Source organism: Pan paniscus, chromosome 13 (genome assembly GCF_029289425.2).
Source record: "Pan paniscus chromosome 13, NHGRI_mPanPan1-v2.0_pri, whole genome shotgun sequence".
NCBI lineage: Eukaryota > Metazoa > Chordata > Mammalia > Primates > Hominidae > Pan > Pan paniscus.
The window spans coordinates 54,453,042-55,019,771 of record NC_073262.2 but is presented as its reverse complement, the minus strand read 5'-3'; the positions used below and the strand labels follow the sequence as shown (position 1 = coordinate 55,019,771).

The window sequence follows — 566,730 nt, the reverse complement described above, 5'->3', positions numbered from 1 at the left end:
CTAGGAGCTAGGTAAGGATTCAATTCAATTAAAAAAAAAACCTGTCAAACACCTATTATGTATGGGATATTGTGTTCCTTGGTGGGAGAAAAAAAAAAGAGATTTGCCCTGCGCTGGAATACTTGCCAATCTAGTAAAGGAGAAAATGTACACATCCATATTTCATGTGAGATGGATATAATGATAGAGTGTTCTGGGAGGCTTTGGGATGATCTTTGGCTGCAGCTCTCTTATTCCTTCACAGCAGTCTTGAGCAAGGTGTCTTACAGAAAAGATTGGACCTGACTCTGTCCTCTGGGGTGTATTTCAGACTATAACTACCCGTTCTGAAACCTCAGAAATAGAAATAGCCTTATAAGAGACTTTAGCCAACTGCTCATGTGAATGTTAAGGGCATACATCTGGTTGACTTGTGGCTGAACTTCTGCAGTTAGTCCTTTCTTAGTTTAAAGCAGTGTTTCTTAATCCTAGATGTGTATCAGATTCGCTTGGGAAGCTTTTTGTTAAAACTACACACACCTTGGGCTCTGCGTATTATCAGAATCTCCCTAAGCTGAGAGCCGGAGCCTGGGCCGGTATATTTTCAACAAGCTCCCCAGGTGATTTTGATATGCAGGTAAGGTTGTTATCCTTTTAGTAAATAACAAGTGTTTCTGGACAAGGTAGTACACCAAGATTCAATCAAGGACATTTCATTCATCTTTATAAACTTCAAGATACTTTAAACATAGTAGACGCCCAAGAACTATTTGTGGAATTGACAAGTGACTTTTTCCAAAAGCATATGACACAAATACACACAAATACATCATGTATGTTCTATTAAACCACTTCTAGTCTTTAAAGAATGGAGACAGTATAAATAAATTCAACTTAAAATTCTGAATAACTGTAACCTGTATTTCTAAAGCAGTGTTGTATCAAAGTTAATAGCAAATGTGTTACTGATCTGAGAGAAAAGCAGGGAGGTTTAGATATACACACACCCCAAACTAATGAAAATGAGAGAGAAAGCAAGCAGTTCAGACCAGGTGAAACATTTCTGACCCACAAATATATTTATTTCCTTGTAATCTCTAGACATATACTTTGGATGTGATTGACTCACAAAATCAGCCCACCCAGAGGGTTGCCCATCTGGATAAAAAAGGCTGGAATTCTTTTCTGCAGTTGAGAAAGCCTTTTTGATTACATTTATGGTTCCCTGCGGCTATATTTCTGCCAGGAACCAAGACCTTTTTCTCCCCTTAAGTCTTATCACATCTAGTCTCTCTCATAAGCTCACACTTTGAGGGAAGCCAAGGAAAAAGTGTGCAAATCTATGAACCAAAAGAACTTTCCTGCCATTTCAATGTTTGGAATCTCTAATATTTGGTTGTTATTTGTGATTATTAAGAGGAGAAATAAACACTCCATAGGATTGTACAATTTCTATAAGAATCCATCAAAATCTTAGGAAATTCTTTGGGGGGAGACGGCATGGAGGGAAAGGAAAGAAAAGACATTTCTATTACCTTAATTGTAGCACTCTTCCTCCCCACAGAATTAAAATCAAGCAATCATTTAAAAATGTATATTCCATTTATTATTATTATTATATATGATTTGTTACAGCTCATGTGCAAAATATTGGCAAAAAAGAAAATGTCTGGGCCGGGAATAGTGGCTCACACCTGTAAGCCCAGCAGTTTGGGAGGCCAAGGCAGGAGTATTGCTTGAGCCCAGGAGTTTAAGACCAGCCTGGCAACATGGAGAAACTCCATCTCTAAGAAAAATGCAAAATTATTAAGAGACAAAAATGGCGAAGTATGATCTTCCAGGTACACTCCACTGGAAAAAAAAAAAAAAAAGAAAAAGCCAGTTGTATGGGCATGCATACAACTTCCTAAACACACTGTGTGTGCTCAATTCCCCAGGGTAAGAAGAGCACCATGCATGCAGAACGCCTACCCTAAGGGAAGAATCATGGGAAAGAGAGATGGGATCTCACTGTTGCCCAGGCTGGTCTCAAATTCCTGGCCGCCAGCTATCCTCCTGCCTTGGCCTCCCAAAGTGTTGGGTTTACAGGTGTGAGCCACTGTGCCAGTTTGATATTCTTTATAACAAAGCCTGCAAGATTTCTTCCCATACAGAATTTTCTGAAGACAACAAAGAAGCTAATTATTAATAATTGGATGCATACTATGAGATGAGAATTATATACCTTCTTCTAGACTGTCAACTTAGAACAGAATTCAGAAAACTATGCCTGTAAACCAAATCCATTCATCTGCCTACTCTTATAAATAGTTTAATCGGAACACAGTAAAACCATTTATTTACCTACTATCTGTAGCTGCTTTTGCACTGCAAGGATGGAGTTGAGTTGATATGACATAGACCATATGGCCCTCAAAGCCTGAAGTTTTTACTATCAGGCCCTTTACAGAAAATGTTTGCTGATCCCTGACTCAGAAGATACTATATTTTGCAAATCGTAAGTACTATAAAGTGATATTTTTACCTATTGTCTATGTGATGTAACAAAACTACCTTTAAAACCTAATGGCTTAAAATGCTTAAAAATATGCAAAAATTTTTTTAAATTTTTGGTGTGTGACACACACCTGTCTTCCTAGCTGCTGCTAGGGAGGCTGAGGTGGAAGGATTGCTTGAGCCTGGGTGGTTGAGGCTGCAGTGAGCCATAGGTGTGCCATTCCACTCCAGCCTGGGCAACAGAGCAAGATCAAGGTCCTATCTTAAAAAGAAAGAAAAAAAGGAAAATGTCTATTAAAACTGTACTTAGCTTCCATGGACACTGAAATGTTAGAACATTTATCTTCTATGTGCATTTCCAAGCTATGCCAGGGATGGCTTGGTCTGGGATTCCTCTACAATGGTGTGATTGCTTTCAAAGAAGCTTTTCCATTATTCAGGACAAATACTTCTACAAGATCAGCTGTTTGAGGGATTGGAGCTAAGTTTTACTGGTATCTCCTCAGGTTCTAAATGTAAGGAACAGCTCTGCAGGTAAGTTCACTTAGTGTCTTAGAAAGGCTAACTGAACTTGGCTACAGAGTAGTAACCCTAAGATTCTCCTTGTGTGTGTAATTATGTACAAATGAGGTCAGTGCTCTGTGAAAAATACAACCATTGATAGTCCTGAATCAAAATTGTGAAGTAGAACTAGCTGGGATTTTAGAGGGATTGCTATTTGTCAATTTACATCTACAACAGTTCTGCAAGATTGACATATTCACCTACATTTATTTGAAGAATATTTATTGAGCACTTACTATGTGCCAGGCACTGCTCTTGATTTGTAAACAAATTTTAAACATGAATTTTTTCCCTTTTGCTTTATACAGCCTTCTTTAAACAGTTAACTTACCAAGATGTAACTTAACTCTCCAGTTCCCCTCCTCCTCCTGAATCAATTAGGAATGCTTTCACCACCCAACTAATAATGTCTTAAATAATATATTTTTCTCATATGACAAGAAATATGGAGAAAGGTAGCTGCCAAATATTTTTGGCAATTCAGTAAGGCTACAGCCAGTATCTGTAGGATGGCCTGGTCCTTTCCCACGTACTTACAAAATAACAGTCAGGGTGCTATGAATCAGTCAGGGTGCTATGAATCAAGTCTGCCTGTATTCCAGGCAGAAAGCAGGGGGGAAGGGGCAATGTCAGTGTCATGGCCAGACCCCTATTTGACTTCAGTAGGAAGGGCACCATGTTCAAGAGGCCGAAGAAGAAACCCAGAGAATGACCCAGAGCCAGAGAATGAGATATATATATGGGGCTTATTGGGGGGACTTGCACACAGGGTAATCCAGTGGTGGTGGGCTGGACAGGAGAAACACAACTGCTTGTAAAAAGCATGAAGTTTATATAGAATTTCAGTTAGCACCTTCCCTGTAGCAACCTCCACCTGACAACCTCCATCTGACTCAAAACAAAGGGCATCCATCCCCTACACAGCATGGGGGCCCAGATGTTCCACAGATATAAGGAATGAATGAGATAGGTCACTTCCAGATCCCTTAGCTCAGAACTCCAAACACACGTTCTTCTTAAGCCACAGGGTCATTTTCAGAATGTGTTTAAGTTATGGCTGACAGGTACATCTCCTCTCCTATACACTCAGTTAAGCCTGTTCCTTTTATCAGGAAAGCAGGGGCTTGCTAGTGGTACATCAAACCACTAGCAGACTGCCAATTATTCCTCATTTTCCGCAGCTGAGTAATATGCCCATTCCTAGCTGCAAGAAGAGCGGGCAGAGCCAAGTATAACCTGTGGCTTGACATATTCCTCACCTGGATAAAATCAAGAGTCTAATAGCAAGGAGGCAATAGATGTGAGTAAACAACAATTATCTTCTAACTTCTTCCCCACATATTTTGTACCTTTGAATAATACTTTACATTTGTATATGACTTCATATTTTACTAAATGCCTTTATGTTATTTTATCCTATCAATACAACAGTAAGGAAGCATAGACTCAACAAAGTAATTTTTTTCTAGTTTATACAAGTGAGAGATTTGGAAATTAGGTATTTTGATTCACAAATCAGTATTCTATATTGCCTTAAAATTTTTCTCTGAAATTATCACGTATTTTTGTTTTTGTTTTTGTTTTTAGACAGGGTCTCACTCTGTCACCCAGGCTGCAATGCAGTGGTGAGATTATGGCTCACTGCAGCCTCGGCCTCCCGGGCTCCAGTGATCCTCCCACATCAGCCTCCTGGGTAACTGGAACTACAGGCACATGCTGCTACACCCAGCTAATTATTTTATTTTTTCCAGAGATGGGGCTTCTCCATGTTGTACAGGCTGGTCTTGAACTTCTGGCCTCAAGTGATCCTCCATCCTTGGCCTCCCAAAGTTTTGGGATTAAAGGCAAGAGCCACCGTGTCTGGCCCATCTATTCTTATATATAAAAGCATAATGTGACTTCTGCTTTTGATCAAGATGGAATATAAGGACCACATTTATACTCACACATGAAACTAATAAAAAACACTGGACAAATATATACGAAACAACAACCCTCAAGACAGTAACCATCAGGCAATGAAGAATAGTGATACCTGAGAGATGAGAAATGAACATAGAAAGCCCTAGGACTACCCCAGCTTACTGCCTGGAGAAAGTTCCTAGGGCACAGTGCAAAGAAGGGGAACCCAGACTGAGCCTGGGGGCATCCTTGACTGGCGAGGCACAGCTGCTTGTTCAGTGAACCCAAGGAGCTAGTGTTCTCAGGACAGAGTACCAAAAAAGAGAGAGCTGCGAGAAGAGCAATCTCCAGAGATCTTCAGAGGTGGCCATTCCAGTATTCAATTGAGTACAGATCAGTACATGCATGTGAGGAAAAAACCCACAGCTAGTCATTTAATAATAAAGAGGTGAATTCATCAGAAGAACATAACACTCAATAACAGCGTTTCAAAATACATGAACTCCGGCCGGGCATGGTGGCTCATGCCTGTAATCCCAGCACTTTGGGAGGCCGAGGCAGGTGGATCACTTGAGGTCAGGTGTTTAAGACCAGCCTGGCCAGCATGGTGAAACCCCATCTCTACTAAAAATACAAAAATTAGCCAGGCGCAGTGGTGCGTGCCTGTAATCCCAGCTACTTGGTAGGCTGAGGCAGGAGAATCACTTGAACCCAGGAGGTGGAAGTTCAGTGAGCTGAGATGATGCCACTGCACTCCAGCCTGGACAACAGAGTGAGATGCCATCTCAAAACAACAACAACAACAAAAATACATGAACTCTAAGGAGAAATAGATCCACAATTATAGTCAGCAATTTCAACGACCCTCTCTATTACAAAGTCTATTCCTTTACCACAATGGAATTAAATTAGAAGTCAAGAACAGAAAGATCAATGGAATATCTGAAAACTAAATAACTAAAATTCGGGAACCAAATAATGTACTTCCAAGAACCATGGACCAATTTTTAAAAATTAAGGGGAAATTATAATGTATTTTGAATCAAATGTAAGTGAAAACACAACATATTAAAATTTGTGGGATGCAGCTAAAATGGCAGTTAGGAATTTAGAACACTAAATCCCTATGTTAGGAAAGAACAGGCGAGGTGCCATGCCTGCAATCCCAGCACTTTGGGAGAACAAATTAAGAGGATCGCTTGAGGCCTGGAGTTCAAGACCAGCCTGGGTATCATAGCAAGTCCTTGTCTGTAAAAAAAAAATTGTAAAATGAACTGACTGTGATGATGTGTACCTATAGTCCCAGCTACTTGGGAGGCTGAGACAGAATGATTGCTTGAGCCCAGGAGCTTGAGGCTGCAGTAAGTTAATTGCACTGCTGCACTCCAGCCTGGGTGACAGGCCCTGCCTTTCTTTAAAATAAATAAATAAATAAATAAATAGAAAAGAACAAAGATTTAAAATCAATGTTCTCAATGTCTAACTTAAGAAACTAGAAAAAAAAGAAAAGTGAAAACCAAACGAAGCAGAAAGAATAATGAAGATTAGAGCAAAAATCAATGAAATGGAGAACAGAAAAACAATAGGAAAATTGATGAAACCAAAAACTAGTTCCTTAAGAATATTATACCAATACCAATGTTATCAACATCTGTTCAGATTTACCAGGAAAAAAAGAAAAAAGACACAAATAACCAGCATCATGAATGACAAAGTTAACTACAAATTCCACACATCCTGAAAGGATAATCAGGGAATGTTTTGAACAACTATATGTCAATAAATTCTACAATGTGAATGAAATGGATATGTTCATTCCTTAAAAGACACAATCTACCAAAGCTGATTCAAGAAGAAACAGATAACCTGAATTGCCATATATCTATTAAAGAAATGGAATCTATAGTTAAAAATCTTCCCACAAAGGGCCAGGTGCAGTGGCTCATGCCTATAAGCCCAGCACATTGGGAGGTCAAGACGAGTGGATTGTTTGAGTCCAGGAATTGGAGAGCAGCCTGGGCAACATGGTAATACCCCACCTCTACTGAAAAAATAAAATAAAATCCTCCCACAAAGAAAACAATAGGGGCAGATAGCTATATTGGGAATTTTACCACCCACTTATGGTAGAAAGGTTACCAATGCTACCTAAACAAACACTTCCAGAAAATTGAAGATGGATGAATATTTCCCAACTCATAGGTCAATATTACCCTGATACCAAAACTGATTAAAGATATTACAAGAAAGAAAACTATAGCCAACATAAAATTCAAAATTTTAGCAAATATAAACCAATAATATATAACAAGAATAATACATCCTGACCAAGCGGGGTCCATTCTAGGAAGGCAAGGTTGTTTTAGCATTTAAAAAAATCAAATAATATAATTCACAATAATAACAGACTAAAAAAGGAAAGCCATATAATTATATCACTAGATGGAGAATAAGTATTTGACAAATTCAACATCCATTCCTGATACGAGCCCTCAACTGACTAGGAATAGAAGGGAACTTGCTCAACTTGACAAAAGCTATCTACAAAAAAACCTACTTATATCATACTTAACAGTGAAAGGCTGTGATGGTTAATTTTATGTGTTAACTTGGCTGGGACAAGTAGATATTTGGTCAAACATTATTCTGGGGGTTTCTGTGAGTGTTTTTGTGGATGGCATGAACATTTAATTCAGTGGACATTCAGTAAAGCAGATTTTTCTCCGTAAGGTAAGTGGGCCATATCCAATCAGTTGAAGGCCTTAGTAAAACAAAGATTGATCTTTCCATGTAAGAAGAAATTCTGCCAGCAGACAGCCCTTGGATTTGAATCACAATGGGCTCATCTCCAGCCTGCCAGCCCACTCTGCAGATTTTGCTTTCGTTTTTTTGAGACAGGGTCTCACTCCGTCGCGCAGGCTGGAGTGCAGTGGCGCGATCTCGGCTCACTGCAACCTCCACCTCCCGGGTTCAAGTGATCATCCTGCCTCAACCTGCCAAGTAGCTGGGACTACAGGCATGTGCCACCATGCCCGACTAATTTTAGTATTTTTAGTTGAGACAGGGTTTCACCATGTTGGCCAGGCTGGTCTTGCACTCCTGACCTCAGGCGATCCACCCGCCTCGGCCTCCCAAAGTGTTGGGATTACAGGCATGAGCCACCGTACCTGGCCACCCTGCAGATTTTGAACCTGCCAGTCTCCACAATCATGTGAGCCAAATATATATATAGTAGACCCTTGAACAATTCAGGGTTTGGGGTGCTGACCATCCCCCCAGTGTAGCTGAAAATCCACGTATAACTTTTGATACCTCCAAAACTTAACTACTAATAGCCTACTATTGACAAAAATCTTATTGATAATATAGTTCATTGACACATATTTTGTATATGTATTATATATTGTATTTTTACAATAAAGTAAGCTAGAGAAAAGAAAATGTTATTAAGAATTATAAGGAAGAGAAAATACTATTTATTAAGTGGGAGTGATCATCATAAAGGTCTTTACCCTTGTCTTCATGTGGAGTAGGCTGAGGAAGAGGAGGAAGAGAAGGGGTTGGACTTACTATCTTACAGATGGCAGAGGTGGAAGAAAATATGTGTAGAAATGGATACATGCAATTCAAACCCACACTGTTCAAGGGTCACAGTGTATACAGGCTGAACACTGGCTCACACATGTTATCCCAGCACTTTGAGAGGCTGAGGCAGGTGGATCACTTGAGGTCAGGAGTTGGAGACCAGCCTGACCAACACGGTGAAATCCCATCTCTACTAAAATACAAAAATTAGCCGGGCATGGTGGTGCCTGCCTGTAGTCCCAGCTACTCAGGAGGCTGAACAAGGATCACTTGAACCGGGGAGGTGGAGGTTGCAGTGAGCCGAGATCGTGCCACTGAACTCCAGCCTGGGCAACAAAGCGAGACTGTCTCAAAAGGAAAAAATAAAACCAACAACTGTGTGTGTATGTGTGTGTGTGTGTGTGTTTCTGTTTCTCTGGAGAACTCCAAGAAATACAAAGACTAAATTCTTTCTTCCTAAAATCAGGCATAAGGCAGGAATATCCAATCTCACCCTTTTTATTCAACATTGTCCTAAAGGTTCTGGCCATTACAGTAAGTTGAGAAAACAAAATAAAATGCATCAGGTTTGGCCCAGGTATGGTGGCTCATGCTTGCGATCCCAGCACTTTGGGAGGCCGAGGCGGGTGGATTGCCTGAGCTCAGGAGTTCAAGACAAGCCTAGGAAACATGGTGAAACCGTCTCTATTGAAAAAAGAAAAAGGCCAGGCATGGTGGCTCACGCCTGTAATCCTAGCACTTTGGGAGGCTGAGGTGGGTGAATTGCCTGAGGTCAGGAGTTGGAGACTAGCCTGGCTAACATGGTGAAACACCGTCTCTACTAAAAATACAAAAATTAGCTGGATTGCCTGAGCTCAGGAGTTCAAGACCAGCCTAGGAAACATGGAGAAACCCTGTCTCTATTGAAAAAAGAAAAAGGCCAGTCGTGGTGGCTTACGCCTGTAATCCCAGCAGTTTGTGAGGCCAAGGCGGGCAGATTACCTGAGGTCAAGAGTTCGAGACCAGCCTGGCTAACATGATGAAACCGCATCTCTACTAAAATACAAAAATTAGTCAGGCATGGTGATGCATGCCTGTAGTCCCAGCTACTTGGGAGGCTGAGGCAGAAGAATTGCTTGAACCTGGAGAGGTGGAGGTTGCAGTGAGCCGAGGTCACGCCACTACACTCCAGCCTGGGTGACAGAGCAAGACTCTGTAAAAAAAAAAAAAAAAAAACGGAAAAAAAAAGTGCCAGATGCAGTGGCTCATGCCTGTAATCCCAGCACTTTGGGAGGCTGAGATGGGTGGACCACCTGAGTTCAGGAGTTCGAGACCAGCCTGGCCAGCCTGGCCAACATGGTGAAACCCCATCTCTACCCAAAATACAAAAAATAAGCTGGGCGTGGTGGCAGGCACCTGTAATCCCAGCTACTCGGGAGGCTGAGGCAGGAGAATCGCTTGAACCCAGGAGGCAGAGGTTGCAGTGAGCCAAGATCGCACCACTGCACTCCAGACTGGGCAACAAGAGCAAGACTCCATCTCCAAGAAAAAAAGGAAAAGAAAGAAAGGGAAAAAAAAGTATCTGGTCTGGAATGAAGAAGCCAACTGTCTTTATTAACAAATGGCATGATCTTTTATGTAGAAAACATAATGGAATCTATTAAAGTTACTAGAACTAATATGTGAATTTAACAAGGTTTCAGGATAGAAGATTGATATACAAAATTCAAATGTGTTACTCTATAGTAAAAATAAACTTAAAAAAATTAAAATTAAAAATACCATTTATGGTAGCATCAAAAATATGAAATACTTAGGTATAAATCTGGCAAAAGATATGCAAAACCTGTACACTGAAAATTACAATATATGGTGTCCAAACTCAGAAAACTTATTATTTTTAAGACATCAATTCCCTCCAAATAGATCTATAGATTTCTTGTATTCCAAAATGAAATTCCATAAGACTTTTTTTTGTAGAAATCGATAAGATAATTCTAAAATTCATGTGGAACTGCAAGGACCTGGAATAGGAAAAACAACTTGGAAAAAAAAATACAAGGCCAGGCTTGGTGGCTCACTCCTGTAATCCCAGCACTTTGGGGGGCTGAGGCAGGCAGATCACAAGGTCAGGAGATGGAGACCATCCTGGCTAACACGGTGAAACTCAGTCTCTACTGAAAATACAAAAAAATAGCCAGATGTGGTGACACGCGCCTGTAGTCCCAGCTACTCGGGAGGCTGAGGCAGGAGAATCGCTTGAACCCGGGAGGTGGAGGTTGCAGTGAGCCGAGATCGCGCCACTGCACTCCAGCCTGGGAGATAAAGTGAGACTCCATCTCAAAAAAAAAAAAAAGGACAAAATGGGAGGACAAATTCTACCTGATTTCAAGACTTATTATAAAGCCACACTAATTAAGAGAGTATGATATTGATATAAAGATAGAGTGATCAATAGAATAGAATGGTGAATCCAGAGGTGAGACCACAGATATATGGACAATGGGTTTTGACAAAGGTGCAATGGCATTTCAGTGGAGAAAGGATAGTCTTTTCAGCAAATGATTGTTAACAATAGTTGTACAGAAATTGGATATCCACATGCAACAAATGAACGTTTATCTATACCCACACCATTTACAACACAACTCAAAGCAATTGTAGAAATAAGTGCAAATTCCAAAACTATACAACTTCAGAAAAAAAATAGGAAAAAATCTTTGTTACCTTGGGTTAGGCAAAGATGTCTTAGGTATGCCAGCAAGAAAAAAAATGATAAATTGGACTTCATCCAACTAAAAACATCTACTATGCTAAAGACATGGTTAATAGAATGAAAAGATCCACTGCAGACTAAGAAAAAGTATTTACAAATTATATGTTTGATAAAGGACTTGTACCCAGAGTGCATAAAGAACTCTCAAAACTAAGTAAGAGTACAACAGACAAAAGACTTGAACAGATGCTTCGCCCAGGGAAATATATCCATGGCTAATAAACACATGAAAAGATGCTCCACATCATTCATCATTAGGACAATGCAAATTAAAACTACAATGAGGCCAGGCACCCTGGCTCATGCCTGTAATCTAGCACTTTGGGAGGCCAAGGCAGGAGGATGGCCCTAGCCCAGGATTTCAAGCTTGCAATGAGCTCTGATTCTACCACTGCACTCCAGTCTGGGTGACAGAGCAAGATCCTGTCTTTAAAAAATTAAAAACCTACAATGAGATATATTCCTTACAGTTCTGGTGTCTCGGAAGTTCAAGATTAAGGCACAAGCATCTGATGAGAACTTTTTTTTGCATCATCCCATGGTGAAAGGACAGAGAGGGCAACAGAGAGCAAAAGGGGGCTGAACTTCCATAAGGAACTCATTTTCATATAACAACATTAATCCATTCACTCCACCCTCATGGCCTAATTACCTCACGTTAGACCTCAGCTCCCAACACATGTTGCACGTGGCCATACAAAGACATTTACATGATATTCACAGAAGCTTAACTTGACCAAAAACTAAAACAACTCAAGTGTTATCAACAAATGAAGAGATATGTGAATTGTGGTGTATATATAAACAGTGGAATTTTAGTAATAAAAAGGTATGCACCACTGATATACTCAACATGGTGGAATCTTAACTATGCAGGGCTGGGCACAGTGGCTAACAATTATAATTGAAACACTTTGGAAGGCTGAGGAGAGTAGATCGCTTGTGCCCCCGAATTTGAGACCAGCCTGGGCAGCATGGCAAAACCCCATTTCTACAAAAAGTACAAAAATTAGCCGGGTATAATGGCATGCACATGTAGTCCCAGCTACTCAGGAGACTGAGATGGAAGGATCAATTGAGCCCAGGGGGCCGAGGCTGTAGTGAGCTGTGAATATGCCACTGCACTCACTCCAGCCTGGGCAACAAAGTGAGACCTTGTCTCAAAACAAAACAAAACAAAAAAAACTATGTGGAATGAGAAAAGCCAGACAAAAAAAGTGTATGTACTGTATGATTCCATTTATATAAAATTCTAAAGAATACAAACCAATCTATAGGAACAGAAAGCAGATCAGTGATGGTTTGGGGAGGTGGGAAAAGTTGGGAGGCAAGAATTCCAAAGGTCGTGAGGACACTTTTAGGGATGGTAGGTATGATCATTTACTTGATTATGGTGATGGTTTCACAAGTGTGTACATATGTCATTCTTATCACATTGCATGATTTAAATATGTTTGGTTTATTGTTGATTAATAATACCTCAATAAGGCTGTTACAAAAAATAAATAAGTCAAAAATTAAACATTTTTTCTATTATCTTTCTTCAAGGAACTTAGAACACTAACTCAAATTTCTCCCCTCCTTTCTTCCATGTTAATGTTTTCTATTCTTTTCATTCCTCTTTGTTTCTACCTTCTATTAACACTAGCCATTAGTAGTGGTAGTAGTAGTAGCAGCAGCATAGCAAATCCTTATTTAGAGTTACCAAATGGTTACAAATTCATTTGTTTCTTTCATGCTATTTTTTTCTTCTGGATTTATTTTTCTTCTTACTGAAATGCATTATTTAGCGTTTCTGTCACTTAGAGTTCTTTCACTGAGAGTCATATATGCAAACTTATATGACAATGTCTTTTTGCCCTCAGTCTTGAATATAGCTTATTTGATTATAGAATTCTAAGCTGAAGTGTCCTTTCCCTCCCCATTCTGAAACTATTATTTCATTATCTCCTAACCCTTATTGTTGGTAATGAGAGGTCTGTCAGTCTAATGGTCATTTTTAAAAATACAGATGGTCCCTAATTTACAACGGTTCAACTTATGCTTTTTCTACTTCATGATGGTGTGAAAGCGATATGCGTTCAGCAGAAACCATACTTCAGTGATCTGAGCTTGAGTTCCCACAAACCTCACCACTGTGTGCTAAGGTACTCTGGGGTCCAAAATAAACTTGAAAGGCAGGCTAAGCCACAAGGACTGCAATGCCTAGGTGAGTCCTAATGCTGAACTGGTCCCAGAGACAGTGGATTGCGAGGGCATGCAATCTACTGAGACAGCAGGTGGGGGAGTTAAGGGAGTGCTGGCCTCACCCCTCCCCTACTTCCAGGCTGCACAGATTGTAGCTCCAAAAGGGACTCTCCCTCCACTTGATGGGAGCAGCCAGAAGAGTTTGGAGGACTTTTTCTTGCATCTTGGATACCAGCTCAGCCATGGAAGGATAGGGAACCGGTCAGAGTCATGGGTCCCTCTTTCCAGGCCCTAGTTCCCAGATGACATGTCTAGACACATTAGAAAGGAACCTACTGCCTTGAAGGGAAGGACCCAGTCCTGGCAGGATTCATCATCTGCTAACTGAAGAGCCTTTGGGCCCTGAACAACCAGCAGTGATACCCAGATACTATGTCAAGGGCTTGGGTAAGACTCTGAGATTTGGTGGCTTCAGATGAGACTCAGCACATTTCCAGATATGCTGGCTATGGGATGAGTCTCCTTCCCGTAAGAGGAGACTTGAGAAAAGTGGAGGGAAAAACAAAGGGGACTTTGTCTTGTACCTTAGGTACCAGCTTGGCCACACAGGGTAGAGCACCAAGAGGACTTTTGGGTGGCATTTCTGGACCTGCGTTGTGTCAGAGGGAAGTCCACTGCCCTAAATAGTGAGTCACAGGCCAGGAAGCATTCACCACAGGCTGACATACGAGACCTTGGGCTTTAAGGGAACATCAGTGGTAGTCTGGCAATAACTCCCATGGGCCTGTGGTGGTGACCACAGGATGAGGCTCCTCTGCCTTTGGAAAGGAGAAGGAAAAGTGGGAAGGACTACATCTTGTGGTTTGAGTGCAAACTCAGCCACAGTACAATAGAACATCAGGTAGACTTCTAAGGTTTTAAACTCTACCCTTGCTCCCAGATAGCTCCTCTGGACATGATTGGGGCCCATGGAAACTTGCCACCTTGTGGGAAGGACATAGGCCTAGCTGGCTTTGCCACCTACTGACTATAGAGCCTCAGGGCCTTCAGTAAATATGGGCCATCCCTAGGGAGTGGTTAGAGCAGGCCTTGGGCAAGACCCAGTGCTGTGCTGGCTTCAGGTCTGACCCAGTGCAGTCCTTGTGGTGGTGGCCACAGGGGTGCATGTGTCACACCACCCCAGCTCCAGGGTGTTCAGAACAGAAAGGCTCCATTTGTTTAGGAGAAAATAAGAGAAGAGAACAAGAGCCTCTGCCTGGTAATCCAGAAAATTCTCCGGGATCTTGTCTAAGACCATCAAGGTGGTACCTTTATGAAACTGCAAGAGCCACAGCAGTACTGGGCTTGGGGTGCCCCCTAAAGCAGATACAGCTTAAATCACAACACCCAAGTCCTTTCAGATATCTGGAAAGCCTTCCCAAGAAGGGTGGGTACAAACAAGCCCAGACTGAGAAGACTACAATAAATATCTAACTCTTCAAAGCCCAGACACTGAAGAATATCAGCACCATCCAGGAAAACATGACCTCACAACAACTAAATAAGGCACTAGGGAGCAATCCGGGAGAAACAGAGCTATATGACCCTTTAGATAGATAATTCAAAATAGCTGTGTTGAGGAAATGCAAAGAAATTCAAGATAACACAGAAGAAATTCAGAATTTCATCAGATACACTTAATAAAGAGATGGAGATAATTTAAAAGAATGAAGCAGGAATTCTGGAGCTGAAAAATGAAATTGGCATACTGAAGAATGCATCAATTTTGTTGCTTTTTCATTTTTTTCAGACAGACTCTCGCTCTGTCACCCAGGCTGGAGTGCACTGGTGTGATCTTGGCTCACTGAAACCTCTGCCTCCCGGGTTCAAGCAATTATTTTGCCTCACCCTCCCAAGTAGCTGGGACTACAGATGAGCACCACCATACTTGGGTAATTTTTGTATTTTTAGTAGAGACAGGGTTTGATCATATTATCCAGGCTGAACTTGAACTCCTGACCTTAGGTGATCTGCCAGCCTCAGCCTCCCAACGTGCTGGGATTACAGGTGTGAGCCACTGTGCACAATGCATCAGTCATTTTTTTTCTTTTCTTTTTTTTTTTCTGAAATGGAGTCTCACTCTGTGGATCAGGTTGGAGTGCAGTGGTACAGTCTCCGCAGCGATTCTCCTGCCTCAGCCTCCCGAGTAGCTGGGATTATAGGTGCCTGCACCATGCCCAGCTAATTTTTGTATTTTTAGTAGAGCTGGGGTTTCACCATGTTAGCCAGGCTGGTCTTGAACTCTTGACCTCAGATGATGCACCCGCCTCGGCCTCCCAAAGTACTGGGATTACAGGCGTGAGCCACCATGCCCGGCCTCAACATCAGTCTTTTAATAGAAGAATTGATCAAATAGAAGAAAGAATTAGTGAGCTTGAAGGCAGGCTATTTAACAATACACAGTCAGAGGAGGAGACAGAAGAAAAAGAATTAAAAACAATGAAGCACACCTACAGGATCTAGAAAATAACCTAAAAGGGCAAATCTAATAGTTATTGGCCTTAAAGTGAACGTAGAGAAAGAGATAGGAGTAGAAAGTTTATTCAAAGGCATAATAACAGATAATTTCCCAAACTTAGAGAATGATATCAATATCCAAGTATAAGAAGGTTATACACACAAAGCAGATTTAACCCAAAGAAGACTACCTCAAGAAATTTAATAACCAAACTCCCAAAAGTCAAGGACAAAGAAAGTATCCTAAAAGCAGTAAGAGAAAAGAAACAAATAACACACAATGGAGCTCCAATACATCTAGCAGCAGATTTTGCAGTGGAAACCTTACAGGCCAGGTGAGAGTGGCAAGACATATTTAAAGTGCTGAAGGAAAAAACTTCTGTCTCAGAATAGTATATCTGGTGAAAACATCCTTCAAACATGATAAAGACTTTCCCAGACAAACAAAAACTGAGGGATTTCATCAACACTAGACATATCCTACAAGAAATGCTAAAAGGAGTGCTTCAATCAAAAAGAAAAGGATGTTAATGAGCAACAAGAAATTATGTGAATGTACAAAACTCACTGATAATAGTAAGTACACAGAAAAACCTGGAATATTATAACACTGTAACTGTGGTATGTAAATTACTCTTATCTTCAGTAGAAAAACAAAATGATGAACCAACAAAAAATAATAACTACCACAACTTTTCAAGACATAGTCAATACAATAAATTATAAATAGAAACAACAAAAAGTTAAAAGGCTGGAGGATGAAGTTAAGGCATAGTCCTTATTAATTTTCTTTTTGCTTCTCTTCTTATTTATGCAAACAGTTTTGTTATCAGCTTAAAATAATGGGTTATATTTTTTGCAAGCCTCATGGTAACCACAAACCAGTAAACACATAATGGATACACAAAAAACAAAAAGTAAAAAACCAATTCATATCACCAGAGAAAATCACCTTCACTAAGAGGAAGACAAGAAGGAAAGAAAGAAGGAAGAAAAGACCACAAAACAACCAGAAGACAAATAACAAAATGTCAGGAGCATGTTTTTACTTATTAATAATAACATTTAATGTAAATGGACTAAAATAGAGTGAGCCGGGTGCAGTAGCTCATGCCTGTAATCACAGCACTTTGGGATGCCAAGGTGGTCAGATCACCTGAGGTCAGGAGTTTGAGAACAGCCTGGCCAACATAGTAAAACCCTGTCTCTACCAAAAATACAAAAATTAGTCAGGTGTGGTGGCACGTGCCTATAGTCCCAGCTACTCAGGAGGCTGAGTCAGGAGAATTGCTCGAACCCAGGAGGCGGAGATTGGGCGACAGAGTGAGACTCCATCTCAAAAAAAAGAAAAAAAAAAAGACATAGAGTGGCTGAATGGATAAAAAAGAAGACCCAGTGATCTGTTGCCTGCAAGAAACACACTTCATCTGTAAAGATACACACAGACTGGAAATAAGTGAATGGAAAACAATATTCCATGCTGATGAAAGCCAAAAAAGAGCAGGAATATTTTCTCTTATGTAAGACAAAATAGATTTCAAGACAAAAACTATAAGAACAGACAAAGAAGGTCACCATATAATGATAAAGTGGTCAATTCAGCAACAAGATATAACAATTTTAAATATATGTGCACCCAACACAGGACCACCCAGATACATAGAGCAAATATTGTTAGAGCTAAAGAGGGAGAGAGGATTCAATGCAACAATAGCTGGAGACCTCAGCACCCTATTTTCAGGATTGGACAGGTCTTTCAGACAGACAATCAGCAAAGAAACATTGGACTTAATCTGCACTATAGACCAAATGAACCTAATAGATATTTACAGAACATTTCATCCAACAGCTGCAGAATACACATTATTTTCCTCAGCACATGCATCATTCTCACAGATAGACCAAATATTAGGTCACAAAACAAGTCTTAAGACATTCCAAAAAAACTGAAATAATATCAAGCATCTTCTCTGACCACAATTAAATAAAAGTAGAAATCAAGAAGAAGAGAAACTTTGGAAATGATACAAACACACAGAAGTTAAACAATATGCTCCTGAATGACCAGTGGGTCAATAAAGAAATTAAAAAGGAAATCGAATTTTTTCTTAAAACAAATGATAATGGAAACACAATATACCAAAACCTATGGGATACAGCAAAAGCAATACTAAGAGGGAAATTTGTAGTTGTAAGTGCCTACATAAAAAAAAGAAAGAAAAACTTCAAATAAACAACTTAACAATGCATCTTTAAAAATTGGAAGAGCAAGAACAAGCCAAACCCAAAATCATTAGTAGAAAAAATGAAATAATAAAGATTAGAGCAGAAATAAAAAAAATCAAAATGGAGAAAACAATACAAAAGATCAATGAAACTATAAGTTGGTTCTTCGAAAAGTTAAACAAAACTAACAAACCTTTAGCAGACTAAGAACAAAAAGGAGAAGATCCAAGTAAATAAAATCAGGGATGAAAAAGGAGACATTTCAACTGATACAGCAGAAATTCAAATATCATTAGTGGCTACTATGAGCAACTATATGCCAATACATTGGAAAACTAGAAGAAACGGACAAATTCCTAGATACATACAACCTATCAAGGTTGAATCATGAAGAAATCCAAAACCTGGACACACCAATAGCAAATAATGAGATTGAAGCCATAATTTAAAAGTCTTCAAGTAAAGAAAAGCCCATGACCCAATGGCTTCACTGCTGAATTCTACCAAACATTTGAAGAACTAATATCAATCCTACTCAAACTACTCTAAAAAATGGAGGAGGAGGGAATACTTCCGAACTCATTCTATGAAGTCAGTATTACCCTAATACCAAAACCAGAAAAAGACACATAAAAAAAGAAAACTACAGGCCAAATTTTCTGATAAATATTGATGCAAAAATCCCCAACAAAATACTAGCAAACTGAATTCAACAATACATTAAAAAGATAACTTATCATGTCCAAGTGGGATTTATCCCTGGGATGCAAGGATGGTTCAACATATGCAAATCAATGTGCTATATCATATCAACAGAATGAAAGACAAAAAGATGCTGGAAAAGCATTTGATAAAATTCAACATCCCTTCATGATAAAAACCATCAAAAAAACTGCATATGGAAGGAACATACCTCAACTTAATTAAAGCCATATATTACAGACCCACAGCTAGTATATCATTCTGAATGGGGAAAAACTGAAAGCCTTTCCTCTGGAACATGACAAGGATGCCCACTTTCACCACTATTATTCAACATAGCACTGGAAGTCCTAGCCAGAGCAATCTGAAAAAAGAAAGAAAGGGCATCCAAATTGGAAAGGAAGAAGTCAAATTATCCTTGTTTGCAGACAATATAATCTTATATTTAGAAAAACCTAAAGATTCCGTAAAAAAACTATTAGAACTGATTGGCTGGGCACCGTGTCTCATGCCTGTAATCCCAGCAATTTGGGAGGCCAAGGTGGGTGGATCACCTGAGGTCAGGAGTTTAAGATCAGGCTGGCCAACATGGTGAAACTCCATCTCTACTAAAAATACAAAAATTAACCAGGTGTGGTGGTGTGCACCTGTAATCCCAGGCTGAGGCAATAGAATCACTTGAATCTGGGAGGCAGAGGTTGCAGTGAGCCAAGATTGCACCATTGCACTCCAGCCTGGGTGACAGAGTAAGGCTCTGTCTCAAAAAAAAAAAAAAAAAAAAAAAAAAAAAAAAAAAAAGACCAGGCCTGGTGGATCACACCTGTAATCCCGATATTTGGGAGCCCAAAGCAAGTGGATCACTTGAGGTCAGGATTTTGAGATCAGGAGTTTGAGACCAGCCTGGCCAACATGGTGAAGCCCGTCTCTACTAAAAATACAAAATTAGCTGGATGTGGTGGCATAGGCCTGTAGTCCCAGCTACTCAGGAGGCTGAGGCAGAAAAATCACTTGAACCCAGGATGCGGAGGCTGCAGTGAGCCAAGATCATGCCACTGCACTCCAGCAAGAGTGCAGCAGATGGATAGAGCAAGAGTCCATCTAGAAAAAAAAAAAAAAAACTATTAGAACTGATAAATTCAGTAAAGTTGCAGGATGCAAAATCAACATACAAAAAACATGGCATAAACATAAAACATACAAAAAATGGCATTTCTGTATGCCAACAGTGAATGTGATAAAACCAACAAAAAAAGTGGTCCCATTTACAATAGCCACAAATAAAATTAAATACCTAGGAATTAACCAAAAAAGTGAAAGATCTCTATAATGAAAATTATAAAACACTGATGAGAGAAATTGAGAGGACACCAGAAAGTGAAAAGATATTCCATATTCATGGATTGGAAGAATGAATATTGTTAAAATGTCCATACTACCCAAAGCAATCTACAGATTCAATTAAATCCCTATCAAAATACCAATGACATTCTTCACAGAAATAGAAAAAACAATTCAAATATTTATATGGAAGCACAACAAAAGCAAAATATCCAAAGCTATTCTAAGCAAAAAGGACAAAACTGGAGGAATCACATTACCTGACTTCAAATTATTTTACAGAGCTATAGTAACCAAAACAGCATGGTACTGGCATAAAAACAAACACATGGACCAACAGAACAGAATGGAGAATCCAGATATAAATCCACACACCTACAGTGAACTTATTTTTGACAAGGTTTCAAAAACATACACTGGGAAAAAAGACAATCTGTTCAACACATGATGCTGGGAAAACTTAATATCCATATGCAGAAGAATGAAACAAGATCTTTATCTCTCACTATACACAAAAATCAAATTAAAATGGACTAAAGACTCAAATCTAAGACCTCAAACTATGAAACTACTATCAAAACACATTGGGGAAACTCTCCAGGACATTGGTCTGGGCCAAAATTTCTTGAATAATACCCCATAAGCACAGGCAACTAAAGCAAAAATGGATAAATGGGATCACATCAAGTTAAAAACCTTCTGCACAGCAAAGGGAATGATTAACTAAGTGAAGCGACAACCCATAGAATGGGAGAAAATATTTGCAAACTACTCATGTGACAAGCGATTAATAACCAGAATATATAAGAGGTGCAAACAACTTTACAGGAAAAAGTCTAATAATCTGATTAAAAATGGACAAAAGATTTGAACAGACATTTCTCAAAAGAAGACATACAAATGGGAAACGTATGAAACATATGAAAAAGTACTCAACATCACTGATCATCAGAGAAATGAAAATCAAAGCTACAATGAGATATCATCTCACCCCATTTAAGATGGCTTATATCCAAAAAACAGGCAATAACAAATGGTGTGAGGCTATAGAGAAAAGGGAACTCCCATACATTGTTGGTGGGAATGTTAATTAATACAACCACTGTGGAGAACGGTTTGAAGGTTCCTCAAAAAACTAAAACAAAGCTACCATATGATCCAGTAATCCCACTGCTGGGTATATACTCCAAAAAAAGGAAATCAGTATATCAAAGAGATACGTGCACTCCCATGTTTGTTGCAGCACTATTAACAATAGCCATAATTTGGAAGCACCCTAAGTGTCCATCAACAGATGAATGGATAAAGAAAATATGGTACATATACACAATGGAGTGCTATTCAGAGATGAAAAAAAAAAGAATGAGATCCTATCATTTGCAACAACATGGATGGAACCGGAGGTCACTATGCTAAGTGAAATAAGCCAGGCACAAAAATACTAACATTGCATGTTCTCACTTATTTGTGGGATCTAAAAATCAAAACAATTGAACTCATGGAGATATAAAGCAGAAGGAGGATTACCAGAGGCTGGGAACGGTAGTGGAAGTGTGAGGGGCTGGTCAATGAAAAAAAAAAAAAGAAAGAAAGAAAGGAGAGAGAGAGAGAAAGAAAAGAAAGAAAGAATTTGATAGCACAATAGGGTGTCTACAGTCAATAATAATTTAATTGTACATTTTAAAATAAAGAGTATAGGCTGGGAGCAGTGGCTCATGCCTGTAATCCCAGCACTTTGGGAGGCCGAGGCAGGGGAATCACCTGAGGTCAGGAGTTCAAGACGAGCCTGGCCAACATGGTGAAACCTTGTCACTACTAAAAATACAAAAATTAGCTGGGTGTGGTATGCATGCCTGTAATCCCAGCTACTCGGGAGGCTGAGGGAGGAGAATCGCTTGAAGCCGGGAGGCAGAGGATGCAGTAAGCAGAGATCGTGCCATTGCACTCCAGCTTGGGCAACAGAGCGATACTTCGTCTCAAAAATAACAAAATAAAGTAAAATACAGAGTATAATTGGATTATTTGTAACTCAAATGATAAATGCTTAGGGAATGGATACCCCATTTTACATGATGTGATTATTATGCATTGCATGCCTGTATCAAAACATCTCATGTACCCCATAAATATATACACCTACTATGTACCCACAAAAATTAAAAATTACCTTTTCCTCATTTTCTTTTTTTCTCCTTCTGAAGCTTACACATTGATTTTCTAATTCTATTTATATTGTCTTAATTATTCTTTCATATTTTTCATATCTTTATCCCTTTGCTGCATTCCATCTGATTTCCTTAGACCTCCCAATACAGAAACTCTTTAGACATGTTCAATCTAGCATTTTTCCTTTTCATTGAGATTTAAATTTCACTGATGCTATTTTGGTAGAAGTTCTAGGTGACAGAGTTCTAGTAAAAGTTCCCATTCTTTTTTTTTTTTTTTTTTTTTTTTTTTTTTGAGACGGAGTGTTGCTCTGTTGCCAGGCTGGAGTGCAGTGGCTCTCAGCTCACTGCAACCTCTACCTCCCGGGTTCAAGCGATTCTCCTGCCTCAGCCTTCTGAGTAGCTGGGACTACAGGCGCACACCACCATGCATGGCTAATTTTTGGCATTAATATTTTTGGTATAGATGGGGTTTCACCATGATGGACAGGCTGGTCTGGAACTCCTGACCACAAGTGATCCACCTGTCTTGGCCTCTCAAAGTCCTGGGATTACAGGTGTGAATCCTAGCTGGCCATCACTGTGAATTTTAATTACATCTTAACTAAATAATGCTACCTTCATAATTTAAAAAATATTGGTAGATTCCAACCTCTCCGACACCATTGCAGAAAATTATTAACTATTTGTAAATTTTAAAATTCCAGCTCTTATCTAACCTATATCTCTGAGATACCATCTTCTTTAGGCCAATTTGGCAAAATTCCATCTGGGTCATTTTTTAATGACATGAAAATAGTAACATAGAAACCATTTTATTTATGTAAGTTTAATATATGTGTAAATACACACATATAAAAAATGTATTAAAGCTTGTTTTAAAATGGCTTATATACTAAATATATACTAAATAGGCATGTCTCTGTGGAATCCAGACACATCAAGAATTATAAACCAATGGTAAAGGAGGAAAAAATAGGTGAAAAATTGAGGTCTTCTGAATGGGCTGTTAAATATTGTTACCCATCCCCTGCCTTGCTCCAACAATTGGCCAGTTTAAAAGCAGCTGAATTTGTGAATTTGTGAAGACTGTATGAGTTATCATCTAGAAGTCATATGAGATGCTCTGGATGCAACTCGTGCAAAAACAAGACAACATAAAACAAAGACATATCACAAAACGAAAACAATGTTATCACCTATTCTCATCTTCTCCTTCATCCTGCAGTTGTGTACTGTTTTGCCTCCCCAAAAATCCTCCTTAACATCCTACCTTATAAATAATTGAATGGGAAAGTCTTATAGCCTATGATATCAACAACAATGGCAGCAAAAAAGGAATATACTGCTGACTTGTGGTGTCTGCTTTTGTTTTGTTTTGTTTTTTGGGGTTTTTTTTTGTTTGTTTTTGTTTTTTAGATGAAATCTCACTCTGTCACCCAGGCTGCAGCGAGTGCAGTGCAATGGCGTGATCTCGGCTCACTGCAACCTCCGCCTCCTGGGTTCAAGCGATCCTCCTGTCTCAGACTCCCAAGAAGCTGGGACTACAAGCATGTGCCACCACACCCAGGTAATTTTTGTATTTTTAGTAGAGACAGGGTTTCACCATATTGGCCAGGCTGGTCTCGAACTCCTGACCTTGTAATCCACCTGCCTCGGCCTCCTAAAGTGCTGAGCTTACAGGCGTGAGCCACCGCGCCTGGCTGCTTTTTTTTTTTTTTCTTTTTAAGAAAGGGTTTTGCTCTGTCACCGAGGCTGAAGTGCAGTGGCACAACCTCGGCTCACTGCAACCTCTGGCTCCTAGGCTCAAGCAATCCTTCTGCCTCAGCCTCCAGAGTAGCTAGAAATACAGGTTCAAACCACCACTGCACAGCTAATTTTTGTATTTCTGTAGAGATGAGGTTTCTCCATGTTGCCCAGGCTGGTCTCGAACTCCTGGGCTCAAGTGATCCACCAGCCTTGGCCTTCCAAAGTGTTGGGATTACAGCCGTGAGCCACTGAGCCCGGCCAGTATTTGCTCTTATTTGAGGGTGTCCTCCCAACTTCCCAACTGAATATTAACTTTTGTCCAGGAGGGCAAGAGTTCCTAAGTTGGGCTGCACGGGATGCCCAGGATATCCTATCCACACCTAACCTCCTCTGCAGATAAACACAGGACTCACAATCTCCAGAGCTATCCATCTGGCACCTTTCAACACCTTCCAAGTCTAAGAAAACAAACGCTTTGAAAAAAAGATTTTTTAAAACAAGAAAGCCCAAACGGGGCCTTTTTGTTTCTGGCTGCATCCACTTCAACGAGAAAAAAACTACTCGAGGGGAACAAGAAAGAGAATAAGTTGGAGTAAAATGTAATTCCACAGATACATATTACACATATTACATATCTGACTCAACAATTTTATTTACTTTTCTTATTTGTTCTTTGGGAGAGTTGATTTTTAGGGGACAACTGTAAATTTCTTTCTTTTCACAGGAAGAAAAGAGGCTTGCCATCCTATGTGAGTTAATCAAACTTTCTGAAATCTCCCATCCTTTCTTCCCTCTGTTGTTTAACTCTAATATATGAGAAATTGCCTCTTCCCCGCCCCCGACACAGGGTCTTGTTCTGTCACCCAGGCTGGAGTGCAGTGGTGGCATCATAGCTCACTGCAGCCTTGGTCTACAGGCATGAGCCACTGCTGCACCTGGCCACCTTCTTCTTCTTCCCTGTTTTTTTTGTTTGTTTGTTTGGCTTCCAGAGAAAAAAATTTCTCAAACGCATGATCCCATAATTATTCTGTTCAGTGAATTTGAATTCCTCGACTTACAATTTATACTCTTAAGGCTAGTATCCTCGTAAGATCATGTGCTTGGTGGATTAAAGTCCTGTCTCTCTTACTTACTGAGTGATCTAGGGAAAATTTATTAACTTCTTCAAGTCTCAGTTTCTACATGTGTAAAATGGAAATAAATACTTATGCCATGAGTTAATTTTTTATTTTTATTTTTATTTTTGAGACAGAGTCTCGCTCTGTCGCCCAGGCAGGAGTACAGTGGCATGATCTGTGCTCACTGCAACCTTTGCCTCCCAGGTTTAAGCTATTCTCCTGCCTCAGCCTCCTGACTAGCTGCGATTACAGGCACCCACCACCACGCTTGGTTAATTTTTCTATTTTTAGTATAGGCAGGGTTTCACCATGTTGGCCAGGCTGGACTTGAACTCCTGACCTCAAGTGATCCACCTGCCTCGGCCTCCCAAAGTGCTGGGATTACAGGCATGAGCCACCTCACCCGGCCTGAGTTAATTGTTAAGATTAAGGAAAATAATTTACGTAAACCAACCATCAGGATCATGCCTCATGCATGAAAAGAGAGTTTTCCTTCCTCCTTATGTTCTTTTTTCAAGGTGGTAATGGATTTAATCTTGGACCTATTATTGAAGGAATATATATATATATATTTTTTTTTAGATAAAGTCACTCTGTTGCCCAGGCTGGAGTGTAGTGTAGTTGTGTGATCTCAGCTCACTGCAACCTTCACCTCCTGGGTTCAAGCAATCCTCATGCCTCAACCTCCCAAGAAGCTGGGATTACAGGCATGTGCCACTACGCCCAGCTAATTTTTGTATTTTTAGTAGAGATGGCGTTTCACCATGTTGGCCAGGCTGGTCTCGTACTCCCCACCTCAGGTGATCCGCCCACCTCGGCCTCCCAAAGTGCTGGGATTACCAGTGTGAGCCACCACGCCCAGCCTGAAGGAATAAAATTTTCTGCAGTACCTGAATGGATAAAGGGAGAACACAAAGTAATTGTTTTAAATAACAGGAAGATATATTTACATAAAATAGAACATGCATTGGTTCATAGTCAAGAGTGCTTCCTAATGTCCTGGTTCTTCCAATGACGAAACTTCATTCTGGTCACTCAGTGTAATAGTAACCACGAAGCTAATGCCACTGTCAAAGAAATCCAAACGGTGTTTCCCAATCTGCCTGATAATAAGATCCACCTAGCTACTTGTTGAACATACAGATTCCCATATGCCTTCCCTAGAAATTCCAATTCAGTAGGTCTTGGGTGAGCCCTGGAATTTGTATGTTTAACAAAAATTCCAGGTGGTTCCCATTTCAGACAAGTTTAGGAAACACTGATTAATTGCTTGGGATTGGGAAGTGACTCATCTGCAATTAAACAATAATGCCTCTACTTATGGAGCAATGCCAAGTTATTTTAAAGCTATTGAAATAATTATAGCATATACACTGCTCTAAAGATTGTATTTGCTGTTATTTCAGCCAAAGAAATTGTTCATTTTAAAATATGTTATGCAATTTTTTAAAAGTTCTTAAAAATGTCACCAGTTCTCACATTTGCATTTTCTATGCTTTTTAGGTTTTGGAGAATAAGGCATAATTGATTCAATTATGTAAGTTGTGCAGTTACATAATTACTGGTTAGGGGGCAGCTTTGTCAGGTGTCCAAATATTGAGGTGGAATTTTGGTTGTGCAAGTTTTTTTTTCCTGACCCCTCAATTCATACTTATATCCAAAAACAGACAATAGATGCCAAAGATTACATTTCTGCATAGAATAAATTAAATTGTCCAGAGCTACTGAGTGTTACTTAGATCATTTTGATTTTTTCAGATTAATTTTACTAACAAATGTTTATTGCATTCTGTCATTCTAGTTGCAATCATTTTCCATACACAATTAAGATCAAAGAAAAGTTCACTGATGGAAGGAAGCTGGGGAGGGCTGGGCAATTAATTAGTAGAACTAAAAGATCTCTCTCAAAGGATCAAGCCCTTTGCCTGCACTGTAATCACTAGTCACAAACATCTGCAGAGCGCATCCTCTCTCAAGAGAGTGACCTCCACTAACCTCATGCATCTATCTATACAGTACTAGAAAAGTGCTGACAATAGGGGCCAGACAGTCCTGTCTTCTCTCCAATTCTCATTGCCTCTTTGCTTTGTTCTGTTGAGTTTAGGGTAGGAGGTCTTTGTTAAGACTCTTTTTTTTTTTTTTTTTTTGAGACAGAGTCTCACTCTGTTGCCCAGGCTGGAGTACAGTAGCACAATCTCGGCTCACTGCAACCTCTGCCTCCCGGGCTCAAGTGATCCTCCTGCCTCAGACTCCTTAGTATCTGGGATTACAGGTGTGCGCCACCACGCCTGGCTAATTTTTGTATTTTTAGTAGAGACAGGGTTTCACCAGGTTGGCCAGGCTGGTCTCGAATTCCCAACCTCAAGTGATCCACCCGCCTCAGTCTCCCAAAGTGCTGGGATTACAGGTGTGAGCTACCACACCTGGCCTGTTAAGACTCTTAAAGAAACCATTCAAAATATTGAATTGAAATCCATGAGAAAGAAGCAAGCCCCCAAAGCAAAAAGAAAAATACATATATAATTATATGTGTGTATATATATATATATATAATTTTTTTCTTAAATCTCTATTGCACTGATAATGATTAAAAGTGGGAGTTCAGGCTAGATAGGCTTATACCTGTAATCCCAGTACTTTAGGAGGCTGAGGCAGGAGGATCAAATTTTTTTTTTTTGAGACAGAGTCTCACTCTGTCACCCAGGCTGGAATGCAGTGGCGTGATTTTGGCTCACTGCAACCTCCACCTCCAGGATTCACGCCATTCTCCTGCCTCAGCCTCTTGAGTAGCTGGGACTACAGGCGCCTGCCACCACACCCAGCTAATTTTTAGTATTTTCAGTAGAGACGGAATTTCACCATGTTAGCCAGGATGGTCTTGATCTCCTGACCTTGTGATCCGCCCGGCTCGGCCTCCCAAAGTGCTGGGATTACAGGCATGAGCCACCATGCCCAGCCAGAAGGATCAAATTTTTTAATTAGCCAGGGCTGGGCACAGTGGCTCATGCTTGTAGTTCCCAGCTCTTTGAGAGGCTGAGGCAGGAGGATGCCTTGAGCCCATAAGTTCAAGACCAGACTGGGCAACATAGCAAGACCCGGTCTCTATAAAAATAATATTAAAAAATAATATTAGCTGGGCGTGGTGGCACACAACTGTGGTCTCAGCTACTTAGCACTGTTTATTGGAAAGACATCCCAAAATTAAATTGACAGCTAACAGAGTTTTGTTTTGCTTTGTTTTGCTTTTTGAGATAGGGTCTCCCTCTGTTTCGCAGGCTGGAGTGCAGTGGCGCAACCTTGGCTCACTGCAGCCTCAATATCACAGGCTCAGGCGATCTTCCCATCTTGTCTTTCCCAGTATCTGGGACTATGGGCACAAGCCACTGTGCCTGGCTAACTTAAAATTTTTTTTTTTATAGAGATGAGGTCTCACTATGTTGCTCAGGCTAGTCTGAAACTCCTAGGCTCAAGCAATCCTCCCACCTCAGCCTTTCAAAGTGCTAGGATTACAGGCATGAGCCACCGTGTCCAGCCCTAGAATTTTAACAAAAGTATCAGAAAGACCCCAAGTAGTGGCCTATGATTGCTTAGGTCCCAAAGAAAACACCAGGCCAAGGTTAATAATGACAATAATAATAAATAATTTACCTTGAGTGCTAACTGTGGGCAAGCCAGGAAATTAAGTGGTTTATATATGATATATTTAATGCTACCACCGTATCAGTTAGGTATTATTCTTACTGCTACCTTGCAGATGAGGAAACTGACGCCTAATGTTGAAATCTGCCTTCACGGAGAATGTCCACTGAGAGCCCAGTGTTTCTGGTGCCTCTGGAGTGACTGGCTGGTATATTGGAAAGAAGTGGTTGTTTCTTACCTTTCATCATTACCCCTGTCTTTGGCTGACTATCAGTTGCTAAGTCAGTGAAATGGATATTACCACACCAAAGGAGTTAGGACATTACCACACTCAGGCCAGAGCAGCATATTTTACATTCCCAGGCCTCTTGCTCTCCAAGTGTGGGCACGCTCCCTGGTTCCATTTCAGTCCTCCACTTTCTCCCTACACCACTCCCTGCTTCTGCTTGCAAGCCACACCCTCGGACTGCTTCTATCTCAATAGGAAATATGTATGGAACTTTTGGATAAAACAGAATTACCACCAGAATCAGGATCTCTTTCTTTCTAGTCATATTTTTTATCTGCAATTCTTGACTGTCCTTGATTACCGTGGGCTTCTGCTTAGTCTCAGTCACTGCTTTGCCTCAACTTGTGGAATTATTCTGTTTTGTTATTGGGACTGTTTACTTGTCTAGCTCTAGTTTCCTATGATCACAGCTTCCTAGGAAACCCCAGGTCCATCTGCTCCCCAGACCAGCATATTTTGGTTTCCTACCTCTGCCTTGGCACCCTTCATCCCGGTCTGTCACCCTGTATACTTGACCTATTGCCACTTATGGTCCTGGCATCAACAGCCCCCTCATGACTTTCCCCAATATGGCAAATGGTATCATTCTCCTCTCATTTACCAAAGCTCACACCTTGGAATTGTGCTCGACTCTATCTCTTTTGTAAGCCTCTTAGCTTTTCTTCCTTGTTTTCACATGTTCTAGACCATCTTGCCTTGGTCTGGATTATAGATACAGCTTCCCACTTTTGTTACCAGAAAGGAGTCCCAAAGCAGCCTCCAGGAGAGGGTTCTTAGGTATCATGCAAGAAAGAATTCAAGGCAAATCCATAAAGTGAAAGCTAGTTTATTAAGAAAGTAAAGAAACAAAAGAATGTCTACTCCATAGGCTGAGCAAGGGCATGGGCTGCTCAGCTGCTTATACTTATTGTTACTTCTTTATTATATACTAAACAAGAGGTGGATTATTCATGAGTTTTCTGGAAAAGGGGTGGGCAATTCCCAGAACTGAGGGTTCTTCCCCTTTTTAGACCATATAGGATAACTTCCTGATATTGCTACAGCATTTGTAAACTGTCATGACACTGGTGGGTGTGTCTTTTAGCATGCTAATACATTATAATTAGCGTATAATGAGCAGTGAGAACCACCAGAGGTCACTTGCATCACCATCTTGGTTTCGGTGGGATTTGGTCGACTTCTTTACTGCATGCTGTTTTATCAGCAAGGTCTTTGTGACCTGTATCTTATACTGACCTCCTATCTCATCCTGGGACTAAGAATTCATACCCTCCTGGGAATGCAGCCAAGTAGGTCCCAGCCTTATTTTACCCAGCCCCTATTCAAGATGGAGTTGCTCTGGTTCGAATGTCCCTGACACTTTGAATCTCTTCTCATTCCAGAACACCCCAATTGGAGGCTCTAGGGTAAGAAATCTCAGCTCACATTGTCATTATGCCAGTTGTTTTCTTAAGCTTCTGTTGAATCAGAGCTAAACTCTTCAAGATTCAAGGCAATATGTTAACTGGTTTCCCTTTTCCTCAAGCTTAGCTAACTCTTCTTCCCAGGTGTAGCTGTCTCCTGCTGATCTCTTGGCAAGTATCCAGGCTCCTATTCATCTTGGAGTTCAACCTTAACTATTCAGCAAAGTCTTTCTTGATAAAACTCCTCTCTTCCTCCCACTTCATACACCCCCCTAATTTCCAAGCAAAGAAACTCAATATTTTGCATTACCTTGAACATGTTTATGTTATCTAGATGTCATACACACACACACATGCGCGCGCGCGCACACACACACACACACACATTTTAAATCTTTCAGACTAGTTTATAAGTTCTAGCTGTAGAATAATGTGCTTTACAGTGTGGTTCACATCCATATGCATTTGAATCATCTAAAGTGCTTTATGAGAATGCAGATTGTTAGCCTCACCCTCAGCATTTATATGGTAAGCCCAAGAAATATGCATTGTTTTTTTTTGAGATGGAGTCTTGCTCTGTCGCCCAGGCTGGAATGCAGTGGTGCAATGTTGGCTCACTGCAACCTCTGCCTCCCAGGTTCAAGCGATTCTCCTGCCTCAGCCTCCCGAGTAGCTGAGATTACAGGTGTGAGTCACCACACCCGGCTGATTTTTGTATTTTTAGTAGAGACAGGGTTTCACCATTTTGGCCAAGCTGGTCTCCAATTCCTGACCTCAGGCGATCCACTCACCTTGGCCTCCTAAAGTGCTGGAATTACAGGCATTAGCCACTGCGCCCGGCCAGAAGTATGCATTTTTTAAAAGCTACCTATGTAGTTCTTGCATATACAGAGTTTGGGACCCATTGCACTGGAAGAATAGGTACTAGAATGGTAGTGTTGTGGGTTTTTTTAATACTCCAGATACTTTCAGTTCTATGCTTGGCACGTGGAAGATTCTCACTAGTTGCTTGTTGGATTAAGGAATGAATAGATCTAACTTTGGAAGGAAATCCAGTCATAGGAAATCTTTCCTACTGTATAGAAATATTTGCAATTTTCACCAAACGTGCCCCTAATACCAACTTCAATTAGTATAATCCACATACCCTCATAAGTTAAACTACATAAATCTCCTTTGTATTTTGCTTCTTCCTAAACTAATATAATTTTAATTTACTTTGGTTGTGATGAACTATCATATCAGATTGGTTCAACACTCTCAAGGTGTTTGTTCTTTAATTCATTTTAGACCTCTTCTTGGGTGGAAGCTAGAAAAATTCCCTCCAGTTATAACTGGAAGCAAATACTAAAATGATTTTATAAGCCAAGTAAATATTGTTATAGGGACACCTAAAGAGATTTAGTGTTCTAACATATTGTTAGTTCAACAAATATTTACTGTAAACATTCAGGTTATTATTGCCAGCAGTACAAAGAAGATGCCAGTAATTCTGTATTTCTGCCTGGGAATATTAATATCTTGACTTCTTTATTCAATTAGGTTTGGAGGGGTTTTTTGCTCCCTAGCCTTGACCCATTTAAGGGTGGTCAAATCCAGGTAGATACTTTTGATTGCTGACTTTTTTTTTTCTTTGAGACAGAGTCTCACTCTGTCACCCAGGCTGGAGTGCAGTGGCACGATCTCGGCTCACTGCAACCTCCCCCTCTGGGTTCAAACAATTCTTCTGCCTCAGCCTCCCGAGTAGCTGGGATTACAGGCATCTGCCACCTTGCCCAGCTAGTTTTTGTATTTTTAATAGAGATAGGGTTTCACCATGTTGGCCAGGCTGGTTTCGAACTCCTGACCTCAAGTGTTCCACCCAACTTGCCCTCCCAACGTGCTGGGATTACAGGCATGAGCCACCGCACCCAGCCTGATTGCTGACTTTAAAAGACCTCTAATTCACAGAGCTTCTATCAGTGTAACTCACTAACACCTAAGCTTCACTCCAATTTATGTCTTTCTTACAGATGTTGCCTTGATCTCTTTGCTAACCTTACTTTGACTTTGAGTATGTGAAAAGGGCAATGGAACAAAGGCGTATGACTGTGGGCTTTAAATATAGTACATTATTGCTTTTAATTTTTACACTGACTTTATGAGGCAGACAATTTTTCTCCCCATATTATAGAAGAGATATCTGAGGCCAATAGTAGTGGAATAATTTCACCAAGTCATACATCCAAGAAGAAGTGGCAGAATTAGGGCTCAATTTCCCATTTCTTTGGCCCCTAGAGTCATCTACTTTGTACTACATTATGTTGCTTCATCACTATATTTTGCCATTTCTCGAATACTTTTCCACCTTCTCCCTGGGATGTGGGTCTTGCCCTTGGCCATGTGTTGATCTCCCTATTCGGAACTGGTCTTACTGGGAGGTTTCCTAGCAATCAGATGCTCTGTTCGTGTCACTCAACAACCCTCCCTTCCAGCCCCTGCCAACTATACTTTCCTAGTCAGTCTTATCTAAGCTTAGGCACTAGAGCACCACTTGCAGAACCAAAGCAATAACATGCTCTTCTTTGATGACTTCCATGTGTCTTATTGTGGAAATGACAGATGTATTTGTTAAAAACAAGTGTGGCTACGTTTAACATAAAACCCAACTACAGTGGCTTAAACAAAATGGGGTTTATTTTTCTCATACAGCAAGATGTCTAGAGGTAGATATTTGCTAACAACACCGCAGTGATTTTACGGCTAATGTCTCTGCAATTCTTCTAGCCTTTTCCTCCCTCATAATGGCAAGATAGCTGCTGTATCTCCAGTGATTGTATCCACATTCAAGACCAAATTAAAGAGAGAGGCCAAGTGCTAGTTGTATTCCCTCCTGTTTATCAAGAAAGGGAAATCTTTCCCAGAACATATCCACTTACACATACCCAGCGGACTTTATTTAAGACCTTGTTGAATAGACTGGGTCACAAGGCCCACAACCAGCCATTAAAAATGCAGAGAAAGCATGTGAAAATCAATTAATGTAATCCATCATATCAACAGGCTAAAGAAGAAAAATCACAATGATGTAAAACGTTTGACAAAATCTAACACCCACTCATGATAAAAACTCTCAGCAAACTACGAATCAAGGAAAACTTCCCAACTGGACAAAGAACATTATCTACAAAAACCCTACAGCTAACATCGTTCTTAATAGTGAGATATTAGAAGGTTTCCTGATAAGATCAGGAACGAGACAAAGATACATGTTTTCGCCACTCCTTTTCAACACTGGAAGTCCTACCTAATGCAGTAAGACAAGAAGGGGCAATAAAAGGTATACATACTGGCAAAAAATAACGCAGTCTTCGTTTGCAGGTGATATCACCATCTGTGGAAAATCTGAGAGAATTGACAAAAATACTCCTGGAACTAATAAGTAATTATATCAAGGTTACAGGATACAAAGTTTATATGCAAAAGTCAATTGTTTTCCTATACATGAAATGAATATAGGATATGAACAAGTAACTCAATAGTAATGAACAAGTAGAATTTGAAGTTAAAAACACAATATTATTTACATTAGCACCACAAAAAATTAAGTACCTAGGTATAAATCTAACAAAATGTGTACAGTATTATGAGGAAAATTACAAAACTCTGATGAAAGAGATCAAAGAAGATCTAAATAGAGAGATATTCCATTTTCATGGATAGAAAGACTCAACAGATGTCAGTTCTTTCCAACTTGATTTATAGGTTCCATGCATTCCTAATCAAAATCCCAACAAATTATTTTACAACTATTGATAAACTGATTACAAAGTTCATACAGAGAGGCAAAAGACCCAGAATAGCCAACACTGTATTAAAGGAGAAGAACAGTCAGTGGACTGACATTACCCAATTTCAATACTTACTATACAGCTATAACAATCAAGACAGTGTGATATTAGTGAAAGAACAGACAAATAGATCATGGAACAGAATTGAGAGCCCATAAATAGTCCCATGTAAATATAGTCAACTGATTTTTGACAAAGAAGGAAAGGCAATACAATAAAGAACAGGTAGTCTTTTCAACAAATGGTGCTGGAACAACTGGACATCTGTATGCAATAGATAAATATAGACACAGACCTTATACCCTTTACAACAGTTAACTCAAAATTGGCACCATACTTAGATGTGAAACACAAAAGTTTCAAGCTCCTAGAAGATAACATAGGAAAAAATATAGATGACCTTGGGTATGGTGGTGACTTTTTAGATGCAACAGTAACGACATGATCCATGAAAGAAATAATTGATAAGCTGAACTTCGTTCATATTAAAAACTTCTGCTTTGTGAAAGCAAAGAGAATAAGAAGAGAAGCCACAGACTGGGAGAAAATATTTGCAAAAGATGTATCTGATAAAGGAAGAACATAACTTGTATATGTTATCCAAGATATACAAAAAACTTGTAAAACTCAACAATAAGAAAATGAACAATTTGATTTTTAAACTGGGCAAAATACTTGAATACCTCACCAAAGAAGGTATACAGATGGCAAGTAAGCATATGAAAAGATAAACAACATCATATATCATTAGGGATATGCCAATTAGAACAATAAGATGTCCCTACACTTCTATTTAAACAATCAAAACCCCAAACACTAACAATACCAAATGCCAGCAAGGATATGGAACAATGGGAACTCTCATTCACAGCTGATGGGAATGCAAAATGGTACAGTCACTTTGGAAGACAGTTTGGCAATTTCTTAAAAGCTGAGTTATCCAATTCAGCGGTCACACTCCTTGGTATTTATTCAAATGAACTGAAATCTTTTGTCTACACAAACACCTGCATGCAAATGTGTATAGCAGCTTTATTCATAATTGCCAAAACTTGGAAGCAATTAAGATGTCCTTTAGTAGGTAAATGGATAAATAAATAAACTGTGGTACACCCAGACAATGAAATATTTATTATTCAGTGCCACAATAAATGAACTCTTAAGCCAGGAAAAGACATGGGAGAAACTTAAACAGATATTACTAAGTGAAAGAAACCATTCTAAAAAGTCTACATCCTGTTCGTTACCAACTATATAACATTCTGGAAAAGGCAAAATCATGGAAATAGTAAAAAGATTAGTGATTGTCAGGGGTTGTGAGGAGGGAGGGTTAAATAAGCAGGACACAGAATTCTCAGGACAGTGAAATACTCTGTATGATACTGCAATGGTGGATACATGACATTGTACATTTGTCAAAACCTACAGAATTTATAACACCAAGAGTGAACATTAATGTAAGCTATGGACTGTGGGTGATAAGGATGTGTCAATGTAGGTTCATCAGTTGGAACAAATGTACCACTGTGGTGTGGGATGTGATATGGTTGGGGAGAAGGAGTGTATAAGAATGCTCTCTACCTTTGCTCAGTTTTGCTGTGAACCTAAAACTACTCTAAAAAGTAAAATCTATTTTTTAAAAGGCTGAGAAAGAATGATCATGATTGACATTGACCAATCATCATTATTTGGCCTAGGTTTGGGATCACTGAAGCCCTGAACTAAATTGGAATTTTGTTAGCAAGGAAGAAGAGGCATTTCCTCCTTGTTGTTATTTTCTAACTCAGACTTTTTTGGGATATAAATATGCTACCTGACAATGCTGTTGTAATCCCTGTTGTTTCACTGGATATTTTAGAGGAAACTAACAGCCTGTGTCTGCCGTACAAATGCTTCTCGGTGATTTCCAATTCTTATACTGAATGGACAGCCAAGGGGTGCTATCCTGGCCTCCCTGCCACCTGCTCTGACCCAGCCTCTCTCTGCTTCATTTTTGTGGACAGTCAGGGTTTCAGGTTCAGTCTGCAGTTATGGGACCACAACCATAGGTGAGAATAGGAGGGGTGGGGATTGGAAGGCCTTGCTCTTAATAGCACTGGGACATAAAAACCTGTTTTTATCTTTGTTGAATGAAATCTTACAAGGAAGTTTAAACAAATCAGATACCATCAGAGCTGCTTGCCTGAATCTAGGGTGAGGGATGAGTAGAGCAGCTCCCCCAAACTGTTCTAGAACAGTTAAAACACCTGGCTGGAAACAAAGGCTTGACAGAGCTGACTTTTCATAAGTCTGAGAGAGTTAAAATGGGCCGGGCACGGTGGCTCATGCCTGTAATTGCAGCACTTTGGGAGGCCAAGGTGGGTGGATCACTTGGGGTCAGGAGTTCGAGACCAGCCTGGCCAACATGGTGAAACCTCATCTCTACTAAAAACACAAAGATTAGCTGGTCATGGTGGCAAGCACCTGTAGTCCCAGCTATTCGGGAGGCTGAGTCAGGTGAATCACTTGAACCCAGGAGACAGAGGTTGCAGATCACACCATTGCATGCCAGCCTGGGCAACAAGAGCAAAACTTCATCTCAAAAAAAAAAAGAGAGTTAAAATAGATGTTATTCCTGCCCTCTGGTAGTTATGGAATGACCAGCAATGTTGCTGGAAATAGAAATATATATGGTGATTACATTAAAATGTTCATGTATGTGGATTATGTTTGGTTGAAGTTAGAACTTAAGCCAACATCCTTTAAAAGGAAAGAACAGCATCATACTAATTAATGAAAATTTATGCATACACTCTTATTATATAACAAGGCCTGACTGCTTGTCTAAACCAATCGTATAGGTTTATTACAGCGATCAGAGTAATGTGTTGGAATTTCACATGTGAATGTGTGAATAACACAAGTTTTAACATTCCTTAGCAGAGTCCTATTCTTCAGTAGTACTTTTACAGAATGGCAATTTTCACAAAGGCATAGCATTTCTTTCAACAGAGAAACACAAATTGAGCTAGAATCTTTGGCAGACCTAATATTCCTTCTTTATTTGACATTAGTCTAAGTTCATGCTTTCTTGTTAAATTTTTTATCAGGCAGCCCCCTGAATCACAGTGGATTCAGAGACTCCATAAGTTCATGCTTTAATCTACATGTTTTAATTATGTTTAAACCAACTTGTAAACCTGATATTGCTTCCCTCATCTCTGTGGTAGATAATGGACCATCACAAACTGCACACTAGAGTGTTATATTCTCTCTATGTCCCATTTCTGTTTCCCATTTTCCTACTTTCTTCATTTCCTCATGCCTCTAAAAAGATCCAAATAGAATTAAAGCCATGTAAGAAACTTTTTCCTTGGTGATTTTTCCTAATTATGACTTTTTCTTCTGGATATAAATATGCTTCATCACGATATTATTGTAATCTCTATTTTTTTTCTTTTTTTTAGATGGAGTCTCACTCTGCAGCCCAGGCTGGAGTGCAGTGTTATGATCTTGGCTCACTGCAACCTCTGCCTCCTGGGTTCAAGCGATTCTCATGCCTCAGCCTCCAGAGTAGCTAGGACTACAGGTGCGTGCCACCACATCCGGCTAATTTTTGTCTTTTTAGTAGAGACAGGGTTTCACCATGTTGGCCAGGCTAGTCTCGAATTCCTGACCTCAAGTGATCTGCCTGCCTCAGCCTCCCAAAGTGCTAGGATTACAGGCCTGAGCTGCCATGCCTGGCCAGTAATCTCTATTATAAGTATTGTTTCTAATAAAGATATAGTTCTTAAAACAAGAACAACCAAAAACTTATATATGGGCTGCTGTCGGAGGAGTCCTTTGCAGTGCATGGTTAATTTTTTCAGTTATCCACAGGCACTGGGTTGAATGTTCACTAAGTTCCAGGCACTCTGGGAGCTCAACTCTTATCCTTAGAAGTTCACAAGACAACAGAAGACACAGATTGTAAATTACATGCTCTGACTTGACATATGCCATGATAGACGTCTAACACAATATGCAAACCCTCATGAGGGACAAGCATGCCTCACAGGAGATGCTATTCGAACTAAATTTTGAAGACTGCTTAGCAAAGCCCTATCTCCTAGCTGGGATTTAGGAGCAGAGGTTCAGTTCTTGGGTAGTAGAAGAGCTCACTTGAGTTCCAGTCCTAGTGGGAAGCTGAGATGCCAAACTTAGAGAAACAAGAACTTAGAATGGGGCATAGATAGTATCTCTATATTACACTATTTAGCCATCAAAAAAATATGTCCTCTAATCATTCATTTAAGAAATATTTATTGAGTCTGTTTATTTATTGAACACTGTTTGCAGCAGTGTTCTATGTGCCAGGAATACAGCATTGAACAAAACAGATATAAATCCTCACACTAGTGGAACTTAAAATAAGGAGGAAAATAGTATTAAATACTTGAGAAAATGTCATGTGAAAAAGAGCTGGCTATAGAATAGTATATAGATTCATCAGTCACTGGCTGTGGAATAAAAAAAAGAATAGTAGATACAGTATAATGTTGATTTTGTTATATATAAAAAGGCTAAAGGATTATTTTACCAATTAGCTTTTGCTACATAAAAGCTTAGTGGGGGCCAGGCATGTGGTGGCTTAAGCCCGTAATCCCAGCACTTTGGGAGGCTGAAGCAGGCAGAGGTCAGGAGTTCAAGACCAGCCTGGCCAACATGGTGAAACCCCATCTCTACTAAAAATACAAAAATTAGGCCAGGCATGGTGGCTCATGCCTATAATCCCAGCACTTTGGGAGGCCAAGGTGGGTGGATCACCTGAAGTTAGGAATTTGAGACCAGCCTGGCGAACATAGTGAAACCCCATCTCTACTAAAAATGCAAAAAATTAGCCGGGTGTGGTGGTGGGCACTTGTAATCCCAGCTACTCAGGAGGCTGAGGCAGGAGAATCGTTTGAACCTGGGAGGTGGAAATTGCAGTGAGCCAAGATCACTCCATTGCACTCCAGCCTGGGCGACAGTGTGAGACTCCATCTCAAAAAACAAAACAAAACAAAAATTAGCTGGGCGTGGTGGCATGCGCCTGTAGTCCCAGCTACTTGGGAGGCTGAGGCAGGAGGATCACTTGAACCTGGGAGGCGGAGGTTGAAGTGAGCCAAGATCCCACCACTGCACTCCAGCCTGGGTGACAAAGCGAGACTCCTTCTCAAAAAAAAAAAAAAAAGAAAAAGAAAAGAGAAAGCTTAGTGGTATAAGCAATACCATGTATTTAGCTTAGTGGTTTAAACAATACCATTTACTTAGCTCAGGATTCAGTGGGTTGGCACTCTGCGTTGGGCTTAGCTGTGGTTCTGCTGGTCTCGATTAGGTTCACTCACATGTCTGTGTTCAGCTACCATCGCCTGAGGCTTTGTCTGATCACCTCAGATGATCACCTGAGCTGCCATCACCTGAGGTGTTGGCTGATGTGATGGGGTTACGTATCTCTCTTCATTCAACAGGCTTTCAGAGGCTTGTTTACATGGTGGCAGTATATTCCAAGAGCAGCAAGAAAGGGCAAGCCCAACCACAACCATTTTAAAAGTCTGCTGTGATATCTTTGCTGTTGTCCCATTGGCCAAACCCAGAGTCAGAGAAGAAGAATATTCGAGGATACGGCTACAGGGAGGTGCTGCAACAATTTATCACAGATGTACCCAAAAAGTTTAAGGTGGTTGTCTGGGTAGTGGAATTATTATATATTGTTTCTTCTCTGTTTCTTAATTTTCAAATCTCCTTTCATGATCATGTAGAACTTTAATAATAAGAAAGTGGAACAATATATAGGGAGAAGCCTGAAGCCCAGTGATTTGGCCTAGGGTAGAGAGGAGGAGTCAGGAGAAGAAACTTAAAAGCCAGTTATCAGAGCATGAGAATATGGAGGAACCTGCAACTTGGAGCATAGCAAAGCATCCAGTGCTTGGCACAGGGCACCACATCCTGGCTCTTAGGGAGTGTATCATAATTCCTCAAATCTGACTGAACTGGAGATGAGGGGTTTTTGCAACTTGCTTCTTGGCTCAGAAATAAACCAGATTATGATATAATCTGTATATATAAGAAATTAGAAGAGCCAATTTGGTGTGCAGGAGCAAGGATAGGCAGGAGCATAATGATAAAGGGAGCTCTCTTAGGGAAATGCAAACCTTCTACTGGAGTGGGATGAGCTAGAGAAAGATAGAAAGAAACTATGAGCCTCTTTAATAATCTTGGAATTATATACTAGAATATTGTATGCTGGCAGAAACTCCAACACCATTTTATTCAAGCTCTTCATTACATCAAACGGAGTCTCAGAGAAGTCCCAGGGCTTGACAGGGTCACCAACATCTTGTGGCAGTGGTAGAACGAGAACCCAGGTCTTCTTAGAGCAAGTCTGGTGTTCTTTCACCTTGCTCACAGCTGCTGTGAAGGCACTGGTCCATTCATGAACAATGGAATGTTGGCGTGGTGGCATGTTTCTCTCTCTCTCTCTCTCTCTCTCACACACACACACACACACACACACACACATACACACACAGTCCCCTTATGTGTTAAGATGATCCAAGTGTTACCATTATTAATGGCCACCATTTCTCTTGCTGTGCCCTTAAACCTATGCCTGCAAGTTATCAGCTAAAATGCACTAAGCAAGCAATTTTTAAAAAGACATACAATTAATAAGCACTTGAAACATCCAGGCTAATTTGCCAAGTCAACACTGGTGTGAGACCTGGGATTTTGCCAGGGGAATAATTATCTACTACAATGATGGAACTTCCTTGGCTTTACTTGACTTGAGCCTGTTAGTACACCCAAAGCTCTTGCCTTAAAAGAAGCACTGAGAATAGAATTTACTGTTGATTAGATGGGTGTTTTATTATTTATCAAGACCATGATATTCCTTTCTATAATGGTCAAAACTAGATATTTTATTATTAAAGGAATATATACAATTACTTCACAACAATAAGCCCAGTTATTGCTTCTATCTAAATATATTTAAGCTAAGGGGGCAAATTCAACAATGAGGCATAAGGGAACAAGAAAAAGTGAGAGGGAGAGATGGATGAGTCCCTGTATTCCAGGGGTTACAGAATTCCAAGAAGGGGTTATGATTTGTATCTCATTAAAATAGGTACACAAAGGAATCAGAGTTCCCTGCAAAGTGTTAGGATTTACCCATTTCTACCACACATAGATGGGGGAATTTGTTTTGTTGTTGTTTAGACAGAATTTTGCTTTGTCACCCAGGCTGGAGTGCAGTGGCAATGGCATGATCTCAGCTCATTCCCAAGTAGCTAGGACTACAGGTGTGCACCACCACACCTGGCTAATTGTTGTATTTTTTGTAGAGATGAGGTTTTGCCACGTTGCTCACACTGGTTTTGAATTCTTGGACTCAAGTGATCCACCCACCTCGGCCTCCCAAAGTTCTGGGATTACAGGCATGAACCACCCCGCCTAGTCCAATTATTTCTGTGTCAAGTCAAAAATGATTTAGGCTGAATGACTTGGTTTTTTGACTGGCTGACTTGGATCATAACTTTATTTTCTCTTAGATGTGGACTTGATGGTTTTCCTAATCCCATCCCTTTCCTCTCATTCTCATTGAGAGCTCATTCAGCTTTTATCCTTGCCACTATGGGTTTAGGCCATCTGGAAAGCATATCATCTGTATCAGCAGTCCCCAACCTTTTTGGCACCAGGGACTGGTTTCATGGAAGACAATTTTTCCATGGATGGTGGTGGGGTGGGGGTGAGGAGATGGTTTTGGAATAAAACTGTTCCACCTCAGATCATCAGGCATTAGATTCTCATAAGGGGTGCACAACCTAGATCCCTCGCATGGCAGTTCACAATAGGGTGTGTGATCCTGTGAGAATCTAACACTGCCACTGATCTGACAAGAGGCAGAGCTCGGGTGGTAATACTAGCTTACCCCTCACCTCCCTTTGTGCCACCTGGTTCCTAACAGGCCATGGACTGATGCCAGTCCAAGGCCCTGGGGTTGGGGACCCCTGATCTATTTGGTGATAATACATTCAAGAAATTTCTACTCAATTATTATTAAGTCCAAAAGTCCTAAAATTGTCCAGGTGAGGTGGCTCACCCCTGTAATCCCAGCACTTTGGGAGGCCAATGCAGGTGGATCACCTAAGGTCAGGAGTTCGAGACCAGCCTGGCCAACACGGTGAAACCCTGTCTCTACTAAAATACAAAAATTAGCCGAGCGTGGTGGTGCACACCTGTAGTCCCAGCTACTCGGAAGGCTGAGACAGGAGAATTGCTTGAACCCAGGAGGCAGGGATTGCAGTGAGCCAAGACCGTGCCACTGCACTCCAGTCTGGGTGACAAAGTGAGACTCTGTCTCAAAAACAACAACAACAACAACAAAAACAACCAAAAAAACCAAAAGTCCTAAAGTCTCTTCAAGAGGTGAGGGCATGGTGACTGCTCTCAGCAGCCCTAGGATTGCTCTGCATTGGCTTTGTCGCCACTGCCATTTGCATTTTCCCATGTAGGTCATACAATGTGCATAATTCATCTAAGTTTGTTGCAGCTAACGAAACTTTAATCAATGAGCATCTCCAAATGTAGGGCATTTAGTTGAAGTAGGTTTGGCTCTCAACTCAATGTTGCATGGGGCTTAAGGGTCACTAAATGACAAATGACCCTCTGTTTTATATACAGTGCAATCTGGAAGGCAGATGAAGCTGCTGGTCACTGGAATCACTCTACCTTTAGGCCCCTGAGGCATAACTAAAACTCTCACACATGGGTATAATCATGATGCACAAGCTCTTGCTTTTCCACTTGGCTCTTCTCTGATTGCAAGCAGTGCCATAGAGTGAGAAGAACCCAGGGTTCAGAGACATTAAGAACCCAAATCCCAACTCCAACACTACCTTTGGTATTGTGCCTGTGCAGAGGTCTTCCAAAGGAAATGGACAGATAATTTAGGGGAAAATTAATCTATTCTTGGACATTTCTGAATCTTTTCTATTCACAAGGAATTTAAAAGTAATTTGAATAACTTATTTATTGATTTTTTTTCAGTTCTTAATTTAATTTACTTATTTATTTTTCAGACAGGGGTTTGCTCTGTCACCCAGGCTGGAGTGCAGTGGCACAAACACAGTTCACTGCAGTCTCAATCTCCTGGGCTCAAGTGATCCTCCCACCTAGGCCCCTCAAGTATCTGGGACCACAGGTGTGCATCACCATGCATGGGTAATTTTTTTTTTTTTTTTTTTTTTTTGTAGAGGCAGGTCTCACAATGTTGCCCAGTCTGATCTCAAACTCCTGGGCTCAAGGGATTCTCCTGCCTTGGCCTCCCAAAGTGCTAGAATTACAGGTGTGAGCCACCATACCTAGCCAATTTGAATGATTTATTAACAAATATTTATTAAATATCTACTCTGAGCCAGTCTTGTGATGCCCACAGCCTAAAAGGGGAGCTACATCTATAAACAGATTAACGATAACATGTGCTAAGCACAACAGTAAAACTGAGTGGAGGGTATAGCAGCAGCACAGAGGGATAGTGATAAACTTTACCTTGGGGCAGAGATGCTCAGAGAAGGCCTCTAACATTTTACTCAGTAAAGCAGGCTTAGCCGATCTTTTAAGGATCCATGAGACCTATGTAAGGTACATGGAGTTGGAGAATATTTGGACCAAAAAGTATCTTTAGAAACCACAATAGTCTTATCTTTCTACATTTAGTTAACACCAGATTTATAGGCCAGGCACAGTGGCTCACTCCTGTAATCCCAGCACTTTTGGAAGACCGAGATGGGTGGATCACATGAGGCCAGGAGTTCAAGACCAGCTTGGCCAACATGGTGAAAACCCCATCCCTACAAAAATTACAACAATCAGCTGATCGTGGTGGTACACACCTGTAGTCCCAGATATTCGGGAGGCTGAGGAAAGAGAAGCGCTTGAATCCTGGAGGCGGAGGTTGCAGTGAGCTGAGATCATGCCACTACACTCCAGTCTGGGCAACAGAGTAAGACTCTGCCTCAAAACAAACACACAAACAACCCTCCCCATCCCGCCAACATTTATAGACCATTCCTGCAAACAGGGCAGGCTACATAATTTGTGGAATGCTTTGTTCAAAAAGCAGGGAATAAAATGGTGTAAAAGGCATTAAAATTTAAAGGATTTTCCCTTTCTTCTGTGATCTCTCTTTTGACCTGTGATGGTTTTTATTTGCAATTTATTGTTGTTCTAAGTAAAATTCTTTTTTAATTGTTAGCATGAATCTTACTGTTCATTTTTACATTTTTCCATGCCAGTTTTCATTGCAAACATAAAAGCATTAACTTGTGTGTGGAATCAGAAATGACACAATTTTTATTTTGTAGCTTGTACACACATATGTATTTTGTTCTTACCAGAACAATGGAAATGCTGCACAAAACTAACTCAATCTTTTTATTTCACTTCTTGATATGAGTACCTTCTACCAACACTCTATCTTTGGCTTACTGATGAGAAAGGAAGATCAAAAAGTAAAAGAAACTGTGGGTTGTCCTATCTTGCCTTTCCTTCTGTCCTTTTCAATGTAAATGGCTGGCTAATCCAGGGTAGTAATATGAGTTTGAAAGGATATAAAACGTTCTTTGGTCTTCATGTTTCTTAGAATGCCACTGCCTTCTTTCTGCATTCTAAACAAGTTCCGGTTCAAGTAGAAAGCCTAGCCTCTTGAGGCCTGTCGGCACCTCCACTTGGGCTATGATGTAACACTTAGCATCCACTTGTTTAGAGTCTCACTGCAGGTTCACCAGAATTCTGTGTTCATCTGGTATTGGAAACACCATATGCAAATGGGGCATCAAGAAACAATGAAGGCCAGATGCAGTGGCTCACGCCTGTAATCTCAGCACTTTGGGAGGCTGAGGCGGGCGGATCACCTGAGGTCAGGAGTTCGAGACCAGCCTGGCCAACATGGTGAGACCCCAACTCTACTAAAAATTAGCCAGGCGTGGGGGCAGGTGCCTGTATCCCAGCTACTTGGGAGGCTGAGACAGGAGAATCACTTGAACCCAGGAGGCAGAGGTTGCAGTGAGCCACACCATTGCATTCCAACCTGGGTGACGGAGCAAGATTCTGTCTCAAAAAAAAAAGATAGAAAGAAACAGTGAACATGTGTTGTGCATTTCTCCTCTGCTCATGTGCATGCCCCACTGTCAGATCAGACTTCACTTTATACAACATAAGTTCAAAGACAAAGTAATTAAAACTTTCATGATAGACATTCAACTAAGTACAGGGCCCATGAAGTCAGTTCTGTACACGAGTAAAGGCTAAAACTGTATTGGGGCTCAGAAAAAATATGTTGAATTATTGCCTTTTATGACTTTATAATATACCACCGTTGCAGCTTCTAGATAAAATTCCCACAGGTAACAAATTTATACATTTATGATCTTGGTTCACATTCCTCAAAAATACAATGTTACTACCATCATTTTTACACCAGAACATTTTGTTCAGCTACAGAAAAGAGCAATTTAGGCTGGGCACAGTGGTTCACGTCTGTAATTGGGAGACTGAAGCGGGAAGATCTCTTGAGGCCAGGAGTTTGAGACCAGCCTGGGCAACATGGTGAAACCCTATCTTTACTAAAAATACAAAAATTAGTCAAATGTGGTGGTGCACACCTGTAATCCCAGCCACTTGGGAAGCTGAGGCAGGAGAATTGCTTGAACCTGGGAGGCAGAGGTTGCAGTGAGTCGAGATTGTGCCAATGCACTCCAGCCTGGGCAATAGAGAGATACTCTGTCTCAAAAAGGAAAAGAAAAGAGCAACTTCATCAGCTAGGTCTTCTCCCCTTCGTGGGTTTACAATCTAATATAGGCCACATTGACAGGGATAAATGTATAAAGTACACAAGACAATAGTGTAATACTGGCCGGGTGTGGTGGCTCACGCCTGTAATCCCAGCACTTTGGGAGGCCAAGGTGGGAGGATCACAAGGTCAGGAGATCAAGACCGTCCTGGCTAACATGGTGAAACCCCGTCTCTACTAAAAATACAAAAAATTAGCCGGGCGTGGTTACAGGTGCCTGTAGTCCCAGCTACTCGGGAGGCTGAGGCAGGAATCGCGTGAACCCGGGAGGCGGAGTTTGCAGTGAGCTGAGGTCATGCCACTGTACTCTAGCCTGGGCGACAGAGCGAGACTCTGTCTCAAAAAAAAAAAAAAAAAAAAATAGCGTAATACTGCACAACATTCCTCATTAATAAATTACATACCTTATATGACCTCAGATGGATAAGTTTTCAATTGTATAATAAAAGGCGAGACATTAAGATCACATGTTTAGAGGTCAAAACACACAACTTGTCACCATTCATATAACTTTGCAGTAGAGAGTACTGTAAGTTTTCTGTGCCTGTACCATGAAATACTTTACCATTTTTTACTTTATTTTTGTTTTTTGTTGGTTTTTGAATAGACTTTAGAGTAGTTTTAAGTTCATAGCCAAATTGATTAGAAAGTACAGAAAATACTCCCTGCCCTCCCCTGCTATTCTTATTTATTATTTTTCACAGCATCCCTAGAAAATAGATGAGCCTCTTACTCCTTATAATGCTTTTAGAGAAACCATGGCACAAAATTTTACTACTTTGAGCAAAAGAATCTTAAAGATCAAGTTGATATTCCCTAAGTTTCAGCCAGTTGGGTTCTACCTGACAGATTCAGTGATATACATATGTCATACCTACTTCATAATTTCAGTGTTTTTTTTTCCAAACTAACCCACCTTTTTTACTTAAATACATTTATTTAAAAAAGAAACTTTGTCTATTCCATAACTAAGAAGGCAATCGTAAACATAGATGCAGAAGTATTACAGTTTGAAATGTCTGAGGCCAGGTGCGGTGGCTCATGCCTATAATCTAAGCACTTTGGGAAGCTGAGGCAGAAGGATCACTGGAGCTCAGGAGTTCAAGACCAGCCTGGCCAACATGGCAAATCCCCCTCTCTACAAAAAGTAAAAAAATTAGCCGGGAGTGCTGGCATGTGCCTGTGGTTCCAGCAGCTTGGGGAAATGTGGTGGGAGGATCACTTGAGCCTAGGAGGTTGAGGATGCAGTGAGCCGTGATTACATCACACCACTGCACTCCAGCCTAGGTGACAAAGCGAGACCCTGTCTTGAAAAATAAAAACAATAAATTAAATAAAATGTTTGCATATGTCTAACACCTCAAATCAATTTGCAGAAGTATGCCTGTCACAGTTTAGGAAGAATTTGGTTCAGCATTCCCTGAAGTTTTTCTGCTACAATAACTAGATAGGTGGTGTTCCCAGTGTGGCACTTTGCCATGGTTATATGCAGCTGTTTTAAAGGCTTTGATATAGATCAAGCAGAATACAGGTGAGGCCCAATTTCTTCATCCCCTATCTGTGAATTCACCTCTTTTTCTCCCACTGATCATGCTACCTGATTTATAGACAACACAACTGAAGCTGGGAAGGTTGAGCATCTGTTCAATTTACGCAACCTGAATTTATGTGGGCCTCCCCTACTTCTCTCCCAGTAGTTTTTATGGTTTACCATAAGACCTCTCCAACACTGAAACTGAGATAATCAAATAATATGTTCATTAAAGGGAGCAGAAGATTAAAATTTAAAGTTGGAGTTCTCTCCTGCAAATGAGCACCAGCGTACAAACTGATCACTGCCTTCCCAAATGTCCACCCCTGTGGACAGCAAGAATGTAGGCCAATGCTTCCCAGACTCTAGGAGATGCACACGAGACAGCTTGGGGGAGTACAGAGACAACCTTGAAAAGCATGGACAACTGTATGAGAAAATCATTCCCTTTTTTATTCTATTTTAATCCTTCTGATTATGTCAGGGAGAAAAAGCTCTTCAAGGCTTATATGTTGTTGTTGTTCTTCTTGTTTTGTAGAGACTGGGTTTCGCCATGTCACCCAGGCTGGTCTCGAACCCGTGGACTCAAGCGATCCACCCACCTTGGCCTCCCAAAGTGCTGGGATTATAGGTGTGAGCCACTGCGCCCCAAGGCTCATATTTTTAAAAATCTTTCCAACAGTTGCTAATCTACTTTTTTTTAAAACAAAGTGAGAGCAGAAATCACCCTTAAGATAGGCATTTATCAGGTATTTCTCAAATTAGTATTTAATTAATAAATTGTTTTGTTATATATGTTTTGCAATTATTCCCTATTTAGACAGGTGATTCAAAAAGTTTTATTTGTGGTAGGTATATACATTTTAATGTTTTAATAAACCTATTTAGGTAAAAATAAAGGTGATTTAAAGAAAACTTGGAGGTAAATAATAGATCTAATGGATATAAATATGTGAAAATTATACAGGAGTGGCTGAAGTTTGAGAAACACTGGCAAAATGAAACAGAATTGGTATTTATTGGTAGAACTGGTATGTGTCAAGTTCTCTCCCATACACTTGGCATTTTTTATGAAAATGGGAAAAGACAATTAAAACCCAAATTAACCATCAGTGCTTTTTCCTTCTGGTGGAGGTGTCGTAATTCACATCAGTGGAGAAATGAATCTCTGCTCATTTCCACAAGCAGAATCTTGTGGGAGAGAGAAGAAAATGGAAAGAAGGGAACTTCAGTCCCTCTGGGCGGGAGGTAATTCGACCATTGTTGGGAGGAGCATGTTACAGGCTGTGGAAGTGGAACAGTTGGCCAAAGAGCGAACTGGGGGAGGAAACATTAATTACTTTTCAATTAATGAGAGGAGCCCCCAGAAAATGGGCAGAGAAGACAAAAAAGGTGTGGATGCATCTTCCTATTCCCCCCAGCGTTAGTAATGTTGACCACGTGCGAACACTTTCTATTTTACTGCTGTTAATCAGGATGGAGCATAGTTGTGGGAGGGAGGGGAGGCTAGAAGGCATTGAAGAATGCCTGTCATCTCCCACTCATGTTGTTATTGACTGTTGTCACCTATTATGTGCAAGGTGCAAGTGCCAGGCCCTGGGAACAGAAAGGGGCAAAGACACAAAGTCCTGACAGCATAGAACTTGCAGTCAAATAGAGGAGTGGGTATATAAATAAAATACTGATATAAATAAATACATAATTACAAACTGTGATAAATGTTGTGGGAAAACATAACTGGGTGCTGTGGACAGTCCAGGAGGGCTTTATCAGATTCCTGCCTGCCACTTCAAATCCCTTTGGCCTCTTTTCCTATTCCAGGGATGCTATGGCAACCAGATCTAGTGCCAGCTTCCACCAGTTTCCCACAAGTGCAATCTGACTTCACCTCAAGCCTCCAGTTCCCAGGCTCCTATCCCAGAGGAAATCCACTTGCACACATGCAACTCAGAGCATGGAAGAGCTAATACCCTAGGAGGAGCCACTGCATAAATGCTTACTTCTTTTTGAAGTCAGCTGGCCGAAGGTAGTGAGTTATCTCAATTGATTGTTCGCTTTCAGTTACAGATTAAGCTCCTTTTTCTACTCTTTCTCCCCTTCTCATACTGCATTTGACTAGTCTTAGAATAAATAAATAAAATTCATAAATTATATTAAAACAACAGTAATAAATACTTAAGATTCATCACTTCCTAATTATTTTACTCCATTATCTGTACTCTTGAAGCTATTTACATCTATTGTGTCTGTTTGGTGGAGATGCTTTTTAATGGTGGGCTATGTTGCATCTCTTCCCAAGTCCACATTCAGTAACACCACATTAATAGCTTGACATTAGCCATGGTGGGAGTATTTACATCACAAAAATAGGCAAATGCTACAAATTAGGATCTAATTGTGTTGTGGATTGTCGAAGCTTAAGAAAATGATAGAAAAAATGTTAATAAAATAGATTAAACTTCAAGGTATGTTATGTCTATAGCAGTTATGAATAGCACAAAAAAGCATGTCTAAACTATTATTTGACTCAGAAAAAAAACACACATCATTGATGAACGAGTAAAGTCAACACACATCATCCTATTTTCACTTTCATCTTATTAGTGTAGATGAATCAACATTTATATTGTAATTGTACTTGCTGTCAATCACAAACATAGGTTAGCTATGAATACAAGACCAGCAAAAATCAATGAAAGCATTCTGTGAACATCAATCAGCTACATAGAATATACCATAAAAAGCAATATACATTTTGTTATTTGGAAATTATGCACTATACATAATCTATGTCAGTAAAATTTATAATAAACTTTTGTACATGTACATACATGCCTGCGTTTTTTCCTGAAGAACAGGTTGCTAAACATTAATCAATACCCCACTGCTTCTTACTCATATAAGTCTTTGTTTCAGAGACTCTGCTTTGAGGTCAACCCAGGATGAGACCATTGTAATCAGGTGTGGCTGTAGAAAGTCGACCCTCAGAATAGGAATTTGGAGCTAGATCACTCACCAAAAAGATAGCAGTAGGGAGGGTGTTTATAAACCTTGGTGTGCAGTAGCATCACAGTTACTAAGACTCTTACCTGAGTGACTGCGATGAGATGCAAATGGAAGATGAAGCATTGCATTATGTGGTGGGTGTAATGCTTGAATGGTAGGGGCTATGATAATTATACGGATTATAAGGATTGCTATGATAAATACAAGGAGTATGGAGCTTGCAGATCTTGATTCTACCCATTTGCTAGAGCTTTGGCTGTATTTCAGGGGCTCAAAGGTGAGGGAGTGCCCAGAGACCAACAGCTTCATTTGTTTTCAAGGTTGTACTATATTAAAAAAAAAAGTGTGTCATCTAGGGAACTTTAAACCTCATATAACATTGAGCTGACAGCCAAACCTCTTTTAACCAAATGCCCTATAAGAGCAAATGGATAAATGGCCAAAAGGCTCTGGGATACATTTCATAAGATTCTCAGAAGGTCCTGGGTGATCAAGCAACTAGTAGCCCATAGCAGAGGTCAACTCAATAATGCATCCTTATGTTGGCTCATCTTTCTTCCTCTTTCACTCCTCTGTTCTCGCTCTTGCTATATAGTCACAAGAAAGCCTTTGTCTCAGGCTCTGCTTTGGGGAACACTTGACCTAAGTCAGACATGGGTCTTATTTGGATTGAGAAGCAGAGACATGTCATTGAAAACCTTAATAATCAGGGGAGGGAAACTGAGTGGGTAAAGAAATGGTCCAAGTCAAAAGGAGATTTTCTGCGAAAGTCCGGAAGTGGGGGAAGAATGTAATCTACTCCAGGTATAGAAGAAGGCTAGTGGGGCTGGAGTAGAAAAAGCACATGGGGAGAATGGCATGAGACAAAGCTGAAGAGTGGGCAGCACTTTGTATTTCCTTCTCACTTAAATTTTCTTTGTCACTAGAAAAAACATCATTACCTTTTTCACTAAGCTACCTTATTTTCTCCATTATTCCTACTTGAAATGTCCTTAAAATTAGGATTGTGATGAGAAAAAACAGTGAAATTGAAGAAATCTTAGCTCATATTTTGGTTCTGCCATTGAGTTTAATGTGTTACTTGGACAAATGACAAAATCTCTATGTTAAAGTAATATGAGGACAATAAATATGTATAAATGCTCTATGTAAAATAAATGATATTACTATTATCACCACAAGCTATGAAGCATGGGAGGGCATGGCCATAGTCCATGTTTTACAGATAAATGAAGACCTAGAAGCATTGTCCAAAGCAAAAAGAGAACAAGATAGCTCCCTAAAGCTCCACCTTTGCTTGCAGCAAAATCGCAGAATTAATGATGGGATTTGAAAGCAGTCATTCATGATTAAGCATCTGCTCAAAGCTGAAGGAACCCCAGCCCAAAGCCACAGAAAGAGAAAAGGCTTTGACTTCTTTATATAGATAAAGCCAGAACAGGTAACGATAAGAATTTTCCTTCAGAGAATTAAATTATCTCCCTGTTATCAGTTACTCTAAGTGGGATTTAAAAAAAAAAATCAGATGCAGTGGCTCACACCTGTAATCCCAGCACCTTGGGAGGCCAAAGCAGGAGGATCACTTGAGGCTAGGAGTTTGAGACCAATCTGGGCAACATAGCAAGACCCCATCTTTATTTTTAAAAAATCCCAGCATTTATAATGCTATATTTAAGCAATTCCCACCTACACAATAAGCGTTAAGCAATTGGTAGTTATGATCTCCTGTATGTATACCATGGTATGGTATAACTTTATTATTTAAAAGGCTGTTTTTCTAGTTTATATTTCAATGGTAGAAACTAATTGTGGCTTGACGTGTGATGCCAACTAGCACTACCTAGAAGGTCTGTTTCAGAAGGTATTGTCATATGCACGGGTTCATGTGATGCAATCAGGTCCATTCTATTCCATAGTCTTTGATTCCTTCTCTAGTGAGTACAAATTATTGGAAGAGACTTTGAGAATTTGTTCCATCTAGGCTGCTCTGCCTATAGAGTAGCCATTCTTTTATTTCTTTACTTTCTCAATTAAAAAAAAAGAATTTGTCCCATCTAGACAGAGTCTTGCTTCTAAGCAAGTGCTCACCTATGATGAACGATTCTACTTGTCATATCTCTATCCCATGCCTGGAGACTATATTAGAAACTTGGAATGAAAATATGGAGATTTATATAAAGGTTCCCAAGGCATTACTCTTTCACAATTTTCCTTCTGGGTTAGAAGTATATCAAAATTATCTTGTAGTCCTATACTCCACCAGATATTGCAAGTTTTTGTTTTTGTTTCATCTTTACTTTTTGGAAGCTTGACTCTACTGTGTTTTGGTGTGGATGTCTTTGGGTTTATCCCGTTTTGGGTTCATTCAGCTTCTTGAATCTGTAGGTTTTTCTTTTGTCAAATGTGGGCAGTTTTCAACCATATTTCTTTGAGTACTTTTTCAGCCTGTCCTCCTTCTCCTCTCTCTGAGTCATCAATGGTATGCGTGTTGGATCTTTTGTTATACTCCCACAGGTTCCTGAAACTCACTTTTCTTTTAGTCTATTTTCTCTCTGTTGTTCAGTTTGGGTGATTTCTATTATTCTATCTTCAAGTTCACTGATTCTTTCCTCTGTCCTTTCTATTCTGCTGTTAAGCCCATTCAATGAGTTTTTAACTGTGGTTATTATATTTTTTAGTTCTAAATGTTTCAAGTATTCTTCTTTATGTCTTCTATTTCTTTGTTAAGACTTTTTAATTTTTGGTTGAGATGCTATTTTTTCCACTTGTTTCAAGCATATTTATAATCACTTGTTAAGGCATTTTTATGATGTCTACTATAAAATATTTGTCAGATAATTCTAATATCCTGTTATCTTGATATGGTAGCTATTGATTTTTTTAAAAAATTCAGTTTGAATTTTTCCTGTTTCTTCTTTTTACTAGAAAAATGAGGAAATATAAACATATAAGACTCCAGATTTTATTTAAGTTGTCTGTTTAGCTGACTTCCTCTCATACCATTTCAGCAGGGGAGGGGATGGCTAATGCCTTGTTACTGGCAAATATAGATAGAATTACATGTTCTCCATTCAGCCTTATTACTGCTGGGCAGGGGTGACAGCTCTGGCCCATCACTGTGGCCTCCACAGACACCATGGGAGAGGGGTCCCTTTTAGCACTGGGATATGGCAAAAGTCCTAACTCTCCACCAGACATTCTCTGATATAACAGTGGAAGGGGAGAGGGACACTTCATTACTGCTGTGTGGAGGTAAACATCCAGGCTCCCCAGGTGATCTCTATTGATATTCCAGGGGAAAAGGTGACTTCTTTCTACCCCAGTGGGGATGAAGGTCTCAGTTCTGCATTTGGCCTCCGGGATCACCCCAGCAGTGGCATTGGGGCAGTGCACTATAATCTGGCAAGGGTACAAGTCTAGGCTCTCCATGCAGCCTTTGTTGGCAGGAGTAGGGGTAGGGCCACAGTTTTGTCATTGTTTGTTTTTTGTTTGGTTGGTTTTTGTTTTTTTGTGGTGTTTGGCTGCAATAGAGCAGTTATTGCCTAAAAATTTTCTGTCTTAGCAAGATTCCCCCTTCCTGATCCTTTTGCAAGTGTAGTAGTCAGGGTTCTTCAGGGAAATAGAACCAGTGGGATACATAGAGATATACAGAAAGAAATTTATTATGAGGGATTGACTCACACGATTATGGAGGCTAAGAAGTCCTGTTGGAAGCAGGCCCCCCAAAATCTGGCCATAAACTGGCCCCAAAACTGGCCATAAACAAAATCTCTGCAGCACTGTAACATGTTCATAATGGCCCTAACGCCCACGCTGGAAGGTTGTGGGTTTACTGGAATGAGGGCAAGGAACACCTGGCCTGCCCAGGGTGGAAAACCACTTAAAGGCATTCTTAAGCCACAAACAATAGCATCAGCAATCTGTGCCTTAAGGATATGCTCCTGCTGCAGTTAACTAGCCCAACCTATTCCTTTAATTCAGCCCATCCCTTCATTTCCCATAAGGGATACTTTTAGTTAATTTAATATCTATAGAAACAATGCTAATGACTGGTTTGCTGTTAATAAATACATGGGTAAATCTCTCTTCAGGGCTCTCAGCTCTGAAGGCTGTAAGACCCCTGATTTCCCTCTTCACACCTCTATATTTCTGTGTGTGTGTCTTTAATTCCTCTGGCACCACTGGGTTAGGGTCTCCCCAACTGAGCTGGTCTTGGCAAGTGAAGTCCATCGTGGGGGCTTGAATCCAGGTTGAAGGGTCACCAGAGCAACGGTTGGAATGGAAAACTAGCTGGGGGACCCCCGAGTACTCTTAAAGCAATCCCCATGGTGAGGAAGAAGGGGAGCTCAGAAGCGTCAGGGTAACAATGGGACAAGTGTGGAGTCTGGTTCGTTTCACCTTGGAACTTTTTCCCACTGATGAGGAGGAGGAATGAGAGTATAAAGAAGTAACAGAAGAGGTTACAGACCAGGTTTATTTGCCAGCTAAAGCTAAAGCAGCAAAGGAAGGAGAGGTTCATCCCTACCCTTCTGGACCCCCTCCTTATTTTTTGAAGAAAAAGACCCTCCAGGTCTTTCTTTTCCAGAGGACATTGGGCGAAAAGTAGTTGCCCTAGTGACTGTTTGAGCAGCACCTCGAGCAACCGCTCTTATTTCTATTCAGGTAGGAATTCAGCAGCTAGACAAGAGGATGATTTAGAGGCTTGGCAGTCCCTGTTAGAATACACCCCCCAGATCAACAGGGAAATATTTCAGCTACATTTGAGCCTTTTCCTTTTAAATTACTCAAAGAATTTAAACAAGCTATAAGTCATCAGTATGGACCAGGTTCGCCTTTTGTAGTGGGACTGTTAAAGAATGCTGCTGTTTCCAGTTGGATGATTCCTACTGACTGGGACGCTCTTACTCGATCTTGTCTAACTTCTGCTCATTTCTTACAATTTAAAACTTGGTGGGCAGATGAAGCTTCCATTCAGGCTGCTCACAATGCCCAGGCCCAACCTCAAATTAATATAACTGCAGACCAACTTTTGGGGGTTGGCAGCTGGGCTGGTTTAGATGCACAACTGGTCATGCAGGAAGATGCTATAGAACAGCTTAGAGGAGTGTGCATTAGAGCTTGGGAAAAAATCACTTCAGGTGGGGAAAAATACCCTTCCTTTAGTGCTATAAAACAGGGACCAAGAGAACCATACATTGATTTTATAGCTCGGTTACAGGAGTCTCTTAAAAAGATGATTGCAGATTCAGCTGCTCAGGATATAGTGTTGCAGTTATTAGCTTTCGACAATGCTAATCCTGATTGCCAGGCTGCTCTGCAACCTATTAGAGGGAAAGCACATTTAGTTGATTATATCAAGGCCTGTGATGGTATCGGAGGTAATCTGCATAAAGCTACCTTGTTGGCACTGGCAGTGGCAGGGCTGATTGTGGATAAAGGAAATACTCCATTTCCTGGAGCTTGTTTTAACTGTGGGAAGCATGGTCATACTAAAAATGAATGTAGAAAAAATCAGCGAGTCAGGCCATCAGATAGGGGAAACAAGAAAACTGTTGAGCCTGAAATATGTCCAAAATGTAAAAAAGGAAAACATTGGGCTAGGCTGTGTCACTCTAAGTTTGAAAAAGATGGGAACCTGATTTTGGGAAATGCCATGAGGGGCCCGTCCCAGGCCCTGTTCTAAACCAGGGCATTTCCAGCTCAGGCATTCCCTCACCCCTGTACAATGTCTGTCCCCCGCCACAGCCAGTAGTGCTGCAGTAGACTTATGCTGCACGAAAGCTGTGAGCGTTCTGCCTGGAGAACACCCGCAAAAGGTCCCAACAGGACTCTGTGGATCTTTGCCAACGGGGACAATAGGATTACTTTTAGGAAAGTCTAGTTTAAGTTTAAAAGGGGTACAAATATATACAGTAGTCATTGATTCGGATTACAATGGGGAAATTCAAATTGTAATATTTACTTCTGTTCCCTGGAAAGCAGAGCCAGGAGAGTGCATAGCACAGCTCCTGATCGTGCCATATGTGGGAATGGGAAAAAGTGAAATCAAACGAACAGGAGGATTTGGAAGCACAAATAAACAAGGCAAAGCAGCTTATTGGGTAAATCAAATTACTGATAAACATCCTACCTGTGAAATAACTATTCAGGGAAAGAAATTTAAAGGTTTGGTAGATACAGGAGCAGACATTACAGTCATTTCTCTACAGCACTGGCCATCTGTGTGGCCAATTCAACCCGCTCAATTTAACATAGTTGGAGTTGGTAAAGTTGCTGAAGTATATCAAAGTAGCTATATTTTGCATTGTGAAGGGACCGATGGACAACCTGGGACTATTCAATCAATTATAACTTCTGCACCTATAAATTTATGGGGAAGAGATTTATTACAATGATGGGGAGCACAAGTTCTAATTCCAGAACAATTACATAGCCCTCAAAGTCAACATACGATGCATGAAATGAGGTATGTCCCTGGTATGGGACTAGAAAAAAAAAGATCGCAAGCTTTGCAAGAACTGCTTCAAGCAGAAAGACAAAATTCCTGCCAAAGATTAGGATATGATTTTTGATGGTGGCCATTGTTAAGCCTCCAGAACCTATATCTTTAAAATGGTTAACAGATAAGCCAATTTGGATAGAACAATGGCCGCTAAGTAAAGAGAAACTGGAGGCTTTAGAGACGTTAGTTACTGAACAATTAAAAAATGGGCACATAGCTCCAACATTTTCCCCTTGGAATTCTCCAGTTTTCATAATTAAGAAAAAATCAGGTAAATGGAGAATGTTAACTGACTTAAGAGCCATCAATTCAGTTATACAACCTATGGGAGTATTACAGCTGGGATTGCCTTCCAGTGCTATAATTCCAAAAAATTGGCCTTTAATAGTCATAGATTTAAAAGACTGTTTCTTTACTATCCCTTTAGCTGAGCAAGACTGCGAATGGTTTGCATTTACAATTCCTGCAGTAAACAACCTGCAGCCTGCTAAGCATTATCATTGGAAAGTGTTGCCACAGGGCATGTTAAACAGTCCAACAATTTGCCAGATGTATGTGGGGCAAGCAATTGAACCTAGACGTAAAAAATTTTCACAGTGTTACATTATTCACTATATGGATGATACACTTTGTTCTGCCCCCACTTGAGAACTATTACTCCAATGTTATGATCACTTGCAAAATTCAATTTCTCGCACTGGTTTAATTATAGCTCCTGACAAAATTCAGACTACTACTCCTTACTCCTACTTGGGGATCTTAGTAAATGACACTACCATTGTGCCACAGAAAGTAACCATACGTAGGGATCAATTAAAAACATTAAATGACTTTCAAAAATTACTAGGGGACATTAATTGGATATGACCTGCTCTAGGCATTCCTACCTATGCCATGAGTAATCTGTTTTCTGTCCTTAGAGGAAATCCTAGTCTCATTAGCCCTTGGCAATTAACAAAGGAGGCTGAGGCAGAGTTACAACTAATTGAGAAGCAAGTCCATAAAGCTCAAATAAGTAGAATAGATCCAGAGAAGACTCTAGATTTGCTAATTTTTTCAACTCAGTATTCACCTACTGGTGTTATTGTCCAAGAACAGGACTTAGTAGAGTGGCTTTTTCTTCCACATACTAATCCACGGACTCTAACTCCTTATTTAGATCAAATCGCTACTATGATAGGGATTGGCAGAACTTGGATTGTTAAATTACATGGATATGATCCTGGAAAAATTATTATCCCTCTCACGAAGGCACAAATACAGCAAGCTTTTATAAATAGTCTTACTTGGCAAACCCATTTAGCTGACTTTGTGGGTATTCTCGATAATCATTTTCCTAAAATGAAGCTGTTTCAGTTTTTGAAATTAACTAATTGGATTCTCCCCAAAATAACTAAGTTTAAACCAATTGAAGGTGCTGAGAATGTTTTTACAGATGGGTCTAGTAATGGTAAAGCTCCTTATTTTAGCTCAAAAAGTAAAGTTTCCCAGACATCCTATACTTCAGCTCAAAAAGCGGAGCTTGTAGTGGTAATTGAGGTATTGACTGCTTTTGATATGCCTATTAATGTGATTTCTGATTCTTCATACGTGGTTCATTCCACACAGTTAATTGAAAATGCTCAGTTATGATTACATACAGATGAACAACTGGTGACTTTATTTACCCAATTGCAAACAGCAGTTAGAAGTAGAATGCACCCTTTTTACATCACTCACATCAGGGCTCATACACCTCTTCCAGGACCTTTGACTGAAGGGAATCAAATGGCTGGTCACCTAGTTGCTAATGCAATATCTAATGCTAGACATTTTCATAATTTAACCCGTGTTAATGCCTCTGGTCGCAAACACAGATACAGCATTACCTGGAAAGAAGCTAAAGCTATTATCCAGTGATGCCCAACTTGCCAAATGGTACATTCCTCATCTTTTACAAGAGGAGTTAATCCTCGAGGATTGGAACCTAACTCTCTTTGGCAAATGGATGTCACACATGTTCCCTCATTTGGGAGACTAGCTTATGTACATGTATGTGTGGACACCTTTTCTCACTTTGTCTAGGCTACATGCCAAACAAGAGAGTCTCCTACCTGTGTTAAACGTCATCTTTTGCAGTGTTTTGTGGTGATGGGCATTCCAGCTTCTATTAAAACAGATAATGCCCCAGGCTATACTAGCCAAGCTCTAGCTACATTTTTCTCTACGTGGAATATTAAACACATTACTGGTATCCCATGCAATTCTCAAGGACAAGCCATAGTGGAAAGAATGAATCTCTCCCTAAAACAGCAGTTGCAAAAGTGGAAAGTGGGAGACAGAGAATATGGAACACCGCAGATACAACTGAATCTAGTATTATTAACTTTAAATTTTTTGAGCCTGCCCAAAGGCCAGATCTTATCAGCAGCTGAACAGCATCTACAAAAACCAGCTGCAAAGACAGAAGCAGAACAACTGATTTGGTGGAGAGATCCGATAACAAAAAGTTGGGAAATAGGTAAAATAATAACTTGGGGTAGAGGTTATGCTTGTGTTTCTCCAGGCCAAAATCAACAGCCGAGTTGGATACCATCAAGACACCTGAAACATTATAATGAGCCAGATGCCAAGGAAGAGATTCCAGGAGGATCCCAAAGACACCTCAATTGCAGCCATGTCAAGACTGACACTGAGGAGGACCCCAATTGTCACGAGCAACACCCGTTGAACACAGCCACCTACCTGGGGACAGATCAAGAAGCTATCACAGATGGTGGAAGAAAACCTGGGGAAAGCAGGACAACCAGTCAAAACGAGTAATTTAATGGTAGCTATGGCAGCGGTTATCACCACTGCCATGAATATTCCTTCAACAAGGGCTGATACAGAGAACAAATACACTTATTGGGCATATTTATCAATCTTGGCTGGTAATAATGCCTGGATGCAATCACTCTATGACATAGTTACACATGCTTTCTGATTTCAGTATTTGCCATAATAAATCTGCCTCTATAATTGAGGCATACCGCCCTCAAAAACCTATTTGTAAACAAAATTGAACCTGGCTAGAAAAAATGAATGTACTTGTTTAGGAAGATTACATTGCAGAACAGGCAGAGGTGCTGCACAATGATTCCTATGAAATCATTATTAATTGGTCCCCTAAGGGGATGTTTAGCTTAAATTGCACTTCTCAGTCTGTGTGCCACAGCCACACTATGTTCAGATGATCTGAACAAAATGGTCAGATGGTAGATATAAGAAGAAGTACGTCAGAAGTTCCTTTTATCTGGAACCATGGCGGTATAGTGGCACCTCAACCTCAAATGATATGGCTTGCTCTAGAAGCTTAACATAAGGATTTAAAATTAAAAGAACAAACACTTAAAGCATCCCAGGCACACCTGACCTTAATGCCAGGAACTGGAGTGCTTAAAGGAGCTGAAAATGGATAAAAACACTTGGAAGCTCTGGGATTTCAATGATAATTGTGCTTTTGATCTGTGTTGTTTGTCTTTGCATAGACTGCAGATGTGGATCCTGACTCCTGCAAGAAGTAGCTCACTGTGACAAAGCTGCCTTTGTGTTTATCAATTTGCAAATCAAAGAAGGGGGACATGTTGGGAGCAGGCCCCCAAAAAATCTGACCGTAAACTGGCCCCAAAACTGGCCATAAACAAAATCTCTGCAGCACTGTAACATATTCATAATGGCCCTAAAGCCCACGCTGGAAGGTTGTGGGTTTACTGGAATGAGGGCAAGGAACACCTGGCCTGCCCAGGGCAGAAAACTGCTTAAAGGCATTCTTAAGCCACAAACAATAGCATCAGCAATCTGTGCCTTGAGGACATGCTCCTGTTGCAGTTAACTAGCCCAACCTATTCCTTTAATTCAGCCCATCCCTTCATTTCCCATAAGGGATACTTTTAGTTAATTTAATATCTATAGAAACAATGCTAATGACTGGTTTGCTGTTAATAAATACGTGGGTAAATCTCTGCTCAGGGCTCTCAGCTCTGAAGGTTGTGAGACCCCTGATTTCCCACTTCACACCTCTATATTTCTGTGTGTGTGTCTTTAATTCCTCTGGCACCGCTGGGTTAGGGTCTCCCTGACCAAGCTGGCCTCGGCAGTCCCACAGCCTGACAACTGCAAGCTGGAGACCCAGGAAAGCCAGTGTTATGGTTCCAGTCCAAGTCCAAAGCCTGAGAACTAGTGGAGCCAGTGTTGAAAGCCCCAGTCTGAGTCTGAATGCCCAAGAGCTGTGGAAGCTGTTGGCGAACCTCCTGGTCCAAGTCCAAAGGCCCAAGAACCAAGAGTGCTAATGTCCAAAGACTGAGAAGATGGATATCCCAGCTCGGGAACAGACAGTGAATTCACCATTCTTCTCCCTTTTTGTTGTTCCGTTCAGGACCTCAATGGATGTGGTGGTGCTCACTCACTTTGGTGAGGGCAGATCTTTACTCAGTCTACTGATTCAAATGCTCATCTCTCCCAGAAACACTCCCACAGACACACCCAGAAATAATGTTTTACCAGCTATCTGGGCATCCCTTAGCCCATTCAAGTTGACACATAAAATTAGCCATCATAGCTAGTGAGAACAAGCTTTTCTTAAGGCTTTTTAAAATCTGCACGTATTGGCATTTCTGTGTTACTGGCTTCTCCAGCATCCAATCTGGAATATATAAAGCAATTTTTAAAACCCCAGGAAACTCACTGCCACATCAGAGCCAAGGTCTTTAGTCAGTCTGTCTTCTTCCCACCTTTCAGAGTCTTTTCATGTTTGTTTCATATGCATTGTTCAGGGAGGTTTGCTGAACAAAAATGGGAAGAATAGGGGAAAAAAATGCCTACTCTATCTCTTCAGACTAGAATGGCTTTTTAGGAAATTGTCAAGCTTCTTTCCAAAGTGGTGACTACACATTCCAGTAGCATATGGGACTTTCAGTTACTCCAGAGCCTCACAACATTTGATATCATCAGCTTTTTAATTATGGACATTCTAAAATTTGTGTAGTGGGTCCTCATTGTGGTGTTAACTCACATTAGCCCCATGAAAAATTATGTTGGGCATCTTTTCATGTGCTTATTTACTATCCATACATATCTTTTGGTGAAGTTTTTATTCAATGTTTTAGCCATTTAAAAAATTGGGGTTTTTTTGATTATTAAAATAGTCGTGGCCAGACATGGTGGCTCATGCCTATAATCCCACTTTGGGAAGCCAAGGCGGGAGGATCACTTGAACCCAGGAGTTTGAGACCAGCCTGAGCAACGTGGCAAGACCCCATCACTATAAAAAAATTAAAAATTAGCCAGCATGGTGGTGCATGCCTGTTGTCTCACTTGCTCAGGAGGCTGAGGCAGAAAGATCACTTGAGCACAGGAGGTTGAAGCTGCAGTGAGCTGTGATCGCACCACTGCACTCCAGCCTGGGTGACAGAGCAAGATTGTCTCTGAAAATATAGTTCCAAGAGCTTTTTTTACATTCCGGGTTCAAGTCTTTTTTTAAAATTTGTGATTTGCAAGTATTTTTTACCAGTCTGTGGCTTGTCTTTTCACTCTCTCAAGAGTGTGTTTTAAAAAGCAGAATTTTTTAACTTTGGTAAAATCTAATTTATTTTTTCCTTTATGAATCATGCTTTAGATCACAGTTTGCCTAACTCAAGATTACAAATATTTTCTGGTATTTCTCTAAAAATTTTTATCATTTTAAGTTTTACCTCTGGGCCTATTATCCATTTTGGATTAATTTTCATATATGGTATAAGTTATGAATTAAAGTTCATTGTTTTGCATATGGATGTTCAGTTGTTCCAGTACCATTTGTTGAAAAGACTTTTGTTTTCTTAAATATGCCTTTGCATCTTTGTCAAAAGTCAACTGACCACACATATAAATATCAGTCTATTTCTAAACTCTATATTCTGTTCCACTGATTTATTAAAAACATCTTTATGTCAATACTGCGTTGTCTTGATTGCTGTAGCTTTACAATAAATCTTACCATCAGGTATTGCAAATCCTTCAACTTTGTTCCTTTTTTTCAAAGATTTTTTGGTTGGTTTATTTGGGCTATTATTGGTCCTTTGCATTTCCTTTTTTCAATTTTTGCTTTTATTTAATTAAACCATTTTTAAAATGTTACTTTATTGTGGTAAGAACACAGCGTGAGATATACCCTTAGAACAAAGTTTTAAATGTATTGTTGACTGTAGATATAATATATAGATCTCTAAGCCTTATTCTTTTGCTTAATCTATTATTTTGCATTATGCCTAATGATAAGTAACTCCTCAATTCTCCCTCTCCTCAGCCCCTAACAACCACCATTCTATTCTTTGATGCTATGAATTTGACTATTTTAGATAGCTCATATAAGTGGAAATATGCAGTATTTGTCTTTCTTTGACCGAGTTAGTTATTTCATTTAACATAATGTCCTCAAGCTTCACTGATATTATCACATATTGCAGAATTTCCTTCATTTTTTAAGGCTGAATAGTATGCCATTGTATGTATATAGCACATTATATTTTTCTTTCTTTTTTGGAGACAGGGTCTCACTCTGTTATACAGGCTGGAGTGCCGTGGCACAATTACAGCTCACTGCAGCCTCCACCTAATGGGCTCAAACAATCCTCCCACCTCAGCCCCTGCAAGTAGCTGGGACTACAGGCTTATGCCATCACACCCAACTGATTTTTGTATTTTTTGTAGAGATGGGGTTTCACCATGTTGCCCAGGCTGATCTCAAACTCCTTGGCTCAAGTGATCTGCCTGCCTTGGCCTCCCAAAGTGTTGGGATTACAGGTGTGAGTCACTGCACCCAGCCTATAACACATTATCTTCATCCATGTATCTGTCAGTGAATATTTAGGTTGTGTCCATATCTTGGATATTGTGGATAGTGCTGCAATAAATATGAACTTGTTTTTTCTCTGGTGTTTTGCTGCAATAAAGCATATCTCTTCAAGAACTTCATTTCAATTGTTTTGGATTAATACCCAGAAGTGGGATTACTGGATCATATAGCAGTTCTATTTTTTAATTTTTTGAGGAATCTACATACTGTTTTCTACAGGGGCTGCACCATTTTGCACTCCCACCAACAATGTGCAAGAGTTCTAATTTCTCCACATCCTTGCCAGCACTTACAGTCTTTTATTTATTTGTTTGTTTATTTATTTTATAGAGATGGGGTCTCACTATGTTGCCCAGGCTGTTCTCAAACTCCTGAGCTCAAGTGACCCTCAACTTCGGCCTCCCAAAGTGGAGGATTTCAGGTGTTCAATACTACCCCTGGCCGTTGTATTTCGTTTTGTTTTGTTTTCAGAATAGCCATCTTGACAAGCATGAGTTAATATCTCATTGTGGTTTTGACTTGCATTTCCCTGATGACTTGTGACCTTGAGCATTTTTTCATATACCTGTTGGCCATTTGTATGGCTTCTTTGGATAAGTGTCTGTTCAAGTCCTTAGCCCATTTTTAAATCTGATGGTTTTTTTTGTTTTTTTGTTTTTTTGTTTTTTTGTTTTTTTTTACTACTCAGTTGCATGAGTTCTGTACATATTTTGGAGATAAACTCCTTATCAGATATACGGCTAGCAAAAACCATTCTGAAGTTGCCTTTTCACTATGTTGATAGTTTCTTTGCTGCACAAAAACTTTAGTTTGATTTAGTCCTATTTGTTTACTTTTGCTTTTGTTGTCTGTGCTTTGGTATTGTTTCTATGAAATCATTGCCAAGACCAATGTCATGAAGCTTTTCTGCTATTCTTCCATTTTTTTCTAGTAGTTTTGCAGTTTCAAGTCTTACATTTATATCTTTCATCCATTTTCAGTAGATTTTTGTGTATGGAGTAAGAGTCCAATTTCATTCTTTTGCATGTGAACACCCAGTTTTTAAAACAACATTCATTGAATAGACTATTCTTTCTCCATTGTCTGTTCTTGGCACCCTTATTGAAAACCAGTTTACTGTATATGTGGGTTTATTTGTGGGCTCTCTTTTCTGTCCCATTGGTCTATATGTTTGTCTTTATGCCAGTACCATACTGTTGTGGTGATAATAGATTTGTAATATATTTTGAAATCAGAAAGTCTGATGCCTCCAGCTTTGTTTTTCCTCAAAATTGATTTGACTGTTTGTGGTCTTTTGTGGTTCCATATGAATTATAAATCTTTTTTTTTAATTTTGCAGAGATTGCTGTTGGGATTTTAACAGGAACTTCATTGAATCTGTAGATCACTTTGCATAGTATGAACGTTTTAACAATATTGTCTTTCAAGCCATAAACACAGGATGTCTTTTGTTTTGTTTATGTTTTTCTTAATGTCTTTAATTAGTATTTTGTAGTTTTCGGTATACAAATCTTTCAGTTCCTTAGCTGAGTTTATTCATTAATATTTTATTTTTTTGGTGCTTTATATATGAGATTGTTTTCCTAATTTCCTTTTCAGATAGTTCATTGTTAGTGTGTTAAAGTGCATCTGATTTTTCTATGTTGATTTCGTATCGGGCAAATTTACTTAATTAGGTTATTGGTTCTAATCATTTTTGTTTATGGGGTCTTCGGGTTTTCTCTCCTTCTCTTTCTCTATGTATATAAAATATTATGTAGTCTGCAAGCAGGGACAATTTTACTTCTTTCTTTCCAACTTGGATGCCTTTTATTTCTTTTTCTTGTCTGATTGCTCTGGCTAGGACTTCAAGGACTATGTTGAAAAGAACTAGGCCAAGCGCGGTGGCTCATGCCTGTAATCCCAGCACTTTGGGAGGCTGAGGTGGGCAGATCACTTGAGGTTAGGAGTTCAAGACCAGCCTGGCCAACAAGGTGAAACCCCATCTCTACTAAAAATAAAAAATTAGCTAGGCATGGTGGTTCCCACCTATAATCTCAGCTACTTGGGGGTCTGAGGTAGGAGAATTGCTTGACTCTGGGAGGTGGAGATTGCAGTGAGCCAATACTGTGCCATTGCATTCCAGCCTGGGCAACAGAGCGAGACTCCATCTCAACAAAAAAAAGAAAGAAAGAAAGAAAGAAAACAAAGAAAGAAAAAAAGAACTAGCCCAACTGCAGTGGCTCATGCCTATAATCCCAGCACTTTGGGAGGCTGAGGACGGCAGATGGCTTGAGCCCAGAAGTTCGACACCAGCCTGGGTAACATGGTGAAACCTTGCCTCTACAAAAAATACAAAAATTAGCCAGATGTGGGGGCATGCGCCTGTAGTCCCAGCTACTCAGGAGGCTGTGGTGAGAAAACTGCTTGAGCCTGGGAGGCTGAGGTTACAGTGAGCCATGATTGTGCCACTGCACTCCAGCCTGAGTGACAGAGTGATACCCTGTCTCAAAAAAAAAAAAGAAAAAAAAGAAAAAAAAATGAAAGAAAAGAAGTGATAAGAATAGGCATCCTTGTTTTGTTCTTGATCTTGGAGGAAAAGATTTTAGCTTTCACCATTGAGATAATCTTAGCTGTGGGCTTTTAATATATGGCCTTCATTATGTTCAGATACTTTCCTTCTATTCCTAGTTTGTTAAGAGTTTTGATCATGAAAGAGTGCTTAATTTTGTCAAATGATCTTTGTGCATGTATTGAGATACTCATGGAATTTTGACCCTTTACTGTGTTCATGTGGTATATCACCATATTAGTCCATTTTCACTCATGCTTCTGATAAACACATACCTGAGACTGGGCAATTTACAAAAGAAAGAGGTTTAATGGACTCACAGTTCTATATGGCTGGGGAGGCCTCACATTATGGTGGAAGGCAAAAGACACATCTCACATGGTGGCAGACAAGAGAAGAGAATGAGAGCCAAGCGAAAGGGGTTTCCCCTTATAAAACCATCAGATCTCATGAGACTTATTCATACCATGAGAACAGTATGGGGGAACCGCCCCCATGATTCAGTTATCTCTCACTGGGTTGTTCTCACAACATGAGGGAATTATGGGAGCTACAATTCAAGAGGAGTTTTGGGTAGGGACATAGCCAACCATATCAATCACATTAATTGATTTTTGTGTGTCAAACCATCCTTTCATCCCAGGGATAAATCCCACTTTGTCATGGCATATGATACCTTGAATGTACTGTTGGAGTTGGTTTGCTATTTTGTTGAAAATTTTTGCATTTCTATTTATCAAGGATATTGGCCTGTAGTTTTTGTGTATTGTCTTGTCTGGCTTTAGTATCGGGCTTTATTTCATGGCCTCATGAAACAAGTTTTAAGGTGTTTCCTCTTATTCAATTTTTTGTAAGAATTTAAGAAGGATTGCCATTAATGCTTCTTTAAATCTTTGGTATTTAAATATTTGGTATCAGTTAAGCCATCTGTTCTCTCTCTCTCTCTCTCTCTCCATATATATAAAATATAAAGAATATATTCTTTAAATATTTGGTATCAGTTAAGTCATCTGTTCCTGGTTGGGGGAGGTTTTTGATTATTGATTCAATTTTCACACTACTTATATGTCTGTTCAGATTTTCTGTGTCTTTTTATGTCTTCTAGTCTTTCTCTGTCTTTCTATATCTTCTAGTTTTAGTAGGTTATATGTTTCCAGAAATTTATCTGTTTCCTCTAGGTTATTCAGTTTGTTGGTATATAATTGTTCATAGTAGTCTCTTATGATCCTTTTTATTTCTGTGGTATCGATTGTAATGTCTACTCTTTCATTTCTGATTTACTTGATTCTCCTCATCTTTTTTCTTAATTGGTCTAGCTAAGGGTATGTCAATTTTGATTATCTCTTCAAAAACCAATTCAGTGGTTTTGTAGATTTTTTTGTTTTTTGTTTTTCCAATTTTCAATTCCAGCCAGGTGCAGTGGCTCACACCTGTAATCCCAGCACTTTGGGAGGCTGAGGCAGGTAGATCACCTGAGGTCAGGAGTTCGAGACCAGCCTGGCCAACATGGTGAAACCCCGTCTCTACTAAAAATACAAAAATTAGCCAGGCTTGGTGGCGCATGGCTGTAATCCCAGCTACTTGGGAGGCTGAGGCAGGAGAATCACTTGAACCTGGGAGCTGGAGGTTGTAGTGAGTGAGATGGCACCATTGCACTCCAGCCTGGGTGACAGAGCAAGGCTCTGTGTAAAAAAAAAAAAAATTCAATTATGTTTAATTCTGCCCTAATCTTTGCTATTTTCTTCTTTCTGCTAACTTTGGGCTTGGTTTATTCATTTTCTAACTCCCTGAGGTGTAAAAATAGGTTTTTTATTTGACATCTTTATTTGAGATCTTTCTTCTTTTTAATGTAGACATTTATCACAATAAACTTTGTTCTTAGTATTGCTTTTGCTGTATCCCATAAGTTTTGGTATGTTGTGTTTTCATTTTCACCTATCTTAAGGTATTTTCTAATTTCCTTTTGGATTTCTTCTTTGACCCAGTGGTTATTTAAGAGTATATTGTTTAATTTCCACATATTAGTACATTTTTCAGTTTTCCTCCTGTTATTGATTTCTAGTTTCATACCATTGTGATCACAAAAGATATATGATATCTCAGTCTTCCTAAGTTTATGAAGACATTTTTTTGTGACCTAATGTGATCTTTCCTGAAGGAAATTCTGTGTGCACTTGAGAAGAATGTATATTCTGTTGCTGATGGATGGAATGTTTTATATATGTCTGTTAGGCCCCTTTGGTCTATAATGTTGTTCAAGTTCTCTGTTGCCTTAATGATCTTCTATCTGGATGTCCTATCCATTACTGCAAGTAAAGTATTAAGGTCTCCTACTATTATTAATATGTTGTCAATATTTGCTTTACATATTTAGGTACTCTGATGTTGGGTGTACATGTATTTATTTATTTATTTATTTTGAGACGGAGTCTTGCTCTGTTGCCCAGGCTTATATGTATCTTTAAATCCAAAGTGAGTTCCTTGTAAATAGCATAGAGTTGGGTATTTTTTTTTTAAATCCATTCAGCCACTTTATGTCTTTTGATTGGATAGTTATTCCATTGACATTTAAAGTACTCATTGACAGGGAAAGATTTACTGTTGCCATTTTGTTAATTGTTTCCTGTTAGTCTTGTAGTTTTTTTTTTTTTTTGTCTGTCTTCCTCTCTTGCTGTCATCCTTTTGTGTTTTGTTGATTTTTTGTATCGATATGCTTTGATTCCTTTCTCTTTTTCTCTTGTGTTACTTTTATAGATATGTTGTTGGGGATTAACTTGGGATTTACATAAAATATCTTGTAATTATAACAGTCTAATTTAAGCTGATAACAACTTAAGTTGAATTGCACACAAAAACTTTAACTTCTCCTCCCTGCTGCCCTCAGTACCTTGTGTTACTGTTGTCTGCATTTCCTTTAGAATTTTATTTTTAAAGACATGTTCTCACTCTGTTGCCCAGGCTGGAGTGCAGTGGCAAGATCATTGCTCTCTGCAGCCTCTAACTTCTGAGCTCAGCGATCCTCTTGCCTCGGCCTGCTGAGTAGCAAGGACTACAGGCATGAGCCACCATGCCTCGCTAATTTTTTTTAAAATTTATTTATTTGAGGGGCTGGGTCTTGCTATGTTGTCCAGGCTGGTCTCGTTCTCCTAGGCTCAAACAATCCTCCTGCCTCAGCCTCCCAAAGTGCTGGGGTTATAGATGCAACCCACAATGTCCAGCCTCCTTTAGAATTTTGGAATTGACTTGTCAACTTCTATAAAAACTGCTGCTGAGATTTTGATTGAGATTGCTTTGAATCTATAGGTCAAATTCGGGAGAATTAATGTCTTTTCAATATTGACTTTTGATCCATGAGCGTGGTATATCTCTCCATTTATGTTTTTTCTTTATCTTACAACATTCTGTAATTTGCAGATTCTTATGCATTTTATATTTTTGATGCTATTGTATGTGATATAATTTTCATTTATTTCCATTTCCGATTTTCTTTTCTTTTTTTTTTTGAGATGGAGTCTCACTCTGTCGCCCAGGCTGGAGTGCAGTGGCATGATCTCAGCTCACTGCAAGCTCTGCCTCCCGGATGCACGCCATTCTCCTGCCTCAGCCTCCCGAGTAGCTGGGACTACAGGCGCCCGCTATCACACCTGGCTAATTTTTTGTATTTTTAGTAGAGACAGGGTTTCTCCGTGTTAGCCAGGATGGTCTCAATCTCCTGAACTCATGATCTGCCCGCCTCGGCCTCCCAAAGTGCTGGGATTATAGGCATGAGCCACTATGCCCGGCCCCCATTTCTGATTTTCAATGCTAGTGTATAGAAGTATAATTTTTATGTACTAATCTCACATCCTGCAATCTTTATTGCTTATTTTATACATATTAAGATGATCATATTGTTTTTCTTTTGTCTGTTGTTATGGTCAATAACATTGATTGAATTTGAATGTTAAATATACCCTGCATTCATAATAATAGACAATAATTATCATTTATCTATGGTAGATGTCTGAAGTGTGTTTTTTCAGAACATTAGCTCTGTGACATGTTAGTGGATATTATGCAAACAGAGCAAATAAAATTAATTTGGCAAATAGTAGGTTAATTAAGTTTCTTTACTTCAGGACTTCTCAGAGGCTTGAATATCCTGGAGTGAATTGCAAATCTACACATAAATTTCCACATACTTATTTGACTATGGACTTATCTTTTCTTAGATTATTCCTCAAGGCTAGAGTTTCCATGGAACACATTCTGGGAAATACAGTGTTATATTAGGTAGATAACATATGTTTAATCTTCTGGTTAAACTGTGAACTTGTCAATGGAAGCCATCATATTGAAATCATAACATCTAGTACCTGCCTGGCATTCTTTTATTTATTCATTCTTTTTTATTTCAATAAATATTATTTGACTCCTTTGTATACTGGACTTCATATGTGGGGAGAGAGAGATGAAAGGTATTTTTTTCTGCTCTTAAGGAGCTTAAATTCAAAAAGAGTCTTCAATAAACATTAGTTGAAGCAATGTGCAAATGAAAGAACATCTAGTCATTTCACTATCAACATAATTGTAAGCTATATAGCACTCTATGGGGAAAATAAAAAGATATTAATAATTCTTAAATGAAACCCAATTGCCTATGAGTTTCTCCAAAACAAAGACCATCTTCCCCAACGTATTCCCTACACTAGCAGAGTTTGACACTTAGTAAGTGGCCAATAAATACATATGGAATCTAACCAAATTAATGATACAGGAGTCCTTATTCTCCCCACCAAGTTCCTGAGAAACTTCAGCCAAATAATTGACATAAAATGTCAGTATTCTTTGTACAAAACATGTATTCAGCATTAAGTTGTGCTGTTGGGAGGATCGAGCACCCTTGGGAAAGATAATTACTAATATCTTGGACTGTGCTTTCTATCCATTATGGTAGTCAATACCCACATGTGACTATTTAAATTTTAAATCAAAATTAATTAAATTTAAATAAAATCGAGTTATGCAGTCACCCCAGCTACATTTCAAGTGCTTAGTAGTCACATGTGGCTAGTGGCTATTGTGTAGATAGCTTGGAATGAACTTTTCCTTTTTTTTTTTTTTTTTGAGACAGTCTCGCTCTGTCACCCAGGCTGGAGTGCAATGGCACAATCTCAGTTCACTGCAACCTCCACCTCCCAGGTTCAAGCGATTCTCCTGCCTCAGCCTCCTGAGTAGCTGGGATTACAGGTGCGCACCACTATGCCCAGCTAATTTTTATATTTTTAGTAGAGACGGGGTTTCACCATGTTGGTCAGGCTGGTCTCGAACTCCTGACCTTGTGATCCATCAGCCTCAGCCTCCCAAAGTGTTGGGATTACAGGCATGAGCCACCGCGCCCAGCCCAGAATGAACATTTCTATCACTGCAAAATGTTCTTTTGGGCAGCATTTGTCCAGAGCACAGGAAATAAAACCCACAACCTTTCAGTAATTAAAAAATAATTCAAGGTTGTTTTGTAAACCCAATACCCACACTGCTTTTCAGAGGGTATTTTAGCAAGTCAGTTTCTGGCTTCATATAAAACCCAGGTGCTAAAGCTAGTTTCAGAAAAACAATAAAAAGCCCAAGCACTATGTTTATAGAACACTGAACCAAGTTGATTGTGAGACCACTATAATTATCCCATGATCTGACAACTGTCATTAAAGGTACCCATCCACATCTTTGTTGCTAATGTCTACAATTTGAAACCCCATCAATTTACTTAAGAAACATTTTCCAAATTCTTTGAGTTCCTTAATGTGCCTGACATACAGAAGATACTTAAATACGTGTTGGTTGAATGAAGAGCTTCTCTGGGAAACAATCTTAACTCTTACATCCAGATATCCCTGGAATTTAACTCTGTGAGATGAATCCACACATCACAAACTGGTTTCACAGATTTAATATGCAAGAATTTAGGTAACTGAAAATATTGTTTATTAAAGAGAATAACTTTAAATAAAAAATCTAAGGTACACAGTTATTTAAAAATTTGAGGCCGGGTGTGGTGGCTCACGCCTGTAATCCCAGCACTTTGGGAGGCCGAAGTGGGCAGATCACGTGAAGTCAGGAATTCGAGACCAGCCTGGCCAACATGGTGAAACCCCGTCTCTACTTAAAACACAAAAAATTAGCTGGGTGTGGTGGTACGCACCTGTAATCCCAGCTACTCAGGAGGCTGAGGCAGGAGAATCACTTGAGCCTGGGAGGCAGATGTTGCAGCGAGCCAAGATTGTGCCACTGCACTCCAGCCTGGGAGACAAGAGCGAGACTTCATCTAAAAAAAAAAAAATGTGATTAAGCTTTATCAAACCCTAGTACTTTGGTTTGATTAAAGTATACCATATTTTTTTTCTTATGGCGTTCAGTAAATAGTTACCAGAAATTTTGATCTCTATAGTAACTAATTTGCAAAATAATCATCAAAAAAATCATTAAAAAATATTTTACAATTCGAGTTTCATTATTCATGACTGCAACCATAAATTCAGTTCCACAAACCTATTACGCTAAGTATGTATTGTCTTTCTTTTTTATTTGAGATGGAATTTCACTCTTATTGCCCAGGCTGGAGTGGAGTGGTGCAATCTCGGCTCACTGCAACCCCCACCTCCCAGGTTCAAATGATTCTCCTGCCTCAGCCTCCCAAGTAGCTGGGATTACAGGTGTTTGCCACCATGCCTAGCTAATTTTTGTATTTTTAGTAGAGACGGGGTTTCACCATGTTGGCCAAGCTGGTCTTGAACTCCTGACCTCAGGTGATTCACCTGCCTCGGCCTCCCAAAGTGCTGGGATTACAGGCGTGAGCCACTGTGCCCAGCCTATTTTTTAATAGTTTATTTCTTTTAACTTTTACTTAAGGTTCAGAGGTACATGCGCAAAGTTTGTTATGCAGATATACTCGTGTCATGGGGATTTGATATACAAATTATTTTATCACCCAGTAATAAGCATAGTACCCAATAAGTATTCTTCCTGATTCTTTCTCTCCTCCCACCCTCTCCCCTGAAGTAGCCCCCAGTATCTGTTGTTTCCTTCTTTGTGTTCATAGTTCTTATCATTTAACTCCCACTTATAAGTGAGAACATGCGGTAATTGGTTTTCTGTTCCCGTGTTAGTTTGCTAAGGATAATGGCCTTCAGCTCCATCTATGTTGCTGCAAAGGACATGTGCTCATTCTTTTTCATGGCTGTGTAGTATTCCACAGTATATAAGTACCACTTTTTTTTTAAATCCAGTCTATTGTTGACAGCCATTTCAGTTGAATCAATGTCTTTGCTATTGTGAATAGTGCTGCAACAAGCATACATGTGCACGTGTCTTTATGGCAGAATGATTTATATTCCTTTGGGTATATACCCAACAATGGAGTTGCTGGGTTGAATGTTAGTTTTGTTTTTAGTTATTTGAGGTATTGCCACACTGCTTTCCACAATGGTTGAACTAATTTGCATTCCCACTAGCAGTGTATAAGCATTCTCTTTTACCTCCAACCTTGCCAGCATTGGTTATGGTTTGACTTTTTAATAGCAATTTTGGAGTGAGATGGTATCTCATTGTGGTTTTGACTTACATTTCTCTAATGATTGGTGATGTCGAGACTTTTTTTATATGCTTGTTGGTAGCATATATGTCTTCTTTTGAAAGTGTCATGTCTTTTGCCCACTTTTTAATGGGGCTGTTTGGTTTTTTCTTGTAAATTTGTTTGTGTTCCTTAGAGATGCTGGATATCTGACCTTTGTCAGGTGCATAGTTTGCAAATATTTTCTCCTGTTCTGTAGATTGCCTGTTTTTTATTGAGATGGTTTCTTTGTCATTTATTGTTTTCCAAATATAAAAGCAAATATAAACACAAGGGATACTTATGCTATGTATGAATATAGAAATGGTAACATTTTGCCTTTATGTAGCTTCTATTGACCACATTCCAGGTTTAGAAGTCTTTAGAAGACCAATATCATTGCCTGTTTCTTTGGATTTCCATAAACCTCAGACATTTTTGCCATTCAGGTTCCAAACCAGTTTCTTATTGTTTCGAACTTCCCAACTCAGACCAGCTCCTAAAGTCTAAAGTGTTATGTGAAACCTTGCAGGAAGCGCATACTGAAAAATTATAAAGTGTGTTCTGCCATATGTTGCTTCCCACTAAACTGCAGTGAGAATTGATGGGAGATACCTCTATGGAGGAATTCTCTGAAGATCCTGGTCAGTGTCCATTTTGAGAGAAGCAGAGCATCTGAAAGGAGGAGCACTGTGCATGTTCAGAAAGCTTGGATATATCTTCTCTGGAGTTGAAAGGCGTGGACAGGTATTTGATTTTTACAGGCCAGTTCTAATGAAGTCTGATTGAGTTGAGCTCCTGCATTGGTCTCGCTGGGAGCTGCAGACCAGAGCTCTTCCTGTTTGGCCATCTTGGCCCCTCCTCTCATGCTCATCTTTTATTTTTCACTAAAGAGCTAATTCTTTCCTTTTCTTTCTTTTTCTTGTTCTTTTCTTTCTTTCTTTTTTCTTTTTCTTTTTTTTCTTTTTTTCTGTTTTTTTTTTTGAGATGGGGTCTTGTTCTGTTGCCCAGGCTGGAGTAGTGCAGTGACACAATCACAGCTCACTGCAGCCTCAACCTCCTGGGCTCAAGTGATCTTCCCACCTCAGCCTCCCAAGTAACTAGGACAGGCGCAGGCCACCATGCCTGACTAATTTTTTTATTTTTCATTTTGTAGAGATGGAGTCTCACCGTGTTGCCCAGGCTATTCTCTAGATCCTAGGCTCAAGCAATTCTCCTGCCTTGGCCTCCCAAAGTGCTGGAATTACAGATATGAGCCACCATGCCTGGTCTCTTTTGATTTTTTTGGTAAAGACTTTTATTGATATATAATGTACACACAGAAAAGTGAATAAATCATAAGTCAATAGCTTGATTTTTAAAAAATAAATTGAACACATCTATATTATAACCATGAAGATCAGTCACACAGCCCTTCAGAGGCTTCCTTTAATTTTCCTCTTTGTCATTGCTTTAAAAGGTCATCATTATTCTGACATAGCATAGATTAATTTCATCTGCTTTTATACATCATATAATAGAATTGGTGTACTCTTTTATATCACTAACTAGACTGGAAATTATTTAAGACAGAGTCTGTGTCATATTTGTTGTTATATCTCAAAGTTTTGACTACAGTCTTGTTTAGAGTGAGAATTAGATATTTATTGAGTCAAATTGCCTACGATGTGGCACAGCAAGTTATTAGAAGGAAAGAATCAGGCTGGGTGTGGTGGTTCATGACTGTAATCCCAGCATTTTTGGAGGCCCAGGCCAGGGTATTGTTTGAGCCCAGGAGTTCAAGACCAGCCTGGGCAACATGGCGAAACCCATATCTACAAAAAATACAACAATTAGCCAGTTGTGGTGCCACGGGCCGATAGTCCCAGCTACTTGGGAGGCTGAGGCAGTAGGATTGCTTGAGCCCAGGAGGTGGAGGATGCAGTGAACTGAGAGCATGCCACTGCTTTCCAGCCTGGGTGACAGAGAGGGACCCTGTCTCAAAAAAAAAAAAGGAAGAATTAACAGAGTAACAGCCAAATGAAGGTAAAAGTGAGGATTAAGCCAAACCATGAGCAGGGAAGGCTTCTCAGGTAAGAAAAATGGCACTGTTGATAATAGTGAACAAAGGACAGAAATGGATTGGCTCTTATTTCTTTCAAAAGTGCTGTTTGTTGAGCTCCTTCCATGTGCCAGTGCTTACCTAAGTGATTTCACTTGATCCCAATATAGCAACACTGAAAGTAGGGAACATTATTTCTCTCATTTTGAAGAAACTAAGGTTTAGAGAGGTTAAATAACTGGCTGTGGCTGGGCGCGGTGGCTCATGCCTGTAATTCCAGCTCCGAGGTAGGTGGATCGCTTGAGCCCATGAGTTCAAGACCAGCCTGGACATATGGGGGAGAACTCATTTCCATACACACACACGCATACACACAAAATTAGCAGAGTGTGGTGGCTCTCCCATGTAGCGTTAGCTACTAGGGAAGTTGAGGTATGAGGATAACTTGAACCCAGGAGGTTGAGACTGCAGTGAGCTGTGATGGTGCCACTGCACTTCAGCCTGGGTGACAGAGTTAGACCCTGTCTCAAAGCAAAAAACAACCAAAAAAAAAGAAAAAGAAGGAAAGAAAGAAACAGAAAGAGAGAGAGAGAGAAAGAAAGAAAGAGAAAGAAAGAAAGAAAGAAAGAAAGAAAACGAAACTGGCCTTCTCAATGTTCTTGGGAATAAATGCAGAAATTACTGACTGCTTGAGACTAGTAGTCTACTCTCTTGTATGTGTGCACATTTCTGCTTCTACCAATTAAATTCAAATTCTCAATAAGTCATTGTGTTTATTATTTTTGTTGTTGTTATTGTTATGAACAAATTAAAGGAATGAAGGATGGCTACTCCATAGGCAGAGCAGCCAATTGTGTTTATTCTTAAAACTGTTTATGCCCATTGTACTTGTTATTATAATTAGTTCATTTAATTAAAGAGATGAAAATGCATGCAAACGTATAAAAAATAGCCTGAACTGCTATAGAAAAACTCAGAAAAGGGCCAGGCACAGTGGCTTATGCCTGTAATCTCGGCACTTTGGGAGGCCAAGGCAGGTGGATCACCTGAGGTCAGGAGTTTGAGACCAGCCTGGCCAACATCTTGAAATTCCGACTCTACTAAAAATACAAAAATTAGCCAGGCATGGTGGCAGGTGCCTGTAATCCCAGCTACTTGGGAGGCTGAGGCACAAGAATCACTTGAACCTGGGAGACAGAGTTTGCAGTGAGCTGAGATCGTGCCACTGCATGCCAGCCTGGGTGGTAGAGCTAAACTCAGTCTCGGAAAACTTCAGAAAAGGCAAATCATTGAAAAGTAATTGTGTGAATCAGATGAATGGAAAAGATCGTGGAAACAATAATAAAAATCTAGAAAGCTTTTGCATTCAAGATGCATCCCAAGTGTACTAAAGTTGCTGCTGCTCTTTCAAGAAAGGAAATGTGGAAATTTTTGACTGCTAATTATGGGTGTGGCTTATGAAAGGCAAAAACAAAACAAAATAAAAAACAAAGCAGAACTCCACTCAGCAAATCTATACTAGAAGAAAAGATCTTGGCTAAACATCAAAATGTTGGCAGAGAAATATACATTTACATGTTTTAAGGTATATGTGCATCACTTTCTTGGGATTTTCACTTTACTCAACCCTCCTTGATTAGAAGATCCACAACCAATCTCAGGTCAACCTCGTTAAACCTGCCATTCACTTACATTAACAGTACAAATTAGACTGCTTGCTCAGCAAGCAACCAGTGCATAATAAGAGCTCAATAAACCTTAGCTGTTATTTTTACTAGCCATACATGATGTAAACTATAGTGAACTAGTAACTGCGGGGACCAACTTTGACAAAGAAGGGTAAAATGACACTTACTAGCTATCCCAATTAATTCAAACTGGATGCAGATCTCAGATTCTTGCCAAAATATGCTGATGTTAACTGGGTATTGGCTTTTCCCTCATCCAGTATTATAGTCTAGGAATGCTTCCCTTGAACAGAGGAAATTTTTTTTACTTTTCAAAAGAAATCTCATAGAGTGTAATGTGGACTGGTTTACATCAGGTCCTGGCAGAGTTAATTCGGGGGTGGCAGGCAGGAACTTCTTGAAATAGGTGACTTCAGTGAGAAACTGCAGCCCAGGCATGCCTTTGTTAGAAATGCTGTTCTAAGGACAATGTGTTTCATTTCTGCCTCTCCTTACAGTTCATTTTTAATTATTGATGTCACTCTTTCCTTCTGTCTCTGCCCAAACTAATATAACATTTAAACATTAAAGAGACTAAAGAGTCAGTGACTGAATTTTTAAAAAGAATGAACAATTAAAATAAATTCATTATTAAACTTGGTTACCTCCTGAGCTACAACTTACTCCCTCCCTTTCCTTGTGGGCAGGGATTTTAGAGACTGTCATATCAGAATACTATTCATCCTCCATCCAAGCCAGCTCTAAGGGCCACAGCAATGGAGAGCAGCAAAAGGAAATGTGAATGTTGGTGAGTATGTCCTTGGGCAACTGGTCCCAGTTCATCTATTTCCCTCATGTTACCCATCTGTGCTATATGTGTTTTCTTATAGAGCCAGAGCTAAGGTTTACCTTTAAATGCATGACATCATCAAGATTTCCCTGGGGAATATATGGAATAGTCCAGCATTTGTATGTGTGTCTGGCAGTGAGGAAAATGGTAAGAATTTTATATGCACATGACATTGATGGATCCTTAAGTTCCTATGTTACTTTTTAAAGCAGAAAGCTACCCTAGCAAGTGTTTACCAAAATATTAGATCTCTAGATCAAATACTTTGATTAAATTTTGCAGACATTCACACACAAACTTCAAAACAGTTACAGAAGTAATATCATGGACTGGGCTCTGCCGATCATCTTGCCCCCTCCCACACCTAGGCACACAAATGTATTAACTCGGGATTCCTTGGCAGTACTCAGATAACACAGAAAAGTAAATTAGCCCATCAGCTAACTAGGCCAGGTTCCTGTGCTTCTAACTATTCTGTTTGCCTTCTTCTCTGAACACTTACTACCTCGCACAACCTAACACCTGACTGTGCAGCATGTCCCCAACTTAGAGTACGTGCCTTTGAGAATCTCTTACATAGCCAGGCTAAGCTTTTTGAAGACAGGACAATGTCTTATACTTGGCTTATATATTCTTTCGTGCCTAGCACAAAACTCAACAAGAGGTAGAATGTTAAGAGGAGGACATATCAGATGAACATAGATGACTGTTCTACCCTGAACTCAAACAGCACCAAAGCCCTTCTTGGTTCAGGTCACCAGCTGTGTCACCTTCCCAAGGTTTTGACTGGCCAGTTGTAGAAATCACTGTCCTCCCCAGAAGTTGTATTTGTGTTTGTAAAACAGATTACCTTGATGTAAAATGAAAGTAATTCCACCACTGCCAAAGTAGGGCCAATTGCCTACATGCTTTTTCAAAATGCAATTCACTTCAACCAATTTTATTATCCCCTAAGCCAGCTGCCAGTGATGCCAACTGAAAAACCCAGGCAACCTGACTCTAGAGCTGGTCCTCCCAACAATTAGCTTTTTGCTGCCTTGATTGGCTACCCCCCACTGAATACAAAGGAGCCTCATTTGTTTCTTTCCCCCCACCCTCACTGTCAGCATTCTCTATCAGGGTAAATTTCAAATAACTTTGGGGCCTTCTACACTTAGTCAAACTTCCTAGTCTCCAGAAATTCCTTGCCATATCCTGAGAGTGGGATAGGGAATCTATTAGAGGATCTTGGCCTATTTACATGGGCACCACTCATGTGCTTAGCGTTATTAAGGATATAAAAGGGGCATGGGCCAATGGGCTCCTGCCCACAAGTCATTTATAACTTGAAAAAACTCTCAAATAACTGGGGATCAAGCCAATAAACAATCACAAGACAACATGATATAGATGTCTAGGAGAATGGAAGAGTGAATGGAATAGGGACCTAAGAAAAGATTGTCAAGCAGAACCCACTTGAGGCTAGTGATCATGTATTCAAAATGAGACCAGGTGTCATGGTGACATTTTCTTTCAGTCAGTCATGCTCAGCTACGTAAAGGCGGTTGCACCATAGGCAGAAAGTTGAAACTGCTTGGATCAGGGTTTTGTTAAGCACGTATTATAAGCAAGAGTTGAAAATATAGTCAAAGGAATGATTCTAATGATCAACCATGGAGGTCACTTACACCAGGTACAGAGGGAAGATGAGAGATGTGAGGACAATGAAAAGTTGTCATTCGATTGTAGACCACAACAGGCATAAAGGAGTGTTGGAGTCAGGGTACAAGAGGAGCCATGTGAGTAGCGTCTATGTGTGTGTGGTAGAAAATCAGAAAAGGCACAGTTCATATGGGCCAGGTAGTTAGGGGAGGCTTCTTTGAAGGCAGGATTTAGGCTGAGAATAAAGAATATAGAAGAACTAAAGTTGATTAGACTAAAGATAGGACATAGAATATTCTAAATCAGAGGATACATGAGTAAGGATGTGGAATCTGTACTAAAAATAATGAATTTAGAAAAGACTAAGGAAACCAGCCTTACTAGGATATAAAGTTCAATTTCCTTAGTGGTAGAGCATAAATTTTGATAAGTGTTGCTAGACTATGTACTCTGACTCAGGTACAGGGAGTTCAAGGACTGTTTCATCTTCCAAATATTCCAAAATGAGTTGCAATCTTTTTCCTTTGTATTTTGGTGAGTGTGAATAAGGTCTCTGCAATTTAAATTAACAATATTGCCTCTGTTTGAAAACCTTGTCACATTTTATCAGTAACTTTCCTCCTGTTTCTAACACCTTTTATTGGCTCCCTATGGTGAATTTATGTGTTTGCCTTACAGTGTTCTGTGTTGAAGAATTTAGTGCTGTTACAGTTAACTGGAGCAGAGATTCAATATATATTTCAAAGTTTCTAACAACCTAACCAAAAATGTCCAACTCAATAAATTCACACAAGGACCTAGAGTTGGTCAGAGCCATTGTCAATTGAAAATCAAACTCCTGCCAAGTGCTGTGGCCCACACCTGTAATCCCAGCACTTTGGCAGGCCAAGTTGCATGGATCACTGTGGTCAGGAGTTCAAGACCAGCCTGGCCAACATGGTGAAACACCATTTCTACTACAAATACAAAAATTACCTAGGCGTGGTGGCGCACGCATGCAATCCCAGCTATTTGGGTGGGTGAGGCACGAGAATTGCTTGAACCCGGGAGGTGGAAGTTGCAGTGAGCCAAGATCGCATCACTACAGAAAGAAAAGAAAAGAAAAGAAAGCCCCCCAAATGCTTAAACTTTATATAACCACAATCAGTTCTCCATATTCTACATTGTTCATTCATTCACTCAACATTTGGGCACCAACTATAAGTTGAGAACCATGGTAGGTGATGGAAATGTGGAAATGAAAGGCCCAACTCTTCCCAGGTGTATAGGTAAGACAAACAAGTAAAAGATAATAATATTAGTGCTACGATGGAGGACAGCATAGGGGGCAAATAGGCAAATGTTCCTTGCTTGGATGCAGATGGGAAGTCACAAAAGATGTCTGGTATCTGGGCTAAGTTTCGAAATTCCAGCAGCAGTTATTTAACCAGCTACGAATTGGCAGAGTGGGTTACTGGAGGAGGTAACAGCATATGCAAAGGTTCAAATGAAAGAAAGACCCACACGGGACAGTAAGAGAATCCCCAAGTGATTTGGCATCTTGGAGCATCAAATGGGAAGAGTGACAGAGTTGAGGCAGGAGGGATTAGCAGGGACAGATTCAAAAGACTGAGTTCTGCAGTGCACTGGAGGCACCTTGGAGACACTGATAAAATTTAAGCATCTTATGGCAGGGCGGAAGATTTGGTTAAGGAAATTAGTTAGGTAACTTTTTCAGTCATTCAGGTGAGAAATTATAGGACTTTGAACAGATGGGGAGGTAAAAGAGGAAACAAACACTACAATTGCTTAGGAAGTAGTGTCTGTTAGGTTTGGTAATTGGCTATCTAAGAACTTATGGAGGAAAGAAACCAGGTGATCCTTTTCTTTTTCCTAAAAGACCAAAGATCTCACTGGAGGTATAAAGTCAATTTTTACCTTTGACAGGTCACTTTATAAGTGTGAAATTCAAGTAAAAAGTTGAGCCATTAAGCTTCTCTTTTATCCAGGGCAGGGTGAGGTTCCCTAGGTTTGTGCTATTGGGCTTGTAGTTTACAGAAGAAAGTTTAGACAGGCTGTCTTTTAAAGGAATCTAAATTTATTTACTAAACGTATTCTTTTTATGATAATGAAAAATGAATTGCCAATCATCTTATACAGCCATATACTGAAGCTTTAGCTTCCTTCTTTTTGTCAGATCTTAAAAAATGCTATATGGCTAGAGCTACTCCACCTATATCCCAGCTCCTATAATATCTACCTTATCTGATCAACGTGAGGCAAGAGTAAGCTCAGTCTTTGCAGCTTCATCAGGATAAGGAAATAAGAGTAAGTAGAGCATTCCAACATGTTTTTAGTATAATGAGATCACATTTGTCCTCAACACAGAAAAATACTGTTGCCATCTTTAAAGTTAGTTTTTTTTTTAAACTTAAAAATCATCCATATGTGCTCAGATTCCAAATGACAAAAGCCATTCATTTTTGTCTACTTCAAGTGAAATGGAGTCATTGTTTGAAGAAAAGATTACAGGATTATAGCTAAGTCTTTTCCCCTGGGGAGTGAGTGGCAGTTTAGTAGCAACCGTGTGGTTCTGCCACATGGCTGGATCACAGCACCACATCCTCAAACCAAGGGCGGGGCGGACACACAGTGGGGACTGGAAATCATAAGGGACAAAGGAAAGGAGAAATCTGTCATTTGAAAGGAAAAAAGAATAAAGAACAGAAAGAAGTCTCCTGAAATTCCAAGTTTTTAGGTTTAAAGAGACAATGTGACATGCACAGCTGTAAGAAAAGCTGCTTCATGTCCCACATTTCTGGTCACACACAGTTGCCGGTTGAGTCCTGCTGACTGTTTCTCTTTGCCTCACTTTTCTTTGCGAACGCTTTTCTTTGCAAGATGCTGCAGTGAACAACTGGAAGAGTGACCTCCATCCCGGTACCAAACAGGTGACTAAAACAAGCCTAGAGAACCAAATCATTGTCTTTGGACTAAAACACTTATTTCGTTCATTTGAGGCTTCTGACTTCCTTTTGGATCACTATCTTGAGATGCCCACATGTGGCCTCCAAAGCTCTTTCTTGAATAAGTTTATTTTCCAAAAAGTGATATATGCCATATGTTCAAGTGTTTAATAACAGTTCTTTTTCTTGGCTGCAAGCTAGGGGATGAATAGAAGTGCAGCATAGGAAAATACAATAAAGAACACAGTTGCATCTCTTGAGGAATTGAAGTTGTTTTAAAACATGTGCTAAGAATTCCTTGCCTGATCTTTGGGAGGAGTAGTTTGAAAGTTTCAGTGTTGTTGTCACCATTTTTCAGATATGGAAAGGAGGCAGACTAGTTAAGCAAGCCTGGCATGCGATGTAAAAATGTATCAGGGTCCAAGGAAATGTTTTTTAACCATTACTGACCCTTCAACTTTTTCATGAAGTTCTCACTTAAAGTTCATAGTTATTATCTTTGCCTCATCCCACTATATTAGGCTAAGAATTACAGCACCCAAGCCTCCCCAAGAATATAAAAGCCATCTAAGGTCCAGCTGTATCAGTTATTCTTTTGATTAAAAGAGTCAGAAATACATTTCAAATTGGTTTAAGCAAAAAGAAGTTATTGGTTCATATAGCTAAAGCCAAGGAGTATATCCAGCTTCAGGCATGGCTGGATCAAGGTGCTTACATGATAATGCATGGAATCTGTCTTTTTCTCCAAGTCACAGATCTGCTTTCCTTTATGTTGGATTCATTTTCTGATATGGTGGCAAGATGATTATTAGCAGCCCCAGGTTTGGTAATACTAGTAGAAAGAGATTCAATTTCTACGTAATCCTTTTAGCAATTTTAGGCAAGGCTCTCATTGGCCTGACTTAGGTCCTATGCCCATTCTCGAACCAGCCACAGTGTCAAGGGCTTGAAATATGTTTAACTGGCCCTCATGGGAGCCAAAGATGGATCCGACCTCACTCAAACCACAAGGACAGTTTGAACAGCTGCAAAGTTGCCCAAAAGACAGTCGTTACTGATACCAAAATGGTAATGGATGTTTGTAGTAGGCACTGTTGGCTGCCTATCCAAAATCTACTTTCCTCTTCTTCCTTGCTAACTGAACCCTGACTATGTTTAATTATCTACTCTCCTCCATGTGGCTATGGGCTTAGATAAGGGATAAGAGAGTAGAGTGGCAGCCAGGTACAAAGTGTCAGAGCCTAAGTAGGATGTCGGGGGGCATCCTGTTCACAGGACAACACTGACAACATGTCGCAGCTCAAGTGTATTGAGTGCAGAGGGCATCCATGCAAAGAAGGGGTTGGTGATGGCCTGTGAGAGGATGATTACCTTCAGGGCAATGATCGAAGACCTAATATATTACAAACCAGGCGCGATGGCTCATCCCTGTAATCCCACTACTTTAGGAGGCTGAGGTGGGCGATCACCTGAGGTCAGGAGTTTGAGACCTGCCTGGACAACATGGTGAAACCCCGTCTCTACTAAAAATACAAAAATTAGCCAGGCATGGTGGTGAGCACCTGTAATTTCAGCTACTCAGGAGGTTGAGGCAGGAGAATCACTTGAACCCGGGAAGTGGAGGTTCCAGTGAGCTGAGATCATGCCACTGCACTTCAGCCTGGTGACACAGCAAGCCTCCATCTCAAAAAAAAAAAAGTAATATATTACAAATAACAGGATCCAAATTTATTATTGTTGAAGAGAGCTATAGATATGGAAAAGGAGAAAACTAGTGAACCCTATGGTGTTGATTGGAATTGAAGGCGTTGTGAATTCATGGTTTTCCACTTATATAGAAATATAGAGAAATAAATATAGATATAAATATGAGTGTGTGTGTGCATATACATACATACATGCATACATATGTACATATGCTATCTGGATCTGTTCACAGAAAGGTTCTGGGAACAGTAATATCTCATGGTAATGAGCACACCTACTGTTCAATGGTTGTCTTCTAAACGCCATTCTCTATCAAATGGAACTGGTGTTCTTTATCAATGGCTGGTTCCAGGTCTGGGCAAAGAAAATACAAGATGAGCCTAGAATAACGTGTAGTGCCAAAAACTTAGGAAGTGCTCTTGGATAAGGGCATCTTGAAGGGACACATGAACCAACTTTAAGGGTCTCCAAATGGCTAATCTGGGACGATTTGAGCAACAAAATATATAATCTTAGGAATGATTTACAACCCATTGAATAAAGTAAGAATTTGAGTTCAAACTATTATAAATAAACAAATGAGGAAGAAGCAAAAGTTCTCCCTTACAACAGAATTTTAACTAATAAATGTAGAAGCAATGGTAAAAATAGAAAATGACCATTTGGCGAACACTGCAGTAATAATTGTTTCAGGCAAGACTCATCAGCAGATGCTAAAATTCGAGGACAAAAGTATAGTAAGCCATTTGCCTACAATGTCTCAAAGTATCTCTCCACAAATCAGTTACTCCAAGAAAGACACAACAGCACTTCTGGAGTTTTTCAGCCCAAAATACATAACTTCAATCTAATCACGAGAAAACTCACACAAACCCAAATTATGAGATATCTACAAAATAATTGAGCAAGACTCTTAAGAAATGTCAAGGTCAGGAAAATCAAAGACCGATAAATGGTTCCAGACTAAAGGAAACTCTAGTCTGGTAGTCCGGATCTTGGACTAGAGAAAATTAATTGGTGGGACAATTGGTGACATTTGAATAAGATCCATAGATTATTTGGACTATATTAGGTTAAGAATAATCTATTAAAATTAACTTTACCTGTTGTTTTAAAAACCTTTAAACAAGGTTACTAGAAAATTTTAAATTACAGCAGTCCCCCTTATCCAAGGGAATACATTCCAAGACCCACAGTGACTGCCTGAAACCATACATAGTACCAAACCTGAGTGCCATCAATCAGAACATGTTTCTGTTCCTGTCCTCCACCCATAAATTTAATGAGTTTTATATCTTAACTAAGCTCTTGTCATACACTGTGGCTGTAACTTTTGCAGTTTGAGATGTGACAGCAAAACTAGCACAAATTTATTTTTCCTTCTTCACAATTCACGGATAAAAGACTCATTCTAACTGCAGATTTTAGCAACTTCAGCATATGAATTTTTTTTCTTTTTTTCTTTTTTTATGTTGAGACAGAGTCTCATGCTGTTGCCCAGCCTGGAGTGCAGTGGGGTGATGTCGGCTCACTGCAACCTCCACCTCCTGGGTTCAAGCGATCCTCCTGCTCAGCCTCCCAAGTAGCTGAGATTACAGGCGCCCGCCATCACGCCTCGCTAATATTTGTATTTTTATTAGAGATGGGGTTTCCTATGTTGGCCAGGCTGGTCTCAAACTCCTGACTTCAAGTGGTCTGGCCACCTTGGCCTCCCAAAGTGCTGGGATTACAGCCATGAGCCACTGCACTAGCTGATTTTTTTCTTTTATTTTCTTTTATTTATTTATTTTTGAGATGGAGTTTCACTCTTGTTGCCCAGGCTGGAATGCAATGGCACAATCTTGGCTCCCTGCAACCTCCACCTCTCGGGTTCCAGCAATTGTCCTGCCTCAGCCTCCCGAGTAGCTGGGATTACAGGTGCTCGCCACCACGCCCTGCTCATTTTTGTATTTTTAGTAGAGAAGGGGTTTTACCATGTTGGCCAGGCTGGTCTCGAACTCCTGACCTCAGGTGATCCACACACCTCAGCCTGCCAAATTCCTGGGATTACAGGTGCTCGCCACCACGCCCTGCTCATTTTTGTATTTTTAGTAGAGAAGGGGTTTTACCATGTTGGCCAGGCTGGTCTCGAACTCCTGACCTCAGGTGATCCACACGCCTCAGCCTCCCAAATTGCTGGGATTACAGGTTTGAGCCACCCTGCGCAGCCAATTTTTTTTCTTAAGTCAAGAACTTTCACCTTTTCACTGAAAGGAAGCCCTTTGTGAATTCTCTTGGGCTTTTCTGAATTACCGGGATCACTCCTCTTGAGCTTTAGGGCCACTATTAAGTAAATTAAGGGTTTCTTGAACACAAGCACTGGATACCAGGACTGCCAACATCATAACCGAGATGACTACCAAGTGACTAACAGGCTGGGAGTGTGGACAGCTTGGAGACACTGGACAAAGGGATAATTCATATTCTGGGTAGGACAGAGCAGGACAGCATGAGATTTCATCACTACTCCAAACAGTGCACAACTTAAAATTTATGAATTGCTTCCAAAATTTACCATTTAATATTTTCAGACCACAGTTACCTGTGGGTAACTGAAATCACAGAAACTGTGGATAAGGGGGACCACTGTGCATATGTGACTTGCATTTCTATTGGACAGCATAAATCTAGATCTTTAATGTCTTTCTAGGACTCTGGGTCATTCAGTCTGAACAGCCTCCTAGTTAACCTACTAACTGCAATTGCCTAGAATACACTGTGCAGGGGGCAGGGTGGGGGGGTTTGGGGGAATGGGCTTTACAGTGAGGGAGTCCTGAGCAAGATCAACAGGCTAGTATTTGTCAGAGGAATGAATCTCAGTAGCCCTTGAAGTAATATATACTTTTTGTAAATGGTGATGCTTGTTGTTTATTTAGAAGGAGGATGAAATATCAGTGGGACTGATAGAGATGCCACACCCCACAATTGTAGCCAGAGGGCCAGGACTCCTCCTCACTCATCTGATCCATTTGCCCCAGACAGTACTACCATAGCGGAGGAAGGAGACTTGAAGAATTAAAGAGTTTCTGTTGCTGGCTGCGGTGGCTCACACCTGTAATCCTAGCACTTTGGGAGGCCAAGGTGGGCACATTACCTGAGCTCAGGAGCTTGAGACGAGCCTGGCCAACATGGTGAAACCCAGTCTCTACTAAAAATACAAAAATTAGCCGGGCATGGTGGCGCATGCCTGTAATCCCAGCTACTCGGGAGGCTGAGGCAGGAGAATTACTTGAACCCGGGAGGCAGAGGTTGCAGTGAGCTGAGAGCACACCACTGCACTCCAGCCTGGGCGACAGAGCGAGACTCTGTCTCAAAAAAGAAAAAAAAAAAAAAGTTTCTGCAGCAGGGCCTCAGAAGCATGAGTTCCTCAGAGACGGTAGGGGCAGCGTGTGGTTCAGGCTGTTTTCTCCAGAAAAGGAAAACACTGCTAGCTTACTTCAAATAATGTGCCAGCACTCACTAAAACAGTTATTTTTGTGCCTTTGGAGAATACACTCTCCGTGATATGTCCGAAAGCCAAATTGTTGTGATCCTCAAGAGAAATGAAAGCTTTCTAGATTTTATCATTTTGAAAGGTGAAGTACATCTGCTAGAATCCACATTTTTTTAGGATGTTAGTCTCACCACTTGGCTTCAGAAACACATCTCCCTTTTCTTTGACTTTATTTATTAGAGTTTTAATGTCAGTTTGTTGAACAAAGGTTCTGGTGATGCCTGTGTTATGCTATGGAATTCTTATAGGAAGAGATAGTTTTGGAGGCAAATAAATAAATAAATAAATAAATAACACTGGTCCAGCTGCTTAGCTGCCAACACTTCCAGAAAATTCCTTTGTGCTATATTTATGTAAACTTTGTATTCAGAATTAAAGGAACAACTAAAGTGTATTCCTTGTATTGCTAATTATGTCCTACATTATAGGCATTCATACAGATCAATTAAATGATATCTACTACAATATGATTGCAGTATTTCTGTATAATATAGTACAACATAATAAAACGTAAGAACCCCAAAGTTGGAATATTTGTGAAATACCTTAGTTTGCCAGAGATCTTTCTCCCTCTCCCTCTCTTTTCCCTTCCTTCCCTCCCTCCCCTCCCTCCCTCTCTCTCTCTCTTTCTTTCTTTCTCCCTTTCTCCCTTTTTTTCTTTCCCCTTCTTCCCCCTTCTTTCTTTCTTTTTTGGAGACAGGATCTCACTCTTGCTCTGTTGCCCAGGATGGAGTGCAGTGATACGATCGTAGCTCACTGCGAGCTTAATTCCTGGGCTCAAGCAATCCTCTCACCTCAGTTTCTCAACGTGCTGGGATTATAGGCGTGAGCCACTACACCTGGCTGCAAATTCTTTGTGTTCAGCAGTAACAGTGATTCAACATGCCAGGGCATTAAGAGTTAAACCAAGGTCCAACTTTCCTTTCTTGAGTTTCTCAATTGGTGTAGGGATAGAGAATCTGGGTGGAAAGAGCTGATAAACTCACCCAGGCGTAAAGACCAGACAAATAAATTACAAAGGAAAATGGGGGTCCAGGTTTAGAAAATGCCAGCCTAGATTTAGAAAAGATTTGGCAATTCTTTTGCTGCATGTATCATTAACCCTGGGGAATTCCAATTTTATTATCAAAAAGTATTCATGAATGCTCTTTGAGTTTATGGTCCTATTCAAATTTACTCCAACACCTAATGGTGCTTTGAATCATGATCGTTTCAAGTGTTTGATGAGCTTAATTTAAACAAACAATCAGTGGGGGTGGTGGCTCACACCTGTAATCTCAGCAATTTGGGAGGCCAAAGCAGGCGGATCACTTGCAGTCAGGAGTTCGAGACCAGCCTGGCCAATATTGTGAAACCCCATCTCTACTAAAAAAAATACAAAAAATTAGCCTGTAGTTCCAGCTATTTGGGAGGCTGAGGCAGGAGAATCGCTTGAACCCAGGAGGTGGAGGTTGCAGTGAGTCAAGATCGTGCCACTGCACTCCACCTTGGGTGACAAAGGGAGACTCCATCTCAAAAAACAAAACAAAAAACAAACAATCAATCACAAACTAGAGAGTTTCTCTGGTTACAATCTCCAGATATGAGATGTTATCTTCGTTGTGTTTCTGTGTGTCTGAATATCATGATTGAGATAAATGACCCTGTGCTCAATATGATCATTAAATTTGGTCATTTGATGAAAGGCTTTGGGCTGTTTTAAAATATTTTGCCATGGGCCACACATATCAAACTTCTTACACCTAGAACTCTTCTGGATAGAGGAAAAATCCATTCACGATTTTCATTTGGAAATTTTCGGAAATCAAACTATACGGATTTTTAACTAATGATGACCAGCTAAAGGTGTAGTCTTGGAATCCATTAGACATTTAAGTACTTTTCTACTTTCACCTGAATCCAGACCATGCATTCCTGTCGGTCCAAAACCTGAGCAAAAATGCCCCAGGGAAATTGCTCCCATTTTGTCCTGAGAGGAAAAACTATTCATTTCATAATGTCACTGCCACTTCAAAAGAAAAGCTGTGTGTGATCTTTTTCCCATCGAAATCATTGAGAGCCTCCTGTCTGTTTATTCATCCTGCTCCTGCCTTCCTGTCCTTTCGTCCTTGGCACGGTGGGCACAGAATGCCCTAGACCTATGCCTGCCAGACCACCCTAGGATCCTGGAGTGAGTTGCTGGCTGGGTTCAACAGTAAGCTCTCAGTGAAGCAAAGTCACAGGGCAAGGGCTCCTCAGACAATTTGTAGGACCCAGGGCCATTGTCTAAATATAATCTCATTTTGGCCCAAAAACTATGGGGTAGATTGGTTTCTTTTTTGTGTGCTTTTCTGTAAGATCTGTATCATCTGGCAAAATCCAAAGAGAAAATTTTGCCTTGTGGGATTTCTTTTCTGTTTTGTTTGCTGGGAGATGTGCCAGACTGAAGTCCTCTCTTCCAGAGTGGACTCAGTGCAGGCAGCAGCAAGCTGACCTTTCCCACCCTTTTCATTCACACAGTTCTAAGGAGAGAACCTACTTTTGTTCTTTTATTCAACCCTTAGCCTCTCTGCTGAGCCTACCAATTAGTGTTCATAATTGTGGCCAGGGTTTAAGGTCTGGACCCAGGGACACAACTGAGAAGATGGATTCATTTCAGGAACTAGACTACTAAGAAGGCATCTGCTAGAACATGGAGGAAGCAATTTGCAAGACTAAATACTCAGGGGGTTAGAGCTTCACGGTTGGAAGCTATCAAAGCCTTTTCATGTTACATCCATCAACTCATTCGATTTGCCTCAAATCTTACTTGCAACAACTGAAATAGCATAACAAAGTTAGAATTTGTTTATAAGTTTTCAACCAATTGATAGGTTTATCTTAAGATATTAAAAAATACTTGCAGACAATTAAAATTATATATTGAATCAGGGTAAAAACTTTGAGAAACTCAAGGTCCATTTCATTTGTTCTCATCCCACTACTGGAATGGGTTTAGTAAACAGCTATAAATCAATCTTCTTTTAAAGAGGGAGACTGGAAGGCCCAGAGGGTTAAGGGAGCAGTAGGATCACTAGGACTAGAATGCTATTGGGTATCACATACTCAGGCTGGAGGGAGGGAGGTGGAGTGACTGTATGCCTGACCTTTAGCACCAGCCTTGTCTGCATTCAAGTCTCAGCTGGCTGACCTTAGACAACCTGCTTAACTTCGCTATGCCTCAATCCCCCCAACCCCAACCGACAATATGGGAATAATAGTAGTTTCTAACTTACAGATTTGCTATGAGGGCTAGATGAGCTCATCTATTTCAAGTTCCTAGAACAATATCTGATCAGTACTATGTAAGTGTTTATTAAACATAAAATACAATGGGATGGTAAAGATCTTATGTTTTGCTCCTTATCTACTCACACGATCTTTTAAAAATGTTTCTCAGAAACTAATTTGCACAAAATTCCTGGGATGTTGGGTAAATACAGTAGACCCAGGGTAGGGTCTGGCTGCTTGTCAGACAGTGCTGAGGTGGTGTTATGACTTGTAAAGCCCATTGCATAGTTCTCTGTGCCCACCACCAGAACTTATTGCGCACCATAATTACAACATGTTTTTCATTTGTCAGTGTTAATGAGTATCTTATTGCATGCTTTGATCAGTGTTTTTGCTTCTAGAGGTGGATTAGTATTTTTGAAATTTTAATTCAAAAGGAAAAGAAGCTGTCTATTCAGCACATATATTATGTAGATGTGACAATTATAGAGCTATAAAGAAGAATACATACATGTTTAATGTGCAAATTACATGTGAGAAATAGCTCAAAGGCAACACACAGGGGTCCAAACCTCCAGTCTCAAACCTCATAACAGAAATCAATGAAATACTTATGTCAGGAAAGCACAGGCAACACATTTACATATGCATATTCTGCCATGAACAGACAATTTACATACATATTCACGCACACACCTATTCATATATCTAGATAAAAACATATGAAACTTACTCCTACTTCATTTGTACTATACAATAACAAATAGTTCTTCAAATGAAACATGATGGGAAGAAAACTGTGAATTACTAGGTCATAGTGAAGGGTCTCATCAGACTCTGGATCTTGTCCCTAAATTCAAAGCTGTGTTTATCCTTATCTTTCTACCTCACTTATGTAGGTGTGGTTTTATTTGGTAATTACAATGGTATTTTTGAAACAGTATAAAAAAAGATTCAGAGGTAGGTGAACGTACTTATGGCATGCCTAATTCAGGATGTCTGGCATGCCGCCACAGGCCAACAGCCCTCCTGGCAATGAGAGGCACGAATGTTGGGAATTTCAGAGTGCTGTGTGCTTCTTCCCTAACATCCCTGGGCAGAGAGATGTCCTAGGACTCAATAGAGAAAGACATATATTCACCTCTCCTAATGTTTTCCATGAAGGGATGAGTAGAAGAGGATCGCTTTCAGCCTCCTTCCACTCTTCACTTACTCTACCCCATGAGAGAAATGACTTGTCTGACTGGGTGAATTTTGAAGGACATGTTTGGCTGGGCTTGGGTCACCTCTTCTGGGATCTTTTGAGGAGCCAGCCTGGACACACGACTCTGTCATTCCAGTTTGTTCTCCAAGAGGTGATAACCTTAGCAGGAAGTTTTCTGCAGTAGGAAGTTCAATTTCTGGGGAAAAAGCAGAAGGTTGTTTACAATCTCTTTCAGCCACAAATCTAAAACTATGGGTGTAAATTAGTAATGAAGCTAACTTTTCAATCTTCATCTTCTTATCTCTGTGCCTTCATTTTCATGTGATTCAAACTCAGCAATCTTAATTTAAACCCCTAAAATGCCCAGCATCACAGAATGATGAGTTAGGATCAACAAAGTTGCACATTTGCTGCCTCCCAGGCCCCCAATAATTCTCACTCACTGCACCTCTTTAAAGAGATCTTGAGTTAAGCAGTGAAGTATATATAGAGTCAAGAGAGAAATCCCCAGGAAACAGAGGCTGCTCGTTCAAGCTGGGGAATTGAAAGATAAATCTGAATGTGTCTTTGAGTGATGCCACCAAATTCCCTTTGACCTGGAGGAATTGAATAAAATACAGATAAAATTATCCTAAGATTTTTGAGGAAACTAAACTACACTTTTGGGAATCAAATAAAATATCTGTAACACTGATACAGAAGGAAAGACTCCTCCAAGTAAATCAGAGGACTGTCACACCTCAAGGAGAAGCAGTAAGACTGATATCATTCAAATAGCAAGGTCAGACTTCAGCAATAATATCAAGGTCATATTCTGAGATAACAGAAGAAGCAGTTGCTAAATAAAGTTAACAGATGGCAGAAAACAGCATTAACATTTGAAGCAGAAAAACTTGGGACATATTCTGGAAACCAGCCAAAGGATGCGAGCGAACTTGAAAAGCTACTTCTATTAGCATTCGAAGTCTTAGTCATATCCTTGTCTTTTCCCTTCAGTTGGGGTGGCCTGAGGGAAAACAGTTATAGGTCTAGACTGTGTGGTAGCTATTCTCTAAAAATGGTCTCTATCTTAGTCTTTTTACTGAGGCTGTAACAGAATATCACAGGCTGGGTAATTTATAAACAATAGAGGTTTATTTGGCTCACAGTTCTAGAGGCTGGGAAGTCTAAGAGCATGGCACCAGCATCTGGCAAGGGTCATCCCAGGGCAAAAGACAAAAGGCAGAAGTGTGAGCACTAGCAAGAGCAGAGATTGACCCCAACTTACCCTTATGTCAGGAGCCCACTCCCCTCAATAATGAACCCACCTTTGTGATAATGACATTAATCCATTCATAGGGCAGAGCCTTCATGATATAATCACCTCTTAAAGGTTCCACCTTTCAACACAGCTGCACTGGGGATTTATTTCTAACACATAGACTTGGGGGGCCATATTCAAACCATAGCAGTTTCCTAATGAACCATGCCTCCCAGTATTCATTCCTCTTTGTAGTCTGTTCTCTTAAAATCCATTAGTTATCACAGGATCAACAGAATGCAGTGAGAGTGATTTTGCATGGTTTCCAATGCAGGGTCAGAAGAAGGCTTGCAGTTTTCACCTTGGTCTCTTGGAATGTTCACTCCAGGGAAAGACAGCTACTATATATGGACTCTCACTACCCTGAAATTTCCATGCTGTAAGGAAACCCAACCTAGCCACATGGAGAGGCCACATGGAGAGACCACATGGAGAGATATGCCCAGGCCGCCCCCAGCTATTCAAGCCATCTCAGCCCAGGTACGAGACATGAGTGAAGAACCTCTCTTGTACTGCCAATTGTGTTCTTGGATGACTCCAGCCTCAGCCAACATCTAATATGAACTGCATAAGAGACTCCAAGTTAGAATTGCCCAGCTGAACCCCTAAAATCCACAAAATTGAAGATATGAGAATAAAGTATTTTTTAAGTCATTGACTGTTTAGGTAGTTATCTATAGTGGCAAATAATTAGAACAGGCTTCATCACATAGGGTATGAAATTGTTTATAATAATATCCCAGAATTTCTATAGCCAGATGTCTTAGTCTGTTTGGGCTGCTATAACAAAAGACCACAGACTAGATAGCTTATAAACAATAGAAATTTACTTCTCAGAGTTCTGGAGGTTGGGAAGGCCCAGATCAGAGTGCCAACATGGTCGGGTTCTGGTGAGGATTCACCTTCTCATAGATGGCACATTCTCCCTGTGTCCTCACATACTGGAAGGGACTAGCTGGTTCTCTGTAGTCTCTTTTATAAAGGCCCTAACCCAATCATGAAGGCTGTGCTTTCACAATGTAATCACCTCCTAGAGGTCCCTACCTCCTAATACCATCACTTTAGGGGCTGGGATGTCAACAAATGAATTTTGGGGGAACATCAACATTCAGACCATAGCACTAGGTCTATGGAACACCTAGGAAGATTCCAAATGGGATTGCAGTAAAGTAGTATCGATATTTTACCCAATGGGGGATCCATTTTCAGCTCAGATTTCAATCATGAACTTACTTTTCCCTCCAGAAGGAACAAAAACAAACTCCAGTTCCATCAGCAATATAAACAGAATGAAAATGCTGTTGGCCAGAAAACACAGGGCCCTCATTATTGATAGGCAAATAGAGGTAATTACCGGGAAGGTAAGTGATTTGTGAGAGATGTTTCAGGAAAACCTGGAAATTGAAACAAACAGAAATTGAAAAAAAAAAAAAACCCTGCAAAAAGTAGTAAGAGTCTGATATACCTTAGCACAGACCACACTGCGATAGAAAGCAAGCAAAAGACAGATGCAGGCAGAATGTTGACTTCAAGAGCTTAGCCTTTGCAATTACAGATCTGGGTTTGAATCTTGTCACTGCCACTTACTAAGCTTGACTCTTGATATTCAAAATTTTGTTTTTGGATTAAAAACAATCCACAAAACAACACTTCTTTTTCTCTGATTCTCTTTCATGCAACTAAAAAATGCTTTGGCTTTTAGACTATTGTTTCTATTATGTATTTATAACAACTTCTTAAAACCTGAAAACCAGGAATTCCACTAATTGCTGTGACACCTCAATCTAGAGAAGAGTCCATATAGATATAGGGTGTTCTTTTTTTTTTTTTTTTTTAGACAGGTTCTCATTCTGTTGCCCAGCCTGGGGTACAGTGGCATGATCATGGCTCACTACAGCCTCAATCTCCTGGGCTCAACTGATCTTCCCCCACCTCAGCCTCCCAAGTAGCTGGGACTACAGGTATGAGTCACCACATCCTACTAATTTCTTTTTTTTTTTTTTTTTTTTTTAGTAGAGACAAAGTCTCACTATGGTGCCCAGGCTGGTTTCAAACTCCTGACCTCAAGCGATCCTTCCTCCTTGTCCTCCCAAAGTGCTGGGATTACAGGCCTGAGCCACTGCACTCAGCCTTATAGAGTGTTCTTGATACTATTAATACTTGGATGATATGGAAAAAGCAGGGGTAAATGAGATTTTCCAAATACATGATTTAATATTAAAATATTTTTCTCTAATTGAAAAGAATGAACCGACATTAAGTTGGAACTGTCCTAGAAAATCCAATTGTGTAGTTGCCATAGGTTGCATCGTATATATGAAAATATTGAGGGAATTTACTATTTGGGAAAGATCACCAGTAGCCAGAGAAAGCTATGTGATTAGGCACCTAGTTAGGTATCCTGTGCCAATGGACAGATGGGCCTTTGTGCTTTCTTTAAATTTCATAAGCAATGTGTCTGCATGCATTATCCAATTAATGTCAAATCAATGGTTCTTAAATATAGTGCTCAGAAGAATCAGCCTGAGAACTTGTTTAAAAAGGTATCTTGGGCCAGGTGCAGTGGCTCGGGCCTGTAATCTCAGCACTTTGGGAGGCTGAGGCGGGCAGATCACAAGGTCAGGAGTTTCAGACCAGCCTGGCCAACATAGTGAAAAACTGTCTCTACTAAAAGTACAAAAAAAATTGGCCAGGTGCAGTGGCTCACGCCTGTAATCCCAGCGCTTTCGGAGGCTGAGGCGGGCGGATCACCTGAGGGCAGGAGTTTGAGACCAGCCTGACCAACATGGACAAACCCTGTCTCTACTAAAGATACAAAAATATTAGCTGGGCATGGTGGCGCATGCCTGTAATCCCAGCTACTCGGGAGGCTGAGGCAGGAGAATTGCTTGAACCCGGGAGGCAGAGGTTGCGGTGAGCCGAGATTGTGCCATTGCGCTCCAACTTGGGCAACAAGAGCAAAACTCTGTCTCAAAACAAAACAAAACAAACAAAACAGACAAACGAACAAAAAACAAAAACAAAAAAATTAGCTGGGTGTGGTGGTAGTCGCCTGTAATCCCAGTTACTCCGGAGGCTGAGGCAGGAGAATCACTTGAACCTGAGAGGCAGAGGTTGCAGTGAGTGGAGATGGAACCACGACACTCCAGTCCAGGTGACAGTGCGAGACTCCGTCTCAAAAAAAAAAAAAAAAGTGTATCTTGGCCGTACACGGTGGCTCACGCTTGTAATCCCAGCACTTTGGGAGGCCGAGGTGGGTAGATCGCTTGAGTCCAAGAGTTTGAGACCAGCATGGACAACATGATGAAACCCCCTCTCTACAAAAATTTAAAAATTAGCCAAGCGTGGGGGCATGTGCCTGTAGTCCCAGCTACTCCAGGGGCTGAGGCAGGAGAATCACTTGAGCCTGGGAGGTCCAGGCTGCATTGAGCCAAGATCACAACACTGCACTCCAACCTGGGTGACAGAGTGAGACCCTGTCTCAAAAAAACAAACAAACAAACAAACAAAAAAATGATCTTGCTAAGAAATGCAGACTCCTGAACTGTATCTGTAAAAATTGATTAAGTCAGAAATAGGACCGGACTCACCTAGCAATTTTAATAGGCACCCAGATTATAACAATTCAGGTGGTTCATAGACCACACCTTGAGAAACATTATCTCAGATCAGGGAAGGAAAGTGTCTCTTCACTCAGTTGCCTTGTTCCTTACCCAAGGATCCCCTAATTCAGCATCATCTATCACCACCCACACATGGATAGCAATGACTCTATGGGTTGCCAGGGTTCACTTAGAGAGCCTACCTGCTGTGGAAGGTGGGTGCTCACCCACAATCTCCCATGCATAATCAGCATCTCAACACCACCTGTGCTTTAAGGATTTGCTTGGCATTTTGGCCATCTGGACACAAATACACACAGCAGGTAGTGATAGGACTGCCAACTAAACTGCCTACACAGCAGCCAGCTTTTGTTCAGCAATTGGCTAGCTTTTTTGCCTTGACAATGAGTTCTCATATTTAGAGATCTGATTTTTTTTCTTGTAGGAAAATATTATTTATCAATTCCCTCTTTAAAAATTAGCTATATGTGAAATATTCTTGCTGCTACTAAGATACACTGAAAATTACACTGGCTCCATTTGAATAGAAAGCCTAATAGGAAGATTGTATTTGTCTTCATCAGCAAAAGCAGGACAGCTGGCCAGGTGTGGTGGCTCACGCCTATAATCCAAGCACTCTGGGAGGCCGAGGCGGGCAGATCACTTGAGGTCAGGAATTTGAGACCAGCATGGACAAGATGGTGAAACTGTGTCTCTACTAAAAATATAAAAATTAGCAGGGCATGGTGGTACATGCCTGTAGTGCCAACTACTCAGAAGGCCGAGGCACAAGAATCACTTGAACCCTGCAGTGAGCTGAGATTGTACCACTGCACTCCAAAAAAAAAAAAAAAAAAAAAAAAGACAGCCAGGCCAATTAATTTTCTGGGAGCATGTTTAAAAAATTTTTATTGTTGTTATTGCTGTTGGCATTTTTTTAAAGAGTCAAAATTCACTAGAACTCTCCCATTTCTGAACATGCATAAAAACATGTTAAATACAGATGTTTTTCCTCATTTACAACACCAATAATTCCAAAGATATTCAAAGGGCTTTTTATTATATTCTAAAGGTGAGACATTTACAAACATTCATCTAGGTAGAACAGATAGTGAGGGCTGAAGTATGTTATGCTGACTCAAATTGGTTGTAATAATTGGAACCAGGAGAGATTGTACGTAAAATATGGGACTGGAACACAATAGAAAATCTTACCGAGCTTTGTCAAAATACGATAGTGCTTATTTCAAAGTACCATGCTGGGAGAGGAATTATTTACTATTATGAGTTACAAGTAATGAAGTGAAACAAAATGGGAAAATGTAGGGAGCCTATCTGACTTCCTAGTAGTGAGACTTATTTAATAGTAAGGTATCTTCTGCCAGGGAAAATAAATCCATATTAAATGAAGCATTGAAAACCAGCCTGGACAATGCACTAGAAACTGTATACTGAAATATTCACCAGACAATGGGGAAATGAAAGGACTAACCAAACTTCATACACCCTCAGTACTCGAGGGCCCCATTTTACCCCTTTTCAGCATTCACCCCATTTCAGAATTCTAGGACTGAATGTTCCTAAGGAGATCATTTCTTCATATACATAGCTCAGCACAAGAAACTGTTACATCCTGCAAAAATTAATTATAAAATTGCTCCAGCCCATAGTGAAGGCTGAGGTGATAGAAAACATTGGGGCAGACTGTGATGAATCTCCAGGCTTGGCCATTGTTAGACTCCACCTCATTTCTCTCTGCCTTCATCCCTCAGCTTTCTGTAGATTGGTCCACAATTTGCTTAGGCCTTGTCTCGGTTCTTAAGCAAATTAAAAAAAAAAAATCCTGCCCCCCTCTACTTCTTCCCTGCCCCCAGTCTGTTAGGACTTAATATTATTAAGTTCATTACCAGCCTAGGGTTCTAGAGACTCAATTACTACTGTTGCAGCTCTGGGTTCCTTTTCCAGCATCTGAGATCTCTATTTCTTATGACCATAAGTACAACCATGATTGTGCATGCCTTATGCCCAAGTCCCCAGCAATGACTACCTTTGCTGACATCTCCTACTGTCACCACCCACGGCCCTATGGCTTTGTACTCATGGGCTAAGATGCTAAAAACAGAACCCTTCCCCCAATGCCTCCCAGGTCCCTTCTTAAAAGAGAATGTACTATTTCTTTGCAAGAACACCACCTTATTCAAGACTGAGGGTCTACTAGGGTACATTTATGAAGATCTAGGTCCAAGTTTGTCCAAATGGGCAAGACCTTAGTGGTCCTTGGTATTAGATTTACTTGCCCAATTTCCTCAATCCAAGCTTTTCAGATCTGGGTTCTATATTGTCTTACTGCCCAACAATTCTACTTTCTCTTTCTAATTCCATCTTATGTCTGTGCTCTACATTCTCCTAGCCACTGAAGAAATAAGGGCCCTACAAAGTTCTTAAGGTGCTATCAAGATCTCCGGAACACTTTGCTCAAGATCTTTTATACCATCAGATCCTACCTTGGCTCCAGTCTTACAAGACTCTGCTCATTCCTAACTCTGACTCATCCCTTTCTCTGATTCTCCCTTTAATTTGTTGCATCCTTCTCATTTGGATGCCCAGAACCCACCTGTCTTTCACTGGCACCTAACCTCTCCTAGCTGTATTGAGCATGACTGCCAAAGTAGCATATAGTTTACAGCACAGAAATTTCCAAACAAGGAGCATTCAGTATGTCACATGCAAACTGGAGAGTTAGATAGGAGGAAAGCATTCCCCAAATAAACACATTTAATTTAGGCCTAAAATGTCTGGTATGAACCTGAGCTAATATAATTAAATTTTTCCAAAATGTAGGTGCTCAAGAAGAAAAAATGCAAATGACGATTTACTAAAGTGGTGAAATCAAACAGAATGCCAATGTACAGGACTGGTGGGAATGAGAGGAAATGAGTGTTTTCATAAATGATTAATGGAAATGTAAAGCAGTACACATTTGGGAGAAAGTAATTTGGCAATATCTATTGAAATTTAAAAGGCACATACCTTTGACCTAACAATCCCACTTTAACAAATACTTATCAAGTTAAAAACCAGAAAAACCATATTGAGCAAGGAGATTGGTCCAGACCCTCATGGAGCAAGTTTTCATGAAGGAGATAGAAAAACGAATCAAATCACCAAAGAGACTGATGTTACTAAACTACAATTGTGATGTATTTTATGAAGGAAAATGCATAATACATGCACATGAGGGGACTGATCAAGTCTGCAGAGTCAGGAAAGAATTCCCTGTGGAAGTGCGATCAAAGAATGAGTAGGAATAAGCAGAGCAAAAGGGAAAAGTGTAGGAGTAAAGTGGGTGTAAAGGAGGGGAAACATACATTCCAGACAGAAAGAACAGCATATAGAAGCATTTCCTCGATCTCACCACATCCACCTATTACACAGGTCCAGCAAGCCAAGCTTATTCCCATATGAGAGTCTGCATTTTCTGTTCCCTTTGTCTGAATGCTCTTCCCCATCATCTCTGCATGGCTGGCTACTTTTTCATAAGATATTATAACAAATTATAAGAAATCCCACCTCTGCCAACTTAATAAGGAGCCAGTTAATCATTTTCCTTTTTTTTTTTTTTTTTTGAGACATAGTCTCACTCTGTCGCCCAGGCTTGAGTGCAGTGGCGCGATCTCGGCTCACTGCAAGCTCCGCCTCCCGGGTTCACACCATTCTCCTGCCTCAGCCTCCCAAGTAGCTGGGATTACAGGCGCCTGCCACCACGCCCGGCTAATTTTTTGTATTTTTAGTAGAGACAGGGTTTCACCGTGTTAGCCAGGATGGTCTCAATCTCCTGACCTCGTGATCCGCCAGCATTGGCCTCCCAAAGTGCTGGGATTACAGGCGTGAGCCACCGCGCCCAGCCAATCATTTTCTCTTATATCAGCTTCAATATATTCTCAGCATAGTAATTTACAGTGATCACTATCTGATACTTGTCTTGCATATTTTTGTGTTTGTCTTTTGTATGTCTTCTCCTGCTCCACTAGAAGTAAGCACCATTCAGAACAGAAGCCTTGCCTGTATTTTCATTGATATTACTTGAAGTAAACAATGATGTTCTGCAGATGGAGGGAGCGTGGGAGAACATTGGAGGAATTGAAAGAAAGCTGGTGTGGCTGAAAAGCAGAAAGTAAGGTGGGAAAGTCAATCTGGCTATAGATGGAAACTCTATTAGAGTAGATAAGAGTGAGTGACAGAGCTCAACTAGGGAGATATTACAATGGTGAGTGATGGTAACAGCATGACTTAGTTGGGTAGCAGTGGAGATGGGGAAAGTGGATGGACCAAAGAAATATTTAGGGGTGCCAGGCGCCCTGGCTCATGCCTGTAATCCCAGCACTTTGGGAGGCCGAGGCGGGAGGATCACGAGGTCACGAGATCAAGACCATCCTGGCTAACAGGGTGAAACCCTGTCTCTACTAAAAATACAAAAAAAAAAATTAGCCAGGCATGGTGGCAGGCGCCTCTAGTCCCAGCTACTCGGGAGGCTGAGGCAGGAGAATGGTGTGAACCTGGGAGGCGGAGCTTGCAGTGAGCCAAGATCACACCACTGCACTCCAGCCTGGGCGACAGAGCAAGACTCCATCTCAAAAAAAAAAAAAAAAAAAAAAAAAGAAATATTTAGGGGGTAAAACTATGCTAGGTGATTAATTTTATAAGGGTATTTATTTCTGCTTGTACAACTGTTTGAATGGCAGTACCACTGACTAAGATAGAAATGCTGAGGAGGACTGGGTTTGATGGTATTATGAGTTTAGTTTTAGATATAATGAGTTTGTGGCAGGAGGATTTATGGGTCAGGGGTCATGAAGAGAGGTATGGAGTGGAAAAATAAATCAAAAGTAATTTTAAAAGTTAACAGATGTGTTTCACTCTTCATGGTTGTGGAATCCAGAGTCTTTGTGTATGTATTAGTCTGTTCTCATGCTGCTAATAAAGACATACCTGAGACTGGGTAATTTATAAAGAAAAAGAGATTTTATGGACTCACATTTCCACATGGCTAAGAAGGCCTCACAATCATGGCAGAAGGTGAAGGAGAAGCAAAGGCACATCTTCCATGGCAGTGGGCAAGACAGCATGTGTAGAACTGCCCTTTATAAAACCATCAGATCTCTTGAGACTTATTCACTATCATGAGAACAGCATGGGAAAAACCCACCCCCACAATTCAATTACCTCCCATGAGGTCCCTCTCATGGCACATGCAGATTATGGGAGCTACAATTCAAGATGAGAGTTGGGTGGGGACACAACCAAAGCATATCAGTCTAGGATGAAGATACAAATATATGTGCCATTCTAGTTTACATGGTAACTGAAGCCTCAGGCATTGATGAGGTTGTCTAGAGTTAGAATATAATATGCAAAGAGAAGAGTGCTGAGGCAAAACTGGAGGAAGTTGCATTGTGGAAGAGGTGGGAGCAAAGTAGACTGAGAAGCAGCAGCAAAAATGGTATGAGGAAAAGCAGAGGATTCCTAGGAACAGAGAGGATGGTCAAGTATGTGTTAAAGATAAGAAATGTCCCATTGGCTTTAACATGCTGATCATGGTGACCTTAGCAAGAACTTGTCTCTGGAGGAATCTGTCTTATATAAATGTTACCACAAACACATAAAGCCACATAATGCTCCCTCAAACAGTGTTGTCAGTAGCGTGAAAGAAAAAAAAAAAAAAAAGGCCGGGTGTGGTGGCTCACAAACTGTAATCCCAGCATTTTGGGGGGCTGAGGCGGAAGGATTGCTTAAGCCCAGGAGTTCCAAACCAACTGGGCAATGTGGTGAAACCCCATCTCTATAAAAAATACAAAATTAGCTGGGCATGGTAGTGCATGCCTGTAGTCCCAGCTACTAAGGAGGCTGAGATGGGAGAATCGCTTGAGCCTGGGAAGCTGAGGATGCAGTGACCTGTGATCGGGCCACTGCACTCCAGCTTGGGTGACAGAGCAATACCGTGTCCAAAAAAAAAGAAAAAGAAAAAGGAAAAAGAAAAAATAAATCTACCTAAAACAATTTAAATATCAATGGAGGATGCCTGCGTAAATTACAATACAGCCACATAGTGGGATGCTATGCAGTCATTGAAAGTGAGGAAATCTATGTATGATGATATAGAAAGATGTTCAGATGTATAAGGGGGAAAAGCGTGTCACAGATCAGTATGGATAGCCTGATCCATTTTTGTAGAAATTGTATATATAGATTGATTAGCTGTGTAAATGGAGAAAATGGAAAAGAATTTGTATGCACCAAATTTTTTAACAGTGGGTTCTTCTTGAGAATACTGCTAAATGATGAGAGGAGGACAGAGAGGGGTGAAATCTAAATGGTGAGATTATAGACACTAAATTTCTTTGTGCCTCAAATTAAGAAACAAAGACCGGTCATGTGCTAAATGTCCCTTTTATTTTGTGGAGCAAAAACAGTGTATAAGAACCTAGCCCAATATAAGAGCTGAATGAATAAAATAACGGCTTTCAGAAAGATGTCAGGCAAATGGATAATGTCACAACAGGCCAAGAAAGTTCAACTGGCACATTCACTAATTGGAACTCTTTTGATATACAAAATAATTAGTTTATGATTTTAAGTCAAATGCTAGACCTACTCAAAGTGGTAGCCTTCCTTAATAAATACTTTTACATCTAATTTGAATTCCCACATTTTGTACATAGTTAACAGGGATTTATGCTCACTGAGCACTTCTTGGATTAATAGTTTTGTTTTAATTTTTTAATTGATGAATGAGTTCTATTTTAAAGCAAGTATTGTTGAAAAATAGTCCAGGATTCATGGGCCTATTAATTTTTCTTTACTTTGGCAGATTTGTGGTGTGTGTATCTGTATGTTTTGGGGAGGACGAATATACATACAAATATATACTATATATTGACATTTTGTATATATATATAAAAATAATATTTACTCTTCCCTGTCGGGGACTGTAGTATGTCAACATCATGTGCAAACTGAGACTGTTTTTAAAAAATCTTTATACATATATATCTACATAGTTATATATGGAATTATAAATTGATTAGTGTATATATTATCAAACAGAATTCTCAACATTTGCTTACTCATACAAAAATAGAATCACCTCATCTATTTTAATATTTTTAGCCACTAAAGTTCTTACCATTTTCTAAATATGTTATCAAATACACACTATAAAATTTTAGGAGATATGACATGCAAGATATCTTAAGAAGTTGTTTTTGTTTGTTTGTTTGTTTTTTTGTCACCCAGGCTGGAGTGCAATGGCACGATCTTGGCTCACTGCAACCTCCGCTTCTCAGGTTCAAGTGATTCTCCTGCCTCAGCCTCCTGAGTAGCTGGGATTACAGGTGTCTGGCACCACAACTGGCTAATTTTTGTATTTTTAGTAGGGAGACGGGGTTTCACCATATTGGCCAAGCTGGTCTCGAACTCCTGACCTCAGGTGATCTGCCCACCTCAGCCTCCCAAAGTGCTGGGATGCAGGCATGAGCCACCATGCCTGGCCTAAGACGTTTCTTTTAACACTTAATCACCTTACATTTAATTTTAATAAATAGCAATGTCATTAATTGTATATTGTTGTTTGCTATTTTAATTAATTTGATTCAAAAAATCAGGACGAAGCTTGGCTCAATGGTGCACTCCTGTAGTCCCTGTTATTTGGGAGGCTAAGATGGGAGGATGGGTTGAGCACAGGTATTTAAGACCAGCCTGGGTAACATAGCAAGAACCCACTTCAAAAAAAAACAAACAAAAAAACCTCCACCAGACTGAATGCATTACAGAATATTCTTAAAGTTATAGGAAGGCATTTGACATATGTAAAAAATATGTTTTCCATAATAAGTTGTTTTTAGTCTCATAAAGTGGATCAAGTTTATAAAACGTATAAAACAGCCTTGATCAAAGTCTGCTAAATTTGCATACTTTGTAATTTAAGAGTAACTTATTAACTTGAGTCTCTTTCCATAGGTAAATTAAAGCATCTACAACCTGAAACAAATGAATGTAAGAAAGAACTTAAACGGCAAAGAAATTTAAGAATATTTTCCCTTATTTATGTATAATTCATTAAGATTCCATCCTTCTCTGTCATATGACACTCATACTTTAGAAATAAATTATATTTATAATCCTAAAACACATAAAAAACACACAAAGAGTAATTGGATTTTTAAAAAGACATAAAAGGAAATCTTGATTTCTAATAAGAATCATCTTGAATGTACAAATATACTTGTTTTATTAAGTGTTCTTACACTGTAGCTCTTGCAAACCAAACTACTAATTCAAATACAAAATTTGAAAGACACTTTCGTGAAACTGTAGAATGTTTAGGAACTCGACGCTAAAGCCTCATTTTAAACATAAACATTGCGTTTATCTATGTGAGTTGCTGGGCGGAGGTACTTAAACACTGTTTTGGTCTGTCATTCTGCTTTTAGACAGTGTCTATCTAACCATCTCAAAGGCCTTGGATGCTATTTTATTTTTAAATATTTCAGTTATGTTGATTTCACAACCTTCCTTGTGACCCATTCCAGCATTTAAAATTCCTTTTTTTTTTTTTTAGAAAGCCTTTCTCTAGGGTAACCCAGGAAGAAACAGTAAAAAGGGACTAAAAGACTCTGAAATATTCATTCCTCTGTTTGAAAAGACAGATATTCTCTTAAGGAATTTCACTGTCCTAAGTCAATTAAGAGAGTGGTGGCTTAAATATGAAGATCAAAGTCTTATAGGATTGCACCTTGGGGATAGCACTTTCCTTTGTGAATGCAGACTTATGTTCACAGTTGCTCCCAAGCTGGGCAAACACCCCAAAGAGCTCTCCTGGACAGAATCCCAAGGAAAGGTTTCTTCAAATTTTCACTGTGTCTCTTCGGCCAGGCTCAAACCCTCCCCTCTCAGAGGCTCTTCCTGCTTCTTTCTGTCTCCCCCAGCCTCATTACCTCATCACCATAAGAACAAGCAAGGGAAAACAATCTGAAACAGTAAAGTATTATAGAACTATATTGTCTTTTTTGTTACCATCGGCAGGTATGCCCCCAAACTTTCATCTTTTTTCTTTTTCTTTTTTTCCTTGAGACAGAGTCTCTCTCTGCCACCCAGGCTGGAGTGCAGTGGCATGATCTCGACTCACTGCAACCTCCATCTCCTAGGTTCAAGCAATTCTCCTGTCTAACATCATGAGTAGCTGGAAGTACTGGTGCCCACCACCATGCCCAGGTAATTTTTGTGTGTTTTGTAGAGACAGGGTTTCACTATGTTGGCCAGGCTAGTCTCGAACTCCTGGGCTCAAGTGATCCACCCACCTGGGCCTCCCAAAGTGCTGGGATTACAGGCGTGAGCCATCCGGCCCAGCCTCACCTGATATTTCTTAATGCAGATTCTGATTCAGTAGCTCTGGCGTGGGTGGAGCAGGGGTGTGGGGGAGTGCCTGAGGTCCCGCGTTTCTAACAAACATGTCCTGATGAAGCTGGTCCTCAGACCACACTTACAGCAGCAAGTTCTTAAGACATCTAACTCATATGTGTTTTACTTAAGATATTAGTACTTCACTTTTGAAACAAACCCAGTGTGAAAATTCAACTTTGCAAAACCGATCAAATAAGAAATAATTTACATTTCTTGATGATTCTTTGCTTTATAAGAGATATCAGGATGACATTTCTGCAGTTATTGAGATACCCTAGTATACTTAAGATGATTCAGTATTTCAAAATTACATGAGTACATGGCTTCTCACAAGCACAAATACCATATAAAGCTCCGTATGCTGGCAATTTACTATGAACTTAAGTGATCTTGGACTCTATTTAATACGTAGATGATCATTCCGTTTTTGTCTATCTGAGATAAAGTCTTAATTGAACTCAATTCAAAGAACTAATTTAACTGTTTTTCCCCACTGAGTGAGAGTCGCAGCTGCAGCACTTTGTGTAAGTAAAAAGCACGCATTTATGATTGGACTGAAAGAATTAACACTAGACTGGGAATGGTGGCTCATGCCTGTAATCCCAACACTTTGGGAGGCCAAGACGAGCATATCGCTTGAGCTCTGGAGTTTGAAACCAGCCTGGGAAACACGGCGAAACCCTGTCTCTACTAAAAATAGAGAAATTAGCCGGGGATGGTGGCATGCACCTGTAATCCCAGCTACTCAGGAGGCTGAGGCACGAGAATCATTTGAACCCAGGAAGAGGAGGTTGCAGTGAGCTGAGATCACACCACTGCACTCCAGCATGGGCAACGAAGCAAGACACTGTCTCAAATAATAATAATAATAATAATTTTAAAAAAGAAAAAAGAATTTACACTACCCAGAGCAGCGAATTGTACTATACTAGAAATAATGGAGTCTATTATTTTAGAAAAGTAGAAAGGTCTTAGTGACTCACAAAGGCAATCCTCTTTGTCAGTTTGCAAAATTTCTCTTTATCATTTTTAAGCCTGCACCTAGTCCAAGTCAGAATTTACTCAGAGTTATTTAAAAGAAATTGTTCTAAAGTAGCAAACCACATGAAGCCAAAATCTTTAGACTGATGAAGACAATAGAAAAGAGAACACTGAATATGTGTGTGTGTATATATGTGTGTTAATGTGACAACTGGTTTTGGCCAACCACTGTAGTTCTTGCAAATGTACATTGAGCCAATGAACCTAAGAATGGAAGCAGTACACAGATAATTTAGGATGGATAAGCAAAGAAACTGGAATAGAATCACAAATGTCTTAGATATTGAGCAGCAGGAATTGGCATGAAGCTTTTTCTGAAAATTATACCAACCTTTAGAGTGATTTTGCAACAGGGCTGCTGGACACAACAACAAAAATAATGTGGAAAAAACAGTTTTTATTATATTATTACATACTGAAGAAGAGAAATGATCCCCACCATTGCAATTCAAAGAAGAAAAATATTTACATCTTTGTTACCCTAACTGATCTGAATAGCCTGGCACTTTCACCCTACTTTTCTTCCCAGTAAGTAATTGATCAGTTGGAAACATTTTGTAAAACACGGTCTTTTCTCTTTCTGATGTTAATGGTTCCTTAAGTGACTGAATGTGACATTGACTATAAAGACTTTGTCAGATTTTAGTTTTATACTTATATGGTTACAGGAACACAGCAAGGATTAGGAGATACTCTATATACTTTCTCAATTTATTGAGTAGTAAAACTAGAAACAAAGACATAAACGAAGTCAGAGATTAGACAACAGTGTAGTGGTCTTGATTGAATCCAGCTCAGGAAGATAGTTAACTGCTTCCAAAAGTATTTATAAGCATTCTGGCCATAAACTATATTTGAGCCATATTTGACTAGATATTAAAAAGAGTTTGGTGTACACACAAGTTCACAGCAGCACTATTCACAATAGCAAAAAAGTGGAAACAGCCAGATGTCTTATCAATAGAAGAATGGATAAACAGATTGTAATATAGACATATCATGGAATATTATTCAGCCATAAAAAGGAAGAAAGTTACTGAAACATGCTACAATATGGATGACTCTCAAAACATTGTGTTAAGAGAAAGAAGAAAGACAAAAAAGGTCACATATCATATGGATCCATCTACATGAAATACCCATAACAGAGACAGAAAGCATATTTGTGGTTAGCAGGGGCAGAGAGAGGGGAGAATGGGAATTGATGGCTTAGCAAGTATGGGATTTCCTTTTAGAGTGGTGAAAATGTTTTGGAACCAGATAGAGGTGGTGTTAGCCAGTTAGCCAAACATGACGGCATACGCCTGTAGTCCCAGCTACTCAGGAGGCTGAGGATAGAGGATCATTTGAGCCCAGGAGGCAAAGGTTGCAGTGAGCCAAGATCACGCCACTGCACTCCCGCCTGGGTGATAGAGTGAGACTCCATCGCAAGAAAAAATAAAATATTGGCTGGGTGCAGTGGCTCAGGCCTGTAATCCTGGCACTTTGGGAGGCCGAGGCGGGGACATCCCAAGGTCAGCAATTCAAGACCAGCCTGGCCAATATGGTGAAACTCTGTCTCTACTAAAAATACAAAGATTAGCCAGGCATGGTGTCAGTCACCTGTAATCCCAACTACTCGGGAGGCTGAGGCAGGAGAATCAATTTAACTCCGGCGGTGGAGGTTGCAGTGAGCCGACAGAGTAAGACTCCATCTAAAAAAAAAAAAAAAAAAAAAAATTTTAAATATTAAAAACTGAAAACAGATAGAGGTGGGTATGTACAACATTGTGAATGTACAAAATGCACTGAATTGTTTACTTCAAAATGGTAATTTTATGTTATATGAATTTTACCTCAATAAAAATAACAGTTTGAGAATGAACAACAGTAAGTGCAATTAACATTCAATGCCTAGTTAGCATAGTGCCAGGAGGACAGTCGGTGTTCAACAAACATTTGTTGAATAATGAATTAATTACAGAGGTCTCTTGCTACATAGTCTCTGTTCAGAAAGGCATCTTTCAGATTTTTGGACTATTTCCCCCCTCTTCTAGAAACAGTGGAACTAGAAAGCAATATTAAAATCACTGAATTTAGAAAGGGAAGACATGTTAGATAATAAGTAGTCTAACCTCATGATTCTATGGCTGAGAAAGCTGAGGCCCACAGATGTGACCAAGCTTAACTGGAAAACACAGCCAGTCAGTCTCATCAGTAGACTAAAATCTGAGGCTCCGGATTTCCAGCACTCTTTTTACTATTCCTCACTGCTTCAGCCATGACCCAGGGTCCCTGGAAAGGAAAGAGCCTGGTGGAGGAGGAAAGAGTTGGCCAGACAACAGCCGTAATGAAGTTAGTTTATTCTTGTGAATCAGGACTCAGGCCATATTTGGGTGTGGAGGGAACACAGCTGTATTAAGAGGAGGGAAAACAAAGTGGGTGGTAAATAAAGTATCAAAAGTATAAAATGCAAATATCCCAACTGTGGATGCAATTCTATTCCCAATAGACAAATATCTAGAATCATATCTCTTTTTCATTAAGGAGGTTATTTAGCTTGAAAGAAGAAAGATGAAGGTAGGTCCCATTTAAAGCCAAGGCAAATAAGTACATGTACCGCTTGTATAAATTTAAATTTTATAGAATTTTAAGATAAAGGTCTATTTCAGAAGAAATTTGGCTGACAGTAGTGCTTATAGTCTCCAATTCTGTAGTAACACAGTTTGCCTGAAAGTGAGTTGTTTTTTGATCTCTCACAAAGATACTACTTTAAAATTTCCATTTTTAAAAACTCCATCATAAGAAGGCTTTTCCTATAAGATATCTCAGTGGTAAGAGATCATTAAAAAAAATACTGAGGACTTCTCTTTTTTTAATGCAAAAAAATTGTGAACTGAACTTTTGAATTGCCTGTGTATGTGTGTGTGCGCGCGTGTGTTTTAAAGTTCAGTGCTGATGGAAATGTGCCAAGGACTGTAATACTAAGAACTGGATGACAGCCAAGTGCCTTTGGTTTTGGAGAAGGCAAGTAGGAGCCAGAGAATGCTCTCAGTATTGGTGGGAGGTTATTTGAAGTTGAGGGGGGTCAGCATATTTGATGCCCAGGAGCAGAAAGAAACAATGGTTCTCTGATAATTAGGATAGTAATCCCAGCAAGGGAGCCCATCATCTTTGTTTCTGGCAGACACAAGTGTCTCCCGGCTATGGCTTAATCTTTCAAGGACTTTAACTTTGAGAAATCATGATATCTTTGTTAGTATGCTCCAAGCGGACCCTGCATGCTTACTTAGCAAACTCCTTCCATAAACAGACATTATAGAAGGTGAAATTCCAGGATATGATCATTGTTCAAGGCATCTTGTAAATCACAGCAGCCAAAGCACTGCAAAATCACTAAGAATGTACACTTCTCGTCAGTATACTTATGTGTGTTTAAATCTCTTTTTTTGTCCTTTCTCTCTTCATATCTTTCTCTTTTTATTATTTACTTATTTATTTAATTTGAGACAGGATCTCACCCTATCGCCTAGGCTGCAATGCAGTAGTGTGATCACGGTCACTGCAGCCTGCGGCTCAAGTAATCCTCCTACCTCAGCTTTCCAAGTAGCTGGGACTACAGACACGTGCCGCCATGCCTGGCTAATTAAAAAAAAAAAAATTTACAGACAAAGTCTCACTATGTTTCCCAGGCTGGTCTCAAACTCCTGGGTTCAAGTGATGCTCCCACCTTGGCCTCCCAAAGTGCTGGAATTACAGGCATGAACTACCATACCCAGCCTTTCTCTTTTTATATACTGTCCATTGATTCTGTTTTCTATTTCCTCAAACCCTTTTTTCTTCTCCATTCTCACTATTAGAGCACTTTTGTGACCTAATCCTTCAAACGTATGTACAATATTTCTTATCCTGGCACTTTCGAAAGTCTCACTTTTGGAATTCTTTTTGGTTTTTTTTTTAATCCCCTACACGCTCATAGGACAGATTTGACCTTTTCCTAGACCTAATGCCTATGGTGCTTTTTTCTTTATTTATTTTATTTACAGTGCTGTTGCAGTGACCTTTATTGACCTGGCCCTCTCTTTTTCATCGAGAAAAATTCAACAGTTTTTACTATTAAAAATTCTTTTGACAGTGACTATAAAACTCAAATTTTAGTGATTTACATATGTTCCTAATCTAGTGGTATTATTTGAATTAATCTATTTTTAGCATTTAGTTTACTTCTTGGTTCTGCAAGTTTCACTCTTGTGCAGAGCCTGACTCCTTGATTGCGCAGGTAGAAGTCACCTAAGTCTTTGGACATAATAAAATATACATTGACGTTGTTTAGCAGCTACTCATGTCTAGGCTTTGCTCATTCCAGAATTTCCTTGGCACTTCAGCTCTTGGCCTGAAGTTTCTAGTGGGATAAACTAAGTTCTCTATTGTAGATGCTTTTCTGACTCACAATAAACAAAATGCTGGGTGGAAAGATGCCATGACAGCAGAAAGAAATGTTAGCAGGGAATGCTGGAAAAGCAGCCTCTTACAGACACGCTCAGGAAACAATGAACAATAAGACGACAAACTTCACAGGCTCACTCAACTATTTTGAGAGGCTGCTGGGCTCTGCATATGCTTTATGTTGAGGCCTGAATTTGTGGGGAGGCTCTTAATATGCTCAGGGAAACACTTGGGCTCTTTTTCAGCCAAAACTTTTAGATATGAGTATTCCAATGAAGAAGAAGAATAATACGTTGGAGTCACCAAAATCCTTTTCAACAAGAGACCAAATTACTCATTATAGGCAAGGACAATTTGCAAAGAGGAAAACTAAAAAGCCTAGAGAAGTAAATTGAGTTGACAAAAGCAAGTCAAACTGAAATCAAGATCAAACTGAAATTTAGGTCTACCTATTTCAGAGAGTTGACAATTATCTGGTGAATATATGCAGTCTAGACTATCAGTAAAATGTCCCATTTCCCTCAGATCATCCTAGCTAATGATTGAGGCCTCCAACTATATGCATAAAATTAACTGGCTAGACACGGATTCAGAACAAATGAAAATAACCAAGCTGTGTTATGTGTCCACCTGACTGGGTTAAGTGATATCCGGATAGCTGATAAAACATTTATCCTGCGGCCAGGCATGGTGGCTCCTGCCTGTAATCCCAGCACTTTGGGAGGCCGAGGCAGGCGGATCACCTAAGGTCAGGAGTTTGAGACCAGCCTGGCCAACATGGCGAAAACCCCTCTCTACTAAATATACAAAAAAATTAGTCGGGCGTGGTGGCATGCGCCTGTAATCCCAGCTGAGGCAGGGAGGCTCAGGCCTGTAATCGGGAGGCTGAGGCAAGAGAATCGCTTGAACCTGGGAGGCAGAGGTTGCAGTGAGCTGAGATCACACCACTGCACTCCAGTCTGGGCGACAGAGCGGGACTCTGTCTCAAAAAACAACATTATTATTTATTTCTAGATGTGTCTGTGAGGGTGTTTCCAGAATTTGAATCTATAGACTGAATAAGGAAGATCTGCCTTGCCCGGTGTGGTGAGGTATTATCCAAACCACCTAGGGCCAAGTGGAACACAACGGTGGAGGAAGGACACATTTGCTCTCTCTTCTTGAGCTGGGACATCCATCTTCTCTTGGAGCTCCTGGTTCTCATTTAAACTCAGATGGAATTACACCACTGGCTTTCCTGGTTCTCCAGCTTGCACATGGCAGATTGTGGGGCTTCTCCGCCTCCATAATTGCATGAGCCAATTCCCCAAATAAATCTCCTCTAATACAGGTTAAGCATCCCTAATCTGAAAATCTGAAATCCAAAATGTTCCAAAATCTGACATTTTTTGAGTGTTCACATGACACCACAAGTGGAAAATTCACACCTGACCTCATGTGACAAGTCACAGTCAAAACACAGTCAAAATATTACATAAAATTATTTAAAATATTGTAGAAAATTACCTTTAGGTGATGTGTATAAGGTCTTTATGAAACATAAATGAATTTTATGTTTAGACTTGGGTTTCATCCCCAAGATATCACATTATGTATATGTAAATGTTCCAAAATCAGAAAAAATCTGAGACACTTGTGTTCCCAAGCATTTCAAGTAAGGGATATTCAACCTGTATATCTACCTTTCAATCTATATATATCCTGTTGGTTCTGTTTCTTTGGAAAACACTGATTAATACACAAGTCAATGTTTACTCTCTGCAATATAGGGAAAAAAGAATGCAACATACTTCACAAATATTTTACTATTAAGATTACAATTCCAACCTGGGCAACATGGTGAAACTCCATCTGTACTAAAAATACAAAAAATTAGCCAGTGACAGTGGCACCCCCTTGTACTCCCAGCTACTCAGAAGGCTGAGGTGGGAGGATAACTTAAGCCCAGGAGGCAGAGGTTGCAGTGAGCCAAGATTGCGCCATTGCATTCCAGCCTGGGTGACAAAGTGATGCCCTGTCAAAAAAAAAATTTTTCTATTAGGAAGATTTTATAAAAACAAAATTACACTAAAAAGATATAAAACTTTAGAAAGCATAACAGCCTATTTATATTTTAAAACTAAATATATCACAGTGGATGTCTAATCTTTAATATATACAGTCTGCCCTCCATGTCTCTAGGTTCTGAATGTGTGAATTCAACCAACTGTGGATGGAAATTTTTATTTTAATTGCATCTGTGCTGACCATGTACAGACTTTATTTCTTGTCATTATTTCCTAAACAACAGAGTATAGCAACCATTTACATGGTGTTTACATTGAATTAGGTATTATAAGTAACCTAGAGATGATTTAAAGTATATGAGAGGACGTGCATAGGTTATTCCAAATACTACACCATTTTACATAAGGGACTTGAGCATCAGCAGATTTTGGTATCTGTGGGAGGTCCTGGAACCCATTCCCCATGAATACCGAAGGATGACTGTAATTTTATGCAGAATATCACACATATTGTTGAAGCCAAGGGAATCCTATGTGTTTTTAGTACTTATTTAATTTTTAAGTTGAATATTCTCCCAACTACAATGCCAGCAAATGTATAATGAAAATGACGTTAGATGGATTACTCTAAGAGGCTAATAGTGCGAAAAATGAAAACTTAAGATAATAATAACATTTACAAAGAAGAATGAGACATTTATGTCATTATGTAAATGTATAACATAAGATAATCTTTCTTTAATTAACATAAATTGCAGACTGTTTGAACAAATTACTAATTCAGTGTAAATGAGCTGGCTGCATAACTGGTTACTTGGCATTCAGTTACTTTGCACATGTTTAATTCCATTTTATTTTTGGTTGCGAATAAAATGCATGAAGTTAGATATTTTTAAACAAATCTTTTGGGAAACAGTTGACTTCTCAGAAATTATAATGAAAAGGTGAAATAGCCATAAATGAAAAGTAGAATGCTAAATAAGTGCCAGTTATTCAAGATTTTGATTACCTAAAATGAGTTCGTGTCTTCTGAAATATGTATTTTTCATTAAAATTTCTCTTGCTTAATCATATTTCTAGTTATTAGATAAACCTAATCTCCCTATTCTTGACCCATGATTAACTAAAAAAGTATTTGCTATTTTATTATGTTTTTAGTGGTTACCATAATTATTATAACAGGCATTTGTGATTTAACAAAATCTGATGTTTATTAATATGTTTACCCTTTTTCCAGAAAGTGTTAGAACCTTTGAACACTTTAACAATATTTATCTTTCTCCTAATATACTATTGTTCTGTATTTTTCCATATTTTAAAGACTGAATGTCATTATTATTACTGTTTGTGCAGGAAATACTCATTTAGATTTATCCAAATGTTTTAATTTTACTGCTTTCACTCCAATTGGGATCATTCTTTTTCTACCTACAGAATATCCTGGGACAGGCACAGTGGCTCATGCCTTTGGTAATTCCAGCAGTTTGGGAGGCAAGGCAGGAGAATCACTTGGGGCCAGGGGTCTGAGACCAGCCTGGGCAACATAGTAAGATTCTGTCTCTACAAAAAACTTAAAAATCAGTCAGGCTCGGTGGTGAGTGCCTGTAGTCCCAGCTGCAAAGGAAGCTGAGGCAGGAGGATCACTTGAACCCAGGAGCTGGAAGCTGCAGTGAGCTATGATCACACAACTGCACTCTAGCCTGGAAGACACACTGAGACCCTCTCTTAAAACAACAACAACAAAAAACCTCTGTGGTATTCCCTTTAATGTAGATGTGCAAGTTACTAATTCTCCCAGTTTTTATTTGTCTGAAATGTCTTTATTTCCCCTTCATTCTTGAAGAATACTTTGACTGCATACAGATTTCTACTTGGTCATTATTATTTTTTTAACTGCCTTCATTACCATTGTCTTCGGGCTTCTACTGTTTCTGTTGGGAGGTTAGCTGTTGGCTCTTAATGTAATTATTGCTCCTTTGAAGGTAATCTATTTTTCCCTCTGGCTGCTTCTCCTCATCCCACTTGATTTTTAATATTTTCTACTTATATGTTTATAAATTTTACTGTGATGGGCCTAAGGGTAGATTTTTTTTTGATTTATCCTGTTTAGAGCTTTTAGAGATTCTTGAATTTTTAACTTATTTTTCATCAGTTTTGGGACAATTCTCAGCTATTATCTATTCAGATACTAACCCTCAGTCTCTCTCCTCTTCTTCTGGGACTTCATCTATACCTATGTTATCCTTTATCACTCTTAACCATTTGCCCTATATTTTCCATCCTTTTGTCTTTTTGTGCTTCATTCTCAGTAGTTTCTTTTATGTAATATGTCGAATCTAAGTTTTAATTTTAATTATTCACTTTTCATTTATAGGATTATATTTGGTAAGATTTTCAAGTCTTTTATTTTCTATAGCTCCCAAAGCTACCAATCGTGTCTTTTTACCTTCTTGAGCATGGTAAACATACTTATTCTAAAATCCATTTCTGGCAGGGCATTGTGGCTCATGACTGTAATCCCAGCACTTTGGGAGGCCAAGGCAGGCGGATCACTTGAGGCCAGGAGTTAGAGATCAGCCTGGCCAACATGGCAAAACCCCATCTGTACTAAAAATATGAAAATTAGCCAGGCATGGTGGTGCACACCTGTAATCCCAGTTATTCGGGAAGCTGAGGCACAAGAATCACTTGAGCCTGGGAGGTGGACGTTGCAGTGAACCAAGCAAGACTCTGTCTCAAAAAATAAAAAATAAAAAAAGTCTATTTATGATAACTCTAATAAACCTTGAGAGTCTGTTTCTGTTGTTTATTGTTTCTGCTGGTTCTCAATTGTATTGTCATGTCTCCTTGGGTACCTGGTTCTTTTATTGTATACTGGACATTGTATCTGAAAATGTTTATAAAAATAATTTGATGTCTAGGATAATACCACCATACTGTGGCTGGGCGCGGTGGCTCAGGCGTAATCCCAGCACTTTGGGAGGTGAGGCAGGCGGATCACTTGAGGTCAGGAGCTGGAGACCAGCCTGGCCAACATGGCGAAACCCCATCTCTACTAAAAATACAAAAATTAGCTGGGCATGGTGGCATGTGAGTAATCCCAGCTACTCGGGAAGCTGAGGCAGGAGAATCGCCTGAACCCAGGAGCTGGAGGTTGCAGTAAGCCAAGATTGCGTCACTGCACTCCAGCCTGGACAACAGAACACAACTCCGTCTCAAAAAAAAAAACAAAAACAAAAAACAAATCATCTTACTGCATAGTGTATTTATTTACCTTCAGGCAAGCTGTGAGACGCTAGCAACTATGAATAAACAATCACATTCTGCAGATTGGGACTACGTAAAACTAGTTCCTGTGAGAACTAATCTATTTCCTGTTCACCAGTGTTTCCATGGCTCAGCCTTTTGGGGTTCATAGGTTTACCATAGCTACTCTGCTACTTGCAGGTCTTAGACTTCAACTTTTACTATCCTAACTCCATGAGGTTATTGAAAGCACTCATCAGACTCTTGGCTTCTCTTCTCTAATTAGCAAATGTCCCTGGGGGAAAAGTCACTGTAAAAAGAGACAAGCTGGCCAGGTGCGGTGGCTCAAGCCTGTAATCCTAGCACTTTGGGAGGCCGATGTGGGCGGATCATGAGGTCAGGAGATCGAGACCATCCTGGCTAACATGTCTCTACTAGAAATCCAAAACATTAGCCGGGCATGGTGGCGGGTGCCTGTAGTCCCAGCTACTTGGGAGGCTGAGGCAGGAGAATGGCGTGAAGCTGGGAGGTGAGCTTGCAGTGAGCCGAGATCGCACCACTGCACTCCATCCTGGGAGACACAGCGAGATTCCATCTCAAAAAAAAAAAAAGAGACAAGCTTACCTTTCTGGATTTTCCACTTCTCTCAAATATTGCCCTAAAAGTCTTATTTTATTTGATCTTTGATGTCTTCAAGCAAAATTTTTAAAGTTTGGTTTGGTTTGGGCATTTGTCCAGCCTTTCAGGTTGTCCTCAGAAGAGCTGGTCCAAATTACTTGGTTCCTAATTACTGGTTGTAGAAGTTGATCTGGGAGTTAGGCATTTCAGATGTAGTCAGCTAAAGATAAATACAGAAGTTTTGGAGATTGCTAACCATCACCTTATCCTCAATCTAATACTTTTTTCTGCAAACTCCCAATTATTCAGGAATGTAAGCCAACTGAGGGCCAATCAGGGACTTTGATTCTGCTCTAGAATGAATAAATTGGAAGTGGAATGTCAGTTCTCATGATCACTGTGAAATTGGGTATTCTGCAGTGTCTCTATATGTTTGACAGGCATCCTTTAGGCTAAAATTGGCCTCTAGCAATGGATAGACTCTCCCTAGGTGTTTGCCTCATAAAATTAAAGCCTAAATTGATTCTTGATTTGCACATTGTAATTATACCACAATCGGTGGAAGGAAGTTTCTCTTTAAAGAAATATTCAAGCTAATATATGACAAAGGAATGATAAAACTAATATATCACCATTTACATCCATCATGAACTAACAGAAGAAGCCTACCTAAAAAATATAGAACCTCAGTCTGATCAAACCTCCAATACAGCTACTATTTTACAGGAAATAAGAATGACACTGTTCAAGTTAACAATCTTAGAGAGAACTCCTTGTTTTCTGAAAAAGTATACATTTAATCACAGAGAAGTGTTCTTAGCCTTGCTTGTGTCCTATACCTATCACTTGGACCAAACTATCATATGTGCATCCCTACAACCAGTCCTGGTGGTGGCAAAATGATTGGCAACTACACCAGAATTTGGTGGAAAATGAAGGAGCAGTTCTTTAAAGGAAATAAGGAAGAAAACATCAGATATGTACCACCAACAATATGATGGAGACACACACCTTTTTACATGTACTTTATTACATGATGAAAGAGGGAAAAGGAAGAATTATCTGGGATAGTTGCTTAGCAATTTGAAAAAAAATTCATTACTTTTGACAAAACATTAAAATGAATTCTGGGGATCAGAGTTAATGGTGGAAATAATTGGCCAGGCATGGTGGCTCAAACCTGTAATCCTAGCACTTTGGGAGGCTGGGGGGAGAATCAATTGAGCCCAGGAATTTGAGGCTGCCATGAGCTAGGATTGTGCTACTGCTCTCCAGCCTGGGTGACAGAGTGAGACCCTGTCTCTTTAAAATAAAAAAGGTGGAAATAATTAAATCATAGTAATCTAAAAGAAAATATATCTGAATATTTTTCTGAATTCTCAGTAGGAAATTCAGAGAAAACCACAAAACATTAAACACGTTCTTTTCTTCTAAATTCTTCACCTAACAGATTTAAAAGCAATTATATAGTTGTGCCCATAAACATACATAAAATGCATAAATACATATTTAATTGTATGTGTATATGTAAAGTGTATGTATAAAATATGTCATTGGGCCTATACATATAAAATTATAATATACTTTCCAATATCCCTTATAAATAAAGAGAAAAAATCTTCAGTAAAAACTAGAAAACTGTATTCAGCAGCATATAAAAAGGATTATATACCACGACCAAGTGGAATTTATCCCAGGAATATAAGGTTGGTTCAACATATGAAAATTAGCCAATGTAATATACCATATAAATAGAATAAAGAGGAAAAAATTGTCATCTCAATAAATACAGAAATAATATTTATCAAATTCAACACCATTTCATGATTTTAAAAAAACAACCTAATAAACTGGGAATAGAAGAAAACCTTTTTTGATTTTAAAAAAACAACCTAATAAACTGGGAATAGAAGAAAACCTTTTTTTTTTTTTTTTTTTTGAGATGGGGTCTCACTGTGTCACCCAAGCTGGAGTGCAGTGGCACAATCATAACTCACTGCAGCCTTGACTGCTTGGGCTCAAGCAATCCTCCTGCCTCAGCCTCCTGAGTAACTGGGACCATAGGCACATGCCACCATGCCCAGATAACTTTTGTATTATTTGTAGAGACAAGGTCTCACTTTGTTGCCCAGGTTGGTCTCAAACTCCTGGGCTCAAGCAATCTTTTTACCTTGGCCTCCCAAAGTACTAGGATTACAGGCGTGAGCCACTGCACCAAGCCGAAGGGAACTTCCTTAACCTCACAAAGGGCATCAGTGAAAAATCCACAGCTGGCTGAGGACAATGGCTCATGCCTGTAATCCCAGCACTTTAGGAGGTGGAGGCAGGTGGATCACATGAGGTCAGGAGTTCAAGACCATCCTGGACAACACAGCGAAACCCCGTCTCTATGAAAAATACAAAAAAATTAGCCAGATGTGGTGGCCCCCACCCTGTAATCCCAGCTACTTGGGAGGCTGAGGCATAAGAATAGCTTGAAACTGGGAGGCGGAGGTTGCAGTGAGCCAAGATGGTGCCACTGCACTCCAACCTGGGCCACAGAGCAAGACCCCGCCTCAAAAAAAAAAAAAAAAAACCAAAAGAAATATCCACAGCTAGCATTGTATTTAATGGTAAAAGACTAGATGATTTTACCATAAGATTAGCAACAAGGCAAGGATATCCACTCTTGCCACTTTTATTCAACATTGTACTAGAGATTCCAGCCGGGGCAGATTGGAAAAGAAGTAAAACTAAATCTATTCTCAGATAACAAGATATTGTATATAGAAAGTCCTAAAATTTTCACTAAAAAACTATTGGACTTAATAAATGAGTTCAGCAAGTTTGCAGAATGTAAGATCGATATGCAAAAATCAATTGTATTTCTTCTAACTTGCAGTAAGCAATCTGAAAATGAAATTAAGAAAACAATCCCATCATAATAGCATTGAAAATAATAACATACTTAGGAATGAATTTAATGAAAGAAGTGAAAAACTTAAATTCTGAAACCTACAAAACTGTTGAAATTAATTAAAGAAGATTTAAGTGAGTGGAAAAACAACCCATATTCACGGATCAGGAGATTTAATATTGTTAAGATGGTGCTACGCTTTGGATGTGGCAATCCTGACAAAACTCAAGTTTAAATTTGATTTCCAGTGTGCAGTGTTGGCAGGCAGGACCTAGTGGAGGTGTTTGGGTCACAGGGGAAGATCCCTCATGAATAGATTAATGCCCTCTCATAAGAATGAGTGAATTCTCACTCTCCCAGGAATGGAATGGTTCCTAGGAAAGCAGGTTGTTAAAAAGAGTCTGGCTTCCTCCGTTTATCTTTTGCTTCGTCTCTTGCCACATGATCTCTTTGCACATACCTATGCCCCTTCTGTTTCCTACCATGAGTTGAAGCAGCATGAGGCCCTCACCAGATGCAGTTGCCAAATCTTGAACTTTTCATCCACCAGAATCATAAGCCAAATAAATCTCTTTTCAAGTTACCCAGCATTCAGTGATAGCAACACTAAACAGGACTAAGAAAAATGGCAATAATCTCCAAACCGATCTACAGATTTAATGCAATTACTCTCAGCATCCAGCTGGCATCTTTGTGGAAATTAACAAACTGACCCTAAAATTTATATGGAAACTCAAGGGACCCAGAATAGCTGGAACAATCTTTTAAGAAGAACAAAGTTGGGGGACTTCCCAATTTCAAAACTTACTACAAAGCAACAGTAATCAAGACAACGTGCGGCCAGGCATGGTAGCTCACTCCTGTAACCCTAACACTTTGGGAGTCTGAGGGGGGCGGATCACTTGAGGTCAGGAGTTTGTGACCAGCCTGGCCAACATGGTGAAACCCACCTCTACCAAAAAATACAAAAATTAGGTGGTCATGGTGGTATGCACCTGTAGTCCTAGCTACTCAGGAGGCTGAGGTGGGAGAATTGCTTGAACCCAGGAGATGGAGGTTGCAGTGAGCTGAGATTACACCACTGCACTCCAGCCTGGGTGACAGAGTAAGACCCCCCCAAAAAAAGTGTGATGCTGGCATAAGGACAGACATAGAGATCAATGGAATAGAACTGAGAATTGGCCGGGCGCGGTGGCTCCCGCCTGTAATCCCAGCACTTTGGGAGGCCGAGGCGGGCGGATCACGAGGTCAGGAGATCGAGACCATCCTGGCTAACACGGTGAAACCCCGTCTCTACTAAAAATACAAAAAATTAGCCGGGCGTGGTAGCGGGCGCCTGTAGTCCCAGCTACTCGGGAGGCTGAGGCAGGAGAATGGCGTGAACCCGGGAGGCGGAGCTTGCAGTGAGCCGAGATCGCACCACTGCACTCCAGCCTGGGCGACAGAGCGAGACTCCGTCTCAAAAAAAAAAAAAAAAAAAAAGAACTGAGAATTTACTCTAAACCCTCTCATTTACAGTTATTACCTGCCTGCAAGGATCCCAAAACAATTTAATGGAGAAAAATAGTCTTTTCAACAAACAACAATGGGACAACTGTATAGCCACAGGCAAAAGAATTATTTTCGACTCCTACCTCATACTATACAAAACTTAACTAAAAATGGATCAAACACCTAAACATTAATGTCAAAATTATAAAATGTAAGAGCTAAAATCTTCTCTGTTTTTGAGACGGAGTTTTGCTCTTGTTGCCCAGGCTGGAGTGCAATGGCACGATCTCTGCTCACCACAACCTCCGCCTCCTGGGTTCAAGCAATTCTCCTGCCTCAGCCTCCCGAGTAGCTGGGATTACAGGCATGTGCTACCACACCCAGCTAATTTTGTATTTTTAGTAGAGATGGCATTTCACCATGTTGGTCAGGCTGGTCTTGAACTCCCGACCTCAGGTGATCCGCCCACCTCGGCCTCCCAAAGTGCTGGGATTATAGGCATAAGCCACCAGGCCTGGCCTAAGAGCTAAAATCTCCTAATCTTAGAGGAGAAGATAGGAGTAAATCTTCATGACCTTGGATTCTGCAACATTTTCTTAGATACGACACTAAAGGCATGAGCAAGAAAAATAACAAAAATAGATAAATTGAGCTTTGTCAAAATTAAATACATTGGTATGTCAAAGGATACTGCCAAGAAAGTGAGCCAAGGGCAATGATTCATACCTGTAATCCTAGCACTTTTGGAGACCATGGCAGGAGGATCGTTTGAGCCCAGGAGTTCAAGACCAGCCCAGGAAGCATAGTGAGATCCCAGCTCTAAAAAAAAAAAAAAAAAAAAAATTAGTTGGGCTTGGTGGTGTGTGCCTGTAGTCCCAGCTGCTTGGGAGGCTAAGGTGGGAGGATCACTTGAGCCCAGGAGGTCAAGGCTGCAGTCAGCTGTGATTGTGCCACTGAACTCCAGCCTGGGTGACAGTAAGACCCTGTCTCAAGAAAAAGTGCAAAGACAACTCACGGAATGGGAGAAAATACTAACAATTCATACATTGGACAAGATTGGACAAGGGCTTGTATCTAGAATATATAAAGTACTCCTATAATTAAATAATAAAAAGATAAGTAATCCAATTTAAAAATGGACAAAGGATCTTAAGACAATTCTCCAAAGAGGATATACAAACAACCAATAAACATTTGAAAAAATGCTTGACATCATTAGTTGGCAAAACCACAATGACATACCACTTCATACTCACTAGAACGGTTACAATCAAAACGACAGATAAATACAAGTTTTGGTGAGGATGTAGGGAAATCAGAACCCTCATACACTGCTGGTGAGAATGTGATTGTTCTGTTACTTTGAAAAACAGCCTGGCTCGAAAGCTACCATGGAGCAGTTCCACTCCTAGGTATACAATGAATGAAAATAAAAACATATGTCCACACAAAAACTTGTACCTGAATGTTTATAGCAGCGATTTTCATAATGGCCAAAAGGTAGAAACAACCCAAATGTCCAACAATTAATGAATGAATAAACAAAACATGATGTATCCACACAATTAAATATTATTTGGCCATAAAAAAGAATACTGATACATATGACAACATAGATGAACCTTGAAAATATTATGCTGGCTGGGCACAGTGGCTCAGGCCTGTAATTCCAGCACTCTGGGAAGCCCAAGGGGGATGATTGTTTGAGGCCTAGAGTTTGAGACCAGCCTGGGCAACATAGCAAGACCCCTCTTCAAAAAAAAATTAAAAATTAGCCAGGCATGGTGGCATGAGCCTGTAGTCCCAGCTACTCAGGAGGCTGAGGCAGGAGCATCACTTGCACCTGGGAGGTTGAGGCTGCAGTAAGTATGATTGTACCACTGCACTCCAGCCTGGGCAACAGAGCAAGACCTTGTCTTAAAAAAAAAGAGAGGGAGAGAGAGAAAGAAAACATTATGTCAAGTGAAAGAAGCCAGTCACAAAAGACCACATATTATATGATTCCATTTATATGAAATATCCAGAATAGGCAAATCTATAGAGATAGAAAGTAGATTAGTGGTTATCTATTGTGGGAGCAAGGAGTGGGAAGATTGAGGGGTAAAAACTAAAGGGTACAGGGTCTTCTTAGGGTGATAAAAATGTTCAAAAATTGATTGTGGTGATAGTTGCATGTATCTGTGATATATCCAGCTGTATGCTGTAGATTTAAAAACCATTTAATTGTACACTTTAAGTAGGTAGATTGTATGTGATTATATCTTAATAAAGATTTACCAAAAACATTTAAATGTTAAAAAGTGAGCCCTTTTCATCAAATATATCACTGTCAGATCAATAACATTAGTGCAGAAAGTGCACTATGTAATCTTGAGTGCAAATGTAATCTTGAAAGTCTAAATAAAGCAAAATCTGGGGAGAAAGTGAAGGAGTCTGAATTTACTTGGGATTACACTTAAGGAAAGGGGAATACATGTAACTTCAGTTAAAAAAGAAAAGCTTTAACTTACTTTATTGCCTTAATACTTAGTGATAGAAAATGAGTTGGTGATTTTGCTACTTACTTACAATTTAGTTTAGCTGAATGTATCATGAGAACCTGAATCCAGAAAATAAGATAGTCCCAGAAGTTTGGAAACATATTATGTCTCTCTGATAACTAGGGTCAGAATCAGCTTGTGGTAGGTATGGACATTGAGAGATATTCCCCTGTTAATGCATTCGGACTTTGTTCCAAGTTAGCTATGAAGCTAGCATGAAATAATGAAACTTATATTTTCAATATTATGACTTGCTGTGGATAGGTCAAATTGTAAGCTTTGAATTTTTTGTTTTGAATGCAATATAAAAATGGATGTGAACTCTTTTTTGAAAATGACAGATGGTTTAACTTTGATTCGTCGGTGTATATTATGGAATAAATATGGAACCCTAGGATTACTTTTGATGATATATGATCCCGGTCTGATTCTTAATATCCAGTTGTGTGCTGTAGGTTTGATATTTTAAAATAAAATTGCAAAATGAAAACCAACCCACTTACCATTTGCAGAAAACTGGTATATATGCAAGAAAGCAACTTGCTTTGAGAGCCAGAACAAAAGACCAGGGTGTACAGGGACTTAAGAGTCTATAATCAGGATACCTTGCTCTATCAGGAATAATCTCTTCTGAGCAACCTGACCTAAGGTTCTGTTTCAAAGTCTTAATGTATCATCATGTGCACATGCCACTAGAATTATGATGTAACATCAGGAAGAGGTTTCTCCGTAGAAGAGAATTTGGCTAATGAAGACTAGGATTTGTTCTCATTGAGAAAACTGGTGTGCTACATGACTAAACACAAAATATTATCCAAAAGTTTGCAAAACAATAATGCCTGGAGATTCCAGCATCCTCCCCCAAGAAGAAGTCATATCCTGGCAACCTACCTCTGTTTTCCCAAATAAAATTAACACTTAAATATCTTTTAACTTATTTCATCTGTAATATTTTCATAGGGATTATTAGGAGAGACAATACAATGCACCACCTGACCATAAGACTCGACAGTAGGGCTAAGCAAATGGTGAAGCTTGTGCTCTGCTGTGCTTCCCACACTTGCTTCTTGATTCTCTTTCCCTCATTTTACTACCCACACCTCCTTTACCTTGATTCCATTTCAGACTCCACGCTGCCATACTTTGTTTGGGAAGAGAATTGCTTAATAAACGAATTCAAATTAAGATGCCAGTGACCTGAAGTTGTCCCTCTATGAAACTTCGTTGTATTTATTTATTTATTTATTTATTTATTTATTTATTTATTTATTTATTTATTTCGAGATGGAGTCTCCCTCTGTCACCCAGGCTGGAGTACAGTGGCGCGATCTTGGCTCACTGCAACCTCCGCCTCCCGGGTTCAAGTGATTCTCCTGCCTCAGCCTCCCCGGTAGGTGGGATTACAGGCATCTGCCACCATGCCCAGCTAGTTTTTTGTATTCTTAGTAGAAATGGGTTTCACCATGTTGGCCAGGCTGGTCTCAAACACCTGACCTCAAGTTATCTGCCCTCCTTGGCTTCCTAAAGTGCTGGGATTCACATGGTCTGGTTAATCTCCCAAAACTCTAGTTGAAATTTGATTTCCAATGTGGTTAGTCTCCCAGCATATTAGAAAAAATTACAACTAAACAATAAACCTAACTTTATTAGGTGCTCATTGTTAATATAGCTGTAAGTGCTTAAATAAGAAAATGCCATCAACATAGAAATAAGTGCGGTGCAAAGATATGGCTGAAAAGTAGAAAGAAAACAGGCCAGGCACCCTCGCTCATGCCCTGTAATTCCAGCACTTTGGGAAACCAAGGCAGGCGGATCACCTGAGGTCAGGAGTTCGAGACTAGACCAGCCAACATGGTAAAACCCCATCTCTACTAAAAATACAAAAATTAGCCGGGCGTGGTGGCACATGCCTGTAATCCCAGCTACCCAGGAGGCTGAGGCAGGAGAGTCACTTGAAGCCAGGAGATGGAGGCTTCAGTGAGTAGAGATGGTGCCACTGCACTCCAGCCTGGGCAACAGAGCCAGACTCTGTGTGGAGAAAAAAAAAAAAAAGTAGAAAGGAAAGTCATCATGGTGCATTGGTCACACTTTTTCCATTTAGCAATCAAGAAGAGCTATAAACAGGGAAGGCAGCAAGGATCATTCTATGAAGTGAATTTCTTCCCACCTATATATGAGGAAGGGAATCGAAGACAATGTTGAATTTTTAATGAAAATCAAAGCAGTTGCATCACAAGGAATGAATCTGGGGAGGAAATATATTTGGTTAGTGAATTTGTTTTTTGATCTGGTTTGTGAAATGGTTTCATAATGCTTTTATTTTAAATGTCCATGATGATATCCAAAAGATTAAACACTTTTCATAGGTTTATGGGCCATTTCTGTTTCCGTTTGGTGAAATTTCTGGTCATTTCTTTTGACCGTCTTGCTATTGGAGTGTTTGTATTTTTCTTATTAAAATCACAGGAATTCAGCCAGGCACAGTGCTTCATGCCTGTAATCCCAGCACTTTGGAACGCCAAGGTGGGCAGGTCACTGAGGTCAGGAGTTTGAGACCAGCCTGACCAACATGGTGAAACCCCCTCTCTACTAAAAATACAAAAAATAGCCTGTAATTCCAGCTACTTGGGAGGCTGAGGCAGGAGAATCGCTTGAAGCGGGAGGCAGAGGCTGCACTGAGCCAAGATTGTGCCACTGCACTACAGCCTGGGAGACAGAACAAAACTCTGTCTCAAAAATAAAAATTAAAAATAAATAAATAAATTTTTAAAATCACAAAAATTCTCTATACATTTTGGACTAATCCTTTATTGGTTATACGTGCTGCAATTATCTTCTCCCAGTTTATGGTTTGTCTTTTCACTGTCTTCATGGTGTCCTTTGAGGAATAAAAGCTCTAAACTTAAATGTAGTTGATTCACCATTTTCCCCTTATTTTTTACACTTCTCTGTTTTAAGAAATCTTTCCCCATTATGATGTTATAAAGATAACCAATTTTGCCTTCTGAAAACTCAATTGTATTGTTATTCCATTAGGTCTCTAATCTGTCTTTCTTGTGTGTATGGTGTGAAGGGGTGCAATTTCTTTTTTTCCCATATGTTTATCTATTTGTGGCAAGACCACTCTTTCCTTGTTCATTTGCAAGATAATCTCATTCATGTATCAAATATCCGTATTTGCAAGGGTCTATTTCTAGGCTCTCAGTTCTGCCCCTTAGTCTTTTTTTCCTGTCACTGTACAAACACCACATAATTTTTTTTTTTTTGAGACCGAGTCTTACTTCGTTGCCCAAGCTGCAGTGCAGTGGCATGATCTCGGCTCACTGCAACCTCCGCCTCCCAAGTTCAAGTGATTCTCCTGTCTCAGCCTCCTGAGTAGCTGGGATTACCGGTGCCCACCAGCACCCCTGGCTAATTTTTGTATTTTAACTAAAGACAGGGTTTCATTATGTTGGCCAGGCTGGTCTAGAACTCCTGATCTCAGGTCATCTGCCCGCCTCAGACTCCCAAAATACTGGGATTACAGGCACGAACCACCACGCCCAGCCAACACCACACCATTTTAATTGCTACAACTTTATAAAATGATTTTATAACTGATAGGTTAAGTATGCTCCTTCTTATTTATTTTCTTTAAGAGGGTGTTGGTTATTACTGGCCTTTGCTCTTCCACATAAAGTTTAGGATTAGTTTGTTCAAATTTAACAAAGTAAATACTCTGGGATATTGATTGGAATTATATAAAACCTATAGAGCAATTTGGGGAGAAATGGCATCTTTACAATATTGAGTCTTTCAACCATGAACATGGCATCTCTCCATTAATTTAGTTGTTTTTTTGTTTGTTTTGTTGTTGTTGTTTGTTTTTTGTTTTTTGTTTTTGTTTTTTTAACCAGGCTCATGGCTTCAAGGTCTTTTAAAAATATGTCTTTAAATTAAACTGTATTATTTTATTTCATTTTTACTTGTGTATTTATTTATTTATTTATTTTTAAGAGATGGGGTCTTGCTCTGTAGCACTTTGGGAGGCTGAGGTAGGAGGATCTCTTTGAGCCTAGGAGTTCAAGACCAGCCTGGCCAACATGGTGGGGTCCTTTCTCTAAAAAACATTTGTTAAAATTAGCTAGGCATGGTGGTGTGTGCCTGTAGTCCCAGCTACATGGGAGGACAAAGTGGGAAGATCATTTGAGGCTGCAGTGTGCTGTGTTCTCACCACTGCATTCAGGCTGGGTGACAGGGTGAGACCCTGTCTTAAAAAAAAAAAAAGATTTTATAACACTCTTCTTATATTTATTCCTAAGTATTTAATATCTTTAATGCTGTTATAAATATTATTTTAAATATTTTTTATTTTTGAAGCATTTGTTGATGGTTTACAAAAATGCAATGTATACATTTTTTTTTCAACTAACACTTTGCTCATGGAAACAATGTATAAATATTGATGTGGCTAGCAACCTTGCTTAATTTTTAAAGGTAATTCCAATCAGTAATCCGTAGATTATTTTGGGTTTTTTATGTGGACAATCATATCACCTGCAAAATAGTGGGCTTTCTGTTTCTTCCTTTTAATCTCGATTCCTTTTCTTTCTGCCTTTCTGCTTTGCCTAGGATGGCCAGTACATTGTTGAATAGCAATAATTACTGTGGCTAACCTTGTCATTTTCCTGATCTAGAAAGTGTACTTTCATTGTTTCACAAATAACATTTGATGTCTTATTTTATATATAACCCTTGTCAAATTTAGAAAGTTCTCTTCTCTTCCTAGTTTTCTAAGAGTTTTATCATAAATAAATATTATTAGCAAATACATTTTCTGCATTTATGAAGATAATCATATATCTCCATTAAGTTGTTAAAAATATAAATTAAATATTATATTTCGTTAAACCCAATTTTGTAAGGAGATATCCCCTGTCTCTCTTTTTTTCTTTTTTAACCAAGTTCCCAAGAGCTAAAAAAGGATACATCCTCTTTTTTAGCTGGATTCAATTTGCAAATAGTTTGTTTAGGGTTTTTGCATTTCAATTCATGAATGATATTGCCTTATAAATTTCCCTTTTTATACTGTCCTCTTGAGTTTTTCTTTCCTTTTTTCTTTTTTCTTTCTTTCTTTTTTTTTTTTTTTTTGAGACGGAGTCTTGCTCTATCGCCCAGGCTGGAGTGCAATGCAATGGCAAGATCTCATCTCACTGCACCCTCCACCTCCTGGGCTCAAGCGATTCTCCTGCCTCAGCCTCCCAAGTAGCTGGGATTACAGGTGTCCACCACCATGCCCGGCTAAATTTTGTACTTTTAGTAGAGATGTTGGCCAGGCTGGTTTTGAACTCCTGACCTCAGGTGATCTGCCTGCCTCGGCCTTCCAAAGTGCTGGGATTACAGGTGTGAGCCACCACGCCCTGCCTTTCTGAGATTTCTGTCTCACTCTCTGGAAGTCCTTGATACCCCAAGTTCTGTCCCCTGATTGCTCATGCCAGAAAATGGTTGACTTTCTGTCAGTCTTAGCTGCTTTGTCTGCAGTCTAGGCTTGAAGCCACACCACAAGAAAACAGGAAATTCACCCCATGCTGGTCACATCTTCCAAGTTTTAATTTCCCTCCAAAATGTGCTGCCTTTTGTTCACTCTTCAGAACTCTCAGGTAGTTAGTTGGTTTTTATGTTTTTATCTGAGGGAGTTTCAGTCTGTTAGGAGCTTATGCCACTATGCTAAAACAGGAACTTTTCCATATCTTCAGTTTCAAAGTCATATTTAAGAAGCAATGTTAGCTGAACAGATGCTTACAATTTATTGACAGTTGACATAAATAAAGTATGCCCTGGCACACCATTACACGTTTATTGGTGAGACAGTGAAAGAGCTTTCTCCTGTTATTATAGCTATGCCGTAGCCGGACTAACCTACTTGCAGTCGTTTTAGGGTTGTTCCTAAGGGCAATAAGGGTTGTGAATAAGCTGGGGATGATTCTGTCATAAGCCTTTTGGATGTCCCTTATAGCATAGTCCCCTGTAAATCGCTGATTGTCAGCATGAAGAACTAGCCCCTTTGAGACTGTTCAGAACCTCTTGCTTTTTCACGGTCACCAATCACTAATGGATTTACAATGTTGTGGCAACAATTTCCCAGAGCAGACATCACTTTAATAGTGCTTTCTAGATGGCAGAGGTCATTTACCTCAGAGACACTTCAAAAGTGTTCATTGCTGTATTTAAAAAAAAAAAAAAAAGGATGGAAGGCGAATTGCCTGAAGGCTGCACAAATCACTGTGGTTAATGTATGATGGGATAACCAAGGTCCGTAGGAGTCCTAATAGCATGTTAGAAGGCGACTAATGACAGATCGTATAGGATGTTGGACATATATTTAAATGCCGACTTGTCGTAAACATTATGTTTTTCATTGTTCCCAAGTTTACTAACAAAGTAATCTCAATAAAATTTGGCAAGTTTGAAAATGTTCTAAGATCCTTATTTTGGCCTGTAATTCTGGTAATAATAGTTATAGGTAGGAGATGGTGAGAGAAGGCTATGCCCTTTAGATCTCAGCTCTTCTCATTGTGTTGTTTGAAATAGGTATCTCATGTCATGTTTAAGTATATTTTATAACAATGTGTTATATATAAAGTTTTGGTGCCACAAAAGAAATAGCACTAGAATATAAAATTTTCTTTTTAATTCTCAGCAAGGCAAGGTACTTCTATAGAAGGGTGCGCCCTTACAGATGGAGCAATGGTGAACACACATTTGGACAAGGGAAGGGAAGGGGTTCTTATCCCTGACGCACGTGGCCCCTGCTTCTGTGTCGTTCCCCTATTGGCTAGGGTTAGACTGCACAGGGTAAACTAATTCCGATTGGCTAATTTAAAGAGAATGACAGGGTGAGTGCTTTGGCGGGAGTCAAGGCAGAGCAGGTAGCAGGTAATCAGAATGAGTTAGGGTGGAGCAGGTGATCGGAATGAATTAGGGTGGAGCAGGTGATCGGAATGAGTTAGGGTGGAGCAGGTGATCGAAAAAGGTTGCTTTATGAGGAAGTTAAGTTTAAAAGTAGAAGGCAAAGAATTGAACATACTGACATATTAACTCTTTGAAAAGAAATTTAGAACTCATATCTAACAACTGTTTCTCAAAATGTGGCCCAATTATTTTAATGCATTAAAATCTCCTGTGGTGTTGCTAAAAATGCACATTCCTAACCTTACCTCAGCCCTGCAATATCAAGACCCCGAATAGGAGGGGTAGAAGGGATGGGACCTTTCTACTTGAGTTTTGTCACATTCTTCTAGGTGAGTCTCACTCACATGAAGGAAAATAATTATATTAGATTCTCAGAAAGATTTCTTCAGTATCGAGATCATACAAGAAAGAAATGTCAAGCCATGAAAACGACACAGCCAATCTCAGAAGGCTGTACATACTGCATGATTCCAATTATATGATATTCTGGAAAAGGCTAAACTGTAGAGGCAGCAAAAGATCAGTGGTTGTTGGCTGGGTGTGGTGGTTCACGCCTGTAATCCCAGCACTTTGGGAGGCTGAGGCGGGCAGATCATGAGGTCAGGAGATCGAACCATCCTGGCTAACATGGTGAAACTCCGTCTCTACTAAAAATACAAAAAAATCGCTGGGCATGGTGGCAGGCGCCTGTAGTTCCAGCTACTTGGGAGGCTGAGACAGGAGAATGGCATGAACCCGGGAGGCGGAGCTTCCAGTGAGCCGAGATCACGCCACTGCACTCCAGCCTGGGCGACAGAGTGAGATTCCGTCTCAAAAAAAAGATCAGTGGTTGTCAGGGGTTGGTGGAGGAAGGGATGAATAGGTGGAATACAGAAGATTTTTACAGCCATGAAAACATTTTATATGATATTACACAGAGTACACTACATGGTGGATCCATGCCATTATACATTTGTCCAAACCCACAGAGTGTGCAACACCAAGAGTGCACCGTAATGTCAACTATGGACTTTGGATGATAATGATGTGTTCATGTAAGTTCATCAATTGTAAAAAATGTATCACTCTGGTGGGATATTTTGATAGTTGGGAGTTTGTGTGTGTGATGGCAGGAGGTATATGGGAAATCTCTGACCTTCTGTTCAATTTTGCCATGAACCTAGAACTAGTCTAAAAAATGTCTTTTTAAAAAATCATGGTAAAATGATTTAGTAAGTTCTGAAGGTTTTTTTCTTTTTATTTAATACATTTACTATATGCCTCCAAAGTTCAGAACATTATGCTAGGTGCTGAGGAAATAAAAAGATGACTAGTATGGAGGTTTCTGTAGTCAAAGTGATTCCGTTCTGCTAAGGGAAGAGTAGAGTGCCCAGAATGGCTTGATTAAGAAAAAAAATAAAGTACTCAAGGTTCTAACTGCAGTTATGACTTGGAATGAATTTAAAACCCCCACCTCATATCTAATGAGTTTCTCAAGAGATCCAGATTCCAAAAATGTTAATGAGTGACCACATTATAGATCCATCTCAGAGATAGCTATAAAAACTGAGACCAAAAAAAGGAATTCCGAAAGATATTTTAAAACAGAATTTTCAGTGTCTTAGTTGGGTTCCTAGAAGCGGAGCTTAGACAGGAATTCATGTGCAAGTGATTTACTGAGAGAGTGCTTTCCTGAGACATTGTAAGGGAGTGAGGGAAGGGGAAGAAGCGAGTCAAAGGTGTGGTTTCAGGAGATGTCTAGGCTCAGCTTCAGCCTGCGTAGGTACAGAGAGCGCCAGAGCATGGAGCAAGTAGAGCACTTCACACAGAGGTTTTCCTGCCTGGAGGCAAGAGGGCTGGGCTAGTATACACTCGCACAGTGACTCATTGGCCATGGGCCACCACCAGCCGCCTTCCAGGCTTTCTAATCATATCCTGTCAGCCAAGGGTAACACCCCTCACTCCCTCAAAGGGTGCAGCTGTGAGTCAGGAGCAGCCAGTACTCACAGTGGCTGGGGTTGGGTGCACTGCCCAGTAAGGGGATCAGGGAGGACACTGAAGGCATCTGTCACATAAAGAAATGAACTGTCACATAAAGTTCAATGAAAAGGTTCTTCATTGCCTTTCCAGTTTTAACTGTTCTTATTCCTTTTTATCAGCTGTTTTCATAATTTTAGTCTCAGGAATTATCTTCGTTTCTAAGAATTATTGAGGCCCCCAAAGAGCTTTCTTTTATGTTGATTTCATCTGTTGATATTTACCATAATTGAAATTAAAACTGAGAAACACTGAAAAGATTGATTCATTTAAAAATCAGCGGTGTCTGAAATGATTCATCCTCTATGCTGGACACTCTTCTGTCCAGGCTCTGCAGTCAGGCTGTGCGGCTTCAAATCTTAGTTTCATCCCTTACTTGCTATCTTCCATTAGCATCTTTGTGCTTTAGTATCTTCATCTTTAAAATGCACTTTGTAAAAGTTAATTATTAGATTGTTGAGAAGATAATGAGATAATCCACACCAAGTGCCTGACACATAGTAAGCACTTCACAAATTTTAGCAAATACTAGCTAATATTTTCATTCCCTCACTATACCTTTCATTAAGACCTCAATTACCTTGTGTCTACAGAGTTCCATCAGTTTCCTGCCTGGCTTCTCCAGTTTCTCACCATGTCTCCCTCCATCAAAACATAGTAAACAGACTCATACACATACTTTTTCAAATGATTCCACACATATATACATATATACTAGAGTTTTTGTCCTAAAAAGTTTTTTCATCATATTATCTCTCTGCTCAAAGTCATTATTTCCATGATTTAAAACAAAAATCCCTATGTTAGCTTGCAATTCAAGTGGTTTCACAGCTTGGCTCTTCCTAGTCTTTCCAGTTGTGACTGTTGCTATTCCTTTGTATCAATTGCTCTCATAATTTTGCTCTCAGAACTTCTCTTTGTTTGTAAGAATTATTGAGGCCCCCAAAGGGCGTTCTTTTACGTTGATCATATCTGTTGATATTTACCATATTTGAAATTAAAACTGCGAAACGTTGAAAAGATTGATTCATTCAAAAATAAACATATTACATATTATCATGAACACCATAGGTTTTATTAAAAAATAAAGATGTTTTCCAAATTCAACAAATTTCATGAAAAGAGCATCACTTTCACATTTGCAAATCTCTTTAATATTTGGCTTAATAAAATACAGCTGCATTCTCATATCTGCTTCTGCATTCAATATGTTACAAATATGTTGTTTTGGTTCAAGTATATGAAGAAAATCTGGCCTCTCACAGATAAGTAGTTGGAACAGGGAGAGAAGTAGTTTAAATCTTTATGGTTAGCTATAGATATTTTTCTACGATACAACACTAATATTCAAAAAATGGTAGTTTCTCAAAGGTTAGCTGCAATGAGGAATCTGTAACCATATCAATGGTCTTTCCATGCTCTGTTATATTAAAATCCGTTAGGCTATTTTGCATTGTGTGAGGATACTTGTGCATGATTTTGATCTTACAGACTCCCTGACGGGTCTCAGGCATCCCAGGGTTCCTCAGACTGCATTTCAAGAACCACTGCTCTATACGAACTCTCTGTACTTCTCGTTCTAAAATGTACCTGGGATTTTGTTTTTATTCAGGTATGGTGAGGTCAACAGGTCAGGCAGGAGACAATTGTCACTGAAAAAGATAACTTGTTATTCACAGCTCTCAAGAGAAGGGGGCACTCCATTCCATGCAGAGCCACATGGGGAAGCCACCAGGGTCAGTTAGGCAGCAGAAGATGCAAGGAGGAGGCATGGGCAAAAGCCTTTATTGTGGTTTTCATGTGAAGGAATGCGCAAGGCAGGATAAGGAGCTGGGCAGGCTTAGGATTGGATAGCTTGAATAATTTGGGCGGGCTCTGGACTATAGGGGTGGTCTCTAGTTGTCCAGTACCTGGCCCTAGGGTGGCTGAGGTCAGGAGGACACTGCAGGAGTCTGATGGAAGGAGGAGCTGGGGGTGTGGTTGGTTTGTATATCAAAGGCATTCTCAAAGCCAAGTTGTTTGCTATCTCTAGGAATTTGCTATCCCTGAGAGGGGCATTCCCTCCCTGAATCCACAAAACCCCAATATGTCAAAGCCTCACAAAATATAGAAAATGAAAGACATGATTAATACACCTCTCAGGTTGGTTTAATTACTTTCCCATAATATACCAGATATATATATTTTTTTCACTTTTTTTAAAATTATACTTTAAGTTCTGGGATACATGTGCAGAACGTGCAGGTTTGATACATAGGTATACACATCCCATGATGGTTTGCTGCACCCATCAACCTGTCATCTACATTAGGTATTTCTCCTAATGCTATCCCTTCCCTAGACCCCCACCTCACAACATGCCCCAGTGTGTGATATTCCCCTCCCTATGTCCATGTGTTCTCATTGTTCAACTCCCACTTATGAGTGAGAACATGCAGTGTTTGGTTTTCTGTTCCTGTGTTAGTTTGCTGAAAATGATGGTCTCCAGCTTCATCCATGTCCCTGCAAAGGACATGAACTCATCCTTTTTCATGGCTGCATAGTATTTCATGGTGTATGTGTGCCACATTTTCTTTATCCAGTCTATGATTGATGGGCATTTGGATTGGTTCCAAGTCTTTGCTATTGTGAAGAGTGCTGCAATAAACATACGTGTGCATGTGTCTTTATAGAATGATTTATAATCCTTTGGGTATATACCCAGTAATGGAATTGCTGGGTCAAATGGTATTTGTGGTTCTAGATCCTTGAGGAATTGCCATACTGTCTTCCACAATGGTTGAACTAATTTACACTCCCACCAACAGTGTAAAAGCATTCCTATTTCTCCACATCCTCTCCAGCATCTGTTGTTTCCTGACTTTTTAATGATGGACATTCTAACTGGCATGAGATGGTGTCTCATTGTGGTTTTGTTTGCATTTCTCTAATGACCAGTGATGATGAGCTTTTTTATGATTCATATGTTTGTTGGCCACATAAATGTCTTCTTTTGAGAAGTGTCTGTTCATATCCTTTGCCCACTTTTTGATGGGGTTGTTTGTTTTTTTCTTATAAATTTGTTTAAGTTCTTTGTAGATTCTGGATATTAGCCCTTTGTCAGATGAATAGATTGCAAAAATTTTCTCCCATTCAGTAGGTTGCCTGTTCACTCTGATGATAGTTTCTTTTGCTGTGCAAAAGCTCCTTAGTTTAATTAGATTCCATTTGTCAATTTTGGTTTTTGTTGCTATTGCTTTTGGTGTTTCAATCATGAAATCTTTGCCCATGTCTATGTCCTGAATGGTATTGTCTAGGTTTTCTTCTAGGGTTTTTATGTTTTTAAGTCTCACGTTTAAGTCCTTAATCCATCTTGAGTTAAGTTTTGTATAAAGTGTAAGGCAGGGGTCCAGTTTCAGTCTTCTGAATATGGTTAGCCTGTTTTCCCAACACCATTTACTAAATAGGGAATCCTTTCCCTATTGCCTGTTTTTGCAAGGTTTGTCTAAGATCAGATGGTTGTAGATGTGTGGCATTATTTCTGAGGCCTCTGTTCTGTTCCATTGGTTTATATATCTGTTTTGGTACCAGTACCATGCTGTTTTGGTTTCTGTAGCCTTGTAGTATAGTTTGAAGTCAGGTAGTGTGATGCCTCCAGCTTTGGTCTTTTTGCTTAGGATTGTCTTGGCTATATGGGTTCTTTTTTGGTTCCATATGAAATTTAAAGTAGTTTTTTCTAATTCTGTGAAGAAAGTCAGTGGTAGCTTGATGAGGATAGCATTGAATCTATAAATTACTTTGGGCAGTATGGCCATTTTCACGATATTGATTCTTCTTATCCATGAGCATGGAATGTTTTTCCATTTGTTTGTGTCGTCTCTTATTTCCTTGAGCAGTGGTTTGTAGTTCTCCTTGAAAAGATCCTTCATATCCCTTGTAAGTTATATTCCTAGGTATCTTATTCTCTTTTTAGCAATTGTGAATTGGAGTTCACTCATGATTTGGCTCTGTTTGTCGATTATTGGTGTGTAGGAATGCTTGTGATTTTTGCACATTGATTTTGTATCCTGAGACTTTGCTGAAGTTGCTCATCAGCTTAAGGAGTTTTTGGGCTGAGACAATGGGGTTTTCTAAATGTACAATCATGTCATCTGCAAACAGAGACAATTTGACTTCCTCTCTTCCTATTTGAATACCCTTTATTTCTTTCTCTCACCCGAATGCCCTGGCCAGAACTTCCAATACTATGCTGAATAGGAGTGGTGAGAGAGGGCATCCTTTTCTTGTGCCGGTTTTCAAAGGGAATGCTTCTAGCTTTTGCTCATTCAGTATGATATTGGCTGTGGGTTTGTCATAAATAGCTCTTATTATTTTGAGATACATTCCATCAATACCTAGTTTATTGAGAGTTTTTAGCATGAAGCGCTGTTGAATTTTGTTGAAGGCCTTTTCTGCATCTATTGAGATAATCATGTGGTTTTTGTCATTGGTTCTGTTTATGTGATGGATTATGCTTATTGATTTGCGTATGTTGAACCAACCTTGCATCCCAGAGATGAAGTTGACTTGATCATGGTGGATAAGCTTTTTGATGTGCTGCTGGATTTGGTTTACCAGTATTTTATTGAGGATTTTCGCATCAATGTTCATCAGGGATATTGACCTGAAATTTTCTTTTTTTGTTGTGTCTCTGCCAGTTTTTGGTATCAGGATGATGCTGGCCTCATAAAATGAGTTAGGGAGGAGTCACTCTTTTTCTATTGTTTGGAACAGTTTCAGAAGGAATAGTACCAGCTCCTCTTCATACCTCTGGTAGAATTCAGCTGTGAATCTGACTGGTACCAGGCTTTTTTTGGCTGGTAGGCTATTAATTACTGCCTCAATTTCAGAACTTGTTATTGATCTATTCATGGATTCAACTTCTTCCTGGTTTAGTATTTGGAGGGTGTAGGTGTCCAGGAATTTATCCATTTCTTCTAGATTTTCTAGTTTATTTGGATAGAGGTGTTTATAATATTCTCTGGTGGTTGTTTGTATTTCTTTGGGATCAGTGGTGATATCCCCTTTATCATTTTTTATTGTGTCTATTTGATTCTTCTCTCTTTTCTTCATTAGTCTGGCTAGTGGTCTATCTATTTTGTTAATCTTTTCAAAAACCCAGCTCCTGTATTCATTGATTTTTTGAAGGTTTTTTTTTTTTTTTTGTCTCTATCTCCTTCAGTTCTGCTCTGATCTTAGTTATTTCTTGTCTTCTGCTAGCTTTCGAATTTGTTTGCTCTTGCTTCTCTAGTTCTTTTAATTGTGATGTTAGGGTGTCAATTTCAGATCTTTTCCACTTTCTCTTGTGGGCATTTAGTGCCATAAATTTCCCTCTAAACACTGCTTTAGCTGTGTACTCGAGATTCTGGTATGTTGCGTCTTTGTTCTCATTGGCTTCAAAGAACTTATTTCTGCCTTAATTTCTTCAGTTACCCAGTAGACATTCAGGAGCAGGTTGTTCAGTTTCCATGTAGTTGTGAGGTTTTGAGTGAGTTTCTTAATCCTGAGTTCTAATTTGATTGCGCTGTGGTCTGAGAGACGGTTATGATTTCAGTTCTTCTGCATTTGCTGAGGAGTGTTTTCCTTCCAATTATGTGGTCAATTTTAGAATAAGTGCGGTGTGGTGCTGAGAATGTATATTCTGTTGATTTGGGGTGGAGAGTTCTGTAGATGTCTATTAGGTCCGCTTGGTCCAGAACTGAGTTCAATTTCTGAATATCTTTGTTAATTTTCTGTCTTGTTGGTCTGTCTAATATTGACAGTGGGTGTTAAAGTCTCCCACTATTATTGTGTGGGAGTCTAAGTCTCTTTGTAGGTCTCTAATAACTCACTTTATGAATCTGGGTGCTCCTGTATTGGGTGCATATATATTTAGGATAGTTAGCTCTTCTTGTTGCGTTGATCCCTTTACCATTATGTAATGCCCTTCTTTGTCTTTTTTGATCTTTGTTGGTTTAAGGTCTGTTTTATCAGAGACTAGGATTGCAACCTCTGCTTTTTTTTAACTTTCCATTTGCTTGGTAAATATTCCTCCATCCTTTATTTTGAGCCTATGTGTGTCTTTGCACATGAGATGGGTCTCCTGAATACAGCATACCAGTTGGTCTTGACTCTATCTAGTTTGCCAGTCCATGTCTTTTAATTGGGGCATTAAGCCCATTTACATTTAAGGTTAATATTGTTATGTGTGAATTTGATCCTGTCATTATAATGCTAGCTGGTTATTTTGCCCATTAGTTGATGCAGTTTCTTCATAGTGTCGATGGTCTTTACAATTTGGTATGTTTTTGTAGTGGCTGGTACCAGTTTTTCCTTTCCATATTTAGTGCTTCCTTCAGAGCTCTTGTAAGGCTGGCCTGGTGGTGACAAAATCTCTCAGCATTTGCTTGTCTGTAAATGATTTTATTTCTCCTTCGCTTATGAAGCTTAGTCTGGCTGGATATGAAATTCTGGGTTGAAAATTCTTTTCTTTAAGAATGTTGAGGCTGAGCGTGGTGGCTCACACCTGTAATCCCAGCACTTTGGGAGGCTGAGGCAGGTGGATCACGAAGTCAGGGGCTCGAGACCAGCCTGGCCAATATGGTGAAACCCCGTCTCTACTAAAAATAGAAAAATTAGCCAGGCAGGGTGTTGCGTGCCTGTAGTCCCAGCTACTCGGGAGGCTGAGGCAGAAGAATTGCTTGAACCCAGGAGGTGGAGGTTCAGTGAGCTGAGATCACGCCACTGTACTACAGCCTGGGTGACAGGGTGAGCCTCCGCCTCAAAAAAAAAAAAAAAGAAGGTTGAATATTGGCCCCCACTCTCTTCTGGCTTGTAGGGTTTCTGCTAAGAGATCCACTGTTAGTTTGATGGGCTTCCCTTTGTGGGTAACCTGACCTTTCTCTCTGGCTGCCCTTAACATTTTTTCCTCCATTTCAACCCTGGTGAATCTGATGATTGTGTGTCTTGGGGTTGCTCTTCTCGAGGAGTATCTTTGTGGTGTTCTCTGTATTTTCCTGAATTTGAATGTTGGTCTGTCTTGCTAGGTTGGGGAAGTTCTCCTGGATAATATCCTGAAGAGTGTTTTCCAACTTGGTTCCATTCTCCCTGTCACTGAGGTTAGGTCTTTTCACATAGTCCCATATTTCTTGGAGGCTTTCTTCATTCCTTTTCATTCTTTTTTTTCTAATCTTGTCTTCATGCTTTATTTCATTTAGTTGATCTTATACCAGATATATTTCGAACCCCTTCCTTTTATTAACTCTGTTAATCCCCGTATTTGTTTTACCTCTTTGAACTCTTCTCATTCATCAAAGACTGAACTCAAAGCTCCTCTCTACTTTGAAGCCTTCCCTGACTAATAATTTGGTATTTAACTAATCATACAAGGTTTTGCAACACCACTTGAATTATTGTTCGGTGTTATTTCTCTTTCCATTGGTGTAAACCCTGTCTCTCCAACTATAGTGTCCATTTCTTAAGATCAGCAACCTCATTTTATACTGTTTGATGCTATTCTTATCTTCCAGAGTGTCTGTCTTTACTCTCTGCAGGTGTATAAACCTGCAGCATCCCTCCGGAAAAAGCCTCTAGTTTCTTGCCCTGTCTTGTCTCATACTAGTTTGCCAGCCTGCTCTTTGTCTCCTTGCTCTTGACTTGTTGACCAGTCTTCTTTCTGTAGTCTTTCCCTCTGGACTAGACAGATGCCTACTTTTGCTTCTTTGGTGCTGCCCTTGCCTCTACTTCTCAGCAAGAGTCTGCACTTGTTCCTCAGATCACATTTCTACTGGCTCCTGCACATCTCCTAAGATCTTTCCTCAACTTACCTTTGAGTTGTGGGAAGGGTAAAACAGACACAAGGCTCTGATTATTGTAGACCTTGTATACATGTCTGTAAAATTATAGCTTCAAAGTCCTTTGAGTCATATTGTTTCCAGTGATTCGAAATCATTTATACTTGATTGTGTTGCTTAAAAAATCAGGCCGGGCACACACCTGTAATCCCAGGACTTTGGGAGGCCAAGGCAGGAGGATCACTTGAGCCTAGGAGTTCCAAAACCAGCCTGAGCAACACAGTGAGAACGTATCTCCACACACACACAAAAAAAAGTTTAAAATTAATTGACCAGCCATGGTGGCACCTGCCAGTAGTCCCAGACACACATGAAGCTGAGGTGGGAGGACTGCTTGAGCCCAGGAGGTTGAGGCTGCAGTGACCCATGATCGCGTCACTGCACTCCAGTCCTGGTGACAGAGCAAGAGCCTGTCTCAAAAAAAAAAAAAAAAGTTAAATGCTCTAAAGAGCCTCTTCTGTGTTCCACTCTCTTTGCATGTCTTAAGAACATTAAGATAATTTGTGAAAAATATCTAAACACTTTGTTTTCATTGTCTTGCATGTCATGCAAATCTTTGCATAAAAAAACCTGAAAAGCCATCTCAATGTTGTTTGATTTGGCTAAATGAGTGGTACTGGACAGATTATTATGAAACAGATATTAACACCTCATGTCGTCATAACTAAAAAGTGTCAACTACAGATTATGGTGGAGTACTTTAAAACGATCCTTTTCTTAGCTCTGGCCCAATATCACAGCCTGATTTGTATTATAGTTAGATTAGATGTAGTCAAAAGGCTTTTGAAAAAAGGTATTTGGGAACTAGCTAAAGCAGAGATATATTTTTCATTTGTCTTGTTTGTTTGTTTTGTTCCGTTTTGTTTTCAAGACACAGTCTTGCTCTGACACCGTTGCTTGAGTGCAGTGGCATGATCTTGGCTCGCTACAACCTCCTGGGTTCAAATGATTCTTATGCTTCAGCCACCCCAGTAGCTGGGACTACAGGCACATACCATCCCACCTGGCTAATTTTTATATTTTTAGTAGAGACGGGTTTTCACCATGTTGGCTAGGCTGGTCTCGAACTCCTGGCCTCAAATGATCCTCCCATCTTGGCTTCCCAAAGTGCTGGGATTACAGGCATTAGCCATTGTGCAGGGCCCATTTTTCTTTTTTTTTAAGCCTCCAGATCCCTTTATGAACACAAAAATCACAAACATTCTATTTTCTAACTGAAGCCAGAACAGGGAATGCATGTGTTGAGTATTTGTGTGGTAAAGTCATTCATTTGTTACACTTAGGGTTTCATTTTGCCATTTCTCTAACCAAGGATGGGCCTGGATTCTACTAAGGTGCTAATGAATTTACAAAGCAATGGTTGTTCTCATTTTGAGTAAGTGGAATAAGGAAGATGGAATATGGAATCTTATGACTGAAGGTTAGTCCTAATGGAGTAATTTTGTTGTGTATTAAGATTCGCAAACAGGATATTTAGGTGAATACAGCAATGTACTTAATTCCACGTGACATCTGCTTTCAGCATCTAAGGTTTGGCTCTACCACAGACCATGGAGATGCTTTGTTGAAAAACACTGTCCTCTATTTTTTCCTAGCAACTCATTACGTATATATCATCTATACATTGATCTTAATATTCTTTGAAATTAGCTGGATGCAGTGGCTCACACCTGTAATCCCAACACTTTGGGAGGTCAAGACAGGAGGATTGCTGGAGCCCAGGAGTTTCAGACCAGCCTGGACAACATAGTGAGATGTTGTCTCTACCAAAAAATTTAAAAATTGTCTATTTTGTATATATTTAGTATATAAGCCATTTTAAAAGAAGCTTTAGGCCGGGCACGGTGGCTCACGCCTGTAATCCCAGCACTTTGGGATTACATGATCTGAGGTGGGCAGATCATGAGGTCAGGAGTTCGAGACCAGCCTGGCTGATATGGTGAAACTCTGTCTCTACTAAAAATACAAAAATTAGCCGGACGTGATGACATGTGCCTGTAATTCCAGCTACTCCAAAGGCTGAGGCAGGAGAATCGCTTGAACTTGGGAGGTGGAGGCTGCAGTGAGCTGAGATAGCGCCACTGCACTCCAGCCTGGGTGACAGAGCAAGACTCCATCTCAAAAAAAAAAAAAAGAGGTAAATGTTAGGATAACTAAAATTTACTACTCTATAGCATATATTGCCTTAAAGTGATGTTTTAAATGTCAACTTACGTTGTGCAATTTGGATTATATCTGTCTTTAGTGCACCACCCAGATAACTGCTTTTCTCTGCACATGTGCAGAAATTAAGTTCTTGTCATAGTAGACATAATAAACATTTGCTGAATGACCAGCACGCGTGAAATTAAGTAGAAATAAATACCTACCTTTACATTAAACTATAAAGGAGATAACTTATTATATTATGATAAGAAAGATTAAGTGAATATTAATTTTTAAGATAGCACATCCTGGTTTATTGACATTCACTGGCAAAATGAATTATTCAACACATGAATTTTTACTAAACACTGAATGTAGAATATATAACAATTTGGCACATAATTGGCATATTATAATGGCATATTACTGACATGACCTTATAAGGCAATGCTTTTATTTTTGGCCAAATTAGGATCCTGAAATTTGTTTCAATGTTTGCCTCTGTTTTGTACTTCTAGGCCGTTCAGTCGATTCTGGGAGTGAAGCACTGTTGCCACCTACTGTGCAGAGTGCGGTAATGATGATGACAAAGGAAAATGAACAGAGAGTAATAATAGAGTTTTAAATAAATTATGAAGTAAAAATTAAGCGGATCCATCCATACAAGTTACAGTACTCTTGAACTGAATTGCCAGTAAAAATAGTTACTGAATAGAATGAACCAGGTCTGCTAGGAGTCCTGTGAAGCCAGGCCTTTGGAGCTGTGGGACTTTTTTTTTTTTAATAGATGGGGTCTTACTATGTAGCCCAGGCTAGGCTCAAACTCTTGGGCTCAGTGATCCTCCCCTGTAGCTGAGACTACAAGAATGCACCACCATGCCTGGCTAAGGATCTATGGGCTTTTAAGATAGCCTTCCTTGAAGTTTTTGGTTTAGGGATCTTTTTATTTTTATTTTTTTTTTGAGACAGGGTCTCGCTGTATGGCCCATGCTGGAGTGCAGTTGCGTGATCACAGTTCACTGCAGACTTGACCTCCTGCAGGCGATCTTCCCACCTCAGCCTCCAGAATAGCTAGGACCACAGGTATAGGTTACCATGCCTAGCTGAAGGTTTTTGGGTTTTTTTAAATACACACGTGTACACACAATTTCCTGAATTTGTACATTTTTTTCCCTTCAACTCTTTTCACCTAACCAATCAATTTTACTATCATTTCTGCTTATGTTTTACTTTCCCATATTACCTTTTTCATAAGCTGATTTCCAAAATGACTTTTTTCTAGATGGTCTATACATAGCTTCTCTCTCTCTCTTTTTCTTTCTAAAGATTCAAACTCCAATTTGTAACAATTTAGTTTGAGATAATAGTTCTCAATTACAATCAGAAGTATTCCCAACACCAAATTTGTTGGACTAACTACCCTCAACTGGGCACTAAAATATAATTTCCAGTGGGTACAAAGCAAAATACCATTACTCTACACTTGGCCTCCACATGGAATTCCCCTTATTCCTATGTAATCTCTTCCATTAACTACTTTTATAAATCATTTTCTCCTTGCCTGAATATGAGTCACTGAGGGCAGTGATTATGTTATTTTCATGCCTCCCCTCTAATCAACCCTTGCCCCTACTGCTAGTATTTTGGACATGGTAGGTACCCAATATTTACTAAATAAAGTGTGAAAAGCGTAATGCCTCTGAAAAAAATGATTTTATTCATCATGCAGGAGTGAGAGAGATAAAGTAACACAATGTAGGAAATAAAAAAGTAATAAATGTTATTAGATAACTGATCAGGTGCTCTTTGTTCCTTTCAGCCAACTTCTAGAGAATGGTAGCAGGAATTGGAAGGCAAGAGGAATGGATAAGAGAAGTAAAGGACAGGTAATCACTCAAACATTGGGTTATTCAGTGTGTTTTAGTCATGTTAGGCTGCTATAACAAAGTACCACAGACTGGGTGTCTTATAAATAACAGCAATTTATTTCTCACAGTTCTGGAGGCTGGAAGTCGTAGATTGCTGTGTCAGCCTGGTCAGATTCTAGAGAGGACACTCTTTTGGTTGCAAACTGCTGACTTCTCATTGTGTCCTAACATGAAGTAAAGAGAGCAAGAGAGGTTTCTGGCCTCTTCTTATAAGGGCCCTAATTCTATTCATGAGGATTCCACTCTCATGACCTAATTACCAACCCCAAATCCCACTTTCAAATACTATCTTACTGGGAATTGGATTTCAACATGTGAGTGTTGGGGAGACACAAATCAGTGTTTAAGTATTCTAAGTAATGGGCTAATTGGTCTTGAAAGGGAGGACACAGAATTAAAAGCCACAGAGATCCTGATACTGTGCTCTTGGGAAGTTCCAACAATCACACAAGATAGGTTAGAAGAATATTAAGTGCTAACCAGTGCAATGTTGACCCATGTTCAATAAAAGTTTCAGAAACGTGAAAAACATGTAGATTGGGATCAACTGAGGAATATTTCTGGAGAAGATGGGCTGTTGAATGGATTCTTAAATTTCCAGATGTGAAAAATGAAAAGAGATAAAAGATGAAGATAGGTGAAAGAAGTAAGCATGCATTTTTGGAAAGTGAAATATCATAAAGCAAATAACAGAGATGGAAGACACTCCTATTTCTCCTTGAACTGATTTTCAAGTACGGTGTAGAGCACTCTATTACACTAGCTACTAGGCAGCCACATGTGGGTATTTGCATTTAAAATGAAATAAAATTAAAAATTAAGTTCCTCAGTTGCAATAGTTACATTTCAGGTGATCAACAGTCACATGTGCCTGTTGGTATTTGTATTGAGCAATGCAAATATAAAACATATCCGGCCGGGCACGGTGGCTCATGCCTGTAATCCCAGCACTTTGGGAGGCCAAGTGGGTGGATCCCAAGGCCAAGAGATCGAGACCATCCTGGCCAACCTGGTGAAAGCCCATCTCTACTAAAAATATAAAAAATTAGCTGGGCATGGTGGTGCGTGCCTGTAGTGCCAGCTACTCGGGAGGCTGAGGCAGGAGAAGTGCTTGAATCCGGGAGGAAGAGGTTGCAGTGAGCTGAGATCGCACCACTGCACTTCAGCCTGGCAACAGAGCAAGACTCCTTCTCAAAAAAACAAAAAACAAAAAAAAACAAAGAACAAAAAACATATCCATCATCGCAAAAAAGTTCTATTGTACTATAGTGAGTGCTACTGAGTATTTACTATACAAAAAGCTCTCATAATCCCATTTAATTTTCACAGCAACCTTATAAAGTATATAGTAGTCAGGTGTGGTGGCTCATGCCTGTAATCCCAGCACTTTGGGAGGTTAAGGCGGGCAGATTGCTTGAGCCCAGGAATGCAAGACCAGCTGGACAACATAGTGAGACCCCATCTCTACAAAAAATACAAAAATTAGCCAGGCATGGTGGCATGTGCCTGTAGTCCCAGCTACTTGGAGGTCTGAGGTGGGGGGATCACTTAAGCCCCGGAGGTCAAAGCTGCAGTGAGCTGAGATCACACCACTGGGTGTGACAGAATGGGTGACAGAATAAGACTGTCTCAAAAGATAAATAAATAAATAAAGTATTTTTAAATTTAATATATTTTATTTATATTAAATATTTTATATTTTGAGACTCTGTCTCCAAACACAAAATAAATAAATAAATAAATAAATAAATAATGTATATAGTTAAAGGGCCAGGCGCGGTGGCTCACGCCTGTTATCCCAGTACTTTAGAAGGCCGAGGCAGGTGGATCACCTGAGGTCAGGAGTTCAAGACCAGCCTGGCCAACATGGTGAAACCCTGTCTCTACTAAAAATACAAAAAGTTAGCTGGGCGTGGTGGCGGGCGCCTGTAATCCCAGCTACTCAGGAGGCTAAGGCAGGAGAATTTCTTGAACCCAGGAGGCAGAGGTTGCAGTGAGCTGAGATCACGCCATTGCACTCCAGCCTAGGTGACAAGAGCGAAACTCTGTCAAAAAAAAAAAAAAAAAGAAAGAAAAGAAAGAAAACTGAAGTCCCTAAAACTTAAGTATTTGTTCAAAGTTACATAGTCAGTAATACAGCAGTGATTTGAAATTTTATGTGACTCCAAAAACTGAAGCTTTAAGCTATAGAAAATAAGCCTGTTAGATAGGGAAAAATGAGTCATTTACCAGAGACAGTGACACCCCAGCTTGACCTTTTTATGGCATGCAAAATCCAGTAGACTCTCAAGGAAGAGAACAAAATTACAAAAGTGGTATTTCAGGATATTAAGTAGACTGTTGCGTGCAGGGGTAGGCTAGCCCACATGATTTCTTTCGACAACTAGAAAAAAAGCCTCCCTGTCTAGGAAGGATGCAGCCTTATGGGTATTTAACTTAGTTAACAGAGCACGAAGTAGACTCCAGCCTCTTCTCACTCCCAAGTTTGGGCACTCCCTTTTAAAACGAAGAAATTGGAAGGCATGGAGGAAATGGAAGCCTGTGCTATAATGGAGGCAATGCCAAAAGAAAGAGAAAAAACAGCAAAAACAAAATTTGAAAAAAGAAATCTAAAAAATTAAAAATTTAATTAAAAAATTTTTTAAATGGCAAAATCAGAGCAAAGTCAGAGTTTATTCCAAGGTTTCCAGTATGCTGGTCTAACACACTGCGGCACTTATAATAGAAAAGGCTGGGTGTGGTAGTGCATGCCTGCAGTCCTAGCACTTTGGGAGGCCAAGGGGGGCAGATCACTTGAGCCTAGGAGCTCAAGACCAGCCTGTCCAACATGGTGAAACCCTGTCTTTACTAAAAATACAAAAATTAGCTGGGCGTGATGGCATACGCCTGTAGTCCCAGCTACTTGGGAGGCTGAGGCAGGAGGATCACTTGAGCCAGGGAGGCAGAGGTTGCAGTGAGCCAAGATCGTGCCACTGCACTCCAGCCTGGGCAACAGAGCAAGACTCCATCTCAAAAAAACCGAAAAGCAAAAAAAACCACACACACAAAAATTAGCAGGGCATGGTGGTGTATGCCTGTAGTGCCAGCTACTCAGGAGGCTGAGGTAGGAGGATCTCTTGAACTCGGGAGGTTGAGATTGCGGCGAGCTGAGATTGTGCCACACTGCACTCCAGCCTGGGTGACAGAGTGAGATCCCGTCTTAAAAAAAAAAAAAGAGAGAGAGATAGAAGAAAGGGAGCTGATTTCTGGGTTCTAATCGGGCATGGAAGCTTAGAAGTCACCACTCCTATCCACACAAGGAAAACAACTGAACAAAGTAAAAATCAGTAACTCTTTTTAGATCCATCAGAGAATGTAAGATACAATAAATCTTTCTGAGTTTCTCTTCAAGGGTTTAGCCTGTTAATCCTTATCCTTTGTTCTCAAACTCAACTTTCTTGTTCTTCCTTGCCCCTAGTTACTGTAAACAGCCTACCCACTTCCCATCAGCTCTAATCAATAACTCACATCTGTTCCCTTGTTACCTGTACCAATTGTTCCCCCAAAACTGCACATCCCACATGCTCCACCTCTGTACCTCACATCCCCCTCCCCTTCTATATTTAGGAAAATATGTACAAGTAGCCAATCGGGTCAGCTCAGATTGTGCAGTCTGACCTCAGCCCATGGAGGAGTGACACAGAGATAGGGACTGCATTAAGGATAAAAACCCCCTGGTCTCCTTTGTTCTCTGTGCTCCTGTGATCTTGATTGACCCAAGTGGCACCCTTCTGCAGAAGTAAATTGCCTTGCTGAGAGAATTAAACTTTTGCCTGAGTGCTGGTTTTACTTCACGGCACCAAGAGTTTATTTCTGGAGCATTTTATACCCAGTAGAGAGCTAAGGTCACAGGGCAAACTACTGCCCTCAAAATTGGAGAGAGAGATAGATACAGAGGATCACAACTTATTGGAGGAAACCCACGAGCAGAAACGTCCTTGGGGACCAGTGGCTGGGGTAGGAAAACTTGAACTGCCATTGACAGATTGCTGTCAATGTAGACAAGTCTGAGAGTTAAAAACTCCATGGGGGCCTAGTTATTGGAGGGTCCCCACACTTTTGTGAGTTTTACCTCCAGAAATTCAATCTGGTTCACAGTAAGAGAAATCACTGTGTGTTTCTGGAAGGGGGAGAGGAAAAGAAATTATTCTGAATTATCCCACAGAATTATGTTCTTAAAGAACATCCTCAAGAGAAACTATCTGACCCGAGCCTAAGCAATTAGGGTTTTACCAGAGCCTAACCTAGCCGGTGGAAGGGAAATTCTCAACTCTAGCTTCCCCTAAGCCTTCTTGTCTCACCAAAACTGGAGACTGGGGATGGGGAGGTAGGTAGGGGGAGAGGGACAGAAAGCACCTGTGTTTTTGTTGTGGTGGTGGTGGTTGTTTTGTTTTAGATAGGGTCTCACTGTGTCACTCAGGCTGGAGTGTAGGTGGTGCGATCACGGCTCACTACAGCCCTCATCTCCCTAGCTCAAGTGATCATCACACCTCAGCTTCCCAAGTAGCTAGGACTGCAGGTGTGCACCACCATACCCAGCTTTTTTTTTTTTTTTGAATTTATTGTAGAGACAGGGTCTTGCTATGTTGCCCAGGCTGGTCTTGAACTCTTGAGCTCAAGTGATCCTCCCACCTCAGTCTCCCAAAGTGCTGAAATTACAGGCATGAGCCACCACACATGGCCAGAAAGCACTTGTGAAGTTCATAGCAGAGGCACAGGCTCACTAAAGAATTGAGACCTACTCTCAGACCTTATTTAAGTATCAAGAACCCAAAGACAACAGAGGAGACAAAAACAAGGAAATCAGCCTTTGACACTTAATGCTATAGCAAGCAGTAAACACAGCCTAATCCCTAGCCAGATAAACATAAAACCTCATACTAAAGGCCTGTTTGCTTCAGTTCCTTTTACCCAATAAATGTTGTCCTGTTTTCACAAAAAGACAACACTTAACAAAAGACAAAAAATGTAGTTTGAAAAGACAGAGCAAACATCAGAATCAGAATCAGGTATAGCAAGAATGTTATTAGAATATGTATAATAGAATTATCATACAAGGAATTTAAATTAACTATGATTGATATGTTAAGGGCTGTAATGGAAAAAAATCAACATTATGCAAGAACAGATGGGTAGTGTAAGCAGAATGATAGAAACTCTAAGAAAGAATCAAAAGGAAATGCTAGAGATAAAAAACACTAACAGAAAGGAAGAATGTCTTTGATGGGCTCCATCAATAAACTTCAGAGACAAAGAATCTGAGCCTGAAAAAATGTCACAAGAAACTTCTAAAACTGAAAAAAAAAAAAACTTCTAAAACTGAAATGCACAGAGAAAAAAAGAAAAAATCAGATATCCAAAAATGGGAGGAGAATTACAAAAGATGTAACATATACATAACAGAAATACCAGAGGGAGAAGAAAAGAAGAAAATTTGGAGCAACAATGACTGAGAATTTCCCCAAATTAACGAAGGATACAAAACCACAGATCCAGGAAGCTCAGAGTACACTAAACAGTATAAATACCAAAAAATCTGCACCTAACCATAATCATGTTCAATCTGTAGAAAATTGAAGACAGAAAATCTTGAAAGAAGCAAAAAGGAGAAAAAAAAAACACAATTTGCCTACAGAGGAGTAAGCATAAGAATTACATTAGACTTCTCTTCAGAAATTGTGCAAGCAAGAGAAGAGAAAAGTGAAATATTTAAGGTATTGAAAGAAAAAAAAAAAACCACTCACCTAGAATTCTGTATCCAGTGAAATTATCCTTCAACAGTGAGGGAGAAAGACTTTCTCAGGCAAACAAAATTTGAGGGAATTTGTCACCAGTAGACTTGCCTTGCAAGGAATTTTAAAAGTCCTTGAGAGAGAAAGAATATGATGCAGGTCAGAAACTTGGATCAACATTTTAAAAACAAAGAGCATTAGAGAAGGAATCAATAAAGGTAAACAGCCTGGGCAACATAGTGAGACCCTGTCTCTACAAAAAAAAAAAAAATGAGCTAGGGTCAGTGGTGCGTACCTGTAGTCCCAACTACTTTGGAGGCTGAGGCAGGAAGACTGCTTGAGTTCAGGAGTTTGAGGCTGCAACGAGGTATAATTATGCCACTGCACTCCAGCCCAGGTGACACAGAGAGACAGACGTTGTCTCCAAAAAAAAAAAAAAAAAGATTAATAAAGGTAAATAAAATATTTTCTTTTTCTTTTTCTTCTTCTTCTTCTTCTTTTTTTTTTTTTTTTTGCTTCTTTTTGAGACAGGGTCTCCCTCTGTCATCCAGGCTGGGGTGCAGTGACATGATCATGGCTCACTACAGCCTTGACTGCCCTAGCTCAAGCAATCCTTCTGCTTCATCCTCCAAAGTAGCTGATGCTACAGGTGCATGCCACCAAGCCTCTAGATTTTTTTTTTCTTTTTTTGTAAACTGGTTTTCAAATTCTTTGCACACCACAATTTTTAGACTGCCACTGAAATATTTTTTAATTGCCCAATTACTTCCTAAGATGAAGCAACAGTGAACAATTATTGTATCCTCTTGTTTCTAACACATGGTCTGCTCCTGGTAACTATTAAAAATGTTGTTAATTACAGAAGATGAAAAAAAAACTTTGTTAATTAGAGGAACTCACTGAGGAACTGAGTATATACATAGAAAAAAATACCTATAGATCCTTGAGTATACTTGCTTTTAAACAGGAGGAATTAAAAGAGTCTTTTTAAAACACAAATGTGGCTGGGAGCGGTGGTTCACACCTGTAATCCCAGCACTTTCGGAGGCCGAGGCAGATAGATCACTTTGAGGTCAGGAGTTTGAGACCAGCCTGGACAATATGGTGAAACTCCATCTCTACCAAATATAGAAAAATTAGACAGGCATGGTGGCCCGCGCCTGTAGTCCCAGCTACATGGGAAGCTGAGGCAGGAGAATTGCTTGAACTTGGGAGGCAGAGGGTGCAGTGAGCCAAGATCGCACCACTGCACTCCAGCCTGGGTGACAGAGCAAGAACTTGTCTCAATAATAATAATAATAATAATAATAATAATAATATTAATAATAAAAAAAAGAATGCTTTCCAAAGGCAAATCCTCAGCTTTCTGCTCTTTATAAAAAATTACTTCTTTTTTTTTTTTGCAACAGGGTCTCACTCTTTCACCCAGGCTGCAGTGCAGTGGCACAATCATAGCTCACTGTAACCCTGAAATCCTGGGCTCAGGTGATCTTCCCACCTCTGTTGGGAACAGGCCCCCAAAATCTGGCCATAAACTGGCCCCAAAACTGCCCATAAACAAAATCTCTGCAGCACTGTGACATGTTCATGATGGCCAAAATGACCACGCTGGAAGGTTGTGGGTTAACTGGAATGAGAGCAAGGAACACCTGGCCCACCCAGGACAGAAAACCGCTTAAAGGCATTCTTAAGCCACAAACAATAGCATGAGCGATCTGTGCCTCAAGGACATGCTCCTGCTGCAGTTAACTAGCCCAACCTATTCCTTTAATTCAGCCCATCCCTTCGTTTCCCTTAAGGGATACTTTTAGTTAATTTAATATCTATAGAAACAATGCTAGTGACTGGCTTGCTGTTAATAAATACGTGGGTAAATCTCTGTTTGGGGCTCTCACCTCTGAAGGCTGTGAGACCCTGATTTCCCACTTTACACCTCTATATTTCTATGTGTGTGTCTTTAATTCCTCTAGCACCACTGGGTTAGGGTCTCCCTGACCAAGCTGGTCTCGGCAAGTGGCATCCATTGTGGGGGGCTCGAATCCAGGTTGAAGGGTCGCCAGAGTGACAGTTGGAAAACATGGAACTAGCTGGAGGACACCCAAGTACTCTTAAAGCAATCCCCGTGGTGAGTAAGAAGGGGAGCTCGGAAGCGTCAGGGTAACAATGGGACAAGTGCGGGGTGTGGTTCGTTCCATCTTGGAACTTTTTCACACTGATGATGAGGAGGAAGGAGAGTATAACGAAATAACAGAAGAGGTTACAGAGCAGGTTTGTTTGCCACCTAAAGCTAAAGCGGCAAAGCAGGGAGAGGTTCATCCCCACCCTTCTGCACCCCCTCCCTATTATTTTGAAGAAAATGACCCTCCAGATCTTTCCTTCCTGGAAGACACTGGGCGAAAAGTAGTTGCCCCAGTGACTGTTCAAGAAGTGCCTTAAGCGACTGCTCTCAGTTCTATTCAAGCAGGAATTTAGCAAGCTACACAAGAGGTTGATTTAGAGGCTTGGCAGTTTGCTGTTAGAATACACCCCCCAGATCAACAGGGAAATATTATAGCTACATTTGAGCCTTTTCCTTTTAAATTACTAAAAAAATTTAAACAAGCTATTAATACTAAAAAAGGATATACAAATAATGAGTGAGTCAGGCTGCCATATAGGGGATTCCAGAATGGCTCAGGCCATTCCCTCACCCCTGTACAATGTCTGTCCCCTGCCACAGCTGGTAGTGCTACAGTAGACTTATGCTGCACAAAAGCTGTGCGCCTTCTGCCTGGGGAATCCCCGCAAAAGGTTCCAACAGGAGTCTGTGGATCTTTGCCAATGGGGACAATAGGATTACTTTTAGGAAGGTCTAATTTAAGTTTAAAAGGGGTACAAATACAGGAGTCATTGATTCAGATTACAATGGGGAAATTCAAATTGTTATATTTACTTCTGTTCCCTGGAAAGCAGAGCCAGGAGAGTGCATAGCACAGTTCCTGATCGTGCCGTATGTGGGAATGGGAAAAAGTGAAATTAAATGAACAGGAGGATTTGGAAGCACAAATAAACAAGGCAAAGCAGCTTATTGGGTAAATCAAATTACTGATAAATGTCCTACCTGTGAAATGACTATTCAGGGAAAGAAATTTAAAGGTTTGGTAGATACAGGAGCGGACATTTCAATCATTTCTCTACAGCAGTGGCCATCTGTGTGGCCAATTCAACCCGCTCAATTTAACATAGTTGGAGTTGGTAAAGCCCCTGAAGTATATCAAAGTAGTTATATTTTGTATTGTGAAGGGCCTGATGGACAACCTGGGACTATTCAACCAATTATAACTTCTGCACCTATAAATTTATGGGGAAGAGATTTGTTACAACAATGAGGAGCACAAGTTCTAATTCCAGAACAATTATATAGCCCTCGAAGTCAACATACAATGCATGAAATGGGGTATGTCCCTGGTATGGGACTAGGAAAAAAAAATTTGCAAGGTTTGCAAGAACTGCTTCAAGCAGAAAGACAAAATTCCTGCCAAAGATTAGGATATCATCTTTGATGGCCATTGTTAAGCCTCCAGAACCTATACCTTTAAAATGGTTAACAGATAAGCCAATTTGGATAGAACAATGGCCGCTAAGTAAAGAGAAACTGGAGGCTTTAGAGAAATTAGTTACTAAACAATTAGAAAATGGGCACATAGCTCTAACATTTTCCCCTTGGAATTCTCCAGTTTTTGTAATTAAGAAAAAATCAGGTAAATGGAGAATGTTAACTGACTTAAGGGCCATCAATTCAGTTATACAACCTAAGGGAGCATTACAGCCAGGATTGCCTTCTCCTGCTATAATTCCAAAAAATTGGCCTCTAATAGTCATAGATTTAAAAGACTATTTCTTTACTATCCCTTTAGCTGAGCAAGACTGTGAACGGTTTGCATTTACAATTCCTGCAGTAAACAACCTGCAGCCTGCTAAGCGTTTTCCTTGTTTCACAGATGGGTCTAGTAATGGCAAGCTTCTTATTCTGGATCAAAAGGTAAAGTTTTCCAGATGCCCTATACTTCAGCTCAAAAAGCGGAGCTTGTAGCTGTAATTGAGGTATGGACTGCTTTTAATATGCCTATTAATGTGATTTCTGCTGCTTCATACGTGGTTCATTCCACACGATTAATTAAAAATGCTGTTACTATTTCATACAGATAAACAACTAATGACAAAAACAAAAAAGGGGGAGAAATAGGGATTATGGGACAGCCCATACACAATTGAATCTAGCATTATTAACTTTAAATGTTTTGAGCCTGCCCAAAGAAGGCCAGATGTTATCAGCAGCTGAACAGCATCTACAGAAACCAGATGCAAAGACAGAAGCAGAACAACTGATTTGGTGGAGAGATCCGGTAACAAAAAGTTGGGAAATAGGTAAAATAATAACTTGGGGTAGAGGTTATGCTTGTATTTCTCCAGGCCAAAATCAATAGCCGATTTGGATACCATCAAGACACCTGAAACCTTATCATTAGCCAGATGCCAAGGAAGAGATTCTGGGAGGATCCCAAGGACCCCCCCCCCCCGGTTGCAGCCATGTTGAGACTGACACTGAGAAGGACCCCAACTGTCGCGAGCAACACCCGTCAAACACAGCCACCCACCTGGGGACAGACCAAGAAGCTGTCACAGATGGCAGAAGAAAACCTGAGGAAAGCGGGACAACCAATCACAACGAGTAATTTAATGGTAGCTACCATAGCGGTGATCACCATTGCCATAAGTATTCCTTCAACAAGGGCTGCCGAGACCAGCTCGGTCGGGGAGAGCCTAACCTAGCAGCGCTAGAGGAATTAAAGACACACACATAGAAATATAGAGGTGTGAAGTGGGAAATCAGGGGTCTCACAGCCTTCAGAGCTGAGAGCCCCAAACAGAGATTTACCCACGTATTTATTAACAGCAAGCCAGTCACTAGCATTGTTTCTACAGATATTAAATTAACTAAAACTATCCCTTATGGGAAACGAAGGGATGGGCCGAATTAAAGGAATAGGTTGGGCTAGTTAACTGCAGCAGGAGCATGTCCTTAAGGCACAGATCACTCATGCTATTGTTTGTGGCATAAGAAGGCCTTTAAGCAGTTTTCCGCCCTGGAAGGGCCAGGGGTTCCTTGCCCTCATTCCAGTAAACCCACAACCTTCCAGCGTGGGCATTATGGCCATCACGAACATGTCACAGTGCTGCAGAGATTTTGTTTATGGCCAGTTTGGGCCATTCTCCTGAGGCAGGAGAATGGTGTGAACCCAGGAGGCGGAGCTTGCAGTGAGCCCAAATTGCGCCACTGCACTCCAGTCTGGGTAACAGAGTGAGACTCCATCTCAAAAAAAAATTTTTTTTTACTATTCTGCTACCCAATATCCTTAAATAATTATTGAGTGCCTTAATCAAAATAAAAAATTCCCAGCTTGCCCTTTAAAATTCTTGTCAATCTGTTTCCTCTTATACCTAGTCAGCCTTGTTTTCCATTCCAACACTAAGTCTTAGACAAAAAGTCTTTATCTGTCCAAAAAATCTCTAAGTCTTTTTTTTTTCTTTTTTCAAGACAGAGTCTTGCTCTGTTGCCCAGGCTGGAGTGCAGTTGCCTGATCTTGGCTCACTGTAACCTCTGTCTCCTGGGCTCAAGTGATTCTCGTGCCTCAGCCTCCCAAGAAGTTGGCATTACAGGCTTGCGCCACCATGCCTGGCTAATTTTTGTATTTTTAGTAGAGACGGTTTTTCGCCATGTTAGCCAGTCTGGTCTTGAACTCCTGGCCTCAAGCAGTCTGCCCGCCTCGGCCTCCCAAAGTGCTGGGATTACATGTGTGAGCCACCATGCCCGGCCTCCCAATTTATCTTGAACATCCCTAGGTTCAACGTTCTATGAAAAACAGCCCCTTCTGCACGATTCCTTCTCATTTGTGCCCCTAACTTTATAAAATGCAACCACCTTTCTGAATGTGTATGAGCTCTCTATAGCATCAGGTCTTTATACTAGAGTTCGTAAAATGGTTTTGATTAATCCATTATTTAAAATGTTGGAGTAATTCTCAACATTTAAACGTCATTGAAAAATTGCAAACTCTAGTAGGACCCACATTTCAACAAATGGCTGCAATTTACCAGTAGTTGACATCTTTAGATACGCACTGTTCAGTTAGAAAGTTACAGCTTCATTCGAAAAGTATTGAGCGTCTATTACTTGGGACACTGTTTTAGACGCTGGGGATATAGTAGTGACCAAAACTTATCAGGGAGTTTATAATCTAATAAGGAGGAGAGAGACGGGCAACATAATCATTACTACAGTTTTCTAAGAGGAACAGAGAATATGTGGGTGGGAAGGGTGCTTGGGCTTTTGCATTCATTTAAATACCTGGCTGGATGCTGTTGGAATTTGAGTTTATGACTCGTACTACCATCCGAATCGTCATACACCATCATGTACGTTATGCACTGCCCCTATAAAACTCTCAGCAAGTCTCAGGCAGGGAGTGTGCCTCCTTCGCCTCTGGATTCCGGGGGCCCAGCAGTGTTTTTATGGAGGGGACACGATGGAAAGCGAAAAGTTAGGCGTAGTTACTTCGACCACCGCTGTCCCGGGTGGTTATTCTGACGGGGTTTGGACTGGGCGCCTGGGAGGGTGCAACACAATAAGTGTTGAAGAGCAGTCAGGTCTTTCGCAGAATCTCAAAGCCACCTCCGCGCCGGCAGCTCCGTTTCTAGGGAAACAGGACTGTAACGCGTACGCATCGTGGGTGCTCGTTCTCTAGCTACGAGTCCTGCCGCTCTGAAACAAACTAAATTCGTGACAAGAACTTGGCCCTCAGAGCCCGTCGTCCAACGCGAAAAACCACGGGTAACCGCTCCCCCTGCCGCGCCGCCGCTAGCACTGCAGCTTCCGGGGTCGTCCAGTTCCAGGCGGGACTACTTCCGGCTCCGAAGGTCCCCGGCTTCGTGGCTAGCCGGGGTCCTAGCACTGGAAAGGTGGCCGTAGCGGCCGCCTGACCCCTACAAAAGTCTGGGACAGGGGCAGCGACAAAGGCCTTGGGAGGACGCCCATGGTCGGAGGGATCTCGCCCCGGGAGAAAAGTTGGGACAGGAGCGCGGGATCGAAGGGTGGACTCCGAGCCGGCCTGTCAGGCAAGAGCCGGGCAGGTGCGGTGGCGGAAGTGCAGGGACGGAGGCCGAAGCGGAGCGGTCTAGGGAGCCGCGGCCGCGGGTCACCCGGCGGGTAGCAGTTGCTGAGTGTTAGCTGGACAGCAGCGACTAGGGCTCGGGCGCCGGCGAGATGCCTTTGTTCACCGCCAACCCCTTCGAGCAAGACGTGGGTGAGTGCTGTGCCCGGTCCTGGACTGCTGTGTGCCTGGCCCTGGACTGCTGTTTGTCCGGCTAGAAAGTGGGCGGTAGCGACTCCGGGGACTAGGAAGCAAAGCGAAGGGAGGGGAGGGGCGGTGCCGCCCGCTCCTTCGACGTTGGGATTTTTCTGGGGGCAACCTCGGCGCGTCGCTAGCGGTCTGGGGAGTGCTTCCTGCCGCCTGAGTTTGGGGACCCTCAAAGGGCCGTTCTCCTTGCCAAGCGTAGGATTTGGGAAGAGCCTAGGGCTCGCTGGAGACTGGACTGATTAAGTAGTTGTGGAGTTGGTGATTAAAAACTTCCTGCTCGTTCGACAGCTGGTTACCTCCGTCTCTGCCCCATCGTTTTCTGAAGATGATGCAGCAGTGGAGATCCTACTGTCTAGAGAAGCCCAACACTAGACACTTGACACCTAGACAACCGCATTGAATAGGAAGAACTTACTTCCCCATTATTTATATTACTCATGCATTCAATCCCTGATAGGGTAGCTTTAAGATTTATTACAATTGTAAAGGTGTTGCTCTTCATCCCCGGATTGCAAAGATTGCGCGGGTGCTAGGAGATGTTCGGTTTTAGAGTATGAAAAGGAAATCTCCAGTCTCAAAACACTCCAGAACAACAAGTATTTTACTTGTTGCAGTCATAAAGCGCTGGTCTCTCAGTGACTATAGAATGAGAAAAACATGGATAAGATATATACGAAATTATTTAGGAAATTTGAGTAACACTAAAACAAACTGAGAAATATATGTATGTATTCTCGAAAGTCTGGGTCTCACTATGTTGCCCAGGTGCGACTAGAATTCCTCCCACCTCAGCCTCCACCTCCGTTTCCCCTTCCCGAGTAGCTGGGACTACAGGTTTGTTTTTTGTTTGTTTTTGTAGCAGTAGTTAACAGAACCCTAGGTAAATTTTTAGAACTTGGAAATGGGGTTGGGGCGGGGAGATTCAGAAGAATACTGCACATCTCAGCAGTAATTCCCCTGTTTCATAGTTAACATTTGGTTATTAGGAGACTGTAGAAAGTGCCCTATTCTGGTATGTTGTGTAATCCCCTAAGCCATTTTAAAAAACATGTTTGAGTCAAATAATATATGTAAATAGTTCAAATATGTATGTTCCTTACTTCATTAAACTTTTTTTTTGGTGGATGAATACAGGTGACTGGCGTAAATCTGGGAAACATCACTCTTAAGGCTCACTGTTTCCTTTTGGAACGCCTCATTGCAGTATTCTTTTGTTTGAATCATACAACCTTTGTGCAACCTGTACTTTTAAAAAATTGCTATTATGAACACTTTGATTCTGTTCTAATGAAATAAAACAAGGCGCAAAATAGAATTAGACAAATGATTTTAAAACTTAAAAACCGTGAATTCTTTTCTTCAATATAAATTTTTCTTGGAAGTTCATTGTTTTCTGATGGAAAAATTCTCTGGTACAAGTAGGCAGAGTTGCTCTGCCTGTTCTGTTCTAAACCTTTCCCTGCCTGGCTCCCGAGGCCCCAGCATTGGTTTAGTGGATCACAGTTTAGTCCTACAGTTGTAAAGGAGGCACTGCTGTTGAGATTAAAAAAACAAACAAACAAACAAAAAAACTGTGTCTAGATTATTTTATGGCAAGTGCCATAAGCCAGAGCTTCAAGTAGTTACGTATTAGCTTAAGCATGACTGAATTCAGAACCCCAAAGGCATTTTAAGGGTGAAAGAATGAATTTGAGGCCCTCCTGTAACTTCTGGACAAGAGAATGGAATTAGAAAAAGTAGAATGAAATACTAAAGAGCTCAAATTGGACTTGCACGTATATCATAGAAGAAAAATTATATATTACGTTTTTCATATCTTAAAACTTTTCATTTCAAATCGTTAATACAAAGCAAGGGTCAGGCGCAGCGGCTCACGCCTGTAATCCCAGCACTTTGGGAGGCCGAGGCGGGCAAATCACCGGAGGTCGGGAGTTTGAGACCAGCCTGACCAACATGGTGAAACCCCGTTTCTACCAAAATACAAAAAATTAGCCAGGCATGGTGGCGCGTGCCTGTAGTCCCTGCTACTGGGGAGGCTGAGGCAGGAGAATCACTTGAACCCGGGAGGCGGAGGTTGCAGTGAGCCGATATCTCGCCACTGCCCTCCAGCCTGGCGATAGAGCAAGACTCTGTCTCGAAAAAAAAAAAAAAAAAAATATATATATATATATGTATATATATGTGTGTATATACATACACCCACAGACACACACACACACACAAAGCAAGTCATTATTTGACTTGAGATGTCTACAGGAAATGTTACTTTACATTGTCATTGTCTTTTTCACTTGTTCTCTTTGATTCAGTCAGATTTTTGTTACCTTTTTTTTTTTTGGTCATTCCTTTGTTCACTCTTCATTCAGCAGGCATACATTGAATAATTACTGTGTGTCAAGCATTGTGTTAATCTATGGACACAAAATGAGTAAATAGACTGTGAGTTCCTGCCTTCAAGGAACTCTCAATCTAATGGAGGAAACATAGAGACATAAGACTTGTAATTTAGTACGATAAGTATAGTACTACAAATATACATGAAGCTTTAATCCTCTTTTATTTAAAACAGTCATAGTCCCTGAAGAAAAGACAAGGACCTTCAGATAGGAGCTTTCTCTGTAAAGGTGTTGACACTATCCTCTCCTTCCCACCTTTTCTTTTTTCTTTTTCTTTCTTTTTTTTTTTTTTTGAGACGAATCTGTCTCTCAGGCTGGAATGAAGTGGCCTGATCTTGGCTTACTGCAACCCCGCCTCCCGGGTTCAAGCGATTTTCCTGCCTCAGCCTCCCGAGTAGCTAGGACTACAGGTGCGCACCACCACACCTGGCTAATTTTTTGTATTTTTAATAGAGATGGAGGTTTCACCATATTGGCCAGGCTGGTCTTGAACTCCTGCCCTCAAGTGATCTGCCCGCCTCGGCCTCCCAAAGTGTTGAGATTACAGGCGTGAGCCACTGTGCCCAGCCTCCTTCCCCCCTTCTCTGATAGCACTTTTCCCAACAGGAAGTAACCACCTTTTGCTAATGTATGATATGGTCATTTTATGATTAAAGGCCTTTAAAGATTAATCTCTTTTGGTAGGTGAAGAGTCTTGCAGGAGGTTGAGCAGTCTTTCTGACAGTCATATGAGGAAGGAATCCTTTTCTCAGGGGCTGAGAAAAGGATGGGTCAAGATGTCTTAGGAAGGCACTCATGAATTGATGATGATATGTGACTTGTCAAATGGAAGCAGGCCAAAGGCTAGGAAGTAGGGAACTCTGGCAAATTCCTGTCTTTTCTTGGCATCAGAACCTACAAGCCCTGAAGGATATACTAGATTTGGTAGTATTAGAACTCTTTAAACATTTTATCTAGATTCATTTTTTGTTTTGTTTAATAAGATTTCTTTGATGTGTTCTGAGGGGAAAAAAGAAAATATCCTTAGGTCCCACCTCTTCTCCCCAGCTGGGCCTCAAGTGTTAGAGGGGTACAGGGATCTTGAGGTAGAGCCTGGTTGGAGTAGCCATTCTTGTAGAATTCCAAGGGGAAAGTGAAACATGGGGGACGGGGCCACAGTGGTTAGTGTTAACAGAGAAGATGTCATTTCCTTATTCATTGATTTCCAAGTCATGACTTGTCTGTTCTAAGCCTTAACTCCGGTTCTTGTTTGCATATCTTTTTTCCCTTTACTCAAGCCAGGCAATCTTTCTTGCCAGTTTTCTGCCTCTGTGCTATTTACCATTCATTGCTAAATGTTTGCTCTTTTCAACCTTGGTATTTCCTTTAAAGATACGCTTGTGTCCCACAAAGCTGAGCTCAAATTCTACCTCTACAAAACTCTGTGGACGCAGCGGTTTGAATTGTTAGCTTTTAAGAGAATACATTTCCAAGTGACATTTTAATGTGTGTATTGCTGTGTTTTTGACTTTTGCTGTGTTAGAAGAAGTTGACCAGGAAGTAGCTTGGGACTTTCTCCAGTGAAATGCAGTCATGCAGTCCTTTTCTCCAGTGAAATTTTATAAGAAAAACCAATATAAAAATAGATATTGATAGCATAAGAATAATATAAATTCATAACATACGCACAAATTTATAACATTTACTTAACTGGGCCACTCTTTGTACAATAAGTTAAAATCTTTGTAAAAAAGTAAAAATTTTTTTAAAAAGTTTTTTGGTTTTGAATAAGAATAGTAGACTTAACAGCCAGTTTTTTTCTAATATATTTTGTAGCTTTTTAAACTATGAAATATTTTCAGCATAAAATACAAAATATGAACTCCCATTCCTGCCAGGCAATTATGTCAAGTGCTAATATTTTGATATACTTGATTCTTTTTTTTTAAGAAAGGAACATTCAAGATGCAATGAAATACTTTAGTATTTTTAGCAGCTACCTGATCCCATTCTTCCTCCTTTCTCCGAGTTAAACACTCTATAAATAGATAGAAATTCTCTTTAATAGTATAATACTACACTTACAAATATACTATATATTGTTTGGATGTTTTTAAACTTCTTAAAAATGGTGTCTTTTTGTCATTCTGCAACTTTTGTCATCCAGCATTTCTTCTTTTTTGAGACGGAGTCTTGCTCTGTCGCCCAGGCTGGAGTGCAGTGGTGTAATCTCAGCTCACTGCAACCTCTGCTTCCCAGGTTCAAGCAATTCTTGTGCCTCAGCCTCCCAAGTAGCTGGGGTTACAGGTGCGCACCACCATGCTCGGCTAATTTTGCATTTTTTAGCAGAGATGGGATTTCGCCATGTTGGCCAGGCCAGTCTCGAACTCCTGACCTTAGGTGATCTGCCTGCCTTGGCCTCCCAAAGTGCTGGGATTACAGGCGTGAGCCACCGTGCCTGGCCCATTCAGCATTTCTTCGTGAGAGTTATTCATGTTGATGTTTGTAGCTCTAGGTTATAAATTTTAATGGCTGTGTGATACTATACTACTATATGAATATGCATTATCTGTTGTCCTATTGACGAACATGACTTTGTTTTCAATTTCTTGCACCTACAGACAGCTCTGTATTGAAAGTTTTTATCTAAGTTTTCTTGTGTTTATGGGTGCAAGATTCTTTTTTTTTTTTTTGAGACGGAGTCTTGCCCTGTCACCCAGGCTGGAGTGCAATGGCGCCATCTCAGCTCACTGCAACCTCCATCTCCCAGGTTCAAATGATTTTCCTGCCTCAGCCTCCCAAGTAGCTGGGATTACAGACGCCTGCTACCATGCCCAGGTAATTTTTTTTTGTATTTTTAGTAGAGACGGGGTTTCACATGTTGGCCAGGCTGGTCTCGAACTCCTGACCTCGTGATCCGCCCGTCTTGGCCTCCCAAAGTGCTGAGATTACAGATATGAGCCACCGTGCCCAGTGGAGTGCAAAATTCTTAAAGGTTGTCGTCTTGAAGGGGAATTCTTCAGTAGAAGTGTAGCTCTTGGCCTGGTGTGGTGGCTCATGCCTGTAATCCCAGCAGTTTGGGAGGCTGAGGTGGACAAATCTTCTGAGGTCAGGAGTTTGAGACCAGCCTGGCCAACATGATGAAACCTGTCTCTACTGAAAATACAAAACTTAGCTGAGTGTGGTGGTGAATGCCTGTCATCTCAGCTACTCGGGAGGCTGAGGTAGAAGAATCACTTGAACCTGGGAGGCGGAGATTGTGCCACTGCACTCCAGCTGGGGCAACAGAGTGAGACTCCATCTCAAAAAAAAAAAAAAAAAAAGTGTAGCTCTTGCAAAGTTGCCCTTCCAAGTGTTTGTTGATTTCCCTCCTGTCAGCAGTGAAATTCCTGTTGTTCCACATCCTCACTAATGCTGAGCATTGTCAGATTTTCTAATTTATGCCTATCTGATGAATATGAAGTAAGACATTGTTTTCATTTCATTTTCTATTTCTACTTCATTGCCAGTGAAGATGAGCATTTTTTCATATGTTTCTTCATCATTCTGTTTTCTTTTTCTATAAATTGCCTGCTCATTACTTTTATTATTCTGTTGGGTTACTTTTTTAAAATTGATGGCAGGGTGCAGTGACTCACACCTGCAATCCAAACACTTGGTGGATTGCTTGATCTCAGGAGTTCGAGATCAGTCAGGGCAACATGATGAAACCCCATCTCTACAAAAAATACAAAAATTAGCTGAGCATGGTGGCGTGCACCTGTAGTCCGAGCTACTCGGGAGATGGAGGTGGGAGGATGGCTTGAGCTAGGGAGGTTGAGGCTGCAGTGAGCCATGATTGCGTCACTGCACTCCAGCCTGGGTGACAGAGCCAGATCCTGTCTCCCAAACAAAACAAAAAAACGAAACCAAAAACCAACACCAAAAAATAAAACAAAATTGATTTTTAGAGTTCCAGATACATTTCTTACTAATCTTTAGTTGGGTATGTATGTTACAAATCTGTATTCTAGTTCTGTTTGTTTCTGGTGTCTTTTATTGTAAAGAAAATGTGGGTTTTCATTTAGTGATATTTGTCATTCTCCCTTAATTTTATTTTTCTTAAGAAAGGCTTCAGGGCTGAGTGTGGTGGCTCACACCTGTAGTAAAGAAAAGAAACCATTCTCCACCCTGAGGTTATACAGATATTTTCATATTTTCTTCTGCAAGTTTTACTAAATTTTGATTTTCACATTTAGGTCTTTGATCCACCAGGAATTAATTTTTGTATAAGGTCTGCGGAGGAATTGAATTGGATAACCAGTTGACAATAGACAATAATCAATTGTCTAATCACTATGGATTGAATTGTCTGTTTTTTCCCCACTGTTTTATAATTGTCTTAGCTATTTTGGGCATTTCAAATGGATTATATGACAGATTGGTTAAAATCATTATACAAGGGAATTTCTTGTAGGTTTTTAGGATGTAAGAGAAAAGACATTATAATTTTATTTTTGTTTCACATCAGCTGATATTGATGGTTTAAAATATATTTTTATTCCTTAATAACATTTAATGATAAGCTTATGTATAATTTGTAAGTAAGTCAAGAAGAGAATGATTTTCTGCCAGTGAATATACAACATAATACTATAGCAGTGTAGTTAGGTGGATGTGTCTCTAGCATGGCTTTTGTTTAAATAAAGGACCTCAGAGGTGTTGCGTGTAATAGGCCTTGTGGCTGGGCGTGGTGGCTCATGCCTATAATCCCAGCACTTTGGGAGGTCGAGGTGGGCGGATTACAAGGTCAGGAGTTCAAGACCAGCCTGACCAACATGGTGACACCCCATCTTTACTAAAAATACAAAAATTAGCTGGACATGTGGTGCATGCCTGTAATCCCAGCTACTCGGGAGGCTGAGGCAGGAGAATCACTTGAACCCGGGAGGCAGAGGTTGCAGTGAGCCAAGATCGCGCCACTGCACTCCAGCCTGGACGACAGAGCGAGACTCCATCTCAAAAGAAAAAAAAAATAGGCCTTGTATATAAGTATGTAGGGTAGGATATCAAACTCTGGTTACTTGACAAGTGATGGTTCTAACCACCTATTACCCAGGTATCAAAATGAAACTTAAGGATATATCATTTCTTTATCTCTTGTTATTTTTTTCCTCCTTGGTTGTCTATTGTCCTTTAATCTGACCACTTTTCTTCTCCCCTTCCTTGATTTTTCATTTTGTCTTAAGTTAAAAAGCTTTTATTTTATTTTATTTTTTCTTCTTTTTTGAGACACAGCCTCACTCAGTCGCCCAGGCTGAAGTGCAGTGGTACAATCTCAGCTCACTGCAGCCTCTGTCTCCTGGGTTCAAGCAATTCTCCTACCTCAGCCTCCTGAGTAGCTGGGATTACAGGCACCCACCACCATGCCTGGCTAATTTTTAATTATTTATTTATTTTTTTTTTTTTCTAGAAATGAGGTTTCACCATGTTGTCCAGGCTGGTCTTGGACTCCTGACCTCAAGTGATTCTCCTGCCTCGGCCTCCCAAAGTGCTGGGATTATAGGAGTGAGCCACCATGCCTGGCCTAAGTTACAAAGTTTTTAAAAGTGTTTTTGCTTACAGTCTTTTTCCTGTTATAAAAATATCAGCTAATTGGCAATATTTGTCCAACACCATGGGTGAGAAGGATATTAGTTCCTGAGGCATTTTGGTATTGTTGAAACATTCTTTTCCCTCATCCTTTGTTTTTCAGGATTAAGTTTCACATTGACTTATTGGCATCTGCTATCTTTTTTGGTGTAGTAAGTGTTGCTCACAGCTTTTAGACTTCCTTTAGCGTTATTTTCTTAATGGGTCTGTGGCTGCTATGCTTAAAGGACAAGCACTTCTCTGTCCCTATAGCACCTTGTGGAACATTTACAGTTCTTCACCATGGAGACCTGTTATGGCGATCTCTGTTGCATTCAGGGAGGCCTTTCTTTAGTTTCCTCCAGTTAAGAAATGTTGAAAATGAAGTGTCTTGTGAAGTAGTTCCAGTTCTTACTGACTTTTAATGCAAGCTCAGAACTGTGTTTAATCTCATATTTTAAAAAAGCATGAAGGGAAATGATGAAGGATTTAAAATTTTTTATTATGTACAGTCTCCCTCATATTTAGTGTAATTTTTAAATGATAGCAGTTGGATGAAAAATCTGTTATTCAGTGAAATTGTTATTGTATCTGAAAACTCGCAAACTATTTTCTTGGTCGGTAAACGTACCCTTAGTAAGCACTTGCTTATTTTCATTTGCAATATGAGAATTGTAGTGACTCAGAATTTTACTTCTCATTTGTACTAAAAGTTTTTTTTATTCTTATCTGGAGCAGCAGCTTTTACTTTCATTTGTCATGGGATGAATTATCTTAACCTTCTCTTCTAAAAAAAGATCTGCTTAAAGAAATCTAGCATGTGCAGTGTTTTGGTTTGTCCCCAGCAGTACTAAGTCCTTGAGGTGGAGGGTTGAAGGGGAAGAACTTTTTTTTTTCAAACATTAATACCTTATTAGGTTCCGTTAAGTTACCTGATAATGAATAAACCTTTATATTTAATGGAGAGATTGAACCTAAGAAGGTCATTGTGGCAGATATCTGGGAATGGCCATTGTCCCCTGAAAATTATTGACATTCTGAAGTGGCCACCTGCTTATAGGTGTTAAGAATAGGCTGTGTATATATGTATGTAGGGTAGGATATCAAACTCTGGTTACTTGACAACTATCAGTTCTAACCATCTATCACCCAGATATCAAAATAAAACTTAAGGATATATCATTTCTTTATCTCTTGTTATTTTTTTCCTACTTGGTTGTTTTTTGTCTCTGAATCTGACCACTTCTCTTCTTCCCCTGCCTTGATTTTTCATTTTGTCATATTACTCCAGTTTTATGTCAGAAATTTGTCAGTACATGATGATATAGTCTTAAAATTTTTAGCTATTCTAGTGGATATGTCATTGTGGGCTTTGTCGTTGTTGTTGTTGTTTTTGAGACAGAGCCTTGCTCTGTCCCCCAGCCTGGAATGCAGTGGCGTGATCTGGGCTCACTGCACCCTCCACCTCCCAGGTTCAATCTGGGACTACAGATGTGCACCACCATGCCTGGCTAGTTTTTGTATTTTCAGTAGAGACAGAGTTTCGCTGTGTTGGCCAGGCTGGTCTGCAACTCCTGGCCTTATGTGATCCGCCCGCCTTGACCTCCCGAAGTGCTGGAATTACAGGCATAAGCCACTGTGCCCGGCCTTCATTGTAGTTTTAATATGCATTTACTTGATAACTCTTGATTTTGGGCACGTTTAAATATATTTATTTGCTAAATGAATGTTCTCTTTTTCAAAGTACTACTTGTGTAAATATTTTGTCCATTTTTCTTTTCACTTAATTTTCACAACTCTTTTAAGCACGGCAGCTATTTTAATCTCCATTTGACAGATGAGAACATGGATTTGGGTTTGAGTCAGAATGGAGGTGAACTACTCCAAAGCTTATAAGCTAGTAAGAAAGCTTCAGAGATGGATGTAGGCAAGGCAGGTCCTCGTTGTTTTATTGGTGATGTGTATCCCGCGCCACCCCCCTGAAGCCTGACAGTACTCCACAGGTGCATACAGAGTGTGCGTAATGGTTTTCTCAGTCTGCAGAGGTAATGTAATCATCTGCCTGGCCTGTTTGCTTTTGATTCTCTATCTGTAACTTTTTGGCATGTTAGTGGCTGCCTTGGAGACTTTTTTTTTTTGAGACAGAGTCTCGTTCTGTTGCCCAGGCTGGAGTGCAGTGGCGCTATCTCGGCTCACTGCAACCTCTGCCTCCTGGGTTCAAGCAATTCTCCTGCCACAGCCTCCTGAGGAGTTGGGACTACAGGTGCATGCCACCATGCCCAGATAATTTTTTGTATTTTTTTTTTAATAGAGACGAGGTTTCGCTGTGTTAGCCAGGCTCGTCTTGATCTCCTGACCTCATGATCTGCCCGCCTCGGCCTCCCAAAGTGCTGGGATTACAGGCATGAGCCACCGCGCCTGACCGACTCATTTTTCCTTTATCCCAGCCACTAGAAAATGTCTAGCACATTATGCTTCCTAATAGGCCTATTACAATGGAAATTATAACATGTATGCTTCTGCCCTGTCTCCTGAGTAAGGGTGCATGTAAATGAGTGTGCTCGTTTTGTGGAGTTAGGGGGACGTGGTTCTCACCTAACAGGATTACAGAGGGTATTTTGGAAATAACAGCCAAGAAGAAAGTGAACTTGTAGGAAAATAAAGGCTGGCCCCAGGATTTTTGCCTTTTTAATAGATGGTTTAAAATATTAAAGGACAGTAAAAGGTAATTTTTATGTGTTTTTCCCCCTTCTTTTCGTCCTGGCTCCCCTTATGCTCAATTCTCTCAACTCCTCCTAGTCGCCCCAGAAATGTTGGTGGTGACATGAGAAATGAATAGAATGGCAATGACTGATCTGTATTCCATCAGAGGAAGCAGCTCTTAAATATATTGTATTATTATATGGTTTAGTAAATGGAGTTAATCAGCTGGGCGCAGTGGCTCACACTTTTAATCCCAGCAGTTTGGGAGGCCAAGGTGGGCAGATCACCTGAGGTCGGGAATTTGAGACCAGCCTGACCAACATGGAAAAACCCTGTCCCTACTAAAAATACAAAATTAGCCCGGCGTGGTGGCGCATGCCTGTAATCCCGGCTACTCAAGAGGCTGAGGCAGGAGAGTCGTTTGAACTCGGGAGGCAGAGGTTTGCATTGAGCCAAGATCGTGCCATTGCACTCCAGCCTGGGCAACAAGAGTGAAACTGCATCTCAAAAAAAAAAAAAAAAAAGTTAATCATGACATTCTGCCTGATTCTTTGCTTGTAAACGAGAGTTGAATTTGCATGTTTCCTATTCAGTGTGTTTAAGATATGTATTATCGGGGAACCCACCCCCAATATTTCAACATAGGTTCTATTTTTCCTAAGTGTTGGCCAGTCTGAGAAATAAAGAGAAATAGTACAAAGAGAAGAATTTTACAGCTGGGCCACCAGGTCATTACGGGCCGTAGGTCCGTAATGCCCCACCAGAGCCGCAAAATCAGCAAGTTTTTATTAAGGATTTCAAAAGGGGAGGGGGTGTACGAACAGGGAATAGGTCATAAAGATCACATGCTTCTGAGGCCAATAAAGATAACAAGGCAAAGGGCAAAGCAAAGATCACAAGGCAAAGGGCAGAATTAGAATTACTGATGAGGGCCTATGTTCAGCTGTGCACATATTGTCTTGATAAACATCTTAACAGAAAACAGAGTTCAAGAGCAGAGAACCAGTCTGACCAAAATTTACCAGGCTGGAGTTTCCCAATCCTAGTAAGCCTGAGGGTACTGCAGGAGACCAGGGCGTATTTCAGTCCTTATCTCAACCGCATAAGACACACACTCTCAGAGCGGCCGTTTATAGACCTCTTCCCAGGAATGCAATTCTTTTCCTAGGGTCTTAATATTTAGTATTCCTTGCTAGAAGAAGAATTTAGCAATATCTCTCCTACTTGCACATCTGTTTATAGACTCTCTGCAAGAAGAAAAATATGGCTCTTTTTGCCCTACCCCGCAGGCAGTCAGATCTTATGGTTATCTTCCCTTGTTCCCTAAAATCGCTGTTATTCTGTTCTTTTTTAAGGTGCACCGATTTCATATTGTTCAAACACACGTGTTTTACAATCAGATTTCTTATTATTCAAACACACGTCTTTTACAATCAATTTGTACAGTTAATGCAATCATCACAGGGTCTTGAGTTGACATACATTCTCAGCTTACGAAGATAACAGGATTAAGAAATTAAAGACAGGCATAAGAAATTATAAAAGTATTATTTGGGAACTGATAAATGTCCGTGAAATCTTCATAATTTATGTTCAGAGATTGCAGTAAAGACAGTCATAAGAAATGATAAAAGTATTAATTTTGGGAGCTGATAAATATCCATGAAATCTTCACAATTTATGTTCCTCTGCTATGGCTCCAGCCAGTCCCTCCATTCGTTCTGGGTCCCTGACTTCTTGCAACAATGTATATACATACATAGGGAAACAGAAAAACTATGTTAATTTGGCAATTTTGAACAAAAATTCCTCTCAAGAGGCAGTTTAATATAGTGATTTGAACGTGGAGCACACACCCTGAGCCAGATGGCACAAATTGAAATCTCTATTTTATTGCTTACTAGCTGTATAACCTTGTGCTAGTTATTTAATAATTTTCTGGACCAGGCGCAGTGGCTCATGCCTGTAATCCCAGCACTTTGGGAGGCTGAGGCGGGCAGATCACCTGAGGTCAGGAGGAGTTCGAAACCAGTGTGACCAACATGGTGAAACCTTGTCTCTACTAAAAATACAAAAATTAAAAAAAAAAAAAATTACCCAGGCATGGTGGCATGCGCCTATATCCCAGCTACTTGGGATGCTGAGGCGGGAGAATCACTTGAACCGGGGAGGCGTAGGTTGCAGTGAGCCGAGATCGCGCCACTATACTCCAACCTGGGCAACAGAGTGAGACTGTATCTCAAATTATAATAATCAGAATAATTTTCTGTATCTCAGCTTCCCCATTTATATATTTTTTATTTTTATTTATTTATTTTACATGCAAGGTTGTAAAATAACCCAGCCCAGGCTGGAGTACAGTGGCACAATCATAGCTCACTGTAACCTCAAACTCCTGGGCTCATGTATTCTCCCGCCTCAGCCTTCTGAGTACCTAGAACTATAGGTGTGCATCACCGTACCAGACTACTATTTCAATTTTTTTTTTAAGAGGTGAGGGATCTCACTATGTTGCCCAGGCTGGTCTTGAACTCCTGGACTCTCAAGTGATCCTCCTGCCTTGGCCTCCCAAAGTGCTAGGATTACAGCTGTGAGCCACTGGGCCCAGTCCCCACTTATGGGGATCCTTCATTTGATTGAGGAGTAAGTGATTTAGCTTATGTAAAATGCTCAGGAGTTATTGCTTAATTGCTATTATTGTTTTTAATTAAATTGCTATCTGTCATTCAGTACTCAGAGCTGTAAGTAGGTTTTCATTTTAGAAGGCATGCAGATTGGGCTGGGCACAGTGGTTCACACCTGTAATCCCAGCACTTTGGGAGGCCAAGATGGGTGGATCACCTGAGATCAGGAGTTCTACCCCCAGCCTGGCCAACATGGTGAAATCCCATCTCTACTAAGAATACAGAATTAACCGGGTGTGGTGGCACATGCCTGTAATCCCAGCAACTCCAGAGGCTGAGGCGGGAGAATCGTTTGAACCCAGGAGGCAGAGGTTGCAGTGAGCCGAGATTGTGCCATTTCACTCCAGCCTGGGCAGCTAAGAGTGAAACTCCATCTCAAAAAAAAAAAGAAAAAAAAATGGTATGCAGAATGTATTTTTAAGAACTATGTGTATTGCTGCTTTCCCCAGGGTAAAGATTTGCATCGATAAACATTAACCCAAACAGAACATTAAATGGGGTGGAAAATTAAGTGAGAAAATTTATGGTAAACCTAAGTTTAACTATAAAATGCTAAATAGAGTCATTGTCATTTAAGGGAGAGAAGGAGTAGAATTATTTACAGTCTATCAGGTTGAGGTATTGGGCATTTAAATATTTTAATCTAAATTTCACTACACAAGAATTGTGTAGTCTAGAAACCTAGTAAGTATATATAATGATTTTTTTTTTTTTAATCATTCTTGGGTGTTTCTTGCAGAGGGGGATTTGGCAGGGTCACAGGACAATAGTGGAGGGAAGGTCAGCAGATAAACAAGTGAACAAAGGTCTCTGGTTTTCCTAGGCAGAGGACCCTGCGGCCTTCCGCAGTGTTTGTGTCCCTGGGTACTTGAGATTAGGGAGTGGTGATGACTCTTAACGAGCATGCTGCCTTCAAGCATCTGTTTAACAAAGCACATCTTGCACTGCCCTTAATCCATTCAACCCTGAGTGGACACAGCACATGTTTCAGAGAGCACAGGGTTGGGGGTAAGGTCACAGATCAACAGGATCCCAAGGCAGAAGAATTTTTCTTAGTACAGAACAAAATGAAAAGTCTCCCATGTCTACCTCTTTCTACACAGACACAGCAACCATCTGATTTCTCAATCTTTTCCCCACCGTTCCCCCCTTTCCATTCCACAAAACCGCCACCGTCATCATGGCCCGCTCTCAATGAGCTGTTGGGTACACCTCCCAGACGGGGTGGTGGCTGGGCAGAGGGGCTCCTCACTTCCCATTAGGGGTGGCCGGGCAGAGGCGCCCCCACCTCCCAGATGGGGCGGCTGGCCAGGCGGGGGGCTGACCCCCCCACCTCCCTCCCGGACGGGGCGGCTGGCCGGGCAGAGGGGCTCCTCACTTCCCAGTAGGGGCGGCCAGGCAGAGGCGCCCCTCACCTCCCGGACGGGGTGGCTGGCCGGGTGGGGGGCTGACCCCCCCACCTCCCTCCCAGATGGGGTGGCTGGTCGGGCGGGGGGCTCACCCCCCCCACCTCCCTCCCGGATGGGGCGGCTGGCCGGGTGGGGGGCTGACCCGCCCCCCACCTCCCTCCCGGAGGGGGCGGCTGGCCGGGCAGAGGGGCTCCTCACTTCCCGGTAGGGGCGGCCGGGCAGAGGCGCCCCTCACCTCCCGGACGGGGCGGCTGGCCGGGCGGGTGGCTGACCCCCCCACCTCCCTCCCGGACAGGGCGGCTGGCCGGGCGGGGGGCTGACCCCCACCGCCCTCCCGGACGGGGCGGCTGACCCCCACCGCCCTCCCGGACGGGGCGGCTGGCCTGGCGGGGGCTGACCCCCCACCTCCCTCCCGGACGGGGCGGCTGGCCTGTTGGGGGCTGACCCCCACCTCCTTCCCGGACGGGGTGGCTGCCGGGCGGAGGGGCTCCTCACTTCTCAGACGGGGCGGCTGCCAGGCGGAGGGGCTCCTCACTTCTCAGACGGGGCGGTTGCCAGGCAGAGGGTCTCCTCACTTCTCAGACGGGGCGGCCGGGCAGAGACGCTCCTCACATCCCATATGGGGCGGCAGGGCAGAGGTGCTCCCCACATCTCAGACGATGGGCGGCCAGGCAGAGACGCTCCTCACTTCCTAGATGGGATGGCGGCTGGGCAGAGACACTCCTCACTTTCCAGACTGGGCAGCCAGGCGGAGGGGCTCCTCACATCCCAGATGATGGGCGGCCAGGCAGAGACGCTCCTCACTTCCCAGACGGGGTGGCGGCCGGGCAGAGGCTGCAATCTCGGCACTTTGGGAGGCCAAGGCAGGCGGCTGGGAGGTGGAGGTTGTAGCGAGCCGAGATCACGCCACTGCACTCCAGCCTGGGCACCACTGAGCACTGAGTGAAGGAGCCTCCGTCTGCAATCCCGGCACCTCGGGAGGCCGAGGCTGGCGGATCACTTGCGGTTAGGAGCTGGAGACCAGCCCGGCCAACACAGCGAAACCCCGTCTCCACCAAAAAAATACGAAAACCAGTCAGGCGTGGCAGCGCGCGCCTGCAATCGCAGGCACTGGGCAGGCTGAGGCAGGAGAATCAGGCAGGGAGGTTGCAGTGAGCAGAGATGGCGGCAGTACAGTCCAGCTTTGGCTCGTCATCAGAGGGAGACCGTGGAAAGAGAGAGAGAGGGAGACCGTGGGGAGAGGGAGAGGGAGAGGGAGAGGGAGCAATCCTGTTCTTTTAAAAACGAGGAAAACTTTCAATAACCACACTTTTCCAATGGGAAAAATATGCCCCCAGTGGGTGAGCTCTCCATGCAGGAGGACTCAGAAGTGATCACTCATGAGGGACGCTTAGGAGATGATAGAGGATTAGGCTCTATATAATGATTTTAATAGTCTAAACATATACAATTTATTCATAGACTAGAAAAAAAGTGGCTTTTCTACATTTTTGAAGAATTTAGTTTTTTAATGAATTAGTCCAAAGAAAGAATGTTTCTATCTTTTGTAAAAGCTATCATTGTGGTTTCCTGCAATGTATGCAAATTAATTCTACTCATTTACTTGTTTTTCATTTTCTGGTTTTTTTCTTTTTCCTTTTTCTTTTCTTTTTTTGTTTTAGAGACAAGTGTTTCACCCTGTCACCCAGGGTGTGGGTGGAGTGTAGTGGCTTGATCATAGCTTACTGCAGCTTTAAACTCCTGGGCACAAGGAATCCTCCCACCCCAGCCTCTCAAGTAGTGGGGACTACAGGTGTGCACCACCATGGTGCCCAGCTTCTTGTTTCTGCTTTAGAAAAAAATTATATATATCTGTGTGTGTATATATATATATATGTGTTTTTTTTTGGCTAGCTTTTCTTGGTTCTTATACTGCAATTTTAAGGTGTAGAAGCAATTGAGGTTTTTTTTCCTCCTATTAATAGATAAAAGGCAATTTTTTTCCCTAAGATTGCTATGGTCAGAATGTATCCCCCAAAATTTACGAGTTGGAGACAGTCCCCAATGCAACAGTGTTGGGGGATGGGGACTTTTGGGAAGTGTTTACGTCATGAGAGTACCTCCTTCGTGAATGGATTAATGCTGCAATAAAAAGGGCTTACAGGGGTGGGTTCACTCTCCCTTGTCCTTCTACCTTCTGCCATGTAAGGACACAGTAAGAAGGCCCTGACCAGTTGCCAGTGCTTTGATCTTCGATTTTCCAGCCTCCAGAACTGTGAGAAATAAATTTCTGTTCTTTACGAACTACCCAGTTTCAGGTATTCTGTTAAATAGCAGTGTAAAACAGACTAAGACAAAGTTCTAAATTGCTTTAGTCATGTCCAAAGGTATTAATATGTAATATCTTAATCATAATACATTTTTATGTTGCCTTCTGTTTACTCTAAATTATCCACATGTCCTGATTGTTAAGTTTCCACGTGATCAGGTATTACAATTATTATTATTATTTTTTTGAGATGGAGTCTTGCTCTGTCGCCCAGGTTGGAGTGTAGTGATGTAATCTTGGCTCACTGCAACCTCCGCTTCCTAGGTTCAAGTGATTCTCCTGCCTCAGCCTCCTGAGTAGCTGGGACTATAGGCGCCCACCACCACACCCAGCTAATTTTTTGTATTTTTAGTGGAAACGGGGCTTCACCATGTTGGCCAGATGGTCTCGGATCTCTTGACCTCGTGATCCACCCCCCTTGGCTTCCCAAAGTGCTGGGATTACAGGTATAAGCCACCACGCCCAGCCCATTTAATGACTTTTTAAATTGAGATATTGTACTTTTCAGTTCAGACATTCCATTTTGATAGTTTTCATTCCTCTGCTGAGCATTCACCAATGTTTGCATTCTTGAAAATATAATAATGTCTCTAAAGTTCTTTCCTGCCAAATCTAACATTTGGGCTATGCTGACATCTATTTTTATTGACTAATCTTGATTTTGGGACACTTGTTTGCTTATTTAGTAATTTTTTATATTATGGTGGACATTGTGATTATTCTTTGTAGGGAGGCTAAATTACATTGTCTTCCTTTAAATGGTGTTGAGTTTTGTTCTGTCAGGTTGTAATATTATTGGGGGGATCTTTTACGTTTTGATAGGCTTGGTTTTATTCTTTGTGAGGGAGGCCTATTTTGGTTTTGAACTAAATTCGAGAGGGCTTTTCCTCCTAAGGTGTGCCCTTTTTGGATTTTCAACTAAATGCATGAAGTGTTCTCTTGCTTTGTTTGGGCAGTGTTAATGAGCCTGCTTGGGCTGCCATAACAATACCATAGACTAGGTAGCTTATGCAACAGAAATTTATTTTCTCACAGTTCTGGGGCCTGCAAGTCCAAGATCAAAGTGCCAGCAGAGGTGCTGTCTGGTGAGAGCTCACCCCTTGGGTTATATACAGCCCCCTTATTGCTGTGCCCTCATATGGCTTTTCCTTGCTGTGTGTACACAAAGAGAGTGCTAGCTCTCTGGTGTATCTTCTTAAAAGGACACTAATCCTATTGCATCAGGGCCCCATCCTTTTGTCCTCATTTAACAACAATTACTTCCTTAGAGGCCTCATCTGCAAATACAGCCACACTGGGGATTACGGCTTCAACATAAGAATTTTGGGAGGAACACAAACATTCCATGCATAATAGGGAGGATGACTCCCAGTGCTGCTTGACCTTTCAGCCCCATAGCAGGTAATCTCTGCTAGACCCTATAGAGACTCATCTCAAGTGTGTTTGTGTAGCCCAGCCTTTGGCCAAGGGCCTCTGGTTAATCACTGTGCTTAGAAACCTGGTCTCCGTCTCTCGCTCTTCTTGGGCTAGTCCTTCTCTACTTGGGCTAGTCCTCCTTGTGCTGGACGGGAAAGTATTCCAAGGCAGAAAGCTGAGGCCATCGTGAGGCTCACTACATATTTCCCTTCCCTCAAAGATCTGGGACCTGCTCTGCCTGCTATTCATTCCCTGAAAACAGTTGCCTCATTGATTTTGGCCTGTTTTATCATTGTTTTTGGTAGGATCGCAAGTCTGGTACTAGATATTCTATCATGTTTGGAAGCAGAAGACTAGTCATGAATTGTTATTTGCAAACATAATAGGAGGAGCTTTAAAGCTTTCTTGCAGCATTCTTATTTTATGTAGTTAAGTTTTTTATTACTGATAGAGCCTATTTTATTAAAAGTTTTATGGGTAGAGCTAGATTCTTTTTAAAGCTGTACTTTGAACATAATGACTGTAAGCGGGGGAGCCTTTTTGTTCCTTGTAGGTAGGTATTGATGGAATTATTCTTTATCATATTGTTAGAATCTTTCTAAGCTATTTCACATTGTATTTGAGGCTCTTTTTATACAGTAATCAAAGCCTGGTGATGAAATGTTATGACTTACACCCACCAAATGCCGGCGATTTAGCATTTAGGCCCCAGGAGGGCTCTTTTAACTTTCTACCTCTCTATGCGTTTGACACAGAATAATGTGATATAGGGCCCCAACATTGGGCAAAGTGACATGCTATAAAAGAATGGTTTCTTAATTATAATATTTAAAATTTTCCAGGGGTTTAAAATACTCCTAAGTGCATAATTTAAATGTTATTTAGCTCCCTTGAAAAACAAAGTCCTTTTTGGCAGGCCATTATGAAGTCTTCAGATTTTATATTTTTAAAAAGAGTAATTGTGAGTCTTATATTTGTAGAGACTAAACTATGCTTGATAGAGTATTCAAATCAGGAATTTCCCATTTTCTATGGAAATTAAATAAACAATAGTCTAATTAGATATTTTAAAAATTGTTGGGCGGCTTTAGAAGGCATGAGATAGGCTTCATATTTAATGTATTACATGACCAGAATTGGAAAAATATCATGAAAAGTTGAGTTCTAGCTGGACTAGGTAGGTTATTAGATGGTCTAAAATCAGATTCACATGATTATGTGTGTGTCTTTGTACTCATACATATCCATACTCATAAAATTTGATAATTGATGATACTGGCTTCTCAAATCAGTGAAGAAAGGATAGATTCTTAAATAATAGAACTGACAAAAAATTCGTAAAAATATTTTTCTGTTCCTGCCTCACACCACGTGTGAGGTTCCAGATATACTAAATGAAGTTCTAAATACATTAAAGATTTACACGTGAAAGGGGAATAATATACAGAAAAGAATGTGGGTAGATATTTAATCTTCAGGTAATTCAAACAGTACGCTAAATGACACTATAAAAAGAAAAATGGTAGATTCTGTTATAGCAAAAACTGCATCATAAACAAATAGGAAAGATTAGCATGAAGCTGTAATATATATGATTTACTTTTCAGACTCAGTATATAAAGTTAGTTACCTATCTAAGAAGCTTTTGAAGCATTGCCTTCCCCACTTACCCTGTCTCCTTGTTGAGACTCCCAAACGGAGAGTTACTTCTCTTCAGTAAACAAGAGGAGAACTAGAACTTCATAAGCTCACTAGTGCTGTTACGTTTTGTTGCCATGTGGTGTTGCTATTGAAGTTTGATCCTATGTAGCCCGTTGAATATTTGTATGCTCAGCAGTGAAGCTTTGGTTGGTCCAGAACTTTGCACACATCAGCCAAACTATGTCCACAGATGGGCATCAGAGTTAAAGCCTTTTTAGTTCGTGTACTCAAAAGCTCTGCTGTTGTTTCCCACCTTACACATTGTACCAGGCTAATGGGATGTGGAGGAGCAACCAACGTCATTCATTCACTCATGAAACAAATATTTATGGATCACCTACTTCGTGCCCTAAATACTGTTTATGTACTAAGAATAATAATAGTGAACAAAACAAACAAAAATTCGTGCCATGATGGTTACATTCATTCTGGGGGTGGAATGCGGTGAAAGGTTGTGGCAAAGACAGATGCTAAACAAAAAAATGCTATGAAACATCTTTAGAAAGGACTATGCACAAAATCCTGCCTTCCTAATTATTTTATATTTAGTCTATGTGAGTCACCAATATGAAAGATACCAATAAGTATAACAAAGAAGACAGATTGAGTACCTAATGGATTTACAACCAGTTTGCTGATAACTTTTCTCTAGCTTGTTTTGGGACTTTGTGGCCACTCTGTATGTAATGGTACATTATGCAGGTACTAAAAATACTGGTATAGACGTATATTTCTGAATGTGGGAAGATGTTTATGAGTAGAAATGCATGTTAAGAACTGATATATTTAGTATGATCACAATGTTAGTGGGGAATATTTTTTCTCTACCCCTGTGGTTTCCTTTGTGAGAAGGGAGTTCCATTAGTGTCACCCTGAGCCTGCCCTTTGTTTTGTTTTGTTTTGTAGAGACAGGGGCTCACTCTGTTGTCCACGTTGGAGTGCAGTGGTGCGATCTTGTCTCACTGCAACCTCGACCTCCCAGGCTCAAGCCATCCTCCTACCTCAGCCTCCCAAGTAGCTGGGACTACAGGCGCGTGCCACCACGCCCAGCTAACTTTTTTGTGTTTTTTGTAGAGACAGGGTTTTACCATGTTGCCCAGGCTGGTCTTGAACTCCTGACTCAACTGATCTGCCCACCTTGGCCTCTCAAATGCTGGGATGATTGGTGTGTGCCACCTCACCTGGTTTGCCCTTGCTTTTTTATTCACTTCGTCTCTGGTGTGATGACACCTGATTGGTAAGTTTGAGAGTAACTGGTCTTACATATGCCCTTCTGTGTAGGACTAGCTAGTCTTTCCACCACCACTGAGTGATTTTTCATTTGCTTCTCCATGGAATAAGTTATGCAGAGCCTTACCCCTGCAGGGAGAGGCCTTCCCCTCTCTAGTGCTAAGGCATGCCTACTTCTGGGGTTCACTATTAACAAATTCATTTGGCTAGTGTATCTAAAGCTTCCGTTAATAACAAAAGTGTTATTTTATTCTGTTTTGTTTCTCGTCTTGTTCATAGCTTAACCAAGGAAGGAGTTGTCTGTTTTTGGGTGCTGCCTTTATACACCTTATACTATTTTATTTAATTTTGCATTAACTTTTATTATTTTTGCGTGTGTGTGTGTGTGTGTGTGTGTGTGTGTGTATGTAATGTCTGGAAGGATATGCATCATAGTTTTAAAAGGGATTGGAAAAAGGATTCGTAGAATTAGGAGGTTTTTCCTTGTCTGTACTTCTAAATTCATGAAATTTATTAGATATGTAGTTCAGAAATAGTTAGGCCTTTTAAGCCTCTAAAACAGTATAGTCTGCTCTGACTTTCCAAAGCAATAGTCTTTTTGGCACAAGGGAAGAAGGTGAAAACCTGAGTAGGTATGTTTTGCCTGCGTAGCATTTGGTGCCTGGATTTAGAACTTTCAGTAGGCAAAAATGTATTACTTTTCTAAAACCCCTGGTTTGTCATTTCATCACATGTCAAAACAATTGCTTTCCATCCATAAGTAGTAGGCAATTTGCATGGCTTTTTAAAGCGAGTTCCAGTATTTAACTGAGGTTAACTGCATTGGTGTGTTTCTCTTTACTCACGAAGTATAGTTGTTTGCTAAGCCTGTTCATTTTTTGGCTTCTTTTGATTATTCCTTGCTATTAAAAAAAAAAAGAAATTACTCTGGATTCCTACCATCTTTCCTGATGATCACTGTGATATTACCTGTCATTCATATGTATATATATGTATGTTTTGCTAGATTATTCTATATTTGAAATTACAAGGTATATATAATAAAGAGGAAAAGACATAAAATGTGATACAGTGTTTCTAAAGTGGTACTTTTTATATCTCCACCTCTCCATACTAGCAGAAAAAATTGTATTCTTTGATATTGAAATTTTTGTAAAAGTTAATAAAGTAAAAATGCTCTATAACTCAATCATTATTTTCTGATCATGCTTTTTAACAGTTTACCTTTAATTAATTTATTTCTCACAATGCAGGTTAATTACTTGTCAGTTTTTACTTTGATCATGTAATATTTCAGACCACAAAAAAAGATATTGAAAATATTTTCTAGATACATACTGCACAACTTAATAAACCTTTATAAATACAATGAAGCCCCTGTCTTCTTTTGAACCCCCCTCAAGTTTGATGTTTATCATTCTCCTGCATTCTAATATTTTTACTACCTGTGTATATATCCCTAAAGAATATGGTGTATTTTTTGGATGTTGTGAAACTTCAGGTGAAACATTCACATATTGCTGGTGGGAATGTACCATAGTATAGTTCCTTTGGGAAACTGCCCATTCCTAAAAAAATTAAACTTAGAGTTACCATATGACGCAGGATTTCTACTCCTAGATATACACCAAAGGACAATGAAGGCGTAATGTCCACACAGAGACTTGTACATGAATGTTCATCGCATCAGTGCATTATTTATATTAGCCAAAAAGTTTTTTTGTTGTTGTTTTTTTTTGAGACAGAGTCTCACTCTGTCACCCAGGCTGGAGTGCAGTGGCGCGATCTTGGCTCACTGCAAGCTCTGCCTCCCGGGTTCACGCCATTCTCCTGCTTCAGCCTTCCGAGTAGCTGGGACTACAGGCGCCTGCCACCACACCCGGCTAATTTTTTGTATTTTCAGTAGTGATGGGGTTTCACCGTGTTAGCCAGGATAGTCTTGATCTCCTGACCTCGTGATCTGCCCACCTCGGCCTCCCAAAGTGCTGGATTACAGGTGTGAGCCACCGCTCCTGGCCCAAAAACATTTTTAAAAATCCAAATGTTGACTGGGCATGATGGCTCAAACTTGTAATCTCAGCACTTTGGGAGGCCGAGGTGGGCAGATCATTTGAGCCCAGCAGTTTGAGACGAACCTGGGCAACATGGCAAAACCCTGTCTCCACAAAAAATACAAAACTTAGTTGGACGTGATGGTGCACACCTGTAGTCCTAGCTACTCGGGAAGCTGAGGTGGGAGGATCACGTGAGCCCCGGGAGATAAAGGCTGCAGTGAGTTGTGATCACACCACTGCACACCAGCCTGGGCAACAGAATGAGACCCTGTCTCAGTAAGCCAACCAACCAACCAACCAACCCAGATGTTCATGAACTGGTGAATGAATAAATGTGGTATATCTATACAATGGAATATTATTTAGCCATAAGAAGAAATGAAGTACTGGTACATGCTACAACGTGGATGACCCTTGCAAACATTATGCCAAATAACAGAAGCCAGTCAGAAAAGAACATATATTGTGTGGTTCTATTTATATGAAAAATCCGGAATAGGTAAATCTTTGGAGACAGAAAGTAGACAAGTGGTTGCCTAGGGCTGGGAATATGTGGGGAGAATGAACAGTGACTGCCAATGGATATGGATTTCTTTTGGAAGTGATTAAATGTTCTCAAATTAGATACTGGTGTTAGTTGTACAACTCTATGAATATAGTCAAAACATTGAATTGTACATTTTAAATGTGTAAATTGTATTGATACATGAATTATAGCAATAAAGCTGTCTTAAAAAACTCATGTAGCTGGGTGCGGTGGCTTATGTCTGTAATCAGTCCCAGCACTTTGGGAGGCTGAGGTGGGCGGATCACAAGGTCAGGAGTTTGAGACCAGCCTGACCAATATGGTGAAACCCCATCTCTACTAAAAATACAAAAATTAGCCGAGTGTGGTGGCAGGCGCCTGTAGTCTCAGCTACTCAGGCGGCTGAGGCAGGAGAATTGCTTGAACCTGGGAGGCGGAGGTTGCAGTGAGCTGAGATCGTGCCATTGCACTCCAGCCAGCCTGGGCAACAGAGCAAGACTCTGTCAAAAAAAAAAAAAAAAAAAAAAAGAACTCATGTAAATATTATAAATTCTTCTGCTGTTAGCTTTTTTGACTCAGCGTTATAAGCCCAAGCAAATCATATTTTGAGATTCATAAATTTTTGTTCATTTAATTTTGTATTCCTCATTTCATATTTCATTGTATGAATTTATTAATCAATTTTCCTTTTTGCTATTGAAAACAGTACTTCAGGCTGGGTGCAGTGGCCTGTAATCCCAACATTTGGGAGCCAAGGAGGATTCCATGAGCCCAGGAGTTCAAGACCAGCCTGGGCAACATAGTGAGACCCCTTATCTATTAAAAAAATTTACAAAATCAATGCTTTATTGGACAGTTTAGTGCATATTTACTTGTATGATATACTTTCTAATTTTTTTAAGAGGTAGAGTCTCACCCTGTCATCCAGGCTGGAGTGCGGTAGCATGATAATAGCTCACTGCAGCCTTGAAGTCATAGGCTCAAGCAGTCCTCCCATTTCAGCCTCCCAAGTAGCTAAGGTTACAGGCATTTGCCACCATGCCTGGCTAATTTTTAAAATTTATTTTTCGTAGAAACAGGGTCTATCTATATTGCCCAGGCTGGTCTCGAACTCCTGGCCTCAAACGATCTTCCTGCCTTGGCCTCCCATGCCTGGGATTACAGGCATGAGCCACCATGCCCGGCCCGGATTATACATCTTTAAAACTTTCTTCCAAATTAGAATTTGATGGGATTATTGATACTTAGTAATTTGTTTATTTAGAAGGCATTTTATTGCTTTACCTCAAGATATTTAGTTCATTTAATTATACAATTTAAAATTGAAGTTAGTAGAAGTACTTTTGTCTTCTGAAGGTCATCTGTAGTATCTTCGGCAATAGAAAAGGTAGGATTTCTTAACTGTTGGACCTTTACTGGTATTTTAGTGTTATATGAGATGTGTCCTCATTGTTGTGTATGCCAATATATTTTATAGAAAAAGCCACGAATGAGTACAACACTACAGAAGATTGGAGTCTTATTATGGACATATGTGACAAAGTTGGAAGTACTCCTAATGGGTAAGATGTCCAGTCATGCTCAGTGAATGTCTAGGAACTTGATAACCAGTGTCTCTTTTTGTGATGTAACTTTGAGAGGAAAATGAGACTTTATCACAGTTGACCCTTGAACAACACAGATTTAAACTGCGAGGGTTCACTTATACATAGGTTTTCTTCCACCTCTGCTACCTCTAAAACAGCAAGACCAACCCCTCTTCCTCCAACTCATGATTTCCTTAACAACATTTTTTTTTCTCTAGCTTACCTTATTGTAAGAATACAGTATATTATGTATATACAAAATATATGTCCATCTACTGTTTATGGTATTGGTGAGGCTTCTGGTCAAGAGTAGGCTGTTAGTTGGCTGGGCGCAGTGGCTCACGCCTATAATCCCAGAACTTTGAGAGGCCGAGGTGAGCAGATCACTTGAGGTCAGGAGTTCGAAACCAGCCTGGCCAACATGGTGAAACCCCATCTCTACTAAAAATACAAAACTTAGCTGGACATAATGGTGTGCGCCTGTAATCCCATCTACTTGAGATGCTGAGACAGGAAAATCGCTTGAACCCAGGAGGCGGAGCTTGCAGTGAGCCGAGATGGCACCACTGCACTCCAGCCTGGACGGTAGAGCGAGACTCTGTCTCAAAAAAAAAAAAAAAGAGTAGACTATTAATAGTGAAGTTTTTGGGGAATCAAAAGTTATACACAGATTTTCGGCTGCGTGGGGTGTTGGTGTCCCTAACTTTCATGTAGTTAAAGGGTCAGTTGTTTTACTTTTGGGACATAAAAGTTAAAAAAGCCTGAATGCTGGATTTATGGGATTAACTTACATGAAAAAGAGTTCAACTGAAAATCTGCTATAGTAACACACATAATTAAAGCCTTGACACAATAGGATACATGATAACAATGTATAGGTGAGTTATTTAAGGAATTCCTCTGGGACTTCTATATGTATGGGAACTTTTAAATAATGAAGTAGATAACACAGTAGATAATATAACAAAAAAGTCTTCAAATAATATACATATAAATAGATTAACAAAATGAAAAAAGCGAATATAAAAAAGTGCTTTTGGGGAGATGTGGCAATTAGCTGAACTATATGTTAGAAATTTAGAAGAGTGATGAAAGCATTTGTTTTAACATTAAAGCTTTTCATAGTACATTCACATGTTTATACTTGAACCTCTTAAAATTGTATATCATGTTAGATTTTTTTCAACATAAGCTTTTGCTGTTTGAAAGCTAAACCTCTCTTGAAGAAATAGAAAGATCTGGTATACGTCTCTTGTGTTGACAGATCTTTTGTGAAATGGTTTGTCTCTTGATTTTGGAATACACAACATTTGCAACATGCTTTTTTTTTTTTAAAGTTCTATGAGCCTATAAACAAAATATTGTGTAAAATCATTTTATAGATTTATTCCTTTAACAACATGAAATTTCCAGGATTTTAGTTTAGTTTATTTTTATTTTATACTTTCTTTATTTTGAGACATGGTCTCTCTCTGTCATCCAGGCTGGAGTATAGTGGCATGACACAGCTCACAGCAGCTTCCTGGGCTCAAGCAGTCCTCTTGCCTCAGCCTCCTGAGTAGCTAGGAGTACAGACACATGCCACCATGCCCAGCTAATTTTTAAGTTTTTTATAGAGATGAGATCTTACTTTTTTTTCCAGGCTGGTCTCAAATTCATGGGCTCAAGTGATCCTCCCGCCTTGGCTTCCTGAAGTGTTGGAATTACAGGCATGAGCCATTAAATATAAAATTATTTGGTAATAGAATAATACCTTAATGTTTGAATTAAATTTATCAGTAAATACTTAACTGTCTCTCTCTCTCTTTTTTTTTTTAGAGCGAAAGATTGCCTAAAAGCCATAATGAAAAGGGTAAATCATAAGGTTCCACATGTTGCTCTGCAAGCACTAACTGTGAGTACAAGTCATGTTATTATTTGACGCAAATTTTAAATGTGTTTTTAATTACAGTAAGTTAATATTTCAATATGCGTATATTTTTATTTCAATTAATAGCTTCTTGGGGCTTGTGTGGCAAACTGTGGAAAGATATTTCATTTAGAAGTATGTTCCCGTGATTTTGCAACAGAAGTACGTGCTGTGATTAAAAATAAGGTAAATTTTAAAAACAGAAGAACTTTAAGTCATTAAAAAATGTAGATTGTGTGTCATTATAACTATATGTGGCATTACTAAAGTATTATAAATGAAGTCATTTTTAGATCATTGAAATGAAATAAACTGTTCTGAAATTTGATTTTTTAATTTGTAGCACCAAAAACTATTCTCCCCAAAGTATATATACTGTAAATAATAGCAAATCCTTTTTGAGGGCTAGTAAGTAGTCATTACTTTAAGCATTTTACATATACTGTCTTGTTGAATGCTCTTAACTACCCTTGGAGCATTAGATTGTTGGAAGTTAGATTCCCTTATCATTCTTATTTTATAAATGCAAAAACTGAGACTTAGAAGTAACTTGTCCAAGGTCATGCAGCTGGTAACTGGAATAGCCATGATTTACATCCAGGTTTCTCTGGCTCCATTCTCCGAAACATGGAGGAAATAATCTCTGAATATAAAAGATTTGTTGTCATTATAGTAAGACTTAGGAATTGGTGTTAAAAACAGTCATTTTGTATGAAACAACTATATCACAACACGTAAATAGGCATCTATCAATTACTCAACTAGGCTAGAAATTTCAGGACTTTTGTTGATGTTCATATAATTAAAGAGAATTTTGATGGTAATTCTCCTTGTTAAATAATTTAAGTACTTATTTTAACCGTAGATTTTTGTTTATTTTCCTTTCCTTTTCCTTAAAAGGCACATCCTAAAGTATGTGAAAAACTGAAATCTTTAATGGTGGAGTGGTCAGAAGAATTTCAGAAGGACCCTCAGTTTAGTCTGATATCTGCAACTATTAAATCTATGAAAGAAGAAGGAATTACTTTTCCTCCAGCAGGTTCTCAGGTGAGAGATTCATTCAGACCCATGGTTGACCCTATAATATTTTGAAGGTATGTATGTTATGTAAAGACTAGGCAAGGTATGTCTAGATTATCATTTTCCACCTTTACTTCCCAAATGACTCTCTAGCATAGTGCCTTCCTTACGTTTAGTAGACATTCTAGTTTTTATGTGTATTTCTTCCACATATCAGAACCTTGTGAAGTTAATCAGACATAGTGTATTTAATGTTCCTCTAAGTCTACAGTCATGCAAAAGGCATAGGTATATGACATAGCCCTTATATTCAAGAAATTTGTAGCAAATTTGAATGATAGCTTTATACATGTGAAAAATAACTAATTTAGATTGTAAGTGACAAATACAGGATGAGGGGAATAGACTGCATACTGTCTATCTTAATACCAAAGAGAGAAAGAGGTGACTACAGATTGGAATGGTGAAGAAGGTAAAGAGGTAGAATTTTGGGACTTGAATGTATTAATATTTTGTTAGAGAGAAGTGAAGAGGTCATATCAGGAGGTAAGTGAAATGAACAAATTCATGGAATCGAGAGGCTCAAGACTTGTTTGTTGAAGAGTGAATATGCCTAGAGTGAATGCTTCACATACAAGATGGATGGAAATGTAAGACTAGAAATTTATTTGCTGGGAGAAGGGATAGCTTTAGTAGAACTGGGGTGTAGAGGCAGGGATGTTGACTCATGGAGTGGGCTGGTTTTTTTAGGTTTAGGGGAGAAAAATACTATTCCTTGGGTTTTGCTCTCAGTACCTTATTCCTTCCCATTAATATTAGGATATGGGCTAGGGAAAGAGACTATGAGAAGTACTATATTTTCTTTTATTTTAGATCATAGATTAAAGAGAAAAAAATATATATATATATTTTTTGAGATGGAGTTTTGCTCTTGTTGCCCAGGCTGGAGTGCAGTGGCGCAACTTCAGCTCACTGCAATCTCTGTCTCCTGGGTTTAAGCAATTCTCCTGCCTCCGCCTCTAGAGTAGCTGGGATTGCAGGTGCCTACCACCATGCCCGGCTAATTTTTTGTATTTTTAGTAGAGACGGGGTTTCACCATGTTGGCCAGGCTGGTCTCAAACTTCTGACCTCAGGTGATCCACCTGCCTCGACCTCTCAAAGTGCTGGGATTACAGGCATGAGCCACCACGCTGGCCGAAAAAAGATTCTTTATAGCTTACCAGACCTAAGGGTACGAGGTAGAGTTTTGAGATAAGAGTCTTATAAGTAATAAAAAGGAAACATTTTCCTGTTCTGTCCTTTCTGCATATTTTTCTGAAAAATCTATGTAAAGAACCGGTTGATGGATCAGAGTCCTGGATACCTGTCTTACATGCTGTTTATTAAATTCAAGCATGACCTTCCTTACTTCTCTGCTATGTCTGGCAGACCACTGCCACCCAGCCACAATAACTAGTAAAAGGACTTCACACATATTCCTAGAACTGCACCTCTTGTCTCTGTCCCCACTCCTCTCTCTTCAGTGATGATCATGACTTCTTGCTGGCACTCCTCGTGTAGCTGTACTCCTATAGCAGAGCTCCTCTCACTAACAGACCTTGGACAATTGAGATCGGGAATACAATCAGAAAAGAGTCTTTTTAAAATTCTATTAATATTTAAGTACTTTCTGTATGCCAAGTTCTGTGTTACATTTATGCAAAATCTAAGCCAGTTTGATCCCTGTGTGAGTTTATAATGTTTTCTTGAAAAATCTGATGTTTTATTTTAGTATTTGAAAACAATTATTTAAAATTATTATAAAGAACTTCACTTTTAGACCAGTGATGGTGGCTCATGCCTGTAATCTTGGCACTTTGGTAGGCTGAGACAGGAGAATCACTTGAGGCTAAGAGTTGCAGATCAGCCCAGGAAACATAGTGAGACCCTGTCTCTACAAAAAATAAAAATTAGCCGGGTGTGGATGCATACACCTGTAGTTCCGGCTTCCCAGGAGGCTGAGGCAAGAGGATCACTTGAGCCCAGGAGTTGGAGGTTACAGTGAGCTATGACTGTGCCATGCACTGCAACCTGGCTGACAGAGTGAGACCCTGTCTCAAAAAAGAACTTCACTTTTAAATGAAACTCAGTTATATCAGTATTTTTTTAAATTTACCATCTGCAAGTAATTATAGAGCTTGTGTTTTGTTTGAAAAGATAGTTGTGTTCATTTTACTCATACATTTACAGACTGTCTCAGCTGCTGCCAAGAATGGTACGTCATCGAACAAAAACAAAGAGGAAGAAGACATAGCTAAAGGTAAATGATCAAGCACATGTAATTTAGTGTTGCTTAAAATATCTTTGCCAGGGCTGGGCGCGGTGGCTCACGCCTGTAATCCCAGCACTTTGGGAGGCCGAGGTGGGCAGATCATGAGGTCAAGAGATCGAGACCAGCCTGACCAACAAGGTGAAACCCCATCTCTACTAAAAATACAAAAATTAGCTGGGCGTGGTGGCGGGCGCCTGTAGTCCCAACTACTCGGGAGGCTGAGGCAGGAGAATCACTTGAACCCAGGAGGCGGAGGTTGCAGTGAGCCGAGATGTCACCACTGTGCTCCAGCCTGGCGACGGAGTGAGACTCCATCTCAAAAAATATATATGTGTATCTGCCAGAACATTTTTTGAAATAAAAATGATAATAAAACTAGTATACTTTTATTTTTACCTCAAATCTAAAACTAGTAGCATCCAAAAAGTAAGGAAAACAAATGACATGCTATCAAATGAATTTAATTCATTATCTTTTTTCAATAATATGTATTTGATGTGCTACCTTTGGAGAGATTACATTTCACCTTTTTTTAATGCCAAAGTTATGAGTCAAGCACAGAAATATGTTCATGGCTTATCCTATATGGAAAGCTACCCATATTATAATGTCACAATCTGTTTGCTATAAAAATAATTGCTGCTGTATATGACAGACCGTGATAATAAAGAATGAGCAAAAACTTTATTTTAAAAATGTCATGGTTCCCTGCCCTGCCCCACCCTCCCGAAAGTTAACTGTAGCATGTAATTAGACAAATAAAATGCTTGATTTATTCTTATTAAATTTTACATTGTCATCTAATGTTTATTTTATCAAAATTAATTCCAGTTTCTTTGCATTTTAATTTTTGAAACTAGCTATTGAATTATCGCTGCAAGAACAGAAACAGCAACACACAGAAACAAAATCCTTATATCCATCTTCAGAAATTCAGTTAAATAATAAGGTTGCACGGAAAGTGAGAGCTTTATATGATTTTGAAGCTGTTGAGGACAATGAACTCACCTTTAAACATGGTGAAATAATTATTGTTTTGGATGACAGGTATGTTTTAAATCTTTATGGGAAGGTTTAAAGTGTAATGCCCTTAATTTAGAATCCAGAGTATTCAGTTCTTTGACTTTTAGTGTATTTAAATCATAATAGAACCATTTCATACCTTGTTTTTTCTAAAATAAAAGTTAGGCAGATAATGTGAGCCTCTTCTCGTTATATTTGATAATTTATGTTTGTTATATTTGATAATTTATATCTTGGATGAAAAATGTATTAAATAATATTGTTGATGACCACAATTGGGAAACATGTAAATACTCAGTTACTTGAATATGTTTACGTTGGCAGTTGTGTGTACTGAAATTATTGGCAGAAAAACTTTAGGAAGAAATATAGCAATATACCCTTGATCAGAGCACCAAAAGCTATACTTGGCTCCTCCCCAATTCTTAATCTACTACTGTATTCTCCTCAGAATTTCTCTACCATTTAAAGCTGTCATAAAAAATAGATCAATCTCTGTAGAGCTTAATACTGTTCTGTACTTTTAAAAGAAATTCATGAAATTTAGCAAGAGTGAGAAGTAAGCTTGTTGCTGTGAACACAGATTGCAGATGTATTTGGTATCCATTATAAATAACTTATTTATAACACACTAGTCTAATATATTTCTAGTATTTTTTAAATAAAGGGTAGATAAGTAATGGTTTTACTTTACTGTGGTAAATATTTATTGAGAAAATGTTATGTAATCAACTATTTATAATTAATAACAAATGAGGACACAGTTATGTCTTCATAAAACCTAGAATAAAATAAGGGAGTTAAAATTACCATATAGACAATTGTATGGAAGGCAGAATGTGGTGAATATCATAAAAGAGGTGCTGCTGGAGCCCAGATAGCAGATTTACACTTGGTGCAAGCATCTGGCAAAGAAGGCTTGTCCTGCGGCTCCATTTCAGGTGTGTATCTTGATTGGTTTTGATAAGATAAAAAATTTTGCAAGAAATTGAGGATGAGAAAAGGAAGGTCTCTTAGGCAATCAAGATAGTACCATCTTCACTTAGAAAATCTTTTTTCCATAAAGAAAAATTTTTTAAATAATCATTTGGAGTGGAACACCATGATCCCTGAAGGAGAATAGATAGAAATACAGATGTTTCTCAACTTATATTAGCCTACAGTTGGGCAAAATCATCTAACACAAAACCTATTTATTATAATAAAGTATTGAATATCTCATGTAACTTATTGAATACTGTACTGAAAGTAAAAACCAGAATGGTTTATGGGTATCTGAGTGTGTATCACTTTTGCACCATCGTAAGTCATGCCATCATGAGTTTGACACTGTCTGTAAAGATGGAGAGATAGTGTGGGCTCTGAACACTGACAGTCTGAAATGTCAGGCTTATGAGTGTCTTTTAGTTAGAGTACTTACAAAAGAACTTAGGTTTACCGTTTTGATACTCTTATACAACTATGAAGTTAAAGATATTTATAAAATAAAAACAAAATGAGTGGTTTTATCTAAGATTTTAATTTAGAGCAATACTTTATATAACAAAATTTTCTAAAATAAATTGCTGCTCACAAAACAATTTTCAGTTAAGAACTTTTTTATTTGTAACTGTTAAGAGAATTCAACATGAATGTGATGGAATTTGTAGGTCAATTGCTGTCATTTTGATGATAGGACACCCTACTTTTATAGTTGCTGTAAGCATGCTTATGGGTAAAATATTGTCATTTTAGGTGATTGGTAATCGCTGGTAGACAAATGCAAACTTGCATGCTAAAGTTAAATGACAGTCTTCAGTTAAAAGGAAGTCATCCAGAAAATGACTCTATTCATTGTTTTTATACTTTTGTGGAATTTGAAGCATAAAATTTTCACACACAGAAGTCCCTTGAAGTCCCTCGAAAATATATCATTCTTGGATCTCCGTTTAAGAACCATGGAGCTGGCAGGGCGTGGTGGCTCACACCTGTAATCCCAGCACTTTGGGAGGCTGAGGCGGGCAGATCACGAGGTCAGGAGTTTGAGACCACCCTGGTCAATATGGTGAAACCCCGTCTCTACTAAAAATACAAAAATTAGCTGTGCATGGTGGCTCACGCCTGTAGTCCCAGCTACCTGGGAGGCTGAGGCAGGAGAATCGCTTTAACCCGGGAGGCGGAGGTTGCAGTGAGCCGAGATCGCGCCATTGCACTCCAGCCTGGGTGACAGAGCGAGACTCTGTCTCAAACAAACAAACAAACAAACAAACAAACAAAAAAAAACATTGAGCTGATAGAAAAGGTGCACATTTCTTATTTATTTATTTGAGACAGAGTCTCGCTTTGTCGCCCAGGCTGGAGTGCAGTGGTGCCATCTCAGCTCACTGCAACCCCCGCCCACTGTGTTCAAGTGATTCTCCTGCCTCAGCCTCCCCAGGAGCTGGGATTACAGGCATGCGCCACCATGCCCAGCTAATTTTTGTATTTTTAGTAGAGAGGGTTTCGCCATGTTGGCCAGGCTGATCTCAAACTCCTGACCTCAGGTAATCTGCCCACCTCGGCCTCCCAAAGTGCTGGGATTACAGGCGTGAGCCACTGTGCCGGCCCAAAGGCGCACATTTTTTATTAATGGAGTATATCAAGAAAAGCGTTTTACTTTCTACACTTTTAGCTTTATCTTACCACTCCATGTTTCTTTTCTTTTCTTTCTTTTTTTTTTTTTTTTTTTTTTGAGACAGGGTCTCACTCTGTCGCCCAGGCTGGAGTGCAATGGCGTGATCTTGGCTCACTGCAACCTCTACCTCCCGGGTTCAAGCAATTCTCCCACCTCAGCCTCCTGAGTAGCTGGGAATTCAGGTGTGCACCACCATGCCCGGCTAATTTTTTGTATTTTTAGGGGTAGAGACAGGGTTTAATCATGTTGGCCAGGCTGGTCTCAAACTCCTGGCCTCAAGTGATCCACCCGCCTCAGACTCCCACAGTGCCGGGATTACAGGCGTGAGCCACTGTGCCTGGCCCACTCCATGTTTGTTTTCTGTGTACCATTTCAAATAATCAAGTGGAATTCTTGCAGTTCCAAAAATGCCGTTTTCTGCTTAGTCCTCTGTAGCATTGCACCTTTGGTTCTGTCTGCCTGGAAAGCCCTGCTGAAGGAGGTAAAAGCATTTAGAAAAGGAAGAGAACTTTACTTTCAAGGACAGTTTGCAAGGGAGTCCAGGCTTTAGAAAAGTTGCCTCCCCATGTTAAAAAGTAAAACAGGTATTTTAAGGAAAAGACCCCCACAAGGTTACCAGGTTTTTCCAGGTTTGCTATTTATATGTTCATGGTAGAAATAGCAGTTTTCTCACGTGATAATTATATCCATAAAGGACATCACTACCTTCAGTCATTGTCATTGCAAAAGTTAGCAGGTGAGTACTTTTTGTTAAGAAATCAGTAGTTAAAAGGAAAGGCTCAAGTTTTTATGTACTTTGAGACCTGAAACTAAATATGGTAACATTTTTTGTTTTATCTCAGAGTGCAGAGTTTTTTGTTTGTTTGTGCCTTGTTTTCTTGCTTATCAATAATGGCAGGAGGGCAAAATGTCATTTTTATTTCCACAGACTTAATTTTCTTTTCCTCCTGGCAAGTGCCTACTTAACCTTCAAAACCCATGTCAGATTTTATATCCTCTGAGAAGCCTTTCAACCTTTCTCTGCTTTTTAGCTCCCACTGGAGTTAAGAGTTCTCTTCTTTGAGCTATAGCTCTCTGAACATATGTAACAGCATTTCTCATACTGTATTTTAAATAGAGTCATTTCTCAGTTCCTTAGAGAGTTGGTTCCAGAACCCCTGTTGATACCAAAATCCACAGATGCAAGTCTTCGATATAAAATGGCATCATATTTGCATATAACTTACACACATCTTCCTGTATACTTTAAATTATCTCTAGATAACTTATAGTACCTGATACAATGTAAATGCTATGCAAATCATTATATTGTATTTTTAAATACAATATATTGTATTAAAAATTTTTTTTGTTGTTCTATTGTCATTTTTGTTTTTCTTTCATGAATACTTTTGATTTGGGGTTTGTTGAGTCCATGGATGTAGCACTTGCCAGATACAGAGGGCAAACTGCGCTTCTTTACATATGTCTCTCTACTAAATCAGTTGATTCTGAAGAGGCTCATGACTTCCTTGGGTGGGACGAAGGAGAAGGGAGAAAAATTCTGAAGGTAAAGCAAGATAACATATTTTTAGTCAGTTCTGTAGGAGAGATTGTAAAACACTGCTAGATTTTTTTTTCTTGTTTTTATAGATAGGGTATGACTGGGTTACCGATGGGGCTGGAGTGCAGTGGTTATTCACAGGCGTGAGCATAGCACGCTACAGCCTGGACTCCTGGGCTCAAGCAGGCCTCCTCCCTCAGCCTCCTGGGTAGCTGGGACTACAGCTTTGTGCTAGATTTTAAACTTCTTGAGGGCACAAATGGTGTCTTAATTATCTTTGTAATTTCAGTGCTTAGCCTAAAGGTACTGTTTTCTCCATGGTAGGTTTTCATAAATGTTAGCTGAATAATGTTTGTTGAAGGTGAGGTTTATGTTCTTTACACTTGTATCATTTTTCGTTTTTCACTCAGTTGTGATTTATTCTTTTTTTAATATAAAAAGCTCTAAATATAAATGCTACATTAAAATTTTCTTTAATTATTAAATGGTTTGTGTAAAATTAGAGTGCCAATTTCTTTAATTTGAGAATTTAAGCTTGAACAATGTTTTTTTGCTATCAACATTCCATAGAATCAACTTGTAGTCAGTGGAGAGAATATAGAGCTGGATGAGGGCTGGGAAGGAGTGGTCAATTTGGTTGCTTTGCCTACTTTTATGCTTCATCAAAGAGCTTGTAGTTGTGGCTGGGAGGAAAATTATCCTATATTGGTAGGACCACTGAGGAAGGGTACACACATACAGTTGTTGGTAGGTTCATATAAAACGCTTGCATCCATTTCACAGGTTTGGGTTTTCTCGTTTTATACAAAAATTTCTCAAGTTCAGCTCTCCTTTTCAAAATGAAAAGTTAACTTAAAAATGTGTTTGTAAGAGAAAGAAAATTTTTCCTATCTTCCATAGATATTTGCAGATATGATATCTTAGAACTGTCAGTACATCAATACATCAGTTATTTTCTGGCTTTAAGAACTTGGATGATATATAACTCTTTCATCTGTTTCTAGTGCTCATAAATGAAATGATGTTTCATAATCATAGACATTAATTCATCCATAAGACTCATACTTAAGAATGTCTATTCAATAAGTCAGATTTTTGGAAAGGAATAGATAAAATTATCATTATTTCCAGATACTATGATTTTCCATATAGAAAGTTCAAGAGTCCAATGGATAAACTATTACAAGTGGTAGGAGTTCATAAAGGTTGTTGGATACAAGCTCAACATACAAAACTCAGTAGTATGCTTTAATTACAACTTTTTAGAAACTGTAGTAAAAAAAAAGTCATTCTCAGTAGTAACAAAAATTATATAAATGATCTAGAAATGAATAAGCCTAACAAAGATATGTAAGGTCTTTATGGATTAAATTATAAAATTATTTGAAAGCTATAAAAGAATATAAATATATATTTACATATTATGTTTTACATAAATGTAAATGGAGAAGGATACCATGTTCATAGGGAAGAAACCTTAATATTGCAAATATTTCTTTTTTCTTATATTATTGCATAATTTCAGTGCATTTCCAGTTCAAATCCCAACAGGACTTTTTCCCCAGAGAACTTGAAAAGTAATTTAATATTAATGTGGAAATTTGAAGGTGTGCAATAAATGAGAAAGAGTAACATAGAAAGGGTATTTTCCCTGGCAGATATTAAGGTACATTAACAAGATGTGTAAACAGATACATGGACTATTGCAACAGAATGGAGTCTAGAAATAGGCTCATGAATAGATTACTGTTTGAAAGGTAGGGTATTATAAATTACTAGAAAAAATGATGGACTATTTAATAAATTTTGCTGTGATGAATGGCTCTTTTTATACTACAGATAAAATTTTGATCAGTTTCACATAGTACATTAAAATTTCATTCCAAATGAATTAAAGACCTAAACATGGGAGAGGGAAAAAAAAATCAAAAAACTAAAACTACAGTTAAGTATATAGGAGAATAGATTTAGGAGTTTAAGGGTAGAAAAAGGTAAAAGCATAAGCCATGAAAGAAAAGATTGCCAAATTTGATTGCATAGGGGAAAAAACCACCGTACAGTTAAAGAAACCATAAACATATGCTGAAAAGACAGCGACAGCCTAGAAGAAGTTCTCTGCATAATTCAGACAAACAACTGCTGTCCAAAAATGTAAAGAACTTCTACAGATCCATGAAAAAAGACAAATGATCCAGTAGAATAAGAAAAGTGGGCAAAAATACGAAAAAAAAAAACAAAAAAAAGGCAGTTTGCAGAAAAGGCAATCTGAATAGCTAGCAAGCACAAGTAGATGCTTGGGAAATGCAAGTGCATACAATGAAATACGATTTCTCCCGTCTGATTATCAAGAGTTAGTTGGGAAAATTATCACATATAAGGGAAGATAACATTGTTACATGCAACCGGGGGAAGGAGAAAGGTGAATTTTCACAGCCATTCTAGGGAACATTTGGCAATATCTAGTAAAATGAAGTGCTTATGGCCGGGTGCAGTGGCTCACACCTGTAATCCCAGCACTTTGGGAGGCTGAGGCAGGCGGATCACTTAAGATAAAGTTTGAGACCAGCCTGGCCAACGTGACAAAACCCCATCTCTACTAAAAATACAAAAATAGGTGTGGTGGTGCATACCTGTAGTCCCAGCTACTTGGGAGACTGTGACAGGAGAATTTCTTGAATCTGGGAGGGAGAGGTTGCAGTGAGCCAAGATCGTGCCACTGCACTCCAGCTTGGGTGACACAGCAAGACCTCGTCTCAAAAAAAAAAAAAAAAGAAAAAGAAAAATGTTTATATTCTTAAATCCCAGCAAGTTCACGTCTGTGAATAAGCGCAGAGAAATTGTTGCATGGGTGTCCTCAAGTCTAGGATGATCATTACCTTATCTTTATAATGGTGAAAGACTGGAATCAACCTAAATGTCCATCTCTACAGGAATGGATAAATATGGCCTATTCGTGTGTTGGAATTTTAATTTAAAAGGAATAAGCAAAATTGGAAAGTATTAATATATAAAATTAAAAAGATCTGTATGGATTAGCATCTATGTCTGTCTGTTTCTATATGGACTTGGCTATAGATATGTGTAAAAGAACAAAAAACAGACTGACAAGAAGGCTACCAACTTTATTGTGGCAGTGTGGTAAGATGGATGTGGTGCTGGGATTTGGGGTCATTACTAAAGGGCACTTGTGTTTCCTGTTTACTTTTTAATTTTTTAATTTAATTTTTTTTTTTTTTTGAGACAGAGTCTCACTCTATCCTCCAGGCTGGAGTGCAGTGACGTGATTTCAGCTCACTGCAACCTCTGCCTTCTTGGTTCAAGCGATTCTCCTGCGTCAGCCTCCCAAGTTGCTGGGATTACAGGCACCTGCCACCACACCCGGCTAATTTTTGTATTTTTAATAGAGACAGGGTTTTGCCATGTTGGCCAGGCTAGTCTCGAACTCCTGACCTCAGGTGATCCACTCGCCTCGGCCTCCCAAAGTGCTGGGATTACAGGCATGACCTACTGCATCCGGCCTTACTTTTTTAAAGTCCAGAATAAAAAATGATTAATTGCTAATTGGTTCTAATTTTTTTTTTTTTTTTTTTTTTGAGACGAGTCTTGCTGTGTCACCCAGGCTGGAGTGCAGTGGTGCCATCTTGGCTCACTGCAACCTCCTCCTCCCGGGTTTAAGCGATTCTTCTGCCTCAGCCTCCCAAGTAGCTGGGACTACAGGTGTGTGCCACCATGCCTGCCTAATTTTTGTATTTTTAGTAGAGATGAGGTTTCACCATGTTGGACAGGCTGATCTCAAACTCCTGACCTCAGGTGATCTGTCCACCTTGGCCTCCCAAAGTGTTGGGATTATAGGCGTGAGCCACTGCGCCTGGCTGGTTCTAAGTTTAGATATAGGGATGTGGATATTTGTTTTGCTTGTACTTTTTAATATCGTTTATTAAATTTAAGAAAAATGACTTAATTATAGCTGCTTGTAAACGGATATATTCAAAGGAGGCTAAATTTAATTTTTAATTCCTCTTTGCTTATTGTATTAAAATGTGGGGAACAAATGATATTTTTTGCACTGTATTTTTAGTGATGCCAATTGGTGGAAAGGAGAAAATCACAGAGGAATAGGACTTTTCCCATCCAATTTTGTAACAACTAATTTAAACATAGAGACTGAGGCAGGTAAGTTAAATCTTAGAGAACATTAGATCTATTTAAGTTTTTTTCACTTAAATTTTATGTTTCAGTTTTGGATGTAAAGTAGATTGGCATTTAACTTTTGTTTTAAATCATTTCTTTATAGGCATGACAATCTAACCTACTTTTTAACCAAATTAAGGGGTTAATTTAGCCTGTGTCAATCCCAAGAATTGACATAGTTAAATGTCAGGCATAAAATCATATGTGACCATGCAGGTATTTAAATCAACCTAACTATGTAGTGTAAGAGGCAGTTCATATCTATTCTGTACAAAGAGTGTTTTGATTCATCAGTGAACCACAGAGGCAAAGCGGGAGTGGTGTGGGGAGGTTGTGGTTGGCAAGTGCCGAATATGATTACTGGGGTTAGGAGTACTCCTAAATTTTAGACCTTTCCTCACCTTGATTTGATCCTAGGGAGCTTGAAACAATAACAACAAAGTAATGTAATCAAGCCACTAAGCTTCCTATTTCAGATCTGCTGAACTTTAGTCAGTCTGCAGCCACAGACAGTTCCATTTTAGTCACTTTAGCCATTGTCAACCATGCTGAGAAAGCATTCCATTTGTTATTCAGGTAGGGAGGTGGGGGGATCTGAGTGTAAAGGAACAGCTCGTAATAGTACTAATGATGGTAATCAGAAATAGTTACTGGTTTTTGAGCATTCATTATTTGTCAGGCATTGTGCTAAGTCATCTGTACTATTGCATTTCAATCTCACGGTTCTGTGAGATAGCTACTTTTGTTGCCCTGTCTTACAGATAAGGACACTGAGGCTGAGGGATTATGTGTCTAGTAAGTGATTGAGCCAGGATTCTAAAGTCAGTCAGTTTGACCTTAACACTGACTCACTGAGGGATATATCAGTGCTAGTCCTTGCCAGTTCAGGAGAAAGAACTTCAAATGAAAGCATTATGCATGTGTAACATCGTCTTTGTATGTGTAGAGTGATACATTCAGAAAAATGAAGTCGTGAGAGGTTGATACTCACTGATTTGAATATAGAGTACTTTGCCATTATTTATAATTTTATTCCTCTTAACTGACTCTCTAAGTAGATAGGAATATTGGAGATACCTTTAAAAAATAACTTTATAGATCATGCTCAGGGGATTCTATATAGCAATTTCTCCTTGACATAGGCTGGAGAGTATTAAGAGGAAAAAATATTGTGGATTTTCAGTTTATCCTTGTGTTATGCTGACTTCTGTTCTTTGAAAGTTAGCCAAATATTTGAAATAAATGACTAACAGTTGGGATTTAAAATTGTTTGGCTACATAGGTTTTTATTGTAGTTTTATTTTTACCAAAATTTACTTTGTTAAAATATGGTACATTCTAGCAATACTCCAGGGAACATTTAAATAGTTTTCTGGGTTTATGTATTTGTAAGTTTTTTTTCAACCTTCTCTTCATGAAAAACTTTTGTGTTTAGTGTTGTTTTAACTATTATCGAAGTTAGCTTAAAATAAGTTTTATTTTTTGTTCATATAGGAAATAGTTTTTTTAAATAGAAGGGAAGAGTGTAGAAGGAACTCGTAGATGTAACTATGAAATTAGCTAGTTAATAATCTGCTAGATAATAATCTGCTGTCATATATTTATTCACCCCAGTGGTAACACTCAGTTTTCAGGAAAATGCCTAAAATGTCAGCTGCTGTTTATATTGTACACTTGTTCCACTAAAATTTTAAGTTCCAAGAGGTTAGGGATTCTTGTCTGTTTTATTCACCAGTGTCTGTATAAATGCCTAGAACAATGCCTGGCACATAATGAGTACTAAATAAATGTTTGTGAAATAAATGACCAAACGTATGTAATAAACGTATGTAATATTGATTATAAAATGTGGTGAATATTTGAAGGACTTTTATTTTTTTTTCTTATGGACAATCATAGGCCACTTATAAATTAATGACTAAAATTACTGAAGTAAATGCTGAGGAACTTAAAATTACTTTGTTTCTATAGCGGCTGTGGACAAATTGAATGTAATTGATGATGATGTGGAGGAAATTAAGAAATCAGAGCCTGAGCCTGTTTATATAGATGAGGTAGGGTCCCTCTTTTGTTTAATAGTTAAACTATCAAGACATTTAAATGTACTATCTTTGAGAATGCTTGGAAAGAGTAATTTCATATTTACTGAAGTTAAAACTCTTGAGTTTTTGAAAAGTGTCCTGTTACTTTTTTAGGATAAGATGGATAGAGCCCTGCAGGTACTTCAGAGTATAGATCCAACAGATTCAAAACCAGACTCCCAAGACCTTTTGGATTTAGAAGGTACTTAGTGAATATTTTATATTATTTTAATATTATTTAATATTTTAGCTATTCATGATGTCTTCAGTTTCTTCTGCCTTGTATTTGCCTCTAGAGGTTAGAAATCTCTGGTGGGGAACAGACTAGTACAGTAAAATAGTAAAAGTATTACTTGGAAGGCATTGTCATAAACCTGCAAATCCTTTTCATAAAGCAAGTATTTGTATTTCTTTAAGCCCACTAGTAAAATTGGCTGAAGATTTTTGCAGTCCAAAAAAGGACAGAATTAAAAATAACAGTACATCAAATTGAGTCAAAATGTTTAAAATGCTTATTGCTGTTTAATGTTCTTGTATTATGAATTTAAAGGACAAAATTATACATGATAATTGTTAACTTCATAACATAGTCAATTGATGCATGTTGATGTGTCTTTTAGTCTCTAAGAAATGTGAGAACAATTAAAACGTGTTTTTTATGCTTAAAAAAAAATCCTTTGGGATAAGAATCTCTGGTAAATAATTCTTCTTAAATCTTTTTATAGAAGAAACATCTGGTTATGAATATAGAATACAGCGTTGTGCTCTTTATTGTGTCAGTGTTCACATTGGGAAATACACAGTATGTTTAATCTTGAAATGTCTTAAGTAAATGAAAAATCTTCATATCTGATGGGCAAAGGTTACATAGTTTATATACTGTGGCTTAAGTTTGTTTTAGTTAACTAATCATAGTTTTCTAGATGTCTTTAAGACTTTGGGATAACTCCAGATTTCACAGTCTGTCAACTTAGTTAATAGTTTCAAGAAAACATAATGAGGTTTTTATTTTAAAGTTGACCTTGCTTTTAGTCACATGATAGTAATATGTAGTAGTAGTGCTGAATAGTAGTCTTTCTCTAGCATGAGCTTAATCTGTGTGTATTATGCATAGTGTTGTATATTGGTGCTATATTGTTAAAAATTGTTGAAATGGGCTTAAACTGGATTAAGTTTCTATATTTGTAAGTATTTTTGTATTTACAGATATCTGCCAACAGATGGGTCCAATGATAGATGAAAAACTTGAAGAAATTGATAGGTGAGATTTTTCGTGCAAGGAATAAAAAGTATAGTTTTGGGGGGTTCACTTGTGTTTTGGCAAACAGTAAAGTAGGGAAAGTTTTTGTGAAACTGTACAATTCATGGAAATTGTTTTTCAGTTTCCCAGGCTCTTACAAATTTATAGCAAGGTGGTGCTTTTTATTTTGTTTTTGTTTTTCTAAAAAACAAGCTCTGACAAGTTTTATTAAATAAAAATTTTACATGGCTTACTTTTAACCAGTCTGTTCTAGCATGCTTCTAGTGATATTAGAACTGCCTGGATCAGTGATAGCCAGTGTGCGTACTCTCTAGTATTTTCTGCATGCCGTGCCCATCATTGCCACTGTAGTGATGGACAGCAGTTTTGGCCAACATTGTATAGCACTCTATTTCAGATTTCCTCAAAGCTGGACAGTTTTAGTGAGGATGACCAATTTTGCTTTGCCTTTTCTGATCATCTTCAGAGTGTACTTTTACCCCAGCACATACTTTCCACTTTTCATAAGTTGGAGCCTAGAGTTAATCAACTCTACTGACTTTTTCCTCTTTGAGACCATCCTGCCTTAAGTCCAGGAGGGTCCCCAACTAAGAGCAGCTGCCAAGATGGCTGGGGAGCCTGGTGTTTTTTATTTAGGTAACCGTTTTCTGGGGTTTTTTTGGAGATGGACTTTTGCTCTGATGCCCAGGCTGCAGTGCAGTGGCATGATCTCGGCTCACTGCAACCTCTGCCTCCCCAGTTCAAGCAATTCTTCTGCCTCAGCCTCCTGAGTAGCTAGGATTACAGGCGTGCACCACCACACCTGGCTAATTTTTGTATTTTCGGTAGAAACAGGGTTTCACCATGTTGGCCAGGCTGGTCTCAAACTCCTGACCTTGTAATCTGCCCAACTTGGCCTCCCAAAGTGCTGGAATTACAGGCATGAACCACTGTGCCTGGCCAAGAATTGAATTCTTATGAGAAGTGGTACTTATAAAAATTTTAAATGAAATTTCTCTAGTGTTTGAAGCTAAATCACACCTTCTCTTTTCATTTCTTGTCCTTGTATTTGTTTCTATTGCTCTTTTAATTTTATCCTACATAGTTTTGTTTTTCTTTCTTTTTTTTTTTTTTTTTTTGAGATGGAGTCTTGCCCTGTCACCCAGGCTGGAGTGCAGTGGTGCGATCTCGGCTCACTGCAACCTCCACCTCCAGGGTTCAAGCCATTCTCTGGCTCATCCTCCCAAGTAGCTAGGATTACAGGTGCCTGCCACCATGCCCGGCTAATTTTTGTATTTTTAGTAGAAATGTGGTTTCACCATATTAGCCAGGCTGATCTCGAACTCCTGACCTCGTGATCCGCTCACCTCAGCCTCCCAAAGTGTTGGGATTACAGGTATGAGCCACTGCACCCAGCCTTATGCCCAGCTTTTTTTTTTTTTTTTAAAGACAGGGTCTTGCTGTGCTGCCCAGGCTGGTCTCAAACTCTTGGCCTCAAGTGATCTTCCTGCCTCAGCTTCCCAAAGTGCTGGGATTATAGGCATGAGCCACTGTGCCTGGCCCTTATTGTCCTTTAAAAATAGGAGCGGCCAGGCGCAGTGGCTCAAGCCTGTAATCCCAGCACTTTGGGAGGCCAAGGCGGGTGGATCATGAGGTCAGGAGATCGAGACCATCCTGGCTAACATGGTGAAACCCTGTCTCTACTAAAAATACAAAAAATTAGCCGGGCGTGGTGGTGGTGGCCTGTAGTCCCAGCTACTCGGGAGGCTGAGGCAGGAGAATGGCGTAAACCCAGGAGGCGGAGCTTGCAGTGAGCCGAGATCTCGCCACTGCACTCCAGCCTGGGCGAAAGAGCAAGACACGGTCTCAAAAAATAAATAAATAAATAAAAATAAAATAGGAGCAACACTGAGGGGGGTAGACTTTCCGGGTTTTGAGCTTTTAACTTGGTTCTGCTCCCTTATTTCTCAGCTCTCTATCTGAAGTCATAGGGAGAACCTGTAGTGAAAGGAAAACAAGGGATAGGGCTTAGTATTCCATCATCATCCCTTTCTAGTGGTATTTATTGAATTAATATATAAACAGCACAAGAAGAAAAGATTAGATAGGACCAAAATAAGAAGGAGAATATAAACTACTTCTTTTCTGCCTCTGCCAGAGAAGTGCAGTAGCAGCAGGACTTTTCCTAGTCACCAGAGATTGTCGTCTTTGTTCCAGGGACATTTTAAAAATAAATTTGTTGTGTTTTCTAAAGAAATGAAAAATCTGTGTGGCAATTAGCAGTAGTTTTGCCATATTTTAGAGAAAGCATTAAATATCTCGTTACACATCTACTTTGTTTCAATGCAGCATGTTAATGTTCAGTGAATAATCAAACTGGAAAAGATTAAAAAGTATTATGATAGATGTGGCTGTATGTTTAGTTCAGACACAATTTTTTTTAATTTTTTGTATTTTCAATTTGAAGTTGGTTGAGTGCACGGATGCAGAACCCATGGACATGGAGGGCTGAGTGTATGTCCACACATTCTACAATGGAAATCATTGTCCTTGATAATTATCCCTTGATATGAGCAGATATTATATAATGAAAAAAGGCAGAAACTATGACAATTTAATCTTATTTTTGGTTCATAAAAAGAATTTTGTTAAAGAAAAAGATCTAGAAGAATTAGAAGTCAGATTGAGGCCAGTGTGGGGGCTCACACCTATAATCCCAGCATTTCAGGAGGCTGAAGTGGGAGAATCATCTGAGCCCAGGAATTTGAGACTAACTTGGGTAATACAGTGAGACCCCATCTCTACAAAAAAATTTTTTAATGATTAGCTGGGCTTGGTGGTGTGCGCCTGTAGTCCCAGCTCCTCAAGAAGCTGAGGTGGGAAGATCACTTGAGCCTGGGAGGTCAAGGAGGCTGCAGTGAGCCACGGTTGCACCACTGCACTCCAGTCTGGGTGACACAGTGAGATCCGCTCTCAAAAGAAAAAAAAATCAAAGTGACCATTCTGATATTAGTTAATTTTTTGAGTGAGAACTCAACCATTAACCAGTTTTCTTACCAGTTTCAGTTTTTGAATAGGCCAACTGGCATTTTTTCTTGTTCTATGGCCACAGCTGCAGATGCAGCTCCTGTTCTGGGAATGTTTCTTGTTCTTCAACAAATTCTTATTGACTATTATTTACCCTTGTCAAGTATTCAAAGATGAATAAAATATCCTTTTTTCCCTTGAATGGATCATCATGTTTGTTATTCCTACTAAGAAAAACAACTCTACTGTTAGAAAGTTAAATTGTACATTTCATTTTTGTCATTGTACAGAATGAAATTTTGTAGCATTTTATCAGCCTAAGAAATTATATTGAGTAAACATGTAAATTGACTCCATAAAAGTTTAGGTAGATTTGTTGAAGAGAGATTCATAGTCTGGACTTAACTATGTTACAGACTATTCTAATCTTATTTCCTCCTGTCCTCCAAAGGTAATTTTCTACCACCTGATCAAGTTGTTCTTTTGCCTTATTACTCTGGGATTGTGTCTCAAATCTTTAAGGGGATTTCAAACACAGTGATCATGTCTTTCTACTGCATTTTCCTGGTGTTTCATCAGCATGCTGGGTTTTGTGGATCAAATTCCTACGGTTACATTTTAGTTATGCATTTGTTAGCATGGCACTAATTTCTGTAGCTTTCTGGGTGACTTGTAACTGATTTTTTTTTTTTTTTAATTTGAGACAGAGTCTCGCTCTGTTGCCCAGGCTGGAGTGCAGTGGTGCAATCTCGGCTCACTGTAACCTCCGCCTCCTGGGTTCACACCATTCTCTTGCCTCAGCCTCAGCCTCCCATGTAGCTGGGACTACAGGTGCCCGCCACCACACCTGGCTAATTTTTTGTATTTTTAGTAGAGACGGGGTTTCACCGTGTTAGCCAGGATGGTCTCGATCTCCTGACCTCGTGATCTGCCTGCCTCGGCCTCCCAAAGTGCTGGGATTACAGGCATAAGCCACCACGCCCGGCCTGATATTTTTGATAATAGAGTTTGACCTGCTTAATGCAGTCATTCTTACCAGAGAGAGAAGACTTTTCGTTGTTATAGTTCAGACATAACAGACTCTAGTAGAAGAAAAGTGACAAATCTTGATAGGACTCAGTCCAGGCTATTTACTTGGTAGTCCTGTGTCTGTCTGTGTGCCTCTGCTTGTTGCCTCTCTGTGTTTATGTAGAAAGAACCACATTCAGTAAAAAGGCTTGTGGATGTTTCAGGCCAGATGAAAAGTGGTTGCTTAGCTTTTGTAAATTTGACAGTGCAAAGAGAGTTCTTTATTACTCCCAGGGGAACTATCAAGTAGAAAGAGTTTGCTCTGAAGCTTCTTGGGCAAATTTGAAGATGCTTTTATTTGGGTTTGTTGTTATTACATAATAAAGCATTGGTTTACTTTCTCAAAATAAACCAACCAACAAATGAGCTGTAGAGATTAGTCTTACTTACACATTGTTTTTACTTGGATTTTCAAGGATAATTATTTAAGTAGGTTTTTTTTTTTTTCAGTTGACACTTTCATGGATATAAACAAATGAAAATGTGTGTGTGTGGTTTTTTTTTAACAGTGTTTTTAAATTTCCATCATATTGTACTTCATAGAGGTTCTGAGCCTTGCCTGGGTACTTTCTTTTATTGAGATTTTTAATTAAGGCCCAGATTCTTACCCAAATTGAGAATTTTCTTTTTAATAATTGAATTCTCAACAAAAACCTAGAATGTGTGAAAGTAAATTCTCTCAGCACCGAAATTATGAATTGATTGCATTTTATGAGGTGTGGAAGGACTTTTCCCTAATATTATAAAGTCATATTGTCACCAGTAGAGGATTGTGACTGCAAGTTGTCCATGTTCTCAGCATTTTGAACAAAGAATTGGACAAAATGCCCAGCAAAGCAAGGAAAAATGGAAGCAACAAAAGAACAAAAGCAGGGTTTTATTGAAAACGAAAGTACACCCCACAGTGTGGGAGTGGGCCTGAGCAGCAGCTCAAGGGCCAGGATACAGAATCTTCTTGGGTCCAAGTACCCCCTTGAAGTTTCCCATTGGCCTTTTCGTGCTCACCTCATGTAAATGAAGTGGAAGCTCACAATCAGTCTGATTGGTTGCAGAAAGCAGCCAACCAGAGGCTGAAATGAAGTTACAAAGGTAACACTGCTGTGCAAACATCTGATTGGTTGCAAAAAGCAACCAATCAGAGGCTAGGGTGAAGTTACAAAGTTATATTTCTTTGCACATGAAGACTCCGCCCACAGTCAGTCTGATTGGTTGTGGACAGCAACCATTCAGAGGCTGAAGTTACAAAGTTGCAAACGAAGACTGGACCTGTAATCAGTCTGATTTTTTTCGGACACCCAATTTCCCGTCTGCTGCACAGAAAACGGGGGTGGTTTGCAAAGGAAGTAGCCTCTGGTCCTTTTGTTACTTAGGTGTGGAAAGTTAGGGTTGGTTTTCCTTTCAATTTAGTTATAAGAAGTCAGCTTGAAAATCAGCCTTAGATTCTCTGCCTCCAGACCCTATTCTCCTGCCTCAATATCAGCCTATTACAAGGATTAAGCAGTTCTTCCTCTTAGTTTCCCTTTGTGAATATTCTTTCATTAAATATAAAAGAGCCTTTTAATATATTAATAGAAATTGTGCTAAATTAAAAAAATAATTTATATTACTAAATACATGCTAAAAACTAGAAGAGTATTATAATACTTTTCTTCTACATCAGGAAGCATTCAGAATTGTCTGAATTGAATGTTAAAGTCCTGGAAGCTCTGGAACTATATAACAAATTGGTGAATGAAGCACCAGTGTACTCAGTCTATTCAAAGCTCCACCCTCCAGCACATTACCCACCTGCATCATCTGGGGTTCCAATGCAGGTGAGCATGTTTTTTGAGAACATTTTCTAAATTATAAACAACTTTTAAAAGTAAAAGAAAATGTTTTATAGCATAGTATTAAGATTTCTTTTGTCTGTGAATAAAATTATAAAATTTATCTTTGATTGTTTCAGTAAATATTGGCTAAACAATTAACATTCACCAGAGCAAATTAGACAGATACTGATATTTCACAAATACATTTTAGTTCAGTTTTAACATGGATGAAAAGACCATTAAATATGTGAGGGTAGTTCTGGTTCTTCATATGCTTTTGTAAGTATAAAGCATAAATCTTTTATGTAAACATAAATCCTTTTTGTAAATGTGGAGTATAAATCTTTTGATTTAGGACAATACCTGACATATCAGAAGTTCCCCAGGTGAGGTACTAACGCTTTCCTGCTGCTCAACAAGATTTAACATTTCTTTACAAATTTCCATAAAGATTTATTTGACTTACATGATTATTAACAGGCACAATGAACTTCTAGAGTATGCTTTATACTTCCTTTACTTAGCTGCATGACTTACATTGTTAAAAATCTGTGCATAGCAAAGATATGATACATGTCTAGGAGGTACAGACTCCGTAAGCCATCCATGAACATCCATAAGCCATCTTTTTCCAGTACTTTTCACCTTTTTTGTGTGCTTGCCATGTGAAGCGAATACTTACATTTGTCAGTATCCCCATTCGGAAGCGTTTTTTGAAATTTCAGCCAATTAGCCAATTGAATTCAGAATGAGCTTGGATGAGCAAAATTCATGTTAATTTATGAAAACTGGTATGTAAAGGTGCATGTGAAGGAGACACCAAGGAGAAAGGGTAGAATGTGGGTGCATAATTTAGATGACTTGACACAACATAATTGTTAAGTAAAAAAAGAATAGTCACTATGGTAACTGTCACGTCAGACAAGATACATTTATCAAATATGCCATGCCTTCATCTTTTTGAAAATTAGGAGGGTAGGAAAGATTTTTCTGGCTGCAAAAGACATTTGGGATTTATTCAGTTTGCTTCTGTTTTCAGAGTTGTTCGCTGCTGCTGTGAAAGTGGAACAAAACAGCAGTGTCTGCATCATTGTATGATAAAACTTTATGTTTGCTTTTTTGTGTGTCTGTAAAGGGTTATTTGCCATTCTGTGTCAGGTTTTGGTGTTTAGTTGCATTCTACTTACTGCGTTTTGCCAAGCACAACTCATGTCTCTAAAAAGTTAACTTTCTTTCTGTTTGATTCCTCACATAATCTGTATCTACACTGTTCACTCAAGAGCATTTGAAATATTCAAAAGTTTCTATTCTAATTTGACAAAAATATATCTCTACTAGAAGCAGTTGGGGTAACACATTAGTTGTATTGTGTAGGCTACTCAGGAACCCTAAACTGCAGAAGAAGCTGATTCTCACAGTCTCAGCCTATTGTCAGTAGATTGTTACATGTCTACTAAGGAGGTACTGTGATTGTACTTAATATAGCTTATTTGGCATTTCTAGCATTCTAAATTTTCAGATGAATGGTATTTACTTTAAAAATAGCTTAATTTAAAACTGGATTGATGATCATTATGGTATGATATGATATTAAATGTATGCATTGTTTTGATGCTATATTTAGTAGACAGGTGGTAGACCCTGTCCTTAAGGAGCTGTTGTCCTGAAAATAAGTAGGGCACATATAAATGTCCAAAGAGACCTAAACCATTTTTGCTGTTTCCTGAGGATACATGTCTTTTGCCCATAACTCTTCTTTACTTTTGTCCTGTTTGTCTTAAAGGTAGGAAATAAGGTAGACATTGCCAGGGAAGCCCTGGCACCCTTATACCATTTCTTTTTCAGCTTTTTCTCTCAAGTTTCTTTCTTAGGAAGGAGTTGGATGAGTCATCCTGGGATGAGGGTAAAGAAGGTTATCATTCTTATAGTGACTTTAAGTGATGGTGGGCTTCCCTTCAAGGGAGTGTATAGTTTTCTGTGGCTCTACAGCAAGACATCTTTACTGAGTAATAGGCAACCTGGATAGATTGCAATCCACTACTTAAAAGTACACCACCTGTCTTTCTCCCAGCTCTCTGTAAAAATAAAAGAACAGCCAAACAAATCAAATTTCCATAGATTTGGCACTGTGATTTGACAGCTCTCCACTTTTAGTTCTAAGATGGATAGATTGGTAGAATCAGATTGCTTCCCAAAGAAGTATAGTTTCTTTCCTTTAAGTCTTTTAACATTTTAAATATATTATTAGGCACATGTTTGGGAGATTAGTGAATCAACTTTTTCTTTCTGATTAATAGACATATCCAGTTCAATCACATGGTGGAAACTATATGGGTCAGAGCATTCACCAAGTAACTGTTGCCCAAAGCTATAGCCTAGGACCCGATCACATTGGTCCACTGAGATCTCTGCCTCCAAATGTGAATTCCTCAGTGACAGCACAGCCTGCTCAAACTTCATATTTAAGGTAAGTTTTGGGAGCTGTGTTAATTTTATAATTATATGTGTTAATTTTCCTAGATTTTCAGAATGAGAATATATAGACCCTTATTAAGATGAAGTTACAGAACTGTTTATTCATAATCCTGTGAAGTGGAATGGTGTTACCTTAGCTTTGCTACCCATACTGATATTATTGCCCGCCCTTAAGCTTACAGTGTGCATCCTTGGGGCAAAAGCTAATTGTCCTTTATGAGACTAAGCCCATGATGTGCTTAGCACTGTGCTATAATCAGCCTGTGAAGTAGTCCCAGACTTATTTATCTGCATGCACTCCTAAAAATTAGAAAACTGTTGTTACTTTGACCCTTAAGAAGGGCGTTTGAACTGTGGAATTTGTAGTTCAGGTTTTTTTGTTTTGTTTTTTTGAGACAGAGTCTCCCTCTGTCACCCAGGCTGGAGTGCAGTGGCTAGATCTCTGCTTACTGCAACCTCCGTCTTCCAGGTTCAAGCGATTCTCCTGCCTCAGCCCCCTAAGTAGCTGGGATTACAGGCACGCGCCACCACGCCCAGCTAATTTTTTTGTATTTTTAGTAGAGACGGGGTTTCAGCATGTTGGTCAGGCTGATCTCGAACTCCTGACCTCGTGATGTTCCACCCGCCTCGGCCTCCCAAAGTGCTGGGATTATAGGTGTGAGCCACCACGCCTGGCCAAGTTTTTTTTTTTTTAAGACAAGGTCTCACTCAGTCGCCCAGAATAGAGTGCAGTGGCATGATCTCAGCTCACTACAGTCTTGACCTCCCGATCTCAAGCTATCCACCCACCCTCATCAGCCTCTCCAGTAGCTGGGACTACAGGCGAGCACCACCATGTTCTGCTAATTTTTGTATTTTTTTGTCAAGGTGGGGTTTCGCCATGTTGCCCAGGCTGGTCTCAAACTCCTGAGCTCAAGGGATCTGCCTGCTGTGGCTGCTCAAAGTGCTAGGATTACAGGCATGCACCACCGCACCCAGCCCTATAGTTCTTTTTTTAAATAAAAACACTTTTACTCTAAGAGTTGTATTTAAATCTTTCTTTCTATTCATTTTGCTTAACCATACAAAATGTTCATTCAATATAATCATATGTAGATGATCTATAAGGTCTCTTCTCACCCTCAAACTCCATGAGTATGAATTTTAGATATTATATGAATATTAAATAAATCTGTTCATATTAGTGTTCAGTTAGAATAAAATATAAAATTTTGCTATGTTTGGTAACACTAGGAACTATAGAGAAAAAACTGGTGTAGTTTTGAAACTAATTCTCTTTATTGCAAGCAGTATATTTGGTGGAATTTAAAATTACATAATTTTTTTTATTGAAACTTTTTTTTATAGATGGGGTTTTATCACCCAGGCTGAAGTACAGTAGTGTGATCATAGTTCATTGCAGCCTCCAACTCCCGGGCTTAAGGGATCTTCCAACCTCTGACTCCTGAGTAGCTGAGACCACAGGCGCATACTACACCCAGCTAATGTTATTAATTTTTTGTAGAGATGGGTATTGCCATGTTGCCTGGGCTGGTCTCAAAGCAGGCTGACCTCAAGCAATCCTCTCCCCTTGGCCTCCCAAAATGCTGGGATTAAAGCCATGAGCCTCCAAGCTCAGCCCTAAAACCGCTGGGCATAGTATGTATATATATGCGTATATATATGTATATATATACGCATATATATACACATATATGCGTATATATGTATATATACGCATATATATACGCATATATGTGTATACACACACACACACACACATATATATATATATATATATTTTTTTTTTTTTTTGGGACGGAGTCTCACTCTGTCACCCAGGCTGGAGTGCAGCAGCATGATCTTGGGTCACTGCAAGCCCCACCTCCCGGTGCCATTCTCTTGCCTCAGCCTCCTGAGTAGCTGGGACTACAGGCGCGTGCCACCACACCCAGCTAATTTTGTTTTTGTATTTGTAGTAGAGACGGAGTTTCACTGTGTTAGCCAGGATGGTCTCGATCTCCTGACCTCGTGATCCGCCCTCCTCGGCCTCCCAAAGTGCTAGGATTACAGGTGTGAGCCACCGCGTCCAGCCAAAAGTATATATATTTTAAGAGAAATGTATGCCACAGTAGTTATAGGAACAAACAAGTCTTGCAATTTGGTGTGATTTTTCAGCTTAGTTTGTGAAGTGTCAATAAAGAAACTATAGTTTCCGACTATCCTGAGGGTTGATTTTGGGCCCTATACAGACTATGCTGTTTTCCTTTTAAAAGTAGAAAGTCCTTACTGAAGGAAAGCTTGAAGGATGTTTACAGAGAAGAGGTGGACTTCTTTGTGCTGGATTGGGAGATGGGGAAGGGAGAATATGGGCTGAAAGTGGCATCTTGAGCCAGGGCTCCATTCTCATTGCAAATGGCCAAGGGTACTTCTGTCAGGAACAGTTTGCATCTCCTTAGGTGGTTTCTGAATGTTTTTAGTTAGAGATTCTGGAGAAGGGAAGTTAAATTGGCCTTAGAATCTTACATTTTGTTTGTTTTCAAGTACCTCTGTCTTCTTACCAAATATAAAAATTACATTAACAAGCTCGGCATGGTGGCTCATGCCTGTAATCCCAACGCTTTGAGAGGCCAAGGCCAGAGGATCACTTGAGCCCAGTAGTTTGAGACCATCCTGGGCAACATAGCAAGACCCAGTCTCTACAAAAAAAATTTTTTTTTAATTAGTTGGGACTAATTTAAATTTTTTTTAAATAGTCCCAGCTACTCAGGAGGCTTAAGGCAGGAGGATTGCTTGAGCCCAGGAGTTTGAGAATGCAATGAGCTATGATCTGCACCCCAGCCTGGGCAACAGAGCAAGATCCCATCTCAAAAATAAGAAGAAGAAAATTTGATTAGCAGTATTCAATGGCTGGAATGATTAAATTGTAATCAGAACAGCAGAGCTACATAAGCTTAAAAAGAAGATGGAAAAGGCATTTTTGTCATCATGATTGATCTCTAACTGTAACCTTATATATTGCAAAGTAAATATGGTTTTCTTTTTAAAATTTTGTTTGTAGCACTGGACAAGACACTGTTTCCAATCCTACTTATATGAACCAGAACTCTAACCTACAGTCAGCTACTGGTACAACTGCTTACACACAGCAAATCGGGATGTCTGTGGATATGTCATCTTATCAGAACACTACTTCCAATTTGCCTCAACTGGCAGGCTTTCCGGTGACAGTTCCAGCTCATCCAGTTGCACAGCAGCACACAAATTACCATCAGCAGCCTCTCCTTTAGAAACAAAGCAAGCATTTTCTTGAAAGCCTTCATAAGTGTATTATTCAGTCCTTGTGATACCAACCTGAAAATATTAAAACTTTTTTCCCTCTCAACTCAAAAGGACCATGAATAAATAAAGCACAAAAACCTCTCTTATTCTACAAGGCCATAAAAGGTTTTTTTTTTTTTTTCAGTCCAGTTTGTTTGAAGTCAATCTTTTCATCAGAGGCAGCTTAAAGATGCTTTCAGTTAGTTTTGTCTTACTTTCAGATTTCTCTACATAAATCTAGATACTCATTAAATAGCCTTATGACAAACAGTATGAGATACTTATGACAAACTCGCTCTGTCACCCAGGCTGGAGTGCAGTAGCATGATCGACAGAGTGAGTTGTCATAAGTATCTCATACTTATAAACAGTATGAGATACGAGGATTAAAATATTATTTTAAAGAAACCACTGTTTCCCCCTAAAATGTCATAAGAGCACTGAAGAACTTGAAATATTTTTTTCAGAGTTTCTCACACACTTTAAAAGTCTAACTTTTTTGTGTGTAAGCATTTAGCTTGCCAGCATATTTCTTTTTGGCTCCTTAAATTGCGGTTGTGTTTGCAGTATTGTCACTTTTGCTCTCACTGTTATGTTGAATAATAATTAGCATATAATAGTCTACAGAAGCAAGAGCAATCTGGAAGGAACAAAAATGTTTTCTGTGATTAACAGTGAAGACCTTGTAAATGCAGATGTGTGATAAAGCATTTAGTCAGTCCCCCAAACAGTCATGCCAACTGTGAAGGAATGTCCCACAAAACATTTCCATTCCCTGAGGAAAAACATTTTCTTTCCTACATGTATCTCTGGTATTTAGAATTGTCACTAATAACCTTTTCAAGTGACTTTGGCTATTCTCTAATGAAGATATGGTCCATTTGTTTTTCTTCCTGCAATGTGGTGTGCAGAGATGCTGCATATCCTTTTTATGGGATTGCGTGTGAATTTGAACCGTGAGACATTCCTAATAATTTGTTGTGAGATATACCAAGCATGGATGATAAGTGTGTTTTTAGTGATGTGTTGTTTTTTTAAAGAGGTGATTCAAGTACTGTTGCTAAGCTGTCAACATACCAAGCTGTTGAAAAAATTGTCCATTTCTTTCAGAAGTAATTCTCAGCCTGTGGAATAATAGCAGGTGAAGACTTCATAGAAGGTGACAGATTGATAGGGAGGCTATTGAAGCAGTTTTTCTGAAGCCTGCATTTTGAGTTAGTTTATAGTGCTAATAGATTCTATATAACTGTGAGAGTTTGGTAGTAAACCAGTAGGGATTGTTTTCTCTCCTAAAAATTTGCACACTACTTCATTGTCTACCAACTTTTTACATATTGGAAAATAGAAATTGCAAATACATACATGTATGGAAACATATTCAGATTGGGAAAAACAATGGACATTAGTTTTTAAAAAGTTACATGGAAGCAAGATTTCTATATTTGTTTTTTTAAAGGAAGCAGTCATTCTTTCTACTAAATCCATTTCAAGCTAGTTCTCTGAAAATTTTGCCATTTATCTACAGAAATTTGATTATAAATATGTTCCTTTTTCAAAGAAACTTTATTCTAGAACAAAATAGTCTATATGGTACTTGATCTACATTTAAGTGGAAAAATTAGCAGTATTTGAAAGCTCAGTTTATGTCATTGTCTTAACTTCAGATACAAATAACTGAACAGAAAGTTTTAACCTTTAATATCTCATGTTCTGTTTTTTATTCAGTATTTTCCTTTATGTTAATTCAATTATATACTTCTGAATGGCACCTTACTTTTTGGAAACAAATCTTCTGTTCTTTACAAAATAATAATTTTTAAAAAACGTTTAAAAAAATCCAAAGCTGCTCTCGATAATAGTCAACATTTGCATATATATGGAATTTCTTACTTTTTTTCTCCCAAACTCTATTTAATAAACTTATTTTAATGTTTGTGTATTTCATGTATAATTGTGATCTCAATTATAAAAGTTTAATTCAGCATGTCTTTGAGCCAATATAATTACTGCACACCCACTAAATTGGGATCAGCCATTATAAATAATGTAGTTTTAGAATAATAAAACATGACATATATATATATTATATATATAGTATATATGGGCACATCGGTGAAAGTTTATATGTGCAGAAGTTTTTTTCTTTCTCTTAAGTTAAAAATTATTTTTTGCCATATGTAATAAATTTTGTGTTGCAGGCTGTCGAGAGATAAAAATGATTTTAAATCTGTGTACTGATGATTCTTTTGGTGTTAAGAAACACAGGGTTGTGTACTTTCCTTTTTATGAGCTTATGGATTCTATTTATATTAAGACCTGTTTATAATTGTTTTCTGCCAAAGGGAATTGTCTAACTTCAGATTTCTACATTGGGTTCATACTTACTGTTTTATATCAGAAATAAAAAAATAGCTTCTGCTTTTTCATATGAAATCTTGGTACATCAGAAAGAATTCCTGAAAATTTATAATAGAATGAATTTTATTAATGCAGAAAAATACCCCAGGGTGTTAAAATATATGAAGTGTGGGATATATTCTTATAGTTTGTAAAATGTAGTCAACCAATACTGTCTTCTAATTTGGTAATTTATTTATAAAATTACTTAAACATTAGGTAATTATATTTGTTAGGATTTGAAATTATTTGTAGTTAAATTGTCATGCTGTTTGAAATAATTGATACTTGTCTACGTAATACATTTTACTGTATGTTTTGAAGATGGTTATAATTTCACTTTCAAAATTTAAAAAATCAATTTTAAATGTTTTAAAAACATATAGCTTAGGGATTTTTTTTAAAAAGATTTTCTTAGTAAAAACATAAATTTAAAAGCCCCTGAGTTCTAGGAGAGGGCTTATTGAATTGTTATAAGAAAGCTGGAGTTACTTTGATAAGTAATAAATTATAAATAGCACTGATCTATAATGCTTTATTTCTATCGGAAGGTACTTTTTCTTCTTTCATCATCAGTTTTAGCCAATTAGTAAATGGGAATACTCAGTTTTAGGGATTTGATTTTTGTTTGGTTTAATTTTCTTTCAAAAATTAAAAGTATATTTCTAAAAGTTTTCCCCAGAGGCCAGATACAGTGGCTCATGCCTATAATCCCAGCACTTTGAGAGCCTGAGATAGGAGTATTGCTTGAGGCTAGGAGTTTGAGACCAACCTGGCAACATGGCAAGACCCTATCTCTACAAAAATTTTAAAACTTAGCCAGGTGTGGTAGTGCACCTGTAGTCCCAGCTAGTCAGTAGGCTGAGGTGAGAGTATGGCTTGAGGCTGCAGTGAGGTGTGATCACGCCACTGCACTCCGGCCTGACAGAATGAGATCCTGTCTCAAAAAGAAAATTCCCCAGAAGAAGAATTCTAATTTTATCAAGCTGAATTAAAATTTGAGAGTCTTTTTTTTTAAATCTTACTGTGTCAAAAGAGGCATTATGTTGCTTGTGTGATATAGTGAATAGTGTCCCTCCAAATTTCATGTACACCTGGAATGTCACAATGTGACTTAACAGTAGCCACCCCCCACCCCCGCCCTTATCTGTGGTGGATACATTTGCAAGATCCCCAGTGGATGCCTGAAACCGCAGATAGTACTGAACCTTATATATACTGTTTGTTTTCCTATGCATACATATCCCTATGATAAAGTTTATGAATTTGGCACTTAACAGCAGAACTAATAAGATGAAAGAGTTGTAACAATATACTCTAATAAAAGTTATTTAAAATGTATGTATTGTTATCTGTAATTTTGCATTTAATATTTTTGGACCATGGTTTAATCTGGGTAACTGAAAACACAGAAAGTGAAATCATGGGCCGGGCGTGGTGGCTCACGCCTGTAATCCCAGTACTTTGGGAGGCCGAGGCAGGTGGATCACCTGAGGTCAGGAGTCTGAGACCAGCCTGGCCAACATAGTGAAACCCTGTCTCTTACTAAAAATACAACATTAGCTGTGCGTAGTGGCGCATAACTGATCACAGCTACTTGGGAAGCTGAGGCAGGAGAATAGCTTGAACCTGGGAGGCGGAGGTTGCAGTGAGCCAAGATCATGCCATTGCACTCCAGCCTGGGCAACAAGAACAAAACTCCATCTCAAAAAAAAAAAAAAAAGTGGAATCATGGTTAAGGGCTGACTACTGTATTTGGAAATAGGGTCTTTGCAGATACAATTATTTAAGGATCTTGAGGCGAATTTATCCTGGATTTAGGGTGGGCCCTAAATCCAATGCCTACTGTCCTTATCAGAAGAGGAGAAGACACACATAGATGAAAAGAGGCCATGTGAAGATGGCAGTGAAAGTTGCAGTTATGCTGCCAGAGGGCAAGGACTACCTGGGATCACCAGAAGTTGGAAGAGGCAAAGGATTCCTCCATAGATCCTGCAGAGGGAGCATGGCCTTGCTAACATCTTGATTTCAGACTCCAGAAATGTGAGAGAACAAATTTCTGTTGTTTGTTACAGCAGTCCTGGGGAACTCAGACATGGGTAAAAGTGTACAGTGAAATCTGAGTACCAAGTACTCAAGACTTTGATAAGATTGCTTAAAATTGACGGAGGAATTCTGAGAAAGATGTCTGTAGTCCAGTGACAGTCTTTTTATCTTTGCTAAACTATAAGGATATTGCATGGATAGATGAAACTAAGACCTCTATTAATCCCATAATCCTATTTCTTGATTTTTAAATAGCACATCTACATTTCAATAATTGATTTCATTATGCCAGAGGTGTTTACAGTTAGCAAGATTATAACTGATTTGCATTTTTATCTACTCCTCTGCTCATCTTGAGCAGTAGTTATTGAATGACAGGAGAAATGTTCAAAGCCAAACAGATGAAGAAGAAACAAAAAACTGGAGGATATTCCCCCTCAAAAGCTACTCAAGAATGGAGGTTTGGTTTTGTTCTTAGCTTTATACCATTTAATATCCTAATAAAGGCTTTCCAGTTGGCTGGGCATGGTGGCTCACACTTCTAATCCCAGCACTTTGGGAGGCCAAGATGGGAGGATTGCTTGAGGTCTGGAGTTCGAGGTCTGCCTGCTCAACATAGCGAGACCCCATCTCTTTAAAAAAAAAAAAAAAAGTTTTCCAGTACCCTTACACTAAGTCAGTGACATACTGATTACATTTTGGTCTCAGGAGCTGACTACTTCTTTAAAAAAAATGAGGTGAAATTCACATAAAATTAACCATTTTAAAGTGAACTGGTCAGGGGCATTTTGCCATTAAAAGTAATGGCAAAAACTGCAATTACTTTTGCACCAACCTAATTATATATTCACAGTGTTGGGCAGGCACAACTGCCTTTTTTTTTTTTTTTTTATGTTTTTGCAGTTTTTTGTGTGTCTGGCTTTTATTTAGTGTTTTTGCAGTTCATTTTTATTGTAGCATATATCAATACTTCATTTCTTTTTATGACTGAATAATATGCCATTATATATATCACAATTTGTTTATTCATCTTTTGGTGAACACTTGTGCTATTTTTACTTTTTTTTTTTTTTTTTTTTTGAGATGGAGTCTCACTCTCTCACCCAGGCTGGGGTGCAGTGGCATCATCTCAGCTCACTGCAATCTCTGCCTCCTGGATTCAAGTGATTCCCCTGCCTTAGCCTCCCGAAAAGCTGGGATTACAGGTGTGTGCCACCACGCCTGGCTAATTTTTGTATTTTTAGTAGAGATGGGGTTTCGCCATGTTGGCCAGGCTGGTCTGGAACTCCTGACCTCAGGTGATCTGCCTGCCTCAGCCTCCTGAAGTGCTAGGATTACAGGCATAAGCCACCACACCTGGCCTATTTTTACTTTCTGTTGTGAATGCTGCTATGAACGTGTGTGTACATGTATATGAATACCAGTTTCCAATTCTTTTAGATACATAAGAGTAGAAGTACTGGGTCATATGGTAATTATACATTTAACTTTTTGAGGAACTACCAAACTTTCCCACAGCGGAACCATTTTACATTTCCACCAGCAATGCACAAGGCTTCCAATTTCTCCACATCCTCACTGACATTTGTTAATTTCCTTTTTTTTTTTTTTTTTTTTTTATTATAGCCATGCTGCTGGGTGTGAAGTTGTTGGTACCTCATTATGGGTTTTTTTTTTTTTGCATTTTCCTAATGACCAGTGATGTTGAGCATCTTTTCATATGTTATTAGCCACTTAGATATCTTTCTTTTTTTTTTTTTTTGAGACAGCTCTGTCGCCCAGGCTGGAGTGCAGTGGTGTGATCTCGGCTCACTGCAAATTCCATCTCCCAGGTTCACGCCATTCTCCTGCCTCAGCCTCCCGAGTAGCTGGGACTATAAACACCTGTCACCACACCCGACTAATTTTTTTTTTGTAGTTTTAGTAGAGACGGGGTTTCACTGTGTTAGCCAGGATGGTCTCGATCTCCTGACCTTGTGATTCGCCCACCTCGGCCTCCCAAAGTGCTGGGATTACAGGCGTAAGCCACTGCGCCTGGTCTGCTATCTTCTTTAGAGAAATGTCTAAGTCCTTTGCCCATTGCTTTTGTTGTGTTTTGAAGTGGAGTCTTGCTGTGTTGCCCAGCCTGGCCTCATCTCCTGGGCTAAAGTGATCCTTCTGCCTCAGCCTCCCCAGGAGCTGCCTTTGCTCATTTTTTAATCAAGTTTTTTGTCTCTGTTGTTGAGTTGTTTTGATAATGTTCTTTGACACACCAAAGCTTGAAATTTTGGTTAGGTCTAATTTATTTCCTCTTTTTTTTTTTCTTTTTTTTTTTCTTTTTTTATTGCTCTTGCTTTTCGTGTGATATCTAAGAATCCATTGCCAAATCTAAGGCCATGAAAATTTCCTCCTTTGTTTTCTTCTAAGACTATTATGGTTTTAGCTCTTATAATTAGGTTGTGGATCCACTTGAGTTAATTTTTGTACATGGTATGAGGTATAGGGTCCAACTTCATTTTTTGCATATTGGTATCGAGTTGTCCCAGCATCATTTGTTGAAGAGACTATTGTTTTACCAGCTACTTTTTGACACTGCTATAACATACCCTAGTGGTGGTCAATTCTAGGACCTAAGTTCTCCAGCTGTGATGCATCAAACCCATAGCTGTATAATTTGCACTTCTAAGAGAGGACAGCTTCGTCCTAATCTGATTACTTCCATCATATACCTAAAGGGGAGACAATGCTATCTTGTTAGGACATAGCTTTCCGTGATGTCTAGGAACAGATATGTTAGGTGTCAGTGTAGAGATAGTTCTTAACTGTCACATAGATTTGTTCTCCAAGCAACTTCAGACATGTACTGTATGGTGAAAAGTGCATTGTCTAAATAGAAAAAAGAGACTTAGACTTTGTGCCCTAGCCAAAAATAATCTTCATCATACTTCTGTCCTGGGAAACCCTCTCCAGAGATTTTCATCTACATGTTATTAGTCAGAACTGTATGAAAGGACACTTAGCTGCACATGCCTTTGGGAAGGTGAGAATTTTGCTGTCCGTCCTGTATATAGAGAGGGCAAAGGAGATGATGATTGGGGAAATGTAGAGTGAAACAATTGTTGATAGTAATCTGCCACAGGGACAGACCTGTTGAAATGTGTTTACACCATGGTGTTACTATTTTGTGTGACTGGTAAATAAATTTGAAGTTGCATTGGTTGTGGCAATTCCATGACCAAATAAACTCTTGTTAAGATTCTCTAATAAAAGCATACCATACCATAGTTTTTAGTCAGTGGAGGCTAGAAATAACGTATTTACATCTGACCTCATATAACCGGGACTTTTTTTTTTAAACACTTTCTTGGGAGACACAGAGAAAGCCCTGGAAGTGAAGAGGGAGATAAAAGCTTCAAACTGCCCCTGTCTCTCTATTTTGAAACAGATGGAAAAGTTAAAGATTTATTAGCATTCATTAATTTATTCAATAACACAATTATTGTACACTGGGGATGCTAAGAATTTGCATTTCCGGCCAGGCGCGGTGGCTTATGCCTGTAATCCCAGCACTTTGGGAGGCCGAGGCGGGCGGATCACAAGGTCAGGAGATGGAGACCATCCTGGCTAACACAGTGAAACCCCGTCTCTACTAAAAATACAAAAAATTAGCCGGGCGTGGTGGCGGGCGCCTGTAGTCCCAGCTACTCGGGAGGCTGAGGCAGGAGAATGGCGTGAACCCAGGAGGCGGAGCTTGCAGTGAGCCGAGATCGCGCTACTGCACTCCAGCCTGGGCGACAGAGCGAGACTCCGTCTCAATTTAAAAAAAAAAAAAAAAAAAAAATTGCATTTCCAAGCTAAAGTTATATTTGCGGTTTCACCATGCACTAACTAGTTGCATAACATCAGACATTACTCTTTGATTTTCAAACCACTTTCATATACATTACCTTTGAATTCTCATAGTTCCTGTAGGTAGAAAAGTAGGTGAAGAAGTTAAATAGCTTTCACATGGTCCCATGCGGCGACAAAGCGGGAATTACAACCGAGGCTCTATTTGATGCTAAGAATGTGTCCTCACTGTACTAATGTGACTGTTAACTAGAAATAATTATCTTTATTAAGGTTGTCAGAATCTTTCAGCTCCCTTTCCCACAACTCACTGAGATGGATGGAGCTGCAGAGGGCTCATATAGGTATAGAATGCCTTCAGATATGAGAATGCTAATGCAAGGAAGAGCATTAGAGTAGATGGATCTATTTAATGTGTACATTGTAGTACAGTTAGCTCTGTCACAGATGGCTGATGAGACCAAAGCTTGATGCAAACAGACTGACTCTTTCTGAGAATCCATGTGGTTCTGTCACACAGGATGGGTCCAACATCTGGCAAATGGGCAAAGGTTTCAGAGTACTGTTTTCTGAACAGAAGAGAGCTAAATTCAAGGAGTTGCTGTGAGGAAAAAGCAGGTGACTACTTGAGGCTAATTTGGCTGTGAGGACAGTAGTTGTAAGTTGAAGCCCACACACATAGCCTGGTTTCTCCAAGAACCAAGAACCAAGATTGCTGAGAAAACAATTCTAGCCTTCGCCAGGGTTCTGTTATATTCTGGATGATGGCTAAACTCTAGAATCACATGTTCGGGTCTTCATGAGCTCCCGTTGGCAGCTTTTCTAACCTCTTCTTCACTCTCACATACTCTCCAGACTCTAGCCACCAAACCCAAAATACCACAGGTGACAATTTGGCTTTTTTTGTGCCTGTTTGGCCCTGTTATTTTTTTTCTGCCTGGAATACTTTTGTCCACCTAATAAATTATCCTTTCAAGTGTCAGCCCAAATTTCACTGATCCCAAAACCATGCTGTGATTCTGAAGTATCTTGTAATAGTGTTATAGTGGTTGCCCTGTGGCATTGGAATGTAGTTTGGCTCACTCAGCATGCATTTCCATCCATCCCCTTACTTAGATTTCTCTGCAAGGAAGTCAGTAGGCAAGATAATAGTACTTGCCTTCCCAGACTCTTGCAGCCAAGGGTGGCCACATAACATGGTTATGGCCAATGAGATTTAGCTCAGAGTTCCTGGGGAGGACTCCCTAGGATGAAAGAAAAAACTTTTAAAGGAAAGGCTCTTTCCACTTCTGGATTAGAAAGCAGGTGTAATCCCAGGAGATATAGCAACCATGTGACTATCAGAAAGAAAGTTATGATGGCTCAGAAACACTGAAGGTGTCTGGCTCCTTGATGACATCCTTGAGTGACTATTTCATTCTAGATTGTCTTCCTCTGGACTTCTTCATATGTGACAAGGGAAGAAAAGCCCCTATCATCTGTTACCCTTATTGGTCTAAACTATGGTTGGTACAGTTTTGCTATTTGTATCTGAAAGCATTTCTACCCCCGCTAGGCCTAAAAAAGCCTTCAGACTTTTACTAATTGTAGTTCCTGGGCCTAGCACGGATACATAAAACATTTGTGGAATAAAGAATGAAAATGGATTTAGCACCTCACGGTGCCTGCTATTTAGTAAATTTGAGTTTTCTTTGACCTTATCTTTGTGCTTATCATCATTCTATTTTAACATTGCTGAAATCAAGATTTGGCTGGGTGTGGTGGCTCACGCCTGTAATCCCAGCACTTTGGGAGGCCGAGACAGGCAGAACACCTGAGGGCAGGAGTTCGAGACCAGCCTGGCCAACATGATGAAACCCCGTCTCTACTAAAAATACAAAAATTAGCTGGGCATGGTGGCGGGAGCCTGTAATCCTAGCTACTCAGGAGGCTGAGGCAGGAGAATCGCTTGAACCCAGGAGGCAGAGATTGCAGTGAGCCAAGATCATGCCACTGTACTCCAGCCTGGGCAACAAGAGCAAAACTTTGTCTCAAAAAAAAAAAAAAAAAGAAAAGAAAAGAAAAATCAAGATTTATTTTACAGTGGATAAGCATGTTTTACAGGACTTCATTGTATTCTCTTAAAGCTATTTCATTGATACATCTGAAAATCCATGGTCTTTTAGAATCAAAGGAATATGGCATTACTTTAACTATCAAGAAACAAAGTGGGGCCCGGGTGTGGTGGCTCACGCCTGAAATTCCAGCACTTTGGGAACTGAAGTGGGCGGATCACTTGAGGTCAGGAGTTCAAGACCAGCCTGGCCAACATGGCAAAACTGCATATCTACTAAAAACACAAAAATTAGCCGGGCATGGTGGCGCACGCCTATAATCCCAGCTACTTGCGGAGAGGCTAAGACATGAAAATCACTTGAACCTGGGAGGCAGTGAGCCAAGATCATGCCACTGTCCTCCAGCCTGGGTGACAGAGTGAGACTCTGTCTCAACAAGAAAAGAAACAAAGGAGGTTAGGGTCCAGCCTAAGGGTCAGGAAACCCAATGGCTTTGCTTTGTTTTTTAAATATCTTAGGTGTTGTAGTGCACAACTATAATCCCAGCACTTTGAGAGGCCAAGGAAGATCTCTTGAGCCCAGGAGTTCAAGATCAGCCTGGGCAACATAGGGATATTAAAAAAAAAAAAAAAGCCAGGTCTGGTGGCACAGCTATAGTCCCAGCTACTTGGGAGGATGAAGTGGGAGGATCACTTGAGCCTGAGAGGTTAAGGCTGCAGTGAACCATGATCATGCCACTGCACTCCAGCCTGGACAAGACTCTGTCTCAAAAAAATAAAAATAAATATCGTGTCTCTAGTGCTCATCAAATAATGCTCCTTTCTGCATTCTGAGTCCAGAGATTGCAGCAGAGGCAGAAGCACAGTGAACATTTCTTCCTGACATGTGACAGAAAACTATATCATGGCAAAATAGGACAAGAATTTTAATATTTGGAACCCACATATTTAGGTACCTTAATTTGAACCTTTAGAGGAATACTTCCTTTAAACTTTATAGAAAACTGCATAATTTATGACAACCACCCAAAATGGCAGAATGAAGATGAAAGATAGAGGTGATTATATTTTATAGTTGTCTGTTTTAAGCAAGTTATCCTTCGGGTGGAAGATTGTATTGTTGTTTGCAGTTTTTTACTCTCCCATTTTTCTGTAAGAGGACTGTTTGTATTTGCCCATGCACTTGACTTCTGGAGTATTATGTCCTCATTCAGTGATTTTGGAATTGGTTGTATGTCTATGTCATACATTGGCCAAAGGGATATGAGCAGATGCAACAGATGCCTACATCTAAGCAGAAGCTTAAGAGGCATCATGAACTTCCTGTAGCTCTCTAGCTTCTGCTCTCTTCAGAGCCAGTATGTTCCAGATTGTGGCTGCTTCTTCAACCTGGGAAATGGAAGACAAGGGGAACAGAGCTGCAGTGTGGACCAGAGCAACAGGCTATATGGTGGTGTAATCCACTGAGATTTTAGAGTTGTTACCATAGCAAAGATGGCAAATATGCCTGGTAAAATAAATGTAGGTTTTAAAATGTAAATTAAATTTAAATTAGCTAGTAGGTAGCATCTTAATATAATTCACCACTTAAAAGATGTGTATGATTCATCTTCACAGTGACTATACTTACAACTTAGATTTTGGATTTTATTTCCATTACCAATCTGAATCATTTGTACCTTTCAAAGTTGTATGGCTGGTTGTGGTGGCTCACATCTCCAGCCTTTGGGAGGCTGAGGCAGGAGGATCACTTGAGGCCAGGAGTTCAAGACCAGCTTGGGCAACACAGTGAGACCTATCTCTACAAAAAATTTAAAAATTAGCTAGGTGTGGTGGTGCACATGTGTAGTCCCAGCTACTTAGAAGGCTGAGGTGGGAAGATGGTTTTAGTCCAGGAGATTGAGGCTTCAGCGAGCCGTGACTGCACCACTGCACTCTTGCATGGGCGACAGAGTGAGACTCTGTCTAAACAATAACAACAACAACAAATTGTACCAAGAGAATAGCATTTTCACTTTTTTGTTGTTGTTGTTCGTTTTCTGTTTGTGTTTTTGTTTTTGTTTTTTTTAAAGACCAGGTCTCACTCTGTCACCCAGGCTGGAGTGCAGTGGCACAACCATAGCTCATTGCAGACTTGAACACCTGGGTTCAAGAGATCCTCCCACCTCAGCCTCTCGAGTAGCTGGGACTACAGGCACACACCACCATGCCAAGGATTCACTGGGTTTTATAGCATGTAAATTTTTTAGGGTTAGGAAAGTAAACATTTTAAATCCAATTCTTGAAAACTTAACCTTTAATATCCTGAAAGTACGTGGCTTATGTGCCTTTTGAACAGATTTTCAGTTTGGACCAGAACACAGGGGAAGGGGGAGAGGTAATTCTGGAGAAATTCTTTAGAACAAGAGAAAATAGAACCTGTAAGATGAAAACTCTGAAACTTTATGCCATGGTTAGTTGGACATAAATGTAAGAGGTTAATTACACAAATCCATAATATGTAACTAAGCACATGTGCCACTATTGTGATTTTTGTATGCTCCGAGATTAAAAATACAACACTCTAGATATGCATGGACCCTAGACAAAATGTATTTTAACTTAATTTTTTTTTTTTTTTTTGAGACAGAGTTTCCCTCTGTTGCCCAGGCTGGAGTGCAGTGGTGCCATCTTGGCTCACTGCAACCTCTGCCTCCTGGGTTCAAGCGATTCTCCTACCTCAGCCTCTTGAGTAGCTGGGATTACAGGCACCCGCCACCACGCCCGGCTAATTTTTTGTATTTTTGGTAGAGACGGGGTTTCGCCATGTTGGCCAGGCTGGCCTCGAACTCCCGCCCTCAGGTGATCTGCCTGCCTTGGCCTCCCAAACTGCTGGGATTACAGGCGTGAGCCACCACATCCGGACGATTTAATTTTTAATTAAGAAACACATTGTCATCTTATATTCCTGAGCTCTGTGAGTTCTGCAAATCATTTTTTTTAAAATGGCTCTTTGGACAAGACTTTGACTTTAGGAAGCACTTAACGAAAGTATTTATTAAGTGACAATAAAGTTTATGAAGAGAGAATCTGTAGCTGACAAAGTGATTCAGCCGTATTGAATGTTTTAGGAAAGAAGCAGAGTCTAATAGCAGCCACTTGCTCTTGAACAGTTCGTTCTCTTGAGCTCAGCTTCTTAATTTGCTAAATGTGGAGTTTCTTCTAAACAGTTACTAAATTCCCTTCCAGCTCTAAAATTTTAGAATTTTAAAAATAAATTTTTATTTTGGAATAGTTTTAGATGTATTCACAAACAATCGCTAAGTTGGTACAGAGAATTCTACACCTAGTTTCCTTGATTATTAACACCTTCTCCTGGTAAATTTGTCATAATTAATGGGCCAGTATTATACATTATTATTAATTAAATTTCATACTGTATTCAGGTTTCTGTAGCTTTCACCTAATGTCCTTTTTCTGTTCCAGGATCCCATCCAGGGTATACATCACATTTAGTCATATCCCCTTAGGCTCCTTTTGGCTCTGACAGTTTCTCAGACTTTCCTTGTTTTTGATGACCTTGACAATTTTGAGGAGTACTAGTCATATATTTTGTAGAATGTTCTCAATTGGGATTTGTCTGACATTTTCCTCATGATTAGGCTGAGGTTGTGGATTTTCACCCCAGAAGTGCGATTCTCGTCGCATTCTATCAAGGGCACATACTATCACCCCGACATTGCTGTTGATGTTGATCTTGATCACCTGGCTCAGGCAGCGTTTGTGGAGTTTCTGCACTCCTCCCTTTCCTGCTATACTCTTTGGAAGAAAGTCACTATATGCAGCCCACACTTTACAGGGTGAGAAGTTATTCTTCTCTTTCTTGAGGGTAGAGTTTCTACATAAATTATGTGGAATTTTCCACATGGGAGGTTTGTCTCTTTTCTCCCACGTATTTATTTGTTTGATCGTTTATTTTTATCACTATGAACTCGTGGGTATTTCTTTTATACTTTGGGTTTTAATTCAATACTACTTTTATTACTCAAATTGTTCGAGCTTTGGCCATTAGGAGCTCTTTCAGTTTGCTCCTATTGCCCTTTGACATACCCATCATTGTGGTTTTGATTCTGGGGTTCTTTTTTAAAGCACTTACCTTACTTTCTGACACTATTAAGATGCTCCAGACTCCTCTTGTATATTTCCTGCCCCAGTCCTAGAATTAGCCATTTGTCCAAGGTTGCCCTGATTTCTTCTATTAAAGGATAGTATTAGAAACCAACGTCTTGGTACTAGATGTGTTTGTTGCTACTAAGGGGTCATTGCTTCTAGGCCCTCAGCTGAAAGCAAGAGAATATATATATGTATGCTAACTCATGTATATACAGCTATCTATAAATATTTATTTTCTTTTCCTTTTTTTTGAGACGGAGTCTTGCTCTGTCGCCCAGGCTGGAGTGCCGTGGCGCAATCTCAGCTCACTGCAAGCTCCGCCTCCCAGGTTCACGCCATTCTCCTACCTCAGCCTCCCCAGTAGCTAGGACTACAGGCTCCCGCCACCACGCCGGGCTCATTTTCTGTATTTTTAGTAGAGACGGGGTTTCACTGTGTTAGCCAGGATGGTCTCCATCTCCTGACCTTGTGATCCGCCCGCCTCGGCCTCCCAAAGTGCTGGGATTACAGGCTTGAGCCACCGCGCCGGGTCTTTTTTTTTTTTTTTGAGACGGAGTCCTACTCTGTCGCCGAGGCTTGAGTGCAGTGGCATGATTTTGACTCACTGCAACCTCTACCTCCTGGGTTCAAGTGATTCTTGTGCCTCAGCCTCCCGAATAGCTGTGATTACAGGCAAGAGCCACCACGCCCAGCTAATTTTTGTATTTTTAGTAGAGACATGGTTTCGCCATGTTGGCCAGGCTGGTCTGCAACTGCTGACCTTAGGTGATCCACCCGCCTCAGCCTCCCAAAGTGCTAGGATTACAGGCATGAGCCACCGTGTCCGGCAAATATTTCTTTTTAAAAAGTTAATTTTTTTTTTTTTTTTTTTGAGACAAGGTCTCACTCTTTTGCCCAGGCTGGAGTGCAGTGGCACAATCACAGCTCACTGCAGCCTCAACCTCCCGGGCTCTAGTGATCTCTCACCTCAGCCTCCCAATTTGCTGGGACTACAGGCACACACCACCATGCCCTGGTAATTTAGAAAAAAGTTTTTTGTAGGGATGGGTCTCACTATGTTGCCCAGTCTGGCCTTGAATTACTCGGCTCAATTGAGCCTCCTGCCTCAGCCTCCCAAAGTGCTGGGATTACAGGCGTGACCCTTGGCATGGGGCCCTATAAATATTTCTGTATATAACCATCTGTATCTTTTAAGTTACCCTCGAGTTCATGCAGATTCTCTGACTCCAGTCCATTACCACATGGATCATTTTAGTCTCCTCCCCTTGCTTCTATGTAACCTTCCACTCCAACAGTGGGAAACCTGGCCCCCATCATTTGCCATCTATGTAATGAATTGTTCAGTTCCAGTGTATACATATAGTGATTTCAGAATAGTTAACCCACACTCCTCAGAAACAATGTATCAACTGTAGTACAATGCTTATGCACAGTTCCTTTTAGTCTTACAGGCGCCACTCATTTCCAGGGTTACTTAGGCCAGCAGCCATTTTCTCCACATTCTTCAGTGACATTGTTTAATATATTTGTAATACAGTTATATTCTTTTGTCACATTCTGCATTCCATCCTGATCTCTCAACCTCTTCAATGATTTTCTTTTAAATTCACCCACATTAAGGCTTACTTTATGCTGTGAAGTTCTATAGTTTTGACAGATCCATGTTAGGTATCCATCATTACAGTATCATACAGAACAGTTTCATCACCCTTAAAAACCCCCATGCTCCACCTATTCAACCTGCCGTCTTCATCACCCCCTCCAGAACCACTGATCTGTTTATTGTCTTTATAGCTTTGCCTTTTCTAGAATCCCAAATAGTATATAGACTCAGACTGGCTTTTTTCATTTACCAATATGCATTTAAGGTTTCTCCCTTTTTTATGACTTGATAGCTGAATAGTATTTTATCATTTTATCATATGATTAGACCATGCTTTGTTTATTCATTTACCCATTAATGGACACCTTGGTTGCTTCCAGTGTTGGGTTATTGTGAATAAACCTATTAAACATTTGCATGGTCTTTGTGTGGATGCAAATTTTCAGATCAGTTGCATAAATACTTAGGTTCTCGATTGCTGGATTGTATAAGATGGTTTAGCTTGTTAAGAAACTGCTAAGAAACTGCTCAAGTATGTTCCTAAGTGGCTGTACCATTTAGCATTACCATCAGCAATGAATGAGAGTTCTTATTGTTCCTTATCCTTACTAGCCATTGCTATTATCATTTTTATGTTTAGTCATCCTTATAGGTGTATAGCGGCATTGCATTGTTGTTTTAATCTGCATTTCCCCTAAAGTAAATGGTGTTGAACATCTTGTCATGTGCCTATTTGCTATCTATGTGTCTTCTTTGGTAAAGTATCCATTAAAATATTTTGTTCATTTAAATACATTTTTTTTTTTTCCAAATTTTAGAGATGGGTCTCCTGTGTCTGAGGCTGGAGTAGAGTAGTGAGATGATGGCTCCCAGCAGCCTCAAACTCCTGGGCTCAAGGGATCCTCCCACCTCAGCCTCCCAAATAGCTGGGATTATAGGCGCATGCCACCCACTGGGCATGGCTAATTTTTTTTTTTTTTTTTTTTTGTAGAGATGAAGTCCTGCTTTGTTGCTCAGAATGGTATTCATCTCCTGGCTTCTTGGGCAATTCTCTCCTCAGCCTCCCAAAGTGCTGGGGTTACAGGCATGAGCCACAACCCCCTGCTACTTTTGTCCATTTTTTATTTGAATTGTTTATTATAGTTGAATTTTTTTTTTTTTTTTTTGAGATGGAGTCTCGCTCTGTCACCCAGGCTGCAGTGCAGTGATGTGATCTTGGCTCACTGCAAGCTTTGCCTTCCAGCTTCATGCCATTCTCCTGCCTCAGCCTCCCGAGTAGCTGGGACTACAGGCACCTGCCACCACGCCCGGCTAGTTTTTTTGTATTTTCAGTAGAGACGGGGTTTCACCATGTTAGCCAGGATGGTTTCAATCTCCTGACCTTGTGATCCACCCGCCTCAGCCTCCCAAAGTGCTGGGATTACAAGCGTGAGCCACCGAGCCTGGCCTATTATAGTTGAGTTTTAAGAGTTATTTGTATATTTTGTTTACAAGTTCTTTGTCTTTTTATTATCTTAACAGAGTTTTTCACAGAGCAGAAATTTTTTATTTTAATTAAACCCAGAATATCAGTTTTTATTTTCTTGCATCATGCTTTTGGTGGTGATGTAAAATCTCAACACCAAACTCAGACTCACGGAGATTTTGTCTTCTGTTTTCCCCTAGAGGTTTCGTAGTTTTGCATTTACACTTAGGTCTGTAATCCATTTTGAGTTAATTTTTCTGTAAGATCTGAAGATTAAAAAAATAATAACTTTATTGACACATAATTCACATACCATACAATTCACCCACTCAAAGTATACAATTTGGCAGGGTGCAGTGGCTCACACCTGTAATCCCAGCACTTTGGGTCACCAAGGTGGGAGGATGGCTCGAGCCCAGGAGTTCAAGACCAGCCTGGACAACACAAGGAGACTACAATTCTATAAAAAATAAAAAATTAGCTAGGCATGGTAGTGCCCACCTGTGGTCTCAGCTACTCAGAAGACTGAGGTATTGCTTGAGCCGGAGATGGAGTCTCACTGTGGTGCCCAGGTTGGAGTACAGTGACGTGTCACAGCTCACTGCAGCCTCAACCTCCTGGGCTTAAGCGATCCTCCCACCTCAGCTTCTTGGTTAGCTGGGACCACAGACACGCACCACCATGCCTGTCTAACATTTTTTTCTTTTCCTACTCATGCTTTTGGTGTCATGTCTAAGAATTTATTGCCAAATCTAAGGTCATGAAGATTTACCCTTATCTTCTAATAGTTTTATATTTTTAACTCTTTTAAGTCTTTGATTAATTTTGAGTTAATTTTTGTATATGATGTAAGGCAGCAATCCCCAATCTTTTTGGCACTAGGGATTGGTTTCATGGAAGATCAATTTTCTATGGGACGGGGATGGAGGATGGTTTGGGGCTGATTCAAGCACATTACATTTATTGTGCACTTTATTTCTATTATTATTACATACTCACCATAATGTAGAATCAGTGGGAGACTTGAGCTTGTTTTCCTGTAACTAGATGGTCTCATCTGGGGGTGATGGGAGATAGTGACAGATAATCAGGCATTAGATTCTCATAAGAAGCCCACAACCTAGATCCCGTGCATGTGCAGTTCACAATAGAGTTTGCACTCCTATGAGAATGTAATGCCACCCCTGATCTGACAGGAGGCGGAGCTCAGGCCATAATGCTCACTTGCCCCACCGCTCACTCCCTGCTGTGTGGCCCAGTTCCTAACAGGCCACAGACTGGTACTAGTCTGTGGCCTGGGGGTTGGGGATCCTTGATGTAAGGTCAGGGTTCAACATCATTTTTTCCACTCTGGTGTCAGAGGTAGGGACAATGATGCACCCCTCTCTGAGTGACATCACCATGTTAGATGCTGAATGTTTCTGGCAGAAGCACTCAAAGCAGTCCCACGTTTCCTGACTTCTTTCTCGATGAGCCAGAAGCAAAGGTGATCAAGGCCCAAGTACACTCAGTGCTGCTGTGGCCAAGGTACAGCCTCCAGGTACAACTGGGCAGAAGAAGGGAGCCCCCACCTCTGCCATACTTGCTTAGAACTTAGTCTCAATAACAGGTAGCTGCGGGGAGGATGACAAATGCTGATGTTTTGTCCCTCCTAGGAAGCTGACCCTCCAACTGGGAGCTGAAGGGTGAGGGAGCCCTGTGTTCTTGGCTGCACCAGTATAGCGTGGAGCCCTCTCTGAGTTGGAAGCACGAAAAGAGTGAGTAGGTCTTGGTTCAAATACCTCAAGCTCACTTTTCTTACTGGGTTTCAGTAGGTTTTCTTGAATAAATGTTCCTTCATTTGTTGTGCACCTTTAGGACCATTTTTAGAAATTTAAATGGTTGCGTATATATAAAACATATAATTTTCACCAGTTTTGCTTTGAGCTGGGTGTACAGGGCTTCTCATGTTGTTATGCCTCTGTGGGTTCTGTTTCAATAACTTAAAGTCAGTGAGAATGTGGACAGTGGAAAACCACACAATTCAAAGTCCAGTGCTCACATAGTAATTTAATATGCACACACGTATCAACTATGAAAATGGCTCACAACTAAATACGGATTCGGTTGACAGTAACTAAAGTAGGGAGTCCTGCATGGTTAGACCTCCATTCCCCATAAATTCATGGAGTATCTACTATATGGAAGGTATAGGAATAGAAGATAAACCGCTAAAAATTCTGAAAATTAGGAGATCTTCACAAAAACAGAACTAACAAACTAATAAGCTAAGGCAGCCTATTCTAAGTGCCCAGAGAATACATGCTCCAGTTTTTCAGAAGCACAAGAATTATGTGGGACTGAAGTAGTCAGATAGGATTTCTGTGGAGGAAGCGTGAGCTGAGTCCCATTTAGAAGAAAGGTAGGATTCAGCCGGGTGTGTAGGTTGTTGGGAGGGCATATTCCAAGGAGGCATTCCAAAGCAGAAGCGCTCAAATGTGATTGTATTTGGAATACTTGGGTATTGATGACTAGACCTGCCTGCTTGCTGGAAGGTTTGTATAGAGAGATCAAGATGGAGAAATGAGATGGAGAGTGATCAGAAATGCAGGAGAGGCTGAGTTGTTGGACCATGGAGTTTGGACTTTATCTTAGAGAACAGTGACTTGGGCAAGATATTTTAGGAAAATGGTTTTGCCTGTAGTGTGTAGATGGAATGAAATCTCTGCGTGTGTATGTGTGCATGTGCATACGTGCACATGCACCAGGAAGCCTGGAGGCAAGGACATTAGTTATAAGATTGTTACAGAGGTTTGGATTAAGTGAAGGGATTAGGAATGGAAAGGAAGTGTCTGGTGGATGGTAAGATATAACCAGGACCTCAATAAAGCCAAGCAATTATTAAAACAAGCATGGTAGTTGTGTCCATAAACATAAAGTCCTAGAATGCAAGCTGATTTAGCGATTTGAGATAGTAAGTATATTTTAATTTAAACGGAGTCTATTTTTGAATTTGCATATACTTTTCTTCCCTCTTCTTATTCCTCTGTCAATACCTCGCACTTATTCTTCCTTTCCGCAATCCCTCTCTTTTAATTTGATCACAAATTAATCTCTTGTATGTATTTACAGGAGGAAACCAATGGCAAACGTTGTGTATGGTTGCAAGGATGAGTTTCTCCCCCTTGAAAATATCCATTCGCATAGAAATGGGAGGCACAGTGACCAACTCTTGCTTCTTAGCAGGTCTAACATGACCTTCAAAACTCCTTAGGACATACTGGTCTTTGGCGGGGCAGCATCTCGCGTCAGACTAAGGGTGGCTGGGTTTCTCACAGCTGCCTGGATGTGTGTGACTCGCAGCTCTAAGGACAGAATTGCCAAAGCAATACAAAAACACGGACGAAAAGCAAGCCACAAAACCCCATGCCTTACACATTAGGCTGATGAGTGAAGTCGCGGAAGGTGGCTCTGCTCTTGCCCTTTTAAAATTCCAGTGCAGCAAACACACACACACACACCCGCTCGGTTCTTCCCACTCCCGCCACACTGCACCAGCTTCCGTCCCCAAGTCCTGATTCATGAACCGTGCCACCTTTGTCTCATTTTAAACTGTGCAGACTATTTTAATCTTGCCACCCCCATCCCAGATTTCCCCCTCCCTTCATCCTCTGGAAGCTCTGATGTAAAGCGCTTGCTAGGTGGGAGAGCGCTTCTCCCAATCCGCTCGGGTAAGCGAGTTTCCGAGAAGCCCCCTCCCCGGGACCCCGCCGCGAGCGCGGGGGAAGCGCCTCGGTCCCTTTAAGGTGCCGCGCTCTCCGAAGTGCGGGCAGGGAGCCTGGGCGCCGGCGCGGGTCCTGGAGCCGGGTGGGGAAGTCCTGCGCCCTCCCCCTCCGTCCGCAGCCCAGCCTCGGGGGCCAGCCCCCTCCGCCCACCGCACACGGGCTGGCCATGCGGTGGCTCTGAACGATGTCCTCCTCCTCCTACGCCAAGAACGGGACCGCGGACGGGCCGCACTCCCCCACCTCGCAGGTACCGCCCCCTCCTCCCCCCACTCCTCTTCCTCCTCTTCCTCCTCTTCCTCCTCTTCCTTCCTCACACCTCCTCCGCCGCCCTAGCGCGCCCCGCCTTCGTGCCGGGCGTGCGGGGCCCCAGTCCCGGGAGTCGGCGGCCCCGCTCCCCCCACCCTTCCTCCACGTCCCTTTCTCCTCCCGCTCCTCCTCTTTCTCCTCCTTCTCTTCCTCCTCCTCCTCACCCTCCTTCGGGTCTCTGCGCTCCCGTTCCGGAGCCCGCAGCCTCCCCCAGCGGATGCCGGGGACTCGGACCCCGCACCCTGAGAGTCTTTGTTAATGGATGTGGTGGGTGCTTGCGGGCTGTTCTTCTCGAGCATCTTTTCAGCAGTCGAGGCTTGCAGTGGGTGGGTGGGGGTGGGGGCTGTATTTGGGAGTCGCGGAGGAGACTTGGGTGCGGGCTCTAGGGGACCCCAGGGAGCGGGTCCGGAGGCGGACTCCAGCCGGGGGTGGTCGCCCCGCTCTGCGTTGCGGTCCTCACCGGCTTCTCTCTGGCCCCCGTGTGTCGAGTCCAGGTGGCCCGAGGCACCACAACCCGGAGGAGCAGGTTGAAAAGATCCGATGGCAGCACCACTTCGACCAGCTTCATCCTCAGACAGGTATGAGAAGGAGGCGGGAGACCAGGATGGGGAGGAGGCCGAGCGCGGCGCGGGGGTCCTGGAGCCGGCCGTGGCCCACACGTGCGGGAGCTGCGGGTCAAGCCCGCGCGCGTCTCTTCCCGGCCTCGGCCGGTGCTCGGGCTCAGTCCCTCTCCCTCTAGCCTGGGCTCTTGACGTCTTCGCGTCCCGGCGTCTCCGCACCGCCCCGGGAAGTTAGTTTGTGCATGTGTGTGGACAGTTCGGTGGGGACCTGGCTTAAGTCAGGGACGTTGAATTTAAGAGCTGGAAATATGTCTGGTTGTACCTTTGGTGCGTGGAGAAATGTCTTTAATTCGTATAACTCGACCTAGAGTAACCAGACCCCTCGGGGCCGGGGACCTGGTTTGATTCGAGTTGAGAGTTAGTGGTTTCTTCTGTTTTGTCCTAATTTGAATACTCTTATCTGTCTGGATCTTGGGAGAGATCGTCAAGCTCCGGTCAAAAGAAAGACACTGAGCAGAAAGTTTACTCTCACTTTAGGACCGCTTCTTGGATTCGCTTAATTAGGGAAAGACAGCTGTATCTGGTTAAATAGGAATTAACGAAGGCCAGCACTCAGCTCCGGGTCTGGGTGCGCCTTCACTTCGTGTTTGTTTTCTTAGTGCTTGCTTTCTCCTGCGTGGTTCTAGTGCGAGTTGTCTGTGCTCGGGATCTCCGGATCGCTGGTAATGCTCAATGCTTAGGTGCCTTTCACCTTGGCACAGGAAATTGGTCCTCAGTTTTCCAACTGTCCATGTGCTGTTAATGAAACCACCCCTGGCTGCTGGGTGCTAGAGAGATCATGCAACAGTGAGTCACCTTGATCTTTCTTTGGAACAGAAATTGTCGGGGTGTGTCCTATGTTTCGGGTGACCTAGGAAGACATTGGTCATCGCACCAAGAGGCTTTTATCCCAGGTCTTCCTGTGGGCTGCTGGAGTGACCTTGAGAAGTTCTTTTCCCTCTAGGTTACTCAGTATTGTGTAATGTGTTTTCTAACCTATGATGGCAGCTCTGGTGTTTCTTTAGTGATTATCATCAATTTAAACATATCAACGAGGAATGGGCTTTAGCCTCAAAATTGAACTCAGACCTCTCCTAAAAGGGTCTATAAAGCATATTTAGATGATATTTATTATGCAGAATTTCACTTTCTGCAGAAGCGGAAATTTTGACTACCCTTTAATTCAGTGAGCACTAAGCATGTACATTATGGAAATAAATGCATTTTGGATTCCGAATTCATTCTAAAAGTGCATTCTATCCCCTTTGCAGTATTTAGATTCTGTATTTGATAAGGCAAACACATTGTTTATCTTAAAAACATTTTTCTGTTATGCAACTGTTTGAGGTCTTGCTGGTGTTTATTTTGTAGGTGCCTATTTTTAGTGGTGTTTCATTGTTGCAAATTCTTGGAAATACTAATTACACAGCAGTTCTTTCCATAAGCTGTTTGACTAAAACTTTTGAGTTCATCTACATAACTGCACTAATGCTTTATTCTTCCTTCCAAGCACAAACAAAATAATATTCTAATATTCTTACTCTTTTCTCAATTTATGCCCATAACTGATTGAGATGATGTATATATAAGTTCTTGTAAAGCGTGCTGCTATGTGCTGGCTTAAATGTTAAAAGTATTGCATGCTAAATAATTTTGGGAATAATTTAAAGCAAAATAGATTTTTTAAAATAAATATATTTCATCTATGAAATGGGAATTCATTGGTTTGATTAAATGGTCTAATTTAAATTCAGGAGTTAATTGTAATTGTATTATATATACAATCTTATTTTTCGGCACAAAAATAGTACTTAATTTTTTTTTTTTTTTCAGACGGAGTCTCGCTCTGTCGCCCAGGCTGGGATGCAGTGACGCAGTCTCGGCTTACTGCAAGCTCTGCCTCCTGGGTTCACGCCATTCTCCTGCCTCAGCCTCCCGAGTAGCTGGGACTACAGGCACCCGCCACCACGCCTGGCTAACTTTTTTGTATTTTTAGTGGAGACAGGGTTTCACCGTGTCAGCCAGGATGGTCTTTATCTCCTGACCTCGTGATCTGCCCACCTCATCCTCCCAAAGTGCTGGGATTACAGGCGTGAGCCACTGCGGCCGGGCTACTTAATTTTTATGAGCACTTTACAACTCACTAAGTATACTACACATGATCTCATTCAAATGACATCATACAGACTTCTGTATTGGCTACAATAAAAATAACTGAGGGATTTACATTTCTTTGATGAGATAAAGATAAAGAAAATGATTACAAATGCAGTTTAACAATAACTTTCGGATAAAATTGAAATCACCCCAATGCCAAAAAATATTTTTTATGAAAGCATAACAGCTGCTTATGTTAACAGAGCCTTGGGCTGGTCACAGTGGCTCACGCCTGTAATCCCAGCACTTTGGGAGGCTGAGGTGGGTGAATCACTTGAGGTCAGGAGTTTCAAACCAGCCGGTAGCATGGTGAAACCCCGACTGTACTAAAAATACAAAGAAATTTGCCAAGCGTGGTGGTGTGTGCTTGTAATCCCAGCTACTCGGGAGGCTGAGGCAGGAGAATTTTTTGAACCTAGGCGGTGGAGGTTGCAGTGAGCCAGTATTGCTCCACAGCATTCCAGCCAGGCGACAGAGCAGGACTCCATCAAACAAACAAACAAACAAAAACAGAGTCTCATTATTTGTAGAATGACCAGTGATTTATTGATATTTGAATTCTTGATACATTGGAGTGATGAAATTTCTTGGTGCTGTTTCACAGTCTGTGTGATGCCTTTGAAGAAGATAGTGGAATACCAAAAAAATATATATTGCTAATTTCTTTATCATATTATTTACAAAAATATGGAGAAAAGCTTTCATTAAAAAAAAATCGATGTGTTACATTGGATGGGGAAGACTGGGCTGTTGGTGAAGCAGAGAAGGCAGTTGGCAACTCACCCAATAAGACAATATTTGTTCTTTGAGCTTGTTAAAAAGTTTCATTGTTTCTGAGACTATATATGCACATATGCGTGCATGCACACACATGAACATTTGAATTGGCTGGAAAACAAGCAGACTGAGAAAGAGAGCCTGCTTCCACTCTGAGGACTGCTCATGAAGCCCCTCAGGAATCTTTGACCTTGTTTCTGGTCTACAAGATTGCTGGCTTCCACCATTTAGGAGGGATGGAGGTTTTGGAATGAATCCAGGGAGCAAATAAATGGCTTCTTTGAGGAAAGGTGAGAAGATGAAGTACTTTGCCACTGAAAGGAAAGAAAGCTAGGAGTGACCCAGAAATGATCTTCAAAGTATACACAAAGGCTTTCTTTGGAAATGTGATGAAGTGTTCTCACTCTTCATTGGGGATGAAACTCAAGAACTGGCCCAAATTAGAAAGGAATGATGTTTTACAGCAAGACCTTCCTAAGAGTGTTGCCATCATTGGAGTGGCTTTCCAAATGAGGCCGTAGAATTTTCTTTCAGGAGAGCCCTTCTTACAGGCTATTTATGAATGGATTATCTAGTCATGTTTTAAAGTTTTAGGAAACACTTAAGTATTTGCTATGTGCCTAGCACTGTGTTAGATATTGTAGGGGAGGAATGAAAAGATGGACGAGACACAGCCCCTGTACTCAAAGATTTTTATAATCTAGCAATGGAGACAGAGATGTCTACAAACAGTACGGTGACATGTAACAAGGAATGAGAGGGCGGGCTCAATGACCATGTACCCCGAGTATCTCTTGTATATCCATAAGTATATCTACCCATGGGTGTCCCTACACATACAGTTTATATGGCTGAGTACTCCAAGTTAGTCCTCTTCCCACTGGGGTTTGAAGAGAATATCTGATCAGAGTGGGAATAGTTTGTTGACTTTTCCTTGTTAAGTCTGCTCTTATGAGGCCAGCAAAGTCATACCTGGCCTGGCCCCTGCCTGCTTCCAGCCTCATCTTGAGCCATGATCTCTTAGCTCTGGACACAGAGTTTGAACACACTATCTTCCCTCTTGCCACTGGTCCTTTGCATATGCTGAGCCCTCTGTGTGGCAGGTTGTTGTCCTTCCTTCTGCCTAGTTAACTTTTAATCTTCCCTGAGATCTGGGAGTTTAGTCTTCACTTCCTCTTCTAACCTTCCTGATAAAGTCAGTTCCCCAACAAGGGGCTCCCAGAGGGCCTTGTGCCAGTTTTCATTAGCACCACCACTTTTATTTAACATGTACTTAGATTTCTCTCTTACATTCTGTCTCCCCATCCGTATGAGTTCCACAAGGACAGGGACATGTCTGCATTTGATCTTTGTGTCCTCAGCATCTAGCATAGTATATGTTCAATAAACACACACTTGAATGAATGAAGCAGTGGATGGATGGAGAACTAACTTGATATATTTTAGGCATGAGGTTCTGCTCCAACATTAAATGCTTTGTTTAGTGGGGAGAAATTGCCTCCTAACCTCCCCCAAAACTCTGTGGCTTGAAACAACAACAATTTTTTATTTCTGTGTACTAACCAGACAGTTCTGCATTGTATGATGTTATATGGGCACTGGGATGGCTGGAAGGTCCAGAGTAGCCTCACACATGTGGTTGGCAGTTGGTGCTGGCTGCTGACTGAGAACTCAACTAGAGCTTTTGGCAGGGGCTCAGTTTTTCTCCACCTGGGCCTCTCAACATGGTTGCTTGAGCTTCCTGATAATATGGTGGCTAGGTTCCAAGAAGTGAAGGCTGAAGCCACAGCTCTCCTAAGACCCAGTTTTGAAAGCTACACTGTATCACTTGTCTTGCAAACTCAAGTCAAAACAGGTCCAAGAGCCTGCCCAGTTGCAACAAAAGAGAAAACAGACTATCTTTTGACGGGGTGCAACAAGGTCACGTTATAAAAGAGCATATGGGTAAAAATACACACACACACACACACCCCCCAAAAAACAGCAAGTCAAATTCAGTGCCAATAGTATAAACAGGAATTTAAAGATTATTCAATTTATATAACAAATTAAAGAAAAATATATGTTGATTTCAGTAGGTGCCAAAAAAGTATTTGATAAATTTTGTAAGTTAAGAATAGAGCATATCTAGAGGCACATGATTTTAAAAAAAGAAGAGAAGGCAGCTCCCTAAATCTAATAAAAATTATCTACTAAAATCCACAGCAAACATCACATTGAGCAGAGAAACTAGAAACAATATATGTATGCAGCAGTCAGTAAATGAGCAAATAATGTACATTGGGGCCCTCATCCATATTTTTGCATTCCCTGGTTTCAGTTACCCACGGTCAACTGAGGTCTGAATGTAGGTGAGTACAGTACAGTAGCTATTTTGAGAGTGAGAAGGAGACTACATTTCATATAACTTTTATTATGGCATATTGTTAACATTGTTCTGTTTTATTATGAGTTGTTATTAATCTCTTACTGTGCCTAATTTACAAATTAGACTTCATCTTAGGTATATATGTATAGGAAAAAACATTATATATATATGTATATATATGTAAATGTATATATGGTTTGTTACTATCTGTAGTTCCAGGCATCCACTGGGGTCTTGGAATGTATCCCCCATGGTTAAGGGTGGACTACTATATATTATACTACAGAGTACTATTCAGCCATTAAAGAAAAAAATGAAGCCACCCTGCATGTAATGATATGGAAATGCATTTAAGACATTCATTTGAAATGCATTCAAGTGAAAAAAGTAAGTTACAGAATAATGTATAATAATATTTCATTAAAAAAAGAGCATATGGAATAGAAGATATGGTTGCAGCCATTGTTGGAACCATCTACCTTGGAGCAAGGAACCTCGTATTTTTTAAGGTATGCTAATCAGATGATCGTTACAATAATTCAATGAACCACACTGTATTTAGAGATCTAAAACATTCAGATTTTTAGGTTGATACTAGAATAAAACAAGTTGGCAAACAAATTCTTGGGGTTATAATTTGAGCACCAGTTATAGATATGTTTCTCTGATGAAATGCAAATTTATCAACAGAAGGTATATGCTTTGCGCATAGCTCTAAGAATAATCATATGCCTACAGGCATGTATATATGCAAAATTTATCCATAAACTTAGAATCACAGAATTTTAGAACAGGAAGAGATTTCAGAAAGAAAATACTTCAGTCTCTTTTTTCAGATGAATAAAACATAGGCCCAAGGACATAAAGGTCATACCAATAGATAATGGTAGAACAGATGCAAGGGATCCTGGCTCAGACTCTACTGTTTTTTTCACCACAATCCACTTTATCCCTGAATAAACAAGCCAAACACACAAACTCACATAGGTGTGGATACATGCAAGGACATATGGAGCTTATTTCTCTCAGATCCTGGAAACGTTCTGAATCTGCGTGGTTGCTGTGAAGAACCATAGCATCAGTTGAAGAATTTAGAGACTGTGATTTCTTCCCAATTCTATCATGGATGGAATTTTTGTTTGCTTGGTTAGCTTCTTGTAGGATTATTCCTTCCACCCTCCAGTCTTCTACCAGTTCCTCCCATTGGCTGAGCCTCTCTGGAAGCCCACTGACCTGGGATTCTGGGAAACAAGCTGCAGGCAGTGGCCCTCTGAGATAGAAAGTAGAGCAGCGGAGTGGGAGGAGTGGATCTGAGGGAAACAGCCAAGGAGGGGCACAACCAGTTACGTTTATGTTTATTTTTGTTTGAGAAGGAGTCTCACTCTGTTGCCCAGGCTGGAGTGCAGTGGTACAATCTCGGCTCACTGCAAGCTCTGCCTCCTGGGTTCTTGGGAGGCTGGTCCTGCCTCAGCCTCCCAAGTAGCTGGGACTACAGGTGCATGCCACCGCATCTGGCTAATTTTTGTATTTTTAGTAGAGACCGGGTTTCACCATGTTGGCTAAGCTGGGGCACAACCATTTTTATATTTTAGCTGCATGGTAGACAGTAGTGAATCATTTTCATCTGCAAAGTTGGAAGTTTTTACTTGCTCTGTAAGTAGACCTTCCTTGCTAAATGGTGTAATCCAGTTACAATGAACTTTAAAAAGTTCGCACTTATTTCCTTTGTGAGTTTTTTGTGCAATGAATCTTCCCTTGCTCTGATAGAGCAAGAAAGAACTCTGTCGCTCTTGGCAAACTGTGCTTCTTCTTGTTTTGGGGCTTAAATAAATTGAACTGAGCTTACGAAGAAATAAATCTAATTACTGGGTAGCTAACCCGTTAACCAGTCATTTTTACTTATGTCTGAGTCTCTGTTCCTGATGGATAGAATTGCCTAAATTTCATTTTTTTTTTTTTGAGATGGAGTCACACTCTGTTGCTCAGGCTGGAGTGCAGTGGCCCAATCTCAGCTCACTGAAATCTCTCCCTCCCAGGTTCAAGCAATTCTCCTGCCTCAGCCTCCCGAGTATCTGGGATAACAGGCGACCGCCAACATGCCTGGCTAATGTTTGTATTTTTAGTAGAGATGGGGCTTCACCATGTTGGCCAGGCTGGTCTTGAACGCCTGACTTGAAGTGATCCACCTGCCTCAGCCACCCAAAGTGCTGGGATTACAGGTGTGAGCCATCATGCCCAACCCTAAATTTCATTTCTGTAGAATAAATATTTATCCTTTAGTTTAGAATGGTACAATTTTATTGAAACTTAGATAAGTTCTGATTCAAGTTTTTATCTTTCTTTTTTTCTTTTTTTTTGAGGTGGAGTTTTGCTGTTGTTGCCCAGGCTGGAGTGCAGTGGCGCGATCTTGGCTCACTGCAACCTCCACCTCCCAGGTTCAAGCAATTCTCCTGCCTCAGCCTCCCAAGTAGCTGGGATTACAGGCATGTGTCACCACACCCGGCTAATTTTGTATTTTTAGACAAGACCATGTTGGTCAGGCTGGTCTCGAACTCCTGAGCTCAAGTGATCCGCCCGCCTCGGCCTCCCAAAGTGCTGGGATTATAGGCATGAGCCACTGTGCCCAGCTTCAAGTTTTAATTTTTCTAGAAAATTATAGGAAGCTGTGTGGAAATGTAAGCTGAAAATGACTTTGGTTCTGGCCCTCTCCCCTTAATTGCTCCACCTGCTGCCCCAGACAGGGTCAACCCTGGATATTAAGGAAGCAGAGACTGCCCTTTCAAACAAGGTTTAAACAAAAGGCAATGCTATTTAATGGCCTTCCTTTGGCCACTCAAATCTGGGTCTGACCCATCTTTTCTGGGTGTGGTCTTGGCATTGTCCATACTCATCTTCCTCAAAGCTTGGCCCGTTTTTGGTCTCATTTCTGAAGCTCTGACTCAGAATAAAGCATAAATCCTAACCAGGATGAACAGCTTGCAACTCACTCACATTCATGAAGACTCTACAGACATGTGGAGAGTGGGGCATGCAGGTCCCATTCTGCTCAGTAACCCTCTGTGTTTGGCCTCTGCTTTCTGTCTTTCTTTTTTTCTTTTTGAGACAGGGTCGTGTTCCCTGCAGCCTCAACCTCCTGTGCTCACGGGATCCTCCCACCTCAGCCTACAAGTAGCTGGGACTACAGGTGTGCACTACCAAGCCTGGCTTTTTTTTTCTTTTTTTTTACTTTTAGTAGAGATGGGGTCTCACCATATTGCCTAGGCTGGTCTCAAACTGCTGGGCGCAAGCAGTCCTTTCACCTCAGCCTCCCAAAGTGTTGGGATTACAGGCATGAGCCACTGCGCTTGGCTTTGCATGCTTTTTAAGCCATATTTTGGAAGAGAGAGCTTCCTAGAACAGTGCCATCTCTCTATTTGCTGTCCCTTTGCTGGAGCTTTCTTCCCTGCAGAGTGTGTGGGCAGAGAATGGGTGACAGGCCTCAAAACATGTATCCTCTGAGATGATCCTTCAGTGGGGTGAGCCTGGTGTAGGCTGAGCTTCTGGACTGTTTTTCACTTCCACTGAATCCGGTGTGTTGCACAATTATTTCCTTTGTGGGCCATGGCAAGACAAAGCTTGCAAAGCACTCTGACCACCCCCGGGAACACACTCTGCTCTACCTCTGCATCTTAGAATACATCAATGGGTAAGTCTCAAGAAGAGCTGAGCTGTTATCCCCAACGAACCCCAATCCAAACACACTCTGGTTGAAGCAGTCAGTATTGTCCTGCTTTTGCACAGTTGTCCTTGTACTTCATGAACCAGGAAAACAACGAGGTGAATCCAGTGCTCTTAATTCTATAAGAGTGTCAGTTCTGAACTTGACTACATGGACACATCAGGAATTTCACATGGATTTAACTATGTGTACTGTGAGGAGAGAGTAGGGCACTCAGGGAGGTAGGACTGGAAGTAGAAGCCGAAATTCATGAAAAAGCTGAATTATACATTCAATTTTAAGGGAATACTGTAGCTTTACTGCTTTCAAGTAACAATAATGACAAGCTGTGTGCTAGGGCACCCTGCCTTCAGAAATAGATGAGGCTGATATATTATCATCTAGCTTGAATATAAACAGTGCTTTGGAATTCCTTAAAGATAGTTCTCATTTCTAGTAGAGTAAACATGTGCCTTTGTAAACTTCCCTATTTTCTTTAACGTGTCTTTTCTTATTACACACATAAATAGAGCAGAGGTAATTACTTGAATCTGAAGGGATGGCATTCACGATCTGAAAGCATTAGTTAGGTAAGGGCTGTAAAACTTATTCGACGGCTACTGAATTTTTCTGATCATCTCACTGTAATCATTTGGATGACAAATCGTGTCTATTTCATTTCTCATTTTCTGTTCTATGTTGATGGATGTATCTTTCTCCAAGGTTGCAGTTTAATTGCTGTTGTAGTATTTGTTTTGGGAGTAAATATTTTGTAAACATAAACTTGAAAAGAATATGCATTTCTGGGTTGTAGGATCACTAGAGGTGGTTAACTTTTATAGTGCTTACTGTGTCCATATATTATGATGAGATTTTAAAATTCCTTATGGAAAATTTTTTTAGCAGTTTCATTGATAACATATGGAAAATCTAGCAGTAATGGAAATGCATAGTAACTTGTGCAGATAAATATATCATCTTCCTTTTTTTTCTTCTTAAATGGCCCAATGCTATTGCTAACAATTTAATGCTGATTATTGTTTAGAATAGAACAGGTGGGTAAAATGATCATTGTTACCAGTAGAATGTTCCTTAGTCACTGCTTTTTAATTTGCTGTGTGTGTGTGTGTGTGTGTGTGTGTGTGTGTGTGTGTGTGTGTGTTAAGTGGGGAAGGCATTCTTTTTTTCAGGCATGTCATAATCTAATATTTTCATGACCTGGAGAAGAAACCTATCCCTGTTAGCAGTCATTCTGCATCCTCTTCCCCACCTCCCAGCCCTAGGCATCCACTAATCTATTCTCTATCTTTTTGGATTTGCTCACTCTGGACATTTTATATAAATGGAACCATAAATTAACATGTGGTCTTTTGTGACTGGCTTCAGATTTTTTCTTTTTCTCTGTCTCTTTCTTTTTTTAGACAGGGTCTCGCTCTGTCACCCAGGCTGGAGTGCAGTGGCACAATCACAACTCACTGCAGCCTCGAACTCCTGGGCCCAAGAAGCTGGGCCCAAGCTGCCTCAGTCTCCCAAGTAGCTGGGACTGCAGGCGTGCACCATCATGCCTGGCTATTTTTCTTATTTTTTGGTAGAGATGGGGTCTTGCTATGTTGCCAAGGCTCAAATCTTTTCATTAACATATTGTTCACACCAGCCCGAGAAGTTTCAGTTATAGCCCCTGGTCTAAATGTGTAGATGCTGGCGTGAGGATAGAAATGGACTTGCCTTTCCTTAAGTCAGTGTCAGAGATGGCTTTTCCAGTCACAGTATTGAATAGGATGGATCATATTCTTATTTATTTTGGAGCTTCAGTCTCAGCTCATAAAGCTGAATGTGTTTTTTTGGCAAAATTCTTTTTCTTTTTTTTTTTTTTTTGAGATGGGGTCCCGCTCTGTTGCCCAGGCTGGAGTGCAGTTGCACAATCTCAGCTCACCGCAACCTCCGCCTCCCAGGTTCAAACGATTCTCCTGCCTCAGCCTGCCAAGTAGCTGGGATTACAGGTACGTGCCACCATGCCTGGCTAATTTTTGTATTTTTAGTAGAGAAGGGGTTTCACCATGTTGATGAAACCACCAGGCTGGTCTTGAATTCCTAGGTGATCAGGCCTTGGCCTCCCGAAGTGCTGGGATTATAGGCATGAGCCACCGTGCCTAGCGTTTTTTTTTATTTTTTCAGTTAGAGTCTTGCTCTTGTTGCCCAGGCTGAAGTGCAACGGTGCAATCTTGGCTCACCGCAACCTCCATCTCCCCAGTTCAAGCAATTCTCCTGCCTCAGCCTCCCGAGTAGCTGGGATTACAGGCATGTGCCAGCATGCCCGGCTAATTTTGTATTTTTAGTAGAGATGTGGGTTTCTCCATGTTGGTCAGGCTGGTCTCGAACTCCCGATCTCAGGTGATCCGCCCACCTCAGCCTCCTAAAGTGTTGGGATTATAGGCGTGAGCCACCGCGCCCGGCCACAAAACTCTTTAACCTGCATGGAAATCAAACCCCTGACCCTGGACTTCTTGTCTTCCTGGAGTGGCTCCCATCTATAGAGGGGGGTGGTTTTTATAATAGGATGTGATCGACAGGATTAAAGAAAAGTATATGAACAATAGAAATGGTTATTGTCATCGTTTTCAATAATTTCTAGTAATAGAAATATCTTGGGTACTTACAATTCAAAATGCTTCCTTTAGTTTGTCTAGATGTTCATAGTAACTCTGCTTTGGTAATTATAACATTTCCTTCTTGAGAAATACAATTAAGGAGAAAGCAGAGTGCTTGAGTTCCAAGCTAAATACAATATTTAAGGGAATTATTAGGTATATAAAACTGTACTCTCTATGTGGCAGGTGCTTCTCAATTATATTTGAGTACTTCCCAGGGGGACAAAAGTCAATTATCAACACAGTTGTGTGGGAGAGAAATAGGTCAGCTGCAAACATTCTTTGCTAATTTCAGAAAGCTTGAGGGGTGATTTAGTTTGAGGATGTGTTTTATTCTTTCTGTTTCTTTGTTGAGGACTCTGATAGGGAAGGCTCTGTTTTTCATATAGTATTGATTGTCATATTCATTTACTTTATTACAATATACATATTTCTCTTGATCATGCAAAATGAAAATTAAACTATATCTAATATCTTTTTTAAAACTCTGTCAAATTGATATTGTAAGGGAAATGTGTACCATGGATATTACTGTTATGACTGTTTGTACATTAGTAGAGACACCGAGGGTGTAAACCAACCCAATCAAAGGTAAATGTCATATTTACAAGTATTTTATTTATTTATTTATTTCCCCTCTTTAGTAAGAAGACACCAAAGAGTGCTAATTGTTGAATAAAAAACAAGGACCTTGGTATGTTTTCTAACAATTGTTTTATTTATTTATTTTTTATTGTGGTATAATAAATGTAATATAAAATTTGCTATTTTATTTTAAAGTATAGGTGCAGTAACATTCACTGCTGTTTTTTGTTTGTTTGTTTGTTTGTTTGTTTGTTTTTAATGGCTGCAGCAGGTTATCAAAAAGACAGTGCAGGCAGGCAAAACGTATGTCCAACATACACGTATGTTAAAAACATCCGCCATTATTGTGGCGTCCCTCCACAACTGTGGTCTTATTTAAAGCAACAACAGCAACACAAAGCCAGACCTTGGAGTGCCACACCCAAGTGTGGGTTTGGGAGCTGAGAAGGGAACAAGCTGAAAGGAAGCCGGAAGAGCTGTGGAGACCAGCCGGGACCCTCATGGTGGGGATGGGAAGGTAGGAGTGGGAGGATGAGGCCACCCAGGGGTAGTTCTGCCCCCAGATACTTGTTTTCACACTGCCTGACTGCTTTTCTTTTTCCTCCACTGTCTGAAGTTCAGACAGTTCCAAGATGATTTGGGTTAACGAGCAGCCTATTTTAAAAAGATAAATGTTCCCAGGAGTCTTTGGAGGCTCTATTCATTCATACATTATGGTAATTTGACTTATTGCTTACAAGTATGCTCATTATACCATCTTAACAAAGCCCACCCCAACAAAGCAGCCGTGCTCCCATCTCCCCGGATCTGTTTGCCCTTTCATGCCAGTGTGTTCCCCTTCCCTCCCCTCTGCCTGTACTTGCATGGCGGCCGCAGGTACCTAGACTTGGACGTAACCCCTGCTTTCATCCCTCCACTCCCTTGATCATGCCATTCCTTCACCTTAAAGTGCTTTCCCCATTTCCACTTGATAATCTTCCCACTTGTCAAAATCCGTCTTCAGTATTCTCTGTGAATCTCTTTAATGTGGCACTAGGTCTCCTTCTCTGTCATGGCCCTTATACTGTGTTTTGGCTGTTCACTTATTAAATTCTCCTTTGTATAATCTAAATGTCCCTATGTCCCACTAGCCTGTGGGTATACATTGACATTATGCCCGTAATCACGCCTGTAATCCCAGCACTTTGGGAAGCTGAGGTGGGAGGATTGTTTGTGCCCAGGAGTTTGAGACCAGCCTGGGCAACATATCAAGATCCTGTCTCTACAAAACAAAACAAAAACAAAACAAATTAAAAAAAAAAAAACATTAGCCAGGCATGGTGGCATGCACCTGTGGTCCCAGATACTCTGGAGGCTGAGGCAGGCGGATTGCTTGAGCCTAGGAGGTTGAGGCTGCAGTGAGCTATGATTGTGCCACTGCACTCCAGCCTGGTTGACACAGTGAGACCCTGCCTCAAAAAACAAAAAACAAAGGAAGCAGAAGCAGCAGCAGAAGTTGTCATGTATCCACATTAATAGTCCATATATTGCTTGCTCACATTTCTCACCTAGAGACATAGGACCTTAACACCTTCCCCCTAACCTGTTGCCCATTTTTTCTGAGTCCAGTAAGTGTCTTAACGTGTGCTCACAGCTCCCCTGCTCATTGATGTCTACTGCCACCAGCCTTTGAAGAGGCTTCTGCTGCAGGAGCTGTGCCTTCCTCAGTGAGAACACAGCTTCTTCCTTCTAAGGTGCTGTTTTTCAGCACTGTACTCTTCAGCCTCCCTGGACAACCTGTGTTCCAGACTTTCGCAACTTTGGGTCACTCTGTGTCCCCTGGGTCCTCGAGTGACTCTTCTTGTGCCCAGTGTCTCCCAGATTCTTTTGTAAAGCCAGCTTCTGCAGCATGACCTGCATCTCTCTGTGGGGAACAGACATCATTCAGCCTCTGCCCCGAACTGCACCTAAAACCTGCTTCTAGCAGTGACTTTTGTACTCATTCATGTCGACCCACACGAACTGATGTAGACACAAACTCTTCGTCCTCTTTTAGGCTCAGTTACACCATACTCATAGTAATTTATATATTTAAAATATTTTTGTTTTATGCATTTGTACTTGTGGTGGAGGTGGAGCAGGGAGTAAAAGAAGGAGGAGGAAAGGAGAAGGTGATGTCAGGGCCTGAAGCGTTTTCAAAGTTAGTGCAGGCCTGAGTAGGATATCGGAATGGGATCCTTGGGACAGAGGAGGGCACTGGTGCCTGGGCAGAAAGATAGTGACTTGTGGAAGATGCTTTCAGAAAGGTAAGCGGATGAGGATCAAACTTGGTCTATTTCAAACTTTATTCTTGAAGTGTATCTGATAAGAATCTTTTCATTGCAAGTAAACAGAAAGCCAGCACAAATTGGCTACCGCAAAATATGGAATTATTGACTCATGCAAGTGAAAGCTCAGAGGCAAACTTTATACTTCAGATATTGTATGTTCCAAAGTTCATGGCTTCATCAGCAGCTCTACTCTTTCTGTGCGGTTCATTTAACACTGTGTGTTCTTCTGTGTGCTGGTCTAGGCCTCAGTTTAGCACCCGTTATGGTGGTAGCAGTGGCCACAGTGATTCAGGATCTCCCATTTATCCACGATCCTGTCCAGTTAGGCTTCCTTATAATAGTTCCAGCAGAATAAAAAAGGAGAGGTGCCTTCTTTCCTCCCTCCTTCCCTCCCTCCCTTCCCTCCTCCCTTCCTTCCTTCCTTCCTTGCTTTCCTTGCTTGCTTGCTTTTTGCAGCTAATGGGGCTTTAAATACCGTCCCTGGCAGCACACACACACATGTGTACACGTGCTTGTGTGCATGTGTACACACATACGCATATACACACATACATATACACATTTCTTGAATCTCATTGAACTGAAATGGCTCATAAACCAACACTATGGCCGGGGGACTGTCTTAAGGCAGCAGTTGGCTACCTAGAGATGAGATTGAGGTCAGCCCCACAGTGGCTGAGATTGGGGAGGGCAGTTTCCTAAGGGAATTTTGGACCCAGGCAGGATCGTGGGAACTTCTTCCTTCTGCTCCTCCTTCCTCTGGTACCACAACTTTCAGTCACTTCATGAGTTAGATATTGTTTTAAGTGTGGTAAAATAAATATAACAGAAAATTTACCATCTTTACCATTTTTTAGTGTACAGTTCAGTGACATTTAAGTACATTCACATGGTCGTGCCTACCAACATCACCACCATCTATCTTAAATAGGATTTTGTGGACTAATCTGGGAGCCTAGCTTTCTGTTGTAACAATTTATTTTAATGGGAAAATATGTAGCAAGTTTCAAATAACTGACTGAACAGTGAAGTTCTGGGACACCACGTAACTATTGATACAGGGGAGACTGCCTGAATGAATACTTCTTAAGGCCTCTGTTTTCCTTGTTGCAAAATGGGGGTGAGAATGGGGAGGACTAGGTAACCTCTAAGATTCCATCACGTTCTAGTATTATAGGACTTTATGGCTGTGTCCACAGATGTATGTGGTCAACTCATTCATTTTGGTAGAATATACTGTACAGTTAGCTCTCAGGTCTGAGGGTTCTGCAGGCTGACTGCGGGACTCAAGCATCAAGGACTTTGGTATCCATGGAGGGTCCTGGATCCAATTCCCTACTGATTCTGAGGAATGACTGTATTTTGCAGCTTTGGTAGAAAGCCTTTGTCACTTAAGTGCTGAGATGAACTCATACAACATACGGCCATTCAGTATCAAATATTGGAAACTTCAGATAAGGACATTCTTTTATAATGTAGCAAAGAGATGATGTGGAGTTTACAGGAGGAAAGATAATTTGGGATAGAGCTGGAATTTATAACTCTTTCAAGTATATGCATGCAGCATGAAAGGATGTGCAAAGAATAGAGTGGGCTGTCAAGGATGAAGTATTTGTGAAATGTGGTGAGATGGTTCTCAGATAAGCATCCTGGAAGCTATTAAGAGGAAGTCTGCTGAGGAATAGTATAGCTCCTGCTATTATAATTATTATAGCCACCAGGAAGAACAAGTAGCTAATGGGGCTTTAAATCTATAATAAAGAATAACACAAGTTGCCCTGTTGGAACTTTGCTGAAGGTGAGTGGAACCACAAGGTTGATTCTCATCATTTGAAAACACTGCATTAGGGGCTTTTAATACTGACTTTCCTGCTTACTCCGTGTTTGCCACGGGCCTGATATTTGCACATATAGTTCAGCAAAGTTGCCTTTATTGCAAAGATGAGGTAGGAATTTCTGTTTTTAAGTAACATTAACTATTTAATAAGTAGATTCTGGTGGATATATTTTTTTAAATCATATGTCGAAGCACTAACTAATGTGATAGTATTTGGAGGTGCGGCCTTTGGGAGGTAATTAGGTTTAGATGAGATTTTGAGGGTAGGGCCCCTATGAGGGAATTAGTGCTCTTGTAAGAAGAAGAAGAGGGACCAGAGCTCTCTCTGTCTCCACAATGTGAGAATATAGCTAGAGGGTGGCTGTCTGCAAGCCAGGAAAAGGGCCCTTACTAAGAACCAAATCTGTCAGGATCTTTTTTTTTTTTCTTTTTCTTTTTTATTGACAGGGTCTTGCTGTGTTACCCAGGCTGAACTTGAACTCCTGGCTCAAGTAATCCTCCCACCTCAGCCTCCAAAGTAGCTAGGATTACAGGCATGCACACTGAGCCCAGCTCTCTGTCAGTATCTTGATCTTGGACTTCCTAGCCTCTGGGACTGTGAGAAATAAACTCACATTGTTTAAGTTACCCATTCTGTGGTATTTTGTTACAGCAGCTCAAGCTGACTAATTCACTTGGTAAGCTGGTGCACTTGACTATTTTCCTTCTCATCCTTCTAGTCAGTAGCACATGCTCCTTATTCATTATGTAAACATTATATTTATATCCTGCTTTATTCTGGAAATGACTTAAGTTAGCTTGTGTATGATATCACAAGAGTGTTAGACTGTTGGCATTGCTATAAAAGAATACCTGAGACTGGGTAACTTATAAAGAAAATAGGTTTATTTTGGCTCACATATTTTGGCTTGCAGTTCTGCAAGCTGTCCAGGAAGCATGGTGCCCACATCTGCTCCTGGTGAGGGCCTCAGCAAGCTTCCAGTCATGGTGGAAGGTGAAGGGGGAGCAGACATATCACATGGCGAGATTGGGAGCAAGAGGGGGAAGGTGCCACACTCTTTTAAAAAACCAGATCTCGCATGAACTCAAAGCATGAAATCACTCATTACCCTGAGCAGGGCACCAAGACATTCATGAGGGATATGCCTCATGACCCAAGCACCTCCTACTAGGTAAGCCCTGCCTCTAACATTGGGGATCACATTTCAACATGAGATTTGGAGGGGACAAAACATCCAAACCAGTAGGTGAATACAATGAACTGATGGAAAAAATACAGGTAAGACAGAGTACACAAAATATATGCCACTAATCTTATTCACTGATTTGAGTCTGAACTTTCTAGAAACTACCTAGAGAGGAAAGCAAGGTCATTTATGAGATTTTTCAATGTCCAAGGGTAAAAGTAAACTTGTTTAAGAAAACTACACAAATTTCCCACCCTGAAACTAGAGAGAAACTTCTCCCATGTTCTCATAGAGTTGACACTGTATAAGACAGTAAATTGGCCAGGTGCAGTGGCTCATACCTGTAATCCCAGCACTTTGGGAGGTCGAGGCAGGGGGATCACGAGGTCAGGAGTTCAAGACCATCCTGACTAACATAGTGAAACCCTGTCTCTACTAAAAATGCAAAAAATTAGCCGGGTGTGGTGGTGTGCGCCTGTAATCCCAGCTAGTCAGGCGGCTGAGGCAGGAGAATCGCTTGAACCCAGGAGGCAGAGGTTGTAGTGAACCAAGATTATGCCACTGCACTCCAGCCTGGGTGACAGAGCGAGACTCCGCCTCAAAAAAAAAAAAAGACAGTAAATTAAACCCTGAATAATTAAACCTTATAATTCTAGAGTTGTTTCTTATCATATACTTCAATATATAGATTATACTTCTCATCATGCTGGAGTACAATTCAATAAAAGCAATTATGTAGGAGCTATTGCCGTATGGTTCAGAAATGTCTGTGATTCTCAACCTTGGCTGTACATTAGAATTCCCATGTCCAAGCCACATCCCAGCCTAATGATATCTGGATTTCTTAGGGGTGGGACTCAGACATCAGCCTTTTTCAGAACTCTAGGTGATGGATGTACTTTTCTGGTCTGATGTAATTCAGGGGGAGATTTTACTTTTATTTTTTTATTTTTTTGAGACAGGATATCGCTCTGTTACCCAGGCTGGAGCACAGTGGCGCCATCACCGCCCATTGCGGCCTTAACCTCCTGGGCTCAAGCGATCCTTCCACTTTGGTTTCCAAGGTACCTGGGACTATAGGCACACACCACTGCGCCCAGCTAATTTTACAATATTTTGTAGAGACAGGGTTTCACTATGTTGCCCAGGCTGGTCTCAAACTCCTAGACTCAAGTGATCCCGCTGCCTTGGCCTCTTAAAGTGCTGGGATTACAGGTGTGTGCCACCATGCCCAGCCAAGCAGGGAGATTTTAGAGCAGCTCTTTTCAGCCAGGATTTATCAGTCAGGATACATTAGGTGATGTTGCAATAATAAATACTTCTCTAAAACAATAACAACAACAACAACAACAACACGGCCGGGCGTGGTGGCTCACGCCTGTAATCCCAGCACTTTGGGAGGCTGAGGCAGGCGGATCACGAGGTCAGGAGATCGAGACCATCCTGGCTAACACGGTGAAACCCCATCTCTACTAAAAATACAAAAAAATCAGCTGGGCGTGGTGGCGGGTGCCTGTAGTCTCAGCTACTCGGGAGGCTGAGGCAGGAGAATGGCGTGAACCTGGGAGGCGGAGCTTACAGTGAGCTTAGATCGCGCCACTGCACTCCAGCCTGGGCGACAGAGTGAGACTGTGTCTCAAAACAACAACAACAATAACAACAACAACACAACACAGGTTTATTTTGCACTCACTCTGCATGCCTCTTGGTGGGTTAGCTGGGGTTTACTCACTGTTCTTTCTCCAGTAGAGCAGGTACCATGTAGAACATTACTGTTTGCTGCAGAAGAGGGTGTGAGAGACATGGTGGACCACACACTGGCTTGTGAAACTCTGCCTGGGTCTATGCTAAGCTGCTGTAATACTGAAACCAAAAGATCAATATATATTTCTTTGTCACTTAACAGTCTACAAGAAGGTGGGCAGTTCAGCATGGGTGGTTGGCTGTATTCCAAGAGATCAGTGGTCCAAGGACGTAGGCTGTTGGGTGGCTTTGCCATTTTCAACATTTAGATTCCATCTTTGGATCCAGTGTGACCCCTACAGTCATTAGCATTTTCTAGGTAGCTCAAAAGGGAAAAAGGAGGATAAGCAGCTTCCTTTTTAAAGGGATGACCCAGAAGTTAAACAGATTTCTTCAGCTCATAATCCATTGGCCTGAACTTTGTCATGAGGCGACATCTAGCTTCAAAGGAGGCTGAGAAATGCAGTCTCTAGCTGAGTTGCCATGTGAAGGCTAAAAATTGGGACAGCTCTATTTCTGGAAGGAAGGAGAGAATGGATGTTGGAGCCAGTTATGCAGACTATGCCTCATGATGATAATAGTTTCAAAGTTTGGTTTTCACGTAGAAGCATTTCCTTCAAATGAAATTGTGGATGTTGTTTTGGTAGTCGACATATTTGGAGATGCTTTGATGAGGTGAGGGGATCTGTGTGGACCGCCCTCCCAGTTTCCTCCTCATACTCTCTGCAGCAGTTCTAGAGGCATCTCCAGGGACCCTGAGGGCTCTATGAAAATCATGGATGCAGATGAAGTGATGATTTACATATGCAGCAGAACATCCCCCCAGAATATTGTTCCTCGCAGAAGGACTTTGGATTGATATTGAAAATGGAGCTGCATCCTTCTAGTCAGTTCTATCGCAAAAAGCCATCCCAAGCCCAGCCACCTCCCTCCATCGCTCCTCCTGCTGCCCTAGTTCTCAGCTTGCGCCACCGCCGTCTCTCTTCTGACCTACTGAAAGAATCTCCCTCTGTCCATATGCCAGCAAGTCCATTCTCTACGCAGCTGCCAGAGTTATCTTTTTAAAAAGGAAATCAGATCAGGCCATTTTTCTGTTTTAAAACCCTCTAATGGATTTCAGTTGGGTTTAAAATATAATCTAAATTCATTATTGTGGCCTCCAAGGCTCTGCAGTGATATAACTCCTGTCAGACTCTCTTACTTCATCTTCGTTTTTCAGCTTACTAACCCTTCTCCTCTCAGTCTCGGGTTTTCTTTATGTTCTTTTTTTGAGAGGGAGTGTCCCTCTGTCGCCCAGGCTGGAATGCAATGGCACGATCTTGGCTCACTGCAATCTCCGCCTCTCAGGTTCAGGCGTTTCTCCTGCCTCCAGCCTCCGGAGTAGCTGGGACTACAGGTGTGCACCACCATGTGTGACTCATTTTTGTATTTTTTTGTTTGTTTGTTTAAAAACAGAGTCTTGCTCTGTCACCCAGGCTGGAGTGCAGTGGTGCGATCTTGGCTTACTGCAACCTCTGCCTCCTGGGTTCAAGCGATTCTCCTGCCTCAGCCTCCTGAGTAGCTGGGATTACAGGCACGTGCCACCACACCCAGCTAATTTTTGTATTTTTAGTAGAGACGGGATTTCACCATATTGGTCAGGCTGGTCTCGAACTCTTGACCTCGTGATCCATGTGCCTCGGCCTCCCAAAGTGTTGTGATTACGGGCATGAGCCGCCGTGCCTGGCCAATTTTTATATTTTAGTAGAGACAAGGTTTCGCCATTTTGGCCAGGCCGGTCTTGAACTCCTAACCTCAGGTGATCCACCCACCTCGGCCTCCCAAAGTGCTGGGATTACAGGCATGAGCCACTGTGCTCGGCTCTTTATGTTCTTTTAATAAGCCAAGATTAGTCCTGCCTCCAGGCCTTTGCACTTCTGCTCTCCTTCTGGAATGCTCCTTCCCGAGCTCTCTAGATGGCTGGCTCTTTCATTCCCCAACCCAAACATTGCCTTTTTAGAGAGACCTCCCCTGGCTGCTCAGTCCATGGCGGCCAGCCCCCCTCCCTGCTTACTCTCTGTCACATTCCGTTACTATCAGAATTTTTTTTTTTTTTTCTTTTTTATTGATCATTCTTGGGTGTTTCTCGCAGAGGGGGATTTGGCAGGGTCACAGGACAATAGTGGAGGGAAGGTCAGCAGATAAACAAGTGAACAAAGTTCTCTGGTTTTCCTAGGCAGAGGACCCTGCGGCCTTCCGCAGTGTTTGTGTCCCTGGGTACTTGAGATTAGGGAGTGGTGATGACTCTTAACGAACATGCTGCCTTCAAGCATCTGTTTAACAAAGCACATCTTGCACCGCCCTTAATCCATTCAGCCCTGAGTGGATACAGCACATGTTTCAGAGAGCACAGGGTTGGGGGTAAGGTCACAGATCAACAGGATCCCAAGGCAGAAGAATTTTTCTTAGTACAGAACAAAATGAAAAGTCTCCCATGTCTACCTCTTTCTACACAGACACAGCAACCATCCGATTTCTCAATCTTTTCCCCACCTTTCCCCCCTTTCTATTCCACAAAACCGCCATTGTCTTCATGGCCCGTTCTCAATGAGCTGTTGAGTACACCTCCCAGATGGGGTGGTGGCCGGGCAGAGGAGCTCCTCACTTCCCAGTAGGGGCGGCCGGGCAGAAGCGCCCCTCACCTCCCGGACGGGGCGGCTGGCCGGGCGGGGGGCTGACCCCCCCCCCACCTCCCTCCCGGACAGGGCGGCTGGCTGGGCAGAGGGGCTCCTCACTTCCCGGTAGGGGCGGCCGGGCAGAGGCGCCCCTCACCTCCCGGACAGGGCGGCTGGCCGGGCGGGGGGCTGACCCCCCCACCTCCCTCCCGGACGGGGCGGCTGGCCGGGCGGGAGGCTGACCCCCCCACCTCCCTCCCGGACGGGGCGGCTGGCCGGGCGGGGGGCTGACCCCCCCACCTCCCTCCCGGACGGGGCGGCTGGCCGGGCGGGGGGGCTGACCCCCCCACCTCCCTCCCGGACGGGGCGGCTGGCCGGGCGGGGGGCTGACCCCCCCACCTCCCTCCCGGACAGAGCGGCTGGCCGGGCAGAGGGGCTCCTCACTTCCCAGAAGGGGCGGCCGGGCAGAGGCGCCCCTCACCTCCCGGACGGGGCGGCTGGCCAGGCGGGGGGCTAACCCCCCCACCTCCCTCCCGGACGGGGCGGCTGGCCGGGCCGGGGGCTGACCCCCCCACCTCCCTCCCAGACAGAGCGGCTGGCTGGGCAGAGGGGCTCCTCACTTCCCAGTAGAGGCGGCCGGGCAGAGGCGCCCCCCCACCTCCTGGACAGGGCGGCTGGCCGGGCAGGGGGCTGATCCCCCCACCTCCCTCCCGGACGGGGCGGCTGGCCAGGCGGGGGGCTGATCCCCCCACCTCCCTCCCGGACGGGGCGGCTGGCCGGGCGGGGGGCTGACCCCCGCACCTCCCTCCCGGATGGGGCGGCTGGCCGGGAGGGGGGCTGACCCCCCCACCTCCCTCCCGGACGGGGCGGCTGGCCGGGCAGAGGGGCTCCTCACTTCCCAGTAGGGGCGGCCGGGCAGAGGCACCCCTCGACTCCCGGACGGGGCGGCTGGCCAGGCGGGGGGCTGACCCCCCCACCTCCCTCCCGGACGAGGCGGCTGGCCGGGCAGAGGGGCTCCTCACTTCCCGGTAGGGGCGGCCGGGCAGAGGCGCCCCTCACCTCCCGGAAGGGGCGGCTGGCCGGGCGGGGGGCTGACCCCCCCACCTCCCTCCCGGACGAGGAGGGAGGACGCTCCTCACTTCTCAGACGGGGTGGCTGCCGGGCGGAGGGGCTCCTCACTTCTCAGACGGGGTGGTTGCCAGGCAGAGGGTCTCCTCACTTCTCAGACAGGGCGGCCGGGCAGAGACACTCCTCACATCCCGGACGGGGCGGCAGGGCAGAGGTGCTCCCCACATCTCAGACGATGGGTGGCCGGGCAGAGACGCTCCTCACTTCCCAGATGTGATGGCGGCCGGGAAGAGGCGCTCCTCACTTCCTAGATGGGATGGCGGCCGGGCAGAGACGCTCCTCACTTTCCAGACTGGGCAGCCAGGCAGAGCGGCTCCTCACATCCCAGACGATGGGCGGTCAGGCGGAGACGCTCCTCACTTCCCAGACGGGGTGGCTGCCAGGCAGAGGCTGCAATCTCGGCACTTAGGGAGGCCAAGGCAGGCGGCTGGGAGGTGGTTGTAGCGAGCCGAGATCACGCCACTGCACTCCAGCCTGGGCGCCATTGAGCACTGAGTTAACGAGACTCCGTCTGCAATCCCGGCACCTCGGGAGGCCGAGGCTGGCGGATCACTTGCGGTTAGGAGCTGGAGACCAGCCCAGCCGACACATCGAAACCCCGTCTCCACCAAAAAAATACGAAAACCAGTCAGGCATGGCGGCGCGCGCCTGCAATCGCAGGCACTCGGCAGGCTGAGGCAGGAGAATCGGGCAGGGAGGTTGCAGTGAGCTGAGATGGCAGCAGTACCGTCCAGCTTTGGCTCGGCATCAGAGGGAGACCGTGGAAAGAGGGGAGAGGGGAGAGGGGAGAGGGGAGGGGGAGAGGGGAGAGGGGAGAGGGGGGAGGGGAGAGGGGAGAGGGGAGAGGGGAGAGGGGGCTCTATCTACCACACAGTCCTTCTCTGAATATCCAGCTCTGCTTTCTGCTACTATCAGAATTTACCTTCTGTAGTTTTCTTTTCACTTACTCATTTCTGTCAATTCTCACTGGAATGTAAGCTCCAAAGAGGCAAAGAACTGGTACATCCTTGTCATTGCACTTTCCAGGTTGACAGAATAGGCATCAGGAACGCCATATAAGTTTAGTAAATATTAACTGAAAATTGAACAGAATGACAGTGACTTTTGAGATTCAGTATCTGGGTAGGTCCTAGTCTTTATTATCAGCTGAGTGAGTTATTACACAAGGATAGACAGGATGTCTTCCTTTAGGAATTAAGATATCTTTTAATATGTGTGCCTGAAAAGAAGGCTTAGAGATGATTCAAGGGCTGAGGGTCTTCTCAGAAAGTAATTTGGAGTTTACCTGAAACTATGTAAAGAGATGTCCATGGACCCATAGTTTCGAGCCCAAACACAAACTACAGTGACTTTTTGCATGGACAAAAATGAAAAGCGGCCAGGCGCAGTAGCTCATGCCTATAATCCCAGCACTTTGGGAGGCCGAGGCGGGTGGATCACAAGGTCAGGAGTTCAAGACCAGCCTGACCAACATGGTGAAACCCCATCTCTACAAAAAAATACAAAAAAAAAACACCAAAAACCCAAAAAATTAGCCAGGTGTGGTGGCAGGAGCCTGTAATCTCAGCTACTCGGGAGGCTGAGGCAGAGAATTGCTTGTACCCGGGAGGCAGAGGTTGCAGTGAGCCGAGAGTGCACCACTGCACTCCAGCCTGGGCGACAGAGCAAGACTCTGTCTCAAAAAAAAAAAAAAAAAAAAAAAAAAAAAAAAAAAAAAAAGAGGTTGTAATCACATGTCCTCCTTATTAGCTCCTGCCAAGGCCTACTAGCTTTCAGCAAGTTCCTTCCTAATCTACTTTGCAAAAAGACCTTATGACAAAATGCATACCCCACACACTGAGTTAGGTGACAGGATTTCAGGGATATTAGCTACAGTTTGGTGAAATGCAGGTGAGCAAATATTTTACTCTCGTTTTGTTTGGATGCCTCATCCTTGACCTGCTTCAGGACAGTTTCCACCCTAATAGAGAGCATCCAGGGAGACTGTGGGCAGCACTGACTTTGGCCTCAGCTCTTAATCTTCTGGTGGCTGATGCTTTGGTCTGGGGCCCAGTATTCGATGCCTGAGTTCCTGTAGATGAGATCTTTTAGTCCCAGACCTCCTCAGGAGGCAAAGACTTATTGGGCTCTGGAATTTGAGCTGGAGGCAGGGCAAGGCTAGGCTTAGCAGGAGTCTGTGTGTGTGGCTGAGGGGTGTATGGCTCAGCTGACCAGACCTGAGGCTCTCAGGCCAAGTCAAACGTGGGAAAGTCAGCAGAGCCAGCAACAGTGAGTCCACACTGCCCGTGTCCTTCAGGTTGGCTGGTCTCCACCTGGAATGCTCTCCCTTCTGTTGCTTTTTCTGGTGACTCTTAACTCCTTTTCTTCATGATTGCATATATGTCACAGCCTCTGTACAGCCTCATCCGACACTCCTGGGCAGGATTTGTTTCTTCCTCCCTTAATACGCTCAGAGTAACTCTCACATTGTTTTGCAGTGATATGTTTACAGGTCTCTCTCCCATTGACAGTGAACCTCCCAAGGACTTGGTTGTGACTTAATTTTCTTCAGAAGCAACACCAGCAGAGCTGTTGATGGAATCAGTTGTGTCATCAGGTGAATGGACTGAGTCCATGTTCTATCACTTTCTATTTGTGTGACCTTAGGCAAGTAATAATGTGAAATAAGGATGATAATGCCTGCCTTGTAGGATGGTGTCAGAATTTTGAAAAATGAAATAATATATGTAGATATTGGATGCAAATTATTCTATTTAAAAGGACATCTCACTGTAGCTCTTCTTTTCAAGCAAGGTGGTGGCCATAATATGTATCGGTATTTGCCTTCCACTTTCAGAGACTGGTGGGAAGTCTGACATTTTAAAGCCTCTGCCCGTTTCTCTGTTTGTTGGGGGAACATCCTAGAGTGATGATGGTAATACTGGTGATGGCAGTGAGGGTGGTTGTGGTGATCACGGTGATATTAGTGGTTATGATGGTGCTGTTGATGGTCCTGGGTGTCAGGGCAGGGGTGGTGATGATGAAGATGGGGCAATAGTGGTGACTGTAGGATGGTGATGGTGCTTGGTAAGGGTTGGGTGGAGGTGAAGGTGATGGTGATGATAGAGGTGGTAATGGTGAGGGGGTGATGGTGATGGTGGAGAGGAGGGTGGGGACGGTAGTAGTGATTATGCTGTGGTGACAGTGGTGACGGTTGTGGTGGTGCTGGTGGTGATGGTGGTGGCAGTAGCGGTAATGGTGGTGATGGCGGAGAGGAGGGTGGGGACAGTAGTAGTGATAGTAGTGATTATGCCACGATGGCTTGGTGGTGGTTATGGTGGTGGTGCTGCTGGTGGTGATGATGGTGATGTTGGTGATGGCGGAGAGGAGGGTGGGAATGGTAGTAGTGATTATGCCATGATGGTAGTGGTGAGGGTGCTGGTGGCGGCAATGGTGGTAAAGCGGTGATGGTGGTGATGTTGGTAATGGTGATGGTGGTATTGGTATAAATGGGGGGGTGCTGATGGTAGCTGTGGTGGAGATGGCAATGATGGTGGTGGTGATGGTGATAGTGTTGGTGGTTCTTACCCTGGGTTCCTCACCTCTGTTGCTCAGCCTGCCTGTTGGGATTCATAGCCTCCTGGAGTGATGACTGCATAGCATTGTTTTCTTTTGTTTTGCCATTCCTCCCCTGCCTGCCTGCCTTATTCTGAACTCAGTCCCCTTCACATGGGCTTACCTAGGACTCTTCAGCTGATTCTCAGCCTTTGACCCTGGACAATAGCTTTGGATCCAGCACAGCATCCTATCCTGCCTGCCCCTATCCCCTGCCTCTTACAGCCCTGCCTCTTCTGGTCCTACATCACTGCTTTTCACCTAGAAGCTAGGGACATTTCCTCATTAGATGAGGCCGTTGCATTGTTGTTAAATAAGAGCCTTTAATGCTAGAGGATTGCATTTGTTATTGAAGGGAATGCTCCAAGTTCTGAGAGCCCTGCTCTTGGAGAACACAGCTGGCAGTGGAGAATGTACTTTCTTTTAAGAGTGAAAGCAGATTGACAAATCTGCCCACCATTATCTCTTTTGTTCCATTTTTAAAATGTGTTTTTAATTATTTTTGTAGATTGTTTTCATTATCCTGCACTGTTTTCCAATCCCTTAACATTACTTAACCTGTTTATTTAAATACTTAGCAATCTCCGCTTGTTCCAATTCATAATCATCCCATTCTTATGCTAACTTGTGCCAGCCTTGGGGATGGCACTAGAATCTGGGGGTGGTGGCTAAATTCTCATGTAAACATAGCAAAGCACGATTGCCAGTTTACTACACAGGCGAATGGCATTGAGCTAAAGCATTCACTTCAAAGAGGAGGATGCTTCTAGGTATATTGAATTTGGCATGGGGTGATGGGTGAGGGTTGGAGAGGGAGATGTGTTTGGACCTTGGATGACAAGGAAGTTGGTCTTTCCTTCTCGACTGGCTCCCTTCATTAAGGAAATCATTATGCTGGATTTGAGATGTTTCAGTTTGCTGATAGCTGACTTCCGTCTGCTCTCCTGGACCTTATTCTCTCTGCCAGCTGCACAAGTAAATCTATATAGATTTCTTCCGGATGCCATTTGTGATATATTGCTCCCTGAAAGCATTTTCCTGATATTTTATGAAAATCCTTGAATTGGCCCTAAATTCTGGTAGTAGAAAGAGCATGATATTTTCAGCAAAAGCGTAAGTTCAAGGTCTAGCTTAACCATATACTAGACCAAGCCACTGAACTTGAATTTTAGTTTCCAACCCTGTAAAACAGAGGTAATTGGCCAGGCATGGTGGCTCACGCCTGTAATCCCAGCACTTTGGGAGGCTGAGGCGGGCGGATCCTGAGGTCAGGAGATTGAGACCATCCTGGCTGACACGGTGAAACCCCATCTCTACTAAAAATACAAAAAAAAAAAAAAAAAAAAGAAAAATTAGCCGGGCCTGGTGGTGGATGCCTGTAGTCCCAGCTACTTGGGAGACTGAGAAAGGAGAATGGTGTGAAACCGGGAGGCGGAGCTTGCAGTGAGCCGAGACCATGCCACTGCACTCCAACCTGGGCGACAGTACAAGACTCTGGCTCAAAAAAAAAAAAAAAAAGAAAAAGAAATGGAGGTAATCAACTGCTGTGCCTCATCATAAGGTTTTCGTAAGCCTTGTTTGAGATATTACCTGCGAAAAAGGTTTATAATGTTAAAAGATTACTATAACTGTTACTAAATTTGACTTATGATATTATCTTGAGGCATGAATGCTCTTTAACTAGGAATTTTGTTGTTTAGGAAAAGTAAGTATTACAGATCTTTGTGAAAATAATTATACTCTTAAATTGCTTTTCATACACACATTTCCCTAAAATTTAATATTCATTAAGCTCCCCTAGCCACGTTGGATCTCTCAAGTTGTCTTGGAGCCAGCTCCGTGATAGACATTCCCCCAGATCTGTGCCTCCACACTGTGCTCCCTTGGTCTGGAATGATGGTCCCCATTCTTGGCTGGTGTCCTACTGCTCATCTCTCAAGCCCTAGCTCAAAAGTCACTTCTCTGGAATCTTGAACTAACTGCTCCTGGCAAAAGGAGTCATTCTGACATCTTACAGCTCCTTGTTCTTATCTCTAAACTGCCCCCTCAATTATTGTCATCTAACTGTAAATTAAACCTGATTGCAAGCTTCAGGAAGGCAAGAATTTTTGTTGCATTTCATCACTGCAATTCCCAATGCCTAGAACTGTGTCTGGCACATAGTGGGTGCTCATTGTAAACCCTTATGGAATAAATGAATGAATGGATGAATGAATGAAATTAAATCACCTCTACCAGTTCCTAAATGGCAGGAGTGGTTTACATTGATGTTTCTTACACGTTCATCTTGGTCAAGGCCTGGCTGTGGTATATTTGCACTATGTTTGTTGAATGAATAAATTTCTGGATTAGGAAATATTAGATACCTTTAGAAAATAGAAGGAAAAGGCTAAATATTATAAGGTACTAAAGATACCATTGTACTTCCACACTATAATTGCTTACATTGCATAATTCTAATTTTGTTTTCGGGTTACTATAGGCCCAATTGCTATTTTTATAAAAACCTGCAATAAACATCTGGAGCAGTTTTTAAAAACCAAACCAACCAAATCTTAGGTTTCCCTTGACTAGTTTTTAATGTAAATTCTTAATTTTTTTCCCTAAAAATTGGCATAACCATCATTAACATAGAACATGCCAAGAGGTTTCATGTCTTTAGCAGCCTAATGTGTAGATATTAAAAGCTTCCCCTTAATAAGAATTACTGCAAATTCATGTTTAGTATCAAAATAATGATAGCCCCAAATTTTGCAAATGGCTGTTTGCCAGATCTTCTGTAACTCTCTCACCCCTGCTATGTTTGAGGAAGTGTTTCTCATAGTAAGGTTTTAAAAATTCTACTTACAAAATTATATATCCTCTTCAGCAGACGGGCTGACCGGCTTACAGTCTCCATGGTAACAAGGTTTCTGTATTTTTTCCCCCTTTTTAAAATAGCCTAAAGTCACAGAAGAGAACTTAGATATTAATAGCCTAAGAAATTTCAGTGTGAACAACAGTTATTAAGTATACAGCCTTTGATTACTTGTTTCTTCATCCAGCATCATTTCTGATATATAGCAACTGTGATTAAGCATGTATGAATATAAGTTGGCTGGGTACAGTGGCTCACGCCTGTAATCTCAGCACTCTGGGAAGCTGAGGCAGGCAGATGCTTGAGGTCAGGAGTTTGAGACCAGCCAAGCCAACATGGCGAAACCCTGTTTCTACAAAAATACAAAAATTAGCCGGGTGTGATGGTGTGTGCCTGTAGTCCCAGCTACTCAGGAGGCTGAGGCAGGAGACTCGCTTGAACTCGGGAGGCGGAGGTTGCAGTGAGCCAAGAGTGTGCCACTGCACTCCAGCCTGGGCAATAGAGTGAGACTCTGCCTCAAAATAAAAAAGCATATATGAATATAATTTTAATATTCATGCAGATTAGGATGTGCCAATTGGTTTGCTGAAATGATTAACTATTGGATACCTGTTTAAATTAGCCTCTCTTTCCCAACTTCCTTTTTGCTAGCCAAATCAGATTATGTACTACACTTCACTTAGGAGTCAACAGCATAGTAATAGTGCATTGCATTATTTCATTATCGATGTGAAAGACAAAACCAAGCCTGTCTTCTTCTTGTGTGGTTTCTGTGAACACCCATTTTTGTGTTAAGTGTAGTGTTTTTGCCAACTATAAAAAAAGCATGTATGATTTCATGGGGCCACAGCCCATGTTGACTTGATTGGGTTCTAGTATCTTTGATATGCATAAAGAATTACAACCCCAAACCAGCTAATACATAAATGATTCTCTAAGGCAAGTACACTAATAAAGCATGAAAAGATATTTTAAAGAGAGGGGTATGTTTGGTTTGCTAAAATTCTTGCATTTTCCTAAGAAGTGCCCTGTTCTTGATACAGTGTGGTTTGTAGCTCCCACAGAAAAATCAATTCTTATTTTTGGATTGACTTTTAAATGTTTGTTTTTGTGAAGTCATGACATATTCTTGCTTGTTTAGCTGTAAATATTGATGAAGTTGGCCAGGCGTGGTGGCTCACGCCTGTAATCCCAGCACTTTGGGAGGCCAAGACGGGCGGATCACGAGGTCAGGAGATCGAGACCATCCTGGCTAACACGGTGAAACCCTGTCTCTACTAAAAATACAAAAAAATTAGCCAGGCATAGTGGCAGGTGCCTGTAGTCACAGCTACTCAGGAGGCTGAGGCAGGAGAATGGTGTGAACCTGGGAGGCAGAGCTTGCAGTGAGCCAAGATCGTGCCACTGCCCTCCAGCCTGGGTGACTGAGCGAGACTCCGTCTCCAAAAAAAAAAAAAAAAAAAAAAAAGATTGATGAAGTCGTTGTTCTATCAAAAGATCTAGAATAAAGGAGAATATTTTCTGTCCAACAGCAGAAAATTAAGAAAATTAAGCAGACCTGGAGTGCCTGGCCCTGCAATGGGCTCTTTTTAATATGTGATTGGAGCTGAAATCCTATGACAAGATCACCTGAGAGTTTCATTTATATATCTGTTAAAACTTTTTCACCTCGTTTTTCCACTGTTGTGTCTCTATATTTATTTACTTTGCTGTCAGCTGATCAGGCTGAGCTATAAAAGACCCAGTGTGGAGGGTACGTGTGAAGGAAGAATTTGATTCTACTGAAAAAAAAAAAAAAAAGGCGTGTTGTTTATGTGCTTGTGATGAGATTCAGTGGGAGGTTGGTTGGGGGTGAGTATCTGGTGATGATGCTCTTATCACTGCCACTTCTGCGCAAGATCAATTTCCTAGGAGGCTTTGAGGTCTTGACCCACATAAAAATACTCCTCCCCTGCCCTCCAAACTATTGGGCTTTGTTTTATCCCATGTTCCTGTGATAGCACGTGTGCAGGTATTTATTTGGGAAGTGATTCCATGGAGTGGGATTGGAGCGGGTGAAGAGCTAATATCAGAATATATTAACAAGTTGGCCAGTGCTGGGAGCAATTAGTGATTGGTGATACCATGCCTCTCTGTGAAGCCCCATGAAATGTGGATCAGAAATGTCTACCCTGGACAGCGGTAGGGGGAAGCATTTATTCACCGGCATCTGTTCCCCATTGACCGAGAGTAGCCTCACAGGGGTTAGCTCCCTCATACTACCTAGTTGCACATGCGTGAGTGCCAAGCATCCGGCACCTCGTTGTGGCCAGAAAGCCAAAGGTCACTGCCTCAGTGTGAAGCTGGTCAAAGCCTGTGTGGGCCTGATTATTGCCAGTGGCTAGAGGGATAGGGCCTAGAGGACATGACGTGGTTCCCAAAGGGACCAACTGTGCATCTCAAAGATATCAACATCTTTCATCAGTTCACTTCTTTATAGACTCTGTGAAAGGAGAATTCTCCCTTCCATCCTTCCAGAAAACATAGGTGTGGATTCTTTGGTCTCATATAATAAATCCATACTAATGATCTTACCACCCTGACCCTTCTAATCACCTCCTCAGATCCAGCATCTCCACCTCATTAACAGGAAACCATCTTCCTGTCCAGGCTTCTTGGAGCCATTCCATCTGGGTGTTAGGACTGGTTTCAGGTGTCCTTGTCAGGAGTTTGAACCCAGAGTCATGGAAGAGTACCCCCATATCAATAAATTATTCTTTATCCAGCTTAGCATTTTGTAGCCCCTGGTCTAAAACCACTCCCAATGATCTTCCTCTGGTTCCCACCGATACATATTCCTTTGATGAATAAGCAGTTTACTTCTGCAGCAGGAACTATATTTCCCTGCTTGGGCTGTGCTGGGACCTGACTGTAGTTACTGGCTCAGAGGCAAAGAGATTAACTGGCAGCAGATCTTAAAAAGGACAAGAATTTCCTTGTTAGGCAGCTACCTCATGTGAAGACTTTGCAGGGTCTCTAGGCAAGGGGATATTGCTCTCCTCTAGCAAGAGGAAGGGAGAGTTGCTAATGGTTTGGAGAATTCAAAGGAACCTGAGGATTAAAGATTCTCAGATGTCTGCCCAGATGCCCTGATTCCAGGTCTTGGAATCCTCTCTTTTCCTATGAGGGCTCTGACTTTGACATGAGAGACGTACTGAGACTGCGCCTTCATTTTCCTTTGCAGGTCTTTCAGCTTTATAGTTAGTTCCTGAGCCTGATTTTCAGCCCCATGGGTGCAGGCAATGAGTCAACCTAAACACTGTCAAGGAGGCCTTTCACAATCCTCTTTGAATTAATAGTTAATGCACCTAAACATATAATTTTAATATTACCTCTTCAAGGCTTCCAAAGCAGTTAATAAAAGCCATACAACTCCATGATTCTGATAATTACCATTGACCCTATGTCATTCAAGTACCACAACTACCACTTAATTCAGTATTTCCCTTTCCATATGTACCTCATCCCAGTTCACCACAGGTAAGAGTTTTAGTAGATGTGTTGCTACTGTATGCCTGCGATGATTGCTATCCTACTTACCACCAGCAATAGGGCGGGTGATCTAGCTCCATGATCCAGAGGGGCTGCTTTCTAAGGCCACTTGCTTATCATCTTTATAGCTCAAGTCCCTGCAAAAACAGAGCCTGAGATAATTGCTTGCATTCAGGTAGTTTATTTGGGATGAGATCCCAATTGGAGTAAAGGACCTAGGAAGAGAAAAGGGAAGGAGAAAAAGCCAGTACAAGAATACATTATCAGGCTGGGCGCATTGGCTCATACCTGTAATCCCAGCACTTTGGGAAGCTGAGGTGGGAGGATTGCTTGAGTCCAGCCTGGGCAACACAGTGAGAGGCACCCCCCACCACACACACATCTCTATAAAAAACAAAAAAGAATACATTATCAAACTGACCACTGCTGAGAATACTGGGTACTTGATCTCAGGCACTTTTGAGGAGCCATATAAAATATATCTCAGAACTGTCTGCCTTGGGGCTGACATGCAGAAGCATGTGTCCATTTGCTTCTGTCCCCATTGGCCAAGAGTGGCCCACAGGCATTTACTCCCCTGCACTTCTTTTTTTAAATTAATTTATTTATTATTATACTTTAAGTTTTAGGGTACATGTGCACAATGTGCAGGTTAGTTACATATGTATACATGTGCCATGCTGGTGCGCTGCACCCACTAACTCGTCATCTAGCATTAGGTATATCTCCCAGTGCTATCCCTCCCCCCTCCCCCCACCCCACAACAGTCCCCAGAGTGTGATGTTCCCCTTCCTGTGTCCGTGTGTTCTCATTGTTCAATTCCCACCTATGAGTGAGAATATGCGGTGTTTGGTTTTTTGTTCTTGCGATAGTTTACTGAGAATGATGATTTCCAATTTCATCCATGTCCCTACAAAGGACATGAACTCATCATTTTTTATGGCTGCATAGTATTCCATGGTGTATATGTGCCACATTTTCTTAATCCAGTCTATCATTGTTGGACATTTGGGTTGGTTCCAAGTCTTTGCTATTGCGAATAATGCCGCAATAAACATACGTGTGCATGTGTCTTTATAGCAGCATGATTTATAGTCCTTTGGGTATATACCCAGTAATGGGATGGCTGGGTCAAATGGTATTTCTAGTTCTAGATCCCTGAGGAATCGCCACACTGACTTCCACAATGGTTGAATTAGTTTACAGTCCCACCAACAGTGTAAAAGTGTTCCTATTTCTCCACATGCTCTCCAGCACCTGTTGTTTCCTGACTTTTTAATGATTGCCATTCTAACTGGTGTGAAATGGTATCTCATTGTGGTTTTGATTTGCATTTCTCTGATGGCCAGTGATAGTGAGCATTTTTTCATGTGTTTTTTGGCTGCATAAATGTCTTCTTTTGAGAAGTGTCTGTTTATGTCCTTTGCCCACTTTTTGATGGGGTTGTTTGTTTTTCTTCTGGGTTGCACATGCATGAGTGTGGAGCTGCTCCTAAGCCTTAGTTGGCATTAGAAAGCTCTGGAGGTGAAAGGTATGTGGAAGGGGGAGAGGGAGGCAGAGGCAAGGTGCTGTCTGATTATACCTGTTTGAATCTGGTTGAGCCTGCATGTACGTGGCCACGTCAGCAGAGGCTGGAGTAAGATGTGGGGCTGAGAGGTTGCGAAGTACTTGAAGGGCTTCCTGTATAGGCTTTATTCCACTTGGCTGATTTAAGATGCATTCATTTATTATGCTGACTAAATGTATCTGCTTTTCTTCTTTGTTTTCTATTATTTCTGATATAAATATATTTAACTTTTTTAAGCAAGAATAGTGTTACTTTAAAAATATTATACCCCCTTAGGCCAGATGTGGTAGCAAACATCTGTAGTCCCAGCTACTTGGGAGTCTGAGACAGGAGGATCGTTTAAGCCCAGGAATTGGAGGTTGCAGTGATTGCACCAGTGCATTCCAGCCTGAGCAACAGAGTGACAACCCATCTTAAAAAAATTACCCTCTTACATAAAGATTTTAGGCTTAATGTGAGGACATATAGGACAACCCGAGGAAAGGACAAGTGGAGAGTGTAGAAGAGAGAGAATCAATGATGTAAGTAAATTTCTGCTTGCTGTTACTTTCCAAGTAGAATGTAGGAAAGTTAAACAGTATAGCCAAGAGCCTGAATTTGTCCTGTGTGAAGTCCTTCAAGACCTAGTCAAAGTAGCACATTGCTAAAACCTTTTCTTCCCAGCACTCTTTCTTTCCCTCATACTTCAGTGGGCGGGGGTGATCCATGTGACTTTAGCAGATCTAACCAAGCCCTAAGTGAAGTTCCCTGGGGAAAAAGCGTGTAACCTCTCTCTCTCTTTTTTTTTTTTTCTTTTGAGATGGAGTCTTGCTCTGCCACCCAGGTTGGAGTGCAGTGGCACAATCTTGGCTCACTGCAACCTCTGGCTCCGGGTTCAAGTGATTCTCCTGCCTCAGCCTCCCGAGTAGTTGGGGTTACAGGTGTGCATCACCACACCCAGCTAATTTTTGGTATTGTTAGTAGAGACAAGGTTTCACCATGTTAGCTAGGCTGGTATCGAACTCCTGACCTCAAATGATCTGCCCACCTCGGTCTGCCAAAGTGCTAACTTCTCTTAAAGTTGGAACTATTCTGGGTTTGGGTTGGGGGACAGACATGCAAGTAAATCACATTTACCACACAAGCAACAGTATGCATGGAAAGGTGAATAAGAATCAGTCCTTGCCCTAAAGAGCCATTCCTTTTGCTGGTCTTGAAGTTTCATAGGAGCGCTGCTGTGTAGCAGCTGCTTGTGGACTCAAGGGTCAAGCTTCTCTGGATTTAATATTGGGGGTCTAGTTTCTCTCTATCACAGGTAGAGAGGATTTCTTGGATTTTATGACAATCTAGACAGAATTTCTTAGATTTTATGGTCTAGTTTCTTTGCCTGGATATATTTTGATACCAGTTTTTGGGTAACTGTCTTAGCTGATAATTATGAAAAAGTCTGTTTTCTTTCTTACCTGTATTTATTATTTGAAGAATATATGTATGTACTACTTTAAAGTACATTATAGGGCCGGGCGTGGTGGCTCATGCCTGTAATCCCAGCACTTTGGGAGGCCAAGGCGGGCGGATCACCTGAGGTTAGGAGTTTGAGACCAGCCTGGCCAACATGGTGAAACCCTGTCTCTACTAAAAAAAATACAAAAATTAGCTGGGCGTGGTGTGGCGTGCCTGTAATCCCAGCTACTTGGGAGGCTGAGGCAGGAGAATCGCTTGAACCTGGGAGGCAGAGGTTGCAGTGAGCTGAGATTGCAACACTGCACTCCAGCCTGTGTGACAGAGAGAGACTCCGTCTCAAAAATAAGTAAATAAAGTACATTATAAACATTCTGGTGCATATACAAAAATGAAATATTAAAGAATAAAATATAGATTTGAATATGGAAATAGAGACTTGAATATTTTCTTCCTGCACTCCAGCAAATGTTTTTGCCTTCTCCCTGGGCTGCCACAGTCCACGTGGGAGACATCCGATTCAGATGTCCATGGCTCCCTTCATTCACTTCAACAATGTGAATTTTAAGAGATGTTTGGACCCATGTACTCACCATTAGACATAGCTAGACCTAAACTAACCTTTGTGTGTAGTTATATATTGAAGACTGTCTTCCTAACATTTCAGAACTTCTATTAATTTCCAGTATTCTATCATTCACAAGACTGTTATTACATTGTCTGCTGAGAATTACAATGAATTTAGAACAGGGGTGTCAGCCTGTGTTGGCAGATAGGTTTTGTTTGGCTCATCATTCAGAAAAAAATAATTTTGAATGACTGCCAAGATTTGAAAGTTGGGGGATTTTGTACACGAGTCTGAATTTTCAACTTTTCTGGAAAAATTGTGAGGAATGGCAAAACTGGCTTTTCATTCTTCTAGGAAGACATTCGGAGCTGATGGGTGGCTGCCTCTTTTAGGTAGGCATCTGCCCTCTTGGTCCTCATTAACCCTGCCCCCCGCCTCACAGCCAGTGTGCTTCACTCACTTATATTACTTATGTGTCTTCTGTAGAATTTAAGTTGTTTGCTTTGGTCTAAATTTTGCAAGTGTTAATATTAACACAGGCTTCTTGAAATTATGTAATATGCAGAAAACTCTTCAAACCTCAATCTGTGAGGAGTGCTGTTTACCTGGTTTATTTGCTGAGAGCCCCGGGAGCTTGATTGCATGCACAGGCTGGAGCTGGCTTGGTGCAGTGTGATTTTCCAAACAGCCTCTAGAGCAAGATTGCCTGGGTTCAGGTTCCGACTCTGCTGTTTTCTAACTGTGGGACCCTGGGCACATTAATCACTCTCTGCCTCAGTTTATTTATCTGCATAATGGAGATAATAAATGAATAGATGTAAAATAACAGGCTAATAACATTGCTTGGCACATAGTAAGCATTTAGTATGTGTTGGCTGTTATATTATCTTTAATTTACCAATTCCTATAATTGGGTATTTTGTAATGATTTTGAACAGATTTGGAACTGTTAGAGGCTATCTAAACTGGTTGAGAATAACTAAATTTACACTGTAGAATCATCTATGTACAGTTCACTGAACAGTTAACTGATTACCAATATATGTGCAATAAACTCCCAGTGACATTGCGATATGTCTGGAATGGAATCTAATCCCTTCTCCCTAAGAGGTTAGTGAATTCCTTAGTATGGAGCAGCTGAGGGAATTGTCTCTGTCCAAGTCCATCTGGATGCTTCTGACTCATCTGCTGATCCTCCTCTGCGTGGATGTCTGGCCCACACCCTAAAGCTAATCTGAGTCCCAAGGGGCATTTTTTGTCCAAAAGTTGATATGCTAATTTCAGAGAAGTGCTAGCCTTTCTGTCTAAAATTGCTCACAGTTCACACCTCATGTCTTGTCTTCTGCTCTGTTTCCTTCCTAATTTGGCATTACACAGGTCTGTGCAAAGCCAGACTTTAAGGAAGTTCCCTCTCCTCCCGTGTCCTCTGCCAAATGCTTCCCGTCTGTCATTGGCAAAGGCTCTGTCTTGCCATGATGGGAGAGGCCAGGAGCTGCTCCAAAGCTGGTGGAAAGAGAGTCGTTCCACGTTCAGTGCTCCGTGAAGAGCTGCTTCCACTATTGAGATGGGGAGGTGATTAGGTCTAGGTGGTTTCCAGTTTGGCTTAGCCACAGAGATCTTGCCCATTCTGTGTATGTACCCCCTTGGCTTGCTTTAGGAATGCATGTATCTGTCAGAAGTGCTGTTTTTCTGGAAATTTCTTTGTTCTGGTGGTTTAAAGCAACTATCCTTATGCAACTGACACAGTACATAGAGAGACTGGATCAAAAATGAAATAAAATGATTTAGAAGAGTGGTCAGTGAAGTGTTGGTCTCAACTCAATGGCGGTGTCAACTCAGTGGTGTGATTGGACTGGCCTCTGGCTGAGGGGATGTTCACAGTCTTTGCTGCCTGAATACTGTTTTTCCTAAACTCTCTAGCTAGTTTTTTTTTTTCTATCTATCTGTTGTAATGCATTAGGAATTCCATGTATTAGCATGTGTTTATTCACTGAATTAATGAGTAGTTAACCAAAAATTAGGGGAAATTTTCACAATAAGGTACATAGAAAGTGAATTTATCTAGTAATCTTAAGTATTTGCTGAAAAAGAATTACTCAGGGTATCAGGAAATCCAGAAAGCATTCCTAATCATTATTATTATTATTATTATTATTATTTTGAGATGGAATCTCACTCTGTCACCCAGGCTGGAGTACAGTGGCGCGATCTCCGCTCACTGCAACCTCTGCCTCCTGGGTTCATGTGATTCTCCTCTCTCAGCCTCCCGAGTAGCTGGGATTACAGGTGTGTGCCACCACACCCAGCTAATTTTTGTATTTTTAGTAGCGACAGGGTTTCACCATGTTGGCCAGACTGGTCTTGGACTCCTGATCTCTGGTGATCCGCCTGCCTCGGCCTCCCAGAGTGCTGGGATTACAGGTGTGAGCCACTGCACCTGGCCCCTAATCATTATTTACATGATCATTCTTTATTCTACTGTTTGAGATGACAGTCATATCTGGAAACATTCATAACTTTTTTTTTTTTTTGCTTTGAGAAGCAGAAATCATAGTGGCTAGATCTGGATTTTTGAATTTACATGGTTTATGACTTGAGCAAGTCATTTAAGATCTATGAAATTGATGTAATATGCTCTTTTTACTTCACAAAGTTTTCGGAGGCTCAAATAAGCCTACTTACTTAAAGCTGTTTTTAAAAGTAAAATGTGATAGATTACATGAGTTATTTTTGCAGTCTAGATGTTACTATAGTAAATATTCAATTAGTAATCATTTGCTAAATTTGGACAATACTAATTACCTCTTTTCTCTATTTTAAAAATTTCAGATATTTTAAAAAACTAAATTAATTTTTTTAAAGAGACGGGATCTTGCTCTGTCACCCAAGCTGGAGTTCAATGGCACGATCATAGCTCACAGCAACCTCCAACCCCTGGGCTCAAGCAATCCTTCTACCCTAGCCTCCCGAGTAGCTGGGAGGCTACAGGCATGTGCCACCATGCCTAGCTAATTGACAAAATTTTTTTGTGGAGACGGGATCTCCTTATGTTGACCAGGCTGGTCTCAAACTCCTGGCCTCAAGAGATCCTCCCACCTGAGCCTCCCAAAATGTTGGGATTATAGGCATGAACTATCTTGCCCAGCCAGTTTTAAATATTTTTGATTAAAAAGAAATATATGTTCATTGCAAAACATCTGTGAAACACAGAAAAGTATAAAGATCACCTATAATATGGCAACTGCTATATATTAACATTTTGTTACATCTTTTCATATTTTCTGTGTATATGTATGCATAGATATAGACAATGCTTTTTTTTTACAAAAATTTATGTATTGTTTTGTTATTTGCTGTTTTCATGTAAGACTGTATTGTAGACATCTTTTCCAGTTAATAAGATCTAGTTCATCACTGTTAATCCGATGTGTAGATGTACCGTGATGTATTTAACTTGCCCCTGTTGCTGGAGATTTGGTTTTCCAATATCTTATATTTTCTTGATGCTGATGTTTTATTTTCTTATGATAAATGTATAGAGTTGGAGTTCCTGGGCAGTTGTTTTCTAAGTTGAAAATCTAATGTACACTGCTCCCTCACCCCTTGACATGAGTTGTGGAATAGCTAATAATGTAGATTGTATGCTTTTTTACAGTCCTTGATACATTTTGAGCCTCATAGCATGCTATAACATTGGATTTATCAGAGCAGTAGTTTTTCTTGAACCTATTCAAAGGAGGTATGCTTAATTTAAAAAATCTGAAGACCTCATTATAGCATAGTTTTACTTGTAGCTCAGCAGTGGTTCTCCTGTGAATTAATAATGCATTAATAATTTTTAATATTTTAATGTAATGGTATGAAATGAATCAACATTCAGCAAACATTTACTGAATCCCGACTGTTGATTAACTTTTTACTACACACCAAAGGCTATAAAGATGAATAAAACTCAAGTCATTTTCCTTGAAAAACAGTCTAGTGTGGGAGATAGACGTGTAAGCAATTAATTATATAACATTGTATTAGTCCATTTTCACACTGCTGTAAAGAAACACCCAAGACTGGGTAATTTATAAAGGAAAGAGGTTTAATTGACTCACAGTTCCATATGTCTTGGGAGGCCTCAGGAAACTTACAAACATGGCAGAAGGTGAAGGGGAAGTGAGGACCTTCTTCACATGGTGGCAGGAGAGAAAAGAGTGAGGAGTGAAGAGGGAAGAGCCCCTTATAAAACCATCAGATCTTGTGAGAACTCACTCACTATCATGAGAACAGCATGGGGGAACCACCCCCAAGATCCAATCACCTCCCTCCTTGTCACTCCCTAGACACGTGTGGATTACAATTCAAAATGAGATTTGGGTAGAGACACAGAGCCAAACCATATCATTCTGCCCCTGGCCTCTCCCAAATTTCATGTCCTCACATTGCAAAACACAAATCATGCCTTTCCAACAGTCCCCCAAAGCCTTAATTCATTTCAGTATTAACCCAAAAGTCCAAAGTCCAGTCTCATCTGAGACAATGCAAGTCCCTTCTGCCTATGAGCCTGTAAAATCAAAAGCAAGTTAGTTCCTTCCAAGATACAATGTGGATACAGGCGTTGGATAAATGTTCCCATTTCAAATGGGAGAAATTGGCCATAACAGGGGCTACAAGCCCCATGCAAATCCAAAATCCAACAGGGCAGTCATTAAATCTTGAAGCTCCAAAATGATCTCCTTTGACTTCATGTTTCACATCCAGGTGATATTATTGCAAGAGGTGGGCTCCCACAGTCTTGGGCAGCTCTACCCCTGTGGCTTTGCAGGGTACAGCCCCTGCCCCAACCCTGGCTGCTTTCACGGCTGCCGTTGAGGGTCTGCAGCTTTTCCAGGCACACACACAGTGCAGGCTGTCAGTGGATCTATCATTCTGGGGTCTGGAGAATGGTGGTCCTCTTCTCACCGCTCCACTATACAGTGCCCCAGTGGGGGACTCTGTGTGGGGGGCTCCAACCCCACATTCCCCTTCCGCACTGTCCTAGCAGAGGTTCTTCATGAGGGCTCCACTCCTGCAGCACACAAGTGCCTGGACATCCAGGCATTTCCACACATCCTCTGAAATCCAGGCAGAAGTTTCCAAACCTCAATTCCTGTCTTCTGCACAGCCACAGGACAAACACTACATGGAAGCTGCCAAGGCTTGGGACTTGCACCCTCTGAAGCAATGGCCCAAGCTGTACCTTCGCCCCTTTTAGCCACAGCTAGAGTGACTGGGACAAAAGGCACCAAGAGGCTACATACAGCAGGGGGGTCCTGGGCACAGCCCATGAAACCATTTTTCCCTCCTAGGCCTCTGGGTCTGTGATGGGAGGGGCCACTGTGAAGGTCTCTGACATACCCTGGAGACATTTTCCACATTCTCTTGATATTAACACTGGACTCCTGGTTACTTATGCCAATTTCTGCAGCCAGCTTGAATTTCTCCCCAGAAAATGGGTTTTTCTTCTCTACCACATCATCAGGCTGCAAATTTTCCAAACTTTTATGCTCTGCTTCCCTTTTAAACATAAGTTCCAATTTCAGATTATCTCTCTCAAGTTCACAGTTCCACAGATCTCTAGGGCAGGGGCAAAATGCTGCCAGTCTCTTTGCTAAAGCACAGCAAGAGTTACCTTTGCTCTAGCTCCCAATAAATTCTTCATCTTCATCTGAGACCACCTCAGCCTATACTTCACTGCCCATATCACTATCAGCATTTTGTCAAAACCATTCAACAAGTTTCTAGGAAGTTTCAAATCTTTCCACATCTTCCTGTCTTCTTTGGAGCCCTCCAAACTATTCCAACCTCTGCCCATTACCCAGTTCCAAAGTTGTTTCCACATTTTTGGGTGTTTTATAGCAGTACCCCCCTCTTTGCAGTACCAATTTACTGTATTAGTCTGTTTTCATACTGCTGTAAAGAAATACTTGAGACTGGGTAATTTATAAAGGATAGAGGTTTAATTGACTCACAGTTCTGCATGGCTGAGGAGGCCTCAGGAAACTTTACAGTCATGGAGGAAGGCAAAGGGAAAGTGAGGACGTGAGGACCTTTTCTACATGGTGGCAGGAGAGAGAAGAGTGAGGAGCAAAGTGGGAAGAGCCCTTTATAAAACCATCAGACCTTGTGAGAACTCACTTATTATCATGAGAATAGCATGAGGGAAACTGCCTCCATGATCTAATCACCTCCTACCAGCTCCCTCCCATGACACATGGGGATTATGCAGATTACGATTCAAGATGAGATTTGGGTGGGGACACAGCCAAACCATATCAAACATCATGGTAAGTTGTATTATACTATGTCCTTGGAAAAATAAAAGTTTCCTTCCCTCTGCCTGCCATAGGCAGAGACTAGAGAGAAGAATGGGACTTTGTCAGTGTACCTCATTAGGACCTTTCAGGGGTCAGTTCAATTCAGAGTCTCTGCTGAAGATCTGTGCGTGTGCACATGCCTCTGTGTGTGCATGTATGTATGTATATACATATTTTAAAACCTGGAATGGGTGTCATGGAATAGAAGGGGAGTGAGAGGGAGAGACTGAGTAATACAATCTAGTGGCCAAAGGATTGTCACAGACTAAATGTCCGGTATTCAGTTTTATGCTTTTAGGATTTTTGTAATGTAAAGCCTCCCTGTCTCCCTAGCCCATGAATAAAGTCTTCTGTATACACAGAAGTCACAAGTGAAGGGGCAGTTTGTTTATTTTTAGGTTTTTGTATTCCTTAATTATTGTTGCATGAATAACACACATTTGTTTTCTCCTAATTTTTGTGGCTTAGGAATCTAAGCATGGCTTAGCTGTGTCCTCTGTATCACCTGTAGTCACAAGGCTGCAATGAGGGTGTCACCTAGACCTGGGGTCTCATCTGAGGATTTGTGGGAAGGATCTGCTTCTCAGCTCATTTGCATGGATTTTGACAGCATTCAGTTCCTTAAGGTGTGTTGGACTGAGGGTCTCGGTTCCTTGCTGGCTGTTGACAGGAGACCACTCTAAGTTCCTTACTATTAATACATGGACCTCCAGCCAGTGAGAGAGAGTCTGCTATTAATAACAAGATGACAATCACTATCTTTTGTATTGATTAGGGGAGTGACATCCCTCAATGTTGCCGTATTCTGTTGGTTACTCATGAGAAGAGGATTGTACATGACTAGGAATACTGGGAGGTGGAGATCTTTGGGGGCCCTCTTAGAGGCTTGCTATCAGAGCTTTCAGTGGAAATCAGCATAAGGAGTTGAGGTCTATGTTTGTAAAAGTAAGGGATAGTCACAAGACACATAGCAGAGAACAAGAAGTCAATGAGGGCAGAAAGTTGGAGGTAACAGTATCCATAGGATAATCACCATTCTCACCTTATTGTCTAGGGATTTCAGACATCCTGAATGGGTACTAAATTTTCCACAGGATGCGGAGTTGTGGTGCAAGCAGTGGTAACTGGAGCATAAAGAGCAGCATGATTCCAGTTGCCATCTGGGTTATAATAATAATAGAACTATGAAGAAAATGCCAAGGGCATCACACACAGGTAGAGTCTATTAATTGCCTAGCAAAGCTGGGAAGACGTCACTAGGGGGTGGCATGTCTAGGTCTTCCCGTGTGAGCAGCAGAAGGAAGGTACCTTCCAGAGCAAAGGAGTTTCTAGTGGTGCAGTGGTTTTAGTAAACCTGGAGAAAGTTGATGAGGCTTGAGTGTGTGAAACATGGGAGATAATTGTAGCAGATAAACTGATGAAGCATTTGGGGACACGATATTTCTGAAAATTTCTAATTTCTTTTTTTTTCTTTTTCTTTTTTTTTTTGAGACAGAGTCTCACTCTGTCACCCAGGCTGGAGTGCAGTGGCGTGATCTTGGCTCACTGCAAGCTCTGCCTCCTGGGTTCACGCCATTCTCCTGCCTCAGCCTCCCAAGTAGCTTGGACTACAGGCCCTGCCACCATGCCTGGCTAATTTTTTGTATTTTTAGTAGAGACGGGGTTTCACCGTGTTAGCCAGGATGGTCTTGATCTCCTGACCTCGTGATCCACCTGCCTCGGCATCCTAAAGTGCCGGGATTACAGGGGTGAGCCACCGCGCCCAGCGGAAAATATCTAATTTCTAAAAAATCTTGCGGGTATTGATGAACCAATTGGTATAACCAGATTTTTAAATATGGTCCTTCTGGCTTCAGTGTGGTGGGTAGTCACAGGGGCGTGGTGGTGAGTAGAAACCATGTGAGGAGGTGATGATAGTAACAGGCGAGTGAGGATATAAATATACTGAGCTTCGGTCGCCACTCACTTGCTGTGCCTCGACTGCTCTTTGTCACGCTTTGCCCAGTTTCTGTCTCCTTCCTCCTTAGTAGTCAAAGTTTGAAAATTTCAGAGGTTAGAGTTCCTCCGAAAAAAGTTATTTGTCTTGGCAATAGCTTCTTAATTATCTTCTTAGAATCAGGGGGGCAATCAGCCTTCAAAGCTATTTTAAGGATTAATTAACAATTCTGAAAGGCTCCAGAAGCTTAAAAGCCTTATCTAGACTTTGCAATGTTCAGTAATAATCAAAGTGATAATCAGAGCACAGCAGGACTCAGTGGGGTGTGCAAATCCATTCATGTCTTGCATTGCCTGTGGGCTGTGTGGTCTGCCATGTCTCCGTAAGTGAGTGAGTCAGGGTAAGGAGAGGTCCTGCTGCTAAAATGGAAAAGAATCAATGCCTACAACTGACAATACAAGCTGAAAAAAGCTTGTTTAAAGTTGATCTTAAGATATGGCACTGAAGCACAAGTAACCAAAGAAAAAAATGGATAATTTGGAGCTCATCAAAATTAAAAACTTCTGTGCTTCAAAGGTTACTATCAAGAAAGTAAGAAGAAGACCAGGCATGGTGGCTTACGCCTGTAATCCCAGCACTTTGGGAGGCCAAGGCGGGCCGATCACTTGAGGTCAGGAGTTCCAGACCAGCCTGGCCAACATGGTGAAACCCTGTCTCTACTAAAAATACAAAAATTAGCCAAGTGTGGTGGCATGTGCCTATAGTCCCAGCTACTCGGGAGGCTGAGGCATGAGAATCCCTTGAACCTGGGAGGCAGTGGTTACAGTGAGCTGAGATCGTGCCACTGCATTGCAGCTTGGGTGACAGAGCAAGGCTCTGTCTTAAAAGAAAAAAGAAGACAACCCACAGACTGGGAGGAAATATTTGCAACTCTTATATCTGATAAGGGACTTGTGTCTAGGATATATAAAGAACTCTTAGACTCGGTAGAAAAGACATTTCAAAAATAGGCAATGGATAGGAATAGACATTTGTCCAAAGAAGACATACCAGTGGCCAATAATCACATAAAAAAAAAGTGCTCCGTATCATTAGTCACCAGGGGGAAATGCAATTCAAAACCACAATGAGATGCCACTTTACACCCACTAGGATGGCTATAATAAAAAAGACAGATAATTTTTGGCAAGATTATGGGGAAATTGGAATCCTCATACACTGCTGGTAGGAATGTAAAATGGTGCAACTACCATGGAAAAGTTTGGCAGTTTCTGAAAAGGTTAAGTATAGAGTTATCTTATGACCCAGCAAGTCCACTACTAGGTACATATGCAAGATAAATGAAGGCATGTGTCCACACAAAAGCCTATACAAGAATGTTTTTTGCAGCATTATTCGTAATAGACAAAAAAGGAAACAACCCAAATGGTCATCAATTGATGAGTGGATAAGTAAAATATGGTCTGAAGAAAAAATAAACAATTTTTCTCCTCTACTGTCATACAGTCACTCAACACAATACTTCTTAAGTGTAGAGGGTTTTTCCCACACACCAAACAATCCTCCAGCAGATGCAAACTGGGTATCCTATAATTTTACTCAATTCTGACACTAGCTACTTGAAGACAGGATCAGATCCCACATGTTGAGGGCTCAGTCAGCACCTCTCCCCCAGTTTCAGATGCCAATCACAAGTAATAGATTGTTACCTATACTTCTAACTGAGGGATTCCCATGACCCTCTTTTTGGGTTCAGTTAATTTGCTGGAGCAGGGCCAGGTGTGATGACTCAAGCCTGTAATCCCAGCACTTTTGGGAGGCTGAGGCAGGAGGATTGCTTGAGCCCAGGAGTTGGAGACAGGCCTGGGCAACATAGTGAGACTCTATCTCTACAAAAAATTGAAAAATTAGCTGAGCATGGTAGCATGTGCCTGTAGTGCCACCTAGTCTGGAGGTTCAGGTGGGAGGATCTCTTGAGCTCAGGAGGTCAAGGCTGCAGTGAGCTGTGACCACACCACTGCACTCTAGCCTGGTGACAGAGCAAGACCTTGTTTCAAAAAAAAAGAAAAAAAAAAATTCCTAGAGCAGATCACAGAACCCAGGGAAACACTTACATTTACTGATTAATTATAAAGAATATTTTAAGGATACAATCGAACAGCTAGTTGGATGGGTGGGGAACATGGGGCTTCCATGCCCTCTCCAGGCGTGTCACCCTCTAGGCACAAACTCAGCAATCCACAAGCTCTCCAAACCCTGCCCTTTGGTTTTTTATGGAGCTTCATTAAGTAGGTATGATTGATTACATCACTGTCCATTAGTGATCAACTCAACTTACAGCTCCTGTTCCCTTCCCAGAGGTTGAGGGTGAGGTTGAAAGTTACAGGCCTCTAGACATGTCCTGGTCTTTCCTGACCAGCCCCCTTCTTGAAGCTACCTAGGGGTTCTCAGCCATCAGATATTCACTTTTGAATATCTTTTTTATATTCAAAATTATAGTTCCAGAGTTCTAGAGATTCCAAGGGCTTTAGGAACTATGTGCCAGGAATTAGAGGCAGAGACAAAATATATGTCTCTTATTATATCTCACTATCACATATGATATTTCTTTTTTTTTTTAGACAGAGTCTTGCTATGTCACCGAGGCTGGAGTGCAGTGGCGTGATCTCGGCTCACTGCAACCTCCACCTCCCGGGTTCAAGCGATTCTCCTGCCTCAGCCTCCCAAGTAGCTGAGACTACAGGTGCCTGCCACCACGCCCAGCCAATTTTTTTTTTGTATTTTTAGTAGAGATTGGGTTTTACTATTTTGGCCAGGGTAATCTTGAATTCCAGACCTTGGGATCCACCTGCCTCAGCCCCCCAAAGTGCTGGAATTACAGGCGTGAGCCACCGCTCCTGGCCCACATATGGTATTTCTATACAATAGAATATTATTTGGCAATAACTAGGAATGAAGTACAGAGGGTCCTTGACTTAAGATGGTTTAACTTTAAGATGATGTGAACAGCCAGGTGTGGTGGCTCATGCATGTAATCCCAGCACTGTGGAAGGCTGAGGCGGGCGGGTCACCTGAGGTCAGGAGTTCAAGACCAGCCTGGCCAACGTGGCAAAACCCTGTCTCTACTTAGAATACAAAAATTAGTCAGGCATGGTGCGCCTGTAGTCCCAGCTACTTAGGCTGTGGCATGAGAATTGCTTGAACCCGGGAGGTGGAGGTTACAGTGAGCTGAGATCACGCCACTGTACTCCAGCCTAGGCAACAGAGTGAGACTCTGTCTCAAAAAACAAAAAGAGATAATGTGAATGATCTGATTTTCACTTTTAGTACAGTATTCAATGAATTACATGAGACATTCAATACTTTATTATAAAATAGGCTTCGTGTTAAAATGATTTTGCCCAACTGTAGGCTAACATATGTATTCTGAGCACACTTAAGGTAGGCTAGACTAAGCTATGATGTTCAGTAGGCTGGATGTGTTAAATGCAATTTCAATTTATGGTATTTTCAATGGGATGTAACCCCGCCATAAGCGGAGGAGCAGCTGTACTGATGATGTGCTACAATATGTGTGAACCTTGAAAATATTATGCTAACACTATGTCTGAAAGAAGCCAGATACAAGAGGGCTTCATATTATGAAAAACTACATATTATATGTACTTTAATGCTACATAAACTACAAAAACTACATATTTTATGTTACCATTTATAGGAAAAGTCCAGTATAGGCACATTTAGAGAGACAGAATGGTTAGTGATTGCCAAGGTAGGGGGAATGGAGGGATTGGGGAGTGACTGCTAAAGGGAACAGAGTTGTTTTAGTTTGCTGTGGCTGCCATGACAAATTACCATAGATGGGTGGCTTAAACAACAGAAAGTTACTTTTCAAAGTTCTGGAGGCTGAAAGTCCATGATACTGGTACCAGCATGGTTGGGTTCTTGTTGAAAACCCTCTCTCAGTTTGCAGACAACTGTCTTCTTCTTGTACTTTCACATCCTCACATGGCTGAGAGCAGAGAGAGAGGAAGCAAGCCCTCTCCTGTCTCTTCTTAGAAGGACACTAACCCCATCAGGAGGGCTTCACCCTCATGATCTGATCACCTCCTGAGCGCTCCATCTCCAAATGCCATCACACTGGAGATTAGGGCTTAACGTATGTATTTTGTGGGGACATATTCAGTCCATACCAAGTATTTCTCTTTGGGGTAATTAAAATAATCTAAAACTGGTTGTGGTGATAGTTGCAGCACAACTCTGAATATACTAAACTGTTGATTGTGCACTTTAAATGGGTGAATTGAATGGTATGTGAATTATATTTCAATAATACTGTTCAAAAAAAAAGTTGATAGTAAAAAGCCAAAGGGAAAGCTGGGCCGCTGGGTAGGGATGGGGGGCGGTCAAGGAAAAGGACCTCCCTGGGTAAATTTCTTCACCAGTCACCTGTCTCTCCATTAGGTCATTGTATGTGGTTTTTGAGGGTTTTTTTCTGTGGTTGGTGGTGGTGTTTTAGAAAAAGTGGATGTGGGCTGGGCCCAGCGGCTCACACCTGTAATCCCAGCACTTGGGAGGCCGAGGTGCGCAGATCACTTAAGCTCAGGGGTTCAAGACCAGCCTGGGCAACATGGTGAAACCCTGTGTCAATAAAAAAAATTAGCTGGATGTGGTGACGTGCACCTGTAGTCCCAGCTACCTGGGGACCTGAGGCAGAAGGATCACTTGAACCCGGTAGATCGAGATCGAGGCTGCAGTGAGCCAAGATTGTGCCACGGCACTCCAGCCTGGGTGACAAAGTGAGACCCTGTCTCAAAACAAACAAACAAACAGAAAAACCCCCACAAGTGGATATGCCTGCATTTAAAAAAAATTTTTTTTTAGAGACAGAGTCTTGCTCTGTCACACAGGCCGGAGTGCAATGGCACAATCATGGCTCACTGCAGCCTCAAGCTTCAGGGGTTAAGTGATCCTCCTACCTCGGCTTCCCAAAGAGCTGGGATTGCAGGTGTGAGCCGCTGCACTGGTCTTGCATTTTCCTTTCCTCTACCAAACCTGGCTCCATTTGCTTGTTAAAAAAGCAGTGAGCATTAGTGGAATGTTAATGGTCTGAACGACTTTAACTTTCCATCTGGCTGTTACTCTCCAGGAAGTCTCTTTTCATTTGATTGCAACTGATTAGAGGTTCTTGTTCATGTTGCATTTGATGTGGCTCATTTAGAGTAAATCTAGTGGGTGATTTTCTCTCCTCTTATGTCCAGCATTCCAAAGAGCTCTCTTTTAGAGGTTGTGTCCGCTTCATCAATAGCAGATGATCACATTTCTGACCAGCCAGCGTGCCAAAAGTATGGAAGGCAAAGTGAGGGCTGAATTGGGTGTGGGAGAACCCGGAAACTTTCTTTCCTCGTCTTTACGTGACAGGCAGCGGGCCCAGCACAGTATGTCACTTTGGAAAGTCATCTGTCCAGGGCAGCTGTGATAATGGTATTTCACAAAAAACCTGGGGCTTTCACCCAACATGCTAGATGCCAGCTTGGCCAAGACACATCCACTCAGCAGACTGACCCATGCTGGGATTCTGCAGACCAGATTAAAACATTTGGGCGTCCCATCTCCATACTGTGGTCTGGTTGGTTGAGATGCAGTTGCCTTGCAGACAAGTCGACACATTTGGCCCTCAGTAGAATTTCCTCACTGTAGGTTAATGACAGTCACCAGTCAAACCAACATGGTCTTAACTTGAACCCTCTGAAAGGAATAAAATGGTTTCTTTTATTGGTTGATCAATTCATAGCCTAAAAGAGGAAGTTAGCTTGTCGCCTGGGCACCTGTGTAAGCCCTTGCTGCTCCATGTGGAAGATTCATCCTTTAGAACACAGCCTTTCTTTCTTTCTGTAGATTCGGATATTATAGGGAGACAGAATCTAGGGCTGTGGCTGGTGACCTACTTCCTTCTTATGGTGAAGAAGGTCAGGGAGAGAGAGAAAATGAGGGAGGGAGAAGAAAAAAAAGGAAAGAAGGAAAGAGAGTGAGCAAGAGAGCCACAGAAAAATAATCATTATAATGAATGAGAAGAAATAAAGGGATCTGAAAAAAGAATGAGAAGGAGAAATACGGTTGTGAAACGAGAGGGAAAGAGAATGCAGGCCGGGTGCAGTGGCTCACGCCTGTAATCCCAGCTCTTTGGGAGGCTGAGGCGGGCACATCACTTGAGGTCAGGAGTTCCAACATGGCAAAACCCCATCTCTACTGAAAATTAAAAAATTAGCCAGTACTGGTGGCATGCACCTGTAATCCCAGCTACCTGGGTGGCTGAGGCAAGAGAATCGCTTGAACCTGGGATGTGGAGGTTGCAGTGAGCCGAGATTGTGCCACTGCACTCCAGCCTGGGCAACAGAGTGAGACTCAAAACAAAAAAAAGTTTAAAAAAAAAAAAAAGAGAGAATGCAAATGGAGGAGAGAATGGTATCAAGGTATGAACAGGAAAACAAGTTATGATGGGTAAAGATATAGGGAGTGCTGAAAAACATACAAGGCTACCGCTTATGAATTCTTCCTTCTTTATCCTAGAAATTGCAATTGATTGTTACCAATGGCCTGGAGCTTGCAGATTTCTCTTAAAAACCTAGCTCATGCCCTCTCTTGTGCACACCATACAGTCACCTGAGAGTATTCCAGTGCTTTCTTTGGTTCTTCTGCCTCCATCTGCTCTCTTCTTTCTTTTACCCTCCCCAACAGTTGGTCCCTAAAATAGTAGTACTTTAGATCTAGAAGCAACCTCAGAGAAGGGCTAAGATTTGGCTCTTTCACTGTACAGCTGAAGAAAAAGAAATCCAGCAAAATTAAATGACTTGCCCAAGGTCCTATAACCAGTGGACTGCAAGGCTGGACTAGAGGGCAGAGTTTCCATCCCATGGGTGCAGGCCAGGTCCTGAGGGACACACTTCTCTCTGTAGAGAGCTGTCTCTCCTGCTCACATCCTGGGTAAATCCTTATTGGCAAAGAAGAAGGTGGGAGAGAAGGTGGCCAACAAAGTGCTAGCTCTGCCAACTTCTCTCATCGTCAGGAGACAAGTGTTGCAGGTACTTTTTATTCTCTCCCTTTTAGTGTGGGGATGAAGTGGAGGCCAGTTGGTTTCCTATTGGACAGATTCTCTTTCTCCCTTGGATTCTGCCTGGCCGTCTGCTGATGGCCCCTTCTGGATGTAACACATGTTATCTGGAATAGCGCAGGTGGGGATGGGTGAAGAGCATTCAGATAGAAGTTTCTGATGGCAGTGGGCAGCAGGGTGGAATCTCACTTTAACCCACTGGTTCTCAGCTGGGGTGATTTTGCCCCCCAGGGAACTTTTGGTAATGTCTAGAGGCATTTTTTGTTGTTACATCTAGGGGGTGCTAGTGAGTAGTACATCTGGTGAGTAGAGACCAGGGATGCTGTCAGACATTCTCCAATGCACAGACAGCCCCCCATAACAAAGAGTCATCTGGTCCACGATGTCAGCCGTGTTACCCAACTGAACTTGAGTCCTCTCACCCAGCATGCACAAAAATCCAAACACTGATACTAGGATTTGCAGGGAGAGAAAGTTAGGCGTTTGTGGCAGGGTGCCAAACAGAGAATGCTTAAGACCCGAACTCTCCAACAGCTTACAAGCAAGAGATGTTTTGTTTTGTTTTGTTTTGTTTTTGAAACAGAGTCTTGCCTTGTCACCCAGGCTGGAGTGGAGTGGCTCAATCTCAGCTCACTGCAACCTCCACTTCCCAGGTTCAAGCAATTCACCTGCCTCAGACTCCTGAGTAGCTGAGATTACAGGTGCCTGCCACCATGCCCAGCTAATTTTTGTATTTTTAGTAGAGATAGGGTTTTACTATGTTGGTCACGCTGGTCTCAAACTCCTGACCTCAAGTGATCAGACTTCCTTGGCCTCTTAAAGTGCTGGGATTACAGGCGTGAGCCACTGTGCCTGGCTACAACTGAGGGGTTTTAAAGGCAGGGGTTCATTTCAAGAAAGCAGAAGTTACAAGCATAATCGTAAATCAATACATGGGGATTATACACTGGTTTGGCCCAAAAAGATGGGATATCTTGAAGTGAAGGTTACAGGTCGTATGTGGATTCAAAGATTTTTTGATTTGCAATTGGTTAAGGAAGTAAGAATCCATCTGAAAACTTGGGGTCAGCAGGAAGGAATGTCAGGGTTTGGCCTGTGGGCATAACTCTCTCTAGGCCCCTCAGGAAGAAATTGACAACAAAGAACTGTCCTCAGGGTTCAGTCTTCATTTCCCCCTTATTTGAGGTCTGTGTGACAGCGGTTGACATTTTCCATCTGGTAAGGGTTTGGGTTTCTGAAAAACGACTCAGGGACATATGTCAAGATGTTATTTTTAGTTTCTATAGGGAACCAAGCATCTCGTGAGTCTAATGTACTTGGGTGACTATTGTTACGCTATTTTTACCTTCTTGCTTAGCAGGTTATTTATTCATTTCCTTAGTTGCTGGCTGCATGGCTAGCTAGGTACCCAGAATTTCCCTTGAAGGGACTCAAATTTTTCTTTATTTTCAGGCTGAGAGGAAGCTGGGGAGGCCCCTAAGAGGGATCCCTACTCCATCTCAATAATGTTGAGGTGAAGAAATTTCACTTTGCCTGAATCTTTTCTTAGCAGAAGTTCAGTGCTCATAGCCCAGGATAGTCAGAGACCCTTTTTCCTAACTGGGTGGTAGCGCCTGGAGACAGTTTAGTGCAGATACTTGAGCTTGGACAAGCTGCCTGTGATGATAACCCTGTGATGAATTTCAGGGTTAATTAATTTAAAAAGTCAAGGTTTGCTGAAAACCAGGCAGAATTCTCATCTCCTTTCCCCTGGCTACAGCTCAACAGACAGAGCTTACCTGCTTCTCCTCTGCTTAGGGTGACATCTTAAAAGGGCAGAAATAAGGACTCTTTTAGGTGTGGACTTCCAGTGGTCAAAGTGTAGTGCTGAATAGATAGAACTCTGTGAGTAGTCACGGTGGAGAATTAAACCAGAAAGGAAATGAGTGTGAGATGGAAGGAGGAGAGACAGATTTTATAAAAGGCAAAATAGATTCTCCTGTTTGCAGCAGTCAAGTTGAAACCAGCCATAGCTGTAGGGAAGAAATTATAGAGAGATTATCATCTTAGTGATTGTTCTGTAAAATTGCTCTAGGCCAAAGGTGCTGCTTTCACATTTTTGTAATTTAACCTCTTTTTACCTTCCTGAGCCACAGTGTGCATTTGTGTTTCTAATAAGCTGTCTTTTTCCAGGAAGGAATTTTGGTGATGTTTCTGCCTGTGCTCACATATAGAAAAGGGGTGCTACGTGTTCTGGGCCGTTCTAGCCTCCCCTGAATGGACAATCCATATGATATAAAAATATACTGTTATATAATCAGAGTTTCCAGGTAAAATAATTGCCACTTCCTTCTTAATAACTCATTTTTGTTCTAGTTTATCTAAAAAGCTAACTAATGTTGATTTTATTTCTATATGATCAATTTATTTTTCTCCTATTATAATAGAGGTTGTTATTAAAGAAAAAGTTTTCCATCCTTCCATTGATTCTCAGTTACTCTAAGGACCAAGACTTGTTGATTTCCAATCTGCCTACATTCTAGCTCATTTATCAGAACTTTTTATCCCCTCTATTTCAAGCTATGTTCTAAAAAAATCTTTCCAACTGTTCATTACTTGTGTTTTTTTCCTTTTCATTGATTCTGCAAATGCTTAATGAATCCCTGCTAGCTGCGAGTCACTGTATTTAGAGCTGCGGGATGCACAGCTATGCCTAAGGTACCGTCTGAACTCTCTTGGAACTGTAGGACTGGGAATTCCAGTCTGTGCTCTTGGAGGTTGTGTGAGGGAGAGGGAGAAGAGGCTACTTATAAGACTTTGAGGGTGTACTTTGATCCACCTTTTCATTCCTTGTCTTTTTTTTAAAAATGTGGTAAAATATCCATAACATTGACCATTTTCACCATTTTTAAGTATACAATTCAATGGCACTAAGTACATTAGATGCAGAATTTTTGCTCCTCCTCCCAGCTCCTGGTGACCACTCTTCTACTTTCTGTCTCCATGAATTTGACTACTGTAGGTAGCTCATATAAATGGAATCACACAATATTTGTCATTTTGTGACTGCTTATTTCACGTAGCATGATATCCTCAAGGTTCATCCATGTCATAGCATGAGACAGGATGTCCTTCCTTTTTAAGGCTAGATAATATTCTGTTGTATGTATATACCACATTGTCTTTAGCTACTCCTCTGTTGATGGACACTTGGACTGTTTCTACCTTTTGGCTACTGTGACTAATGCTGCTGTAAACACTGGTATATTCCCAGTCCTTATCTTTAAAAGCATATCTGCATGTGAAAGCACTGAAAAAAAATTGGCAAATGATGCCTCTCCATATCCATACATATGTACATGTATTTATCTAGTTGTATGTGCTAGGCATAGTTATGTGGTGGCAATCATTTTTTTCTGGCTTGAAATTGTAAGCCAGACCAATATCATCTCATGCCCTTGCTTCACATCCTCCTCTCTCTCCACTAAATCTCTCTCCTCCGCCCCGCCAACCCCCCACCGTCTCTTCCCCATCTTCTCTTTCCCCTGCTTCAATTCAGTTTAGCACACTTTTATTATTGTTAACTTTTTGGGTGCAAAGTGCTCTGGAAATTTTGAAGAATGAAACTGGCCTTGGGTTTTTCATGGTCTCTTATTGGAGACGAGACCCACGGTAGCAGTTGAGTGAGTCAGGCTGTGGACCTGCCATGGTGGCCAGGCTCATGAAAGGATGGCAAAGATGAGGGAAAACTCATTCCAGCCAGAGAAAATGACCCAAACAAAGGGTGTGGGATGGAAAATGTTGGACATATTTCATTTTAAGTAGTTTTTATTTGTATGTGGCCTTTAAATGTTTTTAATTATTAGGATGTGCTTGATAAATTCCCTACCTGGGAGTAATAGTGATTTCTCCACCCTGTGTTGTAGATTTTATATAGAAAATTTCCCTTTAATAATTTGCTTTAAGGCCGGGTGCGGTGGCTCACGCCCGTAATCCCAGCACTTTGGGAGGCTGAGGCAGGCGGATCACAAGGTCAGGAGTTCCAGACCAGCCTGACCAACATGGTGAAACCCCATCTCTACTAAAATACAAAAATCAGCCATGCATGGTGGTGTGCACCTGTAATCCCAGCTACTCAGGAGACTGAGGCAGGAGAATCACTTGAACCTGGGAGGCGGAGGTTGCAGTGAGCCAAGATCGCTCCACTGCACTCCAGCCTGGGCGAGAGAGCAAGACTCCATCTCAGAAAAATAAAATAAAAATAAAAATAAATAAAATTTGTTTTAAAAGAAGTGCATTTGTGTTTGATGTAATCTTAGCTATTCTCCATGCTTCAGAGAAAGAAGCACGTTTTGTTTTTAGTATATTTTACATCAGTAATTTAGTTTGATTTTTTTTCTTGTAATTCTATTGGTTTTTGAAAAATTTTGAAAAAAATTTTTAAGAGACAGGGTCTTGCTGAATTGCCCAGGCCAGCCTTGAACTCCTTGCCCCAAGTGATCCTCTCACCTTAGTCTCCTGAATAACTGGGACTATAGGAATGTGCCATTAAGCCCGGCTCTTTTGGTTTTTTTAATTAACTGAAATCTGATAGAATCAAATGTTTGTGAAGCCTGGAAAAGAAACCCTCTCAATTTAACAGTTTAACATTTGAAGAATGATGTTGCTCAATTGAGCAATTTAATACTTGAAAAGTAGTTTCTATCAGTCAATTTATTTAACAAAAGAAATAAGTGAATTTGAGACATCTTGCCACAAATATGTTACAAAACCCCAGTAGGTGTACATATGTGTATGTATGTATGTATACGTGTATACACACACATAGTCCCTCTCACTTTAAGTGTGAAGGTAAAAAAAATTGGGACAAGCACGGTGGCTCACACATGTAATCCCAGCACTTTGGGAGGTTGAGGCAGGAGGATCATTTGAGACCAGGAGTTTGAGACCAGCCTGGAGATGGCAAGACCTCATCTCTACAAAAAATTTAAAAAATTATGCAGGTATGGTGGTGTGTGCCTGTAGTCCCAGCCATTCTGGAGGCTGAGATGGGAGGATCCCTGAGCCCAGGAATTTGAGGTGGCAGTGAGCTATGATCATGCCACTGCATTCCAGCCTGGATAACAAAGTGAGACCTCATTGTTACTGGAAAGGGGTCCCAATGCAGACCCCAAGAGAACGTTCTTGGATCTTGCACAAGAAATAATTAGAAGCGAATCCATAAAGTGAAAGCAAGTTTATTAAGAAAGTAAAGGAATGAAAGAATGTCTACTCCATAGGCGAGCAGTGGCACGGGCTGCTCAGCTGCTTATACTTATTGTTACTTCTTGATTACATGCTGAACAAGGGGTGGATTATTCATGAGTTTTCTGGGAAAGGAGTGGGCAATTCCCTTGAACTAAAGGTTCCTCCTTTTTTTAGACCATACAGGGTAACTTCCTGACGTTATCTGTAAACTGTTGTGCTGCTGGTGGGTGTGTCTTTTAGCATGCTAATGCATTGTAATTAGCATATAATGAGCTGTGAGACCGAGCAGAGGTCATGCTTCTCTCCATCTTGGTTTTGGTGGGTTTTAGCCTGCTTCGTTACTGCATGCTGTTTTATCAGCAAGGTCTTTGTGACCTGTATCTTGTGCCGACCTCCTATCTTATCCTGTAACTAAGAATGCCTTAATCTCCTGGGAATGTAGCCCAGTAGGTCTCAGCCTTATTTTACGCAGCTCCTATTCAAGATGGAGTTGCTCTGGTTCAAACGCTTCTGAAAACATCTCTAAAAAAATAAAAATAAGTAAAATTAACAACACTTTCAGCCAGAAGGGGGAACATAAGATATAAAGTGCCATTTTTCTTTTTTTGATCTTTTTTTTTAATGATTATCTGCTATCAGCAGATGGCCACACAATATGAGCAGTAAATAATGTAGTAAATTTAGCCGGTGATTTGGGTCAATGGTACTGCTAGTCTAGCTGTTTTGACTTCAACCTGACTTCCAAGAGTAGCTTGCCAGGTCTGTAAGACTCACTCAGGGATCCTCAGAGGCCCGAGAGGTCCAGACCTTTGTTAAGCAGGAGCCTGAAGAAGTAGAGGCTCCAAGAAATATGGTCCAACCCCCTGGCAAGCTACAACATATAAGAACCAGGCCTGGGGAGGGAGCAGATGGATGACAGGAAATGGAATTGGAAAGCGTTCCTAGGGTTATGCGGGAAGAGGAGCAAGATGCTGTTTGAGGCCTTGCTGGTGACCCTAGATTAGTTAGTAGGGGAACCTAAAAAATGGCATTATGGCTTTCTCTCCATGCTTAGTAGCAATTAGTTTGGAAGCTTCTGGGACTTAGTCCCTTACAGAGTCATTTACCTGGCCCTAGGCACTGGGGAGGTAGAGTATTGTTTCCCGGCATGGCCCATTCTGGCTCTGCATTTAGGGTGAGGTTTGGCTAGAAGTGTGGCAGACTGAACAGATCACATAGTTTGCTCTTTCTTTCACTCCTTCAACTATTTATTGAACACCTCCTATGTGCTGGGCATTATTCCAAGTGCTGGGAATGATGGCGTGAGCAGGACAGAGGCTCTGCCCTGTTTGGGTTTGTGTTCTGGTGGAAGTAACAGGGGAATTAGTGCTCACGCAGGGTCTTCTGACTTCTATGTGGATGTTACTTGCAATAGTGCTAGACAGAACACTATCTTTTAATCACTTGCAAGATATCTCCCTTTTTGATGGTTTTGGAAGAAGAAAGAGAAGTCATACCCAAAGCTGTTTTTTTAATTCAGTTTTCCTTAGAAAATCAGAGGACTTCTGAAGATGTCTCCGACAATATAATCTCCATGTCTTTTGGTGATGAACTGATTTGTCCAGATGCTTCTTTCTTCCTGCAGTTTCTGTGCCCCAGTCTCCTATCAAAACTCAGAACTTTCATGGTAATGATTTTAGTAAACTCTCATAACCAGCAATAATATCCCTTGAGCCCCTGGCCTGGCCAACTGCCTACCTTCATGTTTCTTCCTACTGTCATATTATTATTTTAACTGGATTTAATAACTCGTGGCAAATTTAAACAGAAATTTATAGCCCCCATTACAGATTGCCCTTTACCTTCTTCCAGAAATGTTTCCCATAAGTACTGAGCTTATGCAACTAAAACATGATGAAGACTTCTAAATTCATAGTTTATTAAACAGATTCTTGAGCTTAAGAACACAGATCTCTCTATACACAAAGGATTCTGCAGTGAACAGTTCCAAAGGGGAATAAAGTAATACTTTGGGATTAGCAAATGGGAGAGAGAAAAATCATTTGTCTTTCTTAGTGTCTCACAATCATTATATTGAGTGCCAAAAGTTTGTGGGGAGAAACAGGAGGAAGAGCTTTATCCGAGGTTGAAATCCTAATGGCCTAATGGTGTTTCTCCCATGGAGTGTGGGGAGTCTGCTCCCAAAGGGCCCAAAAGGCTGAGGTCAGGAGATGCAGTCGTGGCTGTTTTGCCATGGTCTTTGAGGGCTTTGCCAAGATGACCAACATGGGGATTTGATCAAAATGCAATTTTGTTTATGTGGACATTTTCTCACTAGGAAATTGTCTTGAAAATACCAATTTGTTTCACAGAAAATATCAGCCAGGGGTTAATCACCATCATTTGGCACCGGCAGCATATGCATTTAGATGTGAACAAAGGACTAGATTTTTAGATGAGTTCTAAAGGTTTTGCTAATCTTGAAAACTTCTTTTTAAATTTAATTAGCTGGCTGGAAACGGTGGCTCACGCCTGTAATCCTAGCACTTTGGGAGGCCGAGGCGAGTGGATCACCTGAGGTCAGGAGTTCAAACCAGCCTGGTCAATATGGTGAAACCTCGTCTCTACTAAAAATACAAAAATTAGCTGGGCATGGTGGTGTGCGCCTGTAATTCCAGTTACTCAGGAAGCTGAGGCAGTAGAATCACTTGAACCCAGGGGACAGAGGTTGCAGTGAGCCGAGAATGTGCCACTGCACTCCAGCCTGGGTGACAGAGCAAGACTGTGTCTCAAAAAAATAAATGAATAAATAAAATAAAATAATACAAATAGATAAATAAAATTAATTAGCTGAAGAAAGTATCAGTGAAATGTGAGGGCGTGAATAGACATGGCATTATATGCTTTGGTTCAATTATTATCTGAGCCAGATTTAATGATAGATATTTATAAATTTAAAGATTCTAGATGTCATTGAATTCTTTATAAAATGTAGGAGTTAAATACTGTGAGATAGGAGAATCATGAGCCTTCAGATTCAGCAGATGTATAAAATTCTACTTTTTAACTAGTAGTATATGGGTTAGACCTCTTGGTATTTTTGATACTTAAAAAAACTCCCAGCTAATTTATTCAGAATAGCCCATAAATGAGACATTCCCATTTAGCCGCAATGAAAACCGGGGGCCATCACTTATCAGCCAGTACAATTTTTGTAGAAATAGAAGGTGGAATTAAAATTCTTATTCTTTTTGGATATAAAGTATACTCATTGCCTTAAGACCATTAAGTGACTTTAATCTTTGTCAACAAATTATGTCTTCGGTGTACACAAGAATCATATTGCCATAAACTTCTTCTTTTTTCCTGCATTCTCTATTTTAAATTCTTTTGAAAAATAGATGTTATTTTCCATATGGTCTGCTTCAGTGCTTACTTCATGCCTTCGACTATGTTTCTGAGGACTTAGGTAGTTTTCCCTGAGTTTTGCTCTACTTGTCCAGGGTTGGAAGGAATACCTGCATTTCTGTGATCAGTGCTTGGTCCCACCCTACTCCCTTGCCTTGCCTGCCTGCCATGCACAGAGTGATCACTCATGTTTTATCAGATGTTTTCATTAAGACATAGAGCATATAACAAGGCTCTTATCCTCATAGAACAAATAATGTAGTTGGAAATGTAAGATAAAACCTATATGAAAACAAGAATATTCTAGGGCTCCATATGCTGCTTGGCAAGTGAACAGAGTAGAAGAAGTGTAGGCTTCCTCCAAAAGACTGGTCAGGGGAAGGTTTAGGTTCAGCATTGAGGGAATAGTAAGATTCTTTTTTTTTTTTTTGAGACAGAGTCTCGCTCTGTCGCCCAGGCTGGAGTGCAGTGTCGAGATCTCAGCTCACTGCAACCTCCGCCTCCCGGGTTCAAGCAGTTCTCTGCCTCAGCCTCCCGAGTAGCTAGGATTACAGGCACCCACCACCACACCTGGCTAATTTTTGTATTTTTAGTAGAGATGGGGTTTCACCATCTTGGCCAGTCTGGTCTTGAACTCCTGACCTCGTGATCCATCGGCCTCGGCCTCCCAGAGTGCTGGGATTACAGGTGTGAGCCACCGCGCTCGGCCCAATAATAAGATTCTTAAGTAGAGACCTCAGAAAACTATGTTTCTTGCTTTTTTTTAAATACAAGTAAATGTTTGCTTATACAGCTAAACCATTTTCTTTAAATGCTGTTTAATTATCCCTATATTAACTAAGCAAGCAATGACCTCAGTTCTGAATTACTTTATTATCTTTCCTCTATATCCGTCCAGAGCTCTAGCCAATGGGCCAGCAGGGAACATGAGGAAGTGTCGCACCCTCTTGGGGTGGGGACATACAGGGCTGGGAAGAGAGGGGGAGATTTCCTGTCCAGAGTGTCCTGGGCTGGGAGGTGGAAGGCCTGAGGGAACTGTCCCTCTCCACCACTAACGTGTGTAACTACAGCCAAGTCCTAGCACCAGTCAGGGCCTCTGTCCCCATCTCTGTGGCCACAGCTGGTCACCCTCCTCCCAATCTCACATGCCATGAGTCTTTGAAAATGGCTGAGTTTGCAGCCTGTCCTGCTTTTATTGCCATGTCTTTTGTGGAAGAGGAAAAGGAAGTCTCAGCCTCTGCTGTTAATGAGCTGTTATACGAGCCAGCAGGCTGCAGCAGAGTAGTGGGCCTTTCCTCTTCTGTGCCTCCAGCTGCTCACGCACACCTATCCTCTTCCATCTCCCAGCCAGACTCGGTGCTGAGGTAGAAGCCTGTGTCCCAAGTGCTCATCATCTCTGCTGAACACACTCATTATCTGCAATCAAGCTGCATTCCAGCTTCTTGCCAAACCCTTGTCTGTCAGTAGAAGCTGCATTGGGGATATACAGTCTGAATTTGGCTCATTAGGCCAAAGGCAAGCAGCAGAACTTGGAAAAGGCCGGGGAGGGCTGTTGCGTGGTTCTCAGCAACTTGTGCACACTCTGGTGTGAGAATTACCAAACCCCAGAATTACAAGCTCACCAACCCCTTACTTTACAAGACTTTGTTCTGCATTCCCATTGCAGGCCAGCATCCTTGATGCTTTGAAGAATTTAGGAACTTTGCCATTGGCAGGATTTATGAAAGCTACCCCCACCTCCTGCCTCCAAATACAGCATGGTAGATCCCAGTAGGTTCCTGACATGCATTTCTTTGGGGGCCCTCTGATCCTCCCCAGTTTTCCTGGCCAGATGAATGCTGAAGATTCCCTGGGCCCTGCGTTTTGTCACGGCCTCCTTGGGGGTGGTTCCCTTCTGCATCCAGCTGTTGCAGCCTGGCTCTGTGTTCACTGCAGGCTGGGGCCCGGCCAGCTCCCTGCTGTAGCAGTTGGTGAGCAGCTCCAAAGATGAGGGGGGAGCAGCAGTGCTGCAGGCCTGCTGAGGTCTTGGCTCACGGTGGCTCCCCTGGCTGACTTTCGACCAAATGGGAGAAGAAAAATCTTCCCTCCTCCCTTTAGGTCTCAGAGGGAGGCCATGTCTCCCTAGAGCATTTCTTTCTCTCCCTCCCATCCTTAGGAAAAGAAGAGTGTCATCCTAAATGCTGTGCCTTCACCTGAGAGGGGATATGTGCTTTTGGTCTAAGCAAGAAGAATGAGAAAAATTTAGGCTCACTGGGAGTCAGAAGGTCACATTATTCAGTTGTTCATGGAATACTTCAAAATGTGTGAGCATTTATTTCTTGCCTCTCTTTTGGCTTTGAAATACCTTAAAACAAGTCAGATACATAAGCATTTGCAGCAGCAGGGTGTAAGTAGATTTAAGAATGGCACGATTCCTCTGTAATGTCCACAGACATATTCCTTTAGCAAAGATTGACATTTGGGCCAAAGCAGGATTTATTTATTCTTGCAATCACTCAGTTTGTAAATTGATGGGATATAGATTGCCACAGAAGCACTTCCCTGATTCATATTCAAAGGAGAGTCTTGTTATATTATTAGGTATGGCAAGTGTGTTATTGTAATATCCACCTTTGAGTACTTGTTCAAAGGAGGTAAGCAGGATATTATATTACTTCTAACCAAACCAAGCTTCTCGGACATGACTCATTGAGAAGGTAACAAAACAGAAGCCCAGGGAAGAATACCCTACATAAGCGCTTGGGAACCTATGCCCCCGCAAGAATCAACTGGCCTGAGCCGCAAGTGTGGAAATGGTCTACATGCGCCATCTTGTGGCTAAGGCCATCAAGAACGTTTGGAGATAGAAACACCCAAATAAGCGTTCTGCTCAGGTTCACTGCCTTTTTGAAGCTGAAGTTCATGATAGCTGCTTTCTAGCATCTAGTGCACTTCCTGGCATTCTCAATTAATTTTGTCAGGTGAAACTTTTCGAAGGAATCTCATGTCATGGCAGAGTATACTTGTTCTATGTTACACTAGAAGGCATAGCCAAGACTGACATGTCTTCCAGCCATGGTCCAAGGCCATTGTGTCCAAAATAAGACAGAATACTCTAAACATGGTCTGAGTAGCCTAAAGTACCCCAGAAATATTACTTCCAAGACTCTGGAAACTCTGCTTCTAGAGGTCGACATCCTCACTGAAATCTGCCTTTCACCACACTTAACACTTTAAAAAAAATTAATGTGGTAAAAAACATGTAACATAAAATTTACTGGCCAGGCACAGTGGTTCCTGCCTATAATCCCAGCACTGTGGAAGTCTAGGAGAGCAGATCACCTAAGGTCAGGAGTTCGAGACCAGCCTGGCCAACATGGTGAAATCCTGTCTCTACTTAAAGTACAAAAATTAGCCAGGCATGGTGGTGCGCGCCTGTGATCCCAGCTACTTGGGAGGCGGAGGCAAGAGCATTGCTTGAACCTGGAAAGCAGAGGTTGCAGTGAGCCAAGATTCTGCCACTGCCCTCCTGCCTGGGAGACAGAGCAAGACTCTCAAAACAAAAGAAAACATAAAATTTAGCATTTTAACCATTTTTAAGTGTACAGTACAGCAGTGTTAACTATATGCAGTCCATTATGCAACAGATCCCTGGAACTTTTTCATCTTGCAAAACTGAAATTCTATATCCATTGAACAACAACTACCTGTTACCGCCTCCTCCCAGCGCTTGGCAACCACATTATATTTTCTACTTCTAAGAGTTTTACTGCTTTGGATACCCCATATAAGTGGAATCATGCAGTATCTTTTTTGTGACTGGCTTATTTCACTTAACGTCTTCAAGTTTCATCCACGTTACATATGGCAGGATTTCCTCCTTTTTTAAGGCTGAATAATATTGTCTGCATACGCCACATTTTGTTTATCCATTCATGCATAGATGGACATTTAGGTTGCTTCCACATCTTGGCTATTGTGAATAATGCTGCGGTGAACACAGTGTGCACATTTAACAGTTTTATTCTCAATGATATGATGGAGTTTAAAAATCTTATGGAGAATTTAATTTATTCTTGAAGTTTTAAACTCAAATGCTTGAGGGGTAAAAGCTTGAGAAATGTCTGTTGGTTAATCTGAGCTATTCTTGCGGTTTGTCTAACAAGGACAATCTTAATCCATATCAGGTGCATCTTAATACATATATATATATATATATATATATAGAGAGAGAGAGAGAGAGAGAGAGAGAGAGACGGAGTTTCGCTCTGTTGCCCAGGCTGGAGTGCAATGGCACGATCTCAGCTCACCGCAACCTCCGCCTCCCGGGTTCAAGCGATTCTCCTGCCTCAGTCTCCTGAGTAGTTGGGATTACAGGCATGTGCCACCACGTCTGGCTAATTTTGTATTTTTAGTAGAGATGGGGTTTCTCCATGTTGGCCAGGTTGGTCTTGAACTCCCGACCTCAGGTGTACTGCCTGCCTTGGCCTCCCAAAGTGCTGGGATTATAGGCATGAGCCACTGCTCCCAGCCTGTGAATATATTTTTTAAAGTTGCCTTGAATCATTTTTGGAGCAAGACAGCAAATAAATATACAAAAGAAAATCATCCGTTTAAGAAAGTGCTTGCTTTCTGTGAAGCATCTGGATATTGCTTGTAACATGGTGGAGTCGATGTCAGACATTATGTCTCTCACTGAATGTCACTTTCCTTCTCCTGCCCGGAGGTTTGGGATTTTGAAGGGCATTGGATTATAAAGTGCACTTGCCAATTTGTGGTTAGGTCTGGAAATGGGGAATTTGTTCATTTAACAACAGGTGCCACTTGATCAACCACTGCCAATACTTTTGCCGCGGACTTCCCAGGACTCCAGCTGCACTCACGGTTCCTCTGGTCAACTGTTCTGCCTCAAGCCTGCTGTAGATGCCACTGAGAATAGAAAGTTGAAACCAGTTGATCCCAGTGAAGCAGCACCACACAGTACTTATTAGAGACTAAGAAGCCAGGGAACACTTTTCCTCATAATTTTTTTTCCTTACCCCAGGGGTTAGTGTGTTTAAAAGAGCACTGTGGGGCTGCTGTTGTAGAAAGCAGCAGCTCTGTATCAGATGCCATCCCCTGGTGTTTTAAAGGCAGGACTACAAACATCTAGAGAGGAAAACAAAAAACAAAAACAAAACCCACATTCTCTAATTCATATACAGATCGTTAAGTGAGAATGGAATTTATGCGATGCTTTTCATGATGGGGGATTTTCTGCAAGGGAAGCCGCTTGCCCATTTTGTGGTAACGGCTTGAAATAAAGGAGAGGCCGGAGCAGGCAGCAAGGTTAGCTTGCTCTTGCAGGATAAGCGTTGTCCTTGCTCTCAGTTCCCCTGCTGTGTGGCCTGGTCCCTTCCTTGTTATCACCCTTCACCAGAGCCCTGTGTGAGGGCCCTAATGGAGACTTCAAGAGCTTTTAGTTCACTAGGTACTGCCACCTGCATCCACTCTCTGCGTTTCCTTCCCCTGCAGGTCTCATCTGTCCAGCATAGAAGTATTTTTAAGACCTACTTTGCAAGACGTGACTTCTGTTGGGATTTTAATTTGAAATGAAATTTAAATGTACCAACCCTGGGCATTTAATAGCCCTGTTGGGAGACAAGTAATGAGGAGAAAGCCACTCCGAGTCCATCTTGCTCTTAAGCCTGACAGGTTTTATTTGGAAGTGCTGCCTGTTAGTGAGGGAGAAATGCTCATTTCTTTTTTTTCCTGTGTAAGGAACTGTTGAACTTAATTTTTCCCCCCAGGTGTTAGGAGACAGGAATTAAAAATAGTATGTGACCCAGACACACCAAGCAATACAAAGTTCTTGCTTCTATTATGTTGCTAACTACCTGCATCTTGTTAATAAGGAAGGGAAATGTCTGTTACCTACAAACTGAAGGAGTGAATAATTTGATTCAGGGAAATCTGAAATATCACGAGAATTAGAGAAGTCCTCACAAAAGGGCAAAAGCTTACATTTTTCATTTTTCTCTTTATTTCATGTGACTTTTGCCTTAAAGTCCTCCTTCCCACTTTCTCACACCCCCACTAGCTGAATGTTGTGTCAGATTATTTAGAGCTTCCTAAATAGGGGAGAAAATTTTTTTTCCCCAAGTTTGGCTCCTACGTCCTTTGAGACTATACCGTCTGTGCAGGAGAATTTATAAAAAGATGGGAGGTTTGGGTGCCGGTTTCCTTTTTGGAAATGGTATTTACCCAGATCACAGTGAATCTGCCTCTCGCCTTAAATGGCAGAGGATGATAGGGTAGAATCTTCACGTGCTAGAAAGGCAGCTGGAAGCCATGTGGAGACCTCAGGAGACCTGAACTACAAGGGTATCCAAGCAACTGTGGCTGCTGGAGTTGAAGGAGGGAGTCTGAAGTTGCTCTTCTAGGATGCTGGTCGCATCCCCTCAGTCCCCTCCCTGTTGTTTTCAGTCACTTCAGAGAGGTGGTGGCAGCCCGTCTACACCACCAAGCGGGGATTTAATGGAAGCATTTCATTTGCTTCAGCAAGTCAAAAGCTGCCCTTTTGTAAAAACGTGTAAGCATGCCTCTTCATCCTCATTCCCCCACCCCGCTTCTCCTCGTTCATTATTTAACCAGCCGCCTGGGTCTTCTTTCTGCTCTCAAGCATGCCAGTCCCTTCCCCACCTGGGGACCTTGGCCCTGTCTGTTCCTCTTGTCTGGCATGCTGTTCTCCAGGGCCTTGCCTGGCTGCCACTGCCTCACTTAGGCCTGAAGCAGAACCTCTGCAGGGGAACCTGTCTACACCAAACTAGTTCATTTTTCTACCTTTTTATTTATTTATTTTTTTTAAGAGACAGGGTCTTGCTCTATTGCCCGGGCTGGAGTGCAGTGGCATAATCATAGCTCACTGCAGCCTTGAACTCCAGGGCTTAATCAATTCTCTTGCCTCAGTCTCCTGAGTAGCCAGGACTATAGGCATATGCCAACATACCCAGCTAATTTTTTTGTTTTTGTAGAGATGGGGGGGGTCTCACTGTATTGCCCTGGGTGGTCTTGAAGTAATCTTCCTGCCTCAACCTCCCAAAGTGCTGAGATTATAGGCATGAGCCACCACACCCTGCCTAAAAAATCTTTTTAAGATGGAAACATATAAAGTATATTGAGACTTTCTTTGGAGAGAGAAAGTGCATTAAGCAAAAAAGCATTTAGATTTTTTTGAATTCCCTATTATTAAAAATAAAGTTGTATTAAAATGTCTCGGTAATATATGGTTAAACCATAGTCTCTATTTGTGTTTTTTAAGGAATTTGTAATTAATTGTGGCTTTCTTAAAATCATGACCCACTGAGTTAGATGTGCCACCATCAATAGTTGATAGCTAAAATTAGTAGCAAGTTAACAATTTACTTGTTCATTTCCATGGGCTGCTAAGTAGGTTCTGGTCCAGTGTATTTTAGGGGAAAAAATGTTACACTGAGAGCCAGGAGACATGGCTGTTGCCCCTTCCTGGCTGTGTGGACTGGGTCAGTCCCTTCCCTTCTCAGGCCAATTTCTTATCCGTGGAGCAAAGATAATGGACGGGGGGAAGGGGATTCCTTCCAGCTCTCCACAGTCTCTGGTTCTATATTTTGAAACCATCTGTGGGGCAGTTTTAACAGAAGGTCTGAAAAAATCAGACTTGGTCATGTGCCTCCTATTCCTTTTTTCTCTCTCTTTATTTGCCACATCCTTTCCCCACACTAGAAGGATCCAGACACTCGAATCATCAAGGCTCTGTTGCTCTCCGCTCTTGCCTGAATATGAAATGAGGGAGTTTGCTGTCCCCTGATGGAGCCTTCGTTCAAGCAAGCCACGGGCTGTGAGGCTTTCACCCTTGGCTTGGCAAGACTGTCAGCACGGTGCTTCCCTTTTAGAGAGCCTAATGCCAACAGAAAGGGCAGTTTTCTAGTAATGGAGGAAAATATCAGTTTTCAAAAATATGGATAATTTTTAAAACCTCCTCTTTTTCCTGTTGCCTGGTTCTCTACCATTAACTCCAGGTCTCTCTTCAGGGTCTAGCAGAGACCCTGCTGACTGTCCTCTCACTCCCTAGAGGCCATCAGGACTCTGAAATCCGAGGATGAGTGGCTGCCAGGAGGGGCTGATGGGCAGGGGAGAAAGCCTAGGATTAAGGATGAGGAGACCTGAGCTCCATCTGTGGATCCTCCTCTGCCTGGTCCCAGGCCTTTGAGCAAGCCCCTGGCTGTGTCTGACCTGCCTTCCTCCCTCAGGTTGTGCTGCAGAGGGGCCACAGTACAGATAACACAGCACCCGTCAACAGTGGGATATTAGGAGGAGAAGAAGTCTCCGCTCACCTGCGTGTGCTCTCTCATCCTCAGAGTCCCATGTTTCCAGTTTCTGGAAGGTCCTCCTACCAGCCTGAACTACATGCATTGTATAACACGTAACTGCAATTTAAATCTTGATTTACCCTCAGAGGCTTATTCTGTCATTAAGTCATCATCATAGTATCTTGTACCTGTTACTTGTTCAGATTTAATAATTTGTGAAGTGTCCTTTGTGGGGTGACCAACAGTCCTGGGGACCGAGGGGTTTCCCAGGATGTACAATATTAGGTGCTAAAACTGAAAGAGTTCTGGGCACACCAGGATGATGGTCATTCTTCTCTTGGGTCCTCTTTTTCTTTCTGGAAGGAAGTTTCTCTGTAAATTGTAATTTCTTCATCTGTAAAATATCTTGCTAGTCCCGTGGCAATACCACCTGTCTACCCCAAATACCCTTTCTCCTGGACTGCTTGTATCCACTTCCCTGTTACTGCTGTGTTTTCTGCCCAGGGCTGAGGCTGTGCAGTGAATGAATCATCTTTCCCCAACCTTGCTTGACATCAGTATCAATTTTAGAAGATGAGAGTGCCACATTTTCTTAATCCAGTCTATCATTGATGGATGTTTGGGTTGGTTCCAACAACTGGATTAAGAAAATGTGGCACATATACACCATGGAATACTATGCAGCCATAAAAAAGGATGAGTTCACGTCCTTTGTAGGGACATGGAGGCAGCTGGAAACCATCATTCTCAGCAAACTATTGCAGGGACAAAAAACCAAACACCGCATGTTCTCACTCATAGGTGGGAATTGAACAATGAGAACACTTGGACACAGGAAGGGGAACATCACACACCGGGGCCTGTCAAGTGGGGAGGGATAGCATTAGGAGATATACCTAATGTAAATGACAAGTTAATGGGTGCAGCACACGAACATGGCACATGTATACATACGTAACAAACCTGCACGTTGTGCACACGTACCCTAGAACTTAAAGTATAATAAAAATAAATAAATACATAAAATTCTTTTCAATAACAATGGAAACAAAATTTTCTAAAATTATGAGATCATATCTGTAAAAATTAATGATGATCTTGTGTAAAATTTCATCTATACATAGTGAATCATACTATTAATATTGATGAAAAAATGTAAACATAAATCTAGTGTCTTAGAAGCATGAAAAATGTCCAAGTATTTTCAATGTTGTGTTCCTTTTGTCTTAACAAACATGTCCTACAGTGTTATTTGACTATGTGTGAATTTTATTTTTTCAAGACTGTGTTAATATAATCCTCAAACTATTTTGGAAGCAACGAAATAGTGAATAAAATGAAGAGTAGAAATGTAATTAGAAAAAAAAAAGAAGGTAAGAGTGCTCACAATTGCCTCAAAAAGAAAATGAGGCTTCTTGAACTTGCACTTCAGCATTCTCTACTCAGTGCACCTGTTTGTGTAATTTGCTCTTTTCTTGTTATCATGATGCATGACTGTATTAGTCTGCTCAGGATGCCATAACAAAATACCGTAGAACAGGTGGCTTAAACAACAGGAATTTATTTCTCACAGTTCTAGAGGCTGGGAAGTCCGAGATCAAGGTGTTGGTAGATTTGGTGTCTGCTGAAGGCCAACGTTCTGGTTCATGGATGGTGCCTTCTTCTCACTGTGTCCTCAAATGGTAGAAGGGGCAAGGGGTCAATCCAGGGCTTCTTTCATAAAGGCACTAATCACTTTCATGAGGCTCTGCCCTCATGACCTAAGCACCTCCTAAAGGCCTCACCTCCTAATACCATCACCGTGGGGGTTAGGATTTCAGTCTGTGAATTTTGAGGGGACACAAACATTCAGACCATAGCAGACCCTCTTCCTAATCTGCAGGTGGTTGTCTTCCTGCTGTGTCTTCATGTGGCAGAGAGAGCAAACTCTGGGCTCTTTCTTTTCTTTTCTTTTCTTTTTTTTTGAGATCGAGTCTCGCTCTGTTGCCCAGGCTAGAGTGCAGTGGCGTGGTCTTGGCTCACTGCAACCTCTGCCTCCTGGGTTCAAGCGATTCTCCTGCCTCAACCTCCTGAGTAGCTGGGATTACAGGTGCACAACACCACACCTGGCTAATTTTTTGTATTTTTAGTAGAGACGGGGCTTCACCATGTTGGCCAGGCTGGTCTCGAACTCCTGACCTTGTGATCCGCCCACCTCAGCCTCCCAAAGTGCTGGGATTACAGGCGTGAGCCACCACGCCTAGCCCTGGGCTCTTTCTTTTCTTATAAGAACCCTCATCTCATCATGGGATTAGTGTCCTTAGAAGACCCTCATGACCTCATCTAAATCTAATTACCTCCCAAATACATTCAAACACCATCATATTGGAGGTTAGGGCTTTAACATATGAATTTGTCAGGGGACGCAGTTCAGTCCATAACATGCCTTTGTTTCCATGTCACCAACACACTCTATCTTCTTGGCCTTAATCCATTTCTTCTGGATGGAATGTCTTCCCAAGCTACTTGGATTTTTCTTCTTCAAAGCTACTCAGAAGTGCCATCCTTTATGAAGCTTTCTTGGACAAATACTTTCTTTAGTTTTCCATCCCTAGCACTTGTACACAACAAAAATAGCTGGAGCATTTGTATATATTTATCATGTTTTGGCTAATACCCACTTGTGTGAGCTCCTTGTTGCTTATTAGATTTTAAACACTGTATGCAAGGATCTGCTCCTCCTTTCCTTGTGACTCTCCCAAATCTCACTGCAAGCTGTTCACCACGTGGTTATAAATGAAATGTTTTTGACCAACAGATTGCTCATTTGGTCTCAGCCTTGGTCAGATTCCAAGGAAAACAAATTAAAATAATACTCCCTTCTTCTTTCGCAGAAAGACAAATATAAATGATATGGTTATATATAATCATTGTGATAACATGATTACATGATTATATCATTATCTAGAAATCATATAGGTTAAGTATTGAAAGGTGCAGTTATGGAGAGATTTGTCCACAGGCTATAGTAGAACTAGTTAGGCTTGTGCTGTTACACACGAAGGTATCAGTGGGTGTCGGGAGAATTCATGTTGACTCATTCAGGGCACGTGTAAATCTGGGCCCTGATGAAGTACTTGTTCATGTTCCACTTCCATATTTTAGGTATTTTAAATTTTGTAGTGCAGCTTTTCCCAGTTGTGTCCTTTGCTGGTCTGGAGATGGCAGTAATCATGAACAAATCCACAACCCTTTGGTTCAGTATCCATCATCTGAATTCCTGGGGTTCCCAGTCCTAAATTGTTGCTTTGAGTTTAGAGGGGATTGTAGGTCATGCCCTCTTTGCTCTTTCCTCATCCCCTCATTTGATTAGGTTTCTGCTCAGGCGATCCTTGTCTTGTGATTGCCCTTGTAGAAGGGAGCAGGTGTCAACCTCTGACCTAAAATTTAGTTGTGATATTGAGGCTGAGGGTGCCACCTGTGCACTAAGAAGGTGTAAAAAGATCTGTTACTCACAAATCGAAGCTCTCTGAGGAGAGCTGGGCAGGCTCTCAGGCAGGTTAGAAAATGGCTTGAGAGCCTCAAGGGCAACTGGCTTTGGCTTTTTTTTTTTTTTTTTTTTTTTTTTTTTGACACAGAGTCTCACTCTGTTGCCCAGGCTGGAGTGCAGTGGCAACAATCTCAGCTCACTGCAACCTCCGCCTCCCGGGTTCAAGCGATTCTCCTGACTCAGCCTCCTGAGTAGCTGGAATTATAGGCGTGCACCACCAAGCCCAGGTAATTTTTGTATTTTTAGTAGAGACTGGGTTTCACCGTGTGGGTCAGGCTGGTCTCGATCTCCTGACCTCGTGATCCGCCCGCCTTGGCTTTGGCTTTTATGGTGGTCAGTGGTTTGGGCTGGGGCCAAAGCTTGTGTGGTTTTAGCTTCCCACTGGAGCCAAAGAGGTAGCACATGGCTTTCCTGTCACTTCCCTTGGTGTGAGTCAGGAGGGGAGGTGGCAGGGGAGGAGCTTGAAAACTCAGGGAGGCTTTCCTGACCATAACTTGTGAATACCTGATTTTATATTTAAAATCTATCTAATTACAGTTTCTTCTGCTAGATTGTAAGCTCTTTGATTTGTTCAGCATCCAATTTCCACAGCTGAGAACTGCCCCAGGCAGTGAGAGGCTCTCAGTAGATATTTGCTGAAACAATACAAAGGAGATGAAGGAGTGGCCAGAAAAATGGGAGGAGGTGCCTGAAAGCCAATAGAAGAAATGATTCTAAGAAAGGAGGAATGTGGCTGGGAGCCCTGGCTCACGCCTGTAATCTCAACACTTTGGGAGGCTGAGGTGGGCGGACCACCTGAGGCCAGGAGTTTGAGACCAGCCTGGCCAACGTGGACCCTGTCTCTACTAAAAATACGAAAATTAGCCGGGCATGGTGGCATGTGCCTGTAATCCCAGCTACTGAGGAGGCTGGGGTAGAAGAATCGCTTGAACCCAGGAGGTGGAGGTTGCAGTGAGCTGAGATTACACCACTGCACTCCAGCCTGGGTGACAGAGTGAAACTCCATGTCAAAAAAAAAAAAAAAAAAAAAAAAAAGAAAGATAATTGTGTCAAATGCTGTCAATGGGTCAAGTTAGATGAGTCCAAGATTCCCCAATGGACTTAACAATATGGATACCATTGGTGACCTCAGTAAGACCAGTTTTGGTTTGGGGTAGTGAGCAGAAAAGCCTTATTGGAATGGGTTCAAGAGAGAATGGAAAGATTGAAGTTAGAGTCAGTTAATATGGACAATTCTTCTAAGTACTATAGCAGTAAAAGGGAGTGGAGGCCGAGTGCAGTGGCTCATGGCTGTAATCTCAGCACTTTGGGAGGCCGAGGCAGGCAGATCACCTGAGGTCAGGAGTTCGAGCCCAGCCAACATGGAGAAACCTCATCTCTGCTAAAAGTATAAAAATTAGCTGCGCGTGGTGGCATGCACCTGTATTCCCAGCTATTCAGGGGGCTGAGGCATGAGAATCGCTTGAGCCCAGGAGGCAGAGGTTGCAGTGAGCAGAGATGGCACCACTGCACTCCAGCCTGGGTGACAGAGCGAGAACCTGTCTCAAAGAAGAAGAAGAAAAAAAAAGGACTAGAGAAGTGGAGCCCAGAGAGGGTTTTTATTAATATGATAGCATGTTTATATGTTGACGCTGATGGAAACAGTCCAGTGGAAAGGAAGACACTGAAGATTCAGGAGGGAAGGAGGAAAATTGCTGGGGCCCTGTCCTGGAGTAAGATCCAGTGCTCGAGTGGAAGGGCCGGTCTGTAAGGGATTTGGTCAGTTTGTTCACAACAACGAGAAAAGGCAGAGTGTGTGAACCCACTGCAGGTAAGAGGGGAGATGTGGTTCACTTCTGGTAGCTCCTAGGAAGCTCTGTGGACATTCATGCCAAGTGACTTGTGGTGGCCTCGGCCCTGCGCCTCCAGAGGTGTCGGCTGCATCAGCACCTGCAGGGGGCGCCCTGTGCACGTCCTGTCCTCACAGCCTCTTTACTAAACACGGAGATAGATGGAGCAACCCTCCCGCTGCAAACACAGCTCTTCACAGCTCTGACGTTTTTCTACTATACTGCAAACACATCTGTAATCACATTTAAAAATAAATCCACACAAGAAAAATTCACTGTTTCTTGTATAACAAGTGTGACTGTGACTTCTGAGACAACGCTGAACATTTTCTGAAATCTTGTCAAAAACCACACGGGGGCACTATTCCTTTAAAATACACAGCACGGTATGTCCAATTTTGATGACTGAAACAGTGGCATCTTTGAAGTTCAATTTCCTGAAGTTTATTTTCCTTTTAGAAGAGAGGCTGTTGTGTCACAATAACAAAATATTTTCTGTACTTCATAGATGATTTGAGATATTCCAAACTCCTAGATTTTTTATTTAATCTGGCCCCTGGGCAATCATTCTTTTAGTGTTACAGCCACTTCCTTTGCATTTAAGGCACAATGCATATTTGTCTCATTTCTGCTCTTTCTTATGCTTACAATAGAGGCTGTGAGCTAGCAGCGAGTCTAGTTTGTGCTCATATCTGGAATAAGGTTGTCTGAAGTAGACAATTCGAGAGAAAATGTCCTTGTCTTTCTTGGTTCTCATTCCACCGTTCCCCAGCTCTCGCCTCTGAAGCTTGAGCTATTACACTTTTTATGACAGGAAAGAAAAAATTAAGTCTTTTGAACAATTTCCTGTTTTCAGGAAAGCTATCAAACTTAATTTACACATGTGAAAGAAGAGATTTCAGAGGTAGTGTAGGATTAGGAGAATAGAATTTGCTCACTGTCTAGCAATAGATAAGCTAGTATTTGCAAATAATTTAGCCAAAATGACAAATTAGTTGAAAGTTAATATCGGGCCTCAGATTTCTGGTTTTGCAAAATTTATTTATTTATTATTTTTATTTTTTTGAGACAGAGTCTCACTCTGTTGCCCAGGCTGGAAGTACAGTGGTGTGATCTCGGCTCACTGCAACCTCTGCCTCCCAAGTTCAAGTGATTCTCCTGCCTCAGCCTCCCGAGTACCTGGGATTACAGGCACGTGCCACCACGCCTGGCTAATTTTTGTATTTTTAGTAGAGATGGAGTGTCGCCATGTTGGCCAGGCTGGTCTTGAACTCCTGACCTCAGGTGATCTGCCCGCCTTGGCTTCCCAAAGTGCTAGGATTACAGGCGTGAGCCACCACGCCTAGCCCTGGTTTTGCAATATTTAAATGTGTGATACCCACCATATTGTTGCAAACAATGGCAAGTCCCTAAGGGTGTAGCAGCCTTCCATTGTGTAATGATTTGCTTGTGGGGAAAGATACAATGATGCTGTGGATCCCTATCGTAGTTGGTATGCTATGTTAGTAAGCAACTATTGGGGCAAGTATTTCTTACTGCTTTGTTTCACAATTCAAAGCCAAAGTAATACATAATCTTTTAGTGCCATTTTTTAGGGCTATCCAATAAGAAAATTACGTTGTTGTCTATGCAAAGGCTTTATGGAAGCTACTTAAATATAAAAGAAACAGACAAACAGAAATGATCAAGAGTAGCCATTGTCAGCTAAATAATTACAAAATCAGTCTGCATATATTCATTTTTTAACCACTTTGTATTTTGCTCAATTTACCTTGAACTGGTAAACAATTAGTTCTTTTTTTGAGACAACTCTGTTGCCCAGGCACACAGGTACAGTGGCACGCATTCATAGCTCACTGCAACCTTAAACTCCTGGGCTTAGTTTGTCCTTCCATCTCAGCCTCCTGAGTAGCTAGGACTACAGGCACGTGACACCATACCTGGCTAATTTTTATTTGTATTTTTTGTAGAGACAGGTCTCATTATATTACCCAGGCTGGTCTTGACCTCCTGGCCTCAAGCAATCCTCCTCCTTCAGCCTCCCAAAATGTTGGGTTTGCAAGCGTGAGCCACCGTGCCCAGCCAACACTGGTTCTTAAACTAAACATGTTAGGGTGCTCCTGATATTTTAAGCACTCCTACCACAATCCATTCATTGTGCTTCTTCATCTTAAATGTAAATTGTCACCATGGTAAACAGATATGTGCCTCCAGGACACAGTTCTAATTGATCTGTGCTTTTAGAGTTTCTTGTTTTGACTTTGTGATAACATAAATGTTTTCAATTCGTTGAGTTGTACACCTAAGTTGTTTTCACACATTGCTTCGGTGGAGGAAAGCTATTTAAAATGTAAGTCCAGAAATTCATATTAAATGCTATTACTGGCTGGGTGTGGTGGCTCACGCCTGTAATCCCAGCACTTTGGGAGGCTGAGGCAGGCGGATCACCTGAGATGAGGAGTTGGAGACCAGCCTGGCCAACATGGTGATACCCCGTCTCTACTTAAAATACAAAAATTAGCTGGGCGTGGTGGCAGGCGCCTGTAATCCCAGCTACTTGGGAGGCTGAGGCAGGAGAATTGCTTGAACCCGGAAGGCAGAGGTTGCAGTGAGCTGAGATCGCGCCATTGCATTCCAGCCTGGGGGACAAGAGTGAGACTTCATCTGACCAAAAAAAAAAGCACCTCTCACTTTTACGGTGGCCTTTATCCAGAGCCCATTCTCTTTGTCCAAACTTATTTCAGTTTTATTTTTCTTGGGCCTCCTTGATATGGTTTGGCTATGTGTCCCCACCCAAATCTCATCTCGAATTGTAATCCCCATAATCCCCACGTGTTGAGGGCAGGGCCTGGTGGGAGGTGATTGGATCATGGGGGCAGTATCCCCCATGCTGTTCTCCTGATAGTGAGTTATCACGAGATCTGATGGTTTTATAAGGGGCTCTTACCCTTTCACTTGTTTGCGCTCGCTCATGCTCTCTCTCTTCCCCCTTCCTTTCTCTCACCCCCTCATGGACCCCCTGCACCTGTCACCATGTAAGACATGCCTCTTCCCCTTCCACCATGATTGTAAGTTTCCTGAGGTTTTCCCAGTCTTGCAGAACTGTGAGTCAATGACACCTCTTTTCTTTATAAATTACCCAGTCTTGGGTATGTCTTTGTAGCAGTGTGAAAACAGACTAATATGTTCCTTAACTTTTCCAAGTGTAAATATTGTCAAACAACCTCAAAACAACCCTAAATTCCTTTACCCTGATCATCTGGGTTTTAATGATTACAGTTTTGAGTCCTCTACGTGATCCAGTAGGAGAGTTGTGGCAACAACATTGTAGGTGATGGGGGTGCTGTGGATCCCAGTAGAATATTATGCTTTCTATGATTCTTTGCTTTATGTTATTTCATTAAGGAAAAATCATACCAAGAGTCTAAGTGTAGGAGGTAAACATGCATATTGCATGGAGGACTGAAACAAATGTAGAGATTGCAGGTCATTAAAATAAAGCCCATGCTTTCATATATGCAAATCAAGCATATTTTAAAAATAGAGATCTGTGACATGCTGGTATCTCTTTGAAAGGAATATTGCACTTCTTGTCCAACTTAAAACCAGGGAATTTTAGAAAAATTGTAGCAATAGGGATTATTCTTGATTACTGCTGATGTTTTTATATTGTGTTTGACTAAATTAGTTGCTTTTTGCAAAGCACTCTGAAGCACTTCGCTTTTATATCATTGGAGACATGGATTGTGTCCTTTGTGAAATAGTTATTGGTTTCACATTCCCTCCACCACTTCTCCTTGATGGCTACGGGCTGAGTATGATTCATCTCTGTCCTTCACTCATGGTATAATGAATGGTGAACAGTAAACAAACAGGGCTTATTTGTAGGAGTGAAATTAATGGTAGCAGTTTGAGTGGTGTATATTTGGTTGAAGACGATGCAGAGGTGGTTGAAGGGGAGAGATGCAAGTAATAGGCAATAAGCTGATTGCCAAAGAGAGGAGGAGAGAGGTTCTTTGTTTCCCCAAGGCTTACTTGATGAGCTCATGTGCAGTCACTACAACTGTGAAGGAACTTATCTGTAAATGTGCTTTTTAATACAACTTTGGATGCTGGATCAAAATGACATGTTTAAAGATTAGACGCTTATACTTCTTGAATGTATATAGCCTTGACTTTAAATACCTATTCTAGTAGAGAAAATCTTTTCAAGAAGATAAAACGTAAAAAGCCAATGTTCAGCAAGATAAAAGAATAAGCTGTATCCTTTCTTAAGAGTTAGATGTGAGAGTTGAATTAAGAAAGAAAAAAACATCAAATTACTTTTAGCTTTTCAGTTTTCTTCCTTTCATGTTTAAGATTCAGTGTCTAGTTCCTTGTGAGTTGTCTCCAATTCTGTGAAGTCTAAATCTAATGGTATTTTTATCCTTGATAAAGAATCATTGAGTTACATACGTATGAGAAGGGGAAAAAGAGACATTGTTTTATTATTTAGAATGAATGTCAAATATTTATGCAAGTTTTGACAGTATTTTCAAAAGCAAAATATTTTCATATGAAGAGATTTTTCACCATGTTTTCACCAATAGTCTACTGAAATTTTGAGGCAAATCAAATGTTAAGAGATTATGGGTTGATGCAATGAATATGCCTGTTTTTTATTGAGTCGAACTTTGGCTGCCAGACCCTTTGAGTATCTGACCTATAATTTTTTTAAATTTGAAATCATTCTAAAATGGATTATGTGTTTTTCTGCTTGCTTAAATATAAGGTAGAGAATATAGTTTGAAAAAAATTGTTTTAATGTTTCAGAGTTATGTATTTATTTATTTTGAGATGGAGTCTTGCTGTGTCACCAGGCTGGAGCGCAGTGATGCAATCTCTGCTCACTGCAACCTCCGCCTCCCAGGTTCAAGCGATTCCCCTGCCTCGGCCTCCAGAATAGCTGGGACTACAGGCGCTCGCCACCACACCTGGTGTGGTGTATTTTAGTAGAAACGGGGTTTCACCACGTTGGCCAGGATGGTCTCAGTCTCCTGACCTCGTGATCCACCCGCCTCAGCCTCCCAAAGTGCTGGGATTACAGGTGTGAACCACCGCAATCAGCTAGAGTTATTTTTTTCTTCAGTCTCTGTGCTAGTAGTTTCCGAGTTATTTTAAGCATTGATTTTGGGGATAAGCCTCGAATGCAGGTGGAGGATATTAAATATTTACATTTATGTAAAGCACAATTTAGGTGCCCGAGGTTAGGTTTTTGCCTGCTTCCAGCAGTGTTTCAGACAAGGGAATGCCTTGTGCTTTCCTTTCCCCAGCCTCCTCCTCTGGGTGTGCTCTCAATTCTAACCCCGTTACCAGCATCGCCACCTGTTAATTATCACTGTTGGTTATGCTCTTCAACTTCAGTCTTTCCCTGTCCTCTGAGAACTCCTGTGGCTTCATGGCACCAAAGTACATCCCATTCTGAAATCTAAAGAATAGTAAACACAAAAACCTACTAACTCCCCACAATTTCCTTCTCAAACTACTGCTGGATCTTTCTTTTCTTTCTTTATCATCAGACTTCACAAAAGAGCAATCTTCTACCCACTTCCTTTATTTCCTCACGTCCAATTCACTTCTCAGACAGGAGCACTTGGCTTCTTGCCCCCTCACCCTATACTGAAATGCTCTCTGAAGCATCATCACAACTTCATTGCCAAATTGGAAGCCTTTAGAGAATGGCACTTATCCAGTTCTCACCCAGGAGCCATTAATGGGAGAAATCCTGGAAGAATAGGGGAAGAATGCCACCCACCATCTTGATCCCATCAAAACCCAAATGGACATAGAAATGCATGACAGCCTCTTTCAATTAAACTGTCATGGCCCCAGCATCTCAAATCGATGCTGTTGGGTACTTCTTAGTCTGCAAAGGCTCTCCTTTCCTTAAAGGGTAGAGCCCACAATAAACAGGACTGGACCAGGATCTCTAGGTTCCAGAGACATTGGTTTGGGAATGTACACATAGGCTGCAGGGTGAAAATCCTGGAAGTGGAGGCATAGAAACACAGTGGTTTTTCCTTGAGTTTTTAAGAGCTTCATCTGCTTCTGGGCCTTCTTTGCCCTCTCACTCTCATTCTGACTGCCTCTCAATCTAAAGATTCCTCTTGCTCTTTTGGCAACCATAGGTACAGCTGACTTGCCCATATACCCACTGCACAGTCCTCCTGCCTGTCTCAGCTGTGTGAGTTGTTTGACATTTCCAGAATAATTAATAAAAGAAAGAGAAAACTAATTTCATTGAGGAGCACCTCTGTCCCTGAGCCTTTGTACACAATTATGTGTATGCACGCACACATTTGGTGGTCATCTTAACTCTGTTCAGTCCACTTGCCATTTAACCTCTTTTAACCTTTATTTCCATCTTTTGGGGAGATATCATCTTTCTTGTTATCAGAAAACACTTTTATTCACTTATTTTTTCCATTAGTCTTTCCAGTCATCCACCTGTTCATGTATCCACTTATCCATCCATCCACCATCCACCCACTCATTCATCCATCTGACTGCCCACCCATCCACCCATCATTCACCAGTGAAACATGTACTGAGTAGCTATGATGTGCCATTACTGCCAGATATAGGGAGCTCAAAATCTGAGAATAATTTCCCTTCATTTTGCTATCTCATCTATCTTACACTCATATACATCTAACTTTTTGAATTAGTGCTGACTGACCATCAAAAGTAGAAGTGGGATTGAAAAGATGCTTATATATAAGATCATATTCCTGAGGCATAGAGGTAATCAGAAATGATCTGAAATAACTTCTATCATCCAATTTTACTGAAGGAAAAGAAGTGTGGTTGAAAATTACTATCTGGGTAACTGTCCTGAAAGGCCTGTGCTCAAGTCAAAAATACTCTCAGGTGCAAGCACTAATGCAATACTGGTCTTTATTCAACATGAAAGCCTGGGCACTGTGCCATTGTGAATGCAACCTACATTTTCCAAGCAGCAGAGGACAAAACACACTGTGGTGTGTGAATTCCCCTCTCCTGGCCCCCAGATACTAATCACTAACCAAACCTTTCCCCCTTGACTTCACCCACCCCCATCAATAAATTTCTTAGCATCTCTCTTGCCTAAGAGAGAATGACCTCATACTAGCTTTTCAGCACTCCAGTTTTTGTAGTATCAATTATTTAAATGGAAAGTTTCCTCAAATATTTGATACCTTTGTGTGTGTGTGTGTGTGTGTGTGTGTGTGTTTTGAGACAGGGTCTTACTATGTTGCCCAGGGTGGAGTGCAGTGGTGCAATTATGGGTCACTGCAGCCTGGCTCTCCCGGGCTCAAAGTGATTCTCCTATCTCAGCCTCCAAAGTAGCTAGGACTACAGGTGCTTGCCACCATGCTCAGATAATTTTTGTATTTTCTGTAGCAATGGGGTTTCACTATGTTGCCAGGGCTGGTCTCGAACTCTTGGGTTCAAGTAACTCTCCTGCCTCAGCTTCCCAAAGTGCTGGGACTGCAGGCATGAACCACTGTGCTTGACCTTTTTATTTGTCTTTTGAAAATAGTCTGCAAAATATAATAAATATTTGACTACCCCTTCTTTTTGTTTTTGGATGGTGCAACATCAGGAATATTATTATTATTATTTTTACCACGTTATGAGAAATAGTCCTTTTTTTCAGGTGTGTAGAGGGCTCAGGGTCTCAACCCTGATGCTCACGGGTCTTAGTGCTTCTTTGAATGTTGGTATTTTAAAACTTTCTTCTCTTGCCTCCTCCCTCCCTTTTCTACCTGCTTTCATTTATTGCTGGCTGTGTTTCTGCCTGAGGTCCCTAATTCCTCCAGCCCATTTCACCTTTTATTTATTTTCGCTTCTAATCTTCTGTGATTTTGAAAACTAAATAGCTTCTTAGAATTGTGTGTAAAAAAGGCCGGGCATGGTGGCTCACACTTATAATCCCAGCACTTTGGGAGGCTGAAGCGGGTGGATCACCTGAGGTCAGGAGTTCAAGACCAGCCTGGCCAACATGGTGAAACCCTGTCTCTACTAAAATTACAAAAATTAGCTGGGCATGGTGGTGAGCACCTGTAATCCCGGCTACTCTGGAGGCTGAGGCAGGAGAATCGCTTGAACCCAGGAGGCAGAGGTTGCAGTGAGCCAAGACCATGCCATTGCACTCCAGCCTGGGCAAAAGAGCGAAATTCCATCAAAAAAAAAAAAAGAATTGTGTGTAAAATTAAAAGAAACAGTCTTTGATCAAAGGTCTGAGGAAATTCTAAGGAATACAGTATATGAGAGCTTTATTGTTTTAGGACTTTTATTTTCTGCTTTTCTCTTTTTTTTTTTTTTTTTTTTTTTGAGACGGAGTCTCACTCTGTCACCCAGGCTGGAGTGCAGTGGCATAATCTCGACTCACTGCAACCTCTGCCTCCTGGGTTCAAGTGATTCACCTGCCTCAGCCTCCCAAGTAGCTGGGACTACAGGCACCTGCCACCATGCCCGGCTGATTTTTTGTATTTTTAGTAGAGATGGGGGTTTCACCGTCTTAGCCAGGATGGTCTCGATCTCCTGACCTCGTGATCCGCCCGCCTCAGCCTCCCAAAGTGCTGGGATTACAGGCGTGAGCCACCGCGCCCGGCCCATCTCATTTTTTTAAGGCTTCCTTCTGTTTCTCAGGTTTTCTCTGGATCAGTGAAGTTGATTTATCTATCTGCAATGACTCATTAGCTGAGTTTGAATAAATTGTTATTTTTCAAATGTGGTCTGCAGAACTACTTGTGTCAGAACCAGTAGGGGTGCTGTTAAAATGCAGGTACACAGGTCCCTTCTCAGATACGTTGAATCAGAATATCTGGATGGAAGACCCAGGAATATACATTTTCATTAAACAGCCTTTGTTATATGTATGCCCTAGAGCTTGATAACTATTGGAGTGGGTGCTGTGCCTGTGTTCTTAATCTGGGCTAAGCTTGTCTCATGTTTGCAGTTGTAAATTAAGATGAAATGCCTGGAGAAGGAAGCCTAGTGGTTAAAAGTGCAAACTCTAAAGAGCGACACCTGGGTTAAACTTGCGGTTCTGCCTTTAACAACTAAATGATATTGGGCAATCTATGAAAACTCTCTTTGCCTCATTTCCCCTGTGTATAAAAGGAAGATGATAATAAAGCCTGATTCATAGGGCTGTTGCATTAATATAGAAAAATAATTTAAAACAGTAAGCACACAATGGCAGCTATTATTACTATGAATATTATATTTTTGTATAGTGGCTGTACCATACATTTTGTGGCTTATCCGAAGCACAGTTATTGTGGCTCTACATAAAGATATCCTCCTAGCCACATTTGTGCCTGAGCGTGCAAACGTAGACATGCATGCCTGGAACGGTGAGTGATGTATCGTGACCTGGCTTCAGATAACGTGACTGTGGGTCATGGTCATGTCAACATTGCTCCTATCTCTTGGAAAGCAAAATGTCTAAATTCAAAGGAATATCACTGTCATGAGCCTTAATTTTTTTTAATAGATTGGTTTAGCCTCAAACGATGAGACTCGTCAAAGGATTCAAACCAGAGTAGTGGCTTTGTTTTAAGTTGAGACAGTGAGACAGGGTTCTTCTGTGTGCATCAAATTATACAGTAATTTTGATGGAATCCCATACAGAAGTCTACTGGTTTCTATGGCAACCTGAATTCAAAATAGGATGTTAGAAGCCTCTTCAGAGTAGAAAAAGCAAGTTTCATTCTTTCTGTAGTTATGGAACATATAGTTTGTACAAAGTATTTTCTAAATGGAACTTTTGTCTTTTTACTTTCTTGCCATTAATAATTTTAACAATTTTGTAGTACTACATTCCTACATTCTTTCTGTATCTCTGAATGAGAATCTCAAGACACCCTAAAGTGCTTGTTTTGCTATGAATAGCTGATGTTTCACTTTGTCGTTTGTAGCAGATGCACTATATAGTTTTTACTTTTCTAATACTATAGCAATTGGTAATAGGAGAGAAAACCTGTTACAGAATTCCTAGGTTAGCAAGTCAGCCTATTTTTAGTGGCAACTACAAAAAAAAGCTTTTGTGTAAATACCTGATTTTTGTAAACGATGTATTTTTAGCACATATCTGTCTGGAAATATTTTAAAATTGGATCTCGTAATCCTGAAGACAAAGTCTGTTGCAGATATTGACTAACTGGGTGGGCAGTTCCAAGTATAAAGGCTATGTTGGGCTGTGGTAACAAACACAGTGGAAAGTCTCAGTGGCTTATGACAACCAGAGTTTATTTCTCATTTGTTGCTTCTGCCCGTGCAGGTTTACTGTAGTTGCTCTCTCTGTCATCTTCGCTGTGGGACCTGGGCTGACAGAACAGCCCCTATCTGGAACACTGCCCGGCAAAGGGAGAAGAGTGCAATGAAGCAACTACTGACTCTTAAAGCTTCCATCCAGAAGTAACGTACATTTTTGCTCACAATTCATTTTCCAAAGCAAATCCCATGTCTTGCCTGAATCCATTGGTTAGGTAAATAGAATCCCTCTGCAAGGCAGTGTGTCCCCTGTTGTGCTAAGAAGATGTGCCATAGGGGGACACTAGAACTTACAGATGATATATTTTTAGTTAAAAAAAAATTGTTTTGGCTGGGCATGGTGGCTCACGCCTGTAATCCCAGCACTTTGGGAAGCTGAGGTGGGTGGATCATGAGGTCAGGAGTTCGAGACCAGCCTGGCCAACATAGTGAAACCCCGTCTCTACTAAAAATCCAAAAATTAGCTGGGCATGGTGGCGGGTGCCTGTAATCCCAGCTACTCAGGAGGCTGAGGCAGGAGAATCACTTGAACCCTGGAGGTGGAGGTTGCGGTGAGCCGAGATCGTGCCACTGCACTCCAGCCTGGGCAACAGAGCGAGACTCCATCTCAAAAAAAAAAATTGTTTTAGAGGTGCTGGTTGAGGGGAGTAATGGTGGAATCACAGAATTTTAGAGCTGGAGGAAATGGTTCATGAAGGTTTTGGGGCTTACATTCTTTTCTTTCTAGAATTAGGAAGCTTGGTTTCATGGTTTTGACAAATGAGCACTTTGTACAAGAGAGCACATTCAGCCTTGGTTTACAGCGCCTTGCCTTCCATTTGTTTTTGTCCTTTTGATTAACATTCCTTTGGATAATTAAATTAAGTTAAACATTTAAATTTCTAATAGTGGAACACAGTGACTGCATAAATGTTTTCATAATTGGTTCTCTGAGGCACAAAACTTACAAGAAATGAAAATGGCCAACAAGACTTTTTTTTAAGACAGTTTTTCCATATTAATTTAAAATTATGATTTTTTTTTTTTTTGAGACAGAGTTGCGCTCTGTCACCCAGGCTGGAGTGCAGTGGTGCAATCTCAGCTCACTGCAACCTCCACTTCCTGGGTTCAAGCGATTCTCCTGCCTCAGCCTCCTGAGTACCTGGGATTATAGGTGCCTGCCACCACACCCAGCTAATTTTTGTATTTTTAGTAGAGATGGGGTTTCACCATGTTGGCCAGGCTGGTCTCGAACTCCTGGCCTCAAGTGATGTGCCCACCTCAGCCTCCCAAAGTGCTAGGATTACAGGTGAGAGCCACCATGTCCAGCCAAAAATTATGATTCTTTAGATTCTACGCAAATTATCTGTAAGAAGAAAGCTTTAGAAAGAGGCCTGTACTGGACCAAGAATGACTCTTTTGTTTTTGTTTTTGTTTTTGTTTTTGAGATGGAGTCTCACTTTGTCACCCAGGCTGGAGCGCAGTGGTGTGATCTTGGCTCACTACAATCTCTGTCCCCTGGGTTTGAGTGATTCTCCTGTCTCAGCCTCTGGAGTAGCTGGGATTACAGGCGTCCGTCACCATGCCCAGCTGATTTTTGTAATTTTAGTAGAGATGGGGTTTCACCATGTTGGCCAGGCTGGTTTCAAACTCCTGAGCTCAAGTAAGTGATCCTCCTGCCTCGGTCTCCCGAAGTGCTGGGATTGCAGGCATGAGCCACCACATCAGGCTAAGAAGGACTCTTTTGGACCATGGAGTGTTGCTCACTACATCCCATCATGTAACGGGGTAGTGTCATTGTTTTCCCAGCCAGCTAGGAAAGGCATGACTTGCTTAACCAGTGAACTAACCTGCAGAACAGATGGAACTGCTAAGCGAAAGAGCCGTGTTGGCTCTGGAGACCTAGAAGCATTTCATCCATATGGAGCAAAGCTGGGGAGTCTGTAAAAGGTATGCTGGGAAGATTACATTCTTCCGAAGGAAGGCACTATCCCATCCCATAATGAGTAGTAGCAGAGTGAGCCTCCTTACCAGAGTTACCAGGGCTTTGCGATTATAACACAACAGCTCTCACATTCTTGCTGATTCCTTGGTAATGGTTGCATGAAGAGGTTCAAAGAGGACCTCTCTATATGCTGGGGGAAGGGTCCTTTGCATGGGGCATGCTTTTGTGCAGGATCTCGTGCTCAATTTGGCCCCCTCCGTATCCCCTCTGCAGAGCCTCTCTGCTATGTGAACCCCAGGATTCCGTCATGGGACTCACAAGGACACATGCTAGTGGGCTCCAGCAGGTCTAAAGGCACCTCTCCTGCCCTCCCTCCGAGCAACCTAGTACTCTCTTTCATGGGCATTTCTGTGTACCTACTGCTTGATGGCATTCCGTATTCATAATGATATCCTTGAAGTGCTGACAAAGACTTCTGTATGTTTGGTGTGAATTAGACATGTTTATAATTTGCTGTCTTGAAATTGTGTAATCCTCATATGGCCTGTGTATATTCTGTCCAAATGAGTTATGTGATAAAACTCTGTACAGTCATGTACCACTTAATGATGGGGAGACGTTCTGAAAAACACATCATTATAGGTGATTTGGTCATTGTGTGAACATCACAAAATGCACTTACACAAACCTAGATGGTGTAGCCTACCACACACCTAGGCTATGTGGTATAGCCTGTTGCTCCTAGCTACAAACCTGTGCAGCATGTGAGCTACTGGATATTGTAGCCAATTGTAACACAATAGTAAGTGTTTGTATATTTAAATGTATCTACACATAGAAAAGATACAGTTAAGGTATGGTGTAAAAGATTAAAATGGTACACTTGTCTAGGGCACTTATTGCAAATGGAGCTTGCAGGATTGGAAGTTGCTCTGGGTGAGTCAGTGAGTGAGTCCTGAGTGAACGTAGATGCCAGGGACATTACTGTCCACTACTGTAGACTTTATCCCTGTACAATTAGGCTACACTACATTTTTAAGAATTTTTTTCTTCAATAATAAATCAACCTTAGCTTAGTATAACTTTTTTACTTTATAAACTTTAACTTCTTTTTAACCTTTTGACTGTTTTGGAATAACAGTTAGCTTAAAACACAAACACATTATACTTCTGTGTAAATATATTTTCTATTTATCCTTATATGAACTTTTTTCTTTTACTTTTTACACTTTTTTTTTTTTTTTTTTGAGATGGAGTGTCGCTCTGTCTTCCAGGCTGCAGCACAGTGACACGATCTTGGCTCACTGCAACCTCCGCCTCCCGGGTTCAAGCAATTCTCCAGCCTCAGCCTCCTGAGTAGCTGGGATTACAGGCGCCCGCCGCCACGCCCGGCTAATTTTTGTATTTTTAGTAGAGGCTGGGTTTCACCATGTTGGTCAGGCTGGTCTGGAACTCCTGACTTCAGGCGCTCCACCTGCCTCGGCCTCCGAAAGTGCTGGGATTACAGGCGTGAGCCACCATGCCTTTTAATTAAAAACTAACACATAAGCATGCACATTAGCCTAGGTCTCCACAGAGTGAGGCTCATCAGTCTCGCTGTCTTCCATCTCCACATCTTTTCGCACTGGAAGGATCTCAGGGGCAGTAACCCACATGGAGCTGTCATCTGCTATGACAATGATGCCTTCTGGGATACCTCCAGAAGGACCTGCCTGAGGCTGTTTTACAGTTAACTTTTTTTTTTTTAATAAATAGAAGGAGTATACTCTAAAATAAAAATAAAAAGCCTAGTTTAGTAAATATATAAACCAGAAACACAGTTGTTTATTGTCAATATGATGTACTGTACATAACTATCTGTGCTATACTTTTATATGACTGACAGCACAGTAGGTTTGTTTACACTAGCATCGCCACGAAAACCTGAGTAATGCCTCATGCTATGAAGTTAGGACGGCTACAGAGTCACTAGGTGATAGGAATTCTTCAGCCCCATTACAGTCTTATGGGACCACTGTCATATATTTGGTCCATGGTTGACCAAAATGTTGAAACATCATTATGTGGCGCATGACTGTATTAGGATGTTCTGTCCACTGAACCTGCCCTGGAGTCACCCCAAAAGTGACAGCAGGGGAATTCCTGCAAGGGACTGTCTCAGACCAGAAATGGGACCGTTTGGGATTCCAAAGAAAGAAGCATCAAACACCAGGGTGATCAGTCAAAAACATTTATTAGGGGGAACTTAGGGAGCTTTAGCATCTTTGTGACAGACAGTGAGAAAAGAGATATTCTACCCAGGTATGTCGCTACTGGGACGGCAGGGTTCTATGAGGGTTCAAAGAATTTGGCTCAGGGTCAGGGGTAATTTCTGTGTTTAGCAACATAGTTGATTTCTCCGTGCTTCAAGCAATAACCTCAACAACTTTATCAGTGCCTGGGAATGTTCAAGACCCCAGCTTGGGTTCGAGCCCAGAGTGGAAAACATGCAGGTGTCCAGGTCACAGAGTGATCAAGGCACCGTGTTTCTTGGTCAGGACCTCAAAGGAAGAAGGTGGAGGGACCTGGGGGTTACTGGAGGGTTCTATACCAGATAACTGAGCCTGGAGTTTCAGTTAGAAGGGAGCTGAAAGTTTTTCTTGAATTCTAGATGACCTCATCTCAATGATAGGTGGCTCTCACCTGTACAGATGCAGACCTTGCTACCTCATGAGACAGTGACTCTTCTGGAATAATTGTTCTGTGTTCTTCATTGTATTGAACCTACCTCTGTCTCCCTCTAGTTTTGATTTTCTTCAACCCTATTTCTGTTTTCTTTGATCACCCAAGGGTGTTTGTTCCTTTTTCTACCTTGGGAGCTCTTAAATATGAGGGGAGCAGTCATATCTCCCCGTAACATCTTATCTCTGGGCCACTTTTTCTCCCTCACCATCTCTTACAGGAAATCATTTTAGTTTTGCCTCCCTGCTGGTTGCTGTCCTTGAGGTGTGTTCCCACAGATTCCCCAGCCTCCACCCTATACAGTGCTGGGCTGGGAACAGATGTAGGACCCCAGTGCCAAACACCGCCGGGCCATCATTGACCCTGCTTGGGCAGGGTGGCCCTCATGGAAGGGGCCCAGGCTTTGCCCTCAGATGCACCTGGGCTCAAGATCCAGCTCTGCCACTTGCTAGCAGAGTGACCCATGCACCGTTTATCTGTTCTTCGAATCTCAAGTTTATTCATCTTGTAGAGAGGGAACAATAATTCCTCCACTTAAGGGGTGCTATACACAATAAGGCAATGACATGTGTGAAGTCTCTAATATCAGTGTATGGCAAATAATCTTTTCTCAGTAAATGTTTGCCTTCCCATTGCCCTAGTCATTATATTTTTATTAGTTCAGTATAATATTATGTCAGCTTTTTGGTTAGCCATATCTCCCTTGTGCCACACCGAACTTGTAATGATCTCAAGTCCCAAAGCCTTCCACGTTAAACCCGTCTCTTCTATCCTGCCAGTGTAGCAAGTATTCCATGGAGATAATAACACGCTTGCGACGTCTAGAACATAGTACAAAGAAGAAATGCTAGCTGTAAAACTTTATTATGACTACCTGTTTTAGTGCAGATTGATTTTAATGGTGCTTACTTCCCTAACATCTATATTTTGATATCAACAAAGTGTGTCATATTCAACGAAGAAGCTTATTGGAGAAATTAAGAGAGAAAGAAGTCACCCCAGTTAGAATGAGCTTAGTTAAAGGTTAGCGCAACATCTGGAGGAAGGTAGTGGCCTCCCAATAAAACTTAGCTCCCTATGGCCCTTGACTTTGGTTGTGACTCAGTATTAATGTTTTCTTTTAAGAACAGATATAACTTAAATGTTAATCTCAAGAAAGTACATTTCAACACAGGAAAGGCAGAGAAGAGAGTGCTGGAAGATTTCTCACTGTTGCCGTGTCCCCAGCCCCAGTTTCTTGATGCCTTTTTAGCAGGTGGCTCCCTCCTCTAGGGAAAAGGGTGAGGAGCCAGTTAGAAAGCAGAGGCCCGTCCCCCCAGAGGGAGGCCAAACTGACCTCAGATTCAGAGACAGCCAGCTGTGGACCGTCTTTCCTCAGAGCTACAAATGTGTCATTTTGATTCCATAGGGTCCTGGAGGCACCCGTGCATTGCACTGCAGGAAATTAATGGCACAAAGGTTACTTCCTACACATTTGCTGCTGAGGGTCATCTTGATACCTGCCTCTTCTCTGTCTCCCCTTCTTAAATAAACTTTGTATTTCAGAGTTGTTTTAGATATACAACCAACTGTGACAGTGGTACAGAGAGTTCCTCTATACCCTGCACCGAGTTTCCCCCGTTAGTAACATCTTACCTTACTATGGTACATTTGTCACCATCAGTAAACTGATATTGATATGTTCTTATGAAATAAGTCCATTCTTTGTTCAGATTTCCCTACCTTTTACCTAATGACCTTTTTTCTGTCCCATGATCTCATCCAGAATACCACATGACAGTCTCACCCAGGATACCACATGACATTTTGTCATTATGTCTCCTTAGGCTCCTCTTGACTGTGACAGTTTTCTGTGCCCTATTTTTCAATCTGCTTTGAGCTACTTTGCAAGAGATGCTTTTTCCTTTCTTTCTTTCTTTCTTTTTTTTTTTTTTTGAGACAGGGTCTCACTGTTTCCCAGGCTAGAGTGCAGGGGCACAAACACAGCTAACTGCAGCCTTGACCTGGGCTCAAGCGATCCTCCCACCTCAGCCTCCCAAAGTGCTGGGATTAAAGGTGTGAGCCACCATGCCTGGTCCTTTTTCACATTTTTGATAAAGGCCTGATGGTGGTGGTTAAAAGGGCTGTTCATTTTCTTCATTAATCCTCCAGTCAGCAAACATTTGCAGAGTACTTACCAGATGAGGTCACTGAACCTAATGACAGAACCAAGGGAAGTTGCCTTTCCCCGTGCTGGTGCTGCCCAGCGCTTCACTGGAGATCTTGTTAAAATGCAGATTCTTGTTCAGTAGTTCCAGGGCAGGGCCTGAGATTTTGCATTCCCAACAAGCTCCCCGCTGCACCCAGGCTGCAAGAGATCATGCTTGGAGGATCAAGACCCTAGACTTGGGCCAGACTCCATATTAAGTGGCAGTGAGAGCAAGGGGGCCAGGTGGGAGATGAGAGAAGAGTTAGATAAATTATATATCACAGTTTCTGCCTTCAGGAAGTTCGTGGTTCTATCAGAAAAATAAAGAAGACTGGCTGGGCATGGTGGCTCACGCTTGTAATCCCGGCACTTTGGGAGGCCAAGGTGGGTGAATCACTTGAGGCCAGGAGTTCGAGACCAGCCTGGCCAACATATTTAGTAGAGACAGTGAAACCCTGTCTCTACTAAAAATACAAAAATTAGCTGAGCGTGGTGGTGCATGACTGTAATTTTAGCTACTTGGGAGGCTGAGGCAGGAGAATCACTTGAACACGGGAGGCAGAGGTTGCAGTGAGCTGAGATTGCACCACTGCACTCCAGCCTGGGCGACAGAGTGAGACTTCATCTCAAGAAAAAGAAAGAAGACTGAACAAAGCAAGGAAGTAAAAGTAAATTGCAAAATGGAGATGAAGACAATAGATAGTAGACAGTTCACACCACTGTGATGGCTTAAAAAAAAAAAGAACAAGTGTTAGAAAGGATGTGGAGAAATGGGAACTCTTATGCATTGCTTGTGGAAATGTAAAATGGTGCAGCCACTGTGGAAAAGAGTACAGGAGTTCCTCAGAAAATTATGTAGAATTGTCAGGGCATGGTGGCTGGCACCTAATCCCAGCACTTTGGGAGGCTGAGGCGGGCAGATCACTTGAGGCCAGGAGTTCAAGACCAGCCTGGCCAACATGGTGAAACCCTGTCTCTACTAAAAATACAAAAATTAGCTGGGCATGGTGGCAGGTGCCTGTAATCCTAGCTGCTCAGGAGACTGAAGCAGGAGAACCACTTGAACCCGGGAGGTGGAGGTTGCAGTGAGCCAAGATGGTGCCACTGCACTCCAGCCTGGGTGACAGAGTGAGACTCCGTCTCAAAAAAAAAAAAATTACGTAGAATTACCATATGATCCAGCAATTCCACTTCTGAATATATGCTCATAAGGACTGAAAGCAGGAATTTGAACAGATATCTGTACAACTGTGTTCACAGCAGCATTCTTCACAATAGCCAAAATGTGGAAGTAACCCAAGTGTCCATCCACAGACGGATGGCTAAAGAAAATGTAGGATACACATACAACAGAATACTATCCAGCCTTGAAAATGAGGGAAAAGTTTGACTCGTGCTGCAACATAGGTGAACCTTGAAGACATTACGCTAAGTGAAATAAGCCAGGCCCCAAAGGAAGAATGTTTTATGGTTCCACTTATATGAAATATCTAGAGTAGTCAACTTCAAAGACACAAATTCTAATAGTGGTTGCCAGGGTTTGGGGGAGGACAGAATGGGGAGTTAGTGTTAAATGGGTACAGAGTTTCTTTTTGAAAAGTTGAAATGGAAGATGGAAAAGTTCTAGAGATGGATAGTGATGATGGTTGCACATCAGTTTGAATGTAGTTAATATCACTGAACTGCACACTTACGGATGGTTAAAATGCTACATTTTGTTATGCATATTTTTCCATGATTTGAAAAATGGTTAAAAAAAGGCACATACACAAAAATACAATAGGTGGTAGAGTTGTCAGCGGAGAGGGATAAAATGGTAACAGTAAGGCCTTATTGACAGACCAGGTGTGACTTGCCGGCACAAAGTACTTATTAACTCATCTAACTTATTGCTCATCTCCAGCAACCCTCTGAAACAGGTACTTATTAGCCCTGCTTTATAGATGACACAACTGAGAAAGGGAAGATTACTTAAGGCTCTACTAGTCAATGGGAAGTTTCTAAGGTAGCCGTGGAATTGAAGGTGGACCTTGGAGGAGAGGCAGGATTGGGGTGGAAAGAGGATAGGAGGTATTCTAGATAGATAGGAGCTGGCTAAGGAAAGATCCAGAAACTGGTGGGAACTTAAATATTCAGCTGCCATGATGATGGCTGGTATGTAGGGTTCGTATGAATGAAACGTGACTACCAGGGCAGATACTGAAAGGCTTTCAATCCCAGAGTAAGAGATATAGAGCCAGGCGTGGTATCTCATGCCTGTAATCCCAGCACTTTGGGAGGCCAAGGCAGGTGGATCACTTGAGGTCAGGAGTTTGAAACCCGCCTGGCCACCATGTCAAAACCCTACCAAAAAGTACAAAAATTAGCCAGATGTGGTGGCTCACACCTGTAGTCCCAGCTACTTGGGAGGCTGAGGCATGAATCGCTTGAACCCAGGAGGCAGAGGTTTCAGTGAGCCGAGACTGCACCACTGCACTCCGGCCTGGACAACAGAGTGAGACTCCATCTCAAAAAAAAAAAAAAAAAGAAAAGAAAAAAGAGAGATATGGAACAGGGGGCATCAAACTCAAACTCAAGTGTTTTCAGAGGCCAGCAGGTAACAAATGTGAGACAAGTGGCTTAGTACAGGTGACAGGGAGTAGTATGGACTGTGGCAAGCTGAATAGAGCACATCCCACCTGAGACATTCAGATCTCAAACATAAATCCTGGGCAATGTGGGCCACTGATGGGCTTGGATGACATTGAACTTCTGATGGTGAGGTTGCTGTGCCCTTTGAAGGCATGCAGAGTGGTGTCGAGGGCATATGCAAGACCACATGGTATATGAGGCATATCTTCCTGGCTGTGTCAATAGCACTAGAAGATTATGGGTAAAAATTGATGCACTTTCACTAAGTACTTAAAAAATGATTTTTATGGTATGACAAAGACAGGTGGAGTAGAATACTAATGATAGCGAACATTGTTGAATGCTGACTATGTGCCAGGCACCGTTCTGAGCACTTTGCATATATTATCTCCTTCAGTCCTCCAAACAGCCCATGTACTTGGTTCCGTTGTTATCCCTAGTTACAGATAAGGAAATGGAGGTGCAGAAAGGAGAAGTAACTTGCCTGAAATGGTTGTGACAGAAATCTGGGATACAGTGGTGGTTGCACTTGCACTTAGAATTAACTCTGAGTTTCCTGAAAGCTGTTTCTCATTTATTTTGTCATGGCACTGTAGTCCAAGAGTAATTTAAGAAATGTTTCCATTTTTATTGTAGATTTAGAAATACATGTGCAGGTTTGTTCCAAGGACGAGGTTGTGTGGTGCTGAGGTTTGTGTTTCTATGGATCCCTTCACCCAGATCATGAACATAGTACCAAATAGGAAGTTTTTCAGCCCTCCTCACTCCCTCCTTTTGAAGTCTCCATTGTCTCTTGTTCCCATCTTTATGTCTATGTGACCCCAAATTTTAGCTCTCACTTATAAGTGAGAACATTCAGTTCTTGATTTTCCATTTCTGCATTAGTTCTCTTAGGATGACAGCCTCCAGCTGCATCCACATTGCTGCAAAGAACCTGATTTTGTTCTTTTTATGACTGCCTAGTATTCCCTGATGTATATGTCCCACGTTTTCTTTGTCTGATCCACCACTGATGGGCATGTAGGTTGAGTCCATGTCTTTGCTACTGTGAATAGTACTGCGATGAACATACAAATGCATGTGTCTTTATGGCAGAAAGATTCATTCTCCTTTGAGTAGATACCCAGTAATGGAACTGCTGGGTTGAATGGTAGTTCTATTTTTAGTTCTTTGCAAAATTTCCAAAGTGCTTTCCACAGGGGCTGAACTAATTTGCATTCCCACCAACAGTTTATAAGCATTTCTTTTTTGCCACGACCTCACCAGCATCTGTTATTTTTTGACTTTTTAATAATAGCAATTTTGACTGGTGTGAGATGGTGTCTCATTGTGGTTTTGATTTGCATCTAAGAGTAATTTAAATAGGGACCACTAGATGTCACTACCCAGTGCTCCTTAAGAAAGAGAAACAGACAAGAAACGCCGCTGTGGCTCTGCCTTGAAGAAACAGAAAAACTGCTTAACCACTGATATTTATGGTCTTCCTATTGAAGAATGCTGATGTGACCTGGTTGCCACAGTGCCTCTGACTCCTCCCCTATCCCCATTGTCCAGCCCAGCTAAGTGGTGCTGCGGGAGCCCTATTCTGCTGGTAGATTTTGTAATTTCAGGAAAACTAGAAGGGACTCTGTCATTTCATAAGTCAACTCCTTTCTGCATCAGCTGCCCACTCCACTGAAGGCAGGAGGGGCAGGATTGACCGAAGGAGGTTTTGGTTGTTAGCGTGTGTGTGTGTGTGTGTGTGTGTGTGTGTGTGTGTATGTATGTAAAGTAGGGGGGACACGGGGGTTGTTTCCAGTTTTGAATAACTCAGGACCTGCTCTTGCACATTGGTCTAGTGCTTTCAACTAAGACCTTCCTTAACATGGGGCTTGCACAGGGCAGAAGTGTGACCAATATATGCTAAATTAAGTTGCACAGAAGGGCAGGAATGGGGCTTCTGCACAGAACATCGAAAAGGAGAGGAGGATCTTGGAAGGGACTAGGTAGTGCCTGAACCTCTCAGGGCAGTGGGTAGGTAGAGGAGAGTTGGCCAGGGGCTCATTCAGAGGGAAATAAAGGAAGGTGTATGATGCCCTCCTCACAGGTACCCGACTTACTTATTCAGGATATAGCTATGGAATGTACATGTTCTTCAGGTACCTACAAAGATTTGTCAAAGTTGAGCAAATCAACCAGGCACGGTGGCTCATGCCTATAGTCCCAGTGCTTTTGGAGACTGAGGCAGGAGGATCACTTGAGCCCAGGAGTTCAAGACCAGCCTGGGTAACAACGAGATCCTGTCACCAGACATGGTGGCATGTGCCTGTGGTCCGAGTACTTGGGAGGCAGAGGTGAGAGGATTGCTTGACCCCAGAAGTTTAAGGCTGCAGTGAGCCTTAATGGCACCATTGCACTCCAGCCTGGGTGACAGAGACCATGTTTGTTTGTTTTTTTTTTAAAGTAAGGTTTTTTTTTATTAATTTCTCTTTAAAATATTCCTTTTCCTCCATCCCAGCATCCTCAACTAACTTAAAAATCTTCCTTCTTTACTGTAAATATTTCAAGAATTCTGTATATCTAAATATAGTCAATACAATGATGAATTACATTTTTATCCAGTTACCTTGAGGCTGGAAAACGAAGAGAGGTTTCTCTAGAACACGGTGAAAGGTAACCCATACCAAAATGGAGCAGAGAAGGGGGAGGAGGGAACTGCTGCAGAAAAACCTTAAAGCTTTCACTGAAATGTGTCTCCTTTCTTTTGGAGAGGAGGTCAAAATATAATAGGCGCATCAAGAGCTGTTTTGAAAAATGGGGCTGTGTAAGTTATGAGAACAGCTGTAGAGATTTTTTTTTTTTTTTTAGATGGAATCTCGCTCTGTCGCCCAGGCTGGAGTGCAGTGGCACAATCTTGGCTCACTGCAACCTCCACCTCTCTGGTTGAAGCAATTCCCCTGCCTCAGCCTCCCAAGTAGCTGGGATTATAGGTGCATGCCACCAGGCCCGGCTAATTTTTTTTGTATTTTTAATAGAGACAGGGTTTCACCATATTGGCCAGACTGGTCTTGAACTCCTGACCTTAGGCAATCTGCCTGCCTCAGCCTCCCAAAGTGCTGGGATTACAGGTGTGAGGCACCGTGCCCGGCCGAGATATTTTTTTAAAATCTGGATAATAAAGCAAATGGTATAGATGAATGTCTTTAAATTACAGGAAGAAAATGGTATCAGGCAAAACTTTATATTTTCCATGGGCCCTGGAGATGGAAATTCATTTGCTTGGGAGTGGAAAGCATGCTTTGCATGATGTTCATTGATGGAATGTATTTTAAAAATGCAGAACCTAATTGGGGCTCTCAAATTTTCTACCCTTATTAATTCAAATGGAGACTTTCTGCTAAACTCAAAAATGCAAATACTAAGTTATTTCAAATAGGAATCCTGCTAACACTAGTACCTCTTTATTGCATGTAACCACAGATGCTTCCTTTTGAGTCCTTGGTCATCACTAACACCACATAGAATGGTATCAAGCTCATTTTGATGCTGCTGTATCTATTTGGTGTGAATGATAATAGCCATACTGCACATTTGAATCACACTATCACATGTGGTTACACTGAATTCTTACAGCAACTCTGTGTGGTATAAGGTACACATTGTTAAATATATTTGATAGATGATAGAACCAAGTCTCAGAGAGGTTAATTAACTTGACCAAGGCAACAATTAGTTAGTTGGATAAGTTGCATATTTGATCTCAGAAGAATTCTTATTAAAATGAATAGATTCCAATAACATTTTGCTTTGTGGAAGTATCTGCAAAATCTTCCACTGCAGCTATTTAGGCCCTGGTCGCTGTATAACCTCGACAGTATTTGCTGTATATATGAACAGAGAAAGACCCACACAGATACATCTTTGATTTATATCAGCTCCACATGATTTGGTATTAAAAAAACTGTCTTCCTAAAAAAATCATATTCCCAATTCATTGAATCAAGAAGTGCCATCACATGTGTGTGTATATGTATGTGTGTGTGTGTTTCAAGTAAGAGGAAGAAAGAGGACAGAGGAACAAAAAAAGCCTCTTCTCTTTAAAAATGTTGCTGTACTGCAAGTCAGCCACTGCTGAAACTCTGAGATGGCTTTTGTTTTAAAATCTCCTGGGACTTGCAGATCGTGGAGGTGTGGCATTGCTGTTCATATCCATGATCATGCCTGAAGCACACACGGAAAGGTTGTGAGCAGTCCCTCTTGTAGGGGTGTGTGGCATGTGAAGACTTTGGTGTGCCGTGGATCACTCCTTGGAGAAATGCTCGTTGTTAGCACAGTTAGGTTTTTGCTGGCAGAATGGCAGAAGCCAGCTTTCTAAAATGACTACCTCTCCCGCACCTCCCTGCTATTTTTGCATTGGCATCCTCCTGATGAGGATAGCTCTCGCTGACCATTTACACTTATTTACATTCTATTCCACAGCCCATAAGAGCCAGCTTTCCTAAGCTCCTTCCCTGACATCCCAGACTCATGTAAACATCATCCTCCGGAAGCACTTGTTACCCGTAAAACTCATTCTTTTTTTTTTTTTTCTTTCGAGACAGAGTTTTGCTCTTGTTGCCCAGGCTGAAGTGCAGTGGCATGATCTCAGCTCACTGCAACCTCCGCCTCCCAGGTTCAAGCGATTCTCCTGCCTCAGCCTCCTGAGTAGTTGGGATTATAGCCATGTGCCACCATGCCCGGCTAATTTTGTATTATTTTTTTTTTTTTTAGTAGAGATGGGGTTTCACCATGTTGGTCAGGCTGGTCTCGAACTCCTGACCTCAGGTGATCCACCTGTCTTGGCTTCCTAAAGTGCTGGGATTACAGGCATGCGCCACCGTGCCTGGCCGACTCGTTCTTTAACTGATGGACGCTACCCTGCCAGATGGTGGTTTTATTCAGGTACATACACATTTCATCTCCCTGCCTTTAGTGTGAATTTCCAGAGGGCAGGGCCTGAGTCTCAGGCCCCATTCTTGCTGCCCTCTCCTTCCACCACCCCTTGGCACTCAGCCTTTGGCCAGGCCCAGTTTGTTGAGAGGCAAGAGGCAGGAGGCTGTGGTTAAGGCCATGTGCTCTGATCCCGACCTCCTAGGTTTGAATCCTGACTGCTACTTACTGACCGTGACCTTTGGTAGCTCAGCCTCTTAATCTGTACAATGGAAATCCTAATGGTATCTGCCTCGTAGGGTTGTTGAAAAGATTCGGTGAGATTTGATGTGAAAACTGCTTAGCATGGTGTCTGGTATGCAGTAGGCATGATAAAAGCCATACCTATTGTTATGCTTCAGGAAGAATCTGCTGGAGGTGGGAGGCTGGAGGCCCATGAGGAGGCCTCTGGGGCGGTGATGGTGGAAGAGCCACATCTGCCCTGGCTCAAGAGCCCGCGCACTTTTCTGCACATCCTCCGCCCAGGCCATGAGCATCAGTCCTCGCTGCAGCCTTGTCCCAGCCCAAGAGGTCAGGGGCGTGTGAGTGCTGGGAGGGGAGAGTAGGTACAGAGTGCTGTCACTGGGAGGGAGGATTTGGTGGCTGATTGGATATATGAAAAGTAAATGGGGAGTTAAGGATTCCTTTCAGGTTTCCAGCTTGGACAACTGGGTTGACATGGATGCTATTAACTGAGAAAGGAACCAAGAGTTGGAACAGGTTTAGAGGGGCTGGTAATGAATTTAGTTACAGACGTCTTGGGTTTGCAGGATCCGGGATGCATCTAGATGGAGCCATCCAGTTGTAATGACAACAGAGAACATATATGGAATATCATGTTCCAGTGTCTGTTCCAAGCCCTTCACAGGTTTGAATCCACTTATTCTCACAACAACCTTATGAAGGAGGTACAATTCTTATTCCCATTTTACAGATGAGAAGACTAGATGCAGGGTGCTTTAGTTACTTGTGTAAGGCCACACTGCTAACAAGAGACGGTGCAGAGATTGGGACCCAGGTAGTCTGGTCCCAGATAGCCCCCACATTTTGCTGCTACTCTACACAGACCCTGCATCTCGTTTCGGGGAGGATAGGTCTGGACATGTAGGTGTGGTGAAGCCTTGGCAGGGAGGACATAGCTCGAAAGCCCCTGAAGAGTGAGGTGGGTGGTGGTGGAAAGAAACTCAATTTGCTGATGCAAATGGGCATCATTGTTGAAAATTCAGGATCAATAAAAGGTATGACTGGGAGGAAAGGTCAAGTCGGAGTATGATATTCTTGTTAATATCTCTAAGTAAAGGCTATAGGATTGATGACACAATGCTTTGATACAATACTTATGTGTCCATTTCAGTCAACAAAGTTTGCTCAGATGGCTTTCAAATTCCTTCGATTAACACTCTTGTGAGGTAAGTAGGTGGGAAGTGTTATTACTGAGGGTACACAGGAAGAAATGAATTTGGGAATAGAATCCTAGCCAGACACTCCCCGCCAAGAGTTTTATTTAACAAAGCACACACTGATAGAAGGTGTAGATTGCAAAGTACTAGTTATGTCCTGGAGTTGGGTTAGTAATTTTCAATTAATTTTTAGGGTGGCATAGCCTTGGTACCTAAACAAAATGAAGTGGCTGCTAATGATTTATTTTTACTCTACAAGCTGCCTTAATTATACCAAGAAGAGGATTAACACATTGGCTCTCGGCTCTGGCTGTGCGTCAGAATCACCCAAGGGGCTTTAAGAAACTGCATTCTTAGGCCCCACCTCTGCAAATTTCCGTTGGGTATATTGGGTTAGAGGTAAAGGAGTGGACTGGGGCTGTTGTTGTGCATTTTAAAAATAGGTGCTCCTTTGTCAAGATGCTGGAATGACATAAGTATTTATTTCCTTTTCATCCCACAATCTCACTGAAATGATTCCCCCAAAGGGTATAAGAAGAAGAAAAAAAAAAAAACCCATAACAGGGCTGGAAGACAGAATAAGGTACCATCAACTGGAAGGAAATTCTGAGGATTGTCCCGAAGATACCAGCAGATGGGACTGGGGACTGGATTTTAAAAGATAGAGCAAAAAACCCAGAGGGAGCGGACACGAACTGTCCAAGGGGAGCACCGTTCTGGGCTGGAGCTGGGAAGAAGCACCACCAGCGCCATCTAGTGGAGGTCATGAATAGGCCATGGAGTGAGTGATTGATTATCTGGATAATTAATTAAAAGACACCCTGTTCCTACTGATTCCTTATGCCAAGCAGCTGACAGCCGCATTTGTTCTCAGGCTAAAGCTGCAAGAACTGTTCTCCAAATAAAATTCAGGCTCGGCCCCGGGGTGTGAGTCCCTACATTGGCACCAAGGTGACAGAGAAGCAGAAGGTACTTTTGCATCTTCGTGAGGGTGAAGCTCACCAAGCTCCAGGGGAAAGCTTTTCACACTTTGGTGGAGAGGTGGGTCACCCTCTTGCTCACTGCTCAGACATCCACTGGGAGACCTGGCTGCCCACCGATGTCCCTATTCTCATAGACTAGGGTAGACAGCCCTCGAACGCAGGGGAGAGGCTCACTGTGAAAATAGATTTTCTGGGGGGTGTGCTGAATACAGCATTCCAATGATGCAGATGTGGGATGACCAGCCTATTATTGGCTGTATGCATCGCTGGTCCTGCTAGATGGACTTAGTGCCCCCGTGGAGGGGAGACAGAATACTGAGAGGAAGGATAATAAGCACCGTGGATTTCTGTACAGGCCTTATCATTTCCACATCTTTCATCTGAGTCTCATAACAATCTTGTGAGGCAAATGGCACTTATGTTTTCATTTTACCAATAAGACAGCTGAGGTTCTGAGAAGTTAAGGAAGTTCAGGGACTTGTTCAAGTTCATTCAGGTAACATGTAGCAGAGTAAGGAACCAAAACTGGGTTTTGCGACCTCAGATGATGTTCTCTTTCTACTTATCGCATAGTTTCCAGTTTACATAATTTACTTAATTTCAACTTTGGAGATAGAGTTGCCCAGGCTGGATTGCAGTGGCACCATCTCCACTCACCACAACCTACGCCTCCCGAGTTCAAGCGATTCTCTTGTCTGAGCCTCCTGAGTAGCTGGGACTACAGGTGTGCAACACCATGCCCAGCTAATTTTTTTGTATTTTTAGTAGAGACAGGGGTTCACCATGTTGGCCAGGCTGGTCTTGAACTCCTGACCTCAGGCGATCCCCCCACCTTGGCCTCCCAAAGTGCTGGGATTACAGACATGAGCCACCATGCCCAGCCTATTTCAACTTTTTGATAAACATTCATTTCTGGAAGGTAGAGTAGACTTCGGGATCTGTAGATAAATTTGTGCCAGTGTAATAGAGTAATGAGGCTGAAAAACATTGAGAAATATTCTCAAATGATGGCTCCCACGAAAGTGAAAAAGATAGTATCATGTATTAAAAAGGGATTAATTTAGGAATTTGACTGTGGTTGGGTTTAGGACATACTTGTTTCCTGAGGTTGCTGCAACAAAGTACTACAAAGCCGGTGGTGTAAAATAGCACACATTTATTTTCTCACAGTTGTAGGGGTCAGAAGTTGGAAATCAAGGTGTCCGCAGGGTTGCCTTCCTCGGAAGGCTCTGGGGGAGAATTTCGTTCCTTGACCTTCCAGCGTCTGGTGGCCGTTAGCATTCCGTGACTTCTTGGCTCATGGTTGCATCACTCCAATCTCAGCATTCATCTTCATGTCACCTTGTCCTCTGTGTCTTCTCCCCTTTGTCCCCTTCGTCTCTTTTTTTTTGAGACGGAGTCTCACTCTGTCTCCCAGGCTGGAGGGCAGTGGCGCGATCTCAGCTCACTGCAAGCTCTGCCTCCTGGGTTCACGCCATTCTCCTGCCTCAGCCTCCTGAGCAGCTGGGACTAGAGGCGCCCGCCACCACCCCTGGCTAATTTTTTGTATTTTTAGTAGAGACGGGGTTTCACCGTGTTGGCCAGGATGGTCTCGATCTCCTGACCTCGTGATCCGCCTGCCTCGGCCTCCCAAAGTGCTGGGATTACAGGCGTGAGCCACTGCGCCCGGCCCCCTTTGTCTCTTATAAGGACACTTGCCATTGGATTTAGGACCCATTCAAGTAATCCAGGATGATCTCATTGCAACATCCTTAACTTAAATTTGCAAAGACCCTTTTTCCAAATGAGGTCACATTTAGAGGTTCCAGGGATTTGAATGCAGGTGTATCTTTTGGTGCGGGGTCATCACTCAGCTCACTACAGGGTGTATTTATTTACTTAACTTTTTCATAGTGAAATGAAAAAACCCCTTGGCCCTTATACCCTGTGATGTATATTTATACAACCATTGGAACACCTCATCCCTAGGGACTAGGTTTGTGTTATTTTTTTTCTTAAACACCAACAGGTAACAGCTGCCAGTTTGAAAGCAGGAGTTTCTCTTGAGCCTTTCCTGTGTCTGTCTGTGATGACATTTCTGTGACTCCATCTCTGCCTCCTTTTCTTTAGTTTCCTGGGCAAGACACTTGGATTTTAGAAACTGGTATTCAAAAGGGAGGAAATCAAGTGACAGAAAATAAGAAAAATATTCTGAGGTTTCTGCCTTCTTTAATCATGGAAAGGAATGGCAGGTTTACTCAGCCCAGATTGGAAAGAAAGGTAAAAACCTTGGGACAGGAGGGGATATTGGGCTATTTATTTTTGAGTCACTCACATTCTTCAGTTTGAAAATGGAAAAAACTGAAAGCCAGAAGGATTATGTAAGGTCACTTGGCAAGTTGTGGGCTGACCTAGCATTAAGACTAAGAGCTTCTGAGTTCTCTATTCTTTTTTTTTTTTTTTTTTAAGAGACAGGGTCTTGCTCTGTTGCCCAGGCTGGAGTGCAGCAGCGTGATCACAGCTCACTGCAGCCCCGATGAGTTCTCTGTTCTGAGCTTCTGAATCACAGTGACTCTCGAGGGGGTCTCACTCTATTAATCTTTGGTTGCTAAGCAGTATATGAGGGTCTTGACACTCACAGCCAAATGAGCACATAGGAGAGGTTAAGCCTTGACTTTGCTGTGTTTGATCTTCATTCAATAAATGAGTAAAAGAAATGAATGCTGTGGTTGTATTCAACTTGTTTCCAAGCTAGCCAGTAGTGAGAAGCCTGTAAGCAAATGGATTTTTAAAATTTCATACTAGTATCTATTACGGGCAATACCGTTCTTGAATCCAAGTGAATTGTCTGAAGGATTACCATGTCTGGTGCTGGTGTTTGTAGACTTATATAGGAAAAATAACAACAAACAGAAGCCAGCCTTTCTTCTTCATAAGGACTTGCTCCGACCATTCATCTAAAAGTAGATTTTCTCTTTGCAGACTTTGAACTGCTTTGAACTTGTTTGCAAGGTCAGCCCTCCACTAGTTCAGGAGAATGAAAGCTATTTGGAGAGCTGGAGTAAATATTGAAGTAAACCAGCCCAAAGAGCAGTTTGCCTTGTCTCAGGAGAAGTTGATAGCTTTACCAGGTACTGGTAGGTAGTTTCCCAACATAGGGCTCAACTGCCAGGCAATGTTGGTAGGCTCTGCAGACTTCTAAATGACAGACTTTATTTTATTTTATTTTATTTTTGAGACGGAGTCTCGCTTTGTCACCCAGGCTGGGGTGCAGTGGCGTGATCTCGGCTCACTGCAAGCTCCACCTTCTGGGTTCACGCCACTCTCCTGCCTCAGCCTCCCGAGTAGCTGGGACTACAGGTGCCCGCCACCATGCCAGGCTAATTGTTTTTGCATTTTTAGTAGAGACGGGGTTTCACTGTCTTAGCCAGGATGGTACAGACTTTAATAAAGCACATCTGTTAAGTGATATTATGCTTTGAATCATTTTGTGTATGAACTTACTTCCTTTTTTTTTGGCTAATGCCTATTAAATCTAATGTATTCTGCTTCTTTTTGTGCTAAGCACATGACTGAAAGGCTATGAGCCATAAATCTTACACTCAAAAAATTCACATGATGTTTTCTCATTTTACCTTGTAATGACTTTGGCCTTGTGGTTTATTGTTATGGTCTGGGAGTGTTTTTGAGGTACATTTTTATTTTTGTCATATAAAGTACCCAAAACACTCCTGGTGTGTGTCTAAGGGATAGCCTTGGGCAGGGGGAGGGGGGCAGTTACTTTGGCATTTATGCTTGCAACCTTTTTGGCACTTATATTTGCCAACTGAGTAGGCCAGTAATAATTTGGAATATGTCTTATTGAGTATAAACTTCTGAGAGATGTGAAAACCAAAGTTTCTGCAAATTTATTTAATTCCTTGTTTGATCAGCATCAAACTGGACCTCAAGTTTAAATTTAATTTCTATTTTCACTTGGGCACAAAAATTATTGCAAGAATTGACAAGGCAGCTAGATATGGTGGCTCACACTTGTGATCTCAGTACTTTGGGAGGCTGAGGCAGAAGGATCACTTGAGGCCAGGAGTTCAAGACCAGCATGGGCAAGACTCTGTCTCTAAAGAAAAAAAGAAAGAAAGAAAAGAAAAATGCATTTGCAAGGCTAATAGAAATCAGGAGGCTAAAAAGAAAACCTGGCCTAAATGATGTATCTCCTAGATGTAGGTGGGGCAGGCAGTCATATTTGCTTAAGGAGCCTATGAGGCAGCCTGTAGAAAAGGGACAGGCGCCTCTAATCCCAGCTCCTTGGGAAGCTGAGGCACGAGAATTGCTTGAACCCAGGAAGTGGAGTTTGCAGTGAGCCAAGATTGCACCACTGAACTCCAGCCTGGGCGACAGAGTGAGACTGTGCCTCAAAAAAAAAGGGGGGGACCCTTTTGGCTGGGAATGGTGGCTCACGCCTGTAATCTCAGCACTTTGGGAGGCCAAGGTGGGCAGATCACTTGAGGCCAGGAGTTTGAGACCAGCCCGGCAACATGCTGAAACCCCGTCTCTACTAAAAATACAAAATTAGCTGGGTGTGGTGGCACACGCCTTTAATCCCAGCTACTTGGGAGGCTGAGGCAGAAGAATCGCTTTGTAAAGCATGATCATGCCACTGCACTCCAGCCTGGGCGACAGAGTGAGACTGTGTCTGAAAAAAAAATAAAAGGGACCCTTTTTTTCTGGATTCCAGACAGGAAAATTTAATCCTCGGTGGTGTTTTTTTTTAAGAAACAGAGTCTTTCTCTCTTACTTAGGCTGGAGTGTAGTGATTCCAGCATAGCTCACTGCAGCCTCAAACTCCTGGGCTAAAGCAATTCTCCTACCTCAGCCTCCCAAGTAGCTGAGACTACAGGCACACACCACCATACTCAGCTAATTTTTTAATTTTTTGTAGAGATGGGGTCTTGCCATGTTATCCAGGCTGGTCTCAAACTCCTGGGCTCAAGCAATCCTCCTGCCTTGACCTCCCAAAGTGCTGGGATTACAGGCATGAGCCACTGCGCCTGGCCACTTTTTCAACTTTAAAAGTGGTCTCCGGCTGGGCACAGTGGCTCACGCCTGTAATCCCAGCACTTTGGGAGGCCGAGGTGGGCGGATCACAAGGTCAGGAGTTCGAGACCAGCCTGACCAACATGGTGAAACCCCGTCTCTACTAAAAATACAAAAATTAGCCCCGCGTGGTGGCACACACCTGTAATCCCAGCTACTTGGGAGGCTGAGGCAGGAGAATCGCTTGAACCTGGGAGGCAGAGGTTGCAGTGAGCCAAGACTGTGCTACTGCACTCCAGCCTGGGCTATAGAGCAAGACTCCGTCTCAAAAAAAAAAAAAAAAAAAAAAAAAAGTGCTCCCCAACCTATGCCTCCTTGTTCAGAGAAGTAGTCTCTGGCACTATCCTGTTTTTCTGGTTCCTTACCTGGCCCCTCTTGTAATTTGTGTGCCTCATCTGGCCTATGAATTCTCACTGCTGTGTGTTTCATCCTTGCTTTGGCACTTTGCCCTGTGTACCTTCTCGTCCAATTCCACTTTCATTGGCTACCATGAATATCATTTCTCCTGGGCCCCAGGCTCCTATTTCCTGTCCCTGAAAGTAGGTCTGGGCTTCTTGGGTCAAACAAAAATGGTATCTACAAATTACTTTGTCTCAAGGAGTGTTTCTAGATATAGTTAGTGATCAAAAATGTGCTTCCAAACAAGGAGGAAAGCTTGTGGGTAAAAGCCTTGATAGTAAAAAAGATGTTTAAAAAAAAACACAAAAAACGTGGCTTACTGTCTCTGACTCTGACCTTATTCAAGATGTTTTCTTGTCCCTTCTTCCCACACCTACCAAAAAAGACACCAGAGCTGAGAACCTTGTGAGATCCACTCAATTTCAGTCCTTTTCGTGGGTGTGAGGAAGACAATAATTACCAGATTTGGAAGCTGATGAAGGTGTCATTTTGACAGTCCTGAGAACTTAAATGTTCTGTTTGCATTGCTTGCAGAACTATTTGCAATTTAGGAAGCGGAATATTTCCAAAGCATCTTTAGTGACATGGCTTAACCTTGACTTTGGAGGAGTAAGAGTCAGTCAAAGGATGTGAAATACTCAGCTTACATTGGCTAAGTGCTCATAGCATCAAGTTTCTCTAGGGGTGACTGAATGGGTCCCAGTTGGAATGAGGTGAGAAATGGGACTAAGGATTGCTTCCTGATTGCAATGGTGGCTAGCTTGTAGCTTTCCCAGAAACTTAAATTTGTTCTGCTCCCCCGGGTGCTGGTTTGCATTCACATATCTCAGCAACTGTCATAATGACACATGCAACAGCCATACCATTTACAGAAAAAGCTAGAACTCTGTGTTGGTAAGTAAAAGCCCTCCAGCATAGGTATACACTTAGTTGTTCCTTCCAGTGGTTATCATACTTCTTTTCTTGCCACAGTTACATGCTAACAACGTCCCAAAGCTATAGTTGCTCTTGCATTTTGTTCTTAATTCTTGTAAGATAAACTAATAATACAGGGAGTAAATGTGCACCGTTTATTAATTAAAATCCCCGGGACACGGGATAAACTGAAGGAAATCGTGCTTTTTGAAAAGTAGGTGTAGCTTGCCATGCTGCATAGTCTTATACCCACACATAACTCTGGCTGGCACTTTTTGGGTGCCAGGCTGCATGCATCTCCCTGACTCACTGTAGGCTTCAGCTGCAGCTGTGGTGGACAGTGCTTATGCATCCAGCCTGTTTGCCTTCTCTCTTCTGCCTCAGGGTTCTCCCTTGAAGGAGTTTACTCCATCCAGGCCTGTCTCCAAATAGAGGAAACTTAATGCCCTCTCCACCAATGGTGAAGGGGGGTCGAGGATTAAGTACTCTAGCTCTTTGTCCTTCAGGGGGGCCATTCTGGAGAGCATTTTACTCTCGTTTAGAAGTTCTCAGTGGGACTGAGTCCCAGTTACCTCTCTGCAATCGGAAACCAGTTATGTATTCTTCATTGACTTTTCCTCCTTCCTGGATTCGCTCTTTTGTTTCCCTCATTCCTGCTTCCTAAGATTCCCTCTGAAAGTCGTTATCTTAGGTTCTGCTTTGAGGGAGGCCAAATTAAGACAATCGCCATTACAGAATGATAAATAAATCACTAGAAGCATCTCTTTTAGCATCTCCTTTTGACTCCCTGTAGAGAAAGATAGTTTTTCACGATTTTTTTAAAAAATGGAAGCCAGAAAAATAGACAGATGAAGAAAAAGATTGTTTGTTTCTTATTGTCATGTTAAGAAAAAGAAGACATTCAGAAGCCCTGCATTCCTATGGTTATGCTTTAGAAAGCAAGAAGCACATTCTTCACACCCCATTTTTCAGTTTTTGGCATGTCATTTAGCCCATTTTCAGAATTTGTCACCTAATGGCTACTCCCAGTTCAAAACCACATGTGGAAAATTATAACAAGAGACAATGAAAAGTCATCTGGCTCAGTGCTCCATCTTCAGGTGAGAGGAGGACTCAGGTTAGAGAAAAACATGTAAAGAGATTTCACAGTGAGCTTAGCAGAACTGTGCAGACCAGCTTCTGGGAAAACTGGTTCTTCAGGATGGGTTCCAGAATTTGGATTTTGGATTAAATGTTATTGATTAATAAGAACTAAATTGGATCTCCAAAATGGAACTACTGTACTCAGAGTCCTAAGACTAGTCTGGAGCCGAACTCTGAGTTAGAAGGTGATGAGCTGCTCACCTCCAGTGTTCAGAGTCCAAGCCTTCTCTCTAAAGAGAGTTCATCACTGCTAGCTTGATGGGAGCATGCTAGAGAGAACCTGAGCTTCATCAGGAGCAGGCTCCTCTGAGATATTTTCAAATGTAACCAAAGGTCTAAGATAAATAGGACTTAGACATGCAATTTTTGTTGAAAGAAATTTAGTATAATTTGTATTCCATATGTAACACACTGCAAATTTGTTCCTGCTGGATAATGCCATTTTATATAGCCACACAATTCACCATCTCCCAATCAGAAGACAACATTTTAAAATGACCTTTCAAACAGATATTAGCAAGGTTTTGAATGGGCTTATCTGTCATCTTATTAAACTAATTTTTGAATATTCTCTCATTCCTTGGGAGAGTCTCTGCCTACAGACATCTCTTTCTTTCTAAGGTAATCAACTGACTGCTTCCTTGTCCTGTTTGCTCACTCAGTTGAAATTGTGACTTCTGGTCAGAGTTGTGCCCATGGTGTATTAGATAGAATCAGAAGGTAAAAGGGATCAGAATGTGTTCACTGATCATGAGATTAATCCCAGAATTTGCAGAACTCTTTGTTAAAAGATTGGGGGGCACTTTCTATGTCACAGGCACTATGGTAATTGTTAAGAAAGCAACAGTGCACAAGACCCAGTCCCTGTTCCTCCTGGAGCTCACATTGTTGCCTGAGTGAGGAGGGCGAACCGTGGGAAATGCTGTGATGTGGTGGCACCTGAGAGACCCCACAGCAGGGATGTGTAATCTCTAACTGGAGAGGGTTGTGCTTTTGGTAGGGAAGTGAGGAGATGTCTGGGCTGACTTTTGAATAACCAGTAGGAGGAAGTTATGCACAGGGAATTAGGTGGTGAAATAGTTTTTGAGGAGCAAGGTTCAATGTGCTCAGAAGCCTAGGACAAGAAGTGCAAGAATTTGATACAATGTGATATGGCTGGAGCATGTGTGAGGAAATTATGGCAAGAGATGAGGCTGGACACACCAGAAGTGGCTTGTAATTTTTTCCTGAAAGAATTCAAATTTTATCTTAAAGAAAGGGAGGTGTCATGGATGTTGTGTCAACAGAGTCATCTGATTGGACTTGTAGAATATTTTGGTATTCAAATGGAAAGCTATATGGGACTTGAGGGGTGGGCACAGTTGGATGCAGAAGACTGGTAAGGAGGCTGTCACAGGGAACAAATTGGGAGAGCCTCAACTGTAGAGACTGAAAAAAGAGGAGAGTTTCAAAAGGTGTTAGGGGGAATACCAACAGAACATAAAGTCAGTGGAGAGGGGGAAGGGAAGCATCAAGGATGATTCCTAGATTTCCAAATTGGACAACTGGGTGGGTAGTCACTCTGTTTTAGAATATAAGGACTTGATTTTCAAAGGAGATGGAGGTGAGTTCACTATTGCACATGTTGAGTCTAATATATGTGGACCATGGGACATCTGAGGAGAGGTATCTGGTAGGCAGTTGAATATGTGGTTGTTGAACTTCAGACCTGTATTTGAACTGGATGTATTTACTTATGAATCATCAGAAGATGGAACGTAGTTGAAGCTAAGGGAGAGGAGGTGAAACTGTGAAATTTGAGAGGTGGCCAGAGGGTGAAGAACCCATGAAGGAAATCAAGAAAGAATGACCAGAGTAGAAGAGAAACCATGGAGAGCCATACCATAGAAACCAAGGAGCAGGAGAGTTTCCAACGGGAGAAAGGTCAATAGTGTCAGAGGTCACATAAGATGAGGTTCTATTAGAAATTGCAACAAAGAGGTCACTGGCAACCTTGGCAAATACAGTTTGAGTCAGAGATAGAGATAAAGGCCAGATTATTGAAATATGAATAATGGAGAAGAAATGAAGACAGAGTGTAGAAGCACTCTTTGGATGTTGGCTATGAAGGACAGATAGAAGTAAGTTGATAGCTGGAAGAAGCAAGGCCAGGGAAGTGTTGTTATTCTTTGAAGTGTTTGTGTGTTAAGGCTAACAGCTCAAAGAGAGGTGTGGGTTGAAGTTATAGTCAAGAGAGCATATGGAACCAGATTCATACTGAGGCCAGAGAAATTGGGATTCCAAACACAGGTGAGAAGATCAATCTTAGAAGAAGAAGGGATACTTCTTCCACTGAAATGGAATGAAAAGAGGTATTTGTGGGGTGGAACAGGATATTGAGGAATTGTCAGTTTCTCTATTCACCTCTGCTAATGGTAAAAGAAGAGAGATGAGGTAAGAGTCTTGAGGCGATTGGTGAAGACTTTTGTGGATTGAGGGAAAAAACTCATAATAGATATGGAAGGGGTGCTGGGCAATTGCTATCAACTACATGTTTATGCCTCCCTCTCCCCAGTTCATAGGTTGAAATCTTAATGCTCAAAGTGATGGTAGTGGGAGGTGGGGCCTTTGGGAGGTGATTGGGCCAGGAGGGTGGAGCCCCCATGATGGGATTAGTGTCCTTATAGAAGAAGAGGAGAAACCAGAGCCTCCTCTCTCTACCACTCAAGGATATGGCAGGGAGGTGGCCTTCTGCAAACCAGGAACTGGGACCTCCCCAGACCCCGACTCTACTACCTTGGTCTTGGACTTCTCAGCCTCCAAAATTCAGAGAAATAAATCTTTGTTGTTTAAGCCACTCAGTGCTTGATTTTTTTTATAGCAGCTCGAGCTAACTAAAACAGCAGTATTGAGAGACTAGTAGAGGCCCAAGGTTATGAGGCTGCACTGCATGATTTTATTATATATATTTATTATTTGATTACCCACTCTCATGCAGGGTGGGGAAGGTTTTTAGAATCTGCCAGGATGTGGGTGAAGTAAGCACAGGAAAGGCAGATGTATGAGGTAAAATTGGAGGCATTTAGGGCCTAGAGAGCTCAGTGGGTCCAGAATGTAAGTGAATATGAACAACTGAGAGAGAAATTTAGAGGGATTAGTAGTGGAAGTCACGTCCTTGGGTAGGGAGACTGGTTTGTCTAACCCTTTGCCGCAACCGTTGTCCACTTTGACTTTTCTTTAGAAAAAAAAATACAGTAGCAGTAATTTACAGCTAATCACTTGTAACAACTTCCCATTAGGATTTTAATTTACTTTGATTTCTAGATCATTTTAACAATGTGTTTTCATCTTAAGCTTCAGATCTTAAAAAAAGTATTTCTGTTGGCGATAAATTACTTGGTAAGAAAATGGGAGTGTAAAAATTATTTAATGGAATCATTTTCAAAAGGAAAGTTACAGTTTCTAATGAATATATGTAGAGATTTTTCAGGCAAATTCATGCAGATGCATAAATCCTCAAGAATGAACACCAGAAAATGATACATGGTGACGGAGATATTGTCATTGGAAATGGAAATATACAAAGGGAAGACATTTAAATTGGTGGGTCGCATCGAAACTGTGATTCATTCTCCCTGTGCCTAGGTACTAAGTTATCTGAGTTAGCAGCATTTGTAATGACTCCAAATTTAGAAAAATAAAATAAAATGAAGAGGAGGGAAAGTGCTGGCATGGCGATTTACAGTGACACACAGCTAATGCTGAGATGTGAATGTGTGACCTTGTGATTACACTTTTGGCTATATGTGCTGTTTTGCTAATTCCAGTCACCAAGTTTGGTACACTTGTTAATGCTTTTTTCTTTGACTTAATTCAAAACATCAACAAAGTGCCTTTCTTTTGGATCCATCATCCCGATTTATTATGCTCAGGAATGTCCAGGCTTTTCTGTCCTGAGGCTTTTTTGAGGATGATGTCTGCGGTAGAGACCATCCAAAGGCAGGCAAAATAGCCCATGGAGAGAGAGAAACAGAATGGAACAGAGTGTTCTCTGAACTCAACCAAGCCCAGAGATTGTAGTGCTGCCCCCACTGAGCTACGGGAGTATACTGTAAAGAATATCATTGCCATATTAAGACTTAATTTTTGAAGTTCAGGTAGCCTATCCATCATTGTCAATTAATTTGTACCAAGAGCTCAAGGTGGTTGGTGTAGTAGTGCTCATATGTTGCGGAGGTTGTCTGCAGAGCAAATAGAATAATTCATTTGGATTCATACTTTACCTAATTTTGAAAATCCATCCCTTACTTTTCATGTTGGAAAATTGGAATGAATTTCCCACTAATGGATTTGTTGAGGAATTCAGTTTCTTCTTTGCATTTGACCCAACAGCGTACTGGTTGTCAGCACTTGGTGTTCCTCCATCTCTTCCTTCCAGAAGGGTCTCTGTATGGTGGTAGGAGATGACCACTTTGAGCACCTGAGAGGGAGAAAAACAATCTCTGAAGCAACTCTTGCTGAACTTCTTATACCGGTGATTTGTAACAATTCAATGTGTGACTCCCCCCAACCCCAGTAAGGGATTAGTCAGGAGGTGGCACTCAGTCCAAGCAATGCTAGGAGAATCAGACTGGGCCAGGCTGCTCTTATGCTAGCATATCCCCGTCAGATGGCATTGTACCAAAGTCTGATATGAAGGGAACTTTTCTCTCTAATACCAGGCCTTTGTTTTTCTTTATATATTTTTTCTTCATTAGAATGTTAACTAACCTAGCTCTGAAAGTAAGTCAAGGGTACTTCCTAAGTCCAGGTTATATGAGGTTGCTGAGTATGCTAAATGTGACCCCAATATCAATAGCTATAGATGATTCTAGTATGGTGCTTAATAATATGGAGTGGAATAATTGGTGGCTTAGAGATGGGAGTGGGATTGGGAGTGGGTTGAAGGGTTAGCTGAGATTTCACATCTTGGTAAACCTCATCATAAATCGGTAAATAATATGAACACATATCACTGACCCATAAAATACAGACAGAGGCTCTTCTTGAGTTGGAAGGAGCCATTTTGGAAATTCAAACCAGACGCTTATTCTATCTACTGTATAAATATTTCCTCCAGGTGTTGGGTATATAAGTGAAAGGCATATCAGTGTTTAGATTACTTTTTTTTATATGAAGCAAGAGCATTCTCAGAAATGAGACTAACAGCAATGGGCACTATTGTGCCACCTTGTGAAAGTAGATCACACAAGGTAAATAAGTGCTTTATTGGATGTAAGGTCAGTACCATAGAACAAGATGATAGCTTAGGGAATAATGCTCTTCTTCATATGCCTCAGGAAGTGCATGTAGTAGCTTCTTCATCCACCAGATATGATACCTAACTAGGGTAGTCTTAGCTCAGTCGTCTCATTCATTTGCCTAATAGAACGACTTTGGAATTTTTAGAAAATGTAGATACTAGAACCTTTACTGAGCTTGAGTTTCTGGAGTGTAAATGGATTTTTCAAAAGCTCCAGAGATGATTCAGATTTTCTGCCGTTGTTGAGAGCCATTACCTTAGGTGCCAATGTCATAAGGCTTTCCAAAAAGAGATTAGAGACATGAACACCACAGTCTCTGTTATTTAGATGTGGATGGACGTTCCTCACTCAGAGACAGTAGGTTAAATATACTTATGAAAATATGTAGCATTATATATACTCACATTCTTGCTCATTGGCAAAAAAAAAAAAAAGAAGAAAATTAAGGCAGCGGTGGATTTCTACTATCGGCATATCAAATTAACAGATTAAAACATTAGACCCTTAGGTCCCTGTTTGTCGTATTGTTGGTGATACAGCTGAGAGTTGGTACTTCACATTGCGCTAATAAGTACGTAAATTGGCAGAGTTTTTCTGTACAACCTTTGGCAATGTGATCAAGAGGCTTAAAAGCATTCATATACTTTGACCCAAGAAAATATGGGAATCTGGCCCAAGAAAATAATCTGAATTGCAGACTAATTGAATTCCAGCATTATTTACACGAGTGAAACAATGAGAACTACATAGGACATCTATATGGTGCAATAGTTTGTAATTGTAATAAATTATGTTTTGAGGAGTTTTTAGTAATGTGGGGAACACTTATGTTGTTACTGCTAAGAGAATGCAAAAGTTTACATATAGCATATTCTAGATGTAAAACAAATGCCTACAAAGATAGAAAAAGACCAAAATATTAACAGTAATCATATTTTAGTAGTAAGACTACAAATTTTAATTCTTGTCTTCTTACTCTTTTGAATTTTCCAAGTTTTCTGCAATACCACTTTTTAAAAAACATATTTTACTTTTGTAATCAGCAAAAAAATACACTCATGGGAAATGCTTTAAAGGCAAATATTTTGTGGAAGAATTGGCTGTGGAAGATCTCATAAATTGGGGAATCGATCTGTGAAGGGAAGAGATTTGAGGAAAAATTTCAGTAGACCAGAAAAATGCTTAAGTTGTTTTCCAGCATAAGAAGAAACAGGAAGCTGGATCATAAGCATGTGTTTTGAGGAAAGTATAATGAGTGGCTAAAATACGAAATATGAGAAGTATGTTGTAGAAATGGCAGGAGGCAAGTTGATGCTGGGTGGATATAATGAAAAATACATTTCATTCTCTTCTTTTATGTCTTCAGAGTTGTGTGATGTTAGGAAACTTTCCTAACCCTTTGGATCTTCATGATTTGTTTATGTTCATCAAGTATATGGTTAAATGAAGTAAACACAACCATCAAAGGCTGAATGTGAAAGGAAGCAGATGACTCTACTGGTTCTGAAATGACTTTCTTCTTCTAGGCCTTTTATTCTTCTCCCCAAACTTTAAGAAGTTGATAGGCTTGGTTGGGGATAGGATAACGATTCCCAAAGTTGCTGGTTGGTTAATATGTTAGTATTCTAGAAGATATCTCTTTCAAAAGTGAACCTGTATTAGTTGAGGCTCACAGGCCATCTGTCTGACGTTGTCTTTTTTAGTCAATACTTTGATGGAAAGCTCTAAAGGTACCTGGTTGAGAAAAGCTCATAATTTCTTATTAAGTTAGGTAAATCTGATCATTTACTGACAATAGCCCTTTTCCTACAGCCTACTAAGAGCCATAACAATGTATTTATGAATTTTCCCTGGGTTTTTGGAATGGACTATTTGTGTTTGTTAGTATCTCTTTCATTGCATGTCAACATTTCCAAAGCATGTTAAAACAATTGCTCCAATGTTCAAGCAATTCGTGGGTTTAAATGGCTGGTTAGGGGAGCCCAATAAATGCAGGGGGCATTATGATTCGATAGAGCTTCTGGACCGACTAGTTATTACTTTACTATCTTGTGATATTGCACATTTATTTAAAGCTAATTTGATATTAAAAGAGTAACGAGCTATTAGAAATAATTTTTTTAAAACTAATGTTTTTGAAAATTATGATACTATTGCCTTTCTTAGTTTAAAAGATAATGGATTTCTGAGGTACACAAGACCAGAGGGTCAGGTAGTATTTATAGCTTGCTCTCCCACACAAAGTTCAGAAATCCAGTGACTACAGGGGTGCCGTGAGATACATGGCTGCGAAAGATTTATTTGGATCTTGCTATTTTAAGTTTTTCAATCTATCTTAAAAATTTGAGAGTTCATTTTCTGTTATGAAGAAAAATGCATTACTAAATAACTTGCAAAGCCGTGTGTGTGTGTGTGTGTGTGTGTGTGTGTGTGTGTGTGTGTGTATGTGACCAAAGTTTATGGCTTTTTTATACTTTTGGACTTACGAGACATACCTACAAATATAAGAGGTCCTTGAGTTTTTTTACATTCTCCTCTACTTTCTATCAGTTCCAATGTACATTATTTTTATTATTTGGCTCCAAATTTGTACTGTTTTCTATGTAGATGAATGTTATTTTCCTTAAATATTTGATGCAAGAATCACTTCTGAGAATTGGCATTTAGATCAAGTAATTCAGTTTGTTTCCATTTGCGCCTCTTGGGGAAAGGCTTTGGACTTAGTGCTCCAACTAATTTTCCATCCAATACTGTAAAGGAAATGACCAATCAGACTGAGAACTAAGAGAAATTATATCAAAAATCCAAATCTTCATGAGGAATTACTTATGGACTTGGCTAAAAGGTGGCGGATATTTTTCTCTTTGTAATGATCTACTTAAGCTCAAAAACTCAATAGAGTTGAAGATTTTTCTTTGAATTCATTTGGGCTTTGAAAAAGCTGTGTAAAATTGGCAATTTATCTGTGTATGTGTTTTTAGCTCACAAACATTTTGTTTTGGCCCATAGTCTTTGGTTTCAGAAAGTAAGCAGGCTAACATGTGCATAGCACTGTTCTGTTTTTAATGGGGATGATGGGTTTAGGTGGAGATTTGCAGTCACTGACTACCATCTTGGGCTTGTCAGCATTTCATGAAAGGAGAATTAGAAGAAACAATATAACCTAGTGAGGTCTTTTTTTCTGAGTCCAGTTCTTACTTTCTGTATGTATTTTTCTGGTTGTCTTTATTCCTATTCTACTGACCTCAATATTTTTACTTTTGCAGCTGGAATTAGTCAGGTTGAGCCGCTCAACAAGAGACCCCTAAATAAAGTTGCCTCAATAAGATGGAAATGCCTTTCTCTTTCATCTAACAATGCAGAAGCTTCTTTATCCTATTAACTTTTCTTCCCTAAGGTGAGGTCCTCATCTGTATGCTGGAAGTTGTTTCATCAGCACCACATCCAAAGGAATGGGAAGGCAGTCAGTATCTTTTTTTTTTTTTCTGAGACAGAGTCTCGCTCTGTCGCCCAGGCTGGAGTGCAGTGGTGCAATCTCAGCTCACTGCAAGCTCCGCCTCCGGGTTCAGGCCATTCTCCTGCCTCAGCCTCCCGAGTAGCTGGGACTACAGGTGCCAGCCACCACGCCTGGCTAATTTTTTTGTATTTTTAGTAGAGACAGGGTTTCACTGTGTTAGCCAGGATGGTCTCAATCTCCTGACCTCGTGATCTGCCCGCCTTGGCCTCCCAAAGTGCCGGGATTACAGGTGTGAGCCACTGTGCCCGGCTGGCAGTCAGTATCTTTTTAAGGGTGTAATGTGTAAGTTGGACACATGACTTTCACTCCTATTGTATTGGCAAGAACACAGTCACATCTAGTTGCAAGGGAGGCTGTGAGGTATAATTTCTAGTTGAAAAACCTTGCTAAATTTTAGCCTTGCTAAAATTGAAGGTGGAATGGCTTAATGCTAAATGGGGGAAATGGAGAAAGAATACTGGAGCTTTTAGTCATCTCTGCTACCTAGAATAATGAGAGGTCAAAGTTCAGCAGTGTGCACCCAAACCTCCATTTTCTTCATACCTGACACCATGTTGCAGAAACTGAAAGCTTGCAACCTGAGGGCTAAGACTAATCCATTGCTTGAGATAATTCTATCCATGTTTAGCAGTACTTTAAAAGCTTTAGATCGGCTTGCAGGAGGGATCTAGAATGAGTGTCACTACTCTAAGCTCAGTATTTTAGAGTCAGCTAGATTTTTCTACTCCGTTGTTGAGGTTTTAGCACGCTTGGTGCCTGGTGCTTGAGACATGTGGTTCCTTCAGTGAATGCTCTACTGTGAAGATTATCTATATGATACCAGCTTCGTTGGCTTTTTGCAATGTAGTTATTAAACTTTAACTATTTTTAAGTTGTAATAGGCACTGCATCAAAGAGGGGTATATCAACAAGATGAGTAAAACATAGTTCCTGCCTTTAAGGGATACATGCTCTGGCACACTTTTTCAAAGGTAAATAAGTGTTTCTCCAAAAATATGTTCTGAGGAAAATACCCCAGGACCTTGTTGCTACCATCTATCCATTATCTACCAACATCCCCTCTTCCCATAGACTCCACCCAAGAAGAGCCCCTACCACCGACACGAGTTCCGCTCAGACCTGAATTCCTGGCATCAGTTTCCATTTTGTATCTGTTTTCTAAATCTGCAGCGGCTCTGAAATTGACCTCACAGATTCCTTGGCTCATTGACTGACTTTAAGGCCTCAAATATCTACTAGACTAGGCTGCATGCATTATGATGGAGGCAACGACATCAAGGCTCACGGTGTGAATTTTGTTTTCATGTTTGCTGTTCAGTTCCTTAACCAATATTTGTTGAGGATCTTCCATGGAATGAAGCATGTGGGGTGTGAAGCTGAGTAAGACATGGTTCTTGCTCTTGAGCTGTTCATCTTGTAATGAAAGAATTACACTATTATGTGATTCGCCCACTGGTAGAGGTGTGGGAGATAGAGTGTTATGGAAGTATGGGAGAAGGACTGGCTAATGTCTGAGGGGGTTGGAGAAGTTAGTGACATTTACATTTGACCTTAAAGAAGGAATGAGTTCACCAAATAGAAGCAGTCAGGGGTAGGGGACAGAGTGAAGGTGGCCTCCCTGACAGAGGGGACAGCTTGTGCAAAGGGTGAAGTGTGAAAGATCATGGGTTCTTGTCCTCAACACTAAAAAAACCAAGAACCAAAACCAAAAACTCCATCAACGCACTATAAATGATGTTTCCCTTGAAATAAAGACTCTGTTAAAACAACTCTATGTCACACCTAGATTATTTAGTTCGTGAACAGGACCATTGTGTCCCAATCAGGACATGAAGACAGTTTGGTAAGGACCCTTTAGGGATGCTCATGTTCTGGGTTTTCTTAGCTCTAAATAATACCCATATTTCACTTTGTGAGCTCTTTTGCCAGTCACTGCACTGTTTTGTCAACCAAAGTGCAAAGGTAGCCAAGGAGCTCAGGGCCATCATTAACTATTCACGTATTTGTGGAAAGCCTATGTGCTAGGCAGTGGGGTTATAATGGTGTGTAAAAAGATATCCTGGTCTGTCTGCCCACAGAACTCACATTTAAAAGACAGCTATTAATTCACCAATTGCACTAATGCAAACTAATGGGGGCAGATTGAGAGGAGGTGTGGGGTTCTAGGCAAGGGGCTCAGAAGCAACAAAGCCCAGTGGTGGGAAGGGGTGTGATGTGTCCAAGAAGGCCAACTTGGAGAGAGTGAAGAGGAAAGGCGTGCAAAATGAGGTCTGTTGGAAGAGAAGTGTTGGGGCCACACTACACACTAGACCTTGTTAAGGATTTGGGTTTTTCGATGGGAAGCCACCGAAAGATTTTGAAATGGAGCTGACTGATTTTTGTTTAGAGGAAATATTAGATGCTAAACAAGCATTTATGGATGCTTATTATTAATCGTGTTATCAAATCAAAGAGAAAAACTCCTGGGAGGCAAAAACATAAATTGTTACCTAAAAGCAGTAACAAAATAGAAAATAAAGTTTTACTAATTTTACGTTAAACAGTTTTGTTTACTCTTTATAGCAAATCTGGAATCATGGAACTGAAGGAGTCCCACCTTTTAGGGAGGTGGTTTGCGCAAGGCTGAGTAGTAAGTCGGTGGCTGATTCATTTCTGCCCTGCTCCATGAGTGACACTGTTCCTTTCCTTCCCCCTTTCCTGCCTCCCACTCCTGCTGAAGCTTTGCAGATAAGGAATCAAATTACTCTCTGGCTCTCATCAGAGCTTCTCAAAATGTGAGAGCTTTGATTGCAACCATCTCCTTGGTTCAATTTCTGTCTTCAGGATCTTCAGTGTTGCTGCCACGCCATCCCTGTCTGTCCCCAGGGAGATGCCATCATTTCTCATTGATCTTCACATTCCAGTCTCTCCAGTAGTGTGGACCAGTCAACAATTCAAAGCTGTAATTGGTAGATTAGCACTGATAATAATATCAGCTAAACAATATATAGGCAATGGGAAGGTGACCAGCTGAACTAATCTCCTAGATTCATTTTGGAGAATAGTGGAAAGTAAAGTTGTGTAGCATTCATGAAAATTGTGGCTTTATGGAATGTATTTTCTAAGAGATTGGCTCTTTTTTTTTTTTAACTGAAATTTTAGAAAGAGCTTTCTGAGTAATAAGTCAATCACAGAGAGGGATCTGTCATTTTCTGGCAAGTTGAATAGGCCATGGGAATTTTTTTTACCTTGCCTACACTCACTCTCTTATGAATTATGAAGTATTATTTTTCCTGAAGCCATCAAGAATGGCAGGGAGGAGGGGAGCTAGTCCATATATTCACTTTTCCTCTGCACGTCTCTAGGGTTTTCTGTCTCTGCCTCTTTGTGCCTGTCTCCGCTTGTTTCTCTCTGCTGTTCTTCCTCTTCTTTTGCCTCTTTGGCATGAACTAGCAGTAGCATTTGTTACAGGATTTTCATGAGGACTGTCTTCTGGGCAGTGTTTTGTGACAGGGTGGGGTGGTCCAGGAGTGGCTGGTGGGGATGATGGAGCAAGATTCCAGACAATTGAGGAGGCCAGTGGGAGAGCGCTGGGTACACCCAGGTACAGAGGAAACACACAGCGTTCAGTGGGGCGGCTGAGGGCGGGGGTGCTGTCACTAGTTGGAGGAGGTCTGGGCAAGCATGACAGCCTTGGCACGAGGAGCAGTCAGCCTGGCCAGATAGAGCAGGTAGGCTGCCGGCAGGAGCTGGCATGAAGGTATGAGGGCAGCAGGAGGCTGGGCTCAGCTCTGGCGGCTGAGACCTGAGACTCTAGTGGGATTGAGAGGACCAGGCCGGCATCAGGGGCAAGGTTTAGGAATCCCACCCTAGAGGCAAGGGCTTCAGGGCTTTAGGCCAGAACCCAGGCGGAGAACGATGAGAACTACCATAGCAGCCCTGTGCTTGCTTGTGGAGCACTGTTGGTGCCAGGTACCCATCCGAACGTTTTATTAGACCAAGGCTTTTAATTTGCACAATCTTCTTGATAGAATCCTCATTTTGTAAGTGAGGAAATGGAGGCACAGGAAGGTAGAGTAGCTTACTGAGCGTTACCCTGCTGGGAAGTGGCACAGCTGGGATATGCAGGCAGTCTGGCTCCAGGGTCCCTGCTCATAAGCACTTTGCTTCATGGTATTCTTGTTACATATCACAGGGAGGACCATTCACATGGGGTGCATGGGGCCCTTGGAGCTGGGCAATGTGGGCTGCCCTGATTCCATACTACTTCTCTTAAAAAAATTAAAAAGGCCAATTCTTCCACGCTGCCTCCTATGTATCTTTCATATCTTAACTCATTAATTTCAAAACTATTATCTCCATGGTCTTCATGGGGCCTGGAGAGACTCTGGACATGCCTGCCTAGTTGGTAAGGTCTGAGTTCCGCCTCAGAGAACTACAGCAGAGGACTAATAGAAGTGGAATCTATTGTCTGTAGTTTTTTTGTTTGTTTGTTTTGTTTTCATTCCCTTGTCTGCCCTGTTGCTACCACCTATCTGATGGGCTCCAGGGAGGAAACAGGGGTATGATATTCATTCTTGCAATGCCACACAGATTTCTAGAGGCAAAGGAGTGGAGTACTATTACTTGCAGAGCAGAAGATGAGAAAATTCATCTAGCACACTGTAGTCACTTAGTAAAATTTAAACAAAAACAAACAACAAAATAATTCCCAAGGCTGAATTGGCAAACAGAGATCTTGGGCTTGTGTTCTAGCCCGTGGAGCCAACAGGAGGGCTAGCCTTGGCTGAGTCCCAACATTATTCCTTTGTCTGTTCTCTGAGTTCTTGCAGTTCTGCTATAGAACACATAACTACACTGGCTTTGAAAAGTTAAATTCCCGAGAAATTTAGGTGGAAAATTAGAATCAGAATTGCCTTTTGCTTCTAAATCTGCACCAGTTTGTCTTGATCATGGCTATTTAAATCTCATAGCTAATCTTCTCACTTTGGCTTTTCTCTCCTTCTCTCTGTCCAAACAAGTGGAAAACAGAAATACCTGTCCTTTGTACTCTACTGTCAATTTCATGGGTTCACCACTCTACGATAAAGCCCAGCACTGGGTAAGGAAAAGGGACTTAATATCCCTAAGTTTGAAGCCCATGAAAAAGAACTGAAAATAATGTTTCCTTGTGATACAAAATAGAGCTGTCCTAATTTGTTGAGGGCCATGCCATTTCCTCCACTTAATTTAGCTCAGTGGAGGCATTTGTCAAATTGCAAGGATACCTTCCCCATCATGAATCACGTGGCATTTATAAACAGAATCATAGAGATGATGCTTTTTCATAGGGCTTTTTTTTGACTTTGAACTGTTGATCAAATGAGAGATAACTGGAAAAGAGTTGAGTCAGAAACACATTTGACAGAGCATTCTCAGAATCGGAGGCAGCCTCCTTGAGGCTATGCAGTTTTGGAGGCTACTCAGTAATGAGAGGTAGGTGGGTTCCTGGGAAGCACCAGCACAAGATGAGCCCCAAGGTTTTCAAACTTGTTCTCACTGTAATCTCAGGTGGGAGAAGTAGGCCAGAAACGGGGTGGTTTCTCTTTCATCTTCTTGACCATCATTCAGCTGGAGAACTGTTAAAGTCAAAACCAAGAAGGTGCCAGTGTCTTGGTTGCTTTTCACCACCTGCTGCAGTGAAGTGTGAAATTTGGCCCTAGGAACTTGAACTTGCTGGAATCCATAGACCCTTTTACTAAAAGCTGGGGAGTGGAGCTGATCTGAAACAGGCTCGGGAAGCTCCCAGGGACGTCTCACTACTTCTCAGCCTGGTTTCAGTTTAAAGAATCTTGGGGCAGAGATAGTCAGTTCTAAGATCTTTCTAGAGTTCTGAGCTCACTCTTCTGGAACTCCTTAGAGTTCCTCTGGGGAGGTTCAGAGCTGAGCGTCTCACTGGGGTTCCTCTGGAACTCTGGGATCAGCCCGAGTATTGGGTTGAAACCCTTAGGTGACTCACAGGTGTGGTGCTGATTCTGTGTAGATCCAGACCCTAGGGGAAGACTCCCCAACCTGTGATCTGATTTTTAATTATCAGCTGTGGGTGAACAAAATGACTTCTGATGGGATAATTTTTTAGAATGGAAGGCGTGGGAAAAATAGGAATTTCCCCAAAAAAGTGACTTCTCTCTATTTCACCAAATTCCTCTTGGGAACACGCCTACTGCCCCTCATCTTGAAAACTCTTATCACAGAGGAAGTGGGGGAAGGAACACTCCAGTATAGAGCATATGGCTTTGAATAAAGTAATTGAACCTTTGTAGGCACTAAAAGGCCAGATAAGGCAACTCCTGGTGTTTTCCCACCTCTTACAGTTTATGATTCTGAGTCCAGCACATTTCTGACTTCCTGGAAAGCAGGCAGAGCCAGGCTGCCCCTGCTTCACATCTATTCTTAGTTAGAGGGGTTGGGTGCAGGAGCAACCACAGGCTGCTATATGTGATCCAGTGCCTCCCTGCTAACATCCCGCCCTGGTCAGACTCGCTGACTGCATGCATTAGGGTACCGTAAAGTGCGCCCCTGCTCTTTAAAACTTCCTTTAGGCCCTCACATTGGCTATAGGGAGTGCTCCACGGCAGCCATCCACAGAAGAGCCGAGCTATGTACAGTTTATCCAGTTGGGAACAATTTGTCTCATCTTGGTGAATTGTGAAAGTGGGCTGCCTCTGTCTTCTCTCCTTAATTTAGATGTGCATTTTAACACAATCGGGGAATATCTATACTTGGAATTGAAGTGGTAAAGTCGGGAAATGATCTGGAGAATTTAAGAGAAAAAAAGACCCTCTTGTCTCAGTTTTCTGTTGATTCTGGTTGAAATACCGTATGGCTGTAATTAGAGAGTTAATAATTAAAATAAGAGTCTGACACATGAATTTGAGCACAGCAGCCCTTTGATCCGGTCCTCTTGATGTATGGGGGAGGGAACCGAGGTTCCACCTGGCCAGGGACTTTCTCCAACATGCATCCTTGTCGACAGGTAGAGCCAGCACTGGGTTTCTCTCTATGGAATCCCGTTGACTGCACTCATCCCCTGCTGCTGTCCTCCCTCCATGGGGGCACAACCTCAGAGCCGACAATCTGTTCAAACCCTACCATTTTAGGATTCTGAAGGACAGCAATATCTTCTTGCTATCATTTATATTTGACAGTGGACTAGGTATTGATGCCACTCCCAAGATGTGCGACTGTGATTGAAAGACATGAACGGGTCAGCACACACCTGGAAGAACTATGCTCTGCTCAGCTGTTGTAGCCCTTGTGTTATTATTTTGACTCAGGTTTGTTTCTTTAAGAGTTACGCTTTTCAGAGATACTGGCTGGAAGGACAGGCCTCCTTTCCTAGGTCCAGGGCCAGCCAGTTACTCTTGTGCTGAGCTCCCATGAACTGCAGCCAGTGCCTTCCGGCTGACAAAGCAGCTTCTCAATGGTAAGTGTTTATGTTGCACTTTAGATTTGCAGAGTTCTTTCCCTAAGTTATTTCTTACCTCATTTTGGTGGGTGAAGAAACCAGAGCCCATCGAGATGGTGACTGACTGGTCCAGAGTCATCTGACCAATTAGTGGCAAAGCTGATACAGGGGACTTAGAGCCTCTGAGTTTCTGGGTCATTACTTACCCAGTCAGTCACGCAGCTTCTCTAAAATATGTTCTGTGCTCCTCACCAGCTTCTTTGTCCTCCTGAATTTAGCTGGCTACTTTTAGAGTGGGCCATAAAGCTCTCCTGTTTCAAAGCTGCAGCTTTTTTTTTTTTTTTTTTTTTGGTTGACCAGAAAGTTCTAAGTACCTAGAGAAACTCATCCCAGGCTGCTGCAATGTGGGACCTGTCCTAGGTCACCTGAGTTGCGGTGTGGAGCAGCAGGCGGAGGGAGTCTGACGTTTCTATTTGGGTTTTGGGGAAAAGACCAATGCCACTTCAGGATTATTAAAGATTTGTGCATGGGAAGGGGATGAAGAATTTACGTGAAGACATTGGCTGTTGCTTAAAGTTGATTTAAAAACATTCAACTAAAGAGCATTAAACATTTCACATCTAAAAGTTGAGAAGTTTTTGGCTTCCTTTCCAAACTTTACCAGTTGGGACACAGAGCTCTTTTCTTGCCAGTGAGGCAGAGAGACTTCAACGAGAATATTGAAAACTTTTACTATAGAAATTCCCACAAGAAATCTTACCATCTGTTTATTCTAGTCATTTTTTTCTTCACCTTGGGTGTAAAGATTTTTTTTATGACTCATTGCCCTTTTGACTTAAATGCATCTGTTAGGTACAGATGTTGGATGAGATTAGTATCTGTTTACCTGTCTTTACATGATATTCTCTGAAAATAAAATCTTTCCTTTGCTCCCTTCTCCAATTGTGAATTTAATTAAGAAGATGAGCAGTTGTGTTTGGAGTATTCAATAGTTTGCCTTTTCAAACATTCCACGCAGCCTTTTGGATATTGATAAGTGTTTATTGTAGAACTAACAATACAGGCGAAACAGGAAGCAGCTCTTTGCTGGGTAGGATGCTCCGAGGCGCCCTCCACTCTCCGAGGGAACGCTCTTCAGCTGACTGAAGCAGGGAAGCCGAGCCAATCAGAGGCCGCTTTCCTAGCTCAGTCACCAGTCTGTGGTTGAGGAAGGGTTTTGCTTTTTGTGCTCTGTATTGGGAAGGCAGATAAAATGCCAGGTCTGGACTGCCTCTGGGCATAACCTCACCCTGTGGGATGTGAATGAATAGCATCTTGCCTGGTAAATCCACAGGAATTGATAAGGCAGGCGCAGTTCTCCCAAACAGGCCTTTTCTTTTTAAGCTGTAGCTGTGGTTTCTGCAGCAATTTTGTTTTTGCCTTGAAAGAGGTGCTCTGGATTATCAGACCTCCATGTATGACAATTTGTACCTGCATGGAATTGAAGACTCGGAGGCTGTAAGTATTTTCATAGATAGCTAATTCCCTCTCCCCTCCTCTTCCTCCTCCCACTATCCCCTCCACCCCCCCCCCGCTTCTTATTTCTTAGGCAACGCAGGGAACATGGAGCAGAAAGCTAACATCATTCTGGGGCTTGCTGGCTGCTGTGTAAATGTTCTCTGTGTAGTTTATAGGTAACTAAAATTATTTATTGTCAAGCAAAAAAGAAATTAGGGTGATGGCAAAGCATTCAAGAGTGTAGGCTGTTTGAATTTATACATTACCGGGTCCACGTTTGATCTCACCAGGGGTAACTGCTCCTTGCAGACTGGTTTAAACTATGCAGAAAGTGCCTATGTTTTCCAATAGCAGGGTTCATAGAAAAGCCTCATTCATTATATAATACACATTGTTTGTTGAGCTAGCATGAATGGAAGTTCCTAAGCTGTGGCTGTATTATTATGTGCTTTCTGGCCAAACAAGCAGTGCAGATATACTGCTTCTTTGTTAAGGAAATCAGATGCTAGGCTTGTGGCCATACAGCACCCCAGTGCAGAGGCAGTGGGCAGTGTTCCTATACTCTACCTTGGAAGAGCGAAGCAGACTCACGTGTGTTTTGGGTTAGAGAACTGGACTCCTTCTCCCCCCTAGGTCAGGCTCATGCAATCTGTTAAAATCAGGATGAAATAATTTCCTGAAATCCCTGAAATCATACCACAGAGTGCTAGCTCTTAAATATAAGGTAAAGCTGATAATTGAATCTTTCTTTTGACTCTTGCTGGTGGTAGTTCCTATTTTTTTCATCAATACACAGAAACCTCGCAAGGTAGAATGGCTGGGGGTGGTTAATGGGAAGTGCTGTGGGGAGTCTGAATTTTATGTGAGTGCAGTGCCAATACATGTTGCTACATTTGAAACGGGAGTGTGTTATATAAGATTCTCTGGCTAAACCACCAAATAAACAGGTTATAACAACAACAACAACAAAAACCCCTGTGGTATACGTCAATGCAGACGTATATGTCTAATGATGTGCTATCCATGAAAGATAGAAATCCTCAGTTCTGTTAAGGCATTCCATTTTTCCTTCCTGTCTGTGTGTTTGCTCTAACTCTAACTCTGTTTCCGCAAAGTCTCTCTGCGTGTTGCCCAACGTGCTCATAAATGATCAGACTGTCAGTGTATTGCAAGGGACTGTAGTCTGAAACATTGGTGGCTGAAATCAAGAAGGTCCACACTTGCAGGTGGGGTGGGGGAATGGCAAAGGCAATTACAGGAGTTCAGTAAGCCAGCTTCCTGGGCTGGGTTCTTCAGAAGGCCTGATCACTTCTTCTACCCCTTCTCTGCTCACTCAGTTATGAAACCTATGATGCCTTGTGAATTGTAAGTTTTATTTTCGGCCATTGATTTTAAACTTGGGCAGGCAGTGAATTGCACCGAAGTGGACTGGAGTCATTTTAGAAATGCCTGTAGAAACTGGCTGCTGTGAAGAGTTGGCTAGGAACTAATAAATCCAGCTCCTTGTTCTCCAGAACTGTATACATTTCAGATGCACTGGTTCAGAGGGGAGCCATTATAAGTATGAAAACATTTTTTTTTTTTTTTTTTTTGCCTTTGGGTCCAGTGTCACAGGACAGCTGAGTTTTTCTGTAAGTTGGGAAGTGAAGAGTGCAGTGACTTGACTCGGTGGCGGTAGTTGATGGCGGGTAGTGCTAGGTACTGCAGTGGTGTACTCCTGGTGACTCAGTGGTGGCCAGCAGGCTGAGATCCTCTGGGCTGTGCACATCCGTGGAGGTGAGGAAGGTGGGAAATGTGAGGAGTGGAGTTGGGCATCTGGCCAATCCTCAGTTGAGAGTGTGGGAGGCTTTCAGGTGGGCGGGATTGAAACCGTGTCACGTAAATCAGAGGGGAAGACAGAGATGTTCGGAGGGGTGAACTGACTCTGAATGCTCATTTGAGTTTATTTGTTTTTATAAGGAAGAATAATGTGATGTGTTACCCAAGATGGTGTGAACAGAGCTTCAAGCCAATGGAGAAGACTAGGCCTAAATAGCTGACCTGGTGAAGTGACACATAAAGCCACACCTGGAGTGCCACCTCCTCAGCAGTCTTTCTCAGTGCCAATGCATTTATGGCTGTAAGTGTGGGGGGTTGTCCAGATGGAAGCAGAGCTCTCGGAACAGGTCTGGTGGATAGGCGTGGAAAGGCTTTTCTCAGATGGCCAGCTGCAGTCCGAGAATATATAGGCACTAAAAGCTGAGTACGGCACTTCGGTTGGGGGTGGGGGTTGGGGAACCATCCGCATATGTCCTACCGTTCTGTGCTGTTGAAAATGTCTTTGTGGGGTGTGTGGGGGTTAGCTTGTGATAAGTGATTATTTTCAATGTTTTCACACAGTAAGCTTGTAATAAGATCATCTTGCCTAGGGACTATTTTATTCCGAATAAGAATAAAACATTATTATACACTGTTAGCACCTCACATCCCCACAGTAGGAGAGAGATGTTGGTACTGTGATGCAAGGCCTTTCTTAAGAGTTTGGTCCAAAAGTAGATGTTATGCTCCCAGTGCCCTAGATTTTAGTTTGTAACCTCCGTGTTTCACATACTCTATATGTGAAGAGAGAGGAAAAAGAAACATGCCGAAACACACTTGAGTCAGGCATTTTAGATTCTTGAGTCCTGTGGAGCCTTTTTGGGCAAGTCCATTAACTTCTGCTTTGGTGTCCAGGAGGGTAGTTAAGAATCTGGATTACAAGGAAGTGCAAAAGATCATTCAGTGCCCCACAGCAGGGCCCCGCTTCCGAATAGGAGATTTCACACAGAACGTCACCTTACTTCTTGTATTACCTTGACATAGATGATGGAGTGTGTGCTTCCAGATGAACCCATACCTAGCCCAGGCTGGTTCCAGTGGATCATGCACATCGACTCTTCCTACATTAGCTGCTATATAAGAGCTGCCTATTCTACCTTCACTGTCCCCACTGTGTGTTAATACAAGTTCTAGTGGCCAAGATTTTTTTCATGGACTGAGCCCCCCATGTACACTATACTATGTGTTTTCATCTGATTTGCAGTAGATTTCATTAGACCTGCTCTTTAGTGTGTACGTGTATTTCATAAATGGATTCATTGTGTATTTTGATGTTTGTGGAATTATTCTGGAAATAGATTTATTTTTTCATTCATCAGGTTTATTACACAAACAGAGGGATATTCTTATGGGGATCCATGGACGCAGCAGAGAAAGTTACCAAAAACCTACCACCCAGAAATAGTCACTGTTAATATATTGCTACACACCCTTTCAGATGGTCAATCCACATATATGTAAATAGGTCAGTCTCAACCTGCTACTGTGTGTTGCACCCTATTCTGTCAAATGCTGTTCTTACTTGAGAAAATGTTGAGCATACTAGGACTAGAACTGGCCTGCACGGGAGACACTTTGCAAAATTTAAAGCTCCTACGTGGACCTTCTGGAATTGTGAGTAGCTTGAAATACGGATTCTTAGGGTATATTGTACAGTGATGCTGGGGTTAGTTGCACATAGGAGTAATAGTTCATTTCTCTGACACAATTGCTTCCATTTTCAAATGCTTAAATTCTAAAGCATTTAGAAAGAGGGACCTGATCTTTTCCTGTGAAAAAGATGATCAGATCATCATTCAGGGCAATTTCCAGAGAGGAAAATATAGGCTTTAAGTGTTTTCAATCATAGAAAGGAATCATAATATATTGATTAATACTGTTAGAAATTTTATGTATGTAAAAGTTACAGCAAAGTAAATTTTACAAACTTAATATGTATGTATAACAATATCTGAGTGTATATATAAAAGCACATATTTAAATTTACATGTACGTACACATTATTATAAGAATAGCTTTGTGTTAAACTATTTATTTTCTATAAGCTGTGGAACTATGTATGTTTGTCTCAATGTCTGTGCACCTCTGCATGCATGCGTACTGTTCACCCTCGTACCTTCACCTACATTCATATACAGATATGTTCCATGCATCGCTAATTGATGGTTAATGCTAAGTGGGAGATTTCTACTGTGGAGCTTTTGGAGACGGAAAATTAGCTGCTTTTGATGTGAACAAAGATACCCAAGAGAGTTGAAAGGCAAAGCAGCCTCAAGAGAATAAAGGATTGCTCCTTTCAAAGATATAGTAAAGTTATTTTAAATATGAAGATATATCCTTGTGCTTGCTAGGGAGGCGGATAGACTTCAGACAGAAGGATTAATATGTTTAGGGGCCTTCAGAAGACACTTTAGGGATTTAAGGATTAGATTTCTTTTGGAAACAAGAAGGCCAGAGGTCTCTATGGTTTGGTGGATCAGAGCATCTCTTCTGGAGTCAAAAAGTCTTCCTGGCCTATTTATAGAGAATGAGGACTCATCTGTAAGAGAATCCAAGGACTGGATGTTGGCATCTCTGACCACAGAAGAAAACCAAATGTTGCTCCTGGTTTGTGTAAGGAATTTGACTGAGAAAAATCAAGTTGTTTTACTCAGCTGAGCTATGTTGGTGTTTGGCTAGGGTGTGTTAAGTAAATGACAAACAGGGCTTTCTCTTCAATCAGCAATGATGGTTTTCTAAAATATATATTGAAATTATTTCTAGATATAATTGGCATGGAGCCAAAGAGAGAAATTCCTTGAATCGATCAGATCCCATGAATTTGCTGTTCCAGCTTGTCAGTCTTGCTGCTTTCTTGTTAATTTTCTATTTTTGAGTCACAGAGGCAAGAATTCGGATCAATCCTCGCCAGGTACTTCCATGTCTCCTTTTCTGCTGCTGTTATTATTATTATTAGATTATGATGAGTCAATCCAGGATTTTAGAATATGGCCCTGTGACTCCCTTTGTATGTACTCAATGGACATTCCATTATTCTGTGGTGCAAGACATTCTGTAAAAGGGTCAGCAATAACCGTGAAAAACCATTATTTTAGGGTGAAGGTGGGGAGGCTTCCCATTGCCTTAGCTCTTCTCTTTCTGTGGGGTTCAGCTTGGACCTTATTTCTATGTCAACAGTTCTCCCATTCTGGTCACTGTCTCCCCTTTACTGTCTCTTACTCAGGTGAACAAGGCCACTTAAGGAGGACAAGAGGATATAACCGGACTGGTTATCATTGTTCATTCTCTTCTCTTCCCTCTCCCACTAGTCCTTTAAAATAATCATGAAGCCATGAACTCAGATATCCATGACATTAAGTTAAAAATTGTACCAAGGAAGCGCTACAGATATAGGCTCTGTGTTCTCATCTACATCGGCTGATTTAGGGGCCTTTCATGTGTTTGCATCAGGCTCTGGCGGCTGTGAAAACAGCAACAGCTGTAACCTGCCACACTAGAAAAAATACATTCGTTGGGTGGATCCCCGAGTTCTCACAGGAGGCTGGGGCACTGCCGTGTAAAGCTAGCGCCCGGTCCTCAGAACAACTTAGTGTGTAAAACCTAAGGGAGCTTACAGTTCATATAAAATAATGACAACTTTGAGCTTTTTAAGACTTTGAAGGGCGTGAGTCTAAGATAAAACTGTGTGGCTATTTTTACAGCATGTATTGGTATGCCAAAAGAAGGTAGCCCAGATAGCTCACGTGCCAATTTTTGAGATCTAAATAGACCAATACTTGCTCTTGCTCTGCATTTTATATTCTTTTATAACATAACTATATAGTTTTAGTTATAAATATTTTCCTCTCTTTTTAAATGGTGCCACATTATCAGTACTTCCTGTGTCCTTTTTTTTCTTTTGTGTCTGTCATGAGAAATATTGAAAAGTCTTATATTTAAAACAGGATGTTTTCAATTTGCTTTTAGCCTTTTCATTCAGAGGAGTTGATCCAAGGGATCCACTCGGACACGGAGATTGGCAACTGTCAATTACTCAGGAGCTTGTCTGTGTAGTTTGTGGAAAAAAAAAAACAAGTTCTCTTATTTTGCCTTTCTTATGCCTGTTATTCCTTAATCTCTCTTTTCTTTTTAGCCTGAGCATCATATAGGAAAAAGATTCTGACCTTCTACGTTATTACTCTATTGGCAGCTTTGTTGAAAAGTTTGGTGAGTGATAAGGTTGTAGCTGAAATTGTTTCTAGATCTTTTTAAATTTCCATAAGACTTAAAAAATTTTGCCTTCTATTGGGCATATCTATCAGCCAGGAAAATTTCTGTTTTACTTTTTGTACTTTGTATTATGAAAAAATGTTGTAGTATAATAGTGTCATGATTGAAAGTGGAGACAGACCAGGCGCGGTGGCTCACACCTGTAATCTCAGCACTTTAGGAGGCACAGATGGGCAGATTGCTTGAGCTCAGGAGTTTGAGACCAGTCTGGGAAACATGGCAAAACCCCACCTTTGCAAAAAAATAAAAATAAAAAAGATTAGTGGGGCATGGTGGCATGTGCCTGTAGTCCTAGCTACTCAGGAAGCTGAGGCAGGAGGATCGCTTGAGCCCAGGAGGTTGAGGCTTCAGTGAGGCGTGATCATGCCACTGCACTTCAGGCTTGGTGACAGAATGAGACCCTGTCTCAAAAAAAAAAAAAAAAAAAAAAAATGTGGAGACAGCGCCATATTGCCAGGGATTGAATCCTGACTTTCCTTTTCCTACTACGTGGCCATGGGCATATTTCTTAAACTTTCTGTGCCTTGGTTTCCTCATCCCTGTCAATAATAATATAACTTACTTTTTGGGTGGTTTTGAAGATTAAATTAGTTAATGTGTATAAAGCCCTTAAAATCAGATATATATTATCTACCATTATTGTTATACATATAATGAATATACTTACAGTTTCAGTAACTAAATATGCTCCTTCTTCTATAGGTTCTGATAGTCCCACCAAGTTTTTTGGTTTATTTTCAGAGCCCTTGCATGGTTTTTGACAGTGATTTCCAACAATCTTATAGTGGTTGACAGGTGAAAGAATTCAGTAATCCCCAAAGGCCTTATGATTAGTTCATTGTATTTTGTTTTAGAAAAGCATGTGGTAAAGTGTAATTGAAATAATGCTGGGAGGCCGGGTGCAGTGGCTCACACCTGTAATCCCAGCACTTTGGGAGGCTGAGGTGGGTGGATCGTGAGGTCAGGAGTTTGAGACCAGCCTGGCCAAGATGGTGAAACCCCATCTGTACTAAAAATATAAAAATTAGTTGGGCGTGGTGGTGCGTGCCTGTAATCCCAGGTACCCAGGAGACTGAGGCAGGAGAATCACTTGAACCCTGGGAGGCAGAGGTTGCAGTGAGCCAAGATCACGCCATTACACTCCAGCCTGGGCGACAAAAGCAAAACTCCATCTTAAAAAATAAATAAATAAAAGAAAAAAGAAAGAAAGAAAGAACGCTGGGAGTTGGGAATCTTGGTCTTTGCCACTTCTTAACAGTGACCGTGGGCAAGTCACTTAATCTCTGACTCTGTAATCCTCAGTTTTTCCCTGGTATAAAATGAAGACATTTGAGTAGATCATTTTCTAAGGTTTCTTCACATGTAAAATTTTGTACTTTTTGCTGATAAGCAGTTTCTTCAGTTAAGATAAAAATGTCACCATATGCCATTTGCTTTTTAAAATGATCAATTACCTCGGTGTTTTGTACATACTGAGTAAGGTATCAGTGTTCGGACCTTGAGTCTGGATGTTTGGCCTTTTCAGAATCTTTGAAGGAAGCAGGTATGTGTGGTACATATCTTTGAGTAGAGCAGATGTTTGAAAAGGAAAATGTTTTAAGACTTTTAATTCTAGAAGCCAAAAAGGATGCTTTGTCTATTGCTTGTTCGCTTGCCAGTACCCATGGTGCACTTCCAGCCCACAGTGATTTGAGCTTGGAAACACTTGAATCTCATCTCTAAGAAAAAAAAATCAAAAGCAAAAGCTTTCTGAGAAGTAAATTTCTCCTAACTCTTACTAGTGATTGAGGAAAGGTAATTTTGCTTTAAATTATTTTTGCTTCTTGGCTAAGGTATCTGAGCTCTACACTACCAGAGTATTGATATAAAAATATTTTAAATTATTGTTTTGTGATTATCCTGCCTAATCATCAAGAATATTTGTTGTTCAGTGTTTTCTTGCTTTACAGAATTTTCTTCAGCTCATTATTATTATCCTTTGGGATATCCTAAAACCAGTAATTCATCAGTTGAAAAACCCCAGGAATACAATCAATTCTAGGAGACAGTCATTAATTTTAAAAGTCATTCATTACTTTTAAAAGGAATAATTGTGCCTCACCTGGTTAAGTTCCCTCTATGATAAAGTGAAAGGATGCAAAGATGAGAGAGAAAAAGTCAGTCCTGACTTGAGCCCAATCTCTCAAACGTCCCTTTAAATAATGTTTGCATGAAGTAAGGGCTGGAGGCAAGTATTTGTCAAGCTAAAAAACTATGGCGAATGTCATGCTAAAATGGTTAGTGCATAAACAGATTAGTTCCCTAGCTTATTTCCAAAGAGTTATTATTGATAGCTTAATATCATCTAACTTCAAATGATGTCCTGGAGATTAATGTCTTGGGGTTTACTTGATTCAATGGTTCTGTTGATCCAAGTGATAGAATTAAGAACCTGTTGATCAAATTTTCAAATCATCTCACTTGATCATGTTGTTAACGCTTCGAATATAGGAACGGAACCAAGGTGAAGTTGATAAGGTAGGGGAGCACAGAAAATTTAATTATGATGCACAGGGCCCTTTGTGAAGTGCTAGGATATTGCAGAGCAGGGTAAGGAATGAAAGCACACAGATCAAGGAAGGCTGGGTAGACATTGGATTTCAAAAAGAAAAGACCACATGATAGTCACATTTCATATTTAGTTAACTAAAACCCAAAAATTTGGTACATAAAACATAATGCATATTCCTAGAGTGCCAATGGCGGTATTTTTCTGTATTGTAAAAATCCCTAAAGTCATATTTTGTACTTTATTGATCCAAAGGCACACTTTTCCTCCCATGTTTAACATGTCTAACACAGGGCTACATCTTAAAACTAATGTTGTCTTGCAGTTTTATTGGCAGCTTTTTCCCCTTAGTGGTACATAATCTAATGTTGAATCTTAAAAATATTGATATCTCAAATTCAGTGAAATGGGAATATTTGGGGGAAAAATCTTTAAACAATACAAAACCATAGAGTGTAAAAAATTAGTCTTCCTTGATGACATCCTAATCTGCTGTCCTCCCCACTGGTAGCCATTCTTAACAATTCAGTGGATATCCATTTCTATGCATTGACAAACAGGAATATTTAGAAAAATGTACTTACAAGCAAACATGTCATATTTGTAATCTTTAAAAATGCAAATAAGATCATAATAAATATTATTATTCTGACTTGCTTTCTTTACCTGAAAATGTACTATGGATTTTTTTTTCATATCAATTGATTCTTCTTAATAAAAAGTGACATAATTACTGTGCAGCGTGGTTTAGCCATGATGAATTTTTCCCACTGATAGAGATTTAGACTATTTTTCATTTTTCAGTCCTACAGTTAAATGCTACAGTTAACATTTTTTTTTTTTTTTTTTTTTTTTTCTGTGAGACAGAGTCTTGCTCTGTTGGCCAGGTTGGAGTGCAGTGGCACGATCTTGGCTCGCTGCGACCTCCGTCTCCCGGGCTCAAGCAATTCTCCTGCCTCAGCCTCCTGAGTAGCTGGGATTACAGGTGTGTGCCACCACGCCCAGCTAATTTTTGTATTTTTAGTAGAGACGGGGGTTTCACCATGTTGGCCAGGCTGGTCTCGAACTCCTGACCTCAGGTAATCCACCTGCCTCGGCCTCCCAAAGTGCTGGGATTACAGGCGTAAACCACTGCGCCTGGCCCAACATTCTTTTACATGAATCTTTGTGTACACATGGAACATTTCTCCAAAACAGCTTCTTAGAAGCAAAATTACTGGATCAAAGGATTAACACATTTTAAGATGTATATATATTGGTGAGCATTGTAAAACATTTTTACATTATACATTCTTTTTTGGTTCAGAAAAAAACCAATTTAGTTCAACCTTTTTAACTTGAAATGTAAGACTTCAAAGAAGTTTCTTGATTGTGGAGAGCAACTTTAGGATATGACCTCCAGATTCTATAGGAAGAATTTATTTACTCTCTGTTGTAATAATTTGTTTTGGTTTAAAAATAACACACAAAAACTTGGGAAGTTTCATATGCCCTCATCATATCAAAGATGAAACAGTTGAGGCCCAGAGAGATTAGGCCACTTGTTTAGAATGACGCAATCTGTAGTAGAAGTGGACCTAGAGCCTTCCTCACTTTTTTTTTTTTTTTTTTTTGAGACGGTGTCTTTCTCTGTCGCCCAGGCTGGAGTGCAGTGGTGCAATCTCGGCTCACTACAAGCTCCGTCTCCCAGGTTCACGCCATTCTCCTGCCTCAGCCTCCCATGTAGCTGGGACTACAGGTGCCCGTCACCACGCCTGGCTAATTTTTTGTATTTTTAGTAGAGACGGGGTTTCACTGTGTTAGCCAGGATGGTCTCGATCTCCTGACCTTGTGATCTGCCCGCATTGGCCTCCCAAAGTACTGGGATTACAGACGTGAGCCACCGCGCCCAGCCCACGTTTCTTTCTAGAGCAATATTCTTTTTATGATGCCAAATTCCAAGGTTAGTACTATAAAAAAATGGAATAAACCTGAAGAGTGGTATAATAGTATAATTTGTATGGTGCTTGTTTACAAAACAGTTGGGAGTTGGGAGAATCTCCAAAACAGAGATTGGATTGCTCTCTGACCCAAATGGTGAGAACTTTATCTACTTATAGACCAGATTTGCTTCCCAATTTCTTTCAAGCGTTTGTTTGATGTTGCTTTATGATATGGTTTGAAGTCCCAAGTCGCTGATGGATTAGAATGATAATACACCCATAAAACTTAAATGAACATAAAATTTCAATGCTAGAGAATGTCACAAAGACGTTTTGTGTTTTAGGGAAATGTTAGTGTTCTCATGATTTGTATGCAGGTCTTGATGACAGTTGCAAGTTACTGCTACATTTGGCCTTAGCCATGAGCATCCGAATTTCATTTTTATTCTCTGCCTTTCTCATTTATGATTCATCTCCATGAGCTTCCAATTCAAAGAAACATTTGCATGATTCAGTAGCAATATTTTTTAAAAGGTAAAAGGAACAGCAGTATTTGTAAAAGGTACGAGGAACTGTAAGTTCTGGGGGTGGGGGTGGAGAGTGTCCCTGACAACATGCTCAAATTAGGATAAATTGAGAGGGTTTAATAAAGTGAAAAGGTATTGGTAGGGTGCAAGGAAACCACAAGGGATAGTGCTGTACCCCCATGGCTAGTAAGTGCACTCCCAGAAAGGGGGTGTGGTTATAGGAACCTGGGAGGACTGAGTTGCATCCAGAAAGCTACCTTGAGAAGGATGCAGCTTTCCCTGTGGATGGATACAGCCAGCTTTGAAGCATCCCACAAGGAGGAAGCCAGAGAATAAATACCCTAATCTTAGTCTCCCTTACTCTGATCCCTGCTAGGGTGCCTTTTGGCCAAACTCAGCCAGAAGCCAAAGAGCAGAGCTTACCGGTTAGCCATGCAGTGCAATAGCAGAGTGGGGAAGGATGAAGGGTGGTTTAGAGAGGTGATTTGGTTCCATCTGTATTACTGTATTGTCTGAGTGTATATTCACATAAGTTGATGAAAGCATGCAATTGGGAGACATTCTTTTTTTATTTTTTTTGAGACAGGGTCTTCCTCTGTTGCCCAGTCTGGAGAGCAGTGGCGCAATCATGGCTCACTGCAGCCTTGGACCTCCTGGGCTGAAGTGATCCTCCCACCTCATTCTCTTGAGTAGCTGGGACTACAGGTGCATGCCATCATGCCTGGCTAATTTTTTATTTTTTTGTAGAGGTAGGGTCTCACTGTGTTGCCCAGGCTGATCTTGTACTCCTGGGCTCAAGCAGTCCTCCTGCCTCGGCTTCCCAAAGTGCTAAGATTACAGCCATAAGCCACTGCACTCAGCCTGAAGCCATTCTTAAAGCACACCTCTGAAGATGCTGGTGAGGCTCTGAAGGAGCTCTTGTTGGTCATCTTCGTTTGGAGATGTGTGTTGGCTTTCATATGTGGGAATAGTTTCACTGCAATCAGTTTCCTGGGTTTTAATTCCTGTACTGTTGCTTTGATGAAGACCTTGAGCACTTCAACAAAATGTCTAGCAATAGGAGCAAATAAAAGATTTAAATGTTAGTTTTGTGGAGAAAGCTTGAGAAGCTAAGCTAAGAGGGCTTCCATGACTGCCTTCAAATACCCAGAGGTCTCTGTGGAGAATGAGAAGATAAAGGAAAGTGCGAATGAGACCAACTTGTGGCTTAGATGTGCTCCATTGTCATGGCCAGGCCAGAATAATTTTTGGGATCTCTCCAAATGTCATCACGTTGTGATTCCCACCACATATAATAGTGAGAGAAGTGGTGGGAATAGGGATTAGCAATGTGAGATTTTTACAGTTCTGATGACAGCCTCCTTATTAAAAGATATATTGACCGGGCAGGGGTGGGAATGCTAAGAGGAGCATTTCCTTTACATGGATGATAGTAGCTTGGAGGCCAAGTCTTGCCATTTTTAGTCAAGCTAAAACAGACCCCATGTGTCTGTATTTAAAAATCAACTTTGGCTACTGGTTTTACGGTGTGTAAAATATGTGAAAATCCATTGATTTACATGTATGATATGTGCACATTTCTATACATGTGTTATACTTTAATTAGAAATTTTGGGAGTGTCTTTTGGGGAAACAAGTGAAACTAATGGAATTCTGAAAGCTGTGATCAGGATTAGGATGGATATAATGAAGGCCCTTACTTTCCATTGCTAAGACTTACAAAATGTGGAAGGGAGTAGATTCATGCCCTCACTAGATGCTGGAATCCTGAGTGCAGAAAGAGCACTAACCCTTGACTGGTGGACCAGTTGGCCAAGGATTGGGACATGTAACCCATCACTGGGATATGGTAAGAGCATGCCCCTCCAGTCTCTGGAACAGAAGGTGCTCTCATTGGTGATGTTCACGGTGGCCTTTTGCTTCACTGCCCTCCCTGGGACCAATCGCGATAGTGGTGGTTATGTGCCCAAGCCAGCAGATACCTCCCCTCTCTGAATAGCCATGATTCTTAAGATAAGGCGAACTCGGGGGAAGTAGATTTTCTCCTTGCTTTTAGCGGTGTCTGCAGGGTCAAAGCCAGGCTGTTCTCAGTGGTGAGAGCTGGTCCTTAGGCTTACAGAACCGTGCCAATGGCCACAGGAGAGAGTCAATTCCAGCAATAAGGAATAAAATGATTGCCATGAGTCTCAGTTGTGGTTTATTTTGATAAGATTCTAAGGTTCAGATGTTTACTCCTGGAAGGGTGTGTGCCTGGCATATGGTATACAGAGACACTCACTAGAGAGGTACTGCATATGTCTTTAAATATACGTAAGGGGCTTTCTGAAAGCTAAGCTAGCATACATATTACATGAAGACTGCTTGGATTGTTTCATTTTCACAGTTTAAGGACTTAAAATAATCTACTTAAAATTGATTTCTAATTTTTATAACTCAAATTCTTAAATTATTACTAGTGTAGAGTGCAGTGTTATAAGAACGGTGAGGCAGATCTTGTAACTGAAGTACACTGTTACCATTTGTTATGGGTGCTTTTCATCAGTTCAGCTGTAATATTTTGAATAACTATGTGTGTGTGTGAAACTCCTTGAATCAGAGCTACAATATAAAGAACTATGCAAATTATGCAAGATATTATAACACGACTTTATTAAGATTGAATAGTATGTTGATAAATATGATATTGTTCTGCTTTGGTTTTGAAATTACACAGGTATAAAAATAGCTAAAAAAATTGTTCCTCCCACATTCCAAATATAAAGTAGGTAAATTTACCCCTAAAATTTAAGAGCAAGAAAAAAAAAGAGTCGGATACAAATAAGATAGAAAAAGGATGAGAAATGCATAATCTAGATTCTATGAATGTTTTGATTTATATTGCTTTTAACTAAAATATGTTCTGGCTGTAAGATGTACAACTAGTTGTTACATTTTTCATTTGAGTGCTGCATTTACATAGAGAAGCTGGCTTTCAAAATGCCAGCCAGCAGCCAACTCAAATGTGGAATATTTGAGTCTAACTTAGTGACTAGTTTTGTAAGATGTCTTGAGGAGGTTGGGGGAAGGGTACGCATGGGACACCTTGTTCTGGAAACTCAGCCAGAATTTTGTCAGCTGTGATTCATCTGATTCTTAGGGTATTTGAATTTCCAGTTCCTAATTTAGAGCTTGCAAAGATACTGTGAACCCGAAGCCTCACCTCCATGTATTTAATGGAAGATGTATAGTTTTGAAGTTCCAGATTGCCTTCCGGCAGAAAATGAGGACATTCAGCAGGCTCTGGCTATAAACTATATCATTTCTTTAGAAGTATAAAAAGTGTCCATTATCCTATCAGCATTTGTGTTAAATGACTTCTGAGATTCTCTAATCAAGGATGTTGATAGACTTTGGAAGCATTTCCCAGATTACTGATTGGGCCTTCCTCGAGGTCCTTAGACTCCAAGGAATTATTGGACCTGTCTGCTATACTGGGAACAGAACAGACACTGATAGGTAGTTGTTATCATTGTACCTACATTTAAAAATACCTAGCCTCCCATTTGAAAGGAGCCCTTTTTCTGTGATCACATACTGTATTGATGTTTCGCAGAACATACTGTGAGAGAAATTATTTGCAGTAGGTAATTGGGAGCCGTTGACAGATTTTTAAACTGGAAAGTGGTTTGATCAGCTGTGCATTGGTCAGGGTAGAAGATGGATTTGAGGAGAGGAAGAATTCAGGCAGGGAGTCCGAATAAAAAGCTGTGGAAATAGTACAGGTGTGAGCTGATGGAAGCCTGAACTAGGGCAGCAGTAGTGGGGATAGAGAGGAGGAGGTGAACTGAAAAAATATTTAAGTCATAAATGCAGCAGGTTTAATGGCTAACTAGCTTATGAAGGAAGAGGAACTCCCACTTTTGGCTTAGGTGACTGACTGGTTGGACAGTGATGCCACTGAGATTGGGAAACGAGGCCATTTCTTCTGATATCTTTTCCACTGACCCTGGGGATCTCGGGTTAGAAGCCAGGTCCAGGATTGAAGGCCTCAACCCTTTAGCCATTGGTTTCTGGCTAAGAAAGTTACTGACTTCATCCCAAGATCATGAAATAGTTTCGTTCTAGACAGCTGGGACTCCCGGTTACCAGGAACTTGCTGCCAAATAATCGGTTACGGCTCTATCTGTTCTGGGTCTGTACCTATCCTTATATACCCTATTATGCCATGTTTGGAAACTATAGAGGAAGCTTGCCATATATTATCCTTTTACATTAAATATTTCTTTTTCTATTTAGAAGTAGATTGTAACATTTTCCAGAGTCTCTCATACTTCCTATATGTGGTAGATGAGTTTCTAGCCATTAATTTATGCGCCTGTTGATACATGTGAAAAAAACAGGTCCCTAGTCAAATAAGCTTGATAATCACCATACTCCGTCCCTTTCTCAAAAGATTCGCAGCACCCAGTAGCCCACTAATATCTCTTAGCATTCCACAATAAATAAACCAATTAAATTTTATTTAACCCAAAGATATTCCAAACTTACTTGATCTCAGAATCCATTTTTTTCCGTAAAGAATACCTATTAAGTACTTGAATAACTAGTATACTACAGAATACAATTAGGGAAATGCTGGTTTAGTTATTTACACCAGGCCTCATAATCACTGCAAACCATCTCAGTGTTGTAGACTGGAAGGATTTTGTGGGACAGAGTAAAGTTAACGTTAAATAGATACAGTATATATATTTCTGGGGCCTCCCTCTTAGGAGACTTTGATTCAGTTAGTTTGGAGTAAGGCTTAGGATTCATATTTTTGGCAAATGCTCCCCAAATCACTTTCATGTAAATTCTTTGAGAAATACTGGGTCAAATTATTGTCTTGGTCAGCTCGAGAGTTTGTGACAGTGCACACAGCACTTAGTTTCCCTGTTCTTTTAGCTTCTTGTCCACTTATTTGGGGTGGTAAGCACTTTGAAGTATGAATGTCTTTCTTTAAATAAAATGTAATTGGTTTATTCATCTCCCTATCCTTACCCTACCCTTGCTTGCCTCAAGACGGGCACTCAATAAATGGTTGTTGGAATGAATTGAAATTCAATAACTTTAATTCCTCCAGGAATCAAGAGGAATCTAGGGAATGGTCAGAAATGATTGAACACAATATATTTTATCAGGGATTCCCAAGGGACACACACACACACACACACACACACACACACACACACACACACACACACACGCCCAGTCACTCTACTTTTTTTTTCTTTGAAAAAATCAAAGTGAATTTAAAATTGGGGGTTAGCAGGTTTAGGAAATTAAAAGGCCTATATTCTTTTTTTTTTTTTGAGATGGAGTCTGACTCTGTTGCCCAGGCTGGAGTGCAGTGGCACGATCTCGGCTCACTGCAACCTCCATTTCCCAGGTTCAAGTGATTCTCCTGCCTCAGCCTCCCAAGTAGCTGGGATTACAAGCATGCATCACCACACCCAGCTAACGGCTAATTTTTGTATTTTTAATAGAGACTGGGTTTCACCTTGTTGGTCAGGCTGGTCTTGAACTCCTGACCTCAGGTGATCCACCGCCTTGGTCTCCCACAGTGCTAGGATTACAGGCATGAGCCACTGTGCCCGGCTGGAAATTAAAAGGTCTATATTCTTAAAAGAGCCAGAATATGATGAGACACTCAGCTATATCGATTGTAAAAATAATTGGTGGTAGTGTTAGTCTCCCTCCTCGCCTACAATCCTAGACCCTATTCCCTAGAGTAAACACTTGATAGTTTGTTTCTTTAATAACAGCTTCACTGCATATAATTCACATACCAAGGAATTCAGCCGTTTAAAGTGTACAATTCAGGGGTTTTACTGTATTCAGAGTGGTACAACTACAATCATCACCACGACCAATTTAGAACATTTTAATCACCCCAAAAAGAAAACTCATACCTATTAGCAGCCACTCCCCATCTCCTTCCAACTCTCTCAGCCCTAGGGTGTGTTTGTGCATTTGCCTCTTCTGGATATTTCGTACATTGGGAATCACACAATAGACAGCCTTTTGTAGGCTTCTTTCACTTAGCATAATGTTTTCAGGATCCATCCATGTTGCAGCTTTTATCAGCATTTCATTTCTTTGTATTGCCAAATATTATTCCATTACATGGATATATCACATTTTATCTATTCATTCATCCATTGATGGACATTTGGGCTGTTTCCACTTTGTGGCTGTTATGAATAATGCTGCTGTGAACATTCATGCACAAGTTCTTGGGTATGTGTGGATCATAAGTTTCTTCACCAGTCACATCAAAATGCATCATCTTTAATAATTTGATGTATACTACAAGTATATCGAAGATTCAAGGTGTTTTAGAATCCCACTCCACTGGCCTGAATGGCCATATCTCAGCTATTTCCATATAATCCTGCTCTTGTCAGTTTGTACGAGTAAGCAATGCTCAGTCTCAAGTACAAAAATTGTGGACATTACTCCCTCCTTTTGAGAATCTCTCTTCTCCCACATCCTCTTTATAGACTTTATAGACTTTGAATTGCTCAAAGTCTAATTCTTTTTTTTTTCTATTTTTTATTTTTGAGACCGTGCCTTGCTCTGTTGGCCCAGGATGGAGGGCAGTAGTGCAATCATGGCTCACTGCAGCCTTGACATCTTGGGCTCAAGCAATCCTCCCACCTTAGCTTCCTGGGTAGCTGAGACTGCAGGCGTGTACCACCACACCTGGCTAATTTTTTATTTTGTGGAGATGGGGTCTCACTATGTTGCCGAGCCTGGTTCAAACTCCTGGGCTCAAGCAAGCCTCCCACCTCAGCCTCCCGCCTCAGCCTCCCAAAGTGCTGGGATTACAGATGTGAGCCACTGCACCCAGTCAAAGTCCAACTCTTATTCCACTTCTTCTATGAGGTTCCTCCGCTTTTCCAGCCTCTTCTGAATTCCCATAGCAGCATCTGCCCCATTCACTTGGGCATTAGCCACCTGCAGTCTTGGATGGCTTCTTCACCATTTCATGTGTCTCCATCTTATTTCTGCAAACATAGGACTCTAGAGGGCAAGGATCAAGTCTTACCATTCTTTTCTGCCTTCCTTCCCTCAACTCCAACTATGCAAGAGTAGAGAATGAATTAAAAAAGACATAGCACAATGATACACAATAAGTTAATATCGAATGACTGAATGAATGCTATAGCTCTATGATATTGATGTTCTCAGTGCATAGTAAGATGGGAATGGTTTGCACCAACCAGTGAGGAAATGACGAGTGTAATTAATTAAACCAGGTGCAGCTCTGAAATTGTGAGGTGCTTATTTAAAAGTTGCTGACTTGTTGGCTGGGCACGGTGGCTCACGCCTGTAATCCCAGCACTTTGGGAGGCCGAGGTGGGCGGATCACAAGGTCAGGAGATCGAGACCATCCTGGCTAACACAGTGAAACCCTGTCTCTACTAAAAATACAAAAAAAATTAGCTGGGCATCGTGGCGGGTGCCTGTAGTCCCAGCTACTCGGGAGGCTGAGGCAGGAGAATGGCATGAACCTGGGAGGCAGAGCTTGCAGTGAGCTGAGATCGCCCCACTGCACTGCAGCCCAGACAACAGAGCGAGACTCCATCTCAAAAAAAAAAAAAAAAAAAAGTGCTGACTTGTCACAGTAAATGCTGAAAGGCATTCTATTTAGAAATAATCTTGTCTGTGTATCATAGTTCCTTTATTTCTTCTTGTTCTCATTTGCAAGGACATATTCAGATAAATTGTCTTGAAAATAGGATTCTTTCAACTTCTTCTCTTTTATTTCCAAGTTCAGATCATAATTTAGCGACTGTATTATTATCAGAGTTATTATGTCTGTGATGGCCATATCCGAAATCTCTGTGACTTTTCAGGCAAGGTTAGTTATTTGAATGAACCCCGCAAATGAACTTTCTCATGTTAATCTCTAAAGCCAAATGGAAACAAACAACAAATTTCAGGAAATCAGACACATAAAGGTACAATAATTTGAAACAGAACAAAGATATTTTGTTTTTCTCACTCTTGGCGATGAAAATTTCTCTATAAAATCTGCTCTTCAGACATTTCCCCATGGTTGACAGAATTAAGCAAATCATCCCAGTTTGTTCTTTATGAGCTGCTTATGAAACATTCCTTGGAAATAATTCTGCCTAAATAAAATTACTCTATTAATTCATAGCCTTAATTTTTGTGTGATGTTGAAAAGAACTAAGGAATAGGACGGTCTCCTTTGGTAGTAATAAACCATGCCACTCTGGTTTAGAACGAGGAGCTTGCTGAAGGTTGGAGAGGCAGAGTGTACATTAAAGTGAAGCTGCGGTTGTTGCTTCAGGGACACACTGATAACCCTGGTCACAGTTGCAAGAGGTAGATGGCAGATCCCTTCCACAGGTATGTGTCCTTGTATCCCCATGGTCATTCATGTTAAGATGGGAGGCATCTGGGTGACTTCCTTAAGTTCTTACTGTGAAAATATGTTGACATATTTGTTCAAAAGACAGATAGAATTTGTTGTAAAGACATCTGAGTTTTGTAAATTAATCCTGGATATATCTATTGATGGCCTTCATGTGGGGTGAACACGTTTGTCAGAGTGTTACCAAAGGACTGTTTACAGATGCATTCTTTTCTGAGCATCTAAATGAAAAGTTCACAAGTACCTATGGAACTTCCAACACTGTGCTAGAGATGATAACTCTTAAAAGAGTCATAGAAATAGAAAATATTCCTAGTAGAAAATTCTTAGAGTGAAATCAGGAGGAGATCTGTGCATTTGAAACCACCAGGAGGGAGCATAGAGTAAGAGGATGGACTTTGTGTTTGTAAAAAGAACTGGACTTACAATGCTTTCCGTTTACTAACTGTTTGGATTTGGACAATTGTGCTCCACACAAATTCTTTCCCTTAATTTTCACAATGACCTTATAATGTAGATATTTTTGTCACACATTTTCTAGGCATAAAAAAAAGTCATATGATTTGTCCAGGGTCATACAGCCAGAAGACGAGCCAGGATTTGAACCCAAGTGTCCTACTCTAGACTCTCTTCCTAAAACAGGGAAGGGAGGAGTTGGAGGGCTTGAAAGGAGAGCATGGCAGGCTGAATGAGGAAACAGAACAAGAGAAGGAGTAAACAAGGTACAGGCACATGAGTAAGGATGGGGACCTGCTGATGTCGGACATGGCCGTGGGACCCACACCAGCAGGTATTGGACAGATCCCGTAAGCAGGAGGGAGCTTCCTTTGCACTGGAAGAATCCTGAGAACATGTTGGTCTCACATTACTGCCTCCATTTCCTTTTTGAATTCCTACTGATGATGACTGAGCCACTTCATATTCATTTTCTGTGTCAGGATAAAATCGCTCCTCTCAGCTCAGTCATCCCTAATTTTCTTAGGTTTATGACAGAAATTGCACTCCTAATACCCCACCTTGTATTCAATTTCCTCTCCGTAAACATATACCCAGTCTTCTTTTCTCCACAAGTCATTCTGACTTATTCATCTATTCATTCAGCCCAGTCTGAACGCTTGAAGACCGTGCTAGCAAAACAATGAGCAAAGAAAGCTAGAAACCGGTTTTCATCCTTCTCACATGATTCCCTGAAATTCACCCCTCTTCCCAGGAATATAAGTGTTTCAAATGTTTTTGAGTAACGGTGCCAGAACGTGAATCAATTACATCATAAAACAGGCTTTTAGTTCAGCTGACATTTTTTCCCCTGTCACAATCCTTTCTCGATGAAGGAATCAGGGCATTGACTTGCCTTCTGGTGCATTCGCTCCTGTTTCCTTCTGGGGCAGCCCATTAAGTTCTGGACTAGCTGCTTCTCGGGTCCCGTTATTTGGAGCCTCTAGCGTTCTAAGGCATATTATTAGTTTTAAATATACCTCAGTCATATTTACATTTTCTTTGCGCATTCCTTTTAACCATCTGGGAAACAGGATCCATTCTGCCACCCTTCCTGGAGATCACCTCTCTACAGAGGCGGAGTATGGTAAAGCGACAGAGAAAGAGGAGACCCCCAGTAAGAGGGACCTTCAGAGTCTTTTCTAGATTGTGCATGGCTCTGTCTGTCTGTCTTAGAGCTATCAAAAAGTAGTCTGTATTTTGCAGAAATAATAACCCTCAGAATCCTATTTCTAGCTGTCTCTTCAAAATCATTACTCCCCATTGTAGGCTTTCTATGAGCCGTGGACTGTTTCAGGGCTGCTTTGTATGTTATTTATACATCTCATAGGTAGGACGTGGCTGATTCCATTCTGAGTGGATGGTTTAGATTGTTGTTTACTCTGATTAGTTGATATTTGTATCACAGTAGTTATTAAATAATGTGAATAGTGCCCTTCACTATTCTGAATACCCTAGATGGCGTATATACATATATCATTTAATTCTCAAAAGAGCAGTTGAGGTAGGCGTTATTATTCCCTGTTTTACCGTTGAGGAAACTGAGGCACAGAGAAGGTAAATGACACACAGTCTATGGCAGAATTGATGTTCATACCCAGAGCTTCCAGGCCATTCAATTATGCCTTGCTACTTTCCAAGCCCTACAAAGCCCTTTTTCAGTTCTCAGTATGCCTAAGGAATTTTTTTGCAGCTTCGTTTACTAGAAAGTTCTCTCAGAAAGCCTTCTTCTTGAAGACCAGAGGAAGGAGGTTTAATCAGCTTCCTTGTTCAGAGGACTCCAGCTTCCTCATTAGTCTTTTATGTTAGGAAGAAACAGAGGTGCATCCGTGGCAGAAGTCAACTGCTGCAGTCTGCAGGCATCTTTCAAGATGCCTTTCCTTGAAGCCTGTGGGCCGGCCTCTGTGATGGGAGCTAAGCTGCAGTGGGAGCTAAGCTTTCTTCCCATGTCTCCCCTTGCCTGGACCTCATCTTATTGCCCTGACTTATGATATATCTCATTCTCTTAAACTATCAGGTTCCATCACTCAAAGGAGCACACCGAAACCTATTCTCACTGACCTTTCTGATGCTGCTGGCTCCTTTAAATTCTTAGCATCCTTAAAAGAAATTGGAAAATGTGGTCATCTGGGGCTGTGTGCCGGCTCTGGAGGGCTTCCTCAGTCAGTGTCAGCCATCTAGCACTTCAGTCATCAGAGATTGATTAGAGGGGGAATTGGGTAAGGGAAAGAAGAGGGTGACATTTGGTTATTAGTTGTTTTTTTTTAATTTTTAGAAATTGAGGTGAGATTCACAAACCATGCAATTAACCATTTTAAAATGAACAGTTCAGGCAGGATGCAGTGGCCCATGCTTGTAATGCTAGCACTTTGGGAGGCTGAGGTGGGTGGATCACTTGAGGTCAGTAGTTCAAGACTAGTCTGGCCAACATGGCGAAACCCCGTCTCTACTGAAAATACAAAAATTAGCCTGTAGTCCCAGGTACTTGGGAGGCTGAGGCAGGAGAATTGCTTGAACCCAGGTGACGGAGGCTGCAGGGAGGTGAAATTGTGCCACTGCACTCCAGCCTCCAGCCAGGGTGACAGAGCAAGACTCCATCTCAAAAAAATAATAAATGAACAATTCAGTGGCATTTAGTACATTTAGAATATTGTCTGACCACCACCTCTATCTAGTTCGGAAGCATTTTCATCACTCCAAAGTAAAACCGTGTGCCCATTAAGCAGTTACTGCCCACTCCCTTCTCTTTCTACTCTTGGCAATCACCAGTCTGCTTTCTGTTTCGGTAGATTTACTTATTTTGGATATTTCACATAAATGAAATCATACAATATGTGACCTTTTAGTCAGACATTCATGTAGTGTAATGTTTCAAGGTTCATCCATGTCAGAGTATGTATTAGTACTTCATTCCTTTTTTATGACTAATATTCCATTTATGGATAGATAGCCCACATTCATCTGCTGATGAGCATCTAGGTTTGTTCAACCTTTTGGTGATTGTGAATAGTGCTGCTGGGAACATTCATGGACAAGTATTCATTTGAGTTCCTGTTTTCAGTTATTTTGGGGATATACCTAGGAGTCAGGTGGCTGGGACATATGGTTATTCTCTGTTTAACTTTTTGTGAAACTGCCAAAAGACTTTCCATAGGGCCTGAAGCATGGGCCATTAGTTTTGATAGAGATCTTTAGAGCAGGCATCAATGAAGTCAGGAAAGGACATATGACTGTCTCTATAGAAACTCTGTGCATCTTGGAACAAGGCTAAAAATGTACATTAGGATGCCTTTATTGAGAAATAAAAATATGGCTCTGTATGTGTAGGGGCAGAGGTTTTTTTAAATGTCTCCCCAGGTCCATCTCCCACTAGGATGATGGAAATAACCTCTTCTTTCATCTCTATCTCTCTGGCCTTGTCCCTTTCTTTCTAGTCCTTCTCTTGGGGTGGTTTCCTCTCAGAAGACTATTTTCTATTTTTATTTTATTTTTTATTTATTTATTTTTTGAGATGGAGTCTTGCTCTGTTGCCCAGGCTGGAATGCCATCTCAGCTCACTGCAACCTCCACCTCCTGGGTTCAAGTGATTATCTTGCCTCAGCCTCCCAAGTAGCTGGGGCTACAGGCGCGTGCCACCATGCCAGGCTAATTTTTGTATTTTTAGTAGAAACAGAGTTTCTCCATGTTGGCCATGTTGGTCTCGAACTCCTGACCTTAAGTGATCCACCGCCTCAGCCTCCCAAAGTGCCAGTATTACAGGTGTGAGCTACCGCACCTGGCCAGAATACTGTCTCTTTAAAATGCAAATCTGATCATGTTATTTACCTATATGAAACCCTTCAGTAGTCCTCCATGGCCTTCAGAACCCATTGCAGATGCCTTTCCTTGGCACATCAGGACCTTGACATCATGACCCTTGCTAGGACCTCAGCCTCGGCTTCTCCCTCTTTCTCACAGCCATCCTTGCATATCAGCCACATCACCTACTTGGTAGGTCCCTGAACGGACCATGCTCTTTTATACCTTCTTGCCTTTGCATATGTGTCTTCTTTTGGCTACCGAACTAACTGTTCCATCTCCTTCAAGGCCTGACTCAACATCACATCCTGCCAGAAGCCTCTCATAATTCCCTAGTCTGAACTTTTGGTACTTTCCTCTGCATTTTAACTCCTTGTTTGCTTCTCTGTATCTTTTACTAGGCTCCGTAAGGGCAGGGATGCTTACTCTGTTTAGTCCATCATGTGTCTGAAATACCTGCAGCCTTGCTTGGCAAAAAGAAGCTCACAAAGTAGTTGTTGACTGAATTGTCAGTCCTCTTAGGTCAGGATGGCACTTTTCTTTTTTTTTTTTTTTTTACCTATTTATTTTGATACCTATTTGAAAGCAATAGGTATCATATGTGTTAATTGAATTAAAGTATGGAAGGAAAGAGGAAGGGACAAAGAAGGAGGAAGTCAGGGAGAAAAGGTAGGAAGAGAAGAAGAGGAAAGAAGAAAGCAGGTCAGGCAAAGAAAAAGACCAAAAACCAAAAAAGAGAGCAAGCAGAAAGAGGTAGGGGAATGAATGAAACTGGGAAAGACAGGAAGTAGATACCAATGACATCTACCTTTAAACAAATGTGCTATCATTCCATTTATTCTCTAGATCTCATAATTATTACATTGAACTGTGTGCTTGCAGAGTAGAAGGGTGGAGGAGAGAAGCTGGAGAAGTGGAGGGCTTAAATCCCAGGAATGAATGCCTCCCAGTCCCACCTTATTCCACTTACACTCGGTACTGTAGCCAGGGGCAGGGGAACTAGTAGTTTCAAAATACCCAAGGGTACAGGGCACTTGGCAGGAACTGCTGCTTCCATTACATCTGTCATTTTAGACTTTTTTTTTTTTTTTTTGACAGGATCTCACTCTGTTGCCCAGGCTGGAGTGCAGTGGCGCGATCTTGGCTCACTGCAGCCTCGACTTGCTAGGCTCAGATGATTCTCCCACCTCAGCTTCCTGAGTAGCTGGGACTACAGGCATGCATCACTATGCCTGGCTAATTTTTATATTTTTTATAGAGACAGGAGTCTCCCTGTGTTGCCCAGGCTGGTCTCAAACTCCTGGGCTCAACCAATCCACCCTCCTTGGCCTCCAAAGTGTTGGGATTACAGGCATGAACCACTGCACCTGGTCTGGACTGTTTTTAGGACCTTCAGGTCAGAGCACAGAAAGGGACATTCAAGACTGAAGTGGGAGTGGCTGTCTTCTGCCTTTTGCTTACCTGTTCCAGGTTATATAATTTGCACCTTTGCTAGTGATGCCACTCACTGCCTTTTGATTGCAGCTAAACTGCAAGGCTCATTTAGGAAATGCTGGCTTTGGGGTAGGAAAGCTTTTTAAATGTAGATCTCTAAGAAAAAAATGACACCCGGTTTGTTCCTAGTTTCTCATGAGAGATTTTAAGGCAACCAATCCAAATGCAATAAATACACCAATGAGACTATCATCCATACCCACATTGCCTTATGCATGCCAAAAACTGAAAGCCCAAGAAAGCCGCCAAGTGAGTCATTGGCCTCTTGAAGGCCTGAGCTCCTCAGTGGAGCACCAGAATGCCCTCGCCTACCTCCGGCAGCCTCAGCCAAGACTCCTCAGTATGCCATTTCTGCACTCTGGTTTGCTTTCTCTTCCCTTTTTAAGCTACTGCTGCTTGTTTTTTATAAACCAGGGACTTATTAGCCAACAAATAGACATTCTCATAATAGTGAGTGAAATCTGATCTTATCTGTCTTTCTGCTGGGCTCCGGGGCAGGTGCCTGCAGGAAGTGCTGGGTGGTCTCAGAAGAGGCAAGTGGAACTGGCAGTGTCCATTCCCAAATAGAAGCCTTGCTGTCAGACCCAGACGACCTCGCAGCTTTTTGCAAATGAAAGAACCTTCTCCCTACCAAGGGAGCCGTGCAGTAAACATTTCTGGCAGCGCTTTTGAAAAGTGCATAGACATTCTCAGGCCACTTGGGACCTGTTTCTGAAGTTACTTAGTCTGTGTGTGATGCGGAATTCCTATAGCAGCGACTCTTAAAGTGTGGTCCACAGGCCACTCTGCAGTAGAATCCCGCCCCCCACTCCCCCTGCCTAGGGAAACTGGTTAGGAATGCAGTTTCTAGAACTCCACTCAGAATCCGCTAGGGGCAGCAGGGAGCAGTATATTTAATAAGTACCCCACGTGATTCTTCTTTGCCCCCTAAGTTCCAGAACCACTGTTTTGCAGGTTTACAGAACAGCAGATCTTGAAAGGCAAGCAAGCCCTGGACATCTTCTGTTTCCATCTTCTGTTGTCTGCATAGCCCCATCCCTGTTGTTTCACCTGGGTGACCCTGTGTTACAGGATGACACTACCAACCATGAAGTGCCTTCTGCAGGCTGCGGAGGGCTCTCCTTCTGGGGATCCGGTTTAATCCATTCTTTTCATGGGGTTGCTTTTTCTGAGGACTGCTCTTTTTTTTCACATTGACCATACACAGAATGTTTTTCATCTGGTGTCTTTCCTTGGGGAATTGGACTGAAATCAAATTTCAGGCTGTGAGCACATGTCACACCAGGATTTATGGCACAGGACACCAGAATTTACTCAGATTTTGTTTTCTAAAGGACTCAGAATCACCGTCCTTCAGAGTCATAATATTCCTTCCATAAGGATCTATTGAAGAGATTGATGAAATTGTATTGATGAAATTTCATCACTGAAATTTGTATGAAATTTGATGAAATTATAAGAGAGAAACAGCTTATATCCCTGGGACGGTGTTTTCTTTTTTCTTTCTCTCCTCCCCATGGGACATGCTGGCCCTGCTTTCCACCCCATTGTACCAGGTGCCTCGTGCCCTGCTGGAGCCCTGGGGTGCTCAGGACACACCCTGAAGCTCTGATCTTTTTCTGCTGGTTGTCCATCAGAATGTATCTGTCATGTGGCTCACGTTCTCAGAATTTTGCTAAATTGATGATCTCATTATATATTGTTAAGGAATGCTAATGGTTTAAAGTGCATCCAACAGCCTTCTGATAACATTTGCATCTCAGTAACAACCTTTAGTGGAGTGAGTAATGTAGGATTTTGAGGCCCCTTAGGGTGACTAGCCATCAGGGTTTGCCTGGGACTGTCCTGTGTCCTGGGAAACACTGAAGTCCCAGGCAAACCAGGAAGGTTGGTCACTGAAGCCTCATTGGGAGCTTTTTTTTTTTTTTTGCGACAGAGTTTTACTCTTGTTGCCCAGGCTGGAGTGCAATGGTGCAATCTTGGCTCACTGCAACCTCCACCTCCCGGGTTCAAGTGATTCTCCTGCCTCAGCCTTCTGAGTAGCTGGGATTACAGCCACCCACCACCATGCCTGGCTAATTTTTGTATTTTTAGTAGAGACAGGGTTTTTCCATGTTGGCCAGGCTGGTCTTGAACTCCTGACCTCCTGTGATCTACCAGCCTTTGCCTTCCAAAGTGCTAGGATTACAGCCGTGAGCCACCGCACCTGGCCTTGGGAGGCATTTTATTATAATAATAATAATAACAACAACAATAGCAGCAGCAGCAGTAGTAATAATAATAGCTAACATTTATGTAGTGCTTTGTGTCAGTGCTGTTCTAACTTCTTTGTATATACACACACGCGCACACACACATGTAATTCTTTTTTTTTTTTTTTTTTTTTTTAAAGACAGGGACATCTTGCTCCATCACACAGGCTGAAGTGCAATAATCTTAGCTCACTGCAGCCTTGAACTCCTGGGCTCAGCTCCCACCTCCTAAGTATCTATGACTACAGGCGCGTACTATTGCTACTTTACATATATTAACTCATTTGTTCCTCTCAACAACCCTACGGGCTATGTACTAACATTATCGCCATTTTAAATTTAAATTTAAATTTATTTATTTGAAACAGGGTTTCACTCTGTTGCCTAGGCTGGAGTGCGGTGGTGCAATCACAGCTCACTGGAGCCTCTACTTCTGGGGACCAGGTGATCCTCCCACCTCAGCCTCCTGAGTAGCTATGACTATGGCACACACCACCACACCCAGCTAATCTTTATAATTTTTGTAGAGACAAAGTTTCACCACCTTGAACTCCTGGGCTCAAGCAGTCCCCACCTCAGCCTCTCAAAGTGCTGGGATTACAGGCATGAGCCATCATGCCCAGCCTATCCCCATTGTTGAGATGAGGAAACAAAGATAGAGACACCCCTGGGCAAGTGCAGGCAGGAGAGGAGGATTTCTGGAATTTCTAAAGTTGGCAGGAGTCTGCCTGTTCTACCTGTGTGTAAGGCTGCTGTGCAAGAGGTAGTCCTGGGATAAAACTATCTTCAAAACCTGAGTATTTTCCACTATCCCAGATAGCTTTCCTTTTGATGAACTTTTTGTTTGTTTGGAAATCGTTTTAACAAACAAATACATTGAGACACCGAGTGTCTCAGTCACTTATTGGGACTAAGTTCAATATTTACTGGAAGTTCTACTGAGAACAGAGAAACCCAGACTGCAAGCGAAGCTTACACCCCTATGCCATCTCCTGTGAATAGCTAATGAGGAAATCCTGACATTTTATGTTATGTTAATGTATTATGCCATTTTCTTCCTATTCCTATTAATATTGGCCCAATCTAGACCCTATTGTCTCACAACTGGATTACTGCTACAGCCTCATTTTTGACTTCCTGGGTTCTAGTCCTTCTCCTCCTCTTCTTTCCAAGAAGACAGTTTCTGCTATAACTGTCTTCAGTTGTAACTTTTTTTGTTGTTGAAACAGAGTCTTGCTCTGTCACCCAGCCTGGAGTGCAGTGGCAGGATCTCGGCTCACTGCAACCTCCGTGTCCCGGGTTCAAGCAATTCTTCTGCCTCACCCTCCTGAGTATCTGGGATTACAGGCGTGTGCCATGACACCTGGCTAATTTTTATATTTTAAGTTGAGATGGAGTTTCTCCATGTTGGCCAGGCTGGTCTCGAACTCCTGACCTCAGGTGATCCACCTGCCTTGGCCTCCTCAAGTGCTGGGATTATAGGTGTAAGCCACCACACCCAGCCTTCAGTTGTAACTTTTATCATGTCTCTCTCCTGTTTAATACCTATACTCTCTTTTTCTTCCAGATCAGACCCAAATAACTCAAGACTAATTTTTTCTGTCTACTATATTCTCTTGTATTTCTCATCATAGGAGCTCAGCACTGTAAAGGACTTTAGAAAGTACAATCCCAGGCCGGACGTGGTGGCTTATACCTGTAATCCCAGTGCTTTGGGAGGCTGAGGTGGGAGGATCACTTGAGGCCAGGAATTTGAGACAAGCCTGGGCAACAAAGCGAAACTCCATCTCTACAAAAAAAGTTAAAAACAAAATTAGCCAGGTGTGGTGGCGTGTGCTTGTTGTCTCATCTCAGCTACTCGGGAGACTGAGGCAGGAGGATAACATGAGTCCAGGTGTTTGAAGCTATAGTGAGCTGTGGTCACTCCATTGCACTCCAGCCTGGGCAACGGAACAAGACCCTTTCTCTAAAAAAAAAAAAAAAAAAGAAAGAAAGTATAATCCTGTATCTGATCATCAGTGTTCCACACAAACCATCATTCAGGGGCAATTTTTAACACCTCCAATGACAGACAACTTATGGAAACACATTTCATTTACACATTTTGTCAGAAAGTTCTTTCTTGAATGTAGGTAAAATTGGAGTCTCTATAATAATTGTTCATCAGCCTTTGTTCTGTCCTTTTTTCATCTGCCAGCCTCTGAATATTGCACATGGCTATCATGTGTTGTCTTCTCCAAATGATGCATAATCACTTTCTTCAAATGATGATCAAAAATCCTTTACCCTCCTGGCTATTTTCTGGAGGCTTTCCCAGTTGATGGAGCTCCTCCTAATATGAGGCACCTAGAACTGGACGAACCCCTTATTAGCCCTTGGAAGTGGGATGACATGATTAATATTAGTCAAGTAAAACCACATTCCCTTTCAATGAATATTTGTACTGCTTTTAAGCCATGCCTTTCATGACTGTACTTGGATAGTTTTTTTTTTCTTCCAGAAATAAGTGCATTAATCTGTACTTACTCCATCTTATCCAATCTGGCCAACATTTTAGCCAGAAGACCTCTTTATAGATTTTCCATCTGTCATCTTATGTGTGAGTGTTCTCTTCCAGTGTCATGGTCAACCCTAAATTTGATCATGGATTCCATTTATGTTTTCAGCAAAGCTTGTGATAATGACAATTTGGGCAGGACACATTTCAGAACCAGCAGCACTATTGGGGGAACCCTCCCCCAATATTTCAGCGTAGGTTCTTTCTATTTTCCATAAGTGTCAGCCGGCTGAGAAATAAAGAGAAAGAGTACAAAGAGAGGAATTTTACAGCTGGGCCGCCGGAGGTGACATCACATATCAGTAGGACCGTGATGCCCACCTGAGCCTCAAACCAGCAAGTTTTTTATTAAGGGTTTCAAAAGGGGAGGGGGTGTAATAACAGAGAGTAGGTACAAAGATCTCATGCTTCAAAGGGCAAAAAGCAGAACACAGATCACATGCTTCTAAGGGAATAGGACAAAGGGCAAAAACAGAACTACTGATAAGGGTCCAACAAAGATCACAAGGCAAAGGGAAAAAGCAGAACTACTGATAAGGGTCTATGTTCAGCGGTGCACATATTGTCTTGATAAACATCTTAAACAACAGAAAACAGGGTTCGAGAGCAGAGAACCGGTCTGACCATAAATTTACCAGGGCAGAGTTTTTCCCCACCCTATTAAGCCTGAGAGTACTGCAGGAGATCATGGCATATCTCAGTCCTTATCTCAACTGCATAGGACAGACATTCCCAGAGTGGCCGTTTATAGACCTCCCCCCAGGAATGCATTCCTTTCCCATGGTATTAATATTAATATTCCTTGCTAGGAAAAGAATTTAGCAATATCTTCCATACTTGCATGTCCATTTATAGGCTCTCTGCAAGAAGAAAAATATGGCTCTTTTTGCCAGACCCCGCAGGCAGTCAGACCTTATGGTTGTCTTCCTTCGTTCCCTAAAAATCGCTGTTATTTTGTTCTTTTTCAAGGTGCACTGATTTCATATTGTTCAAACACACGTTTTACAATCAATTTGTACAGTTAACACAATTATCACAGTGGTCCTGAGGTGATGTACATCCTCAGCTTACGAAGACAACAGGATTAGGAGATTAAAGTAAGACAGGCATAAGAAATTATAAAAGTATTATTTGGGAACTGATAAATGTCCATATTAAAATGAAATCTTCACAATTTATGTTCCTCTGCCACGGCTCCAGCCAGTCCCTCCATTTGGGGTCCCTGACTTCCTGCAACACAGCACGGTTCTAGATAACTATGGATCTAGATCTATCTAGATCCTCCTAGATAGCCTGGTATTTGTTACAGTGGTAGGCATCCTGTGATTGTTCAGGCACTGGAGAATCTATCTGTTCACACAGTTTGTGTTTTACCATCTTGTGAATAACTCTGTTAAAAGTCTTGATGAGTTCTAGATAGCATTTCTTATAGCTGACTTAGAAAAGAAGAGCATTGAAATCATGGTGGAGTCCTTGCTGCCTAGCATCCCCTCCATGTTAGGGTTACTTTGGGGCCTTTTTTCATCCTTTCAGTCTAAAGGCTCTCTTTTTTTCATTTTTTATTTACAATCATAGTATTATCTTCCATGGCCAGAACAGCTGTATCTCCTTCAAGAAGCCAGCACTCACTCCTGTCCATTAATTCTAGGCATTAATTTTTGGTACATAACACAATTTAGCACATAACCTTAAGGTGCTTTGCATTGTTTGTACATTACTTGGTATTATGTGTATGTCCAGGATGAAATGCACACTTGGTAAATACCTGTTGGATGAATGAAGGTAAGTCTTATCATCTTGATCAGACCATAGCAATAAGATTCTTGAGGGGAGATGCTAGTCTTACAATTCTTTTTTTTTTCCCTTTTTAAAAATTGAGACGAAGTTGGGCACGGTGGCTCATGCCTGTAATCCCAGCACTTTGGGAGGCTGAGGTAGGCGGATCACCTGAGGTCAGGAGTTCAAGACCAGCCTGGTCAACATGGTGAAACCCTGTCTCCACTAAAAATACAAAAATTAGCCAGGCATGGTGGCAGGCATCTGTAATCCCAGCTACTCGGGTTGCTGAGGCAGGAGAATTGCTTGAACCCAGGAGGCTGAAGTTGCAGTAAGCCAAGATCACGCCACTACATTTCAGCCTGGGCGACAGAGCGAGACTCCAGCTAAAAAAAAAAAAAAAAAAAAAAAAAAAAAATTAACCATTTTAAACTGAACAATTCAGTGCTTATAATTTAAACTTTTACGCAATGCATGACAACTGGACAGAAGATGCTCAAATAGGCATTTGCTAACAATTACCTGATGGTTCCTCCATAGCATGCTGTGACTAGTTAGTAACTAATAACTAATTACCCAGATCCTTTGAAATGGATTTATAAACATAGCCAGTTTTTTACTTTTAGAAACTCTAAGTTGTAGACTCTAGGAAGCCTTATTCTGAAAGTATTAGACACTCCCATGCCATAGAGACAGAGAGTTCTTCTGGATGAGGAAGTAGCACTTAGAAGGTACATTCCCATTTACTACCTGCAAGGAAATGTCAAAAATGAACCCAGCCAGACCAGGACTGAGTTGGACAAGAGATACTCTGTTTCGGCTGTTTTCCTAGTCTATTTGGACAGCCTAAAAGAAGAGCTCTATAGCCCTGGTGACAATATATTCATGCATCTCTATTCCAAGATCCTTTATAATCATACCACCATTTGGCAAAGGTATTTTTGCCCACCATAGACAGTTAATATCGCATAACCCTCCCTTGTGTTCCTTAATGCCTTATAGTTGACAAAAGATCTTCACCTCAAAGATTACCCCCATTTTATACATGAAGAAATTGAAGTTCCGATAGGACAAATTTCTTGCCCAGAGCCCAACTGTTAGTATATGTTGAACCTGAGACTTAAATTCAATCCTGAACCTCCCAAGTCTGTGGATGTCCTGATGAAACTACTAGCACTCAGATGTGCCCAAGCCATGAGGGGTCAGAAATATGGCTTCCTACTCCAGAATACTGTTTTGGAGAAGCAGTTTTAGCAACAATTTTCTATTTCCTCAACACTTAACCCTTTCCTGCCTTTTTACCTTTGCTCATGTCATTTCTCTCTTCTGGTACCACTTACCCATTTTCTGTATAAATCCTACTGAAGTTCAGAGGTTCCTCTTTGGGGGAGATTCTAGAAATTCAAGGAGGCTCCTGTGTCATGCTGTTTGGTTTGAAGTTAGCACCTTGTACCTCATGTCTCCAGTATATAGAGTAAGGACTCAGAACATGATCTGTTTATAAATGTTACATTAACTAGAAAGAGCCATACCTCTTAAGAAAACTTGATTCCATTATTATTAATCTGCTTTTTGCTTGTGCACATATATTTATGTTAACACTTGCCAATCATGTAGATAAACTAAGAATCATTATTTGGGCAAATTTTATTAGGCTAGAACAATTTTTTTAGATTGATTTCAAAACTAACGAGTAAAATTTAGAAATTAGGCAGATTTTTGGATATAAAATTTTATATACTTCTCAGCCAGGCTCTTATAAAAGCCAAAGAGGCTAGGTTTTTTTTTCTTTAAGAAATATGAAATCATTTTTTTCCATATTTGTTTCTTAATTCCTTCCATTTGTATAGCTTTTGTTTTTGCTTTCCTAAGAACTTTCATAACAGGGTGAATTTCACCATTGTCTAGACTAATCAGTTTTTTGGGTAGTGTGGGGTGCTAGTAAATAAGTGCCTTGGGTCACTGCAAAGAGAGGGGTATTCACATGGAGCAGTTTGGAAGGCACTCAGCAAATTGTTGGGTCATGGGTAGTCACTTTGGTGGGCTCATTCCAGCATGCAGTGCCCGTAACTATGGGTGCAAGTTCCTCACCTGCCAGAGAGAAGAGCACAGCCCAGAGACAGAGGGAGATTACAGAAATGGTCATGGGTGATGCCTTGTCTGGAGACTTCCAGACCTTTTCTTTTAAGGAAAGTCCTTGGCCATTTTCATTTATTTTGCATGGACCCTCAGGTCTGATCCCCTTGTCTGGGGCCTCCTGCAAACCTCCTCCAAGGTCAGGCCTTGTTTCACCTCCACTCCTCCTGACTCTCAACGGTAGGTGACTGTCCTCTGCTTTGCTCTTTGAACATCTTCCTGTTGATTTTCAAGGGCACTTTATTCTCTCAACCAAACCCACTGCTTTAAAACAAGCATTTTGGCTTTCAGAGCTGTTGTTCGTGGTGAACAAAAACACATGGTGTATAAAAACACAATCATTTTGGAAGTCAAAACTGAGGGTAGACTCTTTTCTTCTCCCTGCCTTCCTGCTTTTTGGATGCCAGTAATAATTCCTCTTGAAGCACTGTGGGTGCTGCTGACTGAGGAGGAGCATCTCCAACAAAGAAGGGCAAAAAAGAAAAGCCAAAAGGTTAATGTCTTGCAACGATATCCACTAGCTTTTTTTGATTCTCATAGGAGTACACAGGGAAGGTATTATATCTGCAGATAGAGAAAGGAGTTGTGAGATCTGACAGAGGTCCCAGAGCCAACATGGCAGAGCTGATAGAACTTAAATTTCCTGATTCCCAATCCATCTCTCCTTTCAACAGAAATCCATGCCAGTTCGAATCCTTGAACCTTTCCATTGTATTTACAACAAAATCAGACATCTGATGCTGTGTTTGCAACTATGTTACCATCCCTTCCCCCCATGCTCCAAAAACAAGAGAATTGCTGATTATTCTTATTTTTGTGTATTGGGGGTAGGAGGGTTGGTGAGGAGACGAAGAATAGCAGTTTAGCCTTTCTCATATTTCAAATGACTCATTGATTTTTTTAAAAAATCTTGTATTCTCGATGACATTCTGACATCGAGGTAAAACTTTGAAATGACACGAAAGGTCTTACTTACAGAAATCCAGCCTAGGTGAAAGTAGAAATGAATGAATTTCCAAGCACCAATGATACCCTGTGCTCATCTGTGTGCAAGTGGAGCAGGGTCCATTCCTTCCTGACACCACCTCTACACCCAGATACAACACTACTCTGGAAAGACACAGATGGGCAATGGAAACTTTGATTGGGGAGGGTGTCATATAACTCGTCAGAGGCTAAGTAAATAGGTCCAAGATTTCACAATGTTCTATTTCATATTCATTCTAAATAGCAGATGTAAATAGCTATATTCCCATGTCTGCGGACAGAGTTGACATAGTTGGCCAGGTGGCTCTATTAGCACATTACACTTTGAGAGAAGACCTCTGGCAAGATTTTTACTCTCCTTATTAACTAACAGTTGCTGAGAATGTGCTACAGTTTCTTTAAGTCAAAAGCAGTGTGTTTATTATTCACCATTTCTGGTACATGAAAGACTCAGGGGACATGATAGCTGTCTTCAGCTCTTTGAATAATTGTCATGTGTAAAGGGTGTCTAGCTTATTATGTGGGAACTCAAGATATTGGGTTAGGACCAATGGATAGAAGTCTTAGGGAGGCAGATTTTTGTAAAATATATGAATAAAATTTCAGAACGTTCTGAAAATGGAATGGGTGGGTTCCTCAGCCCTGCAGATGTTCCAGCAAAAGCTGGAAGACCACTTGGCTTTTATTATATAGATGGAATTCAGTTCTTTAATTGGCAGATGAACTCTCTAAAGTGCCCTCTAACCTTGAAATTAGTGATCATGTGTGCCAATTAGAAGTCAGACTTTGGAATTTGACCATTACATTGGTGGCCATTTAGCAGCCATCAAATATGGCACCATGACATGAGATTTCATTGTTCCATTGCAAATCTGCCAGTCACCACTTATCCACTGTCTACAGAAATGGGGAGCATGAATGACCCCCAGCAGAACATTCCCCAGATTGTAGATGTAGATGTGATGCACGGGTTCCTTAGAAACCTTGCCAGCTTTTTCTGATTTCTGAGCTGGTACCATTCCAGAATATCCTGTTTATCCATAATATGCAAAAGCACATGTCAAATATAAATAAACTGAGAAGGGCTTCCTTCTTTTTGGGAGGCCTTGGCATCTCAGATCCCTCCTTTTATCTCCAGGTAGCCAGGAAGTAATCTCTGAGTTAATAGCTGAAAAAAAGCTTAATATAATACCTCTCCCAGAGTTCTTTGCATTTTCATAGTGTAAGGCAGCCTTAAATGAAACTCTAACACTTAAAAAGAATACTTCACCAATGGTAGAGCTTGACCCTGGGACTGGCAGAAAGAGATTTGATGGAGAGGGGGATTGGAAAGGAGAAGAGCCTTCCTGGCATATAGTTATTACACCCAGCCACTTACAAGGCCTGCTCGGATAGGAATTCATTGAAATGTGTTAATTTCAGTGGTTTCCGATGAGAAAACAATGAATATGGAGTGGTACTTATTTGTTGCTGAAACTGGGTTGAAATGTAATTTGTGCCTTTTCCATGACTACTGAATGTCTCCTCTGAGAAGGCCTCTCTGAGTCCTTCAAAGAAAACTTATTCAGTGAGACGCATAAAAATACCAAATACATTCTCATGTAATGGCCACCATAAATCAACTAAAGCATCTTCAATGATTTATGCTTTGAGAGCCCAGAGAGCATTTATAATCTTGAAACATAGGAGGGTTTTTCGAAGGTTTGTAGTGGCAGTTCTGGTTCATGTTAGACAGAATCATAGTGGTCTGCAGGGAGAGAATCTCATTTTTACTGATGATGTAATAGGCATTTTGTTTTCCTAATGCGAGGTGGTCCGGGCCCTAGGGCATTCCCAACCACGTATTACTGGGAGAGAAAGATGAGGAGGAGGCTTTCACCTTTGTAGACCTGCTCCTTGCAAGGCTGCCTTTTATCCCTGAAGGAAGCAGGTGATAGGCAAATGACCAAGGAATTAAATACCACGGGACATCCAAGGCACAGAACACGTTCATACACAGAGCTGAAACTAAACAACATGATTTCATTTTCAGCAATCATTTTCACAACACGACACAGCCTTTTACTATTCTTTGTAGGGTGGGAACCATTTAAGCAAAGTTATTTGTACAAAATTTCTTTGGAGTTCTGACTACCATTTCATGCTTCTTTGGCCAAGGTCTTTGACTGAGATTCCCTAAGGAAGTGGCAAAGAAGCAGAATGTGCTATGATCTCTGAATGTTCCTGGGAGCCTAAACATGATCTTTCCTTGCAAGAAAGTCACAGTTCTCTTTGTAATAAACAGAGTTGGCTGCTCCCCAGAATTCTCCAGTCAAGGATTACTATCTGCAAGCTGTTTGAACTTCTGCTCCTTGGGAAATTAAGGTGGGCTTTCTGGCACTCTGCATTCCGCAAAAGCTGTTTACATTTCTGTTTCAAACAGCATAGAAAAATCCATGAATTGCACTTTACAACTTAAATTTGTTATAGACTGAGTTGCTTAGTTGACCAAATCTTGGGAATCTTAAAGTTGATATAGTTTTGTTTGTTAGTTTTGTTTTTGATGGCTGGTTTAAGACTTCCTTCATTCACCAGCACCTGAAAACTAAATCTATACTAGTTTGAGAATTTGAAAACTGGGTAGATTCAGTTATAAGGAAAATTATAACAAAAGGATTTAGTCTTTTGGAAAGCAATCCAGATCTCCTTTGTCTAGGCATTTTATATTCCTTGAAGGGAAAGCTTTTTGAAAAGTTGATACTTCAGTTGAATAAAAGAACACATCTGATCTTGAAGAATATCTAATAGCCTTATCAATGCTATTTCTTCAAATGTTATCAGAAGTCTCATGTTTATATTGACATCGCATGTTTTGATAATTTGTAGTAGAATGTAAACACAGAATAACTTGAATTTTCTTGAGTGAGTTCAGCATCTGCATTCAAGTAAAGTGGATTTCCATCCGCATGTGGATTTGTCTGTAACTACTGTAATGATTGTTTCTAAAAGTTTAGTTATAGTAACACAGCGTGCTTCGCTAGGTTCAGATAACCAGGTTGTATTTAGGCTGTTTTTGTGTTAAAAATAGGAAAGACTACACAGGCAAAAAATCAAAGCCAAAATTTCACATATTCAGAGACAACATGATAATTTCCATTAATTCGGCCTCATGCTAAGGGCTTTGATGCATTGTCGCACTTTTACTCAAGAAATCCTTTGTGGTATATAAGTGTAATAGGAGTTGCCTTGTTACGAATGAAGAAACTGAGGCTTAGAAAATTAGTCAGATATCCAAAGGCAAAGTTAATAAGTAGCAGTCAAGGATTTAAATCAAGGTCTCTGATTCCAAAACCTGTCACTCTTCAGTTTAAGAAGCTTCCTTCCATCTGCACAAGAAAGCCTTGTTTGAAGCTGTATAATACTATGCAAGTGAGTCATTATTTTGAAGTACTAATGGTTCTAAGAGTTCTACCTTAGTTAATCAGCCAATCAACAGATATTTATTTTTCACTCACTTGTGATGTTCCAGGTGAGTTCTAGGAAGGTACACAGATCTCTGTATTAACTATACAAAGGAAAACATCACTGCTACCTTTACTTGGAAAGCGTGGAGCAAATATGTGTGGCATATTCATAGTGGATGTGTGTGTTTAGTCATAACATGAATTAATCAACAGTTAATCAATGCATATTATTAAATTTCTATATGGAATGTGGATCATAGAAATGGTAAATAAGGATTTTTTTCTTTTTTGTGAGACGGAGTCTCGCTCTGTTGCTAGGCTGGAGTGCAGTGGTGCGATCTCGGCTTACTGCAACCTCCGCCTCCCGGGTTCAAGCAGTTCTCTTGCCTCAGCCTCCCAAGTAGCTGGGACTACAGGTGTGCACCACCATGCCCAGCTAATTTGTGTATTTTTAGTAGCGACGGGGTTTCACCGTGTTGGCCAGGATGGTCTCCATCTCTTGATCTCGTGATCTGCCCACCTCGGCCTCCCAAAGTGCCAGGATTACAGGCATGAGCCACCGTGCCCAGCCGTAAATAAGAATTTTAACTGAGTCTCACGTCTGTCATTCTTCAGTTCTGGACTTTAGCTGAGTTACTTATGTCTTTGAACCTTTGTAAAGTGGAATGAGACAAATGAGACAATGCTGTTAAGCACCTAGAACAGTATCTGGTAGGTGGTTGGCTGAAAAATAAAGCACTCTGCCATACTTTGCCCACTTCACCTGTGTATCCAACTGGATGTGTATCTGTCTGTAGGCATAGCCTCCCCCGAACTCCCACTGGCCTCTAAATCTGACCAAGCGGCAACATTCACTTCCTTGGACATTTTTACATTTCCCAAGTTTACAAAGTTTACATGACATAGGAAGAGAGCAGAATAGTCTTGGTTTCACATAGGTAACACTCCCTTTCCCTTTTGTCCCCTGTGATCACACTGGTGGAGACAGTGACCTCAAGTTCTCATTATTCAACCTACCAAGCAGCTAGCTGGTCTTTCCCTCAGGGCCAGAAAACTTTTCTGTCTGCATTTTGCAAACTTTATATAGCTCTGCTGTTCCTTCCTTCTCAGGCACCTTATAACTCTCTTCAGAGTAGGACAGGAGTGTCGTCAGGGTGTTGTCCTCCTCAGGCTTCTGATTCTATAGCCATGAGACTGCAGATTTCGTATTCCAAGCAGCTCCTGCTTTAATGAATTTGATCACTGAAATTTTATATATTGAGTTGCTATGTCTTAGGAATAGCTGCCTTAGAAAATCTTATCCATCATTTTAAAAATTGCTTCAATAGTTTCTTTAATGTGACCCTACAATTTTTTTTAAAACCCTCAAAATATATAGAGTTTGATATCAAGTGCCAGTACAACTTGATTAAAGAATGAAAATATTGCAAAACTGTGCTTTACTGACCATGGCACCACCTTCTGGGCCTGTGAGGGGGAGCCTGAGTAGAAGTAGTAGGGTCTGGTGGTTCACACAGAAGACTTGATGTTGCTCAGACCCAGCTTTGAGTCCAGGCTTCTAGTTGTATGATCTTGAATACATTGCTTGGTCTTTTTGAGCCACAGTTTTTCTGTCTGTCAAAAGAGGGATGACAGTTACAATAAAACCAACACCCTCGAGGGTTGTGGTGAGGTGTATATAAAATAATGCATGTACAACTCAATGTTGATTATTTAGTAAATAATCAAAATACTAGCTCATTGTAAAGTGAGACATGGTCAGGATGCCTTACTGTCTTTTGAAGAGATAGCATGTGTCCACAGAACAAGCAGAGAATATCCTGTTAATAACATGCTAAATTATGTAAAATATCTAATAAGGCCAATATCGAGACACTGAGATTTCTAGTTTACCTTATTGGATACTATTAGTTTGGTGTAAAAGTAATTATGGTTTTTGCTTTTTTTTTGTTTTAAATGGCAAAAACAGCAATTACTTTTGCACCAACCTAATATATCAGTTTCTTGGAGCTGCCATAACAAAGTACCACCAACTGGGTGGTTTTGAAAACAGAACTTTATTGTCTCACAGTTCTGAAAGCTACAAGTCCAAAATCAAGGTGTTGGCAGGGCCATGTTCCTTCTAAAGTCTGCAAGGGAAGGAGCCTGCCTTTGTTCTTAGAGCTTCTCATAGCCCAGGTATTCTTGGCTTGTGGCAGCATAATGGTGTTCTTTGTGTGCCTCTTTACATTCTCTTCCCTCTAGTGTCTGTCCCTGTGTCCAAATTCCCCAACCCCCCACCTTTTGTTTTGTTTTGTTTTTAGATCCAGTCTCTGTTGCCCAGGCTGGAGTGCAATGGTGCAATCTCAGCTCACTGCAACCTCCGCCTCCCAGGTTCAAGCGATTCTTGTGCCTCAGCCTCCTAAGTGGCTGAAATTACAGTTGCACACCACCACGCTAATTTTTGTAGTTTTAGTAGAGACATTTTGTCATGTTGGCCAGGTGGGTCAAATTTCCCCTTTTAATAGACACCAGTACTGGTTTAGAGCCCACCCCAATGACTACATTTCAACACTGATTATCTTTATAGGGACCCTGTTTCCAAATCAGATCACATCTGAGATACTGGAGGTTAGGACTTCAACATATCTTTTTCAGGGGACATAATTCAACTTATATCAGATATGTGTTCTCTAGCATTGTCTATAACCTTGAGCTCCACTGGTGAAGCTCCTTCCCTCTTGTGGGGTATATCGACTGCTATTAACTGGATATTTCAGAGTTTATGGGTCTTGTTTCATCTGTAGCCTTGAGATCTGGTAAAAATTTGTCATCGTGGCACAGATTCTTTCTTCCAAGATGTGTTACTTTCTCAGTGGCCCATTTTACTGAGTTCCCCCACTCTTATTTTATAATTTTTAATTTTAGTTATATTTTAAAATATATATTTTATTACAATTTATAAAAATTATTTAAAATGTTTTTATATTTTATGTGCTTATTGTAACAACTCAGTGATACATAAAAGCAAAAGTTAGCTGTCTCTCCCCAGCTTCCTTCCATTTTTACCTTCTCCAATATTAAAGTCAACATTAACAGCCTGGTGTCTCTCCTTCTGTATGTTTCTTCATGCTCAATCATGTGCAAATACCACTTGTCATATTTTTGGTTGTTTGTTTTTACAGAAAATGGTATTGTGTCATATTCATACTTCACTTGCTTCCACGTCAATAGAGGGAGAGTTATCTCTCTTTTTAATAGTTGCATAATATACTGGTATACTATAGTTTTTTTAGTCGTTCACTTACTAATGGAAATTTAGATTGCCATTTTTCCATTTTGAGCTGTATGAAATGTTGAGAAGAGGTAGAACTCCTCTTTTTTGTTTGCTTACTGTGCAACTTGAACAATATTATTTTTAAAGAAAAAAAATCCTGAAATGTCAGTTCTTAACAGTTACAGGAATATCTAGAAGGATTTCTTAGAGCGATGAAAGAGGTCACCCCCCCCATTGCCACTTGGTTGCCTTATGCCTTCATAAAAATGACAGAGAGTTCCTGGGACCAAGGGGGAGCTTCCAAATGTGCTTTGGGAGCTTCTTTGAGCCTGTAATTTAATGATGTCTGAATGTCATGAATTTGATGTTGCCATGTTCCTTTTGTGAGCCTGAAAGTAAGCCTTTATGTGTCACATACTACACATGCTGTTGCCAACTAGACTGGATAAGCAGGCCATTCAGGAAAAATAATTAGAAAACAGTAAACAGACCCTGGGTTTTAAAGCTAAGCTTAACTAAATGTTACTTGCCACTTTAGGGCAACTTCGGGGCTTAGTTTGTCTATAGAAATATCAGTAATAGGCTTCCAGATACTGTATTCCAGTGACTAGTTAGCATTACTCATATAAACTGGTTCTATTTTTGGAGCAAGCACAGGACAGATTCCTTAGCAATTCTTGATCAATAGCCAGCTGGTATACTGTGGTGACCTGGGATAACCTGAGAATTCAACCACAGGAAATGGGTTTATAGGTTTATACATTTTAACTGCTGAAACAGAAAATGGGGGAAGAGGGAGTATGCCTTACTTAGATATGGTTCTGGCATGTTTTGTGTTTTCTGCTTTTTAAAAGATCATGATAAAAACAAACTTCAAATAGTGTAGAAGGATATGAACTATCAAGTAAAGATCTAGAGTCCCATAATTCTAATTCCCATAAGTAGTTGATAACAACTACTTCCTATCTTCATGATGTATTAAGTGGGCAAATGTATGTTGTAGAATATTATAGAGAGTATTATGCTACATATATTACATAATGAACTATATGTAAATATTACATATATACTGTATGTAAATATATGCATGTACATATACATATATATGTAAAAATAAATGGGTTTAAAAAATAAAGGAGTATATAGAGTGTTCTGGAACTTTTCCTTTTCACTAAACAATATTACCTTTAACCCATTTCCATATCAGTACTTCTAGATCTACCCCATTGTTATCAACTTCTGCCTAGCAATCCTCTGCTGGGTTGTGTCATAATATTTGTTTCACCAGTCCCCTACTAATGAGCAGGTATGCAGTTCTCAGTGCTTTGCAATTACAACCAATATTGCAGATAACATCCTTACACAACTATCTTTGTGCAGTCATGTGTATTAAATTTTATATTGACAAATTCATTCATGATTTTTATGACTTCAAGGATTTGGATCATGCTTTAATACTCCCCATATCAAAAAATTTTAGTTTTATATACTTTATTCTGACACTATTTTAGTTTAATTTTTTTACCCTTTAAGTCTTTAGGAGAATAACAAAGTAGGAATCCACCCTAACTTTTTCGCCCCAAAAGCCAGCCAGCTTTTGCAACATCTATCATTAATCTGTCATCTCCTTTTCCCACTCCAGTTTTGAAGAGCTTCATTTACCATATTCAAACACCCATATATGACACGTAGAACTTTCTCTGAACTCTGTTTAGGGTTATTTTGTCTGTTTCTGGGTTAGTATTAAACTGTTTCAATTACTGTAGCTTTATAATACATTTTCATATTTGGCAGGGTTAGTTCTCCCATTCACTTATTTTTTCCTGACAGTTTTCCTGGTCTTTATCACGAATTTATTTTTCTGTATAAATCTGTGTATGATTTTGTGAAAATGTTCCCCAAATCTTGTTTGTATTTTGATTATGATTATATTAAATTTAATATGGGAAAGATTATATTTTTATTATATTGAGTCTTCTCACCCTAGAACAAAGCATGACCTTCTATTCAATTATTTTATGATTATCAGGGGAGATTTGTTTTTCTTCATATAGAGCCTGGAAATTTCTCCCCAAGTATTCTACCTATTTTGTTTTTATCCTAAATGGTTGCTGTTTTTTTCTCTTTGTCCTCTGTCAGGTTATTAGTTGGATAAAAGGAAACTATTCGTTTTAACATATTAATGTAGTAATCAATTTATGCAGTTCTTAGTTTTTTTAGTTGATGCTCTTGGAATTCCCAGGTATACAGTCATATTATCTGCAAATAATGGTAATTGTTGCCCCTTCCTTTCCACTATGGAGATTTATTTTCCATGTTGATAAATGTGTGCTATTACAGAACAAAGACAATGGTATCTTTTGTTTCCTAATTCACATAGGCTAATGATTTCAAACTGCAGGTTATAACCCATTTGTGGGTCATTAAAGCCTTCTAGTATATTATGACCAGAGTTTTTTTAAAATGAGGTAAAAGTAGAATAGAAAAATATCAGAGAACATTACATATAGTAAGGGTTATGAGTCTTACCTTTTAGTTTTATGTATGTGTGTGCATTTACTGGGTCATATGGTAAAATTTCTTACTGTAAGTGGCAGTAAAAATATGTTTGAAATGTACTCATATCAGTGATTTTTTTTTTTGGAAGTTACAGATACTTTTCCTGATCTTCTGGAAGTTAGAGGATAGTGTCTCCTCTTGGTTCCATCTCTCCTTGCTTCCCCCTGAGTAGCAGGAGGACTGAGTAGAATTATGTAAGCACTGTGATGGCTTTTCAGCCTTAGATGGAATGACAGCAGGTAGCCAAAGCTCTGGGTTGGAATGCGATATCTTCAGCAGAATCTCCACGAGTTAGAGACCAAAGCCAGCTTGCTGAAAAGAGGCAGAAAGTGAAGAACTATTTGTTGAGTTCAGACAGTATAGTGAGTGAGTCCATTTGCATTATGTTTTTTTTTTTTTCTTTTTGAGACAGGGTCTCACTCTGTCACTCAGCCTGGAGCACAGTAGCACAATCTCAGCTCATTGCAACCTCTGCCTCCCAGGTTCAAGCGATTCTCCAGCCTCAGCTGGGACCACCGGCACATACCACCATGCCCTGCTAATTTTTGTATTTTTTTAGAGACAGGGTTTCACCATGTTGCCCAGGCTGGTCTCAAACTCCTGAACTCAAAGTGATGTGCCTACCTTGGCCTCTCAGAGTGCTAGAATTACAAGCATGAGTCACTGCACCCAGCCTTTTTGTTTGTTTGTTTGGAACTATTTACCAAACGAAGCACAGAGATTGCATATCCACAGCTTGATTTTGCAACTACCTTTCTGACTACTTGGGCAACTCAGTTTCTCAAGGAGGTAGAAATGGGTGAGATATAATCAGGGTGTAATCCCTTGAGAGTTATCACACCTGTCCCTTTAGGGACTGCCTACCAAACACAAAGGGATGTCCTAGGAGGCACAGGAATAAATGAGGCATGGTCCTTGCCTTTATGGGGCTGCTTTTGGTTCTGTTACATTAGAGTTATTCAGACACTTCTATTTAGTATTCAGGTATCTACAATTTAACACAAAATGTAGAAAGCGCTGTAAAAGGGAGCATCAAACTGGTCAAAAGCTCCTGTTTGTAAGTCGATAGTCATTCAGTAATAGAAAGGTATTCTTTTAAAATTAGGCAATACATGACTATCATTTGCTTTTATACTCTTTAATGGAAACAGATAGCTGTTCATACTTAGAGTTCAAAGCAGCCCCAGGAACTAGGTTCTCTGCCATGCCCTGAGCAGCCGGAGCTGATGGAGCTTCTCTCTGATGTGCAGCCCTTCACATGACCAAGTCTGCTGCTGGTTCTGCTGCCTCATACCCAGCTCCAGCTTGTGCTTACTCACAGCCCACTCCTGCCTCTCCATTCTGTGGCCTTTCAGTTTCTGCTGCTGCCTGCGCAAAGATTTTCCTTTTTCTTATGTTTGACTCTCAAGAAAGAAGGAGTGAGGGGAAAAGCAGAAAGCAGAAATAAATCTGTCTGGTCAAGCTCACCGCTACTGTGCCAGAGCTTTTTATTTTCCAGCCCATCAGCCTCTCTTTGCAGTCTTGCTGTTCTGTTGCATTGTCTTCACTTGCACAACCCTGATTATATCCAACCCTCCACCTACTCAGCACCTGCGTTGCTGCAGCTGGGTAAGACTTGGGTGAAGCACACAATTGCGCTGACTCACCTGCAGTTCGTGATCATTGATCTGAAGTGAGTTTTCAGTGCTGTTCACCAGTTGTGTTACCCCTCACCAGTCCATTCACTGTGCTACTTTTCTAGACAACCAATTTGTTCATACCTTCTGCTCTTTCCCCAAACTCCAGCACCTCTTCCCCCATCCTCAGTCTCAGCTGATGACCTTGCTTCTTATTTTAATGAGAAGATGGGAGCAATCAGAATAGAGCCCACATAGGGTCTTTCCACCACATCTTCCCAGCGAGTGGCTCTGCCCATATTCTCTGCCTTCTCTCCTATAACTGCACGAGTGGTCCACATACCTATCTTAGCCCAGCCTCTCCCCTTGTGTGTTAGATTCATCTCCTTGTGCCTACTCAAGAGCATTGCTTTAGCAGTTTTCCCTACTCCTGCATCACCAATTTCCCCTCTCTGTACTGAATCATTCTTATCTGCAATACAAATATTCTCTTATTTCTCCCATGTTAGAAAATCCTCTGTGGATGTTTCTTTCTCCTTCTCCTATCCATTTCTGCCTTACATTTTCAGAAACATTTCCAAAAAAATTCCTAACTTTTTTGTGCCATAAAGACCTTTAATGGTCTGGTGAAGCCGTGGACTCCTTCTCAGAATAATGTTTTAAAGTGCTTAAAGTGAAACATAAGGCTAAAAAAGAAACACAGGATATTAATATACTGATCAAAATAACTTTCCACTGTTGTGATATGGTAGCATGTTACAAATGAAGAAACTGAGGCTTAGAGAGTTAGACACCCAAAGGCAAAGTTAGTAAGTAGCAGTCAAGGATTTAAATCAAGGTTTCTGATTCCAAAACCTGTCACTCTTCAGTATAAGAAGTTTCCTTCCATCGGAGCACTTGTAGAGCAGAAGAGCACAGTCACATGAGACCCAGTGATGGGTACAGTAATTACTGTAAATTTGAAATAGTAATGAGCATGATGTTTTGAGATATTTGTAACAACTATAATGTAATATGAAAATATCCACAATTTCTATAGGCTATGAAGTAACAGATGCTGCTATTATATTATTAGTTGAAGAAAATGCTGCATTAGGGAGGAGTCAAAATACAGATGTAATTTTTTTTCCATCAAAATCCCTGAGCTCTCTGAATTCTATCCATAGATTCTTTGGGGACCCTCATTTTAGAGACTCTGCTTTTTATAGCAAAATTCCATTTCAGAGTTTTTCTATTCCCTGCCTTCTACTTCTCTTCACCCTTTATTGAGTCTGCTCTGATCAGGCTTTTGCCCCCATAATCTAGTGAAACTGTTCTTGTCAGGGTTGCCAATGACTTCCATATTGCTGTGGCCCATGATTTGCTTGCCTTATGAGCAGTATTTGAGACAACTGATCATTCTTCTTTACTTTTCTTCACTTGTCTTCAAGGATACACACTCTCTTGGTTTTCCTCTGGCTTTTTTGGCAACTAGTTCTCAGATACCTATACTGATTCCTCGTCTTCTGACTGCTAGATTTTGGAGACCCAGCACTCAGTCCTTCAATGTCTTCTCTTTCTGCCTATATACATTCTTTTATTTATCTCATCCATCCTTGAGGCTTTAAAATATCCAATGTATTCTAACATTCCTCCCAAAATTATAACTTTGGCCCTAACCTATCTCCTGAATTCCAACTGCCTACTCAATACCTCCATTTGGTTGTTTAATAGGCAAACAAATTAATCATGTCCAGATCTGGGTTCACGTGCTTTTCCTGTGGTCTTTCACATCCCAGCAAGTGGTATGTCGATTCTTCTAGTTGCTTGGGTCAAACACCTTGGATTCAGGTTTAACTCTCCTTCTCACATCCTGCATCCAATCCATCAGCAAGTCCTGTGAGTTCTGTCTTCACAGTATATTCTGAATGTTACCCTTCTCGACCACCTTGCTCTTGCCCCCTACACCAGCCTCTAAGGCCCTTCCCCTGGAATTTCACCCTAGCTCCCCCACCCTCCCCACCCCCTCCCTGCTCCTCTTTTCTATCCCTAAATTTGGATGTTTGCAAATCCTACAAACAACCTATCCACCCTGCTCCTTTGAATTCAGAAGAAATATGCACAGTTGCCAAACAAAATTGAAAATTCTTCCAGGTACCAGGGATTGCTAATGTACATGATTCCAAAATGATAGATGTTTTCCTAGAAGTGACTTATGGAATTCATTCAGCAGCAAAAACATTAACTTGATAGGATTTTAAATGCAGCTCTGTAGGTTTGGTACCCATAGAAAGACAGTTTCAAAAGCATGGTACTTCAACTTTAGGACCTTACTTTTAAAGGACGTTCAGAAATTGTTTCACGTGTTCAAATGAAATTGGGACGTACATCCTCCAAATATAAAGGAATTATTTCTGATATGTGACTACCAAATAATACAAAATGTGTTAGCTAATAGCTGTATTCTTCTACTGCTCATTCTCTGTTATAAAATCAGAAAATAATAGAAATGCTTCAAGTAGCTTAGAGTGCAGGTAACTTTCCTTAACAATTAATTAAGTCATTTGTTCACTAACCACTGTTTAATGGCTTTTATGTGCCAGGTACTCCACTGGGTGCTGGGGATACAAAGAAGAATAAAATCCAGTAGATATTCTTAAAGAGATCACAGATAAGTGGGAGAGACAGAGGAATAAACAGCTGAGTACAATACAAATATGATCCATATCATAATAGAGGTGATAAGAATGGAATTATCAGCTCTGTTTAAATAGGTCAGAAAGTTTCATCCGGAAGCATTGCGTGGGATTCCTTGAAAAAAAACGATAGAATCATTGTCACAACGTGTAAAGGGTACCTATCCTTACCACACCTCAACCGTGTTACAAAAAGGAGTTGGCTTGGAATTCTAAGGATGAAAAACAGATATCATATGTGTTATAAACACCCTGTGTTGAAAAAATGCCAGTCTGGCATTCCAGGAAGTAGAATCTGTTCTGAAACTTCCTAAAACTTTCTAAGGTAAATATATTCCGGAACTTCTCTTATTCATCCAGGGATTGAGAATGCTTCTTAGGGATTCCTAATATAAGTAATTCACCTTCATCATGTTACAACTTTTCTCTGTGGTGGTGTAATATATACATATTATATGATGTAATTATATATATATACTATAGCAGCCATGATGGCACACACCTATAGTCCCAGCTACTCAGTATGCAGAGGTAAGAAGATCCCTCCATATATTATTATATGTATATAATACAAATTATATAGTGGCAATATAAATTATATTGTATAGTAGTAATAGCTGCAATGTAAGAGATTTCAGAATCAATTTTCTATAATCTAAGAGATTTCAGAATACACTTTGGGAGGGCGAGGCGGGCAGATCACGAGGTCAGGAGATCAAGACCATCCTGGCTAACACGGTGAAACCCCGTCTCTACTAAAAATACAAATAATTAGCCGGGAGTGGTAGTGGGCGCCTGTAGTCCCAGCTACTCGGGAGGCTGAGGCAGGAGAATGGCATGAACCCGGGAGGTGGAGCTTGCAGTGAGCCGAGATTGTGCCACTGCACTCCAGCCTGGGCGACAGAGCGAGACTCTGTCTCAAAAAAAAAAAAAAAAAAAAATTTCAGAATAGATTACACACACGTATGTATGTATGCATGTATATATGCATGTATCTATGTATGTATATAATGTATCATAGAGTCACATTTAAAAACCAGTCCCTCTGAATGGAGATGAGATGGAAACTCATGGAGAATTACTAGAAATTACCGAATTATACTGCCTGAGTATGTGAAAGTATTACCTTGCTTTAATTTTACTTTACTTAGTGTTGGGTCCATGAAATCAGGAAACAATTTCCCAGTCTTCCACATTTTAGTCGTGAGGAAACAGATCAATTTTTAGAGGTGAGGAACTTTCCTAGGGTTACCCAGCCAATCTGCAAGAGGGTTAGGAATAGAATCCATGTTTCCTTAGTCTTATGGTTCTTCTTGCATTTTGTAAATGAGCTTTTATTGGCTGATGCTTAGCAAAAACGTTTCCCATTAGAATTCTGTAGGCCAGTCTGAAATTATCTGGCCAAGACTGATATTTTGTACTTGAAGAATGGAATGTCAGCTAGATGCCATCCGGGCCTCCAACCAGGCTTCCTCCGGCTCCCCGCACTTAGTTGCTACGACAGCAAGTCATGTGCTTAGCAAGGGGCTACACGGGGTCATGGGCCTGCTGCCAAGACTGGGGAGCAAAGCACGGAAGTTCAAGTCTAGACAGCAATGTGTTGAAAGCCAAGCTAGCAGGTGAGAGATCCAGTACATAAATAAAGACCAAGATGGGATGGCAGAGTCTTTAAGGACAGCCTGCCCTATGCAATTGAGAGGGCAAATGAGGTGAGGTCTAAAAGCAAAGTAGTGGAGTCCTCTGGAGTTTAGGTGTTGGACCCAGTTTCAGAATAGAAGCAATAGCTAGGAGGAGGAGCCACCACATAGCCTGGAGGCTAACTCTGACTTGCAGTTGCTTTTGTTTGGTTGAGCATAGTTGTTATTATTTCTTAAAATAATGCTTACCTGAAATACTTTCATGTGCTCTCCGTTTCACCATGGTTCCACCTGTTGTCTCACACCCATTCAGACAAGTCTGCAATGAGCCCAACCTTGCTATTTCTTCAGAGTTCTGGGTATTGCACAACTGGGCAGGGAGTGAGCACAGTTCCTTAAGACAAGCTGGCAATCCTCATAGACTCACAAATATGAATGTGGAGAGATTCCAACTTGAGGTTCTTTTGCAGTAGGCAAAATCAACAAACCCTCAGTATTGACTACATTTGATCTTTTAGGAATCAACTCAATGTTTTATGAAACTGACTTGCAAAATTCAAAAGGTCTAAAAAATATTAGAATGAAAATAGGATTTGTGAGTTTTACCAGCTGCTGGAGTCCACAAACTGCAACTGTCTTGGTAAATATCTTTTGGAAAGTTCTGATTGTCAGAAAACTCCAGACTATACATGCCAAAGATCTGATACTGGAAATGTCATGAATCATATAAGCCCCTGCCTCACACAGGGCAAATTTCATTTAAACTCCTCATGCTGGGCATAACAATGGCTGCCCAAAGATGTCCACATACTAATTCCTGGAATCTGTGAATATGTTGGGTTTCATGAGAAATGGGAGTTAAAGTTGCTTATTAACTGGGTATCATAGTTCACGCTTTTAATCCCAGCACTTTGGGAGGTGGAGCCAGCAGGATTGCTTGAGGCCAGGAGTTCGAGACCAGCCTGGGCAACACAGCAAGACTCCATCCCTACAAAAAATTATAAAATTAGCCAGCCAAGGCAGCACACGCCTGTAGTCCCAGTTACTCAGGATGCGGAGGTGAGAAGATCTCTTGAGCCCAGGAGGATGAGGCTGCAATGAGCTATGATCATGTCATTGACTCTAACCTGGGCAATAGAGGGAGACCCCCATCTCAAAAATAAAATAAATAAAAAGGTAAGTTTACTTATCAGTTGACCTTGAGATGGGAAGATTGTACAGGATTATCCCAGTGAGTCTTATGTAATCACTTGGGTTCTTGTGAGTGGAAGAGGGAGGCAGAAGAGAGAGAACAAGAGAGATGGCATTGTGAGGATGACTCAGTCTGACATTACTTTTTTGAATATTGTATTAGTCCATTCTCACACTGCTATAAAGAACTACCTGAGACTGGGTAGTTTATGAAGAAAAGAGGTTTGACTTACAGTTCTGAAGGCCGTACAGGAAGCATGGCTGGGAGGCCTCAGGAAACTTAGAATCATGGCGGAAGGCGAAGGGGAAGGGGAGGCAGGCACATCTTAACCATGGTGGAGCAGGAGAGAGAGAGAAAAGGGCGAAGTGCCACACACTTTTAAACAACCAGATCTCATGAGAACTCACTATCACGAGAACAGCAAGGGAAAAATCAGCCCCATAATCCAATCACCCTCCACCAGAACCCTCCCTCAACACTGGGAATAACAATTCAACATGAAATTTGGGTAGGGAAACAGAGCCAAACCATATCAAATATGGAGGAAGGGGCCTATGAGCCAAGGGAGGTGGCTGGCTTTAGAAGCTGGAAAAGGCCAGGAAACAGATCCTCCCTTAGAGCCTCCAGAAGGAACACAGTCCTGCTGACACCTTGATTTTAGGCCAGTGAGATACATTTTGGACTTCTGACATCCAGAACTACAAAATATTAAACTTGTGTTGGCTTAAGCCATTAAGTTTGTGGTCATTCTTACAGCAGCAATAGGTAAGTAATAAACTCTTAGATGAAGAAAGGTCAGTGAGGCATGACTAGATCAGTGTGGCTCATCTGCTGTCGTTCATGTTGTTTTAAACCAAGATTCACCGTTTGATATTCATTATTTGGCATTTGCAGCTGTCATCATTTTTTAGATGATGAAACTATGGCTTGTTTTCATGGGATAATGTTTGTGAAGCTCTCAATTTCCTAAACCGATCAAGTAAGGTGTTTTTTTTTTTTTAACTTATTTATTTATTTTTGAGATGGAGTCTTGCTCTGTTGCTCAGGCTGGAGTGCAGTGGCACGATCTTGGCTCACTGCAAGCTCCACCTCCCGGGTTCACGCCATTCTCCTGCGTCAGCCTCCCGAGTAGCTGGGACTACAGGTGCCCACCACCATGCCCAGCTAATTTCTTTTTGTATTTTTAGTAGAGACAGGGTTTCACTGTGTTAGCCAGGATGGTCTTGATCTCCTGACCTCGTGATCCGTCCGCCTTGGCCTCCCAAAGTGCTAGGATTACAGGCGTGAGTCACCGTGCCTGGCCTCAAGTAAGTTTTAAGATGGCAAAAGCTAAGGATTCTAAGGCAGCTCTCAAAATCCTGAAGATGCATTATGACCTTGCCACTTAACACTGTCTTACTTGTCAATTATGATCCTCATCACAAAATATGGTTGCATGTTTAGATGGAAATTCTTCTTTGGTAAAGAGGGAACCAAATTACAAAGTACAATAGACTGATACATGCTGAGGTTACTACAAAGACTCTAGACTGGGCCTGGCATGGTGGTCATGCCTGTAACCCCAGCACTTTGGGAGGACAAGGTGGGAGGATTGCTTGAGGCCAGGACTAGCCAGGGAAACATAGCAAGAGCCTGTCTCTACAAAAAAATAAATAAATAAATAAATAAATGAGATACAAAAATTAACCAGGTGTGGTGGCACGTGCCTGTAGTCCCAGCTACTCAAGAGGCTGAGGCGGGAGGATCACTTGAGCCCAAGAGGTCGAGGCTGCAGTGAGCCAACATTGTGCCACTGTACCTCTGTTGTGGACAACAGAGCAAGACCCTGTCTCAAAAAAAAAAAAAAAAAAAAAGAAGAAGAAGAAAAGACTCTAGACTGGTAAAATAAAAAATAAACATAAAATGAAATCATTTTACTATTGTTCTATTCCTATTACAATAGAAATAGAACTTGTTCTATTCCTATTACAATAGAAATAGAAATTGTTCTATTCCTATTACAATAGAAATAGAAATTGTTCTATTCCTATTACAATAGAAATAGAAATTGTTCTATTTCTATTTACAAAGGAAAAACACATTCTGACACCTAATAATTTCTAAATTGGTGTGACACTTATTAGGATTAACAAACATATAGGAGGAGCTAATTGCAAGGCATTTAACTTGGAAATCACAACCATTGCCAAATGGCTTTATAGTTGGCTTTTGTGGTTGTCATGGACAGGAAGAAAAATGAGCTATTTAGGAAGTGAGTCTCGTCTGAACTTTCCAAGATATATTCTAGTTTTTGTGTGAGGAAATAATTCAGGTTTTTTGTTGTTGTTGTTGTTTGTTTGTTTGTTTTCCAAACTTGCACTTAAGTCATACCTCTTTTAAGGTGGATCCAGTCTTAATGATTTCTTTTGGCATGGCATGGTTATTAAAAGTGTACATGGAGGAATGATGTACAAATTAAGGGGGGCGTCAAGGTAGGAGGGAGGAAAAAAAGGAGAGGTAAACAGGGCTGGGAGTATGGCGAGGCAGTGAGGAGCCTAAGTAGACATTTGAGGAGGCGCTCTCTCTCTGGACTATCACAAGCCACCCCTATACTTGCAGGACCCTGAGGGGGAGTGCCCCCTTAAGAGTGAGGTAGGAGTGCCCTGTTACATTTTGCATCTTAGACCTCTCTTGCCTCAATCTCACCCTGGAGGTGACAGCATGGCTGGTGATGGCTGTAATGAGGGATATAAGCCTGCCTGTAGCTTGGAAAGCATGTTTTGTCCTCAGAATCCTCATACAGGCTGGGCGCGGTGGCTAACATCTCTAATCCCAACACTTTGGGAGGCCAAGGCAGGAGGATCACTTGAGCCCAGGAGTGTGAGGCTGCAGTGAGCTATGATTGTGCCACAGTACTCCAGCCTGGATGAATGAGTGAGACCTTGTCTCACTCAAAGAAAAGAAAAGTAAAAAGAGAAGAGAAGACAATCCTCATGCCATCCCTCTTTGGCAAAACCTGGACTGTTAGAGAGAATTCCCAGAAGGCCTAACTTAGTATGGCCCCAGATCAATGTAGAACTGAACATGATCTCTCCTTTGAAACACCCCTCCTGAGGCTACCCTGGTCAAGGTTCAAGGCTCACCCCTAAAGAGAACTTGCCCCTGTGGTTGGCTCTAGGCGAAATCACACCTTCCATATATTATGGAACTTCAGAGAACAGGGATTCATTCAGCCCTCCTACATACCTTTTGATTTAGGAGGGCTTTCAGTGAATGATTATCCAAATTTGTACTATACAAATGGAAACATTTAAAATTTTATAAAATCTGTATGAAGTCGGAATGTTGATATGATGAACATGATATTTGCATCTCTGGATGTGCTGCCTTTGTCAGTTCTGCCTATGTGCGAGGGGTTGCTTGCATGCAGTGCTAATGCTACACAATGCAGATATAGGTTTGATTTGGAGGAGAATTCATAAGCAGCCATGTAGCAGTACGCACACAATCCCTTGAACTCTCAACCTGCATCCTAGGCTAGGCATGGATATCTGTATGCACCATAGCCACAGCTCTGGTAGATAATGCTCTACTATTTATAGGGTCAGTAGGCAGGGAGCATCTATGTGCTTGTGTAACAGTGGAGGCTCTCTGATCAGGGAAGTGCCCTTATTGGAGAAGGAAAGCCCCTGGAGCCCAGTGGTTGGTATCAGCCTATTTTTTTGTTCATTTGTTTAGCTGAGCCAGCTTTCTGCTAAGCTAGCAAAAGAGGGAAGGAAATGAGTCTCTGGAGCCACCCAGATTTGTCTCTTGCTAACCACAGGTTAACTGTTCTCTTTACCTGATTGTAAGCAATTTGGGAGGAAAGACAAAATTGTATAGATCTTTGCAACTCCCATGGTGTCCTACCTGTAGTTGAATGCTTAGTACGTACTTGTTGACTGAGCAAATGATATAATAGACTTCAATCAATGCTGAATGACTACTGTAATAAAAAATAAATATTAATATATGCTTTGTGGCAACTTGAAAGCATGGGCAATGCCTTCATAATGGCCAACTACATATTTTGGCAGATAACAAACCAGTACATATGGTTGAGGGTGGCTGTTGTATCTTAATGTGGAACTCAGTAGCACCCTTTTTCCCCCCAGCCCTTTTCACTTTTGTTTCAAAACATTTGTTTCTGCCATATTGAGAGGGGGAGTTAAGATAAAAGACCTCCTTTAGTTGTCAGTGCATTGGGGTTTCCAGCCAACTTTCTCCTTAATGCCTTTCTAGTAGTGCATAGCCAAAGCATATGGAAGGAGAAGTTTAGGGGTAAACTACAGTGTTCATTTCAGAAATGTTTTTTTGTTTTTTTTGTTTTTTTTGTTTTTGAGACGGTGTCTCACTTTGTCGCCTAGGCTGGAGTGCAGTGGTGCGATCTCAGCTCACTGCACTTCCACCTCCTGGGTTCAAGCAATTCTCCTGCCTCAGCCTCCCAAGTAGTTGGGATTACAGGCACCTGCCACCATGCCTTGCTAATTTTGTATTTTTAGTAGAGATGGGGTTTCACCATGTTGGCCAGGCTGGTCTCGAACTCCTGACCTCAGGTGATCCACCTGCCTCAGCCTCCCAAAGTGCTGAGATTACAGGCATGAGCCACTGCACCTGGCCAGAAATCTTCTTGTGTATATCTGGTATTCATCATCATCCTCACTGTAGCAAATATATTTTTGAACATTTACTGGGTCTGCCCTGTGCGGAGCTCTTTACGTGGATTGCCTTACTTAGTCCACAATCCTGTGTGGCAGTACGCTTTATTAACCCACATGTCTAGACCCGAGCTCACCTTGGGAAGAGTCCTTCCAGGTGTTTGTTCTATATTCCTTATACTCCAGAACCTGTCTTATGTAGGGATTATACTAAGAGCCAAACAGATTTTGCTTGAGTTTTCCCAGTGCCTTCCAAACTGGCAGTCATCTTTTTATCCATTATGATTTTATTCTTTCATAGCAGGGATATGATATTCAAGGGGCATATGACCCAAACTCAGCTTATACGTATTGTTTAACATTGTATTAATACCCCCACATCCTAGCTGCCTTCTTATTGAAGCATTTGTTTTAAAGGAAAGCTATATTTGTTTGGTTGGTAAATAGTTTCTTGTTAATGAGAAAAACACAAACATGTTTCTAAATATATCCATTTAATTTTGAAAAAGCAAACCGCATATTAAGGAGACCTAGTGGTTTTATACCAGAGTGTCTGAACTTTGGCACCACTGACATTTCCGACTAGATAATGATTGGTTGGGGAGACCTGTCCTGTGCATTGCAAGGTGTTTCGTACCATTCCTGGCTTCTGCCCACCAACTCCTCCTCCCAATTGTGAGAATGAAAAATGTCTCTGGACGTTGTGAAATGTCCCTTGGGGGAACAAAATTGCCTCCAGCTGGGAACCACTGTTCTAAACCCATAGTTTAAAAAGCTTTGCTTTGCACCAGAATAGTAGTCTGATGTTTCCTCTTGTGGCTCTGCAGTCAGGTATTGTACGTAGTTTCAATATTTTGGCTTTCTGTGTGGGTGATCAAGTACTTCACAGTCCTTATATCAATATAAATATGCATAATTCCTTCCCTTCAACAATTTGTAATCAAGATGAGATTTAACATTTTTCAGTTGACTATTTTAAAACTGGTGATACTTTATTCCACTATAAGACATTCTCTTTTTTTTCATAAATGGAAACCTTTTAAAATAGGCATGAATAATTTTATGCCTCAAGCACTTTCATTCTTCCAAGTGTTTATGTAAATACGGAGTAAACTGGTTCAATTTATATCTTTTTTGATATCTCATGTATTTATTTGTTTTCTCTATAACAAAGAGAGGGGTTTTATCAGGAAATCACACACAAGAGGACCGTAAGTCTCTAATTTTATGCATAAAAAAGGAGATAAGAGAATATAATCATTTAAAGAGGCTGAAAAACCTTAAGAAAGGATCCAGGAATAGGGGTGGGGCCAAGATGGCTGACTAGAAGCAGCGGCTTTTGGAGGCTCCCATGGAAAAAACCCATAATAAGCGTGTGAATCCTTCACTGGCAACCAGGTATCCAGGTTCTCTCATCAAAGTTGACTAGAGGGCTGGCGTGACCCACGGAGAGAAGGAAGAACAGTGTAGTACCGCAGCCCAGCTGAGAGCCACACAGGGCAGGGGAACCCCCTCCCCCCAGCCAAGGGAGGTGGTGAGTGAGCGCACTATCCCCCCAGAGAAAACTGTGCTTTTCCACTCACGAACCCAAGCCACCCACCAGGGCCTAGCGTCCCAACCCCAGAATGTGCATATTCTTTTTTTTTTTTTTTTTTTGAGATGGAGCTTCGCTCTTGTTGCCCAAGCTGGAGTGCTATGGCGCAATCTCAGCTCACTGCAACCTCTGCCTCCCAGGTTCAAGCGATTCTCCTGCCTCAGTTTCCTGAGTAGCTGGGATTACAGTCACCTGCCACCATGCCCAGCTGATTTTTTTTTGTATTTTTTAGTAGAGATGTGGTTTCACTATGTTGGCCAGGCTGGTCTCGAACTCCTGACCTCAGGCAATCCACCCGCCTCGGCCTCCCAAAGTGCCGGGATTATATGCGTGAGCCACTGCGCCTGGCCACGAGCACATTCTTACAGCCTCTCAGCTGGAGTCAGCTTAAGCCTACAGAACCCCCGCAGGGGAGGGACAGCCAGCACCCACTGTGGCTGCCTGCTGTCTAAGCTGTTTGAGCTCCTTGCGGGAGGGACAGCAGCCTGCATTGGGATTCGCACTGCCTAACACACAGAGCTCCCTGGGCGGGGGAAGGGCGGCACCCATTTCTATACCTCCAGGCTGTACTTTTTCCCTGCTGGAGCCAGGGAGGCTGGACAGCTTTGTCCCAAGACTTGTCCCCACAGCCCAACAGACCAGCTGTGTTAGTTTGTGGCCAGTGTCCCTTCAGGCCTGACCCTGACCCATCCTTACTCATTGGGTGAGGCTTCCCTGCAGGAACTCCAATAACTTCAGCCAGAGGCTTAGGGACAGAATCTGGATGTCCCTGGGCCTGAGCCTCTAGGGGGAGGTGTGGCCGCAGTCTCTGTGGACCAGCAGAATTAGCCTCTCCTCTTGGTAGTTCTGAGGAATCTGGGTAGCCCAGATGAGTGGGTTTCCCCCAGCAAAGCACACCCCCTCCACCAAGGGACAAAGTGCTTTGTTAAATGGGTCCTGCTCCCCGTGCCACTCAACTGGGTGACACCCTCCAACAGGGGTTGTCAGACACCCTATACAGGAGGGATCCTGCTGGCATCAGGTTGGTGCCTCTTGAGGTCAGAGGTCCCAGAAGAAGGACCAGGCATCCATCTTTGCTGTTCTCCAGCCTCCTTGAGTGACATCTCCAGGCACTGGAGTGAATCAGATGAATAGGGCCTGAAGTGAACCCCCGCAAACTGCAGCAGCCCTGCAGAAGAGGGACCTGACTATTGAAAGAAAAACAAACAAGCAGAAAGCCACAACAATGCATCATCAACAGCAACAAAAGGCCCCCACAAAAAACCCATCCAAGGGTCAGCAGCCTCAAAGACTGAGACTAGACAAACTCACAAAGATGAAAAAGAATCAATGAAAAATGCTGAAAACCCAAAAGGCAAGAGTGCCTCTTCTCTTCCAAATGATCGCACCATCTCTCTGTCAAGGGCACAGAACTGGACAGAGGGTCAGATGGATGAATTGACAGAAGTAGGCTTCAGAAGATGGGTAATAAAAAACTACACTGAGCTAAAGGAGCATGTTCTAACCCAATGCAAAGAAGCTAAGAACCTTGATAAAAGGTAAGAGGAACTGCTAACTAGGATAACCAGTTTAGAGGAACATAAATTACCTAATGGAGCTGAAAAACACAGCACGAGAACTTGGTGAAGCATACACAAGTATCAATAGCTGAATCGACCAAGCAGAAAAAAGGATATCAGAATTTGAAAACCACCTTACTGAAATAAGACATGCAGACAAGAATAGAGAGAATGAAAAGGAATGAACAAAGCCTCCAAGAAATATGGGAATTCATAAAAAGACCAAACTTACAATTGATTGGGATACCAGAAGGAGACGGAGAGAATGGAAACAAGCTGGAAAACATACTTCAGGATATTATCCAGGAGAACTTCCCCAACCTAGCAAGACAGGCCAATGTGCAAATTCAGGAAATACAGAGAACATCATTAAGATACTCCATGAGAAGATCAACCCCAAGACACATAATCATCAGATTCTCCAAGGTTGAAATGAAGGAAAAACTGTTAAGGGCAGCCAGAGAGTAAGGCCAGGTCACCTGCAAAGGGAAGCCCATCAGACTAACATGGATCTCTCAGCAGAAACTCTACAAGCCAGAAGAGACTGGAGGCCAATATTCAATATTCTCTTTTTTTTTTTTTTTTTTTGAGATGGAGTCTCGCTCTGTCGCCCAGGCTGGAGTGCAGTGGCACGATCTCGGCTCACTGCAAGCTCCGCCTCCTGGGTTCATGCCATTCGCCTGCCTCAGCCTCCTGAGTAGCTGGGACTACAGATACCCATCACCACCCCCGGCGATTTTTTTGCATTTTTTAGTAGAGATGGGTTTTCACCATGTCAGCCAGGATGGTCTCAATCTCCTGACCTCATGATCCACCCTCCTCTGCCTCCCAAAGTCCTGGGATTACAGGCGTGAGCCACCACGCCTGGCCTATTCAATATTCTTAAAAGAATTTTCAACCCAGAATTTCATATCCAGCCAAACTAAGGTTCATAAGCGAAGGAGAAATAAAATCCTTCTCAGACAAGCAAATGCTGAGGGATTTTGTTACCCCCAGTCCTGCCCTGTAAGAGTTCCTGAAAGAAGCACTAAATATGGAAAGGAAAAACCAGTACCAGGCACTGCAAAAACACACCAAAATATAAAGACCAATGACATTATGAAGAAACTGCATCAACTATTGTGCAAAATAACCAAATAGCATCATGATGACAGGATCAGATTCACACATAGCAATACTAACCTTAAGTGTAAATGGGCTAAATGCCCCAATTAAAAGACACAGTGTGGCAAATTGGATAGAGTCAAGTGTATTCAGGAGATCCATCTTACATGCAAAGACATGTAAAGCTCAAAATAAAAGGATGGAGAAAAATTTACCAATCAAATGGAAAGAAAAAAAAAGCAGGGGTTGCAATTCTAGTCTCTGACAAAACAGACTTTAAACCAACAAAGATCAAAAAAGACAAAGAAGGACATTACATAATGGTAAAGGGAACAATTCAACAAGAAGAGCTAACTATTCTAAATATATATGCACCCAGTACAGGAGCACCCAGATTCATAAAACAAGTTCTTAGAGACCTACAAAGAGGCTTAGACTCCCACACAATAATAGTGGGAGACTTTAACACCCCACTGTCAGTATTATTAGACAGATCAACGAGACAGAAAATTAACAAGGATATTCAGGACTTGAACTCAGCTCTGGATCAAGTGGACCTAGTAGACATCTACAGAACTCTCTACTCCAAATCAACAGAATATGTATTCTTCTCAGTGCCACCTGGCATTTATTCTAAAATTGACCACATAATTGGAAGTAAAACACTTCAGCAAATGCAAAAGAACTGAAATCATAAGAAACAGTCTCTCAGACCACAGTGCAATCAAATTAGAACTCAGGATTAAGAAACTCACTCAAAACCACACAATTACATGGAAATTGAGCAACCTGCTCCTGAATGACTCCTGGGTAAATAATGAAATTAAGGCAGAAATCAAGAAGTTCTTTGAAACCAATGAGAACAAAGAGACAACGTACCAGAATCTCTGGGACACAGCTAAAGCAGTGTTAAGACAGAAATGTATAGCACTAAATGCCCACATCAGAAAGCTAGAAAGATCTCACATCAACACCCTAACATCACAATTAAAAGAACTAGAGAGGCAAGAGCAAGCTAATCCAAAAGCTAGTAGAAGACAAGAAATAACTAAGATCAGAGAAGAGTTGACGGAGATAGAGGCACAAAAAACACTCCAAAAAATCACCGAATCCAGGAGCTGTTTTTTTTGAAAAAATTAACAAATAGATTGCTAGCTAGACTAATAAAGAAGAAGAAAAGAGAGAAGAATCAAATAGACACAATAAAAAATGATAAAGGGGATATCCCCACTGACCCCAAGAAATACAAATTACCATCAGAGAATACTAAAAACACATCTACGCAAAAATAAACTAGAAAATCTAGAAGAAATGGATGAATTCCTGGACACATACACCCTACCAAGATTAAACCAGGAAGAGGTCAAATCCCTGAATAGACCAATAACAAGCTCTGAAATTGGGTAATTAATAGCCTACCAAAAAAAGCCCAGGACCAGACGGATTCACAGCTGAATTCTACTAGAAATACAAGGAGGAGCTGGTACCATTTCTTCTGAAACTATTCCAAACAATTGAAAAAGAGGGACTCTTCCCTAACGCATTTTATGAAGCCAGCATTATCCTGATACCAAAACCAGGAAGAGGTATAACAAAAAAAAGAAGACTTCAGGCCAATATCCCTGATGAACATCAATGTGAAAATCCTCAATAAAATACTGGCAAACTGAATCCAGCAGCACATCAAAAAACTTATCCACCATGATCAAGACGGCTTCATTCCTGGGATGCAAGGCTGGTTCAACATATGCAAGTCATTAATAGAACACATCTCAAAATAATAAGAGCTATTTATAACAAACCCGCAGCCAATATCACACTGAATGAACAAAAGCTGGAAGTATTCCCTTTGAAAACTGGTACAAGACAAGGATGCCCCCTCCTACCACTCTTATTCAACATAGTATTTGAAGTTCTGGCCAGGGCAATCAGGCAAGAGAAAGAAAGAAAGGGTATTCAAATAGGAAGAGGGGAAGTCAAGTTGTGTCTGTTCACAGATGGCATGATTTAATATGTAGGAAACCCCATCACCTCAGTCCCAAAACTCCTTAAACTGATAAGCAACTTCAGCAAAGTCTTGGGACACAAAATCAATGTGCAAAAATCACAAGCATTCCTTTACACCAACAGTAGGCAAGCAGAGCCAAATCATGAATGAACTCCCATTCACAATCACTGCAAAGAGAATAAAATACCTACCTAGGAATACAACTGACAAGGGATGTGAAGAACCTTTTCAAGGAGAACTACAAACTACTGCTTAAGGAAATAAGACAGAACACAAACAAATGGAAAAACATTCCATCCTCATGGATAGGAAGAATCAATATTGTGAAAATGGCCATACTGTCCAAAGTAATTTATAGATTCAATGCTAGTCCCATCAAACTACCATTGACATTCATCACAGAATTAGAAAAAAACTATTTTAAATTTCATGTGGAATCAAAGAAGACCCCGTATAGCCAAGACAATCTTAAGCAAAAAGAACAAAGCTGGAGGCATCATGCTACCTGACTTCAAACTATACTACAAGGCTACAGTAACCAAAACAGCATGGTACTGGTACCAAAACAGACATATAGACTAATGGGGCAAGAACCTCAGAAATAACACCACACATCTACAACCATCTGATCTTCAACAAACCTGACAATAACAAGCAATGGGGAAAGGATCTCCTATTCAGTAAGTGGTGCTGGGAAAACTAGCTAGCCATATGCAGAAAACGGACACTGGACCCCTTCCTTATGCCTTACACAAAAATTAACTCAAGATGGATTAAAGACATAAATGTAAAACCCAAAACCGTAAAAACTCTAGAAGAAAACCTAGGCAGTTCCATTCAGGACATAGGCATAGGTAATTAAAGAGCTTCTGCACAGCAAAAGAAACTATCATCAGAGTGAACAGGCAACCTACAGAATGGGAGAAAATTGTTGCAATCTACCCATGTGACAAAGGTCTAATGTCCAGAATTTACAAGGAACTTAAACATATTTACAAGAAAAACCCCATGAAAAAGTGGGCAAAGGATAGGAACAGACACTTCTCAAAAGGACATTTATGCGGCCAACAAACATATGAAAAAAAAAACACACATCACTGATCATCAGAGAGATGCAAATCAAAACCACAGTGAGATACCATCTCATGCCAGTCAGAATGGCAATTATTAAAAAGTTAGGAAACAATAGATGCTGGCGAGGCTGTGGAGAAATAGGAACGCTTTTACACTGTTGGTGGGAATGTAAATTAGTTCAACCATTGTGGAAGACAGTATGGCAATTCCTCAAGGATCTAGAACCAGAAATACCATTTGATATACCCCCCAAAATAAATAAATCATTCTACTATAAAGACACATGCACATGTATGTTTATTGCAGCATGATTTACAATAGCAAAGACATGGAACCAACCCAAATGCCCATCAATCATAGACTGGATAAAAGAAAATGTGGTACGTATCCACCATGGGATACTATGCAGCCATAAAAAGGAATGAGATCATATCCTTGAAGCTAGAAGCCATCATCCTCAGCAAACTAACACAAGAACGAAAACCAAATACCACTTTTTCACTCACAAGTGGGAGTTGAACATTGAGAACACATGGACACAGAAGGGGGAACGGGAACAACACACACAGGGCCTGCTGGGGGTTGGGGAGTGAGGGGAGGGAACTTAGAGGGTGGGTCAGTAGGTGCAGCAAACCACCATGGCACACATATACCTGTGTAACGAACCTGCATAATCTGCACTTGTATCCCGTTTTTTGTTTTTTTCCTCCCTGAGATGGAGTCTCGCTGTGTCACCCAGGCTGGAGTGCAGTGGCATGATCTCGGCTCACTGCAACTTCCACCTCCCGGGTTCAAGCAATTCTCCCTGCCTCAGCCTCCCGAGTAACTGGGATTACAGGCGCCCGCCACCATGCCCTGCTGATTTTTTTTTGTATTTTTAATAGAGACGGGGTTTCACCACGTTGGCCAGGCTGGTCTTGAACTCCTGACCTCAGGTTATCCGCCTACCCTTGGCCTCCCAAAGTGCTGGGAATACAGGCGTGAGCCACTGTGCCCACCAGCCCCCCCTTTTTTAAGAAGAAATTATATATATATAAATATATATATATTTATAAATATATTTATATATATATAGGATTCAGGGATAAATAGTCAATGGTAAAAACTTACCTAAAGTTTTTTTTCTTTCTAAATTTATCCAATTAATATTTTTCAAGCATAACACCTGTTCCCTTTCTTAAAAAAAATTAAATCCTTTGTCACCTTTGCACCTCAAAGAAAATGCGGAAATATCTAAAATACCAGCTTACTTCCATTTAAATATGCCCCAAATGAAGGGAATTTGAGAAAACACTTAGGGCATGGGATTTTATAACCTGCTTCAGAAACCTAGTCCTGTGCCTGATAACCTTTACTGTCTTAGTCAGAAAATGTATTCCTATGTCTGACTTAAGTCTCTCAAGCTGCAGCAAGGCATGTTTTCTTTCACTCTGCCCTCACTGCGAAATGGCTGTCTCCCAGCCCTTGAGTTTGAGCCTTTCAAATTCTTAAAGTATGTTATCTAAAGTCTTCCCTTGGCTTTTTATCTACAGATGAGTTGGTCCAGATTTTTTGCCATGACTTTCATAACTCTTTCATCATCTGCAGCTTCCCCCATGCTTCCTTCAGGATCTTCTTCACTTTTCTTTGAGTTGCAGATTCCTAAAACCAAGCAGGGTTGACAATGCCAGGAAAGTACCTTAGCTAACGGCCTACACTCACAGCACCTGTTCAGGTACCCTGATTGGCCTTAAGTGACTGTTCTAACTGGAATAAAATCCTCTCTTTATCATCAAGCAAAATGGTCAGCTTTTCTTTGCCTTCAGAATAGTCTCTGCTTGGTGTCTGCTTTCAAACTTTCCAAAGTGCTTAGTTTACCACCTCTCCCTAAATATACCACTCTCTATCTTATAAGGCCCGGGAACACAGAAATTAGCAGCAAATGATCTCCTTATTTTCTGTTTTTAATGCCTGTGCACCTTAACAGGTTCTTTGGCTGGAATCAGACTCCCTCCTGGCGTCTTTGTTCCTTTTCCCTGGGCCCTGCTTCTCTGACTGGGCTTTGACAGCAGCAGAGACTCTTACCATCCTCACGGTCTCCTCCTGCAGCTCTTTTTTTCTAACCCATGGCAGCAAGCTAGGCTTCAGGACAAAAGCCTCTTGGAGAATATTTGAGAACTTTCAATCCACCTGTGACCCTTTTGAAACACCAGCTCACGATGCTTTTTATTGCTGGTTGTTATCTTTGCAATGATCTCTACTCTACCTCAGTTTCTTTTCTTTAGAAGCTGTGTGCTGACCTGATTGAAATATTCTCAGCTCACATGAGGAACAGCTATGACAGCCAGTGAAGAGGACTTTCCTTGCTGTGCTCTTCCTGGCTGAGACCAGGAAAGGAGGGCCGGCCTATCCATCACATGTCAGAGGAAGAAAACGGGAAAAATGGCCAAGATGTTTAATCACTTTTTGAAGCTGTTTTTCTTATTCAAAATCAAGTCAATATTTGATTTTAAAAAACACACACTAAATACAATATGGTATTCTGAATTGCAATGCTCCTGGAACAGAAAAAGAACATTAGTAGAAAACCAGTGAAATCTGATAAAGACTGGCGTTTTATTAATAATAATGTGCCAATGTTACTTTCTTATTTATGACAAATGCACCTTGGTTATGTAAGGTTTTAACATTAGGGGAAACTGGGTGAAGGGTATATGGGAACTCTCTGTACTATCTTTGCAACTTTTCTGTAAATCTAAAATTATTCCAAAATAAGATTATTTTAAAAGATAGCCTATATTTTTTCTTTCCAGTAATTTGGGTTATTCACCTCTATTTCTTTACTGGTTAGTATATTAAGGACCTGATTCAGGAAAAAATATGAACATAAACTAAAGCTTTTATATGCAGAAAAGAATGGTTAAGTCTATAGCTAGCTCATCTAGGTCCCTAAATGAAAATACCTGAACATATATTAGGGTCCTTGCTTGTTCTGTTTTCCCTACCTCTGTTCTCTGATTACCTGTAAATTATTTAGTCATTTCCATGTTTTCTCATTCAGTAAACATTTATAAAACTAGGTACTGAGTTTAACTCAAGGAAAAAAAAAGAGATGGATAAAATGTGGTTTTCACCTCAGAGTACACAAGCTAGTGGGGAATAAACATATAGAGATAACTGCTGAATAATGTAAGTGCAATGATAACAAATGTACACAGTAATTTTAATGGGAACTAAGCAAGCCTGAAAAGGGTTATCAGAAAAAACATCCTAAAGGTGACACACCTCCGCCTTCAGGACGAGTAGGAGTTAGGATGAATGTACCAAAGAGACACGTCAGGGTAGCAATCTACATGATGTGTTCAGGGAGCTAGGGAGTGACAAGCTTTTCAGCATAGCATGAGGGAAGACTGATAGGATGTGGAGGGAGATGAAGCTGGACAAAGAGACAAGAGCCTGACTTAGGGCCATCAGAATTAGGAAGGCCTTCTGTTGCTGGACAAGACTGTAGTTTCACCCTTTAAATCATAAGCAGATGAAAGTAGGACAGCAAAAGATAAAGACCAGAGAGTTTCATCTCACCTTTATTCTCCATCAGTTACAGTGGCTCAGGCATTTTCTGAAAATATGGCTAACCCCAAAGGAGCTATTCTTGCCATGAAGGAAGTTAGTGGCTTCATAGATAGAGTAACTGCTCTTAGGCTCTTACCCTCTTCCCTAGCAGTGGGGAACAGTGGTTTATTTTTAAAGTTTATATAGGTACTAATGCTCAATGATTGCTACTTACAAATAATGCATAAGACAGTGATTTTCACCCCTGCAAAAGAAATGTTTTGCTTTTACTCACAGGGCAACCCATGGCTTCAACTGCTTTCTATTTTTGAAAACTCATGTGATGAAACATGAGAAGTTCTTATTTAAAGGGGTTGGTGAGTTGCTTCTTTTAAATGCTGTCACACTGTTGATCATGCTTGAATTGGAGCTAAGAATAAAAATTCAACTGAGTAATTTCTGTTGATGTAGCGTCCCTCAACTTTTTGGAGAAAAATGTCAAGTTTTACATTCTGGTTTCATTGCAGTTCCTGGAGGCTACTGAGTAGGAAGAGGATAGCATGATGTGTGTGCGTGCATGTGCTCATGTATAGAAAGACAGGATGAGGTAGCCGCTTATACAGAGCTAGAAGGAACTCTAGCTAACTTAGAGTTTTGACTAAACACTCTTTTTACTTAAAGGTAATCTGGCTGTATCAGGGTTTACTCCCATTGAGTTGAATATGAACTTGATAGACGAAGTGGAGAATTCTTTCAGTTTTGTGAAAAGTTTAATTATGAAATTGTTTTAGACAGTAAATGACAATTCCCATTTCTTGTCAGTGAATATTTATTGAAATCTAGCCCTTCTTGCCTTGCCTTTCTGGTTGATCTCTTTAGCTGTCAAGCCCGCTGGTCATCTTTCCCTTGCTGGGCCTTACATGTCATGTTTTCTTGAGTTGTGAAGAATAACCATTTGTTAGCTAAAGACCTTTCTCTGATCTAAAGCAACTGATACTTGAAAGAGTAAATAAACGGAACCTGATCCCTACTTTATATTGCCAGGTACAAAATACATTTGTGGCTATTCTATCATATTATTTTTTTAGGTCTCTGAATTAAAGAGAGCAAGGCTTCTTTCTACTCAAGACTTGCAAACACTTGGTTTTGACAATCAAATTATCTCGTTCTTAAGTTTATGAATCGTTATCTTCTGCTGCAGAGAGAATTGGATTTTTAGTTCAAAAGATGAGTGCACATTGGGAAGATGTGTTTTAGGGGGAAGCAATATGTATTTTGCATTATCTGTACGATGTGAGAAACTGTAAATTGATAATACAATATGTTAGTAAATGAAATGGCAATGAGTAGCAAGCAATGGGCTGGAGAGAACTCCAGGTTGAGGGTAGAAAATGATTATTATAGGCATCCTAGGCATAGTGGCTGAACTTTCTGTTTTCTCCTTCTTTGGGAAATGGGTTTAATATTTTAGGTTCATCTGCAGGCCTGGGCTACATTTAAGAGTACAGTATCCTGGCACGCACTTGAACCATGCTGAGAGGCTGACAGCCAAAATGAGCTGGACCTTGTTCTCACTTTGTTATTTGATTGCAGGCGATGAGGGGAAATGATAGCATTCTAGCTCTTCTTTTTGAAAAACTATGCATTACATTTCAGAATGTTTCACTGCCCAATAGTGCACAGTTTTCAAGTGTAGTTCCTCTCTTACCACACAGCTAAGTAATCCTGGAAGCCAAATAAATGGGCTGTATTTATTTCAAATTCAGTTCTTAAAAGATGTCTCAGCTGGGCGCGGTAACTCCTGCCTGTAATCCCAGCACTTTGGGAGGCCGAGGCAGGCAGATCACCTGAGGTCAGGAGTTTGAGACCAGCCTGGCCAACATGGTGAAACCCTGTCTCTACTAAAAATACATAAATTAGCTGGGTGTGGTGGTATGTGCCTGTAGTCCCAGCTACTTGAGAGGCTGAGGCAGGAGAATTGCTTGAACCCGGGAGGTAGAGGTTGCAGTGAGCCGAGGTCGCACCACTGCACTCTAGCCTGGGCAACAGTGAGACTCTGTCTCAAAAAAAAAAAAAAAAGTTATCTCTAATTGTTACTGTCTTTATGTTGAGTATGTTAGGGTTCACTAATTTATGGTGTATATCTGGATTTTTTCCCACCTGGTTAGTGGAATAAAATAGGAAGTTGAATAACATGGCATTTATTATGATAGTAACCAACAGGGCAACTGGAGTTAGCATACTTGTAGCTTTTGTAAATTACTCAATTGTCACTCAATAACAGGACAGTTATTTACTTGATTGTGATTGGCCGAGGAATAATAGTGGCTCCATTTCAGCAGATAAATAGTGAGGATTTGAATCTTTAGTAAAATTAATGACAGCTGGAGGAATTCCCAGCTGCACATGTAACTAGAAGTGCTTAACTACCCAATTAATCATGAATGGATAGATTGAGTGAAACACAAAATTCAATCTGCTTTTGCAGCGGTGGTTTTGAAAAATTGGAGGCAAGTGTTTTTTTCTCTATTGAACGCAACTCTGAGTGTCTAGGAAAATGCCATACATTTTTTAGGATGAATGCAAAGAAATATGAGTCCCATCCTTCTTTTTTGCCCTTCTTCCCTCCCTTCTTTCCTATACATACTTATTATACACCTACCATATGCCAAGCCCACAATGGGGACACAAAGATGAAAAAGATACACTACCTGCCCTTGAGGAGTTATTGTCAGAAAGGTAAAATAGCCACACGTACTGTTGTAACACAACGGATGGATGAAATGGAGTTTGCCAGATGGGCAAGGAGAAAAGGGGCTTTTTAAATAAGAGTCAGTCTCCTGTGCAAGAGCAGGGAGCTTTCAGAGTATGTACCTACCTTATACAACAAGTATTTTACCTGGGTACCTACTATGTGCCACACAGTGTGGATGAGATATGTTTGGAAAAGTGTGAGAAGCATGTTATTGGCCAGAGCATGTTGGAGGAGAAAGATAAAAGATGGGCCTGGAGGTTGACAGGGACAATTTCAAATGTCACTTTAATGGTGTCATTCCCAGTTTTATTCTGCTTTTCAAAGTAAATGACAATCTTTGTCAGAGAGAGATTTTTTAAGACAATCTCTCTCTGCTGCTCAGGCTAGAGTGCTATGGTGCAGTCTTGGCTCACTGCAGCCTCCACCTCTTGGGTTCAAGTGATTCTCCTGCCTTAGCCTCCTGTGTAGCTGGGATTACAGGCGTGCACCACCACACCCGGCTAATTTTTTTTTTTTGTATTTTTAGTAGAGACGCGATTTTGCTCTGTTGGCCAAGCTGGTCTGGAACTCCAGCCCTCCAGTTATCCACCCGCCTCAGCCCCTCAAACTGCTGGGATTACAGGCGTGAGCCACCATGCCCGGCCTCAAAGTAAATGAATATTTTCTTATTTTTGTTCTAGCTTAATGTTGATGAAATAAAAGGTAGTCAGAACAAAGATTTTGAGTAGATTTAGTATTAATACATATTTATACCTAATCTTAGTAAATATACAAACATACCAAATGAATCACAAACTCAGCATTCAAGAGCAGAGCTAGGCTGACACATAGCACAGTAAAGTACTTAATTTCTTATCTGGAAACTTCCAAATTGCTAGGAGAAATTGGCTAGCAATCCTTCAAGAGAGAGACTGAAAACTTCCTGTCTGAAAACAGAAACTATTAGCAATTATTTTAACCCGATAGTAGCAACCCAGGGTTCAAAAGAATTCTGTATAGACATCTGTATGATGGAGGAAATTTTCATTCATTGCACAAAATAGGGTACAATTTGATGAAAACTAGGTGGATTTTTTTTTTAATTTCTACCCTCAACTCATTCCACAAGTTTTTCAGGCAGCTTAGAAGACTATATGAAGCCACAAAAAAGTTAGTAACCAGCAAAATATCAAGATCAGAGAAAATATAAATTAAGACAGAAAATTTTATACCAAGAAGAAAGCTAGAACTGAGCTCTCATCTTCCTGGTGGCTGATGTAAAAACCAAAATATAATTAATCATAGGCTCCTCATTGTTCATAGAGAATGTGTCAAGACAGATATGATTTAATTTTTATTATCCATAGTGAAAAATTCTAATAATCGTGAAGAGCCCTTTTTCATTTAGTCGTTTAGGTATAAGTAGACTCAGCCTTCCATGTTTTGAGGAACATTTTCGCTAGGGGACTTTGCCAGTGGGTTAATAAAGTGATTTCAGTGTCTTTCATGTACAAGGCATTTTGCTATAGAGTTCTCATGCAGGCATTCCATCAAAAGATGGGTGAAGGCTGAGTGCACTGGCTCATTCCTGTAATCCCGATACTTTGGGATGCTGAATGGGGAGGATCACTTGAGTCCAGGAGTTTGAGACCAGCCTCAGCCACATAGGGAGACCCTGTCTCTACAAAAAATAATAAGTTAGTCATGCATGGTGGCGTGCGCCTGTGATCCCAGCTTGAAAAGTTTAGGTGAGAGGATCACTTGAGCCAGGGAGGTCAAAGCTGCAATGAACTATGATCGTGCCACTGCTCTCCAGCCTGGGTGACAGAGCAAGATCCTGTCAAAAAAAAAAAAAAAAAAAAAAAAAGGTGATGTTGTGTTACCCACTAGGAAGAACGTTGCCAGCTTCAGCTGCATCTACTTATTCTCACAAGGACTGTTCTTCTTTGACAATAACTCAAAACGACTTATTTTTCTGGCAGTTTGTTCTGCAAGGTGATAGATTCCATTGTATTCCAATTTTGTAATGAAGTAATAGAATTTGCAGTAAAACCAAGTTCTCTGGAATTCTTTGGTAAAACAATGATTGCTTAAAATGGGAAAGGCTTGTTTTTCAAATTCTCATTCTCAATATAAGCCTCAACCTCTACCCAGGGAGGCATTGTGCTTGCCCATCATTGTCAATTTTTATGTTCTTTGGTTATAAATAACTTCTGGAACAAGCACCAGACCACATTTCAATAGCAATTTTCAAAACGGAATGCACATTTTTAAAAACTCCTTCGTGATCTTTTCTAGTAAGGAGTTTTTGTTTGTTTGTTTGTTTTGTTTTTTTTTCTAATTGTAATTTTGTAGTATTGTAGATGGTATTGTATTGTCTTGGACCTGCATAGCTAAAATTGGTGAAGAACCTTTCCACAAAATATTAAGGTTACTAATGATTTCCTGGACTTTTCAGTAAATAACTCAATATATTAAAAAACCTCCCCACCTCTACTACATTTTATTTTTCAGCTCTGATATTAGTTTCTCCTTGTCTCAGCTGAACATCAGAAGATAGACAAACTGCTGATGGTTTGTTGATAAATTTAACACGGTTACCAAAAAAATCATGAAAAGGCCAGGCACTGTGGCTCATACCTGTAATTCTAACACTGCAAGGCTGAGGTGGGTGGATCGCTTGAGCTAAGGAGTTCGGGACCAGCCTGGGCAACATGGCAAAACCCTGTCTCTACAAAAATTAGCCAGGTGTGGTGGCACACACCTGTAGTTCCATCTACTTGGGAGGCTGAAGTGAGAGGATTGCTTGAGCCCAGGAGGTCAAGGCTGCAATGAGTGGTGATTGCACCACTGCATTTCAGCCTAGACGACAGAATGAGACCCTATCTCAAAAAAAAAAAAAAAAAAAGAAAGAAAGAAAGAAAGAAAAGAAAAGAAAATCATGAAAAATACCAAAGTCTTCAAGTTGAAAATGGTTAAATTAAAAGATGTTTTTTCCCCTTTAGTCAATGTCTAATGCTGTGCTTAGTGTCTGTTAAGCAGTAGGTAAATTGTGTATATCCCCTATATCCTGTTGATCATTTTTAGACCTTTTTGGAATAGGTTTCTGGTTTACTTCTTGCTCTCTTTTCCCACTGTTACTATCCTATCAGTCTCCCAGTCAGTCTCTCTGACTGCAGTTTTTCACACTTTCAGGCAGATCTTCCCAGTGCATCCTTTTCGATCTGAAACTCTCATTCACTTACTTTAGTGCAGCATCAGCCATCTACTCACAACCATATGGCTGCAAACACTTCCTCCCGGCTTTCCTGATTTGCTGTGATCTGCATTTATTCTACTCTACAATTTTATTTCCAGCTACTCCTCAACATGAACCTCTGAACTTCTCATTCCCCGACTCATAAGGCAAGGCACCACTTTCATGCCTTTGTTCATGCTGCCCCCACCTTTTCTTGAAATGCCTTCGCAACGTTTTCTCTGCCCCCAGCAGATCATGATGATGCTTATGGCACAGTTCCAGCGCTGACATCTCCATGCACCTTTCTTGGCCTCATCACCTCAGACTGACCTCTGCCTTTTTGCAACTCCAAAGTCAGTAACCTTCATTTCTTTTTTTAAATGACATAGTTCAGCACTGAACTGCCTTGTTTCATGAACACAGATCTTATTTCTCCAACTTGTTTGAAAGCTCTTTAAAGGCAAGAACCATGCCTTTTACTTCTTAGCATCCACTGCAACTCCTACCCCCATACTGACTACAGAGTTGTCCAAATTCATCACTCTACAAACATTGCCTTTATTTTCCTGCCCTTTAGCTTTGCTGTCTGCCATTCCTGATAATTCTGCTTAAGCCTCCCTCACCTTCTCCCTGAGGTTTTCTATTCCCCTAAAACAGAATTAATCTGTCCTCTTCTAGTCACTGATTGGATTTGTATTTTTGTTATGGTACTTTTATGGTACTTTTTGTACTCTCCTTCATAATGTGGTTATTTACATAGCTGTCAGCCCTATTAGGTTATAAGCCCTTATTAGGCAAGGACCATGTCTTATTTATCTTTTTGCCTGCCATTGTACTAAGGTACAGGCCTCATACATACTAATTTTTCAACAAGCGTTTGTCAATTTGAATTGCATATTAGATAGTAGACAATCAGACATGACCTAGTGTTGTTAGGGCACCGAGTATGGTTGGTATATGGAAGTCCACTTACCCGCCCTGTCCTCTTGGGGTACCTAGTACCTAGCGACAGTTCACCTGGTTCACATATGACCACCTGAAGGGATTCTTTCATTTAGAACTTAATAAAGACAATAAAATGCTTGGTAAAAATGACTAAAGCTATACTGTGAAGTTAAAACTAAACAATTAAGCATAGTTTCTCTACTATGTGTACAGAAAGCTGCAAAGATTCTGCAAGAATGTTGAGTACTAACTTGTAGTCCCTTGTCTTTGGGAGTTGGTAGCATATTTGCCCTGGGGAAGTTATATAAGGGAAGTATCTCTGAGGCCCCTTTATTCCAGGGACCTTCCTTCTGCAGTACTGGATAGTTCACAGATCCAGTACTGTTTTATTTCTCAGGCCACTTTGCTGGAATGTTTCTTCCTCATCTAAGACCATTTATTCAAGAGCAGAGAGTTCTTGGTCTTTGTGTCTGCATTTTCCCCTAAACTCTCCGTTAAAGTACTGAGTGTGAATTTCTTGAACTCGTCTCTCTTGTTCCCACTAGCCAGTGCATAGGTGCATGCAACACCAGCTAGAAGAAGGGCCTCCTCTCTCCTCCAGTTCAACCTGCTGAATGCTACCTGTCATCCTCAGGACTGTCCTCTTCTGCACTGTGGGTCTCTCTGATCTTTGCTGTGCAGCATTGAAGGAGTTTGATCAATATTGGTGGGAGAAGAAGAGCTTTCAGGATGATTCTGGGAGGAAAAAATTTTCCCACTGAATGGACATCCTGCCTGCCTCTTGTATTTTGCTCTGAACTCTTTACCTCTGTCCTCAGGCCCTTGCCTTCATCTGGACTTGGATTTCACTCTATGCCCATCATCACACCCAGCCATAGACAGTATAGGTCTATGTTACTCAAACATTTGTTAATTTATTTCAAATCCAGCCATTTGGATAATATATGCATATGGTTTGTGAATTTATCTATAATGATGCAGCATGAGAATGATAACAAAAGACCTATTTTTAATAAATTTGTCTTAGCTTTAAAATAGGAATTATTCCTTTTAAGGCATGCATTTCATAGAAAAGCAAAGATAATGAGAAAATAGAATTTTAAAAAAATAGCTAAGTAAAAGGAATAGCTGCCTTATTTTCCTCGTTGAAACAACAAAAGGGCATCCTTTGGCCAGAGAGCTCATATTCAGCTTTTGGGAGGGAATAGAGTGTTTTGTCTCTGAGAGGTGACTTTTCACACCTGTTTAGGATTCTAAAAGTTCATGGTGGGTTGGCTTGTTTTGTTGAGAGTGCCGGCCTTGAATTTTGGTATGTGGGTAGGCTAGCAGAGGTTGCGACAGTGCTCTGTGAAGGGTGACCGTCCCTAGCCCTGGCCGTCTTGAAGTGGGTACTGGGTCATAAAGAGGAGGGGCAACCCACAGCCATCCCAGCTGATGCGAGTTCAGAGCCACGCAGCCCAGAGGAGAGAGCAGGTCAGGAGTGTCAGCCTCATATGCAAAGGACAGCAGTCTTATTCATGCTGCTGTCTGACCAAGAAAACCAGAACTGACTGTCTTCTTGTTATTCCCAAACAAGGTGATGCCTCTGAGTAAACACACTTCTTGCAGGCAGAAGAAATATGGAGGAATACAACCAACATGATTCCTATATTTCATTTCAGCCAACACCTTTAGTTGTCCCAAAGTTCTTACTAGAGCATTTAATTCCTACTCACTTGAATTAATTAAGTTTTGTATCTCTATCCCTTTTTGAAGAGAGGGATTACAACAGCAAATTGGCCTCACCCAAAAAACAAAGGGCCAGGACAATTCCATATACTGAAGTGTTCTCATTAACCTGCATTGTGTGATTCCTTGGCTGAGTGCTTGCACATTCTGAGTGCATAATCTTCATGGCAACTCCATGAGTTAGGTTATTATACTTGCTTTCAGAAAGGAAACTGAGCCCAGAAAGAATAAGTATTGTGCTTGAAAGCAAATGTCTAGTAAGGAGCAGCCCTAGAATTCCAGCCCAGGTAGTCAAGCTTCACGGCACCACTCAGAACTGCTTATTATATGCCAGCTCTCGTATGAGTAATCACCTCCTCTCCTTATATTCCCTAATGAAGAATCAAGGTAATGATCAGAATAAATTAACTTACAGCTTCTCTGTCAGACTTATTTAAATCAAGGCTTCATCTAGTTACTTTTTTTTCTATTTGTTTGGTCCAAAAAAGTTTCCAACAAATTGGTGAGCAGACTTGGCTTCTCTCTTTGACCACTTTGGATCTATTGATGAGCTAATTCACTGGAGGAAGGGAGGAGAAAATCCAAGGTTTGGTAGTCACTGCTTTAGTAATAGTTGATTGTATGTGTTTTGATGTCAATTCAAATGACCGATTCCATCACCAAGCACTTGAAGACCTAATTCCTGGCACTAGGCTGACATCTTTAACAACAGACCTCAGAGGAATCTTAGAGATCATCCAAGAGATGTTCTTGCTTGAAATGCAAATCTCAGCTTCGCCAGTGGATCATGGCTCAGTGACTTTGAGCATGTGGCCTGACTTCTCTCATAGGACCTCGAAAGAGCTTTGGAGAGAAATCAAGATAATGTGCTGGAGAGAACCTAGCATTCTTAGTAATTTTTAGTTCAATCTAAATGCAGAGACAGAAAGAGAGATTCTTTTTTTAATGTCTTCAACCTCAGTGATCTGCTTATCCAACAGTGCCTACCAACACTTCTGCTGGGCATGATTATTAGTTAATTAGCAAGGGCTTTAGAGCCAGTCCGACCAGGGTTCACCACACTTTACCAGCTGCATGACCTTGGGCATCTTATTTAGTGTCTCTAAGCCTTGTTTACTTCAGTGTGGATAATGAAATCTACCTCTTAAGTTTTTATTGTGACTAAATTAGATAACATCAGTAAAGTGCTGTTTTATTCCAATCAAAACCCTATTTCCAAAGGTTAAACTAAGAATAAATTCTTTTCCTCTGCCATAATGACCTCTAACACACAGAACACAGAATTAGCAGATAGGAATCAAAAAAGCAAGCCTTGCTGTCATCTCCTGCCCTGTGAACTGATTGGAGAGGAAGGGCACTACCCCAGGAAAGAGTATGGGCCTGTACCACTCCAAACTCCAAATGGGGTTGTTCCATGCTGATGGGAGGGGTGGGTATCGTGTGGTCACCATCAAGGCCACAAAAGTCAAACGAGGAAAGCAGTGCTGTAAGGAGTAGCACAACCTAGGGTGCATGTCTTGTGACAATAAGCTTCTTCTGTGGAGGAAGCTAGGGGTAGGCATAGCTCTTACCTAGAGCCCTGGGTGTTTGCTGGTGAGGCAGCATGTGCACAAGGGGCCCACCATACCTTCAGAAACTTCCAACCATTCGTCATCTTCTAATTCAAAAACAGCATTTGTACCTGAAGTTAAATTACTGCACAAGGCGATATCACCTAGAAGGCCTACGGGCTTCACAAATTTAGGAGAGTGGTGATCAAAGAGAAAAACTCATACTAATATAGTCTCTGTTGGGGCCCCTGGGCCTCTCACAGGAAATATTCTTTTTGAAAGAACACAGTTGGCTGGGCGTGGTGTCTCACCCCTGAAATCCCAGCATTTTGGGAGGCCGAGGCAGGCGGATCACCTGAGGTCAGGAGTTCAGAGCAGCCCGGCCAACATGGTGAAACCCCGTCTCTACAAAAAATACAAAAAATTAGCTGGATATCATGGCATGCACCTGTAATTCCAACTACTGGGGAGGCTGATGCAGGAGAATTGCTTGAACCCAGGAGGCGGAGGAGCATGTGAGCTGAGATTGCGCCATTTGCACTCCAGCCTGGACGACAAGAGCGAAACTCCATCTAAAAAAAAAAAAAAGTACACAATTAATAAAAGTACTTAACACTAATCATGGGACATAGTAAGTGCTCAATAAATAATAGTGGTTATTATTGGTTTTGATAGTGATTATTAATATTTAATGTCACCTATCAAATCATTATTTTAGGGTTAATGCAGGTAATCTTAAGCTGTATAACTCTGTAAAAATATGCATATTTTTATATATTTATTTACAAATATATATAGGTATATATAGGTATATAGAGATTTATAATGTTTTTGTTTTTAAAAATTCTGAAGGTAAAAATTCAAGCTGTATGGTAGGGTTTAAAATGAACTTAAATCTGTTTCCTTCCTCTAGTATATTTAGGTATATTGATGCATAATAGATTCTCAGTAAATTTAACACAATTTCAAATAACGTACTAGATTATTGTACAATGTGATCTTCTGACTTAATGATTTCACATTTTATTAGTTGGAGGTCTGTGCCATGCTCCTGGGCTCAAGAAATTCTCTTGTCTCAGACTCCAGAGTAGCAGAGACTATAGGCATGTGCCATGGTGCCTGGCTACATGCTCTTCTATTTTACAAATGAGGCATGCTTTTTAAAAACATGTCTTCCATGGATAACATGTATCTGTTTTTATACCAATACCATGCTGTTTTAGGTACTGTAGCTTTGTAGTATATTTTAAAGTCAGGTTTTGTGATGCCTCCAGCTTTGTTCATTTTGCTCAGGATTTGTGTGTGTGTGTGTGTGTGTGTATGTGTGTGTGTGTGTGTGTGGCTATTTGAGGTCTGGTTCCATATGAATTTTAGATTTTTTTTCTATTTCTTTGAAGAATGTTATTGGTATTTTGACAGGGATTACAGTGAATCTGGAGATTGCTTTGGGTAATATGGTCATTTTAATGATATTAATTCTTCTGATCCATGAACATGGGATGTCTTTCCATTTGTGTTTTCTTCTATTTCTTTCATCAGTGTCTTGTAGTTTTTGTTGTAAAGGTCTTTCACCTCCTTGATTAAAAGTATTCATAGATAGTTTATTATTATTATTATCTTGTAACTATTATAAATGGGATTGCTTTCTTGATTCCTTTTTCAGCGAGTCTATTATTGGTGTATAGAAACACTGCTGATTTTGTATGTTTATTTTGTATCCTGCAACATTACTGAATTTGTTTATCAGTTCTAAGAGTTTTTTGGTGGAGTCTTTAGGTTTCTATATATTTAAGATCATGTCGTCTGTAAAGAGGGACAGTTTGACTTTCTGATTTCCATCTGGATGCCTTTTATTTCTTTCTCTTGCTTGATGGCTCTGGCTAAATCTTTCAGTATATGTTGAATAACAGTAGCAAAAGTGGGCATCTTTGTTCCAGTTCTTAGAGGATTCAGTATGACGTTAGCTGTGGGCTTGTCATACATGGGCTTTATTACATTGATATATGTTCCTTTTATCCCTAATTTGTTGAGAGTTTCTATCATGAAGGGTGTTGAATTTTGTCAAATGAGTCTTCTGCATCTGTTGAAATGATCATATGGCTTTTGTCTTTCAGTCTGTTGATGCAATGTGTCACGTTTATTGACTGGCATATGTTGAATCATCCTTGCATCCCTGGGATAAATCCCACTTGATAAATCCCACGTGATATTTGATATGTTGGATTCCATTTGCTAGTATTTTGTTGAGATTTTAAAATTATTTGTATCTTTTTTAGAGACAGAGTTTTGATCTGTTGCCCAAGCTGGAGTGCAGTGGCATGATCATAGCTCACTACAGCCTTGAACTCCTAAGCTGAGGTAATTCTCCTGCCTCAGCCTCCCTAAGTGCTGGGATTACAGGCATGTGCCACCACTCTTAGCCTTGTTGAGGATTTTTGTGTCTTGTTCATCAGCGATATTGGCATTGGCCTGTAGTTTTCTTTTTTTGCTTTGTCCTTGTTTCTATTTTTACTCCTTTCTCATATTAATGAGTGAAGAGATAGGTTGTTCATCTTTTTCTTATTAACTTATTAGAGTTCTTTGGATATGAAGGATATTAAACCCAAGTCACCTATGTGACAGTGTTTTCTTTTTGTCATTTTCATTTTGACTGATTATTGTATTTTTTTCCCAGACAAATGTTTAAGATTTTTATGTAGTCAGATTTATCAATCTTTTCTTTTCATGGCTTCTGAACTTTTTGGCATGCTATTTTAAAACTTTAGCATAGTTTCTGTTAGTGGTAGTAGAGGTGTGTATATACATATATATCTTTTAAAGTATATGTGTGTTATATATATAATATTGCCTTTAAATCTCTTCATCTATAATTTATTTTTATATAAGCTATAAGACTGAGTGCGATGGCTCATACCTGTAATCTCGGCACTTTGGGAGGCTGAGGTGGGTAGATTGCTTGAGTTCAGGAGTTCGAGATCAGTCTGGTCATCATGGCAAAACCCCATCTTTATGAAAAATATAAAAATTAGCTTTGCATGATGGCACATGCCTACAGTCCCAGCTATTAAGGAGGCTGAGGCACGAGAATTGCTTGAGCCTGGGAGGCAGGTGTTGCAGTGAGCCAAGATCGTACCTCTGCACTCCAGCCTGGGCAACAGAACAAGCCTCTGTCTCAAAAAAAAAAAGATATAAAATAGGGATCTATTTTTTTTTCCAGTTGGCTAGCTCAGTTTCCCAACACTATTAACTGGACAATCATTCTTTTCCCATTGATTTGCAGTGTTTCCTATATCATGCATTAATCTCCCATACAGAGCTCAGTTTGTGGTCTCCTTGTAATTTCATTGATCTGCACCAGTACCAAACATGTTTAACTTTTATAGTTTTATATATTTTCATATCTATTAAAAAGGCTAATTCTCTTTTATTCTTCCTTTAACATTTTTTTCTAAACAGTTTCTGGATTTTAATTTTTTCAGTCAACTTGCGTATCATTCTGTCAAGTTAAAATTGATTTTATTCTTCACTGGTCTTTCCTACATAATTTCCAGCAACCGCTGGAGGCAGGAAGAGCGTACACCCTTTGGGTGAAGTCTGGGCAGTATTGGGGTCTCCATTTAAGGTTCTCTTCTTCCCCCTGAAGCCATCTCATTGATTCTTTCATTCAGCAAATAGTTTTGAGCTCCTATGAAGCTTTGTGCTAGGAACTCTGAGGACCACAAAACTGGTAAGACATGACTCCTGCCTGAAATGAAGTGTAGATGCTTTACTGTGGTTTCCATTGTGTCTTCAGCCACCTCTGGGGGATCTCCTTCTGTTTTTGATGGCATACCTGGATTCAGTTAGCCATGCATGCACATTCCCTTAATGAGAAACTTTAGCCAGTTTTTTAAAAAAATCATTCCAAAGAGTTATTTAAAGATATTTTTTCATCACACAGTTCCTGGGACTACAGAAATGACATGGGCGAGGCTCAAGTCTTTTCCCTACTTTCTTCCTGTCTTCTAAACCAAGCTATATTATTCTTTTTTATGTGACAGAAGGAAGTCTTTTCTTTTTTTTTTTTAAGACACAAGTGATTGCCTGAAGCTACTTTTAGGGGAAACATATATCCTGTTGTCGTATCTCTCTCTCAAGAATCTGACTCTCAAGAAAACAGACCACAGTGTAAAAGTAGCGTTGGGTGTGCTGCTTTGTAAACCACTCTGGGGGCCATGTGAGAAGAAAGCGTCTCTCAGTCAATCACTTTTCCAGAAAAGTCACAGAAGTCCGTGTTTTCAGGCAACGATCAGCGCCTCATCAGTATGCAGCACTGCTTCTACCAGCAGCATATTCAGGATTTCCTGAACAAATACTGTGATTTCCTTTTAATATCTCTGCTGAAACTAGATTAGTGCAGCTTGAGCAGCCACCCTGGAATGAAGACCTTGTGCCGGGTCTAATGCTGCCAAGTGCAACTGCCGGGATCAGCCAGCGGGAGCCACCCTGTCACACACCTGTCATGTAGGTTGATCAGAAGCTCTCATGAAGTTTTGACTAGGCAGGGTGGGTTTCTAGATCAGCTGCTCAGTGTCCCATGTTGTTATTCTGTGACCTGTATATAGTAAAGCTTGGTTGCTGGAGGCCACCTTCTCCCAGTAGGTGATCACTTTCGCTTTCCCAGAAGGAAAGTGAGCTCCACAATCTCACTGTCCCTACTGTTACAATAAAGTTCTTGTTGGATGCAAAAATGATCATGGGTGTTTTCAACTTCTGTTACTCCTTAGTCTCACAGAAGGTTTTTGATTTATTGCTAATTGTGCTTATTGATATAGCACTTCTTACATACATGTAAAATATTATGTGCTGATTATCACAGCAGTTTTTGCCCAAAAGCATCCATATCAAGTAATCTTTGTTTTTTGTTCTTTCCCAATGTATATGTTGAACCACGTGAAATTACAATTACAATGTTTGCAATTTCATGATTCAACCTAACATAAAAGGAATCTACCCTCTTGCTACCATCATTACCACTGGTTTAACTTGCAAATCTGCTTGTAGCTCACATCTCAGTTTCTCCTTTCTCAGAAGTGGCTAAATGGCCATGGCTGGTACAGATTTCCTTTCCATCTCTATCTGGGCCTTTTTGTCACCTCTCTCCTTGTACTTGTGGGGTCAATTAAAATTCTTCTGCTGTTATCTCCATTCATGGGTCTCCTCAGACTAGCAATTAAAAGAAACCTGTCTGAAATCAGGGCAATTATAGCAAAAACTAGCCAGCACAACAGGAAGGGTGAGATTGGCCAACTTTTATAAATTAATATTACTTCCTGTTAAATCAATTATGTAAAATAGTTGTAATAGAACCCATTAATTTGTATTCCATTTGTGAGATTATTCAGACAAAGCCTGTGCTTTAGTTTGAACTATACTGTATATTTATATATAGTTATAATTTAATTACAAGAAATAATCTGTAAATAAGTGGTGTGAACATAATCGGAGGCATTATCATTTTAGAGAAAAAGAAAACTCTCAGTGGTACCTTAGAATCACCTACCAAGAACTAAAATGCTGAAGAAAAATTTTGTGATTAGAGCAGAAACTCAAAGAAATTCACAAACCAAAACCTTGGTAGCCTACAGATACCATGTGAATGCAGAAATAGTGAACATGTCTTTTGAAAAGCAGTCTGCCATTCACTTCCCATGATCTCAGACTGGCATTTTAAAAAATACGTCTATCATTGTAAATTAGTGAGATTCTGGTATTTGATTAACATTAACAAAATACTGAGGAATGTTATTTTGTTTTACTGAAGGCAGCTAAAATGTTTGATGTTTTAATGTAAGTTTTTGCACCAGATTTTATAGGGGAAATTTTTAAAAATGAATCTACCACACCCTTGCTCCCCATGTAGTGACCTATGAGAGTGTGTGGAATGGTGTGTGAGGATGTTCTTGTTGCCTCTCTGAGCCTCAGAGGCCTCATCCGTACAGGGTGGATAATCATAACTTACTTCTTAGGGTTGATGTGTTAATAATATCTATAAGTTAGTAAGGGATGAGCAAACATTCATTCTCTTCCGCTTCCCTTTAACAGCCTCTTATGAACATGCCCCTTTGCTACCCTTGACGACTCTTTGAAACCTAAAAAGGAGCTTTAGTCAGATTAACAGCTGGGGCTGAATTTTAGGTCTTCCATCCAATAAGAGTGAGCTGCTGTGAGTGTAAGCAGAACTTGTCTTATTTTTTCAACCAACATTTTTGAAAACCTATTTGTGAGAATCCATGCAAGATACCTTAGAGAAAAGTTATCTCGGCGATATAATTTCAAGAGTTCCTCACTCCACCAACGTGCTGGGAATGTATACTTATCAAGCGCTCTGGATTAAGGCATTGAAGACTGTAATTAAAAAAAGAACAAAACAAAACAAAACAAAAAAACTCATGAGGGTGAGGTTGCTAACAATTAGCATCACACCAAGTAAACACAACAACCTTTGTCAATTAACCACCCGAGAAGAACTTAAAATCGTGGAACAAAGAAGAGAGAGATTCTGATGGGAGTGACTGTGTCTTTCTTTGAACAAACTCAAGGTCCTGCCATGCCAGGCACTGTAGGGCCTATGTACTTGGAGACGCAGCCTGGACCCTGCTAGGCTAGGTGCCCTAGCAAAGAGTTCTGGGCATGTTTGATAAAGGGGGTGAAGGAAAAGGAAGCACATTTGCAAGAAAGGGAGGGGCCAGCCTGTCAAGATAAAGATAGCCTAATGGCAACCTTGTGAGTGAGTTATATTCACTCATCTACCCAGGGAAATCTGGGAAAGTCACCAAGAATGGGCTGTGTTCCGTCTGCAATGTGGAAAAATGCATTGTCAAGTCATTACAAACAAGAGAGAAAAATGGGCACAAACCCACTGGGAGTGATATATTTCTCTGAATATTCCATGATCGCTTAGTCCACTTAATGCAACTTTTTTTTTTTTTTTGAGACAGAGTCTCACTCTGTTGCCCAGGCTGGAGTGCAGTGGCACAATCTCGGCTCACTGCAACCTCCTTCTCCTGGGTTCAAACAATTCTCCTGTCTCAGCCTCCCAAGTAGCTGAGATTACAGGCATCTGCCACCACACCTGGCTGATTTTTGTATTTTTGTAGAGACGGTTTCACCACGTTGGCCAGGCTGGTCTTGAACTCCTGACCTCAGGTGATCCGTCTGCCTTGGCCTCCCAAAATGCTGGGATTACAGGCATGAGCCACCACACCTGGCCCAATGCAACTCTTAAAATGCCAAATTTACACCAAGATTAGCGTTCGTTTATCTAATCCAGAAGGGAAACTGACATTTTGAATGTCTACTACCGCACAGCCCAATATGGTAGCCACTAGCTACAGGTAGAATTTAAATTTAAAATAATTGAAAGACAGTAACACTTTAAAATTCTAAAAATTAAATTAAAAATTCAGCATAGTAGTCTCTCTAGTCACATTTCAAGTGCTCAATAACCACATGTGGCTTGTGGCTGCCATATTAGACAGCGTCCATGTCCATCATTACAGTAAAAGTTCCATTGGACAGCGCTGGTTTAGTAGTGTCAGCATTACTCTTGTACACTATGTTGTACATGTGTTATCTTATTGATTCCCAAATCTATCCCAAAGAAGGACTTCATTCTCATTTTGCAGATGAGGCAAGAATCCCCAGAAAAATAAGCAGTTCTCTTTCATGTAGTGGCCACTCCAGTATCTGACTGATGCTCAGCGTTCTGTGAATGGACAGCTAAGCTAGGTTGTGAGAGACTGGGGTTGTTGGACTAGGAAGCCCAGCACTTCCAACAGTGGCAAGATTCTGTTCCAGTATGATCACATTTTATTTTATTTATTTATTTTTTTGAGACAGGGTCTTGTTCTGTGTTTCAGGCAGAGTGCCGTGGCATCATCATGGCTCACTGGAGCCTCGACCTCCCGGGCTCAAGCAATCCTCCCACCTCAGCCTCCCAAGTAGTGGGGCTATAAGTACACACTATCATGCCTAATTTTTTTTTTTTAATTTATTTTTTGTAGATATGGGGCCTTACTATGTGACCTAGGCTGGTCTCGAACTCCTGGGCTCAAGCAATTCTCCTGCCTCAGCCTCCCAAAGTGCTGGGATTTCAGGCATGAGCTACCATGCCCAGCCTGGTTGCATTTTAAAATCAAACCTTTGTAGACCCTTGCTTCTCCTTGCTGTAATTTAACGATTTGCCTAAATACTAAAATTACTTATACAATGAGAAAGTCTATTTCAGTTTTAAAAGGACAAGGTAAGTGAGTAGATGCCTAGTCCTGAGCTGGGAACGGAGAATGGCTGCAAATAGGCACAAGGTTTCTTTTGAGGTATTGGAAATGTTCTATTAGATTGTGGTATAAATTGTGTTCTGTAAATTTATTAAAAATCACTGAATTGTCACTTAAAATGTGTGAATTTTACGTATGTAAGTTATACCTCAATAAAGCCATTTTTTAAAAAAAAGAACGATATATAAATCCTAAAACTCTAGGGCAGCCAAAAATTTAATGTGAAAAAGCTGCCAAACCTTTAATTAGTGGGTCAAAGTTTAATTGCTGGTATTTTCCGAATTTCCCCCATGATGTTGAAAAAGAAATGATGTTTCATCTGGAGCCAAGCACCAGGAAACTCTACAAGGTATACATTATTATCTACATTTTCTAATGGAGGAAATTAGGACGCAGAAGGTTAAATAACTTGCTTAAGATTCACAGCCAACTAGAACTGGTGACAGTGTCAAACCTAATACTGTCTGGATCCAACAGCCATGGCTGCTGTCGTGTTGATATTATGCACCCTCTCTGTGTGAATGAGAAGAAGCCCTTACATTGTTTCACTTGAGATCACCTTCCTTCTCTCAGAAGACAGCAGCTAGCTGATTTTCCAGTGTTACTATCTGCATAAGATTCCCTAAAGGGAAAAAAGAGTCTAGACCAAAATACCTTTCTTTCTTTTTTTTTTTTTTTTTTTTTGAGACAGGGTCTGGCTCTGTCACCCAGGCTGGAGTGCTGTGGTGTGACCTTGGCTTACTGCAATATGACTTTATCACTATATGGTATGACTTGCAGAGGTGTCTGCATAAGAGCTTTTGAGGGACTAGTCACTGTCATGTTTCTTACACATGGGTTAACAGCTCAGTTTTAGATCATTTGATAAATTGGGTAGCTCGCTCCTACCTGTTTTATGAAATAGAATGCTAGAAAATTATAAGCTCATGGGGCTTCCATCAGGTCTTTTCAGCTTTGGCCAGGCCTAGTAACCTTTACGTCTTCAGTTATGTTCTCTTAGCATCTAACATTCTTTCCTTCTTGCCATCTCTCTCTCTTTTTGATCATTAACTATTTAGCCAGATATCTGGGTAACGCCTCTCCAACCTGTCCTGGTCTTACTAAGCCTCGCATGGCCACTTGCCCTTCCTGGATACTTCCAGTGGTCAGGCCCAGGGAGTTCCCTTCTGGCCTCTCTAGCTCACTTGCTCTTCCCTCTGTGCCTTTGTAAATAACACAGATCATTTCCTTTATCTTTTCCTTCCTTTTTTTCTGGGATATGTTCATACTCCCTTTCAACTAGTTGAAACAAAATAAACCAAACCAAACCAAAAATAAATAAAAACAAGAAACCAAGCCAGTACCAAGCCAGCAGAACATGTCTATGGGCCACATGTGGGCTCTCGAATGTTGGACTTCTGCTTTTTCATATACAAAGCAATGTAGATGACATTAAAAAAAAACAACAACAAAGTAAATGTTGTAATGATATAAACTAATTATGAAAATGGGTATCACAGTGCTTTATTTTTCCCTCTACCAATATCCTTAGAAACAGGGAGTAAACAGGAACTTCTGCTTCTACATATTTGGCCATAGTAGAGTTTTTTAGATTTGAGATTCTTACAATGTCATTCACATTTCAACATAAAGTTCATTTGTAGGAGTCCCTGAGTCACTTCTTGTGTACTCAGAGATAATTGAATCCCAGGATTTGAAAAGTTGTTAAGGTACTTTCAGGAAATCAGCTGTCTTCTAGTGGCAGTAGTGGAGTGTGTATTCAGCTGCTTGACTCACTACCTCAGCAGGCAGCTTGCTTTTTTTGTGAACTGTAGGCACTAACCATCCCCAGGACATGTTTTCAAAACCAGGCAAGTGCCTTCTTCCTGACTTACGTACCATAGTCTCACCTGGGGTCCTGATGTCTTCACAGCAGCCAGTTCAGCTCCCTTAGAATGGTCCATCACACATCACATTTCCAGCAAAGCATTGCCTAGGACTAACTCCAAACTGTTTTTGTAGATATTTTAGAAACACTGGGTCAGGCACAGCGGTTCACACCTGTAATCCCAGCACTTTGGGAGGCCGAGGCAGGAAGATCACCTGAGCCTAGGAGTTTGAGACCAGCCTGGGCAACATGACAAGGCCCTCTCTCTACAAAAAAAAGAAAAAATGAATAAAAATGGAAACATTGTGTTTTTTTTTTCTCTTACTCTGGATTTTATGCAGCTATACCTAAACTCAGACAAAAGATGTATTCTGAGAGAACTCTCTGCTTTAAAGGACTTCAAGATAGCTCTCTTTTTAGGCAATGAATACGTCTATGAAAGTCACCCTGCACTTACTCGTTTTGTAGGTCCAAAGTTTTTCCCTAGTAGATTTGCACAGAAGAATTTGATTATAATTCAGTTAACAAATACATTTCCTCTATAAAGGGCACTTTCAGAAGCACTATATAAAGTTCATGGATTTGGACACATTGCGGTTATCAGGTTTATAGTACATCTTCTATGCAGTAAATACAGTAAGAAAAATGGCTACATTTCAAGATGGGTTATTGTGCATAGATAATCATTGAGAAATTAATGCTTTTTGTTTTTATCAATGTGAAAATGTCAGCACTAGGAAATGAGGATGAAAAGTTGATTTATTGTGTGCCTATTATGTGCCAGGTCCTGGAGTAGGTATTTTAATGTCAAATGCAGCTCAGTGTGGGATGTGAATCTGCTGGCTCTAAGGCTGAGCTACCTGAGTTTGAATCTCAGCCTTCCCACTGCTGCAAGGATTCAGTGAGATAAAGTGTCCAAAACATCTAGCCCATGCTGGTGTGATAGCAAGAACTCAGTAAATATTACTGCTCATTATATCTTATTCCATTTAATCCTGTGAAGTAGGCACTGTCCCTCTTTAATAGACAAGAAGACTGTCTCAGAGTGGTCCAGTAACTTCTATAAAGTTTTCTGCAGTATGTTGCAGAGGCAAAATTTAGAACCAGGACTTGACTGGGCACTCTGATAAAACCGCTAACCAGGAGTTCTTGTTCTAGGCTGCCAGGAAAATCTATGCTACCCTTGCTAGAATGATGGCCTCTACTGAGAGACAAAGTTGCCCTTAAAGGCAACAAATTCACAAGTCAACATTTCTACATGTAGAAAAACTTTCAAAGGACCAGATTCAGCAGTCAACTATTTCTTAAAGCTTTTTCCCCCCTCAGTGGACAGCAGATTCTCAGCTATATGGATAGGTCTATGTTTTTCAAAACCTGTGCATGATTTATGAAACATAATCAAATACACCAGTCCTCCCAATACCTCTGCTGTGTAAATGTTACCATCTATGCAAATATCAACTTTTAATGCCAGCTTAAGGAAACTGTAAGGGTGATGTTCCTGTAGAAGCCATAAGACAAACCTCCAGGGTTTTTTGCGGCGGGGGAGGCAAGGAAGGGGTTGACTTTTTAACTTCGCCACATCAGTCAGACTGGATTTCAGAACTTTTTTTTTTTTTTTTTTTTTTGAGACGGAGTCTCGCTCTGTCGCCCAGGCTGGAGTGCAGTGGTGCAATCTCAGCTCACTGCAAGCTCCGCCTCCCGGGTTCACGCCATTCTCCTGCCTCAGCCTCCTGAGTAGGTGGGGACTACAGGTGCACGCCACCACACCTGGCTAATTTTTTTTTTTTTTTTTTTGTATTTTTAGTAGAGACGGGGTTTCACCATGTTAGCCAGGCTGGTGTCGAACTCCTGACCTCGTGATCCTCCCACCTCGGCCTCCCAAAGTGCTGAGATTACAGGCGTGAGCCACTGCGCCTGGCCTTTGTTTTTTTTTTTTTTTTTTGAGATGGAGTCTTGCTGTGTCATCCAGGCTGGAGTGCAATGGTGCCATCTCGGCTCACTGCAACCTCTGCCTCCCGGGTTCAAACGATTCTCCTGCCTCAGCCTCCCGAGTAGCTGGGATTACAGGTGCCCCCCACCATGCCCAGCTAATTTTTATATTTTTAGTAGAGATGGGGTTTCACCATGTTAGCCAGGCTGGTCTCAAACTCCTGACCTGGTGATCCACCCACCTTGGCCTCCCAAAGTGCTGGGATTACAGGCGTGAGCCACCGTGCCCAGCCTTCAGTGCTGTTTAAATAGCTCTTCTAGTGTGGGCTTCAACTGAGAACATCCCTGTTTTCATCCTCAAGGTTGTTTTTCTGCTCAGTGTTCTTGTTGACCACGTCTGGGCTGCTGCAGGACAATGATTGAAGTTTTAGTAGTGAAAGAGTTCAATAGTGTTGACATTGAAACTGGAAAATCATTTTACTAATGTAAGATGATGCTTTACTATATTGAAATCTTAGACAAATAGATGACCCATAGCCCAAATACAGGTAGGATTTATCTTTTGTAATAAGCCGAGTCTCTTTTTCCTTTAGATGTATATGCAAAAGAGAAGATGGATGAAAACTAACGTTTCGCAAGTGATATGGGCTTAATATAGCACAAAATAAGAAGAATTGGTGCTGAGTATCACATAATTTTCATTGCAGTTTACTTCCTAGCACTTAATCTAGTCAAAATATTTTTCTTCACAACATTGCTACTTTCCGAATAACTCAGATGCTTAACTATATTCTGCCATCTAAATTTATATCTGCAATAAGGCATGGAGTGTGTGCATCAAATTTTAGGCAAATGAAAAAGAACTCGCCCCAGGATACTGTTATGGATGTGACAATTTAAGAAGCTACACATCATCTGAAACTATTCTGTTTTCTTTGCCAGGGTTCAGCGGATTCCTACACAAGCAGGCCGTCTGACTCCGATGTCTCTTTGGAAGAGGACCGGGAAGCAATTCGACAGGAGAGAGAACAGCAAGCAGCTATCCAGCTTGAGAGAGCAAAGGTGAGTCTCTTTCCTTCTCTTTGGCTCAAAAGTGGGTCGTTGCTCAGTGGCTACCAGCTGCTCTTCCCTTACCTCACATTTCTGGAATAATCTTTTTGTGATTATTCTAACAAGGCTCCAGATTGGGAAGCTCTCTGATCCTTTCACCTCTAACTGAGGTTAGTAACATCTCCAAAGAGGCATTTCCTCAGAACCTTCACCTTTTTGTATTTGGTTTGGTGGTGAATTATTGGTTGTCTTCCAACTTAGCAATATCAAGCCTCCCATGCCCAGTGTTGGCAGACAGCCCCCCAGGTACCAGCTGGCCCTGCCTATTCCTGGCCCCTCCTCATCCATTACTTCAGCCTTTATTACAGGCCACACGTGTGCTGTTGTTCTGTGGATCGCCCTGTTTGTTTCTCTACTCTTCTCTCTTGCTTTCGGTATCCCACCTCAAGTTCTGTGTGAAGTTCAGGACTTTGAACAACTCTGAGAAGTGTAGCAAAGACGAGCAATAAAGGCCATTGCCAAAATAGACCTTCAGATATTCCACAAGAAGAGGCCTCCATAGAAATCGCTGCATCCACAGGAAGCAGCAAGGAACCAACTGCATGGTTGAAAGTTAGAACCAGAAGAGTCACTAGGGATCTCCCATTCCATGTGCTTCCAACTTTGTTTTGTTTGTTTGTTTGCTTTTTGATTTTTTGAAGCACGACCCTTTTTGTCCAATGAAATTTTATGCACAATAGCAAAATACAAGACAAGGTCATGGCCGGTCTGTCCTCTTTCCCCTACGTGACAGACTCCTAAAGTATATTGGTTCAGTCTTCTGATTTTTAGAAGAAGAAAAAACAGAAGCCCAAATAAAGTGAATTCCTTCCCTTTTCTATTTTTATTGTAAAATATTTAGAGGTGAGAGGCTGTGCATGGTGGCTCACATCTGTAATTCCAGCTACTTGGGAAGCTAAGGTTGGAGGATCACCTAGGCCCAGGAAATAAAGGCTGCAGTGAACTGAGATCACACCAGTGCACTCCAGCTTGGGCAACAGAGCAAAACCCTACCAAAAAAAAAAAAAAAAAAAGAGGGGCCGGTGCAGTGGCTTACGCCTGTAATCCCAGCACTTTGGGAGGCCGAGGCGGGCAGATCATGAGGTCAGGAGTTAGAGACCAGCCTGGCCAACATGGTGAAACCCCACCTCTACTAAATATACAAAAAATAGCTGGGCGTGGTGGTGTGCACCTGTAATCCCAGCTACTCGGGAGGCTGAGGCAAGAGAATCACTTGAACCCAGGAGGCAGAGGTTGCAGTCAGCTGAGATCACACCATTGCATTCCAGCCTGGGCAACAGGGTGAGACTCCGTCTCAAAAAAAAAAAAAAAGATGGGAGGAGAATGATGCAGTCAAATTAGGTGTCTTCATTTGCCTCAACACCTATGATGTCTGTACTCTGTTGGTGGAAGGGGCTTTTCTTGCAGTACATGTGAAGGGACATCAGTGAGGTTTCAGCCTTAACTGCTGTTCCCCAGTCAGATTCCCAGCACAAATACATAAGCTGGTAACAAAGCAGCTCGGAATATCAGGAATCTTGTGTCTCACTGTGGCTAATTTTTGTTATAAAATTTTCTTTCAGAATCTGTTTTGTGACCAGTGTGGTCACCCGAATTTGGGTGGCAGCACCGTTTGCTTAGGCTGGTGGTTTACGTGTCCCCACAGGGCTGTGCCAGCCTGAGAGCACTTTGCTGAGAGGCATTTGTGTAAAAAGAGTTTCAAAACCAGCTTCGTTAGCTAGAGAGAAGATGATCTGTGAAGAGCCCTGCCCATCAGCTTTGACGCTGACTAACCCTTCTTTTCCCCGGCAGGACCAGATATTCTGTTGTATAGAATCCCACACGTTTTCAGATCTGGACTATTTAAAAAATACTATTTTATCCTCTTCCCACCTTTTTTTTTTCTTTTTAAAAAGACCTTGCACACATTTCCTGTATTCCAAGGTAAGAAGCTATTGGTTATCATTTAAAATAAACACAGATTTTAAGATTAGAGAAGAGACTGTCCTCCCCTGCCTTTGTCTATCCCTCTTAATACTTTAGAGCACATTTTAAAATTTGGAATATTGGAAAGTATTGCAGGAGAGGAAAAATGGTTGGGCTGATAGGACCAAATCATTTTCAGAGTCATCTCTGCAGGTTTCTTGATATTGCCTGAGAATGTAAAACTCATTTGAGATCCCTCTTTGGAAAGTTATTTCTCACTACCTGGTACTATCAGAGTTTCAATATGAAAAATGCTCCTCTCTCCTCCCTTCCTCATTCCTTATTCCATGGTTCTGTCCCTAGTCCAAACCTGTAGCATTTGCCGTGAAGACAAATGTGAGCTACTGCGGCGCCCTGGACGAGGATGTGCCTGTTCCAAGCACAGCTATCTCCTTTGATGCTAAAGACTTTCTACATATTAAAGAGGTAAATGTAGAACATACTGCATCCCTTCACCTAACAAAAAGCTGAAGCCAGGAATCAGCTCTGAGCCAAACTAGCCAGAGAGGAGACCCAAGGAGCTGCCAGTGCAGTACCTCATTTAATTTGCTGAGCCTTCCAAATCTAGTCATTCTCATTAAGATTGAGAAGTCTGAGATCATTGCTTGCATTATCACACACTGACAACATTAAATCACAGTCAACCTTAAAATTATAGCATAGATTTCTGACAGACCTCTATGGTCCTCTGGGCACCTTTAAATCCCCTTCTGTGACTGCAGAGCCATAAATATATGGATCCAACTTTGGAAAATGTAAGTTTGGTGGCACGGCACCTACCCAGAAGGGACTGTTTACAGGGGATGTTGTAATTATAGACATGTAGACTATAGTGCTGTGCACCTTGACCATGGAACCAACACTAGAGTGTATAATCATTCAAAGAAAGATTTACAGCTAAGAAAAGGGCAGAGGACTCTGGGAAACAGAAAGGCAAAAGGGTAAAGTGTTTGAGTAGCCAAGAAGGGTGGGATCCAAGACCCCTAGTGGAGGGACAGACCTTTGATAGAAAGAAGAATGCTAATTCATTGTGACATGCAGGGAAAAGATGAGTGCAGGCACAGACACTTCAGGGCCTTGGGAATAGGAAACTGAGGACCCATCAACTTCAACCATGGCCTCTACTTTCTTGATGGTATATGAGGTGAGGATGTCTACATTTGTCTAGAAGACAAGAACTCTTGACCTGAAACATGTGCCCTGGCATCTGAATGGTTAAGTTGATTATGTCTCACCATTTCCATCAAAAATGCCCAAGCCATATTCATTAGTTGCTAATACCCACTGTGTCCAAGGAGAAGCACCACTTGAAAAGGTAAGAGATGTTCTTACATGTGACATGCACACTCACTCACACCAACATTCCAACCTTGTATTTGATTGCTTTCCTGCATTGTATCAAGGTCTCAATTTGTCCTGGCTGCTGTTTGAGCTATGTGCTTGTTGATCAGCGATTTTCTCTTCAGTCTGGCAGTTTGATGTGACATTGAGCTGGTAATCTTATGTGGACCAGAGCCTCTTGTTTTCATGTCTTGAAATTATCAGATAAGAAAACATCTTTGAAATAGAAAGTGCTAATCATTTTAGGGAAATCCAAATAGAGAAGGGTTGGAACAACACCGAGGTGACCTCTGTAGAGAGCTGGCACAAGCTCCCAGAACATCAACACAAATGAACACATTTCTATAATCAAGTTATAGCCTTTCCTCTCATCCATCACTTAGAAGGCCATCTATTATGCACCATGTTAAGTACTTTCTCAGTAATAAAAAAAAAAAAGCTTAAATGCGGAGAAAAGCTACAACTATGCTTGTCACGTAAGCCAAATGATAGTCAAATTAAGCTCTTGATTTTACATAGTGACTTTCTCCCAAGTAACTCAAAAAACTCATTCCCTCTGAGTCAGATTCTCACTGTGCTTTTGCTGTTTCCTAGAACTAAGTTAAAACATTTTGGGAAGTTGAATTAACCATTTCAGCAAGCCCTTTAAAGTCATTTGGGTGCCGTTTAACAAATGAGTGTTCCAGTGGGCTATGCCACTTCATTTCAGGAAGTAACTTAAGCCCTAGGAAACTATGACTCATGGTCTGTTTTGTCCTCAACACAGTAAAATTTAAATTCCAGACCTATGCACCCAAGATTCTAAAAGGGTCCCTTTGCCCTTTGTTAATTCCAAAATAAACAGACCTATTATTTTAGGCCTGTTATACTAAAAGACAGGAAAGTGGGGAAAAACAACTAAGACCTAGATTGTTCAAGGTTTTATACCAGGTCAATTCACATTTTTTTCTTTTCTTTTCTTTTTTATTTTTTTGGAGACAGGTTCTCATTCTGTTTTCCAGGCTGGAGTGCAGTGATGCAATCACAGCTCACTGCAGTCTTGAACTCCTGGGCTCAAGTGATCCTCCCATCTCAGCCTCAGCCTCCCAAGTAGCTAGGACTACAGGTGCACTACTACACCCAGCTAATTGTGTAGTCTAGTATAGTGCACTACACTAGCTAATTGTGTAGTACACTAGGTAATTAGTAGTATACTACTATACTAGCTAATTGTATAGTACACTACACTAATTGTATAGCTAGCTAATGGTGTAGTACACTACACTAGCTAATTGTGTAGTATACTAGGACTACAGGTGCACTACTATACCCAGCTAATTGTGTGTGTGTGTGTGTGTGTGTGTGTGTGTGTGTGTGTGTGTGTACAGGGTCTTGCTATGTTACCTGGCTGATTTCAAACTCCTGGCCTCAACTGATCCTCTTACCTCAGACTCCAAAAGTGCTGGGATTACAGGAATGTGCCACCATGCCCAGCCCTCAATTTACATTTATTTCAATGCAATCTCATACTATATGCCACTCATATAGTATGCGTGGAGAAGCTGTGTGCATAACAAAGGCCAAATTCTTACCAGACCATATTTCTCATGAGTGTGAAGCTGTTACTCAGAATAATTTAAAGTTTACCCAGAACTTCATGGTGTGATTATTCAATGAAACCTTCCATTCCTCCTTCATAATGTATCAGAATCATATATATATATATATATATATACACACACAGACATATATATAAATTTCACTTTTCTATGAGCTCAGCAAAATATACTACATATCATTGTTACATTTTGAAAAAAGTATATGTTTATAAATATATATATTTTGGGTCAAAATAGGAGAGAATTATCTTGCCCAACACTGATAAAAACAGTAAAGGAAGTTTTTAGAATCATCTTCAGAGAGTTTAAACAATAGAGCTGGTATCTATTTTGTAGAAGTGACCTAGCTGAAACCTTTCCTTGAGGCAGGGAGCTTGAACTAAATTGCTTTCTGCTGTATAATTCAGCAAATGTATAATTAGAAATGCAGTTTTGCCAATCCACCAAATAAGCCCACATTGACAGACTCTCACCCCACACTGGTTGAAGCCTTCTCATAGACTTGGGTCTTGAGTTTACATGTCATGGAACTTAACTTAAATGGAAATTCTGGAGTTCCTCTTGGGCTTCAGAGCGTTTGGAAGTTACTTGCAAAATTTCACATGCAAATATATAATATGCTCAGACTTTGTAAGTGTAGGCATCTTTTTCTTCAAGTAGTAAGATGGACCTTAATTTGCAAATCTATATTTGAAAGATCATGACTCTTCCCCAGTGAGATTAGACCACAGATAGTATTGTGGAATTTTTAACTGAAAGCTTTTGACAAATTATGGACTATTAAATGTATTTCATCTCAGACATATCCGTCTTGCCTTCCAGTTACATTGGTGCATATTTATCCTTATAAAATATGTTCTTTAAGAATTGGTTAGAGCTTCTTGACAAAGACCAAAAGAATCCAAAGGTTAGGACCAGACACTAGTCCAGGGATTCACAAACTATAGCCCACAGGTCCAGTCTGACCCACTCTCTTTTTTGTAAAGAAAAGTTTTATTGAAACACAGCCATGCTCACTTGTTGATGTTTGTCTGTGGCTGCTTTCACACAAGGACAGCAGATTCAACTAATTGTAACAGAGACCACGTGGTCTGCAAAGCCTGAAATATTTACTACTTGGACCTTTACAGAAAAAGTTTGCAGAACCCTGCTTTAGTCTATGCATCTACCTCAGAGAGAGAGAGAGAGAGAGAGAGAGAGAGATATGTATGTATATATAGATATGTATGTATATATAGATATGTATGTATATATAGATATATGTATATATAGATATATATCTATATATAGATATCTATGTATATATAGATATATATCTATATATAGATATCTATGTATATATAGATATATATCTATATATAGATATCTATGTATATATAGATATATATCTATATATAGATATCTATGTATATATAGATATCAGATATATATGTATATATAGATATCTATGTGTATATATAGCTATCTATGTGTATATAGATATCTATATGTATATATAGATATATATACACACACATATACATATACAATATACTTTATATTAATATATAGTATAGGTATATATACACATATATACATACACAATATAGTTTATATAAATATAGTATAGATATATAGATATATACACATATACATATACAATATAGTTTATATAAAATATAGTATAGTATAATATAGTATAGTTTATATAAAATATGGTATATAGTATAGTATATAAAATATAGTATACACACATATACATATAAAATATAGTTTATATAAAATATAGTATATCATATCATATAAATAGCATTTTATTCTTCTTGTCCCCTAAGATTAATAAACAATGTGAAGATAAGTGAATTACTATTGATAGCAATTTTATTTCTGAATTCCAGAAATATAACAATGATTGGTGGATAGGAAGGCTGGTGAAAGAGGGCTGTGAAATTGGCTTCATTCCAAGTCCACTCAGATTGGAGAACATACGGATTCAGCAAGAACAAAAAAGAGGACGTTTTCACGGAGGGTACGTTCCCATCTTTTCTATGCACTTTTTTTTGGTCAGAAAATTGGGTGATATTTTCAAGGGTGTATGCTTTCAAAGTAGAAGATACTTTTCTGTGTGCAAGGTGTTTCCGAAACTGACACAGAAGAGTTTCAGATAGTTCTCTATCCTCTGTGCATGCTGAAGCCTAACACCACTGGAGACCATATAAATTCCATGGCAGAGACTGTTTTCTGTGGCCTCAGCAAGCCCTCCTTGGAACCCAAGCTTTCCTCTAGGAGAGTCACTTCGGGCATTCTTTCTCCACACAGTGAGTGGGAGCTGACCTGAACCAGCAGTATGGCTCCTCTTGGTTCGCTTACAGAGACTCTCCCTTAAGTGGGCACAAAATGTGATGGTACGTGCAGGTCCCGGCACTGATAGTACCTTCCCCACCCCAGGCTTTTTGTGGCATCTCTTGTCTCCTGGTATTTGGGTGAAGACAGCTTCAGGTGAATCAACCTCTAGTGAGCTACTGAAGTAGGCATGTAGATCTCAGAGTGCAGGTATTTAAAGGTCCCAGGAACACAAGCACAGCTTGACAGAAGAGAAACCAAATCATCCTGAGTCTACATGTATTGTGTCGCAGCCTGCACTGAAGCATTGATTTGATATGTGTTAAAATTTTTTGAAAGTTCTAAAATAGAAGCAGCTCTTTCTCTTGACCCTCAACCTCTGTTTTCTGTTGAACGCTTTTCTATTTCAAAAAACTCCTGTGTTCTTTAGGCGCCTACCTTTGTCATAATAAGAACCTCACCAACTGTAATAGGAGATCACAAAAGTATAGTTACCCCACTTTTAATTATCAATCTTTTTTAGCATATAACTTGCCAATACTATTATTAATATTAATCCCTCTTGTCCCTTGTATTAGTCTGTTCTCATACTTCTTTTTTTTTTTCCTTAGAGTCTCGCTCTGTCGCCCAGGCTGGAGTGCAGTGGCGCAATTTTGGCTCACTGCAACCTCTGCCTCCCAGGTTCAAGCGATTCTCCTGACTCAGCCTCCTGAGTAGCTGGGGTTACAGACATGCACCATCACGCCTGGCTAATTTTTGTATTTTTGGTAGAGGTGGGGTTTCATCATATTGGTCAGGCTGGTCTCGAACTCTTGACCTCGTGATTTGCCTGCCTCGGCCTCCCAAAGTGTTGGGATTACAGGTGTGAGCCACCGTGCCCGGCCTGTTCTCACACTTCTATAAAACTGGATAACTTATGAAGAAAAGAGCTTTAATTGTCATGGTTCTATAGACTGTAAAGGAAGCATGGCAGCATCTGCTTCTGGGGAGGTCTCAGGGAGATTTTACTGGTAGCAGAAGGCCAAGCGGGAGAGGTGTCTTACATGCCTGGAGCAGGAGGAAGAGACAGGGAGGTGCCACACACTTTTAAACAATCAGATCTCACTATAACTCACTCATTGTCACAGGAACAGCACAAGGAGATGGTGCCAAACCATTCATGAGGGACTGCCCCCATGGTCCAGTCACCTCTCACCAGTCTCCACCTCCATCACTGGGGATTACATCTCAACATGAGATTTGCGGGCGACACAGATCCAAACCATATTATCCCTTTTTTTCTAAAATTTTGTCTTCCATGCCCCTTTTTAGACACATGGGGGGCATGTGTTCCTGTCTTGGGGTCTTTGCATTTGCTGTTTTTTCTTACTGGAACCTTTTTCTTCACTCTTACACCAGGCCACTCCATCTGCTTTATATCTTTGTTAGGTATCACCCTTTCAGTGACCCCTTTCCTGCCAACTGTATTTAAAATTGTACCCACTCCCCTTCCCTGTACTTCCCATCCCTTCCCGGACTTAGTTTTCTCTGTTGCACTTATTACTCTCAGAAATATTATATATTTACCTATCTATCTTGTTTGGTATAAGCTGAGCATCCATAATCTGAAAAGCTGAAATCCAGAATGCTCCAAAATTTGAAACTTTTTGAGGACTGACATGATGCTCAAAGGAGATGCTCATTAGAGCATTTTCGATTTCAGACATTTGGATTAGGGATGTTCAACTAAGTATATAGTGCAAATTTCCGAAATCTGAAAACAATAGAAATCCAAAACATTTCTGCTCCCAAGCATTTTGGATAAGGGATATTCAACCTGTACTGATATGTCCTACTAGTATATGAATCAATAAGGGAAAGGATTTTGTCTCCCCAATGCCGCTGTCATATTTCTACTTTCTAAAACAGGGATGTACAATCAATATTTGTTGAATAAAATAACTGAATTATTATCATTTTCAAAGTTTTATTGTTATTATTATTTCTTAATTGTTACAGTCATGGGCCATATAACTTTTTTGTCAAAGACAAAAAGTAGGAAGGTGGCAGCTCCCGATGGCATTTGTGGGCTTCAGGGAAGCTTCCAGAGCACACCTGAGGAGACCAGAGTTGAGGATCTTCTATTTAAATAAATAATATTTTTCGTGACCAATTCCCTACGATCAGTTCTTAATTCTGATGCCCACATAATCATCTTGTAAGAAGAAATGGTTTCTCCGGGTCTGACTGCTTGTTTTGAGCTGTGTTTGACATCTGACTGGCACATTGGTGCCTGGTGTTAGGTTAACAAGCAGTTCATAAGACCATTCCCGTCAGTGACGGTTTTGCCTGATTTCCGCACTGAGTAACTAGAAGAGATGCTTTTGCAAAGTATTCCAGGTCTCGGCTAGTTCTCCACATTCTCTTAGAAATGAGGTCAAAGAAAACATTTGGATAGATTCTTGAAGTTCTTTATAGCAGAATTTGGTGTGTTTTGAGTTATTTAATAGGATGAGGGCCAAAGAAAGCTTTGTACTCTCAAGTTCTATTTTCAAAGAATCTGGGGAGTGAGTCTTTAGTTCCTTTTCTATATCCTAGGAAATCAAGTGGAAATTCTTCTTCAAGTCTTGGAGAAATGGTATCTGGGACATTTCGAGCAACTCCCACATCAACAGGTGAGGGTTGTAGTTAAACTCTTTTTCATACACTGTATTCCTTTTAAAAATATTTGAACACACATGCAAGTATTTTTGCTAATTTGGAAACAATTTGAAGGCTTAATTTAAAGATTTCTCTAATAAATATTTCATTTCTCATTTGTTTTCTATGGTAATTTGATTTCCTTTAAAATGGTAGTAAAAATTCATGTCATTAGAATATAATTTTGAAAAATCTTATTTAGCCCTCAGAGTTAATAACTGTCCATTGTGTAAATTGATATTCAAAAAATTCATTATTTTACCTAAGAAACGGACAGAGTTTAAGATGGTGAAGGCCAATAAAAAAAGGAAAAAAATGATGCAGACTCTCAAGAAAATGCTGTTTTCAGTCTCCATGTGGAATTTCAGGATGTATTAGTACAGCCCGAGCTGGAAGGGTTGAAGCAGAGAGTGAGGCAGGGCCCAAAGGAGGGAGGGCCTCGTTTACATTTGGACAGCAGACAGCCAAGCCCTGGAATTAATGGTAATGAAGAGATATTGGTGGCCTAATAGGGAGTTGTGGTACATTTGGAAACGATGGAGTTATTCATGTAGGAATTTTTCTTCTACCACATTCCCTGATTCCTATCGGCTAATTTCGTTCTGGCCTAGAACTGCTGTTGCATTAGGGCATCCAGTGTCCTAGTTACCAATTCCAATTGTATTACCAATTTGGAATGGCAAGTCCAAGGCCCTATTCTGGCCTACCAAAACTGGAGGCAACTGGATTGGTTCTGGAGTGGTTCTAAGTGTCTGGGTCCTTGTTCATGTGAAGCCCTCTTATCTACAGGACACTGAACCAAACCAGGTTTCTGAGTTGTACCCAACTAGACTGGAGCTGCTTGGATGTCCACAGAATCGCTTTTAATCAGTTATTGAGTATATTTTGCTTCGTTCCCATTTGTTGGACATTCAGGACATTGAACACTTTAGCTATTACAAACAGGAAAGAACAGGAATAACTCATTATAAATTTATCTGAGGAATAACTGGTTATAAATGTATTTGAAATTTAGAAGCAAGATAGTAGGAAAAATGTGCCAATATTCTAGAAAATGGGCAAAAATGCCCAAGGGACTGCAGAATTATGAGTTAACAAATATAAAAATAACTATTGATTGAGGTGATAGTCATTTTTGCCCAAGTGGTTATTCTGTTTCCTTTTATGAAATTGCATTTGTCTACCTTGTTCCCAGCAACACTGTGCTGTGTCCAGCACAGGAACAACCCATGGTGATTGGCTGGCCCGAACTTCCAGTGTTGCTCTCAACTCCTGTACCCAACTCCCACCCAGTGAGAAATCAGGATATAAGGTCATTTGTACCAGGGAGGAAGCTGTCTGTTTTTCATACATCTTCAAAATTGACGTGTCCAGAATGAAATCATAAGGCAGGTTCTCCAAAGTGGGCGATAGGAAGGTGGTGAAGATAATTACAGGGACAAATGGGTACATTCTTCCATCTTTTAAACTCATGTACTGTCATTTGCAGAGATTACATATTTTGATATGGCTCTCATTATTGTCTTTTAGCAAAACAGAAGCAAAAAGTGGTAAGTTGTGTTTCCTTTTTAAATCTACTGTTAAGGTTCCTATATATACATGCCTGCAATGCTCCATTTCAGTGACCCAAGTGGCTATAAAATAAGGGAAGAGCCTCCTCGGTGGGGACTTTCATAATCATTTGTCGTTCAACCTGAGAATTATGAATGTTGTGGCTGTGGAGAGGCATGCTCAACCTCACCTTGTCACGCATGTCGAATCATCTTTTTCAGACGGAGCACATTCCTCCTTATGATGTTGTGCCGTCAATGCGTCCCGTGGTGTTAGTGGGGCCGTCACTGAAAGGTTACGAGGTACAAATATCATCTGTTACTCTTCAGTTCTTGATCGAGCACCCAGGAGACAGTCATGTTGACGCTTGCTCCTCAAGGGTCTGTTTCCACGTGGGTCCTGATGGAAGCCAGTGCTCAGCACGGGAAGGCAGGGGGTACCGTGTGGGGCTCATGAGGCCCTCTGCCCTTTCTTTCCTCTCTTGCACACTTCTCATCTTTTATGTATTACATTGTTTAGAAATACCTCCCTCAAAATATTTACAATGGGAAGATCTGGTCAAAGATTTGCTGTACATTAAATGCAAAGAAACGGACTTTATCTGTCTTGACCATTCTCATTATTATTAGAAGTAATAGAGAATGAACAGCACAAGAGGACAAACAATCAATCTTCCAGCAAACCCAAACCTTTAAAGCCCAAACAGAGTTCACCCTGCTGGGTTTTTAAGATGATGGCATATGCCATCAAATCCTTCTCTGCTTATTTATTTTAAAGGGCACATGTTTTAAAAGACCACTTAAAACATTAGTGAACTTTGGAGATTAAACAAAACCATGTGACAAGGAAAAGAGTAGAGACTTCGTTTCAGATGTTTGTTTTGACTTTGTGCTAGCTTGGATTAAAAAATAGGTAGAATGTGACATTAAACTCTGAAGGTGAGCAGCCTCCAGGGCACCATTCCCATCGAGCTAGGACAATGTGTGGCACATAGTAGGCACTCAGTACACATTTGCTGAATGAATTAATGAATCGCTTTCAGGCAGATCTAAGAATCCTGGCTCTATCCCCCCTCTTTCTCTCTTGTCTTTCTCAGAGTTGGAAATGTCAGAGGGATGAGCAGGAGAGTGGTCTACAAAAATCCAGCCATGGGCATGGAGAATTTCCGCCAACATACACAAACTAGCAGGAAGGCTGAGTCCAGTGCTGGCCTCAGTTCTCTAGCTGCTCCTCACTGGAGGCAGGCACAACTCAGGCGTGCCAAGGATACCCGGCACCTGTGTACAAAGCCAGCCTGTTGTCTCCTGGCAGCAGTTCTATCCCCTAACGAGGGAAGAGGGAAGAGGGAAGAGGGTCTGGTGAACACTGCTGGTTTATTCCTCAACACCCTGGAGGAGAACCAAGGGGGGTGGAAATTAGCAATTGCACATGGTTAAGCATGAAAAACACCTTCCATGGTAACCTCCCCCTAGGAGACGAATGGCTACAATAAGGTCTTGGCTCATAGTGCCCTTCCCTCCCTCCTCTCTCCCTTTTGACTTCTCTCTCTCTCTCTCTCTGTGTTTGCCTCATTCTTTTTTTCTCACCTCTGCAAAGGTAACAGACATGATGCAGAAAGCCCTCTTTGATTTCCTGAAGCACAGGTTTGATGGGAGGTGAGAAATATAGATGTTTTTGTATTTTTATTTTCCTTTAACCAAACTTGTGTGATAAATTGAATTGTAGATCTATGTTTCCAGAGATTTCAGAAGTTCTCTAGTTAAAAGTTAACTCAGTATTCTTGGGAAGAATATAATAAAAGAACTCTGAAAATATGAAGTATAACATTGAGTCCCCAGTGAAGAAAGGACCATGAGAAGAAAAATAAGCCATTTGTTTTATTTAAATGTATATATCTTTATTTTCTCAGTTATTAATAATTTCATACCAAAATGTTTTTTATGAAAAAATATTAATTAAAATATATAATATTTCTCATGAGTATAGTGGCTTGCTGGTCAAACTAGGCAGTATTTGGGAATTGTGTGTGTGTGTGTGTGTGTGTGTCATATGAAAGCATAAATGTCAAGTACTGAATTTCCTCAAAAGAAGAGAGTGAGAATTATTTTAATCATAAGCCTCCCAAAGTGATCATTTTGTAGGGAATAGTACTTATTTGGATATTTATTATAGTTGTGGGTTGTTTTTATTAGAAATGTCCTTGTTATTTTATTGATCTTTTTTAAATGTATTTTACTATGATCCATCAACAATATGGCTCAGGCATTAGCCATTAAAAAATTTTATCATTTAAGTTTTGTGAAAAATTCTAAAGAAAGTTTCTCTGTTTTGCAGAGAAATGGTAAAAAGCCTGTATTGACTCAATTCTAAATATTAAGCTCTTTCACAGTGCTGAATGCAGTCCATGTAAAAATAACCACATGAAAAAACCTGAGATTTATCAGAAATGTGGGAAATTTAAATGGGGTGCATCAAAAAGTATGGGCAAATGCATCCAATTTATTACTGTAGGATTGAAGAAAAACATCACATTCTTTATTTTTGAAGGCAGTAATTAAGCCACTCACTTTCTCTTTGCTAAATTATGAGAATCCACTAAATGCACGAAATAATTTTAAAATGTAGAAAAACTTCAGATAGATTTTAATAAATTGGTATATTAAGAATAAAAACAAGCATGGTATTGCTTTAAATATAAATTGTATGCATTTGTTAAAATAAAAGCTTTCTGGATAATTGGGTAAAATATTCATTAGTTTCTGGAACAATATAGAAAGTTAGTAAACAGATTTTAGTTTAAGAAATAAGAATGCTTCTAGGTACATTAGTATATAGGTCAGGCTGCCTTAATAAATAGACCCCAAAATGTGTAGTGATTCAAACACAATGGAAGCTTATTATTGCTCACTTAACAGTCTGAAGCAGGTGTTCCTTGGCTGGGAGGGAGGATAGAGTTGGGGGAGGGGAGAATTGGGCAGAAAGTTTGTTCCCTCTGTCATTTGGGGCCCTTAGCCCAGGTACGATGTCTCTAGTCAGCTTGCCCGGCCTGGAGGTAGCGCAACTGACATTTCACTGGTTAGAACTTGGTTATGTGGTCATACTTAATTGCAGCGGAGGCACTCTTGCAGTCCAGGAGGAAGAGGAGATAGAATTTGTTGAATCAATAATAGCCTTCGTCACATTCATCTACTGGACAAAGGCTTAATAAGAAAGATGTATTTGTTCCATTTCACTCTCTTTAAAAAAGAAATAGGCAGATAATGAAGTAGCTTCAAAGAAAATAAGTTAAAAGCCCTGAATCCTAGAGCATTGGAGTTGGGAGGATACATAAAATGTCTTTTAGACTAATCTCATTTCTCCAATAACCACAATCAGATAGACAACCTGCTTCTGTTTGAAACGTTTGGTTATTGGGATTACACTTTCTAAAAAAGCATTGCAAAAAAATAGCTGAACTCTGACTTTGTAACTTAATAGGGCTGGTCTTGGTCTTGCTGTCTGATGCTCTGGCCTTAACCCTAACCCTCATGCAGGTCCCTGTGGATTGAAGGCAGCCAGCATGCCTTGGTTGCACGTGCACAGTTCCTTCAGATATGTATGGAGTCACATGGTTTCAACCTGTGGAGCTGTTACCTAAGGCAGTTCTGAGCAGTGCCGAATCCACTGGCCCCATAACAGCCCTATCTGAACAAATCCCATCCCATAAGACCGTGTTAGATTATTTTGGTCTATAACATACTTATACACAACAGTGCTGTTAAAGGTTTGCCTTCAAGAATGAAGAATCTGATGTTCTTCCTCAATCCTGAGGCCCAGAAAAAGGGAATTTATTTAATTATAACAGCAGAGATTTGTCTTGAATCAAGTAGAATTGTTTGCATCCGTTACTGTACACATACTACTGAAGTTGGTTTTAATAGAAATTGAATGCTCAATCTCAAGTATTCATGGGGTCTGATGACATGGCAGAGGGTCTGGAGGAAGAGCCCAGCAGTAGCAAAAGTAATAGCTGGAGAGAGACTTAGCCCTGGAGAAATCTGATATATTTCTCCAGCAGGAGAAAGATAGGTAGATATTAAAGGCGTGAGGGGTGAGAGAATGGACTTGATTTCAAATATTAAGAGGCCAGGCAGCAGAATGAACAATAAGGAGTTCCTTGGTTGAGTGTATGTGGAGACTTTGATAAGAAAGAAATTTGCTGGTAGCGTCACACTGACTCTGACATGTCTTCTTCGTGGGGAATATCGTTAGGTTTTGAGCTATAACATCATGCTGCATTATGTTTTACCAATTGATACAAGGAGAGAAAAAAACAAATAGTCTTTAATTGAAACCAGCCAAGAGAACAATGACAAGGAAGGCTTTAGCACAGTGACACGGCATAAACAATATGTTCTAATGGAAACCTACTCTGTGTTTCATGGGCTATGAATGCAGTACGTTAGACAAAATAGGAGAAAGTCCTATTATTTTTCAGAAAGTACAAAGAAGGGATCTGTTGGCTACGAGGCTTTCTTCTTTAATCTGCTTTTCAGATCTTAGTAGAAAATAATTCAACAAATTGGATGAAAGTCCAACAGTTTGACTATTGCAGAATCGTAAACTTGGGATTTTTTTGATACCTTAGAAATTATTTGAGTCAGTTTAGAGCTACTTATTATACAATTTTATTGCTATAGCTGCTATTGTGGGGCCTAACTGTAATACATGTAAGAAAAACAGAATACTAGGCTGGGCGCAGTGGCTCATGCCTATAATCCCAGCACTTTGGGAGGCCCAGGTGGGCAGATCACCTGAGGTCGGGAGTTCGAGACCAGCCTGACCAACATGGAGAAACCTCATCTCTAATAAAAATACAAAATTAGCCGGGCGTGGTGGCGCATGCCTGTAATTCCAGCCACTCGGGAGGCTGAGGCAGGAAAATCACTTGAACCTGGGAGGCAGAGGTTGCGGTGAGCCAAGATCATGCCATTGCACTCCAGCCTGGGCAATAGGAGCAAAACTCTGTCTCAATAAAAAAAAAAAAAAAAAAAAAAAAAGAAAGAAAGAAAGAAAGAAAGAAAGAAAGGAAAAGAAAAACACAATACTAAACAGTTCCTGAGCGCCCTCTGTATTTTTGAATATCTACATGAAGCAATGATTCCTGTGCTGACGACGACACAGTGGATACACAATGGGCATGGAGCTTCTCTCTTCATTTCACACCACAAATATTAATTGGGGATTACCCATTTGGATGAGATTTGTTCAGCTGGCTGAATCTACCATTCACAGGCTGAACAGCCAGCAGTCAAACCAGTTGCAGTTTGTTGACCTATGCCAATCATTTCAAATCCCCCAAAAAGTTGTTACTTTAGGCTTTTGACAACTGGATCAGATCAACTCTGTGACATTTATTGGACAATTTGTAACTGATAGTGATCATGGCCAAAAATCTTAGATGAACATCATGTAACCTACACAGATAGGATCTCAAGCTAAAGGATGCTTTTAGCCTAAGAACACATAAAGGGAAAAAAAGGGCTTGAGAAAGAATTTGAAAGAAAAGAAGCTAAACATACAACTTAGGGAGACTCAAAGCGATAGTATTTATTAATAAAAAGAAATGGGAACAATTGGTGCTGTCACAAGGCAACCAAGCCATATAAGAATGAAGATAATTTCTAATTGCAGTCAACAAATGGAAAAAGAACAGCAGCAACTTCTGTTTTGTAATCAATTTCATTCTCCTATGCATTCTTCCTACTGTTTTCTATTCAAATGCAGACTCATAAACAGCCACTCAAACACCAGTAATAATTAATTGAACACTTGAGTGTCAAACTTGAATATTTAAATTAGTAGGTTTTGAGTACAATGTATCTGACCTGATTCTCTCACCCACATTTCACGGACTCTGGGAATGAGAGGGGTCATGGTAGACTGCCCACTTTTGAGAGTAGGACATAAGGAAACTATCTCCTTCGAGTCTTTAAATCTCCAATAATTGTTTGCCTTGTGTACATTATATATGTGTTTATTAACAGAGGACACTATGAATAATTATTTAAGAATGCACTTTTATATATAACCTTATTTGCTCTTAATGGCAACCCCATGAGATAGTTATGGCAAAGCTACTATTGCCATTTTATTGATTAGGATACTGAGGTCAAAAGATGGAATGACTCATGCAACTACCAAGACAAAGATCCAGGAAGATACTCGGGTCTCCTGTGCCTTTCCATTCTCCTGAAAGTGCACTGTTGCATTCTTTGGAACACTCTTCCCTACTAATACTAGAAGTTTTCAAAAATTATTATACTGTCTGGGCTGCATATTGGATGTAGCAAGGATAGAATATAGACAGATCTTACAGCTGTTACGTTACCAGCGTGGAAATACAAATTATTTTTTAATGAATCTGTCATAACTGAAAGTAATATCTTTCCACAGAAAATCACAGAAAACTAATACAACTCATGATGGATTGCAGCAGTTAGGATGAATTCTAAAGTGGAAATAAGCAACAATTGGGGTTCAGATTTACTATATTTAGGGAATGATGTTTGCTAGTTTTCAGGAACAATCGCTGCTACATCCAGTCTGCTGGGGAACTAAACTCCTATTAGTCTTTTACCTACTGGCCAGCAAGTCACAGAAAGTTTTCCAAGGGAACTTTTTAGAGATGTATACCAAACAAGGTACATGGGAATGCTGAAATTAGGGGGACTAGCGGAGACTAGGGGGTCTCAGCATAGCAAGAAAAGAAGTAGAAAGGATACCACTTTAAGTTAAAAAAAAGTATATAAGCTAGATAGTGTTCAGTTGTGAATGTGATTGCTTTTCTGGAGAGCCTTTTATAAAAAAGAATTTTGGGTTTGGTGTCTGGTTTTGATAATAGTAAGCATCTTTGCACAGAAAAGGGAAACTCCTATTTTGTCTTACTGAAGGTTTTCTAGGGCTGTGCATGTCTTCTTCTGAGCTCTGTTTTATGCATGTGTATTTTTATTAATCAATAACTTGTATTAGCAAACTAACTTGTATTAGCAAATAAAATGAGAAAACGTGCCCTTTATTGTCTGCATCTTTCCCTGTATTGGAACACACGAAAAGGTTTTTTTCTGAATTTTTTCAAACTTTGGTCGTGTTTGAAAATAGCTTTGTAAAAGTACTTTTATAACTCAGAAAAAAAAAGTGTGAATCTGATGATAATCCCTTCAGATTTGAAGAACCAAGAGTCTCTTGTTTGTATAGAACTAGAAAATTTTATTTTCACTTAAGGAGACTGGAATTCAACTTTCTGGGTTGTTGGGCCCTCCAAACATCATTAGTCCAAAAATCATTGGTCTAGAAAGTTGAATTCTGTCCCTAAACCCACTGACTTGTCTCTCGTCATATATTTGGATTGCTCTGAAACATGCCTGTATGTTTCTATCCAGCAGCTCCATTCTTAAATAAACCAGAAACCCAAAAACACAAAAATAAACACACATCGCTGAGCATGGTGGCTCACACCTGTAATCCCAGTGCTTTGGAAGGCTGAGGTGGGTAGATCACCTGAGGTCAGGAGTTTGAGACCAGCCTGGCCAATGTGGTGAAACCTCATCTGTAGTAAAAATACAAAAATTAGCCATGTGTGGTGGCACATGCTTGCAATCCCAGCTACTTGGGAGGCTGAGGTGGGAGGATCACTTGAAACTGGGAGGTGGAGGTTGCAGTGAGCTAAGATTGCACCACTGCACTCCAGCCTGGATGACAGAGCAAGACGCTGACTCAAAAAAATTAAATTAAAAAAAAAAAAAAACCCACACAAACCCTATTCTGGAGAGGAAAGGAGCTGCCTATGAGACTTCATGCTGAAAGCTGCAGTGGGCAACTGGAGTAATAGAAAGTCAGGTGTGGGTTTACTCTACCTCAACTTGATTTAAATTCTCACTATCTCAGAGCAAGGCGAAGACTTGACTGTGCATCCGTGCTTGACCACTTGACTCATAGCTGGAGATTCGGGCTTATAGAACACTGAACTGTAAGAGAATGGTGGAGTCAGGTGACTTGGCACTGGCCGGATGCCCAGGGGCTAGTTTAGACCTGAGCTGTAACTAACCATGTGCAGCTTTCTGTGTGTGTCTCAGTTTCCCTCTTGGTAAGATGAAAAAGTTGTTACACCAGTGTTTTCCAGTGTCTTTTAGCAGTTGAACAGCTTTTTATAGTGAAATCATATATAAAGCCCCAATGCAGAAAACAGAAATGCAGACATGTTTACCTGGCACTGAGGATAGTGAAGCTGGAGCCCACTGAACCTCCCTTTAGTCCTCAGAACAGTCCCTGAGGTGTATCTGCAAAAACTCTTGGTTTCTGCGGGAGACAATTTTGAAGATGCATCAAATAATGAAAAGGGTCTAACAGTTCTAAAAATTTAAGAATTGAAAACTTCCTGACAACCCACAGCATATAAACATAATGACACAGGCAAGCAGTGCTTTGCTTAAAATGGCACCAGAACTTTTGCACAGACTGTTGTTTTAAAGAATGATTTCCAAACATCTGAGGAAAGGACTATTTTAAATTCTCTCCAAGGCTTTAGGTCACTGAAATCAGGTACAGTCTCCTGACATAGCTGGCAGTGTTGTCCCCAGACAGGTATGAGATGACATATGATTCAGTAATTGATAATTCTACCCTCCTTCCTGCTTCAATCCCCAAAGAGTTTGAAAACAGAAGAGAATGGGTGTACTAACTGAGTATAAAAGGGGAGGGGTGCTACTTTCCTTGTCTCCTTTCTGGGAACCATGCTGTGAAGATGAGAATGGAGAAAGGCCCATGGTAACAGTAACTGGCCTAAAGAGGCAAGCTTTGAATTCTACTGGTAGATAATTGGAAGTTGAGCAATCTCAGTTTAAAATCGTCTTTAAATTCTAAGTTGCAGATATTCTCATTTGATAAATCATATGCAAATAGATGCCCCTCTGCATTTATTTGCAATGTCTTTGCTTTATTCTTCACTTTTTTTTTTTTTTTTGAGACAGGGTCTCACTCTGTCTCCCAGGCTGGAGTGCAGTGGCGTGATCTCGGCTCACTGCGGCCTCTGCCCCCCGGGCTCAGATGACCTCCCCCACCTCAGCCTCCCAAGTAGCTGGGACTACAGGCATGTGCCACTGTGCCTGGCTAGTTTTTGTATTTTAGTAGAGACGGAGGTTCACCTTGTTGGCCAGGCTGGTCTTGAACTCCTGACCTCAAATGATCCACCCATGTCGGCCTCCCAAAGTGCTGGGATTACAGGCATGAGCCACCATGCCAGGCCCTGCTTTATTCTTCTCTTGCATGACCGAAGGATACTTTCTAACGTAGCAAATCCTGGCACAATACTCACATTACTCTCAACTAGAGTGCCTTATGACTGCCCACCGTATGCATTCAAAGTCATATGCAAATATGCTGAAGAATCTTATGCATGCAGAAAAAATAAAACCATTTTTTCACGTTCTTACAAATGAAGTATCCCTTTGGGCCTGTGGAGAATCACGTGTGTATCACAAAAGAATGCAACTTAGCCACAGACTGGTAGATTGTCTTTGATAATCAAAATGAAGAGGGTTTCCCAGCTTTGACCGGCATCATTAAATGCCAGAGCAAAGCATTTGTAGTTCCTGAAGGTCTTGTTCAAGAGCAAATCAACTATGAATTGTGGCAAATTGTATTGCTGCTTCCTAGAAAGAGCATGGTTTATTTATATGTCTTGATTCCTTCCTGGTATGGTGTATATTATAAAGGAAATTCAGCAAGGCAGGCCATAATGGAGGAAGAACATTTTTACTGGAGTAGGTTTTTTTGTGTGTGAAACAGTTTAAACCTTCCTCCATTCTGCTCTGCTTGCATTCTGATACTAGCCAGAGCCTGTTTAAAATACTTGTGGCCAATGTTTATTATACTGTGGTTCCCCTGTAGTATGTAAATTGGTTATTAAGTACTGTGGTTATAAATCACTTGGAGAGCCCCATAACATTTTTACTGGCTTGTTCTGTTCTGTGTTCCTATTCATAGGATATCAATAACGAGAGTGACAGCTGACATTTCTCTTGCTAAGAGGTCTGTCCTAAATAATCCCAGCAAGAGAGCAATAATTGAACGTTCGAACACCCGGTCCAGCTTAGGTAAGATGTTCAAATGTGGTACTTCTTCAAGCTGTGCTTACAGACCGGGCTGACACATGGTGCATTTGTGAATGTCTTTTTCAATTTGTTCCCCATTCTGAACGGGGGAGCACTGAGTACCTAAAAAGAATGCTAGCTATGGACAAGAAGGCAGCAGAGTCTTGCAGTAGCGAGAGCTTGCTGTCTCTCAGCTTTAGTCAATTAGCTAATTAGTAGTCTGGTGGAAAGAATCCTCAATGGGCTCTCCTAGTCTTTTCCTGCCTAACTACATGAAACCAGTCATCTCCACTTTGCTCAGCTTCTCAACAAGGCTAATGATATCTGTCATACCTGAGTCACAGCTGACATAAAAGGAAATGAGGTGTTCAGCCTTCTGAGATCTTTAGAAGAAAAGCTAGATAACGGTGTTCTTGGTGTTGTGAATGGCAATGACCATTAGTAACATGCAGGGACTTTAAACATGTCTTTCCTGGGGTACCAGTTGGAAAGCATCCTAAAATTCCCCATGATGGAGAAGAATAAAGGCTGTAAGTGAGTAGCTCCATCAAGCCATAGGTGAGCAGGGCTGTGGAGGATGGATCATCACCCACAGAAGCGAGTCCATAGTGCTGGTGAATTACATCGTTCATCTGGAAAGCCTGTTCATGGTCTCCACGATTGCCAAGGGTGGTGTAGTCCACTCATGACTTCCTAGGATTCTCTTTACATTCATATTCTGAGGGCAACTTGTTTTAACTAGGAAGGATAAATAGGGCTCTTCCATGCCTTACATTTTTTAAACTGTTGAAATTAGCTCTATAGATAATAGAAAAATAAACAAAATTAAGATTTCCAAGACAGAGTGCATGCCCTAACATCACATTAAGAACCCGCTGACCTTGAGCCAAAGATCGTGCAATTTGTAAAGAAGGTACAAAATATTATCTGTGTGTTCCTGACATGGGATTGGCATGTGATAATTGCTAATAAATGTTGGATGGTTGCTTTGTGAAGGATTACTAAACATACCAAATAGAGTAGTGGTCAGTGCTTGTGAGGGGAAGATCCCAGCGGTTAGTGGTCCCTTCTTTTGTCTTGTATTTAGAGCCTTCCACATGCAGAGGGAAACATGCTCAAAGGCAAAGTATTTTGACCTTGAAGAGGTACAATGGCAGTGTTGATGGTGAATCCTATTAGGTAATGACTAAAGTTAAATATCATGGGTGACAGGGACATTAAGTTAGGTTGAAGTTTCTCAAACAAACATCAATTCTCTGCTCTCCTGTTTTCTACCCATTTTGTAACTCCTTATAGTGTCTTTGGCTTTTAAGTACTCCTTCTAATGTATGGTGAGAGGCTAAAAGATAATTAAAAGCTTAAGCCGAGTTGTCTGACTCCTTTAACCATTGACACCTGCCAAGGGCTTCATGTGTATTCACTGAAGTCATTCCTTACAATCCATTCACCTGCTGTCAGAGTCAGTGGGGTGGATGGGGGGCATGTTAGTGTAAACAAGAAGAAACAAAGTATATCTCACCTCATGGTTTTTACCTTTACTCTGTAAAGTCATAAACCCACAACCATTGGAATTAATTTCATGGCAATCTATTAATTTTATAATAACCACAATGTGATCCATTTGTGTGCTTGTTAATGCACATTTGTAGATTCCTTCATCAAATGTTTATTGAACACTTGTTATGTGCCATGCATTGTGCTAGACTTAGGAAATAAAGACATAACCCACACACAGTATCTTACCCATGGGCAAAGAGACAGAAGAGACAGATGGTTAGAATACCTGTGACAGTGGAATTATGAACAAGGAACTAGGGGTATAAAGAAGAGTAGGGGTTAAGAGATGTGTGAGAAGACTTCTCAGAAGTTATATTTGAGCTGGTTCTTCAAGGCAGGCAGGAATGTACAAAGACATTGACATGTAAACAAAAATATGTTGTTGAGAAACAAGTAGATTTGTGTATAGCATGCTTAGAACAGGGAAGTTGGGGGTGTGATTTGAGAGGAACAGAAGAGATTGAAAAAGATTGAGGCCAATGTGTTGGGGTTCTAATGCACCTTGCTAAAGAGATCTCCCAAATAGATCCCATGCAATGTTAATTTTACAACATAGTAACAGTTGTTACATTCAGAATGTTTTCCATTGTCAAATAAGTTTGGAAATGATGAATTAAACTGACAGGTTTCTTCTCTGCAAGACTTAGAGCCTTGAAGATATGAAGGATAATGCATGTTTGAAATTCTAAAGAGAAGCTATTATAGTATGCAATATAACCCTTACACAAAACCCCCTTCTTCCCATAGGATACCTTATGAGATTATTGTTCCAGAGTACTCACTTTGGGAAATGTTGCTTTGGACCCTGGGGAGCCATTGAAGTGTTTTAAGCATGGGAGAAATATGAACAGGTTTGAGTATAAGGGATATAATTTGTGACAGGGATCCTGGAGAGAGGTGGGCCCAAATCATCATGGTCAGTTTATAGAAGTGTTCATCGAGGTCCTCCAGCATCATAGTCCATGACTCCCCAGGGCTCCATTTGACTGGAATAGGATTATGAGGAAAACTTATTTGGAACCCCTCTGAGAATCAGTCCAGGTAGCCAAGATTTTTTGATTTGGCTGAGATCTTTTTCTTAAAAAAAAAAAAAAAAAAAAAGAGCTATATAGATAAATATGCCTCACAGATAAAATGTATTTATTACATTCTGTATACATATTATCCAAACATTGGGCTCACCCCAGTATTTAATGTGGCCTTCTCCAGCATCCCTGCTGGCTTGTTCTGCCCAAGCACCTCTCTTCCTCTGCCCAAGTGCCCGTTGCCTAAGAGTTTTGTGTTGGTTAAGCAGTAGGTATGGCTGCCCTTGCTCCTGGCAGAAACCACACTTAACCTCATTGCTGGTGCAGAGTAAATAAGGCCCAGGTATTTCTGAGTCATTTACACAGAAACTCAGAGTGCCTTGAGGGTTATTTGTACCAAGGCAGTCCAGTTCACATCAATGTCTTTCTGCTGCTTCTGAAAATATTGTATTCATATTTGAAGCTTAAGAAAACATAGGCTTGCTCACATGTAGTCCTGGCCAGGAGCTCCCATAAGCCAGTGACAGTTTAATGAAAACAGCAAATGGAAAACATACCCTGACATCCTGAGGCTGAAATTTACTACAGTAAAAATTGACTTTATTTTCCAAACTTCCTTCTGAAGAAAATTTCTTTTAAAACTGTTTCTGACATGTGAGAGAAAAGGGGACAAATATGCTACATTACTAACAAATGTAGAATATGATTTCAGAAGAATTTGACAAATAAGCCCACTTGTTTTCATTAATATCCTGAAAGCTAGTCACCTTTCCAAGCAATGTGAAGTCTTTCAGGCCATTGGTATTGGATAACATGAAAAGTGATATGTTGATTCTTCAAATTAATCCTTTTTAATACAGATCATGCCTTAAACTTCAGTGATTCTATGGGAAATAAGAATTTTATGCAATCATGCAAAACATAAGAAAATAGATTTTCATGATAGTCTTGAGTATTCATGACCCTGCACACCTTGTCAATCCTTTTGGTTAAGGAAGGGAGAATTGTTTGGTGGGCTATGTGAACTTGAATTTATACTAAATAAGCAAAGCAAATCACAAACACTTTTCAATGAGGATATTTAGAGCAACCTTTTTCCCTAGGCCATCTTTAGGGTCGTTTAAGGCCGGGTACAATGGCTCACACCTGTGATGCCAACACTTCAGGAGGCCAAGGCAGGAGGATTGCTTGGACTTTGGAGTTCAAGACCAACCTGGGAAACTTAGTGAGACCCAGTCTCTACAAAAAATAAAAAATTTAGCCAGGCACAGTGATATGCACCTGTAGTCCCAGCTACTCGGCAAGCTGAGGTGGGAGGATCACTTGAGCCCAGAAGGTTGAGGCTGCAGTGAGCTGTGATTGTACCACTGCACTCCAGCATGGGACACAGAGTGAGACCCTGTCTCTAAAAATTAATAATAATAATTTAAATTAGATAGTTTTGTGTACTGTATGTACTTTGGACCAGATTACAGCATTGTTTGGTCACACCTATAGCCAAAAAATAAAAATAAAAAAATCAGCTGGGCACAGTGGCTCATGCCTGTAGTCCCACCACTTTGGGAGACCAAGGTGGGTGCATCACTTGAGGTCAAGAGTTCAAGAGTTCAAGACCAGCCTGGCCAACATGGCTAAATCTCGCCTCTACTAATAATACAAAAGTTAGCCAGGCATGGTGGCGTGTGCCTATAATCCCATTTATGTGGGAGGCTGAGGTACAAGAATCGCTTGAACCCGGGAGGTAGAGGTTATAGTGAGCCAAGATCATGCCACTGTACTCCAGCCTAGGCAACAGAGTGAAACTGTGTCTCAAAAACGAAAACAAATTAATTTCTCTGAAAATCAAATAGTATAATTCAGACTTTGGGCATGATCCAATAAGTCAGGTAATTTATAAAATATATATATATATATATATAACTTTTTTATATTTCAGAAAGCCATGTCCTATGTTGATTATCTGTTTTCCTTAAAAAAAAAAACAACTGGATTGCTTCAGACATTTGAAAAGAGTAGATTTTTCATTTGACTAGACTCATGCACAGATTTGGGTCACTTGGCTATTACAGCCAGCCAGATAGATTTGCATCTAGATGCATTGCAGCATTTTAATATAATTGGCCTTACTTTTTTTTTTTAATACTGAAGCTAATTATGCCTTAGAACAAGTACATTGGCTTTCATACTTAAATCTAACTAGACTTAGTAATATGATTAGTTTTAAGGGTAGACTCAGAACAATTAACCAGTGGTACAAAAATGTGCATATCAGTCAAAACAGATGAGTTGTGGGGTTTTTTTAAAAGAAGCATGTCCACAAAGTATTAGTTTATACTTCGTTGATAGAAATATTTCAGTGTAATTTGCTTTCCATGTGATGTTGCTTTGCACATATATTTCAGTTGTTTTCTAAATGTGCTTTTAGCTTCTATGGCTAACATTAAAGTTCTTTAGAACAAAACAACAATCAAAAACAACATAAAATGATCATCGTAGTTATATAAACAGCTAAATATTATATTGACTAGAAGAAGAAAATTAAGAGAGCCATCTCAGACTTTTCTACCAACTGGTTGTATGCAAAACTCAACCCATCTCTGTCTATATTTAGAAAATGTCTTAAATTAGACAGGACTATGAAAACTTAAAATGTTTTATTTTGTAATGTAGACCAACATATCTGAAAATATACTATATCTTTCTAATGTAAGAACTAATTCATAACAATAACCGGGATCTATTTATTATTTTTCCTTTAAGCGGAAGTACAAAGTGAAATTGAAAGAATCTTTGAGTTGGCAAGATCTTTGCAACTGGTCGTTCTTGATGCAGACACCATCAATCACCCAGCACAACTTATAAAGACTTCCTTAGCACCAATTATTGTTCATGTAAAAGTCTCATCTCCAAAGGTAATTAGCTCCTTTCTGCCTTAAGGTTTAGAAGTGTATCTTTTAAAAATGTGTTTTGCTCTGTGGTTTTTTTGTTAGTGGACAAAGGAGAACGTCTTGCTGATTATTAATAAGCACATTTAAAATCTTTCCACAGTGTACAGATTCTATGAATTTTCAGATAGTGAAGAATATAATAGTTCATTTCTTCTAAAAGCTACTATTGTAGATCCCAAACAAGACAGTTATGCAAGTGTATAATAGAAACAAAACATTAAGACAGATGTGGAAAAGTAGACTCTGGCTTATCATAGACTATGAATTCTATATTGGTAAATTTCTTGGATCCTGTTGATTCCTGTGTCATCCATACTCTGTACCTAGTTGAGAGAGTACATCTATATTGATCAAAAAAGGCATCTATGTTGATCATATATAAAATAGAATATCACTGTTTAAACATCTCCTATGGAAGCATTATAGACCCTGACATTTGTGCTTAGGTTGAGTTCTTGAAAGAATGTGGTTATTCCATGATAAGCACAATGGGAAATTTGCTTTGTATCTTTATGCCATTGTGGGAGGTAAAAATAAAAGTGAAATAGCCCCAAATTGGTTTCTTTTGATTTGGGTGTTCTTTCATTTTTAAAAAAGGATGTTGTTCTTAAAAAGTTAACGTGAAATGGTTACCCTTGGGAAGTACTATCTTAATAATCAGTTTCTTCTCTATGCCTCCTAGTGTATTTTGGTGCCTAAATACAAATTCAACTGCCAACCAGCATGGCAGTCTTCTCTCATGGGTGGAGAATGTCTAAAGAAGCTGTACTCTCCTCCAGATGTTCTGAGATCCTAGCCTTCCATCTATCTCTGCAGACGCTGCTTTGGTGCAGTGGACTTGGGAATCCTGAACAAACTAGGGCCTTTTGAGAATCAGTAGAATGGATTGAAAGAGCTGCTGGGGGTTCAAGCACTTCACTGCAGTGCAGGAGAGTTCAGCCCTTCCCACTGCCCATGACACTGTGGTGTCCTTAAGTGCAAGAACAAGAGTTCCCAGACACCTATGTCCTGGGGTATTATAGAGCTCATAGATTAGCACTGTTTGCAGGGGAAGGGCCATGGGAGATGGCAGTATATGGCCAAATGCAGTTACAGCAGTGGCCAAAAGACATAGATATATCACTGGTTTACATGTAGCAATATACTAATACAAATGTTTTGCCTGGGTCTCCAATCACAGAATAGTCTGATTAATTTAAAATTAAACTGAAATGTCCCATTAATAATCGGTGACAAAAATAACCAGAAAATGACTCTGACATTTATCTGACATGGAGATAGTGAGCTAAAACATTATTCAGGTGAATAATATTAAAGTATTACTTAACATAAATGACCTGGTACAGTCCACTCCCTCCATTTTTACAGGTCTCTCTGAAATCTCTGGGAAAAATCTAGGATGGGAACTCAGGCTCCTCCTGAGACTTCACACAGAGTTAGAATAGGATGAACATATCAAATCCATGGAACTGAGAGCCAATGTAAGCAGATGACATCATTACAGGTTTAAATATATGATTTCTCACACTGCATTTCCTCTCTGATAATACTCAGGGCCAAGCAGAGCATTAAAAAGATCCTGGCTTATTTGATTTTCTTTCAACTCATCTACAATACCTCAGGTTCATGTCTTCTTCTATCAGGTTTTACAGCGGTTGATTAAATCTAGAGGAAAGTCACAAAGTAAACACTTGAATGTTCAACTGGTGGCAGCTGATAAACTTGCACAATGCCCCCCAGTAAGTATGATCATTTTTTGTCTTCATCATTCTTGACTAGTTAGAAGAGGGTGGGGTTTTTTTTCTTCATATTGTTGTTTTCATTCTAAAATGATGGTGATGATGGTATGTTGTCATCTAAAAGATTTCTTGGAACAAACTGCTGCTGTTATGTTGCTTGTATTCAGGCATCCAGATGTGGATGGTGTTTGCCTTGTAATAAGAAATGAACTTAGTGTCCGGGGTCTGTTCTTCTCACTGCTACCTTGTTTGCTTTGCAAACATGCAGCAAACCACTTAGCATTCAGCCTCCAGTCACATGGATATGCTTAAGAAAAGAACGAAAGAAAACATACCAATTTGATCTTCCTTTAACTTTTCTGCAAGAAAATTCCAGCAGGCATAAAAGATTATGACACTGAAGGTCAAGAATTGATTGGAACTAGAGAGGCCCTGTGGTTATAGTAGATGAAAGAGTCAGGGCTGAGTCAGATGAAAAACGAAATTATAGCAACTCTTCTTCTAGTGCCATTGCCAGAAAACAGCTGCTGGGTTAGAAGGTGAGCAATGGTGGGATGGGGTGGGAGATGGAACTGCTATCACATGGCACTGGGTCCCCAGTGGCCAGTCTCTCCACTTTTCCCACTGACTTACTATTTCTGTGCCTATGTTTCTGTAAAGGAAATAACTGTCCTTCTTACTCAATGGATTCACTAGACTGTTTTATACAGTTATGTAGGATTGTTTAAGCTCTATGGAAGCATGAAATCTGATTCAAATGTTTAGAGAGGGCAACACAGCATAACCTGTAAAAGCACAGACTCTGGAGCCAGATATTTGGGTTTTGAATCCACACTGACTAGTTATGTAATCTTGGGCAAGTACCTATCTCATGGGATTGGTGTAAGGATTGAGTGAGTGAATATGTGGTAAAGCTGTTAGAACAGCGCCAGGAACATAAGAAGCACCGTCTAAGTTTTCTTATTATAATTACTGGATACACTTTGTGTGACGTCATGTCTGGTCCAGTAGACTCTGTAAGAACCTGTGCCCCTCTGGCTCACTGTTGTATGTCAGTTCCCTATCATAGTAGACCCATAATATATATTTGTGGAATGAGTGAATAAATGAAAGGATGTTCAGACGATAAGAGTAATAATGCATCCTTTCATTAGATGCTTACAATGGGCCACACAGTGTGCTAGATGCTTTACATAGATTATCTCTAATCTTCACAGTTACCTGGTGAGATAGGCCATATTATCTCCATTTTATAGTTTAGGCAACTGAAAACAGAGACATTAAACGATTTCCCTAAGGTGTCATAGCAAATTAGGATTCAATCTATTCTAGATCTATCTGGCTCCAAAGACAATTTCCTACCCCCTAACCCATCCACCCATACACACATGTACCTGGTTACCTACCCTGAAGATAATTTGATAGCTTGGAGCATGGCGTGCTCTGTTAAGTTTCACTTCACGCTGCCTGTTAGTGAAGCCCAATTACACAGTGGAATGTATGATTAAGGCACTGAACAGACACAGAAGAATGTATTGCCCAGCCCTGACCTTCTAATGTTTCACAGTTGAAGGAAGATAATCTTTGTTGTCTAGCTATCAAAAGCCGGGAACTATGTTATTATTTCCAATTTTTGGAACAATCTTATAAGGATAGTTATATCAGTTTGGTCTTCTGGGAAGCAGACACCTAAATGGAATTACAAATGCAAGAGATTTATTGGAGAAATTTTATTTTTATGAAAATAAGTTTATTAACATTTATTCTAATAATTACTAGAGAAAATTCTTGTGTCCTATTAAATTTGAGGGATTTTAGCTGCTGAGAGGGTTGATCATTGAGTAGTTGTACATATAATATGGTTTGTTACATCTGAAATAGCTGGAATCAAGAAAAGATATTTGCATCTGTAAAAGCAAGTAATATAATGAGCTACCTTAGGACTTGTACCCAGGTCAGAGATTTCAAACAGCTCCATGACTGGAAAGACAGCCTTGCCTTACCATTATCTCAGTAGGATAAACACTTTATCTTTTTATATAATTGGTAAGATAACCTGGAATTTTAAACAGGCAGTCTGGATGGATAAGGTTACCTTGTACTTAACATTTTCTAAACACTGTTTACTTTATTAAACATGTTCAATTGATACTGCACAGATGTAGTAATGCTGAGGAGGAATAGTATCCTCTATTTTGGCATGTGCGAAGAAATCTTTGGATTATAAAAACCAGTAGTAACCTTAAAATGTGTCTGCATTTGCCCCTGCTTTACTTCAAGACCATAATTATAATTGTCATCCAAAGATTGGTGATCACTGTGTCATTTTAATTCCTTTAGGAGAATTTGCGACTTACTTAATTGGCCACTGTATCTCCAGTATGAAAAGTCAGCAAATTACATTGGCAGAGTATCACATTGCTAAGAAATGAAAGGCAACAGTTTTTGGAAAGGGAAGCCTATAAGAGCTCTGAAAAAAGTTAACGCTGTAGCCAGAATTAATCCTAGATCCAGGGACTGTTGAAGCAAAAGGGGACCTTAAAGAGCACCCAATATAGTATTTCCTAGACTATATTATTTATAATATGGGTCCTATGTGATATCAGTAAGTGTTATGGGAAAATAATCCTGATACCAAAAATGTTTGAGAAAACAATTAGGTGAACAAAGGTAGTCTGGTTTCTTTACTACAGAACCCTGAATATGCCAATGTGTATTTTATATCTCCAATAGGACAAATAGTATGCACAGCTTCCCCTAAAATTGTGACTGCAGATCTGCTTTTCCATTGAGCATCCTATGGGTCCAGTGGAACATGTCTAGGGAAAGACTTAGTCCAATCTCCTCATTTTACAAATGATGGAACTGAGACCAAGAAAACTGGCTTTTCAAAGGTTATATGCCTGGGCCAAAGTCAGCTTAAGATCTCTTTCTCCTAGTCTAGCAAGACTAGATGATGAATGGCAACAGATCAGTTATATATTCTCCTGGAAAGAAAAGTATGGGTTTTGGCCAGGTGCAGTGGCTCATGCCTGTAATCCTAGCACTTTGGGAGGCCAAGGCGGGTGGATCATGAGGTCAGGAGTTTGAGACCAGCCTGACCAACATGGTGAATCCCCGTCTCTACTAAAAATACAAAAATTAGCCGGGCGTGGTGGCGCGCACCTGTAATCCCAGCTACTCAGGAGGTTGAGGCAGAATTGCTTGAACCTGGGAGGTGGAGGTTGCAGTGAGCTGAGACCATGCCACTGCACTCCAGCCTGGGCGACAGAGCAAGACTCTGTCTCAAAAAAAAAAAAAAAAAAAAAAAAAAGAAAGAAAGAAAAGAAAAAGAAAAGATAAGTATGTATTTCATGGGTAAGGATTTTTCTAGGAGAGAGATCGGTGAACTTTTTAAGTAAAGGGCCAGATAGTAATATCTTAGGCTTTGTGGGGTATATAGACTCCTTTGCAAAACTACTCATCTCTGCTCTCGAGCAGGAAAGCAAACATAGACAGTGTGTAAACAAATGAGTGTAGCTGTGTTCCGATCAAACTTTGTAGAGGCATGAGACAGGCCTGATTTAGCTGGCAAACTGAACTTGCCCCCTTGTTCTGGGACCAAGCTATGGTTATCTATTACTCTGCAATAAAATAATCCCCAAAACTCAGTCACTTCAAACAATGGCCACTTGTAGTATTCAGCTGGCGGCTGACCCTGGTACCTTAGCAGAAATGGCTGAAGGCTGGGCTCAGCCAGCTCTTTTTGAATACAGGCTCTTACGTGGCAGCTCCCAGGCTCCATGAGCAAAGATTCCAGTCTTTTACAGCCTGGGCATAGATACCAGACCACATCATTTCCACAGCATTCTGTTTATCAAAATACTCACAAAGAGCTGGGTGCATGGTGAGTGCCTGTAGTCCCAGCTACTCAGGAGGTTGAAACAGGAAGGTGGCTTGAGCCTAGGAGTTCAAGGCTGCACTGAGCTGTGATTGTGCCACTGCCCTTTAGCCTGGGAGACATACTGAGACCTTGTCTCTAAAAGGAAATTTTTAAAAATTAGCTGGGCATAGTCCTAGCTACTTGGTAGGCTGAGGTGAGAGAATTGCTTGAACCCAGGAGTTTGGAGCTGCAGTGAGCCAGGATTATGCCACTGCACTCTACCCGACAGAGTGAGACATTGTCTCTTAAAAGAAAAAAAAATCACAGAGGCTGCCTAAATTCAAGGAGAGGGGATCTAACTCTTCATCTCCATGAGGGAATGTCAAGGAATTTGTGACCATTTAAAATCTGTCATAGACAGTAAGATGAGTGGGGAAAATGGGCTACTGGATAGTTCTACTTTGGAAGAGGAAGGACTTTCCTCTCGTTGCCCATTCGGAATTCACAGAAGAAAAGATGGGATGCAGGCAAAAGGGGACCCATGGGAACAGGACCTGCAAACCCATCTCATTTTTTTTTTAAATATGACCAGCCTGATTTTGTATTGCCATTATACATCTATACACTACATTTTTTTATTTCTTTTTGCTTCTACCAAGTATTGATATTCTTTTTCTCTTCAGATAAGTTGAAAATAGTATGTTTTTTAAGAAGGCCAAGTGTAAACTTCCCCAGTACTATGGTAATAAGAAGAAAAGCTGAGAGACAGACAATTGAACATATAAATGAAATGTAATCCTTTAATCCTACTTAGTTACAATCTGGCTTGTGTTACCCAAAGCTGACCCTGTGGCTGTTTGAGCTGTGTAATGTTTTTTTGTGTGTAAAATGACATTGATCACTCTTTCTGGGAGAGGGGAACTCATCTCCTCAGTAGAGTCTTGCAAACCTCTAATGTTACAGTAACCATGGTCACTCTCTTCTGTCGCCCTTTATTTTCCACTGCTGAATGGACTCAGATTTATCCTATGAAACACAAGAATTCTGGAGCGAATGATAGTGCCCAGTTATCCTTGATCATATTGCTCTCACGGTAGTAATTTTCCACTGCCCTCTTCCAGTCATTTTATTTGAATTATTTAGAATCGTGTGGATTTACCTGTCTATTTGAAGTGCTCTCCTCATTGGTGCATTCATTATTCACAGCCCCTGGATGTCCACAGTTTAATTCCTAACATTGCTTTTGAAAAGGGGGGTAATCAATTTCAGATGTTTGCTTCATGAAATAAGACCACATGGGATCCAATTTCTCTCAGCCCAAAGGGGACTACACCTTTTCCAGGGATTTCAGCCACTGGACTTGGGTATATCGAGTTAGGGGTAGTTCATTCCCACCAATGCTATGATCTAGCACATCCAATTAATCTGACTTTAACAGAAGCATGGGATGCCTTTTCTGTAGGCACTAATGTTGGTAGATGGTATTATCTTTGAAGAATACGAATGGACAGATGGAGGGTTGTGGGGAGGAAAACATGTTTGGGTTCACATCAAGTGTCACAAATTATCAAGAGAGAGGAAGTCAAAAGAATCAAAGTTATATATTTTTTGCCCTCATTTTAACCTCACCAATTACTGGCAAGAATTATGATTATCTTTCCTGTTTAGCTCATTAAAGTGGAAACTACCTGGAACTAACTGCTAGAGCCCAGTAATATTGTCACCCCGGTTGGAGTGCAGTGGCGCGATCGGAGCTCACTGCAGCCTCTGCCTTCTGGGTTCAAGCGATTCTCCTGCCTCAGCCTCCCAAGTAGCTGGGACTACAGGCATGTGCCACCACACCCAGCTAATTTTTGTATTTTTTAAAAGAGATTTTTGTATTTTTTAAAAGAGATGGTCTCAAACTCCTGACCTCAGGTGACCTGCGCACCTTGTTCTCCCAAAGTGCTGGGATTACAGGTATGAGCCACCACACCCATCATAGATCTTTTAAAAGCCCTTCAACTTAGAGTCTAATTTCCCATCATTAGTTGACCAGTGAGTTAAATACTCAGAATCTCAAAAGCTTTAATAATGTAAAGAATGGAGTTTTGATATGAAAGAAACATTGGGTTGATTATTTTTATAATTAGCATTACATGTTGTACCATTCAGCCGTTTGATTTTACTGAACAGTACTTGCCAGTCTTTTTTTGTGCATGGTTTGTTTTGTTTTGTTTTGTTTTGTTGAGACAGGGTCTTGCTCTGTTGTTCAGGCTGGAGTGCAGTGGTGCAATCATGACCTCCCCAGCTCAAGCAATCCTTCCACCTCAGCCTCCCCAGTAGCTGGGTCCATAGGAATATGCCACTAAGCCCAGCTCATTTTTTGATTTTTTGTAGAGACAGGGTTTTGCCATGTTGCCTAGGCTGGTCTTGAACCTCTGGGCTCAACTAATCCTCCTGCCTTGGCCTCCCAAAGTGCTGCCCCAATCTTTTTTTTTTTTTTTTTTTGGTGTCAGTTTCAGGGTCTCTATATTTTACAATAGCAAGGAAATAAAAGTGTGCTCACCCATATTATTTCTTTTTACCACTTAGAAATAAGAAAAATGCCCAACATGCAGTTTTATCTATGTACAACAAATAAATGTAAAGCAATGCATATCATTATAATTATTATTATATGCATGGGAGAGTTTTGTTACATTTAATCCCCTGTCTAGCTAATATTCAGTAATGAGCCAACTTTAAAAAGTGAAGTTCAGGCACAGTGGCTCATGCCTGTAATCCCAGCACTTTGGGAGGCTGAGGCAGGTGGATCGCTTGAGCCCATGAGTTCAATATTAGCCTGGGCAACATGGGGAAAACCCATCCCTACCAAAAACTACAAAAAATTAGCTGGATGTGGTGGTGCATATCTGTAGTCCCAGTTACTCAGGAGGCTGAGGTGGGACAATCACCCGAGCCCCAGAGATTAAGGCTTCAGTGATCGGAGATTACGCCACTGCACTCCAGCCTGGGCGTTGGAGTGAGACCCTATCTCCAAAAAACAAAACAAAACAAAACAAAAAAACAAACAAACAAAAGTTAAAATTAAACTGCAAAATTAGTTTCTACATTTTATAAACTTTTTATTAAAAATATTCAATAGCTTCCTAGATTTAAAAAAACAGACAATATACATTAGTTTTAATGAGATTCTCCCCTCCATGCTAGAAAATATGTATTTTATAGTCATTAAGGAAGACTTACCCAGTGTCTTTATATATCTTCCCTCCAAAAAGAATTGAAAAGAAATAAATGGAATATGCTTCATTTCCTCCAGGTAGGACCCGGAGAGCACTGTATCTTCTGTAAAAAGTAGGGTGACCCACCATTTGCTCAGAATTTTCAAGGTTTAGCAGTGATAGTCTCATGTCTCCTGAAACACTGAGATCCCCAGCAACCACAATCCTTGGTCACCTTAATTCAGGTGGCTTCCCTAGTAAAGAGCGTTACTTCTTACTCTGTAAATGGAGTACCAAACAGATGGTTAAATACTTTTTTTTTTAAGACCTTGCAAGTATTCATTTCCATTTTATTCAGTTTCAGTCTTTCTTCCCCTTTCTTTCTTCTCTGCCATTTTAGCTTTCATACCCACTAAATGAGCTAGAGGCATGTTTTTCACTCTTGGTTATTTACAATGCTTTTCTTTTTAATTTTCTTGAAGGAGCTTATCCAGAAAGGGGGCCTAATGTGCCTGATTTTTTTGATGGTTTGTTTTGATTCCCCTATTCACTACTTATTTACTTTGGCAGCCACACCATTCTGCCTACCTCAGCTGAAGAGAATATCCCATCATACAAGGGCAAAGGTGTTCCCTGTGGCCATGCTTTGAAAACAGCTCAGCGTTGCCCTTCTCTTGGGCTGCACCAAGGGCATGGTATCACCGAGTGGGTAACTGTTCGCTGCCCAGGACTTCTGCTGATTAGGAGCTCTCTGCATCCATAGCCCATGCTGCAGGCCACATATTGCATAGTAAGGAGCTGAACTACACTTGAACCTTTAAATTTATGAAAAATTGGCATAGCTGGTTTGCATAATTCATTGGGTTGCTTCTTTTTGCATTTCTTGTATGATTTTTAAAAATTGTTTTCCCCGATACTGAGTTTCTATCACTCTGATCTACTCAGCTGTGTTATTTCCTAAACAGCTAAAGAGAAAAATTGTCACAGATATACAGGCTGTGAAATTCCTCCTAGATGAAAATAAGCCACATATGTCAGTATTCATTCAGAAGCAGAAATTTGCTTTTCTCTGTGTTTTTTGAAAGCCTAAAAGCAGTTTCAAGTCATCTTCCAACCTATATCTGTCTTTTAGCAGTGCAAAAGCAGTTTCCTAGAAATGACTGAGGCTTATACCATGTGCTGATATATACAAATTCTATCCATTCATTGGCAAAGAGAAGTGCTTTATTAAACTTACGGCAATTAAATGTGCCACTAATTATGTCTACAACCGTGACAATGTAACAAGTAGAACGGCCAAGTAGATATAAACCTCATTCAAATAACATTCTGCCATAGGTGCTGCTTAGCCTCCTTGGGCTTTGCAATCCTGGCTGTGAATGTCAGGACCCATCCGGCCCAGGTATCCTTGGAAGGTTTTTCAGTTTGGCACTTTAAGAAACAGCAAGAAAATGACTTGTTGAGACTAATCAAACCCATATTATAGAATGAGACCCATGTAATCAAATTTTATGGTTCACATAAATAAAATGATATAAACAACCAACTCCAAGTCACATAAAATGTAGAACTTGCAGCACACTTTAGCCTGGAATGGCGGAGAGACTGGTCCTTTGTTCTGGTGCTGCCTCGTTTCCTCTTTCTTCCTCCTGTGCCATCTGAGTCTGTGGATGTCCTTTGGGGTGTAGCTGTCCTTGTCTCACTCAAGTCAGCACCTCGATGCCTCTATTTATGTCAAAGCATCATGGACAGTTCTGAGATTCTATATTTGTAACTGTTGAACTTTTACATGAGGTGGGGAGGGGCTTTTGATTGCAAGAGACAAGGAATTCCCTTGGGTTACTTTAGTGGAAAAGGGGATTTATTGTAAGCATATATGTTGACAGAAACTCTAGGCAGTAGCTGCTTTCCTTGGCACTCATGGCCATATGATCTCTTTCTTCCATTGTGCCTCTGCTTCTCTTTTTTTTGTTTTATTTTCGTCCCTCTACAGATAACATTCTTTGGCTTACTCGTAACTTCCCCTTCCTCGTAAGTTCAGTTTTCACACATCTCTCCAAGCCTGCTTCCAAATCCAGAACTTTATGCTGCAGCTTCAAACGTTAACTGGCTCAGTCTCTTTATTTTTCTGAATTAAAGTCCCAGTGTGACATAGATTATTATGGATTTTAATACTTATCTCTCCCACCACACTTTATGCTTCTTGAGCATAAGATGTCTGTTTTCCTTGCCACTGTATACCCACAGTGCCTAGAAGAAAATAGGTACTGAGTATTTTATGAATGAATAAAATATGCAAAATAATCTGAAATCTACTAATAACTGTTCTTGGTTGGGGGGAATTTTCTACATGAGTTGAACTGGCTAAGTCTTCTCAAACATGAGTCCATTTGGACTGAAGTCATCTTATTCTTTTCCTAGTCTTGTTCCAAGAACCCCAAATGGCTTTCCAATTTAAGGCCAAAATTTTCCATAAAAATTGATGTGATGAAACATTTAAATAGTAAATGTTGGGAGAGAGATTGTTTCCATGGTGACTTCTGCTTCAGAGTCCTTGTTCTAAGCACAGAAGAGAATGACTGAACTGAGACACCACTAACTTCACATCATCCAGTTGCCATTAACCTAAATTCAGCCAGCTTTATCAGTGCCGATGGCAGTGACCCTGTCTTTGATTCATTCCTGGGAGGTTCTTATTTTGGTAAAATGAGTTCATAAAAGCAGATGAAGGTGGTGGGAAAGGTCAATCCTACTATTGAAAGTTGAGATGTGAGCCGGGTGTGGTGACTCACGTCTGTAATCCCAGCACTTTGGGAGGCCGAGGCAGGAGGATCGCTGGAGCCCAGGAGTTCGAGACCAGCCTGGGCAACATGGTGAGATCTCATCTCTACAAAAAGTTAAAAAAGTTAGCCAGGCACAGTGGTGCATGCCTGTGGTCCCAGCTACTCAGGAAGCCGAGGTGGGAGGATCGCTAGAGCCCAGGTGTTCCAGGCTGCAGTGAGTTGTGTTTGCTCCAGTGCACCCCGGCCTGGGCCACAGAGCAACACTGTCTCAAAGAAAAAGAAAGAAAGAAAGAAAGAAAGAAAGTTGAGATGTGCTAACACTTACCTGTGGAATGACTTTTCTCTTTGTGTGGTGCCAAAGTTTTCTGGTTTCCCTCTGAAGAGTATATGTCTGGGGTATATCCTGTCTGTGTTCCCAGCCACACTGCAATGACAGGGGGGCCACCCTGCTCCTCTGGAACAGAACAACTTCCTGAGTACAGACCAGATGTTGAACAATGGCCTTACTGTCCGAAACGTGGACAGTAGATACTTCTTTTGTGACCCCCTGCTTTCCCTAATTAAACACCCCTTGTTCTTTTTTAACCATTTCACAAAATGATCTTGTGATAGCAGAAACCACTGCCATGTGGTTTTCTGTTATTAATCCTAAACTTTCTTTCCTTATTGTTTTATCATAAAACAGATAACGTTATTTTCACAAGCATTCTGAAAATTACCTAAGTAAATGTTATTCCCTTCAACATAGTTACCTTAGGAGAAAAAATGTTTATTCCATTGATGTGGTCATTGCCCAAAACATGTCTAGAACTCCCTTCTCAGTGCCACAAACTTGCTTCTCTCATATTCCAAAGCGTGTAGAGTGCAGCTCTATAGGAATACATGGCTAAAGATGTGAATACACGTGGGTTTTCATCATATTTTACCTGTAACACATTTACGCTTACTTCATCTTTTTCTTTCTAAATAATGAAAAATCCGGCTGGGCGCTGTGGCTCATGCCTGTAATCCCAGCACTTTGGGAGCCAAGGCGGGTGGATCACTAGGTCAAGAGTTCAAGACCAGCCTGGCCAAGATGGTGAAACCCCATCTCTTCTAAAAAAAATACAAAAAAATTAGCTGGACGCAGTGGCAGGCGCCTGTAATCCCAGCTACTTGGGAGGCTGAGGCAGGAGAATTGCTTGAACTCAGTGGACAGAGGTTGCATTGAGCCGAGATCGTGCCATTGCATTTCAGCCTGGGCAACAGAATGAGACTCCGTCTTAAAAAAAAAAAAAAAAAAAAAGATCCAAATATTGAATGAACACTTTCATTTTTATATTAATGTCCACATTCGTTCATGGATAACTGTGTAACTCTTCACTTGACCCTAACTTTAGAAACTGCCCATATAGCACCTCAAATTTGATTTTAGCTAATAGCTATTAAAAATGCTATTATCTGTGTTAAGTGGAATTTTAGGTTTCATTGCCTAAAACCTAAAATGGAAGTAAAGTGGATTTTCTTGTCATCTACAGGAAATGTTTGATGTTATATTGGATGAAAATCAGCTTGAGGATGCGTGTGAACATCTAGGGGAGTACCTGGAGGCGTACTGGCGTGCCACCCACACAACCAGTAGCACACCCATGACCCCGCTGCTGGGAAGGAATTTGGGCTCCACGGCACTCTCACCATATCCCACAGCAATTTCTGGGTTACAGGTATTGTCACTTTTTCACTCATGCTTTTTACAACCTTACATGTAAAATTCTATGGGAACTTGATTAGGATGGAGACTGGAGTCATCCTTAATCTGAAGAGGGAACACTATGTGCACATTATATTTAAAAATCTTAAATATTATCTAATTATGATCTATCCTAGAGAAAACTACCCAGAGACTGACAATTTCCTGAGAATTATGCTGTCTGTGAATTTATAGTGGATTTTATTTAGGTAAATTAACTCCTCCTATGTCTAAACTCTGCTGACAAACGTAATGCCTACTCAATGCACCTGCCCATTACTTTTTTTAGAGACATAGTCTCACTCTGTTGTTCAGGCTGGAATGCAGTGATATGATCATAGCTCACTGCAGCCTCAAATTCCTGGACTCATGGGCTCATGCAATCCTGCTGCCTTAGCCTCCCAAATAGCTGGGACTACAGGCACATACCACACACATGGATAATTAAAAAAAAAAATTGTAGAGACAGTGTCAGTGTCTCACTTTGTTGCCCAGGATGGTCTCAAACTCCTGGCTTCAAGCAATCTTCCTGCCTTGGCCTCCCAAAATGTTGAAATTACCATCATGAGCCACCACTCCTGGCCCCTCCATTACTTCTTAATGCCACTTCTTAAGGATTACACAATAGCTAAGTAAGATATATAGGTGCAGATAGGCCTTTCAGCTGCCCTTAATTAATCCTGCCGCACCCAGGTTGCTAGGCCTGCTCTCTACCTTGCACAAGACAATGTGGATATAAGTAGAGCTGCTCTGTTCAGAAACAATAACTGATCCCTGAGTTTTCTTGGGGCTGTGCAGGTGCCCACCTTTGTAAGTGGCTGTGGCACGTGTCCTTTAGGGAAGCTGGTGACGAACACAGGATCAAGAGGTTCTCCCTTCTGCTGTTCTGGTGCTGCACTCAGAGGTAGAGATAGGGAGCCAGAGACCTTATGGTACAAAATGAGCCTGCCTTTCTACATCAATTATTATTTACCATTCATCAAGTAGCTGCTGGAATGTGGCCAAACCCGCAGCAAACTGAGGAACATGTAGTCAATTGAGCCCTCTTGTATCATGATGAGTTTTGTTTTAATGGATTATAATGATAGTCTTAATTGTCGATCATACAGAGTTAACTCTGAGATAAATGGCACTCTCTGAAATGCTATTATAGCTGTATTACTCTGTTACAAAATTGCATCTTTGTAAGCAGAAAAACTGTCATGCAAATGAATAGCTTTTGAAACTAGAAATGAACATGAAAAATGTACTGTGGTAATGTACAGCACATACGCATGCATTAGGACTATTTCATGCCTTGTTTCACTTCCCATGGGCTGATCTGAGTGTACATTACCATTGACTAGTGTGGATTGGCTCTGAATTTTACATTACAGAATGAGAAATAGATGCATGAAGCAATACACTTCTGTAATGTAGGTAGAAATGCAATGTTGCACTTTTATATTGAATACAACAATCTTGACTCATCACTGCTAAGACATCCACCTAGAGTGGTTCTCCCTGTTTCACTAATGAGTTAATGTGTTGCCCTTTATTCTGTGGCCTATTTCTTCTCCCAGTAACAATTGACACTTCATTGTGAGGCACCTGAGGTTAAAGGCACAGTCTGTGACCTGTCAAATGAATTTCCTTCTGCCTGAATCTGAGTGTACTTTAGATGAGATGTGTCTGGGCCCATGGTTTCAGCAGGATCCTGTGCCTTAACTGATGTGACCTACCTAAACCAGTAGACACAAGTAGATAAATGTTTTCTCATAGTGGAGAAAAATGTTGAATAACATTTTCTGAGCCTTCAAATAAGTATCTTAAGATACTAATTTCAATTAATGGTATTAGAGGAATTTCGTTTATATTGGAAGATTATTTTGCAGGACATTTTAGTTGAGGAAGCAAGATTTATAAATGTATCAATTAGCTGGCTTCATAATTATTGTATACACCCTTGGAAAGATTATTACATTTATGTAGGATGCAGAAACACTTTATTTTATGAACAGCACAAATAATAATTTTATTAAAATGTTTTTAAAAGGTATAAGGAATATTCAGTTAGATCAAGGTGAGGTGTGTTACTTTAGAAGGAGAAAGATTATATCAATTCAAGAGAGAAATAATAAATGCTATTCTGAACTTTATTTCCCAATAGTAAAATAATTTTCATTTTTGCAATAGAAATGGAATTATTAGAACTTCCTAAATATATTAAATTCCATTTAACAGTTAGCTTTCAATTCTACATTTGTAATAGGAAGCATAGTCATTCAGCACTGTGGAATTAAACTCATAAACTATCAACACTCTGGCATCTTTTCATGTTGTGTCCCAAATAAATAAGACCAGATATTCTAAGCAGATCATTGGTGCATCAGGATGCCTTATTAAGTCAGATATTTAGCATCTTATTGTACAGAGCCTATGATTTTACATACATTTACATGTTTAGATGAATGAAGCTGACATTATTTAATCAATGAACTATCTGATATTTTTAGAGTCAGCGAATGAGGCACAGCAACCACTCCACAGAGAACTCTCCAATTGAAAGACGAAGTCTAATGACCTCTGATGAAAATTATCACAATGAAAGGGCTCGGAAGAGTAGGAACCGCTTGTCTTCCAGTTCTCAGCATAGCCGAGATCATTACCCTCTTGTGGAAGAAGATTACCCTGACTCATACCAGGACACTTACAAACCCCATAGGAACCGAGGATCACCTGGGGGATATAGCCATGACTCCCGACATAGGCTTTGAGTCTAATGAAACAAAAAATATTCATCTGTTGACAATTTGCCATAGCAGTGCTAGGATAAACCAATCATCTTAACTTGGCTAACATAGCACAGTATTTACTGTGCTAATGGGCTGCTGTCATTTTATGCTAAGTAAGGGGCAAAAAAAAAATTACATTATGCCCTTGAGTCTAGATGGATATTAGATGCCCGATCATATAGATATTTTTAAGTGCAACATTTACATGATAACAGTACATTTTGTTTTCTTCATAGATTTAGACACATCAATTTGTAATTTAGGGTACTTACAAGGCACATATAAAATAATTTCCCATGCCGGAAATTCCAAATGACCAGTTCCAGTTGGAACCAATTTATAAACCAATTCCTGTTGGAATTTGGGTGAATTGACTAGAAAGTCTACTTGAGCATGTTGTAATCAACTGAAAAATCTGGGGGAAAAAAAAAAAAACTAATAAGAAAATCGAAATACCAATAGAAGCCAAATCCAGCTTTGGTATTTATTTGCTGGAAGCTAAATTTACACTTAAAGTTGGAGTGTATAAACATTTTAATATATGTTAATGTTGCCAGAATGACTTTTCAAACTTACCAAATGTATTGATAGTGCCAAAAAAAATCTCAGAAATCTTAATGCAGAAATTATATAGTCTCCTCAGATTTTAATATTTTTCTTTCTTTCCTGGCACAGCTGTTGTATTCAAAGTGTTTTGCTTTTTGTTTGGTCAGTACTGTTAGCTCATTTGAAGTTGGCAAAAACAAATACAAACAAGCAAAAAACCTCAAATTTTTTTCAGCAGTGAGAGAGAATAGTAAAGAGAGGCCCAAGCATAGCTGTTATGTGAAATATAAAATGGGGTGTTGTTCTCCCTTTAATCAATCTGAGCACAACTACATACATCCAGGAATCTGAAGTCAGATAGTAAGGATGTGGTACCAATCCTCCCGAGTGCAATGCTAAACACTTCCAGGTGGGAATTCATCTATTTCACTTAACACAAACGCAGGGTCTGTATTTCCTGCCAACAAGATTGAGTATCTTTCCATTGCTTCTCTCAGTCTCTGTCTTTGAATATCTGAATGTTCTGGCCCTTCAACAAATTCTTTAAATCATGCTAAGGAATTTCGTTTTATGTGGACACACTCAACTTTGATATTCAGGAGGTGTTTTTACAAAATGACTGATTGAAAAAAGTTGAAACAAATGATTTTAAAAGCTTGCAGTAAAAAATAAACTCATAGATTCAGCAAATATTTGTTGACTAAAATTATAGCATTTTTAATGCAGAAAATTATAAAGAATTTGGAGATTGAGCTGCCTTATTTCTAATGAACACTCCTCTTCATCTTATTAAGTCTTCACAGTTTTTCCAGTGGCTATAATTATGGAATTGGTGACCTATATTTTATATTATCAAGGAAGCCTTAGATTCACTCTGATCCAAGAAATTATTGAAATTGACCCTTTTTACACAAATGTCTTTAAAAAAAAAACTTATTTCTAAACGTCCATAGTGCATGCATTTTCTAAAACCCCAATAAGTCCAGCCATAAAAGTTCTTTTCTGCTAGTACATGTCATGAAGCCTATTTTTGAAAATAATGATAATTAATTTTATAGTATCTTCTTTTCTCCCCAAGCCTTTCAGTATTCAGGCACTCAAAGCATGCACCAGTTCAGTAATCTTCTTGACCATGGAAATAAGTTCCACATTACTGATGAGTTATATATATATCTTGAACCCCATTACAACCTCACCACATCCCCCTGCATTTATGTTCAGTGTTTGTACCCCATTATGAACCTGTTTAGCTGATAATGAGGATACCTATAATTCTGTAAGTCATTTCAAATATTTGATACAATTAAAAAATATGGGCTTAGTAAATTTTAAAAGTTAACATGTGATACTGGCTTGTGAGATTCTTCTGTCATCTAGTGAAGCTTATAAAACTTTCAGTTAAGACATTTTAAAAGAGTTATATCCATTAGGCACTTTAATAAACATATAACCTGCCATTACTGAATACTTTGTTAGAACACAGAAGAGCATCTTCCAGCAAACAAAAATATATTTATTACATGTACAGCACATACTTGCATGAGAAAGAAAACATTAGCCAAAACATTTTTTTATATGCTTTACTGGTTTCTTGTTTGTGCGCATTAAAGTATTTAATTGCAAAGAGTGCACCAAGGTGTACAAATTTAGACTAGACAGCTGTTCAGCTTTTTCTGTAGTAGCATTAGCAGTTTGGTCATTTAACTACTTTAAGATACTTACATTTTATGGCAGGTAGCTGTAACAGCATTTAAATATATTTCCTAGTCATCAAGATTACCATCTTCTTTCAACTTTTTAAAAGTCACTTGTTTTTAAAGGTTTTTCAAAGCCTTGTTTTTAGTCTTCCATGTCATGCCGATAAAGAGAGTCTCATTCAATATCTGTGCACAAAACCAATCTATCAATTACCATCAGATGTCCATACCTGTTTTGCTTTGCATTCTTATTCAAAAGCTGACAATCTTGGAAATGGTATAATGTATATTTTATTGATGGATATATTTAAATGTTTACTTTAATTTGGAATATTCTTTCCCCTTCCTTCTGTAATAAGTTTATCTTCCTCAAATAAGGGGATATACATCTTATTTTTTTTAAAGACTTAAGAGTTTATTGTGTAAATGATACTTAAAATCTAGATATATACTAAATGAAAAGTTTTATTTTTGCCAAGCACACCAAGAACCTTTGAAAAATACATACTCCATAAATACTTTGTTTTTAATTAATTTCATTTAAAGATAGCAAATGATTATAAGCAAGAGAAACAAGTCTTTTACTGTTTTGAGACTGTTTTAACTTACAGTATAAGCCACATACTAGAATTCTGTAATTTCAGTCACAGACATATAATAATGTGGACTCATGTGACAATGTGGAAATGTAGTTCTGGAAAAAAACGAATGCAATTTGTCAATCCTGATGTTAATTCTCAAGGGTATAATGTCACTCTAATATTATAGCCAACAACATTATCTTGTTTAATATTTAAAGCAACATTTAGAAATGTTTATAAATGATGATTCTCTCTTATCTTTATACAGTTCTATTGGAGAGAAGGTTGAAATTGTTCACAATTTAGATGATGGTCTTTCCTAATAAGAGTCTTAATTTTGTGACTATATAAGTCATTGCAGTTAGTCTTTAATGAAATGAATTTTATTAATGTAAAACAAATTCTGAGACAATTATTTGTTTCCTTTAAATAATTTGCTATTTAATTATTATTGTTGTCGTTTGCAAAATGTATTTTTGGAATGTTAACCTCTTTTCATACCTGCATACTTGAACTTGTCTTTTGTGTGGGGGCCTTAAAATTCATAATAGGAAGTGGAGGCAGTGAAAGGAAGTAAGAAAATGAAATTATGCTAAAAGATGGTTTGCAAATTTAAACTCTTTAAATGAACATATCACAAAATGTTGTTAAGACCCAGGATGTCTGTTAAGAATGTGTCTTGGCAACCTTAATTTGCATGTTAGTATATATTTTCTTAGTTACACAGTTTTATTTTGGTATTTGCTTAAAAAAATGTAATACCATTGTAGAAATTACCCTATGTACTGATATATTTACTACCTCTTCTCTAGAGAAGACAATCTGTCTTTAAAGGGAAAAACACTGGTCAATAAGTAGTGATCAAAATTATCACTATTCTGGCTAACCTTGCTGCAAAGCTAAATGCATAGATTATTAAAATATGCCTTCCCTTTAGATTTTAAAATGTTTCCAAAATGCTCTTTGGCACCCTTTCATTTCTTCCACGTTAGTGAAGTTTTCTTTGAATTGGTTCACAGTTTATCATGAGGCAAGGTTAATTTAACAAATAAGTCATCATAGGGAACAAAACAAACTGCAAGGGAATTGCCTTTGTGTGCAACTTGTTATAATATCTAGTTCTAAGTCTAAAGGAGTAAAAGTCCAAAGACTTTATGTTTAAGAGCAGCTGGTTTGCAAATTCACATTTTGTTGGTCCTTGACTTCCACAGAGCATGACTTAGCCATTTACTGGGTAAGGATATGCATTATCTTGGACTCCCATGTAATTGGAATAAACTTCATATCAATGTTTCAAATAAATGCTATGTACCCCTTATTCCTTTTATATTTCTGCCTTTGTCTTTTATGACAATGTTGCATGTTGTGTTTTTTTAAATTATATAAAACTCATCCTTGAATGACTATATGAATGAAAAATTTATAGGAAATTATGTAATAAAATCTGTTTTATTAGTTTCTCATACCTTTAAATACTGTCAATACTATAACTGTTAGTAAGTTACTTACTCAAGCTGTGTCTGTGGGGCAGAGAACAGTCCTCTTCTTTAAAATAATCATGATCAAACCAGTCAAGTCAATCCAATTAGCTGTTAGACAATAAGGATAACCTTCTTTTTGACTTAAGCAGTCAAGTTAGTCAAAATAGAAAAATTGGCTTATATGGGCACCCAGAACTACAGCATTCAAAAATTACTTTTAAAGGTTTCTTCTTTTATTAAAATGGACTTTCTTAAATAAAATACATCCTCTGATAGCAGCTATCTCTTTTTACTTGTAATGATTAATTCTAAATGCTTCATGTAATTGAGGGACATTATGAGAAGACTAGAAAGTATCTCATCAGATAATCCTTAGGGCTGTAACTTCTACTTGCCATAAACAAAGTATAATTAAGAGTGAGTAGCAATTGGTTTGGGGAGTCGTAGTTATATATGAAACTTTCTTTTGTTTCTCATGATGTATGTAAAATGTTTGCAGAAGGATGGTAGAAAATGTTACTAATGAATTTAGAGTGGTTTGGGAGAATACACTGATACTTCCTCATTTGAAAATTATAAGGAGTTACAAGGGGAACTAAGAACCAGAAGTGGCTGGCCTCTAGCTTTTCAATACTTGATAAGTGTTCTTGGTTATGTTTTGAACACTTAAATTTCTCAACAAATGGCTACGTCTATATTTATGTAGGGGCCACCCTTGCCCTACTTGCATGCCACTTTGACTTTTAACTGAAATCAGTGTGAATTCTGTATGCATAAGGGATGTAATAAAGAGGCGGGATCATTAACGCTATATCGTTGCATACTATTTTTCATATGCCTTACAATATTTTCTGGGATGTTATTAAAATGAAAGCATTTTATTGCCAAAATAAATCTATGTTGTTACTTATAATCTGCATTAGCAGTAGAAAAATAATGTAGCAAAAACATATTGTACAGTACAAAATTATAAAATATATATTTTGCCAATAATATAAAAATAGATTGAGGAGAAAGAAGCACATTTGTTATAGCACAAACTTATAACAAAATCCACTGTTAAATTTGGCAGTCATATTTTTTAAAAGTATGTCGATTTAGTTCTAAGTTTTATCAGATTTACTTCATCTACCATCTTTTTAACTTGCTGCTTGATACTTTTCCAGCAATTTATTTCATAGCCTTGCAATCTGTGGATGTAATTTCTTTCGTTTTATTCCCTTCCATAAAATTTATTAAATTTTATTTTGTGATAACACTCATACCATATTTTCTCCTCTTATTTCTTCTCTTTCAATAACAACAACAGAAAGTCACAGCAAGTGAGCTCATAGGGCTCCTCTGAATTTTGGACATGTTTGAGATTTTTGTATTTTTCACAGCCTCGAGTCAGAATGATCAATAAAGATGTCCCAACCACAAAAAATTATATTAGTTAGGGATTCTTTAATTTGTTTTGTACTGAATACTACTTTGAAACATAAGTTAAAGCCATTAGCTGTGTTTTTGTAGGGATGGTGGGAGGGAATAAAAAATAAATGTATTAACATAAAACATACTAAAACAGAAATATGGCAAAATGATGTAAAAAGATTTTTCCTACTATTCTGAGGGCTGTTGAAATCCCAGGCTATTGCTATATCTCCATTGACAAAGTGGGATAAAAAATGCCTTTGTCAAATAATTTTTTTTCTTTCTTTAAATTTTAGTTATTTATTTTAATAATTTGTCCCTTTTTATTTTTCTTATCTAGGTATGTGTAGCATTCTACAAGGCATGCTGGGTAAAATATACTATGCAAATGTGTACAGTGCTGCATGTTTTGTTCTCCCTCTGCTTTAGTGGCTTTAAAGAAAAAAACGTGGTGTTATTTTTGTGAATAAAAACATTAACAAAGAAAATGCAGAGTGCATGCATAGAGTATCCTCATTTCTATGGATTTGTTTTATGGAATTTAAATGTGTACAAAACAACTGCATTACTTTTTTTCTTTTATATAATAAATGAAAAAAACACTGAAACCAGCGTTATACCTCTCCTTTATATTATTCTAGAAGTATATTGAAGAAATACTGGAAATCAATAGGTACTCTTTTATGAAAAAAAGAAAAAGTCTAAACATTTATCCTAAAAAGGGATTCAATCAAATGACTACTTTCTGAATACTCTGCCAGGTGCTGTGAGTGATCACAAAATAAGTACTGTATTAGGAAAGAGTTTATAAGTTAAATACACACACATGTGAAATAAAATACATTAGAATACATGTGCAAAATAGGATTGGATATAGAAAAATATACTAGATGAAGTATTATATTGTTCGCAAGTCATCCACTCCAAAATGATTAATATTGCAGTTATCAGACATTTCCAAAGCTATCTTGTACCTGTAAGAATTCCATAGTATGTATTTGGGGTCAATTGTCTATGTTAAGACTTGATTGGAATTTGACTTTTTTGTCATTTCACTGTATAGGAGATTCCAAAGAAATATGGACTATGTTGATTTTTATCACTGCATTAGGATTATACAGTGATTTATTAGAGTCAAGTTATTTCACAATTATCACATTTAATTCATCTGATCACCCAGGAAAGTAGGCCGGGCATGGATTATGAGATACAAATACAAATGAGGAAACCAAAGTTCATTGAAACTCCTCTCTCAAAGGAATTTTTCTTTTTCTTTTTCTGAGATGGAGTTTCACTCTTGTTGCCCAGGCTGGAGTGCACTGGTGCGATCTCGGCTCACGGCAAGCTCCACCTCCCGGGTTCAAGCGATTCTCCTGCCTCAGCCTCCCGAGTAGCTGGGATTACAGGCATGCGCCATCACGCCCGGCTAATTTTGTATTTTTAGTAGAGACGGGGTTTCTCCATGTTGGTCAGGCTGGTCTCAAACTCCCGACCTCAGGTGATCCACCCGCCTCGGCCTCCCAAAGTGCTGGGATTACAGGCAGGAGCCACCACGCCCGGCTATGAGTACGTATTTTTAAAGAAAAATTCTTGGCTGCGCGCAGTGGCTCACGCCTGTAATCCCAGTACTTTGGGAGGCCGAGGCGGGCGGATCACCTGAGGTCGGGAGTTTGAGACCAGCCTGACCAACATGGAGAAACCCCGTCTCTACTAAAAATACAAAATTAGCCGGGCGTGATGGCGCATGCCTGTAATCCCAGCTACTCGGGAGGCTGAGGCAGGAGAATCGCTTGAACCCGGGAGGCGGAGGTTGCCGTGAGCCGAGATCGCACCAATGTACTCCAGCCTGGGCAACGAGCGAAAGTCCATCCCCCCACCAAAAAAAAAGAAAAAGAAAAAGAAAAGTACTGATATGTTACTTTTAAGCTAGGTAATCATCTGAAGCATACAAAACAATGCCTGGAATACAATAAATGTTGACTGAATGAATAGTACCTCAGTTATTGGAGAGGTATTATATAAGGCTGTCTCAACTATCAAAGTATTTCAGCCAACAATCTGAAACTCATCTACCAGCCATATGCCTGAAGCTACTTCTCCTGTCATCAGCACATTTCCAATAATAAAATGTACGAGGGAGAGAAACATCTCATTTGTACTTTGATACAACATGCAGATTAGCACAGTGGTTCGAGTGTGGATCTAACCTTTGTCTGGGTTCAAAGCCCAGATCCAGCAATAACTAGCCATGAACTTGGGGCAATCACTTAATGTCCCCATGCCTGGGTATTTCTGTAGAGTGATTTGCTTTTGGTTATGGATCACATTTTCCTGTTTCCTTGCACGTCTAGTGATTTTTTATTGGATTTAGGACAATGTAAAGTTTACATTGTTGATGACTTGATCTCATATTCCTTTAAAGAATGTTATACTTGTTTTGGCAGGCAATTGTGAATTAGTTTGGCCCTTTCAAGGTTTGGTTTTAAGCTCCTTTAGGATTGGTCTTGTGTAGGGCTTATTCTTAGGCCAGTTAGCTCCTCTTCTAAGGTCTCTGGTGGTGTCCACTCAACTATATCGAGTTTATCCAACCCACAGCCTGTGGGCTGCATGCAGCCCAGGATGGCTTTTTAAAAATTAATTAATTAATTTATTTATTTATTTTTGAGACAGTCTTGTTCTGTCACCCAGGCTGGAGTGCAGCGGTTTGATCTTGGCTCAGTGCAATCTCCACCTCCTGGGTTCAAGCAATTCTCCTGCCTCAGCCTCCAGAGTAGCTGGGATTACAGGTTTGCGCCACCATGCCCGGCAAATTTTTGTAATTTTTGGTAGAGACGGGGTTTCATCGTGTTGGCCAGGCTGGTCTCAAACTCATGGCCTCTAGAGATCTGCCCACCTTGGCCTTCCAGTGTTGGGATTACAGGTGTGAGCCACTGCACCCGGCCCTAGGATGGTTTTGAATGTGGCCCAATACAAATTCGTAAACTTTCTTAAAACATTATGAGTATTTTTGTGATTTTACTTATTTTTTAGCTCATCAGCTATCAATAGTGTTAGCTTATGTTATGTGTGGCCCAAGACAATTCTTCTTCCAGTGTGGCCCAGGGAAGCTAAAAGATTGGACACCCCTGTCCTATATATTCAGTTCTCTTCACTCTGGCTGAAGGGAACTCACATGATTCCTGACCCGTTGTAATCTCTGGGAATCATTTGCATTACAGTTTCCTGGTACTTATTTTTCCTCAGGAATTGTGATTGGCCAGCCTCTTGGGGGTTCATACTGCACGAGCACAAATTGATATGCAGCCAAAGACTCAATGGCCCCTTAACAGGTTTCCAGAGCTTTTCTCTGTGTAGCTCCCTCCTTCCAGTTACTCTGCTTCACAAATTCTAGTCACCTTGATCTCTGGGAATGCTGATATGCGTCTTCAGTTCTAGGAGGTTTCCAGATTCTCATTTGGGTTCCCACTTCCTCCGTAGTTGACTGGGAATTGCTTTTAGGGATAAAGTCCAGGAAATGGTAAGACTCCACCTGTTTCTTTCTCTTTTGCAAAGAATCACAGTACTGTGATGTGTTTTTCAATATCTGAAATGTCGTTGCCTGTACTTTGTGCAGTTTTCTATTTGCTAATGGTAGGAGGATATATTCAAACCATCCTACCCTCTCATGCCTGAAGTCAGAAGTCTCTCCAATGACATTTTGCACTTCTCTGTAATCATAGATAAATTGGTCTTTAAACTCTCTGTCTCTCTCTCTCTCTCTTCTTTCTTCACTCGGAAAATAACCTGGGAGACCATTTCCTTGGGTAGATTGTAAAATATGAAGCTCCGCCATCACATAATGTGTATATGACATCCATTTCATAAGTTGACATCTGTGTGGGAGTCTGAAAAAGTCTTAGAGCTACCAAAGCATTACCTACGGTGTGCGAGAATGGAAATATTACAGAGTTAATGCAAATTGGTTATACAAACTACATTGTTCTTCTAAACAGTGTACAGAATATTAAGTAAATCCAGACATGATAATCCATAAATTAATATGGATTACTATGATTTTCCTTCCCTTCATGTATGGCTCCTCTAAACTTTGGCTTTTTAACCATAAAGCCCCAAAAGAAGTCAACGAAATTACTTTTCTATATTTTGAGGTAAAATAGTGGGTAGTTAGGAGAAGTGAGTTGGGAAGGTGCGGTTTATTGCTGATTTTGCTTAATTTCATTCAGCTGTTGGGGATGGGCGTGCAAAGCAGTTCAAATGGCTCCTACAAGTCTCCCAATTTTTCTTTATTTTCCTTTTTACTAAGGTTAACGAGAACAGAAAGGGATGGAGCTTTGGTGGCCACTAAAGGTTTTTAAACAGGGGAGTGACTTGATCAAAATCGTTGTTTTGGGCAATACTGACGTGAGAGTTAAGAGATTGGAGAGAAAAGAGCCCTGAAGTGCAAAAATGGCTTTAAGGTGACTATCTAGGTAAGGCCACTGACTTCAGCTGAGTGTCAGAGAGCAGCAGACTTTTCCCTCAAAGACCCACAGGGGACACAATGTCTTAAAGAGTCATGACGTGGAACTTTTAGTGTAGTGTATGTGAAGGGTTGGGGATGGACATGGGGTACTCAATTATATGTTTACATTATGGCGCAATGGAGAAGATTCGAGGGAAATATAAATACTCGGGGACGCAACAGCAAGCAGTCGGAAGCCATCTGCCCCAACTTGCGGTCTTCACAGCCTCAGTCCCAGGGTAAAGTCCTGCGCCTTCCGCAGTCTTGGTTATGCAAATAAGCGAGGACAGGGCGGGCGCCCTTTCCTACGCTCCGCCCCTCTGGCCGCGCGCCTGCGCACTCACGTCCCTCCAGGCCCGCCCCTTCACTTCCCCCGCCCGCGTGGTCGTCGCCACCGCAGCCGCCCGAGAGGAGCTGGGGGAGGACGGTGGCCCGCGAGGCTCGTCGCAGACAACGCGGCGGCGATGTCCGCAAGCCAGGCGAGTGCCGCGGCGGCAGCGGCGGGGCCTTGCGCGCGGCAGGGCGGCCTGGGCTTCGGCCTCCCTCCGGTTCCCTGGAAGCGGGCCCGCGACCAGCGCGGGAGCAGCAGCAGAGGCGGAGGCTCCAGCGCGTCTCTCTCCTCCCCCTCAGCCTGAGCCAGGGGAAGCCAGGCGGCCCGGGTGTCTGGAGGGGGGGGGGTCCGCTGCCCGAGAATGGGAATTCTCTTCACCAGAATATGGAGACTGTTCAATCACCAGGGTGAGGAGCTCGGTCCGCGGGCGTACGGGTTGGGGAGAGGGTCAGCTCGGGCCGGCTAGGTGGGGGTCTCCGAATACTTCGGAATGTGGGCGGCTCGGTCGGGCGCCAGCTCAGCGCGGGGTGCAGGCTGCGCGGATACGGGCCCGGGACCGTTCGGTCCCGGCTGCCGAGCTTGGGGATGGTTCCTGACTCGCAGCCCTTTGTCTTAGGAGACCTTCCTAAGAAGTCTTTTCCGTAATAGACCCATTGCTCCGATTTCGAATGAGAGTGGTAAAGGTTTCTTGCCCTAGGTCCGACGTCCCTGAGTAGCACGGCCTGGCCTGTCTTTCAGCCCTTTCTTTGCTCACCAGTTGTGTTTGGACACCACATAGAAGTGCTGGGGTCTTCTGGAATGAAGGTTATAGATTGCGGCCCTAACCGCACCACTGAGCGACCGAGGGTTGCAGAATGCGGAAAACGGGAGGAATCGCTCGACTTGTCCATTACACCTCTGGTTTATGAGCCTGCCCTCCACTGCCACCCGTCTTTGTGTGTGTTGGGGGCAGGGGGGGTTCTTCTGCCTCCTGAATAGAGATGGACTTCTCTCCATTTGTTTTACTTATAATATCTGTGTTTAAGGTTAAGCTTAAGGTCATTTTTCTACTCGTGTGGGTTATTAGACACAGTTTTTGTTTGTTTTGCTGGGTTAAAAATGTTAAAGTGTTTCACCGAAAGTTTTAAAAACATACCATATGAAACATTTGTTAACCATAGGTAACTAGCAAGTTACTAAGTGTAAAGTGTGTTATATAGGGATGCTTAAGTTCAGCCAACCTCAGACATGGCCATGAAATACCTATCAGGCTTGTTAAAATTTGTTACAAAATGACTAAAACTGGGGAAAGAGAATACAATTTTAACCCAAAGACTGGATACTTATTAAGATACAGTAGTGTACTTTTGTTTCTTTTTAACTCAAGTTGGGTGGTTCATTCCGCTGTCAGGAACTTAGTTTGTGTTTTTCTGTTGTGTAAGCTGATGGTGTCACGTCCCAGTTTTCCAATAAAGACTTACGTGAATGGTGGCATCTATTATGTACACCTACTACTACCACCTCCTTCTTCATGATCTAGCTGCTCTTTTAAGAAGCTTAGGGGAAGCAAGCAGAACTAGAACTTGTGATCCCTAATGTATCTTTTACGCACGCACACACACACAGATGTGTAGGTCACGTGATACCGAAAGAAAGGGCAGTATCAATTTTTCTGATAAGAGGATTTTTCATAAAGTAGAGAAAATCAGTTCTAATCAGCACTGTCTCTGACTGGACTGGCTGTTAGTGTTGGGAGCAGGAGAGTGGGAAGCAGTCACTTGAACTCTCAGGTTTTCTGGTCTAGGTTTTCTCACCTAGCACACCAGGGATCTGTGGAGCCTCCAAATCTTGTAAACTTTATTTCTACATTGCAAATATTAAAACGTACATTGCTGTAAGACTGATGGTACTTATAGTAGATAAGATCTATTCTAGTTTTAACATCCATCATTTTGTATTATTTTTAGCAAAGCTAGTGTTTCATCTGCTGTGAGGTTTAGAAAGACTGTGAATTGAGCTCTAGTGCTGCCAGAAAAAGAGTTATCACCACTTTCTATTTTGAGTCAATGATAAAATTATTTGTTTCTGTAAGTTAAGAATAAATGAGAACTTTGCCAACAGCTCCTTGGAGTAGTAAATAATAAGGGTGTGTGCTCTGGTATCACTACAAATTGCTAATAGTAGTGTTTTTATAACCTGTATTTTGTGGTAATTTTTGACGGGACATTTATGGCAGTTTGGCGGAAATTAATAGAGAAATTAATGAAGTTAAGTTCTAGAAAATTAGATATGAATATTGTGAAAGTGTGAATAAATTATTTCTTTTCTGCTAAACAGTGTGGCTGTCTTATCAATAGGGTCACTTTTCCGAATATCCACCATTTAATCTAATGCCAGATATTTGTTGGGTTTTGTTTTTGTTTTTGTTTTTTTGAGATGGAGTCTTGCTCTGTCACCAGGCTGGAGTGCAGTGGTGTGATCTTGGCCCACTGCAACCTGTGCCTCCCGGGTTCAAGCGATTCTCCTGCCTCAGCCTCCCGAGTGGCTGGACTACAGGTGCGTGCCACCACACCCAGCTAATTTTTGTATTTTTCATAGAGATGGGGTTTCACCATGTTGGCCAGGATGGTCACCATCTCTTGACTTCGTGATCCACCCGCCTCGGCCTCCCAAAGTGCTGGGATTACAGGCCTGAGCCATGGTGCCCAGCAGGGTTTTTTTTTTCTTTCTGTATAGGACATATATAAGTTAGATACGTGTTGGATGCTCTTGTTTTACCTTCAGTGGATTCAGAATGCAATCTTACTTTCTTTTCATAGAAACTCTTGGAAAGTATGTTTCGGGAGATTACAGAATTTGCCATCTGATGAAACTTAAACTATGCAGTATCTCCTGTTTCTGAAACCCCTCGAGAACAGCTTTTTCAGTTAAAGCTCAGATTGAGTGCACAGTGAAAGCTATTTGTATACCGCTCGAACTAGAAAAACCAGAGGTCACATTTAGTTGATACTGAGATTCAGTAGAGTACAAACTTTATCCTAGATGCTGTCATTTAAATCATTTTATTTTATTTTATTTTATGTTTTAACAATCTTTTGAAGTAGTTATTTCCCCTGAAAAGGGAAAACTGAGGCTTAAGTGGAATGATTTTTTTTCCCCAGGCCATGCAACTGGTATATGCCAGAGCCAGGCAAGTTAAAACCCTGAAGGAATCTCTTAAGAGATTGACATCATTTTTCCCTCCCTCCTCCTCCCCCCATTAACTTTTTCAGTTGCTAATCTCTAAGTTGTCTTTAGAACTTCGAAAAGTTGCCATTAGTAACTTTTTTTATAGAAGAGCTTGTGATCAGTGGTTTACTTATTCTCAATAAACAAATATTTTAACACCTATTTAGTCCAGGAAGTGTTCTACGTGGTGGGATAAGGGAACAAAACAGACAAATTCCACTGCCTTTATGGAGCTTTCGTGTAGTGTTGGGAGACAGGAAATTAACTCACTTTGTCTCTACAAGTAAAATAATAGTGGTTAACACTGGTGCAAGGTTCACACAGGTTGTTTGATTTAATATTCACTTAGTTGATTTACTCTTTACAACAACCCTACAAGGTAGATATTATTCCCCTTATTTTACAGGGGTACGGAAACAGGTAACTTGCTTAAAGCACTATAGGTAAAAGTGATAGACCTGGATTTTAACCACGATTACGTAGTGCCGGAGTTATTTCTCCTACGCACACACACCTGGATTTTAACAAGATTATCTAGTGCCAGAGTTAGTTCTACACACACATGCACGCACGCACATTTGCACACAACTTCGTGTAAGAAGGACTTTGTATAAGAAGGACTCAGATAAAAAGAACTGACTGATGTGAACTATAAAAGAAGTTGTGGAATTTCCTCATTAATAGCCTTGTATTGCTCTCTTGATTGGTTGCTAGAAAAGGAATTATAAGTATGAGTGGGTGCAGGAGAAGCTGCCTGTGCTTCAGGAACCTGATGCTGAGGAAGCCACCTCTGTTTCTGGCTTATTGTTGTTGTTGTTGCTGTTGTTATTATTATTATTATTATCATTATTATTATTATTATTAGGGAGTTTAAATGTGTGGAGAAGAGTACATATGGAAGCTGAGTAGCCAAGGGGTAGACTGTGCCTCTTAGCTTCTAATACAGATGCTCCTCAATTTGTGATAGTTGATAATTTGTAATAGATAGATAATTGAAAATACAGTAAGTAAAAAATGAGTTTAATATGCCAGACTTACTGAAAACCATGGCTTTAGCCTAGCTTGCTTTATACGTGCTCAGAACATTTACGTTAGTTTACAGGTTGGCAAAATCTAACCCAAAGCCTATTTTATAATAAAGGTTGAATATCTCGTGTAATTTATTGAATACTGTACTGAAAGTGAAAAACAGAATCTTTGCATGGGTACTCGAAGTATGGTTTCTACTGAATGTGTATTGCTTTTACAACATCACGAGTCAGAGACCATTTGTAAACCCTTTTTGCATGCTCTGTGGAAGTGGAGCTAGGTCCTTTAAACGTTTTTCTTTTGCCACTGGGCAAAATGTTAAGTTTTGTCAGTAGGCTGCACTGGAGAGGCATTGTAGGAGGAAAGGGTGTTTGTACTTAGTTATAGTGTGCTTTCTTGACGGGCTCTGCTTGTAGCATGAACACCGTCTCCAAGGCCTGGCTCTTGTACTGCATAGTGGTCAGCAGCAGCCAACAGCTTCCGCTAGTACCCGTCTTAGTTGGTTTCATAATGGAAGGTCTCCGGTGAAATACCTCTCAATAAACAGTTTTCCTCAGCACCGAAGAGGGAGGATTTTTGGGCAGGTTCCACTGGCACCTCACCACAGCTACTTCTCTGCCATTCAGTGAGCCACTATCTGTGCCCTCCAACGAGATCTGCATCTTAAGTCTGGAGGGAGGGGGAGGACCTTTATCTCAACCCTAGGGATAGTGAGTGCTTCTTATATTTGTCATTCCCATAATCTTTTAGCCAATCTCTCATTACTCCAGTCCCCTGTAATATTTTTTTGATGTTGAACTTTCCAAGTTCAAATTATTGTGTGATTTCTGCCTCCTGATTGGATCTCTAATTTTGCCATGTGTAATCATTGCTTTTTTTTTCCAGCAACCTCATAGTGCAAAAGAAAATTTGGTTATTCCCCTGAAACTTAATTTGCCATTACTGTAATAGCAAGTTTATTTTCAAACTTTCTTTTTATTGTTAAGACTTTTAAGTTTTAAAAATTGAACTTTTAATACAAAACGACTTAAGCAGATATCTCTCTCCTAACCTTTATATTTTCCAGATCTGATTTATTTATTCATGAAAAATATTAAGCTCATGCTTTATTCCAGGAGCTGTCCTATGGACTAAGAGAACTATAGTGAACATGACAAATGGAATTTTTTGCTCTGAGAGACATAGAATTGATAGGGCTTAGTGATAGTTCAGATATGAGGTAAAAATGATGAATCAAGAGGTCTCTCCATTTATTTGCCCTGGTGTTTTTGTGTTTTCCGATGTGGTATGATTCACAGAGATAGTAATTCTCTACAATAACAATTATTATTATGCTTAATTTATTGACTGATGAGTTGGGGGAATATGTATTAACTTTTAAAAACTGGCAATGAATGGAACTGGTAGACTGCCTGTGTCAAAAGGAAATGAAGGAAAAGGGAAACAAGAAGCAATTTTCATGACAAAACAGTAAAGTATTGATTGGTATGTTAAAGCCTAATTGGTAACTCACAGTTCCATCAACGCATTAGAACAGTGCAGTTGTTGTGGCTTATTTGAGTAAATACAGGAATGCTGTGACATAGTCTAAAAGAAAAATCATACTAAGCAGTAAACTTCTGATGATTCTTGTGCATCAAAGAGTTGGAATGGCTGAAAGTTTTATTACATTTGTCCACAATAACATTCTTGTAGTAGGCATATTGGGATTCTATGAAGTCTTTATTTTGAAGTGCATTAATAGCACTTTTGGGCTACAAATTTACATTTTGTATAGATGCTTTTCCATCTTGCTAATGAAAGGAACAGGCTGTGGTGATGAGAGTAAGGATGTTCAGAGGAAATTGATCTACTATTAAAAACTTTGTGACTAATCTGACCCTATTATTGAGATGACACGTTTGTCTTTGAGCCCATTGCACAGTTTGGTCTTAATTTTATAGTTCTCATTGTGACCCACATGCTATGTCTTAGATTTAGGAAGCTATTAAAAATGGTCATTGGTGGCCGGGACGCAGTGGCTCATGCCTGTAATCCCAGCACTTTGGGAGGCCAAGGCAGACGGATCACCTGAGGTCAGGAGTTCAAGACCAGCTTGGCCAACATGGCAAAACCCCTATCTCTACTAAAAATACAAAAATTAGGCCAGGCACGGTAACCTTCTGATGATTCACGTACAGGTGGTTCACACCTGTAATCCCAGCACTTTGGGAGGCCGAGGCAGGTGGATCATGAGGTCAGGAGTTCAAGACCAGCCTGGCCAATATGGTGAAATCCCGTCTCTACTAAAAATACAAAAATTAGCTGGGCGTGGTGGTGCGCACCTGTAGTTCCAGCTACTCAGGAGGCTGAGGCAGGAGAATCCCTTGAACCTGGGAGGCAGAGGTTGCAGTGAGCCGAGATCATGCCATTGCACTCCAGCCTGGGTGACAGGGCGAGACGCCATCTCTAAATAAATAAATATAAATAAATTAAAAAATTAGCCGGGCATACGGCGAGACTCCGTCTCAAAAAAAAAAAAAAAAAAAAAGAAAAAGAAAAGAAAAAAAAAAAGCCGGGCATGGTAGTGCCTGCCTGTAGTCCTAGCTGCTTGAGAGGCTGAGGCAGGAGGAGAATCGTTTGAACCTGGGAGGTAGAGGTTTCATTGAGCCAAGCTCACACCACTGCACTCTAGCCTGGGCAACAGCGAGACTGTGTCTCAAAAAAGTCATTGGTGCTTTATTGTGAAAATACAAAAAAACTCAAATAGAGCTACGTCTTGGGAGGAAGCAACTAGAACTTGGTAATGAATGTAGTTTGTAGGTGTTTGGGTGGAGTAAGGAGGTAAAGATCCTCTGGATCATGGATTCTTCATTGGAATGGCCCTCCAGAGATCTCAGACTACATGACTACATGTGGTTTTTTTGGATATTTTCCAGGTTCTGCTTATGTTTGATTGGAGTTTCTTTCCTCCTTTTTGTTTTTGAAGTATTTTAACCATTTGGTAAGAATATGATATGTTAAAATATATTAGTTTGGTTTCCCTTGATTGACTTTAGAAATCTGCTTAGGTCTTAAGAGTTTGGGGGCGTGGTTGCATATTTATGCATTTGTAAGTATATAGGAATTCATTGAATTTGTAAAATAGGTAGGCAGAAGAGTAAGATTGTAGTGTGGAGAATGGCGTGAGCAAAGTTAAATGACTGGAAAGTTTATGACACGTTCTAGAGACTGAGTAGAGCAGCTTTTCTAAGTTTTAGTACGTAGGTCAAGAAGAGTTAGGGGAAGATTTGGGCTAAGGCTTAGCTAGCTTTGTCACCCTCATCCTTTTTCATCATGTTTATCTAATCATCTTACCTGGATTTAGTTATTCACTTTCAGGTGCAGACAGAAGGTTATGGGTCCTCCAAAGCTTCAGACCTTGGCTAATTTCTCTCCTCTTGTTCATAGCCATTTTACCTTTCATCTTTCCTACTACCCTAACAATAACCTAACCTTTCACCTACTAGGACTTCCGGACATTCTTAACCTTGTAGGGCAGGACTGGATTTCTTTCCCTGCCCAAATTCCATGGCTAGCCGCTTCATTTCTTTCTTATCACTGTCTCCAACACACTTTTCTCTATTAACATTTTCCACCATGCCAGACATGTGGATTCTGTGTTTTTTTTTTTTTTTTTTTTGGAGACAGGGTCTCACTCTGTCGCCCAGGCTGGAGTGCAGTGACACAATCTTGGCTCACTGCAACCTCTGACTCCCAGGTTCAACTGATTCTCATGCCTCAGCCTCCCAAGTAGCTGGGACCACAAGTGTGTGCCACCACACCCAGCTAATTTTTGAATTTTTAGTAGAGACGGGGTTTCGCCATGTTGGCCAAGCTGGTTTTGGACTCCTGACCTCAAGTGATCCACCCGCCTCAGCCCCCCAAAGTGCTGGGATTACAGGCGTGAGCCACTGTGCCTGGCCCAGACATGTGGATTCCTACCCTGTATCATCTACTATACCTTCTCTCTCCAGTGTGCCTTCTTTATTTCTAGGCACTGTTAAAGAAAGATTTAAAGCAGTTTAAATCCTAATCCACCACAGGATAGGTTATCTAATTTCAGCTTATTGATACTCTAGTTCATTCCATACAGTGGTTGTAAAAGATGATGCATCTTGAAACTGTTAACCTTTTCCTTTCCTCAGTAGGCAACTAACTTGTGTTATAAGATGAAATCCTGGAATGAGTAATTTCTGCCATCTGCTTTATCTTAGACTTGTCTGTGTGTTATTGCACATGGTTTTGTTCACAGCAATTTTACCTTGGTGATCATGTTCAGCTAGTGGCCAGGTATGATAAAGAATTTTACCTCCGCCTCCCAGGTTCAAGCAATTCATCTACCTTAGCCTCCCAAGTAGCTGGGACTATAGGCTCACGCCACCATGCCAGGCTAATTTTTTTGTATTTTTAGTAGAGATGGGGTTTCACCATCTTGGCCAGGCTGGTCTTGAACTCCTGACTTTGTGATCCACCTGCCTCGGCCTCCCAAAGTGCTGGGATTACAGGTGTGAGCCACCATGCCTGGCCTAAGAGTCTTTTTTTTTTTTTTCCAGTAGTTTTTGCCTAGCTAGTTTTTCCTAACAGAACTGTTAGAAAAGCACCAGGTTTGGAATTAGGACATAGTAACCAAGTCCTAAGGACACGGCTGAAGTAAGGAGACCACTTAAAAAAATACCTGTACTAAAGCCAGATGAGGTTTTACTTTAAAGCTATCATTTTAGGAGGCTATATAGTTTTTCCACTGATATGTCCTACTATTATTCAATCTATTCTTTGAAACTCAGAAGTTCTTTGGAAACAAATTTTTAAATAATTCTTCATATTTCACTTAACAAAAAAAAAATGGCACTCATTTTAGATACCTTTTACCTTATGACCAAGATGATACGAGGTGGCTCATCTCCCACTTTAAAGTCAAGTTCATCTTCAGAGTTTAAAAGATTTGCCACCATTAGATGGCAATATTCAAAATGGTGTACCTCAGGCTCTGAAAGCAATTATAAAAGAACCGTAGCAAACTATTTTGAAAAAATGGTAACATGGTTGGAATAAGTGTTTAACCTCCTTAGCTGATTAAGGACCTTGTAAGAAACTGAGAGAGTACTGTTTTTTACTTCGTTGTCTCTGTGTACATTATTTATACATATACACATTTTTTAGTCATTCTTTATTGTTATATATTATAGATTCTTGCCTATATTTTTGTTTCCTTTTGGACTTTTCCTGCTAATTTTGTACTGTTTTTAGGGTCAGAGTAGTTGTATTTTCTCTGGTATTTCATTGGTCAGAGTAATTGTATTTTCTTCCCAAGTATTGAGAAGCCCATCTAAATTCTGGCCTGTAGCTAATACATTGGGGGAATGGGGTGGAGGCAGGGGCGGGATATATTCCCGTAACTTAAAAATAAGCTGACATTTTGAGAATGCTGTGATTAAAAATCAGTATTCTCCTGGGAAGCTAAAAACTGTTATCCAAGTCAGAGATCAGAGTATAGCCTGATAATGAATTCTAGTTGTGTTAAAAATGTTTATGAGTGTGTGTATTAATAAAACTGAAGAGGAGTTACGTCATCAAAAAAGGAATGCTTAATTTTGGGACATAGAAAAATGGAGTTAGGCAGAATTGCCATGCTATTTAAAAACTCTCTAGGTACAAAGGTACCTTGTCCCAAGGACTCGATTACCTGGCCCTCATGCAGGCATGGCCTTGCTCTTAAGATGAATTCAGACCAGGTACAGTGGCTCGCACCTGTAATCCTAGCACTTTTTGAGGCTGAGGCGGGAGGATTGCTTGAGCCCAGGAGTTTGAGACTGGCCTGGGCAACACAGGGACACCCCATCTCTACAAAAGAAACAAAATATCCAGGAGTGGTGGTGCACACCTGTGGTCCCAGCTACTCAGGAGGCTGAAGTGGGTGGATCACTTGAGCCTGGGAGGTTGAGGCAACAGTGAGCCGTGATTGTGATACTGCAATCCAGCCTGGGCAGCAAGAGTGAGACCCTGTCTCAAAAAAAAAAAAAAAGGGATTCACATCAGTCATTGCAGCCTGTAACACTCCTTGTGGTTGGGATTCCATGCTCCCCAAATAATCATCTGATTTCAATTCATCCGTCATGTAACATTTCCTCAGGGATAGACTTGTTACTTGTCATTCATTTTTCAACATTTCATCTTATTGTATGTTACTCATTTGCTGTTCTTATTTATGTCTTAGTCATTTCCATGAATTGCTCTCTCCGAGTCCTGTCTGTTCTGGGATAGTAGCAGAATTGTTTGTGGATCTGGGAGACTAAAGGCCACAGACGGGGTTTCGCTCTTGTTGCCCAGGCTGGAGTGTAATGGCATGATCTTGGCTCACTGCAACTCTCCGCCTCCTGGGTTCAAGCGATGCTTCTGCCTCAGCCTCCCAAGTAGCTGGGATTACAGGTATGTGCCACCACGCCCAGCTAATTTTGTATTTTTAGTAGAGATGGAGTTTCACCATGTTGGTCATGTTGGTCTTGAACTCCTGACCTCAGGTGATCCACCCGACGGCCTCAGCCTCCCAAAGTGCTGGGATTATAGGCATGAGCCACCACACCTGGCCTGGGCCCTAGGTCTTTAAATTATTCTTAATAACTCATAAAAGGGGCAGGTGGTCATGTCACTTAAGGACCCTAGTGATTCTAAGCTGCCTGCTCTTTCTTACAAAGAAATAGATGACTGGATAAAATGGATTGTATTAAAATGTTTTATTTACTTGATCTTCCTATTTTTGTATAATAGGAGGTGCCTATAGATCATTAGGAATTTCCTCTGGTAAGTGGCAATTATATGGAAAACATCTACCATTTGAATTATAAAGATCTTACTCTGAGGTGTTATAATCCTCAACATTTATTACTTATAGAATGAATATTAATTCAACATTTATTGAGTACCTACTTTATGCCAGGAATAGTTGTAGTCACTAGAAATGTAAAGATGATTAATATGTATTCTATACAGTTGAAGATGCCTCATTAAGCAGAGATTAGTGCATATGTAAATAATTAGGATAAGTGCTAGAGTAGAGTAGAGAAAGTGATTCTACATGGAAAGCTAGACTTTAGAAGATTGGTCTGATTCCCTAAATGGAGAATTAGGATAATTCCGACATTTAGTGATACCATGAGTAGCTGTAGAGAAATGTTTGCTGTGAACATATGTGCAGCTTGTGTAGGGAGAGTGACTTGAACTTTAGTTTATAGATGCCCTTCAACTTGTGATGTAGTTATGTGCCAATAAACTTGTTGTAAGTTGAAAGTAACTTAAGTCAAAACACATTTATTACACCTAACCTGCTGAACATCATAGCTTAGCCTAGCCTACCTTAAATGTGCTCAATACACAGACATTAGCCTCCAGTAGGGCAAAACCATTTGATAGCACAGTGTATACTATTATGCAGTATTGGTTGTTTACCCTCGTTATTGAATGGCCGACTGGGAGCTGCAGCTTACTGCTACTGCCCAGTGTCTTGAGAGTGTTGTACTAGATATCACTAGCCTTGGAAAAGATCAAAATTCAAAATTTGAAGTACGGTTTCTAGTAAATTTTTATCTTTTTCTGGGCTAGCAAAACAGGTTAAGAACTCTCTCCTCTTCAGTGCTAGGCACTGCTGTGTGCTATTTTAATTGTTAAACAACCCTGAGTGATAGGTGGTATTTCCCCTATCTTACAGTGAAGAAACTTAAGGTCAGAGAAATAATAAAAGTCATTTGCTCAAGGTCATATAATGCCATTAATATCTCCTTCAGTTATCTGTTTCTGTGTAATAAGCTATTCTTTAATTTTATGGCTTAAAGCAATGATTTATTATTTTTCATGTTTCTTACGCATCGACTAAGCTCAGCTAGGAAGTTCTACCTTGGGGAGTCTCCTTTGGTTGCAGTCAGATAGCAGCTAAAATTAGAGTACTCTGTAGGTTCAACCAGGCTGCATGTCCAAGATGGCTTATTTGTCTGTCTGTCATCTCAGCTAGAATGGCTGGAAGAGATAGGGGCTGACTGGTCATCCCTTTCAACAGGGTCTCACCACATGATCAACTTGGGCTTACTCATTAAATTGCACAGCAGTCTTGGGCTTGCTGTATAGTATCTGACTTACCCTAGGAGGACTTGTCCAAGACAGCCAGGCAGCAACTGCAATGTTTCTGATGATTTAGGCTCAGAAATCACTTCTGGTCATTTCTGCTGCATCTGTGGGTTAAAAGTAAGTCACAGGGCCAGCCCAGAGTCAAGAGGAGGCGGCCACGTAAGGGCATGACTATCCAGAGGCCATCTTGGACACTAGCTTCTTCCACATGCTGTGCTGTCTTTGGGAATTGCTTTCGGACAGGCTGGAAATAGATGGGTCTTACAAATGCCTGGCTGAAATGTGAAGAGGGTGCAAGAAAACATCTGGGGAACGTGAATGTCTGAGAGAAGACTCAAGGAAGAGGAGTCATTGAAAAAAAATGAATGACTAGAGACAGGAAGAAAACTTGGAGAAAGTGGTGCCACAGAAGCCAAATGGGGGGAGGGAGTCGCTGCCACCATAGCCATAGGTTCTTAGATTTGTTTTTCATGTTACAGTGGCCCTGTGGTTTTAAGGTACTCATAATTTACAATTACCCATTTAAAAAACTGACCTTTTTCCTTCCCATTCACTCCACTCCACACACATGCACCCAGTTGATGCCTTAAGTTCCAGTTAGAACCTCATTGATGTAATCCAATGTGAAACATTTATACTTTAAGTCATTTGTAAATTGTGATTATGTTTGGTCTACTTTACTGAGAGTAGGCTTGCCTAGGAATAGAGGAAATGTAGTGCCATGGCTTCCTAGAGAGGTGGTTGGAAAGATGAGAGTTGTCTCTAGAATAATGGCGATGGGGAAGGCGAGTATAATGGCACACTTCTGCTGGTCTTGCTAGGATGTTCTTTTGACTTCTGAGAAAGTATAAAGTGCCATGCACTGAATTATGCCATAGATAGAAGGGTGAAATACAGAGTATATTTTTTCCTATAATTTTTTTTTTCCTTTTTTGAAAAAAAATCACTGGTGTTTTCTCTATTTCAGAGCACAAAGTTATCATTGTTGGGCTGGATAATGCAGGGAAAACTACCATTCTTTACCAATTGTAAGTATTAACTATCTTAAAAATTATTTTATTTCTAGTTACTTTTTTGGCCTGGGTGATAATCAATGAATGCAGTAAGAAATTACATGAAACCTAAGTTACCCTGTAAGAAAGCAGGTTGGCTATAAACCTGGAGCCAGATCTCAGCAATAGTTAGTAGAAAGCAAGAAATTTATATGATACTGAGCATATAGTTGGCATTGAGTTGTCCACTTGTTTTGTGCTAAAGCTCTTTTGTTTGTAGAAAGTAGAAAAATATGGCCGGGTGCGGTGCCTCATGCCTTTATCCCAACACTTTGGGTGGCAGAGGTGGGAGGATCGCTTAAAGCCAGGACTTTGAGAAACCGCTTGGATCACATAGTGAGATGCCATCTCTTTATAAGATATATATGAATATATATATATTTTAAAATTAGCTGGACGTAGTGGTGCACACCTGTAGTTCCAGCTACTCAGGAGACTGAGGTGGGAAAACTGCTTGATCCTATTCAGGAGGTCAAGGCTGCAGTGAACCTCATGCCACTGATTATGTATGATCACACCACTACACTCCGGCCTGGGTAACATTTAAAAAAAGAAAGTAGAAAACTATAAAGTAGAAACTATAAAGTTTCCTGGAATGACCTAGTATATGCCAGATAGCCTACGACCTAGTTCCAGCCCTGTTTAAACCCTCACTCATGTTGTAAACTAGTGGGAAAAAGATATTTAGTTATAAATTATAAAAGGAGGTCATGCTGATTTGTCCTTGATTAAAAAATTGTTCAAGCAAGTTAGCTTCCTTGCTAATTGTAATGTATATAAACTTTTTTCCCCAGTTCTATGAATGAAGTTGTACATACATCTCCTACAATAGGAAGTAATGTAGAAGAGATAGTGATTAATAATACACGTTTCCTAATGTGGGATATTGGTGGCCAAGAATCTCTTCGTTCTTCCTGGAACACTTACTATACTAACACAGAGGTAATGTTTCTTACAATATTTAAAATTCTATAAACAGAATGCTTGGAAAACATCTAGATTTGAGTCCTTATAGTTAATCTTTTTGAAATATCACAGTATGTTAATACATAGAGAGTTTAAGCGGAGTAAAATCTGATTTCCTATTCCAAGGTCATTGTTCAATATGTCCACTATCATTGAACCTCTATAGGGAGAATTGGTGGTTAATTATGTTCTGATTGTGTATTGATCTCAGAACTTGTCTTTAATAGTTTTTTTAATGACTTCCATCTCATAGTTTATAATTTCATTTCTCTCTATTTATGTTTGACTGAGTTTAGCTCACCAAATGAGAGGGTTTTGATGGATTGAATCCTAGCCAGTTTTACTATTTTCTTTTACAAAACACAATTGCACATTAAATAATTGTTTTTCTTTTGATTATAAGGCATTTTAGACATAATCATATCTTTTTATTTACACATTATTTCCCAAAGGAAATTTCAGACCTTTGACATTTGAGTGCTTCATTGCATAGACCTGTGAATTAAAAGACTGACCGTTGTTTTTGTAGTGTTCATTATTACAGGTTAATAAAGCGTGGTTTATATGTATATAAAGCTGACTTTTAAGTCATTAAGAAACCATTAAGTGTATCTGACAACTTGATTTCCTAACACTGCATTAGGCATTTAATCATTTTTTTATAAGGGAAGTTATGTATGATTATAAAGGTATATATGCTACTGTATACATAATGCTATAGGTTTCAAATTCATGCCAACAGCCTGAAAATTAATAGTTTTATTAAAATACCTTGGAATAAAATGGGCCTTACAGTGATAAAGCCACCTATCAGTAAGCTGTCAAGTGAGAGGAGAGGTAAAGTAGCAGTTCTCTCATACATCTGCCTTTTGGTTGATGAAGTCTGAAGAATTGAAAAGATCCAGAAAATCATAATAATTTATTTAAAAATTAAGATCTAGGTCCAAAAAATAAATAGTGCATGTTACTAATAGGCAGTCAGAACCAACTTGGGCATCATAAATGCTATCATAAAGTGAGTAAGTTAAATCTCCGTCTGTTCCTGCTGATCTCTTGCTTTTGGGTGCTCACGGAGTTGAGGAAGAGCTGCGGTGGAGCTCAGTCCTGCACAACAATCACAAGTCTTCCATCGCACCTTCTGATACCAGTCTCATCATCAGTTTATGAAGGGGTTGTGCTTGCAGGTAGCAGGCGATACTTATGTAAGGAAGAGAGCTTGTTTTTAGATAGAGATTTATTCTTTCAGTTGGTTGAATTTTTTTTTAATTGATTTCTTTATCTTGTCACATTACTTTACTCCCATACCCATGCCCTTTTAGGTGTTCAGATTGATATTAATAAATAATATCTACCTGGAAGTAATAAATTCAGGATCATATTGCATGTTTTTCTTGTTGATTTGTAGTGCAAATAGATGGATATAGGTCCATTAGCATTCAAGATACTAGTTTAGAAAACAGACATGCGTTATATATATTAGTTAGAATGTTAATATCATATTCTCTTTTCTCTTAAAAATTAGTAAATATATTAAAATCGATCAGACCTTTTGGCTTCACAATGTATAGGTAGCTCTGATTTTCCAACAATACCATAAGATTCCAATTTCTTGATATTAATAGCCTGTATGTCAAATAAACACATTATAAATTTTACAGATACCAAATTGTATAATCACTAATAATTTTTTTGTAATTATTTTAGTTTGTAATAGTTGTTGTGGACAGTACAGACAGAGAGAGGATTTCTGTAACTAGAGAAGAACTCTATAAAATGTTAGCGCATGAGGTAAGTAAGTAGTCTTTTTACATTAGATATGGGGAAGGGTATGGGAATCGATATTTTGTTTTCTAGTTTCTCATGAGGGTGCTATCAATTTCAAATTTTTAAAAATAATTAGTTATTTGCTGGCCACACTGCTCAATTACTCTGACATCTCCCAGTTTGGAAGTGTATCCAGAAGCAGCAGAAAGATTATGGAGTAAGTTGCAGAACTTTATTTCACTTATCCTAGATACATTTGGTTTCACAATTTTCCTGGGCAAAAGTAATTTCTATAAGTGGCTTTCATTTTGCATTTTGAATAGATTAATTATACAGAGGATTATCATTGGAAATGAGATTTTAAAGTACCTGGGTGCTTAGCAATTCTTGATTGTTACTCAGCAGACTAATATTTAAATGTAATTGCTGTTAGGTTTCTCTGATATTGTCTCTTTGACTAAACAAAACTAGATGACTAGCCACATTTTCTTAGTCCTTGAAAAATAACCTGCCAGGCACAGTGGCTCACTCCTGTAATCACAGCACTTTAGGAGACTGAGGTGGGGGGATCGCTTGAGCCCAAGAGTTCAAGACCAGCTGAGCAACATGGCAAGACCCCGTCTCTACGAAAAATAAGCAAAATTAGCCAGGTGTGGTGGCATGCACCTGTAGTCCCAGCTACTCGTGAGACTGAGGCGAGTAGATCGCTTGAGCCCAGGAGGTCAAGGCTGCAGTGAGCTGTTCTTGCCACTGCACTTCAGCCTGAGTGACAGAGTGAGACCTTGTCTCAAAAAATAAAATTAAAAATAAATAAGTAGAAATAAAAATAGATTTAAAAATTAAAATTTTTTAAATAGAAAAATATTACGGTAACATAAATTTAAAAAACTGAATAATATAGTCAACTTGATAACTATAACATTATACTGTTTATATAGTATTTAGTAAAATTGATTATTTTTGGATATCTTATTGCAGATGCTACTTTCTCAACTCATTTATAGATAGGAATAGAAAAGTTAATATTTAGATATATAGAGTTTTTTATTTCAGTGGAATTTTTTGCAAAGCTTAGGAAAACAGGGATATCTTTGTAGTGAAGTTTTATGTTAATTTTGTTATTGATTTGATGATTTGCTTTTGAGATTTGCTTTAAGAATTTTGTGTATTTCAGGCAACCTTTCAGGGCTTTAGGGAACCTAAGCTAGTAAAGTAGTTTTGTAAATTGAGGTTCCTCATTTCCTTATGACCACCAAGATGCACCTTTTCCTATTTTGGACTCTAATTCCGGCAGCTGTGTTTAAACCTCCTGGAGATTTACAGAAATACGTCTTGCCATTCTGTGTTCATTCGCCAGATTCATTGCTAGTTGGGATACAAGCAATAAGCCATAAAAGAGGCAGAAGACAAAGGTTTTTTTTTGTTTTTGTTTTTTTCTTTTCAAATTCCTATTTTGCAAAAATGCAGCATTTTTCAGTTTATTCCAAAGGGTGGTTTTATGAAGACTTTGGAAAAAGAAAAACTGATACAAATGTTATTTGTCTCTGAGCTATATCTTTTACTTTGTTAACAGGTAGTCTCCCTATCTGATTTTTACTCTAATTGGCCAATATGCAGCAGGATCAGTATATGAAGAGCCCAGTAGTAGGGTTCAAAGTCTTTGATTTTTACTAGCTGGGGGCATTAACTTACATAGGTCACTTAACATTATCTGTTATGGGTGACTACACTGGGGCCCAGAAAGGTTATGTGACTTGACTAGCTTTTTAAGAGCCAGGTTTTGAACTTGAGTATTCTCATTCAGACTCTTTATTAGCAGAAGTAAAAAGAAGACATAAGTAGGGCCTAGTTGGAAAGTGAAAGGAGACTGAATGAGGAGATGACCAGAGAAGAAAGGAATTACAGATGAAGTTGGGAGTTTGAGCAAGCTACTCAGTAGGGTCAAGAAGAGCCAAACAGGCAAAGTTCTGCAGAGAGACAAATGGATCAAAGAGTGAGAATGTGTGAGTGAAAAATAAATGTAGACATGATGTTAGTTGGATGTTTCTTACATACTACATAAATCAACAAAATCTTATTGTCATCACTGATAATGACTCTTTACATTATTACAAAATACAAAACTGTAAAAATTTTAAAATAATTTTCAAAGTTTTATCATAAATGAAGTATACAACTTTAGAACTCATTAATTTTAAAATGGTTCCAAACACCAAAGTCTGAAATTTTATTCAGAATGACTCAACTTCTAGGAGTTACCTTCACAAATGAAGTTTTTTTGTTGTTGTTGTTGTTTTGATACAGAGTCTCACTCTGTTGCCCAGGCTGGAGTGCAGTGGCACCATATCGGCTCACTGCAACCTCCATCTTCTGGGTTCAAGCAATTCTCCTGCCTCAGCCTCCAGAGTAGCTGAGATTACAGGCGCCCACCACCACGCCCAGCTAATTTTTTTATATTTTTAGTAGAGACAGGGTTTTACCATGTTGGCCAGGCTGGTCTCGAACTCCTGACCTCAGGTGATCTGCCCGCCTCAGCCTCCCAAAGTGCTGGGATTACAGGCGTGAGCGCCCAGTCCCCAAATGAAGTTTTAAGAAACAAATTGACAACTATCTATGGTATATAGAAGATGCTAAGTAAATGTGTCTTGCAATTGCTGTTATTCATCTCCTTGATAAAACTAAAATATATCTTAGACTAGAAATTTGTAGCAGAAGTGGTTTTAAAGTGTTTGAAATGGTTTATGTACAAAAGATCACCATTGTTCACCTTATACTTTGACCTCTTGTTAAGTCACGTTGATGAACAGCCTTAATTTAATATATCTATTTTCTACTGTTCTAATATATACATATTTGGTTTTGAGGTTATATAATAAAAAGCCAATGAAGATTTTCTTCTCTTTCTAAATATGTAAAAATTGATAAAATAACTTCTTAAAAGTCAAGAACTCTAAATTAAAGTTTGAACCTTTTAGATCTAGAAAAACTGATTTAAGGTATTTGGAGACCTTTTATTAAATGGCTTTGTTTTTTGTGTTTTTCAATTTTCAGTTCAGGGGCTTCTACAAATAATTTCATCATTAAGAGTGAATACAGATTACTTATAATAATATAAACCGTGTGTCCTAACTTGTGCCAAGTATTTGTCAGAAGGTTGTTCCTTCAACATGTCAACATTAGCAAACTTGACCTATATAAGACTTCAGCACACACTAGCAAGATGTACTGAAACTGAGAAGATAGGAAGTTAGGAATTAAATCCCATGGAAAGTCCATCTACTTATTGACTCAGCCACATAACAACTATTGATAATGGTTTCTTTGTGTTTTTTTGAGACAGAGTCTCACTCTGTTGCCCAGGCTGGAGTGCAGTGGCGCTATCTTTGCTCGCTGCAACCTCCACCTTTTGGGTTCAAGCTATTCTCATCCCTCAGCCTCCCAAGTAGCTGAGAGTACAGGTGTGCACCACTACACCTTGCTGATTTTTATATTTTCAGTTGAAACGGGGTTTCGCCATGTTGGCCAGGCTGGTTTCAAACTCCTGGCTTCAAGAGATCCACCCACCTCGGCCTTCCAAAGTGCTGGGATTACAGGTGTGAGCCACTGCACCTGGCTGATGAATGGTTTCATTTTCTGTTTAGGAGAAAAGAAAAAATATTTACTGTATATCCTTGATAATGACTATATGTATACAAGTTATACTTTATCTCTTCAAGTTTTTTGCCTTTGATATAGGCAGGTGAACTGAAATATAGGTGAAACTAGTTGAACATGAAATCTTAAAATTGCAAACATTGTAGCAGTATTCCTTTCTGACCATACTTATTGAGATAACTATATAAACTGTGGTAGCATTAATAGCTGCCATCCTGCAGAGGGCACTGTAATTAAAGTCAGTCTTGATTGTTATATAAAATATTTTACATAACTCCTTTAACCAAATAAGAAATACAAATATACTACTAATGTTTTTATTTGCATCAGAAAGAATCATCAAAACTGTATTCTAACAAAAGTCATTTTGTATCTGCTGAAGATTTTATTTATTCAAACACATACACACATTATTGAAACCAAAATATCTCAGTAAAATCCCTAAGAAGACAAATGCCATTCAACAGTTGTGAAAACTTGCAAGTGTGGCACCAAAACCTTAATTTTATATCTCTTAATATGTAACAGGCAGAATTTTATGAGGGTTTCACTTGCTAATTGAGTACATCCTTCATGGATTCTTGGCCCAGTATCCATGTAGGGAATTTAGGGTATTTATTAACACCCTCAAATTGTACATAAACTTAAAAAAATTTTGTGTATATGCATATGTGTGTTTTGGGGGGAAAGATCTGTGATTTTGAACAGATTATCAAGGAAGTCCCTGGCTTTAAAACTGGCAGGTAGAGAGGAGTGGGGCAGGAAGAGACTAAGAACTTTTGGCCTGTTTAGTGAGTAAAACATTATACCAGTTATTTGGAGTGTGCACAATTACATTCGGAAAAGGGTTAATGCAGTAGGTGTCTTGCTCAGATCAGATACTCAGTAAAAGATATGAGGAACAAATTCAGAAAGCTTAAAGAACTTGCCTCTGAGTCATAGCATTGAAGTGATAGAACTTCTAATTGGGGAAACTTGATAAGTTTAATGCCACTCCAAGATGGCCGTATTACATATTCAAATCTAAGAAAATTTCATATACAGCGACAGAAATTAGGGTGAATAGGATTGGTTTAGGATAGAACTTCAACTGAGAATTAAGCCCTAAGGTTTTAAGGCATACATTATAATGAATTCATTTATTTCCTATGCAGCTAGAAGGTACTAGCTGTGTACATTATTGGGAGATTTGCAATGTAGTCACTCATCGTTTTCTTTGGAGCTTAATTCTCTTGTGGAATCCTGATTGGGAAAGGCTGGTTTAGGAGGTTGGAGGGAAGGAAATACATGCAAGAGAAATGATTTGAACAACATAGAGATGGCAGTGCCCAAAACTGTTTAGAGAGCAGTAGGATAGGTTGCTAATTACAGCAGAGTACTTATATAGGAGTGATGTGAGGTAAAGCAGAAAAGTATAGGCAAGATAAAATTTTGGAGAGCTCTCAAGTATTAGGCTAAAAGGTAGTTCTTAGCCATTTAAGCCTAATTTTGGATTTAGGGGGTGGGTGGTATATATACTGGGAAACATGACTGTTAAATACAGCAGTTAGGACCATAAAAAATTGTTGTCTGAGACTATAAGAAATATGTAAACACATACAAGTATAAAAAATGTGTTATCAGCCTAGGCACTGAGATGCTTTTATGTCACATAGTTGAGAAATTCTTGTTTACTAAGATTGTGAAAAAGATTCTGTTAATTAAGTTGAAAAATACGTGGAAAATGTATTGGCCTTTACAGTTTTATTTGCTTTAATAGGACCTAAGAAAAGCTGGATTGCTGATTTTTGCTAATAAACAAGATGTTAAAGAATGCATGACTGTAGCAGAAATCTCCCAGTTTTTGAAGCTAACTTCTATTAAAGATCACCAGTGGCATATCCAGGCATGCTGTGCTCTAACTGGCGAGGGGTAAGACGTCTTCCTCTTAAATGTTATTGAACATTTATTTTGCTTAGTAACATGTATATCTTCTTTAAACTCCTAAATATTTAAGGCTATTGTGTATAAAACATCGTAAGGGACAGACGTAAGCTGTAGTTCATGTCTATAATCAGAGATTTTTTAGGGTGGTTCTGTAAATAGTAAAACAATATAAATATAATACACATAAACCTACTGAACATGGAAGCATGTAGCTGTTATAATTGCTATAGGAGCTCAGAGAAATGGGAGTATCAGTGAGAGCTGGAGAAGTTAGGAAATACATTTTACGATGATGGTGGAACTGAAGACCTGACACGTGCCGAGCATGTCCTATGTCTGGAGTGTTTTCCATATAGTGCTTCATTTAATCCCCATAACAGTCCTACAGAGTAATTGTTTTTAAGTGATATTTTCTGCATAAAGAAGCTCAAATCAAAGAGAATTCATGTCTGAGACTACTTTGGGGTTATTTACTGTTGGAACTGATGCACTTAAACAAAAGAAGGATTGGGGGAATTGGAGAGAGTGTAGCAATGATGGTCCTTGGTTCTGGAATGATAGGTGTTGGAAGAGAAGTGTGTGCCTATAGTAGAAATTTGCCCTGTCTAGCACTCAGAGATGAAAGTATTTCAAGAAGGAAGTGGTGTGGTCAGCATTGTCAAATCTAAGGTCAAGGACCAGGAAGATGGAGAGGATGCCATTGAATTAACAACAAATGAATACATTCAACCAGTTTATCAGAACAAATTCTGTGCATTGGGAAAGTGGGCATGAGGTAGTTTAAAGAGGAGGTAGATTTTAGGAAGCAAAAATAGCTTTGTAAACTCTAGAGTGTGGCAAGAAGAGGAAGGAAAGATAAAATAGAGGAGGTTGGAAATAGGATAAAAAGCTAAAAGGAGGACCAAACTAAAGTACAATTTTTGTTGCTATTTTTCCAAAATATGGTGCATCTGTATATATAGTCATGCACCCTATAATGATGTTTTGGTCAGTGATAGACCACATATATGACAGTGGTCCCATAAAATTAAAATACTATATGTTTACAATAACTGTTCTATTTTTAGATATGTTTCAGTACAAAAGTTCTTACTATTGGGTTATGGTTACCTACAGAATTTAGTACAGTAACATGCTGTATAGGTGTGTAGCCTGGGAGCAACAGGTTGTATAGCACAGAGCCTAGGTGCATACTAGGCTATACCATCTAGGTTTGTGTAAGTACACTCTATGATGTTCACACAATGATGAAATCACCTGACACATTTCTCAGAATGTATCCCTGTCATTGAATGATGCATGATTGCATTTAAAAGCAGAGGAAAAAAGAAATAAGTGATGAATTCTAAATAGAGGTCTTAAGTTTGGGGTTGAGGTTCTTGAAGTGTTAGGAAAGGACAAAAGCATGGGGTATAGATGAATTAGCTGAAGTGGGAGAAATTGTTTTCCTTTCAAGACCACGATGAAGGGTGAACCAAATATAATGAATTATTGAAGCCAAATCTTAATAGAAGGCACTATTACTGACATTTGGAAGAGCATAGTTAGAACCTTAAAAAAGGTTTTTTAATTAAAAAAAAAAACTGTTCATTAAAAAAATCACAGATAATACCAATTATGCATGTATTCATTTCAGTAAAAATATGTTAAGTGTTTCTTTGTCAAATAGTCTAATATATATATCTTTGTCAAGCAAAAGCATGGATTTATAATATTTGGCAATAAAGACACGTCATCTAGGATTGACATAAGATTTAATTTATATACTTTGATAATTGTATGGAAAATGTATCATTAGTATAGATATTAACTCAATTTCATTTTAAAAAGAGGTAAAGCAATTTTGTTTTAAAAATAGGAAAGTAATAGATGAGTTTGGTTTTGAGAGAAATGTTCTGTTTTTGTTTTATAGTTCACCTACCTTGATCTAAATTATTGGTTTTAGTATTGATTAGCGTTTTGATTCAGTGGATTGGAGACCACAAACTTCAGTGTGTGGCTTCATTTGACTCCTCCTTTTCCCATTTGCTAACATTGCCAACCCTGGGTTTCCTCTGTAACATTGGAAGGATTCTGATCTCAGTGTTGTAAAGATTAATTAAGAGAATGGATATTAAGTCAGTTTCTAGTTTGCTATTAGGTAACTACTGTTCATTTATCAGTTTGGAGTTAATCTCTTCATCTATTATTTTTGTGTACTGTTTCCTATCAGTAGTTTAAAAGTAATGAATCTAGTCACAGGAGAAAAGTATGGGACAACCACCCCAAAACAACCATTTATTTACCTCATTGCCATCTTTTTTCTATTTGTGTCTTCTTTTACGTTATTAGACTCATACTTAACAAAAATCTGAATTGAAAAAAATTTAATATTGTAACATAGTTTTTTATGTCTGCAAAAGCTTGTCATAGATAATAGTTAATACTTATAACAGTTCTTCATTTTATTGTAACTTAATGTGTACAACCATTTCTCTCTTGCTCAACTTTTAGTTTCTTTTCCCACAGTGAACATCGTTTTCTATATTTTGGGTTATGTTCAATTACCACTTGTTCAGTGATAACTGATGTTACTGATAAGAAATTTTATTGCCTTCAAAAGTTTTACATACTTACATTTTATAATATTTATATAACATATTATGTGTATACTTTGTTTTAATAACTACAATATATATTTTGTTGAATATCCTGCCATTTTTCATTTATATCATGAGCATTTTATCCTATTATAAAATGGTTTTATTTCCTCCATTTCCTGGTGATGAGAATTATGAAATCATTTTTTAAAGGAAAATTTTAAATATTTCATCATACAAATGTCTTGTAATTTATTTTTTTCTGTATTTTTAGACAAAAATTATTTTCCTATTAAAAGTACTTTAATGAACAGTTTTGTATGTAAGTCTATGTTTATGTCTGATTTTCTTTTTTGGGATACATTTCTAGAAGTAGAAAAAAGGATGCAGAGTATTGATATTTTAAATATTTTTGATACGTATTGCCAGATATATTTTTGACATATGTTGCTTTCTGTGGGCACTCATTGTATAATTATAAAGCTTTTTTAAAGTGTCAGACAGCGTTCTGGGCGCTAGAGATATAACTGAACCAAAAGAGCACAGATGTATTAGCTGGGTGTGGTGGCACACGCCTGTAGTCCCTGCTGCTGGGGAAGCTGAGGTGGGGAGATCGCTTGAGCCCAGGAGGTCACGGCTGCCATTGATTGTGCCATTGCACTCCAACCTGGGTGACAGAGTGAGACCCTGTCTAAAAAAGAGGAAAGACAAAAAAAGCACAGATGTATTGTGTATGAGAATATGGCTTCACTGCAGCAGCCCAAGCACTGAATATTATTGATTTTTAAATCTTTGTTATTTAGCTAAATGAAAAATGCTGTCTTTTAGTTTGCTGTTCCTAGTTTGCTGCTCATAGCTTCTTAGTTCAGAATTTAATCAAATGATTTTGTTTTCTTTATAGATTGTGCCAAGGACTTGAATGGATGATGTCACGACTTAAGATTAGATGATCTCTACTGACCTCTTCTCATAGATTTTGTATAAATGAAGTGCTGGACTTTACCTGAAAGCTGCAAAAATTAATGGTTTAGATATATTTATAATAAACTGATTTAAACTTTTTCTATAAGAAGAAAAATTAAGACCACTTATTTGAAAACAAAGATGAAGTCTCACCTTCCAGTTTGCTTTCTCATTAGTTTTTTCCAAAGTAAGTTATTGAAGCTGTGATTGACATTTTTCTCATAATGAATCCTCTCAGGACATTGTGTAGCCTATGGTAAGTACAAAGGGAGAGGAAGACATTTTGAATTTTAAGAGCTTTATTATCAGTTTAACCCTCCCTAGTTGAATGTTATTTTCTTCTTGTTCCATTAAGTCAAAATACAAATCAGCACAGATATTCGAATGTTTCCAATATTTTAAAATGTAATGTTACTTATGAAAAGTATTTTGCTTAAGGTTGTGTGTCTATTGTGTATATACCTCAAGTTCAAGTTAATGGCATTGATTTATGTTCCAGACAAAAATAACACAAATAATAATATCCTTCGTTATAACCACAATGAGATAAGTATTGGCATTAGTGTTCAGTGCCATTTTATACTTTCTCTCTGTGTTCTCTGTATTGTACTAACCAACCTCCCAAATCGCTGAGCTGCTCGTTTAAAAAAAAGGAAAAGGAAAAAGCATGACATTGTGTATCGATTTGTTGTTGTTGACCAAAATCACACACATGGAAACATGTAATTCAACAGAGTGGGAAAGCTAGCAGATTCTTGGCTTAGTATTACTAATAGGCAGGATTGTACAATGAGCAACTATCAGATTATTCCTTTCAGTGGTTCTTATGGCATCTAAATTACTGAATAAATTATTAATCCATTAATCAGTGAATCAAATTATGATTAAAATTATCAAATGAATGCTCAGCATTAATTGAAAACTGTTCTGTGAAACATGTCTACCCAGAAATGTAGCATTCTATAAATGCTATTAAACAACTTAGCTATATTATTTTTAAGTATTAAATTATATGTCAAGCAGTTAAAGTGAATTTCAGAGTAAAAGTAAGGCATGTTTCTGAGCAACACTGATAATTTCTTAATTTGCAAATTTCTTCTTATTTTGGTACTTGGAATATAGTGTGAGATTTTTTATTTCTAAATTTTGTTGTATCTTCTATTACATAAATGCATTGACAATTATAAAATGCAAGTGTTTTTTGAATGATTTTAAGAATTTGGCTTAAAAATTGATTGATACAACGTATTATTTGTACTAAGAAGTAACTTGACCCAAAACACCTTTTATGTTTGCTTAGGGTATATTTTTTCAGTGTCTGAAAGTCAAAGGTATTCCTGTCACAACTGTAAACAAACTTATCCTAAATGTGTTAAAACATATTCTTGGGTACTCTATTTATGTATCTTTCATGCCTTGAAAATCTGAAGGTTAATCCAAACTCACATGTTTTAGCATATTTGAGAAAAAAAAACTACCTTCAATATCAGCCTTTTAAATTTCATGAAGATTTTGGTGAGGAATAATAGTATATACTTTAAGTATTGACAAAACTTTGAAAGTTTCTTTCTTTAAAATGGGAAATACTCAATATCTAAATCCAGGTCAGGCATGGGAGATCAGTATTTAACATTGGATGTTTTATGTTTTATATTTATAATGTTCAAAATGCAAGCATAACATTTAATATTTGTCCACATGGTTTTACAAAAGTAAATCTTAAATTACTAAGCTTTTCCCATATGTTCTCATACTTTCTCAAATCACTATAAAGAATTACTTGTTGTCTATTAAAAATCTCCTTTACCCAAATCTGTATTATGGTTTCGCCAGACAAATATTATGTGATGTAGCCCAGAAAATCCACACCTTTTGTCCTTTTTATTTTTTAATTTGAATAATCATGTGCTTAGTCCCTTGGATTACTGCCACATCAGTTTAACACGATATCAGCACATTCCCTTGTCATCATCAAGGTGTTGGCTCAGATTTATTCTTAATTGGATGTTTAAAGCATGTACTACCTTGTTACAGTTGGTTTAGTGTAGTGGATTATTGACATGACATCATGAGAAGATGTGTAATTTTATACCACATTTATAAAACATGATTTTGTTTTCTACCTTTCAAGGTAAACATTAAAAATAAGGTGGTACTTGTGTACTTGTACATAAAACCAAAATTATAGTTGGGAAAAAAATAAATTTATATATGAAAATGTCAAAATCATTTTAAAAGTATTATTTTCAAATAAGATGGAGAAGCTGGTGAAAAGTCATATTGGCAATTTGTATGTAGTTTAAGTGGAATTAAGCAGAGGGAGATGCTTTTGGGTTTTTAATATGCCACTTCTGAGTGAAAACATCTCGTGGAGTCATTGTGTTCAGCTCTGAGAAGAACAAAGATTCATAGTTCTGTACATGTGGCTGGATTTAAATATCCTGTTTTTGATACTAATTTTGAAAGTCATGTAACTTCTTTTGATATCTGGGCAAAAGTAACCATATGCTATAAGCATTTGAATATGTTTAATTTTATCATAATAGCATCTGTAAAAGTACATCTTACACATTATATAGAGGGTTCTTGTTTGAAATTTTCAGTTCTCTTTATCTTCCCAGTACCTCTTGGTCCTCATAATGGGCAAAGGATACAACGAAGGCAGGTTGTATAGGGGTTATAGTGGGGAAGTGGATAGGGGATTCATTTTCTTATATGACATTTTGCCTTAAGAATATAAAAGTGCTTTAGCACTGATGGCTGGCATTTTTAATATAGGCAGTGAAAGTGACTTTAGAAGCATGGGATGAAATAGAGGGAAGAAGAGTTTTTATTTTCTGGCCTTTAAAAAGTGCCTAGTAGGTCATTTGAGACCCAGAGAAATGCACAGAGCTTGAGCAAAGGCATGAAGTCCCTGACATTGTTTTCCTTTTTGTCTCAGCATATAGTATTAAGACGCCTAGAAATAGGACTCTATTGTCCCCTCTTGTATAGGCACCTTACATTTCTTGCTGTCACTACAGCAACCACATACAGTACAGACAACCTCCAAACCTCTTTATATTAGTGTAAACAGAAAATCTATAGACAACTTTCTAGTTTTCTCTGGAGGCATTTTTGGGAATGTACGTGTAATAGGCTCTGCTTTGTATACAGGAGATAATACCACATCATCGGTTATCTCCAAACTCCAGTCTTCTCTCAACTGCCCAGTTGTATCTTGTCATCAATCACTTTTTCAAGGCTGGGTAGAGACAAGTTTCTCCTCGTAACTTTGACCTCTCCCACTCTCCAAATGTAATCTGGACCTCATTGCTTTCAAAGTCAGCTTCCCCATAGCTCAGGTATCCTTTGCTCTCCTGTATCTTCATTTACTATTAGTGAAGAGATCTCTGTCCTGGAGGTTATTCTAAACTTTCTTTGTAACTATTATTATAGACAATGGTTTCCAAACCAGTAGTTTCTATGTAGCTTTTCTAGTTCCTTGCTATCTTCTCACCACTGGCTTGAGGTAGTGATTTGGACTTTGCTCATTAGAGAGCATTATCAGAGATGTGGAGTCCATCAGAAGACCAGCTTGCAGTGTGTATAGCATATAGATGCCAATATTAGAATTCTTTAAATTATATTTAACATTTTCATGCTTCTTAATTTAACTTCACATGTTGGGAAGTAGATTCAGAAAGATAGGAGAAATACCCAGACTCTGCCACTTCCATGAGCTACTAGTTAGGCATGGGCAGGATTAAGTTTTATGTGTATTATCTTCCCACTACCAAGAATGGTTATGTTTCACAGAATACCAGTTCAGTTTGATTTGGAAAAAGATGCCAAACCAAATTTATATGTAGTCTGTAACCTAAGGGCATTCTTGAAACTATTGCCCACATCCCATTTTTTTTTCATGTTTACTTACAAAACAGAGATAAACATTAGATGTCTAAAGGAGTTAGTAATGAAAAGCCTATCCTTAAAAAATAAACCTGTTGAAATGGGCTTTAAAGACATCGAAATAATCACTTGTCATGCATTGACTGTAAATGCAGATAGAGAAATATGTCTTTGAAGCTCCACTTACACAAAAATAAAACTTGTATATCATGCTCCCTCAAAGAATGTGTGATAGATTATTTTAAGACCATGATAATAGAGTAAAAAGGAAAGAAAGCCAGAAATTACAATTTTGGATGCTAAAAAGTAACTTTCTAGTTAACCCTAAAGTCCTGTCAAATTGTGAAGAAATGTTCCAGGATACACTTGGATTAGTTATGCAGTATTTCTTATCAATGTCTAGCCCTTGTGTATTGTTCTGAAAACTAAAGTTTAAATCTTTATGCTGTTGCTTGCTAGATATCCTGTTCTTTGGTAGAAAATTCCCATAGTCTGTACTCAAGAAGTGCCTAAAAATGGATTTGTGTTGATTTTAAGCCCATCTAATAAATTATATGTATTTTCTATGGTATCGTATGGCTTGTCTTAACTGATGACACAGCCTAGAGGATTTCTGTCACAATTTGTGCTTTATTTGAATACAAAGTCTTTTTTTTTTTTTTTTTTTTCAGACAGAGTCTCACTTTGTCGTCCAGGCTGGAGTGCAGTGGTGCGATCTCGGCTCACTGCAACCTCTGCCTCCTGAGTTCACGCCGGTTGTCCTGCCTCAGCCTCCCAAGTAGCTGGGACTGCAGGCGCCTGCCACTACGCCCGGCTAATTTTTTGTATTTTTAGTAGAGATGGGGTTTCACCGTGTTAGCCAGGATGGTCTCAATCTCCTGACCTCGTAATCTGCCCGCCTCAACCTCCTAAAGTGGTGGGATTACAGGTGTGAGCCACCGCGCCTGGCCTAAATAAAAAGTCTTGAAATGGAAGATATTCACCTAACCCTCAACAAACCATGATGTAATGAAGCACGAGTCACACCATTTTGTCTCTTTCCTAATTCAAATAGGTCCCTGGCATTAGTTCATGCCGAGACTAGAAAACTGAACCCTAGTACTGTTTTTTAAAACAGTTTTAACAGGAAATTAAACTATATGTTTGAAATCATAAGTAAAAGTTTGTTGCTTGCATAAGAGTAGCCTCTTGATTCTCATAGTGGTAATTTTGTGTCATATCATTTAGATGTTGAACCATTTCATTTGTGCATGTGTATATGTGCCCAAATTCCTCCTCTTTGTTTAGAATCTGCTTACAAATAAAACTAATAGAATCTGAATACATTTATCATATATTCTTCCAGGGTTTTTCTTAACTGACTATAGAGAGTGGCTGTAAGTTCTGGGGCAAAGCTTGATTGTATTTTCAGTGATATATAGTTACATTGTTTCATGTTAAAATCATCATGCATGGAAAGTGAAATGTGCATATGATTTTAAATTATTGTAATATGTACTATACCCTTCCCCTAAACTTCTTTCATTGATGATACACAGAATTCCTCTATTTTTGCTTGAAAATAGTCCTTTAGATTGGAGTAGCCTTTTCTTAGATCCCTCTATGGTTCCATGAGATGAGGTGATACCTGCAAAGCACTTTTAAAGATTTTTTTTAGGCTAATGTCCAAGATACAGCATTGAGGAGGCAGCTATGTCTAATGAGGGCTCTCTTGGTTGCTAGAGATGAGAGAAATGTATACTAATCATTTTAATTTGTACTTAAAATACATTTTACTAATCATATTGATTTTAAATATGACAAATTCTTCTAGTAGATACTAATCTTTCTTGTTTATCATATTGTCCTAGAGAAGCCTAGGTAAAAATGGGTTCCACCTAGTCTGTTTGTATAACACCTTCCCCCCTCCCCTCTCCATCCCTGCCAATTGGGCTCTATGCATATTGACAAGCAAATAAGAAAACCTTAGGTTTCTTGTATTTGAATTTCCAAAACAATAAAAGGTTTTGACTCAAGATTTGCATTCAAGAAGAGGCAGAAATTTTGTCTCATCTTTTTATCATTTTGTGAACTTGTGTTTCTCTGTATGCTTAGAAAATTTTACACACAAGGAATGTTTGAAAAAGTGAGAATTTTAGAGTGCTTGGGTGGTTTTTATTTGGTCAGTGCTGATGTGTTAGGTGTTTAGCGAAATAATGCTTCAGGACCTTTTTGACAACACAGCTTCATGAATGACTGGGGGATATTTATGTTTGTGCTGAGAAAAGGGAGGGAGTGGGCAGGTTGGAGTGGGGACCTTTCCATTGAAAGCAGTGCAGTCAGCTGTTTCGTAGATGCATTTTTTCTTTATGCTTGTAACATTGTTCTTGTATCCATAATTGACTGAAATGTCAAGCTCCAGGAATGCAAGGCATTTATCAGGTGACCAGAAGTAGAACCTTGTTGATTATGAAATGGAAGAATAATGTCAAGATAGTGGGGGTAAAATGACAAATAAGATTTTACTGGTGAATTTCCATGCTTAATATGTACATTAACCTCTTTTTAAGTTGCATGTTAATCTGGTATAATGTATTGTGTCTGGTTTATGCTTTGAGTAAAAAGGAAAAAAAAAGACTTGAGTTACAATTGTTACTCTATTATGTACTATTACATATACCTTTTCTTTTAGAAAGGGTTAATTATAATTACTATTCACACCTCTGTGTTGTCAGTGTTTTTATTCTGGTTTATTCTCTAAACATACAGATTCAGTGTTGGAAAGACTGGGATCCACATGGTAATTGAAAAGGTATGACAGCTGCATTGTACAAATGACAGAAAGATTGTCCTGATCTTCTCTAGGAAACTTTTCTGGCACTTGGTCAATTTATAGAGCTCTCTATCTTGTATTTCTGAATGTTAGAATTGGAAATGAGCCTGACAAATAATGATCAGTTTGCATAGTTGATTTCTTTTAAAATCTGAGAAAAGTTCAGTCATTTGAAATGAATATTATTAAAGCGAACATTCATGAGCATAGTTGATAGTAAACAGAAGAAAAAAGGGAAAAAAGCAGGGAGAGAGGAGTCAGCCCCAGTGACATGCTGACTTGAATGTTGTGTTTGTCCCCTCCGCTAGAATGTAAGCCCCAGGATGGCAATTATATCTCTCTGTGCTGAACACAGTGCCTGGTATGTAACAGGTGTTCAATTTATATGTGTTGACGAATGAATGAATGGACTACTAATGTTTTTGTTGTTTTTTTCTATCTCTTTTGTTCTCATAGGTAGGTTTTTTTTTTTTGACCTATGTGATTGCAGCATACTGCCTCGTTTAATTCTTATGTAACACTTACCTCAATTCTCATTTAATTCTGCCTAACTTCAAAAGAGTTTTTAGGTGACTGTATGTTTTTCTCATTCATTCTTTCAGTAGAAATAGCACTTATTTCCTTAAAAATGGTCTAAAAGCATCATGCAGTGGCAGATATATACAAGTTTTATGTATTTGAAATCTGTGTGGGCCTACATCAAGGAATGTAAGTAACATACCAGAGTTTGTTGTCAGCATCTGCAGATACTGAAATAGTAAATGGTATACCAGCTTTTTTGGAAAAACAGCTGTGTCATCTTATTCATCTTCTATGCTTGTTCTTCATTTTTTAATATCTGGAATATCCCCTTTTTGCTAGTAAATAACTTTTGTCCCGTGAAATTGATGAGGTTTTCACAACATTAGAATAACCTCTAACAGTCCTTTTGAATGTGTTCCTTATGATTGATTACCACCCTTTTGGGATTCCATGAGTTGGGATGCCTAGGTGACCCATTATTCTCATCATTACGTACTTTGCATTCTAGCCAGTTATTCTATACCAAAATAGATGTTTACCGAAAAAATCTTTTTGAAACAATTCCAATATATTTAGATCCCCAAATTATATTCTACTGTATTTCCTATATTATTACAAATAACATTGCAATGGCCATCTACTTAGTGTGTTTTTTCATATTTAAAATTATTTCTTCTGGCTGTAATCTCAGGTGAAACTACTGGATTAAATGGTAGGGTGGGATTTGAGGGCGCCTATTTCAAATTTTCACTAATACGTTAAACAACAAAACCCTCTCCAATTTAATAGAGAGATAAGCATATTGTTATATTTTGCACCTATTTAGTTATTGAGACTGTTTTTCTTTGCTGTTTTAATTCCCTCTGAATTGTTCTTTTGCTTTATTCATTTATTATAATCTTGGTGTTCTTGTGAATAAATTAAATTCTTAAAACAGTAAATATAAGTACCATGTGCTAACCAATTTCGCCACTGGAGCTCTGTTTAAATAGTGAATATATTATCTTTTGTCATGTTTTTGCAGATGTGTGTGCAAAACACATCCTAGTATACTGCTTAAATTTTTATGATTATCTTTTCAGCATATAAAGTGGTGTGTTTTTTGAGACAGAGTTTCACTCTGTCACCCAGGCTGGCGTGCAGTGGTGTGATCTTGGTTCACTGCGACCTCCGCCTCCCAAGTTCAAGCAGTTCTCCTGTGTCAGCCTCCCGAGTAGCTGGGGTTACAGGCATGCATCACCATGCCTGGCTAATTTTTTTGTATTTTTGATAGAGACAGAGTTTTGCCATCTTGGCCAGGCTGGTCTCGAACTCCTGGTCTCAAGTGATCTGTTCATCTCAGCCTCCCAAAGTGCTGGCATTACAGTTGTGAGTCACTGCACCTGGCCTAAAAAATTACAGCCAGGCGTGGTGACTCACACCTGTAATCCCAGCACTTTCAGAGGCTGAGGTGGGCGGATCACTTGAGGTCAAGAGTTTGAGACCAGCCTGTCCAATATGGTGAAACCCCCTCTCTACTAAAAATACAAAAAATTAGCTGGGTATGGTGGTGCACGCCTGTAATTCTAGCTACTTGGGAGGCTGAGGCATAAGAATCGCTTGAACTTGGGAGGCAGAGGTTGCAGTGAGCCAAGATCACACCACTGCACTCCAGCCTGGATGATAGAGTGAGACTCTGTCTCAAAAAAAAAAAAAAAAAAAAAATCAGCCTTGTACGGTGACTCATACCTGTAATCCCAGCACGTTGGGAGGCCGAGGCGGGTGGATCACCTGAGGTCAGGAGTTCAAGACCAGCCTGGGCAACGTGGTGAAACCTCCTCTCTACTAAAAATACAAAAATTAGCTGGGCACGGTGGCACGTGCCTGTAATCCCAGCTGCTCAGGAGGCCAAAGCAGGAGAACCGCTTGAGTCCAGTAGGTGGAGGTTGCAGTGAGCCAAGATTGTGCCATTGCACTCCAGCCTGAGCAACAGAGCGAGACTCCATCTCAAAAAAATAAATAAATAAAAATTTTTAAAAATTACATAAGATATACATGACTCTTTTGAGTGAAAATCAGAAAAGAGACATAAGTCAAATTGAGATAACCGTTACCAACACTTTGGGACATATAGCAGGGTTTCAGTTAGCAGTGGATGACATACACGGTGGTGGTCCTGTAAGATTGTAATGGAGCTTAAAAATTCTTATCACTTAGTGATGTTGTAACTGTTGTAATATTGTAGCACAGTTTGTTTTTAGAATAAATTTAGCCTAAGTGTAGGGTGTTTATAAAGTCTACAGTACTGTACAGTAACGTCCTAGGCCTTTACTTTCACTCACCACTGACTCACCCAGAGCAACTTCCAGTCCTGCAAGCTCCAGTCACATTAAGTGCCTTATACAAGTGTACCATTTTTTTTTTATCTTTTAAAGAAATTTTGTATAAATTTATGGGGTACAAGTACAATTTTGTTACATCTATAGGTTGCATAGTGGTGAAGTCAGAGCTTCTAGTGTATCCATCACCCAAGTAACATATGTTGTACCTACGTTATGTTTAGATACACAAATACATAACCATTGTGTTAGAATTGCCTACAGTGTTCAGTACAGTAACGGGCTGTACAGGTTTGTAGCCTAGGAACAATAGGCTATACCATGTAGTTATACCATCTAGGTTTGCATACATAGACTCTATGATCACCCAATGATGAAATCACTTGTAATGCATTTCTTAGAACAAATCCCCATCATTATGCAACAAATGAGTATACATTTCTTAGTTTGTTTTGAATACAGAATTCCAAAAACAACTTTATTTTTTCATGATATACTGTAAACATCATTTACATATAAAACATTTTAATGGATATATTGTGTTTGCTGTTTGGACATGACATAATTTAACCAGTCTAATGTTGATGTACACTGTTGTTCCTTATTTCTTACCATTGCAGTAATTTTACTGTAGTTAACATTTGGAGTTATTTTTCATAGAATGAATTCTCACAAGTCCAATCGCTGTGTCAAAGCGTATGGCCTTTTAAAAGGCTTTGGTAGCCTGTTGCCTAATTGTCTTCCCAAAAGATTCCCCACATCCTGGTCAATTCTTCAGCATATACACGGCCATCTCTATATTAAGACACTTTATATTAAGATTTGTAAACCTGTTGACTACTGTCACAGGCCACCACCACTCTGGGCATCTTCAGGTCATGCTGCATGTTCACCAGTCCTTCCAGCAGTGGGCAGTGCAAAGCTTCCCTCCGCCCACAAGGTTTCTGTGATCTTTAGCCTTTATTGTGCGGTTTACTTGTTAACCGGCTTATAATGTATTCAGCCTATGCTAATCATTGACTCCTTTTGCGAAGGGTAGAAGGTAAAAGATGTATACAGTCTCTCAGCTGACCTTTTTTTAATGTTGGGGAAGAATAATGAACAACTTTTATTATCTACCATAGACGGCCAGTCTTCTGCTTCTAGGATGCTCTCCCACCAATGTGTCCATCTATGCTGTCAGCCCTAAATGCCAGTCCTGTGTAGGAAGTCCTGTGTTCATTCAGAAAAGTCACCCAGTGTCCATCCATTTATGTCCATCATATTAAAAACAGTTGAGTTATATGATAAAACATGCTACCATTAAATATTTTAACATTTAAATAATATGAGGAAATTATTAATGGTTGTGACATGTTAAACAGGATAAACAATTTTTTTTATAATATAAACTTTTACATCTATCGACTGAATTATGCGAGAACAAAAAACATAGAAAAAAGATAGGAAAGTACCTTGGGAAGCTGAGGCCGGAGGACTGCTTGAGCCCAGGAACTCAAGATCAGCCTGGGCAACATGGCAAAACCCTGTCTCTACAAAATATTTTTTAAATCTAGCCAGGCATGGTGACAGGTACCTTATAGTCCCAGCTGCTCAGGAGGCTAAGGTGAGAGCATCACTTGAGCCCAGGAGTTCAAGGCTGTGGCGAGCTGTGTTTGCACTCCAGCCTAGGTGTCAGAGTGAGACTATGTCTTAAAAAAAAAAAAAAGAAGAAAGAAATGTATTATAACATTAGGAGTTGTAGGCGGCAACATTACAACCAGTATTTTTCTGATTACGATTTTGTATGTTACAAATATTCTATATTGAGCGCATTATACCAATAATCAGAAAACATTGCTGAATCATTTTGTCTTTAAAGAATCATCTAATAGGGATGGGAAGGAATACAAAAGTTGTATTAAGTAAATGGGATGAAGCTCTCAGTTTAGAGATCAAGATGATTGGTAAGTGGAATACTATGCAGCCATAAAAAGGAACAAAATAATATCCTTTGCAATGTGGCTGGAGGTTGTTATCCTAAGCGAATTAACATAGAAACAGAAAACCAAATACCACATGTTCTGACTTATAAGTGGGAGCTAAACATTGGGTACTCATGAACATAAAGATGGCAGCAATATTGGGGACTATTAGAGGGGTAAGGGAAAGGGGGCCAAAGGTTGAAAAGCTTTGTTGTACTATGCTCAGTGCCTCGGTGATGGGATCAGTCATGCCCCATACCTCAGCTTCATGCAATACACTCAGGTAACAACCTGCACATAAATCCCCTGAAGTTAAAATAAAAGTTGAAATTAAAAAAAAAAACAACAACAACAAAAGGTGATTGGTAAAAATTCACTGATGCAATGCCATTTGCAACCTTCAGTGCAAGTTTGATTTTGACCGAGTTCTTACCAATTATTGCAGATGTAAAGAGATTACCTTTTTAGCTTATGCCTTGATATTATGTGTTTTGCTTTAGATGGTTTGGTGGTTGGTTGGTTTGTGGGATAGGTTCTTTTTGGCTGTGTAGTAATGACATCAAATGCCCGCAGAGAATTAGTTGTAAATGGTAATGGTCTTTTTAAATGGTTTAACTGCTGTACTCAAAATACTCTCCAACCTGATCTGGTGTCCTAAAAGTTTAGTACTTCTAATAAGATCTAACATGTGGTTGCATTTGTTATAAATGCCAAAGTTATATTTTATAACACCCAAAGGGGCTGGGTGTGGTGGCTCACACCTGTAATGTCAGCACTTTGGGAGGCCCAGGCAGGAGGAGAACCTGAGCCCAAGAGTTTGAGACCAGCCTGGGCAACATAGTGAGACCCGCATCTCTACAAGAAACAAACAAAAAAAATAGGCATGGTGGCGTGTGCCTGTTGTCTCAGCTACTTGGGAGGCTGAGGTGGGAAGATCACTTGATCTTGGGAGGTTGAGGCTACAGTGAGCCATGATTGCAACATGCAACACTGCATTCCAGCCCAGGGGACCATGAGACTATCTCAAAAAAACAAACAGACAAACAAAAACCCACTCCAAATGTAAAGTGAATAGTTCAGATCAGGTGTACTGGAGGCTATATGAAGAGAGACAGTGATAGCAAGAGTCAACAGTCCTTATAGACTAAAGTGAGGTAGTAGTAGTAGGCATTGGGGAACCACTGAAGGTTTGCTTGTTTTATTTTAAGACAGGATCTTGCTGTGTTTCCCAGGCTGGAGTGCAGTAGCATGATCATGGCTCATTGCATCCTTGACCTTCTGGGCTCAAGTGATCCTCACACCTCAGCCTCCCAAGTAGCTGGGACTACAGGCACATACCACCACGCCTGGCTAATTTTTTTTTTTTCTTAGAGATGTGGTCTTGCTGTGTTGCCCAAGATGGTCTCAAACTCTTAGACTCAAATGATCTTCTCACCTGGGCCTCCAGAAGTGCTGGGATTACAGGCATGAGTCACTGCACCTGGCCTGGGAATAACAGTTGAAGGCCAGCCTCTTAAAATGAAAGTTATTGTGGCAACTTCTAAAAGATGGGTTGAAAAGAGAGGAAACTGGGGATAACATCATAAATAGATTATTATATTATCCCTGGTGAAAGAAAATGAAGGCCTGCAACAAGGCAGAGAAGGCAAAGGTAAACTTGATATCTAATGGAATATGGGTAAGTAACCATATAAGTTATCAGCCAAAATGGGACATGCTTAAGAGTCAAAGAAAGCACTATTAATAATTACTCCAGCATATCAAAATACCACATTATACCCCATAAATACATACAATTTGTCAACTAAAAATAATTTTTTTTTTAATTCATGAAAAAGGGGCATAAGAAGAAGAAAAACATTCCTGCAGGACTAGTCTGGGCAGAAGAGGAGTTGTGGTAACTAGATATGAGGAGAAAGAGAGGAAGGAGGCACAGAGCAGTTGGAGCTTGCTGCCTGGAAGAATGACGGTATGATAAAGAGATGGGATGATGTGAAATAATTCACATTGTTAATTATGAAGTGTGTTTTGAATCACCTCAGTGTTACCCAGAAACGACACTCAGTTACCATGTTCAGATAGGAGACAATGTGTTTTTGCAGTGATAGCAGTGGAGGGGAAGGGTTGTCAGCTTAAGGGGCAGTTGGTCATTCTGTCATCAAATGAATTAGTAGCAAGACTTGACCAGCATTTGTGAATAATGAAGCTTTTCTTGCTGACAAACTGCTGGTGTTTACATTGGGCCATTATAATAGGCAATTTAATGTCATTAATGACCTTTATATAAAAAATAACTCGTGAATGAATGAATGTAGTGAACATTAAGTACTGCTAATAGAAAAAAAATGGGCAAGGCTTCTTTACCAACTTGGCAGAATGATCATCAGTATTTCTGCCTGTTCTTTGCCTCAGGTACACACATATTTATTTATTTATTTATTTATTTTAGTTTTAGAGACAAGGTCTGACTATGTTGCCCAGGCTGGACTTCAACTCCTCAGTACAAGTGATCCTCCTGCCTGAGCCTCCTGAATAGCTGGGACTACAGGCCTGCACCACCATGCCCTGCTCTAGTTACACAAATCTTAAAATGATGCTGTTATGTTAATTCAATTAAGAAAGTAAACTAGTTCTATGATCCAAGCACATAGTTGTGACTCAATTCATGTTGTTGTTTTTATTCCTGAAATGATATTGTAAAATAAGAGCTTTGCCTTAAAGTTTTTGTTACTCAGTTTTTACATTTGAGGTAAGAAGGCAAGTGGCAGGGAAGAATGATTAGCAATAAAGCTTTTTAAAAGTTCTTCAGAAACAGTAGACAATTGGTTGAGTCAAATTGACCTATAATGACTATTCCCAGGAATTTCCTAGTTCTTATTCCTTTGGAAGGAATTGTAACTACCTTATGCCATGTAAAGAATGCTGCTATTTTACGTTTATTACAAAGATGTGCCTACAGATAAGAATCAAACTGGAGAACTTTAAAAATGTTTTAACTTTACCTGATCTTTTTCTTAGAAAGCTAACTGTAAGTAGGATATGGTGCCAAGAAAAATCATCAGCCTGATACTGTGAAAAAAAGACACCCTATTAATATGCCCACAACATTATCAGCAAGCTAAGTAACATCCCTGGACCTTAGTTTCATTATATTTTTAACTAAGTATGTATCAGAGCCCTTAACACAAGCCCAGTATATTTTGGAACCTCAATAAATAGTGGTTTTGCTGATTGTCTTTTTAACAATTTCTAAAATATTGAATACTGGTTATTATAATTAAATGTATTCTAAATATCTATTCTTTCTGTCTCATGCCTTGATCTAGCCTGTTCCTTCCACCTAGAATGCCTTTTCCTTCCTTTTCTCACATAGCAATCTTTGACATATCCTTGAAGACTGAACTCTCCCATCAGCCTGGGAGGTCTGGCCTGATCTGGAAGACGGTTCAGCACGTCTTTCTCTGTTGCCATAGTGCGGGATTTTTGTCTATTTTCAGCAGGTCGTTCCAGACTGCAAGCCGCTGGAGGGCAGTGACTCGATCCCATTCAGCTCCATATCCCCACTACCAGCATGGCATGCACTGGGGGTGTCCATACATATACAGAACAGAAACTTTCAGGGTTTGGCCAATTTTACTTTTCCTTAGCATGTATTATCATAAAGTGATGTAAGTACTATATGCCTGGATTTGTCTTATTACTACATCTATTTGTTAGTAAAAGGAGGTTACATGTTGCCTTAGTGGTTTCTTTGCACTTAAATATTTTTGAAATTATTTGGTTCTTGGCTGGGAACTTAGTCCAATGTGTCTGCTAAAGTATTTCCCATTTCTTGCCACCTCTACAATAGTGCCATAATTTCCAAGTTGATTTGACATGTATCATCTTTATTCTCACAATCCTGAGAGGTATATAGAGCAAGAATTAAGTTCTACATTTAACAAAAGAGAAAACACACAGAGATTGATTGGCTCTAGGTTATATAGCTAACTGGTAACAAACCAATTTTTATTAAAATTAATTTTTAAAATTTAACTTTTAAAGTTTATCTTAAATGATGAACATCGCTTGTGTTTTTCTTGCATGTAGTTTCTATTTTAGGAGAATTTGCCTAGGGGTAGTTCTGAAACCAAGTAAAAGTAATTGGATTATGAAGGTCTTCTACCTTAAACTAGCTGTCAACTTTAAACTCAACCATTTAATAATTAAATTTAAACTTTACATTTGTTTAATTTAGTAATGTTTCTTCACATTAATCAATTTTTCAAATTAGGAAAGTAATAAATGACAAAAATGGAAGAACATTTATTAAAGATAGAAAAATAAAATGTTTAATGGTCTTGTACATATCAATGGTGTTAATGTTTTGGCTTCATTTTAATAAAGCTTTTATTAAATAGTGTCAGAGAGAGTGGTGGTTATTTTGTAAAGAAAATGTAAACTCTTTTTTCAAATTATAAAATTACTTGCTTATTTTCATACTTGGTGAGAGCCAAATTAAAATTATTTATAGTTTAATGGGCTACTTTTCTAATATTTGCTAGATGAGAACTTCACTTGAATAAAAGATGTCACATAAATTTATACAACATTTTTCACAGTGAATGTGGTTCTCAAAAATTTTATTTCTAAGTTGGAACAGAAAAATATAAGAAATATAAATATGTATAATGAATATAAATTGATTTCTTAATACTTTCTACTCTGACTGAATATCAAAATTAATATGCTCTTTGAATCCTAGAAAAAAAGCTAATAGTTTAAGTATTAGTAATGTACTAAAATTAAAATGACCTTAAAAAGGGATTCAGGTATTTCATGCAAAATTTTCCTTTGATTTTAAGTTACCAACTGATAGAGTACAAAAGTGATAACTTTCTGAATATTGTTGCTGTAAACAAGCATATATTCAGTTCCTGCTGTGTGAAAAGAAGCCAAATGTAATGATTGTGGTCTTATTCAGCGACAAAGTGCTGATGATATTATTTCCATAGACAGTACAATTCTGCAGCTGGCTCTGTCAGTCTAGGAAGAGAGCTCACTAAATAAAGACCATGAAGTAATTTGCAATTCAGGGGCAGCATTTTAAAGGAAATGAGCTGAAAGTCTACTCATTAAAGTCAAAGGAAACCTTGTGCTTTTTTTTCTTTTCAATATATTTGTTTCTTCAAAGTGTAGCTATACCAGCTTGCATAGCCCATATTGGGAATTCAGAAAAAGGTGACACTGTTAAAAATTTTACTTTTTGGAGAAGTTCCTTGGAGATAGATCTTTTGGGGTAAAAAAATTATTTGGGTGTCTGGAATTTAAACCTACGTTGCTCGTTTCATTTCAGACATATAAGAAATGTGTTTCAGAGGCATTTGTTAGTTGTCTGTTTCCTCGCAGTGTAAGACTGTCAAGCATATAAATGCAGGAGCCCCAGTGGCCTGAAAGCAGTCAAGAGTTCCTACCCTCCTTCTTGGCTCAATGGAAACGCAAGTGAACTATACAGCGTTCAATGGACCAATCAACAGGGCAAAAATCAGTAAGTGCATGTCCAGTTTTCTGAGGACAATATTTTAGCTACAAATGATTCTTTTGATGCTGTGTGTATCTCCTCACCCCATCCCCCTTAGGGAGTCCAAAATTGTGTCATTTGGCTTCTTATGTATAATAGCAAAATAAAAGTCAGTAGACATTTGAGTAGCTACTCTGACTTAGAAACTGCTAGCGGTCAGGGATGTAGAGAATGAAACTATGTATGTTGCCAGGTTGCTTAATCTGGTGGGACAGATTTATGAACAAATAGCTTATGTGGTGTTAGAAATATATCACAGGTAAGTATTTCTGCTTCTAGTAATCAAATTCCTGACATACATACTTTTGAAATAGCCTAAAGACCTGTAAGAAATAGGTCAGTGCCAGGGCATCTCCACTTTTTATTAGATGTCATTAGCAAGCTTGGTTCTTCTACTGGGGTAGGTTTGATTTCTTTTTTTCTTATTTGTGCCTACTGCTCTTTCACCTCTGTATTGTGGGACATTCCTTATCACATGCCCCCACTTGTTGCTACCCCAAGTCACTCAGGGTTTTACCAAACTTCCCTCTCCATCCTTGACCTTTCAGTGTTTATTTAGACCCTAGTAACCTACAGATTCATGCTGCCTATGTGATTGTTCAGATGATGTCTGAAAGGTAATGTGTGTGTCAGAAAGTGAATTCATCTTCCCTACCCTCCACCTCCTGCCTCCTCCTTTCCCATTTCTCAAATTTCGGTACCACTGATCTTGGCCCTGCAAAGTAGCAACATCCTTAAATAGAGTGTTCACATATGAGTGAGATCATGTGGTAGTCCTCTTTATGTGCCTGGCTGATTTCACTTAGTGTAGTGTTCTCCAGGTTCATCTGTGTTGTTGCAAATGACAGCATTTCCTTCTTTTTTAAGGCTGAATGGTAGGGAATCCCATCTTGCACAGTGTCTCCTGAAACACCTAACTCAGCACACAGTGGATGCTCTTCCTCCCTGCCCGCATGGGGTATTGCTGCGGACTCCTCAGGTCTCCTCCATATTCCTTTCCCCATCCCCAGCAGACAGCCTTGCTTCATAATTTAAAAGATGATAAAGGCTATGTGGTGTGAACTCCTGGACTTCTCTACCATTTTATCTCCGTTTGCTCATTTTCTGGGAGTTTGTTCTCTCTAGTCACTGAGGCTGATTCAAGTCTCCTTCCATAACTATACTCTTAGTTCCATTTCCTTTTGCATTCATGCCTTGTTTTTCTCCTTCCATAACATTTTATGGAACACCTACTATATGCATGCCACTGTGCTGATGCTGGGAATGTAGTCATCATAATTAAGATGGTCAAAGTTGAGCTTCCATTGTAATGAGGAGAATCTTTTTTATTGGTTTTTCAATCTCTTCCCCTCAAGTGGTCTGTGTGATCTAAGACATTTCCAACTTTTCCGCTGTATAAAAAAAATAAAATCCTAGACTCTCTTAATGTTATACCTCCTTCTTGATACTACCTGATTCTTCCCTTCCCTTTTCAACCAAGCGCCTTGAGAAAACATTATAATGTTTCTGAAACTTGAGTTCACCCAAACTATTTTTAAAGAACCTTGTTCTGTATCTTGTAACCTATACAAAAATAACTAAAAATGGAATATAGACCTAACTGTAAAACTTGAAACTATAAAAGTTCTTAAGATAACACAGAAGAAAATCTTTGTGACTTTGGGTTAGGCAAAGATTTGTTAGCTGTATAACCAAAATTTGAGCCATAAAAGAAGAAAAAAAATTAAACTTCATAAAAATTAAGTATGGTAGTCTCCTCTTATCTGTAGTTCACTATCTGTGGTTTCATTACCCGCAGTGAATACCATGGTCCAAAATTGTTACATACAGTAAGATGTTTGAGATAGAGAGAGACCACATTCACATAACTTATAGCAGCATTTTATTATAATTGTTCTGATTTATTATTGTTAATCTCTTACTATGCCTAATTTATAAATTAAACTTGATCGTAGGTATTATATATAGGAAAAAAACATAGTATGTAAGATTCAGTACTATCCACCATTCCAGGTATCCACTGGGAGTCTTGAAATGTATTCCTCCTGGATGAGGGGGAGCTATTTTACTTCTGCTCTTTGAAAGATGTGTGTAAGAAAATCAAAAGATAAGCCACACATTGGAACAAATAATATTTGCAAATCACATATGTTATAAAGAACTTATATCTAAAAATCACGAGAAAATAAATAACTCAATTAAAAATATAGAACAGTGTGCTGTGGCTCACACCTGTAATCCCAACACTTTGGGAGGATGAGGTGGGCAGATTGCTTGAGTCCAGGAGTTTGAGACCAGCCTGGGCAACATGGCAAAACCCTGTCTGTACAAAAAATAGAAAAAATTAGCCAGGTATGGTGGCATGCACCTGTGGTCCCAGCTACTCAGGAGGCTAAGGTGGGAGGACTGCTTGAGCCCAGGAAGGGGAGGTTGCAGTGAGCCAAGATCGTGCCACCACACTCCAACCTGGGTGACAGAGAGAGACCCTGTCTCAAAGAAAAAAAAAAGGCAAAAGATCTGAACAGACATTTCAACAAAGTAGATATACAGAGGACAAATAAGCACATGAGAAGATGCTCAACAGCATTAGTTATTAGGGAAATAATAAGTAGCTTCTCAAAAAGTTCAACCTGTGCCTATTGTATGACCCAGCCATTTCATTACTAGGTATTTACCCGAGTGAAAAAAGCCCAATCAAAGACTTGTACACAAATGTTCATAGGAGCTTTATTTATAATAGTCCACAACTGAAAAAAAAAAAAAAAACAAATGTCCCTTAGCACATGCAAGTACAAACAAATTGTGTTATGTCCCTACAATGGAATACTACTCTGCTGTAAGAAGGAACAAACTATTGATACACAAGACACATGAATATCAAAATTATTATGCTGAATGTAAGCCAGACAAAAAAGATTGCATACCGAATAATCCCATTTATATGAAATTCTAGAAAATGCCAAGTAATCTATAGTCACAGAAAGCAGATTAGTGGGAATGGGAGACCAGGGAAATATGGGAGCTGGGATTACAAAGGGGTGTGAGGAAACATTCTGGAATGATGGATATATTCATTATCTTTATAGTGATGATGGTTTCATGAGTGTTTACATATGTGAAAACTTACCACCAAATTGTATCCTTAAATATATGCAATTTACTAGATGTCAGTTATACCTCAACAAAGATTTTTTCGTTTTTTAGAAGGCTACATAATGTGCAAGTCCATTAATGCGACATTCATATGAAGGCAAAACTATAGAGACAGAAAACATATCAGTGGTTGCCAGGAGCCAGGGTGATAAGCAGGGTTAACCACAAAGTAGAATGGGGGACATTTTTGGGATGATGAAATCGTTTGACATTTTGATTACAGCGGTGGCCACATGACTATACATGTTTGTCGAAATTCACAGAACTGTACACTAGAGGGTACGTTTTACTATATATTAATTATACTGTAATTTTGAAAATGGAAAAATTATTCAAATAATTCTATGAATACCAGAGTTGTTTTTACTAAATTTCCACATCCTAGTACATTGAGTAGTGCACCCTTACCTGCAAGGGTTATATTCCAAGATCCCCAGTGGACACCTGAAACCATGGATAGTATGGAACCCATATATATTAAGCTTCTCCTAGACATACATACCTATGATGAAATTTAATTTATAAATTAAGCACAGTAAGAAATGAATAATAAAAAATAGAACAATTATAACAATTTACTGCAATAAAAGTTCTGTGAATGTGGTGTCTCTCTCAATGTCTTATTGTGTATAATATTTTTGGACTTCAGTTGTCTGTCAGCAAAACCACAGATAAGGGAAGACTATCTGTATATATAAAGTCAAGTATATTTTTATTTATAAATCAGATTTATTACTGATACATTTAAACCAAAATACGTTTACAAATTAAATTTTAAACACCACTAATTCAATACAATTCAAAGAAGCAACATTTATTTAATAAGATGGACAATGTTATTTTGCTGGATGTAAAACATTTGTGGGTACAGCTCCTTCCCCAGGACCACCTTCCTGGCCACCCCCCAATAGCTGGCACCAAGTGTAGTTCTCTCAAGGCCTCTCTCCCCTCCTGGATGGTCCTTCCCTTCTCCTGGATCCTCACTGCCATCCCCAGCAAAGGTTCGCTGTCTGCTGTGTCTCAGCCACATGCATCCGTCTCCATTTTATGCTCCACACAGGTCTCCTGTTGGATACGCAGGAAAGGTAGCTTCTGCTCCTAAAAACGGAAAAGAAAGGAAAAAGGAAGCACCGTATAGGTCTGACCTCAGAATACAAAGTCTGAAAAACAAATGGGGAAGGTTACACACTTGCTGACACAATCCTTTCTCTGATGCTAAGAATGTCTTCATTTCTGTCGCAATACACAAGGACCCCTTCTATTACCTTAGCCTTGAAGGTGCCAGCTTGAGAAGGCAGAGACGGGAAAAATCCCACCCTGCCAAGCCTATGGTCCCGTTCTAGGCTCTGAACGACCTGAAGACAGGTACAGTCTCATGAATCTTTGTATCCTCAGTGCCTTGCAGTAGCTGGCATGTGTCAGCTAATCAATGAATTAATAAATTAGTAAATGAATGCATCAACCAAATTCATTCCACTGTGATGACTTGAATAAATATTCAATGATTAAATCAGTGCAACCAAAACTAAATTAATTGCTGCCCTAATTAATTTATCAGTAGGTGTGGCAGTGGCATCTGGTTCATACACCAGTTCTCAGTAACACCCAATTGATGTTGTCTTTTCTAGATGTTCTGTTATCTGGAAGAGGCTCTGAGGACCAATCTTCACATGTTTCTGTCCAGGTTATCTTACGAAAATGCTCCAGAAGTTCATATGTTTTAAAAATAAAACATCTAGACTCTGTGATCTTGGGCAAGTTGGTAAATTTGTCTGAGACTCAGTTTCTTCAGCAGTAAAATGGGGATACCAGTAGGAACAACTTCACAGAGTTGATGTGAGAGTTAAATGAGTCAATGAATGTAAAGTGCTTGGTGCAGTGCATGGCACCAAGTGACAGTAAATGTTGATGACTTTTCCTCCTCCTCCTTGCACCAAGTGACAATAAATGTTGATGATTCCTCCCCCTCCCCCTCCCCCTACCTCGCCCTCTCCTCCTCCCTTTCTTCCTTCTCCTTCTCCTCCTTCTTCTTTCTTCTTCTTACCATTATCACCACCACCACAGCCTTTGCAATTTTTTGTTTTCTATTTCCCACTAAGATGCTAGTATATCCTTGCCTAGTTAGAGGAAGTGTTCTGAACTCTGACCCGTCTCTTCCTTGCTTAGGAGAATTCAAAGAATTTTAATTTCACCTGGGATCTCCATAGGTGACTATTGCTTTTTATTGAAATAGAATAAATTTGAGTGACTTACCAGCTCCTGGGCACACAGAGAATTGTCCTTTAGAGAAAACAACAATAACAACCTTAAGAGGAAAAATGGCACTAAATTAGAATGCGGTTTTGGTTATACAATTTCTGCAAAATTTATTCTTGAGTCTCTAGTCATCAAGGTGAAAAGTGGCTTTCCAAAAGGGAGAGGGAGTAGGTGGTGGTGCTGTGAGGAGATAATAATGACCTTGCCCTTGGGCCCATCTCTGCAGGGGAGGTGGTGTAGGCTGGTGGTGATGGGTCCGGGGTTTCAGCTGGATTCAGTTTTGAATCTTCTCTTGATCTTGTTATATAATTTGGAGCAACTTACTCTGCCACCTTTCTTAGCTTCTCTTTTCTGCTTCACAACATCCACTTCATATGAGGATTAAATGAGGTCATACAAATGTGGGAAAAAGAAAATTCTCTTTAAAAACCTAATTTCAGATGATTTCATGTTAAAGGGACTCGACCAAGGAAAATGTATCCTTCTGTTTTGGGGCCATGTACTTCTAGAAGGCAAAGCCCCAGCTGCATCTGGATGTAAGGTCAAGAGAAAGAGGGCAGTGACATTAACTGGCTCTGAGTAAGAAGGAGGGAGACTTTTACATTTTCTCTTTGAAACTCAAGAAAAGGAGTTTGGACCCTGGAACTGGAGGAAAAGGAGAGAGGAGGAAATGCCCAAAGTGATCTTTGCCAACAGGCTTGTTGGATGATGAAGTAAAGGTTGTTTTCTCTTTCACACTCTGGTTTTTTGTTACCTTTTCCCTAGTCTTCAGTGAAGCTTTACTACTTCCTTAGACTTGTATTAGCACCGCCTAGGCTTGTATTAGCACGGGAAGGTCACATTCAGAGCAAGCTGAACAGAGAATCAAGTACAGAGTTTAGAGCAAGGATCAGGAGTGAGGGTGAGCGAGATCACCGGGAAAATGTAGGTTCCTCTCTGGAGCTCCTTGGAAACAGTAGAGAGAGAGCTGAGCTTCTCCTTGTTATTAATTATTTACATTTTCTTGTCTTTGTATTTATTTGAGCCCAGATAACTGGAAGACTGGGGACAGGTGAAACATACTTCCCCACTGAGCATGTCTACTGCTACCACCTTAGTATAAGTTATCAACACTTGGCTTGGATGACTGCTATTGCCTTTTAACTAGTTCCTTTGAATCTTTTAGTTTATTTTTTATTTTTTATTTTTTATACTTTAGATTCTGGGGTACATGTGCAGAACATGCGGGTTTGTTACATAGGTATACATGTGCCATGGTGGTTTGCTACACCCATCAACCCATCACCTACATTAGGTATTTCTCTTAATGCTATCCCTCCCCAGCCCCCCACCCCCCAACAGGCCCCCATGTGTGGTGTTCCCCTCCCTGTGTCCATGTGCTCTCATTGTTCAACTCCCACTTACGAGTGAGAACATGTGGTGTTTGGTTTTCTGTTCCTGTGTTAGTTTGCTGAGAATGATGGTTTCCAGCTTCATCCATGTCCCTGCAAAGGACATGAACTCATCCTTTTTTATGGCTGCATAGTATTCCATGGTGTATATGTGCCACATTTTCTTTATCCAGTCTATCATTGATGGACATTTTGGTTGGTTCCAAGTCTTTGCTATTGTGAATAGTGCTGCAATAAACATACGTGTGCATGTGTCTTTATAGTAGAATGATTTATAATCCACTGGGTTGGGTATATACCCAGTAATGGGATTGCTGAGTCAAGTGGCATTTCTAGTTCTAGATCCTTGAAGAATCACTGCATTGTCTTCCACAATGGTTGAATTATTTTACATTCCCACCAACAGTGTAAAAGTGTTACTGTTTCTCCACATCCTCTCCAGCATCTGTTGTTTCCTGACTTTTTAATGATCTCCATTCTAACTGGCATGAGATGGTATCTCATTGTGGTTTTGATTTGCATTTCTCTAATGACCAGTGATGATGAGCTTTTTTCCATATGTTTGTTGGCTGCATAAATGTCTTCTTTTGAGAAGTGTCTGTTTATTTCCTTTGCCCACTTTTTGATGGGGTTGTTTTTTTCTTGTAAATTTGTTTACGTTCTTTGTAGATTCTGGATATTAGCCCTTTGTCAGATGGATAGGTTGCAAAAGTTTTCTCCCATTCTGTAGGTTGCCTATTCACTCTGATGAACTCTCTCTTTTTTTTTTTTTTTTTTTGAGACAGTCTCACTCTGTCACCCAGGCTGGAGTGCAGTGGTAAACTCTTTTCTCTATTGCAATTCCCCTGCCTTGATAAATTGGCTCTATCTAGGAAGCCAGCAAGAACCCACAGGGTGTTTACGTTACTATCTGTCTTCATGAAGGCAAAGGCTTTGATTTTTTTCATAAGCCCCATCATGCAGCTAGCACTTGGCTTAGTGACTGAACCCTCATAGGCACTCAACAGACATTTGAATAAACGTGTCCTGGGCAGTGCTGTCCAATAGAAGTAAGATGTGTGCCACATATGTAATTTTAAGTTGTTGAGTAGTTACATTCAAACGTAATAAGAAACAATAAAGTTAATTTTACTAATACATTTTAATTACCCAATATATCTAACATGTTACCACTGCAACATGTAATCAGTATAAAAATTATTGAGATATTTTACACTTTTTTGTGTTAAGTCTTCAAAATCCATCGTGTATTTTACATTCAGAGCACATCTCAATTTGTATTAGGTGCCTTGCAAGTGCTCCATAGCCTAAAGTAGCTAATGACTCCTGTACTGGACAGGGCAGGTCTGGAGCCTCCTATTGTTCAATATATGCCGGTTGATAGATAATAGCACAATGCAAAGAATTGGAGAAAGAAAGTTTTATTCTGAGAGCTGCTGTACCCACTGGTTGATACGGTGTCTATGAGACTTCATTCACCTGTTAACATCTGGAACAGCAGAAAGACCCAAAGTGCCCATGATGAATGAGTAAGGACACTGTACCAGGAGTGAGGTGAATATGCAAAAGCCTATGTCTCCCAGAGCCCCAAAGAGACAGGAGAGCAGAGGACACCCAAAGAGCAACAGGCTTGTTGCACCAGTGGGAAGACACAGCAGGCGGCAGGCTTTGCTGAGGAGTCTGCCAACAGAGCATCTCAAAGTGCAAACCAGGCTGGGCACAGTGGCTCACTCTTGTAATCCCAGCACTTTGGGAGGCTGAGGTGGAAGGAGCACTTGAGCTCGGGAGTTCAAGACCAGCCCGGGCAAAAAAGTGAAAAATCTTGTTGCTACAAAAAAATTTTTAAATTAGCCAGGTGTGGTGGTATGTGTCTGTAGTCCCAGCTACTTGGGAGGCTGAGGTGGGAGGATCACTTGAGCCCAGGAGGTCAAGGCTACACTGAGCCATGATTGTGTCACTGCACTCCAGTCTGGCTGACAGAGCAAGACCCAGACACCAAAACATACCAAGGACTAAACTCTGACCATTTTTCTCTCTTGTCTAAATCCCTACCTAAGGGGTCAGAGAGGTCACACACTACAAACAGAAAGTCTCAGAAGATGGATTTTATTTAACCCTATGTAACATGGATTACTTTCCAACTTGACTCGTCATAACATCACATGACAGATGAAGAGAGAAACCAAAATGTTTTACCCCAAAAATATGTTTCATCGCCATATTTTGAAATAGCTCTGTAAAGCCGTTTTTTGGGGGGGGAAATTTGCCTCTGTAAAGAATCTCCATTAACATAACTAGGTCTTTCCTGTACCAGGTCCTCCCAGTCTTGAAGAGATTAACTGAGAGTCTAGCACCTCTTAAAGGATTGAGTAGGAAACATTTGCCATCTATGTTCTGAAAGGCCTGCCACCTATAGACTACTGGAAACTGCCTGCTTCACTACATAGTAAGAACCTTGGAGCCACAACCCCTTATCTTAACCCAGACACTCCTTTCTATTGATCCCAGGTTTTTAGATAATAACTTAACTCTCAGCCAATCAGAAAATCTTTGAATCCACCTGTGACCTGTAAGTCCCCACCCTTCAAATTGTCCTGCCTTTTGGGACTTAACCAATGTATACCTCACATGTATTGATTGATGTCTTTTGTCTCCCTAAGACGTATAAAACCAAGCTGCAACCCAACCACCTTGGGCACATGTTCTCAGGACCTCTTGAGACAGTGCTGTGGGCCATGGTCACTCATATTTGGCTCAAAATAAAACTCTTCAAATATTTTACAGACTTTGGCTCTTTTCACTGACAGTACTGTTCTGGGATTTGTCGTGGCAGGGTATGTGTCTTAGTCCATTTTTTACTGCTGTAACATTCTAACACAGACTGGGTAATTTACAAACAATAAAGATTTATTTCTCACAGTTCTGGAGGCTGGGAAGTCCAAGACCAAGGTGCTGGCAGGTTCAGTGTCTGGTGAGGGCCTGGTCCCTTAAGCCCTTTTATGAGGGCCCTAATCCTATCCGTGAGGGCACTGCCCTTATGACTTGATTACTTCCTGAAGGCCTCACCTCTCAACACTATCACATTGGTAATTATGTTTCAACATATGAATTTGGGGGGACATATTCAGACGCTAGCAATATGTAATGTAGTGTTTTTCTTCCAATAATACTTTCTTTGGCTAATTTGTGGCTAGCATGCTTTCCATTGGGATGTTGATACTAGCCAACTGGGCTGTCTACTGAAATGAGTTTGTCCCAGGTTTCTGGGTAGGAAACTGTCTCCCTAAAAGTGACTTTTAGGGGCCAGGCATCATGGCTCATGCTTGTAATCCCAGCAATTTGGGAAGCCAAAGTGAGGAGATCACTTGAGGCCAGGAGTTCAAGACCAGCCTGGTCAATGTAGCAAGACCCCATCTCTGCAAAAAATAAAAAATAAAAAAAACTACCTTGGCATGGTGGTACATGCCTCTGTCCCAGCTACTCAGGAAGCTAAGGTGGGAGGATCACTGGCCTGGGAGGTCATGGCTGCAGTGAGCTGTGACCATGCCACTGCACTCCAGCCTGGGAGACAGAGTGAGACCTTGTCTCCAAAACAAAACAAAACAAAACAATACAAAAAGTGACTTAGATGTGTGCCCTTCACTAAGTAATATTCATCATACTGATGACACAGTGCTTGGGAGAAAATCCACTGTGCATGTTTAAAACTCCGTTTTAATGCTATGAGGGTAAAATGTGTGTCGTGCAAGAAGATAAGCCACTTACTTTGGTATCCAAAGCAATAGCTGCCTCCCACCCACATTTGACTAATGTTAGTTTCATTGCTTGGTGCTGTTATCTCTTGTCGCTATGAGTTTCTGAATCAGAGAGACAAGAGGGCAGTTAGTGCCACATCACCCAGCCCTCCTCTTTGCACTTAGGGAGCAGTCTGGGTGATGGATTCTGAACCATCCTGCACAGAGAGTTCCCAAAGGTGTCAGTGGGGATTTGTAAGCAGGAAGAAGTTCCCAATATTTAAGGGAGAATTCTGCCGTGCAGATCTGAGAGCCCAGCCCACAGCTCAGAGTGAACAATTTTTAACTTTTAACTTTTCCAGAACATGAAGACTTACCCTCCTAGGTTTCAAAGAATATCTACCAGTAATATTTTGCTGGAGAACCATGTCTTATAAAAGATCCAGTAATTTTGGTGAGAGATCTCCAAGGCAGGTGAGGGAGGTAAGGGGTTCATGGGGCTATTTCCCCAGCACTACTAGTAACTTAATAAAATATCAGCTGCTGTTTGACAACAAACAGAGACACACTATAAAACCACAACTGTTCCTTTCAGACTGTATTAATAGAAAAAATCTGGTAAACAAGAAAGATCAGTACAAGAATGTTCCACCAAGTAGATCCAATTTCTCAAAGGAAATGTTAATCCCTACGCATGACAGGCTTTCACATTAAAAAAAAAAAGTGAGTCATGATTGTATCACTGATTATTTTAAGCAGTTTTATAGAGGTTAACGGGTGTCGGAGTCAAGTAAGTCATTTCTTTTTTTTCCCCTTCAAATATTTGTAAGGAGTATTACAGATATATTCTTAAAAAAAAATTAAAGTATGTTTAAAGATTTCTATGTGCCCCTCTCCAATTTCATTCCACTCTTTTCACCCTAAAATAAACTATATTATGTCTTAGTTTCAAGTATGCTTTCTACTTGCTATATATGTAGCATCAATAAATGAAGTACAGAACTGCCTCTGCATACGTTAAATTTTTAAAAAATGGTAACTACTGCTAATAATTCGTGTCTTCTTATAGAAATGTCTACAAATATACAAGCATACATATCTATTTTACATGAAATAAGCTTCTATGTATCTACACCTTGTGTTGTTCTCTTACTATATCTTAGATAACTTTTTATATTCACACAGATCTACCTCATTTGTTTTAATAGCTGTACATTTCATGTTAGAGGTACCTTAATTTGTTACCCCAACTTCCTATTGATGGGCATTTAATTGTTTACTTTCCCCTATTGCAATCATTTCTTTGCTACAAATATTGCTGAAGATGTTTCCATGTACTCATAAAAGTATATATATATATATATATATGAACTAAATTACTAGAAATGGAGCTGCCAGGTCAAAGGATTTGTTCAGTTTATATTTTTAAAGACATAATTGCTCTTCAAAAAGTTTGACTGTCTATTATATTCTCGGTATTATCAAATGACTTAACATTAGACAAGCATTGGTGAAAAATGGCATTTTAATTAGCATTTCTTTAATTTTATATGAGATAAAAACTCTTTTCATTGTTTATTGGCCCTTTTATTCCCTTTGAACTGCGTATTCAAAGCTTTTTCTCATTTTTAAAAAAGATTGAACCCCTTTTATAAAGACTAACGGGTGTTGGAGTCAAATGAGTCTTCCTTTTTTTTATTCTTTTTTTTCCTCTAAATATTTGTAAAGAATATTACAGATATATTCTTAATGAAATAAAACATTAAAATATATTTAAAGATTCATTTATGCCCCTTTTTCAAATTGCTATATAAGGGCCTTTATATATTAGGGAAATTAACTCCATTCTCCTATGAATTGCAATTATCTTTTACCACTTCATTTTCTTTTAACTTATGGCATTTTTAATGCAAAATTTATGTAGTACATTTGTCAATCTTCATGATTTCTGGGTTGTATCTTTTTCAAGAAAGTATCTCCTCAGGCCAAGAATATCTCCTTCTAGTACTTTCATGGTTTCATTATGTTGTACTTACATCTTTATTCATCTGGGATTAATATTCATGTAAGAAACAAAATAGGAATCTAACTTTTTTTTTCATTGCAGTAAGTCCTCACAGCATTTACTGAATAATCTTTCTTACCCTGCTTAGAAATGCTGCTTTTATCATTTCTATTTTATCCTCTATTCTGAGCCAGTGATCTTCTGAGTCATCTTGCAATATCACAAACTCTTTTAAATTTCTGTAGTTTAATAATATGGTTTAATATCTAATATGGCTAGTTTCTTCAGATTTACTCTTTTTTAGAGAGTAGCTACTAGCCAGCTCTGGTATACCACCAAATAAAGTATTGTTGTTGTGCTATGAAAAACATTCTTAGGCCATGCTAGGAACACAAAGCAGAGAATAGTCAATTCCATTTGAGGAAGATAGTAGAGGAAGCTTTATAGAGAGACTTTCAGGTGTTTGAAGGTTTTCTTTAAAGACATGGAATGTAACCCTCTTTTGTAGCACATGAGGCCTTCCATTTTTGTTCCATTCTTGGACCAGATAGTTGAGAAGTCTGTATTTAGAAGAAGTACAAGCTTCATATCGTCAATGGCAAGATGAAGAACAAAGATCCCAGGTGATCCTAACGTGCTGCAAGGGATAGAACCAGAGACTCCTCTGCTGAAAAGCCTTAGCTGGCTCCTCATCTTTAAGTTACAAGACGGTAGAATTTGTTTGTCTTAAGTTTCTTTCTTACTCTAGCCTGAGTCTTTGCCACTCAAAGATTTCGTGTTGAACAATTACAGAACCAAACTGGGGCATTGCTAATAAATTTGCCTCACAAAACTGGGGAATCCCAGTCTTTGGGAAAAAAATTATCTGATAGGAATGTTGTGTGGAAGCCAGGAAGATTGGATTAGAAGATATTAGAGTTCTTCCACTTTTCAGTAAGCTGATGGTGCTATGAAGAGTCTGGTTGGAGTCATTTTTCAGTCTTTCAGAAGGAGCATTGTTGAATCCCTGTAATGTCCTGTGGGTAGTGTTTGATGTAAGGGAAATTGTGTCTTGGCTGAGATGTAAGCCCATGTGGCCCTCTGGAAAGAAAAGAGGTTGGGGACGTGTGACTTGGGCTGTGGCCAACCTCCTTCACACCTCCTCTGTCTCTCACAGGTACCAGCACCCTCCCTGGTTCAGGCAGGGAATGAGGGATAGGTTTGTGTGAGATGGGAGACCTCCAAGAGCTATTGTGGGATCATTTGTTGAGCGGCCAAAATGAAATGCATTTCTCTTCCCAAGACGTGCATTGCCTTCGCTAGCTTCTTTTTGAAGCAGGCATATTCCCTTTTTTGTTTACACTGTAAGCACTCAATAAATAGTATGCCTCGGTAGTCATAATAATCCGTGGTTGCTTCCAGAAACAAGCCAAACTCATGAGTAAAACCAGCATTAGTGGACGCCAAACAACTGTCGCATTTCAGACACCTCAGAGCCAGCTTGGTAGCCAATGACCTTTCAGTGCGAGCTGGCTCCTTGGTGTTACTGGAGGAGAAGCAACTGCTTTCCCAGAGGCATGGGGCTGCCTCAGACAGCTGTGTTTGCTGAACTGTTTCATGTCACCTCTCTATTTAGTCCAGAAATAGAGATCTGAGAAAAGAAAAAAACCAAAACAATGGCAAGGTCTAAATGTAAACGTAATACGGCAATGACAATGGCTTGTTGGCTTAGATCATAGGAATGCTTCATAGTGTCCAGGCCCTAGGCAGGAAAGGGAGGCTAAGCCAAGATTTGAGGGTCCCCATTTCTAAATCGAGGTCTTCAAAGGCCTAGATTAGTTTAACATGTAAATTCTTCACTCTACCCTTGCTCAACTGGAGAGTCTATGTCTGGGCTTCTGACAAGGAGGAGAGGCTAGAGAAGAAAGAACAATGGGTACTGAAATGGCCCAATGGAGTATTTGTCTCAGATGTCTTTAGAGAAGGAAACAAAGGTCCTCTAACTTGGTGATGTGGTGCAGTGTTAAGGAACCTGGAGTGTGTCTGGAGAAGAGCCTCCTAACTCTGGTTCTATGTTGGCCATAACATTTTCTCTCTAAGCCCAGTTTATCTCAGTTTGCTTATCTGTGTAATAGGAAGATAAGACTTCATAATATGATAATTTTCTAATTTTCTAACCTCTGATTCTAAGAGCTTCAATGCTCTTTGCAAAGTTAAACAGAGACCAAAAACTACCCAGGAGACCCAGACTTCATCCACAAATAGGGCTTATAAAATTCTTTTAATGTCTTCTGTAAAGTCTATACAATAATTTTATCACTCTCCACATCTCCATATTCCTTTGAGATTAGCTAACAGCACCTTGGACTAGTTCTACTCCAAAGAGGGTTAGAGAGACAGTACAGTTTTGTGATATTATTCGTAGGAGCCGAGGGAGTTTGACAAGCCGAAATATTACCCAAACCTTACAGCTCTGCTTATCAAGCTCTTGCTTATCACCGCCATTGACAACAAAACCAAATATGTATGGCATATTCACAAAAAGGGGTGAGCTTACTGTGACAGGAACTTTGTTAAAAAACAAAATTGGTCCTGGGCCTGACAAGCTCATCCTATCATTTTGGAGGTAAATTTTTTTTCTTTCTTTCTTTCTTTTTTTTTTCTTTTTTCTTTTTTGAGAGGCAGTCTTGTTCCTTCACCCAGGCTGAAGTACAGTGGCACCATCTCAGCTCACTACAACCTCCGCCTCCTGGGTCCAAGTGATTCTCCTGCCTCAGCCTCCCGAGTAGCTGGGATTACAGGCGGATGCCACTATGCCCGGCTAATTTTTGTATTTTTAGTAGAGATGGAGTTTCACCCTGGTGGCCAGGCTGGTCTCAAACTCCTGACCTCAAGTGATCTGCCCACCTCATCCTCCCAAAGTGCTGGGATTACAGGTGTGAGCCACTGCACCTGACATTGGAGGTAAATTTTTAACAACAAGGTAAAATGCAAGGAATGGCATCTCCTGGAAAATGAGGTCATGATGCTCTGTGGAGGAGGAGGGTCCTGATAGGAGCCTGGAAGGAGGAAGCCGCTGGCAGCGAAGAGAAGCCAGAGGCACGCCAAGCCAGGACAACACGATGAGCAGGACACCGAAGTGCCGTGTCGGGAGACAACAAGTACATGAGCATCTTTGTAGGGCAGGACAGATGAGAGCGAGCAGACGGCAGGTTCAGCTGGAAGGGGGTTCAAGATTTGGCAGACATCCCTAGTTGCCTATCCCAATATCTTCTCTTCCTCCTCAATCACCCAACCTTGATTTTTAGCTGAGCTTCTTAATGCTCAGAATTAAAGATAACGCTTTCCACCCTCCTTTGCAATTAAGTGTGGCACATGGCTGGCTCTAAACAATGAGATATAGGCAGAAATATTCTGGGGGACTCTGGGAAGATGCATATCCATTTCCTCCTTTCTTCCTGCTACGTGGACTGCAGATGGGGTGGCTGGAGTTCCAGCAGCCGTCTTGCGCTAGGAGGTGATTTGAGAATGGCATATGTTGAAGTTTATAGAGAAGAAAAGAAGGAGCCTGGGTTATTAATAATGCCTTGAAGTAGCCTGAGACTGCTTATCTCCACACTTGTTTTATATGAGAGAGAATTTTAAATTTTAAGATACAGTTATTTAGTATTTTTCTGTCATATGTATCCAGATTGTGGTAGGCCTAGAATTTCAGAATAAATTACTTTAATTCTTTAGAGACTAAGAAATGCTACAATTTAAAAATTAAT

General features: G+C 40.5%; 3 protein-coding genes, 2 long non-coding RNA genes and 1 pseudogene across 19 annotated transcripts; 3 read left to right on the top strand and 3 right to left on the bottom strand.

Annotated features, from left to right (window-relative positions):
* Positions 1 to 108,920: 108,920 nt before the first annotated feature.
* Positions 108,921 to 159,397, bottom strand: LOC117979387 (uncharacterized). The gene is made up of 4 exons (XR_004670170.3): positions 158,815 to 159,397; positions 152,439 to 152,559; positions 123,952 to 124,044; positions 108,921 to 110,237 (listed from the first exon to the last, which is right to left on the bottom strand). It is a non-coding gene; the product is annotated as an uncharacterized LOC117979387 (long non-coding RNA).
* An 81-nt stretch (positions 159,398 to 159,478) lies between these two features.
* Positions 159,479 to 218,816, top strand: STAM2 (signal transducing adaptor molecule 2). 3 transcript variants are annotated; one of them, XM_034954284.3, is made up of 15 exons: positions 159,523 to 159,769; positions 181,104 to 181,266; positions 185,317 to 185,401; positions 187,244 to 187,319; positions 187,422 to 187,520; positions 188,235 to 188,381; positions 190,585 to 190,654; positions 191,527 to 191,713; positions 199,964 to 200,058; positions 202,048 to 202,130; positions 202,272 to 202,359; positions 203,364 to 203,418; positions 209,153 to 209,306; positions 211,601 to 211,770; positions 214,819 to 218,816. In XM_034954284.3, exons 3-15 carry the CDS (start codon positions 185,364 to 185,366, stop codon positions 215,045 to 215,047), a joined length of 1,491 nt encoding a protein of 496 aa, XP_034810175.1. In that variant the 5' UTR covers positions 159,523 to 159,769; positions 181,104 to 181,266; positions 185,317 to 185,363; the 3' UTR covers positions 215,048 to 218,816. The 3 variants fall into 3 exon arrangements, with proteins under 3 accessions (XP_003832773.2, XP_034810175.1, XP_034810176.1); XM_003832725.6 differs by lacking the exon at positions 181,104 to 181,266 and having other exon boundaries at positions 159,479 to 159,769; XM_034954285.3 differs by lacking the exons at positions 181,104 to 181,266; positions 185,317 to 185,401 and having other exon boundaries at positions 159,525 to 159,769.
* Positions 203,426 to 209,142, bottom strand: LOC106634501 (large ribosomal subunit protein eL30-like; annotated as a pseudogene).
* A 7,845-nt stretch (positions 218,817 to 226,661) lies between the features above and the next one.
* On the bottom strand, positions 226,662 to 236,996 carry LOC129397263 (uncharacterized). Its single transcript, XR_010109394.1, has 3 exons — positions 236,857 to 236,996; positions 233,622 to 233,679; positions 226,662 to 232,888 (listed from the first exon to the last, which is right to left on the bottom strand). It is a non-coding gene; the product is annotated as an uncharacterized LOC129397263 (long non-coding RNA).
* Positions 235,708 to 503,875, top strand: CACNB4 (calcium voltage-gated channel auxiliary subunit beta 4). Of its 5 annotated transcripts, none has more exons than XM_003832726.6 (14): positions 235,708 to 236,633; positions 237,187 to 237,270; positions 454,176 to 454,295; positions 456,612 to 456,734; positions 461,125 to 461,255; positions 464,147 to 464,223; positions 465,779 to 465,798; positions 466,021 to 466,101; positions 467,396 to 467,454; positions 475,823 to 475,932; positions 481,272 to 481,423; positions 483,103 to 483,198; positions 494,564 to 494,749; positions 497,271 to 503,875. In XM_003832726.6, the coding sequence occupies exons 1-14, from the start codon at positions 236,571 to 236,573 to the stop codon at positions 497,529 to 497,531; spliced, it is 1,563 nt and encodes a 520-aa protein (XP_003832774.1). In that variant the 5' UTR covers positions 235,708 to 236,570; the 3' UTR covers positions 497,532 to 503,875. The 5 variants fall into 5 exon arrangements, with proteins under 5 accessions (XP_003832774.1, XP_034810174.1, XP_003832775.1 ...); XM_003832727.6 differs by lacking the exon at positions 235,708 to 236,633 and adding an exon at positions 236,694 to 236,959; XM_008958145.5 differs by lacking the exons at positions 235,708 to 236,633; positions 237,187 to 237,270 and adding exons at positions 363,643 to 363,954; positions 365,914 to 366,073.
* Positions 503,876 to 508,104: 4,229 nt separating this feature from the next.
* ARL5A (ADP ribosylation factor like GTPase 5A) lies at positions 508,105 to 549,284 on the top strand. Of its 9 annotated transcripts, none has more exons than XR_004670168.4 (8): positions 508,143 to 508,506; positions 521,439 to 521,499; positions 522,318 to 522,465; positions 524,194 to 524,277; positions 529,667 to 529,818; positions 533,314 to 533,631; positions 546,721 to 546,851; positions 548,380 to 549,284. XR_004670168.4 is itself a non-coding variant. In XM_003832730.7 (6 exons), the coding sequence occupies exons 1-6, from the start codon at positions 508,461 to 508,463 to the stop codon at positions 533,360 to 533,362; spliced, it is 540 nt and encodes a 179-aa protein (XP_003832778.1). In that variant the 5' UTR covers positions 508,105 to 508,460; the 3' UTR covers positions 533,363 to 539,965. The 9 variants fall into 9 exon arrangements, 2 of the variants coding, with proteins under 2 accessions (XP_003832778.1, XP_034810173.1); XR_004670167.4 differs by having other exon boundaries at positions 548,256 to 549,284; XR_004670165.4 differs by having other exon boundaries at positions 547,332 to 549,284.
* Positions 549,285 to 566,730: the final 17,446 nt, after the last annotated feature.

Bases quoted from the DNA above. Each gene is read 5' to 3' on its own strand.
- STAM2 (XM_003832725.6), top strand. From the start codon at position 159,730: ATGCCTTTGTTCACCGCCAACCCCTTCGAGCAAGACGTGG. The intron at 185,402-187,243 runs GTAAGATGTCCA...TTTTTTTTTTAG, and splicing joins GTTGGAAGTACTCCTAATGG to AGCGAAAGATTGCCTAAAAG. The intron at 202,360-203,363 runs GTACTTAGTGAA...TTGTATTTACAG, and splicing joins AGACCTTTTGGATTTAGAAG to ATATCTGCCAACAGATGGGT.
- CACNB4 (XM_003832726.6), top strand. From the start codon at position 236,571: ATGTCCTCCTCCTCCTACGCCAAGAACGGGACCGCGGACGGGCCGCAC. The intron at 461,256-464,146 runs GTACGTTCCCAT...TCTATATCCTAG, and splicing joins AGAGGACGTTTTCACGGAGG to GAAATCAAGTGGAAATTCTT. The intron at 483,199-494,563 runs GTAAGTATGATC...TGTCATCTACAG, and splicing joins AACTTGCACAATGCCCCCCA to GAAATGTTTGATGTTATATT.
- ARL5A (XM_003832730.7), top strand. From the start codon at position 508,461: ATGGGAATTCTCTTCACCAGAATATGGAGACTGTTCAATCACCAGG. The intron at 508,507-521,438 runs GTGAGGAGCTCG...TCTCTATTTCAG, and splicing joins GAGACTGTTCAATCACCAGG to AGCACAAAGTTATCATTGTT. The intron at 524,278-529,666 runs GTAAGTAAGTAG...TTGCTTTAATAG, and splicing joins ATAAAATGTTAGCGCATGAG to GACCTAAGAAAAGCTGGATT.